The 470,734-nt window shown below is 38.5% G+C and overlaps 7 protein-coding genes and 3 long non-coding RNA genes across 22 annotated transcripts; 6 read left to right on the top strand and 4 right to left on the bottom strand.

The window, feature by feature from the left end:
• Nucleotides 1-61,282: 61,282 nt before the first annotated feature.
• Nucleotides 61,283-169,133, bottom strand: LOC106081148 (ubiquitin carboxyl-terminal hydrolase CYLD). Of its 4 annotated transcripts, XM_059364517.1 has the most exons (12): nucleotides 168,952-169,133; nucleotides 168,080-168,645; nucleotides 151,156-151,744; nucleotides 150,844-150,924; nucleotides 114,674-114,941; nucleotides 105,982-106,196; nucleotides 101,080-101,234; nucleotides 77,427-77,645; nucleotides 77,123-77,357; nucleotides 62,423-62,564; nucleotides 61,698-61,894; nucleotides 61,283-61,641 (listed from the first exon to the last, which is right to left on the bottom strand). In XM_059364517.1, the coding sequence occupies exons 2-12, from the start codon at nucleotides 168,593-168,595 to the stop codon at nucleotides 61,448-61,450; spliced, it is 2,811 nt and encodes a 936-aa protein (XP_059220500.1). In that variant the 5' UTR covers nucleotides 168,596-168,645; nucleotides 168,952-169,133; the 3' UTR covers nucleotides 61,283-61,447. The 4 variants fall into 4 exon arrangements, with proteins under 4 accessions (XP_059220500.1, XP_013098377.1, XP_013098378.1 ...); XM_013242923.2 differs by having other exon boundaries at nucleotides 150,844-151,744; XM_013242924.2 differs by having other exon boundaries at nucleotides 114,674-114,905; nucleotides 150,844-151,744.
• Nucleotides 169,134-173,763: 4,630 nt separating this feature from the next.
• Nucleotides 173,764-264,476, top strand: LOC106081155 (mitogen-activated protein kinase ERK-A). Its single transcript, XM_013242937.2, has 7 exons — nucleotides 173,764-175,164; nucleotides 189,394-189,520; nucleotides 195,884-195,994; nucleotides 215,112-215,246; nucleotides 215,311-215,595; nucleotides 231,811-231,999; nucleotides 262,374-264,476. The coding sequence occupies exons 1-7, from the start codon at nucleotides 174,965-174,967 to the stop codon at nucleotides 262,500-262,502; spliced, it is 1,176 nt and encodes a 391-aa protein (XP_013098391.2). The 5' UTR covers nucleotides 173,764-174,964; the 3' UTR covers nucleotides 262,503-264,476.
• Nucleotides 264,477-267,596: 3,120 nt separating this feature from the next.
• LOC131996426 (uncharacterized) lies at nucleotides 267,597-268,381 on the top strand. Its single transcript, XR_009397855.1, has 2 exons — nucleotides 267,597-267,744; nucleotides 267,985-268,381. It is a non-coding gene; the product is annotated as an uncharacterized LOC131996426 (long non-coding RNA).
• A 2,445-nt stretch (nucleotides 268,382-270,826) lies between these two features.
• On the top strand, nucleotides 270,827-272,561 carry LOC106081135 (uncharacterized). Its single transcript, XM_013242890.2, has 2 exons — nucleotides 270,827-270,920; nucleotides 270,977-272,561. The coding sequence occupies exon 2, from the start codon at nucleotides 271,186-271,188 to the stop codon at nucleotides 272,194-272,196; it is 1,011 nt and encodes a 336-aa protein (XP_013098344.2). The 5' UTR covers nucleotides 270,827-270,920; nucleotides 270,977-271,185; the 3' UTR covers nucleotides 272,197-272,561.
• Nucleotides 272,562-285,421: 12,860 nt separating this feature from the next.
• LOC106081143 (E3 ubiquitin-protein ligase Ufd4) lies at nucleotides 285,422-400,913 on the top strand. 6 transcript variants are annotated; one of them, XM_013242898.2, is made up of 11 exons: nucleotides 285,422-285,727; nucleotides 313,226-313,296; nucleotides 339,698-339,837; nucleotides 339,898-341,632; nucleotides 341,806-341,934; nucleotides 352,033-352,303; nucleotides 352,366-352,584; nucleotides 379,292-379,327; nucleotides 393,286-398,033; nucleotides 398,090-399,084; nucleotides 399,170-400,913. In XM_013242898.2, the coding sequence occupies exons 3-11, from the start codon at nucleotides 339,698-339,700 to the stop codon at nucleotides 399,450-399,452; spliced, it is 8,556 nt and encodes a 2,851-aa protein (XP_013098352.1). In that variant the 5' UTR covers nucleotides 285,422-285,727; nucleotides 313,226-313,296; the 3' UTR covers nucleotides 399,453-400,913. The 6 variants fall into 6 exon arrangements, with proteins under 6 accessions (XP_013098352.1, XP_013098355.1, XP_013098354.1 ...); XM_059365235.1 differs by lacking the exon at nucleotides 285,422-285,727 and adding an exon at nucleotides 286,965-286,983; XM_059365236.1 differs by lacking the exon at nucleotides 285,422-285,727 and adding an exon at nucleotides 313,088-313,106.
• A 6,034-nt stretch (nucleotides 400,914-406,947) lies between these two features.
• On the bottom strand, nucleotides 406,948-408,195 carry LOC106081142 (uncharacterized). 2 transcript variants are annotated; one of them, XR_001220320.2, is made up of 4 exons: nucleotides 408,068-408,195; nucleotides 407,889-407,960; nucleotides 407,120-407,221; nucleotides 406,948-407,057 (listed from the first exon to the last, which is right to left on the bottom strand). It is a non-coding gene; the product is annotated as an uncharacterized LOC106081142 (long non-coding RNA). The 2 variants fall into 2 exon arrangements; XR_001220319.2 differs by lacking the exon at nucleotides 408,068-408,195 and having other exon boundaries at nucleotides 407,889-407,976.
• A 4,190-nt stretch (nucleotides 408,196-412,385) lies between these two features.
• Nucleotides 412,386-428,776, bottom strand: LOC106081158 (malate dehydrogenase, cytoplasmic). Its single transcript, XM_013242939.2, has 2 exons — nucleotides 428,596-428,776; nucleotides 412,386-413,766 (listed from the first exon to the last, which is right to left on the bottom strand). The coding sequence occupies exons 1-2, from the start codon at nucleotides 428,596-428,598 to the stop codon at nucleotides 412,768-412,770; spliced, it is 1,002 nt and encodes a 333-aa protein (XP_013098393.1). The 5' UTR covers nucleotides 428,599-428,776; the 3' UTR covers nucleotides 412,386-412,767.
• Nucleotides 428,777-429,956: 1,180 nt separating this feature from the next.
• On the top strand, nucleotides 429,957-431,223 carry LOC106081138 (ubiquitin thioesterase otubain-like). The gene is made up of 3 exons (XM_013242894.2): nucleotides 429,957-430,138; nucleotides 430,431-430,730; nucleotides 430,789-431,223. The coding sequence occupies exons 1-3, from the start codon at nucleotides 430,064-430,066 to the stop codon at nucleotides 431,197-431,199; spliced, it is 786 nt and encodes a 261-aa protein (XP_013098348.1). The 5' UTR covers nucleotides 429,957-430,063; the 3' UTR covers nucleotides 431,200-431,223.
• A 16,250-nt stretch (nucleotides 431,224-447,473) lies between these two features.
• Nucleotides 447,474-449,218, top strand: LOC131995959 (uncharacterized). The gene is made up of 2 exons (XR_009397713.1): nucleotides 447,474-447,894; nucleotides 448,829-449,218. It is a non-coding gene; the product is annotated as an uncharacterized LOC131995959 (long non-coding RNA).
• A 3,564-nt stretch (nucleotides 449,219-452,782) lies between these two features.
• On the bottom strand, nucleotides 452,783-457,463 carry LOC131995807 (uncharacterized protein K02A2.6-like). Of its 4 annotated transcripts, none has more exons than XM_059364931.1 (3): nucleotides 455,281-457,463; nucleotides 455,065-455,211; nucleotides 452,783-453,213 (listed from the first exon to the last, which is right to left on the bottom strand). In XM_059364931.1, exons 1-3 carry the CDS (start codon nucleotides 456,905-456,907, stop codon nucleotides 453,014-453,016), a joined length of 1,974 nt encoding a protein of 657 aa, XP_059220914.1. In that variant the 5' UTR covers nucleotides 456,908-457,463; the 3' UTR covers nucleotides 452,783-453,013. The 4 variants fall into 4 exon arrangements, with proteins under 4 accessions (XP_059220914.1, XP_059220916.1, XP_059220913.1 ...); XM_059364933.1 differs by having other exon boundaries at nucleotides 455,065-455,644; nucleotides 455,765-457,463; XM_059364930.1 differs by having other exon boundaries at nucleotides 455,065-457,463.
• Nucleotides 457,464-470,734: the final 13,271 nt, after the last annotated feature.

Raw genomic sequence — 470,734 nt, 5'->3', positions numbered from 1 at the left:
CTATTTTGCTCATAGAACTTTGTACCACTTGTACAGAATGTGTTCGCATTATCTTCGGCACCATTTTTATACCCACCACTGAAGGATGGGGGTATATTCATTTTGTCATTCCGTTTGCAACACATCGAAATATCCATTTCCGACCCTATAAAGTATATATATTCTTGATCAGCGTAAAAATCTAAGACGATCTAGAAATGTCCGTCCGTCTGTCTGTTGAAATCACGCTACAGTCTTCAAAAATTGAGATATTGAGCTGAAACTGAACCATAAGCAGGTTAAGTTCGAAGATGGGCCAAATCGGACTATATCTAGATATAGCCCCCATATAGACCGATCCGCCGATTTAGGGTCTCAGACCCATAAAAGCCACATTTAATATCCGATTTTGCTGAAATTTGGGACAGTGAGTTGTCTTAGGCCTTCCAACAACCTTCGCCAATTTGGCCCAGATCGGTCCATTTTTGGATATAGCTGCAATATAGACCGATCCTCCGATTTAGGGTCTTAGACCCATAAAAGCCACATTTATTATCCGATTTGGCTAAAGTTTGGGACAGTGAGTTGTCTTAGGCCCCCCAACATCCTTCGCCAATTTGGCCCAGATCGGTCCAGTTTTGGATATAGCTGCCATATAGACCGATCCTCCGATTTAGGGTCTTAGACCCATAAAAGCCACATTTAATATCCGATTTTGCTGAAATTTGGGACAGTAAGTTGTCTTAGGCCTTCCAACAACCTTCGCCAATTTGGTCCAGATCGGTCCAGTTTTGGATATAGCTGCCATATAGACCGATCCTCCGATTTAGGGTCTTAGACCCATAAAAGCCACATTTAATATCCGATTTTGCTGAAATTTGGGACAGTGAGTTGTCTTAGGCCTTCCAACAACCTTCGTCAATTTGGCCCAGATCGGTCCAGTTTTGGATATACCTGCCATATAGACCGATCCTCCGATTTAGGGTCTTAGACCCATAAAAGCCACATTTATTATCTGATTTTGCTGAAATTTGGGACAGTGAGTTGTCTTAGGCCCTTCGACATCCTTCGCCAATTTAGCCCAGATCGGTCCAGTTTTGGATATAGCTGCCATATAGACCGATCCTCCATTAAAGCCACATTTATTATCCGATTTTGCTGAAATTTAGGACAGTGAGTTGTCTTAGGCCTTTGGACAACCTTTGTCTATTTGGCTCAGATCGGTTCAGATTTGGATATAGCTGCCATATAGACCGATCTCTCGATGTTTGGTTTTGAGTCCATAAAAGGCGCATTTATGGTCCGATGTCGCCGAAATTTGGGACAGTGAGTTGTGATAAAACTTTCGATATTATTTTTCAATTTGGCTCAGATCGGTCCAAATTTGGATATAGCTGGAATATAGACCGATCCCTTGATTTAAGGTTTTGGGGCCATAAAAGGCGCATTTCTTGTCCGATTTCGCCGAAATTTGGGACAGTGAGTTGTGTTAGGCTCTTCGACATGTATCTGCAACTTGGTCGAAATCGGTCCAGATTTGGATATAGCTGCCATAAAGACCGATATCTCGATGAAAAGCCTTGGCCCAATAAAAGGCGCTTTTATAATCCCATTTCACTGAAATTTGACACAGTGACTTATGTTAGGCTTTTCGACGTCCGTGTCGTTTATGGTTCAGAGCGGTCATTTTTAGACATAGCTACTTAAAACAGCAAAATTTTTTTTTTACACAGTTGAACAATGACTTGTACTTATTAGTATTTGGTCCAAATCGGAACATATTTCTATATAGCTGCTAGGGGTCATAAGGTATGCATTTTCCCCGGATTTGACGAAAGGTGGTTTATATATATACCCGAGGTGGTGGGTATCCAAAGTTCGGCCCGGCCGAACTTAAGGCCGTTTTACTTGTTTATAGTGCGTTTTGACAGTTGTTCGTGTGCAAAGTCGAAGTCAGTACTAGGCTTAATGGAATTGTCTCTAGATATAAGAGCTTATGTACAAATATTGTGTATGTTTAAGTGTTCCGTTACACGTCACATAGGGGGATAGAATCGAAAAAAAACTAGTAAAAAATAGTCATTTGAGAATGGTAGAGATATGGATTTTTTAATACAATCCGAAAAAAAAGGATTTTGAAAACCGGACCACAAATGAAAATTTGACGGCCCGAACAATTTTTCGAAATGCCGAGGTGACCAATTTTAGGTGCTTGCCAAAAGGCTCCCGGACCTTGAATTTTCGATTACACCTCAGCTCTAAGAACTTCAAAGACTTATGTTTATCCGCTTTCAAATGGCATATTTTTTATTAGTTTTTTTTCTCAATTACCCCATATTTTTTTCAAAATCGAAGAATTGCCAAATTCCTCTGTTAATGTGAAATTGGTAAAGATACCTCAAATTTTTCATTGAAAATTGTTTTCGCTACTGGGTGCAGGAACTGACTCGTTAGCGGTGCCATTTGCTCATAAAAACATACCTAAATTTTATACTGCTTGCCAACACACTATTAATAGTCCAATCCTTATCATTCAAATCCTTCAAAATGGTCTTATCGTTGGGAATATCATCTTGATTCTATAGTGATAGTTTCGGTTTTGGTTTTTCTCTCAAACTATTTTTTTGATGATTTCGACTGATTATGTCGGTTAATTTGTTTTAAACGACTTGTATTTTACGCAAAATATGTAAAAACATTAAACGAATATTTAAAAAAATCAAAAAAAAAACATTATTAAAATCGATCGAAAATCCATTTCTGATGGATAATCTGCATCATGCCTTTATAAGTCCTAAAGTTTTCCGAATTAATTGCAGATAAAATAAGAAAAGGTGGTAGAGATTTCAACGCTATTGCAGTAGTAAACTTTTTCTCTCTTTGACAATTCTATTTGATTTTTAACTAATAAATAGTTTATGTCCTGCTCAAAAATGAGAATTTTCAAAAAGAAAATTATTTCCAAACATCCTGAAAAAGTAAATTCTCTAGAAAGATGTTTCATTTTCTAGCCCAAGATGTCCGCTAATAAATGTTAAATGTCCTTGCGGCAAATGTAAATGTAAAATAAAACTTGCTCCTGTAGAAAAAATCTGCTGACTAATAGGATTTAACAAAAATCTTTCCTAATTTAACACATTTCATTACATAGGGTGTTTGGAACTTTATGTAAACATGGAATTTGACTCGTCAAATTTTATTAAATTTTTTTGTACCTAGCACTTAAGGATACCATTATTTCCAAAATCTTAAATCGAAAGATCGGTCTATATGGACTATATCAAGATGTAATCCATCTCCGAACTTAACCTATTTATGGAAAACAACAGAATCAGTGCAAAGTTTAGGCTCAATATCATAATTTTAAAAGACTGTAGCGTGATTTCAACAGACAGGCGGACGGACATAGCTAGCTTGTATGTGATCTTTACGACGCCTAAGAATATCTATACTTTTTAAGGGTCGTTAATGAATATATCGATCCATTGCAAACGGAATGCCAAAATGTATATTCCCCCACCCTCAGGTGGTGGGTATAAAAATTACATTTATGGCGATAGGCCTACTGCTTTGAACTATAGCTACAAATTTATATGAAGGCCATTAAAATGTACATTTCTGGGTCAAGTAGTAATAAGATCGGCCGGGCCGGATCTTATATACCCTTGATACGGGAACCGTATCAAGCTGTAGATCGATTCAGAAAATATTGGGCACGTATATTGAAGGTCATGGGAGAAGCCGCGGCACAAAATTTCTAAAAAGTCGGATGAGAATTGCGCCCTCTTGAGGCTGAAGAAGTCAAGATCCCAGACCGGTTTATATGGCAGCTACATCAAGTAATGTACCGATTTGAACCACACTTAGCACAGTTGTTGGAAGTGATACCAAAACATTACGCGCAAAATTTCAGTCGAATCGAACGATAATTGCGCCCTCTATAGGGTAAAGAAGTCAAGACCCAAGATCGGTTTATAGGGCAGCTATATCAAAACAAGGCTTGTTTTGGCCCATTTACAACCCCAACCGACCTACACTAATAAGACGTATTTGTGCCAAATTTCAAGCGGCTAACTTTACTCCTTCGAAAGTTAGTGTGCTTTCCACAGAAAGACAGACGGGCGGACATGGCTAGATCGACTTAAAATGACATGAATGTGAGGAATATATATACTTAATTATACAAACAGAATAACGAAATTAGTATACTCCCATCCAATGGTGGAGGGTATAAAAAGAAGTAAAAACAAGTAAAAGCGTGCCCTCTAGAGGCTTAAGAAATCAAGATCCCAGATTTGTTTATATGGCAGCTATATCAGGGTTTTAACCGTTTTTCGCCATACCTAGCACAGTTATTGGAAGTCATAACAAAATGCGAAATTTCAGCCAAATCGGATGAGAATTGCGCGCTCGATGCGCTCAAGAAGTCAAGATCCAAAATCGATTTGTATGACAGCTATACCAGATTATGAACCGATTTGAATCATACTTAGCACAGTTGTTGGAAGTGACACCAAAACACTTCGTGCGAAATTTCAGTCAAATCTGACGAGAATTGCGCCCTCTTGGGTCGTGACTACTTACTTAAGCTATTATAGCAGTACTTCTGCAATTTCAAAACAGCAGCCCAACTGCTGAAAAGTCTTTTTAGCAAAAAAAAAAAATACTGCTACTTAATTTATGATGCGTTTGTTAGAAGAATAAAATGAAAAAGATTTTTGGAAAGAAAATGAGAAAAAAAGGTTCCTATCACACACCCACACTGCATACACTGATGTAACCCTTTTGTTGTTTATAGCAGACGCTGCTTGTAAAAGAGTTCTGCGCACAGTCGCATGTGCGCTGCGTTTTATGACATACTTAAAAAGGTTCATCGTTAGTGTAAACAACCAAATTTGTTACTCTAAACAGCAAATAATTTTGCTAAAACAACAGTTTTTGTCTGCTGAAAATGGGAAAGCAGACATTACTGCTGTTTCACCAAACATATAGCTGCTGTATAAGCAAACATTTCGTTCAGCTTAATCAGCAAACAAAATTTGCTGATAAAAATACCAAAATCTGCTGAAAATCCTAACACGGCACGAGTTAGTCTGATCGGGAGATCGGTGGGAGCTATAACAGGTTCTTGACCGATTTCGACAGTACTTAGCAGAGTTGTTTGAAGTCATAACAGAACACTATGTGCAAAATTTTAGCCAAATCGGACAAAAATTGCGGCTTCCAGGGGCTCAAGAAGTCAAATCGGGAGATCGGTTTATATGGGAGCTATATTAAGTTCTTGACCGATTTCGACCGTACTTATCACAATTGTAAGAAGTTATCACAGAACACTATATGAAAAATTTAAGCCAACTCAGACAAAAACTGCGGCTTCCAGGAGCTCAAGAAGTCAAATCGCGAGATCGGTTTATATGGAAGCTATATCCAAATCTGAACCGATATAGCCCATTTGCAATCCCCAACGACCTACATCAATATAAGGCTTCTGTGCAAATTTTCAAGCGGCTAACTATTACGCGTTCGACCGCTATCGTGATTTCGACAAACGGACGGAGTTCGACTCAGAATGGTGAGGCGATCAAGAATATATATACTTTATGGGGTCCTAGATCAATATTTCGAGGTGTTACAAACGGATTGACTAGATAAGTATTCCCCAATCTTATGGTGGTGGGTATAAAAAGATTATGGAAAGTATCCATTCAGCGATGATTATAAACATCCACTGAGACACACATTTAAATTTGTATTTTATTTTTATACCCTCCACCATAGGATGAGGGTATACTAATTTCGTCATCCTGTTTGTAAAACCTCGAAACATGCGTCTGAGACCCCATAAAGTATATATATTCTTGATCGTCATGTCATTTTAAGTCGATTTAGCCATGTCCGTCCGTCTGTCTGTCGAAAGCACGCTAACTTTCAAAGCTAGGCGCTTGAAATTTTGCACAAATACTTTTTATTTATCGGTCCATGTTTTGATATAGCTGCCATATAAACCGATCTTGGATCTTGACGTTTTCAGCCTCTAGAGGGCGCAATTCTCGTCCGATTGGACTGAAATTTTGTACGTGGTGTTTTGGTATCATTTCCAACAACTGCGCTATGTATGGTTTAAATCGGTACATAACCTGATACCGCTGCCATATAAACCGATCTTGGGTCTTAATTTCTTTAGCCTCTAGATGGCGCAATTCTCGTCCGATTTGGTTAAATGGCTGCATGTGGTGTTTTGGTATCACTTCCAATAACTGTGTTAAGTATGATTCGAATCGGTTCATAATCTGATATAGCTGTCATACAAACCTATCTTGGATCTTGACTTCTTGAGCCAATAGAGCGCGCAATTCTCATCCGATTTGGCTGAAATTTTGCATGAGGTGTTTTATTATGATTTCCAATAACTGTGCTATGTACGGTTCAAATCGGTCCATGTTTTGATATAGCTGCCATATAAACCGATATGGGATCTTGACTTCTTGAGCCTCAAGACGGCGCAATTCTCATCTGCTTTGACAGAAATTATGTATTGTACAATGGCTTCTCTCATGACCTTTAACATACGTGTTCAATATGGTCTGAATCGATCAATAGCTTGATACTGCTCCCATATAAACCGATCTCCCGTTTTTGCTTCCTGAGCCACTACAAGGCGCAATTCTTATCCGCATGAACTGAAATATTACACAATGACTTCTCTAATGTTCAGCATTCATTTATGGTCCGAATCGGACTATAACTTGATATAACTCCAATAGCATACATTACAGTTCTTATTCAATATTCTTTGTTTGCCTAAAACGAGATACCGCGCATAGAACTTGGCGTCTGTCCGTCTGTTGAAATCAATTTTGGCGTAGATATGTGTTTTGATGCACGCTAGTTAAGTTCTTTATCGGACCAAAACGGACCTTATAGCTACTATACAGACCTATCTGACGATAGAGGGCCTAATGCTCCTAAATGCTTTATTTTTTATCCGATTTTGCTGAAATTTGAAACAGTGAGTAGTTTAAGGCTTCCCGACATCTGACCCAAATATGGTCTGAAGGCCATAAAAGCTTTATTTATAACCCGATTTCGCTGATATTTGAAAGAGTAAGTTATCTTAATCCTCCCGACACCTGACTTAAATATGGTTTAGATCAGACTATATTTCGATATAGCTGCCATATAGACCGATCTCCCGATAAAGGGTCTAAAGCCCATAAAAGCTTTATTTTTTAACCGATTTCGCTGAAACAACTAACATCGGACCCAAATATGGTTCAGATCGGGATATATTTAGATATAGATGTCTTAAAGACCGATCTGCTGATAAGGGGTCTGAAGTCTATATAAGCTTTATTTACTACCCGATTTCGCTCAAATTTTAAACAGTTAATTTTTTTAAGCCTTTCGACATCTCACCCAAATATGGTTTAGATCGAACTCTATATTGTAGCTGCCATATAGACAGATCTGCTGATATAGGGTCAGAAGCCCATAAAAGCTTTATTTATTACCCGATTTCGCTGAAATTTGAAACAGTGAATTGTTTTGAGCCTCCCGGTAGCCGATCTTAATATGGTTCAGATCGAACTATATCTAGATATAGCTGGCATATAGACCGATCTCCCGATAAAGCGTCTGAAGCCTATAAAAGTTTTATTTTTTATCCAATTTCGCTGAAATTTGAAATAGTGAGTTGTTTTAAGCCTCCCGACATCTGCCCCAAATATGGATCAGACTATATAGATACAGCTGCCATATAGACCGATCATCCATCTTAGGGTCTTAATCCCATAAAAAGCAAATTTTATTGTCTGAAAATGTTATTTGTATTTGAGTTCTCGGGACCTGAATAAAATATGATCGAGACCATTTTATTTAGTAGTGAAGTTATAATAGGATAGTATGATTATTATATCCTTGTTTAATTTGGTCCACATCGGTCCAGATTTGGTTAAGGGTGTTATATAGAAAGAACTCTCGATTTAAAGTTTTGGGCATTTATTATCCAATTTCGTTGAAATTTGACGCAGTGGCTTATGTTAGGCTTTTCGAAATCCGTGTCCTATATGGTTCAGATTGGTTTATATTTGGATATAGCTGCCAAAAGACCAATATTTTGTTATACAAAATTGAACAGTGATATATATTTATTAGCCCACCCAATGTGCGTGCCGAATTTGGGTGCATAATTTATCCAATATTCACCGGATTGTGACGAAATGGGGTTTACATACATACCCGAGGTGGTGGGTATCCAAAGTTCGGCCCAGCCGAACTTATTGCCTTTTTAGTCGTTTCTATATCTTTCAAGATATTGATTTCTTCCGCCGTAAAAAGGAGCGGTTCTTTGATAGCTGATAATAGAACGGTAACGATGGCATCATTTTTTTGCTAATATTCGCTGGATCATTAGGTAGAAACTGTTGTTGGCATTTCTTGTACTCGTAGCAATGTATTATAAGAGAAGTCTTCTTGAGCCATTTTAAATTTCTCGCCCGCTATGGTGCATTGCTTGAAAATCTTACTATGGTCTTACACTTTGTAATCAAAACTTTTACAAAATCGTCGTTGTCGAATTTTAAACCATCTTGAACCATCAGATTCAATGTGTGAGTAAAGCATGAAAGATTTCTAATAATGTGAGCAAAGCATGCAAGATTGCTACCCTCCACCATAGGATGGGGGTATACTAATTTCGTCATTCTGTTTGTAACTCCTCGAAATATTCGTGTAAGACCCCATAAAGTATATATGTTCTTGATCGTCATGACATTTTAAGTCGATCTAGCCATGTCCCTCCGTCCGCCGAATGCACGCAAACTTTCGTAAGAGTAAAGCTATCCGTTTGAAATTTTGCACAAATACTTGTATTTAGTATAGGCCGGTTGGGATTGTAAATGAGCCATATCGGTCCATGTTTTGATAAAGCTGCCATATAAACCGATCTTGGGTTGCCCCCCAGAGGCTCAAGAAGTCCTTGAGCCTCAAGGGGGCGCAATTCTCATCCGATTTGGTTAAAATTTTGCATGCGGTGTTTCGTTATGACGTCTAACAACTGTGCCAAGTACAATGTAAATCGGTTCATAACCAGATATAGCTGACATATAAACCGATCTTGGATCTTGAATTCTTGGCCCATTAGAGGGCGCAATTCCTATCCGATTTGGCTGAAATTTTGCATGAGGTGTTTTGTTATGACTTCTAACAACTGTGGCAAATATGGTTCAAATCGGTCGATAACCTGATATAGCTGCTATATAAACCGATTTGGGATCTTGGTTTATTGTGCCTCAAGAGAGCGTAATTATTATCCGATTTGGCTGAAATTTTGTACAACGACTTCTCCCATGACCTTCAATATACGTTTCAAATATGGTCTGAATCGGTCTTCAGCCTTAAAAAAGCTCCCCTATAAACCGATATCCCTATTTTACTTTTTGAGCCCCTAAAAGGCCCAATTCTTATTCGATTTCGCTGAAATTTTACACATAGACTTCTACTGTGGTCTCCAACACTCAATTCACTTAGCATAGCAATTTTTTTCTTTTATCCTTTGTTTGTCTAAAAAGATATGCCGGGAAAGAACTCGACAAATGCGATCAATGATGGAGGGTATATGAGATTCGGCCCGATCGAACTTAGCATGCTTTTACTTGTTAATATTGCGCACGCTTTCAGCATTGCGCAGGCATTAACCATAACAATACAAACTGTTTTGTTGAGCACATTCCAATGATTTAGAATATCTTTCTAAGCGTCTGCGAAATGTTGAGCTGAGTAGTCAGTTGTATTTCTTATAGCTTATGATAATGTTTTTAAATAAAAGTGTGATTTTTTAAGAGCTATAGCAAAGTTTTTCAAAAAACACATAGAATTCAGAAAATTGCATGAAATCTTTATTTGATTTGATAGTACGGTCCATATAATTTAATGTTTCAAGATTTTTTCATGCAAATGTTGACCGTGACTGCTCCTCAAATAGTCCATCCGCTTAGTCCAATTTTGGCGTACTCTTTCCAACCTATCGGCCGGTATCTCATAAATTAATGCTTCAATGATGTCTTCCAATGCGTCAATTGAAGCAGGCTTGTCTGTATAGACATGAGCTTTAACTTAGCCCCGCAAAAAATTATCTAAAGACGTTAAATAGCATCATCTAGGTGGCCAATTGGCAGATCCCGAATGTGAAATAAAATGTATTTCAATAACTTGCAAAAGTTGTTCGTTTGCAAGACGATTCATGGTTAAATTATAGACCAAACTGTGGATGTTTGACAGTGAAACAAAGCACGAAACGTGCGTAAGCTTTTTAAACCAGTGTTGCCAAAAAGCTAAAGTAGCTAAAAAATCATACTCGAAATGGCTCTCGATGGCCACAAATCACATGCGAAAGATATATCAGAAATACCTTCTAACATTGTTGTTAATTAAGCTGAAGTTTCCTTGAACATATTAAGAATCAGCACAACTCTTAAGTGTATTTTGCTGCAGAACTTATATCGGGGATCCAATACCTGTTCGCTTTCAGTTTGTATCATACAAAACGGCTCTTTTAGAGTAAGAAGCTACACGAAGCTACGACGATCTACAACTGCTGCTTTCGATGTTGTCAGTATCCGCCGAAATTCCTGGAGGACTGGAATTTGGGTCATGTATTTTCAAGCCAGAGTGGTATCTCCTCAGATGATCGTGCAAATTTGTTAATTTGTTTCCGCAGTTAATGCACTTTGCAAATTTTTTGTCTTCTGACCTTTTAAAGTATTTTCATACTTGTGAGATTTTACTTTTCTTTTTTTGTGTTCGACTCTCGGTCGCGAAATCTTTCTCCAAATCCGTGTTGCTGCAATCACATGCCTGCCTTTCTGCGCTCGATACACTGAGTGTGAGGGAGCTCTTACGTTTACCTTAAATTCAACACATAGTCAAAATACATCTATTTTGAAAGTACACATTGTGAGATGTGGATCGCCTTCTGCAATGAGGTACAGAAGGCGATCCACATCTCTTTTTTGTAATATCACTTTTTTAATAAATTTTTTCACAAATACTTTTTTAGCAAGAGCCACAAATTAACTCGCAAATTTATTGATGTGAAAACCAAACTATCGGCGATAGTATCGAATTTGTTGCAAACAAATTCACTAAGCAAGTTAAAATACCATGCATCATATTATCGGATTAGGGTACAAAAATAGCACACTGCAATGTGACTTGCAGTTAGTTCAGCGACTATTTACATAAATTTAAGTTTTTTGAGATAACTCAGTTTCTGAATGTTCCCTTATCAGGTAAATCGACCCACCTCATTACACATACACTGTCTATGCTGATTGATGATGCCTACCAAAAAGTGTAGTAAGTCAACCCTCAACCGACCTAATGTCGCATGCGATTGTTTGTTTATGGTATCTGCCAACTTACAGACAAAGAAGAACGCGCATTTACGTAAACGGATGGTAAAATAGCCGAAGAAGTTACACTCCGTCAGGCCAAAATGTTGCTATGCCCGAATTGCGGATGTTTGGCCTCATCCGTTTCGTCAGTGTTCTTTTGATTCCTTTTTGATTACATTGTTTCCAATGCATTAGCCACACCATTCAGCAAAACATCCGCACACCCACAGAGCAGGATGAGCATTTTATTTTAATAAACTCCGTCTGTCCGCCTGTGAAAAGCACGAGTGTGTATGTGTACTTGCCTGAGTTTGTGTCAATGTGACGTCGTCCTCTCCACCACTGTGTGGTAATCATGCATGTGTATTTGCCGTAGTTTCCTTTTTCTTATCCACAGCCGTTTTTAACTTATAGACTCCATGGCGCTACAATGTTTGGAATTTGGAACTTCTTCAAACCATTCATTCATTCGTTTTCTTTAGTCTGGTGGGTTGGCCAACCAACATTAGACGTTATGTCACTCTCACCGGTTCAACCGCACGCAACAAGGTCGAATGTGCACACAATCTAAAAACAGTTTACCGGCCCAATAGCCGAACGCAGCCTAGCCTGCTTGACCGTCCGTTAGTTTGTCATTCTCACTCACTATTCCCAAACATCTTCCTGTGATTTCATGACAAAAAAACGTGCATATTGTTTAGTTTGTTCCGGACAAAAGCACCGCCACTCACACTTGGCGAATATAATTTGACTTTCCTATGCAATTATGTATTACCATTTTAAGATGTGTGGCACATTTGCACGTGCTTTCAGAGCTCTACCCAGCACTATAGGCCCAACAACTAGATGTAACAAATACGAAGAATCGTATTAAGTTCGGCCGCACCGAATTTCGGGTAGCCACCACCATGGTTTCCGCTAAAAATTTGACTTTATTAACTCAAATCGGGAATTGGTTGCAGCTGCTTAAATCTTAAAACGATGATTTATTTAATCCGATATTCCACACATAAAACCCTGTTTACACTGCTCTTTAAATCCGGATTTAATGGCTCGATCATCTCTTTTCCCTTTACAAAATCAGCTGATGAGAGCCTTAAATCCGGATTTAACGAGCAGTGTAAACGGGGTTTAGCAGCAAAATAGTTTTATAATGAGGAAAATCTTATCTCTCCTTATATATAATTTTTTTAAACGTATTTTTTAACATATTTATTTGCAATCTATGTAATAAAGACAATAAGCAAATGTGATGAATTATTTTCTAAATAACAGTAACTATCCAGCTCCATTGAACTTCATAAATAGGCTGATATTAATATAATGTATAATGTTTGTTTGTTTGTATGTATGTTCCGTGAACCGTGGTGAAAATAGAATTGTAAATTTTTTGATATCCGAAGGGGAGGCGAACCCTCCCCCATACCCTTACTTTCAGATTTGCTAGATTTCGGAGATGGGTGGTGTGATTTTGTGTGTTCTCTTATAGTAACCTAAAAACAAAAATTTTATATCCAAATTTTGCATGGAGTACCTAGGTGGGCCCACCCCAAAAACCTACCAAATATATACATATATATATATATATATATATATATATATATATATATACCAATCACGACAATGTGGGACTCAAATAAAAGGTATTTATTTAATATAAGAAAACGTATCTGATATCCAATTGTCGGACCAAGTGTTTGGGGGACCACCCCAACCCCCAAAACCCCCTAAATCGGGCATATGAAATGAAAGGTATTTGCAAATAGAATACGAATCTGATATCCAAATGTAGGACCAAGTTTATAGGGGTCCATCCCTTCTCCAAAACACCCCCAAATAGGACTTATTTACTGACCCTGGCAACATGGGACTCTAATAAAAGGTACTTGAGAGAAGAATACAAATCTGATATCAAATGTGGGACCAAGTGTTTGTGGGGCCGCCCCTCCCCAAAAACACCCCCAAGAGGACAAATTTACGACCATAGCAATATGAGTCTCAAATGAAAGGTCTTTGGGAGTAAAGCACGAATCTGATATTCCACCCAAATAGGACGTATTTGCTGACCATCTCAATTTTTTATAGTATAACACGAATCTGAGATTTATTTTCAGGGTAAAGCCATTACATGTTTGCCAACTATGGAATATGGCGCTCAAATAAAAAGTACTTGGGAGTAGACCATGAATGTGATTTCAACATTCGGGACCAACTTTCTAAGAGACGTCCTATCCCCCTAACAACCCAAATAGTACGCATTTGCTCACCATGACAATTTGGATCTTAATGAGCGTGGAGCTTGATATTGATAGTTTTTTGGGCCCATACCCCAAACCGGACATATTTGCTGACTTTTGCAATAAGGGGTTTAAATTAAAGATATTTGAGATTAGAAAACGAATATTATATCCAGAGACGTAGCCCTGACTGATATTCTTCACGTGGTATTTTGGTATCACTTCCAACAACTTTGCTAAGCATGGCGTAAATCGGTACATAACCTGATATAGCTGTCATATAAACCGATCTGGAATCTTGACATTTTCAGGTTTTAGAGGGCGCAATTCTTATCCGATTTGGCTGTAATTTTGCACGTGGTGTTTTGATATCACATTAAATAACTGTGCTAAGTACGATTCAAATTGGTTCATGATCTGGTATAGCTGCCACATAAACCGATCTTGGATCTTGACTTTTTGAGCCGCTAGAGGGCGCAATTCTCATACGATTTGGCTGAAATTTTGCATGAGGTGTTTTGTTATGGCTTCTAATAACTGTGCTAAGTATGGCGCAAATCGGCACATAACCTGATATAGCTGCCTTATAAACCGATCTGGAATCTTGACATTTTCAGATTTTAGAGGGCGCAATTCTTATGGCAGTAATTTTGTACGTGGTGTTTTGGTATCACTAAGTACGATTCAAATCGGTTTATAATCTAGTTTAGTTGCCATATAAACCGATCTGGGATCATGACTTCTTGAGCTAATAGAGCGCGCAATTCTCATCCCATTTGGCAGAAATTTTGTACCTTCATTATTCGTGTCTAATATAGTCTGAATCGATCTATAGCTTGATATAGCTCCCATATAAACCGATCTCCCGATTTTGCTTTTTGAGTCCCTACAAGGCACAATTATTATCCAAATGGACTGAAATACACAAAACACAATGACTTCTACAATGTTCAGCATTCAATTTATTTATGGTCCCAATCGGACTATAACCTGATATAGCTCGAATACCATAACCGTTCATATTCAATACTCTTTGTTTGCCTAAAAAGAGATACCGCGCAAAGAACTCGACAAATGCGATCCATGGTGGAGGGTATATAAGATTCGGCCCGACCGACCTCATCACGCTCTTCCTTGTCCTTTCTAAAGACTATAAATGTTCTAAAGACGAACTTTTGCTCAATGCATTATGCGACATTATATTTTTAATTTTTTTTTTTTATTATGCTTTTCTGTCCCAAATAGAAACAACAAGTAAGAGCGTGCTAAGTTCGGCCGGGCCGAATCTTATATACCCTCCACCATGGATCGCATTTTTCGAGTTCTTTTCCCGGCATCTCTTCTTAGGCAAAAAAGGATATAAGAGAAGAGTTGCTCTGCTATTAAAACGATATCAAGATATGGTCCGGTTCGGACCACAATTAAATTATATGTTGGAGACATGTGTAAAATTTCAGCCAATTCGTATAAGAATTGCGCCCATTGGGGCTCACGAAGTAAAATAGAGAGAACGATTTATATGGGATCTGTATCGGGCTATAGACCGATTCAGAACATAATAAATACGTATGTTGATGGTCATGAGAGGATCCGTCGTACAAAATTTCAGGCATATCGGATAATAATTGCGACCTCTAGGGGTCAAGAAGTCAAGATCCCAGATCGTTTTATATGGCAGCTATATCAGGTTATGAATCGATTTGAACCTTATTTGACACAGTTGTTGAAAGTAAAAATAAAATACGTCATGCAAAATTTCAGCCAAATCGGATAGGAATTGCGCCCTCTAAAAGCTCAAGAAGTCAAATCCCCAGATCTGTTTATATGACAGCTATATCAGGTTATGAACCGATTTCAACCATACTTGGCACAGTTATTGGATATCATAACAAAATACTTCGTGCAAAAATTCATTCAAATCGGATAAGAATTGTGCCCTCTAGAGGCTCAAGAAGTCAAGACCCAAGATCGGTTTATATGGCAGCTATGTCAGGTTATGAATCGATTTGAACCTTATTTGACACAGTTGTTGAAAGTAAAAATAAAATACGTCATGCAAAATTTCAGCCAAATCGGATAGGAATTGCGCCCTCTAAAAGCTCAAGAAGTCAAATCCCCAGATCTGTTTATATGACAGCTATATCAGGTTATGAACCGATTTCAACCATACTTGGCACAGTTATTGGATATCATAACGAAATACTTCGTGCAAAAATTCATTCAAATCGGATAAGAATTGTGCCCTCTAGAGGCTCAAGAAGTCAAGACCCAAGATCGGTTTATATGGCAGCTATGTCAGGTTATGGACCGATTTAAACCATACTTGGCACAGTTGTTGGATATCATAACAAAACACGTCGTGCAAAATTTCATTCCAATTGGATAAGAATTGCGCACTCTAGAGGCTCAAGAAGTCAAGACACAAGATCGGTTTATATGGCAGCTATATCAAAACATGGACCGATATGGCCCATTTACAATACCAACCGATCTACACTAACAAGAAGTATTTGTGCAAAATTTCAAGCGGCTAGCTTTACTCCTTCGGAAGTTAGCGTGCTTTCGACAGACAGACGGACGGACATGGCTAGATCGACATAAAATGTCACGACGATCACGAATATATATACTTTATGGGGTCTCAGACGAATATTTCGAGTAGTTACAAACAGAATGATGAAATTAGTATACCCCCATCTTATGGTGGAGGGTATAAAAACAAAATGCAAAATCACAAAATATAATACAAAATGAAATATTTTCTATGCAAAGATAAAACTTGAAAGACATTTTTTTCTAAAGGCAAAATTTCAATGTAATATATCAAAAAGCAAAATGTTCCTCAGTTCCGGGCATATTCGAAACTATTTTTTCTAAAAGAAAGATTTGTTTAAATTTCAATAACATCTTTTCAAACATTTTCTCTAAATTTTTTCTAAAGACAATTTTTAATGAATATTTTTTAAAGACAAAATTTTAACCCATTACGCTTGACTCCCGATTCCCTTGTCCAATTTGGATGAAATTCCATATTATAAAGAAATTTTTTGAAAAAAATTCGTAGACAATTTCCTAACCAACAGTGCATTTACAACCGCAAAAATCATGCTTTTAATATTTCATAACCATTTAGCATTTAGCCAAAGAGCTTTCGCACTGCGGCACGCCGTTCGGACTCGGCTATATAGAAAGAAGGTCCCTTATCATTGAGCTTAAAACTTGAATCGGACTGCACTCATTGATATGTGAGAAGTTTGCCTCTGTTCCTTACTGCGCAAAATTGCAATTTTCATGGGCAAAATTTCAATTCGCAACCATTTAGCGAAGAAATGTGGATTTAATTACATTGAGATAAAATAGCACCTGCTGGCTTATAGCATAATTTTTTTTTTAATATAGAAATTTTATGGAATATTTTAGAATGTAAAAATTGCTGAAGTCAATTTTCCCCAAAACTTGACCTTATATCACGGAATAAATTGTTTTTAACTAGTTTTAGCCGTACATTTTACGTCACTTCACAAGTCATTAAGATAACTCTTTCCTTAAAGATCGTGTTACCCAGATTTACATAAAAAAAAAAAAAAAAACTTTCAAAGAAACCATTTCTTGTTTAAGGCAATTGATATGGAGTCAATAGCAAGCAGCATTGATTCTAGTAGAATTTTTTTAGTTCTGTAGGCTTTGACCGTAGAGTTGAACACAGTGAAATATTTTTTAAAAAATTTTAAAATTAACTTTTTGAATTATAAATTTCCTTCCAAAAAGATCTTTTTACAATGAAAGGAACTTGATATCCACCTTAAGTAAGGAAATGTGTTAAAATGATATTAGTCGGCAGTCTTTTATCAACAAGTTTTATATTACACTTACGGTTGTCGCTAGGTCATTTGACATCAATTGTTTATTTATTTCATCTACAGATTAAAAATTATTGGGTAAAGAAAGAAAAAAGTTCACAGCTGTAATAATGTCGAAAAGCCTTCGTATTTCTGATTTCCACCTAATTCCACCCCCCTTTCTTATTTTATCTCCAATAAATTAGGAAAACTTTAGGACCTATAAAGACACGATGCAAATTATAGCCATATACGGCAATAGTTATATGCAAATTTTACCGGACATCTTTTCCTTCAAAATCGGATTTTCGATCGATTTTAATAAAGTTCGAAGGAGAACATGGTGTGTTTATAAGGGTAGTCTCAGGCGAACAGCTAAAAACAGCCGACCAGTTTGACGGTATTAAAATGTCAGTTCTGTGTTTACATTCACAGCAAACTACCCAATTTTTCTGCATGTTCTCTTTGTTTGAGTTTCTCTTTCTCTCGTTTAACTGGCACACTTACGCAAACGAGGGCAAGTTTCTTGGGTTTTGTTGAAAACAATGCCAATTTTGAAATGACAACTTGATGACGAGATGGTGGATTGCACAATATGATTTGTGGTTGTTAAACGAATGAGACCACCTTTAATTGTTTCGCCATGGGAGGAGAAATAAGCGGCTTCATTTATATAGAGCGTAGATGGGTCGTCGTAAAATTTGGTAAAAATTAATTTTTTTGAAATATTTAACATATTTTCATTAATTTATTTGCGGAAAATTTTATACGAATAAAAGTCATTTAAAACCAATTGACCGACACAAACAATAAACTAGATTGAGATCAAATAAAAATGAGTGCAAAAGAAAAAAATTCATCAAAATACTGAAGCTGATTCGCCAAAACTATCACTATAAATCTAATATATTCGCTAAGACAAGCATATTTTTAATGCTTTGAAAGATCATGATCGACCTGATAATAGTGTGTTGGCAAGCCGTACAAAATTCAGCTCTGACTTTAACCACATGTACAAATTTTCCATTATATGGCATCTATATCAGGTTATGTACAAAACACCTCACGCAAAATTTAAAGCCAAATCGGATGAGAATTGCGCGCTCTATTGGCTCAAGAAGTCAACATCCGAGATCGGTTTATATGACAGCTATACCAGGTTATGAACTAATTTCTATCATACTTAACACAGTTGTTGGAAGTGATATCAATACACCACAAGCAAAATTTCTGTCAAATCGGACGAGAATTGCGCCTTCTAGAGGCTCAAGAAGTCTGGATCCCAGATCGGTTTATATGGCAGCAATATCAAAACAATGACCGATTTGGCACATTTATAATCCCAACCGATCTACACTAATAGCAAGTATTTGTGCAAAAATTGAAGCGTCTAGCTTTACTTCTTCAAAAGTTAGCGTTCTTTCGACAGACAGACGGACGGACGGACGGACATAGCTAGATCGACATCATGAGAATATCGGGCTCAAATAAAGCCTTTTAAGCATGGAGTACATCTAACATCCAAACTAAAACACTTCGAGCGAATTTACTTATTTCTTAAACCACTTTTACATTTGAAGTTATGGCATTGCCAATCTAGGTAATTTCGTTGGAGGTTTTTGTTGTTGTGCTAATGACGCTACCTTTTAATTATACCATGGCATGGACCCAGGAATTCATAGCAGAAGTCTTTGTGTTAAATTTCAGCCAGGTCGGATTAAAACTAAGGCTTTTAGGGCCTTAAGAAGTCAAATCCGGGGATCGCACTGTGGACGACCGATCTAGTAATTTTTTTCAAAGTTGTTTTAAACATACACTCATAGAAAAAAGTATCGTAGTTCATTTTACTGCAATTACAGCGGAAGTTCTGCTGTCATAGCTGAAAGTTTGCAATTTCAGAATAGCAGTATGACTGCTTAAAAGCTTGTTATTTGCGATCGGTAGTATCAGGCAAACATTAATAATAGCCCACCATTCCACAGAACACGAGTGGTCTGTAAAATAAAACAAAGGGTCTCAAACAACTTCACCCAACAATGAGAAAAACAATAAAAAAGGGGTTTAAAAAAACAAACAACAACATCCTACAGCAAGGGATAGAAAGCAAGGGACAAAATGTTGTTGTTGCATTGCACGCAAGTGCTGTATTTGTACTTGTTAGTAAGGGAGAGCAAGGAACAAATGATGTTTTGGTAGGTAACCCAAAAATGGAAAAAAACTTTGGCACATGGAGATTTAAATATAAGAAAGTTTTATGAATGAGCATAGTCCTATAAAACAATAAATATGGGAAAAGGGAAATTTAAGGAAGTTTCATGACTGCAAATGGGTTCATGAACATTCCATTAAGGAACAGGGGCAATTTACACAGAAACAATAACGCTTAGAAAAATCCAACTACCAAGTTCTAATGTGAAACTTTAATCTCAACGAATTTTAGCATTGAATCGAATACATTATTTGTTGAAGTACGTGAGTAAGTCTCTACAAACTTGCAAACCCAGGTTCGAGTCCCCCGGTCGGTCAAATAAAATTTTAATTACTTTTTTTATTATACTTATTTTGAAAAATTCGGGATAAAAAAATATAAATTTCGTATTCAGCAAAAAAATTTTAGGGTGATTTTTACCTTTTTTTAAATTTAAAAATTTTATTACTGTAGAGCAGTACTTATTGTGTTATTTCACCGAAGAGAAGATGATGTCAGTAGGCTAGAGGATGCGTGTATGAGATCATGAGCTCAGCCTCTGCGGCACCAAAATTATTAAATTTGTTTTTAAGTGTGATAGTAGAGCGAGTGACAGAGAAAAATCCGAGAGCAGGAGTGGAACAAGCAGCGCGATTCTATCAATGAAAATAAAAACACCACCACCCGAAGCAAAGCAAAGGTAGTTTTGTCTTGATTGTGGATATAGTGTTGTTTTTATATATTGCCTTGCAAGTAGTGCCTTTCAACAACAAATTTGTACTTTGAGTCGTTAAGATTCAAAATAAAGTGTTGCAGGAAAATTAACAACATTCGTAGTTGTTTTTCGACCAAAGTTGTTGTTTTTCAAAATTATTTTTAATCTGTGTACATTCCACAATTTTTTATCGTATGAAATAGCCATAAGTAGCATCGACAGTAATGAGTATATCAACAGAGCAATCAAATTGACGAGCAATGGATGCCACGTTATGTAAAAGGAATCTGTTGATGAGGTAATTCATTTTCAGTAATATTTCACAAAATAAAATCATTCCTTCCAACATAATTTCTCATGGACTACATTTGGAAAAATGCCCAAAGTAATCAAAACACGGCCCTCGACTATCGGGGATCTCTCAACGAGATAGCTGAACAGTTCAAAATTCACCTGTTCTGGGTGCCGGGTCACAGAGATATCTCAGGGAATTGTAAAGCGGACGAGCTTGCGAGACTAGGTACTACCCTACACATTCCAGGTAAACTGGAATCTGTGAGTATGCCTCTGGCGATATGTAAGCTATGTTTTCAGAACCAGACCCGAAGGACAACGAATGATAGATGGTCACAAAGAGGGGGCTGTGAGCATTCCAAAACTATGTGGTCTAATCTAAACTTGAAGAAGTCTACGGCTTTGCTGTCACTGGCTAAAACAGATGGCACAGTCATTGTATCCGTCCTGACAGTTCACTGACTAATCGAAAAATATGCTGCCAGACTGAAGGCTGTCAGTAACGATTTTTGCAGAAGCATTGAGGACATCGAAGAAGAAGAGACTATAGAACACTTTCTGTGGGTGTGTCCCGCACTAGCAGTTAGATGGAGTTCCACTTTAGGTTCTCATTTCTTTGAGAACCTTTCTGATTTAGCGGATGTGAACATTCGCAAGTTGTTGAGCTTTTCAAAGGGATCTGGATGGTTCAACGGAAGGAACTAGAAGGCATCTTCCTTCTCCTTTCCCTGTGGTATCACAATGGACGAAAACGCCTAAGTGAGTCTGATGACAGACTGCCACTGAAACCCACACTCAACCAAATTTGTTATTCAAAACAGCAAAAATGTTTGCTAAAACAGCAGTTTTTGTCTGCTGAAAATGAGAAAGCAGACCTTACTGCTGTTTCAGCAAACATAATGCTATTTCAATTAACAAAATATGCTGTTTTGAATACACAAGTCAGCTGAAAAAAAGTTTATGCTACTTCTTATGGGTTTCTGTTACTTGTTTTGATTATTTTACGCATTTTTAGAATTTTCTTAGAAATTTTGTTGCAAGAGATGATTTTAAAATTATTGCAAAGAAGCTACCTGATCCATCTATTGGTATACATTTCGAAACGTGGCTGAGTTAGCTCGCATTTTTGTTATTGCTCTGATAATGTTAACTTGACTGGCATGACCTTTTGCATCTAAATTTAAAGAAAAAAGATTATGGACAGTATACATTCAGTGGTGATTATAAACAACCACTGAGACACACATTTATATTTGTGTTTTATTTTTTTTTTATCTAACATCCCCTTTATAATTAAGCAGCAGTAATTTTCAGCAAACAACAGACTTTTCAGCAGTGTGCCTGCTGCTCTGAAATTGCAGTACTACTGCTGTAATCAAAACTACTGCTACAATAGCAGCATAAATAACTTATAATATTCAGCAGACAGTATTTGCTATTTTCAGCAAACTTTTATACTGAGTGCAATCTAACCTAACTTATCAAACAAAATAAAAAGCAATATTTTTTTTCAGCAAATATTTAAAAAATATTTGCTGAAACAGCATTAATATCTGCTTTCCCTTTTTCAGCAAACAAAAACTGTCGCTTAAGTAAAAATTTTTTCTGTTTTAAATTACAAATTTCGTTGAGTGTACCCTTAAATCCTTTTTATTTGATACACATATTGTCCCCAATCGATAAACATATCCGTTTGGGTGGATTTTTTGGTTTATGGTTTATTTGACCATAATGGGGCACACAAAATTTCGCTTAAATCGATGCAACTATCTCCAAGATTTGGCGTTCTTGAAATTGGGGCTAGGGGAGGGTCCATACCCTTTGCGGATATTTTAAAATAGGTTGCCCTATATTCATAGGGGGCCATCCTCTACCATCTGTGAAAATTTCATGAAAATCAATTCAACAAAAAAAATTCAGCCAATCGTTTAAGTGCGAATTGTGTTTAACAACCAAGAAAGGATTTCACTCTATTGTACGAAGATTTTTTGTTAACCTGTCACAAAAAAATAAAAACCCAAAATAAGCCTTGCGACATTGTCAGCAAACTCAAGTTGAAATTTTTCTGCGCAACAGACAACAACAAGCACAAAAAAGTAAGACCATTTTGTATGTGTCGATATGATTTACTGCCGTTCCACTAACTTTATTTTACTCAAGTGAGTCGAGTCAAGCACTCCAACATCTGTTTTCCTTTAAGAAATCAGCTGGTTTTGACACAAGGGCGAACGGTAGTCACTCATTTTCAGCGACAAAAATTAGTGAAACAAGCAGTTCTTGTTCTATGCTAAGCGTAAGAGAAGATATGGAATCCACCCAATTCAATCGACAATTTTAAACATTTGAACGAATCCAAAAAAAAAATTGAACTTCTAACCTATAACTGTTGCATTTGCTATATATTAATAAAAAAAAATGTCAATTTAAGATGTTTATTTTTTGTTTAACAGCATATATACAAGAATAGTAGTTATTTTGTATGCAGTTATTTAAATTCGTTAAAAATAACTAAATTGTAGAATGCTAGGTCAAGTTAAGATGAAAAGAGATTGCAAAGATTAATCCACCCCATGCCACTGTGGACCTAAGCCATTAATTGGCTTGTTGTGCGCTCTTAATAATAAAAAGTAACACCGAAAAAGAAAATCTAAGTCGGGAAGCCCGTGCCTACAAAATCCTTAATTGTTTTCCATAACACGCCTCTAAGTAGGTTCATGTCTGTTATTGTGTCTCCACCTAAGTGTCGATGTCTGTTAGCCGCGAAAGCCGGGCAATGATATGGGAAATGCCCGCGGGACAAGTGAGCTCGTAATCCTGTGTCCCGTTATGATACCGACAGCTGTACCTACCTTCTTCTTACTTCCTTTTCTGGTCTTTTCATCATATGGTCTTTTCATCATATGATTTTCCTCATATGATTTTCGTCGTCCTACCGACCTTTTCGCTATTCCACAGGGTTGAATGCCCGATCGTCGTCCATGCCTTTAACTCTGACTACTAACCAAGTTTATTGCCGGCAGTACTCCGGTCTTCGCAGCCAAATCGTCAGCACTTTCATTCCCCCTTACTCGGCTGTGGCCTGGCACCCCAACGATGCGGATCGTGCCATCCTCAGAGAAGGCATTAATCTCCTTCTTACATTCCAATACTGTTCGTGGCCTTACCGTCCTGGTTATTATTGCCCTGTTGGCCATTTTACTGTACGTAAAGATGGTCATACTCCACATCCTTGCGTTAACACATACCACCTCACGCATTCCGTGATCGGCCGGATCTCCGCCTGCAAAAGCGTTCTATGGAGAAGCAATCGAAAACATACCTCAGTCCCAGGGTTCTCATTGTAGACCCCCAGGCCCACTCTATCCTGTAGCTTTGATCCATCTGTGTAACATAATCCTCCAATTGCCATTACCAGAGTTCCGTCAATCCAGGATTGTGCCTCACACTTCTGTATGTCTATGGGTCGGATATCTAAAATAGTCTCCATGCCCTAGTGGGCGTGGTCCTCATAGCTCATAGCCTAGACAACACGTTCTCTGAAACTTTTCTCCATAGCAGTCCACCACACTACTAAGGTGTAAGTAAGTATTGGTCTAATCATGCTCCTGAAGAGCCAGTGAACTATCCTCAGTTTAGGACCGATGGTATGAGCTGCTCCAATTCTCAATCCATTCTCCCATCGACTTAAGTCTCATAGCCGCAGTGGCAGTGGCTTAATCTGTATGTCTATGGGTCGGATAGGTAGAATAGTCTCCAGTGCTCTAGTCTCCAGCGCTCTGTCCTCATCGCTCCGTCTATGCTAAGATAACATGTTCTCTGAACCTTATCCTTACGTTGCACTTTTTCTCTATCGCAGTCGAACAAATTAAAAAATCCAGTCGATGGGCCAGGGTGCAATATGAAGTTTTAAATACCATTAAAATGTGCAGATAAAACTGATGTCAATGTTATTACTCAGCCAAAAATCTCTTTAAAAGATGCCATAATAGTTGGTTCGACAACATGTTTTGGACTTCTTGGATAACCCTGGCTGCTCTGGCACTTCAGACCAAGACACATGTTATCAAAAAAATGTGTAAAAACTGTAAAAATATTTTAATCCATTATCCGGGAAAATTGATTATCCATAAAGCCTCCGGTCACGAGCATGCCGGTTAATCGAGGTCCGACTGTACCTTTACCTTTCATTATAATGCTTTATACCCTTGGTTTGACTACGGTGCCATTTAGCGACCTAATTATGAGTTAAGTACATATAACTTTGTTTTTGCTTTGACCCATTTTAGACCACTACTGGTTATAATACCCAGTACCACAGTATTGGTGTAGGATATTAAAAATCCATGCAGTTTTTGCTTGATCCTTTTTAGTTTCAGCCTATAAGGAGCAACCTTGCAACGAACTTGATAAATGCGACCTGACCGAACTTAACGCGTTTTTACTTGTTTTGGCTTAAAGACGAAACCTTTTATGATTGGTAGAAATCGGTTCTCTAATGTATTTTCGATAACTATTTAAAACCACGTTTACACTGCTCATTAAATCCCTATTTGAGGATCTCGTCAGCTGATTTTATAAAAGGAAAACGGATGATCGAGCCATTCAATGCGGATAAACTGAGCAATCCGTAGGATGTCCTATTCAAATGAACCAAATATTTTACATGAATTTATGGTTTTGTTTTGTTTTGGCCTTAATTATATAAAACGTAACAGATTTTAAATATTTTATTTTGAAATAAGACAATTTAAAGAAAAAACGATGTACTTTACTATCAATTTCTACTACAATTTTGATAAAATAATTAAGTATATATATTCTTAGTGTATTAATTAAGTATGCTATTCAAGTGGATTGCATACCTCATGTCTCATGGCAGTTATATCGAAATATTTTGCGATTTGGAGCAAATACTAATAAGTACAAGTGATTGTTCAACTGTGTATAACAAAATATTGGTCTTTTTAGTAGCTATATCTAAAAATAAACCGATCTGAACCATATGGAATATGGATGATGAAAAGCCTAACATAAGTCACTGTGTCAAATTTTAGTTAAATCGGATTATAAATGCGCCTTTTTTGGGGCCAAGACTTTAAATCGAGATATCGGTCTATATGACAGCAATATGTAAATCCTGATCGATCAAGACCAAATTGCAGAACTATGTGGAGGGGCTCAACTTAACTCTCTGTCTAAGGGATCTAAGGGTCTAAGACAACTCACTGTCCTAAATTTCAGCAAAATCGAATAATAAATGTGGCTTTTATGGGCCTAAGACCCTAAATCGGAGGATCGGTCTATATGGCAGCTATATCCAAATGTGGACCGATCTGTGCTAAATTAACGAATTATGTCGAAGGGCCTAATACAACTCACTGTCCCGAATTTCTGAAAAAATCGCATAATAAATGTGGCTTTTATGGGCCTAAGACCCTAAATCGGCGGATCGGTCTATATGGCAGCTATATCCAAATTTGGACCGATCTGGGCCAAATTGACGAAGGATGTCGAAGGGCCTAACACAACTCACTGTCCCAAATTTCAGCAAAATCGGATAATAAATTTGGCACTTATGGGCCTAAGACACTAAATCGGAGATCGGTCTATATCGCAGCTATATCCAAATCTGGGCCAAATTGCCGAAGGATGTCGAAGGGCCTAACACAACTCACTGTCCCAAATTTCAGCAAAATCAGATAATAAATGTGGCTTTTATGGGCGTTAGACCCTAAATCGGAGGATCGGTCTATATGACAGCTATAACCAAATGTGGACCGATCCGGGGCAAATTAACGAAGGATGTCGAAGTGCCAAAAACACAATTCACTATCCCAAATTTCAGCAAAATCGGATAATAAATTTGGCTCTTATGGCCCTAAGACACTAAATCGGAGGATCGGTCTATATGCCAGCCATATCCAAATCTAGACCGATCTGGACCAAATTTCCGAGAGATGGCTAAGGGCCTAACACTACCACTGTCCCGAATTTCAGCAAAATCGGATAATAAATGTGGCTTTTATGGGCCTAAGACCCTAAAACGGCGGATCAGTCTATATGGGGGCTATATGAAGATATAGGCCGATATAGCCCTTCTTCGAACTTAACCTGCTTATGGATAAAAAACGAATCTGGACAAAAAAAGAAACTACTAGATAGTCGTTATATTCATAGACGATATAGGCATGTCCGTCGGTCTATTTGTTGAAATCACTCTACACTCTTACCAATAGGAAATCTTGATTTCATAGTCGTATTTTTGCCCCGATTTCAATGAACAACCGTGCCGAGTTTGGTTACATTTTCGCCGTTACAGTGAGTTGCTTGGACCCCTCAACACCTAACTATGAACCAGATCTGACCATATTTGTATGCAGCTGCCACATGGCCCCGTTTTCCGATTGAATGCATTGGATTTACGAATGAATTTTCTTACCCAGAATTTACGAAATTTGGAAGCGAACCCTTAGCACTCGTACCAGTTATTGGGTTGCCCAAAAAGTAATTGCGGATTTTTCATAAAGTCGGCGTTGACAAATTTTTCCCAGCTTGTGACTCTGTAATTGCATTCTTTCTTCTGTCAGTTATCAGCTGTTACTTATAGCTTGCTTTAGAAAAAAAGTGTAAAAAAAGTATATTTGATTAAAGTTCATTCTAAGTATTATCACAAATGCATTTACTTTCTTTTAAAAAATCCGCAATTACTTTTTGGGCAACCCAATATAATCAATATCAGATCTTTTTCCTGAAATTTGAAGCAGTGAGACCCCTTGTAACAGTATATTGCCCGTCGACATCCATGGTTTTATTCTGCACTCTTAACGAATACACAGAAACGACAAGAAGTGAATAAATTTTGAGTTATCCCCGTCAATTTTTTCAGTAATAAACTTTATATTTATGTGTTGGAAAATAAAACCTGATTATAACCTAGTGCATTGGGTTGTAACACCCAGAAGGAAGGTATATAGATCCATTGATTAGTTATGTCCGTTTGTCTGGCTGTTTTTGTGTACAAAGTACAGCTCGCAATTTTCATCCGATCGTTTTAAAATTTCCGATTTGGGCTATTTTTGGAATAATGGGGTCATTTGCCAACCAATTCTCATGAAATTTGGCACGAATTCTCTCATGATTTTCGGCATTGCTGTTGAATATCCCAGAAATCGGTTCTGATGTAAATATAGCTCCCTTGTATATGTATCTCCCGATTATCACTTTGAGGGTCTTTGCAAGCTCATTTATCAACCGATCTTCCTCAAATGTTGCTCTAAGATTTCTTTTGCGACTCTCGAAATGCGTCTTTTTTGGTCGAAATGCGTCTTATCAAAATTAAGCAAATTTTAATTTTCACGACTTTGCCTGTATACTCACTGTGGTGTAGGGTATCAAAAGATCTGCCTTGTCCGACTAAGCCCATCCTTACTTGTTTCATAGTTTTATATTTGTTTGGTTATTTTTTATTTTCTTAATTTATTAAATACTTCTTTTAAATATTGGGGCCACCGTAGCTCAGAGATAAGCATGTCCGCCTTTGACGTTGAACGCCTGGGTTCAAATCCTGGCGAGAACATCAGAAAGAATTTTCAGCAGTGGTTATCCCCTCCTACTGCTGGTGGCACTTATGAAGCATTAACCTTATGTAATTAGCAGTGGCAACTTCTCTCTCGGTTTGCTGAAAGTAGTACGAACTCGGCAATGAAACCTTTTGAGCGAAATGAAAAAAAAATCCAAATGATGTGCACAAAACTGAACATAGTCAATGTTGAGGTGTTTTCCAATAAGAGTGCAAAATTAAGGGGCTCTAGTAGGTCTAGAGGCTGATACATAAGGCTTGAAGTTAGTCGCCCCGAGCATGTCAAATTTTTGATTTGCTTGCCCAACAGTCATTTATAAGCCGATTGGCTTGATTCTTTTTTGTAAAATATGGATCTCATAAAACCCTAGTAAAACTTTAACGGTTTATTAGTTATTGGACTTACAACAATTTGTATACCCTCCACCATAGGATGGTGGTATACTAATTTCCTCATTCTGTTTGTAACTCCTTGAAATATTTGTCTAAGACCCCATAAAGTATATATATTCTTGATCGTCATGATATTTTAAGTCGAACTATTTAGATATGTCCGTCCGTCCGTCTCTCCTTCTGTCTGTCGACCACACGCCAACTTTCGAAGGAGTAAAGCTAGTCGTTTGAAATTTTGCACAAATACGTCTTATTAGAGTAGGTTGGTTGGGATTGTAAATGGGCCACATCGGTCCATGTTTTGATATAGCTGCCACATAAACTGATCTCGGGTCTTGACTTCTTAAGCCACTAGAGGGCGCAATTCTTATCCGATTTGGCTGAAATTTTGCATGACGTGTTCAGTTACGACTTTTAACAACTGTGGCAAATATGGATCAAATCGGTCCATAACCTGATACAGGTGTCATTTAAACCGATCTGGGAACTGCTTCAGCCTCTGGAGGGCGCAATTATTTTCCGATTTGGCTGAAATTTCGTGCCAAATATGGTCTGAATCCGTTATAGCCTGCTACAGCCCTATAAACCGATCTCCCTATTTTACTTCTTGAGCCCCTAAAGGGCGCAAATTCCTATTCGATTTGGCTGAAATTGTACACAATGACTTCTTTTATGGTCTCTAAAATTCAATTCAATTATGGTCCGAATCGAACCATAACTTGATATAGCTCCAATAGCATAGCATTTCTTTTCTTTTATCCTTCGTTTGCCTAAAAAGAGATCGCGGGAAAAGAACTCGACAAATGCGATCCATGGTGGAGGGTGTATAAGATTCGGCCTGGCCCAATTTAGTACGCTTTTACTTGTTTTTTTTTTTTTTAATTTTAGTCAAGCTATCGTCGATATTTCTGAAATTGTGAGACTATTTGTGAACCGATTGAAATTTTTTTTGCATCGTTAGAAAGGTTGCAGAATTATACGAGTTATATTTGTGCCAATTGTATTGTACGTTCTAATTAAAAGTTATTCGCTTCAGAATCTAAAATTTCCGAAAAAAACAAAATCTTGCGTTTTTTTTTGGAAAAATGTAACATCATTATTTTGTTCATAACTTTTTGTTCTTCCAGTAGATGTTATATCCTTCTTTATATTTTAAAGAGGACTAAATGTAGATGCGAATAATGCTGAGAAAGTTCCAAGTTTTTTCCACAAGTTCCACAATTTTTAGACAAGAAAATTGTTTTCTGCTTAAATTTCTCAAATCGCAAATCACCTATACCCAAGTTCCTAATATTTTCAACTAGCCCCACACGTTTACTAACTGCAAAAGATTTCGACATTCTAGCCATAAACGTGTGAGAAACAGGTAGTTTTCTAAAAAGGCTCATTTAAGCGAGTTTTGTTCCTTATTTTGGCCATATTGGTACTTTTCATATTTTTATACCCACCACCGTAGGATTAGGATAGGGGGTATATTCATTTAGTTATTCCGTTTGCAACACATCGAAATATCACTTTCCGAACCTACAAAATATATATATTTCGGATCGTCGTAAAATTCTAAGACGATTTAACGATGTCCGTGTGTCTGTCCGTCCGTCTGTTGTAATCACTCTACAGTCTTCAAAAGTTGAGATATTAGCTGAAGTTTGGTGAGTTTTTTGATGCACGCTGAGCCAAATCGGACCATATTTGGATATAACTGCTATATAGACCGATCTGCCGGTAAAGGGTCAAATGCCCATAAATGCTTTATTTTTTATCCGATTTCGCTGAAATTGACCCAAATATGGTTCAGATCGGACTATATACATAGCTGTCATATATACCGATCTGCCTATAAAGGGTCTAAAGGCCATAAAAGCTTTATTTATAACCCAATTTCGCTGATATTTGAAACAGTAAGTTATCTTAAGCCTCCCCACACCTGACTTATATATGGTTTAGATCAGACTATATTTCGATATAGCTACCATATAGATCGATCTCCCGATAAAGGGTCTGAAGCCCATAAAATCTTTATTTTTTAACCGATTTCGCTGAAATTTGAAACAGTGAGTAGTTTTACGCTTCCGACACAAATATGGTTCAGATCGGACTGTATTTAGATATATCTGTCATATAGACCGAAATGCCGGTTAAGGGTCTCAAGCTCATAAAAGCCACATTTATTTTGTTGAAATTTGAAATACAAAATTCAACAGTGACTTATATTTATTAGACCACGGTCCGTGCCGAATTTAGGTACATACGTTATCCAATTTTCACCTGATTGTGACGAAAGGGGGTTTACATATATACCCGAGGTGGTGCCTTTTTACTTGTTATTATTTAAAGCACTATTTTATTTGTAAAGCTGAGTATGCACCTCTACCAAAAATTTCGGTTGCAGTCAAGACATTTAAGACATCGATTTGTAATTTTGGCCGAATTTTAATCATTTTTTGATTATAAAATACATATGTGTTGTAATTAATCATTTTTACTTGCAAATAACTTAATTTCATATAGCATCCCACCAAAAACTCTCATTAAAAAATAACCAGGAAGTAAGCTCGTTCAAAAACTAATAACTACTTATTTTTAGGCATCGTTTCTAATTAATTTTTCATGGCGATGTCCTAGGAGGAAAGTCCTTGCGCACAAGCATACGAATAGTACAAAAATAAGTACTTATGCCTAAGCATACAAGTTGTCAAAAAATAATGACATATTATCTTAGTTAAACGTTGCTAGAAAATAACTACTTAGACCCAAACATGTTCGCCCCTTTCCCCACCATCACGTTCTCAATGCTCACTTTCTTTGAAAAAAAAATTTATATGAATAATTCAAATTATAAATGAAATTAAAACGCTACCTTCATCGCAAACGGGAGTTGAACCAAGAAACTTCCGTTTTCAAGCAAACGCTCTACACTATCAACGCTCTAAGACCCTATTTTCTCCTTTCAAAATTGGCTAACAACACGAAAGCAAACTTTAATTCTATTTTGTCAAAGATAGCCAAGCTTGGGGGTTTATGTTTGACATATTCTACTTAAAGACACAATATTCTAACATATGGGAGTGATTGTACAGCATAAGATTTACAATACAAAGGACGCGAGTTCGACTCTGGGACCAGCAAAATGATTTCCCAATTTTTTATTTCTTTAAAAATCCGACCACAGCGAATTTGTGGGGAGGTAGAAAAAATTTTAAATATTTGTGTACCCACCACCATAGGATGGGGGTATAAAAATCTAGTCATTCCGTTTGTAACGCCTCGAAATATTGATCTAGGACCCATAAAGTATATATATTCGTGATCGTCTCGACATTCTGATTCGAACTAACCATGTCCGTCCGTCTGTCACGATAGATCACGATAGAAGTCGAACGCGTAAAGCAAGCTGCTTGACATTTTGCAAAGATACTTTATATTGATGTAGGACGTTGGGGATTGCTATATCCGCTCAAATTTGGATATAGCTCCCATATAAACCGATCTCCCGATTTTACTGCTTGAGTCCATGGAAACCACAATTTTTTCCCGATTTGGCTGAAATTTTGCACATAGTGTTCTGTTATGACTTACAAAAAATGTGCCAAATACGTTTTGGACTCTCAACAACTACGCCAAGTACGGTCCAATATGGTCTATAACTATATATAGCTCCCTTATTTTAGCAGAATCAATGGTGGTGGGTTCCCAAGATTCGACCCGGCCGAGCTTAGCACGCTTTTATTTGTTTATAATATTTCCCTCCTAGTGCTACTACGTAGTGTCGCTTTGCGGCAAGCCATTTGGACTCGCCAATAAAGTGGAGGTCCCATATTATTGAGCTTAATGTCATAGCGGACAGCACTCATTGGTATAAGATAAAATAAGTGATTATTCTTGAACTTCATCGAATGTTGTATGTAATGACATTTGTACTACCGGTAACACAGATGGTAATCCTGTTGATAATTCGTTATATTTTAGCTGCTAGTTAATCTAAGATAATGAGTTATCCATTATTTTACATACCAAAGATAATGACATGTACTTACCAAGTTTTTGCTGGGATGGAGCTATTAAAACATAATTTTTCATTTGTAGTTGCAAGAAAAAAATCACCAATGCCTATCATGTCACCCTGTTAGGCAAGAAATGAAATCATTTGAGCTGGCTACCTGCAAGCGAAATTTTCGAAAACGGTACTGGTAACGAAAATTTCGTTTAAGATATGTCAATGCAATTCTTATTGTATGGTTTAAAGTGTGAACAAATCATGATGATGATGATTTTACCCCAAATATATAATTCATGTCTTGAATTTTTCCGCGTACTTTTTATTGCCATATTCCTCGAAAATATTTACAATACATGTACAAAAAGTGTAACGTTCGTCCCTAATTTTATTTGCAAATTTCTAACCTCAGGTGAAAAATTTCTCCGGCGGTGTTTAAAACTCTTGTAGACTGACCTCGTATTTTTTTATTTGCGTAGGCATTTGTTGACAGATTCAGGTTACTTACACAATTTATACTAATTTTTCTTTATCACGTCTTGAACTCCGATTCTTCAGTCAAATGTTATGCGGATTAGAAATCAAAATTTTTTTCGTTTACGAGTTCCATCTTCAAAAAAAAGAATCAAGCCAATCGGCCCATAAATGACTGTTTGGCAAGTAAACCAAAATTTGACTTGCTCGAGGTGACCAATTTTCAAGCCACATGGATCAGCCTCTGGACATACAAGGATCCCCAAATTAAATACTTATTGGAAAACTCCTCAACATAGACTATGTTAAGTTTCGTGCCCCCATATCTCTATCCGTTGAAAAGTTCCGGAATTATTTCCAAGAATTTTTGGCAACACTGTGTGCCGGTGGAAGAACAGAACTCAAAAGGTACACCGACAGCAGCAGATCGTGAAGCATCTAAGGAGGAATCGTCCACACAACAAGTATCCAGTGTCCTGAGGGAGAGTGGTTCCACTGCTTTCTCAACTGCCCCTGCCCCTGGATGCGTAAGGAAACTCATCATGACAAGATCGAACGAATATTGAGAGGATGAACTCCTGGCGGACTCAGAAGACGAAGCCAACGCAACAGTGGTGGAAGTTCTGATTACAGGCCTGATAAGGTAGCTTCGGCGGCACTAAAAATCCTTCTGACGCACAGTGGAAGAAGTGGCAAATCTAGCTATAACTAAAAAACTAGTAGTGGTATATGGCTGAAATTTGGCGAGAATGTTTCGTGCTATGCCAGCTTTTTTGGAGGTAAAAATTGGCCAGGTCAGGCAGTTTGTTTTTATAAAGGCAGGCATTCAAACCATGTCTAAAATGTAACTGTTTTATATTGAAATGGATTAGGTTAGGTTTAAGTGGCAGTCTGCCATCAGACTCACTCAGACGTTTTCGTCCATTGTGAAACCACAGTAACAGAAGGAGGAAGATGCCTTCTAGTTCCTACTGTTGAACCATCCAGATCGCTTTAAAGAGCCCAACAACTTGCGAATGTTCACATCCGCTAAATCAGACAGGTTCGATGTCCTCACAGCTTCTGCAAAAGTCGTTGCTGGCAACCTTCAGTCTGTCAGCATGTCAGCATGTTTTCCGATCAGACAGTGAGCTGTCATGACGGACACAATGACTGAGATGTCTGTTCTAGCCAATGACAGCAAAGCGGTAGACCTCTTCAAGTCTAGATTAGGCCACATAGCTTTGTAATGCTCACAGCCCCCTCTTTCTGACCATCTATCACTCGTTGCTCTTCGGGCCTGGTCCTGAAAACTTAACTTACATATCGCTAGAGGCATACCCACAGAATCCAGTTTCCCTCGAATGAATAAGGTAGTTCCTAGTTTCGCAAGCTCGACCGCTTTACAAGTCCCTGGCCATCTTGTTGAGAGATCTGCGACAGTCGAGGGCGGTTTTTGTGTCTTCATTATCACCTTTCAAATCTTAATTGTTGTATTTTTGAATTAAAATGGTTTTTTGCAAGCATATTACGGCATTTCTCTGTAGTATTGAAATAAATAATTTGAATATTCTTCGTGATCACTGTAGTTTTGTCGATAGATGGGATCGCCACTATACCACCTCAACCTTATTTGTAGACTGTAACTTAAATGTCCCACATTCCGTGAGTTTTTATGTTTTTGAACAAATTTGGATTTACCATCCTTTGTATAACTACGTCGCCGTAGACATCTGTTACTAACACTCCGCTCGAATACAACTTTTTCTTATCAATCATCAATTTTCTTATCAAATATCAATTATCAAATGTCTGTTGCCATTAAATCTATGTCTTCTTTTAGTCAGTCTTTTTGTTAAACTTCGAAAATGTTTCAATCTCGAATTTAAGTTGAATTTTTCAATTTTTCTTCCAATTTTATTTTAAAAATTGATATTTTTACTTATTTCATAACGTTGATTATCACTTGATTTAGTTCCATCAGTTGTTTTTTTGAAAACATACGTCTGCATAGCGAAGTCTTCTTGGAAGACATATTTTCGAGACATTGTACCTAAAATTGCATGTAAATCTATCGACAGATTGCAAAAACTTGCAGCTGATTTTACCTTCAGCCTCCTAACTACGATCAACACAACCACTTAAATAAGATTTTAGGATAGACAATTATGGACTAAAACAGATCTTCTTCACTTAATGTCAAACTTTGATATCAGGATTTGACGTGGTTCTTATCCAGGAACCATGGGTGTATAGAGGAATGGTTCGTGGACTACGAATACCTGGATTTAAACGACTCAAGGGTTTGTAGAATGGGAGACACAGACCGTGTATTTTTACAAAGAGTAGTCTAAATGTTTTTCTTCTTCCGTCGCTAAGCACCGAAGATTCAATATTAGCCAGCTTTCTTACTTTCTTTACTGGCTGGCTTCCCTACATATGTCACTCGATTCGGAGATGCCGCCTCTTCTGCAGGGAAAAAAAGCCTCATTGTAGAAAGTGATGCTAATGCCCATCACCAGATATGGGGAAGTTTGGATATCAACGAAACGGGTGAGCTGCTTATCGAACATATTATAATTTGCGATCTGGCGATTTGTAATAAAGGGAATAAATCGACCTTTATTACAAGGAACAGGCAAGATGTTACCTTTGTAACGGAAGATACAAGCGGAAGGAGTTATGACTGCAGAATGTTGGATGACCACAGATTCTCTGATCATTGTTATATTAGTTTCAACTTTGGAGAAAATTCTCCAGAAGAGGTTTGTTTGTTTATTTGCTCAACACCAAGTACAACAAGATTGTATCATATATTTTAGGGGGCTGGTTCACCATTACGAAACATGAAGGCTCTAAATGACTCACTTGTGTCAGCTTGCCCTAGAGCCAAGCCAAGGGACAAACGGCGACCACCGTGGTGGACCCACGTAGTTTTTCATCTATTCCAACTCTTGTTAAAGACGATCAAACGTTCACTGCTCTGGTTGATAAGGCTAACCTGTTGGCTGACATATTTGCAGGGAACTCAATCAACCACTCCCCTCAATCGCAAATGTATCTGGAGTCATGCCCCCAACTCGTGAACTCGTGGAGTTAAAAGGGTTCTTGATAATCTAGACATAATTAAATCCCCGGGAACGGATGGCATATCAACACCTGTATTACGCAAGTGTTCTCCGATGCACGCTCGTCCATTACGCAACCTTTTCTACTGTGCGGGAGTGTTCCCGACGCGTTAGAAGGTTGCGAACGTTCAGCCAATACCCAAGAAGGGTGAGGCAAACAACCCTGAGAATTATCGGCCAATTGCGATATGCTCCGCTCTCTCCAAGATCATGGAGAGCATGGTTAATCACCATCTTGTGAGGTATTTAGAGTCTAATGGCCTTCTTAGCGACCAACAGTATGGGTTCCGCAGAAATCGCTCTACGGGCGACCTCATGGCACTTCTGTCGGAACGTAGGAGTCGCTTAATCCACCAGTTTGGTGAGAGTAAGGTTGTGGTTCTGGATAACTCTGGCACGGTACACTACTATCAAAGCTTGTCGCATTTGGTGTCGGTATTGGCTTCGCTCGATTTATTTCGAGCTTTCTCAGAGAGAAAGTCGTTATAGGTAGGTTCTCATCCAATGAGCACAAATTGACCGAAAGTGTACCTCAGGGCTCTGTTCTTTCTCCTTCTCTTTTCCATCAACGATCTGTTGAGTCATACATCGAATCCGATCTGCTCGTTTGCGGATGACAGTAATCTCTGCCATTCGTACTCATTCGACCATAGGCCGAGTCTTCGAGAGATTGAGGACAAGAGGCGGGTTATGGACGATACACTCTGCCAGGATTTGCTGGCCATTTCTGAGTGGGGTCGAATGAATCGAGTATATTTTAATGCACGGAAGACCCAGTGCTGCTTGTTGTCACACAAACGATTCGCTGACCCATTACGATCATCTTTGTCTATCAACGGTGTAGATGTTGAGCAATCAGAAGCTCTTGTTGTTCTGGGCATGAAAATACAAAGTGATGTCCTTTGGGCTAAACATGTATTTGAAGTGTCGCAAGAAGCATTTAAGTGTTTAGGCTTCCTTAAACGATGTAAGAATTACTTCACTCCGTCTAATCTTCTTTACATCTGCATCACTTTCATAAGGCCGAAAATGGAGTACAACTCACATGTATGAGCTGGAGCGTCAAAATCATTCCAGGAGCTACTAGACCGTGTACAGAGGAGAGCGATGGCGTTGATTGGGGACAGTGGGGTATCTAACTCTCTTGCCTCCCATCATCATCGTCGCAATGTGGGTTGTTTGGCGCTGTTCTATCGGTACTTTCATGGTGTGTGTTCGTCTGATATTCGTCTTCTTATTCCTGATGTAAGGATGTATGTCAGGGTCCTATTGCCCTATACACCCGCAAGAGAGCCATTGGCAAAAGTTGGGGGGTTTAAACCGCGTGTCATACACTGGGTATATACTGCAGTTGTCAGACCTATAATGCTATATGGGGTTGTAATCCGGGGGAAGGCACTCCAAAAATCCACCTACTGTTCAATGCTCAGCCGGATACAATGGATAACTTGTTTGTGTATCACAGGCGCACTGAGGACGACACCGTCTGAGGTACAGAATTTAATGCTACACCTAATGCCCCTGGACATTGTGGCGCGGCAAATTGCTGAGACCACTGCTGTAAGGCTAAGGTAGCTTTCTCTTTCGTCATGCTGCGGCTACGGACACTGTGTTATCCTTGATACAATGAAATTGCAGAATTACTGCTGTAATAACAGAACTACTGCTACAATAGCAGCAAAATTAACTACTAATATTCCGCAGACATTGTTTGCTATTTTCAGTAAACTTTTTACTATGAGAGTTGGCACTCAGTATTTAAGCAAGAGACGGTGCCGTCCTGCTTCTCAGGGAGACTATCCACTCCATACTGCTGATTGCCCGCGACTGCCGTTGACCTGTGGACGCGCCCAGAAGCTCCCAGCTAAGCTTCTCGCGATAACACAGACTGGTATTATTTTTGTACATTAATAATGCCTTATTGCATTGGAATATTTAATTATCCATACATAAATTAGGCATCTTTATATTGACCAAAATTTCTTAAAACATTTCTTCATGTCTATCAATACTTCGAGATTAGGTAAGGTTTAAGTAAAAGTCTGTCATTATCCATCCATGGTAATACCACAGAAAAATGCGAAGCAGATTTTTTTACATAAACCAGCAGATTTTTTTTGCTGATTTAGCTGACCGAAATGCTCTTTCAATAACACATTTGGTTGAGTGCACGCATGTTTTGGATTGTGCAAACATATCGGAAATGTTTTAACAAAAAACAAGAGAAAAATACTCTAAAGCCACTGTACATAATGATTTTTACTATTCGTCACTAAAGTAAACACCATTTAATTGTCCGTCGTTACGTTGACGTTTTTCTATTCGTTAGCAAAAACAGCTGATACCAAATACGTTAAATTTTCTGTTTCAGATCGCTTTAAAAATCCCAACAACTTGTGAATGTTCACATCCGCTAAATCAGACAAGTTTTCAAAGAAATGAGAAGCTTAAGTGGGTTTCCTTCTGACTGCCAGTGCGGAACACTCACAAACATCAGATGTTCAATAGTCTCTTCTTCCTCGACATCCTCACAGCTTCTGCAAAAGTCGTTGCTGGCAACCTTCAGTCTGTCAGCATGTCAGCATGTTTTCCGATCAAACAGTGATCTGTGATGACGGACACAATGACTGAGATGTCTGTTCTAGCCAATGACAGCAAAGCGGTAGACCTCTTCAAGTTTACATTAGGCCACATAGCTTTGGAATGCTCACAACCCCTCTTTGTAACCATCTATCATTCGTTGTTCTTTGGGCCTGGGCCTGAAAACTTAGCTTATATGTCGCTAGAGGCATACCCACAGATTCCAGTATCCCTGGAACGTCTAGGGTAGTTCCTAGTCTCGCAAGCTCGTCCGCTTTACAATTCCCTGGGATATCTCTGTGTCCCGGCACCCAGAATGAATGTGTCTTGTCTTGTCTGTCATCGTGGGTTTTTTATACCCTCCACCATAGGATATGGGCATATTTATTTCTTCAATATGTTTGTAACTACTCGAAATATTCGTCTGAGACCCCATAAAGTATATTTATTCTTGATCGTCGCGACATTTTATGTCGATCTAGCCATGTCCGTCCGTCCGTCTGTCTGTCGAAAGCACTCTAACTTCCGAAGGAGTAAAGCTAGCTGCTTGAAATTTTGCACAAATACTTCTTATTAGTGTAGGTCGGTGGTATTGTAAATGGGCCATATTGGTTCATGTTTTGATATAGCTGCCATATAAACCGATCTTGGGTCTTGAATTCTTGAGCCTCTAGAGGGCGCAATTCTTATCCGATTTGGCTGAAATTTTGCACATAGTGTTTTAGTATCACTTCTAACAACTGTGCTAAGTATGGTTCAAATCGGTCCATAACCCGGTATAGCTGTCATATAAACCGATCTTGGGTCTTGACTTCTTGAGCCTCTAGAGTGCGCAATTCTTATCCGATTAGAAAGAAATTTTGCACCACGTGTTTTGTTATGATATCCAACAACTGTGCCAAATATGGTTCAAATCGGTCCATAACCTGCCATATAAACCGATCTTGGGTCTAGACTTCTTGAGCCCCTAGAGAGGATATCATATATCCAATAACTGTGCCGAGTATGGTTTAATACGGTTCATAACCTGATATAGCTGTCATATAAACCGATCTTGGATCTTGACTTTTTGAGCCTCTAGAGGGCGCAATTCTCATTCGATTTGGCAGAAATGACCCATGACCTTCAACATACGTGTCTAATATGGTCTGAATCGATCAATAGCTTGATACAGCTCCATATAAACCTATCTCCCGACTTTGCTTCTTGAACCCCTACAAGGCGCAATTCTTATCCGAATGAACTGAAATATTACACAATGACCTCTACAATGTTCAGCATTCGTTAATGGTCCGAATCGGACTATAACTTAATATAGATCCAATAGTATAACAGTTCTTATTCAATATTCTTTGTTTGCCTAAAAAGAGATACCGCGCATAGAACTCAGCAAATGCGATCCATGGTGGAGGGTATATACGATTCGGCCCGGCCGCTCTTACTTGTTTCAGTCTGTATTTAAATTTCAAACGAAAGTGACATACAGAAGGTTAGTGAGCAAAAATTTGTTAAATATAAATAATTTGCTAAATGGAAATAATAAGCCCTAAATGATGCAAAATTTTAATTATTTTTTTTTCAGTTTTTTTTTTAGAAACAATTTCACTGTCGATAAATGATAGAAGAATAAGGCAACAGCTTAGAGAAGCGATATATTTATTGAAAGAACGATATTTAAAAATTAATAATTTCTCAATTTTTGTTTGTTTCTCTTTCGAGACGAGCTCAATGATCGGAGAGGCAAATGGAAAAGGAAAGCTAAAGATAGCAACACACACCAACCACTATGGGAAGCGTTTCGTCTTTGGTTAGAAGACTTTTCAACCATATTAGGTGTGATGGCTTCAATGGCCGTGTGTTGGTATGTTGTATTTGAATCGTATTAAATGCAATAACGCATCTATGATACAATTACCACATTAATCAAGCTCGACAACAATGCTTATTAGCTGTACTTTTCCCAATGCATGTATTTTTGTGTAATGAGAGACATTCTATCTGTGACAAATTACACTTATTCCGTACTAGACATGATTTTGTTCATCTGTTGCAAGTTGTATTGATGGCTTCGAACGCTAAGACAACGGCAATGGTTTACCTTACTTTTATTTTTATATATTTTTTTTTTTTTTAGAATGTAAAAATTTAATGAACAAAATAAGCAATTATTGATAAATTTTCCAAACTGGCGAAGTGATGTGTTTGTCTTCACGGGGGAAATTACTGTTTTTCTCAAACCGTTGAAATGGTAGGTTTTTCAAACCAGTAAAATTAGCGATTTTTCAAACCGGTGAAATGAACGGTTTTGTAGATCAGTGAAATGAGCAGTTTTTTAAGCCGATGAAATGACCGGTTCAAAATTATTGGTCCCTAGGTATGACATGCCCATATAAAAACCAGTCACTGATCACTGAAAACCGGTGAAATCACCAGTGTTGTGTTGCAAATGGAATGACTTGATTAGTATACCCCCATCCTTTGGTGATGGGTATAAGAAGAATAAATCGTTGTTGCAGTCTGATTTGATCTTTAAAGGTTATTTTAATTATTTTACTAACTAAACTATCATTTAATTTTCTCGTTACATTTACAGATTATCAGCCCAATTCTGAAAACTTCCTGGCAATAAACTCCCATGGAATAGATTTCTGCCTCGATGAAATCCTTCTATTCTGATTGAATGGGGAGAGGAAAAATATGGGAGACGGAATTCCGAATTTTCGAAAACAGCTGTTTTGCCTCAGCTGTTTTATTTTGGCTAAAAATTGCGAATTTATAAAGGTTGCTAAAGAAAGTTTACAAACATGTTTATTGTTGCTTTTGTAATGTATGTTTAAGTTTTTATACCCACCACCATAGGATGGAGGTATACTAATATAGTCATTCCGTTTGTAACACCTCGAAATATTGACCCAGTACCCCATAAACTATATATATTCTTGATCGTCTCAACATTCTGATTCGAACTAGCCATGTCCGTCTGTCGAACGCCTAGAGCAAGTGGCTTGAAAATTTGGACAGATACTTTATATTGATGTAGGTCGTTGGGGATTGCAGATGGGCCATATCGGTTCAGAATTGGATATAACTCCCATATAAACCGATCTTCCAATTTGATTCTTGAGCCCATTGAAGCAACAACAAATGGGCCATATCGGTTCAGGTTTGGATATAGCTCCCATACAAACGGATTTCTCGATTTTACTTCTTGAGCCCATGGAAGCCACAATTTTTGTCCGATTTGGCTGTAATTATGCACATAGTGTTCTGTTGTGACTTCCAACATCTGTGCCAAATACGAGATTGAGGTCTAGCTGGTTTAGCCGCCGTGTCAATCTGCTTCTAATGAGATATGCACAGTAGGCAGCGTGCAACAACATACTACCGGATGTTTAGGCATCGTTCAGAATTTTTTCTAAACTGTGGGAACAAAAATTCCTCAGAATGTCAAATAGAATTCGGAACGAACTTGGTAAGATATTTTCGAAAGACTTCAGGATTTGTTCAGATTTGTCCGACATCAGACTTTGGTTCGCTGGGAAGTGTTTCATCAAATATGTGCTCGTTGAATAACAATAATACCGTTTCCAAAGACATCGTACATAGGATGCGGCGCATACTCGTAATGTATTGAAGATTGTTCATATAAACGCACAAAGCCTGAAAATAAAATAGGCGAATTTCGCCACATATTTTTATACCCACCACCGTAGGATAGGGGGTATATTGATTTAGTTATTCCGTTTGCAACACATCGAAATATCACTTTCCGAACCTACAAAGTATTTATATTTCGGATCGTCAGAAAATTCTTAGACGATTTAATGATGTCCGTGTGTCTGTCCGTCCGTCTTCAAAAATTGAGATATTAAGCTGAAATTTGGCACAGACACGTCTTTTTGATGCACGCTAGTTAAGTTTTTGAACGGGCCAAATCGGACCATAATTGGAATTTCAGCTGCTATATAGACCGATTTTCCGATAAAGGTTCTAATGCCAATAAATGCTTTATCTATTATCCGATTTCACTGAAATTTTAAACAGTGAGTAGTTTTTGGCCTCCTGACATCTGACCCAAATATGGTCCATATCGAACTATATATATATATAGCTGTCATATATACCGATCTGCCGATAAAGGGTCTGAAGCCCATAAATGCTTTATTTATTACCCGATTTCGCTAAAATTTGAAACAGAGCGTATCTTAAGCCTTCTGATATCTGACCAAAGTATGGATCAAATCGAATTTTATTTAGGTATAGTTTCCATATAGACCGATCTCCAGATAAAGGGTCTAAAGCCCATAAAAGCTTTATTTTTTAACCGATTTCGCTGAAATTTGAGACATTGATTAGTTTTACGCCTCTTAACATAGGACCCAAATGTGGTTCAGAACGGACTTTATTTAGATATAGCTGCAATATAGAATAGAAGCTCTATTTATTACCCGATTTCGCTAAAATTAAAAAAAAAAAACAGTGGGTAGTCTTAGTTCTCCCGACATCCGTCCTAAATATGGTTCGGATCGGACTATATTTAGATATAGCTGCCGTACAGACCGATATCCCGATAAAGGGTCTGAAGCGCATAAAAGCTTTATTTTTTATCCGATTTCGTTGAAATTTGAAACAGTACGTATTTTTAGGCACCCTCTATCCGACCCAAATAGCTGTCATATAGACCGATGTGCCATTTAAGGGTCTGAAGCTCATAAAAGCTTTATTTATTACCCGATTTTGTTGATATTTGAAATACAAAATTCAACAGTGGCTTATATTTATTAGCCCTCTCAATATCCGTAACGAATTTGGGCGCATAAGTTATCCAATTTTCACCGCATTGTGCCGAAAGGGAGTTTTCATCTATACCCGAGGTGGTGGGTATCCAAAGTTCGGCCCGGCCGAACTTAATGCCTTTTTACTTGTTTATATCTCAAAAATTGACGTAATTTGCATATACCAAACCTAGTTTCTACCTGATTTTCCCAATTCATTATTCATATTAAATGGGTAAACGCTTTTTCGAGCCGATAGAGTTAATCATGCAGGAGGTGTTGCTATGTATGTAAGATTGGAAATATTTTGTAAGATTTTCCAGAAATCAGCTTTCCAGAATAAAGTGGAATTCTTGTTTATCGAGTTAGCAATGGTAACTAAATACTACTTGGAGTTGTTTATATACCGAACCGCAGAACCGACTACCAAATGTTTTTGGAGAAATTAGAGGACGATAAAGTTTGGGGTGATTTGAATCAGAATGTTTTTGAAGTGAGTGACTTACCTTGCGAACTACAATCACTAATTCTTACTCTAGTTAATAACACCACACCAACTGTTTGTTTTTTGTCAGTAAAGGCTGGTACTATTGTACGTTATTTTTTGTGGAAAATTTTCCGAGAATCGTTGTTTCGATGGTTTGACCAGGTAACCACAGTTGATATTTTTGCGTTTCTTTGGCCATAATGTTGCCATTTACATATAAAAATTAATATGGCATCAAACAATTTATCAGCTGCTTACGTGCATGTGTATGTATACAGAAATGTGAGCGTTTGGGTCGTATTAAAATTCATATATGTTGTTGTGATTTCAACCAAAACCCACTCCTTCGTAATTAATAAATAATGAAACACAAAACAATTTAAAAAGAGACATATGCAGCATTGATTTGTAAAAATAATTAGATTTTGTAGTATTTTCACTGTTGTCAGTTAAATAAGTGCAACTTTCCAAAAGCCTTTGTGAACATCTTCTACTTTTATCCAAATATAGTTGTTGTAATTGCGTCCAAAAAGCCCAACGCATTCTTTCACAAACCTTTTTATTTCGAACAGATTGATTGAATTGCTTATAGTGAAAGAAATATTTAATTTTCTTTTGAGTATATTTATTTATATTTAAAAACTAGCCGAATCGGGCCCGCTCCGCTGCGCCTTCTTTAACTCTCTAATATTTTTTTTAGAGTTGGGACACTTCGCCCTGAATGTGTATATTGAATTCGTGCCACTGTAGCCTATGTCCGCCTATAACGCTGAATCCTTGCGGCCAAATCCTGGCGTTAACATCAGACAAAATTTAAAGCTGTGGTGATCGCCTCTTAATGCTGGCGACATTTGCCATACATGGTCATGTAAAAAATTCTCCCCAAATAGGTGTCGCACTGCTGCACGCCATTCGGAAGGAGGCCCCTTATCATTGAGTTAAAACTTGAATCGGAAAGCTTTCATTGATGTGTGAGAAGTGTGCCCTTCTCGGTTCCTGTGCATTTTTGTTTCACTCCCAAATACCTTTCTTTTGAGTCCTGTATTATCGTATTGGTAATTATTTTCGGTTTAGAGAGACACTTGACGCTTAATGTAAATATGCGCTTCCTGCTCGCTCTACTTTCAAATAGAGCACACCCAAATCCATTTAATGTGAGCTCTATATTGGAATGGTCGGTAAACATGAACTATTTGGAGGGTGTTTTGGGGCTGGGGCGGCCACCGGCACTTTACCCTGAAAATAGATATCAAATTCGTTCTTTCCTCCCAGATACCATTGATTTGAGCTCCATATTGTCATAATCGGAAATGAAGTTCAGTTCAGGGGGGCCTTATGGCGTACCCCCAAACACTTGGCTCCAAAATTGGATATCAAATTAGTTTGTTAGTCATCCTATTTGTCTTATTTTTGGAAGCAAAAGCGTCACCTAGACTTGAACACAAATTTTAATGTCATATTCGTAATCTACTCCCAAATACCTTTCATTTGAGTCCCATATAGACATGGTCGGTTACTATGCCCATTTGGGGCGTAGTAACCGTACTTGTACTGGGGCGACCTCCCATTACTTGGACTTAATTTTGTATGCCATATTTGTAATCTACTGTCCAATACTTTTCATTTGAGGTCCATATTGACATGAACGTCGAATATATCTGTTTAAAGGGGTTTTTGGGTTGGGAATGCCCGCTGGGTACTTGGACCCAAATTTTAATACGATATTCGTTTTCTTGTCTCCAATACCTTTCATTTGAAACCCATATTGTGCCTGTCGGTCCACTTTTGGTTTTTGATGGCATTGTTGGGGTAAGGGGGAGGGACCGCCCCATCCGATATCCAAAAATTATAAAGCCTATGTTTCCTTTCAGACAAACATCCACAATCTGTGAAAATTTTAAGAAAATCGGTTTAGCCGTTTTTGATTCTACGGAACAAACAAAAAAAGCCGAGTCCCATATAGCCATGATAGGTCATATGCCCATTTAAGTCGTTTTTAGAGGGTAGGGTGACCCCCTACACTTCGACCTGATTTCGTATGCCAGATTCGTAATCCACTCCCGAAAACCTTGTATTTGAGGCGCATAATGACATGAACGTCCAATATGTCTGTCTAGGGGAATTTTGGGGTTGGGGCGGCCCGATGGGTACTTATACGTTTTCTACTCTCCAATACCTTTCATTTGATACCCATATTGTCCCTATCGGTCCGCTTTTGATTTTGGCTGGTGTTTTTGGGTAAAGGGGGAGGGTCCGCCCTCTTCCGAAAACATAAAATTATAAAGCCTATTTCTTCTTCCTGACCATTTTAAGGTAATCGGTTCAGCCGTTTTTGAATTTATACGCAACAAACAAACAAACCGACAAACAAACACAAATTCAATTTTGTATATAAGAGATTACTTTCTTATGCATCCACACGTTATTGTTTCCACCCAGAGTAAATACATGTTAGCAACATCACTAACACTAACAAACACTCAGTTACAATTAGAGGTTTGGCGATCGCGTTTATTTTGCGTAAGAAAATTACTTGTTGCAGAGCGACTGTGATTGTGCTCTCAATGCGCGTCCCGAAATGTAAATTTTCCCCAGATGAAAAAACAAGTTATGACGAAACGAACTCATTTCGGTAAATTGTTCCATTTGTTTTTATATGGAGTTCCAACGCGAAAACCGAATATAGTTCCAGCCTTAATAATGAAAACGTTTTGTTGTATGACCAGTTTTTAGCGCCGATATTTTCCAATCACGATCTAAGTTTTTTAACATGTGATTTTCAGACATTACCAACAAAGAAATCGTTTACCTATCGTGACTAAGAATATTGACTATTCATCACTGATACGTGAAGTTATGTCACTCCAATGGGAGAGCATTTTCTACATTTGGGATATTGATGGACAAATTCAATACTTATGGCTGGTACTATGTTTTTATTTAGGCGACATTTTTTGTGATTACTTTTTTTTTGGATAAAAGATTTTGAAGCAAAAAAATTTGCTAATTTCATTCAGTACGACATTCCCACATTAATTATGAACAATATGTAACCGTGAAAAATGTGTGTTTTCAACTGTGTAAAACGAATATAGTACCAGCCTTTAATGGGCAATATCAGCTATTTGTATGAGAAGTATGTACCATTGAAGACAAGACAGATACCCAGATATCAGTGTCCACTGTTTGATAGGAAATTGAAATTGTTGATGAAAAATAGGGACATGGCTGACAACCGCTGGAAGAGGACCAAAATTCCGTCACTGTATGATGAATACAAAAAAAATCGAAATGAGGTAAATTTTATGGAAAGGAATAAGTAGACTCCATATTTCAGTGAGAAATTCAATAAGACGTTGGGCAATAAGGATATGTGGAAGACCATTCGAGCTCACAGCTATCCCTGTTAGAGACTGTTACACCGGACAAGGAAAATTGCAACGTTTTCGAGAGTTATTGGGAAAGACCATTTTCGATTTCAAGTAAAGGGTGATTTTTTACCTATTATCTCTTTGGCAACACTGATTGCAACAGCTCACGCAATTTTCGTGTTTTGTTTCACTGTCAAACATCTTCAGTTTGGTTTATAATTTAACCATGAATCGTCTTACAAACGAACAATGCTTGCACATTATTGAATTTTATTATCAAAATGCGTGCTCTGTTAAGAAAGTTCATCGCGCTTTTCTTCCATTTTAACGACGAAGCTCATTTTTGGCTCACTGGGTACGTACCCAGTTGGCAGAATTGTAAATTTTGGAGGGACCATCAGCCAGAAGCATTGCATGAGCTATAAATGCATCCGGATAAAGTCACAGTTTGGTGCCGTTTATGGGCTGGTGGCATCATTGGACCGTATTGATTCAAAGATGATGCGAATAGTAACGTAACTGTGAACGGTGAGCGCTACCGTGGGATTATATCCAACTTTATTTTGCCCAAAATGCCAGAGCTTGACTTGCCTGACATGTGGTTTCAACAAGACGGTGCCACATGCCACACAGCACGCGCAACAATAAACTTATTGAGAGGCGAGTTCGGTGAACATTTTATTTCACGTTCGGGTCCAGTCAATTGGCCGCCTAGATCGTGCGATTTAAAGCCTTTGGACTATTTTTTGTGGGGCTATATAAGGGCTCATGCGCATACAGACAACACCGCTTCAATTGACGCATTGATAAACAACATTAAAGCATTTATATGTGAGATACCGGCCGAAATGATGGATAGAGTATGCCAAAATTGGACTGTCACGGTCAACATTTGCATGAAATAACCTTCAAACATTAAACTATATGGACCGTAATATCGATTTAAATTAAGATCTCATGAACTTTTATGAAATTTATGTGTGTGTGTGTTTTTTTTTTTTTGAAAAACTTTCCTATAGCTCTTAAAAAATCACCCTTTATATTCATTAGAGCGATATAGTGGATAGCCATTGCCGTAGCTAGGGGGTCCTGTCGGGGGACTTAGCCACACCCAGAGAATCTGTATCCCCCCAGTATTCTCGCCAATACATTTATTTATTTAATCAATATATACCTTACTTAAGTTTAGCTTATCTACACAATAAATAAGTTATATTCCATTGTGAAATTTTGATTTTAAAAGTGAACAGTAATGAAGTGAAAATTCCTAAGAATATGCGGCCGATATAAAACATTGCATTTTACTCACAAAGATTAAACAAAATTTCAAGACTTTGGCAATTGAGAAGCTGCAAAGTTTAAATTAGGGACATTTTACTAGAAAATTGGGACAAAATTTGTGACTTGTACTTGGCGATTTGATGTAGGCAATTTTTTGGAATAGAAGTTTGATCTCTGAGTTGTTGTATTTGCCTAAATAACAACACTTTTAAATGTTTTCTTAAACAATACGATTTTTACAGCTCCAGCTTGGGATGGTGTTACTCGATTTTCGGAATGAATTCTCGAGCGCCCTTATGAATTCCCGATTGTTGTTATTTAAGTAGATATAGTGCATATTTCATTTGTTTTCATCTTACTTCGTTGGCAACCCTGGCACAATCAATTTGTTATTCCCACACATCATACTTATATTGAGTAATTGAAACGAGGCTATTGCTCTCACTTCAAATCTCTACAAAGCATGGAGGAAACATCACCTACTTTTCGACTAGACAATAGCACTGGCTAAATTCCTTTTCCTCGTGGCACTCAACCAGTAAAGAAACCATCGAAAGTTAATAGTACGAGTGTTTTTTACGGTTATTTCCTTACCAAGTACAAATATCGTATTAAGATCTAAGATCAATTTAGTTTCAATTATTCCTACATAAAACACATTTGAAAATTAATTGAGGTAATAATAGAATCTTTTGTGTGGAGAAACCGATAGTGAGTGCCTACTTTGTGTTTTTAGGAAAAGTTAATACAAATTAATTACTCCATTTTACAAGTGGTTACGATAGTCCCAACCAATTTCTTATATATTCCTTACCCCGGTGTCCACGTGTATACAGCTTTCTCAGAAGCAACATTCTGTTGTCTTTCGCGACACCGGGGCAACAACAAATTGTCTCGAAGAGTGCGGCTCCATATACACCAGAAAGGCAGCACTGCACAATTTCATTGGAGGCTCTATTCCATGACATTTGTATACCCTCCACCATAGGATGGAGGTGTACTAATTTCGTCATTCTGTTTGTAACACCTCGAAATATGCGTCTGAGACCCCATAAAGTATATATATTCTTGATCGTCATATCATTTTAAATCGATCTAGCCATATCTGTCCGTCTGTCTGTCGAAAGCACTCTAACTTTCGAAGGAGTACAACTAGCCGCTTGAAATTTTTATTAGTGTAGGTCGGTTGGGATTGTAAATGGGCCAAATCGGTCCATGTTTTGATATAGCTGCCATATAAACCGATCTTGGGTCTTGACTTCTTGAGCCCCTAGAGGGCTAAATTCTCATCCGATTTCTATCTTCCAAATATGGTCTGAATCGATCAATAGCTTGGATCAGCTCCCATTTAAACCGATCTCCCAGTTTTGCTTCTTGAGCCCCTGCAAGGGGCAATTCTTATCCGAATGAACTGAAATATTACACAATGACTTCTACAATGTTCAGCATTCATTAATGGTCCGAAGCGGACTATAACTTGATATAAAGCGCATAGAACTCGACAAATGCGATCCATGGTGGAGGGTATATAAGATTCGGCCCGGCCGAACTTAGCACGCTCTTACTTGTTTATATTAAGAAATAGCCAAATCAGTGCAGCAATTGGATTGTTCCAGTTTCTTTTTTTTTTTTTTGAGACCCCTCATACGGCGCTTCCATTTGTTGACTTTATTGCTGCAAACCTACCATAGACTTTCATTATTCGGTATGGGTGACAAGACCACCGAGCAAAGAGGAAATTACCGATATAAAATTTAAGTACAATTTCAATTTGCTGCTCCTTTTAAAATTTCTTAAAAATTATGTAAAATTATCAACTATCTTTTCGTAATTTAAGGTTTTTTTTTTATAATTTGCAACAAATAATTTAAAGTTCCACCCTAATATGCATTTATCAGTGTTAAAATCGAACCATTACCGTTTGATAAGAAGCATGTGATCAGATAATTAAGTTTTAATTACATGTGGTCAGAAAAATCCACGTGAGCGTTCGATCAAACACAATTTACATGCGCATAGATCAGTGAGTTTGACTACCCACAACCATCGAACAAAAGTCATCATCATCAGCACTACGCAATTCATTGGAGGCCTTCAACGACTCTGCTGCTTCATGAGTACACATGATATGAATATCATTATTACAAAATGTGGGTGTTTGTGCATTACATTTTATTATTGTTGTACATTTTGTTTGATCTTATCATTTGCATCTCAGCTATATTTTTGATCGTTTGATAAAATCTTTCTGCTTAAGAATAAGGGTTACCATAAAACGGTAAATGTTTTTGTTGAAAATTTAAGAAAATATTTGTTACAATTTATGAAACTTAGAATTATAAAGAAATAAGCTTCTAGATACTATTCTTTTAGAATTCACAACGAACTAAAATATATAAAACAAAAAAAAGCAAAAAATATTTTTATATCAGATTGTTGCGTTTAAAAAAATTAAATGAGCCAGACTTAGTTAATTTTAAAGACTCTTAATTTGCATATGAGCCTTGTTAGATTAAGATAGCCATTTCTAAGAGTCTGAGCATGTATATTTTATCCCCCTTTTCCTACATTTTTACACCCTACACCACTACTGTGGTACAGCGCATTTATTGATCCATCTTGCCAAATTTTGCAAAACGCTTTCCTCGACGACTGCCACAGTATCTGAGGAGTTTTGGAAAAAAGTGATCATTTGTTATCCGATTCTGTCGGAATTTTGACTCTCAATATTACTGGTGAATTTCATAGAAATCGGCCCAGATTTAGATATAGCTGTCATATATGTATATCGCTCGATTTTCACTTTAAGAGCCACTGCAAGCGCATTCATTGACCAATCTTGCCAAAGATTTGCACAACGCTTTCCTCGACGACTACCACATTATCTGGGAAGTTTGCTCGGAATCGGTTCAGAATTAGATATAGCTCCCATATATACATTTGTCAGATTTTGGGTTATTTGTCATAATGTTGTCGTTTGTCGACCGTAGTTTTTACAGTTTGAACATATTTGCTCGCCGAAGTCCATCAAAATTGGTTCGGAATTGGATATAGGTCCCACATTGTACTTATAGGGTAGGCGTAGGATAGTATACAGTCGGCACCGCCCGACTTTTACCCTTCCTTACTGGTTATTATCTGCATAATGCATTGAATAAATTGTTTTCTAATATGAATTGGTAATTCGAGTCACCATTCACACGAATGGTGTGGTAGGAACAAACTGGAGTCCTATAATATGATTATCGGCGCTACTAGGACCAAGGTTAGGGCGGGTAAAGACGCGCAATCTCTCATAACATCAGAGAGATAGATCACTGTTTGAAGAGTTGGATATGTACAATTTTGTGGGGAATTTCATTATTAAGCAACATAGACCATTTGGTTTCGATTATTTTTTTCTAGTTTGTAGCTTCTCTACTAAAAAGGGAGTCTAGAATAATTTTCTTGTAATAATACTAGCTCTGCGGAGAAGGACGAGAATCCCCTCCCGACTGAAGTTAGCTATTTAATGGCTCCTGCAGTCCTTTTTCCGAAAGAACATCGATAGCAACATCTTACCAATAGCAATACTATTGTCTGTCCAGCAGTGGTACATTACACATGACATTGTTGAAATCACAAAAACTTTTTATGGAGTAAAGCTAGCAGCTTAAAATGTTTCTCAAATACTTCTTATCGAAGTGGATCAGTTGGAATTGCAAATAAGCCAAATCAGAACCGATTCTATCTTCAGCCCCTAGAAGGCGCATATCTCATCCCATTTAGCTAAACTTGTGGACATAGGCTTCTGTTATGACTTCCAATCCATAAAACCAGATGCCTAGATATGACTTGTTGAGGGCATTCAATGAGCTTGAATGAACTTTTATGTTGGCGTTTTCCCTTGCCAAAGGTGGCTGAATCGTAATACAGAGGTTTGCTGCTCCTTCGTCGTCATAAATGCTGTGGTGGTCTGCCTGATACGCCGTTTTATCTCAAGGCCAACTTTTATGGAACTAGAACTTGAAGATCTAATCGACATTTCTGGGCGGCGGCCAGAAATGTCCTTAATGGAATGTTGCCCACGAACATTCCATTAAGGAACAGGCAGAAGACTTCTTGCACATTATTGAGTGCTGCCCGATTTTTCTTTTAGCTCAATTATAAGGGACCTCCTTTAAGTATCCGACTCGGAGTGCCAATAAAATTGAAAAACTTAAGCAAATCTTCTATGGTAGATGCATGATATATTTAAAGCGAGAGAACCTAAAAAATGTTTACTTGATTTTGATGATTGTTCGTAAATAATAACAAGTGGTACCATTATAAAAACAATAAAATTCATAATTTTTTATCCTAACTCCATTTCATTTGTTTGGGGGAATTTTTCCCAAGTTTTGCCGTCTCATTCTTCCTTTTACATCGATTCAGAATAGCCACTCTATTTCCTGGGAGATATTTCCCTTTTTCGAAGTTTGTTTAGAATAAAGGAAAAGAATTGGGGGACAAACTCCCAGTAAATTGTTATTCAGAATAGGGCTGATAGTCCAATTTTACTTCAATAAAATGTTTGTTCTATTACAAAATGAGATTTTGGAATATTTGTTAAAATTAAAAACTATTTAGTTGCAAGGAAATGGGTTTAAATATGCCACCCATCCTAACGATCTGCAAATCTATCAACTACTTCTAATGCAAAGAAGTGTATGCCGAGTATACTAGATAACCTAGAAATCTGAATATGTATTCTGACACCAAATAGACGATCGTTTGGAACCGACTTACGCGACCGACTTTGGTGGTGAAGAAGTCATAAAGAATTTAAGTACGAGAGAAACGGGACCCGTTAGGTGATAATAACCGACCCCATTGATTTAGTTTTTAGGACGTAAGTTTACGAATTATTTAAATGGGTCGATTATGGATGAATTAATGGGTCGATTATAGATGGCAACTTTAGTTCAATAGCGTTGTTAGTTGACAAATTTGCATCACGAATGGCAACTTTGAACTGAAGTTACCAATGCCAGTTGCTAAAATGGGATTTTTCGGTAACCACTTTTTTGTAGAAGCTCTGATATTTTTATTAGTAAACTAGCTGACCCGGGCCCGCTCCGCTGCGCCTTCTTTTACTTTATATGGAACAAACGTTTCCTTCGAATATTTATTTTCAAAAATTAAAGAGCTTTTAGTGAAATACCATGCTACGAAAATAGTATATCGCTTGACTAACAGTTTAACAGTAAAAGTGTTTTTATCTGAATCCCATGTGGTCTTTATTGGTCTACGAATTTAAGTTTGGATGTAAGGTGTACTCCATTCTTAAAATACTTTATTTCAGCTCGCTACTCTCATGATATCTGATTTAGGGGTGGTCCCCCAAGCACTTTGCCCTGAAAAAAATCAGCATCGTGCTCTTCGTTCAAAAACCATTTATTTTAACCCCATATTGCCATTGGTTTAGGGGAGTTTACACGATGAGGCATCCCCCAAACACATGGCCCAAAATAGGTTATCAAATTCGTTTTCTAATCTTAAATACCATATATTGGCATGGTCGTATTCTACTCCCTATTATGCGATGGTCACTAAAAAATTGCTGCTTGTGGGGTATTTTGGGAAAGGGGTTGACCCTCCGAAAATTTGTCCCGAAAGTGGGTATCAATTCTTGCTCTACCACCCAATACCTTTCATTTAATCTCCAAATCGACATGGTCGGTAAATATCACCGATTTAGGGGTGTTTCGGGGATTGGTGTGGTCCTCCAAACACTAAGCCCGGAAAATATATCAGCAACGTGCTCTATTCTCATATATCTATATATCATTTATTTGAACCCCATATTTTGGGAAAGGGGTTGACCCCCAGAAAATTGGTCCCGAAAGTGGGTATCAATTCTTGCTCTACCCCCAATACCTTTCATTTAAGCTCCACATTGACATGGTCGATAAATATGGCCGATTTAGGGGTGTTTTGGGGGGTTGGGGTAGTCCCCCTAGCACTTGGTTCGACAATTAGATATCAGATACGTTTTCTTATCCTTAATACCTTTCATTTGAGTCCCATAATGTCGTGATTGTTCTAAATATATGTTTGGTAGGTTTTAGGGTGGGGCGGTCCCCCTAGGTACACCGACCAAAATTTGGATACCAAATTTTTATTTTTAGGGTACTATATGGGAACACACAAAATTTCGCTTAAATCGCACCACCCCTCTCTGAGATCTGGCGTATTTGAAAATTAGGGTAAGGGGGAGGATCCGCCCCCCCTTCAGATATCAAAAATTTAGTACCCTTTTTTACCACGGGATCATTATGGACAATTTCTGAGTCTATAAGGAGCACACAAACATACAAACAAACACAAATTGATGTTTATACCCTCCACCATAAGATGGGGGGTATACTAATTTCGTCATTCTGATTGTAACTACTCGAAATATTCGTCTGAGACCCCATAAAGTATATATATTCTTGATCGTCGTGAAATTTTATGCCGATCTAGCCATGTCCGTCCGTCCGTCTGTCTGTCGAAAGCACGCTAACTTCCGAAGGAATAAAGCTAGCCGCTTGAAATTTTGCACAAATATTTCTTATTAGTGTAGGTCGGTTGATATTGTAAATGGGCCATATCGGTCCATGTTTTGATATAGCTGCCATATAAACCGATCTTGGGTCTTGAATTCTTGAGCCTCTAGAGTGCGCAATTCTTATCCGATTGAGATGAAATTTTGCACGACGTGTTTTGTTATGATATCCAACAACTGTGCCAAGTATGGTTCAAATCGGTTTATAACCTAATATAGCTGCCATATAAACCGATCTTGGGTCTTGACTTCTTGTGCCTGTAGAGTGCGCAATTCTTATCCGATTGGAATGAAATTTTGCACGACGTATTTTGTTGTTATATCCAACAACTGTGCCAAGTATGGTTCACATCGGTCCATAACCTGATATAGCTGCCATATAAACCGATCTGGGGTCTTGACTTCTTGAGCCTCTAGAGGGCGCAATTCTTATCCGATTTGAATGAAATTTTGCACGACGTGTTTTGTTACGATATCCAACAACTGTGCCAAGTATGGTTCAAATCGGTCTATAACCTGATATAGCTGTCATATAAACCGATCTTGGGTCTTGACTTCTTGAGCCTCTAGAGGGCGCAATTCTTATCCAATTTGAATGAATTTTGGCACGTAGTATTTTGTTATGATATCCAACAACTGTGTCAAATATGGTTCAAATCGGTTTATAACCTGATATAGCTGTCATATAAACAGATCTGGGGACTTGACTTCTTGAGCTTCTAGAGGGCGCAATTTCTATCCGATTTGGCTGAAATTTCGCAAGACGTTTTTTATTGTTACTTTCAACAACTATGTCAAATAAAGTACAAGTCGGTTCATAACCTGATATAGCTGCCATATAAACCGTTCTGGGATCTTGACTTCTTGAGCCTCTAGAGGTCGCAATTATTATCCGATTTGCCTGAAATTTTGTACGACGGATTCTCTCATAACCATTAACATACGTGTTTTGAATCGGTCTATAGGCCGATACAGCTCCCATATAAATCGATCTTTCTATTTTACTTCTTGAGCCCACAAAGGGCGCAATTCTTATTCGAATTGGCTGACATTTTACACAGGTCTCCAACATATAATTTAATTGTGGTCCAAACCGGACCATATCTTGATATCGCTCTAATTGCAGAGCCAATCTTTTCTAATATCCTTTTTTTGCCTAAGAAGAGATGCCGGGAAAAGAACTCGACAAATGCGATCCATGGTGGAGGGTATATAAGATTCGGCCCGGCCGAACTTAGCACGATTTTACTTGTTATATATAAGATAAGCAGTTAAATTAGTCTGTAGGCTTCAGCGTGTTAAAAATCTACACAAATCAGTTATTTTTGATGTTAGAAAAAATTGAGGCAAATTCAAAAACAGCTGGGGTTGTGCGGGTGCCAAAAAAATCATCGCCGCGTACTTCCGGAGAATAGTTTATATTGTGAAAAGATTCTAAAGTAAAGAAACAATTTAATTGACGGGTAATAAAATAAGGAAAAAAGTAATCACAGACCGTCTGCAATCGCCAGGAGTGTCTATTTCTATTATACGGACGGCAGCAGATTTTTTGCAAATTAACTTGTATATAAATTCAGTGGGCGCGATCTTAAGTTTTGAAAAATATTGCGTTTGGAGCAGCTACAGAAAAGCATTAAAAGTAGCAAACGCCGACATAAAATGATCTTTCACAGGTTAACAAATTAAAAACAAAATGTTTCTTCATGGTATTTCACAACTTGTAGCATATTTTGTGGCGGTTTAATTATTTGTTTACACATTTTGGATTGCCAAAACACTATTACCGACATCAATTGACAAAAGTTGTCATACATAAAAAAAAAATTTTATTTTGGTTGCGTTGACGGACAACCACTCAACTGAACGTTGGTTGCTATCCATAATCGACCCATAAATCTTACATAGTTAACAATTCGCTTTTGACCAAATTCCAATCCGAGTTAAGACAAAATCAAAGTTTTGTAATGGCCTTACAAAAAGTAACTGAGGACCTACGACAAGATGTGGACGATAATTGCGTTTCAATTTTGAAACATTCAAAAGCCTTTGTCAAAAGGTAACTAAGGACTTGCGACAAGATATGGATGGTAATTGCGTTTCAATAGCTGTGTTCGGGAACTCAAAAATTTGTGAAAATTTGCACAAATTTTTACTGGAAGTCGTTCGCGTACTTTATTTGCCAGCAGAAGAGAGCGCGAGAGATACCAATTTTTGACTGTTGGAAAATAGAGAACATGCTTATTTCTACTGGGACTTTTTTGCCAGCAGAAATTTGCAACTTTTAACAGATGTTTTGTAAAGGTCAGCTGTTTTACGAAAAGCAGCCGTTACATGAAAATACGAAAGCTAACGGCAAAATGGATCAAAAAGGCAGAGGTAAGTAAAAATATAAATATTGTTTATTGGTAATTATTAAATTTGTTTCACTATTCTTTAGGTTAGGTTAGGTTGAAAAGAGGGTGCAGATATTAATCCGCTCCACGCCACATACATCTAAGCCAGTAATCGGCTTGTTATGCGCTCTAAAAACTATAAAGTAACCTCTAAAAAGAAAATTTTAATTTTTTTGTTCTCATTTTCATTTACTTTTAATGACAATTCGTGGCAGCAGCTAGTGTTCAGGTACAGAAAACTTGATAAATAAAGCTGTAATTTTACCACAAACGGTTGTTCTATATTGGAAGGTAAGTGCGAAATTTGCGAAATTATTTGGAAAATCTTGAAAAATTAAAACATTGTATACTTCCAGACACCAAGAAAAGAGCAGTTATCGGTTTTTTAAGTGATTTTGGAATCATCCTAATTGGAGAGCTATCTACCACCGTTCCTTTGAATTTGTTAAGGAAAGGAAATGCTTCCATGGGATTGAGCGGGTCTAGCTGGGCAGTTCGACAAGTGACGCATAGTGGGATTAGAAAAAATTAGTGCAAATTAGTCTGCCGGTTGCGAACTGATACAGATATCGTCAATGATAACAAAGTGTCCTTGGCCGCCACATAATCAAATAGAAAGCTGCCTTACCCTCACATCAGTGCTTGTAATAATTTATCTAGCCACAATTTTCAAAAGCATTAGATGGTTAGTCCAAGGTATCTTTGTCAGCACTACAAGTGTATTTTTGTATACGTGATGGCATGAAGAGCAGTTGTAGTCCTATGCAGCCTTCGAAATGCATGCTGATGCTTGGCGAATGGAAATTGTCCAGCGAGAGAAGCGGAAGGAGTTGTACCTCATGCGTCTTGACTACTGATGCGAAAAGGGAGATCGGTCTGTACGACTTCCCCTTTCTCGTATCCTTTTCAGGTTTCAGTAGCGAGATCAGACTGACTATCTTCCAAACATCGGGCACCATAATAGTGTTCAAATAGGCTAAGGACAGTTGTAAGGTAATCGACTCCAGGCAGATCCGATTCGTAGCTTCGTGCATGGCTGTTGTTCGTGTAGTAGCAGTGTGTTGAACATTGCAAGACTCCATCGGGCCATGCGATACATACCACTAGCGGCACGAAGATCATGGATATACAAATGACTCCCCTTCTAGCCTTTTCACTCTCGGGTCAATAAACTGACGTTTATCTAAGGAAAATACCTCAAAAGAATCGCCAGCATTTTTTATTAAAAAAAAAATCCATGAAAGCAAATAAACAAGTAATAAAAGCGTGCTAAGTTCGGCCGGGCCGAATCTTATATACCCTCCACCATGGGTCGCATTTGTCGAGTTCTTTTCCCGGCATCTCTTCTTAGGCAAAAAAAAAGGATATAAGAAAAGATTTGCTCTGCTATTAAAGCGGTATCAAGATATGGTCCGGTTTGGACCACAATTAAATTATATGTTGGAGACCTGTGTAAAATGTCAGCCAATTCGAATAAGAATTGCGCCCTTTGGGGGCTCAAGAAGTAAAATAGAGAGATCGATTTATATGGGAGCTATATCAGGCTATATCAGGTTATGAACCTATTTGAACCTTTTTTGACACAGTTGTTGAAAGTAAGATTAAAATACGGCATGCAAAATTTCAACCAAATCGGATAGGAATTGCGCCCTCTAGAAACTCAAGAATTCAAGACCCAAGATCGGTTTATATGACAGCTATATCAGGTTATGGACCGATTTGAACCATACTTGACACAGTTGTTGGATATCATAACAAAACACGTCGTGCAAAATTTCATTCCAATCGGAAAAGAATTGCGCCCTCTAGAGGCTCAAGAAGTCAAGACCCAAGATCGGTTTATATGGCAGCTATATCAAAACATGGACTGATATGGCCCATTTACAATACCAACCGACCTACACTAATAAGAAATATTTGTGCAAAATTTCAAGCGGCTAGCTTTATTCCTTCGGAAGTTAGCGTGCTTTCGACAGACAGACGGACGGACATGGCTAGATCGATATAAAATGTCGCGACGATCAAGAATATTTATACTTTATGGGATCTCAGACGAATATTTCGAGTAGTTACAAACAGAATGACGAAATTAGTATACCCCCCATCCTATGGTGGCGGGTATAAAAACCAACCAACACAAAAATCAGCTGTTTTTCTGCAAATTTTCACTGGAAGTCGTTCGCGTACTTTTGCTTGCAAATTTTTTAAAGAGGGTAAAATGGCTCTTACTCTCCTGCAAATTTTTACTGGAAAAGTAAGCGAACAGACCTAATTTCGGTGGAAGGATTTAGATGTGAAGCCTTCCAAAATACAGCTGAAGTCGAACGACCAACCGCAACGGAGAAATTTTGGTGAATGGGCTCTTGGAAGTTGGCCGAAGAATCACGTTTTTATCAAATTGTGTTCAGCGACAATGCTAATTTTTGGCTCAATGGCTCAATAAGCAGAGTTGTCAATTTTGGAGTGAAGGTCAGCCAGAAGCATTGCAAGAGCTACACCATTGCATACAGAAAAAGTCAGTTTGGTGCGGTTTATGGGTTAGTGACATCATTGGACCGTACTTCTTCAAAGATGGTGCGAATTGTAACGTAATTGTGAATGGTCAGCGCTTCCGTGAGATGATATCCAACTTTTTTTTCTGGCACAAAATGCAAGAGCTTGACCTGCATGACAGGTGGTTTGAACAAGACAGTGCTACATGCCACACAGCACGCGTAACAATGGACTTATTGACTTATGTTATTTCACGTTCGGGATCGCTCAATTGGCCCGTATGCCAAAATTGGAATAAGCGAATAGACTATTTGAGGCGCAGTCACGGTACGGTAATCTTCACGGTAATCTTCAAACATTAAATTATTGATCGTACTTTCGGTAAAAGAAAAGATTTCAAGCCTTTTTTGGAATTTTTGATTTTTTTTTTTTTTTTTGAAAACTTTCCCATAGCTCTTAAAAAATCACCCTTTATTGTTTTCTTTTTATATTCAATTCGACGGGCAATTCAGATCTTCAATTTTCAAGTATTTTGAATAACTTTTCATTTAATTTAATAACTTATGTTAACTGTCTAGATTATGTACGAAATTTGTGCGAACAAAATTATTGTAATAAATTGTAATTAATTTTTTTTTCTATTACTTAAAAAAATGTATTATTTAATTATTTTTGTTTTAAAAATTATGTGTATAAATAGCCACCGTAGCGCAGAGGTTAGCATGTCCGCCTATGACGCTGAACGCCTGGGTTTGAATCCTGGCGAGACAATCAGAAAAAATTTTCAGCGGTGTATAAAAAAGAGGCCCCTTATCATTGAGCTTAAACTTGAATCGGACTGCACTCATTGATATGTGAGAAGTTTGCCCCTGTTCCTTAGTGGAATGTTCATGGCCAAAATGTGCATTTGTGTATAAGCAGTAATGAAACACCTATGTCCCGAATAAGAATTTTTTCTTCTGCATAGGTCAAACCAAATAAACAAACTAAGAAACATACACTGTGGCGGCAGCCCTTGCCGTTGAAGGACTCCATCGGGTCAATCCGGTACTTACAACCGGCTGCCATGGGATGGACCCAATCGAAATTGCTAGTCGCGTGCCCTCCAACTTAACCATATTAATTAATTACAATTACAATTACAGACAGATAACGCCTTTATTGTAATTTGCATACATATGTGTAGAATTGAAAGAATAGCAACTATTCTGTTATGAAGATAACTCCAAGCATCCACAGGGAAAAATTGTCAAAATTTTCCCAAAAAAAAAAAAAAAAAAAAAACGTTGAAAACAAAAAAATAATTAACGATACATCATAACATCTGTACTCTGGTACATGCACATGTAGGCATCGCAAAATAGTCGCTTGGCATGTTCGGGAAGCATTTTATCATTCGCAGATGTCTCATTCACAATACGAGATCCTTCCTCCGAAAGCCACTGCGGTAGGTCGGGAACGGTGATCATTTCAGGAATATTATAGCCATTCTGTTCACCTGCAATTGAACTTTGAAGAAAAATATAGCCTAAGCAAATACATGATAATTGTTACCTTTTCTATCGGCCATGGAATCGAAAAAACACCAAGGGGCATCGGGTCCAGAACCAGCCTTTACGAATGTCACATAATGGGATGTTTCAATACAAACAACGGCAAAGAGTTCCATATAGAGACGTGGTACTGTCATATGATTTGCCATTACTCTAAAATCTTGAGGCACTGAAAGCTCTCGATACTTATGATTCGATCTGTAAAAACGTTCAAAATTATGTTTCGATACAAACAAACCGACACACAGCGGAATAGAAACGAAAAAAAAATTTTAAAAATTTGACGTGCGAGAACGGGAAGAGATATCTCTTTGAAACTTTAAATGGTTAGATCTGGGGTGTAAGTGAGATCATGTGCATAATTTCAAGGATGCCCGGGCGCCTCTTGGCAGGCCCCTTAAGTTGATCACCTCGGTATTTGGAAAATTTGTTGGGGCTGCCAAATCTTCAAAAGTCTGCTTGAGGTCTACAATATCTCTTCTTGTCTCAGGGATATTCGGCATTTAATTTTTTTCGTATACCTTTGGTAGGGGTTTTTGAACACTATTCACCAAAGAAAGAATTTTGAAAATCGGACCAGGCGCCCTGACCACCTTGGGCCTTAAAATTATGCACATGATCTCAAGAACACCTCAGCTATAACCATTATCTCTATTTTTTTCGATTCTATCGCGCTGTGCGACAGACTTTTAACTAATTAGCTAATGCAAAAATCAGATTCCTTACCTTTTAACATGCATATGCACAGTTTCGAGGCACTTTGGGCAGAAGGATGTAGATTCCAGACCAACTCCACTTTGCAAGACGCCAAAGCAATCACGACATTCAAACTCTGCCAATTTTCCGCAAACCGAACATTGGCGAGGAGCTGTAAGACAGGAAAAAAAAACAATGGAATTGTGATTATGAATATTTAATGGTTTATTACATATACATTTTATTGTCCAATGTAGGACAAACATTTTTTGCAGTAAAGCGCAATATGCACCCCTGGCAAAATTTTCGTTACCATAAAAAATGCATTGACATTTTCCAAACGAAATTTTCGTTACCGAAAATTTCGCTTGCAGGTACGCAGCTCAAACGAAATTTTTTTGCGTAACAGGGTGACATAATAGGCATTGGTGATTTTTTTCTTGAATTACACAGACAAAAATAATTTTGAAAAACAACAACTTTGGGCGAGAAAACAACTACAAAAGTTGTTAATTTTCCTGCAACAATTTATTTGGAATCGCAACGACCCAAAATACAAATTTATTGTTGAAAGGCACTCTTTGCAAGCCAACAATATATTGGGTTGCCCAAAAAGTAGTTGCGGATTTTTTAAAAGAAAGTAAATGCATTTTTAATAAAACTTAGAATGAACTTTAATCAAATATACTTTTTTACACTTTTTTTCTAAAGCAAGCTAAAAGTAACAACTGATAACTGACAGAAGAAAGAATGCAATTTCAGAGTCACAAGCTGTGAAAAAATTTGTCAACGCCGACTATATGAAAAATCCGCAATTACTTTTTGGGCAACCCAATATCTATAAACAAGGCAAAAAAACCATCTAAAGGCACATGTCACTTGTTGTACTCATATGTAATTGAAAATGTTGGTCAAAATTCTCAATTTATAAATTAAAAAAATATGTAAAATTTTTTTTTGTGAATACGAAATTCATATTTTTTTATGCCGAACTTTCTAAAATAAGTTTATTGAACAAAAACTCAATCCTCGGTTTGCAAGTCATGAATGGCATGGGAGTTTTGTGCTCTACATGGTAGTACGCCTATTTTTACAACTACCTCAACTAAAGAACTCGTTGAAAGTCAACAAAATTTCAATAATTTTGTCTGTCAATACTCTTGTAAAGACTTACTTACCTACTTCAACAAATAATGTCTTCGATCCAATGCCAAAATTCGTTGAGAATTTAAGGTTTGGTAGTTGGGTTTTTCTAAGGGATATTTTTTTCTGTGTACGAATGAAAATGTATGTTTTAGTAGCTAACCGAGGCGAAGATATGAAACCTGGAAGTAAGGTAAGAGGTTTCCGATCCGATACCTGAGATAAACCTTGAAGTCGAGTGCGAGGCACCGCTGCCATCGGCACAGTCTTAGATTGACGGAACCCTAGTATTGCCATCTGGAAGATCATGTTACACGGATGGATCAAAGCTAGAGGACAGACCTGGGGGTTTACATTGAGAACCCAGGGACTGAGATCTGTTTTGGACTGCCTGACCATAATACGGTCCTGCAGGCGGAGATCCGGGGGATCACGGAATGCGTGAAGTGGTGTGGTGCTAACGCGAGGACGTCGAGACTGAACATCTTTACTGACAGTAAAATTGCCATAAGGGCAATAACAACCGGAGGGTAAGGTCATGAACAGTCTTGCACTGTATGAAGAGATTAACGCCTTCTCTGAGGATGGCAGAATCCGCATCGTTTGGGTGCCGGGCCATAACGGAGTAAGGGGAAATGAAAAGGCAGACGATTTGGCGGTGAAGGCCAGAGGACTGCCGTCAATAAACTTGGTTAACCCGAAGCCTTTCGGGTCGGGTCGACGCAGTCCTAGTTAAGGGAGTGGGCGACAAATGCGCATGTAACATTGTGGAACAGCGAAACGTTCGGTAGGACGGCGAAAATCCTATGGGGGATCCAAATCGTGAGAGGCTATTACTGAAAGGAAGCAAGAAGGAGGACAGTATAGCTATTGCCCGGCTTTTGCGTCTATCAGATACCGGCACTTAGGTGGAGACACAATACCAGACATGAACCAACTTAGGGGAGTGGTATTGAAAACAATTAGGGATTTTGTAAGTAGCACGCTGTATCAGGCTACAGACTAGTGCTGGCAAAATATCGATGGTACTATCGATATTTAATTTTTTCGCTAAATATCGATTAATATTTTTTTTTTCTATCGAGATTTTGGCAAAGTTCCGCCATTTGCAAAATAAAAAAAAACTAGAGGCTCAAGAAGTCAAGATCCCAGCTCGGTTTATATGGCAGCTATATCAGGTTATGTACAGATTTGCGCCATACATAGCACAGTTATTGGAAGTTTTGGTATCACTTCCAACAATTGTGCTAAGTATGGTTCAAATCGGTTCATAACCTGATGTAGCTGCCATATAAACCGATCTCGGGTCTTGACTTCTTAAGTCTCTAGAGGGCGCAATTCTCATCCGATTTGACTGAAATTTTGCACGTAGTGTTTTGGTGTCATTCCATGGTTTAAATCAGTCCATAGCTGCCAAATAAACCGATCCGATTTGGCTGATTTCGCATAACGTGTTTTGTAATGACTTCTAATAACTGTGCCAAATATGGTTCACATCGATCCATAACCTGATATAGCTGCCATTTAAACCGATCTGGGATCTTGATTTCTTGAGCCTCCAGAGGGCTTAAATATTATCCCATATGAACCGATCTCTCTATTTTATTTGTTGAGCCCCCGAGGGCGCAATTCTTACTCAAATTGGCTGAAATTTTATACAACGGCTTCTATCCTGACAACAACATACATGTCAAATATGGTCTGAATCGGTGTAGTAAAGTTAATAAAAATACTAAAAAAAGGTAATAAAAACACAACCTCAATATAAATGCGACAAAATAATAAATATTTCATCCAAATCGAACAAGGGCATCGAGGGTCAGGCGTTAATGGGTTCATACCCTACATCGATAAATCGGTCAATATGGCAGCTACATGTAAATAGAGTCCGATGTGGACCAAATTCAGTTCTAAAAGTCGACTTTTTGCTAATCGAAAAGTCGACTTTTTTATAGTAAAAAAAGCCGACTTTTTGATAGTAAAAAAAATCGTTAAGGTGACTTTTTGACTATCAGAAAAAGTCGAAAAGTCGATTTTTTTAATTTTACTTTAGATCCCTAATTTCGACCAAATATATATTATGTAGTAACAATTTACCCAAAATTGGGAAACAAAGAAATTGCAATTAGTTCATATACTTAAAGTGGATATGGAAATTTCATAAAAAAAAATCTTTATGAACAGTTTAAAAAACTAAAATTCACGCTTAAAAATACTACCGAATGGGAAAATTAAATCCTAAATCGTAATTTGTGGTCATACCAATTTGTATGGGTAAAAAATTTGTTTACCATTATCATTAAATTATACCTCTAATCGAATTCCAACCAATGATTTCTCTGGGTGTACTCCTTTACAAAACTCTCAGCAGGTTTTGTTATGAGCTTTTTCATACATTTTCGTTAACGAAACTAATTCAGTTTTTTTGGGAATATCTTTCACACATTAAAAAACAACATCCAATTAATTGTTTATGAATAAATTCACACGTTTCATAAATGGTGGCAATGATGATCCCAATAATCCTAATTTAATATTTTCACAGGATTTCAGTAAACTAGATGACAGTTTTTTGCCAAAAAAAATGGCTGAAAAATGTGTGCTTCTATGAAGGGTTATGTGTGGATAAATTTTGTTCAGCATTGTACGAGTTCCTTAAAACCAAATTCCAGGCAAATGTCTGAGTGTGAGTCGCTTTTGTGTCCACACAATCAACGTAACGAAAAGGGTAGAATTTTTCTTTGTGTGTATTTTGTATAGCAGGACAAGCGTGCATGTATAGCAGCGCGTCGATCAGTGCCCGCTTGATTTGTAATTTGGCAGACAGTTTGCTTTAAGTTATAAAAGGAAATCGTTGTAGCAGTCTGCTTTCGTTTTTTAAGGGTGAATAATTCGAAAAGAATTTTAATAATTTTACTAACAAATAGCATTCAATTTTCACACAAACTTACAGGTTAAAGTGCACTCAGAAAAATGGGGCGCTTAAAAAAAAGTAAAAAACTTATTCCAAATAAGTTAGCAAATTTTTAATCTAATTTGGTTAAATTTTGATTACAACAAGGAAAAAGTGCACATCTGTAGTAAGTTTTACTCATCTGTAATTAGTGGCAAATAGTTCATTAACTTGGGTGTGGGAAGTCATTTTACTTAACAAAGTTTCTTCTCAACAACTTAAATAATCCTTTAGCAATCAACGTTTTTATTTACCCAATATAAACATGTTATTATGTTGTGTTCAACGCCTCCTATAAACCTATATTCCTCAATTTGAATAAATATTCGTTCAAAATACTTTACGAATTTCTCAAATTTGAGTATAAATTTAATTATTAATTAAGTTACAAGTTTTAACTTAAAATTTGTTTAAATAGATTTTGTAACAGAGATGATTAAATCAATTCTTCTCAGTAATACCAAACATAGCTTTAATGCAATATAATATAAAGGTGATTTTTAAACACGTTGTTTGTCAGTCATACAATAATCACATGATTAAAAACTTGGAATATCATAATACAAGAACATTTGATTGCCTTCACTTTGTGTATATGATAAATAAATATATCCATGTTAGAAACTCTAAACAAAATGCCCTTAGGAAACTTTAATTGTTTATTACGGACACAAATTCTTATTTAAAAGGCAAAATCCGCCTTTTACACTTTCCTCTATGCAGTTAAGCACTTAAGCAAAAAGGCGTCAGCAACACACACAGGTAACAGCTGCAAAACATGCCAACCATTCCCGTGACGCGCATGTGCCGCAGACAAAAAGGCGTCAGCAACACACACACACACAGGTAACAGTTGAAAAGCATGCCAACCATTCCCGTGACGCGCATGTGCCGCAGACAAAAAGGGGTCAGCGACACACCCAGGTAACAGCTGAAAGCCATACAAACCATTATCGTGACGTACAAAAGCGCAGTGTGATGTACGCATTTCCCAAGAAAGGACGGAAAGAAGGACGTGGACGGGAGCAAGAAAAAATAAACAAGTGCTAAGTTCGGCCGGGCCGAATCTTATATACCCTCCACCATTGGTTCGCATCTGTCGAGTTCTTTGCGCAGTATCTCTTTATAGACAAACAAAGAATAATTAATAAGGACGTTGGAGGAGGAGGAGCTATATCAAGTTATAGTCCGATTCGGGGCTCAAGAATCGGGCTTATATGGGAGCTACATCAAGCTATACATCGATTCAGACCATATTGCACACGTATGTTGAAGGCCATGGAAGAAACCGTTATACAAAATTTGTGCCAGAGAACATGAGACGTTGAAGCATTTCCTATGTCATTGCCAGACTTTCGCGGCCAACAGACACTGGTACTAAGGTGAGGACACATTACCAGACATGAACCAACGTAAGGGTGAGGCATGCCAATCCGATTACTGGCTTAGGTGTATGTCCACAGTGGCATGGGCGGATAGTATCCGCACGCCTAACCTATGTTCAATCCTCGTACAGTGCGCTGTCTTCTGCTCCATCGGACATCCAATTGCTTTTTTTTCTTTGTTAAAAATTTTTGAATTTCCCAGTGATTCTCTTTTGTAGCGCTGAACTTCACGCTCTAGATCTACCCTAAGGCTTCTGGGCGGTGAATAATATCTATCCACAAGACGATGATTTGGACGGTCTCTGCCATAACAGCTCAAATGGTATTGCATAGCCAGCATGTAGTTGTCTTCGCACTGGTAGGATCTTTGTCTCCTGATGGAGGTGGAAGATTTCTTGCAGCGAAATATAAGGCAAGGTCGTTGAGGTAGACGTTCAACCCACCGCAGATGTCAACAATGGTTCGGGGCCTTATGCCATGATCGTCCATCATCCGCATATGGTACGATCTCTATGCCGTCTGGAGAGGGTGGAATGGAGGTTAAACAATGCCGGAGATATCACACCGCCTTGGGGAACTCCCTAAACTCAACAAATGACTGGCGACCACACAGATAGTTCGCGACTCAGTGTTTCAGATCTGGCTGGAGGGACGTATTAGCGATGTCCTCAAAAAGATTGACATGGCTGAACGTGTCGAATGCCTTCGATAGGTCCACGAGGATGGTCCTATCACATGGCCTGGGCTGATTGAAGCCACGGCAAATATGTCCGGTGATGGTATGCAAAGCAGCTGTTGTGCTATGCTGTCTTCGAAATTTGTGTTGATGCTCGGCCAATGGAAATTCTCCTACAAGGCTCGGGAGGAGTAATGGCTCAAGCGTCTTTTCTACTGGTGAAGGAAGGGAGATCGGTCTGTACGACTCCTCTAAACTCGGGTCCTTTGCAGGCTTCAGTAGCGGGATCACTCTGCCCATTTTCCAGACATCGGAACCTATAAGAGTGTTCAAAGACAGGCTGAGGACAGTAGTAAGGTACTCAACTCCTGGTGAATCCAGATTATTCAACATCAGTGTAGAGACTCCATCGGGGCCCAACGCCTTGGACGATTTGGCGCCACGGAAGACATTCGTAACTACGGACATGGTAAATTGTGATGGCTATTCATCGACTCGGAGACCACGAATACTCCTCGGCAACTAGCACATGAGAGGGGGGTGGCATTTCACTGAAGCGGTGGTTGGTGTACTCTCTGAAGCCAGCCCAATCGACCTTCTTCTGATTGTTTAACGTCCGGCGCTCAGAGGTTATGAAGTCGGGTGGTCGGTCGATGGTGAGAATTATGGTGGGGGTGGTCTGACCCTAAAGAGATGACGGCTTGCCAGGATGCGACACTAAGGAGATGCAATGGAAATGTCTGGCGAGCTGCTGCACCTCCTAGTAATACTAGTGGGGTCATCCTTATTTACCGAGCAAAACGTGCAGCCTTCAATCTGCTCTGCCAAAGCCATGCCCCGCTGGTCGTTACCTAGGGGAAAATGTCATAAAATGTGATGCGCATTAAAGTCTCCTAGAACCAGGCGATTATGGCCAGATAGTAACCCACTTTTGTCGGGGTTGTAAGACTGGCCATTAATTGGGACACATCTACCAACCGGCGGTTTGTACACGTTGCACTCCATGTAGGAGTCCACTCACTAGCGCCAGGCGCAGGCGAGATGGGTCTATATTGCACGGAATGGTGTATCACGAAGGCCAATCGCCCACTTCCATTCCTTGAAGTAGTTTGTTGTCCACTTCTTGTTCCAGCGTGAATTGTAGCTGCCTGACAAATTTAATACGGTCAATGCATTTTCCACTTAGGTTCGTTTCAAAATACAAAACAAATCTTCCACGCACTTCGTCAGGAATTTCTGCTATTTTCTATTGTTTTGTATCACAGAATCCAGTAAAACCATCATAGCAATGTTTGCAATGGTCGGCGATGCCGGAGATCCCATGGGCGTTCCCTTGCGTTGTTCAAACACCTTGTCATTATACTTAAAATACCGTTAATCTTTTATGCAGAATGATAAAATTTGTATAAACATGTCTTAGAATTTCTGTGCATTTGTTAAATTGATACATTTTTTTTGTAAAGGGTGATTTTTAGCTATTGTCTTTTGGTTTAAACAGCTCACGCACCGAGTTTTGTTTTAATGTCAAACATCTTCTGTTTGGTCTATAATTTAACCATGAATCGCTTGCAAATTATTGATTTTTATTATCAAAATGTGTGCTCTGTTAGAAAGTTCATCGCGCGCTTTATCCATTTTAACGACGAAACTCATTTTTGTCTCAATGGGTACGTAAATAAGCAGTATTATCGTTTTTGGAGTGAAGATCAGCCAGAAGCATTTTAAGAGCTACCAATGCATCCAGAAAAAGTCACAGTTTGGTGCGGTTTATGGGCTGGTGGCATCATTGGGCCATAACTGGACGTAACTATGAATGGTGAGCGCTGCCGTGAAATTATATTCAACTTTGTTTTGCCCAAAATGTAAGAGTTTGGACTTGCATGACATGTGGTTTCAACAAGACGGTGCCACATGCCACATAGCACGCGTAACAATGGACTTATTGAGAGGCGAGTTCCGTGAATATTTTATTTCACGTTCGGGACCTGTCAATTGGACGCCTAAATGGTGCGCCTTTAGACATTTTTTGTGGGGCTATGTTAAAGCTCATGTCTATAAAGACAAGCCCGCTTCAATTGACACATTGGAAGACAAAATTGAAGCATTTATTCGCCAAAATCAGACTAGGCGGATGGACCATTTGAGGCGCAGTCACGTTCAACATTGGCATGAAATAATATTCAAACATTAAATCATATGGACCGTACTATCGATTCAAGTAAATATTTCATGCATTTTTCTGAATTTTATGTGTTCTTATTTTTTAAATCACTCTTTTTTATGATAATGGCCTTGTTAACTGGTATGATCGGGAATAAGGAAACTACGTCAAATGAAATAAATATCCCGTCGTCGGTAATCGGTTTATTATTAATAATATTTTTAAATTCTATTGCATCCTTCACATTATACTGTTATTCTCTGGTTCAATGCTTTAAAATATCGGGTCATATTTTTGTATAGCCTTTAAGGCGCTCTGGACCATTTTTACTCGATATCTGGATCGTAAATTGCCTTTCCGGGTTGTAGTTATTTTAACATAAATAGAGTTAAGTTTTTTCATTTCCCTTTTATCCATTTCTCTTTTGGACAATACCTACCATGGATGTTAGAAATCAAAATAATCCACTGTGTGCAAAATTGCAGCCAAATCGTATAACAATTACGGCTTCCAGGGGCTCAAGGTTTAGGTGGGAGCTATAACGTATTATGGACAGATTTGGACCGTACTAGGCTCGGTTGTTGAAAGTCATAATCAAACAGGCCGTGCAAAATTTCAGCAAAATCGGTTAAGAATTATCAAATCGGGAGATAGTTTTATATGGGAGCTATATCACATTTTAGACCGATATAGACTGTATTTGGCACGGTTGTTGGAAGTCATAACAAAACGCTCCGTTCAAAATTTCAGTCAATTGGCTCGAGAAGTCAAATCGAAGTACGAGGGTTGCCTTTTATATTTCGGGTTTGGACAACCCTTGTGTTGCAATCTGCCAACGGACAGCTCTATCGTAAAGCTTGACATTTTTGAGGTTATATGTACTCAGAACGTTTTGGCATACGAGCGCTATTTGTGTTGTTTATAGTAACCTAAAAGATAAATCTCACCAAAAAAACAAAAAGTCAAAATCACAGATAGGTTTATATGGCCGCTATGTCAGGATATGATCCGATTTGAACCTTATTTGACACAGTTGTTGAAAGTAAGAATAAAAAAAATATGTCGTGCAAAATTTCAGCCAAATCGGATAGGAATTGCGCCCTCTAGAAGCTCCAGAAGTCAAGTCCCCAGATCTGTTTTCATCACAGCTATATCAGGTTATGTACCGATTTGAACCATACTTGGCAGAGTTGTTGGATATCATAACAAAATACTTCGTGCAAAAATTCATTCAAATCGGATAAGAATCACGCCCTCTAGAAGTCAAGACCCGAAATCTGTTTATATGACAGTTATATCAGGTTATGAACCGATTTGATTTGGATTGGATTTCATTCCAATTGGATAAGAATTGCTCACTCTAGAGGCTCAAGAAGTCAAGACCCAATATCGGTTTATATGGCAGCTATATCAAAATATGGACCGATTTAAACCATTCATAGCGCAGTTGTTTTAAGTGATATCAAAACACCACGTGCAAAATTTCAGTCAAATCGGATAAGAATTGCGCCCTCTAGAGACTCAAGAAGTCAAGACCCAAGATCGATTTATATGGCAGCTGTATCAAAACATTAACCGATATGGCCCATTTACAATCCCAACCGACCTACACTAATAAAAAGTATTTGTGCAAAATTTGAAGCGGCTAGCTTTACTCCTTCGAAAGATAGCGTGCTTTCGACAAACAGACGGACGGACATGGCTAGATCGATTTAAAATGTCGCGAAGATCAAGAATATATATACTTTATGGGGTCTCAGACGAATATTTCCAGTAGTTACAAACATAATGACGAAATTAGGGGGGTATACTACGTTGGGGGTATCCTACGGTGGAGGGTATAAAAATAGAATTAAATCGTTAACATTTTCGTGCGATTATTTTTTACAACTTTCGACGTGGATTAACTCAACAACGGTGCATCGATGAACTTAATTCTATTTTTGGCGATGAAGCTCCATCAAGGACCAGTGTTTATCAACGGTATGGTGAATTCAACGGAGGTCATAGTTCACTCCAAGATGAATTTTGTGAAGGTCTTCCAAAATCTGTTGTTGTTCCAAAAATCATTGATGCTGTGCGCCAACTGATATTGCAAAATCGTCACGTGACCTATCGAGACAACCTTAGGCATTAGTGGGACCAGCATACATTCTATATTGCATGAACGTTTGACAGGCAACAAATTTTGTTCGCATTGGATCCCACACAATTTGTCAATCGCTCGATGGTCGAAAGAAATCCAATTTGAACGAAATGCTTCAAAAATACGAAACAACTGCATTTTTGAGCACTCAAAACATCGATTTGATGCGTCATCCGCCGTATAGTCCTGACTTGGCACCGAATGACTTCTTTTTATTCCCGTATGTAAAAAGTAAAATGAGAGGTCAACGTTTTTCGACACCTGAAGATGCGTTCAGAATGCAAGTTTTGAATATACCTCAATCAGAGTGGCAAAAGTACTTCGACAATTGGTTCAAACGCATGCAAAAGTGTATAGATCATAATGGGGAATATTCGATGATTAATATTTGTTTTTGTGTTCTCTAATCCGAAATAAGAAAGGCAACCCTCGTAACAAACTGCAAAAGATTTCTACATCCTATAGCAATAAACGTGCGAGAAACAGCTGGTTTACAGAAAAGGCTCATTTTAGTAATGTTTGTACATTTTTTTTTTTTTGGACAGTTGGAACGCTTTTTATACTTTTTTTGTTAAAGCACCATTCTATCTATAAACTGTGAAAATAATCAAAGCTTCACTTAATTTTTCAAAAAAAAAAAAATAATTATAATTTTTTTTTCGATTTTGCCCCAAATATATTTTTCATGTTCGGAATTTTTCCGCGCAATTTGTTTTTATTGTAATAGGCCTCGGAAATACCTTTCCAAAACTGTATAATATATGTATAAAAGATGTAAGGTAATGCATGTATAAAGTTTGTAAAGCAAATTGCTAACCTCTGGTGAAAAATTCCTCCGGAGGACTCAAATAATCTTGTAGGCTGACCTCGTATTTTTTTATTTGCGAAGACATTTATCAACCGATTTTTATCTTGTATACAGATTCAGATTGCTTACAAAATTTACAATAATCATGTTTTGAAATCCGATTCTCCAGTCAAAAGTTATGCCCCATACTTATTAGAAAACACCTCAACATTGACTATGTTAAGTACATATTTCTAACCGTTCAAAAGTTCCGGAATTATTTACAAGATTTTGAGATCTAGCAACACTGTGGGTCGTTTAATAATATATATAAGATAATGAATTTACTGATCGCTTTCAGTGTATTTTTGTAGTTTTATCCAGAAATTAATTTTCCAAAATTTTTTGTTTAGCTCTTTTTAAAGATATTTAAATAGCTATTATTTTAGAGGAGTCGTATGAATTATTGATATTTTCGTAACCAAGTCTTGTTTGGCTTAGTTATAGAACCAATAAATTGAAATTAAATGATAACGTTTGAAATGAGCTAGAGCTTTGAATTTTGGAACTTAGGTACACTATGGCAAACTGAATTGGGATGCCAAAGGAGTTTTTGGACATTAAGAAACAAAAAAGTACCAAAAATTGTACGAAATAGGTGAATTTTGCAGAGCTAGAACTTCTACATTTGACTTAAATAATTGTTGTTGCGAAATAAAGGGGGTAGATAGAAAAAAATACGAAAAATAGTAATGGAAACGGAAGAAACGTACGTTTAGTACCGTATTTGGTACCATTTCATACTTTTGTTACGGATTGAACTAGAGCTCGGAAAATTAACATGTAGATTCTATTAAGAAATATATGTTGGCTGACTAAGTAAGTTCTAACAAATCATACGTTTTGGTACCAAAAAGTACGAAATAGCTTATTTACTTTTACAGTGAACGGAGAAAGGTAAAATTAAAAAAATTGTTAAAAATGATCGATGTCTTGACAAATATACGATAAGTTGTACCAAATATAAAATGGTGAAATCGTACCAGGAGTGGAATAAAAAGTACTGAAGTGCTGTAATTGATACTATTTAGTACTTTATTTATAGAATGAGCTACAGATCTGAAATGTGAAATTCGCACATTTTGGTACCAAAACCTACGATATGGTAACTTCGATACGGATTGAGCTACAGCTCTGAAATTTGGAATACAGTTACATCCAGGATATATGTACTGAGCGATTAGAAGATTTTCTTGATATTCGTTCACTGTGATACTAAAACGTACAATGTGGTACTTTATTTACAGACTGAGATACATCTTACCTCGCTAGTAAAGGACTAAAAATGCCAGCAAGTGAAAGCACAATTTGGTCTCATACTAACGATATTAACAACGAACAAGAATCAAAATCGGTTTATATGGCAGCTATATCAGGTTATTTACCGATTTGAAACTAATTTAGCACAATTGTTGGAAGTCATAGCAAAACACGTCGTGCAAAATTTCATTCCAATTGCATTGCGCCCTCTAGAGGCTCAAGAAGTCAAGACCCAAGATCGATTTATAGGGCAGCTATATCAAAACATGGACCGATATGGCCCATTTACAATCCCAACCGACCTACACCAATAAGTATTTGTTCAAAATTTCAAGCGGCTAGCTTTACTCCTTCGAAAGTAAGCGTGCTTTCGAGAGACAGACGGACGGACATGGCTAGATCGAAATAAAATGTCACGACGATCAAGAATATATATACGAATATTTCGAGTAGTTACAAACAGAATGACTAAGTTAGTATACCCCCATCCTATGGTGGAGGGTATAAAAATAGGAAGAGTATATTGCATTGTTGCGATTCTCTACAACAGTTGATGAATGGACCGACATTTCGAACACTAAGTACGTCAATAGTTCAATAAGAGCTTATTATAATGGTGTTTTCGAAACATTTAACTTGGGTTTGAAGGAAGCAAAGAAAGCCGCTTCTGGGATAAATATAAAATGTATCGTAGAAAAAAAGTTGAAAGACTTTGGTCTAAATCTTGAAAATGATATTGTTGCGTATACACATGACGGTGCCTCCGTCATCAAAAAGTATGGGAGAAACATTACACCAATTTCGCAGCTATGTAATAATCACGCCATACATCTTAAGTGTCGCAGATGTAATGTATTAAAAAAAATGCTTAAGAGATTTCGAGAATGACGAAAGTTCCACCGACACTAGCGATGATGAAGGCACTTTGAATAATGGTTTGTTAGTGGATAGTTCTATGGATTTTATAAGCAATAAAGAAATGCACTTAGTGATGTGAAACATAGATGGAATTCTTTATCCATTATGATAGATAAATTTTTACTAATACATCAGTCGGTTAATCTCGCACTACTAGACCTGCCATTAAATCCATTTACTTCTGTTGAAATTGAATCTCTGAAAAGTTCAAATATAATACAATACATCCTCTAGTACTATCAATCAGTAATCTAAAAACTCCGCAACGCTTTTAGAATCTGAAGCTACGCATCAGTTTTTATATAAAAATTTAATCAAAATTGATAATTCAACTGCAAATAAATTGTGCCAAACCTAAATGGGTCGTCTAGAGAAGAGAAGAATAAATGTACTAAATTGTTTGATATTATACCTCAATTCTGGTCGGGAATCCCATACAACAAAATATGTTCACATATGCTAGTAAATCCGAAGTAAAAGAATTTGCAACTAATTTGTAGTCATGATGTAAATTTAGATCATTTTAGTCAAAGCGAAGAGTGTGATACTGAGTATAATGTAAGCGAATCTTTATTTGTAGACCTTTCAATTACAATAAAAACTTTTCAAAACCCAAAAAATAAAATCACTAACCGGCAAAACTCCTTATTAGACGATTTTTCACATATAAGACAAATGCCAGAAAATAACTGATAAGCTTGGAAAACTTTACAACGCTTTGCTAACTATTAGCCTGACGTCGATATAGTGAGATCGTGTTTCTTCAACCTCAAATTTCATAAGAACCAAGGAAAAAATAGAATCAATTGTCCCCCATAAATACGGGGCTTAATCGAAATTAAACAATATCCAAAACCCCTTTTATGTGCCTTACTAAAAGTATGAATTTTATCCTGATTTCAAATTGTTTTCTTATTATAGTACAAAAATGCTTACGAATTAGAATGATACTTAATTGAAGTACTCTTTTTGTTGTTTTCATTGCAATAAACTTTTTTCTAGCTAAATTTAGTCCCATATTTAATTTTAATAAAAAAACTGGTTCCATCGGTTTTAATGTTTTTTTTTTTTTTTTGTTGTTAAAATTTACCGACCACAGGTTTTTAAGAATCGGCGATTTTTTAAAACCAGTAAAAACCACTTTTTATAATTACCGGCTTTTCGATCACTCTATTTGTATCACACCTTTACTTAGCTTTAAATTATCTTTTACGTGTTCATTGAAGTCTGTAAATACTTACAATCTTCAATTATATCGGTGACATCCAGAACTTGCGATGGTAATATACGTGGATACATTTTGTAGTTTTTACCAAATCTGGGCATTTGTATAATAAGACACGAGGGAACTTCCTTCAGTTTGATGTCTGACGTATAGAAACTCTGTTCAAATAGTTGCTGCACACTAGGAAATGACAGGCGATCATCTTTCTCAACAAACAGCTGGTAGTAGTAAGCATCTTGGCCCGAATTTAACTAAAATGACAAAATTTCAAAAAGGCACTTAAAATAAAAATGCTATAAACATCCATGCAGTTTTAATACCTTCAAAAACGGCTCGGCTCTTAGTATTTGCGCTAGTATACAGTTTAAAAATTCCTCAGGATCTTTCTCTTCGCTGGTCAAACCACTGACGGAACTTAGCTTGTCCAGTAGCTGTCGCAATTTCATAACACGATCAGCCCTAACGAACATATTTTTACGCAATGGATTTACGATTTCCTCGCGCAAAACAGTTTGAACTTCGGCATAACTGCTGATGTCCTTAAATCAAAAAGAAGAAAATTTTAATTAAAAAATTAATATTCACCTATTGAAAATTCATTTTTGATTGAAAACAAATTTGATATTCACAATTAGTAAACGGATTCAATCAATTAATTTTTTATTGGAATCCATTTTTATTTCCAACTAAATTTTTAATTGAAAATTTTATGGTGATTTATGGTCTATTAATTTAGTCATTCCGTTTGCCACACATCAAAATATCCATTTCCGACACTACAAAGTATCAAGAATTTTAATCGTCGTAAAATTCCAAGACGATTTAACGATGTCCGTGTGTCTGTTGGTCTGTCCGTGCTGTTGTAATCAGGCAACGGCTCTCAAAAATTAAGATATAAAGCTGAAATTTGGCACAGATACGTATTTTTGCCACACGTAGGTTAAGTTTTAGGATTAGCGCAGAAGATCGAGGCGCTTGGAACGCTATTCTACGTTCGACTAATGGAACAAATGTTCTGTCATATCCAATTGAAGTAAAGTAAGGTTAAGTTCTTGAACGAGCCAAGTCGCACCAGATTTGGGTATACAGTGATAGAAAACACAATAGGGACATTAGTCACGAAGAGTAATATTCAACAATAAAATAAGAAAATAGGAATGCGTCAACGAATGGCTGAACCAGATTATTCGTAGAACTCTGATTTCAGAATGGTGAACAAAAATTCTATTCATTAAACTCACGTACGCTTGATATGGTGAAATCTCCGGTAAATTCACTTGGAAAAAATATCGGCGACAATTATCAAAATACCACGCCATTTTCAAGTGTAATTCAGAAAATACCAATTGAAATTTGGAAATTCCATTTGTTATTCAGAGATTCCATCTGCAATTCAGATATTTTATTTGCAATTCATAGTATATCAATTGAAATTCAGAACAAAGTAATAATTAAAAAACTATGAACTACACAATAATTAAGAAATATTTGGGTCATGTGATCTGCATATGTACCAGAGAATGACAAAGTGCCACAAATATATTTGGGCTCAATTTGTATTGTGCTAGCTCATACATATTCCAAATGCTTCACAATATTCTAATCAATGCAAATGCAAATTTTGCCCATGAACATTCCACTAAGGAGCAGGGCCAAACTTCTCACATATCAATGAGTGCATTCCGATTCAAGTTTAAGCTCAGTGATAAGGGGCCTCCTTTTTATAGCCGAGTCCGAACGGTGAGCCGCAGTGCGACACCTTTTTGGAGAGAAGTTTTACATGGCATAGTACCTCACAAATGTCGCCAGCATTAGGAGGGGAAAACCACCGGTGAAATTTTTTTTCTGATGGTCTCGCCAGGATTCGAACCCAGGCGTTCAGCGTCATAAGCGGACATGCTAACCTCTGCGCTACGGTGGCCTCTAATCACCCTTAATAAACATCGACGAATATACATTTACCACCGTTCGGCTGGGCACATGTAGATCAATAAATTTCTGAATTTAAAAATTTGAAAAAAAATACTTTAAAATAAAAAATTTATTTTCGGTTGTAAGTTATAAAATATTAGATTTGTTTAGTTCTGAAATGTTTTTCTTTTTTAATTAATTATAAGTTATTTCGTCTTTTTTTTGTTATGAATTACTTTCTTTTTTTGTTATGAATTAATTTCTAATTTAATTTGTTAAACAAATATCAAATATTTTAAATTTAGGCGTTTTTAACTTTTAATTAATATTTGATCAGGTGATATGATGTGTTCGCCAAAATGACGAAGAAATTGACAGGTTTTTTTAAACCGGCGAAATGACTGATTTTTGAAACCGGTGAAGTGGTTGGTTTTTTAGCGGGGAAAATAGCCATTGAATAACAGACTTTTCCAAACCGGTGAAGTGAACAATATTTCAAACCAGTCAAATGACCGATTTTTTTTTTAAACCGGTGAAATGACCAATATTTCAAACCGGGAAAGGGACCAGTTCAAAATTATTGACCACTTCCGGCGACATGTCCATGTTAAAATCGCCGGTCATATGGATGGTCCGGAAACCAGTCATTGGTCACAAAAAACCGGTAAATTCCTATTCCCTATGTCCTGCAGGGATGCTTGATACTCTCAACGCGTTGGATACTTACAGTATCCGTGTATATCTTTGTACAGCCGATTTGAGAGATATGAAAGTAAAAAAACAACACATTTAATTTTAATCAGCAAAACACGTGCGTGCGTTTAGTTGTAAAGCATTTTCCAGCGATTTACAAAAAAAAAAACAACTTCTTGTTCATACAAAAAATACATGGGTATATACATGTGTTGTATGACTCCGAAGCATGGGTACTTGTGAAAGCAGATGAGGCAGTGCTTGGAGTGTTTGAGAGAAAAATCCTTCGTAAAATATATGGACCAGTTTGCATTAATGGAGAATATAGGGGCGTATGAACTACGTTCATAGTTAAACGCATCAAAATACAATGGTTGTGTTGGCTAGGTCATGTTGCCAGAATGGATGAAAAAGCTCCAGCACTATTAAGAGCTCCATGGACAGATCAAGTGGTGGGATATACCTCGAAACTTGGTGTCAGAGATTTTAGTAGGAGCGCAGAAGATCAAGGCGCTTGGAACGCTATTCTAGGTTCAGTTAAAGGGACAAATATTCTGTCATAGCCATTTTAAGTGAGCAATATACATGTGTACACACTTACTCATTCCAACAAACCGAACAGCCACCAGTAACTGGAATATTTATCTAAGAGTATGGATCTAACCTTTCTCGAACGTATTTGAGTTGTTCATATATCCGACATATAAAAATGTATACAAAATCTATCCATGCCGTTCGAGCTGTGATAATGGTATAAATGTACCCATTTGGAATTCAGTAAGGGTATTTCACAAACACAAAATCTTTGTGAAATATCCACGTACACTTTTGGAATGAGTACACGTTGTCATTCCCTGATATGTACATTTATTTTCTAAGATTATAGAGATCATAACAAGTTATTCCATGAAACAGAAAAATGAGGATAAAAGAGAACAATTAAAATAAAGATACCAAAAATAATAGCAAAGATACCAAGAGTAAAGTTTACAATTAGAAATGGGAAAGAAGAAAATGGCTAACGTCCAACGTGTGTATCTTGCAGGGATAGGGCAGCTTCCTGGAATGATGAAGAACGTTGGATGGCGCGACTGCTATCGCCAAAGCTAATAGTTAATACACCCTCGTCTATGACAGATTCTAAATATTGCAGTCGCTGCTGTCTAATGTATGGAGATACCACGATTGGAGTATGCATATGACATTTGACATAGGTTTTGATTAGACTCCATATAATTACATTAGCGTTCATTAAAAAAAAAACCGACTGCGTCCACTCCTTTGTATCAGTTCAGTTCCTGTCACGCTGTCTATCCATTTTTATAACACAACCCTATTGCTCCAATAAGGTGGATATTTAGTCCTCCTGATGTTGGCACGATTAGCACTGCTGTAGTAATCATATGGGGCTACCTATAGTTTCCTCTACAGAACAGGGTGAAATTTGTTTCTCCATATATATCACTTGCTTCCCTTTATGAATAAAAATTTATCTAGTGGATGCTCTGATATTTGCATTATAGTCTGAATTTTAATTGAAATATTCTGAATTTCAAATGGAATTTCCGGATTTCATATGGTATACCTGAATATCAAATGGAATTTCTAAATTTCAAATGAATATCTGAATTACAAAGGAAATTTCTGAATTTCAATTGGTATTTTCTAATACACTTTAAAATTGTGAAGTTTACTGGAAACTCTAAATTTTAAAGGAGAGAAACACCAACGGGCAATAATGATTTAAATGTTTTTTTTTTTTTCAATATTCGTTCGTAATTAAAAACTATTTCTTAATGTTGAATTGCAGAGTCACACAACTGAAGACGGTAAAATAAGTGATGGAAAAATAAGAAATGCAAATATAATGACTTTTTGAAGAAACAAAGTTTTCTATGCAATTCTATCAATAATATCTGCGGAAAATACAGGAAGAAAGCGAAAGTATTCACATACAGCGGTCAAAAAAAGTATTCATCATTCAATGTTTTTTTTTTAATAAGTCTACAAAAGACAATTGGAATAAAAACATATTAAACTAATGATGCAGTAGTGCTTGTGTGATATATATGTACACAATTTCATTGTTTTTAAAGAAAAAAATAGTATTTATTGGAACAAAAAGGGCCATTTTACAGCTGAACACAAAAAATTAAACAAAAAAAGTATTCATCATTGCAAAAAAACCAAAAAATAAATAACATAATTTAAAAAAATTAATACTTTGTTATTCGACCACCGCGTCTTATAACTTCTTTTAAACTGTTTGACATCGATTGGACTAATTTAGCGGTTATATTTTGGTCTATATTAGTCCATTCCTCCATTATCACCTGTTGCATTTGACTCTTGCTCGAAAAATTGCGCGTTCTCAATTTGCGTTCGAGATGTTCCCAAAGATGTTCAATTGGGTTCAAGTCGGGACTTTGAGGAGGAGTTTTAATGACTTTGGGGCAGTTATACAGCATCCACATCTTGGTATTTAAAGCAGAATGTTTGGGGTCATTATCTTGATAATATTGAAAGTTATTACCAAGCCCAAGTTTTACAGCACTATCTTTTAAATTCCTCTTTAAAATGTCAATGTAATACTTATGATCCATTACTCCATTAATAATTTCAAGATTTCCCGCTCCTGAAGCCGCCATACACCCCCAAACCATTAAACCACCTCCACCATGTTTTACAGTAGCAACTGTGTTTCGTTCTTCAAGCTCTGTATTTGGTTTTCTATACACTATGACCTTTCCATCGCACCCAAAAAGATTAAACTTGCTCTCGTCTGCAAAAATGACTGTTTTCCAAAATGATTCGGGCTGTTTTACATACATTTTTGCGAAGTTTAGCCTTTTCACTCGGTTTATTTTATTTATAAAGGGCTTCTTACGTGCAGTTCTTCCTCTGTAACTATGCCTTTTGAGTGTATTTCGAATTGTTTGTGTAGTAACTTCCTTCCCTAAATATTCCATAGTGTTTTTACGAAGAATGGTCGCATTTGTCTTCGGAGTTTTCTGAACTTGCCGCACTAGCCAACGCACATCTCCAACTGAAAGTGCTTTTGGTCGACCAGATCTTGGTTTATTGTCAACAGTTTTCGTTTCTGTCCACTTTCTGATGATGGATTGTATAGTAGATCGTGGTCTATTTAATATTTCACTGATAGTTTTTTGAGTTAAACCATTCCTGTGGTGTTTTATTATCAAAACTTTTACCTCATCAGAAACCTCGTTTTGCTTACGACCCATTTTGACAAAAACTATATTTTCAATGAAATTAAATATTTGCTGTCAAGGGCAAAGCCTCCTTTACTAAATAAAACAGAAAAGGGGGATTCCCAAATAATATTTGAATTTGACTTTGATGATAGCACATCAATGATGAATACTTTTTTTGTTCTGTTTTTGGTGTTATTATATAAAATTGCATTTTTTGCGCTAATTAAATTTATTTTTTGAATTTATTTTAAAACATATTACGAAAAATAAACTATTGCATAAAACTGCATTATTTGTTTACTTTAAATTTTCTTCAATTACCCAAAATAAGTGAATTTATTATCAATTTTGCTAATGATGAATACTTTTTTTGACCGCTGTATTTTGATAAATATTTACTGAACCCATGTGGAACATTATCCATTTATAACATTTAAAGAACTACAAAAGTATTTGTATGCGCCAATTACAAGCCCAACAGTTTGAAATTGACGTGCATATGTCAGCCGCATTTATAGGTAAAAGTACAAAAAAGTATTGACAGAGCAAAAAAATAAAACATTTACCTTTTTTTGCCCATATAGGATTTTATCCATTTTGTTGTTGTTCAGTGAAGTACAAAAAGTATTGAAAAATAAATTGCATCGGTATTGGAATATTGAAGAAAAGAAAAAACAAACAAAATATAGGAAAAAAACGGTATGTCCCCATTATTTTTTCCACCACTGCAGCTGCCATATAGGCCGATCTGCCGATTTTGGGTCTTAAGCCCCTAAAAGTCGATTTAATCATCCGATTTTGCTAAAATTTAAAACACCTTTATCTAAATATGGTGCATATAGCTCGATCTGCCGACAGAGTATCGTCATCATTGCGAACAGAGTGCGCAATGATGACGAGGGGTACCGTGACGAGTTTATTGGTGAATATTTTCATGCGAGAAGAAAATTTGTGAACAACAGTGAATGCGAGAATCAGCGCTGCTTATTTCACGTGTTTTTCTTTTATGCATTTATTAATTTTTTTTTGTTTATTTGTGTTTATAAAATTGCAGCAATTGCACCCGGCAAGGAATTCAATTTGATAAAGACAATTTTGTTTCTTCTAGTGTGATTAATACTATTACTAACACCAAAGAAATTGGAAAAACCTCAAATACTAAAAAGAAGTGAATTTGGTAAATTTCATTATTTACATATACATATAATACCCGAAAAGAAAATTCACTTATCATTTGATCGGCATGCATTGTTTTTAATATTTTTAAAACATTAAAAAACACGACTGCATGCTATAAACTAAACATCAACAATGAAAACAAGCGCGAAAAACGCTTTTGAACTGTTTTCTTTCATTCAATCCGCTTTGCTCCCCGCTCTGCTCGGCATTCACTATGTTATGTACAAGCTTATTTGTATAAACTTGTATGTAACAAGGGGCCGAATTACCGCATACGTGAACGAGTAAAATTGTTCGAAAATTTTTGTTTTGGCATTTCCGCATTCGTTAACGAATAAGCACTTTCGACATTCGAGATTATGGCATTCGTTAGTGAGAGCATAATCGAGTATCAGATATTCGAAATCTACTCGTAAGCTCTGGATTGTTACTTGATATAAATAGTTAAAATAAAAGTACAAAATTAAGTTTTTGAATATTATTATAATATGAAATAAATAAATACCTAGCCACTGGCATGGGGCGTATTAATATACCTAGGTAAGGTTAGGTGGATTAGGTGTATTAATACACCTAATCCAGTAATCGGCTTGTTGTGCGCTCCAAAAACTATAAAGTAACCTCTAAAAAGAAAATTTTAAGTTAGGAATTCCGTCCTACCTACAAAATCCTTAATTGTTTTCAATACCACTCCCCTAAGATGGTTCATGTCTGGTATTGTGTCTCCACCTAAGTGCCGGTATCTGTTAGAGGCGAAAGCCGAGCAATGACAAAGGAAATGCTCCAACGTCTCATCATCTTCCCTACATGCCCTACACATGCTATCACTTGCCGCACCGATTTTACATACCTCCTTTTTGCTTCCTTTCAGTAATAGCCTTCTCATGATCTGGATCCCCCCATGGGAATTTCGCTGTAATACCGACCGTTTTGCTGTTCCACAATGTTGCATGCACATTCGTCGCCCACTCCCTTAACTCGCATTGCGTCGACCCGAAAGGCTTCGGGTTAACCAAGTTTATTGACGGCAGTCCTCTGGCCTTCACCGCCAAATCGTCTGCCCTTTCATTTCTCCTTAGTACGTTATGGCCCAGCATCCAAACGATGCGGATTTTGCCATCCTCAGAGAAGGCGTTAATCTCTTCTTACACTGCAAGACTGTTTGAGACCTTACCGTCCTGGTTGCTATTGCCCTTATGACAATTTTACTGTCGGTAAAGATTTTCATACTCGACGTCATTGCGTTAACACCACACAACTTCACGCATTCCGTGATCGCTCGTATCTCTGCCTGCAGGACCGTATTATGGTCAGGCAGTGTACAACAGATCTCAGTCCCTGGGTTCTCAATGTAACCCCCCAGGCCCACTCTGTCCTCTAGCTTTGATCCATTCGTGTAACATGATCTTCCAGATGGCAATAATAGGGTTCCGTCAATCCAAGACTGTGCCGATGGCAGCAGTGCCTCGCACTCGACTTCAAAGTTCATTTTAGGTATCCGATCGGAAACCTCTTCCCTTCCTTCCAGGTTTACTATCGTCGCCTCGATTATACCGCGATGGTATGAGCAGCTCCCATCCTCAATCCATTCTCCCATCGCCTTAATAAATATACAAACTTTTTCATATTTTGGAATAATCTATGCGAAATAAATGGACTACAAAAATTTGATATGACTCAATTCACGGCCATCCAAATTTTGCAATAAAAAAATCCAAATTGTAGCCAAGGGAAGGCAACATCTTAAAAACAAATAATGCCAAATCTTGGAGAAATGTTAGAAACGGCACCTTTGGTGCTGCCGTGGTGGACATGAGCCCTTTGAAGTTTAGCTCAAATCAATCAAAGTAAAAGCAATTTAACATTGTTGAAACATGTTGGTCGCTGTTTTGGAGCCGTGGGCAGGCAACTATTTCGGTCGCAGGCCATGGACGTACCAACAAGACTCGGCACCGTAAAAAAATACTCGGCACCGTGATTTAGTAAGTGTAAACCAAGAATGGATAAACCAAAATCATGTTCTGTACTTCATTTGGCCCACAGAGTGGCTGTCCAATTCGCCACATGCCACGATGGATTTTTTTATTGAGGCCACTTTTGCGAGCAAGGTAAGGACTACAAAATATGCCCGTATGGATTCGCTGAAGAAGTACATTGTACAGGAATGGGCCAACACACCGGCAGATTACATTCGTGCTGCTTGCAATTCGTTTCTTTAACGACTCAGAACAAATGATAATGAAAAATTTCGTCATATCGCGCAAAAGTGAATGGATTCAAAAATACTTTCACATATTTTCGTACTTTGAATCAGCTAACCGGTAAATCTAAATAACATGCATTTGTAATTAATAATATAAATGTTTTATTTAGATTATTTATGTACGCTTTATTCGGCAGTGACATTGGAACACTTTTATCTATCATTCCTCTGCGAATACGCACAAAGTTATTGTCCTCTTCAGAATCAGAGGACGACAGGCACAACAAAAGCAATGTAACCATGCCTTTTTATTTATTTATAAATTCATGTTTGTTTCCAAAAGTGGATTCTTATTTGTACCGTTGATTGGAGCGGACGTTTTGTTATTTCCTGTTACTCGTAATAGGTCATTATTTTTGGAAGGAAAATTTAAGTCACTCAAGGATAGCTGCAATAGAGGTATTCATTAGGCGGTTGATAATCTGAGTCTGTTTCCAGTAGAGCGGCAGATCTAGAGCCCGGGGGTAGGCTTAGAATGGACTCCAAAGACCCAACAGCTGCGGTGATGGTATCAAGCCGTAGCATGTTGTCTGCTACTGAAACCTCGACTGGTGGAGCGGCTGCTCCAGGCTCCACTAGCCGACAGACAACTGGTCAGCCTGGGCTTTTGACGAAGACACCTGGTTCGAGTCTTAAGGACAAGGCCGGATGCCTAAAATTTGCCAAGGCCATCGGCCTTCCCCGGCAAACCAACGCGCCCTTTAAGAGGTTGGAATAATAGAAGACGCATCGCACTCAGGTTTATTGAGAGGCTTGATGGGAATGATCCTAAGACTCTCACTAATAGGGAGACAGACTCCCTAAATTTGGCTCGGGAATTCGCTGCACAGGCTACCCCAAAGACTACACGTCTAGATTCGGAAACTGCACCGGTATCAGCCAAAAGGGTGCGGTCACCTGTAGGGCACCCCGTGCCTAAAGGACTAGGGCGAACAACAGCAAGATGGGTCCAAGCACCTTTGCTAATGTCACTAGGGGCAGTTTGGTGATGGCAGTTGTCGACAAGGGAGAATAACAGGGCTGCATATCTAGGAATAAATGGAGTGGAACAACCAATGGACTGTCATCAGTATAATCCGATGTCCTTGCGGAATTTGCGACGATGCATGCTGGTACCGAGGCCGATACAGACTAATTGCCTTTGGTGAGATCTGGCCAGTTGCAGCACTAAATTTAGTCAAGAAGGAAGATATTCCTTCTCGACCAATGGTGCATGCTTAGATACCAAGGATTCCCTCAGATCCTGAATCGATACTTGGAAGACTAAGGGAATTCAATCCCAATACTTCAACTACCGGCTGGAAGATTAGGCTGATGGTGACCGGAGATATGCACTATTCGTATTAAACTCCGGCTATCTTGCAGACCGCAACAAGTCTGAAGGGGTTGTACCCTGCGGATTCAACAAGATGAAACTGAAGGTCTATGGAAGCGGTGGGGTTGGGAAATCAAGAGACGACTCAGCATTTGTTGCTGAACACTTACCTAAGGAACTGTCTACCACATCGCTAAACTCTTGCGGATTGCAGGAGACGGAAAATCCCCTTGTCACAATCGAGACAGAGGATGATGGCATCGAAACGGGACCCGACAAGCCATGTGTGGGTGGGTCATCCGGTTGGACTGGGCTAAAGGTGTGCCCCAGCATGGAAGGACAGAACTCAAACGGTACTTCGACAGCAGCAGTTAGGAGAAATCGTCCACACCGCAAGTGTCCAGAGTGAAGAATGGTTCCACAGCTTTCTCACCTGCCTCCGGGTGCGTACAAAAGCTCATCATGACAAGTTCTAACTAATTTTGTGAGAATGAACTCCTTGTGGAATCAGAAGACGAGGCTAACACAACAGTGATGAAAATTCTGAATCCTGACGGTGGCACTAAATGTCCTCCTGATTGCAGGGGGATTTGACGTGGTTCTCATCCAGGAACCTTGGGTGTGTGGAGGAATGTGGTGCTAATGCACATCACCAGATATGGGGAAGTTTGGATTTCAACGAAAGGGGTGATCTGCTTATTGAATATATTATAAGTTACAATCTGGCGATTTCTAGCAAAGGGGATAAACCGACCTTTATTACCAGGAACAGGGAGAAGGTACTAGATATTACCTTTGTATCGGAAGATATAAGTTGAAGAATATGCGACTGGGAATTGTTGGATGACCACAACTTCTCTGGTCATCGTTATATTAGTTTCAGCCTTGGAGAAAATACTGCTGAAGTGGTCCCTTGGCTATACAGAAGAAAGGCGGATTGAGATAAATTCTGCACGTCTATCCCTTCTAGACCAGAAAAGAAAGTGGAAACTACGGAGAATATAGACATAATGGTCAAGCGGATCACGAAGGCGCTGAATGACTCGCTTGTGTCAGCATGCCCTAGTGCCAAGCCGGGCAAACAGCGATCGCCATAGTGGACCCCAGAGCTGGTTGTTCAAAGGAAGGACTGCAGAAAACTCTTCAACAGCGCAAAAGCCACAAGAGCACCACACGATTGAGACACCTATAAGGCTGAGCTAAGAAAATATAAAGGCTTAGAAAGGCTCAGAACAAATCGTGGGTAGGATTCTGCAGCTCCGTAGAGAATACATCTGAGGCCTCTAGGCTAAGGAAGATTCAGTCCCCGAGACCTATTACGGTGGGGTATATTCAGAAATCAGAGAATGTATGGACAAAAATTGAGGGTTTAGACCGCGTGTCATGTATTGGGTATATGATGCAGTTGTCAGACCTATAATGTTATATGGTGTTGTGGTCTGGCAAATTTAATGCCTTATGCCTCTGGGCATTGCGGCTACCCAAATTGCAGCGACCACTGCCGTAAGGTTGAGGGAGCTTTCTCATTGGTCATGTGGCGACTACGGACACTGTGTTATTCTTGATACAATATCCGATGATCCAGGCAATGTGGATTACATCCTACCTGAGCTGTTTTTGATAAAAATTACTGTACCACTATTTCTGATAGAACCGACTGGAACTACGATATCCCTGGTAACAGAAGTTACATAGAAGTCTACGTAACTTCTACGGATGGTTCCAAATTAAACGACCAGGTGGGTTTTGGGGTTTACTCTAAAGATCTAGAACCGGTCATATCGAAAAGGTTACCCAACCACTGTAGTGGGTATCAAGCGGAAATCCTTGCAATTATGGAAGTGGTGGAATGGCTAAGATATAATGTCATTACGACGATTGGCATAAATATCTTCTCAGATAGCCAGGCGGCCATTAATTCCCAGGAAAACGTATTTCTGAACACAAAAATCGCCCTCGACTGTCGCAGATCTCTTAACGAGATGGCTGAACAGTTCAAAATTCACCGGTTCTAGGTGCCGGGCCACAGAGATATCCCAGGGAATTGTAAAGCGGATGAGCTTGCGAGAATAGGAACTACCTTACACATTCCAGGGATACTGAAATCTGTGGGTATGCCTCTAGCGACATGTAAGCTAAGTTTTCAGGACCAGGCCCGAAGGACAGCGAATGATAGATGGTCACAAAGAGGGGGCTGTGAGCATTCCAAAACTATGTCAGTCATTATGTCCGTCATGACAGATCACTAAAAGGTAAACATGCTGACAGACTGAAGGATGCCAGCAACGACTTTTGCTGGAGCTGTGAGGATATCGAAGAAGAAGAGACTATATAACACCCTCTGTATGTATGTCCCGCACTAAATTTTACTTTAAAGAAATGAGAACCTGTCTTTTCAAAGCGATTTGAATGGTTCAACGGTAGGAAGTAGAAGGCATCTTCCTTCTTCTGTTCCTGTGGTATCACAATGGACGAAAACGTCTAAGCGAATCTGACAGCAGACTGCCACTTATACCTAACCTAGCTGAAACTGTAACTTGTTTAAGAGTTATCGGGCCCTGAATCAAATATGATCCAGACCAGCCCATATTTGGATATGACTGAGGATATGCTAGTGAAGTTATTCTAAACTAGGATGGATTAATATATTCATGGGGGAGGGTATCCAAAGTTTGGCATGGCCAAATTTATAACGCTGCAATGGAATCTCAATAAGATTTTAAGACCACAAAAAAGAAAGCGCAAACAGACAAACCAAACGAAAGGCACGTCGCATTAGGTGTAGCAGCACTGGCAGAATCAACCGTTGGGCATCGCCATGCAAAAAACAAAAGAGTTTTGCAAAAAATGTTTGTGTTTGTTGCTATTGGCATCGTTGTATAAGTTGGATTTGAGTAAGGAAAGTATGAATCAAGTTTGCTTTACAACTTACTCTAGTTGGAATGGTTGTAAAGCACCATGATCCATTTGATAGCTCCTGCTGATGATTTTTCTCCGTCAAAAACGCAATACGGGAAACCAGTCGACAGCTTCCAGCAACAACACACTCTTTGCTGACTTTTAAATGTTTTTTGCCATTCTATTCTTTGAATAGAAAGCATTAAACAATGGTCTAAAACCGGACAATATCCTGCATTGGAATCTGAACCGATCAGGGCCAAATCTGAACCGATCAGGGCCAAATAGAAGAAAGATGTCGAAGGGCCTAAGGCAAATGCCTTAGGCCCTTCCCAAATTTCAGCAAAATCGGATAATAAATGTGGCTTTTATGGGCCTAAGACCATAAATCGGAGGATCGGTCTATATGGCAGCTATATCCAAAATTGGACCGGTCTGGACCAAATTGACGAAGGATATCAAGGGCTCAACGCAACTCACTGTCCCAAATTTCAGCAAAATCGGATAATAAATGTGGCTTTTATGGGCCTAAGACTATAAATCGGAGGATCGGTCTATATGGCAGCTATATCCAAATTTGAACCGATCTAGACCAAATTGACGAAGGATGTCGAAGGGCTCAACGCAACTCACTGTCCCAAATTTCAGCAAAATCGGATAATTAATGTGGCTTTTATGGGCCTAAGACCATAAATCGGAGGATCGGTCTATATGGCAGCTATATCCAAATCTGGACCGATCTGGGCCAAATTGACGAAGAATGTTGAAGGGCCTCACACAACTCACTGTGCCAAATTTCATCCAAATCGGATATAAAATGTGGCTTTTATGGGCCTAAGACCCTAAATCTGAGGATCGGTCTATATGGCAGCTATATCCAAAATTGGACCGATCTGAGCCAAATTGACGAAGGATGTCGAAGGGCCCAACGCAACTCACTGTCCCAAATTTCAGCAAAATCGGATAATAAATGTGGCTTTTATGGGCCTAAGACCCTAAATCGGAGGATCGGTCTATATGGGGGCTATATCAAGATATAGTCCGATATAGCCCATCTTCGAACTTAACCTGCTTATGGACAAAAAAAGAATCTGTGCAAAATTTCAGCTCAATATCTCAATTTTTAAAGACTGTAGCGTGATTTCAACAGACAGACGGACAGACGGACGGACATGTCTAGATCGTCTTAGATTTTTACGCTGATCAAGAATATATATACTTTATAGGGTCGGAAATGGATATTTCGATGTGTTGCAAACGGAATGACAAAATGAATATACCCCCATCCTTCGGTGGTGGGTATAAAAAACTAGTTTTTAAAAAAAATTAGTAACATAGTCTAACGCACAATGATCTGTTCAAACACCAAGAAAAAGCAACAAATGTGAGATATCATCAGTGATGAAAACGAATTTAATTGTGTTGCCTATAAGAAATGTTGGATTAGCCCAGGCTTAAAAGTTTGTTGACATACTGAGATGTTTTTAAGACTAGTATGAAGATTATTCCATAGCCTTGACAAGCGTATTACAAATGATCTTTCAAATACAGCATGTTTGAAACTTTCAATACGTAGCTGTTTTTGATAAAAATTACTGTACCACTATTTCTGATAGAACCGACTGGAACTACGATATCCCTGGTGACAGAAGTTACATAGAAGTCTACGTAACTTCTACGGATGGTTCCAAATTAAACGACCAGGTGGGTTTTGGGGTTTACTCTAAAGATCTAGAACCGGTCATATCGAAAAGGTTACCCAACCACTGTAGTGGGTATCAAGCGGAAATCCTTGCAATTATGGAAGTGGTGGAATGGCTAAGATATAATGTCATTACGACGATTGGCATAAATATCTTCTCAGATAGCCAGGCGGCCATTAATTCCCAGGAAAACGTATTTCTGAACACAAAAATCGCCCTCGACTGTCGCAGATCTCTTAACGAGATGGCTGAACAGTTCAAAATTCACCGGTTCTAGGTGCCGGGCCACAGAGATATCCCAGGGAATTGTAAAGCGGATGAGCTTGCGAGAATAGGAACTACCTTACACATTCCAGGGATACTGAAATCTGTGGGTATGCCTCTAGCGACATGTAAGCTAAGTTTTCAGGACCAGGCCCGAAGGACAGCGAATGATAGATGGTCACAAAGAGGGGGCTGTGAGCATTCCAAAACTATGTCAGTCATTATGTCCGTCATGACAGATCACTAAAAGGTAAACATGCTGACAGACTGAAGGATGCCAGCAACGACTTTTGCTGGAGCTGTGAGGATATCGAAGAAGAAGAGACTATATAACACCCTCTGTATGTATGTCCCGCACTAAATTTTACTTTAAAGAAATGAGAACCTGTCTTTTCAAAGCGATTTGAATGGTTCAACGGTAGGAAGTAGAAGGCATCTTCCTTCTTCTGTTCCTGTGGTATCACAATGGACGAAAACGTCTAAGCGAATCTGACAGCAGACTGCCACTTATACCTAACCTAGCTGAAACTGTAACTTGTTTAAGAGTTATCGGGCCCTGAATCAAATATGATCCAGACCAGCCCATATTTGGATATGACTGAGGATATGCTAGTGAAGTTATTCTAAACTAGGATGGATTAATATATTCATGGGGGAGGGTATCCAAAGTTTGGCATGGCCAAATTTATAACGCTGCAATGGAATCTCAATAAGATTTTAAGACCACAAAAAAGAAAGCGCAAACAGACAAACCAAACGAAAGGCACGTCGCATTAGGTGTAGCAGCACTGGCAGAATCAACCGTTGGGCATCGCCATGCAAAAAACAAAAGAGTTTTGCAAAAAATGTTTGTGTTTGTTGCTATTGGCATCGTTGTATAAGTTGGATTTGAGTAAGGAAAGTATGAATCAAGTTTGCTTTACAACTTACTCTAGTTGGAATGGTTGTAAAGCACCATGATCCATTTGATAGCTCCTGCTGATGATTTTTCTCCGTCAAAAACGCAATACGGGAAACCAGTCGACAGCTTCCAGCAACAACACACTCTTTGCTGACTTTTAAATGTTTTTTGCCATTCTATTCTTTGAATAGAAAGCATTAAACAATGGTCTAAAACCGGACAATATCCTGCATTGGAATCTCGAGGAGACAGTTTTTATTGAATAACTTTTGATATATTTATGACTGGCCATTAAAATTTGGCAAAGAAGGTCTACTAAAGCGTTTTAACGAAAAAAAAAATATTTTTTAAATATTTGCTGTATCACGGAAGCTGGAAGCCTAGTTTTCAACTAAATGGCGATTACATTATCACTTAACATTTAATTACAGACCGCATTTTTGACCCAATTATCTGGAAATTTGGCACAGATGATTTTTGAGGCCTAGAGACAGAGTATACCCAAATAGGATGAAATCGGTTCAGATTTAGATATAGCCCCCATATATATGTTCGTCCGAAATTTTGCACTCTGCAAGCGCATTTATTAAAACACTTTCTACTATGTGTATGGTCAAAATCGGTTCAGATTTACGTATAGCTGCCATATATATGTTTCGACCGATTTCAACTAATATTGCCATAATGTTGTCTTTTGTTCACCGATCCTCACAAAATTTGGCTCGTAGGTTTCTTTTATGATACTTGAAACTTTCTACTGAATTTAACAGCACCCATGTACTGGGTTGCCCAAAAAGTAATTTTTCTTATAGTCGGCGTTGACAAATTTTTTCACAGCTTGTGACTCTGTAATTGCATTCTTTCTTCTGTCAGTTATCAGCTGTTACTTTTAGCTTGCTTTAGAAAAAGTGTAAAAAATGTATATTTGATTAAAGTTCATTCTAAGTCTTATTAAAAATGCATTTACTTTCTTTTAAAAAATCCGCAATTACTTTTTGGGCAACCCAATATATATGTATATCGCCCTATTTTCACTTCTAGAGCGGGTTTACAATCCCTTTTTCTACTACTGCCACATAACTATAACTCTATTGTCGCAAATTTATTTTTGATTATGTTACATATCTGCATATCTTTGACATATTTTTTCAAAATCGGCCCAGATTTTAATACTACTCCCATTACATATGCATTGCCGATTTTCCCTTATAATGCCATAATAACTGCAGCATCCTTCTGAACATCTCCGACAAAGTCCATCAAAATTGGCGCAGATTTCGATATATCCATCATATAATGACGGATGGCCTAATTTAAACTTATAGCTTAGGTGTAAGGTATTATTTCCCATACTATCCCATACTTTGCCTTGCTGTATATACACAAATATCAGCAGAAAAGTTACAAATTACGATGTTAGTAATAATTTGTTACAAAACTTCTTAAAAAAAAACCAATTTTTTTCAAAAATAATCGAATTATTTCATACTTCGTAAGTGTGTAATTTTGATGTAAGCAACATATCGCAGTCACGCAAAAATGTAAACAAGTCTTAAATGGCGCTTACACCAAAATCATATTCCTTCTCAAAAACCCATGTCCTTTATGCCAACCAAAACCTGCGTTAATGTTTCTGCACCAAGGTCTGGTACTCTGTTCATAATCGTTGTGAAAATGCTATCACAATGATCTATCATTTATTAATTTTTTATTAATCAAACATCGCCCACCCGGACTTTACAAAATTAAAAATTTTCAAGTTTTCATAATACAAAAATCAATATTGAAATCTAATATAATACTCATCACTAAAATAAATAACTAACAATTTCAATAAATGTAAAAACAAGTAAGAAGGCGTTAAGTTCGGCCGGGCCGAACTTTGGATACCCACCACCTCGGGTATATATGTGAACCACATTTCGTCAAAATCCAGTGAAAAATGCATACCTTATGCCCCATAGCAACTCTATAGATATCATCCGATTTAGACCAAATGCTTATAAGTACATGTCATTGTTCAACCGAGAGATCGGTCTAGGCAGCTATATCCAAATCTGGACCGATCTGAGCCAAATTGAAGACAAATATCGAAGGGCCCAACACAAGTCATTGTCCCAAATTTCGGCGACATCGGACAATAAATGCGCTTTTTATGGGCCCAAAACCTTAAATCGAGAGATCGGTCTATATGGCAGCTATATCCAAATCTGAACCGATCAGGGCCAAATAGAAGAAAGATGTCGAAGGGCCTAAGGCAAATGCCTTAGGCCCTTCCCAAATTTCAGCAAAATCGGATAATAAATGTGGCTTTTATGGGCCTAAGACCATAAATCGGAGGATCGGTCTATATGGCAGCTATATCCAAAATTGGACCGGTCTGGACCAAATTGACGAAGGATATCAAGGGCTCAACGCAACTCACTGTCCCAAATTTCAGCAAAATCGGATAATAAATGTGGCTTTTATGGGCCTAAGACTATAAATCGGAGGATCGGTCTATATGGCAGCTATATCCAAATTTGAACCGATCTAGACCAAATTGACGAAGGATGTCGAAGGGCTCAACGCAACTCACTGTCCCAAATTTCAGCAAAATCGGATAATTAATGTGGCTTTTATGGGCCTAAGACCATAAATCGGAGGATCGGTCTATATGGCAGCTATATCCAAATCTGGACCGATCTGGGCCAAATTGACGAAGAATGTTGAAGGGCCTCACACAACTCACTGTGCCAAATTTCATCCAAATCGGATATAAAATGTGGCTTTTATGGGCCTAAGACCCTAAATCTGAGGATCGGTCTATATGGCAGCTATATCCAAAATTGGACCGATCTGAGCCAAATTGACGAAGGATGTCGAAGGGTCCAACGCAACTCACTGTCCCAAATTTCAGCAAAATCGGATAATAAATGTGGCTTTTATGGGCCTAAGACCCTAAATCGGAGGATCGGTCTATATGGGGGCTATATCAAGATATAGTCCGATATAGCCCATCTTCGAACTTAACCTGCTTATGGACAAAAAAAGAATCTGTGCAAAATTTCAGCTCAATATCTCAATTTTTAAAGACTGTAGCGTGATTTCAACAGACAGACGGACAGACGGACGGACATGTCTAGATCGTCTTAGATTTTTACGCTGATCAAGAATATATATACTTTATAGGGTCGGAAATGGATATTTCGATGTGTTGCAAACGGAATGACAAAATGAATATACCCCCATCCTTCGGTGGTGGGTATAAAAAACTAGTTTTTAAAAAAAATTAGTAACATAGTCTAACGCACAATGATCTGTTCAAACACCAAGAAAAAGCAACAAATGTGAGATATCATCAGTGATGAAAACGAATTTAATTGTGTTGCCTATAAGAAATGTTGGATTAGCCCAGGCTTAAAAGTTTGTTGACATACTGAGATGTTTTTAAGACTAGTATGAAGATTATTCCATAGCCTTGACAAGCGTATTACAAATGATCTTTCAAATACAGCATGTTTGAAACTTTCAATACGTATTTGAGAATTCCGGGTTGAATGCAAGAATTGAAAGTAAGGAAGAAGGTAACTGGGTTCACGGTACTTAAGGATATTGAGGAAAAAGCAGAGGCATCTAATATTGAGAAAGTGATTGAAAAAACATCCAAGTAGTTGTTTCGCAAAGTATTCGTAGTCTCGTCTACAACGACGACCATAAACAAACCCTATGGAAACACTTTTGAAGCCTTACCAGATTAGACCTTTTGGATCCGGAATATACCTCAGCACTATACAATATATGAGGCATCAGCAACGAATGAGCCAGCATATATATTTTATTTGTGTGGGTAAAATAACATTCAAATTGTAGAGCTTTTTAAGTATAAAGTTTAGTTTGGAACAAATATGTGCCATGTGCAAGGAAAATAAATATCAGAATCAATTAAAAAACCCAAAGAGGTCATAGTCTCAGTCGATGTGACAACATTGTTTTGAACAATAATATTTTGAGGAGCGTATTAATGACGTGAACTATTGAATACCACGCATTTTGTTTTACCAATGTTAATTGTTAAGTTATTTGGACCGATAATATCTTCAACAAGGTTGGAGATGCCAGAGTCAGTTGAACTTAACAACTGAAAATCATCGGCAAATATTGCTAGGTCTACATGTTGTAGACGAGAACGAACGTCATTAACATAGAGCATAAACAAAACTGGTCCCAAGACAGAACCTTGGGGTACACCAGTAGAAATAGAACTAACATTAGAAACACGATCATGGCAGACTACATACTGCGAGCGATTTGACAAAAATGACATAAGAAGTCTACAAGAGGTATGTGACAAATTGAAATTGTTAAAGAGTTTTAAAGAAAGAATGCCATGGTCAACAGAATCGAAAGCTTTGCTAAGATCAAGTGCGGTAAGAATACAGGGATTGCCTTTATCAACAGCACGTCTGATCTCATCAGTAAGTTCGACCATAAGAGATGTGGTACTGTGGTGTTTTCTAAAACCCGATTGACAAGGGTCAATCAATGAAAAACGATTCAGATGATCCACAAATTGATCCCTTTTTATTATTTCAAATGCCTTCGATAACGCTGGAAGAATGGAGATTGGACGATAATCAGAACAACTTTTACCGGTAGTATCTTTTTCCGTAGAGGAGTAACTCTAGCTAATTTGCATGCAATAGCAAAGACATTTGTCATTAGGATAGTATTAAAAAAATGTAGTATATGCTGCTGAATATAAGGTAAGATTAACTTAATAAATCGAATGGGTTTACCAACGGTTCACAAGGCATTCGACTTTAAATATTGCACATTGTTGTTCGTCCGGATATATATTTCTAAAGTTATGGGTGTTGTTACGACTATCAGAGCAAGTACTATTTATTTGGCTAAAATCAGGTACGTAGTTAGAAGTAGAAGAAGTAAAATAATTATTCAACAAACTAGGACCTATATCACAGTTGCTATCACATATAACCGAATCAAGACTGCCGGTAGAGTATATTTTAGACCACAATTCTCTCGAATCTGTGGAACCAGCAAAAAAACGAGCGCCATATGAGCGTTCAAACCTTCTTTTAGTGCAACGAGTCATAGCCTTGTACCTCTTATACCGCAAATCATTACTGGCAGAGGGTTCTTCAATAGAAGCGCAATGTGCCAAATCTCTGTTAAGGTTAGCTAGACGCACCTCATTATTATTGTACCATTCTAATTATTTTCATTTTCTCAGGAACATGATTGTCAAACCAAAGATAGAGTTCATTAGTACAGTAAATTGACGAAGAGTCAGTAAGCAAATGTCATTTACGAAACTACCTATATTGACAGAGCCGTAATCATGAAAAGATTTGAAAAAAGTATTTCTGTTGGTTGGCAGCCGTTATTGCAAAAGCATGAATGCATGTTTAGAATTAAGTGCAGGAAAGTTGAAGTAGCTGCTCCGAATCACGGAGTCGGTGCAACTAGCAAGAGTGTAATCAATAAGAGATAGAGAGTCTTGAACTATGTCGTAGTGCATAGGAATGTTGTTGAGGAGGACGGCAAGATTGTAGCGAGTTAATGATCATTTAAGACGTAAATACTTCCTAGAATCTAAAATATCACAGTTAAAGTCTCCTAAAAGTATTGCATTAGAGTATCTAGCAATGATATCAGAAATCACATTTTCTAAACCATCTAAATCCCCATTCGCCAAATATACAGTGCACACAATTAATTCATCCTTTCCAGAATTGATTCTTAAAAACAAGACTTCACACTGCCTAGGCTCAGAAGATGACAAGATAACTTTAGCATTAAGATCTTTTGAAATATACATACCGACACCCCCGCGCGCACTCGACTCCGATCAGCTTAAAAAAAGCTTATATCCAGAAATGCTAACGCCTTAGTAGGTACATAAGGCTTCAGTCCTGTCCCAGCTACACCTATAATGCTAATATAACCACTGCTCAATAAATTATTTATCCCGTCAAAGTTTGAAGAGAAGAGCAACGGGAAGGTTTCAAAGATTGTGCATTGAAAAAACCGATGTTCAAGAGGTTCTGATTAGAGCAAAATTGTTTTAAAAATGGGTCATCACTGATAATCTCAATTAGCCGCCGTCATAGTGTCCGTCCAGAAAAGTGTGCGTAAGAACTAAAGTTAAAAAGATTACTAAAAACAGCAAAGAAAATGAGACTAAAATTACGTTTAACATATTAAAAAAGAATCATATCAAAGTAGATGACCAAAAATTAATTTCAGTAAATTAAGACCAAAATCTAGATAATATTTTCGACAACTTAGGGAGTGTACCTTTTCTGGATAATTTTATGAAAAGAGTTTTGTATCAATAACGCAACCAAATACCAGGTTAAAAGAGTTAACCTGGTATACTAACCCACCACCCAACCAAAACTTGAAAGTTCATTTATAATTTGTTTACATGACTGCATGAGGAGTGCCAAATGTCGGTGTAGAGGAAAAAGCAAGTTGGCGCATTGTTTCTCCGACCGATTTGCAGCCAGGATAGATGCAATTAGACGAAAGCTTTTTCTTTTTCCTTCTGTAGGTCCCGACAGAAATTTTTGGCTTTAATTGCAGCTGGGTGAGATTTTCATTCAGATGCACCCGGGACTCGATATCAGTTGGAAGTATTTGATTAAGCTTTAAGTCTTTTTTAGCAAAATATTTCTTCATCACTTCATCGCTTTTGATGACAGAACCGAATTTAACTACTCAAGTCTTCAACTCTCAGGTTGACGCCAACCGCTTTTGTGATGTTTTGAGCCATGGCGATTATTTCAACATTAGGAGGAAGACCATATACAAGTATATCATTACGGCACTGTGGATGTGTTATTTTATGGTTTTCCCGTTCAATGGCATCCAGACGAGCATTCACAGTTTTTGATGTTCCATGGTAAATGCTTTTTCCTTGTCAAGGAAATCTTTAATGAAGGCGAGACTAGCATCAATTTCGTTCTTAATTGATGTCGTGCTGGCATCGATTTGCACTTTGATGTTTGTAGGCAGCGTTTCGATCAATTTGTCTAATTTTTTAAGTTAACTTATCAAGAGCCTCTTCATCAGGAACGAAGCTGAAAGCGGTACAGTGCTGGCATCTTCATTTAATAGTTTTATTTTTGGCCCAAAAGATTAAAAACCGCTGTAGGTACCTGCGAACATTTATCTTTATGCAACCACTTGTTGCATATGTAACGTAAAACACCGCCGGTTGATTTTGTGACAGATACCAATTTGGTCCAAATCAATTATAATTGTGTTTAAGAAAACTTATAGTTATACTTAAATCTTAAGAGATAGTCAGCAGCAGGAAATGTATTACTCTTGCATGGCCAGGTTTGCCAAGAATTTTGTTTTCATAGCTATACCAACCTAATTGCTTCTAATTGTTCTTTTGGAGTACTTCGCATAAAAGAACTATTTATCTGTCCAAACCCATTAACAGTTTTTGTTTCTAAAATCAGATGATTTTGATGAATGGGCTAAGTGGTTAGTTTTTTTTTTTACAAATTTTTCATTTATAATTTTATTATATATGCATTTTGACAGTTGTTCACGTAAAAAGGGGAACAGAGTAACAGCCTCAAACAGCCATCGTAAACCATTTCTACTCTTACCTCTTTTTCGGGGGGTCTATAGAGAACAGCATCGAACACTGGTGTGAATGTGAACATGGAAAATAGTGTGACATCTAAATAACAGGAGTTGTGGTGTCCTTGAATTCCCTTGAATTTTCCGCATAATTCTTCCAAATCTTTTGAGCTGAAACATTCTAAAATATGCAAAAACATTGTCAGTACATTAGATTTTGACAGACATGCTTCTATTGTAGTTTTTATTTCTTAAATTTTTTCTGCCAGCACAGAAAAAATTCAAAACCAGGCTCAATTAAGAAATTTCTTTTATTGATTAGGTTAGGTTGAAAAGAGGGTGCAGATATTAATCCGCCACATGCCACTATGGACATGCAGCTAAGGCAGTAATCGGCTTGTTGTGCGCTCTAAAAACTATAAAGAAAACTCTAAAAACATAATTTTAAGTTAGGAATTCCGTGCTACTTACAAAATCCTTAATTGTTTTCAACACCACTCCCCTAAGTTGGTCCATGTCTAGTATTGTGTCTCCACCTAAGTGCCGGTATCTGTTAGACGCAAAAGCCGGGCAATGGCAAAAGCCACAACGTCTCATCATCTTTCCCGCATGCCCTACACATACTATCACTTGCCGCGCCGATTTTACATAAGTGAGCTCGTAGTCCTATGTGTCCCGTTATGATACCAATAACTATACTGACCTCCTTCTTGCTTCCTTTCAGTAATAGCCTCGTCTTCTCACGATCTGGATCCCCCCATAGGAATTTTGCCGTCCTACCGACCGTTTCGCTGTTCCACAATGTTGAATGCGCATTCGTTGCCCACTCCCTTAACTCGCACTGCGTCGACCCGAAAGGCTTCGGGTTAACCAAGTTTATTGACGGCAGTCCTCTGGCCTTCATCGCCAAATCGTCTGCCTTTTCATTTCCCCTTACTCCGTTATGGCCCGGCACGCAAACGATGCGGATTTTGCCATCCTCAGAGAAGGCGTTAATCTCCTTCTTACATTCCAACACTGTTCTTTATCTTAACGTCCTGTTTGTTATTGCCTTTATGGCCTGTTTACTGTCCGTAAAGATGTTCATACTCGACGTCATCGCGTTAACACCACATCACCTCACGCATTCCGTGATCGCCCGGATCTCCGCCTGCAGGACCGTATTATGGTCAGGCAGTCTAAAACAGATCTTAGTCCCTGGGTTCTCAATGTAAACCCCAGGCTCACTCTGTCCTCTAGCTTTGATCCATCCGTGTAACATGCCATCTGGAAGGCAATACTAGGATTCCGTCAATCCAAGACTGTGCCGATGGCAGCAGTGCCTCGCACTCGACTTCAAGGTCATCTCAGGTATCCGATCGGAAACCTCTCTCCTTCCTTGCAGGTTTCCTATCGTCGCCTCGATTATACCGCGATGGTATGACCTGCCCCCATCCTCAATCCATTCTCCCATCGCCTTTAGTCTCATAGCCGCAGTGGCTGAATTTAGAATAGTCTCAAGTGCCCTAATGGGCGTGGTCCTCATCGCTCTGCCTATGCCAAAACAACATGTTCTCTGAACCTGTTGTATGGTCCTTATGTTGCACTTTTTCTCCATAGCAGTCCACCAAACTACTGAGGCGTAAGTAAGTATTGGTCTAATAGCGCTCCTGTAGAGCCAGTGGACTATCCTCGGATTTAGGCCCCATTTCGAGTCTACGGCCCGTCTACATAGTGACACTTCCAATTCAGTTTCCTGTCCAAGATCACACCTAAGTATTTGACCTTGTCAGATATCGAAATCGTCTTATTGAGGAAACGTGGTGCGTTAAATTGGCCCACCTTCGTCTTCCTCGTGAACAGGCATATTTCAGTCTTCTATGGGCTAACATTGAGACCTCTGGCCCTAGCCCAATCATATGCAAGACCCTTTCGGCTTTTTTGCATAGCTCGTTCGGATCCTTACACCTTAGAAGTATTATAACATCTTCTGCGTCGCAGACGGGTTCACATCCCTTCTCAGTCAGCATCCGTAATAGGTCATTTACGGTGGTCACCCATAGGAGTGGCAATAAAATCACCCCCTGTGGCGTGTCCTGTGCCACTTTATCCCTTATATTTATGCCATGGGACACACTATTAAAGCAATTAACACCTTGTTTGAAATGTTTTTTTTATACGTCGATACCATATTTAATCGGTCATATTTAGGTATATATTTTTCCTGTATATATATTTCAGTACTATGTAGTGGAAATCACGATTTATCGGTTATAATTATATGTGCGCATTAGATAGGACTGACACTAACTAACACACTGCTTTTATAAAATTCTTTTAGGTAAGCAAAATAAAGTGATTATTTTATACGAAGAGCCTACCCTCGTTACTTATGATCCAAATTTATTTATTTAAATTATATTACAGAAAGAATATTTCTCTGTTCTCTATTTATACAAATGAGACGCGTGACTGACTAACGAACTACTGACTGATCATCGCCCAGCCCAAACGGCTAAAGGTAGAAAATTTGGAACAAATGATGGCCCTGGGTCGGTGAGGTATAACAGGTGCATGGAGTGGGTACATTTCCGATCTTGGTCTAGCCTAAAGTCACTAAGGGAGTGTAGTAAAACTAAAGGTGTGGCAAGGTGCTGAGCGAACATAGACAGCAGTGGGTCCCAAGCGTCGTCATCGTCGCCTTCTGCGTCCTCGTCGTCGGACTTTTATGGGCCCAAGATCTCAAATTGGGAGACCGGTCGATATGGCATCGTCTTTTATGGGCCTAAAACTTTTAATCGAGAGATTAGTCAATATGGCAGCTATATCCAAATCTGGACCGATCTGGGCCATCATCAAGAAGGGCATCGAGAGGCCTGATATAACTCACTGTCACTCAGCGAAATCGGACAAAAAATGCACCTTTTATGAGCCCAGGACCTTAAATTGAGAGATCGGATTATATGGCGCATATATTGAAATCTGAACCGATCTGAACCAAATTGAAAAAAGATGTCGAAAGGCCTAACACAACTCACTGTCCCAAATTTCAGCGAAATCTGACAATAAATGCGCCTTTTATGGGTCAAAGACTTTATATGGCAGCTATATCCAAATCTGGAAGTATTTGGGCTAAACTGAAGAAGGATGTCGAGAGGCCTAACACATCTCACTGTCCCAAATTTCATCAAAATCGGACAATAAACGTGGCTTTTTATGGGGCTAAGACGTAGCCCATCTTCGAACTTGACTTGTATATGGACAAAACAAAAAGAATTTGTGCAAAGTTTCAGCTTAACATCTCTATTTTTAAAGACTGTAGCGTGATTTCAACAGACGGACGGACATGGGTCGATCGGTTTAGATTTTTACGGCGATCAAGAATATATATACCTTTTAGAATCGGAAATGGATATTTCGATGTGTTCCCATCGGAAAGACAAAATGATTATACCCCCATCGTTCGGTGGTGGATATAACGGGATGAAAATTGCGCCTTGTACAGGCGCTATGTATCAATTTTGCAAATAATTGAACTTTGCCGCTAGTATTATATTGTGTATTGTTGACCTTTTTTGATTATATTTTCGTGGATAGTTCGGCTTGAAGTCCGTCTGTTGACCTCAAGCCGAACTATCCACGATAGTGTGGATAGGAAATATATTATTCGAAATGCAGACAAAAAGAAAAATATCGATAGTCCCATTGATATTTTGCCAACTTTACTGGCCAACTTCAAAACCTCTGAGCGCTGGACGATTGGGTCGGCTTATGAGAATACACCAATCGCCGCTTCAGTCACCCCCCCTCAAATGTGCTAGTTACCGAGAGAAAATTCCGTGAACATCATTACACAGCAGCCGCTCGCTTTATACCAACCGGTCGAATACCCCAAGTGTGGCCCAATTTTCCGGTGCAGACAGTGGTACTCGCAGATGAGCGTGATGGGATTTATTGCACGCACCCCACTAACCACAGAATCAGAGAGCTGTATGTGGAAATAAACTGTATAGTCAACGAACATAAACGGAATTTGTGGCTGGACCATTTGGACCAATGTAACTTAGGTACCGGTTTAGGCAAGCTGTGGTCTACTGTTAAGGCACTCTCATACACCGGTAGACGGGACAAAAGGACTTCATTGCCTTTTGGCGCCGTAACCGTGGCAGATCCGAAGAGGTGCGCCAGGTTGTTCAACTATCAATTTGTTGCGCATCCCGAGAGTGACAGGGCTAGAAAGACATCCATTCGTGTTATCCGTGGTCTCCGAGCCTATGCACAGCTATCTCAATTAACCTTGGACGAAGTTACGAATGTCATCCGTGGCGCCAAATCATCCACGGCGTTGGGCCCCCGACGGAATCTCTACACTGATGCTGAAGAATCTGAATCTACCTGGAGTCGAATACATAACACCTGTCCTCAAGCTGTCTTTGAGCACTTATACTGCCCCATGTCTGGAAGATGGGCAGAGTGATCCCGCTACTGAAAACTGGAAAGGACCCGAGCAAGGGGGAGCCGTACAGACCGATCTCCCTTCTCTCACCATTGGCCAAGATGCATGAGGGGCTGCTCCTCCCGAGCCTCGTTGGTGAATTTCCATTCGCCGAGCATCAGTATAGATACCGAAGACTGCATAGCACAACAACTGCTTTGCATCCCATCAACGCACACATTTGCGGTGATGGCATGCAAACACATTTGACAGCTCTTACATATTCTCCCCTCATGCCACAGCAATTTGACGCAGTTCCTACCCATGCGTATTATTATACGTTAACCATTAACATTTTGCACAAAACGTTGATCAGAAATCGCAGTTAACTTCACGGTTTAAATTCAGTGAAGTCTGATTTTGACATAAAAGAACGCTATTTTGCAAACAAACTCGTACATGCGCTTGGATGAATTTTAATAATACTAATGCTAAATTATAGGCGATGACATACTTATGGGTGCGATTGCTCCTGGTACAACTGGACAGTCCATATGACCGAATGTTTGCTGTTCATCCTGTGTTCCATTCATTTGCTTTGTTTTGTAATTGTTGTTGGCAACACTCACATCATTTCCAATGGCACCTTCTTCTGCCAGGAAGCGTCTATCACAAGAACACTGGTCGGGAGTAACAAATAATCCACGACCAACAGGACATTTGAAAAGACTAAAAAGGAAACATATATTAAAAAAATGTTAAACCGTTTATTTTAAATTATCAACCTTATATTGGTATATTTAATTTATTCAATTTGTGCGTGGACATAAAACCTCTTTTTATATATCACTCATGTGCTTGAAGGCTGACATAACCCAAGTCAATAAGTTTTTAAATTCCCTTCCTTCTTTACATTGTTTTAATAATTTCATATTGATATCTTGCAAACTGAATATATTTTAAATATTTGTTATATTTTTTTAACGTAAACGCCAATTGAAACCTTAAGAATGCGTTTTCTGCAAAATATTTTTTTTATTTTTTTTTTTTTGAGTTATGTCACTTTTCAAAAACAGGGCATAAATATTTGCAAAATGCAAGCAAATTCGCCCTGCACAATCGATTAAGGCAAACTTCTCACATATCAATGAGTGCTGCCCAATTCAAGTTTTAGCTCAATGATAAGGGGCCTCCTTTTTATAGCCGCGTCTGAACGGCGTGCCGCAGTGCGACACATATTTGTGGAGAAGGTTGTACATTAGGTTGGGGCGATTAGTATCGAAGAAAAAAAATCTTAATGGGCGCCTCGCAATTCTGATTATTGAGATTGTATTGGCCAAAAAAGTCTACTAGTCCTAGACAATACATCTATAGTGAAAATCGACCTTTCAGATTTTGACTTGCAGTTTTTTCTCAGACTTTTCTCAAGTTTTTTGGACATTTTGGCCTATAACAACCAAACCATTGAGATTTTCGCTCCAATACAAAGACAAAAATTGTAGGCTAGGCAATAGTTAAGAACTCTCTAGTTGTTGTTGTTGTAGCAGTGTGTTGTACACTGAGGCGGCAGCCCTTGCCGATGAAAGACTTCACCGGGTCAATCCGATACGTACAACCGGCTGTCTTGGGATTGAGAACTCTCTAGTACATCGCAAAAGCATTGGAACGCTCCTTCAGGCAGTTTTGGTCTTGTGAAAGTGCTAATTTTTCGTGAAAATATTGATAAATTACCATTTTCATTTGTTCATGGCCCAAAATCACAAAAATGTTCTATTTCTTATTTTTATTTTTTTATTTTATTCTATTTATTTTATTTCTTGTTTTATATTTTTCTATTGTTTTCAGTTTATTTGACGCATTTTTGTTTTTTTTTTATGCGTATCTATATTTCTAATTAAGATATAAAACAGTAAGGAAAAGCAAAAGTCGGGCGGTGCCGACTGTATAATACCCTATATCCACCCTATAAGTACAAAGTGGGAGCTATATCTAATTCTGAACCAATTTTGATGGACCTCGGAGGATGTTTTCAGATGGGTTATAAAACAATCCGTATCAAATTTCGAGCAAATATGTTCAAACTGCAATAACTACGGTCGACAAATGGCAACATTATTGCAAATTACCCAAAATCTGACGAACATATATGTGGGAGCTATATCTAAATCTGAACAGATTTCGACCAAACTTAGATATTGTGGTAGTTATCGAGGAAAGCATTGTGCAAAATTTTGGCAAGATTGGCCTATAAATGCGCTTGCAGTGGCTCTAGGTGTAAAAATCGTTCAATATACATATATGGCAGCTATATCTGATTTCTATGAAATTCACCAGTAATATTGAGAGTCATAAAAAAATCTTCCTGCCAAATTTCGAGAGAATTAGATAACAAATGAGCACTTCATTGCAATATTTCTCAAAATCGGACGAACATATATATGGGGGCTATATCCTAATATGAACCGATCTTTTTCAATTTCAATATACTTCGCCAATACGCCAACAAAATTTATGTGCCAAATTTCAAGACGATCGCATAAAAATTGCGACCTATAGTTTGTACACAAATTAGCAAGGACAGACAGACGGACATAGCTAAATCGAATCAGAAAGTGATTCTGATTCGATCGGTATGCTTAACAATGGGTCTATCTCTCTTCCTTCTAGGTGTTACAAACAATTTCATTAATTATAGTAACCTGTGCAACAGTGGTGATGTAGGGTATACAAATATGGATAAACCAGTGGATTCTGATAATACAGAGAATATGGAGATGATAGACGCAGCCAGAATCATCAAATCTAGAACATATGCCTTCGCAAAACGTATCGGCATTCGGTGAAAATCAAGACACGATATTATACGAGCAAATCACGATTGTGAAATCGTTGACAACATGAACTAGCAAACGCAGCCGTTGTATTTTGATACCTGTAACTATGCTATCATCGTCATACAGTTCATGGTTCATACGACGCCTTTCTGTTCTCCATTAACGCAAACTAGTTCATATATTTTGCGAAGAATATTTCTCTTAAACACTCCAAGCACTGCCTCGTTTGCTTTCACAAGTATCCATGCCTCAGAACCATCTAACAAAACGGGTAGTATCAGTGTCTTGTATAGTGTAATCTTCGTCTGTCGAGAGTACCATCTGTTTGCCAGTATTATTCTTCGCTTATCTCAAAACTGGTGTTATTCTTTTCCGTTACGGCGGTGCCGAGGTAGATAAAGTTGCCTACTATCTCAACATACTCCATTTTCTTTATCTGATCGGTTGTACAGGGCGTTTTGAGAGATTATAACATCCATTTCGTTTTATCTTCATTTACTGCCCGACCCATTTTCACAGATTCTCTTTCGATTCTTTCAAAGGTTGCAGTTACAACTTCCGGTGACCGGCTTATGATATCGATGTCGTCGGCATAGGCGGGTAGCATTTGTTGTCTTTCGAGTAGTATCCCATATCTATTCACGTCTGCATCTCTCGTATAATCTTCTCCAGCAGGATATTAAAAAGATCACACGATAGGCTGTTTCCTTGTATGAAACCTCGTTTGGTATTAAATGGTTCGGAGAGATTCTTTTCTATTCTTACTGAGAAATGTGTATCAGCAAGTGTTATCCTGCAGAGTCTTATTAATTTTGCAGTGATGCCAAACTCAGACATCGCTTGAATAGGGTACGATATTCTCATTGACTTTAGGTTCTAATCTTTCACACAATACGCGAGACAGTATCTTATATGCGATGGGGAGGAGACTTATTGCTCTGCAGTTGGCACATTCCGTCTTGCCTCCTTTCTCGTGTGCGGGACAGAGTATTCTGAGGTTACAATCATCGGGCATGCGTTCTTCTAGTCAGATTATGCAGACAAGCTGATGTATACGCCTTATCAGCGTGTCGCCTCAGGTCTTAAACAGTTCAGCGGCTAACCCGTCAGCTCCTGCTGCCTTGTTGTTCGTCAGTCGGGTCACTGCTACTTGGACCTCATTCTGACTAGGGGGTAAACATTCTATACCATCATCAGGGATTGGTTCTGCGTATCCTCTTCGCCTTCTCCTTCTTTGTCTCTGCAGGAGACCGTTTGGTGTTATTGTGACGCCATTCCCGGTCCATCGCACATCCTGTAAGGTGGTAATAACTGCCTTATACTTCTCCAATACATACGCCAATGCGTATACTGCACCTTCTGTATAGAGTGCGGACATTCCAGGTGCAGATCAATGCAATCATGGTCCTTTTTTTTGCGTAGATCGTCAACGGGAGTACGGTTTTACTCTTATTTTGTCCAATATCCGACGCCCGCCTCCTGCCGCCCCTAACCAGGGAATAGACGCTGATGTTGGCCATTGGTTATTTGAAGGCGCCAATAACCCGCCTTGTCATCTCGAGTATCATTGGCACTCAGTATTTATTTCAGAGCCAGTTCCACCTGATCTTTGACTAAGGCTCTCATAATTTTGAAAATAAATATAGAAGTCTACAAAAAAATATATTTTTGGATAAAAAAAGGAACAAAAATTAACAAAAAATTGTGAACTTTCTACTTTTTTGATCTAATGGTTAACGCTGTTTGATTTGTTGTTGGACAAACAAAATGTGTCAAATAAATGTTTCTTATGACAATAAAAAATCAAGAATGTAAGAATTTGACACATTTTAGGCAGACATTATAAAACAATTTGGGTCAAATATTTGACTAATCTGAACGTAGCTTGAGTAATATGTTCAGAGAAATTGTAGCTCGAGATAATATCTACAACTTAACTTATGAAAAAAAGTCAAAATTTCCAATAGTTTACGAAATATGAGACCAAGAAAATTTGCAAATTTTCCAAAAAAAAAGTCGGAGAGAACACTGCAATTCAAAAACTGAAGGCTCGATTTTCGTCGTAGACGTATGGTCTAGTAAACTGTTTTGCGCATGTCCGCCTATGATAAGAGTATCATTGAGCTTAAAATTGATTCGAATAGCACTCATTGATATGTGAGAAGTTTGCCCCTGTTCCTTAATGGAATGTGCAAGCAAATGTGTATTTTGTTGTTACAGCCGACCCGAAACTTTGATTTCAGCTGTGAAAGAAGCTATCAATGCTGACGACGTTGATTGGCCGTCGCTTTCACTCTACTGGCACGGATATCATTCAAGGCACGCTAAGAAAGCTATCTAGATGGACGAGAGCCAATGGGCTTGACATAAACCCCAGAACGACAGAGCTAGTGTTGTTTACAAGAAGGTTGTACGCACCGGATTGACCCGATGGAACCCTCATCGGGTTCACAAGCGTCGTCGTCGTTAGACTATGTGACCCTCCCGACCTCTCCTGTGCCGCAATATACGCAACGGCAGCATCCCAGCCCAAATATTGCCAGGCCAGTGCCGGGAAATGTATCGTTTTTGCAGCCAAACTGCATCGGACTCCGTGGCAAGATCGAGAGATATATTGGTCGCAGCGATTCAGGAGACAAAGCTGACCAACATCTGCAGCTTGCACAGTTGTCACGGATACAATGTGCTACGTAAGGATCGCTCAAGGAATGAAGGTGGGAGATTGGCCTTCGTGATACACCATTCCGTGCAATATAGACCCATCTCGCCAGCGCCTGGCGCTAGTGACCCCCACATGGAGTGCATGGGGATAGCGGCAGGTCCGGTACTGCCGAGATAGAGCTATACAACTATAGAGCTCCCCTAGGTAACGACCAGCGTGGCATAACTTTGGCAGAGCAGATTAAAAGGTCCACGTTTTGCACGGTGAATGAGGATGCCCCCACTAGGATTACGAGGAGGTGCAGCAGCTCGCCAGACATTTCCATTGCATACCCTGATCTCCTGAGTGACGTATCCTAGCAAACCGTCATCTCTTTGGGGTCAGACCACCTCCCTACAATTCTCACCATTGACCCGACCACCCAACTTTATAACCTCTGAGCGCCGGACGTTTATCAATCAGAAGAAGGCCGATTGGGCTGGCTTCAGTCGCCGCTTCAGTGACCTACCATACCCTTTCGGATGTGCTAGTGGCCGAAAGGAAATTCCGAGACATCATTAACGCAGCAGCCGCTCGCTTTATACCAGCCGGTCGACTACCCCAAGAACGGCCCAACTTCCCGGTGCAGGCAGTGGTACTCGCAGACGCGCTTGATTGGATTCTTGGTATGGACCCCACTAACCCCAGAATCAGCGAGCTGTGTTTGGAAATAAACAGGGTGGTCAACGAACATAAGCGGAATTTGTGGCTGGAATACTTGGAGCAATGTAACTTAGGCACCGGTGTAGGCAAGCTGTGGTCTACTGTTAAGTCACTCTCGAACCCCGGTAGACGGGATGACAGTCACTTTTGGCGAAATAACCGTGACTGATCCGAAGAGATGCGCCAGGTTGTTCAACCGTCAATTTATTGTGCATCCGGAGAGTGACAGGGCAAGAAGGAGAACCATTCGCCGTATTCGTGGCCTCCGAGTCGATGAACAGCCATCACAATTTACCGTGGCCGAAATTACGAATGTCATCCGTGGCGGCCAATCATCTAAGGCGTTGGGCCCCGACGGAATCCCTATATTGGTGTTGAAGAATTTGGATTCACCCGGAGTTCAGTACCTTACTACTGTCCTCAACCTGTCTTTGAACACTCTTATAGTTCCCGATGTCTGGAAAATGGGCAGAGTGAACCCGCTACTGAAGCCTGGAAAGGACCCGAGTTTAGAGGAGTCGTGCAGACCGATCTCCCTTCACTCACCAGTGGCAAAGACGCTTGAGGCATTACTCCTCCCGAGCCTCGTAGGAGAATTTCTATTCGCCGAGCATCAACATGGATTTCGAAGACTGCACAGCACAACAACAGCTTTGCATGCCATCACCGCACACATTTGCCGTGGCTTCAATCAGCCCAGGCCATGTGATAGGACGGTCCTCGTGGCACTGGACCTATCGAAGGCATTCGACACGGTCAGCCATGCCTAATTATTTGAGGACATCGTCAACACGTCCCTCCCGCCAGGCCTGAAATGCTGGGTCGCGAATTATCTGTGTGGTCGCCAGTCATTTGTGGATAAGAAGTCGAAGCACCGTAGAGTGAAACAGGGAGTTCCCAAAGGTGGGGTGATATCTCCGGCACTGTTTAACCTCTACCTATCCTCCATTCCACCCATCCAGACGGCATAAAAATCGTATCATATGCGGACGATTGTACAATCATAGCACAAGGCCCCCCACCCATTGTTGACATCTGCGATAGGTTGAACGTCTGCCTCAACGAACTGCCACCAAATCTTCAGCCACATTGAGCTGACTGTGATGGTCGATGGAGAAATGATTCTGACCATCAAGTGTCCCAAAATACTTAACGTCACATTTTACAGCTTTTACACATTCTCACCACATGCCACAGCAATTTGGGATAAAGTCAAAAGTAGAAACAAGGTCCTCAAGTCACTTGCTGGCAGCACTTAAGGTGCAGACAAAAAAATCTTGTTGACCACGTACAAAGCAATTGGCCGGTCTGCGGTAAGTTAAACAGCTCCAGTGTGGTCTCGTCAACTTTGTGAAACGCAGTGGAATAATATTCAGATCTGTCAGAATGCCGCTCTCCGAACTGCGACGCGCTGTCTCCTCAGTTTTCATGTGGACCACCTTCATCAGGAGACAAAGATCCTACCAGTGCGAAAACATAACTACATGCTGTCTAAGCAATACCTTTTGGGCTGTTATCGTAGAGACCATCTTGTGGATAGATATCCACCGCCCAGAAGCCTTAAGGTAGATTTACACGATCTAGAGCGTGAGGTTAAACGCTACAAGAGAGAACCTCTAGATCAAGCGGCATATCAAGCAGGTCTAGACAACATTCATGCAGACACGGTAGAAGATGCGGTAAATGGCTACCGAGAGAATGTAGTCCTTGGGGAACGACCGCCTCCTATTGCACCTGAAGAAATTGATCTCCCCCTGGCTCAATCACGTTCCGGAAGATGCAGCCGTTTCAACTCCTACATAGCAAGGATTGATGACGACGTGCAAGATGTATGTCCCGATTTTAACCAGGGACCGCACGATACACGTCACCTGTTTAACAGACCGCAGAGTTCCTGCGTCTTGACACTCAACAGAATCAAGCAGACGAAAGATAGAGCACAATAAGCTGCTTCAACAACAACAACAACAACAACAACAAGGAGGATATATGGTGAGTTCAGGACCTAAACACCCGGGCGTTATTCTTGACAAGAAATCGAATTGGAGAAGAAACGGGGACTGAATGCGTTGTACTCATGTCACACATCGATAGATATGAGTTGGGGACTTAATTCAAGTACGGTGTACTGGATGTTCCCTGCGTGGTTTGCCCGATCTTCACCTATGGGTTGCTGTGCTCTTGAGAAGTCTGCTCTCAGAATGAGGGAGTCTGGAACAGGCGCTCGTTAGATTTCGGGCATTCGTTTATTTTGCAAAAGACAACCGAGTCAAAAGCGGTGGCCCTCTCAGACTGTCACAATTTATGTGGACAGTCATGCGGCGCTGAAGGCGCTGTCTAGGACGAGATGGACGGACAATGGACTAGAGGTTAACCAGTGAAATAGTTGGCAACTGCGGTTGCCAGGTGGGTGTCCTTTAACCTAACGTAATTTTTTTTCTCTTTTGAGCAACATTTGAGTGTGCGTACAGAAAATGTTCTGCTGATAATAAATAACATCACTGCCTGTTGATTGTATTTTGCTGCTGCAGAAAATTTTGGTAAAAATATTTGCTTTTTCGAAAATTTTGATTTTGGTTGACAATGCTTATACTTTTCCACAAATAACAAATTTGCCCATGAATACTCCATTAAGGAAGAGTGACAAACTTCTCACATACTTATAAATGAGTGCTGTGCGATTCAAGTTTAAGCTCAACGATAAGCAGCCTGCTTGTTATACAGCGTGCCGCAATGCGACACCTCTTTTGGAGAAAAGTTTGTAAAGGGCAAAATATCTCACAAATGTCGCCAGCATTAGGTGGGGATAACCGCCGCTGAATTTTTTATGATGTTCTCGCCAGGCGTTCAGCGTCATTGGCGGACATGCTAACCTATTCGCTTCGTTGGCCTCCCTCTTATACTTCTTCGCGAAACCGAAACGGAAAATTCTAAATTCAAAGTTGTCGGACTTATTATTAACAATTATCAATTTTCTACAAAAGTTTCTTATAATCAGTGTAACTTACGAAATTCCATTGAAGCCGCCGTCCGTTGTTATAAGTTGCTTATTGATATAGTCTTCTTCTAACTCCACGCCAACCATAACTGGATGCGATCCAGGCGGTACACCAATCCAGCGTATGACACCATACAAATGACTATCGGATTCCGGATCATTCACTTCTACCATGGAACCAACGCCCAGACCAGTATCTTCGAGTTCCTGCATAGGCGATTCTGTAAAATCCGCATCCAACACTGCGGGCAATAGGGTATTAGTTGCATCGTAGGCATCTGTAGCAATCATATCATCACTTGGGGTATTAGCGTATAATGGTTGATTTTCGATATTATCATAGTTTTCATAAAAATTCTTGGAAGAACAACTACTGTCTCGAGCTGCCTTTTGGTGGGGCTCTAAAGAAGTTGAATGCATTGGACAACACAGAGGGAAAAACAATATAGATGAGTATGGGACTTATGTTTAGTGGTTTACAAAGCAAAAATGAAATTCTGCCACACATGTACGTATGTCGACATGCACATTTATGTGCCTGTGTGTATACGAGTATGTTTATGCGGGCAAATGACTATGATACTTAAATATGTGTGCATGAATAACCTGACATGTATGAACCATATTCAATGGGACTTCCGATCGGAGATATGGTGAAGAACTCTAAAACAGTCAATGGTATGTTGTGATACAATGATGCCTCACTGGGAGTAGCAGTCGATGTACGTCCTAATTCCATTGCTTCAACGCAGGCTATCTATTTCCTTAGGCCTGTTTACAAAAAAAATGTTTAATACACACATACATATATAACGATATGTATATGTATGTATAGTATGCGGTCAATTAGGGACAGGTTCAACAAAATCGAAAACACACAGAATAGATAATACGTCAAGACCGGTCAATTGTAGTCTAAACAAATAACTAAAATTCTAAATGTCATGTTAAAGGGAAAAGGTATATAAATAAACACTGTGGATGCGTAGATCTCACGAGAGAGTCGCATTGTTGATGAGAATGTTCTATCTGAATGAAAAATAATCGGTTCTGTTCGCATTGTGCTCTACTCTCTTCTCATATGAAGCAATTCCACGCGAAAGTTGCTAGAAAAAAGGTTTAAAAAAAAAGTTTTATTTCAAACAACATATCTTCGCACAGTGGTCTAGAATCGAAATTCATTAAACCAGACTGTAAACATTTTTTCTTTAGCTTTGTTTGATTGCAAATTTGAGCAGTAACGAAAGGCAAAAGTCGGGAGATTTCGAGAGATTCGGTTAACAACTGACCACTTTATTGCAATATTTCTCAAAATCGGACGAACATATATATGGCAGCTATATCTAAAGCGACATTTCAACAGATTTCATGCAAACTCCTCAGTTACTGTGGTAGCTATCGAGGAAAGCGTTGTACAACATTTTGGCAAGATTGGTCAATAAATGCGCTTGCTGGAAAATCGGGCGATATGTATATGAGAGCTATATCTATATCTGATCCGATTTCTATGAAATTCACAAGTAATGTCGAGAATCAAGACGACGCAAATCGGACGAACATACATATGGAAGCAATATCTAAATCTGAACCGATTACGACCAAACTTTATGGATATTGTCGAAGTCGTCGAGGAAAGCGTTGTACAGTGGCTCTAGAAGTTAAAATCGGGCGATATATATGTATAGGAGAGCTATATCTAAATTTGAACCGATTTTTATGAAATTCATCAGTAATGTCAAGAGAAAATCCTTTCTGCCATATTTCGCGAGAATCGGTTGACAAGTGACAATTTTATTGCATTATTACTGCAAATCGGACGAAGACATATGCAAATTGCCAATTTTTCCCATGAACATTCCACTAAGGAACAGGGGCAAACTTCTCACATATCAATGAGTGCAGTCCGAACGGCTTGGCGCGGTGCGACACCTCTTTGCAGCGAAGTTTTACATGGCATAGGGGAAAACCAAAGCAGAACATTTTTTTATGGTCTCGCTAGGTTTCGAACACAGGCGTTGACCGTCATAGGCGGACACGCTAACCTCTGCGCTAGGGTGGCCTCCAAAGATATATGTAAGCTATATCTAAATCTAAACCGATTTTTTTTCAATTTCAATAGGCTTCGTCTTTAGGCCCAAAAACATGCCTGTACCAAATTTGAAGACAATCGGATGAAAATTGCGACCTGTAGTTTGTACACAAATTAACATGGACAGACAGACGCACATAGCTAAATCGAATCAGAAAGTGATTCTGAGTCGATCGGTATACTTATCAATAGGCCCATCTCTCTTCTTTTTGGATGCTACAAACAAACTCACTAAGTTATAATGCTCTGTACCACAGACCGAATGAATTTTCAATTTCAGTTGCTAAAACTCGACATTTCTCAACAATCGTCTTCGTGAGGCAGCTCTGTCGTTTGCAAAAAAAAAAACGGTGACATATCAAGGAAATTATAAATTTTTCGTTTCTTGCTTTAAGCCTGCTGCTTACTCTAAAAGACTGACGGATTGACGGTGTTGCAATCTTCCAACTGATAGCTCTATCGTGCAGCTTGTCATTTTTGAGGTTATACGTACTCAAAAAGTTTTGACATATGAGCGCTATTTGTGTTGTTTACAGTAACTTAAAAGATTCATTTCGCCCAAAAATGGAATTAAATAGTGAACATTTTCGTGCGATTATTTGTTACAACTTTAATTCAATTTTTGACGATGAAGCTCCATCAAGGACCAGTGTTTATCGATGGTATGGTGAATTCAACCGAGGTCGTTGTTCACTTCAAGACGAATTTCGTAAAGGTCGTCCAAAATCAGTGGTTGTTCCAAAAACCATTGATGCTGTTCGTCAGCTGATATTGCAAGATCGGCACACACAGAGAAAATATATGGTTGCCGTAACCATATTTGGGCAGCAATAAATATATTGAAAGTATATTGTCACTTTTTATCATATAATATGAAATATTCTACAATAAATTTGGTCAATCTGCAGTGCTAATTAACAAAATAATATTGTCAAATTTACCCATAGCATTTTAATTTTTTTACAATGTGTTGTCAATTTTCGTTTGTTAAAATTTGATCACGTTACTGTTGAAATTATTGGAAATATTTTTTTTAATTTATCGGTGGTTGAGGAGATTTGAACTATTGACATCACTTTCTTAATGAGGAAATAACGCAATAAGCATTACTGCACACCAATAAGTTTGACGATTAAATTTAATTAAAAAAGTGAAGAAAACCCTTTTTAATTTTTTTTATAAGAAATACATATTTTTTTATGACGAAATTTCTAAAAATGAATTTCTAAAAAATTTAAAAATTGGCCGGCTGCGGAATTTGAACCTAGGTTTGCAAAAAAGTAAGTAAAACCGAGATTTTTAACCACAAAACTAAAAATAGTATTATCAATATTACAATAATAATAGTATAGCAATTTTTTCGTTAAAAATAATATTTAAAATCTTTACTACACTTTGAAACAAAAAAAAATTAAATGTGGCAAACGACAACTGTACCATCTTGTTAAATTTTTACCATATTCTGAAATTTCGTTGATTGTTGTTGTTTTATATGGTCAAAAATTGATTTCTACGATACAAATTGCAATACATATTACCATGAACATTTTGCGACAGCAATAATATGCTAAAAACTGACCGTATAAAATCATATCTTTTCTCCGCGTGCATGTGACCTATCGCGAGATTGACACAACCTTAGGAATTAGTGGGACCAGCATACATTCAATATTGCATGGACATTTGACCATCAAAAAAAAGGTTCGCGTTGAATGCCACACAATTTGTTAATCGCTCAAAAAAAGGCTCTTGTCGATTGGTCGAAAGAAACGCTCCAAAAATACAACCGCGGTGCTTCGAAACAGGTCTATGACATCGTGGCAGGTGATGAATAGTGGATTTACGTGTATGATCCCGAAAGTAAACAGCAGTCCACTGTATGAGTGTTTCAAGATGAGCCAGACCCAACAAGAGTTGCTTGCGCACGAAGCACTTCCAGGCAAATGATCGCCTGTTTTTTTTCGGAAAAACTGTACATGTCGCAATCGTACCATTAGAACAACGCCGAACAGTCAATTCTGAGTGGTAAGCAACCATTTATTTGCCAGTGGTAAACAACCATTTGTTGCCAGAGGTAAACAAACATTTGTTTCCTGTTGTCTTGGCATAGGCGGAGCGATGAGGTCCACGCCCACTAGGGTACTTGAGACTATCCGAGATATACATACAGATTAGGAGACTTAAGGAGATGAGAGAACCATTATGCCTAATTTCGGTCAAATCTAATAAAAATTGCGCCCTCTAGACACTTGGGAAGTAAAATCGGGAGTCCAGATTATACGGGAGTAGGTGTTAGGAGAAATTATGCAAAATTTCACCCAAATCGGATAAGAATTGTGCCCTCTAATGTCTCAAGAAGTACAATCGGGAGATCGGTTTATATAGGGGCTATAAACGGTTATGGACCGATTGAGACTATGCAAATTCAAATTTCCATTAGGGAACAGGGGCAAACATCTCACATATCAATGTGTGCAGTCCGATTTAAGTTTAAGGGCAATGATAAGGGACCTCCTTTTTGTAGCCAAGCCGGACGGCGTGTTGCAGTGCAGTTTGAGAAGTTTTTACATGGCATAATATCTCACAAATGTCGCCAGCATTAGGAGCATTGAGACTTTACTTTATAAAATGTCATAGAAGAAACTGGTGTGTAAAGGATGATTTTAAGCTTTTATCTATTTGGCAATCCTGATTTAAACAGCTCACGCAAGTTTCGTGTTTTATTTCACTGTCAAACATATTCAGTTTAATTATGAATCGTCTTACTAACGAACAACGCTTGCAAATTATAGATTTTTTATCTAAATGCGTGCTCTATTGAGAATGTTCATCGCGCGTTTCTTCCACTTTACGACGAAGCTCATTTTTGGCTCACTGGGAACATATATAAGCAGAATTGTTGATTTTGGAGGGAATCATTGCAAGAGCTAGCAATGCGTCCAGAAAAAGTCAAAGTTTGGTGCGGTTTATGGGCTGGTGGCATCATTGGACCGTACTTCTTCAAAGATGATGTGAATCGTAACGTAACTGTGAATGGTGAGCGCTCCCGTGAGATGATATCCAACTTTATTTTGCCTAAAATGCAAAAGCTGAACTTGCCTGGCATGTGGTTTCAAAAAGACGGTGCCACATGCCACACAGCACGCGTAACAATGGACTTATTGAGAGGCGAGTTCGGTGAACCTTTTATTGCACCTTCGGGACCGGTCAATTGGCGTCCTAGATCGTGCGATTTGACGCCTTTAGACTATTTTTTATCGGGCTATGTTAAAGCTCATGTCCATACAGACAAGCCCGCCTCAATTGACGCATTGGAAGACAACATTGAGGCATATATATGTGAGATACTGGCCGAAATGTTGGAAAGAGTATGCCAAATTTGGACTAAGCGGATGGATTCAAATAAATATTTCATGAATTTTTCTGAATTTTATGCGTTTTTCTTTGAAAAACTTTCCATAACTCTTAAAATATCACCCTTTTAAAATCAATTTGTTTTTATTTGTCGATTTGTTTTGTTTGTTTATGTGTTCCTTATAGACTCTATAGACTCAAAAACGGCTGAACCGATTTTCTTGAAATTTTCACAGATGATGCATAATGACCCCTGGGTGAAAATAGGGTACTAAATTTTTTTTATATCTGAAGGGGACTAACTCTCCCCCTTACCCTAATTTTCAGAAACGCCGGATCTCGGAGATGGGCGATGCTATTTAAGCGAAATTTTGTGTGCTCTCTTATAGTAACTTAACAACAAAAATTTGGTATCCAAATTTAGGATGGGGTACCAAGGGGGTCCGTCCGCCCACCCACAGAACCTACCAAATATATATATATATATATATATAGACCAATGGCGATAATATGGGACTCAAATGAAAGTATTTAAGATAAGAAAACGTATCTGATATCCAATTGTTGGACCAAGTGTTTGGGGTACCACCCCAACACCCAAAACACCCCTAAATCGGACATATTTACTGACCATAGCAATATGAGACTCAAATGAAAGATATTTGCGAGTAGAGCACGAAATTGATACCCACTTTCAGGACCAATTTTCTGGGGGTCTACCCCTTTCCTAAAATACCCCACAAACAGCATTTATTTACTGACCATCGCAATATGGGGCCCAAATAAACGTATTTGGGAGTAGAATACGAATCTGATATCCAAATGTGGGACCATGTATTTAGGTTACGGCCCTTTCCCCCAAAAACCTGGTTCAGCTAGTCTGTTATAAAATTTTATTGTCGACAAATTCACTAACCTTGTCCACAAAAAAAAGGTCAGCAAAGTTTTTTTTCATTCTCTCTTTCATAAAAAATTAAAACAATTTACCATGCCGCATAAACCGTCATCTGATAAAAAGCTCTATTTTGTACATTAATGAAAAATAAATCTAACTGTAACAGAATAATAAAACAAAAAACTTAAAAACGTATTGACATTAAATTGTTGGCAAGTAAATGTCTATATTTTTTTATTAGAAGCCGTAAAAGACATGGCGTTGGAGTAAGTGAAAAAGAAGAAATTTCACGGAAACATACACAATTTTAATAATAAATGAATTCGTCAATAACAATTTTGTGGAATAGAAATTTTTGAATATTGTCGTTAACGAATATGGGAGGGATTCTCTCATCTATGTATGTATTCATTGATGACATGTTCGTTCACAATGTCGCTTAAAATGTCATGCATCATTTTCGCGACAACTATTTGAAAATGTCATCAACGATTTGTATGGGATGTCGACTAAATGTATTCAACGAATTAAAAAGGTCATGTAACCTTCTTCTAAGAAGTCTTGACGACGCGGCCTGCTGGGAATGTTTCGCTGCACACTTCTATAGCGAAGATACTCCTACTCATATATCACAGATACTCATACTCCGACATCACAGATACGCTCAGATCACTCTTCGAGTGATCAACGCCACTTTAGTTGGTCCCAGACATTTGAATTACGCTAACTCATCCAAAATTTATCATCAAGAACACCATTCCTTTTTGGGAAGGAGGCATTCTGTTCTGGACCTCACATTAACTGGTTGATTCGCGGCTGCTGTGTTTTGTTCGAACTTTCTTGGTCTCTTAAAAAGATGTGCTAAATAATAAATAAATTTTAAGCCTGAATTCAATAAAATTGTTAAACACACCTAACTACTTTTGTCTTAAACCTTGGAACCATATCTTGGGAAATGTTATTATATAACTAAATTGTCCCCTTTAAAGTAATACTTACATCGTTCTTCCGTTCGTAGCTCATCGAAGAAATGATCTGAGACCAAACAAAGTACACGTATGAACCAATTGTCGAAGTACTTTTGCCGCTATGAATGAGGTATATCCAAAACATGCATTCTGAAAACATCAAACGCTTTTTCAGGTGTCGAAAAACGTTGACCTCTCATTTTACTTTTTTCGTACGGAAATAAAAAGAAGTCATTCGGTACCAAGTCAGGACTATACGGCGGATGACTCATCAAATCGATGTGTTGAGTGCTCAGAATGCAGTTGGTTCGTAGTTTTGAGCATTTCGTTCAAATTGGATTTCTTTCGACCAATGGACACAAGCCTTTTATTGAGCGATTGACAAATTGTGTGGGATCCAATGCGAACAAATTTTTTTGACGGTCAAACGTTCATGAAATGTTGAATGTATGCTGGCCCCACTAATGCCTAAGATTGCCTCAATAGGTCACGTGACGATCTTGCAATATCAGTTGGCGCACGGCATCAATGGTTTTTGGAACAACAACTGATTTTGGAAGACCTTCACGAAATTCGTCTTGGTGTGAACAACGACCTCGGTTGAATTCACCATACCATCAACCCTGGTCCTTGATGGACCTTCACCGCCAAAAATTTAATTAAGTTCATCGATGCACTGTTGTTGAGTTAATCCACGTCGAAAGTTGTAAAAAATAATCGCACGAAAATGTTAACGATTTAATTCAATTTTTTTGGGTGAGATTAATCTTTACTGTAAACAACAAAATAGCGCTCGTATATCAAAATGTTCTAAGTACGTATAACCTCAAAAATGTCAAGCTTTACGATAGAGATTACAACACAAGGGTTGTCCCATCCCGAAATATAAAAGGCAATCCTCGCAGTCCCCCTCAGATATTTTTTCAAATTTTTGCTGTTTTTTCCAATCCTCGAAACACATCTGAAACGCGCTTTTTAGTTACACAAAACAACAAAAATTTTCTACCAATTGTTCGTTTGGAATTCGTCCATTCTAATTATTTCTGTTTTTCACTATTTCAGCGTAACGTTTTTCACAATAATGTGAAAAATTTTGGTAGTTTCCTACCAAAATTGGTAGGTTTTATTCTCATGGTAGGTTGGTAGGCTGACCTAATTTTTTGGTAGGTTTTTCCAAGTTAATTACTAACAAAATCCTGGGGATGACGCAAAATTAGTTCACTTCTTGTCTCATTGCTTCGCTTTTCAGGAAAATAGGCCGAAGTTCTGATGTTGACCGTAACTGGTACGAGGGTTAAGGGACCTCTTCCAAACTAAATTCTGGAAAGGAAATACGGCTTTTTGCGTTCAATGCCTTCAATCGGAAAACAGGGCTGTGTGGCAACTGCATACAGATATGGTAAAATCTGGTCTATGCTCAAATGCAATTCACTATAACGAAAATGGGTAGTAAAAGCGCATGTTTGGTCTTAAAAACTTAAATCGGTAGCTCGCTTTGTCGAAACTCGGCGTGGTTATTCATTGAAATAGGGGCAAAAAGTAAGAGCGTGCTAAGTTCGGCCCGGCCGAATCTTATATACTCTCCACCATGGATTGCGTTTATCGATTTCTTTGCGCGGTATCTCTTTTTAGGCAAACAAAAAATAATGAATGAACTATTATGCTATTTGAGCTATATCAAATTATTGTCCGATTCGGACCATAAATGAATTCAATGCTGAACATTGTAGAAGTCATTGTGTAATATTTCGGTGGATTCGGATAAGAATTTCGCCTTGTAGGGGCTCAAGAAGCAAAAGCGGGAGATCGGTTTATATGGGAGCTGTATCAAGCTATAGATTGACTCGGACCATATTGAACACGCATGTTGAAAGTCATCGGAGAAACCATTGTACAAAATTTCTGCCAAATCGGATAGGAATTTCCCCCTCTTAAGGCTCAAGAAGTCAATATCACAAATCGGTTTATATGGTAGTTACATTAGGTTATGTACCGATTTACGCCAAACTTAACACAACAAGGAAGTCAACACCTCATGCAAAATTTCAGCCAAACAAGATGAGAACTGCGCCCTCTAGCGGCTCAAGAACTCAAGACCGAAGATCGGTTTATATGGAACATACAGTTGTTGGAAGTCATAACAAAACACCTTGTGCAAAATCTCAGCCAAATCGGATAAGAATTGCGCCTTCTAACAGGTGAAGAATTCAAGACCCTAGATCGGTTTATATGGCAGCTATATTAAGTTAAAAACCGATTTCAACCATACTTAGCACAGTTGTTTGAAGTCATACCAAAACACCACGTGCAAAATTTCAGTCAAATCGGATGAGAACTGCGCCCTCTAGAGGCTCAAGAAGTCAAGACCCAAGATCGGTTTATATGGCAGCTATATCAAAACCTGAACCGATTTAGCGCATTTACAATCCCAACCGACCTACACTAATAAAAAGTATATGTGCAAATTTCAAGCGGATCGCTTTATTCCGTACTTTCGACAGACAGACAGGCGGACGGACAGACATGGCTAGATCGACATAAAATGTCATGACGATCAAGAAATATATATACTTTATAGGGTCTTAGACGCCTATTTCGAGGTGTTACAAACAGAATGACGAAATTAGTATACCCCCATCCTATGGTGGAGAGTATAAAAAAGCGACACGATAAAGATGCAGAGTGATTTCAGCAAACCGACGGACGGAACGGACGGAAAACATGTACCCTATTTTTCGCATGTAATTCTCTTGAGTAGCAACACTGGATAGAAGCGAGGCATATTTTTGATTCATTCCCACTTCTTCTCGTAATTAATATGAGTGAAAGGGAACACAATATTATCTTGATTAATGCATAATTTAAAAATGTTGAACTTACGCCGTATTTACCAAACACTCCCCGGCCCGGGATAGCTGTGAGCACCACACAAGCTGGAACATTGAGGTTCGATCTGTGTGGTGCTCATTGCTGTCACGAGAAGCTTAGCTGTAAGCTACAGGGCGCGTCCACAGGTTACTTATGGTGGAATGCTCCAATCGGAGTGGCTGTAACTACAGTCGCGGAAAATCAGCGGTATCGAGTGGAGAGTTTCAGTGAGGGGTCAGGTGGCACCGGCTCTTGCACAAATACTGAGTGCTTACGATGCTCGATATGACAAGGCGAGTTATTGGCGCCTTTATATAACCAATGGCCACCCTGTTCCCGCGGCGATCGGTCCTTTAGACCGGCGACGAGGATCGCCAACTACACATGAAAATGTGGTTACAACAACAACAACAACCAATCACTAGCCGTGATACAAAAGAAAATCGAAGTTCTATGTCAAAAATTATTCAAGCAATTAACAACTTGTTTGAATCGTTTTTTACAAGTCAATACCATTTTTAATTGATCACCAATATAGGTCCTTTTTCTGTGTACGCTTATATTTAGTTGTCTTTGCTTAAATTACATCAAGAATGCACAAAAACAAAACAAATGATTGTGTGGGTAAGAAGCAAGAAATATATATTTGGCCCATTTGAACTTTTATTCGCATTAGATGTGTGTGAAAGAGAACACAATACCATCTTGCTTTTTGTAGAAACCGATACATACCTACGGTTTATGTTATTAAATAACAATTTTAGTTCATGCAATTAAAAATTTGTGAAATTCAATGTCAACAATTAGCAAAGCAGAAATTCCCTTGTTTAAAAATATTTTTCTTAATCAATACCATGTTTAATTGGCCAACTTTAAGTCAATATATTGTCTGTGTACAATTAAACAAAGAATGCAAGTCTTAATTAGCGGATGTGAACATTCGCAATTTATTGGGCTTTTCAAGCGATTTTGGCCGGTTTGACGATAGGGATTTGAGTTTAGACACATTGCGATAAAATTAAATCACTTCAATATTTTTAACAATCCATCGACCTTTAACACGCCGTTGGTGTGGCTTACATATGGAAAAATGAAAACGTTTCACAATTTGGTTAATGCTTTATCGAATGTCCCACAATGAATTGGTATGGTAACCGCCTAAATTGCCAACAACAAATGAATACTTCCGTGTTCTACAAAACATTTGTAATGATTCATGTATTTGAATAATTCCACATCACTATCTATCTCAGATACAGCGAGTTCTAAAAATAGCCATGTGTCTTCTCTTTCAGATGTGGCTACTTTTAGTCAATGAGATATCTAGCTGCTGCCCATTGGTACATGAACTGTGGGAAAACTGCGAGTACAGCCAGCCACCGCCAAACACTTCTCATCGTATTTGTACCCTACATCACCACTGTGGCGCAGGATGAAATACCGTAATGAATTTATTTGTAATACTCAAAACGGGAATAGATAAACCTATTATCAAGTATACGGATCGACTAGGAATCTGTTTTGTGTGTTGTATTTTTTATATATTTGGAAGATGTGGCTTTTGCCAAACCACAAAGTCGTTCCAAAAGACTTTGGAACGACTTTTGTACATAATCTGGTGAGGACCTAAGTTATAACCATTTGAAATTTCGTGTAGATATCTTTATCAGTGGATCGTCGTCGTCGAACCATAGGGCAAACAACGTCCTGGTGGTTGACAGAACTGGTTGGTCTAAGGAAGAGATGCCGAAGACTCTTCAATAAGGTGAAAGTGTCAATGCCACCATAGGAGGTAGACATCTATTAGGATGAGCTTGGCAAATTCAAGGGCAACCGGAAAAAGCTCAGTGCAAAACTTGGAAGGTACATTCGTGGCTATGGAAGATTCTTGCCTTCACACATATTGGGAAGGGTAAAAAATCATACAATGGCAATTAAGGAAACACTACAACTACTCTGGATACACATTTTCTGACAAACTCTCGAACGAACATCGTGATTGTGGCGCCGGAAGAGGTTTTGACTAATATGTGTTATGGAGTGTTTAGGAATTTGTATCTGTGTTAAGAATTCTGTTGACCCCTTAAAATCACCAAGACCTGATACTGTATATACAAATGCAAATTTGCCCATGCACATTCCATTAAGGAACAGGCGCAAACTTCTCACATATCAATGAGTGCTGTCCGATAGTCCGAAGTTGTTTATAGCCAAGTTCGAATGGCGTGCCGCACTGCGACATCTCTTTGTGGAGAAATTTTTACATGACTGTCATACCATACATGGTACAGTACCTTACAAATGTTGTCAGCATTAGGAGGGGAAAACCACCGCTCATCAGGAAACGAAGCCAGGCTTTCAGCGTCATAGGCGGACAAGCTAACCTCTACGCTACGGTGGCCTCCAATACTGTATGTATCATGTTTTAACCCATTAACGACGAATAGGTCGAAAAATACCCAAGAATAGAGCTGTCTTAGAAAAAAGTGCCAGTTCGAGTTATGAAAGAAGAATCCTAGTGAAATTTGGATTGGCGCAAAGGCTGGTACTACGTTCTTTTTTACGGAAAAATTTCCGAAAATCCTTCTTTCGGTGGTTTGACAAGTTGATTTTTTTTTTTGGTTTCTTTAGCCAAAATGTTGCCATTTAAATATAAAAAAATAATATGGCATCAAACAATTTATCAGCTGTACACACAAATGTGAGTGTATGGGTCGTACTGAAATTCGTGTATGTTTTTGTAATTTCAACCAAAACCCACTTCTTCGTAATTAATATATAATGAAACACAAAACAATTTAAAAAGAGACAAATTCAGCATTTATTTGTAAAAATAATAAGATTTTGTACTATTTTAACCGTTATAAGTTAAATAAGCACAACTTTTCAAAAGCCTTTTTCAGCATCTTCCACTTTTATCCAAATATTGTTGTTGTAATTGCAAGACCAAAAGCGCAACACATGATTGAGTTGCTTGTTGTGAAAGAAATATTTATTTTTCCTTCGAGTATATTCACTTATATTAAGAAAATACTTTTTTATTTATGCATCCACAAACACTTTATTTTTTTCCAACCAGAGTAAATACATGTGAGCAACATCACTAACATTAACAAACACCCAGTTACAATTGGAAGTTCGACGATCGCGTTTATTGTACGTAAGAAAATGACTTGTTCTACAGCGACTATGGTTGTGCTCTCAATGGGCGTCGCGAAATGTAAATTTTTCCCGAGATGAAAAAACTAGTTATGACGAAACGAACACATTTCGGCAAATCTTTGCGTTTATTTTTTAAATGGTGTTTCAACGCGAAAATCGAATATAGCAGGTACTATATTATACTATATTAAAGTGTACGAAATGAACCAGCTACACACATTTTTTCCCGTCATATAAGATCAGTTTTTGGGAGGAAAATGACTTGTTGCAAAACGGCAATTTTTTATAGCACAAAAAACCAACAAAAATGTTTTTAAAATTCTTAGAAGTAGGATTTCTGAAAACCGTTTTAGTGTCTTGTTGCATTTGATGGTCATAAAATGTTATGAACTTAATGTTTTGTTGTTGTAAAAACCAGATCTGCGGCGTCGGAGTCGAGCAATTTTGCCTGGAGTCGGAGTAGAAGTCGAAAAACTATTTCTACTCCGAGCTTGCTCACCTACAGGAGCTTGACGAGGATCGTCACCTCCACATCAAAATGTGGCTACAACAACAACAATAACTACGAGGCGCGTTTTGTCTCTGGTTAGTAGGCTTTTCAACCATATTAGGCTTGATGGCTTTAAGGGCCGTGCGTTGGTATGTTGTTTGAATCGTATTAATTGCGAAAACGCCTCTATGATGGATAGGTTAAGATTAAGTGCAGTCTGCCATCTGACTCACTTAGACGTTTTCGTCCATTGTGGTACCACAGTAACAGAAGGAGGAAGATGCCTTCTAGTTAATACTGTTGAACCATCCAGATCGCTTTAAAAGCCCAACAAATTGCGAATGTTCACATCCGCTAAATCAGACAAATTCTCAAAGAAATGAGAACTTAAAGTGGAACTCCTTCCGGCTGCTGGTGCGGGACACACACACAGCATTTGTTGTCCTTCGGGCTTGGTCCTGAAAACTTAGCTTACATGTCGCTAGAGCCATACCCACAGATTCCAGTATACCTGAAATGTGAAGGGTAGTTCCTAGTCTCGCAAGCTCATCCGCTTTAGAATTTCCTAGGATATATCTGCGGCCCGGCACCCAGAACAGGTGTATTTTGAACTGTTCACCTATCTCGTTGAGAGATATGCGGCAGTGGAGGGCGGTTTTTGCGTTCAGAAATACATTCTCCAGGGATTTAATGGCTGCCTGGCTATCTGAGAAGATATGTATGCCAATCGTCGTAATGATATTATATTTAAGCCTTTCCACCACTTCCTTAATTGTAAGGATCTCTGCTTGATACACACTGCAGTGGTCGGGTAACAATTTCGATATGACCAGTTCTAGATCTTTAAAGTACACCCCAAAGCCCACCTGGTCGTTTAGTTTGGAACCATCCGTTTAGAAGTCTATGCAACTTCTGTTGCCAGGGATATCGGTATAGTGGTATAGCACTTTTTATCAAAAAAACGGCTCACTGCCTGGATCATCGGACATTGTATCAAGGAAAACACAAAGTCCGTAGTCGCCACATGACCAATGAGAAAACACCCTTAGCCTCACGGCGGTGGTCGCTGCAATTTGTCTAGAGGCATTAGATATATCATTAAATTCAGCACATAAGAAGGTGTCGTCTTAGTGCGGCTGTGATGCAGGAGAAACAAGCCATCCTTTGCATCTGGATGAGTATTGAACAGACCACCAGACCAAAACACCACATAACTTTACAGGTCTGACAACTGCAGTATATACCCAATGCATGACACGCGGTCTAAATCCCCATCTTTTGCCAATGACTCTCTTGCAGGTGTATAGGGCAATAGTGGCCTTTCTTGCCCTTTCCAAAATGTTGGATTTGAAGTTCAATTTCCTGTCCAGCAAAACACCCAGGTATTTTGCGCTTTCTATAAATGGAACATTCTCTCCACCCAAGGAGACAGGTTCTATTGTAGGCAACTTGTATCTCCTGCTGAAAAGAACTACCTCGCTGTTGCACGTATAGCTTCCTGAAATATATCCCTTAGAGAGCTGGGAAACTTTCCCCTTACCGCAATTGCCACGTCATCAGCATACGCATCCAGAAACAATAATATATTGTTAATGACTCTATTCCAAAGTAGAGGAGACAGTACACCTCCTTGAGGTGTTCCTCTGCTGACTTATCTTTTAAGATCCCCAGCCTGCCGTAATGCATCTTTTAGTAAGTAAGTTATTAATAAACTTTCTTACGGTAGTGTTGATACCTTGAAACTCCAACTCCTCCATGATTAACGTCGGTTTTACATTATTGAAAGCACCTTTAATGTCAAGAAATGCCACCATCGCTGTTTCCTTGACAGCGAGAGAACCCTCTATGTAGCCGGTCGTGAAGGGCTGTTTCTGTGGATTTGTGTTATAGAGATTCCTCAGTAGACATTGTCCATACATTCTCTGAGTTCTGAATATACCCCACCGTAATAGGTCTCGAGGACAGAATCTTCCATAGCCTAGAGGCCTCAGATGTATCCTCCACGGAGCTGCAGAATTCTACCGAGAATTTGTTCTGAGCCTTTCTCAGCTCGCCCTTGTATTTTCTTAGCTCAGCCTTATAGATGTTCCAATCGTGTGGTGCTCTTGTGGCTTTCGCTCTGTTGAAGAGTTTTCTGCAGTCCTTCCTTAGACCAACCAGCTCTGTGGTTCACCATGGCAATCGCTGTTTGACCCTTGGCTTGGCATTAAGACATGCTGACACAAGTGAGTCATTCAGGGACTTTGTGATCCGCTTGACCATTATGTTTATATCCTCCGTAGTTGCCACTTCCTTTTCTGGTCTAGAAGGGATAGACGTGCAGAATTTGTGCCTAAATTTAGCCTAATCCGCCTTTCTTTCTTCTTCTTAATTTTAGTAATAACATGTGAAATATGTAACGTGAATTTTAGGAAAGAGTGCAAATCAAAACCGAGAAGTGAAGACGGATCCGTTGTATCGATAGTAGAAATTTGATTGTCAAGTTATATAAAGGAATATTGCAATCATTAGAAAATATCAAACATTCAGTTTTATTGATATTTATGAGGATTCTATTTAAAGTTGCCCACTCACAGACTCAAACAATGTCCTCATTTAATTAATTAAGGCATACCTCCATGGGTTCGGTGTTGCTAGATGCAAATAGCTGAATATCGTCAGCATATATATTAAGCATTGAGTACCGAATCCATTTGTGGATCTCATTAACGTATAACAACAAAAGAAGCGGACCTAAAATGGATCCCTGTGGAACACCGCTAAAAATATGGGAAAAGTAAGAGATTACACTATGAGATAACACGAATTGGGAACCATTATTTAAAAGCGAATATTTTTAACGTGTTTTTGAAAGAATAAACAGTTTTCCAATAAATTAGTTTATTGAGTTAATAACCGCTTTATTGAATTATCCAGCTTGTGCAAATTGTAAAATCGTTTATTAATAATACAAATTTGTTTATAGAGCCGATTTCAGCAAAATTGTTTATTGAATATACAAATTTCTCAATTAAATCAGAATTTTTATTTTTTCTATGTAGGCGGGTGGTGAGGATTGCAAAACAAGAAGGAAGAAGAAAGAGCAGGAACAATGTTCACATTTATTAATTTGAAAAGCTCCTTTCTAACCGAGCTCTGCAAGTTTTTTTCAAACATCCTAAAGAAACTGGTTATAAATTCTCAGTACAACATAAGGGATTCAGTGCAATATAGACATACGATGAACATCAGTGCAAGAAATGATGACGAGAAATTAATTTTTAATCAATCCCATGGCAAATTTTAATCAATCGAAGCACCGTAGAGTGGAACAAGGTGTGGTGATATCTCCGCGCTGATTAACCACATTGTTCGCTGTGGGAGATGAATATTGAGCTGAAAGTGATATTCGGTGGTGAATCGCTCTTTGCACATTCTCCCCACATGCCACAGCAATTTTCAATAGTCAAAAGTAGAAACAAGGTTCTCAAGTCACTAGCTGGCAGCACTTGGGTTGGAGACAAAGAAACCTTGTTGACCACGTACAAAGCAATTGGCCGGTCTGTGGTAAGTTATAATGCGCCAGTGTGGTCTCGACAGCTTTGTGACCCGCAGTGGAATAATATCCAGATCTGTTCGAACTGCGACGGGCTGTCTCCTCAATGCGAAGACATAACTACATGCTGTCTAAGCAATACTTGTTGGACTGTTATCACAGAGACCATCCAAATCGTCATCTTGAGGAAGTACCCACCGCTCAAAAGCCTTAAGTTAGATATACATGATCTAGAGCGTGAGGTTCTAGAGAGAACCTCATGATCAAACGGCATATCAAGCGGGTCTAGACAACATTCATGCAGACACGGTAGCAGATGCGGTAAATAGCTACCGGGTAAATGTAGTCGTTGTAGAACGACCGCCTCCTGTTGCACCTGAAGAAATTAACCTCCCCAGGCAAACCAGACTAGTTCTGGCTCAATTACGTTCCGGCAGATGCAGCCGCCTTAACTCCTACAGAGCAAACATTGATGCCGACGTGCAATGTGTATGTCCCGATTGTGACCAGGGACCACACGTCATCTGTTTAACTGCCCAGTCGGACCCATTCGACTCCGACCCAGATCCCTCTGAACGCACCCCATAAAAGAAAACGCAAAAGGAGAAAACCAAAACTCCGATGGAGTGAGCAAATGGAGAGCGACATATCGAGACTGTGTGTCAGAAATTGGAGAAGAAGTGTAGAAGATCGAGGCGCTTGGACATTTATTCTACGTTCGGCTAGAGGAATAAGTTTTCTGTAATGGCCAATTAATGTAAAGTAAAGCATATGGAAAGCATGCGCAGGGTCATCAACCATTCAAACAAAACTGTATATGCCCACCGACGAAAAGGCGTCGTTACATGTGCGTGCACTAATAAACACACAGGTAATAGCTAAAAACCACACAAATCAAACACGTGTTGAACAAACAGTCATTACAACGCTCAGTCTGATGTACGCATTCTCTGACACAAGTCTTGAACGCCAATAAGCAAAAAAGGGTAAATTTTGCGAGGGATGATATCCCTATCTTCTTTCTGTTCAAATTGTGTTTTTCCTTGTCTTCTCTGAATACAATTGCGGGATGAAATTTAATATGCCGCAACTACAGTGGTAAAGCAGAAATTAGTTGTCATTGCTACTGTTATTTTATTACACTACGGTCCAGATTTAGATATAGCCAAACAAGCTGGCAGACTGAACGTTGCAAGTAACGACTTTTGCCGAAGCTGTGAGGACGTCGAGGAAGAACAGACTATAGAACATCTGTTGTGTGTGTGTCCCGTACTGGCAGTCTGTCATTTCTTTGAGGCAGTGACTGGCAGTCAGTCATTTATTGTTATCATTTAAGTTATTGAACTTAAACTTTATCCCAAAAAAATGTCTACAATTTAAATGTCTTTTTACCCACACAAATTAAATATATGCTGGCTCACTTGTCGCCGATGCCTCATATATTATTTGGGACCGAGGTACATTGAATGCCATTAATGTTCCGTAAATACTATATGTATTATAAAGCAATGTATATGAACGCTCCCTGGGAGGGCGCAAAGCTCGACCTGGTGAGAAAGATGGACATCCCCCAGCTCACAAAGGCGAAGGTCTTCATCAGAAATGGGGCAGTAAATTTGCGACGAAACGCATGTTGGGATTCTTAGGGAAGCAAAACCAAGGTTTGGTCGCAGTGAGGGTCTTTCACAGGGAGGAAAAAGAGGAAGGAACTCTCCTTGTGGATGGCATTGATCAAGCCACCGTAAAAAGTTTGGCTTAGACTAAAGACATGGCGCACTACGGGAGCAAGGCTTTCTTTTCAAGATTGGGAAGGCAAGGATAGGTAAAAATCCTCATTTTGAGACATCAGGCCGCGCAGTGGCAGATGACTCAATACCGCCCAACAAACAGAGTGCGAACGACGAGACAATCAACGACTCTCTCAATATTGGGAAGACTAGGATACGCAAAGATCCTAATACTAAAACAACAGGCAATGCAGGGGCGAGAGACCCAACACAGCCTAACAAACAAGGACCCGACCCAGTGACAGGAGTTTCAATGCAGCCTAAAGAACGTTTTAAAGATTCGGAAGACTGGGATAGGCAAAGAACCTAATACGATAACATCAGGCAGTGCAGTGACAGGAAAGTCAATGCAGTTTAAAGAATAGGGAGCAAACGATGAGGGGGACCAATGATTGAGGTAATCCACTCGCTCCACCGGAGCGAGACTGCTACACACATTTCTGGACTTACCCGAATTATCCTATGCTAACACTGGTACTCGGCCGAGGACCTGCATTATTTGTCATAAAAATTTAAACTATGTATTTTCCGCAGTTCTGTCAACATCGGATGCAACAGTGGTAAGACAGGGGGACGGTGGAGCATACCTGATATGACTTTATCTGCCTTTCGACTCTCCGACACTACCACCCAAGTCGGAGCTGCAACGGCTGATAATGAAAGCAAAACAGACAGGAAACGAGATACGAATGGGGTTCGATGCGAACTCTCACCACATTTCGTGGGGTAGTACCCACACTAAAAGCGGCACCAAGACCCTGGCAGAGTTCTTAAATACCAACGACCTAATAACACTTAATATTGGTAACACCGCTAACTTTGTTAATAGGATTAGGGAGGAGGTATTAGATGAGACGAAATGTTCGGAAAATCTAATCGATGAAGTTCAGTATTGGAGGGTCTCCATGAAACACACTTTCTCTTACCATCGCTACATTGGGTTTAGAATAGCACGGCTAGTGCCGAATCCGATAAGCTTCCGAAATAAGTTGAAAACCAACTGGACAAAATTCGGAAGATTACTCAGAAGAATATTTGGGCAAGATAATTTAGATTGTCCAAGCATAGAAGACATAGACGAAAATGTCAATACGATTACGACTGCACTGGTGGGGTCTTTCGAAAATAGTTGTCCTCTTCGGGAAAGGAAATCAACCCAAGAAAACGCCTGGATGACCGGGGAGATTCGCAATATTGGGAAAGAGGTCTACAGACTTTTTAACAGAGCACAATAATATTACCAGAGCGGAAATACGTGCCTCCTGGAAGCTTTTCTGCGAACAGGTCGATAGCGTTAATAACGCTGCCAAGATGAAAAAGTTTCTCTCAAAAACCCATGTCCAAACTGAAACTTTACTGATGCCATGGGGGTGAGAGCAGAGACAACGGACATGTTAAGGCTTTTGATGAAAACCCATTTTCCGCAAGATACGACGGAATTCACAGAGACACCAGAATCTTGGAATAATGATATTGATCGAAGGTTTATCATTACAGAATTTATGGTAAAGGAATCCTTGAAGAGTTTTAAACCGTATTGAAACAATATTTTCACAGCGGGCCTGGGACTTGCATATACTCCAAAAGCCTGGCAAGGCAAGCTATGCGACACCAAAGGCCTACAGACCCAAAGCCTTAAACCACATGCTAAGGAACAGGTGGATAAATTGTGTGTTCCATGATATTAATATAGGGGAGAAAGTGGAGTAGAGGACAGAGTGGGCCTGAGGGTCTACATTGAGAACCGAGGAACTGAGATCTGTTTTAGGCTGCCTGACCATAATACGGAAGATTCAGATCGTGAGAAGACGAGGCTATTACTGAAAGGAAGTAAGAAGGAGGTCAGTATAGCTCTTGGTATCATTACGGGACACATAGGACTACAAACTCACTTATGTAAAAACGGTGTGGCAAGTGATAGCATGTGTAGGGCATGTGGGGAAGATGATGAGACATTGGAGCATTTCCTATGTCATTGACCGGCTTTTGCGTCTAGCAGATACCGGTACTTAGGTAAGGACATAATACCAGACATGAACCAACTTGGGGTGTGGCATGGAAAACAATTAAGGATTTTGTAAGTAGCACGGATTTCATAATTTTCTTTTTCGAGATTACTTTTTTAGTATTTAGCGGCACAACAAGCCGATTACTGGCTTAGGTGTATGTCCATAGTGACATGGGGTGGATTAATATCCGCACCCTCTTTTCAACCTAACCTAACCTATTATTTTCTATTCCCTTTTTTATCACTTCTTATAAAAGATTTGGCTTATTTTTATGCATTTTTGTAAGTATTCAAAGTCGGTTTTTTTATTTATTTAAGTATTCAAAGTCGGTTTTTTTTTATTTATTTAAGTATTCAAAGTCGGTTTTATTTTGTAGTATCACTTTTTGAGGAAACGTGTTTCTCACAAACTCGTCTATCCAAATAGTGGCATTTATTTTTTGTGGGATTCGTACCATGTAAAAAGGATGACATATCAATAACTTTGGGACAATTGGAAAACCATCTTTTTTTGGACAATGCGAGATTTAGGCTTGGTGCCATTGTCCTTACATATAAATTTAAAGGTGTATAAAATGTGTTTTTTTTTTATTTAATTTGATTACTGCTAAGGAACAGTTGGTGCCTTTTTATAACCAATGGCCACCCTGTTCTCGGGGCGATTGGCTGTTTGGACCGAAACGAGCTTGCTCTTCTACAGGAGAGTGACGCGGATCGCCACCTCTACACTAAAATGTGGCTACAACAACAGGTGGATAAATTGCGGGTCCCATGATATTAATAAAAGAGAGAAGGTGGCACAAGGCACGCCACAGGGGACCATTTTATCGCCTCTCCTAAGGGTGACCACCATAAATAACTTATTATGGATGCTGAGTGAGAATGGATTTGAACCCTCCTGCTACGCAGACGATGTTATACTACGTCTGGAGGTAAGGCTATGCAGAAGAGCCGAAAGGGTTTCATACGACTGAGCCAGAAGTAGAGGTCTCAATATTAACCCAGAGAAGACTGAAATTTGCCTGTTCACGAGGAAACGAAGGTGGGCCAAATTAACACACCCCGTTTCCTCAATAGGGCGATTTCGATATCTGAATAGGTCAAATACTTAGGTTAGGCTCACAGATCTTGACACTATGTAGACGGACCGTATTCTCAAAATGGGGCCTGAATCCGAGGATAGTCCACTGGCTCTACAGGAGCGTGATTAGACCAATACTTACTAACGCCTCCTGGGTGTCTACATTGAGAAGCCAGGGACTGAGATCTGTTTTCGATTGCCTGACTATGATGCGGTCCTGCAGGAGGAGATTCAAGCGATCACGGTATGCGTGAGGTGGAGTGGTGTTAACGCGAAGACGTCTAGTGTGAACATCTTTAAGGACAATAAACTGGCCATCAGGGCAATAACAACCAAGACGGTAAGGTCTCAAACAATCTTGGAGTGTAAAAAGGATATTTCGGTTCGACGCAGTCAAAGTTGAGTGGGTGGTCGGTAGGACGATGAAAATCCAATGGCTTTTAAAAGGAAGTAAGACGGTCAGTATAGGTTATGGTTCGGTTGGAGCATTTTCTGTGTCATTGCCCGACTTTCGCGGCTAACAGACACCGCTACTTAGTGGGAGTGGTACGGAAAACTATTAAGGATATTGTAAGTAGCACGGAATTCCTGACTTAGATTTTCTTTTTCATGTTACTTTTTAGTATTGAGAGCACACAACAACCAGATTACTGGCTTAGGTGCATATCCATAGTGGCATGGAGCGGATTAAATCCGCACCTTCTTTTCAACCATCGGCCAACATACCAATGATGCCGATGTGCACGTATGTTGTTGAAAAAATTTTGCATATTAAAATTCAGTTGGAAACGGTTTGATGAGTATAAAGTGACAGAACCAAAACACGAATGATAGACTAAGCACATGAAATGAATGCCGCTTGAAAGAAAGGAGAGATTAGATATTTGTCCACTCACTATGCACTTGTTTTTAATCAAAGGGGTCAGACATCAGGCATGACTTAAGACAGGGTTGTCTACCCAAGGCTCGGATTTCTGGCAAGTTAGTGGGTTCACTAGCTCATTTTATATACCGACGAGTAGATCGGATAACGCAATTTAATCTTAACACAAAAGATATATGACTGGGATTTAATCCATGAGCAGAGTTTCTAGAGGACATAATTTAAGTTCAGTTAATTTACAAATAATAAGTAAGAATATAGTGAGCCATTCTTGCTTTATTATGGTTGCCTATTATGGCTGGTCAATGAATTATATTTACCTTATTTCTCCCAAAGATGAGTGAATCGAGCAAATGACCATGAAAATGAAGATCACCAGAAAGTGAAGGATCTAATTGATTACTGAAAAGAAATTGCCAGACAACAGATGGATTTGATCACATATAACCATTATAGTATCTTAGGTGGCTCATTTGTTAATGAGCAGTGCAGCCATTAGAAAAAAATTTTGACCAAAATTTTTTGAAAAAAACCTATTAAATCTCCAACAGGCCGACCAAAATTAAAAAAAAAAAAAAAAAAAAAAAAAAAAAAAAACTCATAGCACTCAATATTCCTATTTAACACTAGAAGGACCGATTTCTGAAGTTCATTCGAAATTAAATTCGAAATGTATGTAGCATAATAGTATCACTGTTCGCCACATTTTGTGAATGTACTACTTAAACCTAATTAGAAGAGGAATATGGAAATCCTGTGATCCAATTGAAGCCCATTTTAAATACAGGTAACTGTATTTCTTCGGAAAAAACGCTGAACTTTTCCTGCTGAGCGCTCAGACGGTTAGATTTAAGTGGCAGTGATACCACAGGAACAGCAGAAAGAAGATGCCTTCTAGTTCCTACGGTTGAACCATCCAGATCGCTTTAAAAAGCTCAACGACTAGCGAATGTTCACATCCGCTAAATCAGACAGGTTCTCCAAAAAATGAGAACCTAAAGTGGAACTCTTTCTAGTGCGGGACTCACACACAGAAGTTGTTTTATGGTATCTTCTTCTTTGATGTCCCTACAGCTTCTGCAAAAGTCGTTGCTGGCAACCTTCAGTCTGGCAGCATTTTTTCCGATTAGACAGTGACCTGTCATGACGGACAAAATGACTGAGACGTCTGCTCTAGCCAATAACAGCAAAGCAGTAGACATCTTCTAGCCTAGATTAGGCCACATAGTTTTAGAATGCTCACAGCCCCCTCCTTGTGACCATCTATCATTCGTTGTCCTTCGGGCCTGGTCCTGAAAACTTAGCTTACATGTCGCTAGAGGCATACCCACAGATTCCGGTGCCACTGGAATGTGTAGGGTAGTTTCTAGTCTCGCAAGCTCATCCGCTTTAGAATTCCCTGGCCCGGCACCCAGAACAGGTGACTTTTTAACTGTTCACCCATCTCGTTTAGAGATCTGCGACAGTCGAGGGCGGTTTTTGCGCTCAGAAATACGTTTTCCAGGGATTTAATGGCTGCCTGGCTATCTGAGATGATATTTATGCCAATCGTCGTTATGGCATTATATCTTAGCCGTTCCACCACTTCCTTAATTGCAAGGATCTCTGCTTGATACACACTGAAGTGGTCGGGTAACCTTTTCGATATAACCAGTTCTAGATCTTTAAAGTACACCCCAAAGCCCACCTGGTCGTTTAGTTTTGAACTATTCGAATAGAAGTCTATGCAACTTCTGTTACCAGGGATATGGAAGTTCCAATCAGTTCTATCAGGAATAGTTGTACAGTAATTCTTATAAAAAAGCGGCTTTGGTAGGGTGTAATCCACACTGCCTCGAACATAGCATATTGCATCAAGGATAACACAGTGTCCGTAGCCGCCACATGACCAATGAGAAAGCTCCCTTAACCTCACTGCAGTGGTCGCTGCAATTTGGGTAGTCACAATGTCCAGAGGCATACGATGTAGCATTAAATTCAGTGCATCAGATGATGTCGTCTTCAGTGCGGCTGTGATGCACAAATAAGCCATCCTTTGGATACGGTTATATTGAGGAGTAGGTGGATTTTTGAAGCGCCGTTCACCAGACTACAACACCATATAGCATAATAGGTCTGACAGCTGCAGTATATACCCAATGCATGGCACGCGGTCTAAATCCCCAACTTTTGCCAATGGCTCTCTTGCTGGTGTATAGGGCAAGGGTGGTCTTTCTTGCCCTGTCCAAAATGTTTGACCCATGTATTTTGCGCTTTCCGTAAATGGAACATTCTCTCCTCCCAAGGAGACAGGTTCCACTGTAGGCTACTTGTATCTCCTGCTGAAAAGAACTACTTCTGTCTTGCACGGATTTATACCTAGACCTCTTTCTGTAACCCACTTTGCTGTTGCACGTAGAGCTTCCTGAAAAATATATCTCTTAGAGTGCTGGAAAATTTTCCCCTAACCGCAATTGCCACGTCATCAGCATACGCGACCACTTTTACGCCTTTTCCTTCCAGAGACAATAATATATTGTTATTGGCTATATTTCAAAGTAGAGGTGACAGTACACCTCCTTGAGGCGTTGCTCTGCTGACCCATCTTTTTAGATCCACAGATCCCAAGCCTGCCGTAATGCATCTTTTAGTAAGTAAGTTAATAATAAACTTTCTTACGGTAGAGTTGATACCTAGAAACTCCAACTCCTTCATGATTAACGTCGGTTTTACATTATTGAAAGCACCTTCAATGTCAAGAAATGCTACCATTGTATATTCCTTGACTGCGAGAGAACCTTCTATGTAGGCGACTGGTCGTGAAGGGCTGTTTCAGTGGATTTGCCTTCACTATATGCATGCTGCTGCCGCGACAGGCGATCTCCAGGGATCTTTGCCCTAAGATATTTTTTTATCAACCTCTCAAAAGTCTTCAGCATAAAGAATGACAGACTAATAGGTCGAAAATCTTTCGCCTTCGCGTGCGAAGGCAAATTCCATATGAGAATGTCATATATATCCACAGGTATATATAACTCCTTCAGACTTGTTGAGAGACAGCCGGAGTTCAGTAACGATTACTGCGTGTCTCCGGTCACCATCAGCCTCATCTAATCTACCAATCTTCCAGTCGGTGGTGGAAAGATTGGGATTACATTCCCTTAGTCTTGCAAGTATCGCTTCAGGATCTGAGAGAATGCTTGGTATCCAAGCATGCACCATTGGTTGAGAAGGAATATCTTCCTTCTTGACTAAATGTAGTGCTGCACCTGTCCAGATCTCACCAATCTTTTTCAGCGCACAACGATACATTTCAATTGAGCATTGATCGCCGTAGGCAATTGGTCTGTATCGGTCTCGATACCAGCCTGTGTCGTCACAAACTGGAGGAGAGACAGGAAATTCCGCAAGGACATCGGAGTATACTGATGACAGTCCATTGACTATCCCACTCCAATTATTCCTAGGTATGCAGCCCTGTTCTTCTCCCTTACTGTTGTTCGCCCTAGTTCATTGGGTCTTTGGAGTCCATTCTAAGCCACGCCTGAGCTCTAGATCTGCCGCTCCACTGGAAACAGACGCAGATCATCAACCGCCTAATGAATACCTCCATCGCAGCTATCCTTGAGTGACTTAAATTTTTCCACCAAAAATAATGATCTATTACGAGTTAGAGGAAAATTCTTGCGGAGTGAAATAACAATACATCCGCTCCACTCAACGGTTGTTAAAGATCGAGCCCTCAGATACTTGGACATAAATTTTGATATAATATTCGTAGTCCACTCCCAAATACCTGCCATTGGAATTCTTATATCCATGATCGGATCATATTCCCATTTGGGGGGTTTTTTAGGGATGGGAAGGCCGCCTATTATAAGGACGTAGTTTTTAATGTCATATTTGCAATCTACTCCCAAATACCTTTTATTTAAGTCCCACATTAACATGATCATTCATAATGCCTATTTGGGGAGTTTTGGGGTTGGGGTTTCCCCCTTTGATATCATCCGGATCCGATATGAACAAATTAAATAGCATAGTTCTCCTTCCAGACAATTTCTCCATCTACATAATTTGTGAAAATTTTAAGAAAATCTGTTTAGCCGTTTTTGAGTCGACACGGAAGAAACCAATGAACAAACCCACCAACACAAAATCATTTTATATATAAAACTATGTATCAGTGTACATAGACAGCTATATCTAAATCTGAGCCGATTTATTCTAATTTCGCGTCTAGGCCCCAAAGTCACATGTGCCAAATTCTTAAGATAATTTAGTCGAACATGCTATCAGTCCTTTTTATACAAAAGTACATTAGCGGACAGACGGACATAAATACCTAAAAAGGGGTATTTGTATATATCCTTCTACTGTATATGTATACCTCCTTATTTTCATTTAATTTCATTACCATTTAACCCATAAAAGTGAATGTTGATGCCTTTTACATAAATTCGAAGCTGAAGTCCAGAGTAGTGGGCCTATCGCCATAAATGTATGTTTTATACCCAACACTTAAGTGGAGGTTTGCTCATTTTGGCGTTCCGTTTGCAACATATCGAAATTTTCAATTCCGACCCTAAAAGAAGATATATTTTTGGGATTCGCAAAAATCGAAGACAATCATGTCCGTCCGTCAGTCTGTTGAAATTATGCTACATGCAGTCTTTTAAAGTGAAGATATTGGGCTGAAACATTGCTTAGATTCTGTTTTTGTCCATAGACAGGTTAAGTTTGAAGATGGACTATATCTTACAATAACGAGCAAGAAACGTGTTTATATTGACCCAGGAACTAAAATCGGGAGATCGGTACATATGGCAGCTACATCCAAATATAGCCCGCTCTTGACCATACTCGGTACGAATGTCGAAAGGCCTCGCATAACTCATTGTGATTAATACCAGCCCTTTTATGGGCCTTAAACCTTAAATCGGGAGATCGGTACATATGGCAGCTACATCCAAATCTGATCTAGGCCGTAGTGAACAGGAGCCTAACACAACTCGCTACAGCAAATTTCAGAGAAATCGGACAATAAATACAGCTGTTATGTGCCCAAGACCTTTAATTGGGAGATCGGTCTACATGGCAGTTATATCGAAAGATCCGTTTAGATCCGATAGACCGATCTTGACCATACTCGGTACGAATATCGAGGGACCTAACGGAACTCATTGGGCTTAATTCCAACAAAATCGGTTTATAATTCGCCTATTATTAACAAAAGCTGAACAAAATTTTAGTCAACTCGACAGAGAAGCCCTGCCAATCATTTTTCCTGTTGACAAACTATTTATGTATTTACATGGTAGGGAATTTACACTTGTGACTGATAAACGTCCACCATAGAGAAATTTTCACCAACATGATAAAATGCCAGCGATGACATCACAAAGATTATTGCGATATGCTTCTTTCCGACAAGGATTCAGTAACAAACTTGAGCATCGCAAAGCCGATCATATAGAACATGTAGATTGTTTATCAAGAGCCCCGTTATGGACGCCTTCAAGGTGATGCAATTTCTTGATAAGGAAACAAAAGATATCCAAGATCAAACTATAAACGAAATTTCATCAATTTCAGTAACAGCACATCGATTGCAAAAGAAACCCAGAACGACGTTGAATTCAAAAAATTAGAGGAATCGTTATTGAATAGCGAAAAACAGATCGAGAGTATTTAAGGGAAGTCGTGATTATTTTTTCGAACCTTTGAGTGGTCACTCAAGTCTAGAGCCCGGGAGTAGGCTTAGAATGGACTCCAAAGACCCGCAGCATGTTGTTTGCTACGTAGAAATCGATTGGTGGAGCGGTTGCGCCACTAGTTGCTTTCGTGGATCAACGCTCAATTGAAATGTATAGTTGCGCCCTAGAAAGATTGGCGGGATCTGACCAGGCGTTGCACTGGATTAAGTCAGAAAGGAAGAAATTCCTTCTCCACCAATGACATATGCTTGGATACCAAGGATTCCCTCCTGATCCTGAGCCCATACTTGGGAGACTAAGGGACTGTAATCCCAATCTTTCAACCACCGACTGGAAGATTGGTATATTGGATGAGGCTGATGGCGATGGGAGACATTAATCATTCGTACTAAACTCCGGCTGTCTCGCAGACCTCAACAAGTCTGAAGGAGTTGTATCCTACCGATTCAACAAGTTGAGACTGAAGGTCTATAGAAACGGTAGAGTTGGGGAATCAGAAGAAGACTCAGTAGTTGGTGCTGAACACTTGTCTGAAAAACTATTGATCACATCTCGTAAAGTCAGGCGGATTGCAGGAGACTGGAAATCCACCTGCCACGATCGAAAAAGAAGAGGAAGACATCGAGACAGAACCCGAGAAGCCCTGTGTGAGTGGGCCTTTCGGTGGGATTGAGCTCAAGGTGTGCGCCAGCGGGAAAGGACGGAAATCAAAAACGTACTTTGACCGCAGCAACTAGTGAAGCATATATGGAAGAATCGTCCACTCCGCAAGTGTCCAATCTCCTAAGGAAGAGTTTTCACAACGCTTTCTCAAATGCCCCTGGATGCAAAAGGAAACTCATCGTGACAAGATCAAACGAATCTTGTTTTACAGTCGCTGGCTACATCTCAGTCATTGTGTCCGTTATGACGTCGAAAAACATGCTTACAGACTGAATTATGCAAATAACGACTTTTGCAGAAGCTATGAGGATGTCGAGGAAAACGGAACTATAGAACATCTGCTGTGTGCGTGTCTGATGGCAGACTGCCACTTAAACCTAACCTAAGGGAAGTCATATTGTGAATCCTGCTACTTTGTTTTGTGTAAGGAGATTGACTCCGACAATATGACCACTAGTCAAATATTCAGTGTGAACATAGGGCATCAACAAGCTCTCTCCATCGAGCTTTATTGTTTTCGCGATATATGGGTTGATTCCAACTCTCTTTTCGTACAGTGGATCCATGTGTTTTTCGGGCGTCTCCTTCCTCGCTGTCCTTGCGGGTTCCAGTCTAGGACATTTCTCGCTATATCATCGCGCGGTCGCCGTAGGATATGAACCAACCAAGTCCATTTTCTCTTCCGGATTTCTACATCGACAGTGTTTGTTCTTATTTGTAATTCTTCATTTGAAATATGGTTTGGCCAGAAAAGTCATAGTATTTGTCGTAGGCAGCGATTTGTGAAAACTTGCTTGTGTCAAGCTCCAAGTTGTACAACCATATAATAAAATAGATTTCACACTACTGTTGAAGATCCTGACTTTTGTATTTTGTGAGATGTCACTGCATCTCCAAACTTTGTTGAGTGTAAGAAAGGCGCCTCTAGCCTTGTTGATACGTATGTGTATGTCTGCCTCTGATCCTCCGTTCTTTGTCATTTTGCTGCCAAGATAGGAGAAGCTGTCAACGTCTTCAATGATATGGTCGTTTATATTGAGCGATGTCAGATTTAATGTTCCTATCCTCATCAATTTGGTCTTTGCTATGTTTATCCTCAGGCCTACTTTGGTAGGATACCAAAGGTCAAAAGCACGCTCGAAGTCCATGAATGAAAGGTATAGGTGTTTATTAAGTTCTGCAGACTGTTCAATGATAATGCACAGGGAGTTAATGTGATCGGCACAAGAACGTCAAAGAACCAGACTATTTAAACTTTTTGCGAGAACAACGGTATTATCCAGAATTTTCGCCGGGGCATCCGGCTACTGATGGACTTGCGGAAAGACATATCTAAATAGTTTCAAGATATGGGGCAACTGCGCTTTCAAATGGCAAAAGTCCTACAAACTTAATTCACCCAGAAAAGTTGCAGAAATCTAAAGTGGCCAACCCAAAAATTTCAAAAATTAGGCGTAGGAGAGAGGGTCGAAGTTCGTGGGTATAACAACCTACTTTTGTTACAGGAGATCCATCACAGAAGGAACCTCAAATTGAAGAAGATTTTTTGGGATTTGTTTGCAGAGTTGCATTTTTTAATACAACGCTAATAATAAGCGATGCCATGTGTTTTCTATGTTATTAACATGGCTATTTTTTAAAAGCTTTTTATACCACCATGTTTATGAGATATACCATTAACGCTTAGCTATCCATTGTACAAGTCACTGTTCCTTTTACCTATCCCTTTTTTGTATTGATTATAAATATGATAAAAATAATATTATATATTACAAACTGGACCGGGCCCATTGCGCCTGCTTTTACTTTATATGGAATAAAATTTTCCTTGGAATAATTATTTTTGACAATCAAAGAGCTTTTAGGGAAATACCATACTACGAAAATAGCATATCGCTTGACAAACCGTTTAACAGTATAATTGCCTTTATCTAATCGTTTTCTAATCTCAAATACCTTTCATTTGAGACACATATTGGCATGGCAAAATGTTTACCCTTTGGAAGGTGTTTCGTATTCTACTCCCAAATACCTTTATTTGCGATGGTCAGTAAAAAATAGCTGTTTGTGGGGTATTTTGAGAAAGGGGTAACCCCCACAAATTGGTCCCGAAAGTGGGTATCAATTCTTGCCTCTCCCCCCCCCCCCCCCCATACCTTTCATTTAAGCCCCACATTGACATGGTCGGTAAATATGTCCGATTTAGGGGTGTTTTGGGGACTGGGGTGGTCCCCCAAACACTAAGCCCTGAAAATATACCAGCAACGTACTCTATTCTCATATATTTGAACCCCATATTGCCATTGGCCTCAAAACTGAATATAAAATTCGTTTTCTAATCTCAAATACCATTCACTTCAACCCCTTATTGAAAAAGCCAGCAAATATGTCCGGTTTGGGGTATGGACCCTAAAAACTATGAATATCGAGCTCCACAGTCTTGACCCAATATTGTCTTGGTGAGCAAATACGTCCTACTTGGGGGTTGTTATGATGGTGGGACGTACCCTTGACAGTTGGTCCCGAATGTTGAAATTGCATTCATAGTCTACTCCCAAATACCCTTCATTTGAGCTCCATTTTTCCATAGTCGGCAAACATGACCGGTTTGGGGGGTGTTTTGGGGGATGGGGCGGCCACTCAGTGAGTTGGCTTTGAAAATATATATCAGATTCGTGTTCTACTCTAAAATACCTCTTATTTGAGCCTCATATAACAATGGTCAGCAAATACTTCCTATTTGGGTGGTGTTAAGGGGGTGGGGTGGCCCCATAGACACTTTTCCCAAGTGTCTATGAGGACACGCTTGTCGGTAGGTCATTTGACATCAATTATTTAATTATTTCATCTACCGAGTAAAAATTAGTGAGCAAAGAAAGAAAAATTTTTACAACTGCAACAACGTGGAATTCTATTCATATTTCTGATTTCTAGATCTACCACCTTTTCTTATTTTATCTCCAATAATAATAACATGAGCAAATTATACCCATATACGGCAATAATTGGATGCAATTTTTTGCGGACATCTTTTCCTTTAAAATTGGATTTTCGATCGATTTTCATAAAGTTCGGGGGACAACAAGGTGAATTGGTGAAGATGGTCTCACGTGAACAGCTGAAAACAGCCGACCAGTTTGACGGTTTTAAAACGTCAGTTCTGTGTTTACATTCTCAGCAAACTACCCCATTTTTTTGCACCTTCCCTTTGTTTGAGTTTCTCTTTCTCTCATTTAACTGGCACACGTACGCAAACGAGGGCAAGTTTCTTTCGTTGTGCTGAGAACAATGCCAATTTTGAAATAACATCTTGATGGCGAGATGGCGGATTGCACTATATTTGCGTAAAATTTTAGAAAATAAAAGTCATTTAAAACCAATTGACCGACACAAACAATAACCCTTTGAAATCAGAAAACGAGTTGAAATTAAAATGAGCGCAAAAGAAAAAATGTCATCAAAATACTGAAGATGCTTCGCCAAAACTGTCACAATAAAACTAAGATATTCGCAAAGACAAGCACATTTTGAAGGTTTTGAAAGATTAGGATCGGCCTGAAAATAGTGTGTTGGCAAGCCGTACAAAATTCATCTCTATCTTTAACCACATGTCACCGCCGATGGGCCAATTCCTGCATATAGTAGCGACGACAAATTTCAAAAAAATACGTCAATCCAGATAACACGACTTCGGCATACGTTTCTAGTGGGGCTAATGCTGTCATCAGTTCCGTAGCGTTGATCTCAACCCTCCCGTCTGTCGGAGCAACAGTTCATAGCTTGATAATTTACAGCGTCAAACTTAAATCCAAATCAAAATAACATACAGCGGTCAAAAAAAGTATTCATCATTCAATGTTTTTTTTTTTAATAAGTCTACAAAAGACAATTGAAAAAAAAACATATTAAACTAATGATGCAGTAGTGCTTGTGTGATATATATATATGTGATATATGTTCGGCATACGTTTCTAGTGGGGCTAATGCTGTCATCAGTTCCGTAGCGTTGATCTCAACCCTCCCGTCTGTCGGAGCAACAGTTCATAGCTTGATAATTTACAGCGTCAAACTTAAATCCAAATCAAAATAACATACAGCGGTCAAAAAAAGTATTCATCATTCAATGTTTTTTTTTTTAATAAGTCTACAAAAGACAATTGGAAAAAAAACATATTAAACTAATGATGCAGTAGTGCTTGTGTGATATATATGTACACAATTTCATTGTTTTTAAAGAAAAAAATAGTATTTATTGGAACAAAAAGGGCCATTTTACAGCTGAACACAAAAAAATTAAACAAAAAAAGTATTCATCATTGCAAAAAACCAAAAAAATAAATAACATAATTTAAAAAAATTAATACTTTGTTATTCGACCACCGCGTCTTATAACTTCTTTTAAACGGTTTGACATCGATTGGACTAATTTAGCGGTTATATTTTGGTCTATATTAGTCCATTCCTCCATTATCACCTGTTGCATTTGACTCTTGCTCGAAAAATTGCGCGTTCTCAATTTGCGTTCGAGATGTTCCCAAAGATGTTCAATTGGGTTCAAGTTGGGACTTTGAGGAGGAGTTTTAATGACTTTGGGGCAGTTATACAGCATCCACATCTTGGTATTTAAAGCAGAATGTTTGGGGTCATTATCTTGATAATATTGAAAGTTATTACCAAGCCCAAGTTTTACAGCACTATCTTTTAAATTCCTCTTTAAAATGTCAATGTAATACTTATGATCCATTACTCCATTAATAATTTCAAGATTTCCCGCTCCTGAAGCCGCCATACACCCCCAAACCATTAAACCACCTCCACCATGTTTTACAGTAGCAACTGTGTTTCGTTCTTCAAGCTCTGTATTTGGTTTTCTGTACACTATGACCTTTCCATCGCACCCAAAAAGATTAAACTTGCTCTCGTCTGCAAAAATGACTGTTTTCCAAAATGATTCGGGCTGTTTTACATACATTTTTGCGAAGTTTAGCCTTTTCACTCGGTTTATTTTATTTATAAAGGGCTTCTTACGTGCAGTTCTTCCTCTGTAACTATGCCTTTTGAGTGTATTTCGAATTTTTTGTGTAGTAACTTCCTTCCCTAAATATTCCATAGTGTTTTTACGAAGAATGGTCGCATTTGTCTTCGGAGTTTTCTGAACTTGCCGCACTAGCCAACGCACATCTCCAACTGAAAGTGCTTTTGGTCGACCAGATCTTGGTTTATTGTCAACAGTTTTCGTTTCTGTCCACTTTCTGATGATGGATTGTATAGTAGATCGTGGTCTATTTAATATTTCACTGATAGTTTTTTGAGTTAAACCATTCCTGTGGTGTTTTATTATCAAAACTTTTACCTCATCAGAAACCTCGTTTTGCTTACGACCCATTTTGACAAAAACTATATTTTCAATGAAATTAAATATTTGCTGTCAAGGGCAAAGCCTCCTTTACTAAATAAAACAGAAAAGGGGGATTCCCAAATAATATTTGAATTTGACTTTGATGATAGCACATCAATGATGAATACTTTTTTTGTTCTGTTTTTGGTGTTATTATATAAAATTGCATTTTTTGCGCTAATTAATATTTTTTTTTTGAATTTATTTTAAAACATATTACGAAAAATAAACTATTGCATAAAACTGCATTATTTGTTTACTTTAAATTTTCTTCAAATACCCAAAATAAGTGAATTTATTATCAATTTTGCTAATGATGAATACTTTTTTTGACCGCTGTATTTGATTTTGAAGTTTTGCTACCACATTCTAATTCCTGCAGCCGTTGGATCAATATCTCTTGACGTGTCAAACCGCTTCTATTCTTCTTTGAGGGATTTCATTGTTGAAATGGCCTTTTTTTATTATTTGGTTCACAAACATCATCAATGTAATGCATTTCAGCCAGTTAGGTGTTTGTTCTCGTTTTTCTTTTTTGCAAGTGGATATGCACTAACAACTTTTTTTGTTGGTGGCTCCTACACATCGGGCTCTTGTGCTTCCTTTCTACAATATTTATTAAGGCCAAAACAGAATGAACGCACTGAGGAGCGTTGCGTTAAGAAATGCAACTGCAAAAGCATAACGCAAAAGTCAAACAGTTTAACGCCTAAGAGCACAGAATGACGCTCGATTTCGGTCGTCAACGTTAAAAGTTCTTCATCTTTAGTAGTATTTGTTTGCAGAGTTGCATTTTTCAATGCAACGCAACGCAAGGCGCTCATTCTGTTTTGGCCCTTATAGTTGCCTGTTTTAGCTGGTCAATAATAATATTTACGTTATTTCTCCCATGAGAGATATTGACCCAACGACTGCAGGAATTAGCTTGTGGTAGTCAAACTATAAAATACAATATTTCATTTCTATTTGGAATTGAGTTTGACGCTGCATGAACTTTAGGCCCGACAGACGGGGGGCTAGAGAGCAACACTACGCAACTGATGGTAGCATTAGCCACGCTAGAAACGTATGTCGAAGGCGTGTTGTCTGTGATCAAATGCATCTGTTGTCTGGCCATTTCTGGTGATATTCATTCGCATGGCCATGGTGAGCTCGACTCACTCACCTTTTGGGAGAAATAAGGTAAATATTCTTGTTTTATTTGGTATGCATTTTATCTTGCCGCATTTAAAATGGTTTCCTTAGCACCTTTGCTAGCTGCTACCCTAACTTGCCAAATTGAGTAAAAAAAAATAGTACTTACTCTGAATTTTCATATCACCACTTTTGTTTGGTCCACTCACATAGTCATTCATTTTCTTCGCATTACTGCTACTTGCAGCACCTATATGTGATAATGGATTTGATGATTTATTACGACTGCGTTTATATGTGCCGGTATTGCTACTGTCATTGCAACCACTACCTCCAGTTGACGATTGACGTGTTAGAGTAGAATTTTGATATTTTTGTTGATTTAGCATCGCAGCGGCATCGCCTGCCGTTTTTGGCCAATCACTACCTAACAACTCAACGAGATCAACATCTTGTGTTTTTTGCAATACTATTACTTCACCTTCGTTTCGCACGGACTCATCTATGTCTTTATTATCAATCACCACAATGTCGGGACCTCCGAACGCCAGCACATGCGATGGTTTAATTTGGTCCTTGCTGTTTTTATTTTTCAGTATGCCTGATTGAGGCTGTGTTTGTGTTTGAACAGTGTTTGTACTTTTCCGCTCTAAGCTTCTTTCATAATTTTCCACCTGTTTGCCATCTTCGCCACCAGCTGCCTGCGCCACAATTGACGATTCGCTTTTGGTATCCATTTCGTTTTTGCTTAAAAGTATGGCATCCCTTAAATTATCGTAGAACTGCGATGTCGATTCCTTTCCCTTTCCTTTTGTTGCTTTATTCCACTTTGGTGATGAGCTATTACTACCAATGCAGCCAGTCACACTGCTTGTTGGTCCAATCGCAGATTTTAATTTCTCAAATGTACCAGAAATAAATTCGCGCGCTGAGAATTTTTTCTGGACGTCCTTTGGAATGTTACAGATATAATTTGCTGTTGCAAAAATAGCCAGATGTGGTTCACATCCAATATATTCTTTAGAGAAGGGTATATTGTCAGCTTGTGGGGAGTTACCACTCTCAAGATGCTAAAATTAAACCAAATAGACCAAGATGTTAATCACAAACAAAAAAATCGCAATACTTTGCTAGAAGTATTCACAGTTCGGTAATAATTTCATGAATTAAACAATTTTCCAGTAAAAAATTATTTTGGCTTAAATAAAGCAAATAAATAAGTGCGGATGGGCCGAATCTTGGATTCCATGGACTCATATGTACGAGTACCCTCCAAACAGTTGGGGGTTAGTTTCCCACTCCCTCTCTGAATGTACACTTGTTAGGTGCTTTTTAAAGATAGTTTGCAGAGATTTCAGAGAGAGAGAGATTTAAAACAACAAATTACATTGTTCACTTAACCTTCTGTAGCACAGAGAGAGAGAGAGCATACGCCTCGCAATCGGGAGGTTGGCTGTTCAAAACCCAGTCGGTTTGAATCATTGCAGAAAAATCTTCGATCGACAAGAAAAGAGAAATAAATACAAACGATATTCGCATTAACAGCCGAAAAAACTTGATCGAATTTTAAACTTTTTGTAGTCCCTTTTTGGTCTATATATATATATATATATATATATCCCCAAGTGGCACGTTTTCTCCCGTGCCGAGAAACTAATAAGACTAAAAAATGATTTCGATGGTTTTCCACTTCCTTGAGTGCAGATTTAGTGACTCGTACGATAGAAAATGTTTGCAGGGTTCATATACCTTATCGACATTTGTTGAAATCAAATGAAAAAAATCGCAGCGGTGCATCGCAATTTGTGGTGTACCGTTAAATATTTGTTGTTGTTGTAGCAGTGTGTTATACACTGAGGCGGCAGCCCTTGCCGATAAAGAACTCCATCGGGTCAATCCCGTACGTACAACCGGCTACCATGGCATGTGAGGTGAGTCCATTACTTTTTATACCCTACACCACTACTGTGGTACAGGGTATTATAACTTAGTGAATTAGTTTGTAACACCCAAAAGGAAGAGAGATAGACCCATTGATAAGTATACCGATCGACTCAGAACCACTTTCTGATTCGATTTAGCTATGTCCATCTGTCTGTTTGTCTGTCCGTCTGTCCATATTAATTTGTGTACAAACTACAGGTCGCAATTTTCATTCGATCGTCTTCAAATTTGGTATGGGCATGTCTTTCAGCCTACAGACGAAGCCTATTAAAATTGGAAAAAAATCGGTTCAGATTTGGATATAGCTCCCATATATATGTTCGCCCGATTTGCGGTAATACTGCAATAAAATGGTCATTTATTAACCGATTTTCTCGATATTTGGTATAGGCGTGTTTTTCAGCCTAGAGACGAAGGCTATTGAAATTGGAAAAAATCGGTTCAGATTTGGATATTGCTGCGATATATATGTTCGTCCGATTTGCGGTAATACTGCAATAATATGGCCATTTGTAAACCGATTCTCTCGAAATTTTGCAGGAAGGCTTTTCTAATGACTCTCGACATTACTGGCCAATTTCATGGAAATCGTTTCAGTATTAGTTATAGCTCCCATATATATGTTCGTCAGATTTTGGGTAATTTGCAATAATGTTGTCATTTGTCAACCGTAGTTATTACAGTTTGAACATATTTTTGCTCGCCGAGGTCCATCAAAAATTGTTCAGAATTTGATATAGCTCCCACATTGTACTTATAGGGTAGCTGTAGGGTATTATACAGTCGGCACCGCCCGACTTTTACCCTTCCTTACTGGTTTTTTTTTATTGCGTTGGCATGTTTGTATCACTGAACCAGCAAAAATTGATAAATTGTGTAAACCAATTTAACTGTGGAACTAACCACATATACATTACGAATGTCGCGGCGCGGGATAGCTTTGAGAACCACACAGGCTGGAACATTGAAGTCCAATCTGTTTGTTGGTAGAATAATCTCCAGTGCATATCCGACTATTTGGAAAAGATCATAGATAATCCCAATCCCTAAATCGAATAGTGATTTTTGTCCGATTTCTATATTATGTTACCTCTTGAAAGTTTTCGAGAATATTTTGCATAAACAAATATCTCCATCATGTATCTTTGTTGCCCGATGGACAATCCGGATTTCGTGTCCATCATAGTTGCGCTAATGCATGAGTTAAAGTTTCGGTATCAATTTGAAGTGAAATTGATGATGGCAATGTTACTTTTCTCGTCCTACTAGTTCATTCAAAGGCTTTCGACTCTGTTGAGCATATCAAATTGGTTCATAGTAATCGTCAACAGTCAGTGTACGTAGGGGGTTCAATATGAAAGCCAATTTCAGTGCCCAAGGGAGTTCCACAAGGCTCAATAATTGGTGCGCTCTACGCAAACGATCTTCGTACCCACCTGGTCCACAGCCAAATCCTTATGTATGCTGATGACGTTTAGCTATTCCTTAGCGGCTCTGTTCATAATATTACCGAATGCGGTGAAAAACTCAACGAGGACCTGCCCTGTGTCTATGCGTGGGCTACATCAAATGGTTTATTTCTGAACTCCCACAAATCGAAAGTGATTGTTATTCACAAAAATAAAAGATTTAGATTGCGAGACCTGGATATCACTTTGAGACAACAGAAAATTGATATTGTGTCTAGTGCTTAGAACTTAGGTGTGGTTTTTAACAGTTCTTTAACTTGGCCAAATCATGTAAATGCTGTTGCCGGTCAGACATATGCAAATTCGAATTCTGTTAGCAAAGACATATCTAATTCCTGGTCTGATCTATGGGTGTGAACTTTTTCAAACTGCAATTCACTATGCCAACGAAAATCAACCTAGAACCAGAGCTCTACTATTCTTACATAAAATCATTTGGAAGCAAACACCAAAATACCTCTATGACAAATAAATATTTAAGGGGCGAGTTTCCTATCCCTTCTAGATCGGGATAGGAATCTTGCCCCTTTTAGAAGAAGGAGCTTAGTATCTGAATTGCAGTTTTATACGAGTACCATCGAGTACGTCTTTGGAATACTCTTCCGCACAATATCCAAAACATCAGCAATGCGTCAATTAAAACAAAAGTTCCATTTTTCTTCAAAATTAACTGCTTTCATTTTTCTTCTTTTAAACAATATTATCTTCTAACCTATTCTAAAGTTTATTTTAACTATTTCGCAAAATTCTAAAGTTTATTTTCTATAATGGTATTCGAAAATGTTTATTCCTTTAAAAATAGTTTTATTGGGTATCGGTAATATAGTAGTAATATAGTCGGCGTTGACAAATTTTTTCAACGGCTTGTGACTCTGTAATTGCATTCTTTCTTCTGTCAGTTATCAGCTGTTACTTTTAGCTTGCTTTCATAAAAAATGTGCGCGAAATTTTGTTTACATTTGTTTGTTTGGCGTCAATTTTAATATGGGTACCACATGTATTGAAAGAAATTCAACTAACAAACCGAATCAACGCTTGTAATATGCACCTTAAACGCAATGAATTCGATCCGTTTTTAAAACGAATCATAACTGGAGATGAAAAATGGATTGTTTACAACAACGTTAGTCGAAACCGATCATGGTCCAAGCATGGTGAACCAGCTCAAACCACTTCAAAGGCTGATATCCATTTTGAGCTGCTTCCAAGGAACCAAACGATTAATTCGGATGTTTACTGTCAGCAATTGGACAAATTGAATACAGCCATCAAGGAGAAGCGACCAGAATTGGTCAATCGTAAAGGTGTCATATTCCACCAGGACAACGCTAGACCGCACACATCTTTGGTCACTCGCCAAAAACTGAGTGAGCTTGGCTGGGAACTTTTGATGCATATAGCCCTGACCTTGCACCATCCATATAGCCCTGACCTTGCACCATCAGACTACCATTTATTTCGATCTTTGCAGAACTCCTTAAATGGTAAAACTTTCGGCAATGATGAGGCTATGAAATCGCACTTGGTTCAGTTTTTTGCAGATAAAGGCCAGAAGTTCTATGAGCGTGGAATACTAAATTTTCCAGGAAGATGGCAAAAGGTTATCGAACAAAATGGCAATTATATATATGATTAAAGTTCATTCTAAGTTTTATTAAAAATGCATTTACTTTCTTTTAAAAAAACCGCAATTACTTTTTAGGCAACCCAATATTGTTTCCTAAGAAGGATACATGACTGTTTGATAAACCTGCACTATTAAATAAAAAAAGTATGACAAGGCGAGTTATTGGCGCCTTTAAATAACCAATGGTCACCTTGTTCCCGCGGCGATTGGTCTTTTGGACCGGAACGACCACCATGTGGACCACCTCCACATGAAAATCTAGCTACGACAATAACAACGACAACAACGTGGGACTAAATATTTGTGTTTCGAATTGCCTCAATTAATTAACGCAAATCAACGCAACCGGTTGGTACAAAAACAAAAATGCTTTTACTTTCTATCGTGCAAGTCACTAAATCTGCACTCAAGGAAGTTGCAAACAATCCCTGGCGATATCATTATACCCTACACCACCACTGTGGTACAGGGTATTATCAATCCCATGGCAGCCGGTTGTACGTACCGGATTGACCCGATGAATTCCTTCATCGGCAAGGGCTGCCGCCTCAGTGTACCACACACTGCTACTACAACAACAACAACAGGGTATTATAGATTTGTGCATTTGTTTGCAACGCTAAGAAGGAGAAGAGCTAGGCCTATCGACAAGTATGCGGATCGGCTTAGAATCACTTCCTGATTCGATTTAGCTATGTCTGTCTGACCGCTTGTCTGTCTGTCTGTCCATGTTGTCCGATTTTCACAAAATTTTGCATAAGTCTCTTTTTGGTCCAAGGACGACCGCTATTGATTTTGAATTTGAATTGAAAATCAATCCAGGTTTAGATATAGCTCCCATATACAATATATCTTTCATCCGATGTGCCCTTTTAAAGCTGTAGGAGCCACAATTTTGGTCCGATCTTTACCAAATTTAGCATGACATGTTTCATGTGACGTCTAAATACGTGTTCATAATTTCATCAGAATCGGTTCAGATTTAGATATAGCTCCCATATATAACTTTCATCCGATTTGACCTATTAAGGCTGTAGAAGGCACAATTTTGGTCCGATCTTTTCCAAATTTGACACGAAGTGCTTTTTGTGACGTCCCATATGTGTGCAAAATTTCATCAGAATCGGTTCAGATTTAGATATAGCTCCCATATATAACATTCATCCGATTTGACCTATTAACGCTGTAGAAGGCACAATTTTGGTCCGATCTTTACCAAATTTGGCACGAAGTGCTTTTTTTGACGTCCTAGTATGTGTGCAAAAGTTCATCCCATATACAACTTTCATCCGATATGCCCTTTTAAGCTGTGATAGCCACAATTTTGGTCACATCCTTGCAACATTTTGCAAGAGGTGTTCTATTTGACGTCCCACTACATGCAAAAAATGTCATCCAAATCGAACCAGATTTAGGTTAAATTCCCATGTATATCTTTTAATCGTTTCGACTTTTAATAGTAGCTACAATTTTGGTCCGATCACCACAAAATTTTTCATGAGATGTTTTAATTGACATCCCAATACGTGTGCAAAATTGCATTGAAATCGAATCAGATTTAGATAAAATTCAAATATATATCATTTATGAGTTTCGACTTTTAAGGCTGTAGAAGCCACAATTTTCGTACCATCGTAAGAAAATCGTAGAAGATTCTATTCCATATGCAATATTAAAGTCTGACTAAATTTGGATATAAGTGCTATATATTAAAAGTTTTACGTATACTCGGCGGTGTAGGGTATTATATAATCGGCTCCGTCCGACTTTTGCCTTTTCTTATTGGTTTTTTACTCTAATTAGTGTCTCGGTACGGGAGAAAACGTGCCACTTGGCGATATATACCCATGAGCAACTAAATAGGGACTAAAACAAGTTTAAAATTCAATTATCAATTATCATTAATAAAAGTAAATATTTTTTTTCTCCCTAATGTTTTTTTTTTCATCTGTTAGAGTGTAGCTTATTTTTATTTCTCTTTCCAATTTATTTCTTTTTCAAATCGAGACTAATAGTCGAAGATTTTATTTACAATGATTCTCCCTGACTGGGATTTGAACAGCTAGCCTTACGATTGCGAGGCGTATGCTATCCTTCTGTGCTACACGCGTTTCTTCATTGCAGAAGGCAAAGTTAACATACATTCTCTTGTGTGGTGTTTTTTGAGTTAGCGCCCAAAACAACAACAAAAAATCTATTTTTAAATTAACAGGTGATTATGAGAAACTAATTAGCGAAACATGAATGATAGAAGTCCGATAGTAATGTATTTTGTTATTTAAAATCATGAAATCTCTACAAACTATCATACAGAAGGATCTAAAAAGTGACAATTCTGGGAGGGAGTGAGAAAGTCACTTCCAAATGTTTGGAGGGTTGGTTCGGACACTGATCCGTAGATGTCGCTTTCTAGCATACACCAATTCAAACTAACACCACAAACAGTTATGCTCATTTGTTTTCTTGTTTCGGCGTTTATTAAGTTTTTGAAGAAAACACTATAATTTTATTTTTAACACAAAAAAGTTTGAAAAATTAGTATTCAGAAAGAAAATCAAATATTAGAACAATCAAAAAGATGTTTGGGTAACTAAATGAGCGTTTAGATAGCAACACCGCAACATTATTCTCTTATTATTCTCCCCATACATTCGCATAGAGAAACCGACATGGACAGAACCGAAGTTAAAAGCGGTAGTACAAGAAGCATGAAAAATAAATTGTACGAATTCATGCGATCGCCATTCTTATCAAGGTGATGAGCATAACACCACATCAATTGCGGTATATCGCAAATGATGGACGGCACAGAATGGCTATGAACACCACAGGGGTTGAAACTGTGCCTATTCCGCATGCTTCTGGTCGGTGCCGCTATTGAAAAGAACCCGCGCCCTGGTTCTGTTCGGTTTGCCAGAACCGCCTCCATCATCGGTCGGTGTCGGAGAGGTGTAACCGGTGCATGGAGTGCGTGCATTTTCGATTATAGTCACACTGAATATGTTGCAAGGTGCTGTGCGAACATAGACAGCAGTGGGTCATCGCCTTCGGTGTCCTCGTCGTCTATGTGACCTTCCGACCTCTTCCGGGCGGTAATATGCTTAACAGCAGCATCCCAGCACGAATATTGCCAGAACTGTGCCGGGAAGTGTATCATCCTTGCAATTGTATTGCAATGGTCTGAGAGGCAAAATTGACGAGAAGAAGAACATGTTGGTTGCAACGATCCAGGAGACCGAGCTGGCCAACACCACAGTTATCACGGATACAATGTGCTACGTAAGGATCGCTTGAGGAATGGAGGTGAAGAATTAGCTTTCGTGATACACCATTCCGTGCAGTATAGACTAATTTTGCCTGCGCCTGGCGCTAGTGACACCTACATTAAATGTATAGGGATAGCAGTCAGGTCCGGTACTGCCGAGATAGAGCTATACAACGTGTATTGGTTGGTTATTGTGTCCCAATAAATGGCCAAGACCCGACATTAGTAGCCTGCTGTCCGGTCATAATTCTAGGAGACTTTTATGCGCATCACATTTCATGACATTTGAAACGAGCAGATTGAAGGCTCCACGTTATGCGCGGTAAATGAGAATGCCCCAACTAGGATACCGAGGAGGTGCAGTAGCTCGCCAAACATTTCCATTGTATCCTCTCCTGAGTGACGTATCCCGGCTAGCCTCATTTCTTTGGGATCAAACCACCTCCCCATAATACTCACCATAAACTGACCACCCAACTTCATAACCTCTGGGCGCCGGACGTTTATCAATCAGAAGAACGCCGGTTGGGTCAGCTTCAGAGAGGACACCAATCGCCGCTTCAATGAACTGACACCCACCTCAAATGAGCTAGTTGTCGAGAGGAAATTCCGAGACTTCACTAACGCAGCTGCCGCACCCGTCGCAGGCAGTGGTCCTCGCATACGAGCGTGATGGGATTCGTTGCATGAACCCCACTAACCCCAGAATCAGCGAACTGGATCCGAAAATAAACATAGTAGACAACGAGCATAAGCGGAATTTGTGGCTGAAACACTTGGAGCAATATAACTTAGATACCGGTGTAGGGAATCTATGGTCTGTTAAGTCACTCTCGAAGTACTGTTAAGTCACTCTCGAACCCCGGTAGAAAGGATGACAGGACCTCAGTCACTCTTGGTGACGTAACTGTGACTGATCCCAAGAGAAGTATCAGGTTGTTCCACCCTCAATTAATTGAGCATACCGAGAGTGACAGGACTAGAAGCAGAGCCATTCGTAGCAACCGTGGTCTTCGTGCCTTTGCACAGCCTTCACAATTAACCTTGGACGAAGTTACGAATGTCATCCATGACGCCCCGACGGAATTTCTACACTGATGCTGAAGTATCTGCATCTACCTGGAGCCGAGTACCTTACAACTGTCCTCAACTTGTTTTTGGCCATTCTTAGAGTACCCGATGTCTAGAAGATGGGCAGATTTATCTCGCTTCTGAAGCCTGGAAAGGACCCGAGCAAGGGGAGTCGTACAGACCGATCTCCCTTGTCCCACCAGAAGCCAAGACGCTTAAGCAAATACTAAGCATAAGCATGGGCTTCGAAGACTGCATAGCACAACAACTACTTTGCATATCATCACCGCACACACTGGCGTGGCTTCAAGCAGCCCAGCCATGTGATAGGACAGTCCTCGTGACACTGGACCTATCAAAAGCGTTCGACACGATCATTCATGCGAAACTATTTGATGACATCGCCAATACGTCTCTCCAGCCAGGTCTGAAACTCTAAGTCGCTTATAATCTGTGTGGTGACCAGCCTTTGTGGAATTTAGGGATAAGAAGTCGAAACACCTTAGGGTGAAACAGGCAGTGTTTAACCTCTACCTTACCTCCAGACAGCAGAAATCGTATCATATGCGGATGATTGTTCGATCACGGCATCAGGCCCCCACCCATTGACGACATCTGCGATGGGTTGAACGTCTACCTCAACGAACTCACTACAAATACGCGTGAGGTGAATAATGAGCTGAATGTGAAGGTTGATGGAAAAATGATTCCGACCATCAAGTGTCCCAAAATATTTGGCGTCACATTTGACAGCTCTTTTACATTCTCCCCACTTGCCACAGCAATTTGCAATAAAGTCATACTATTGAGGAAACGCCGTGCGTCAAATTGGCCCACATTCGTCTTCCTCGTGAACAGGCAGATTTCAGTCTTCTAAGAGTAAACATTTAGACCTTTAGGTTTAGCCCGTATCGTATGCCATCTGCAAGACACTTTCGGCCCTTCTGCATAGCTGGTTCGGATCCTTACCCCTTTGCAGTATTATAAATCCCTACTCAGTCAGCATTCGTAATAGTTTATTTATGGTGGTCACCCATAGGAGTGGCAAAAAATGTTTAATCTTGAAGTAATTACAAAATTCCCATGAAATCAATAACTTCTTTTCATTCTTTTTATGATTGTGGGATTTATTTTTGATTTTTTAGTTTATTATTAGTAACGCTGGGATGGGCAAAAATTGAAACTTCTAGGAGCCGTAGAAGACTAATCGGGATTTGGAAGCTAAATCAGCTTACAGACAGATTTAGAAAATACTTGTCATGGATGTTGGAAGCAGTGTTGCCACACAAGAAAATTATTGCCTACCAAAATTCAAGAAAAATCCAACCAAACTCAACCAAAACCAAATGTTCTATAAGCCAAAAATGCGGTATATGTTTTTATACCCGCCACCGGAGACAAGGCCATTTTACCATTCCATTTGAAACACATCAATTTATACATTTTCAACGTTAAAAATGATTTAATACTGTCGTTTCGTTCTAATTATGTCCGTCCTGCTGTTTGCTAAAATCACTCCATAGCCTTACGTTCAATGATGATATATCTTGATATAGCACCCCTCATACCCGACTTAAATGTTTGAGCGCAGAAATGCGCTTTGCTACCAAATTGCGCCGTCACAGTGAGTTGCATTCACCCCTCAGGCCTGGCCTTTTGTCCGATTAATTTACCGAATTTACGAAATTTTAAAGAGATCCCTTAACACCCGTACCAGTTACAGTCTATATTATATTTAACTTACCAACTTTTACCCAATGTTAAAGCAGTGAGACCACTTGTAACAGTATTTGGTCCCTCGACATCCATGGTTTTGTTCTGAACTCTTAACGAAAACGCCGAAGCGACAAGAAGTAAATTAATTTTGAGTAATCCCCTGCGATTTTTTCAGTAATTAACTTGGTATCAATATGTTGGAAAAACCCATCAAAAATTGAGGTCAGCTTACCAACCTACCAAGAGGATAAAAACCTGCCAATATTGGAAGGAAACTACCAAAAGCAGCAGCACTAGTTGGAAGTCATAACATCACATTCCGTGCAAACTTTCAGTCAATTCGGATTAGGGGTTAAGTTGCCAAATCGGGAGATCAGTTCATATGAGAGCTATATCAGGTTAATGACCGATTAAGCTCCCAATAACCGGCCTTTGGTACGGTTATTCGAAGTTCCCAAAGTAAAATTGCACAGAAACATGTGTATACCATGGGAGTAATGTAGTTGAGTAGAAATAAATGCTGCCATTACAACACACAAAAACACAGGCATTAAAAAAGAACTGCCAGCAGACAGGGTGTGGAGCTTGGTTGAATTCGACATAAGTACAACCAACCAACATTCGGTCTTCACGCCTTCCTTAACCAAGAGGACGAAACGCGTCACACTATGGTTAGTGTTGTTGTATCTTCTGGCTTTTCTTTTCCATTGAGCTCGTCTCGAAAGAGAAAAGAAAATTATCTTCGCCTTAACAGGCAGACAAACTTAAGAGAAAATTAGAAATGTGTCTTTTTATTATAAGCACTTGCTCTCTAAAATTATTTGTAAAAGAGAAACCTTGGAATATTGGAGGATGTTTAATTGGGATAAAAAAGGCCTTTGCAATCTTTGAGTGAAATACTCATACATCAAGATAAGACACATTAGCGTCATCACCCTCAATATACACAGAAATAATTTTAACCTCGCCCCGATACATACATATATGAGGAACGTGATTTAGCTAACCCTGTTATAACTGGCGACTTAAACATTAGAATTGGAACAATGCAGAATGAAATTGATGATATTTTTAAGTCCAACTTTTATGCTGGATAGAGGAAAGAAGACCAAAGGATATTGCAACAAATGCCACGAAAAGGAACTTCATAGACCTTTATTATGAGACGAACTAGGTGATTAAATACCTTCGTGAGTACAATCAGAACCTCCGTAAATGAGAAACAGCAAGAGCTGTTGCCATCATCAAGCGTACGAAGCCATTAACACAAATCCAAAAGATGTACAGATAACATGTGTACACCATGGAAGCAATTGTTGTTGTATCGATAAAAAAAAATCCATCACTACAACGAAAAACACATGCATTAAAAAAAAAGCATATGCAATATGAAATTTGGCGATTTTCTAGATATGAAAAATCTGTTACTATTGCATAAAATCATTTTGAAAAATGTGCAGAATACCTGTACCAAAAGCTGCAGTTTGGGAGAACAAACAGAAGGATACTATTGGTGATGGCTCGATATCGCCTTTTGATATCACAATGGCAATATCTAACAAATGCGATCCGCCTATGGAACTCACTACCCTTGTCAATACAATCTATTTGCAACGCAAATTCATTTAAAAAAGCTTTACAGAAAAATCTTTAAATAATCTTAATATTGATAATGTCTTAATTAAATAATGTTTATATTGTCAAAATTATTTGTTAATTAATTATATATTACAAATGTTACTTTATTAAGATCATTGTTATCTTGTTGTATGCGAAAACGAACAAATAAATCTAAATCTAAAAAAGAAAAGCTAGCGTGACAAAGTATAGAACTTGGTTAGTGTCGTACCCACATTGTTAATACATCGGGATTAAGCCTAGTATTGATTTCGACTTTTCGCCTGAACAACTCTCAAAACGCGCTATAAAAACCGGCGATGAAGATAATGCGAACACATTGGGTAGAAGCGGTACTGACTTCTATAGGCAAAATAGCAGGGACATATCGCTGCATCACTATAGATTTCACTAAAAATAATTATACATATACATATATTTGGACGGGCTGGGCACCAATCAACTTAGTTTAAAGGCTGTTGCCTTTGTTGTTTGACTGTTGTTTACACTGGTATTTAAATCCGAATTTAGTGGCTCGATCATCTGTTTTCCCTTTATGAAATCAGCTGACGAAAGCCTTACATCCGGATTTAATGAGCAGTGTAAACGGGGTTTAAGCCAAGAACTTTTGTCCCAAAAATACTCTTTCGACGTTGAAAACCAAACCTGATCTGGTCACATGCCTTTGACCTTATCAATGTTACACATGCTGAGGAAAATCTCTGATAAAATTAGTAAGCTGCTCCTAAATGTCTGATGTACAAAAACATAGGACATGTCCTTGTCAAAACTCGCAAACAATCCGTACCTTTTACCTTTACTGATATAGGAAATTCAATAACAAACGCCGATAAAGCTTGCTCAAAAGGCTTTTTCTCCATAACTTAGAGATGATGATCATGATGATTGTTACACAGCAAGACAATCATCATTTAAAAGTCTTAACCAATTCAAACGTGAAGGAACTATTGACAGCAAAAATCGATGTTTAGGGAGGAACCGACAGTACAAGGAAATATGAAGATCTTCAAAACATCAAAATCATATTCAACTAGAGGCAAAAATAGACAAGGAATACAATAAGATTACCAGAGTAGCAAAACGTGCCTACTGGAAGCTTTTCTGCGAACAGGTCGATAGCGTTAATGACGCCGCCAATATGAAAAAGTTTCTCTCAAAAACCCATGCCCAAACTGCAACTTTAGTAGACAACTTGGGAGTGAGAGCAGAGACAACGGAGGACATGTTGAGGCTTTTGATGAAAACCCATTTTCCGCAGGATACGAAGGCACTCACGGAGACACCGGAATCTCCTGGAATAATGACGTTGATCGAAAGTTTATAATAACGGAATTTATGGCGAAGAAATCCTTGAGGAGCTTCATACCGGCGTCACTGCAGAAAGAGGCAGACTATCTGGCGCCTCATTGGCCAACTTTTTTACAGCGTGCCTTGGACTTGCATTTACTCAGAAAGCCAGGCAAGTTATGCGACATCAAAGGCCTACAAAACAATAAGCCTTACGTCCTTTCTACTCAAAACCATGGAACGTATTGTGGACACCAAGATAAAGAGTATGACATCTAGCGAACTGCTCAAATACAAACAGCATGCCTATGTCAAGGGAAGGTCGGTGGAGACTACCCTGCACGAGGGACATTTTATCGCCACTCCTATGGGTGAACACCATAAATGACCTGTTACGGATGCTGACTGAGGAGGGATTTGAACCCGTCTGCTACACCGACGTAAGGGGTAAGGATCCGAACGAGCTACGCAGAAGGGCCGAAAGGGTCTTGCATATGGCATATGATTGGGCTAGACCCAGAGGTCTCAATGTGAACCGTGACTAAAATATGCCTGTTCACGAGGAAGACGAAGGTGGCCCAATTTAACGCACCACGTTTCCTTTAAATGACGATTTCGATATCTGACAAGGTCAAATACTTAGGTGTGATCTTGGTCAGGAAACTGAATTGGAAGTATCACATTCAGGAGTGTACTGAGAAGGCTCACAGATGTTAGGCACTATGTGGACGGGCCGTAGGCTCGAAATGGGATCTGATTAGACCAACACTTACTTACGCCTCAGTAGTTTGGTGAACTGATATGGAGAAAAAGTGCAACATAAGGACCATACAACAGGTTCAGAGAACATTTTGTCTTGGCATAGGCGGAGCGATGAGGACCACCCCCACTAGAGCACTGGAGACTATTCTAGATATCCGAACCATTGACATACAGATTAAGTGTGAGGCTGCCACTGCGGCTATGAGACTTAAGGCGATGGAAGAATGAATTGAGGATGGGAGCAGCTCATACCATCGCGGTATAATCGAGGCGACGATAGGAAACCTGGAAGGAAGGGAAGATGTTTCCGATCGGATACCTGAGACGACACTTAAGGTCGAGTGCGGGGCACAGCTGCCATCGGCACCGTCGTCGACTGACGGAATTCCAGTATTACCGTCTGGAAGATAATGTTACACGAATGGATCAAAACTAGGGGAAAGAGTGGGGCTGGGAGTCTACATTGAGAATCCAGGAACTGAGATCTGTTTTAGACTGCCTGACCATAATTCGGTCCTGCTGGCAGAAATCCGGGCGATCACGGACGGCGTGAGGTGGTGTGGCACTAACCCGAGGACGTCGAGTGTGAATAACTTTACGGACAGTAAAATGGCCATAAGAGCAATAACAACCAGGACGGTAAGATCACGAACAGTCTTGAAGTGTAAGGAGATTAACACCTTTTCTGATCCTGGGCCATAACGGAGTAAGGGGGAATGAAAAAGCAGAGATTTGGCAGAGAACTGTCAAAACGGGACACATAGAACTACGAGCTCACCTATGCAAAATCGGCGCGACAAGTGATGGCATGTGTAGGGCATGTGGGGGAGATGATGATAACCGAATTATTTAAAAATATATAACAGTTTATAAAAATTAAATTAAACCAGTAAGCAAAGGCAAATGTCGGGCAGAGCCGACTATTTAATACCCTACACCACCTAGTCTCCGTACTACTTTTAAACGAAGCAACTATGTTCAAATCTAGTCAGACTTTTATTTAGATTAGGTTATACAGACATACACATAAACCAGTAATCGGCTTGTTGTGCTCTCTAAAAACTAAAAAGAAACCACGAAAAAGAAAATTTTAAGTTAGGAATTCTGTGCTACCTACAAAATCCGTAATTGTTTTCCATATCACTCCTCTAAGTGTGGTACACTAAGGCGGCAGCCCTTGCCGATGAAGGAATTCATCGGGTCAATCCGGTACGTACAACCGGCTGCCATGGGATTGAATTGATTGGCCTGGTGCTATGATACGTACAATCGTCCGCATATGATACGATCTCTATGACTTCTGGAGGGTGTGGAATGAAGGATAGGTAGAGGTTAAACAGTGCCGGAGATATAACGCCTCCTTGGAAAACTGCCTGTTTCACTCTACGGTGCTTCCACTTCTTAATCCACAAATGACTGGCGACCACACAGATAATTCGCGACTCAGCTCTTCAGGCCTGGCGAGAGGGAGGTGTTGGCCATGTCCTCAAAAAGTTTGGCATGGCTGACCGGGTCGAATGCCTTCGATAGGTCCAATGCCACGAGGACCCTCCTGTCACATGGCCTGGGCTGATCGGAGCCGAAATACCGAGGTGACCAACTTTAGGGGCCTGTGATGCGCAGAAAGCCCGGGCATATACACACATATTTAAGTGAACAAACGCAAATTACTTGAAGCAATCCCATGGTAGCCGGTTGTTCGTACTGGATTGACCCGATGGATTCCTTCATCGGCAAGGGCTGCCGCCTCAGTGTACAACACTGCTACAACAACAACAACAACTTGAATTAAATATCTTTAGTGTTACACAAATAAATGTTATAACAACGAAAAAGCTATATCCAAATCTGAACAGATTTTTTTCTTGATTCAATAGGCTTCGTCTTTTGGCCAAAAATAATGAAAATTGCGACCTGTAAATTGTCTCAAATTAATATGAACAGGCGGACAATGCTAAGTGATTCGGAGTCGATCCATATACTTATCAATGGGTCTATCTCTCATCCTTCTGGGTGTTGGAAAGAAATTCACCTGGTAGTCTTTCAGTTTCAACACTTAACGCATTAACGCTGGTACTGTTCGCTTGTCGCGAAATTTTTTCGTGGTTACCTTTTTTAGACAATAGATTCCAAGCAAAAAAATAACTGATTCCATTCAGTAGGACATTCCCCCCATGATTTATGAAACACTTTTATTAAAGGTAATATGTTATTGAGATTTTTCTAGTGTTTTTAAAAAATTATCGCGAAGAAGATGCGTTTTCAACTGTGACGAACATAGTACCAGCTTCCTCGGAATTAAATTTTAAGCTATTGATTTTATGCAATTCAAAAACGTACAGTACGTATATGTAGTTCCAGCCAAAAGCCAACAGACTTTTAACAAAAGTCGTAGGTTTGACTAGATTTATTTTTTAGGTTTGTAAACTAGATAATGGCTTGCTCTACGTTCAAGGGTTGAATAATGGATACTTGTGAGCACGCAGAGTCAAAAGGCAGAGATAGTTATTTTTCAATGTGTTAAAGATTCGTAATTTGTTGATTTCTCAAATGCGGGCTTTTGATGAAGCAACTACAATATATAATCCTAACTAATAGACATAAAACACAACAATATATGGCCTACCAGCAATTCCAGTCCGAAGAAGTAGCCCACACTCTGCAATTCTTTCACTGGTCCAATGTAGCGCACTATACAATCGAATCGTAACCCCGGTTTCAAAAACATTTCACCGGGCACGCTCACTAAACTATTTTCTTTCAAATAAAGAAACCATTTGCAATGGTCGGTGTTAATTATCAAGCGCAATCGTTCGTCTGGATCCACAATGCCGATTACAAAGGGCCATAGATTTTCATCCACTTTTGTCAAATTACTTAGAGGACATTCATAAAGGTTTTCATAGATTGGGCGTGAATTAATGAAATCACGCACTTGCACTGTGCTCCAGACTTTGAACCCCGATTTAATTGGCCCATTTGTTTGAAAATATTTTATTAAAGTTCCAGCAGGAACTTCGAGTTCGTCACTGTTACTATCTCGGCATACACCCTTTTCGGGAGGTATCTCAGAACTATAGTGCATGCGTAGCTTAGTCTTTCGATTTACGATACCATATTTGGAAATTGTACAGCTATCCATGATCCACTCTCATATATACTTCTTTAGGGAGATTTGTAGCTTTCAAAAGACTAAAGGGAATAGAAAAAATAAAAAACCAAATAAAAAATATTTCAAAGACAACAAAAATTGTTGAAGGGCGTTTAGTGAATATGGTTTGCGATGGAACTTGGGCTTCGGTGACTATGCACACACGCGACGAATGACTGTAATGCTCTTTCAATGGACAAGAGCTGTTTAAGTACAAATGGGTTGCCAATAATGATTATGTGATGATAAAGTGCAACGTTACCGAGCAATTGTAAAAATTGATCTGATAATTGCTGTGTCAACTTTCTTTTCTACCCTTTTTGGACGAGAGTTTTATTAATACTTACACTCAGCACAATTTAATATTTTTATTACTTCAAGATATGCTATTTGTAAGTATGCGTGTTGCATTAGTCACTTGATATAAATTTTTTCCCCTTATCTGCAGCGAGCAGTTCCCGTTCGGTCTTTCCCCGATTTATTTTTCTAAAAATTATGGCGACCAGAGAAGTACTGTTTATGTTTATCTTCTTCTTCTTTATCGAGGCATGCTCCATAAATAGGGAGCAGGATATCGATTTTTTTTGGCAACGTCATGGTACAATTATGCGATTGTCGGTTGTCAATTGAGCAAGTGGTAGTGGGCATGACATAATTATAAGGTAATGTAGGGCTCTATTACACGGCATGTAGTTGTCTTAAGAAATATCAAATTTACCATATGTGGAGTTGTACATGTCGTGAGATACAAACGAAACTAACATATGCAAATCACTTTTCAAAATAGCACATGTAATATTTTTTTCGATAAAATTGTGCTCTATTCCTTCTAACAAAAGCATAAAGAAATTAGCTGTTTTTGTTTTTAGCCGAAGGAAAGCAAATCCAAATTAAATTGTTTTTACTAATTTATGGTTTAACAATTATTGCGCATATTAAAAAAAATTGTTTCGTAAAAGTAACCGTGAAAATTTTATGTTTTCAACTGTGAAAAACGAATGTAGTACCAGCCTTAATGCTTTGTACTTTAAACGATGGCAGCACGGACATATATCCAAAATAATCAAATATCAACAAACCCAACAAAATTATGCTTAAATTGTATGTCCCTCGGAGTTTATAAATGTGATTTTATTAAAATCCTACGCAATTTTTGCATTCCAGAACGTATAGTCATTGAATAAATATGGTACCTTGTACCTCTTTTAGTTTTGTCATTGCGATTGAATTATGAAACAATAGATTTTAATAAACGGAGATAAGATTAGCCGCTTAGCTAATCGGGGATAGCATATTTCTCCATACAAACTAAGCGAGAAAAATTCTTTTAAAAGTTGGTACTATATTCGCCTTTCGGGATATTTTTCGCGGATACTTTATTTAGATAATAGATTTTAAAACAAAGCAACTCGCTGATTTCATTCAATAGGACATTCCCTCATTACTTACAGTAAAATTTAAATAACATTTTTATTTTATCATTGCACTTTGTGTAGTGTTTAAAAAAAGTAATCGCAAAAAATTAGGTTTTCAACGGCGAAAAACGAATATAGTATCAGCATTAAGGGTGATACTTTGTTCGCTTTCAAGACGGTTTTAAAAAGGCGGTCTCACGCGAACAGCTTTTAACAGCCGGCCAGGTTTGACGGTATTAACGTAAGATTTTTGTTTGCATTCTATTTGTTGTTCTCTTCTTTCTCGCATATTCTCTGCTCCTGTACACTCGTATACGTACGTATACAACCACGCACACTAATTTCTTTTTGTGTTTTGGCAAAACGTCGATCAGCTTGAGTCGATCAGCCAATAGGACATTCCCTCATAACTTATTTTCACACAAAGAGACCGTACAAAAAAATGGGGCTGTTTGCTATGAATGTAAACACAAAATTGGCATCTTAATACCGTCGAGCTGGCCGGCTGTTTTCAGCTGTTCGTGTGAGACCACACTCATTAATCCACCTTGTCGGGGCGCTTGGAATGCTATTCTACGTTCGGCTAATGGGACATATGTTCTGTCATAGCCAATTAAAGTAAAGTTTACAGAATTCCACTACTGGATCAATGATCAGAATTTGTTGTTGTTTGCTCGAATATAAAACGAATAAAAGTTTTCAGTGCAAGTCTGCTTGTTAACTATGAGGAGGTAACGGTATTTGCCAACCTGACAATGCGAGGAAAAAAATTTAAATAATAAAATGAATTTAGATTACGCACGAAGTTTTATGAATAATTGGTTTTAATTTTATTTTGACATTCACAATAGAGGATTTCAGCGAGTGGCCAATGTTTTTCGCGATTACTTTTTGAAACCCTGGACAAATTACAGTGAACGAATAACAATTTTATTAAAATTTTACCGTAAGTAATAAGGGAATGTCTTGCTTAATGAAATAAGCAATCTTATATACCCTCCACCATTAATCGTATTTGTCGAGTTCTATGCGCAATATCTCTTTTTAGGCGAGCAAAGGATTTTGAATAAAAACTGTTATGCAATTGGCGCTATATCAAGTTATAGTCCGATTCGGACCACAAATGAATGGTGAACATTTAATTGTGTAATATTTCAGTTCATTCGGATAAAAATTACGCCTTGTAGGGGCTCAAGAAGCAAAATCGGGAGATCTGTTTATATGGGAGCTGTATCAAGCTATTGATCGATTCAAACCATAATAGACACGTATGTTGAAGGTCATGAGAGAAGCCGTTGTACAAAATTTCTTCAAAATCGGATGAGAATTGCGCCCTCTAGAGGCTCAAGAAGTCAAGATCCCAGATCGGCTTATATGGCAGCTATATTAGGTTATGTACCGATTTGCGCACAATTATTGGAAGTCATAACAAAACACCTCATGCGAAATTTCAGCCAAATCGGATGAGAATTGCGCGCTCTATTGGCTCAAGAAGTCAAGATCCATTATGAAACGATTTGAATCATACCAAACACAGTTGTTGCAAGTGATACCAAAAACACCACATGCAAAATTTCAGTAAAATCGGACGACTGGACTGATTTTACTTATAAAAAGTATTTGTGCAAAATTTTAAGCGGCTAGCTTTACTCCTTCGAAAGTTAGCGTGCTTTCGACAGACAGACGGACGGACGGATATGTCTAGATCGACTTAAAATGACATGACGATCAAGAATATATACTTTATGGGGTCTCAGACGCATATTTCGAAGTGTTACAAACAGAATGACGAAATTAGTATACCTCCCATCCTATGGTGGAGGGTACAATAAAGTAATTGGCGAAAAATATAGCGAAAAGCGAATATAGTACCGGCCTAAACATATCATGGCAATCCTGACGACAGATGTTCTTCATAATGGCAGGTACTATGTTTGTTTTTCATCGTCTTTTTCACGGTTACTTTTTTGAAAAACTAAAAAAATCTCAATACTAATATAATACTTTTGTGAAAACTTTTCCTAAGTAAAGGTAGGTACTATATTCGGTTTTCGCGGTAAAACTCCATATAAAGAAAATAAGAGGAAAATATTGATGCCAAGTGTTCGTTTCGATATAACTTGTTTTTTCATCTAGTGAAAATTTGCATTTCACGACGCAACAAGTAATTTACTTATGTTAACTAATCTCAATCGCCAAAATTCTAATTGTTATTAAGTTAATGTTTGTGTTGTTTCTTTCATAACAAACTATTGTGCGAAGTAATAACGATTGTGAGAGTGCTTTCGGTCTTGCTATTACAATTTTTTTTATGCAAGTGGAAGATGCTGGCAAAGGCTTTTGGAAAGTTTTGTTTATTTAACTTATACTAACAAAAATACTACAAATTCTAAGTATTTTTACAAATAAAAGCAGAATTTGTTTCTTTTTAAATGGCTTTGTTTTTCGATAATTATTAATTTCGAAGGGGTGGATTTTGGTTGAAATTGCAACAACATATATGAAATTGAGTGTGGTCCACACTCACATTTGTATGTAAACATGTACGTAATCAGCTGATAAATAGGATGATGCCATATGAATTTTTATACGTGAATGGCAACATTTTGGCCAAAGAAACCCAAAAAATCAAATGTGGTGACCATGTCAAACAACCGAAAGAACGATTTAGCCTTAATGAGGGAGTGTCCTATTGTATGAAATCAGCATGCCTCAAAATCTATTGTCTAAAAAAGTAATCATGAAAAAATTTGTTCGCGATGCATTTTTGTTCAATTTCTTTTAAATAAATATCAATTGTTAGCATATACAGTTCTTTCACTTTTATATTTCGTGATGATGGTGGTAAAACATATGATGATTGTGTTGCCTATATGTCTTTTTATTGAAAGGAAAGCTTTTTTGGGGATTTCTGGAATAAGGAAACAATGCTTCGTCAAAACTTTCCACAGTGAACGATCTTAATACCTATTTAAGACTGCATTGGTAATATATCCAAACTTCATTTCCCTGGAAAGAAATGAAGTTTGGATATACAACAGCTAAAACATAGCTGTTGTACACTGTGGCGATAGCTCTTGCCGATGAAGGATTCTATCAGGTCAATTTGTTATGTACAACTGGCTGCCACTAAAATATATTTTCTTTGTTCAACAACATATATATGATATGGCAGAAATACATCCACTGGGCGACGTCAAACAATTTGCACAAATTGTACTCTGCCGAACGCATGACACAATTACCAGGTAGAGTACCTTGAACAGCTGAGTACAATTTTTTCTCGCAAAGTACACTATCTTTCAACGAGTTTTGGTTGTTGTTGTTGTAGCAGTGTGTTAAACACTGAGGCGGCAGCCCTTGCCAATGAAGAAATCTATCGGGTGAATCCGGTACGTACAACCGGCTGCCATTGGATTGACGAGTTTTGGTTGTGTGTGTATTGTAGTTAAGTACCATAGCACACACAAACATCGAAAAATGGCTCGAATTAGTTACATACACAAAATCAGAGTTACACTAATCACTGATTTTGACAGATAATGCACACAATATTTTGTTGTTGGGCAACTGCTCCTACCTGTAAATGAATATATCTTGGCCGAACGCATGATTCTATCTTCTTTTGACGGACATTGTTTGTTGGGTAGCATTACGTATTCGAATTCTATCTTGTGTGAGTACCAACCATCACTTCCATCGAATATCGATTTGTTCTCATGTTAACGGTACCCGTACCAAATACATTTGTAGCAAACAGCAAACGACATCCGTTTGTCACTTAAGAAAAATATTTGCACAGTGACTCACTAAATATAAAGTAAAATAAATAAAATATATTTATTGCGATATGTATTAGAATGCACAGTCAGGCGTCAAAGAGTTAAAACGATATCAAAGTGTAGACAGTGTTTTGCTTGCTCTTCAATCTCCGGTGGCCTTCGTTGCTTTTCGGTTAATCGCATGTCAAATTATACGAGCAGACGCAGCAGGAATGTATCTAGTGACAACAGTGGAAAGTGCACAGAGGCTTCACAAAAATTTGCAAAACTGAAAAAAAGTTCTTTGAGATTGAAAAATCAAACGGTCGCCTTACTCAACAGTTACAAGTGAAGATAACGTGAAATAAAACGAGCTCAATCGACGCAGACCAATTTAAAAATTGCTGCACCTATAGCTTGCATTGGGTAATTGTGGGCCACAATCCATCCTATCTGGCGGTGAGAGTATTGTCGTCTTAATATTTATTCGGTCTGACGGAAGACCAGGTTTGCACACAACAGAGGAAATAATAAGTAAAGCAACACAATTACTATAAGCTTCAAAGTGGTCCAGGGTGTTGTCTCTTGCATTCAATTGGAAAAAAGATTCTTAATTTTGAGCACATCGCCGACGTCAACCGCTGTTGTCTTTGCAGCAGCAATAAAATCGGCAACGACGAAAGACATCCTTGGATTTTATAATTTTCACATTTATTTGCTGTGACCACCCCCACAACCTTGCCTTCGGTGGTGCGCTCTCTTCACATTGTCTACAAATTTCTGCTGTTCCAGTATCCCCAATACATCTCCTGTTAACTTACCACATTGAATACCGCACACAACATAACTCGCGACAACAGAAGCTCCGCTTAATATTCTTGTTGTGTTGTTGTTTCTCTGTGTTTGAGTTGTGTATGCGCCGTACTGTAATGGTATATATATCGGTGGCAGAGCAAGCATAACATAAGAAGAATAAGTGAAAATTGTTGAAAAGATACCTGTTGTTGGTGCGCTGATATAGGCGTTACCCACATTTTTGCAAACCCTTGAAGTTTTTCCGAAAGAAAGAAGGGCAGTCTTTTGATCTGCTAACGACAACACTCAATTCCTTACACTACAGGGCACAGTAAGCCACCAAACATTGCTTGAGGATACATTTCCCAAACGACAGCAGTATTCGCATAATGGCAGAGGCAGCCAGTGCACCCACTGCAGCAGGTGGTTCAAATCAGCAACAACCCAACAACAATAGCACTTCAACAACAGCGGCGGCAACGCACACAGATAATCCCAATGCAGAAGTTATTCGCGGACAGATCTTTGAAGTTGGTCCCCGTTATCGTAATTTAGCCTATATCGGTGAAGGTGCTTACGGCATGGTCGTGTAAGTATTCGCAATACTGTCTACATACATACGTATGTTATCAATAGTTGTGTATGTATTTCACACCCATTCTGATAAAAAGTATAGGAGTTTGTAAAAACGACAATGAATAATAGCACATATAATAAGAATGGTATGACTATGCAGCCAATGAGTATCGCGATTAGAAAATTGCTTTCTTTTGTCATTGCTGTCATCTTTGACCAATTCTAATTGCGTTCTTTGCATAAAGTACGGCTGGAGTAGTGTTTTGTAAAAAATACGACAAAGGTACATTCATCCTGTCTGTTTGTGATTCCCTTCCCCTGTAATATCATCAGTTTTTTTATCACTTCCCAACGATAGATTTTGTTTTTAATTTTTTTTTTTTAATAAATTGTACTTGAAAAGGAATGCCTTCATATATATGTATGTATATATGTTGTCGATCGTTAGCTTTAGAAGCTAGTCATATCACACCAAATAGAATGAGTCGAATGAAAGTTAGAAACACATTTTTGAAGAATAGGCTATCTTTCGCCATGCGGTTATTTTTGTCAAAATAAGCACTGGGGTTAGCCAAAATGCATTGAATTTATTTATTATTTATTATTATTATGCAAAAAAGTTATAATCAAGAAATTCCTAATGGACGTATATTGAATGCTTGCATTAGCTTTGTATTTTACGGGGTAGTTCGCAATAAATTTAGTTTTTTGCACACCCCCTAATTTGGCCCCATTCCGTTTTTGGGACTCGGACCTATGGACCCCCTAGGGGCCATTTGTATGAAAATTACAATCCAGCGCAACGAAGTTCTGGATAAATTACCAGTGCAGGCGAGGTAGGTTAAGAAGATAACGTCATGAGTCCAGCTGATAAAATTTTCCAATTTCAGAGTTGTATGTCAAACATCTTATGTCAAACATTTTGTTTATTTTTTCAAATTTTCAATGTTTAAATTTTTAATTTATATGTTTATAATCACAAATCTCTTAACTTTTTGGCTGGTGCGTGGCGTGGTAATGCAAATAAAAACTAAAATTACAACTTGGCAGTGTACATAAGTTTGACAGAAGAGTGCGAATTTCTACCCCCATTCCAACAAGTTTGGACCGGCGATTTCGTTGTTGTTGGCCTTTTGACTTTACCTTCTTAAATCTACCTAGAGTGTAGGCTTATGTCATGGTTGAATTAAGAAGGTTGACTCACATGCCCAGCTGATGGAATTGTCCAACTCGAGAGTTGTATCCAAATCGCACTAGAATGCCATATGCTTGGTTTAGACTTTTTATTTTGTTCCTTTTTCACATTTTAATTGTTTTAATTTACAATTTACACGTTTATAAACATAAATCTTTTGATCTTGAGACTGCTACAAATGATAATGCAAATAAAAACTTGAATGTCATTTAGGAAGTGTCCAAAAATCTGACAGCATTTCGTTTCATTTCGTTGTTGTTGGGCAAGTGAGTCAACCTTCTTAATTAAACCATGGATTAAGGCTGATACTATATTCGTCTTTCACAGGTGAAAATACGTGTTTTTCAAGGTTTGAAACATTTGAAAGTTTTTTCAAAAGTAATGAGGGAGTATCCTACTGAATGAAGTTAGTTAGTTTTTTTGCTTCAAAATGCATTACCTAAAAAAAAGTAATCATGAACAAATTTCGCTAAAAGCGAATCAGATTGCCACGATATGTTTTTTCATAAATAAATGTGGCCACTTGCAGAAATACCTCTATTGTGAATGGCAAACTAAAGTGAAAACCAATTATTTTACAATTGCATGCACAAATCGTAATAATTTTTTTTTGACTGCTATGCCCACATATGTTTTGCAAATTTCAGTTATAGATTTTTCAAATATTTTCACTTTTTTTCTCGTATTGTTTTGACAGGTTGGCAAATGGCGTTACCAATTCATGGCAATCTTCCTATTCTCAAATACCTTTCCCTTGAGTCCCATATGGTTCCAATCGGTCAGCTTTTCTTATTACTTTGGGGTCGTTTGTTGCGAAGGGCAGCCCTACTAAGACTTGGCGCAAAATTTGATATCTGGTAGGTCTGATAGGAACGTTAAAGAAAATTCTACTCAAAAGAAAGCTAGAATCTATTTGACCATGAATTAATTTAGTCAAAAACGTAATGTTTTGCATGGTTCTACGACTTTTTAATGTAGGAAGCTTTATAAGATTTAATCGGTACTCATACGAAGGTAATGAACTTCTGTCCCACCCATTTCGACAGAGACAAAATATCTGGTAGGTCTGATAGAAATTGTTTTCGAACCGATTCTATCAAATCAGAATGAACATTGTTGTACGGATCCCATACCACTGAACCGTACTCGAGATTACTTCTAACTAACGACGTATATAAGTTTTTCTTCACAGAGAAATCATTAAGTTCTTTACTCCAGCGTTTCATGAAGCCAAGAGCACTACGTGCTACGAGATGTGTTGACGGAAGTTTAAGCGTTGGTCTAGAAGAAATCCTAGGTCTTTAAAGCTATAGACTACTTCAAGTTGATTGGAACCCAAAAAGTAGCTAGTTTTAGGAGAGGTTATTCTTGAAAATGATATGTGTTTGCATTTGGAAATATTAAGTTCCATAAAGTTCTGGTTGCACCATTCGTAAAGAGTATCAAGGTCATACTGAAGATAACACTGTTCATCAGAGTCTCTCAGTGATCTGGAGATCATTATATCATCTGCATACAACAAAATATTCGAGTGCTTTAAAGTAAAAGGGAGATCGTTTATGAACAAACAAAACGGCACAGGGCCAAGGTGACTACCCTATGGAACACCTGAAGAGACAACAATTGATTTGGAAACTGCAGTACTAAATTTAACTCTTTGAGTACGTCCAGTCAGATATGATCTGATCCACTTTAGCAAAGATGGACTGAAACCAATAAGATCTATTTTTCTTAACAGAAGGTTGTGTTCGACTTCATCAAATGCTTTACTAAAATCGGTATATATAGTATCCGTTTGGTAGCTTTCCCTAAAGATATTGTTGACCAAACAAGTAAATTCTAAAATATTTGTTATCGTCGATTTCGATTTCCGGAACCATGTTGGTAGGAAGACTATATAGAAGAGACTTGATGTGAAATAGTGTCAGTCAGAATTTTCTCTAATAGCTTCGGAATAGCATTCAAAATTGAAATGCCCCTGTAATTAGAAACCTCTTTGCGATTTCCGGCTTTAAATAACGGCCTTATATAAGATTGCTTCCATAATTCCGACAGATATCCATGCTTTAATGAAATGTTGAAAAGTGTACAAAGGGGATACGAAAGTTCGAAAGCGCAATGCTTTAAAATGTTCGATGGAATACCATCTGGATCGGGATTAAAAGTTATCTTCAGTGACCTTAAATTTTCAAGTACTACGTTTTCGTCAATCCCAGACAAGTCTATAAAAGCTGAATTGTTGATTGTGTATGAATATGTTACACATAAATCATAATAATTATCTGAGTAAGTAGTGCTAAAAAAGTCTGCAAAGATTAGCTACTTTAGCTTTATATCTAAGAAAGTTCGGTAAACTATTACAACGGCGCTTTGAATTCACAAATTTGTAGAAGGATTTAGGATTTGATTTCAATTGATTTCAAATTTTGTTCAAATAACTACCATAGGCCAATTTGTTTTCTTTATTCTATTCGCATCTTGGTAATGAATACATCGAAAAGTCAGACGTTGACCCTGAGCGTTTAAACCTTTTATATAATTTATTCTTCTTGTTCTTCAGCCTAGAAAGATTGGTTGTATTCCATGGAGGACCAGTCATACCACGAACGTTTGTTCGAAGCTTTTGATGAACTTTATCTTGAAGAAGTTATATAATTTTTTTCATTTTCAATTTTTTTTTGTCAGTTAGGGCGAAGATCATTTAATTTTACAATTTTTGTTTGTTTTTCTTGCGAGACGAGCTCAATGAAAGGAGATTTTCTTTGCAAAAGGAAAGCCAGAGATAGCAACACACACCAACCACTATGGGACGTGTTTCGTCTTTGGTTAGAAGACTTTTCAAACATATTAGGTGCGATGGCTTCAAAGAAAAAAAAAGTTAATAATCTTAACGTCATCCTTCGAGTGCAGGGCAGATATGTGTTGGCACACGCGCTGCTTATGTCTCACAGGACTTATGGACTTGACGTACTCACAGGAACTGTCAAATCTATTTTTCGCAGGCTGGATGTTTGTTTTCAAGGAATTTTTAGATATGTTTATGGGAGACAATGAGAAAATGACTATGCCAGTTTTGAATATGTATATCTTGGGAGTAATTTATTGACATAATATGCTTGATGTTTTTCTTTCGTGTTCTTAAGTTTGGAGTCCCTTCTCATCTTAGTTCTAATTTTATTTTTCTATGTTCTAGTAGAAACTCTCAATGTTTGTTTCACTGTCAGTAACAAAGTTTTTTTTTAATATTTGTTACAACGAATTTATTAAAAATGCATTTGATAATGTTTACGCTGGTGCACCGCTCGAAATCCATTGATTTCATGCCTAGCACCAAATCAATGAATTAGAGTTTAATAATGTTGGACCAAATTCTCCGTACAAAACACCAGCCAGACAGTGTGTAGTTTCCACTTTAAAAAATTTCATCCACATTTTCAGAATTTTCATCCATTTTAAGCAAAGAAAATAGAAAAACTAAATGGTGTTTGGTGTTACTTTAAGTACACGTGTACCGAGCTAAATGAATGTGCGTTGAACAATCAATTGTTCCGAACAAACTCGAATGTAAGCAAAAAGCCAATTCAATCGAGATAGTTTGTTTGATCATCCCTTCTTTCTGAATAAAACGAGAGAGTTCGAACATACATGCTTGATTACCGATAAAGTGATTCGAGCTGAATGTTCGGGTCGAGCAAATACGCAAGCAATCACGTTTCGTTCACCAACCTAAACCAAAGCATCAATATAAATCCATCCCATGGCAGCCGGTTAGTCGTACCGGATAAACCCAATGGAGACCTTCATTGGCAAGGTCTGCCTCCGCAGTCCACAACACACTGCTACAACAGGAACAACATAAATCGAGTCACTGAACAAGTGAGGTTGAAAATTTTGCTACTCGTTGTAGCTCTCTGATCCAAGAACTTTCTCAATACGAAGGCTGCTCCTAGTATTGTTATCTTCTGAATTTTGTCAGGGCAAGTGAAGCATGGTATTTTGCCAGAATCTTCCATGCAGGTCGAATGGCAGTATATGGTGCTCAATATGAAAGCTCTAAGAGAATCTGATAACCAAATTTAGTACAAGTATCTAGGAGCCCTCTACCTAAACGACCATATATGCGACCGGGACAAATGATATGTCTTGGCATTTGGCAGAGGTGTACAATTTTTGTCCTCATAGGAAAGGATATGTTGGTTTTTGCAAATAAGGTATCCTGTAAAGTGGCATATTAGACGATTTTGGAAGTAGATAACAAGTATACTATGCAAATCAATTATTGAATGTCAATAGGTCTGATTTTTTTATCATCGGGCACAAGCTTCAAAATGTTTAAAAAATCATATATTTTCAAAAAGCTATTTTGGGGTGTAGCGAAGCGTTATTTCTGTTGACTTTTTGTTTGTTAAAATGTTTCGTATAGAAACAAACAACTGAACCGATTTTGTGTGGAATTTTCACAGATTATGTAGAATGGTCTCGTGGTTAAAATGGGGCAATCCGTTTTCCTATACCTTATACTTATCCTAAGTTTAAAAACTTCAGATTTCATAGATGTACTCCATTCTTTAAAAAATCCGGATTCTATTTTCGTTTATAAACAATCCATTCTATGGCAACGTAAACATCGAGCCCTATATAATTAGGTTGCCAACTGATAATCCTATTATTCCTATAGCTATAATATTGAGTCCCAATAATCTACCCGCTATCGACTGCTCCTACTACCAAATTTCCTATGAACATTCCATCAGGGAACTGGGGATACTTCTCGCATATCAAAGAGTGCATATCGGCTCAGAAACCGCATTTTTTATCCGATTTGACTGAAATTTCGCATGTAGTGTTCTGTTATGACTTTCAACAACTGTGTCAAGTACTGTCCAAATCGGTCGAGAAACAGATATAGCTCCCATATAAAACGATCTCCCGATTTGACTTCTTGATACTCTGGAAACTTCCATTTTCAACCGATTTGGCTGAAATTTTGTGCATAGTGTTCTGTTGTGACTTCTAACAACTGTGCGAAGTACGATTCACATTGTTCAAGAACATGATAATGCTCCCATATAAACCGATCTCCCGATCTGACTTCTTGAGCCCTTACAGACCACGATTTTTATTCGATTTGGCTGAAATTTTGCATATCTGTTATGACTCTCTACAACTGCGCCAAGTACGGTCCAATTCGGTCTATAACCAGATGGGCTCCCATATTTTAGCAGAATCCATGGTGGTGGGTTCCCAAGATTCGGCCCGACCGAACTTAGCACGCTTTTACTTGTTTTATTTTACACTTTAATTTTATTTTCACAATAAAACTTCCAACTTTCCTGCCCGAATGCTTCTAATCGACTAAAAAAGCAAACAAAGCCGGTAAACACAAAATTTGCCAAGCGCAAACCGTTGCAAAACAAAAACAAACAAAACCTGTATACAAACCAAAAATAAGCTAGTACGATAATGTGCAGAGATTCTGAAAAAACTCTCAGCTGATGCACGAAATACGAAAAATTACGAAACAACAAATCCTTTACGATTATGTGCAGAATTTCGGTACAAACGCAATCGGTATACAATAAATTGACCAAGTCCGAGAATGTGCAGAGATTCTGAAAAAACTCTAACCTAATGCTCGGAAATACGAAAAAATACGACGAGACAATAAATTCCCTTACGAGTATGTGCAGAATATTTGCAGATTTTCGGTCACAACCATAATAAATCGGATGCATTTCTAAGGGCAATTTTGAGAAATCGGCAAATTTTCATATATAAAATATCAGAAAACTTCGGAAAAACTCTGACTTCAGAGCGCTCGGCAAAAATTGCTCACTGGGCACGTGCATTTTGCGGGTAGACATCATTCTGTGGGTAGACATCAACACAAACATATTAATAAAAGCTATTTACCGCCCACCAAATTTGAGTATAAAACCCTTTTAAAAAGAGTTGGACGAATCCCTAAACAGTATAAACAAGAAGCATGTGTTAATTTTTACCGGATATACAAATATTGACATACAAAAGAGAAACTGCAACACAACCAAATATCTTAGAACACCCTCTTCGCGTGGGCTGCAATGTATGGTGGCTGAGGCAACAAGAGAAGGCACGAATACCAATAACAAAACGTCCATAGACCACTTGTTAATGAGGTGCAACAGGAAGAGAGAGAGAGAGAGAGAGAGCGCGTATGCAGCAATAAAAAACAGCCATAGCAGACAGCTAGGCAATATTTGGATGTATGGATCATAAAAGAGAAATAAACACCATAATCAATAAAAGTAAACATAGTGATGCTAAAGTAAACATCAATACATCGATAGTTAATCAATTGAAAAAATACACGAATTGGTCTTCACTACGAAATGAAGCAACAAATGCCAATGAAATGTTTGATAAAATCGATACTAATTTCGAAACAATATATGAAAGATCTAAACACACAGCAATTAAATGAGTTAATAAACGTAATCCACGCCGGTGGCTCAATGATGAAATAGTAAAATGTTGTGAGATCAGAGATAAACTACCCAAAAAAAAATAAAGTACGAGAAACTTGGTAAACAACTAACCGAATTACCTGCAAGAGAGTTGGTGAGTCCGCAATTATTGGCAAATTATTTTGCCCATTCTCTTGAAGGAAACATCTAAAGAATGTTGCATCCTTGGAACATCATAACCATGAAATAAATTTGCAAAATACAGTGTCTATAGGAGAAACTGGTGAAGGGGAAATATTGAATATTTGAAAATCTCTGTAGATGGAATCAGTGTTAAAGATTTAAAAACGTATGCTGTTAATCCTACGCAAACAATAACATCATTTATAAACATGAGTTTAAATGCAACCTTAATTCCATATCTTATAAAAACTGCTATCGTTAGGCCAATATTTAAAAATTGAAGTAGATCTGACTTTAATAACTATTGGCCAATATCAATCCTATTTGTGGTAGAAAAAGTCTTGGAGGAGATCGTGGTCAGAAGGCTCAACAGTTTCCTGACAAAATACCGCATAGTGAATAAACAGCAGTTCCGATTTCGGAAAGGGAAAATATTAACCAGCGCTACTTGGGCATTTTTGGAACCACATCAACAAGAGATGAAATGTGAACTATCACTGCTTAGCACTATTTATTGAGGCTTTCGTCACGTTATCGCATACACAATTTATTAATACACTTAAATAATGTGGTAACGGAGGAAATTGCCAAAAAACAGCACCGATTTTCCCTACGCTGATGACACAGCAGTTATTGTGGAAAACTAAAAACTTAAGGAAGCCGAATAATTTATGCAGAATGAGCTCATTATTCTCAGCAAGTGGTGTCACAATCACGGCCTTATAATTAGTTCCAACAAACCTAAAGTGATGCACATCAGACCTAGGCACAAAAATCCAATTTAAAAATTGTGATTTTCTTCATCGATCCTGTACATTCAAATATAATCAGACTCTAAATGACCAATGTGAAACAACCCTAGAGTTTGTTGAAAAATATAAATATCTAGGTGTACACTTAGATCAAAACTTTAAACGGAAAGCACATATTGAAGAGCTAACAAAAAAGCTCAGAAAATGTATGTTTGCACTGTACCACCTTATTAATTGCTCGTCGTACTTTGTTCTAAGGCAGGTATATTTCTCTTTGGAGGAATCTCAACTGAGACATGGCATTTCTATATGGGGAAAGTCTTAACATTGTAGAGTATTGTAGAAGAAAATGTGTCAAAATAAATTGGTAGAACTTTTAAATAGAAATAAAACGAACGAATGCCAACCAACCAACAAAATCGAAACAATAACATAGAACTCACACCATTTATAAGACCCTTTACCAGTCACAATAGGAACACAAGAAGCAAAAATACGAAGTTCCCAAATATCGCAACGATTATGGAAAATACTCTCTGGAAGTTACTCTACCAAATTTTTTTTTTAATTAAATCGACAATATATAGTAATAATAACAATAGCTTTAAAAGATGTAAAATGATAAAAGATTTCCATTGCATTTTCTTAATTGTTTTTTTTTCTTTTCTTGTTTTTTTGTGATTTTAAAAATTTTAAATTTATTTCATTTCTTTTTTTTTTTGTAATTTTTAACTTTAAACATATTTACTACACAATAAACATATTCTAAGAAAACTTTTCAATTCATAATCATGAAGAAAAAATAATAGTTAAAAAATAGAATTATTATACTACAGCTTGGCTGATATACATCCTACAGATAAACCGATATGTTTTCCTGGGATATTATATAACACAAATTGTAAGAAGATGAAACATTTTAATAAATGGTAATGGGCCCCCATTTTTATACTGAGTATCAACGGCGTGCTGCATAGCGACATCACTTGGTAGAGAAGTTTTAACATGGCAGAATATCTGACAAATGTAGCCAGCATTAGTAAGGGGATAACCACCGTTGATAAATTTTTCTTTTTTCTGATTTTAACGCCGGGATTTGAATCCAGGCGTTCGGGTTGATTGGCGGACATGCTAACCTCTGCGCCAGGATGGCCGCCTATCGACTGCTATTCATCTATATATCCGTTCGCTCTAGTGTCTTATTTGCTTTTGTATCCTACTTGCTGTAGCATCGGATGCGCTCCAGCATGCTGTGCCAGTCTCTTCTTTATTCTGTTTTGCTCCTATATCCTGCTTGTTCTAATACCCTGCTTTAATGTTGTTGTTGTAACATTGTTTTGTGCTTTTAGGCGGCCGCCCTAGCAGATTAATAGGGTCAATCCGGTATCTCAACATCTTGTTTGCTCTAGTACCCTGTATTAAGATCAGGGGCCTAATTCTCGTATACGCAATTGACTTCTTACAATCGATATTTGGATTATGGCATCCGTTATTGATGTATTCTATTCGCAACTTCGATAGAAATGTCCGAGTTTTTGCCCGCAGCAATTTACTTATCATATATAGCCAATTTTTGATTTTGTTCTATTTTCGAGAAATTAGGCAAAAAAGTATTCATTTTATAAAATTAAACAGTAATTATAATCACCCTTAATCCCGTTGTCGAAGACGAAGATCGACTGCAATCGTAGACGAAGGCGAATTTCACACTTTTTGGTATTTTGTAACTTACTCGCCTTCGACAGTTTGATAATAGAAAAATATTGTGGTACATAGAAGTAATTATATAAAAGTGGGTTCCATACTCTTTCGACAAATAGGTGCGATGTAGTTTAGAATTCAATTAAATTATATATGGATCGTTTTCGACAAATTTGACATTCGAATCGACTTATGTGATACCAAAAATGTAAACGAATTTTCGTCTTCGACAACGATAATACCATTTTCTAGAATTTTGGACATTCGACTACGCCATCTTCAACCGGAATAACGGGGAATACATTCACATTGTTAATCCCCTAAGTTGGACAAAAAATAACTTTGTGTTTAATCTAAATTTGGCAACGCAAATTATCGAATTATCTACAAACATGACCAAACAAAAAATTTTGTCATTTAACCACTAAATTTGATGCAGCAGTTTATTTCTTCAAGGAAAAGCTTCTAACTGTATCAATTGAAAGAAGGTGCAGATATTAATCCGCCCCATGCCACAATGGACATACATCTAACACGTAACATGGACGTAGTGCCCAACATCTGTGAGTCAGTACGCTCCTGAATGTGACACTTCCAATTCAATTTTCTGCCCAATACCACATCTAAGTATTTGACCTTGTCAAATATTTAAGGGAACGTGGTGCCCACCTTCGTCTTCCACCTGAACAGGCATATTTCAGTCTTCTCTGGGTTAACATTGAGACCTCTGGGTCTGGCCCAGTCATATGCAATATGCAAGATCCTTTCGGCCCTTCTGCATAGCTCGTTCGGCTCCTTACCCCTTATAATTAATATTACATCATCTGCGTAGCAGACGGGTTCAAATCTCTCCTCAGTAAGCATACGTAATAGTTCATTTATGTTGGTCACTCATAGGAGTGGCTATAAAATGCCCCCTATGGCGTACCGTGTGTTTATTTTTCCCTTATATTTATGTCATGGGAAACACAATTAATCTACCTGTTCCTTAGCATATGGTTTATCCAGTCTTTAAAGACCCGGTCCAACCGTTACTGGTCTAAGGATTGTATCAATGTATCGGTCCGCACATTGTTTAACGCCCCTTGATGTCAATGCATACCGCCAATGTGTACCTCTTGGCATCGAAGGATTCTTCTATTTTATGCACAACCTCGTGCAGGGCAGTCTCCACCGACCTTCCCTTGACATAGGCATGCTGTATGTATTTGAGCAGTTTGCTGGATGTCCTACTCTTTATCATGGTGTTTATCACGTTTCCGTAATTATAAACCTTCGATGAGTCCCGTCGTATCCTGTGGAAAAAAGGTTTTCATCAAAAGCCTCCTCTGTTGTCAATGCTCTCACTTCTATGTCGTCTACTAAAGTTTCAGTTTGGACATGGGTTTTTGGGAGAAACTTTTTTATCTTGGCGGCGTCATTAACGCTATCGACAAGTTCGTAGAAAAGCTTCCAGGAGGCACGTTTTGCCGCTTTGGTATTTTTATTGTATTCCTTGAGCCGTGTGTAATACCCATCCCAATATACTTCTGCTTGTTTAGGACGTGCTCTGTTAAAAATCTGCAGACCTCTTTCCCAATATTGCAAATCTCCCCGGTCATCCAGGGGTTTTCTAGGGCTGATTTCCTTTCCCGAAGAGGACAACTATCTTCGGAAGACCCCACCAGTGCAGTCGTAATCCTGTTGACATTTTCATGATTGTCTTCTATGCTTGGACAATCTAAATTTTCTTGCCCAAGTTTTCTTCTAAGTAGTCTTCCGAATTTTGTCCATTTGGTTTTCAACTTATTACGGAAGCTTATCGGATTCGGCGCTGGCCGTGCTATTCTAAACCTAATGTAGCGATGTTCAGATAAAGGGTGTTCCATGAAGACCCTCCATTCCTGAACCTCATCGATTAGATTTTCCGAACATATCGTCACATCTAATACCTTCTCCCTAATCCTGGAAGTCGGTGATGGGTCCGTCGTCGTGTCCCTGTTTGTTAGGCTGTATTGGGTCTCTCGCCGCCTTCTCCTCCCTGTGGAAGATCTCACACTTCTCTGCGATCAAACCTTGATTTTGCTCGTTCATGAATCCCAACATGCGTTCCGTCGCAAATTTACTGTCCCATTCCTTCATGAAGACCGTCGCCTTTGTCTACCTCCGCAGGACACTGTCTGGAGTCTCCATTGCGGGATGGCTGGCTTGGTTTTCCCAGAGTACTTGAAAGCGGGAAGCTCTTTTTCTTCTTCAGCATTTTTGTTGAGTCACCTGCCACTGCACAGCCTGATGTCTCAAAATGAGAATTTTCGCCTATCCTAGTCTTCTCAATCTTGAAAACGACAGCTTTTGCTCCGGTATTGCGCCATGCCGTAGTCTTAGCTAATCTCGTCACGTAGACTTCATCAATGCCAACCACAGGGACAGTTCCTTCCGCCTTCTCCTCCCTGTGGAAGATCTCCCACTTCTCTGCGATCAAACCTTGGTTTTGCTCGTTCATGAATCCCAACATGCGTTCCGTCGCAAATTTACTGCCCCATCCCTTGATGAAGACCGTCGCCTTTGTCTACCTCCGCAGGACACTGTCTGGAGTCTCCATTGCGGGATGGCTGGCTTGGTTTTCCCAGAGTACTTGAAAGTGGGAAGCTCTTTTTCTTCTTCAGCATTTTAGCAATTTTATGCTCTTCAGGAGATCTGATTCTTTTTCCAGCTTCCGAGATACGGATATATATTTGTTTTCTTTGAGGAGCGAAATAAAAGCACGTCCGCTCCACTCAATGGCTACAATAATAATTTTTTACTTACGGAACGGAATTAATCTTCGAAAAAAAACTCGCTCCATAACGGATGCGTTTAATTAGGCCCCCGTATACTGTATGCTCCAGTGTCCTACTACAGTATCTTCCTGCCCAGATTGTTTTTGTGGTGTTTCGATTGCAACAGTTTTTTCTCGTTTATCAGGATTTTTTCTGTAAAGTGCCTATATTGCTCCTGTTCCTGCTCTATATTAGGTTAGGTAAGGTTGAAAAGAGGGTACAGATATTAATCCGCCCCATGCCAATATGGACATACACCTAAGCCAGTAATCGGCTTATTGTGCACTCTAAAAACTAAAATGTTAACTCCAAAAAGAAAATTTTAAGTTAGGAATTCCGTGATACTTTCAATATCCTTAATTGTGTTCCATACCATTCCCCTAAATTGCTTCATGTCTGGTATTGTGTCCCTACCTTAGTACCGTTGTCTTTAATCCGCGAAAGCCGGGCAATGACATAGGAAATGCACCATCGTTCCATCATCTTCCCCACATGCCCTACACATGCTATCATTTGCCGCACCGATTTTACATAAGTGAGCTCGATGTCCGGAGGTCAGTATAGCTCTTGGTATCATAGCGGGTACCAAGAGCTATACTGACCTCCTTCTTGCCTCATCCTCTCACGATCCGTATCACCTCATAGGATTTTCGCCGTCCTACCTACTGTTTCGCTGTTTCACAGTGTTACATGCGCGTTCGTCGCCCATGCCCTTAACTCAGACTGCGTCGACACGAAAGGAATCGGGTTAACCTACTATATTAATAATGCTCCTTCCTCCTGTCGCATTTTAAAGCAATATTCTAATCTTGTCTTGTCTACAAATTGTCTAAGTGAGTCTGAAAGAGACATACACTATTTGGTAGTCTTATTTCGGCGTGATGTGTGGTTCATTTGGTGTCGCCAACTTGATGGCAATTTAGGTGTTTATATTTATTTTGTCTGCTTCATATGTACACACCATTTTCGCGATCCCCATTATATGCATGAACAAGAAAAAAGTTAGCTTATCTCACACATACAAGTGGTGACAAAAGCGAAGATGTGCACTTTTGCCACCACTTATCTAAGCACTAAACCTAGATCAGGACTTGAATGCACTCATATTTCGAGTGCGGCCTTTAATCAATTTCAATATCACATTAATTTTGTTCTTGTTTCTTACAGATCTGCTTACGACACGCATACAAATACAAAAGTGGCAATTAAAAAAATATCACCGTTCGAGCATCAAACATATTGCCAGCGTACTCTGCGCGAAATCAAAATTCTAACACGTTTCAAGCACGAAAATGTAAGTCTGTCAAACTTATGTATTATATATGTATATAACTGTATAAATATCCTTTATTTACAATTGGAGTATATAGAATATATAACAATAAAATATGACCAATGGTTAACTGTTCAGTGTGAACATAGGGCATCAACAAGCTTTCTCCAGCAGCTCTATCGTAGGCCACATCCTTAGCCTGAGTCCACGATATATGGGTTGATTCCAACTCTGTTTTCGTGCAGCGGATCCATGTGTTTTTCGGCCGCCCCTTCCTTCATTGTGGGTTGCAGTCTAGGAGATTTTAAGCTATATCATCGCGCGGTCGGATTTCTACATCGACAGGGGAACTGTTTGTTCTTATTAGCAATTTCTCATTTGAAATACGATTTGGCCAGAACATACGAGGAAGAAGATATAAAAACTTGGATTTTGCGGGTAGTCGCTGTGTCAAGTTCCAAGTTGTACAGCCATATAGTAAAATAGATTTCACACTACTGTTGAAGATTCTGACTTTTGTATAATGTGAGATGTCACTGCATCTCCAGACTTTGTTGAGTTAAAGAAAGGCGCTTCTAGACTTGTTAATACGTACGCGTATTTCTGCTTCCGATCCTCCGTCCTTTGTTATTTTACTGCGGATTTGTCAACGTCTTCAATGGCATGGTCGTTCATAGTGAGCGGTGTCAGATTTTATGTTCCTATCCTCATCAATTTGGTCTTTGCTATGTTTATCCTCAGGCCTACTTTGGCACCATTTTCATTCAGTCGTTTCGCCTTCATGTGTAGTCGATGTCTCCGCGGAAGTAGTTCATAACCCAGCGTTTGCCATAGGTTGCCTCAGCTTTAGTTGCTTCTAATACGGAGTCTAATTAAATGAAAATAGCGTCGGTGACAGGATGCAACCCTGCTTCACTCCTTTGTCGATCCCGAAAGGACGGGTCTCTTTTTCATTGAAACGGAATGAAACTTCAGCTTTCTTATACAGCTCCCTAATTAGTGTCATGATCTTTTCCGGGATGCCCTTATTCAACAGCGTGCTCCACATTTAAGTTCTCGAACCTGTGTCAAACGCACGCTCGTAGTCGAGCACGATGAATGAGTATGCCCCCACTAGGATTACGAGGAGGTGCAGTAGCTAGCCATTTCCATTGCATCCCCTGAGTGACGTATACTGGCAAGCCGTCATCTCTTTAGGGTCAGACCACCAACCCGTAATTCTCACCATCGACCGACCACCCGAGTTCATAACCTCTGAGCGCCGGATGTTTATCAATCAGAAGAAGGCCCATTGGGCTGGCTTCAGAGAGTACATTGGGCGCTTCAGTGAACCGCCACCTCCCTCGGATGTATTAGTTGCCGAGCGGAAATTCCGAGACATCATTAACACAGCAGCTGCTCGCTTTATACCAGCCGGTCGAATACCTGAAATGGGGCCCAATTTCCCGGCGCAGGCAGTGGCACTCTCAGACGAGCGTGATGGGATTCGTTGTACGGACCCCACTAACCTCAGAATCAGCGAGCTAAATCTGGAAATAAACAGGCTAGTCAACGAACATAAGCGGAATTTGTGGCTGGAACACTTGGAGCAATGTAACTTAGGCACCGGCTTAGGCAAGCTGTGGTCTACTGTTAAGTCACTCTCGAACCTCGATAGACGGGATGACAGGAACTCGGCCACTTTTGGCGACGTAACCGTGACTAATCCGAAGAGATGCGCCAGGTTGTTCAACACTCAATTTATTGTGCATCTCGAGAGTGAGAGGGCAAGGAGGAGAGCCATTCGCCGCATCCGTAGTCTCCGCGTCGATGGACAGTCATTACAATTTACCGTGGGCGAAGTTACGAATGTCATCCGTGGCGCCAAATCACCCAAGGCGTTAGGCCCCGACGGAATCTCTACATTGATGTTGAAGAATCTGTATTTACCTAGAGTTGAGTATCTTCTAATGTCCTCAACCTGTAATTGAACACTCTTATAGCTCCCGATGTCTGGAAAATGGCCAGAGTGATCCCGCTACTGAAGCCTGGAAAGGACCCGAGTTTGGGGGAGTACAGACCGATCTCCCTTCTCTCACCAGTAGCAAAGACGCTTGAGGCATTACTCCTCCCGAGCCTCGTAGAAGAATTCCCATTCGCCGAACATCAACGTGGATTTCGGAGACTGCATAGCACAACAACTGCTTTGCCATCACCGCACACATTTGCCGTGGCTTCAATCAGCCCAGGCCATGTGATAGGACGGTCCTCGTGGCACTGGGCCTATCGAAGGCATTTGACACGGTTAGCCATGCCAAACTATATGAGAACATTTCCAACACGTCCCTCCCGCCAGGCCTGAAACGCTGGGTCGCGAATTATCTGTATGGACGCCAGTCATTTGCGGAATTTAGGGATAAGAAGTTGATGCATCGTATACTGATGGTTGATGGAGAAATGATTGCGACCATCAATTGTCCCAAAATACGTGGTGTCACATTTAACAGCTCTTACAAATTTTCCCCACATGCCACAGCAAATTGTGATAAGGTCAAAAGAAACCTTGTTGACCACGTACAAAGCAATTGACCGGTCTGTGGTAAGTTATGCAGCGCCAGTGTGGTCTCGTCAGCTCTGTGACACGTAGTGCCGCCATCCGAACTGCGACGGGCCAACAGCGTTTGTATCCCAGGCCTCTCTGATTATTGGGGCGATCGCTTGAGCTATGGGATGTACCCCACACCGCAACAGTTCAGCAGGTATACTGTCAGGGCCGGCTGATTTACCGTTTTTGAGTGAGACCAAAACGGCTTTAATTGCTTCGCAGATGGGTGGGGCTGTAGATATATCCCTGCGTAGGTTTCGGCGCACAGGGGGATGAGGAGGGTCGGAGCTTGCATCCTCTTTTGCTGGTCCTTTGGAGTTGAAGAAACCGCCCCATCGCTCCAATTGCTGTTCGGGTGTTGTAAATTCCGATCCGTCCTAATCTTTTATTATCGCCATTGGCCTTATATTGTTGCCGCTTATTTGTTTTATTACCTCGTAAACATCACACATATTTTCAATATTAGCGGCATTTTCGCCTACTCTGCCAGCATATTAAAATATATTCGCTTATCTCTGCGAACTAGGCGTTTGACCAGTAAGACGGAGGTGCGATATTCGGTCCTGGCTGCTGTTTTTGTTCCACTTGATTTTGCCCGTAGCAGAGCGTATGCTGAAAACTATAACAATGCAGGTCACAATAAAAACGCTGTCAAAAGATCCCTGTTGACAAATGCGAATCACTTCAATCGTAGTGTATACGGGTTTTGGAGATTATCCGAAATCAATTGGATTTGGGCTGTAGTGCAAACGTGATTTTATTCACAAAAATAGGTCTAATTGACAGTTCTATAAAGGAAATCTGTCAAATAAACCTATTTTAAATCTACATTACACTATGTTCAGACCAAAGCCCATTCATTGGTAACAATTTTTGCTGAACTCGTGAACACTGAACCCATTGAAGTTAGAGTAAAACGAATAAGTTGCTGTTGAGTAGATACTCTTGAAAAACAACAACCATTCAGACCTTGGGAGTATTTTTATCGCGAATTCATAGCTGCTACAGTGAGTTATGAAAAATTACTCGCTGTATATGAAGCGTCTCGATGTCATTTTCACGTTGCCTTGGTACGAATTTCCTACTACGAAAGCAGACAAGAACAAGTAAAAGCGTGCCAAGTTCGGCCGGGCCGAATCTTATATAACCTCCACTATGGATCGCATTTGTCGAGTTATTTTCCCGGTATCTCTTTTTAGGCAAACATATGATAAAAGGAAAGAATTGCTCTGACATTGAGTGATAATATCAAGTTATCGTCCGATTCGGACCGTAATTGAACTGAATGTTGCAGACCGTAGTAGAAGTTTTTGTGTAAAATTCAGCCAATTTGAACAAAAATTGCTCCTCTTAGGGGCTCAAGAAGGGAAATAGGGATAGGATCGTTTTATATGGGAGCTGTATCAGGCTATAGACCGATTCATGAGAGAAGACGTTGTACTAAATTTCAGTCAAATCGGACAATAATTGCGACCTCTAGAGGCTCAAGAAGTCAAGATCCCAGATCGGTTTGTACGGCTGCTATATCAAGTTATGGATCAATTAAATCATATTTGGCACGGTTGTTAGAAGTCATAACAAAACACTTCTTGCAAAATTTCAGCCAAATCGAATAAGATTGCTCTCTCTTGAGGTTCAGAAGTCAAGATTTAAGATTGGTTTATATGGCAGCTATGTCAGGTTATGGACCGATTTGAACCATACTTAAAATAGTTGTTGGAAGTCATTACAAAACACCTCATGCCCTTATCATTTTACCCAAATCGGGTAAAAATTGCGCCTTCTAGAGATGAAGAAATCAAGACCCCAGATCGGTTTCTATGACACACTTAAAACAGTTATTGGAAGTCATAAAGAAAAAATTCAAGCAAAATTTCAGCCAAACCGGATAAGAATTGCGCCCTCTAGTAACTCAAGAAGTTAAGATCCATGATCGGTTTATATGACAGCTATATCAAAACATGGACCGATATGGCCCATTTACAATCTCAACCGACCTACACTAATAAAAAGTTAGAGTGCTTTCGACAGGCAGAGGGACGGACATGGCTAGATCGACTCAGACTCAGACATGACGATCAAGAATATATATACTTTATGGGGTCTCAGAGCAATATTTCGAGGAGTTAGAATGAGAATGACGAAATTTACCCCCATCCTATGGTGGAGAGTATAAAAATATTAGGTTGCCCAAAAAGTAATTGCGGATTTTTCATATAGTCGGCGTTGACAAATTTGTTCACAGCTTGTGACTCTGTAATTGCATTCTTTCTTCTGTCAGTTATCAGCTGTTACTTTTAGCTTGCTTTAGAAAAAAGTGTAAAAAAAGTATATTTGATTAAAGTTCATTCTAAGTTTTATTAAAAATACATTTACTTTCTTTTAAAAAATCCGCAATTACTTTTTGGGCAACCCAATAGTATTTTATCTGAAGCAAAATGTACCCGAATACATGTATTGTACAACGTGCACTCACTGAAATCCGAATCAATATTTCTTTTTGCTGAAGGGCTCATTTTAAGCATTCACTTATCTCCTAACTTGGTGTCTTGTTTATCAGTTTCACTCAGTCCTCAATTGTCTCATAAAATGTTGTATTTTTAAACGAAGAGTACAGTTCTTGAAATATTGTATGATTGTTAGTGTTTCTCGAAAGCAGAAATGAATGGTCTTTCGCAGGCCTTTGGTTCAGACCAAAGCTGTTTTCAGTTTATAATGCTCTGAAAACGACTCGTTTTTCCCTTACAATTTATAAGGGCAAAACAACTTGTTTGCCACAACAACGAGTCATTCAAAGCATGTGAGTCAAAATAATTGCCTAAATTATTATAAATTGCTAAATTAATTATAAATTGCTAAATTAACACAGCTCTGAATAACCTCAAAAATAAAAATCGATTTTTTTTTTCAAAAAAAAAAAAAAAATATGAAATCAACAAAATTTTACAGATAAAGCAAGAAAAAATAAATCCTAGCAATAGTGCATCATAACATTTATGTTGGAGGGTGATAAAGTGCAATTTCCAAAACATCTCAACTAGCAAAACGAGTAAATGTAGACATAGCATTAAGTTTTGTGAATGCAGGTGTATAAATCAAATTTATTAGACTATATTTTACAAATAAATTCATAAAATATAAAAAATAAAAATCGCAGGGTTTCTAGACCATATTGCGATTATTACTATTAATAATTAAATCTGATTTGGTAGAATGTTGTGTTTGCGAAGGCATCCTACGATTTGTGGCAGACTGTTTGGATTAGAGGGGTCCATGAGAGTTGACATCGGCTCGTTGTGTATGGAGGAATGACTTTCTACAAGGATGTGAGAAATACTCAGCTCCCATCTAACATTCAAACTTAAATGACCCTAAACTCTACGAGCGAATTCAACCCTAAACCCTCCGAGCGAAAAGATCATATGGGATTCAGATAAAGACATATTTTATTATTCTGTGTACCATGCTTTCGTAGCAGGTATTTCACTTAAAGCTATTTAATTGTCGAAAATAAATATTCAAAGGATATTTTTGTTCCATATATTGTTAAAAAGGCGCAGCGGAGCGGGCCCGGTTCAGCTCGTTACCTATATAGATTAAAATTGTTTATAACTAATAAGATGTTTAATATGGATTAAAATTTCTAAACAAGATACACAAAATTAATATTCATAAAACCACATTTTATTTCGAGAGAATCGTATGTATATGTCAAAAGTGATCAAAGCAAATAATTATCACCTTGTAAAATTATTTTTTTTATGTATGTATGTTGATATTATATTTTTTGTGTATTTCAGATTATCGACATACGCGATATCTTGAGGGTGGACAGCATAGAACAAATGCGTGATGTATATATTGTACAGTGTTTAATGGAGACTGATCTATACAAATTACTTAAAACTCAGGTGAGTCGATTCCTTTTTTTTTATTGTGTTGGCATGTTTGTTTCACTGAACCACCAAAAATTGATAAATTGTGTAAACCAATTGAACTGTGGAACTAACCACATGTACACATTGATGGAACATTGATGTCTGATCTGTGTGGTGTTCATTGGTGTCACGGGCGGCACCGGCTCTTGCACAAATACTGAGTACCTATGATGTTCGATATGACAAGGCCGGTTATTGGCGCCTTTAAATAACCAATGGCCAACCTGTTGCCGCAGCGATCGGTCCTTTGGACAGGAACGAGTTTGCTCACCTACTGGAGCTTGATGAGGATCGCCACCTCCACATGAAAGTGTGACTAGAACAAAATCTATGGATGAATAAGCCAATAGTCGAAAGCGAATTTAATTTTTCCTGGTATTCTGTAAAGTTTTTGCCTTCGACTCTTTTAGTAGTGGAACCACAATAACACAAAATGTAAAAGAATGTGCATCCATCAAAATAAAAATACATGTTTGTAAATGGGCAGATGTTGTGTTACCGTTGTTTTCAGTAACAATTTGATTATTTATATTGTTTAAACAAAAAAAAAACTGTCTTGCTCATAAAAATATGTTGGAGAGTGTCAATTTTGTTATGCTTGTTATGCGCTCTAAACACTAAAAAGTAACCTCGAAAAAGAAAAGTTAAGTCAGGAATTCCGTGCTGCTTACAAAATACCTAATTGTTTTCCATACTACGCCTCTTAGTTGGTTAATATCTGGTATTGTGTCCCCACCTAAGTGCCGGTATCTGTTAGACACACATGCTATCACTAGCCACACCGATTTTGCACAAGAGAGCATTTTGATTGCAACAATCTACAGTACAATCTTCGTAAAGTGCAGTAAATGTTAGAATGAGTGGAATTAATGTGAGGCCTGAAACTTAGAGTTCTATCGAAAAGAACACCTAAACACGTATGCTGCTCTACAAATTGCACATTCGTCTAACCCAAACCTATATTAAAAACAGGTTCATAAAAACCAAAAGAAATAGTCTTAGATGGATTAACAAAAAGGGATTTGCGAGATGACCACAATAAAGTCTGATCCAATATCAAATTATTTCTATCCTCTAATTCACGGCAGTTATCCCGATCAACACTGAAAAGAAAAAAAATACATCATCGGCAAATAATGAAAAACATTGCATAAGCTAGAATCAAGAAAGTCAGCAATGTCATTAATATACAAAATAAAAAGAAGGGGTTCCAGGACCGATTTTTTTCAGTTCATTTCAACAGACTGCAATCTATTAGTCATAAATGAAAAAAAAACCGAAAACGAAAAATTAGTACTGTGACATATAGAATTAAATGCCTTGGATAAATCCAGTGAAACAAGCACACAAGACTTCATTCAATTCAGGTTACCTCTAAGATGCACGAGGTGTTACAAACGGAATGACGAAATTAGTATACCTCCATCCTATGGCGGAGGGTAAAATAAATACCAATCAATAATGGCAACAAGTGCAAATAGCCAATAAGAGGAGAGACAAGCATAAGATGCAGTGGCATGTGTAAAAGTGTTTCACTGCGAAAGTAAGTGCTGAAGCATAAGGCTGGTACTAGGTAAATTTTTGTGGAAAAATTTCAGAATCGTTCTTTCGGTGGTTAGACAAGGTTAGCACATTTGTTTTTCTTTGGGTTTTTTTGACCAAAATGTTGCCATTTACATACAATAATTAATATGGCATCAAACAATTTATCAGATGCTTACGTGCATCTGTACATACAAATGTGAATGTTTGGGTCGTACTGAAATTCATGTATGTTGTTGTAATTTTAATCAAAATCCACAATTTAAAAAGAGACAAATTCAGCATTTGTTTATAACAATAATAAGATTTTGTAGTATTTTCACTGTTATAAGTTAAATAAGCGCAAAAGCCTTTGTCAGCATCTTTCACTTTTATTCTAATATTATTGTTGCTGTAATTGCAGACCAAAAGTACAAAACATTCTTTCACAAACCTTTTTAATTCGTACAGATTATTTCAGTTGCTTGTTGTGAAAGAAATATTTATTTTTCTTTCGAGTATATTTATTTATTTCTTGACCTTTGGAATTTTATAACTTTGTCTTCTTGGTTTGGCTCGAGGTCATCGAACAATTTACAAAAACAGTTGTTGGTGTTTTATATAATTGTTTTATTTGTAATTTTTACCAACATTTCGACTACCGCAACTATTAACTATTGAAACTATTGCCGGCTTCTTTTATTGGTTTCAATTTGGTTGGTTCGTTTTTCTTTATTTATTTGAGAAAATATATATAAAATAGTGAAAACAATAAGTGCAGACAAAGAAACGTGTTTTGGTATGGAAATAACAACATTTGCTTGCTGTCAAATTCCGCTCGCGGAACAATTAACAATTTCAGCAGATATTCCGAAAGCAGAAAAGAATAATAACCCTAACGCGGCAAATTATCTGGGAGCCAATAGAAATGTCCACTATGTGTGTTATGATGGTTTACAATACATCCACAACATTGATTTTGCAATGAGACAAATCCATGAAGAAGTGCCTAAAAACAAGCACCATATAATAGAGTACAAAAATTAATTCGAATTATCTTTAAAACAAAATGAGAATGAAATCAAAAATCCATGTTCAAAATCTGTGCGAGAAAAATGTTCAGAAAATAACAAGTCTTTTGGAAATGTAGAAGAAGTTGAAAACAAAAAAAAAACGTATAGTTCGACTGAGGAGAATAATACGAAAATGTGTAATGAAATTAAGAAAGCTCTGAGAGAATATGACATATGCTCAATCTGCAAAGGTGTAAATTTGGAGTTGCCAGATGTACCAAAACCAATTGTGGCGAAACCGAAAAAAAAATAGAAACCAAAAATGATCTCAATTTAAAGCTTGATCCAATAAAAATGAATAATATAATTCAATTAAAACAATTGTATATTAAATTAAAAAATTCGCTGATATCGGACCGATAAACGAATTTGTATTATTGATAAACGATTTTGTTATTGGACAAGTTCAAAAATCCAGCTAAAGCGTTTATTAACTCAATAAACCAATTTATTTTAATGTTGTCCCTTCAAATAACATTTTTATCAACCTTAAAAACAAAACATAATTGATATTTTTTGCGTTAATAAAAAACTTTTTACTTCATTGGAGTAAATTGCAGATACAACGTAATATATTGCTTTAAAATATTTATTTTTTTTTTTAAGAAAGAAGAAAAAATTGCATTTCTTTTATAATCCTCTGTTTACTTTCGTGAATACGGTAATTAAAGTGAATCGTAATAAATACAAATCTCAGCATTTTGCGCACAATACTACGAAATCTAGATCCATATGAAGGAATACTGCTTTTGTTATTTTCCGTCACCAACTTCGTTTTCCAGGCCAATATAGTCTCCATAGGGATAATAACACATTAAAAATAAAATAATAGTTTTAAACACCGCGTCTACATTATTCCATGTCCTAAAATTCGTTTGGAATCTATTTCATTTGTTCACATCCTAATTCTTTCTGCTGTACACTAATTTCGCATAGCATTTTTAAAATGTATTGCTTTTACTTAACAACTATCATCCCGGTGGTCCGTTTCGCTACCCCCTTTTTAGTGTTGAACTTCCAAAATAGGTAGTCGCTCAGTTTATATGATTGTCAAGTTTTTGTAATAATTGCCTATAAAATTTCAGAAATCTGTCCCCTTCTGTAAAGAAATATACGAATTAAAACAAAATTTTCTAACCGCCCAATATTTACTGTCCAGGTGTAACCATATCCTAATTTTGAGTGCTTTAGCTCAATTCGCTAAATGTACGATATTAAATAACATTCTGGTCACTCAAAATTTATAGTAAAGATGTACTTGTATCCCAATTTTGAGAGCTTAACTCACTACGTTAAGAAAGTACCATTATGTACGTTTGAGTACCTAAATATACGAATAAAATATATCTTGCAGTTGCCCCATGGTCACGGTACCAATAGCACTGCAATTAGTATGTTTTGTTCCACTTGTATTTTTTTCAAGACTGCAATAATGTTTGTCAAATTGCTTGATTTTAGCAGTCCCCGTTCGCTGTAGGGGAAGGTAAGTTATTATGCACTTTTTGGTACCAAATTGAATGGATAATATAGTCACCCATTATATATTTCCTTCTTGTACCTACATGCCAAATTTCCGAACTCTAACTCCATCTGCACAGAAAGAACCAAATGGTATCAAAATGAACGAATTGTAAATAGATCATAGTAACCCATCATATTTATCCCAGTTGAACCTGCATGCCAAATTACAGACCTCTAGCTCAATCTATAAAGAAAGTACCAAATTGTACTAATTGCTGTACTAAATGTACGTTTTCTCCCGTTACCAGTACTATTTTTCTCATCCAGTTGTCCTTTAAGTAAAATTCCAAAACTCTGGCTCTATCCATCCGCCATGTTCAAAAGTTCACCCATTTCGTACCTTTTTGGTACTTGTTTTAGTACCTAAATGTACAAATTTTCAAAAACTGTCATAGTTACCCCATTAGGGTTGCCACAGTGTACCTAAGTTCCAAAATTCAGAGCTTTAGTTCAATTTACAAATAATAAATACCAGAAGTGAGAAAAGTAGTACGCTCTCACTTCCGGTATTTGAGGATTTTCCAATTTTTTTTTAATATGAGCCCAAGAACAAAATTTTAGCCCTTCCGGTCGGGCTGGGCAAATATAAACCATTTCGTAATTTTCGGTATTTTTTAGTACCAATACGTAAGAATATCACCAAATCCAGGCTTATCCCGTGCCTATGACCCAAGACCAACATTCGTGCGAAATTTCATGAATCTACAGTTGCGGTAAAAATAAAAGCAGCGCAGCAAAATATAAACACTCATTTATTTTATCTCATAACGCGGACTTTCTTGCAATCCGACTGCCTGCAAGTTTGTTGTACGTCAGTGTGAGTACAACACTAAATAAGCTATAATATTGGTACATTTGCTGAACGTGTTGAAGTTATTATGACTATTTTAAAAACATCGCCATATAATAGCAGTGAATAATAAAGTAAGGAAAACATCGTTAAAATTTCAACATTTTCAATCTGAATTGAATTAAAACATTTAGAGAGTAACTCGTATATTATTTTTGGTTAATATTATTCCTATAATTTTTACAAATGTGGGCTGTGGAAAACTTTGTAATGGGGATAAAAAGTTGATATCTAAAGAATAAATTTATAGAAAAAATTCAAATTTTACTGAATATTTCTACAATAATGAAAAGAAACACATTATTATACTAAACCAATGTTAATGTTAACCATACAACTAAGCAGTCGAAGAAAAATATAAATGGAAATGTAAGCACCCGTAATCCCTAACGGACTATGACTGTAATTACAGATAGTGTTTGTCCATCCATATGCGTGGAAATAGTTCGCAAATAAACACTTTTGAGAAAAATACATATCACAGAGACATCAAAGTTTGTAAAATCTCACAATAGTAGGCCATTTGAAAAATAAAGAAACATTCTTCCATTGAATGAATCAAAAATGGTGTATAACTCCTAACAATTTATTTTGTCCTGACAATATGTGAGACGTTCGTAGAAATTGATAATGTAGTCCTCGATATACAACTCAAAAGGAAAAACAAGGTGGATTAAATGTAATGATTTGGAGATGTCTCTCTTACAAAGGTATTGGTGCTATATCTTGATTTCAAAACATCATGGCACATTAGTACTTTTTTGAGAATAAGTAAAACTTTTTACTTTTAATAAATAATAATAAATAAAATTTTAATGCATCTATTAAAAAAAATATTATATGCCTCCAAAAAAAGTATAATTTTGTATATGTAAAAGATTTTACTTTTTTTTGACCGCAGCTTTAGCCGTTTGGGCTGGGTAATGATCAGTCAGTCAGTCACGCAACTCTCTTATATATATAGATTATTATTTTATAAATTACTAACCGATCCGGGCCCGCTCCGCTGCGCCTTCTTTAACTCTCTAATATCTTTTTTTTTTGGGTTGGAACACTTCTTCTGTAGCCTATGTCCGCCAAATCCTGGCGATAACATCGGATAAAATTTAAAGCGGTGGTGATCCCCTCTTAATGCTGGCGACATTTGTCATGCATGGTCATGCAAGAAATTCGCCCCAAAAAGGTGTCGCTCTGTGGCACGCCATTCAGACTCGGCTATAAAAAAAGTCTCTTATCATTAAGTTTAAACTTGAATCGGAAAGCTTTTATTGATGTGTGAGAAGTGTGCCCTTCTCGGTTCCTGGGTAGATTTTTACTCCATTCCCAAATACCTTTCTTTTGAGTCCCATATTATCGTATTGATAAATATTTGTGGTTTAAAGAGACACTTGCCCCTTAATGTAAATATACGATTCGTGCTCTACGTACCCAATAATGGCATGATCGGTAAATAAATTCTGTTTGAGGGTGGGGTGGACCTCAGTGACTTTGTCTTTGAGGTGTTTTCGGGTGAGGCAGTTCCCCAAACACATGGCTCTTCAAATGGGTATCAAATTCGTTTTTCCTCTGAAGTACCTTTCTTTTTTAGCTCTATTTTGTCGTGATTGGTCTATATACCCATTTGAGGGGTTTTGGACGGCCCCCGAGGCTTCCGACTCCGACCCCAACAATAGAAACAATGTTTTGTTTTGACTGTGAGAGTACAAAAAGATCGCATTACTAATCTCCGAGATCTGTTTTTTTGAAAATTAGGGTAATGAGAAGTGCCTTTTAGGGGAGGGATGGCACTCAGACATTTCGACTGAAATATGGATTAAATTCGTGCTGCACTCCCAAATCCATTTAATGTGATCCCCATATTGCCATGGTCGGTAAATATAAACTGTTTGGAGGGTGTTTTGGGGAGTGGGGTGGTCCCCCAAATTCTTAGCCCTGAAAATATATCAGCAACGTGCTCTATTCTCAAATATCTATATATCATTTATTTAAACCCAATATTGCCCTCAAAATTGGATATCAAATTAGTTTTCTAATCTCATTTAAACTCCTTATTGCAACGGTCAGCAAATATGTCCGGTTTGGGTCTTTAAGACCCAAATTGTCTTGGGAGCAAATACGTCCAATGGGGGGTTGTTATGGTGGTAGGACGTCCCCTAGACAGTTGGTCCCTAATGTTGATATCAGATACGTGGTCTACTCCCAAATACCTTTAATTTGAGCCCCATATTTCCATAGTCGGCAAACATGACCGGCTTGGTGGGTGTTTTGGGGGATGGTCGGCCACTCAGTGAGTTGGACTTGAAAGTATATATCGGATTCTACTCTAAAAACCCTCTTATTTGAGCCTCATATTGCAATAGTCTGCAAATACTTCCAATTTCGGTGGTGTTGTGGGGGTGGGGTGGCCCCATAGACACTTTTCCCGAATATTGATATCAGATTCGTGCTTTTCTCCTAAAGACCATTCATTTGAGCCCCATATTGCTATGGTCGTAAATTTGTCCCCTTGGGGGGATGTTTTTGGGGAGAGGCGGCCCCCCAAACACTTGGTTCCGTGTTTAGATATCAGATTCGAATTCTACACTTAAATACCTTTCAGTTAAGCCCCACATTCCCATTGTCAGTAAATAAGTCCTGTTTCGGGGGTGTTTTAAGGAAGGGGTGAACTCCAGAAACTTTGTACCAAATTTAGATATTAGATTCGTATTCTACTCCCAAATACCTTTCATTTGAGTCCCATATTGCCATGGTCGGTAAATATGTTCGATTTAAGGGTGTTTTGGGTCCGACAATTGGATCTCAGAAACGTTTTCTTATCCCAAATACCTTTCCTTTGAGTCCCATATTGTCGTGATTGGTCTAAATATATGTTTGGTAGGTTTTAGGGTGCGGCGGCCCCCCTAGGTACCCCATCCGAAATTTGTATACGAAATTTTTATGTTTAGAGTACTATATGAGAGCACACAAAATTTCGCTTGAAACACATTACCCATCTCCGAGATCTGGCGTTTATGAAAATTGGGCTGAGGGGGAGGGTCCAAATTATGGTGTTCCGCAGGGATCTTTTTTAACGCCACATTTGTATAACATTTTTATGTGTGATTTCCTCCACAACTCGGAACATTCAACGGATGTTTTGTACGCGGATGATTCTCTATTATGCTGTCACAACGAGTCGCCAGCATGTGCTTTGATACAAATCTCGCAATACCTCCGTGAAGTTAAACTATTTTATGATAAATGGGGTATGAGAATAAAACTTCAAAATGCGAAGCCATTTGCATAAAAAATGCATCGGGAAAATGCAAGCACTTTGTTGTACCCGAGAATAAATCCTTGAAGCTAGTTTTAAATGGCATTGAAATTCCATTTAAAGATTAAGTTAAATATTTGGGTGTAGAGTTTAAAAAACTTTTTAAATTCAATGTACACGCAAGAAAGCTCCGAAATAAGGCCGAGGGAATTCTCGCATCGTTTCAAAAAATTCTTTGTAACAAATCTTTGTCAGTATATGCAAATGCAAATGCCGAGTCCGAACGGCTTGCCGCAGTGCGACACCTCTTTGGAAAGAAGTTTTACATGGCAAAGTACCTCACAAATGTTGCCAGCATTAGGAGGGGAAAACCACCGCTGAAAATTTTTTCTGATGGTCTCGCCAGGATTCGAACCCAGGCGTTCGGCGTCATAGGCGGACATGCTAACCTCTGCGCTACAAAATTATTATTATACAAGACATGTATTAGACCTGCTATCTTATATGGTTTTCCAGTTTGGTTAGTATATCCCCCACTGTCATAAAGAAGCTTGAAATTTTTGAGCGAAAAATTTTTAGAATTTGCATAAGGAAGAATTTTAAACGCATAAACAGAAGATATTCAAATTATTTTATTTATTTGAATTCCATGTTGAAGCGGCATTCTTCCTATGTCTGTGATATTTTGGAAAAGTTCAATTTGAGATTAAGGCTTCATGGAATTGTCATATGATTGAAGCTGTGAACAGTCAGGCGAACATTGGCTGGCCTAATATTCAGTATTTATCTCCCTTGGGATATATAAACGAGCCTGAGTCCAAAAGGCACAAGCCGGCACCCACCTTGGGTAGCTACATCTTAACCTACTTTTTTCGTTTTTTTATTAGCTATTTATTTTATTTCTTTAGCTTTATGTTCGGCCCCTAGATTAAGATTTTTCTATTAAATGTAATAGTCTCGGGAGCGAGGACGTAGATTATACAAATGGCATGTATCCATATACATTCAACCATTTATGCTAAAGCAAGGTGCAGAATTAACTTTCTATGTTATTACGATAATACATTATAATCATAGGTTTTCTTTATTGAGTTTCCAATTTTCTTTCATTGCTATAAAAAGTCTCAATAAATATAAACTTAAACTTAATAAAATTGGAAATAGATTTATACTTTTTTTTACTTTTGGCGAAAAATGTTTCGTGGAGACAAATGTTCGGGCAAAGGGGCGCGGAATGACTATTTAAATAAGGTTGATTACTAAAGAATAGTGGAAATTACAACTGCAGTCAATCCACACCGCAATATATTAGCTTTTTGTTAATACTCAGCCTTCTCTAGCAACGTTGAGCGGAGTGGACATACGCAAACCATACACAAAAGTGCTTTTCCGACAACTAGCAGCTAATAAAAACATTAGTTGAAACAAATATAATACGAATTGGATCTATCTGTTTCCAGAAAAAATATCAAACAAATGCGAGAGCAATGTGTTGGCCTTTTATAGTAATGTAAGACACGAATTTTGCTTGCTGAAAAATACAAATGTTGGGGGAAAGATTTCGTTATAAAAAATTTGCTTTGTTCCAACTAAAACGAATGCAGAATTATATAGAGACCTCCTAAACAAAAACATAATTGAATTTGTGGACTTATTTTGTGGACTTAGCCATAAAACAATGATGCCTCCATGCTGAATGGTTGAAAAAGTCATATTTTAGATCAACAACCTTGTTTTTGAGCAGCTCCAACTTTTCCGCAAGTCAAAGGCGATAGAAAAAATCTCGCAAACGGTTTGGATCCGTGCACCATATATATATTCAATGACGAAGAAGCAGCAATTTCACAATAATTTAATTCAATTATTCACAAAATGAATTAGAAAACCATTGGAAATACTCCATCACAACTAACATTACAATAAACATTCAACAAATATCAGCTGTGCTTTTTTCTCAAACCTGCTGTTCGAATATTGAAACCACAGACCTATGTAATTTCCATTATTAAAAACACTATAAACTCCAACCTTGATGAAAAACTAAAAAATCTTCCAACAAAGGATCGAAGAGATTAGGAAAGAGATTAATTCGGTTAGTACACAGATAAATTCACGAAAAATGAAAACATCGAGCTTAAACAAAAGCTAAATGAAGTAACTAGAGAAAATAATGAAAATAAAAGACAAATAAATTGATTGAAATCTCAAATCAAATGTTCTAAATTATTTATAAGGGATCTTCCCACAAATAAATCAGTTTATAAAGCAGAACAAAATTTAATACTAAATGACATGGGGATCAAGCTTAAAAAAGTAAATGTGAGAAAGATCTATGAAAGGTTTAATATGATGTCTGCTTTAGTCGAATTAGAAAATCATATGGTAAACAAATTAAGGAATTATCAATTCATCTCAGCGGGAATCAAATGGAATCAAAAACTAAAAACAAAAAATTCATTATCAATAAATAACAAAAAATATCAAATTACTACTCATATATCTATTGTTTCAAATAACGTAAATGAATTGGAAAATAAAACTCATCTAACTGAAGAGAACGAGTCAGCAATAAAATATTTTCAAGCAATTATTGGGTTGCTCAAAAAGTAATTGCGGATTTTTCATATAGTCGGCGTTGACAAATTTTTTCAGTTTTCTGTCAGTTATCAGCTGTTACTTTTAGATTGGTTTAGAAAAAAGTGCGCGAAATTTTGTTTACATTTGTTTGTTTGGCGTCAATTTTAATATGGAGCCCACAAAGGAGCATTTTCGTCATATTTTACTTTATTATTTCCGTAAAAGAAAAAACGCAAAGCTGGTTGCTAAAAAGTTACGAGATGTGTATGGTGATAAAGCCTTAAAAGGAAGACAGTGTCAAAATTGGTTTCGCAAATTCCGTTCTGGAGATTTTTCACTTAAAGATGAGCCATGTTCAGGTCGGCCAAATGAAGTTGATGATGACCAAATCAAAGCATTAATCGAATTGGATCGTCATGTACCTGAGCGTGAGATAGGAGAGAAGTTAAATATACCAAAATCAACCGTTCATTATCACATAAAAAGTCTTGGACTGGTGAAAAAGCTTGATATTTGGGTACCACATGTATTGAAAGAAATTCATTTAACAAAACGAATCAACGCTTGTGATATGCACCTTAAACGCAATGAATTCGATCCGTTTTTAAAACGAATCATAACTGGAGATGAAAAATGGATTGTTTACAACAACGTTAGTCGAAAACGATCATGGTCCAAGCATGGTGAACCAGCTCAAACCACTTCAAAGGCTGATATCCACCAAAAGAAGGTTATGCTGTCTGTTTGGTGGGATTGGAAGGGTGTGGTATATTTTGAGCTGCTTCCAAGGATCCAAACGATTAATTCGTATGTTTACTGTCAACAATTGGACAAATTGAATACAGCCATTAAGGAGAAGCGACCAGAATTGGTCAATCGTAAAGGTGTCATATTCCAGCAGGACAACGCTAGACCGCACACATCTTTGGTCACTCGCCAAAAACTGAGTGAGCTTGGCTGGCAACTTTTGATGCATCCACCATATAGTCCTGACCTTGCACCACCAGACTAACATTTATTTCGATCTTTGCAGAACTCCTTAAATGGTAAAACTTTCGGCAATGATGAGGCTATAAAATCGCACTTGGTTCAGTTTTTTGCAGATAAAGGCCAGAAGTCCTATGAGCGTGGAATACTAAATTTTCCAGGAAGATGGCAAAAGGTTATCGAACAAAATGGCAATTATATATTTGATTAAAGTTTTAGCAGATATGGAAGAACAACAGGTCTTATACTAGGAGTAAGCACCCAAATGAAGTGCATGGGAATATCTTCATATATATATATTTATTAGGATAGAATAAGCAAACCTGCTTAAAATTGCAACTAGTGAGGTTTGTTTTACATTGGTACCGACCTATTTCAGACCTGCGTGTTGGGACATGAAGTTAGAGAGTATCTCAAACCTGTTCTTAAATAATGATGTTGTAAACCCAATTGTAATGGAGAATTGGAGAGTTTAAACAGGAGATCGATTATCCATTTATTTTAACCTTTCAATCGGATCTAGAAAGTAGAAATTCAGCAGACAATATAATCAACCGCCAAGGAAGGCAAGTAATAGAATTCGTGACTGATAATAACATGTTAATTCTAAACGTAAGAACTAACGCGGATGAATCTGCAAATTTTACTTTTATAAGTAAAATTGGAGAGTCGGTCATAGATATATGTGGAGTATGTCATGAACTTTTAATTAATGTGGAACTTTTTAACCTTGATAACAAGGCTTGATCGGATTATATGCCCATTTTAATAAATCTAAAATTCAAAGGGGTTACTTCCAAAATAAAAACCATGAATCTTTTACCGAAAATTCGATGGATGGATAACCGGAAAAGGGTTTAACATAATCAATTGTCGATTGAGACAAATAAAATTAAAAACATGGAAAGTTTCAAATTAAGCGATCTTACGGAAATGATAAAGTCGTCAGTAAGAAAGTAATGTTCCTATGAAGAAGTTTGTCTCGAAAAAACATTGGTATGATTCAAAATGCAACAAAGCACGAGAAAACAAATATTTAGAGGGTCAAAAATATAAGATTATTTGTAAAAATAGCCAACAAAACAATCTTCATAATATGATCGAAAAGATTCACACTATAAACAATTCTAAAGAAGTGGCGTTGTATAAAGGAAGTCAGAAATCAAAAATTTCAAATTGGCAGTAACGTAACGGCAGATGAATTTAAAGACTACTTTATGCACCTATTGAATCCCATACAAGTTGTTAAGCCTATTCAATATGGAAGATTTAACCAATAATTTGATGAACCAATATCAATAGTTGAGTTGAGAGCAACACTCCCTAAGATAAAAGCCAACAAAGCTCCGAGCGAGGACAGAGTGCCATATGAGTTCTTTGTTAATGCAGCGGAAGATTTTCACAACATATTGTTAAGAACGTATAATAAGGTACTGGAAGGTGAAAACGTAGACGAATCATTTATTAAAACTCTTTTATACCCATTACATAAAAAGGCGATTGTGATCAACCCAATAATTACAGAGGAATTGCTTTCTCAAACTGTATTGCAAAGATAATGATGGGATTTCTTAACGGGTAGGAAGTGGGTAGAATCTGAGAATGTTTTGAATGAATTCCAAACAGGATTTAGACGAGGCTATTCCACATACGATAATATATACAACTTGTCTGCAATAGTAAGTCTTAAACTAGACGAGAAGAAGAAAGTCGATGCATATTTTGTGGACTTTTCAGCTGTTTTTGACAATGTGTCCAGACAAGCCTTAATTTATAAATTAATTGAACTTGGAGTCTCCAATAAATTTGATAAGCTTGTTGAGAACATATACGCTGCTAATACACAAGAGGAAATGTCCGGATATTTTCAAACTAAGGCTGGCGTAAAACACTACTGTTATATACATCACTGTTTATACATCAACGATTCGCATGATAACCTGAAGGCAGGACTGCAGTGCAATGGTATCAATCTGAGAATTTAACTATACGCATATATGATGGAACTTTTCAGTCAATATGTCAAAATCTCAGATGTTAATATTTAGAAGAGGTGGAAGATTAAGCTTACTAGCAAATTGGTATTATAAAGGGGAAGAAATCAAAATTACCTCTGAATTTAATTATTTGGGAGTTATTTTTATTCCAAAGCTGAGTTTTCAAAAGCATGCAGAAAAGAGAAACTTGCAGACTAAGAATGTTCTTAATACGACTTGGAACCACATGAAGGAGAACCGCATCAGTCTACGTATGAAATGGAAGGTGTAGTTAGCAGTTTGTGGAGCAATACAGAGCTACGCATGTCAAATATGGGGTTTCAGACACTTTTATGAAATAGACAAACTTCAACGCTTCTTTATGAAACAAATATTACGGTTACCGAAAAATGATGAATTGATGTTGGAAACTAATGTTGAAGAAAGTCATATGTATACTACATTTGAAATATATTAAACATGTTTTGCTACATTGTCATGATAATCGGTTGCCAAAGAAGCTAACGAGAGCCCCTATTGAAAGGAATTCGTTTTTGGTGAGAGATTTGAGAAATAAAGCAAGAGATCTCAACATTAATTGGCCGGAATTTCCGAATATTTTCAGCATTGACCTGCTAATGGCTTTAAAATTGAAAAACATCCATGGTAATATCCGAAATAAAAACAGAGTTTTAAACAAATCTTGACTATAATAAAAAGTATTCATATATAACAGATGAGAATACTTTAGATAACATCACATGAATTCTAAAGGCACGAGGCGGAATGCTTCACCTAAAGGACAATTTATACGGAGTAGAAGATAACCATAAGTTATGTAACCTCTGCAACATACAGGCTATCGAAAATATCCAACATTTTGTAGGAGTTTCGATTACTGTACTTTGGGAAAATAATACTAGATGAACATGAAATTATCAATATATTGAACGGCCAACGAGAGGATGATTGAAGAAATTTGATTAAATATTAAAAATGTGCTTTAAATTACAGGCATTATTAGACACGAGAATTAAAGTATACATAAATGAGACAGATGTTTGGTACAAAAACATTGTCTAAATTAAACTGTCTTCATTAAATTAAATATAAAAAAAGCCAAGAATATTATAGTATTTGAAACAGGCGAAAGTGTCAAAATTGATATGGCAATCCTGAAAGTGGAAAAGAGATTCCCCAAAATCTCTTTATACACAAGGACGAGACAGTGTCGTAATATATATCTAACTAGCCAAGCCGCTCCGCTGCGCTTTCTTTAACTCTCTAATATCTTTTTAGGGTAGAGACAAATCGTCCTGAATGCGGATATCGAATTCGTGCCGTTGTAGCTTATGACGTTGAACGCGTTCGAATCCTGGCGAGAACAGCGGACAAAGCGGTGTTTATTCCCTCTTAATGTTTGCGACATTTGCGAGGTACAATGCCATGCATAGTCATTTAAAAAAAAGTTCCCCAAAAAGGTGTCGCACTGCGGGATGCCGTTCGGACTCGGCTCCCTTATCATTAAGTTTAAACTTGAATCGGAAAACTCTCATTGAGAGAATTTGCCCCTTCTCGGTTCATGGTTCTTTCTTAGGGTAATGTTCTCATTAGGGGAGGCACCTCATGGCACCTCAGACATTTCGGCTCAAATATGGATATCAAATTCGTGCTGCACTTCCAAATCCCTTTGAGCCCCATATTGCCATGGCCGGTAAATATGACCCGTTTGGGGCATTTGGGGGTTTTATGCCATATTTGTAATCTACTGTCTAATACTTTTCATTTGAGTTTCATATTGACATGAACTTCGAATATATCTGTTTAGAGGAGTTTTCGGGTTGGGGGGAGGGGGCCCACTGAGTACTTGCACTCAAATTTTAATACCATATTCGTTTTCTAGTCTCCAATACCTTTGATTTGATACCTATATTGTCTCGACCGGTCCACTTATACATAGGGGGGAGGGGGAGGGTACGTCCCCCTTCCGATACCGAAAAATTATTTAGCCTATTCTTCCTTCCAGACCAACTTACACAATATGAGAAAATTTCGAGAAAATCGGTTCTGCCGTTTTCAGCCTATACGAAACAAACAAACCGAGTCCCATATATCCACTTTTGATTTTGGGTGGTGTTTTTGGGTTAACGGTGGAGGGTCCGCCCCCTTTCGTTATCAATAAATTATAAAGCCTATTCCTACTACCTGACCATATTCGTAATCTACTCCCGAATACCTTTCATTTGAGTCCCATATTGTCATGATCGTCAAATAAACCTATTTTAAGGGGTTTTGGGGCTGGGGCGACCCCCCAGGTACTTGGACCCAACTTTTATTATGAAATTCGTACTCTACTCTTGAATACCTTGAATTTGAATTCCATATTGCCCCGATCGGTCTACTTTTATTTTTGGGTAGTACTTTTAGGGTAAGGGGGAGGGTCCGCCTCCTCCCGATATCAAAAAATTATATAGCCTATGTTTCCTTCCAGACCAACCTACACAATCTGTGAAAATTTCAAGGCAATCGGTTCAGCCGTTTTTGAGTCTATACAGAACAAACAAACAAACAAACTTGCAAACAAACACAAATTGAATTTTATATACTACTAGCTGACCCGGGTCCGCTCCGCTGCGCCTTCTTTTTCTTTATATGGAACAAAAGTTTCCTTGGAATATTTATTTTCGACAATTAAAGAGTTTTTAGTGAAATACCATGCTACGTATATAGTATATCGCTTGACTAATTGTTTAACAATATAAGTACCTTTGTCCGAATCCCATATGATCTTTATTGGTCTATGTATTTTAGTTTGGATGTAAGGTGTACTGCATTCTTAAAATACTTTATTTCAGCCCGCTACTCTCATGATATCTTATTTAGGGGTGTTTTCGGGGGTGAGGTGGTCCCCTAGGCATTTGGGCCTGAAAAAATATTAGCATTATGCTCTTCTTTCCAAAACCATTTATTTAAACCCCATATTGCCATTGGTTTAGGGGACTTTACACGATGAGGCGTCCTCCAAACACATGGCCCAAAATAGGTTAACAAATTCGTTTTCTAATCTAAATACCACATATTGGCATGGTCGAAAAATTTTTATCCTTTGCGGGGTGTTTTTTGGGGAACGAGTGATGCCCTAAATTTGGATATCAAATTCGTATTCTATTTCCAAATACCTTTCTTTGAGCCCCATTTTGCGATGGTCACTAAAAAATTGCTGCTTGTGGGGTATTTTGGGAAAGTGATTGACCCCCAGAAAATTGGTCGCGAAAGTGGGTATGAAATCTTGCTATACCCCCAAAAACCTTTAATTTAAGCTCCACATTGACATGGTCGGTAAATATGCCCGATTTAGGGGTGTTTTGGGGATTGGGGTGGTCGCCCAAACACTAAGCCCGGAAAATATATCAGCAACGTGCTCTATTCTCATATATCTATATATCATTTATTTGAACCCCATATTGCCATTGGCCTCAAATATCAAATTCGTTTTCAAATCTCAATTAACCTCCTTATTGCAAAAGTCAGCAAATATGTCCGGTTTGGGGTATTAGCTCTAAAAACTATAAATATTTAGTTCCACTCTCTTTACGACCCAAATTGCCTTGGTGAGCAAATACTGCCTATTTGGGGGTTGTTATGGTGGTGGGACGTCCCCTAGACAGTTGGTCCCCAATGTTGATATCAGATACGTGGTCTACTCCCAAATACCTTTTATTTGAGCCCCATATTTCCATAGTCGGCAAACATGACCGGCTTGGGGGGTGGGCGGCCACTCAGTGAGTTGACCTTGAAAATATATATCGGACTCGTGTTCCACTCTAAAAACCCTCTTATTTGAGCTTCATATTGCAATAGTCAGCAAATACTTACTATATGGGTGGTGTTTTGGGGGTGTGGTGGCTCCATAGACACTTTCCGCAAATATTGATATCAGATTCGTGCTTTACTTCCAAAGACCTTTCATTTGTCTTTGTCCCCTTTGGGGGATGTTTTTGGGGAGAGGCGGTCCCATATTTGGATATCAGATTCTAATTCTACACTCAAATACCTTTTATTTAAACCCCATATTCCCATGGTCAGTAACTAAGTCCTGTTTGGGGGGTGTTTTGGGGAAATGGTGGACTCCAGAAACGTGGTCCCACATTTGGATATCAGATTCGTATTCTACTTGCAAATACCTTTCATTTGAGTCCCATATTGCCATGGTCGGCAAATATGTCCGATTTAGGGGTGTTTTGGGGTTGGGATGGTCCCCCCTAACACTTAGTTCGACAATTGGGTATCAGATACGTTTTCTTATCCTAAATTCCTTTCATTTGAGTCCCATATTGTCGTAATTGGTCTAAATATATGTTTGGTAGGTTTTAGAGCGGGGCGTTCCCCCTATGTACCCCATCCGAATTTTGGATACCAACATTTTGTTTTTAGGGTACTATATGAGAGCAAACAAAATTTCGCTTAAATCGCACCACCCATCTTCGAGATCTGGCGTTTCTGAAAATTAGGGTAAGGGGGAGGGTCCGCCCCCTCTTCAGATATCAAAAAATGTAGTACCCTATTTTCACCACGGAATCATTATGCACCATCTGTGAAAATTTCAAGAAAATCGGTTCAGCCGTTTCTGAGTCTATAAGGAACACACAAACATACAAACAAACCTACAAACACAAATTGATTTTTATATATAACATAAGATTTAAATCAAATATCTATAACAATATATTATGAAAAAATAAAAAAAATTGTTATGCGCATATAAAGATTTTCTTTGAAACTAATTTTAAAATAATTTTCCAAACGCTTTGAAATTTGTTCATAATAACACTTATTAATAAGTAAAGAAACAAAATCAGAAAAGAAAAAAATTAAACGAAAATAATGTTAATATTGTATAGATGTTCTACACAATGCACATATAATTATTTGTCGGGGGTACTTGTGCGTTTCGTAAAACCTATAAAATCGTCTCTGGCGAGATGTTAAAAGGATCAACTAAAACGCTGCTTCCTTACTAACACATAACCTAGTTTTTTGTGAAATCATTCGGAGGTGATTCTCTCGATTTAAACCGATTGTTGAGTGTTAGTCAAGGTCATCCAGCAAAGTCAGTTTTGCGGAAAATAAACCGGCTTAAGGACCAATGCACTTGTCTTGAAACTGGATGGCTTGGCTTCCAATATAATTATATATGTACAATTGATAATATCTATTAATATTAACCAAATGTAAATTTGGCAAATATTCGTTTGTCCATTTAATAACCAAATAGTTTTTTTAAAGCTTTCCTACTTTTTATTTACTTTTACATTCTTTTTTTTCACTACAGAGGCTAAGCAACGATCACATATGCTACTTTTTGTATCAAATATTGCGTGGTTTAAAGTACATACACTCAGCTAATGTATTACATAGGGATTTGAAACCAAGCAATCTACTCTTGAATACAACTTGCGACCTGAAGGTAAATAAATATGTTCTAAATAGTATCGAATCGAACGATCTCATTACATTGTTTCCTATTGCAGATTTGCGACTTTGGATTGGCTCGTGTAGCTGACCCGGAGCATGATCATACCGGGTTTCTAACAGAGTATGTCGCTACGCGTTGGTACCGTGCACCCGAAATCATGCTCAACTCTAAGGGATATACCAAGTCAATAGATATTTGGTCGGTAGGATGTATTTTAGCTGAAATGCTTAGCAACCGACCTATTTTTCCAGGCAAGCATTATCTAGATCAATTGAATCATATATTAGGCGTTTTGGGTTCACCCTCCAAAGAGGACCTCGAATGTATTATAAACGAAAAGGTGAGTAACGTATTTCGCCCCAATGACAATGGACGTACATATATAGATTTTTACAGAATATAAAAAATGTTTCCTTTAAGCCTAGAAGTGAGTTCGACTTATCGCCCGAATGCGTTATGACGCATTAAAAAAAAGGTGACGAAAAAAACACGAACACATTCCGTTATGTGGTACAGAGTTCTATGAGCAAAATACATGCAACATGCAATTGAGAGCTCACGAACAATTCTGGTGCAATGTACAATAGTTTTGTTTGTGTTACCTCGTCCAATAGAATGCGGTATATTTTGCCATCAATTAGCAGACAATTTTCGTGGAAATGAACTTAGTTAATTCAATTACAAAATTTTTTTATTTAATTAAAAAATCATTGACATTAAATTTTCAATTAATATTTTAATTAATCCAATTAACATAAACCCCCATCGGAGCGCGACAGCTACACACGTTCTGATGGGGAAAATCGGCAAGGGCAAAATTCATATTGCCTTAATTCAGGAGCCATGGATGTCCCGAAACAAAGTTTCTGGACTGAACCATATCAACTGTCAATTATTCTTTGCTAACACTGGTACTCGGCCGAGGACCTGCGTTATTTGTCATAAAAATTTAAATTACAGTCGGACCTCGATTATTCCTGTTGCTCGGGACCAGAGACATTGCGGATAACCGATTTCCCGGATAAGGGAGTCATCATTTGGTCTAAAATGCCAGGGCAGCCAGGACTCTCCAAAATTTTTGTGGAATCATATATTGCTTGTTTAAAGATATTTAAATTTCCTCATCCTCTGGCTGAGGAGGGATTTGAACCCGTGTAGCAACACAGACGATGTTATAATACCTCTAAAAGGTAAGGATCAGCTATGCAGAAGGGCCGAAGGGGTCTTGCAGATGGCATTCGACTGGGCTTGACCCAGGGGTCTCAATGTTACCCAGAGAAGACTGAAATCTGCCTGCTCATGAGAAAGACGAAGGTGTGCCAATTTGAAGCACCACGTTTCCTCAATAGAACGATTTCGATATCTGATAGATATTTCGAGAATGGATAGAGGATAGGAGCAAGTCATGCCATCGCGGTATAATGAAGGATGTTAGGAAACTCGGATGGCTATATCAGGATCAGGACATATTGCGAATAATTCGCCGCTAACGGATTTGCAATCTGGTTTCCGGCCAAAGCACTGTTGCACTACTGCACTTTTGGAAGTAGTCGAAGATTTAAGGAGTGATATTGACAGCGATAAAGTTACCTTTCTTGTTCTTTTAGATCATTCGAAGGCATTTGATTCCGTGATCCCAATATACTTTGCCTTAAACTGAAACATTTATTTAAATTTTCTGAAAGAACAACGGATCTTACATTTTCGTATCCTTCGAATAGAAGCCAATCGGTATGTGTTGATAGCCGGTGTTCTAGTCTGTTACCTTCTAGTCTCAAGAGGTGTTCCACAGGGATCTGTATTGGGACAATTGCGGAATCATTTAACTCGTTTGTTAAGATACGCTCGTTGCAAATGATCCACAAGATTATTTATATTAATGAACCGTCATATCTGGCTTCTGTATTGCGTTTTGCCAACTCTACAAGAGGTAAACAAATAATACAATTGCGTCATAAATACCGTGTATCTGAACAACAGTTCTATGTTAATGCAATACGTCTCTGGAATAATCTTCCCAATTGTATTCAAATTATAAGTAATGAACGACAGTTTAAATCTTCGATTTACAATCATTTTAATTAATTATTGGGTTTGTCTTTTTAAAAAATTTTTATTTATTTATTTTATCAATAACCTTGATTAAATTGGTAAATTTTGTTTTTAGTTTATTTTTCTGTTTTTTTTTAATTTTATTAACCTTTTTTATATACATATTGTATCAGTAACTTTGCTTAAATTGTTAAATATTTTTTACCAATTATTGTTCTATTTAAACGAAAACTTATTGAACTCATTGTATTTATCAATTTACCAACCCATACTTTATATAAGACATTGTCTTTTGTATAGGTTTTATCATAACAAAATACAAAAAATACAATTAGAAGAGGTTTCCCATCAGATACCTGAGATGATACTTGGTCGTGTGCGAGTCACTGCTGCCAGAGGCACGGCCTTGGATTGTCGGAACTCTGGTATTGCCATCTGGGAGAACATGCAAAGAGAAGACGATGTGGCCGTTAAGGCCAGTGGACTGCCGTCAATAAACTTAGTTAACCCCAAGCCTTTTGTGTCGAAGCATTCCGAGTTAAGGTATATAATACCGTGGGCAGCGAAACGTTTGGCACGATGGCGAAAATCTTATTAGGATATATAGATCGTGAGAAGACGAGGCTATTACTGAAAAAAAGTTAGAAGGAGGTCAGTATAGCTTTCGGTATTATAACAGGACACATATGACTACGAGCTCACTTATGCAATATAGGTGTGGCAAGTGATACCATATGAAGAGCATGTGGGGAAGATGATGTTGTTGTTGTAACCACATTTTCATGTGAAGGGTGGCGATCCTCGTCAAGCTCCTGTAGGTGAGCAAGCTCGATCCGGTTCAAAGGACCGATCGCCGCGGGAACCAAGTGGCCATTGGTTATTGGAAAACGCCAATAACCCACCTTGTCACATCGAGCATCATACGCACCACACAGTGTGGTGCTCACAGACACCAATCTATGTGGTCCTCACAGCTATCCCGTGCAGGGAAGATGATGAAACGTTGGAGCATTTCCTATGCCAATGCCCGGTTTTCGCGACTAACACAAAACTAGACATGAACCATCTTAGGGGCGTGGTATGGAAAACAATTAAGGATTTTGTAAGTAGCACGGAATTTCTAACTTAGATCTTCTTCTTTTAGTATTTAGAGCGCAAAACATATATCCGCACCCTCTTTTAAACCTAACCAATTTTTCCGTTCTCGAGATTTATTATTCGATATCCATAAGAATTTTCATCGCAACCCATCGGTCAAGACTACCGACTTGTTATCCAATTTTCGCTGTTTCCCATATGGTGTATAAACGTGAAAATCTTCAAATTACTAACATCGGGCATCTTATCTTCCCATAGTTGGTACGGAGTTAAATTTGTTGATTTAGAATATATGTACGTTTTTGTAGATAATTCGATGTCATGATAGCTTCGCCCCAAAACAGATTTGGAAGCTTGGCCTTTGTCAACAAAGATCTCGCCATTTCCACCAGACATCGATACTTTCGTTTCGTTCAGCGACCCCGTTTCGCTGCGGGCAATATGGATCAGTATAATGATATTAAATTCTTTTTTTTCCAAAAATGTCTTAACATTGTTTCCAGAATATTCCCCTCCATTATTAGATCTAATTATCGAAGGGTATCGCGAAAAATGACTGTACTTTGTTTCCACATAACATTTAATATTTTCAGCAATGTCATTTTAATTTCTTAACAAGTACACGCAAGTGAATATGCAAAAACCATCAATAAATGTTAAGAAATACTTTTTCACGCCAGGAGTCGTTGTCTGCATTAAATTAAATCCAAAACTCAACGTGAGTTTTTCTCAGATTTCTTATTACAGCGGTCAAAAAAAGTATTCATCATTAGCAAAATTGATAATAAATTCACTTATTTTGGGTAATTGAAGAAAATTTAAAGTAAACAAATAATGCAGTTTTATGCAATAGTTTATTTTTCGTAATATGTTTTAAAATAAATTCAAAAAATAAATTTAATTAGCGCAAAAAATGCAATTTTATATAATAACACCAAAAACAGAACAAAAAAAGTATTCATCATTGATGTGCTATCATCAAAGTCAAATTCAAATATTATTTGGGAATCCCCCTTTTCTGTTTTATTTAGTAAAGGAGGCTTTGCCCTTGACAGCAAATATTTAATTTCATTGAAAATATACAGCGGTCAAAAAAAGTATTCATCATTCAATGTTTTTTTTTAATAAGTCTACAAAAGACAATTGGAATAAAAACATATTAAACTAATGATGCAGTAGTGCTTGTGTGATATATATGTACACAATTTCATTGTTTTTAAAGAAAAAAATAGTATTTATTGGAACAAAAAGGGCCATTTTACAGCTGAACACAAAAAATTAAACAAAAAAAGTATTCATCATTGCAAAAAAACAAAAAAATAAATAACATAATTTAAAAAAATTAATACTTTGTTATTCGACCACCGCGTCTTATAACTTCTTTTAAACGGTTTGACATCGATTGGACTAATTTAGCGGTTATATTTTGGTCTATATTAGTCCATTCCTCCATTATCACCTGTTGCATTTGACTCTTGCTCGAAAAATTGCGCGTTCTCAATTTGCGTTCGAGATGTTCCCAAAGATGTTCAATTGGGTTCAAGTCGGGACTTTGAGGAGGAGTTTTAATGACTTTGGGGCAGTTATACAGCATCCACATCTTGGTATTTAAAGCAGAATGTTTGGGGTCATTATCTTGATAATATTGAAAGTTATTACCAAGCCCAAGTTTTACAGCACTATCTTTTAAATTCCTCTTTAAAATGTCAATGTAATACTTATGATCCATTACTCCATTAATAATTTCAAGATTTCCCGCTGCTGAAGCCGCCATACACCCCCAAACCATTAAACCACCTCCACCATGTTTTACAGTAGCAACTGTGTTTCGTTCTTCAAGCTCTGTATTTGGTTTTCTGTACACTATGACCTTTTCATCGCACCCAAAAAGATTAAACTTGCTCTCGTCTGCAAAAATGACTGTTTTCCAAAATGATTCGGGCTGTTTTACATACATTTTTGCGAAGTTTAGCCTTTTCACTCGGTTTATTTTATTTATAAAGGGCTTCCTACGTGCAGTTCTTCCTCTGTAACTATGCCTTTTGAGTGTATTTCGAATTGTTTGTGTAGTAACTTCCTTCCCTAAATATTCCATAGTGTTTTTACGAAGAATGGTCGCATTTGTCTTCGGAGTTTTCTGAACTTGCCGCACTAGCCAACGCACATCTCCAACTGAAAGTGCTTTTGGTCGACCAGATCTTGGTTTATTGTCAACAGTTTTCGTTTCTGTCCACTTTCTGATGATGGATTGTATAGTAGATCGTGGTCTATTTAATATTTCACTGATAGTTTTTTGAGTTAAACCATTTTCCTGTGGTGTTTTATTATCAAAACTTTTACCTCATCAGAAACCTCGTTTTGCTTACGACCCATTTTGACAAAAACTATATTTTCAATGAAATTAAATATTTGCTGTCAAGGGCAAAGCCTCCTTTACTAAATAAAACAGAAAAGGGGGATTCCCAAATAATATTTGAATTTGACTTTGATGATAGCACATCAATGATGAATACTTTTTTTGTTCTGTTTTTGGTGTTATTATATAAAATTGCATTTTTTGCGCTAATTAAATTTATTTTTTGAATTTTTTTTAAAACATATTACGAAAAATAAACTATTGCATAAAACTGCATTATTTGTTTACTTTAAATTTTCTTCAATTACCCAAAATAAGTGAATTTATTATCAATTTTGCTAATGATGAATACTTTTTTTGACCGCTGTAGTTTTTGTCAAAATGGGTCGTAAGCAAAACGAGGTTTCTGATGAGGTAAAAGTTTTGATAATAAAACACCACAGGAATGGTTTAACTCAAAAAACTATCAGTGAAATATTAAATAGACCACGATCTACTATACAATCCATCATCAGAAAGTGGACAGAAACGAAAACTGTTGACAATAAACCAAGATCTGTCGACCAAAAGCACTTTCAGTTGGAGATGTGCGTTGGCTAGTGCGGCAAGTTCAGAAAACTCCGAAGACAAATGCGACCATTCTTCGTAAAAACACTATGGAATATTTAGGGAAGGAAGTTACTACACAAACAATTCGAAATACACTCAAAAGGCATAGTTACAGAGGAAGAACTGCACGTAAGAAGCCCTTTATAAATAAAATAAACCGAGTGAAAAGGCTAAACTTCGCAAAAATGTATGTAAAACAGCCCGAATCATTTTGGAAAACAGTCATTTTTGCAGACGAGAGCAAGTTTAATCTTTTTGGGTGCGATGGAAAGGTCATAGTGTACAGAAAACCAAATACAGAGCTTGAAGAACGAAACACAGTTGCTACTGTAAAACATGGTGGAGGTGGTTTAATGGTTTGGGGGTGTATGGCGGCTTCAGGAGCGGGAAATCTTGAAATTATTAATGGAGTAATGGATCATAAGTATTACATTGACATTTTAAAGAGGAATTTAAAAGATAGTGCTGTAAAACATGGGCTTGGTAATAACTTTCAATATTATCAAGATAATGACCCCAAACATTCTGCTTTAAATACCAAGATGTGGATGCTGTATAACTGCCCCAAAGTCATTAAAACTCCTCCTCAAAGTCCCGACTTGAACCCAATTGAACATCTTTGGGAACATCTCGAACGCAAATTGAGAACGCGCAATTTTTCGAGCAAGAATCAAATGCAACAGGTGATAACGGAGGAATGGACTAATATAGACCAAAATATAACCGCTAAATTAGTCCAATCGATGTCAAACCGTTTAAAAGAAGTTATAAGACGCGGTGGTCGAATAACAAAGTATTAATTTTTTTAAATTATGTTATTTATTTTTTTGTTTTTTTGCAATGATGAATACTTTTTTTGTTTAATTTTTTGTGTTCAGCTGTAAAATGGCCCTTTTTGTTCCAATAAATACTATTTTTTTCTTTAAAAACAATGAAATTGTGTACATATATATCACACAAGCACTACTGCATCATTAGTTTAATATGTTTTTATTCCAATTGTCTTTTGTAGACTTATTAAAAAAAAAAACATTGAATGATGAATACTTTTTTTGACCGCTGTAAGTGGCTTCTTGGACATTTTACATGCGACACAGATATTTCAGAGTTTGCTTATGCCACAATCTCTTATTTTCAAACCACTCAATACGCCCCATGCCACTATGGAAATACCACTAAGCCAGTAATCGGATTGTTGTGCGTTCTAAATATTATAAAGTAACCTCGAAAAAGAAAATCTAAGTTAGGAATGCCGTGGTACTTACAAAATCCTTAATAGTTTTCCATGCCACGTATTATAAATTGTTTCATGCCTGGTATTGTGTCCCCACCTAAGTGCCGGTATCTGTTAGCCGCGAAAGCCGGGCAATGGCATAAGAAATGCTCCAACGTCTCATCATCTTCCCCGCATGCCCTACGCATGATATCACTTGCCGCCCCGATTTTACATAAGTGAGCTCGTAGTCCTATGTCTACCGTTATGATACCGAAAGTTATACTGACCTTTTTCTTACTTTCTTTTAGTAATAGCCTCGTCTTCTCACGATCTGGATCTGTCCATAGGATTTTCGCCGTCCTACCCACCGTTCGGTGTTCCACGTGGTTACAAGCGCATTCGTCGCCCACGCTCTTAACTCGGACTGCGTCGACTCGAAAGGCTTCGGGTTAACCAAGTTTATTGACGGCAGTTCTCTGGCCTTCACTGCCATATCGCCTGCCTTTTCATTCCCAGTTACTCCGCTATGGCCCGGCACCCAAACGATGCGGATTGTACCATCGTCAGAGAAGGCGTTTATCTCCTTCTAACATTCCCAGGCTGTTCGTGATCTTACCGTCCTGGCTATTATTGCCCTTATGGCCTGTTTACTGTCCGTAATGATGTTCATACTCGACGTCCGCCTCACGCATTCCCTGATGGCCCGGATCTCCGCCTGCAGGACCGTATTATAGTCAGGCAATCTAAACATATCTCAGTCTCTGGGTTCTCAATGCAGACTGCCAGGCCCACTCTGTCCTTTAGCTTTGATCCATCCGTATAACATGATCTTCCAGATGGCAGTACTAGGGTTCCGTCAATTCAAGAATGTGCCGCTGGCAGCAGTGCCTCCCACTCGATCTCAAGTGTTGCAACTGAACTGCAACGGTCTCCATGGCAAGATCGACGACATTGTGGATTTTATGAGTCGGAAGGGCATATTGATTGCAGCGATCCGGGACTTTGTCATACTGGATCGCTGCAGTATAGACCCATCTCGCCTACGCCTGGCTCTAGTGACGCCTACATGGAGAATTGCAGTCAGGTCCGGTACATACCAGCGGTTGGTAGCGGTATCCCAACGGCCAGGCTTACAAGCCCGACATAAGTGGGCTACTATCTGGTCATAATCGTCTTGTTCTAGGAGACTTTAATGTGCATCACGTTTCATGGCATTCTCCTCCAGGTAACGATCAGCGGGACAGAGCTTTGGCAGAGAAGATTGAAGGCCCCACGTTTTACATGGTGAATGAGGATGCTCCCACTAGAATTACGAGGAGGTGTAGTAGCTCGCCAGACATTTTCATTGCATCCCCTGATCTCCTGAGCGACGTATCCTGGCAAGCCGTCATTAGTTTGGGATCAGTCCACCTTCCCATAATTCTCACCAGCGACCGACCATCCGACTTTATAACCTCTGATCGCCGGACATTTATCAATCGAAAGAAGGCCGATTGGGTCGGCTTCAGAGAATACACCAATCGCCGCTTCAGAAAACTGACTCCCCCTCCCGAGAGGAAACTCCGAGACATCATTAACGCTGCAGCCGCTCGTTTTATACCAGCCTGTCGAATTTCCCTGCGCAGGAAATGGTACTCGCAGACGAGCGTTATGGGATTCGTTGCACGGACCTCACTAATCCCAGAATCAGCGAGCTGAATCCGGAAATTAACAGGGTAGTCAACAGGAAATAAACAGAGCTAAGACAAATTATGGTCTACTGTTAAGTCACTCTAGCATTCCGTTAGACGGGACGACAGGACTTCAGTCACTTTTGGCGACATAACCGTGACTGATCCCAAGAGATGCGCCAGGTTGTTCAACCGTCAATTTATTGTGCATCCCGGGAGTGACAGGGCAAGCAAGAGAGCCATTCGCCGTATCCGTGGTCTCCGAGCATATGGACAGCCATCACAATATACCGTGGACGAAGTTACGAATGTCATTTGTGGAACTTACGAATGTCATTAAAGGCGTTGGGCCCCGACGGAATCTATACAGTGATGCTGAAGAATGAATCTGGATTTACCTGGATTTGAGTACCTTACTACTGTACTCTACCTGTCTTTGAACACTCTTATAGTTCACGATGTCTGGAAAATGGGCAGAGTGATCCCGCTACTAAGGCCTGGAAATGACCCGAGTTTGGGGGACTCGTACAAACCGATCTCCCATCTCTCACCAGTAGCAAAGACGCCTGAGGCATTACTCCTCCCTAGCCTCGTAGGAGAATTTCCATTTGCCGAGCATCAACATGGATTCCGAAGACTGCATAGCACAACATCTGCTTTGCATGCCATCACCGTCATTTGCCGTGGCTTTAATCAGCCCAGGCCATGTGATAGGACGATCCTCGTAGCTCTGGACCTATCGGCCAGCCATGCCAAACTATTTGAGGATATCGCCAACACGTCCCTCCAGCCAGGCCTTAAACGCTGGGTCTTGTGGATAGGTATTCACCGGCTAGAAGCCTTAAGGTAGATCTACATGATCTATAGCGTGAGGTGAGAGGGAGCCTCTAGATCAAGCGGGCCTAGACAACATTCATGCAGACACAGTAGCATATGCGGTGAATTGCTATCGGGTGAATGTGGTCCTTGGAGAACAGCCGCCTCTCATTGCACCTGAAGAAATTGACCACCCCCGGCAAACCAGAGTCCCGAATCCCTCTTCAATTAGCATCCGTAATAGGTCATTTATAGTGGTCACCGATAGAAGTGACAATAAAATGTCCCCTGTGGCGGGCCTTGTGCCACTTTCTCCCTTATATTTATGTCATGGGACCATCAATTTATCCACACTTAGCATATGGTTTATCCAGTCTCTAAGGACCCGGTCCACCCGGTACTGGTCTAAGGATTGGATCAATGTATCGGTCCGCACATTGTTTAACGCCCTTTGATGTCAATGCATACCGCCAATGTGTACCTCTTGGCATCGAAGGATTCTTCTATTTTATGCCTCGTGCAGGGCAGTCTCCCCCGACCTTCCCTTGGCATAGGCATGCTGTTTGTATTTGAGCAGTTCGGTGGATGTCCTACACTTTATCATGGTAACCACAATACGTCTCATGGTTTTGAGTAGAAAGGACGTAAGGCTTATAAGGATAAACCTCAACTTCATTATTTCAAGATTCCGGTGTCTCCTTGAGTCCCGTCGTATCCTGTGGAAAATGGGTTTTCATCAAAAGCCTCAAGATACCCTCTGTTGTCTCTGCTCTCACTCCCATGTTGTCGACTAAAGTTTCATTTTGGACATGGGTTTTTGGGAGAAACTTTGGAGTCATTAACGCTATCGACCTGTTCGCAGAAAAGCTTCCAGGTGGCACGTTTTGTCGCTCCGGTAATTTTATTGTATTCCTTGAGCTGTGCGTAATACACATCCCAATATACTTCCGTTTTTTTACGACGTGCTCTGTTGTAAAGTCTGCTTTGCCAATGTTGCGAACCTTCTGCGTCATCCAGGGTTTTTCTTGGGCTGATTTCCTTTCCCGAAGAGGAAGATCCCACCAGTGCAGTTGTAATCCTTTTGATATTGTCGTCAATGTCTTCTATGATTTGACAATCTAAATTAACTTGCTGAAGTCTTATTCTGAGTAGTCTTCCGAATTTTGTCCAGTTGGTCTTCAACTTATTATAGAAGCTTATCGGGTTCTGCGTTGGCCGTGCGATTCTAAACCTAATGTAGCGATGGTCAGAGAATGAGTGTTCTATGGAGACCCTTCAATGCTGAACCTCATCGATTAGATTTTCCGAACATATCGTCACATCTAAAACCTCCTCCCCAATTCTATTAACAAAGATAGCGGTGTTCCCAATATTAAGTATTATTAGGTCTTAGTTAGTATTCAAGAACTCTGACAGGGCTTGGCCCCGCTTATTAATGTTGGTACTACCCCACGAAATGTGAGAAATTTATTACACAGAAAAAATATCACGAAAACTTTTTTATTTTAAAATGTAATTGAAAATATAATCATTTTCAATTAAGAAATTAATTGACTCGATCATTTTTTTAATTGAATCTTTTGCAGTTAAACAATTAGTTCTTTCAATCATTTTTTTATTGAATCAGATTTTTTTGGACCCAATAGCACTGTTATGACTGCATATACGTATTAATGGCACAACGGCTTCTTCAGCATCCATCTATTTTTAAAATTGTAATCAGTGATGACGTTTTTGGGAGGTTCCTACCAAAATTGATAGGTTAACCCCAATTTTTGGTATGTTTTTCTAAAATATAAATACCAAATGATTTAGTGAAAAGTCAATGGGGATTACTCAAAACTCGTTCACTTCTTGTTGTTTCTGTGTTTTCGTTCGTAGTGCAGGGTTACAAGGGATCTTCAAATTTCTGAAAAAGAGTGCCTAAGTTCTGATATTGACTGTAACTGGTTCGAGTGTCAAGAAATCTCTTCGAAATTTCGTAAATTTTGGGAAATAAGTGCGGTTCTTGTGCGTTCAATCAGAAAATAGGACTATACTCGTATGATCGGATCTGGTTCATGCAACCTACAGTTACGGGGTAAATGGGTAGTAAATGTGCATTTACGGGCTCAAGACCTTAAACCGAGAGATCGCTCCAATTTCGTCACAGTTGTTCATTGAAATCGGGGCAAAAAACGAGTTTAATAAACTCGGGAAATTATATCGGGAGATCGGTAATATATCAAGATTTAGGCCTTCTATGAACTATGCGTATTATTTTTATAGGCTGTAGAGTGATTTCAACAGAGCGACGGACGGAAATGGATGGATGGTTTCTGGATTTTTGTTCTGTTTTTGCGCTACTTTATTTTGGTTGTTTCATTATGTTCTTGGGTTTATTTGTCCAGCAGAAATCAATATAGGGTTTGTTTTTATTTCTATTTAGAATGTGGTTGCGATTAATGCATTGGGCAAGATACAGAGATCGCGATTTCGAAGCTAACCAAGCTCCAACATCAGTCTGCTTCCACGACTCACTAATTAGTGAGCTTTGCAATGGTAGAAGCATGCCTTTTTGGGACGAACATTGGATCATATTAGGGCACTTTCTTCGAGCGCAGTAAGAAAGGTAAACCACCAATCGCCAATATCTCCACCACAAAAATAACATCTAGCATCAACAACACACGCAATGCCAAAAAAAAAAACCTTTTACATAGTAATCTTTGTTTGCCAAAGAGTAACTTTTTAATGTGTGCATACAGATTTATCGGCGTGCTTCCCGTCCCAGTACTGCCTCATCTGCTTTCGCAAGTATCAATGCTTCGGAGCCATAAATCAGCACGGGTAGTATCAGTGTCTTGTATAGTGTAATCTTCATTTGTCGAGAAGTGGCTTTGCTCCTCAGCTGCTTGTCTATCCAAAGTAGCATACGTTAACCAATATTATCCTTAGTTTTATTTAAAAACGGGTGCCATTTGTTTCGGTTACGGCGGCGACGAGGTAGGTAAAATTGATGACTACCTCAAACTTGTAGTTCCCAACTTTCTCCATTTTCTTTATCTGCTCAAGTTTACAGGGCTTTGTTGGAGTTGATATTTGAGATGTGCACGTGAGCCATGAGTTGTCATGTCACGCGTGAATTACGCGCGGGTCACGTGATTAGTGAATAAGATCCAAATCCAATCACGTGGGCGTGCTTAACCGTGATTGAATTGAAATTCTTCGTGCGTGAACGTGAGTGAAATCATGTTCACGACACTAATCACGACTGACGAGACACTCACCACTCACGAAAAAATCACGACTAAAGTTAAAAAAAATAACTAAAAACAAACTTTTTCCATGCTATCAAATCATACGGTATTTTAACGTACGAATCTGTTTACAGATGCATAACAATTAAAAGATCAAATAACCGGTTATGCAGTGCTGATACATTTTATGTATTAATTTTAGTAAGTTCAAATGCTGTACGATATGACACGCATGAAAAAAATTATTCGCTTCATGGAAAAATATTTGTTTAACTATGACTCGTGATTTTCTCGTGAGTCGGGCGTGAGTAAATTTTTCGTCTCATGAGCGTGCGTGAAAGTAAGTCGACATAAAAATGTCGTACGTGGGTGGAAAATATTTCACGCGCACTTCTCTAGTTGATATCATCTACTTTGTCTTATCTCCATTTATTGCCAAACCCATTTTCGTTGTTTCTCTTTCGATACATATTCTAGATAAATGTTTTCTTTTTGGGGTTACTTCCCCAATACGCATAATTCATAAATATACTCAAATATATTAATTACTGTTAGTCGATGTGGGCAGCTAGAACTAAACCCACCTGTTACTCTTTCTTTTATAATTTGGGAAACAATATTTTCCGTTGAAGCATATTTTAAGGACCCATCCGACATCCGCAATATTTTGGAAAACCCCGCAGGGGTGTTTCTTGCCTAAGGAGTGATCATGGACCCAAACATAAACCTCAAAATCCTTTTCCAGGAGCTTAGCAGAATGTACCAAGTTGCATCGAAATCGAGGGTGCTCGCCCTATACAGTTAGTTTTGGATATAACGTTTACATATTTCAATCAATTAAAAATTAATTAGAAATTTAAAATTTTTTTTATTGGGTCAATCATAAAATGTACTGGAATTTTCAAAATTTTACAATAAATGTTTTTAACTGAATATGCAATTTTTTCAATTGATAGTTTTTTCAATCACCTTTTTCAAATTAATTGATTGGATCAATTAATTTCGTGATTGGAGCCCATTTTTTTAAGTATAGAATATTAGTATATTATTTCTTTAATATAGCACTGTTATGACCTCCGTTTTTCGAAAAAATACAGCCGCTCGAAATTTTGTTAAATACAATACTTTCTTCATATAAGATAAAACTCCCATAAAGCAGTCTTTCGATTAGAATATTAATTCTCTAGACGCATTTCTAATCATATTTATGATAAAAAATATGCATATTTATGCCATAACGGCTTGTTCAGAATCAATCTAATAATAACATATTCTTGATAAATGTTTTTCTAATGGGGTTAGTATATAAGAATAGCTAGATCCACCCCGCCTCCCTACCGTTTCTTTTATAATTCGAGAAAACACATTTTCCGGTACATTTCTGCAGTGCAGCCTTTGTTTTTATTTTTGCATCACATAACATAAGAAGGGTATTTTAAATGCTATGTCTACATTCACTCGTTTTGCTTGTATCGTTTTGAAAAAAAAAAATCTCAATCGTTCACACTACACAGAAAAAAAAATCCCAAATAGATTTTGATTGATCCAATTAAAAAATTCATTGAATTTTTAATTGATACAATTAAAAAATGATTGAAATTTCCAAAATATCCAATTAATTTTTTAATTGGACCAATAAAAAATGTAATATGTAAATGTTATTTTAAACTGTTTGTGAAAAACGCGCTGTATAGGGCGCACCCTCGATTTCAATGCAACACGGTTCACATATGTAAAACTCCTCGAACTCGAATTTGAGGTTTATGTTTGGGTCCATGATCACTCCTTAGAAACAAAACTCCTCCGGGGATTTTCCCAAAAATGCAATAGAAAATATTCTGGGGCTGGTTTATGCCTAGCTACTCACATAGACTATTTTATAAATTACATGTTTTGAGCAAAAACTCGACTGAAAAACATCAGAATAAGTTATTATAAGATCGATATTAAAGAAGCCGTTATGAAATACATTTTTCGATAACAGTACCTTTTCCATTGCATTTATTTTTGTGTAATGGCAGACATTCTGTCTGTGGTAAATTACAAAAATGAAAATTTTCAAATAAAATTAAATAAACCAAATTTAAAAACTTTCTCCCCAAAAGTCTTAATTTTTTTTCCAAAATCCATATTGAATCCCAAGTTCTCAAGTCACAAATTTAGTCCCCATTTTCAATAAAAAAAAACTCAATTTGGGCAGAAATACTGGCAACACTGTCCCACCGACACCGCCCAATGATGGAAGTGGTTCCCGTAAACTGAACAGAACCAGGGTCCGGGGTTCTCTTAAATCCCGCCACGAAACAGAAGTGTGTGGAAAAGGCACTTCGGGATGTGCCTCTTCCATAACGAGAAACGACGAACACGTACACTGAGGCGGCGCATGGAACTTTTCGAACGTGTAGGTGCATGAGGGCTCACAAATTCACAACTTTAAGCTGGTTATATGTTTGCTTTTCGTGACATTTTGATAACTGTATAATAAAGAATTGAAGCAAAAAAAAATTGCAGATTTCATTCAGTAGGGCATTCAATCATTACATTACCATTGAGATTTGTGTAGTGTTTCAAAAAAGTAACCGCGAAAAACATGTGTTTTCAAATGTGAAAAACGAATATAGAGCCAGCCTTTTCGAGTATATCACGACTCACGAAAAACTTTTCCTTAAACCAAAAAACAAAAATTGCTTGGCATGCGTCTCAAATCGTACGGCGCTCTGAAGTTGGACCAAAAATGCGCCTTTTCCTATACTATACTACTATACAGGACAGAATAAAGCGATCACCACTGCATATTTTCCCTAAAAACACATTGACGAACACTCAATCGTGGCATGCCCTGAACGATCTTAGAAATATCGGTAACGGCCACGACAGTTAGAATAGTTGGAAGACATCAGGTCTTATGCATTGAGTGAGCCCATCAAGGGAACTTGAATGAAAATATAAATATACTACATTTAAAGGAACTTTCCCAAGTTAAATGTTTAATGTAACAAATTAAAACAGCGTAGTTTTAAAAAAATATGTTAAAAGATTACATTCAAATTTGTTAAGCAAAAGGAAACTAAAGAAAGGATTTTGGAGTTTCTACGATGCATTTGCACGTTTTTAAACGTTGATTTGAAGCTTTTAATAAGCAGGTAAATTAAAACATTTTTGATTTTCCTTGTTATTACATTCGAATGTGTCGATGTGAAAACTTTTAGCACGTGAATGGAACAGGTTTTTTGATGTACAACATCAAATCTTCACTTTTAAGTTAGTACTATACAGGAGAAAACACGATAAATGGGTTTAGAATATTATCTGTAATCGCATGATATCGAAAACTATCCAAGACAACTTTGCACAGCAATTCTCTCCAGAACTTCAAACTTGCTCTGATGTTATGGATTCGGACAAACTCATTTTCCCACAAAAAAAGTTATTAAACATAAAGTCTTACTCATTCGTTCTACAGTTGTTTTCAACTTAAATTGACACTTTTTACTTATAGGCACGAAATTACTTGGAGTCATTACCATTTAAACCGAAAGTGCCATGGCCACGACTTTTCCCTAATGCTGATGATTTGGCTTTGGACTTGTTGGGTAAAATGTTAACATTCAATCCACATAATCGAATACCAGTGGAAGAGGCATTAGCGCATCCTTATCTAGAACAGTATTACGATCCTGGAGATGAGGTAAGTTTATTTTTTTTTTCAAATATACCTACTTTTTTATAACAACGATTTCAAAAGTTTTGTGCAGTACAATATAATACAATTATCTGCACAGCAGATAGTCCCATGCTAAAAAAGTTTTTAACTTAAATTTTGCTTAAAAAAAGTTTTCAATTCAAAAATTAGTCGATTAAATTTTTTCTTTTTAAATTGAATCTTAACTTTTTTCAGATTTACTATAATAACATTATATTAATTACTGTTATTATACATCACCAGCTTTACCTAACCCACCCCGCTAATTTTCTTTTATATTGCGGGAATCAAAATTTTCCGTTACATTTCTGCAATTTAGCCTTTGTTTTTATTAGAGCTTAAGTGTAAGGATCTACACAGTAAAAATATCACGAACATTTTTTCAATTAAAAAATTAATTGAATCACTCATTTTTTAATTGAATCCGGTTTTTTTTTCAAACGATGGTGACTGAAATTTAGGAAATTTTCAATTAAAAAATTAATTGATTCAATTATTTTTCTTAATTGAAGCTGAATTTTTTTCATTTGAGATCGCGATTGAAATTTTTGTCATTTTCAACTAAAAAATTATTTGATTCAATCATTTTTGTAATTGAATCTGAACTTTTTTTAATTGCGATTGTGATTGAAAAATATTTGCATTTCTTGTGATGATGATTCCCTTTGTCAAATTAGCTCGACTCTTTCTTTGGGGAGAAATTTTTGTCATTTTCAATTAACCCTCCGACGGTTGAGTCTTCCGTTGCCGTTGCCCAGGTACAAGTTCGGTCCAAAGGGACCTTATATTTTTTTGTTTGGAATTTTATATGAAAACGCATTTTTTTTTTAAATTTTGAGACATCAATTGAAAAAGCACCTAAAGGACCATATAACCCCCCGGAGGGTAAAAAAATCATTTTTTAATTGAATCTAAAAATTTTTTTATATATAAATATTATTGAAAATTTTATCTTTTTCAATTAAACAACATCGGCCATTTTTTAATTGAATCTTAAAAAATTTATCTATAAATATGATTGGATACTGTATGTTATTCAATTAAACAATAACGGCCTAAACCACTAGCCTTTTTTCGTTTTGTTACCAGATTCGTTCGCCAATCGTTCCATAGATTTGGCAAACGAGTCGAACTAGTACCTCTGCTAATTCCAAAAAATTTGATAGGTTATTGATTTCTTTGGACATTTGTTAATGGCTGAAAAATATTTTTTTATTTTTCTGCTTGCTCTCAGTTTTTTCTTAGTCACTCTCTCTACTTAAACAATTTTGTGAGTTTTGTCAGTGGTTTACGAGGAGATTTGGGTCTTTTTCTGTATTTGGCCCGTATTCCACTTTCTGGTTTGGGAACAAAATGACAAAAAAATGGTTTTAAGTGATAGTTCATGTAAGTCAAGGACTCAAAACACTCGTCCCGACTAGCGGAGTTCTAGTTTCAATAGCTTTCTATGCCGAGTTTAGAACGCCTATCACTATCATGGGACATAGACCCTTAATAAAAACCTTTGCGTCACAAAAAAACAATGATTTTAAAAACTTTTTTATGGTTTTTATGTATTTTTTTTTTTAATTTTTTAGTCACTTTTCCGCGACAAGTCCGCGAACTATTTTGAAGTGCTAGTGCTTTAATTTATGAAATGGATATTGCAATGAAGCACGGGTATGAATGGTAACCATTTGTTTTTCTCTCCTTTTAGATTTTAAGTTATAAAAAGAAGACAATTCGTAAGTAATTACAACATTTTGATAGTGTCTCTATTAGTAATTTTATTCCATTGCGTGGCTGCTTTGAGGTATTTTTCTTTTCGCAGAATAAACCGGTGAAAACACCGGTATAAATGTCTCTATGTTGGGGACAGTTTGTTTTTCTCATAAATACGCATTCGTAGTTTTTGGTGCTTTTCTTGTTGTACACGCATCGTATTATGAAAAACCCACGACACACAGTGGGAGAAAATCGAAAAAAACTACTAATAAAAAAATATGCTATGTGAGAAGAGAGTAGAGATATCTCTTTGAAATTTGGAACATTTAGAGCTGAGGTGTTAGCGAGTTCGTGTGCAGGCCCCTAAAGTTGGTCACCTCAGTACTCCGAAATCTTCATTTATGGTCCGATTTTCAAAATTCTTTTTTTGCTCAAAAATCCCTCCGCTTGAGGTATACAATGTCTCCACTGGTTTTGAAGATATTTAACTCTTTTTGTTTTTTTTTCGAAATTTTGACAGAGATCTGCTTTGTATTTTGCAATTTACGAAAGCATTTGTGGTTCGATTTTAATTTTTATTCATGATTTGGATTCGTATTTTTTGCATTTTTTGGTAAAAAAAAGTACTTTCCATGATTAGTCTTTATTGAAAAAACTTGCTTAAATACCTTCATTTTTTTCTTTTTTTGTTTGTGAAGAGGATATATAGTAGATGCTTTTTAAGACAAATTATGTCAAGATATGTCAACTTAAACCGCTATATGTACTCCAAAATACGCAATTTTTTATTAAAAAAAAAATTGGAAAAACCCCTCGCGTACAAAGTTTCCAAAGCCCAGATCCAAAAATTGGACACATGTTTTTTTTTACTCCATATGTCCTCTAAACCCACGCAAAAAAATATTTTGCACATTCCAATAAATTTCCACAGCAAATTTACTAAAAAATGCCGATTTTGAAACCATCTTTGCCCGAAAGGGGCATTTTGGGGATTATTGCAAAAAAAAATCGGCCAGAATTTATTTTTAGTTTTTTAAGTACAATTTTTCCTGCAAAATTCAAAAAGAATTGCTAAGATATCTTTATTCGTGTTTTTTTACAATTGTTTAATTTTTACCATATTTTTGCTTTTACAAAAAGTTCTCATCAAAAATCTTAATTTTTGTGTTATCATACTTTTTTTGGTCTTCTACAAGTCTAGACCTTTTCAACGATGTATAATTTGTATATAAAATATTTTATACCCAGCTTCAAAATCGCTACCTAATGTGCACATCTCACCTATCCGATAGAGTGTAATTGAATATTCAGATAAAAGTTTTACAGTTTGGAAGTCAAAAAAATTTAAAAACTTGTATTTTTGTATTTTTGGTCAAAAAAGTTTTTTATTGGAAAAAAACTTGCTTAAATACATTAATTTTTTTTTTTTTTTTTTGTAAAGACCACATATTGTAGATACGTTGTAAGTGAAATTTGAACAAGATATGTGAACATAAACGGGTGCTTTATGTACTTCAAAAAAGGCAATTTTTTATTAAAAATTGGGGAAAGAAACCCCTCGAGTTTTCAAATTCCAATCTGTATAACGTCTAACCCATGGATGTGTGAACTTTTTTTTCTACGTTGTTGAGCGGATGTGGTCTGGCGAGACCACAACTTTAAAAGAGCTATAAAATAAATAAATGTTTTGAAATTTTATTTTTAGTTTAAAAAATGTTTTAATATTAACTAATTTTGTAATTTTATTTGTTTAAAAAAAAATAAGGTGGAGATATAGTTAAGAAAACAACAGAACCCTGCTAAATGAGGCAAAAATTGAAGCTTCTATGTGCCGTAGAAGACTAATTGAAATATGGAATCGATATTAGCTTAAAGACCGATTTAGAAACTACTTACCATGAATGTTAGAAGTCAAAACAATACACTCTGTGCAAAATTTCACTTAATCGAGTAACAATTGCGGCTTAAGATGCCAAATCGGGAGATCAGTTTATATGGGAGTTATATTCGGTCAATGTCCTATTTGGACCGCACGGTTGGTACGGTTATTAGAATGCTCAAGAAGTGAAATTGGGAGATCAGTATATATGGGTCTATATCCAAATATGAAACGATAGGGTCCAAATCTGATCCAATAAGATAATTCCCAACGACCTATATCAACAAGAAGTCCCTGTGCAACATTTCAAGCGGATATCCTTATTCGTTCGACCGTTGTCGTGATTTCCTCCATTCTATGTTGGTGGGTATAATAAAAGCATAAATATATAAAAATAAAATATTTCCTTCAACGAAAAAATTTTAAAATTTCAAACTGAGTCAACTTTGTTTCCAGCTAAAAAAATAAATTAATTGTTTTAAATCTGTTGACAGTACCAGAATTTGGGAAATGTATGTTGTGGTCCAGCCAGACCATGTCCGCTCAAATCCGTAGGTATTAATTTCATTTGCATATTTTTCTTTTTTAATTTACTTAATTTAACTTTTATATTAAGTTCCCTTTTCATAAAAATGCTTAATGGATTGTACTTACTTTACTTTAATTGGCTATGACAGAATATTTGTTCCACTAGCCGAACGTAGAATAGCGTTCCAAGCGCCTCGATCTTCTGCGCTCATTCTCAAATCTCTGACACCAAGTTTCGAGGTGTCTCCCACCACTTGATCTTTCCAGCGGGCTTTTGGTCTTCCCGGTTTGCGTGTACCAAAAGACTTCTTTGCTGGAGCTTCTTCATCCATTCTGACACCATGACCTAGCCAACGCAGCCGTTGTATTTTGATGCGTGTAACTATGCTATCGTCGCTCATACAGCTCGTGGTTCATACGTTGCCTATATTCTCCGTTAACGCAAACTGGTCCATATATTTTACGAAGAATCTTTCTCTCAAATACTCCAAGCACTGCCTCATCTGCTTCCACAAGTAACCATGCTTCAGAACCATATAACAGCACGGGTAGTATCAGTGTCTTGTAAAGTGTAGTCTTCGTCTGTCGAGAGGGGGCTTTGTTTCTAAACTGCTTACTTAGTCCAAAGTAGCATCTGTTTGCCAGTATTATTCTTCACTTTCGGTTACGGCGGTGCCGAGGCAAATAAAGTTACTGACTGTCTCAAAGTTGTGGTTCCCAGCTTTCTCCATTTTCTTTATCTGTTCGGTTGTGCAAGGCTTTTTGGGAGTTGAAACAGTAACCCGTCGGCTCCTGTTATCTTGTTGTTCTTTAGTCGGGTCACTGCTACCTGGACCTCATATTGACTAGGAGGTAAACATTCTATACCATCATCATTGATTGGTTTTGCGGTATCCTCTTCGCCGCCAACGTCGGACACTAGCAGTTGGGTAAAATGTTCTTTCCATATCCTCAGCATGTTATCTGTGTCAGTTACCAGATTTCCTTCTTTGTCTGAGCAGGAGGATGTGCCTGTACCAAAGCCATCGGTTTGATGTTTAATTCTTTGGTAGAATTCCGGACTTCATTCCGACTCCTGTACATATCAATTCGCTCACACTCACGTCTTTCCATTTCCTTTTTCTTTCTGCGGAATAGACGTTTCTCCGCTCTCCTTTTCTCCCGATACCTCTCCTTCATCGTTGCTACTGATTGCAGGGTTGCTCCATATGTCGCATTCTTGACTTCAGTAGCATTTCGACACTCTTGGTCGTACCATGAGTTTCTTGGAGGAGGCTTCCTGTACCCAAGTACAGATTTCGCGGCATTTTCCATGGAGTGGGCAATAGTTTGCCACTGCGCCATTATATCATCGGAACAAGGAGTGTTCCGATGATATAACAATATAACAAACATAACAAATGCCGCTGCCATTTGTTATGTTTGTAGCTTTTCAATGTCCAGCTTCCGTGCAGTGTCAGATCGTACTTTCCTCGCCATGTTCAAACGGGTGCGAACCTTTGCTGCAACGAGGTAATGATCCGTATCTATATTCGCTCCACGGCTCGATCGTACATCTAACACGCTGGATGAATGCCTTCCATCTATCACAACGTGATCAATTTGGTTTCTCGTGTTTTGATCGGATGAGAGCCATGTGGCTTTGTGAATATTTTTATGTTGAAATCTGGTGCTACTAACTACCATGTTTTTTGCCGCGGCGAAATCTATCAGCCTCAACCCATTACTGGACGTTATCTCGTGGAGGCTAAACTTTCCGACTGTTGGACCAAAGAAGTCTTCCTTCCCTATTTTCGCATTAAAATCTCCCAGAACGATTTTAATATCATGGGCGGGGCAGCGGTCATATTCTCTCTCTAGGCGTTCGTAGAAAATATCCTTGGTCTGCTCGTCTTTGTCTTCCGTCGGGGCATGGGCACAAATAAGGCTGATATTGAAGACCTTGGCTTTTATGCGAATTTTGGCTAGCCTCTCATCCACCGGAGTAAAGCTGGAGACAAGGTGTTTCAGTCTCCGACTAACCACAAATCCACAGCCAAATGCATGCCTCGTATTATGGCAGCTATAGTATAGTTCGTCACCGTTTGGTGTTATAGTGACGCCATTCCCAGTCCATCGCACTTCCTGTAAGGCGGTAATATCTGCCTTGTACTTCTCTAATACATCCGCCAGCGCGTATACTGCACCTTCTCTATAAAGAGTGCGGAAATTCCAGGTGCAGATCCGCAAATCATGGTCCTTTTTTCAACGTTGGGGGGTCCGTTTTTACTATTCCTTTGTTTCCCATAGTAGTTCTCAGTTTTCCGGGATTGCACACGTATCCCTCGTTGTGGCGAGCCGCTTGCTCCAAGATCCGACATTCGCCGCCAGCCGCCTCTAACCTGGGAACAGACGCTGATGTTGGCCATTGGTTATTTGAAGGCGCCAATAACTCGCCTTGTCATCTCGTGTATCATTGACACTCAGTATTTAATTAAGAGCCAGTGCCACCTGACTCCTCACTGAGACTCTTCTCTCGAAAATCGCAGACTGCCCGCGGCCGTATTTGCAGCTACTCCGCATAAAAACGGAGCTTTCCATCATCCGCAACCTGTGGATTGCTTTCAGCTAAGCTTCCCGTGATAACGATGGGCACCACACAAGTCGGAGCTCAAAGTTCCAGCCTGTGTGGTGCTCATAGTCATCCCGTATCGGCCGGGGCTTAATGGATTGTAGGGATGCTATAAAAGTCGAAATTAGTCTGGTCAGACCAATCTGCGCTTCCTAGGGTTAACTGAATAATCAGTTGTGGATACATTTTGCGCCAAAGTCGTTGTAATGTTGTCACGAATCCAAACCAAAATTGAACCATAAATGCCTTTGCAAATTGCAATATACGAAGCAGGTCTCAGTCAAAATGGCAAAAAAAAACCAAAATTTGAATCTCCCCGAAACAAAACAAGATATTGTACTTAAACGGACTTTTTTCTAGGGATTTTTGAGCACCATCCAGAAAAAAAATTTTGGAAATCGGACCACAAACGAGGATTTTGAAACAAATTTTCGAAATGCCAAGGTGACCAAATTTAGGGGCCTGCCGTTCGGACAACCTATGTCCTTGAAATATTGCACATGATCTCGGCTCTAACTACTACAAAAATTTCCCATGAACATTCCACTAAGGAGCTCAATGATAAGAGGCCTTCTTTTTTATGTCGAGTCCGAACGGCAAGCCGCATAGCGATACCACTTGGTAGAGAAGTTTGAACATGGCAGGATATCACACAGGAGGATATCCCGTTCTCACACTGCATATGTTTTACTAGTTTTTTTCGATTTCCTCCCACTGTGCATCGTTACATTCAAATGCTGGTTACGCAACATTCGAATTCTTATCGTGATATTCCTATTGGAATGTATCCCCAACAATGTTTCGATACAAACAATGAAAAAGACAGTTTCCATACTGCTGTCATTTGACCTCGGGGACAAACCCGTGAGTTCAACGAAATTAATACAAAGGACCGAACAACTCAGACAATCATATGGCTGGGATGATAGAATGTTATTGTTTGCTGTTCGAACAAACCTCCAAGGTATGGCGAAATTTTCTATCGATTCTGGTAATGGGATTTTTACGGTGTGGCCCCAGTTCGTAGATGCATTAATACGAGAATTTCCGTTGACGGTGAATATGGCAGAAATTCACATGCAATTGATGGTCATGCACAGAGACTTTAATGAATAAATTATTACAAGGTGTTAGCGATTTCACGCAACGGCAACCTATGGGTCGTTTTATTTACCATTCCAGGGATTCGTTAGCTTATGAATAAATAAAACGCTCCTCTCGCTAAATGCTTTGTACTTTAAACGTTGGCAGCACCGGCTCACATCCAAGGCAATCAAATATCAACAAAACAAACAAAATAAGTCATTTTAATTTTAGATGAATGTTTCTCGAAGTTCTGTGATGTGATTTAATTAAAATCCCAAGCAATTTTTGCATTCCAGAACGTTTAATCATTGAATAAATATGTTACGTTCTGCCACTTTTATATTTGTCATCTTTTAATGAACGGCGATACTAAGCGGCGATAAGATTAGCCGCTTAGCTGATCGGGGATAACAATTTTCACCATACAAGCTAAGTAAGAAAATCCGTTTAATGGGTAAATAAAACACAACTTTAGATGATCAATAGATAATAAAATACGTAATAAATGGTATAAATGACAATGATCTAAAACGTTAATTACAATAGAACGAACTGCTACGTGCGATTGTGAATTATTCGAGTCACAATAAAAGTTATAAACCGAGATCGGAACAAAACACTCGAAAACAAAACGTTGTGGCGAAAGAAATTTATGAAAAGCCCATCAAGAAACCGAAGGAGATTACATGCTACAATTGTCGGAAAGTCGGCCCTGTCTCCCGCGATTGTCCAGAACCACAGGAACAAATGCGGTGTGCGATATACATGGAAACTCTTCGAATGACTGTAGAAAGAAAGTGAAATTCCGAATTGTTATCAGATTAATTTCCAGTCAGACGAATTGATAGTGAAAACCGTGATCATTGAGGACGAAAACGTGAATGCACTTATACGGTGTCAAAAAAAATTTTACTACCTTCATTTAACCGGAATCGAGGTGGTGGCCCGTACGAGTGTTTTGGGAAAGTAAGACTTAAATTGAAAATTGACCAAATATCGGACAAAAAACGATATATTGATAAACTGGCCAGACGATGGCACATGAAATGATTATTGGCAGAGCCCTTCTGTGTTCGGAGATTGCGAAATTCCTAATAGACGGTGATTATTGATATGTCCAATTGAAAATGGTGCATAATGTCAACGAATCGTTACAGCCTGAAATAATTAAAAATCTAAGTTGTGTGCTCGAGAAATATAATGGTCGATTGTCCATTGCTACTGTCAAAATCGATAAGTGCAATATGGTTAAGCTACATATTAAATTTTCGACTGTTACGCTTATATATATGAAACCGTATCGACTTCCAACGATGGCCGGTAGTGTGCGATTAATTAACGATAAGTTAGTGGCAGATATAATACGTCCATCTTTATCGCTCTACGCATTACCTATCGTGCTAAGAGAGAAGAACAGCAGAGATTTAAGAATGTGTGTCGACTACAGACTACTAAATGGGATAACAGCTCGTCAAACATTTCCGATGCCTATTATCGAGGACCTACTAGCGCAATTATACGGACAGACGTAACTTCACCATATAAGATTTCCAAACCATGCACCGCGTTCATTATTTATTGTTCGTCTATAAATATAATAATCGTTCAAAGTAGACTATATACAACATATACAAGTACACTTAATACAATAGCTAGGACTTTATTATTGATGTTTATAAGTTTCTCGTAACGATTGGATCCACAAACTCTTTGCTCCAACGCTAAACGAATCCTAAAGAACTATAGGCTTTATTGACCGTCAAAGATACATGTGATCTGTAGTTTTGACTTTGATGTAACAAGAAGCCAAGATCAATGACTGATTCCACAGTATCTAGGAGCGAAGCATTTATAGAGTAATTTGTGGTTAGATTAATCTGTAAAACTGTCTGTATGTTTACATTTTACAAATATAAATTTTACAAATTAAAGGATAATATGTAGTCGGGCCTCAATAAGTATGTATCGCTCTTGTATGGCTGGGTTTGCAGGGTAGAATTCGCGTCCAATTGGAAACTTTCCCATAAGTGAACGAATATCTTAAGAGATGATGTCTGGTTCAACCTCAGGGTCGAAAAATTCAACACTTTCGGTAGTTGTGATCTCTGATTTAATTTTTCCTTTGCTAGCTAATCTTGGTTTGGAATCTCTTCCTGTGATTCTTTGTTGGTTTCCTCTACAATATCCATAATAATAATAATTTTCAATGCTTTTGAGTAACAAAATAAGTGGTACAGATGAATGCGGCTCCCATTAGGCAAACATAAAAAAACAAAGGTGCTATTCTCTTTCTTACACTTTAAGACTGTTCGTGACCTTACTGTCTTGGTTGTCATGGCCCTGTTGGCCAGTTTAATGTCCGTAAAGTTGTTCACACTCGACGTTCTCGCGTTAATACCACACCTGCAGGACCGCATTATGATCAGACAGTCTAAAAGAGATTTCAGTCCCTGGGTTCTCAATGTAGACTCCCAGGCCCACTCTGTCCTCAAGCATGATCCACCTGTGTTGCATGGATCCTCTAACCATTCTCCCATAGTCTTATGTCTCATAACCGCAGTGGCTGCATCACACTTAATCTGTATGTATGTCTATGGGTCAGATATTTAGAAAAGTGTTCAACGCCCTAGTGGGCGTGGTACTCAAAGTTTAACCTATGCCAAAAGAACGTGTTCTCTGAACCTGTTGTATTATCCTTAGTTTGCACTTTTTCTCCATAGCAGTCCAAAAAACTACTGAGGCGTAAGTAAGTATTGGTCTAAACACGCTCCTGTGAAGCCATTGGACTATTCTCGAATTCTGGCCTCATTTTGAGCCTGCGGTCCGTCTACATAGTGCTCAAGATCTGTGACCCTACTCAGTACGATCCTAAATGTGACTGCTCCAACTCAGTTCCCTGTCCTGATAACTCCTAGGTGTTTTTTTGGCCTTGTCAGATATCGAAATCGTTCTATTGAATTGTCCTAACTTCGTCTTTCTCGTGGGTAGGCAGATTTTAGTCTTCTCTGGATAATATTCTGATCCCTAGATCCAGCCCAGTCGTGTGCAATCTGCAAGACTCTCTCGGCCCTTCTGCATAGCTGGTTCGGATCCTAACCCCTTAGAAGTATTGTAACATCGTCTGCGTAGCAGCCCGGTTCAAATTCCTCCTCGGTCAGCATCCGTAATAGGTTATTGGTGGTGGTTGTTGTTGTTGTTGACGATCGTCGTCATATGTGAGCAAGCTCATTCCGGTCCATCAGACCGATCGCCGCGGAAACGTTAGGCCATTGGTTATTTGAAGGCGCCAATAACTCGCCTTCTCATATCAAGTATCATAGGCACTCAGTATTTAAGTAAGAGCCGGAGCCAGCCGGGCTCTCACTGAAACTCTCCACTCGATACCGCAGATTATCCGCGACTACAGTTGCAGCTTATTGAGTTCAAAGGTATTTTATTGACTGAAAAAAGTGTTTTTCATATACGAGTACACATAACAACACAACATAACAACGTAGTAAAGTAGATTTCAGGCTACTTATAAAACAACTTCAACACTTCCCCTTGTTTTATAAGTTAAAATAAATTAATTTTGGTACATAAGGCTTCCAAACGTGTCTTGGACAGTGGTTTTGTCATCATATCAGCTAATTGATTTTCTGTCGAAATTTTCGCAACTTCTATTTTGCCTTCAGAAACTTTTTCCCTGATAAAAAAGTGTTTGAAAGAAATGTGTTTGGTTCTTCGGTCAAATTCCGGATTTTGTGTCAATCGTAATGCCGCATTATTATCTACATAGGTGTAGAAACTGCTTTGCATTCGGAGAAGTTATATTTTTGTAATATGCGCTTTGCATATGCCGGTTAATTTATTTTGATACAATCTTGGGTTCTTTGAATTTCCAAGCCAAGGAAATAACTAGTTTCCTTTGCTGTTATCTTAAATTCTTTCTTCAAATTATCCATAAATTCTCGTAGTTGTTCCCTGTCTGTTGCTGCGACCAAGCCATCATCAACATACAGTGCAAGTATTAACTTATTTCCATTTTGCTCTCTTTTATATAAACAAGGATCAGCTGAACTTGCTTTCATTTTAACTTCATTTTCTAAGTATTTTCCCATTCTTCTGTTCCAACATCTAGGTGCTTGTTTCAGTCCATACAGGCTTCTATTTAGCTTACAAACACGTCCACTACCATCATTAAAGCCCTCAGGTTGATCCATGTAAATAACTTCATCCAGTTCACCATACAAAAATGCTGTTGATACATCGAACTGCATCATGCAGAGATTTTCGATTGCAACGATATTTAACAGTGATCTTATTGTATTCATTTTTGCTACTGGACTGAAGGTCTGATTATAATCAACGCCTTTTTCTTGTTTAAACCCTCTGATAACTAGGTTTGCTTTGAATTTATCTATACTACCATCAGCATTTAATTTTAGTCGATAAACCCATTTACCTGGCAAAGCTTTTCCACCTGGAGGCAACTCTATCAAATTCCATGTATGGGTTTCCTGTAGTGATTCAATTTCGGATTCCATTGCTTTGATCCATTCATTTTTTTCATGACAATTCAAAGCTTGTTTATAAGTTTCTGGTATTTCAATGCTGCTTTCTACTTCCTGTACCATCATAACAAAATCCTTATACTTTTGATTTTGAATAAGAGACCTTTCTCGCAATCTTTTGTATATCGGCTCTTCATCTTCGGAATCAGTTTCTCTAAAACGTTTCGTCGATACAGTGTTCTCAGGAACCCTTTCGAATTCTTCTGAAGATGATTGATCTTCTTCAGATAATGCTGGTACAACAGGATTATTACTTTCAGCTTGATTCCTTTCTATTTGAAGTATGTCTGAACTATTTTCATTTTCTTCATTTATATCCTCGTCATATTCTGAACCTGGTTCTTTTGTAGGAGGCGCTGGAAGGCTTAATTCATTTGATGAACTGTAATTGAAATCCTTTGACATATCCTTTAAGTTCATATCCTTCTTCTCTATTGATACATCCTTCGATTCGTTTTTGTCGTCTATGAAATTTTTCTGACAATTTTGAATTTTTTCATCAAATTTTATGTCTCTTGAAACTTCTACACTTCTCTTTTCTGGTATATAAACCCTGTACCTCTCATCACCGTCGTAACCGACTAGGTACCCTTTCATGGCTTTCTTGTCCATCTTTGATCTTTTTTCTTTTGGAATATGCATATAGCATTTCGAACCAATTATGCGCAAATGGTTTATTCTGGGTTTCTTTTCAAACCAAACTTCATGAGGACTCATGCTGGATATGGAAGATTTCGATGTCCTATTCAAAACGTATATTGCAGTTTTTATTAGTTCTGCCCACATCGATTATGGGAAATTTGCTTCTGAGTTTGCATATTTGAACGTTCTTGCCATTTCAACTATTGTTCTGTTGTCACGTTCGCATCGACCATTTTGCTCCGGGGTATAGGGTGCAGTTAATTTGTGAGTTATACCAAAACTTTTTAAAATTCCGTTTACGTATTTATTGTTGAATTCCTTCCCATTGTCGCTAAGAAAAGTTTTCACTGAATGACCTTGTGCTTTAGCGTGGGCTAGCATTTCCTTGAGTGTAATAGCCACGTCGGATTTTTCTTTAGCTATGTATCCATACCTGTATTTTGAAAAATCATCTTTATATAATATGAGATACTTGTACCCTTGAAAAGATTTTTGGAAGGGACCGCAAATATCGGCTGAAATAAGTTCTCCACACGATGTTGCTGTTTCTCTATTTCCAAACGGTATTCTTGTAGATTTTCCATAAGCACATGGCTCACAAATTTCTCGTTTCATCTTAACTTGTATGCCAAATTCATGTTCCAACTTTTCTTTTATATGACGTATATCTTGATGTCCCCATCTTTCATGATAAAGTTGAAGCATAGAATTATCTGAAACTGCCATGCATATATTTTGTTTAACTTTTGGAATTATTGGTCGTATTGATGCTTTATAAAGGCTTCCATTCCTTGAACAACTTCCATGCAGTACCACTTGGTTATTTACTGACAACCAACACTCCTTCACTGTTGAATTAAAACTGCTTTTTGGATTTCTATCTTGTGCTGCAAGTACCGAAAACAAATTTCTTGAAATATCTGGTACATACCAAACATCCTCGAGTTTCATTTTTAATTTCATGCCTTTGACAAATGAAATTATTTCGATAGTTCCTTTACCATAAGCCTTTATTGATTCCTTTCCAGCTGCTTTTATAATTTGGGGCTCATTGAAATTGTTGAAGTCTGAAAACATCTCATATGAATTTGTTACGTGTTTCGTAGCTCCATTGTCAATCCACCAAATTTCACTGGAATTAAATGTGCAATCTGTATCACTTTCAATATTTAATGCAACATTAATATTTGTAGACGGCGACGACGCTAACGACTTCTTTGATGGTTTACCATCTTCAATCCATTTTCTGCATTCTTTTAGCCAATGCCCCTTCTTTTTGCAGTAATGACAAACGTCTTCCTTCTTTGAGGAATGTTTAACATTTTTTTGCTTTAAATTTTTCTTTGCTTTTACCATTAAAGCTTCTTGATTGTTACCTGAATCTTCGAAATCTTTCCTAAAATTTCTTTCATAGAGACAAATTTGTAAAATTAGCTCATCTATGGATTTGTCTATATCTCTTGTCATCATCATCCAGCTAGAGCGGAACATTTCATAAGACGGTGGAAGAATATGAAGGATTTTGCATACCAAGAGCATATCTGGCAATATATTTTCTCCTTTAGATCTCAATCCAGCATTTAATTCATCCCATAAACCTCTTAGTTTCGCAATATGTGTCGAAGCATCTTGATTATCTTGCCATCCAAAAGAAAACATGTCTGAACATATTTTAAACAATTGGTCTTTTGATGTAGCTTTATAAATGTTCTTTAACGCATTCCATGCTTCGTAGGCATTCTCTTTATCCATAATCTTCTGATATACTTCATCCGTGACCGTGTTGGTAATTATGCTCTTCGCATAACAATTTGCTTTACGGACAAATTGCTCTATTTTCTTGTGTTCTTTAATTTGAGACTCGGTAGCTCCATCTTGCAAAGGAAGTGGTGCTTCAACTTTCTTGTCTATAACATCTAAAGCGCCTTCATAGAAGTCTAGAATATCCCTTACTTTCCTGTTCCATATAGGCCAATCCGCAGGACCTGATAGCGGCTTCAAATTCTTGGTGAATTCCATATCTTTCTTTCTTGAAAAAAAAAAATCCAGAATTTTTCTTTTCTTGTGAAAAATATTTTTTTTTTTACGAGACTGGGCCCATAACCTATTGAGTTCAAAGGTATTTTATTGACTGAAAAAAGTGTTTTTCATATACGAGTACACATAACAACACAACATAACAACGTACATAACAACACAACATAACAACGTAGTAAAGTAGATTTCAGGCTACTTATAAAACAACTTCAACACAGCTACTCCGTATATGAAGCATCCCACTACCCGCAACTTGTGGGCGCACCCGGTAACTATCAGCTGAGCTTTTCGTAATGGCGTAATGGTGTTCATACACCACACAAACCGGAACACCAAACCAAGCTGTATGGTGCTCATAGTCACTCCGTACAGGGATTTGTGGTGCTCACCCATAGGAGTACACAACCTAGTGCAGGGCAGTTTCCGCAGTTTGCATTTGAGCAGTTCGCTGAATGTCTTACTCTTTATCATGGTATCCACAATACGTACCATGGTTTTGAGGACGAAAGGCTTTTAGGTCTGTAGGCCTTTGGTGTCGCATAACTTGCCTTGTCGGGCTTGAGTATAAATACCAGCCTTGCCCCCTACCAGGCATTCGGAGTATATGCAAGTCCCAAGAACGCTATGAAAATATTGGCCAGATGGGGCACCAGATAGTTTTCCCACATCTGTAGTAACGCCGAAAATATTCCATAAGGTCCGGATGACTTAAATGGTCTCAAGCTTCGCAAGGCTTCCTATACCATAAATTCTGTAATAAGCTTTCGGATTCTGTAGAAAATGTATTTTCATCATGTCCTCCGTTGTCTCTGCTCTCGCTCCCATGTCGTCTACTAACGTTTCAGTTTTTGGAGATGCTTTTTCATCTTTTTTTCGACCTGTTCTCAGAAAAGCTTCTAGGATTCACGTTTTGCCGCTTTGATAAACTTATTGTATGCCTTGAACCGTTTGTGATACACATTCCAAAAAAACTTCCGCTTAATTTTAAATCGAATAATTTTTTTTATAAAACACATGTTGAGGAGGAGTGATGAAAATATGGCAACTCTTTATCTGCAACACGAATGTCTTTTTCTTTTCTATCTGTATTGCTTAGCATACTTTTAATACTATAAATAAAAAATTTCGTAAACTAATAAACAAAACCAATAAGTTTTATCAGTGTTGCCCACCCACTATGACATTCAGAAATTTAATTCAATTTTTAATTGGATCCATTAAAAAATTAATTGGAAAGTTAAAAAAGTTCAATCATTTTTATAATTGAATATGCAATTTATTTATTTGAAATGAGATTTTTCATGATTGTAGCAATTTCATTTAAAAACAATTTTAATTTTTTTTTTGTGATATGAATGTCAATGCACCCGTGTTTCCTACGCTGATCAGTCTGCACCTTCTCAATCCACCTGGTACGTCAGTAATTGGAACAGTAAATTTCGCAATTGAACCCGATTTTTATTTTTTGGTATGATATGGATCTCAACGCTCCCGTGATTCCGACACAGTCTAGTTTTTGCACCTTTTCGAACAACCGGAACAAATCTAGAAAGCGCACGTTGTCTTCCAGCTTCTTTCATCATCAGGACATTCGAATCGATGATTTTGACTAGGTATTTCTCCCCCTTCAAAGGCAGCTGGATGTATCCTAGTAAATGAAACCAGCTCCAACCACTGGGTGTTTCTGGGTTAGAAGTCAACCTATTTTTTTTAGCCCATCTAGACAGACTGCTCAGCGAACTTTCTTTGATCTCGCTGATCAGAAACTTGCCTCGGATCAATTGTAAGACGTCTGCATATGTGATTAATTTCGCCCAAATCTGCATAAATAATCTGGGCTTATAGTATTACTCTTACATCGCGATATATATTGCGTACGGTCCGGGGCTGCGACTATCGATCCTTCCTATCACCAGATTGTTAGTTTAGATGTAGAGAGACACAGCGTGGAGGGCTCCCTCCACCGATCTATCCTGATCTATCAATCAATCAGATCTATCAGTCTGTCCAATACAATCTCAGACAAATTGGCTGAGACAGATTTTCCGCGCAAACCTGGCTTGGACCTACATACCGAGGGCATGGGGATGGGTCAGAATGGCTTTGCTCCCAAGGCGGGAAATTAAACCAGCAAAGGGAAGGTCGCATTGCCTATCAATTCGTCGTGACATTTTTTACATTCCTTGCCGAACATTGCATCAGATTTAGATATAGCTCCCATACGCCAATTCATGTTGAAATTTGGTAGTACTGTACAGTCATATATTTATGTGTATGTACATATATGTCTAACTAATGGCTGGTTTTATGAAGAGCAATTAGGGGAACCTAATAAGAGAGCCGTTGGCAAAAGTTGGGGTTTAGACCGCGCGTCATGCATTTGTCAGACCTATAATGCTATATGGTGTTGTGGCCTTGTGGACGGCGCAAATTACTGCGACCACTGCCATGAGGCTAAGGAAGCCTTCTCTTTGGTCATGTGGCGGCTACGGACACTGTGTTATCCTCGACACAATATTCGCTGTGCCATGCAGTGTGGATTACATCCTACCTCAGCCACTTTTTGATAAAAAAAGTACTGTTCCACTATTCCTGATAGAACCGATTGGAACTTCCTTACGGATGGTTCCAAACTAGAAGACCAGGTGGGCTTTGAGGTGTACTCTAAAGATCTAGAACAGGTTATATCGAGAAGGTTATCCGACCACTGCAATGTGTATCAAGCGGAGATCCTTGCAATTAAGGAAGTGGTGGAATGGCTAAGATATACAGCCCTATTCTGAATAACAATTCCCTGGGATTTTATTCCCTACCCCCTTTCCCCTACGCTGAATAACAATTTACTGGGAGATTGTTCCCTTCTCCCATTTCCCTTATTCCAAACAAAGTTCGAAAAAGGAAAATATCTCCCAGGGAAAAAAGTAGCTATTCTGAATCCAAATAAAAGGGAGAATGAAACGATAAAACTTGGGAAAATTCCCGCCAAACAAATAAAAGGGAGCTAGGATAAAAAATTATGAATTTAATTGTTTCATAAAAAAAGGTAACAGTTCTTACTATTTACGAACAATTTAAAATGTACGGAAATTATTTTTCACTTTACAAAAGTTTTTCGGTTTTATTGACAAAATACGAGCTTTCTAGGATTGGTATATGAATATACATAGGTTTCAAAATATGTGGTTCATATTTTAATATACTTAGACCCATATGTATAAAGAGCTGTCGCTAAGTGGCACTCCGTTCGGAGACGGATATTTAGCTTCAAGTAGAATCGGGCGGCACTCAATGATATGGAAGTAGTCTTTTGGTAAGAGAAAACGCAAACATGCAGGACGTGTGTCCAATTCCCGGCACGTGATAGATGTGAGCACCATACAGGCCGTAACATTGAGCTCCGATCATTGCTCTCGTGAGAATCTTAGCTGCGAGCGACCGGGTGCGTTCACAGGTTGCGGATAGTGGAATGCTCCATACGGAGTAGCTGCAACGGCAGTCGCGGACAATCACCAGCTCTTACACAAATACTGAGTGCCTATGACAAGGCGAGTTAATGGCGCCTTTTAATAACCAATGGTCAACCTGTTCCCGCGGCGATCGGTCCTTTGGACTGGAAGGAGCTTGGCGTGGATCGCCAACAACAACACGACACAATGAATCTATTTATCTATCCACCAGATCACTCTGGAAGCATCTAATTGTTGGATGAAGACGGAAAGTTGTTATCTCTCAGAAATATGTTGACAAGCTGTAGGCCATAATTGTGTACTATTAACAACAAAAATTAAAGTAAACATTACATTTTTTAGCAACCTTCATAAATTCGTTTTGTTCATTTTTCCACTTTATGTTAATTTTTCCAAAAAAATAATAGTCAAAAACGAAATCCGCTCTCTCATATTTTCCTCCCCATTTCCTCTCCCCATTCAATCAGAATAGGAGGATTTTATTCGAGGGAGAAATTTATTCCCTGTGAGTTTATTCCCAGGGAGTTTTCAGAATTGGGGTGATAATGTCATAACGACGGTTGGCATTAATATCTCCTCAGTCAGCCAGGCAGCCATTAATCCCTGGAGAACGTATTTCTGAACACAAGATCCGCCTTAGACTATCGCAGATCTCTCAACGAGAGATCACCTGTTCTGGGTGCCGGGCCACAGATATCCCAGGGAATTGCAATCGGACGAGCTTGCAAGACTAGGAACTACGCTACACATTCCAGCGATACTGGAATCTGTAGGTATGCCTCTAGCGGCATGTAAGCAAAGTTTTCAGGACCAGGACCGAAGGACCAAGAAAGCTAGATGGTCACAAGGAGGGGCTGTGAGCATTCCAAAACTATGTGGCCTAATCTAGATTCGAAGAGGTCTGCCACTTTGCTGTCATTGGCTAGAACATATGTCCCAGTCAATGTGTCCGTCATGACAGGTCACTGTCTAATCGGAAATCATGCTGACAGACTGAAGGTTGCCAGCAACGACTTTTGCAGAAGCTGTGAGGACATCGAAAATGAAGAGATTATAGAACACCTTCTGTGTATGTGTCCCGCACTAGCAGTCAGAAGGAGTTCAACTTTAAGTTCTCATTTCTTTGGGAACCTGTCTGATTTAGCTGATGTGAACATTCACCAGTTGTTTGGGGTTTTTAAAGCGATCTGGATGGTTCAACGGTAGGAACTAGACGGCATCTTCCTTCTTCTGTTCCTGTGGTATCACAGTGTACGAAAACGTCTAGTGAGTGTGATGGCAGACTGCCACTTTAACCTAACCTAACCTACACAGAAAGAAAAATGTTCATGCTATTAATGATTTTGTCATAAAATTTATGAAAAAAATGTTTAAATACGTCCCAATGAAACTTTTCATAACATTTATGAAACACGTTTCATAAATCTCAATTCAATGAAACACATCATTATATTTATGAAAAATTGTCATAACATTAATGTAAAACTTTCATAACATTTAAGAAAAAATGTCATAAAATTTATAATAATGTTTATCGTATGCATAGAAACCTGTTCTACTGTTTATGAAATGTTTTCATTACATTTATAAAATAAAATAAATGAGTTTCATTACATTTATAAAATAAAATTTTAATAAATGAGACAATTTCATTGTATACCTACGTGGACATATTTCAATAACATAATTTTGTATATTTATGATAAAAATTGTAAATATTATGAAAATTTTCTTGACATGTACGAAACAAAGTTTCATAAATATAAAATTTTTTCATAAACGATCATATTGATACATTTTATTTCATTAAGAATTTGCATAATATTTATGATTTTTTCATTAATATAATAAAACTTTTCATAATATTTATGAACAAAGGGTTATGAAACCCGATCATTACATTTATGAAGGAAAATTCTCTCTGTGTAGGGGCACTTAGGTACACGTTTTGTCATAAACATTTATACATACATAATTTTGCATAAACATTTTATACATTAATATACAGCTGTGTTCAAAATAATAGAAGTGCTTCCACCTCATATTTTCACAAGACGAATTTGGTGGTGTATCAAGATCCAAATTAAGTGATATCCTAAAGGCCTAAACAGAATGAGCGCGTTAAGGAGCGTGGCGTTGGGAAATGCTGTTTTGGACTTAAGGGTATTCAAAAGGGCATGTAAGAAATAAAATTGCTAATATAATCCCCCTTATTCCGGACGATGGCGTAGTCGAATGTCGAAATTTTTATAAAATGGTATTATGGTTGTCGAAGACGAATACTCGTTTACGTTTTTTGTATCACATAAGTCGAATTCGACTGTCAAATTTGACGAAAACGATCGATATGTAAGTTACTTGCATTCTTAACTACATCGCGCCTGTTTGTCTTCAAGGTTTTGGAACCTACTTTTATATTATTTTCTTTTTATTTACCACAATTGTTTTCTATTATTAAAAAGTCGGAGGCGAATAAGTTGCAGAATAGGTTAGGTTAGGTTGAAAAGAAGGTGCGAATATTAATCCGCCCCATGCCCCTATGTACATACACCTAAAGGCGCTATTGCATAGCACGTAGATGTCTTATGACATGTCACTTTTTGTATTCATATGTAATTGAAAATGTTTGGCAAAATTGTTAATTTATACTACGATACACCATTTTTGCTATCACACCTGTATGTTATTTTCGCATGACAAAACCTAAAGTTTGAGCGAAAACGCTCAAACAACAACACAATTCGTAATAATTGTGTTGTTGTTGTAATAATTGTGTTAAAGTTATGAGAAAGCTGGTTAAATCATATATTTGTAAAAAAAAATAAATTTGGGGTTGTTTTCATTCGACTGACAACAAAACCGCTGAACTCAGCGTTATGTTTTTGTCAGAAGGAATAGAGCACGAAAATTTAATTTCATATGTTGGTTTCGATTGCATCACACGGCATGTACAACTCAACATGTGCTAAATTTGACTTGACCAGACAACAACCTGCATAAAGCCCGTAATCGGCTCGTTGTGTGCTCTAAAAACTAAAAAAGAAAGAAAATTTTAAGTTAGGAATTCCGTGCTATTTTCAAAATCCGATATTGTTTTCCATACCACACCCCTAAGTTGGTTCATGTCTGGTATTGTGTCCCCACCTAAGTAACGGTGTCTTTAGCCGTCTCTTTCCCCCATGCTATCACTTGCCCCACCGATTTTACATAAGTGAGCTCGTAGTCCTATGTGTCCCATTATGATGCCAAGAGCTATACTGACCTCCTTCTTACTCCCTTTCAGTAATAGCCTCATCTTCTCAGGATCTGGATCCCCGCATAGGATTGTCGCCGTCCTACCGACCGTTTTGCTGTTCCACAATGTTGCATGCGCATTCGTCGCTCACTTCCTTAACTCGGACTGCGTCGTCCCGAAAGGCTTCAGGTTAACCGAGTTTATGGACGACAGTCGGCACCCAACGATGTGTCATCCTCAGAGAAGGCGTTAATCTCCTTCTTACACTGCAAGACAGTTCGTGGTTTTTATTGCCCTTATCGCCATTTTACTGTCCGTAAAGATGTTTACACTCGACATTCTCGCATTAACACCACACTACCTCACGTATTCCGTGATCGCCCGGATCTCCGCCTGCAGAACTTTATTGTGGTCAGGAGTCTAAAACAGATCTCAGTCCCTGGGTTCTCAATATAGACCCACTCTGTGCTATAGCTTTGATCCATCCGTGTAACATAATCTTCCAGATCATGCGAGGGACTGCTGCCAGCGGCACATGAACTCAAGTGTCGCCTCAGGTATCCGATCGGAAGCCTCCTTCCGCCTTCCAGGTTTCCTATCGTCGCCTCGATTATACCGCGATGGTATGACCAGCTCCCATCCTCAATCCATTCTCCCATCGACTTAAGTCGATCATCAATGGCACGGATATCTAGAATAGTCTCAAGATGCCGAATAGAATATGCCAGAACAAAATGTTCTCTGAACCTGTTGTATTATCTTTACGTTGCACTTTTTCTCCATAGCAGTCCATCAAACTACTGAGGCGTAAGTAAGTATTGGTCTTATCATGCTCCTGTAGAACCAATGGACTATCCTCGGATTCAGGCCCTATTTCGGCTACATGGTGCCCAACATTTGTGAGCCTTCTCAGTAAGCTCCCTTTCGGCCCTTCTGCATAGCTGGTTCGGATCCTTACTCCCAAGAAGTATTATAACATCGTCTGCAGACAGGTTCAAATCACTCTTCAGTCAGCATCCGTAATAGGCTATTTATGGTGTACACCCAAAGGAGTGGCGATAAAATACCCTCTGTACCACTTTCTCCGTTATATTTATTTAATGAGACCCACAATTTATCCACCTGTTCCTTAGCATATGGTTCATCCAGTCCCTAAGGACCCGGTCCACCTGGTACTGGTCTAAGGATTGGATCAATGTGTCGGTCCGCACATTGTTAAATGCCCCCTCGAAACGCCTTGACATCGAAGGATAAGCTTTCTATCAACCTCATTATTCCAAGATTCCCGTGTCTCCGTGAGTCCCGTCGTATCCTGTGGAAAATGGGTTGTCATCAAAAGTCTCAACATGTCCTCCATTGTCTCTGCTCTCACTCCCATGTCGTCTACTAACGTTTCAGTTTGGACATGGGTTTTTGAGAGAAACTTTTTCATCTTAGCTATGGAACTTTTCACAGAAAAGCTTCCAGGAAGCACGTTTTACCGCTTTGGTAATTTTATTGTATTCCTTGATCCGTGTGTAGTACCCATCCCAGTGAACTTCCGCTTTTTTAATATGTGCTCTGTTGTAATGTCTGCGGACCTCTTTATCAATGTTACGAATCTCCCCGGTCCTCCAGGGTTTTTCTTGAAGTAATTTCCCTCCTCGAAGAGGACATCTATCTTCAAAAGACTCCACTAGTGCTGTCGTTATCTTGTTGATGTTGTTGTCAATGTCTTCTATTCTTGGACAATCTAAATTATCTTGCCAAAGTCTTTTTTTGAGTATTCTTCTGAACTTTGGCAAGTTGATTTTCAAATTATTACGGAAGCTTATCGGATTCGGCGCTAGTCGTGCTATTCTAAACCTAATGTAGCGATGGTCTGGGAAGGAGTGCTCCATGGAGACCCTCCAATCCTGAACCTTATCGATTAGATTTTTAGAACATATTGTCACATCTTAAATCTCCTCCCTAATCCTATTAACAAAGATAGCGATGTTACCAATATTAAGTGTTATTAGGAATTTAGTATTCAAGAATTCTGACAGGGCTTGGCCCCGCTTATTAAAATTGTTACTACCCCATGAAATGTGGTGAGAGTTCGCATCGTACCCTATTAGTACCTCATTTCCTGTCTGTTTTGCTTTCCTCACCAACCGTTGCAGCTACGACGTATGTGGCGGTGACGGAGAGTCGAAAGGCAGATAAAGTGATGCCATATGCTCTACCGACTTCCTGTCTCATCACTGTTGCATCCTACGTTGACAATTCTGGGGAAAATGTATAATTTAAATGTTTGTGACAAATAACACAGGTCCTCGGCAGAGTACCAGTGTTAGCATAGAATAATTGGTAGTTGATATGGTTCAGTCCAGAAATATTGTTCCGGGGTCATCCATGGCTGCTGAAATAAGGCAATACGAATCTTGCCCTTGCCGATTTTCCCCATCAGAGTGTGTGTAACTGTCGCGCCAGTAAATGGAAATCTTGGGAGTGGATGATGATCTCATCGTCTGCTCCCTGCATTGACTTTCCTGTCGCTGCACTGCCTGATGTCATCGTATTAGTTTCTTTGCCTATCCTAGTATTCCGACTTTTTATAAAGTCGGTAATGGTTCCATCGTCGGGTCCCTATTCGTTAGGCTGTATTGAATTTTCATTCCCTGTACTGCCTGATGTTCCAATAATAGGATCTTTGCCTATCTTAGTCTTCCAAATCTTAAGTAAATGGGCTTCTTGGGAGTAGGTGATCGGCTCCCTGTTAGTTAGGCTACATTGAGACTCCTGTCGCTGCACTGCCTAATGTTTCAATATTAGGATCTTTACGTATCTCAGTATTTCGAATCTTGAAGTCTGTGATGGGTCCGTCGTCGGTCCCTGTTTGTAAGGCTGTGTTGGGTCTCTCGTCACTGCACTGCCTGATATTTTGTCTCGTTGTCAGCCCCCTGTTCGTTGGGCGGTGTTGACAGACAGCTTTGCTCCCGTAGTGCGCCATGCTTTTAGTCTTAGCCAAACTCGTCACGGAGACTTGATCAATACCAACGGTATCAATACATTCCGCCGACGCAAAACGCAGCGTAAAGATCTCCCCTCTATACTCGCAGCTCATCATTTGTATGGGTGGACCCTCTACAGAGTTTCACACATGTTCGAAAATCCGATCGTTAACCAGATCTTCCACCTGGGACCGATGATCTGGTGGAATCCTACCGGATGTACTGCCAATATTGATGACTATATAAGTCAGCTCATATCTGTTGTGCTTCCATGCCACACTGGCGTAAGAGGGCGACTCCTTACCGTTATCAGCGAGCATCTTCCCATTCCGCGATGGCTGTGGCCTCCTTTTGGAAGTAACAGTCCTCCATGAAGACTCAAGGGCCGTGCGCACTTCCTTCATTCCTGTTCCGACTTTGTCTCCCTGCGCAGGACACTGTCTATTGTGGGGAGCCGGCTTGGTCTTCCCAGAGTACTTGAAATCGGGAAGCTCTTGGTAGTCTGACGACTGGTTGTGCGCTTGAAGCATTACTCTCGACTACGGGTGCAAAGACACCCACACCTATAGGAGGGGAGGACAACATGCTACGGTCTGATGCCACCACAACAGCTGTTGGGTCTTTGGAGTCCTTCTGAGCCTACTCCTGAAAGGCTTTAAAATTTTTCGTAATCCGAGATACGTTTTTTTTTTCTTTGAGGAGCGAAATGAAAAGACGTCCGTTGGAAAAAGACTGACATAAAAATTTTAAAATAATTTTTCACTTTGCATTTAGAATTCGTCTGAAGTGGACGCTTCGGGATTCGGTGCTTAGTCATCGTTATACTCAGTACAGTTATAACTGTAATTTTTTTTTCTTTTTTTTTTAATTCCGTAATTTTATTACACGTGTTTTAATTTACAGTTGGTGGGGACACCAACTTCGGAAGTACAACCTGGCATATAGAGTCGTACTCCGCCATTTCAATTAAAGTCAAAAAAAAATAATAATTTTTCCTCAACATCAATATTATAGATCAAAGTGTTTATAAACAAGTATTTAATTGTGTATTTTAACACCCCTGCCCAAATAATAATTGTAATCTTCGTTTGTCGAGAGGTGGTCTTGTGTCTAAACTGCTTACTTAATCCAAAGTGGCATCTGTTTGCCAGTAGTATTTTTCGCTTAATCTCAAAACTGGTGTCATTCGTTGCGATTGCGGCGGTGTCGAGGTAGATAAAGTTGGTAACTATCTCATAGGTGTGGTTCCCAACTTTCTACATTTTCTTTATCTGCTCGGTTGTACAAGGGGTTTTGGGCGTTGAAACCATCCATTTCGTCTTATATCCATTTACTTCCAGACCCATTTTCACAATTTCTATTTCCATTCTTTCAAAGGCTGCAGTTACTACTTCCGGTGACCGACCTATGATGTCGATGTCGTCGGCATAGGCGAGTAGCTTGTGTTCTCTTGTGATTAGTGTGCATTTGAAGGTAAAGGGATTTGAATATCTGGTATAGGGGGGATTTACCAGGTCTAGGTTCGCATTGATAGGGCCCAATTATCTCATTGACTTTAGGGTTTAATATTTGACACAGTACGCCCGAAATACTCTCGATGTACTCGATGTATGTAATGTGTAATGTGCCAACATTCTGTCTTGTCTCCTATCTTGTATACGGGACATAGTATCATCGGTTATGCGTTCTTCAATTCAGATTGCGCAGACAAGCTGATGCATTCGCCTTATCAGCGTGTCGCCTCCGGCCTTAAATAGTTCAGTCCCTAACCCGTCGGCTTCTGCTACCTTTTTGTTCCTCAGTCGGATCGCTGCTACGATCGTTCACAATCGCTAATTCAGACAGGTTCTCAAATAAATGATAACCTAAAATTGAACTCCTTCTGACTTCCAATGCGGGAATTACATACAGAAGGTGTACTCTTTTTCTTCGATGTCCTCACAGCTTCTGCAAAAGTCGTTACTGGCAAACTTCAGTCTGTCAGCATTTTTTTCGATCAGATAGTGACCCGTCATGACGGACACAATGACTGAGACGTCTGTTTTAGCCAGCGACAGCAAAAGGGAAGACCTCTTCAAATCTAGATTAAGCCATATTGTTTTGGAATGCTCACAGCCACCTCTTTGCGACCATCTATCATTCGTTGCCCTTCGGGCCTGATCTTGAATACTAAGCTTACATGTCGCTAAAGGCATTCTTATTCTTAGTCCACGAACCATTCCACCACACACCCATGTTTCCTGGGTAAGAACTACGTCATATCCACGTTTCGGGGCATTCCCCTCATTTTTCGATCGTGGCAGCCGGATTTTCAGTCCCCTGCAATCCGCCAGACTTTAGCGATGTGGTCGATAGTTCCTCGGGCAAGTGTTCAGCAACAACTACTGAGTCGTCTCCTAATTCCCCATTCCCACCGCTTCTATATACGTTCAGTTCCAACTTGTTCTCCTTCAGACTTGTTGAGGTCTGCGAGACAGCCGGAGATTAGTACGAATACTGCATGTATCCGGTCGCCATCAGCCTTATCCAATGTTCCAGTTAGTGTTTGAAAGATTGGTATTACATTCCTTAAGTCTCCTAAGTATGGACTCAAGATCTGAGGTATTCAAGCGTGTGTCATTGGTCGAGAAGGAATATCTTCTTCCCTGGCTAAATCCAGTGCTGCGTCTTGCCAGATCTTGCAAATCTTTCTTAGGGCGCAACGATACATTTCAATTGAGCGTTGATCCTCGAAAGCAATTAGTTTGTATCGGCCCTGATACCAGTCTGCATCGTTACAAACTGGGCAATTTCGCAAGGACATCAGAGTATAAAGATGACAGTCCATTGAATATCCCACCACAATTGTTCTTACGTGTGCAGCTCTGTTCTTCTCCCTTGTCGACAACTGCCATCACGAAACTGTCCCTAGCGATATTAGCAAAGTTTCTTCGACCCATCTTACTATTGTTCGCCCTAGTTCTTTTAGGCATGGGATGCCCTCCAGATGACCGCAGCCCAATTAAGGGAGTCTCTCTTCCTAACGGTGAGAGTCTTGGGATCATTCGCACCAAGCCTCTCAATAAACCTGAGAGCGATGCGCCTTCTTTTATTCCAACCTCTTAAAGACATTAGACTATGCAGATGACAGCCCATTGACTATCCTACTCCAACTATTCCTTGGTATGCAACCCCGTTCTTCTCCCTTGTCGACAACTACCATCACCAAACTGTCCCTAGCGACATTAGCAAAGGTTCTTGGATCCATCTAACTACTGTTCGCCCTAGTTATTTTAGGCATGGGTCGTAGCATTAGTCACCCATCATATATTTCTTATTTGTACCTACATACCAAATTTTGGACCTCTAGCTCCATCTATAAAGAGAGTACCAAATAGTACCAATTTTGGTACCAAAATGTTCGAATTTGATAAAACCATTTAGTCGCCCATCATGTATTACTACATGCCACATTTCAGACCTCTAGTTCCATCTGTAAAGAAAGTATTAAATGGTTCGAATTATGGTACCAAAGTGTACGAATTTTGAATAGATCATTGAGTCACCCATTATATATTCCCTTGATATATTTACATGCCAAATTTCAGAGCTCTATAATGAAAGTACTAAATGGTACCAATTGCTGTACTAAATTTACGTTTCCTCCCGTTACCAGTACTATTTTTCCATTTTTTTTTTATTTTACCCTCACACTTTTACACCAGATGTCTTTGAGGTCAAAATCCTACATTTATCCATCCGCCCTGTACAAAGTTCACCCATTTCGTACCTTTTTGGCACTTTTTGTAGTACCTAAATGTACGAATTTCTGCAAACTCTAATAGTCTGTTTGTCCATCTCGAAATGAATTTTTTGCGTCACTCAAGAGTTGTTTAAACTATAATTCGACCAAAAGGGAAGAATTTCGATGTATTAACAGATTCGTCAAAGTCAAAAGAGCTAATAACTCATCCTGAATACTTACTTTACTTTAATTGACTATGACAGAATATTTCTTCCACTAGTCGAACGTAGAATAGCGTTCCAAGCGCCTCGATCTTCTGCGCTCATTCTAAAATCTCTGACACCAAGTTTCGAGGTGTCTCCCACAACTTGATCTTTCCATCGGACTTTTGGTCTTCCCTGTTTGCGTGTACCACCGTGTTTGCCTTCAAAAGTCTTCTTTGCTGCAGCTTCTTCATCCATTCTGACAACATGACCTAGCCAACGCAGCCATTGTATTTTGATGCGTGTAACTATGCTATCGTCGTCATACAGCTCATACAGCTCGTGCTTCATACGTCGCCAATATTCTCCGTTAACGCAAACTGGTCCATATATTTTACGAAGAATCTTTCTCTCAAATACTCCAAGCACTGCCTCATCTGCTTTCACAAGTACCCATGCTTCAGAACCGTATAACAGCACGGGTAGTATCAGTGTCTTGTAAAGTGTAGTCTTCGTCTGTCGAGGGGTGGCCTTGTTTCTAAACTGCTTACTTAGTCCAAAATAGCATCTGTTTGCCAGTATTATTCTTCGCTTTATCTCAAAACTGGTGTCATCATCCTGAATAAATACTTAAAAACGTCTATGTCGACGAATATAGATCGGAAAGGAAGCCCAGACGAATGAAAAGCAACCGTTCGACATGGACAAACAGTCAATTAATAAAGAAAGTACCAAATAGTACCAATGGCGGTACCCGGCACGGGATAGCTGTGCGCACCACACAGGCTGGAACATTGAGGTCCGATATGTGAGGTGTTCATGGCTATTACGAGAAGCTTAGCTGCGAGCTACCGGTCACGTCCACTGGTTGCGGATAGTGGAATGCTCCATACGGAGTTGCTGCAACTACAGTCGCGGACACTCAGCGGTATCGAGCGGAGAGTCTCAGTGAGAGGCCAGGCGGCACCGGCTCTTGCACAAATACTGAGTGCCTATGATGCTCGATATGACAAGGCGAGTTATTGGTGCCATTAAATATCCAATGGCCACCCTGTTCCCACGCCTACCGGAACGAGCTTGCTCATGTACAGGAGCATGACGAGGATCTCCACCTCCACATGCAAATGTGGTTACAACAACAACAAACGTAGTATTTCTCCCACTTCCGGTACGATTTTCCAATGAATTTTTTTACCATGCCTTATTTTTTTTTTCGAGACGCTCTTTAATTTAAGCCCCCCCAGAACATAATTCTAGCCCTTTCCGTTTGCGCTGGGCAAATGTGTACTATTTCGTACTTTCGTATATCACCAAAGCCATCCTTATCCCGTGCCTATAACCCAAGGCCAACATGCGTGCAAAATTTCATGATTCTAGCTTTAGCCCTTTGGACTGGGCGATGATCAGTCAGTCAGTCAACCAACTCTTTTATAGATAAATTATTATTGGTAATATTAGTGAAATGTATGAGATTAACTTTTTTCGATTTATTTTTGAGAAAACTTTTTTATGCATTGTTAATTGACTAATGAATGGGCAAATAAAAATTATAAAATTAAATTAAATAATTTTGTGTAAATTATTATCAGAATTTATGGTGGAGGGTTGCCAAGATTCGGCCGAATTAAAAACGTTTTATCTGTGTTGTTATGGAAATAACGTAAAACAACAGATATGTTATTGTCTGGAATTTAATTGACATCTTTTTATTTCAGCCCGTTGCAGAGGTGCCATTCCGTATTGGCATGGAACTGGACGATCTTCCAAGGGAAACACTAAAAACTCTTATTTTTGAGGAAACTCTCAAGTTCACAGAACGACAACCAGATAATCAGGCCGTGTAAAGATGACGACATTGGGAACTGAGTTGTGGCTTGCTGTAAAATTATACGATAATAGATATTCAGGGGATAGGATGAAAGAGGACATATGTTAGAGATGGAAAAGGTCAAACAGCAACAAAATAACAACGTAACCTGCATTTTATTTTTTTTTTAGTTTATATTTGAGTGATTATATTTGATGAGACATAATCACACCTGAACGAGATCAACTGGTCGTTACTATTTGATTCTACATTTGATTCCCTCACTCTTTGAAAAATCCCCAAGAAAAATCATTGAAAATAATTTAAATGCAAATGGAGAAGATTCCGCAAAGTTGATGCCAATTGGTGCATGCGCCTATTATCTTTAAGTGCATGCTCCAATTATTTTTATGATGTTTCAACTGAAAGTGCTTCACCATCATTGTGATCTTAAACATACATACATATTTAAAATATTAAAAAAAGAACGTACATACAAACAAGCATATATAGATATACATATATTAATTGTTCTTCATTTCCATCGTATTCAACACCTTCGTATTTCTCAAAGTTACTTTTAATTTTTACGATTATTGTACTGCATCTTATTATTATTATTGTCATTATGATTATTGCTATTATTTTTATTCAACACTTTTTAACTAACAGTAAGATACAACAAAGTATTTAGTATTTCTTCCTCTTATTTTATCTCGGGTTAATAAAATGTTCAATAATTCTGTGAGTGTAGTTAAATTAAATATGAAAATAAAAAAAAAAACTTAATATTATCGTCTTCATAAACAAACAGAAAAAACACAACAAAAGAACCTTTACGAAAAACACAAATACAAAAACAAAATAAACAAAAAAACAAAGCGGATAAATTGCACAAAATTTGTATATTTAGCATTTTAACTATTGAAACAAAATATAATTAAAAAATACTAAAATACTTTTTTTTTGTCTGTTACTACACGTTAAGTTCAATTTTTATGTGCTTCATTCATTTTGGATCCTTATTTCAATGGATACACCATTGTATCTTACAACTGCCCCCATGTAGGTATTTTGGAACTATAATTAGCACCGCCACCATGTTGGGCACTGGAATATTGGAGTTTTAGCAAATCAAGGGTCGACACAAACAATTTTTTTTTTAATTTCATTCATATTTCACCAAAACCCTAAATTATAAAAAAAAACAAGAAACTATTTTGTTCATGCACCTGGGGAGAAAAGAAAAAGGAGATCCAATCTGGAGAAGATCATGTCATAAAGGGGCACAGACAAAACCTGTTTAGTTTTTATAGGTTATCCATTAGAACACATACACACGCATATACACAAAGTAAGAAAAACAAACAATTTCTTCAAACTAAAATAAGTCAACGTAAAAACTGATCATGAACATTTCAAATATCTTACAAATGTTTTATGTCGTCTATGTATTTACACATGTATGTCTCTGTTTTTAAGAGACCACGAGTAGTAGTTGTTAATCTTATTTATCAATGGAATCGTTCGTTCATGTGATTTTAATATTTTAGAAATCTAATAAAGCTGATGTTCATTGAAATTCAATTCAATTTAAGAATGGCGAGGGCGGGCGGACGCGTTCGAGTTGTGAACACTCGATTGACAGATGGATGTGCTCCTCGTTTTAAGAGTACGAATAAAACTTGATCATTGTATTTAATTCAAATAAGATAATATTTTTAACACATTTAATGAATAAATAAGAAAAAATTAGATTATCCATTAACTGCTTTAACTTCCACTATGTGTTTTCTGTACCATACCAACCTCTTCAACACTTTTTTTGTTTGTTTGTTTTTAATATAACTATGTCTGTCTTTATGGAATTTGTTTAAAATATATGGAAACGGATATGTCAAATTACCATCACATGCATGTTGAACTGATAATTACAATATGGATTTCGTTTGAATAAGACTTTAGTTTGGTTAACAAATCATTACAGATTAATAAATCGATCTCAAACTAATTGTGTGTGCGTACTTTGTTTCAAATACAAAATGGTAAAGCGACAAAAATTAGTGTTTTACTTGGCTGGCTGGTTGTCTTCGTAGTATTCGCATAGGGATGGAAATGAAACGCCTTAATTGGGTAAGTCGTCGTAGTCCAATCCGCGAATGTTCGACTACTATTTAAGAATATAAACCATGACATATAGTCATACTGGATATGTCGCAAGGTGCTGTGCGAACATAGCCAACAGTGGGTCACAAGCGTCGTCGTCCACGGACTACGTGACCCCCCGACACCTCACCTGTACGGCAATATACGCAACGGAAGCATCCCAGCCCAAATATTGCCTGGCCAGTGCCGGGCAATATTTTAATAGAGCAGATTGGAAGCTCCACGTTTTGATGCCCCCACTAGGATTACGAGGAGGTGCAGCAGCTCGCCAGACATTTCCATTGCATCCCCTGATCTCCTGAGTGACGTATCCTGGCAAGCCGTCATCTCTTTGAGGTCACACCACCTCCTCATAATACTTCATAGCCTCTGTGCGCCGGACGTTTATTAATCAGAACAAGGCCGATTGGGCAGGTCTTCGGAGAGTATACCAATCGCCGCTTCCAGACATTATTAACGCAGCATCCGCTCGCTTTATGCCAGCCGGTCGAATACCCCTGCGGCCCAACTTTCCGGAGCAGGCAGTGGTACTCGCATACGAGCGTGATGGGATTCGTGGTATGGACCCCACTAACCCTAGAATCAGCGAGCTGAATCTGGAAATAAACAGGGTAGTCAACGAACATAAACGGAATTTGTGGCTGGAACGCTTGGAGCAATGTAACTTAGGCACCGGTGTAGGCAAGCTGTGGTCTTCTGTTAAGTCACTCCCGAAACCGCTAGACAGGAGGACAGGACCTCAGTCACTTTTGGCGACATAACCGTGACTGATCCGAAGAGATGCGATGTTATTCAACCGCCAATTTATTGTGCATCCCGCGAGTGACAGGTAAAGGAGAGCCATTCGCCGTATTCGTGGTCTCCGTGCCGATTGACAGCCATCACAATTTAACGTGGGCGAAGTTACAAATGTCATCCGTGACGCCAAATCGTCCAAGGCGTTGGGCCTCGACGGAATCTCTACACTGATGCTAAAGAATCTGGATTTACCTGGAGTTGAGTACCTTACTACTGTACCCAACCTGCCTTGGAACACTCTTTTAGTTCCCGATGTCTGGAAAATGGACAGAGAGATCCCGCTACTGAAGCCTGGAAAGGACCCGAGCTAAGGGGAGTCGTACAGACCGATCTCCCTTCTCTCACCAGTGGCGAAGACGCTTGAGGCATTACTCCTCCCGAGCCTCGTAGGAGAATTTCCATTCGGCGAGCATCAACATGGATTCCGCACACATTTGCCGTAGCTTCAATTAGCCCAGGCCATGTGATAGGACGGTCCTCGTGGCACTGGACCTATCGAAGGCATCCGACACGGTCAGCCATGCTACCTATCCTCCATTCCATCCCCTCCAGACGGCATAGAGATCGCATCATATGCGGACGATTGTACGATCATGGCCCATTGTTGACATCTGCTATAGGTAGAACGTCTACCTCAACGAACTTGCCTTATATTTCGCTGCAAAAAATGTGAAGACACAAATCTTCAGCCACATTGTTCACTACAAATACGCGTGAGGTGAATACTGAGCTGACTGTGATGGTCGATGGAGAAATGATTCCGACCATCAAGCGTCCTAAAATGCTTGGCGTCACATTTGGCAGCTCTTACACATTCTCCCCAAATGCCACAGCAATCTGCGATAAAGTCAAAAGTAGAAACAAGGTCCTCAAGTCACTTGCTGGCAGCACTTGGGGTGCAGACAAAGAAACTTTGTTGACCACGTACAAAGCAGTTGGCCGGTCTGTGGATCTCGTCGACTTTGTGACACGCAGTGGAATAACTGCAACGGGCGGTCTCCTCAGTTCTCATGTAGACCACCTCCATCAGGAGACAAAGATCCTACCAGTGCGGAGACATAACTGCATGATGTCTAAGCAATACCTTTATGACTGTTATCGCAGAGACCATCCAAATCATCATCTTGTGGATAAATATCCATACGCCCAGAAGCCTTAAGGTAGATCTACATGATCTAGGGCGTGATGTTCAGCGCTACAAGAGAGAATCTCTAGATCAAGCGGCATATGAAGCAGGTCTTGACAACATTCATGCAGATGCGGTAAATGGCTCCTGGGTGAATGTAGTCCTTGGAGAACGACCGCCTCCCATTGCACCTGAAGAAATTGACTTCCACGGGAAAACAAGATTAGTTCTGGCTCAATTACGTTCCGACAGATACAGCCGCCTCAACTTCTACAGAGCAAGGATTGGTACCGACGTGCAAGATGTATGTCTCGATTGTAACCAGGGACCGGGGTTTAACTGCCCGGCCAGAGTTCTTGGGTCTTGACACTCAACAGAATCTAGCAGACGAAAGACAGAACACAATAAACTGCTACAACAACAACCAGGTAGTGTACCGTTAACAGCTGAGTACAATTTTTTTCTCGAAGTGGGTTGCGTGTTTATTAAAGTTAGGAACCAGGACACACCCAAACAACTGAAAATGGCACGAACTAGTAAGATACACAAAACAGAGTTGTATTAATCACTGATTTTGACAGATAGTGCACTTAATATTTTGTTGTTGAATATACATATCTTGATACAAACCATGACATAATTACCAGGTAGTGTACCTCAAAACGCTGAGTAAAAGTTTTTCTAGCGAAGTGCACACATCTTGATACAAACTTACTATTGGGTTGTCCAAAAAGTAATTGCGGATTTTTCATATAGTCGGCGTTGACAAATTTTTTCACAGCTTGTGACTCTGTAATTGCATTCTTTCTTCTGCCAGTTATTAGCTGTTACTCTTAGCTTGCTTTAGAAAAAAAGTGTAAAAAAGTATATTTGATTAAATTTTTATTAAAAATGCATTTACTTTCTTTTAAAAAATCCGCAATTACTTTTTGGGCAACCCAATAATTTTTTTCACTTTGTGTCCCCCTGTGAAGTTAGAAATTTTTTTGTGATCGAAAGTTAACGACGTAATTAACTTCAGGCAGTTAATTAGACAAAGCATTTGACTCACTTCTGCTATAGCTGAATAGATAAATTTATATAGATAAAAAATTTAAACTTCTCATAAGGACTGTTTGGTGGCGCTTGTGTATATAGATAAATGAGAATTATTTTAGAAGATACTACGAGGAGAATTTTGCTCTAAATGGTATGTATTGTAGTTTGCATTTTCTAAATTTGCATTATTTCCTTTCCCGTGATGGAAACTTTGGCATAATGCACGTTAATAGGGTTTCGCCAGTTGGAGCTTCCAATATGTGTATCTTTCTTGCTTTAATTTATTTTCTTTTTGCTGCAAATTTAATTTGTTCGGAAAAGCTGCTTGCTTTGAAGAAAAATAAAATAATTACCAACACCTATTAACTTGAAATTTTCTGTCAAATTTTAGAGCACAACTATTTCTCTGTTATTTCAATCCTCTTTGCACTTGCGTTAGTGTTGCCAACGAAGTGTAATATTAATTAAATGCAAATCACACGAAAACCGAAGAATCGGTCTATGCATCGCGCGAATTTGATAATATTTGTATTCGCAAACCTCCGTGAAAATCGGAACAGGTCTGAATATATTTTTCTGTGCAATCTAAAAGCTGGTGCTTCCACAATTGAAAACACACATATTTCTCGGTTACTTCTTCGAAACACTACGAAAATCCCAATGAAAACATAATACTTTTATGAAGATTTTCTCATAAGTAATGAGAGAATGTCCTACTGAATGAAATCAGCAAGTTTTTTTCCTTCAAATTTAATTTTATATTTTGAATAATAAAATGAAAACACAAATATTTAATGTTTTTTCTTTTATTTCATTTCAATATTTCGGTAGACTCCGTCTATCATTTTCAAGGCTAGATGGATTTAAACAAAAAATAAAAAACAGAAACACAATAAGAATCTTTAATTTACTATTACATTTATTGAGTTGTTTCACTAACAATTGTCTGTTGGCAACTGAATGTTCTCTTCTGCTGTGCTTGTTGACTGTGTGGCATATACCTTGGCGCAGCTTTCTATGTCTTTTTTGAAATTCATTCCCTCGTCAGGTGGTAAGTCTATGATATGCAACAACTCGAGAGTGAATCTTCGTCTGTAGTTGTTCTCTTGAGCTAAGATGTCCTCGTCGATGAAGTTTGGCTCATGACCCGTCAATGCACAGTGCTGCTGGAGCAGTTTTTTGCTGGATTGGTTTATCATTGGCTTTTTGGTCAGATTTATGTGCTGATAACCTAGTTTTTAGTTTCTTCATGGTAGTGCCAATATATGCCATTGACCATATATTGGACTTGTCGCCATTGTATTTAATTTTACATACCACGTTGGATTTTACCTCATTTTTAATTTTACTTTTTGTTTTGCTGAAAAATACATTCACAGTTCTGCTTGTTCTTAACGCGAGTTGGTATTTGTCCTTGTCGTATAGATTTGAAATGCCAAATCTTTCGGAGAATCCTTGTATGTATATCAGTGGTTTGTAAATTGTTCCTTCGGTATTCTGCTTTCCGTCAATGATTTTCCCAAGACCTTGCATAGCTTTGCTTAATAGTGTTTTAATTGTCCAAATGGGAAAGTCGTTAGATCTAAGAATTTCCTTTATTTTCCTCTCAATAAAAGTCTGGATAACGTATATTAAATAATCTTCTAATAAAATTCGTGGCCGTGTTTGTTATTCTTTTGTGGTGTTTGGAGTAAAAATTGATCAATTTTCCAGAGGCCGTCGATTTTTATACCAATCTATTAGGTTGCCCAAAAAGTAATTGCGGATTTTTTAAAAGAAAGTAAATGCATTTTTAATAAAACTTAGAATGAACTTTAATCAAATATACTTTTTTTACACTTTTTTTCTAAAGCAAGCTAAAAGTAACAGCTGATAACTGACAGAAGAAAGAATGCAATTACAGAGTCACAAGCTGTGAAAAAATTTGTTAACGCCGACTATATGAAAAATCCGCAATTACTTTTTGGGCAACCCAATACTTTCAGCTGGTTGCCATGTCTACAAACTACCGAATCCAAATAAGGTAGTTTGCCATCATATTCCCCTTTCTTCTTAAATTGGATGAATTTGTTGAAGGAGTTCAGAGTCTTCAGTGTATCTGCCACGTATGATTTTTTTTGCAATCGCGAAAATGTCGTCTACATGTGCCATTCAGAAGTTCCTCCATTACGATGTCAGCAATAATGGAAAAATATTGATTAAAAGTGTTTATTTCCCTATAACTTGTTTTTTCATCTAGAAGAAATTTACATTTCACGACGCCCAAAAAGAGCACAAACAATTTCGCTGCGCAACTAGGCCTTTTTTTACGTAAAATAAACGCGTGTTCGTGATCTTGCTCACATGTTTATTCGGGGTGAAAAAAAAATATTATTTGTGGATGCATAAATAACACATTTGTATAAAAATAAATTTACTTCTAAAATAAATAAAAAATAAAGTTTCTTTCATTACAAGCTATTGCAATAAATCTGTACGAAGTAATAACGATTGTGAATGAAAGTGTTGCTTTTACAACAACATTATACAAGTGGAAGATGCTGGCAAAGGGTTTTGGAAAGTTGTGCTTATTTAACTAATACCAACGATAATACTACAAAATCTAATTATTTTTACAAATAAAAGCTGAATTTGTTTCTTTTTAAATAGTTTTGTTTTTAATTATTTATTAATTTCGAAGGGATAGGTTTTGGTTGAAAATGCAACAACTTATATGAAGTTCAGTTTGGTCCACACACTCACATTTGCATGTAAGGGCTGGTACCAAGATATATTCATTTGGTGTTGGGCAACTGCCACTTCCTGTAAATGAATTATCTGGCATGTACGTAAGCAGCTGATAAATTGGTTGGTGTCATATTAATTTTTATATGTAAATTGCGACATTTTGGCCAACGAACCCCAAATCAAATGTGGATACCTTGTCAAACTACCGAAAGAATGATTTTGGGAAATTTTTCCCAAAAAAAAAAACTTAGTACCAGCGTTAATGCAGAATGTAAGTAAAAAAATGTAAAAAATCTATTATCTAAAAAAAAGTAATATCGAAGAAATTTCGCGAAGACGAATCTATACTTGCCATTAGATGACAAAATAATCATAAAACACTTTTAAGGGGTCAGTGTAAACTTAGCTTTGAATTGGTCGGCAAGTCAAACGAATTGTACTCAGCTGGCTGCTTGCCATTACCGTATATTTATTTACTTTGAACTTTTTTCCACCACCACCAGAATACAACGCTGTAAATGTTATCGAAAAGATGAGAACGCATAAACAATAGAAATAAATATTATTGAAAATAAAGGCAATGAAAAGAAATAATCATTGGTAAAAGAATTAAAAAATTGCTTGAAAATTGGAATTAATCGTTGTCTTATTAATAGTTTTTTGTTGGAGCGTGCGAGCTAAACTATATAAAACTTCCGCATTGTTCGATTTAAGAAACAATTCCTGCATACAAATTCAAGGACGACAAGTGGCTGCCACCAAAATCAAGAGTAATCGATAAAATTCCAAGTTCTATGTAATAAGGAATTGGCTATTGTACACAATTAAATTCTAAAGTGCAATTAGAATATAATACCAGTTAATTATGGCAACCGATGAGGAATTGCCCGACAAATTGAACAAACTTCAAATTGCTCCAGTTCTGCCACAGGCCAAACTAACAGCAAACAACACTCCCTTAGCCCTCAATCCATTCTTCGGTGTAAGTGGTGATTTTGCAAAGTCGACCAAAGCAACAAATGAAAACGACGACGAAGGCAAGCATCGCAAATCGCTGTGGATGCCATCAAGAAGTGTAAGTTGTCATAGATGTCGGTTTAGGCGTGCCTCAGAAAGTAGTGTCCTAGATGAACTGAAACATATACCATCTTCTAATACTAACTTGATGGGATGTCCTCGTCTATCACTTCTGAATAGTGGGGTGTTGAAGCAATCACTTAAGAAAGGCGTAGCATCAGCAGCTAGTTCGGGCAGTCGCAAAATACTACTGAGAGAACCGGTTCTAAAGGCGTTATCTTTTTGTTTGCATCCCCAAAGCAGTGCAAGGAGAAAACTTACGTCTTCTAAAAATGGAGAAGATGGATTTGAATTATGCAACCCAAACAATGAAAGGCTCCCTTTAACCACGAAGGGTATGAGCGATTTCCGTGATTTAATTGATGAATGCCACAATCTCTTGAAAGAAGATGTTCAATTTAGCAGTCGCCCGGACCTTATTAGTATGCCCAACAGGAACTCAAAGACTTTCACCAAAATGCAATCACAAACCTGCAGTAGTAAACAGCGCCACCGAACCAATTCGAAACCAAAGGCACTGGATAGTTCTGTAACGGAAGACCGTATTGGGGGCTGTGTCAGTGACTCAGTTACAGACAATAGTCATAATTTTAATGCGTTGGCACAGCCTCCTCTAAATGTGCAACGCAGCGGTTACGCTGAACAACGATGTAGCACAACTTGTTCACAGCAGGCTGCTGGAAACAGTGCAGTAGCGCCCTCTGACGATATCACTATTACTGAGTTGGCCAGTTATTTTGATACATTTGTTCACATCCCAAAAAAGATGTCGTCGATGGCCGAAATGATGTACATATAGGAAGAAGGAAACTTTTTTAAACCATTCATATTAGTAGTTTTATGCAAGTTCCCAAATGAGCAGAACAAAGAAAATGATCGATTCTTCATTTGTTTCCACCATGGAAAATAAACAAATAAATTGTAGGTTCAATATGTGTGTACCTAACGCCAATATCCTTATTTCGTATGCATATACATATAATTTTAATCTTTTTTTTTATAATGAATAATAATTTCAATATAGCTACAATCATATACACTCGTACCATCTTGAACAAAAAGTGGATAATGGATTACAAATTTACATTTCAAATGCTGTGTATGTTTTTAACTTTTTAGAATGGATGGATTTATTCTCTAATAAATGTACTCGTAAAACACTAAGTTTTTCTCTAGTTTTATTCCTTGTGGTAGGTTGAGAATGGACTCCAAAGACCCGACAGCTGCTATGGTTGTTGTTGTTGTTGTAGCAGTTTGTTGTGTTCTATCTTTCGTCTGCTTGATTCTGTTGAGTGTTTAGACCCAGAAACTCTGCGACTAAGATGGGGTGTGTCCACAGGGATTTGGGTCTGAGTCGAGTGGGTCTGGCCGGGCAGTTTAACAGGTGACATGTATCGTGTGGTTCCTGGTTACAATCGGAATATACGTCTTGCACGTCGGAATAAATCCTTGCTCTGTAGGAATTGAGGCTTTTGCCTCTGCTGGAACGTAATTGAGCCAGATCTACTCTGGTTTGCCGGAGGAGGTCAATTTCTTCAGGTACAATGGGAGGCGGTCTCCAAGGACTACATTCACCCGGTAGCTATTTAACGCATATGCTACCGTGTCTGCATGAATGTTGTCTAGACCTGCTTGATGTGCCGCTTAATCTAGAGGTTCTCTCTTGTAGCGCTGAAACTCACAGCGTGTAGTTATGTCTTCGCACTGGTAGGATCTTTGTCTTCTGATTGAGGTGGTCCACATAAGAACTGAGGAAACAACCCGTCTCAGTTCGGAGGGCGGCATTCTGACAGATCTGAATATTATTCCACTGCGTGTCACAAAGCTGATGACACCACACTGGCGCTACATAACTTACCACAGACCGGCCAATTGCTTTGTACGTGGTCAACAAGGTTTCTTTGTCTGCACCCCAAGTGCTGCCAGCAAGTGACTTGAGGACCTTGTTTCTTCTTTTGACTTTATCGCAGATTGCTGTGGCATGGGGGGGAGAATGTGTAAGAGCTGGCAAATGTGACGCCAAGTATTTTGGGACACTTGAAGGTCAGAACCATTTCTCCATCGATCGTCACAGTCACCTCGGTTTTCACCTCACGCGTATTTGTAGTGAATAATGTGGCTGAAGATTTGGTGGCAGATATCTTCAGGAGTAAGGTACTCAATTCCAGGTAAATTCAGATACTTCAGCACTCCTCCTTGCCCTATCACTCTCGGTATGCACAATAAATTGACGGTTGAACAACCTGGCGCATCTCTTCGGATCAGTCACGGTTACGTCACCAAAAGTGAGGTCCTGTCATCCCGTCTACCGGGGTTCGAGAGTGACTCAACAGTAGATCACAGCTTGCCTAAACCGGTGCCTAAGTTACATTGCTCAAAGTGTTCCCGCCACAAATTCCGCCTATGTTCGTTGACTACCCTCTTTATATCCAGATTCAGCTCTCTGAGGAGGACGCAGCAGGCAACGATGACGACGCTTGTACCCACTGCTGGCTATGTTCGCACAGTACCTTGCAACATATTCAGTATGACTATACTCCCGTAGTGATGTGAGGCCAGAGAAAGACCGGAAATGTACCCACACCATGCACCGATTACACCTCACCGACACCGACCGATGATGGAGGCGGTTCTGGCAAACCGAACAGAACCAGGGTCCGGGTTTCTTTTTAATTCCGGCATGGGTCAGAATCGTGCGGAGAAGGCACTCCGGGATGTACCTCTCCCATGACGAAAAAAGACTAACACGTACATTGAGGCGGCAGCCCTTGCCGATGAAGGATTCCATCGGGTCAATTCGGTGCGTACAACCGGCTCCCATGGGATCGTGAAATGGTGGTTGTTGTTGTTGTGACCACGTTTACATGTGGAGGTGGCGATCCTCGTCATGCTCCTGTAGATGAGCAAGCTCGTTCCGGTCCAAAAAACCGATAGGCGTGGGAACAGGGTGGCCATTGGATATTTAAAGGCACCAATAACTCGCCTTGTCATATCGAGCATCATAGGCACTTAGTATTTGTGCAAGAGTCGGTGCCGCCTGGCCTCTCACTGAGACTTTCCACTCGATACCGCTGAGTGTCCGCGACTGCAGTTGCAGCAACTACGTATGGAGCATTCCACTATCCACAACCTGTGAACGCTCGCAGCTAAGCTTCTCGTAACAGCAAGGAACACCACACAGATCGGACCTCAATGTTCCAGCCTGTGTGGTGCCCACAGCTATCCTGTGTCGGGAATGGTGGTATCAGGCCGTAGCATGTTGTCTGCTACTGAAACCTCGACTGGCGGAGCGGCTGCTCCAGGCTCCCACAGCCGACAAACGACTGGTCAGCGGGGGCTTTTGACGAAGACACTTGGTTTGTGTCTTAAGGACAAGGCCGAACATAATCTTTCTTCGCATGCCTATAATTTGCCTAAGCCATCGGCCTTGCCCGGCAAACCAACACGCACTTTAAGAGGTTGGAATAATAGAAGACTTTTCGCTCTCAGGTTTATTGAGAGGCTTGGTGCGAATGATCCTAAGACCCTCCCTAATAGGAAGAGGGACTCCCTAAAATGGGCTAGGGAATTTGCTGCACGTCTAAATTCGGAAACATCCCGTACATAAAAGAACAAGGACGCACAATAGTAAGATGGGTCCAAGAACCTTTGCCAATGTCGCTAGGGACAGTTTAGTGATGGCAGTTGTCGACAAGGGAGAGGAACAGTGTTGCATACCTAGGAATAATTGGAGTGGGATAGTCAATGGACTGTCATTAGTATACTCTGATGTCCTTGCGGAATTTACTGCGTCCCCTCCAATTTGTGATGATCCAGGCTGGTATTGGGGCCGATACAGACTAATTGCCTTCGGCGATCAACGCTCAATTTAAATGTATCGTTATGCGCTAAAGAGAGTGAGATCTGGGCAGGTGCAGCACTAGATTTAGTCAAGAAGGAAGATATTCATTCTCAACCAATGACGCATGCTTGGACGCCAAGCATTCCCTCAAATCCTGAATCGATGCTTGGAAAACTAAGGGAATGAAAACCCAATTTTTCAAGTTTGGATGAGGCTGATGGTGACCGGAGACATGCAGTATTCATATTAAACTTCGGCTGTCTCACAGACCTCAACAAGCCTGAAGGATTTGCATCCTACGGATTCAACAAGTTGAAACTGAAGGTCTATACAAGCGGTGGGGTTGGGGAATCAGAAGACGACTCAGCTGTTGTTGCTGAACACATGCTTAAGGAACTATCGACCACATCGTTAAAGTCTAGCGGATTGCAGGATACTGAAAATCCCCCTGCAGGAGAGACAGGAAGGAAAGGCATCGAAACAGACCCCCAACACCTATGTGAGTGGATCATCCGGTTGGACTGGGCTCAAGGTACGCTCCAGCGGGGAAGGATAGAACTCAAAAACTACTTCGACAGCAGCAGTTGGTGAAGCATGTAAGGAGAAATCGTCCACACCGCAAGTGTTCAGGGTGCTGAGGAAGAGTGGTACCACTGCTTTCTCCCCTGCCCCAAAATGCGTATGGGAGCTTGCATGACAAGATATTACCAGGAACAGGCAAGAGGTACTACATATATCCATTGTATCGGAAGATAAAAGCGCAAGAATATGCGACAGGGAATTGATGGATGACCACAGCTTCTCAGATCATCGTTATATTACTTTCAGCCTTAGAAAAATACTGCAGAAGTTGTGACTGATAAATTTTAACAATTTGGATGAGGAAATTTATACTGCATGAAAAGTTTTTTTGGTTAGACTCACAGAGGCTTTGGAATGTAAACTAGAGATTTCTAAATTCTTTTATACTCAAACAACTAATTTTCGATTCAATTTTATTTGAAACTTTGAACTGTCAAGACGTTGTTCGGAAAGGACAGAAAATAATTAATTTTTGTTTAAAATTTTATTTGAATTTTTCATTTAAAACGGAGAAAATTATAAGATTTTTTTACAATTTTGTCAAATAGCGCGTTAGAAAAGAAGTTTTGGCTTTCAGTTTTTGTAGAAAATCGCCGTGTTCCACATCGTTCAAGAAGATTCTAAAGGATTTTTGTGAGGCAATATTTTACCTACCACTGAAAATTTTAAAAGGAAATCTAGAAGAATTTCTATGAAACTACACAAGGATTTGACGATATAATTTTAACTGGACTTTGGAAAATTTGTATAAACGGATGCAACAAAAATAGTAAATCTGATTAGTAAATCTATTTGGAATTGCCGCTAAAGCGGGAATTCCCCATCAAATGGCAACTATTTAAGAAGGGCATTCATTGAAGCCAATATCACATAAGGATGTTCTCCATCAATTTAACAATATTTTGCAACCAAATGCTGTCTTTTAAATGGAAGAAACCCTAATTTAAAAATTCTACTTAGTGAATTAGCTATCGAAATAATTTAACAACATTTTAAACAAACCGTGAGCTCAGCAAACTAAATTTTTAAAAAAAAAGAAAGAATTTCAGCTGTCATAACAATGAATAACTCCCAGTCAACAGGCCTGATGACAACGTTGAATTAACGGGTGAGTCCTTATTTTATTTTTTACATTCGCGATTTAGTTTGCATATGCTCAAATACCTACAACTAGTACACTTTAAAAAATCATAGAAATCAAAAAGATTTCTTCTGCTTATTTATTAATTGTTTTAATTTTTTTTTTGTTTAACATTTAAAATAATTATTACTAGTTTTTTTTTATTATCAAATTTGCAATTAATATTTCCTCTTATCTTAATATGATTTATAGCATCACTTTTTACTATTGTTTTGATTAATTTTAAATATATATTGTAATGAATTTCTAAGCATTATCCGTTCATTTGTGAAAGGTGATGGTCTTTAAGTAGAGGAGGTTATTTAAGGGCTGAAAGAACTTGGAATTCAGCATGGTAGGGTGGGAAGCTGATCAGTTACGAGATCAATAACTGCATCCTGTAGTAATAATATCATCTTCCTATTTCTCCCTTTTCTATTTCCTTACTTCATTTTCTACCTCTATCTTTTCCTTTTCAAGAGCTACCTTATTTTACTTTTATGTTTGCAAAACCGAGTCTACTTCTGAAGGGAAAGAACTGCCCCAAGACTGAGCGCGGCCGGGGCAAGGAGGTAGCCACTCCAGAGGAAGTAGAGCCCGTGTGGTGGTTCGTTACAAAGTGCTCCCGCGCCTAACAGAAGAAAAGCGGATTGGGATAAATTTCGGCACAAATTCTGCACGTCTATCCCTTTTAGACCAGAAAAGGAAGTGGAAATTCTGGAGGACATAGACATAATTGTCAAGCGGATCACGAAGGCCCTGGATGACTTGCAACAGGGCGAAAGCCACAAGAGCGATTGGGAAATCTATAAGGCTGAGCTAAGAAAATATAAGGGCAAGCATTCGTCGGAGGTTGTTAGGGAAGTTGTGTCTGGGCCGAAAATCTTATGGGCGGTAAGAAGTTTCGACTCCTTTAAGTTCCTGATGATGTATCACCCGTTGAATTACAAGCTGTGTCCGATAGACTGGTTCCCTGGCTTGTGGAGATATGTTCTGCTTGTATCAGAATGTCATATATACCTGTGGCATGGAGGGACACGAAGGTAATTTTCATTCCGAAAGCAGGAAAACTTTACCACACGAAGGCGAAACATTTTTGTCCTATTAGTCTGTCATCCTTTATGCTGACAACTTTTGAGAGGTTGACAGAAACATATCTTAGGGCAAAGATCCCTGGAGATCGCCTATCTCGGCATCATCATGCATATAGTAAAGACAAATCTACTGAAACAGCCCTTCACGACCAAGTGGGCTGCATATAGGGTCCTCTCACTGTCAAGGAATATACAATGTTAAAATTTCTTGACATTGAGGGAACTTTCAATAAAGTAAAAACGACGTCAATCATGAAGGAATTGGAGTTACTAGGCATCAACTCTACCGTAAGAAAGTTTATTAATAACTTTCATACTAAAAGATGCTTGCGGCAGGCTTGGGGTCTGTGGATCTTAAAAGATGGGTCAGCAGAGGAACACCTCAAGGAGGTTTACTGTCTCCTCTACTTTGGAATATAGTCTTTAACAATATATTATTGTCTCTGGAAGAAAAAGGTTTAAAAGTTGTCGCGTATGCTGATGACGTGGCTTTTACGGTTAGGGGAAGTTTTTCAGCACTCTAAGAAATATAACCCATGAAGCTCCACGTGCACCAGCGAAGTGGGCTACCGAAAATGGTCTAGGTGTAAATCCGTGTCCCGTGTCTCCCGCACTGGCAGTCATATGGAGTTCCACTTTAGGTTTTCATTTCTTTGAGAAGCTGTCTAAGGTTCGAAACGAAACGTCTTTCAAGGGGTAAAAGGGAAAGTGAATCCCAGAACGCACTAAATAAATTTTCGTATTTATAACCGAAAAATGTTGAAATATGAGATAGAAAAACAAATTGGGCCACTATCTTGAAATCCAAAGAATGTATTTTGAATGAAATATTGATTGCTGATGGCCTATTATTTTAATGTGGTAATAATCATATCATATCCGATCCGAAACGTTTGCCTTTCCTTCTAGGTTTCCTATCGTCGCTTTGATTATACCTCAATGGTATGGATAGGATAGGAGCATGTATCCTCTACCCATTGTTCCGTCGTCTAAAGTCTTATAACCGCAGTGGCTGTCTTATTTGTGTATGGGCCTTATATCTGAAATAGTCTCCAGTGCACTCAAAGGCGTAGTCTTTATAGTTCAGCCTTAGCTAAGACAACATGTTCTGTGAACCTGTTATATTGTCCTTATTTTACACTTTTCCTCCATAAGCAGTCCTGTAGAGTCCGTGGACTATTCTCGAATTCAGGCTACATTTCGAGGCCAACATCTCTGAGCCTTCTATGTGCACTCCTTGATTTGGCATTTTGTTGTAACCACATACTAATGTGGGAGGCCGCCGCAGCGCAGGGGTTATCATGTCCGCATAAGACGCTTAACGTCTGGTTTCGAATCCTAGCGAGAATATCAGAAATAAAATGTCAGTGGTGGTTATCTCCTCCTAATGCTGGCGACATTTGTGAGATACTTTGCCATATTAAAACTACTCCCCAAAGAAGTGTTACACTGCGGCACGCCGTTCGGACTCGGCTATTAAAAGGAGACCACTTATCATAGAGCTTGAACTTGAATCGGAAAAAACTCTTTGATATGTCCCCGTTCCTTAATGGAATGTTTATGGGCAAATTTGCGTTTCCATATTTAAGCTGAGCAAGCTTGCTGCGGTCCCGAGGACCTATCGCCGCGGGACAATATGGCTATTGGTTATTTACTTGACACGGGATATCTGTGAGAACCGCACAGGCTGGAACATTGAGAGCCGATCTGTGTCGTGCTCATTGCTGTCACGAGAAGCTTAGCTGAGAGCTACCGGGCGCGTCCCAGGCTGTCATTGTGGAGTGCTACGGAGTAGCTGCAAACGGCAGTCGCGGACAATCAGCGGTATCGAGCGGAGAGTCTTAGTAAGAGGCTTGGCGGCACCGGCTCTTCCACAAATACTGAGTGTTTATGATGTTCGATATGAAAAGGAGAGTTATTGGCGCTTTTAAATAACAAACGAACACACTGGTCCCAATAACCCAACTAATCATATTGAGCATCACAGACGCTCAATATTTACGCGCTCGTTATGACGATGAGCACCACACAAATGAAAGTCAGAGTTCCAACCTGTGTGGTGCTCGTAGTCATCCCATGCTGGAATCAAAATCGTTCTGTTTAGGAAACGTGGCTCATTTAATTGGCTCACCATCGTCTATCTCGTGAACGGGCAAATTTTAGCCTTCACTGAGCTTATATCAGATAATGACAAAGTGTACTTATTCCCGTGTGACCTTGGTTTCGCCAAAAATAGTTTTCCCCTTTCCCATTCGTTTTGCCAAATAAATATTAAGGTGGCCGCCAATTCGCACGAAATAATTATTTCGAAGTCACAGTTCGAAAATTAAAACATGTTTTGTCTGCAAGGGAAATCTGTGATTAGTACAACTCTGATTTTGAGTATGTTACTAGTTCGCGCCATTTTTCGTTGTTTGTGTTATAATTCTTAACTATAATACACACACACAACTACAACTCGTTGACAGATAGTGCACTTCGCGACAAAAAATTGTAAATTTCAAAATTTCGCTAGAGGTGCATATTCAACTTAAAGGTTGGTACTATATTCGGATTTCGCGGTGAAACTCCATAAAAAAATAAGCGGAAAATATTGATGAAAAGTGTTCGTTTCGCTATAACTTGTTTTTTCATCTAGTGAAACATTTACATTTCACGACACCCAAGGAGAGCACATTTACAGTTGCTGCGCAACAAATCGTTTCCTTGTGTTTCCGCGAAATTTAGTTAATTTTTTCTTACATTTAATCCATAACGAGATAATTAAAGGTGTTCTCATTTGTATAACAATCACAAATCATATGGTGCAATCCATCATCAAGCTGATCGACGACGATACACACAAATAAATTTGTGTGCGTTTGTGTATACGTGTGCGTACATGAGCAGAGAATATGCGAGAAAGAAGATAACAATAAAGAGAATGTAAACGAAAATCTGACATCTTTTACTGTCAATCCTGACCGGCTGTTAACAGCTCTTTGCGTGAGACCACCTTTGCATTTAATCGAAAGAGGCGCTTCGGTATCTAACATTGGCTCTGATAATGTCCAAACTGACCTGCGTGGAGTTAGCGACGTCGCTAACTTTTATAAATCACAGGGTGACACAAACTAATAAAAAATTAAAAAGTACCGAAATAATCAACTGTTTTTAGCTCCGGTCGATAGAAAATTAAGTTTTCTATCGACCGAAACTGGAGGACAGGACACAAAATTCAGTCTGTAGGACATAATCAGTGCCTATGATGCCACCCAATAGTCGGATGTTCCCACGATAGGCAGCGGAGGTGGAGAAGCTTATATTTTTGCGTTTGGGTTTTTGTTATTTTTGTTTTCGGTGGTCTTCATTGGTTTAATTTCATTCAGTAGTCTTTGGCTTCAATTCTATTTGCTTAACATTTCAGAATTATTTATTTTTAGTTCTTTTGTTTCTTTTCAGGTTTTTAACACTTTTTTGGTTTCTAGCAATTCTTCTTCTCTTTTAGGTTTTAATAATTTTCAGTTCTTTTTATTTTTTTAGGTTTTTGCTTGTATAACTTCTCTTCCATTTCAGATTGTAATAATTTTTTTTCAGTTTTTCAATTTGTTTATTTCTTTTGTTCTCAGACTTTTCAAATCGTTAAAATTTTTATTTTCAGACCTTTGACTTTCAATCACTTAACTTTTCAAGCTTTATTTATATTCCTTTAACTTTTAAAGCTTTCAAATTTTTTCTAAAAGTTGGTACTATATTCGGGTTTCGCGGTGAAACTCCATATAAAAAATAAGCTGAAAATATTAATGAGAAGTGTTCGTTTCGTTATCAATGTTGGTACTACTTTTTTTTTGGGGTGGAAAATTTCCCTAAATCGTTCTTTCGGTGGTTTGGCAAGGTTACCACATTTAATTTTTTTTGGATTCTTTGGTCAAAATGTTGCCATTTACACATACAAATTCATATGTCACCAATCCATTTATCAGCTGTTTACGTACATGTTTACACACAAATGTGAGTGTGTGGACCGTACTCAAATTTATATATGTTGTTGCAATTTCAACCAAACATGCATATTAATTTTTATATGTAAATGGCAACATTTTGGCCAAAGAAAAACAAAAAATCAACTGTGGTAATCTTGTCAAACCACTGAAAGAACGATTTTGGCAAATTTTTCCCAACAGAGAAAAATGCCAGCTTGCTTTAAGAAGCCTCAACACACTAAACAATATATTCAGCAGGACTAAATCAAGGATGAAAAAGGAGGACAAATTAAATGTAGTTTATAAGATTAAATGTAATGGGGATGAAACTAATTAATGTAAAATGATATATGTAGAAACAACCAAAACTAAATTAAAAACAAGATTATCATCTCACAAATATGACCAGAAAATGAAAAACAAACCTTTAGAACAAAAAATTGCACTTGCAGCACATTGCACTTTAACAGGCCATACACCAAATTTTAAAGACGTAGACATACACATCAGGATTCACTGAATAAGGTTAAGCCAAGCGATCAGCCGATATACTTTTTTTTTAATATTTGGCAGTACTTGGCATTGAGGATGTCAACTTGTTCTCTTTTTACATTCATTCTTTGTTTACGTTTTCTCCTATATAATGACATTTTCAATCGTCAGATTTGACATCCTTAATGATGTTTATGGGGCCTATCCACTTTGTGTTTTGCATGTGACCTAACCTTCTATTAGTGAATCCTGCATACACATGAATCCAATCAAAAAAGACGATTTACATTAGAAATGTTACATATTATTGACACCCCTACAAACAAACGTATGAACTTTAAGAAAAACACAGACAATTGTGCTCAAATTTACAGGAATTTGGTACAAAAATACAGATAAAAATGAGAGAGCTTTAGTCGAACTTGTGCGCTATAAAGAAAAAATCGATTGTTTTGTTTCAGAATGTAATAAATTTCAAATGTATAAATGTTTTTAATTTTTTGTAAAATTACTTGTTTGTTAAATTTATAGTTAAAACCCTGATGAAGATCACCGGCGGTGGTCGAAATATTGGTAAAAATTACAAATAAAACACCAACACCTGTTTTTGTAAATTGTTCGATGACCTCGATCCAAACCAAGAAGACAAAAATATAAAATTCCAAAGGTCAACAATAAAATCACCGAGTTACTTTTTTTACATAATAGATTTTGAAGCAAAAAAAAATTTCGGTTGCAGCCAAGATATTTATGTCGCCACTTAAAAATAGTTGTGTAGAATACAAGGCGACAAACATCGACTTGTAATTTTGGCCGAATTTTAAACATTTTTGGCTAATAAAGAACATAGGTGCTGTAATTAATCTTTTTTTGCAAATAACTTTATTTCATATAGCATGAAGCGTTCAAAACCTTCATAAAAGTATTATGGTTTCAATGAGATTTTTGTCGTTTTTCAAAAAAGTAACCCTGAAAAATTTGTATTTCCAACTGTGAAAAACGAATATAGACCAATTTGAGCCCCGTACCTGCAAACGAATTTTTCGGTAACGGTTCGCCAGAGGTGGATACTGCCCTTATCAAGGCGGATTTTAAAAGGTCTCACGCGAACAGCTGTTAAGAGTCAAGCGGGTTTGACGTTATTAAGATGTTAGATTTTTGTCTGCCTTCTCTTTGTTGTCATCTTCTTTCTTGCATATTATCTGCTCATGTACCCATACGTATACACACACGCACACAAATTTCTTTGTCGATCGTCGATCAGTTTGATGACAAGATGGCGGATTGCACCATATGATTTGTGGTTGTTGTACAATTGAGACCACCTTTAATTGTTTCGCCATGGCCCTTTATCTAAAAACAAGTTAATTTGGGTATGCACCTCTAGGGAAATTTTCTATTGCAGCCATGACATAATTACCAGGTACCGTAAACAGCTGAGTACATTTTTTTCTCGCGAAGTGCACTATCTGTCAACTAGTTGTGGTTGTGTGTTTCTATTATAGTTAAGAACCAAAACACACAAACAAGGAAAAATGGCGCGATCTAGTAACATACACAAAATCAGAGTTGCACTAATCACAAATTTTGGCAGATGTGCACTCAATATTTTGTTGTTGGGCAACTGCCACTACCTGTAAATGAATATATCTCGGTTGCAGTCCAGACATTTATGTCGCTCGAAGAAATATTTGTGTGGAATACAAGATGAAGACATATAATATTGACCGAATTTTAATAATTTTTGGTTATAAAGTACATATTTGCTGTAATAAATCGTTTTTATTTGCAAATTACTTTATTTCGTGTTTCATGGAGCTATAAAAAATACATTTTCATTTGTACAACAAACACAAATCATATCGTGAAATCCGCCGTCTTGTCACCAAGCTGATTGTAGCTTTGCCAACACAAACAACGATATTTGTGGGTGTGTGTATACGTGTGCGTACATGAGCAGCGAATATGCGAGAAAGAAGATAACAACAAAGAGAATGCAAATAAAAATCTGTCATCTTAATACCGTCAATCCTGGCCGGCTATTAAGCTGTTCGCGTTAGACCACCTTTTTCAAATCCGCCTTGTCGTAGCTGCAAGAAAAAATTTACCAATGCCTATTATGTAACCCTGTAACGCAAAGAAATTTTCTTTTGAGCTGCGTACCTGTAAGCGAAATTTTCGGTAATGAAAATTTTGTTTAAGGTGCATGTAGATGTCTTATGACATGTCAATTTTTGTATGCACATATAATTTAAAACATTTGTCAAAATTGTCGATTTACATACGATTCCTAATATTTGCTATCACATCTGCATGTTATTTTCGTATGACTTAACCAAAACATTTGAGCAAAAGCTATTTTTTTATGCGTAAACATTGCTAAAGTTGTGAGAAAACTGGTTAAATCATAAATTTGTGAAAACAATTTAATTTGGGGTTACTTTCATTCGACTGACAACAAAAACAGCAGATTTCCTAACGTTTTTGTTTTTGAAAAGTGATTCTCATATGTTAGTTTAGTTTGTATCACACGACATGTACAACTCAACATGTGCTAAATGTGACTTGCCATAAGACAACTACATGCCGTGTATATGTATGGTAAAGAAAACTCCGCCAGAGGTGCATATTGCAACAATTATAAAATAACATTTTTATTAAAATTGTACCATATGTATTGAGGGAATGTCCTACTGAATGAAATCAGCAGGTTTGTTTGCGCGAGTTGCGATATCGCGAGAGGAAATATAGTACCGGCATATATCTCGAAATAATTCGCCAAAAAGGAAGATAGTACCAACCGTAACGTTACAAAACGCCGAACGCGGTGTGTCTGTTTTGCCCGTTACGCCGGTGATATTGCTGACGTAGACGTTAGAGAACATGCGCACGGCGGCTTTACGGCGTTATCATATTAAACACGAGCCATGTTGTCTGTCGTGCTCTTATTTTCCAATTCGAAAATAAATTAATTCTCGATTGTACTGAAAGTATTGTGAAAAACGTGTCTAATATACCTATTCTAAGGCTATAAAATTAAAAAAAAATTTAAACTAAAACGCTGACGCATTTTATGACGAAATTTATCTTATTTTCTGCCTTGGAGGAGCTGCAGAGTTGTAGTAATCTATCCACATAGGGAAAAAATTACCTTAAGACATTTTTTCTTGCGTTATCGCTGTAAAAGCAACGTTAAGAAATAATTAACAAAGAAAATGTTACAGATACAAAAAAACTAGGTAAGTAACGATGTCACGGCAGCAGTAATGCAAAGTTTCCTGCAATAAACTCAAATGCAAATATCTATCTATATGGTGAAAATTTTTTTGCTTCGTGCTTTTGTGAAATCGTATATGTATGTAATTTCTCATTGAAGGGAATTCGGTATTCTCAATGTTGAAAATCACCTCAATTACACAACATAATATGCATTTGCAGGTCGCAAGTAGTGTGTTCTGCAAATTCTGTCCGATAAATAATTGCGAATATGAAAATTGATTACAAATCATATACAATAATAGTGTGTGAACGAACTGTAACACTCCCCCTCTAACCCCATGTGTTTGCCGATAGTTTCCCGTTGTACAATGGAACACATCAACGACCATTTGCATTTTGTACACTTATGTGATTTGCATTCGTCGTGCTATCCCCTCACTGCTCTGTTTATGAGTTGTTAGGTAGCGCCGTCTTGTTTATACAAATTTTTCTCTTTTTTAATTTATTTTGTAAAAATGTAAAAATGTGTTGTTTGAAGCAAGAAATGCATTTCTCCAAAGTATTTTTTTTAAAGCCAGACCTTTCAATAGATGCATGGTAAAGCATGCCCCTATGTGGAAAGTTCATTTGTCAATAGGATGTCATAGTCGAGTCCTAAATATTAACAAACAAGAAAAATGTTTAATTAAAATAAACATTTTTATAATATTTAAGCGCATCACAACTACAAAAATTACTCATAACTTCAAATGGGAATCTCCATTCGCTCTGTAGGTATGTAAGAAGTGTACATGGTATGTCGTGCATACATCAACAACTTGTCACTACTACAGCGTTGTTATTTTTCCTACAGAGTTCGCATGATGATTTTTGTTAATTACTGCGTACACGTCAACGTTGTATTTATTTATTGTCATTGTTTTCGCTTTTTGTATTGTACCATTCAGTAATCATATTAAATACTCGGTAGAAAAGTAAGGCGACGTAGTAGGGTATGTTAGAACCAGGTTACGTAGTGAGTGGCTTTCATTTGTCCAAGTCCAGGACAATCTAGATCCCTCCTTCAAGTCAACCGAGGAGTAACTGCCTTGATATTGCGACATCCATGTTTACACACTTGTGTTCGTACAATTAGGCCACTTGATAGAGACATCGCACATCAATCCCATGGTAGCCGGGTGTACTTTCCCGATTTGCACGATGGAGTCCTTCATCGGCAAGGGCTGCCGCCTCAGTGTACAACACACTGCTACAACAACTAAAACATCGTAGTGTCGTAAGTTCAATGTAAAGTTGGTCAAAAAAGAGGTGGATAAAACTTATTCACGGATATTTTTATACCCTCCACCATAGGATGGGGGTTTACTTATTTCGTCATTCTGTTTGTAACTACTCGAAATATTCGTCTGAGACCCCATAAAGTGTATATATTTTTGATCGTCGTGACACTTTATGTCGATCTAGCCATGTCCGTCCGTCTGTCTGTCTGTCGAAAGCACTTTCGAAGAAGTAAAGCTAGCCGCTGAAATTTTGCACAAATACTTTTTTTTTTGGGTAGGTCGGGCCATAGCGGCCCATGTTTTGATATAGCTGCCTTATAAACAGATCTTGGGTCTTGATTCCTTGAGCCTCAAGAGGGCGCAATTATTATCCGATTGGAAAGAAATGCACGACGTGCTTCGCTATGACTTCCAACAACTGTGCTAAGTTAGGTTCAAATCGGTCAATAGCCTGATATAGCTGCCATATAAACCGATCTTGAATCTTGACTTCTTGAGCCACTAGACGGCGCAATTCTTTCCCGATTTGAATGAAATTTTGCACGAAGTAATTTATTATAACATTCAACAACTGTGCCAAATAAAGTTAAAATCGGTTCATAACCTGTTATAGCTGCCATATGAATCGTTCTGGGATCTTGACTTTTTGAGCCTCTAGATTTGCCTGAAATTTTGTACGACGGATCCTCTGACCATCAACATACGTGTTTATTATGGCCTGAATCCGTCTATAGCCTGATACAGCTCCCATGTAAATCGATCTCTCTATTTTACTTCTTGCGCCCCCAAAGGGCTGACATTTTACACAGGTCTCCAACAAATATTTTAGTAGTGGTCCGAACCGGACCATATCTTGATATCGCTCTTATAGCAGAGCAAATCTTTTCTTTTATCCTTTTTTTTGCCTAAGAAAAGATGCCGGGAAAAGAACTCGACAAATGCGATCCATGGTGGAGTGTATATAAGATTCGGCCCGTCCGAACTTAGCACGCTTTTACTTCTTTTTATTATTATAAGTTCAAAAAAACTGCGCCCAACTAAAAAACAAATATTGATTTTTGTATAAAAATATTTTTTTTTTTCATATATTTGTCGTTGAAATTAATTATTAATCAATTCCCTAAATTTTATAGCAATAAATTATGTAATTAAAGCTATAGTAATTTGAAAAATCTCGTAATTTGAAAAATCTCTAAAAATCGTATATCTTGCTTCGTAAAACGTTTTCTTAATTGCTCATTTAAAAGGTTTGTTGAGTGTAGGAATTTACTACTTTTTCATAACGCTTTTGCTAATATTAGACCTGTTCCTCTAAGGAGGATTTTTGTATTCTCTCGGTCTACTACAAACCCGCAATTATTTATTCCTAGAATTAGAAGAAACATATATGCGAGATCATATGCTGTTAGAGTAGCAAGATGCTGGAACCGACTGCCTCATTAATTACGCATCTTTTCCCATTCCAACAACGTTTTCCGTTTAAAACTTCTTGATTTTTATAACTCTTTTGCTGATGGTTAATTTTTTTCTCCTTGTTCTATTCTTACTTCGGATTTTCAAAGCTGCACTATTTTTAATTCTTGTGCACTTTGTTGGACCACTTTCTATTTATCGCTCTCTTCCATTTGGATTTCTTTTATATTCTTTATTTTTAATGGCTGGGGAGCCAAATATTAGGTAAATATAATAAAGTACCTCATATTGTTAAGAAATTAATTTAATTATCTGTTATACTCAGGTTACTGAAATGTTTGTATGTAATTATTTTATGGGCCTTATTGGCTTTATATTACATATTTGGTTAATAAATGAAATGAAATGAACATTTAAACTTTCATAAATAAAGGCTTAAAATAGGTTTATTTGGCAGTTCTATAAAGGAAATAAATAAACCTATTTCAAACCTACATTAGTTTTAAAGCAAATGGCACAAAAATTGAAAATTAATTAATAAAAACTTCAATTAGAGTACTAATCTATTTTTTATGACTTCTGCACATTCACGATGCGTGGAGTTGAGACTCTGGCATACCTTTATGGCCAGAGTTTTTGGTATCTCTTCAAACAGATTTTGTTTCAGTTGTTGTAGTCACATTTTCATGTGGAGGTGGCGTTCCTTGTCAAGCTCCTGTAGGTGAGCAAGCTTGTTCCGGTCCAAGGGACCGATCGTCGCGGGAACAAGGTGGCCACTGGTTATTTAAAGGCGCCAAGCACGTCGAGCATCATAGGTACTCAGTATGTGTGCAAGAGCCGGTGGCGCCCGGACTCTCACTCGATACCGCTGATTGTCTGCGCGACTGCCGTTCCAGCTACTCTGTGAAGAGCGTTCCACTATCCGCAAGCCCGGTAACTCGCAGCTAAGCTTCTCGTGGCACCATTAAACACTACACAGATCCGACCTCAGTGTTCCGGCCTGTGTGGTGCTCATAGCTATACCGTACCGGGAGATTTTGTTTCAGGCATTAAAGTAGCGGTCCATAGATATTCCTCATTCGACATTCGGTCGCTGTAAAAAATTCTCAGTATCTCCCCATATATGTTCTACGGGTTTCAAGTCTTTCCTTTGCCAATTTACTAGTGTTTCCGGTGTTGGAATACCAATATCATAAACATATCCCATTTTGCATAAGTTAACATTATATGTTCCAAAATTCCAACAAAGACAGAAGTATTTATGACCTACATCATTGTACAAAGGCTCCAATGTGTCAATACTTTTTCCCCCATCATGTTAGACTATATATTTTGTATAATGTGATATATATTATGTGTTGAGAAGACATCCGACGTACTGTCTTTTTTTGTCTTGCTTGCTAATACAAAAGCCTCACGGCCAAGATACTATATTGTTTTGTAATAATAGTTTTCTTATATATAAATATTAATTTTTGTTTGTTTGTTTGTTCCGTATAGACTTAAAAACGGCAGAACCGATTACCTTGAAATTTTCACAGATTGGTGTAGGTTGGTCTAGGCTATATAATTTTTTGATATTGGAAGTGGGACGGACCCTCCTCCTTATCTCAAAAACACCACCCAAAATCAAAAGTGGACCGATCGGGACAATATGGTATTGAAGAATACCATATTATCCCGAAATAGAATATTCGTATTTTTCAATACCAAATCCAAGGTATTGAAGAATACGAATATGATATCAAAAATTGGGTCCAAGTACCCAGGAAGTCGCCCTAACCCCAAAAGTTCTCCAAGCAGACAAATTGAACGTTCACATCTATATGGGGCTTAAATGAAAGGTATTTTGGAGTAAATTACGCATCTGTCATACAAAATCAGGTCGAAGTATAGGGAGTCATCCCACCCTCCAAAAAGTCCCAAATGGGGATATCAGCCAATCATGACTATAAGGGACTTGCTTTGAATCGATTTTCTCGAAATTTTCACAGATTGTGTAGGTTTTCTGGAAGGAAACATAGGCTATATAATTTTCCAAAAACACCACCCAAAATCAAAAGTGGACCGATCGGAGAGTGGAGTGTAGAGTAGAATACGAATATGCAATTGACATAAAAGTCTAAGTACTCAGCGGGCGGGTATTATGAAGTAGATTACGAATATGGCAAAAAAATAAGTCCATGTAATGAGATGTGTCCCCACCCTCAAAATACCCCTAAATGGGCATATTAACCGTCACGGTGGGACTCAAATGAAAGCAATTTGGGAGTAGATTAGGAAAATGACATTAAAATTAATGTTTAAGTACTAGGTGGCGCCCAACCTCCTTAAAAGACTTCAAATAGGTTTGACCCATCATGACAATATGGGATTCATATGAAAGGTATTTGAGAATAGAAAAGGAATCTAGTTTTGCGGTCAAGTGTTTGTGGGGTTACCCAAAGCACCCCCTAAACTGAACTTATTTCCCAAACATATCAACAACAAGCTCAAATGAAAGGTTATTGGGAATAAAAAACGAATTTGATACCTATTTTTAGGGCAAAGTTGCCGAGTGCCATCCCCAGCCCTAGCACTAAAACTGTCTCCAAACTATACATATTTAAGGGCCATGGGAATTTTAAGCTTAAATGAAATTTATTTGGGAGTAGGGCTCAAATATCAATGAATGCTTCTCACATATCAATGAATGCTGCCCGATTCAAGTTTAAGCTCAATGATAAAGGAAATAATTTTTATAGCCAAGTCCCGACGGGATCATGCAGTGCGACAACTCTATTGGGAAAAGTTTTTACATGACTTCTATACATGGTACAGTACCTCCCAAATGTCGCCAACAATAGGAGGGGATAACCACCACTTAAAATTTTGTTTTTGCCAGGATTTGAACCCACGCGTTTTGCATCATTGGCGGACTTGCTTACCTCTGCGGTTCAATGGCACGAATTTGGTACTAACATTCGGGGGAAGGTTAAAGAAGGCGTTGCAGAGCGGGCCCTGTTCGTTTAGTAATTATATATAATTGGATATGGCAGATCTATATGGATCTAATTAGATCTAACTATATCTTATACGAGATATATTTGGCATTGACAATTTGATGATGCGGCCGAACTTGCAGGTGTTGAATATATAAAAGCACTTAGTCTATAAAAAAGCGAGAGTTCGTTTTTATGGCATATCCACCCGTCCCGAAAATTGAAATTTTTATAATATAACACTGTTTGGGCCACGTATCTCTTTATTTCGTTCATTATTTCATCTCTTTGTCTTGACAATGAAGGACTTTGAACGAAAGCACTTAAGGCATCTTCTTCCCCAATACTTGATCCTTCTAGATTGGTTGAACATAAATTTGGGTGCAATATGTTTTTGTAGTAGTTTACCATTTATTTACACTTTTCTTGAACTTATTGCACTTCAGTTTGTTCGAAGTTTTGAAGCTTATTTGCTGGAGGAAACAAGAAAGTGCAACTTTGTGTACATCAAAAATATTCGGGTCAACTACACCGTCAATATGATGTAGCAACTTTCTCTAGTTTGCCTGCACATCAATAACCTTTATTATTCTTCAAAGGGTTTTAATACTTCTATGATGTCGTTAATAGTGCACAAGTTCAAACGGGATATTCTTCTGGATTCACCCTTATCCCCAAGTATCCGCGTTATATCGGCAAAATTTGTTTAATTTAATTCGATAGAAAATAAATGGTCTTCCACCATTTTGGTGTGTAACTCTTAAGGGTTGTACTAAGGCTGCTGTTTATACACGTCTTTTTAAAATACTTGACAATCTTCGCACAAGCATTTGCAATGGAGTTGACCTCCTCAACATCACAATTGCTTTTTCAAGGACATTATTTATGTAAAAAACGTGCACCCGAGTAAAAAAATTGATATGGTCGGATCCAAAGATATAGTTGGATCTAGTTAAATCCAAATGGATCTGCCATATCCAATGATATATTGGGTTGCCCAAAAAGTAATTGCGGATTTTTTAAAAGAAAGTAAATGCTTTTTTAATAAAACTTAGAATGAACTTTAATCAAATATACTTTTTTACACTTTTTTTCTAAAGCAAACTAAAAGTAACAGCTGATAACTGACAGAAGAAAGAATGCAATTACAGAGTCACAAGCTGTGAAAAAATTTGTCAACTCCGACAATATGAAAAATCCGCAATTACTTTTTGGGCAACCCAATATAATTATATCGGAATGCTATATATAACTTTAAATGATAGTAGATATAATTGAATATGGGACAAGATATAAATATATCTGCTATAAATAATTATATCCAAATAGATATGCTATTTAAAATTATATTTGGCCTAAGATACAATTTTATCATGGGCTATATATAGGGTGATTTTTTTGAGGTTAGGATTTTCATGCATTAGTATTTGACAGATCACGTGGGATTTCAGACATGGTGTCAAAGAGAAAGATGCTCAGTATGCTTTGACATTTCATCATGAATAGACTTACTAACGAGCAACGCTTGCAAATCATTGAATTTTATTACCAAAATCAGTGTTCGGTTCGAAATTTTGACAAATTTTGTTCAGCGATGAGGCTCATTTCTGGTTGAATGGCTACGTAAATAAGCAAAATTGCCGCATTTGGAGTGAAGAGCAACCAGAAGCCGTTCAAGAACTGCCCATGCATACCGAAAAATGCACTGTTTGGTGTGGTTTGTACGCTGGTGGAATCATTGGACCGTATTTTTTCAAAGATGCTGTTGGACGCAACGTTACGGTGAATGAACACATTTCGAACCGAACACTGATTTTGGTAATAAAGATCAATGATTTGCAAGCGTTGCTCGTTAGTAAGTCTATTCATGATGAAATGTCAAAGCATACTGAGCATCTTTCTCTTTGACACCATGTCTGAAATCCCACGTGATCTGTCAAATACTAATGCATGAAAATCCTAACCTCAAAAAAATCACCCTTTATATGTATATCTTGCGCTAAAAATAACTGAATTTTGTTCTTTCAGTGTTTTAAAGTAGTAAAGCTTATATTTTATTTTGAATTATATATCAAATAATATATTCACGTTAGCAATCCAAAAGTTACTAACAAAGTTTCCAATTCTAAAAACGTGAGATATTTAGTCATTTTTTTTTTTAAATTTGGTCAGTATGTGATCTAAACGTCAAATGGTTACAGGACGCTTTATGCTAAATATTCATTATGAGATCCAAAAGGAAGAGCAGATGTTGCCAAAAAGGCAACATCAAATCAATTCACTAAATTTAATAACAATAGGTCAGGTTAGATTGAAAAGAGGGTGCATATATTAATCTGCCCCATGCCACTAAAGACATACACCTAAGCCTGTAGTCGGCTTGTTGTGAGCTCTACAAACTAAAAAGAAACCTCGAACCATTGGGTGGAGCGGACGTTTTGTTATTTTACTTCGTAAGAATTTTCCTGTAATTGGTAATAGGTCATTATTTTTGGAAGAAAAATGTAAGTCACTCAAGGATAGCTGCGATAGAGGTATCCATTAGGCGGTTGATGATCTGCGTCTGTTTGTAGTGGAGCGGTAGATATAGAGCCCGTGTGTAGGCTTAGAATGGACTCCAAAGACCCAACAGCTGCGGTGGTGGTATCAGGCCGTAGCAGGTTGTCTGCTACTGAAACCTCGACTGGTGGAGCGGATGCTCCAGGCTCCACTAGCCGACAGACGACTGGTCTGCTTTTGACGAAGACACCTGGTTCGAGTCTTAAGGACAAGGCCGAACTTATTCTTTCTTCGCATGCCTATAATTTGCCTAGGCCATCCAACACGCTCTTTAAGAGGTTGGAATAAGACGCATCGCTCTCAGGTTTATTGAGAGGCTTGGTGCGAATGATCCTAAGACTCTCACTAATAGGGAGAGAGACTCCCTAAATTGGGCAAGTGAATTTGCTGCACAGGCTACAAGTCTAGATTCGGAAACTGCACCGCAGTCAGCCAAAACGCTGCGGTCACCTGGAGGGCATCCCATACCTAAAAGAACTAGGGCGAACAATAGTAAGATGGGTCCAAGATCCTTTGCTAATGTCCCTAGGGACAGTTTGGTGATGGCAGCGATTTAGCGATGTAGTCGTTAAAGTCTGGCGGATTGCAGGAGGCAGAAAATCCTCCTGCCACAATCCAGACAGGAGAGGATGGCATCGAAACGGGACCCAAAAAGCCCTGAGTGGGTGGGTCATACGGTTGGACTGGGCTCAAGGTGTGCGCCAGCGGGGAACCACGGAACTCAAAAAGTACTTCGACAGCAGCAGCTAGTGAAGCACCTAAGGAGGAATCGTCCACATCGCAAGTAGCCAGTGTTCTGAGGAAGAGTGATTCCACAGCTTTCTCACCTGCCCCTGGATGCGTACAGATTTTCATCATGACAAGTTCTAACGAATCTTATGAGGATGAACTCCTGGTGAAATCAGAAGACGAGGCTTACATAACAGTAGTGGAAGGTCTGAATCCTGACTATGGTCCGGTATCTACAGATAAATCTCCACCATTGTAAGTAAGGCCGCTTCGGCGGCACTGAATGTCCTCCCAATGGCAGGGGGATTTGACGTGGTTTTTATACAGGAACCATGGGTGTGTGGAGGAATGGTTCGTGGCCTAAGAATTCTGGGATGTAAACTTCTCAAGGGTACGGGGAATGGGAGACACAGAGGTTGTATTCTTGCAAAGGGTAGTCTAAATATTTTTCTTCCGTCCCTAAGCATTGAAGATTTAGTAGTAGCCAGCCTTGAAATAAACAAGTCTCATTACTGGCTGGCTTCCCTATATATGACACGATTCAGAGATGCCGCCTTCAAACCATAAGTCGCTGGTTGAAGCTGTTTCTGTAGGGAAGTAAGGCTAATTCACATAACCAGATATTTCTCAAAATTCTTACGAGTGAGATTTCTGGAATCCTTTTTAATGAATTCTTGCATTTAATAATTTCTAAATTAAAAAAATAATTTAAAATTCAAAATATTTAAAAAAATGTCTACGTCAATATAACTTCCCTAAATTATGAATATATACAATTTCATCAAAATCGGACAACGGAATTGAGGGTCAGGCGTAATGGGTTAAAATACAAAATTTTAAATTTTGTATTTTAAAAATTTAAATTAAATTTTTAAAATTTAAAATACATGAAAAATACTTGTTGAAATAGAAAACATTTTACGAAAATTTTGTTTGGGAGCGATAAGCATAATAAAAAGACTAAGAATGTTCAATCCCATGGCAGCCGGTTGTACGCACCGTATTAACCCGATGGAACCCTCATCAGCAAGGGCTGCCACCTCAGTGTACGTGTTCGTCTTTTTTCATCATGGGAGAGGCACATTCCGGAGTGCCCTCTCCTAGTGACCTCTACATGGAGTGTATGGGGACAGCAGTCAGGTCCGATACTGCCGAGATAGAGTTATACAACGTGTACATACCGCCGGTTGGTTGCTGTGTTCCGATTATTTATTTATTTATTTCATTTCATGCAATGCGAAGCCATCAGGCCTATAAATAATCACACTATGCATAAGACGTACTTTTTCTAACATAAGTTAAAAAACTACTCAATTAAAAATAAAAAACTCAAAAACTTAGAAAATGGAAAAAAATTTTAACCTATTTAACACTTTCTGAATCTAGATAAAAATAAATAACAAATAAAAAACAAATTAATAAAAATTATAAGCAGTAACTGATTTACAAAAAAAAACCTACTCAAAAAAGATCAACGTAATAAATTAAAAAAATGATTAAAGCATAATAAAAAAAGTAATACTTAAACCAAAATATACAAAAAAAAAAAAATCACAATAATACTTTTGGCTTTGAAAACAAATTATCAAGAATTATAAACAAAAGAGCTTGAAAAAAAAATAATTAAAAAAGATCACTTAACAAAAAAAAAAAAAAAGAATTAAACAAAATGAAAAAAAATAAGTAATACTAAAATAAATAAATTACCAATAATACGCACGATAAAAACATTCCGTTAAAGTTGTTGACAATTTGACACAAAAATTAAAAGCGCTGAAAGTGTAGACGAAGACGATTTGATAAAGATCTTGTTGAAAAACTGAAATTCTTTAAATCCGTAGGCAAGGAGTTGTACAAACGTGCAACCCTTACAAAAAAAATTCTACTCAAAAAGTTATCTACCCTCGGATGAACCAACTGATTAGTTCTGGTAGAATGACAAAAATTAAATTCATTAACAAGAAAAATTGGAGACCGACATTTCAATAACTTAAAAAGAAACAAAAGCAAACGATAATTAATATACGACGGGAAATCACAACCGAGAAAACGACACACATAGGGAGTTATATGAACACGACGACCTACACCGTAAACAAAACGAATCATATTGTTAAAAGCGACCTGAATACGATGCATGCTCCCTTGCGACGTACTGGAGTACACCTCCAGACAATATAAAATGGCCGGCAAAACTAATGCATGCGCCAAACGCTCCCTCACAAAGAGCGGTAAATATAAACTCGTGGTATACAGGCTTCTTAAAGAAAAGTTAACCTTAGACACCACGGAACTAACGTGCCGATCAAACCGAAGCCTGTCATCCAGCTGAACACCAAGACAATCAATGCTTTGCACAAATTCAATATCTACATTATTATATCTAACACTAACATGATTGTGACAGCCCGAAGATAAAAAAGGGCTTTAGTTTTAGAAGCGTTAACACTGAACCTATTCTCCGCCATCCACTCACGTAACGACTCCATCGCAAAATTAATTTTCGTCTGAAAAACATTCAAAAATCTGTTATCACCCTTAAAAAGCAATTGGATGTCATCAGCATATGCAAATGGAGTGCGCCAACAATCCAGACGAGAAAAAACATCATTGACAAATAACACAAAAAGAAGTGGACCTAATACTGAACCCTGAGGAACACCGCTTCTTACAGAAAGAACACTACTACATTTACCATCAACACAAGCAAACTGGCTCCTACCTGTAAGATACGAGCATAACAATGTACATGCACTGGTCGAAAACTTATAAACGGACTTTAATTTACTAAGAAGAAGGCCATAATCCACTCTGTCAAATGCCTTTTCCAAATCTAAAGACAATAGCACGCAAAATCGTGATCCACCCATGTTTGACCGGATAGAATCTGTCAAACCCAATAACAATGAGGCTGTACTTCTACCTCGCCTAAATCCACACTGGGCATCACAAATAAAACGATTTCTTTCCAAATAGCCAGACATTTGACATTTAATAACATGCTCGACAATCTTAGAAAAAATAGGTAAAATAGAAATCGGACGGAACTCCTTCAGAGTGTGATAAGACTGTTTTTTTCCCAATGGGCACTATTTTGGCTAATTTCCAATCAGACGGAAAAGAAGAAGTTAACAAAATAGAATTTACAAGATGTAACAGATGACAAGACACAAGAGGATAGACTTTCTTAAGAAATTTTAATGAGAAACCATCTACACCTGCTGCATTGGACTTAATGGCAGAAAAAGCCTTATCCAACTCCCACAACTCCACCCGTTGAAAAGCAAAACCACTATAGTCATACTCCCCGAGAGAACTACTTTGGGAGTCCAATTGGTTTTTATTAAAGGTCGTATTCAAATCCTCCACATTCAAATCACAATCATACGACTTGCAACTGCCAAGTCCATTGGATTTTAACAACGACCATAACTGCTTTGTGCTTTTATTGCCCTCAAACTGCAGTACATTCGCTTCCCTTCTAACTTTTCTTATAACAGATTTGGCTTTATTCTTGGCTCTACAATAAATTCGCCACTTAACATTGGATCTATTCCAAGAAAGATTTAAAAGCCAAATCTCGAAGCGATAGATGATATGAAATGAGGGGATTGCTAAACCAATCCTCACTCCTTGCCCTTATCACCCTTTTTTATAGGAAACGCATTATGGATAGACCCAAGACAGCTACTAAAACTACTACATTGAAAATTAACGTCACTAGTGGAATACAAAGCGGAAAAATCAGTAGACGAAACAATTTCCTGCAAATCATCACAACTCAAAGCATTATAATCAACGTATTCAAAGAACTGCAAAACATTAAGGACTGAAACGTTAAGGGACACGAAAATAAACGCATGATCCGATATACTGGGACAAACAACCTGGTTAGAAACACAGACACAACTACGATCACTTACAAGAACAAAGTCGAGTAAAGAAGTAGAATTATGTACAGCACTAAAATGAGTAGGTATAGAGTTGTGGACAATTGAAACATTAAGCCGCCTATAACTTTCCCCGCGAAAGATATACAACACCAACAAGAACATTTCTAGAACCAAGTAAAAGTTCTACAAACAAACATTCAACAATCCCATATTGACTACCACTATAAACAACTTTGTACTTAATAGACTTAGAGACAAACAAAGCAACACCCCCACCTCTCACACATGGACGATCATTTCTGCAACAAGAATATCCCGAAATTTCAAATCGGCTCGACGGTATACTTGGTTTTAGCCAAGTTTCGGAAACACCTACTACACTTAACAAACTGTCAACAACAACATTTCTTATTTCGTTAATTTTAGATGACCTCTCAGAGATGTTAAAACTGCGGCAATTAAAATGCCCTACACTTAAATTATCACTATAAGCACACAATGAGGAGCGAAAAAACGAATTATCGCACGTAATATTACCTAAGTTGCAAGTATTCATAACTAATGACGCTATAAGGGCTCAATGAAAAATTAATTGCTAATACAAAAAAAAAAAAAAATACAAAATAATAAAAATAAAAGGCTAGTACGCACGGGATCCATTGGTAACGGTGCTAGCCACATTTCCATTAGCGTTGCTTGACTCAGCACTTCCAAATAATTGATCACATTCAGTCGCACTCACTGTTTTAACGTCACCATTTAGAAACGTAAGGCACACCTTGGGAATATCTCCATTTATTAAGACGTATCTCAATATTCGCTTTTGTGACCGCAGCTTACGGCATTTAAAAACAGGGTTAGAGGCAGGTGCGGTAAGATGATCATTTAAATACACACTGGAATCAACCTCGCCACCAATTACATCGTTTAGTCTGATCGAGTTAAGCCTAGAATAGTTCGCCAAAATCAAATCCCTGGTATGAACGGAATTGAACTTGACCAGCACCATCCTACCACCGGAAATATAACAGCAATGATTAATATCACTGGGGGCAACCTGCACTCCGCACAAGCGGGCAATCTGTATCACTGGCTCACGCAGATTTGTAATTGATGTCGGCATGCCACTTATAAGAATATCCGCGCGATTGAGACGTCTTTGCTGAACCAAATTAAACTGCTCCAATTGCCGTATCCTCTCACACAGCCTAGCATCAACATTGGCAATATTTTGCTGACAAACAAGAACATCCGATTTGACTTTCTGAATTGAAGCAATAAACTCACTTCGAAAGGAAGCAACAACACCATCCACCATTGTTTGAAAATCCTGCAAACATTTCTGCATCTGCTCATCAAATTTTTGTTTCATGGACTCAACAAAGTCATCAAAAAGCCCACGAATACAACTAAGACGATCATGTGCTGCTTGCTCAGATGGGTCAACACGTATACTCTGCAAACCAGTAAGGAGACCAAGCGTACCACTCTGAGAATGCGCGGCGTCAACAGAATTAGATTGACTGCTATTGAATGATGTTGTCCCCAAAACGCTGGAATTACCGACACCACTGGAACGCGCATCACCGGCACTATCTTTAGCAAATTGACTGCTATTGGGTAATGCACCCCTCAAAACGGTGGAGTTAGCAACACAACTGGAACGCGCAGAATTGACTTTATCACCAATGCAATTCTTACAGGTGAACTGCAACGACTTGTTTGTTTTTATTTCATTACTAGAAATATTGACGCACTTATGGAAATAATTGGGGCAGCCAGAACACCCAATACTGTAAACACCACGAGTGATGATTTTACCACAAACAGGACACTTCCAGCTTTTAGGAATAGCATGTTTAACAGGTGCAGGAACCATGATTCAAAGGAGAACAATGGCAAAACAAATCAAATGAAATGCCGGGAAAACTAGGCAACACACAGCAACAACAACAAGAGCGCAGAGCGACGGGAACAAAAAACCACGAAATAAATGTGGTATCCAAGTACGAGATGCAATTAGCTTATTAGGCAGATGACAGCAGCGCAAAAATTTCGTAGATCGGACTACTATACACTACTTTATTTTAATATTTAATTAATTTTTCACGGAGCTCAATAAAAACACTTAGCTTCTCATGATTATCGATTATCGATACATTCAGGATTAATGACCAGGATTAATGGCCAGGCTTACAACCCCGACGTAAGTGGGTTACTATTTGGCCATAATCGTCTGGTTCTAGGGGACTTTAATGCGCATCACACATCATGGCATTCTCCCATAGGTAACGACCAGCGTGGCATAGCATTGGCAGAGCTGATTGAAAGTTCCACGTTTTGCACGGTGAATGAGGATGCCCCCACTAGGATTACGAGGAGGTGCAGCAGCTCGCCATACAACTCCATTGCATCCCCTGATCTCCTGGGTGACCTATCCTGGCAAGCCGTCATCTCTTTGGGGTCAGACCACCTCCCCATAATTCTCACCATCGACCGACCTCCCGACTTCATAACCTCTGAGCGCCGGACGTTTATCAATCATGAGAAGGCCGATTGACTGGCTTCTTAGAGTATACCAATCGCCGCTTCAGTGAACTGCCACCCCCCTCGGATGTGCTAGTGGTCGAGAGGAAATTCCGAGACATCATAAACGCAACAGCCGCTCGCTTTATACCAGCCGATCAAATAACCCAACTGTGGCCCAATTTTCCGGCGCAGGCAGTCGTTATCGCAGACGAGCGTGATGGGATTCGTTGTACGGACCCCATTAACCCCAGGATCAGCGGGCTGAATCTGGAAATTAACAGGGTAGTCAACGAAGATAAGCGGAATTTGTGGCTGGAACACTTGGAGCATTGTAACTTAGGCACCGGTGTAGGCAAGCTGTGGTCTACTGTTAAGTCACTCTTGTACCTCAGTAGACGGGATGACAGGACCTCAGTCACTTTTGGCGAAATAACCGTGACTGATCCGAAGAGATGCGCTAGGTTGTTCAACCGTCAATTTATTGTGCATCCCGAGAGTGACAGGGCAAGGAGTATAGCCATTTATTGTATTCGTGGTCTCCGAGCCGATGAACAGCCATCACAATTTACCGTGGGCGAAGTTACGAATGTTCGAAGTTCGACATGGTCAGCCATTCCAAATTATTCGAGGACATCGCCAACACGTCCCTCCAGCTAGGCTTGAAACGCTGGGTCGCGAATTATCTGTGTGGTCGCCAGTCATTTGTGGAATTTAGGGATACGAAGACGAAGCACCGTAGAGTGAAACAGGGAGTTCCCCAAGATGGTGTTATATCTCCGGCACTGTTTAACCTCTACCTTTCCTCCATTCCACCCACTCCAGACGGGTGGAATGCCGCCCTCTGAACTACGGCGGGCTAACTCCTCAGTTCTCATGTGGACCGCCTCCAACAGGAGACGAAGATCCTACTAGTGCGAAGACATAACTACATGCTATCTAAGCAATACCTTTTTGTCTGTTATCGCAGAGACCATTCAAATCATCATCTTGTGGATAGATAACCATCGCCCAGAAGCATTAAGGTAGATCTACACAATCTATAGCGTGAGATTCAGCGCTACAAGACAGAACCTCTAGATCAAGCCGCATATGAAGCAGGTCTAGACAACATTCATGCAGACACGGTAGAAGATGCGGTAAATGGCTACCGGATGAATGTGTCTTTGGAGAACGACCGCCTCCATTGCACCTGAAGAAATTGACCTCCCCCGGCAAACCAGAGTAGTTCTGGGTCAATTACGTTCCGGCAGATGCAGCCGCCTCAACTCCTACACAGCAAGGATTGATGCCGACGTGCAAGATGTATGTCCCGATTGTACCGCACGTGCGTCCCTGTGGACGCACCCCATCTTAGTCGCAGAGTTCCTGGGTCTTGACACTCAACAGAATCAAGCAACGAAAGATAGAACACAATAAACTGCTACAACAACAACCCAAAGAAGTGGCGATAAAATGCCCCCTGTGCCACTTTCTCCTTATATTTATGGTATGGGACTCGAAATTTATCCAGCTGTTCCTTAGCATATGGTTTATCCAGACTCTAAGGACGCGGTCCACCCGGTACTGGTCTAAGAATAAGATCAATGTGTCGGTCCGCACATTATTAAATGCACCCTCGATGTCAATGCAAACCGCCAATGTGTACGTCTTGGCATCGAAGGATTCTTCTATTTTATGCACAATTTCGTGCGGGGCAGTCTCCACCGACCTTCCCTTGACATAGGCATGCTGTTTGTATTTAAGCAGTTCGCTGGTATTCACAATACGTTCCATGATTTTGTGTGGAAAGGGCGTAAGGTTTATAGGTCTGTAGGCCTTTGGTGTCGCATAATTTGTCTTGGCGGGCTTGGGTATAAATACCACCCTCGCCTCCTGCCAGGCTTTCGGAGTATATGCAAGTCCTAGGCACGCTATGAAAATATTGGCCAGGTAGGGCGCCAAATAGTCTGCCTCCTTATGTAGTAACGCCGAAAAATCCCATCGGGTTCTGTTAGAAATCAACTTTACTACTTTAGTTTATAAACGATAATTTTTAACAATTGTTCTTTGAATTCATAATTTGTCAATTTGTATAAAATATTTTTTCATTCTCTATTAATAAATCGTTGAAGATAGTCTTCTAAATATTCCTTTGTAAGCGTACTCTAATAGGTTATGGGCCATTATGGATTTAGTTAAGACGTCGTTCACGAAGCTCAACGCTGATAATTACCATCTTTGGAAATTTAAGATGGAGTTAATTTTACGGAGAGAAGGCGTTTGGAAATGTATTATCGAATCTGTTCCAGAGGTAGCAAATAATGAATGGGAGAAAAATGACGAAAATGCCAGAATATTAATCGGATTATCTGTGGAGGACAACCAACTTTTGCTCATCAGAAAGGCTACTACGGCGAAGGAATCATGGAATATTTTAAAATCGCATCATGAGAAGGACAATCTTGGCAGTAGCGTAAGAATTATGAGGAAAATTTGTAGTATGAAATTCAATATGGAGAATACCATGGCTGACCATATATCTGAAATGAAAATTTTATTCGAGAAACTAGAAGCAATTGGAGAAACATTCTCGGAACGTTGGGTCGTTGCGATGTTGCTCAGTAGTCTACCATCTTCTTTTGATACATTAGTCACAGCATTAGAGGCACGAAAACTGGAAGAATTGACTGTAAATGTGGTAGAAAACAGTTTGCTTGAGGAATATCAACGCCAAGCAAAGGATGCAATTCCGAACACAGTTTTAAAAACTTCAAAGATTTTTCAAAATAAGCAAGATGATAACATTGGAAAACGTTGCCATTACTGCAAGTTAAAGGGTCATCTAAAGAAAAATTGCTGGAAGCTAAAGAAGGACAGAAACAACAATGAAACCAAGCAGCATGCAAACAGTGTTGAAATTGAAAGACATCATATTTTCTCAACAGCACCACGTTTTCAAACATCAGGATGGATAATTGATTCAGGGGCAACCTGTCACATTAGTACAAGACGTAATGATTTTATCAAATTTGATAATACAAGCCGTGAAACAGTTTCGGTAGCAAATGGTCAAACTGTTACATCAAGTGGTAAAGGAAGCTGTCAACTGGTAATGTATAATTCAAATGGTGAAAAGACAAAAGTGACGGTGGAAGACGTTTTGTATATACCATCGTTTCATGGAAATTTGATTTCAGTCTCAAAAGTACTGAAGAAAGGTTATAAAATTGATTTTCAAGACGCAGAGTGCAAGATACGAACTAACATCGGTGAAGAAATTGGGGTAGGAGATATAAGTAACGGATTGGTTCTACTTAGGCAACAACCGAATCATCAAGCGATGGTTGTTAAATGCAATTCTCAAACCTGTCAACATTATTGGCATAAAATTTTCGGACACTGGGATGTTGATGCAGTCAAGACGATGCAGAAAAATAAAACAGCTAGTGAGTTTAAAATTGTTGATTGTGGAGTGAGACAAGCTTGTGATGTGTGCGTAAGCTGCAAAATGACAAGAGCTCCATTTAGCAAATCATCTGATTCAAAATCTGAAGCAGTAATGGATTTAGTGCACTCAGATGTTTGCGGTCCCATGCAAACGGAAACTCCTGGAAGAAAGAAGTATTTTCTTACATTTATCGATGACTACAGCCGTTACACCAAGTTGTATTTGCTCAATAATAAGGCTGAAGTGTTCGAGAAGATAAAAGCTTATATGGAAATGGTCAAAAACAAGTTCGGTAAATATCCTAATGTACTTAGATCTGATAATGGAGGGGAGTACACAGCGAAACGTGTTCAAAACTATCTTGAAAGTATAGGAGTTCAATGTCAGTACACAGTTCCCTACTCACCTCAACAAAATGGAGTAGCGGAGAGGAAAAACCGAAGCTTAGCTGAGATGGCGAGATGTCTATTGGCAGAATCAGGATTACCAAATATGTATTGGGGTGAAGCTGTCATGACTGCCAATTATTTACAAAATCGTTTGGTAAGCAAAACCATCAGTTCTACACCATTTGAGTTGTGGGAAAACAAAAAGCCAAACATAAATCATCTTCGTATTTTCGGGTCAAAGGCATATGTTTTGTCACCAGATGTTAAAAGGCGAAAGCTGGATACAAAAGCTCAGATACTAACATTTATGGGTTATGATGAACACTCGAAGGGATATAGACTCGCAGATCTCAGAACAAAGAAAATTACTATAAGCAGAGATGTAAAGTTTATTGACACCGCTATAAATAACCAAAATGTGCAATTCCAGAATAACCAAAAGGAAGAGGTTTTTGTTGAAGGTGAATTCAAACCAACCATGTCAAATTTTATAAATCGTTCTTTCGAAGAACAATCTTGTGATGGTGATTCATTTTGCAGTATAGATCAAGAAAATATTGATGACTTAGAGATTAATGCTCATGAAGCCGAGAACGCTAATGAAGAAGTTATTTCGTCAAAAGAATTGGTACAAAAAGATATTAGTCAGAACGATATATCTAATATTCGCACAGATTCTGGAGTTCGTATATCAAATAGGTCGACAAAGGGCAAGCCTCCAGAAAAGTTAACACTAATGAGTTCTGCGGTTTCTGACATTGTTGAACCAAAAACATACACGGATGCAGTAAATTCGAAGCAGCGCGACAAATGGATGGAAGCAATGACCGACGAAATGTCGTCTCTGAAAGACAATCATACATGGGAGATTGTTCCGAAACCTAACAACAAGAATGTTATAGGCTGTAAATGGACATTCAAACTAAAGCGCGACGCAAACGGCATAGTTCAGCGTTATAAAGCAAGGTTAGTTGCACGTGGGTTTAGTCAAAAGTTCGGACAAGACTACGACGAAGTTTTCGCACCCGTGGTTAGACAGTCTACTTTGCGTACTTTGTTGTCTGTTGCTGGTGTTAAGAAAATGACAGCAGTTCATATGGATGTGAAATCTGCTTTCCTCAATGGTGAAATTGAAGAGGAAATCTATATGAAGCAACCGCCAGGATTTGAGAAAAATGGTGAAACATTTGTTTGCAAGCTACGAAAAAGCTAGTACGGTTTAAAACAGGCAGCAAATGTATGGAATAGAACTCTACATAAAGTTTTAGTTGCAGGAGGTTTTAAACAAAGCACGGCAGATCAATGCTTATATACAAAACACATCAACGAAGAAGGATGTGTGTACATCTTAGTTTACGTTGATGATATTTTGGTAGTAAGCGATACAACTGAATGCATAAATCAAGTAGAATGTTTAATGAAATTAAATTTCGACATCACTAATCTTGGAAACGTTTGTCACTACCTTGGTTTAGAGGTTATAAAAGACAATGAATTTAATTATTGCATTCGCCAGAAAACATTTATTGAGAATTTACTTACAAAATTTGAAATGCAGGATTGCAAAAGTTCGAAGTACCCACTTGATCCTGGTTACGGCAAGACGGAATCTAAACTCTTACCAGAAAATACAAGGTACCGGGAACTTATTGGATCTCTCCTGTACATAAGCGTGAATTCTAGGCCAGACATTGCGGCAAGTGTATCTATACCAGAAAAGAATACACTCATGGGCTATGCTGATGCGAATTGGGCGGAAAACAGAATCGACAGAAAATCAAATTCTGGATTCATTTTTCAAATGAATGGAGGTTCAGTAAACTGGTCCTGCAAGAAACAAACATGTGTATCTCTTTCTTCGACAGAAGCAGAGTTCATAGCTTTGTCAGAGGCATGCAAGGAGGCATTGTGGTTACGAGAATTATTAAATGATATGATGCTAAAGCAAAGTAAACCAACCATCATCTACGAAGATAACCAAAGCTGTTTACGGATGATAAAGAACGAGAAACTTAGCAATAGAACAAAACACATCGACACTAAAATATACTTTGTCAAAGATCATATAAAATCAAATCATATTCAATGTATATACTGCCCCACGGAGGATATGTTAGCTGACATGTTGACCAAGCCTCTGACAGCAATCAAAATAACAAAATTCAGAGAGCAATCTGGAATACAAATTGAGGAAGGGTGTTAGAAATCAACTTTACTACTTTAGTTTATAAACGATAATTTTTAACAATTGTTCTTTGAATTCATAATTTGTCAATTTGTATAAAATATTTTTTCATTCTCTATTAATAAATCGTTGAAGATAGTCTTCTAAATATTCCTTTGTAAGCGTACTCTAATAGGTTCGGATGTCATAAATGGTTTGAAGCTCCTCAAGGGTTCCTTCACCATAAATTCTGTAATGATAAGCCTTCGATCAACATCATTATTCCAAGATTCGAGTGTGTCCGTGAGTCCCGTCGTATCCTGTGGAAAATGGGGTTTCATCAAAAGCCTCAACATGTCATCCGTTGTCTCTGCTCTCATTCCCATATCATCTACTAATGTTTCAGTTTCGACATGGGTTTTTGAGGGAAACTTTTTCATCTTGGCGGCATCATCAACGCTATCGACCTGATCGCAAAAAAGCTTTCAGGTAGCACGTTTTGCCGCTCTGATAGTCTTATTTTATTCCTTGAGCTGTGTAATATACCTCACAATAAACTTCCGCTTTTTACGACGTGCTCTCTTATAAAGTCTGTAGACCTCTCCGGCTTTTCTTGGGCTGATTTCCTTTCTCCAAGAGGACATCTATCTTCGAAAGACCCCAACAGTGCAGTCGTAATCCTGTTGACATTTTCGTCAATGTCTTCTATGCTTGGAAAATCTAAATTATCTTGCCCAACCTAATGTAGCGTTGATCAGAGAAAGATTGTTCCATGGAGACTCTCCAAACCTGAACCTCATCGATTAGATTTTCCGAGCCTGTCGTCACATCCTAAACCTCCTCCCTAATCCTATTAACAAAGGTAGCGGTGTTACCAATATTAAGTGTCGTAGTATTCAAGAACTCGGCCAGGGCTTGGCCACGCTTATAAGTGTCGGTACTAGCTCCGACGTGGGAGGTACTCTGGGGAAAATATATAATTCAAATTTGTATTACACATAACGCTAATCCTCGGCTGAGTACTAGTGTTAGCATAGAATAATTGATAGATGATATGGTTCAGTCCAAAAAATTGTTCCGGGTCGTCCATGGCTTCTGAATTAAGTCAATATAAATCTTGCCCATGCTGATTTTCTCCATCTCACCGTGAGTAGCTGCCTCGCTTCGGTGGAGGTTTATCTGGATAAACTCAATCATTGGTACTCCAGTAAATGGGCTTATTAAGCTGCACTGCAACCATTAAGCTGCACTGACTTTTTGTCGCTGCACTGTTTGATGTTTTCGTATTAGTTTCTTTGCCTATCTTAGTTTTCCGAATCTTCATAAGTCGGTAATGGTCCCATCGTCGGGTCCCTGTTCGTTAGGCTGTATTGAGTTTCCAGTCCCAGTACTGGCTGACGTTTCAATACTAGGATCTTTCTTATCTTAGTCTTCCAAATCTTAAGGAAATTGGCTTATTGGGAGTAGTTGACGGTACCATTGTCGGCTCCCTGTTCGTTATGCTGCATTGAGACAGACTCCTGTCCCTGATGTTTCAATATTAGGATCTTTACCTATCTTAGTCCTCCCAATCTTAAAAAGTCAGCCTTGCTCCCATAGTGCGCCATGCCTTTAGTCTTAGCTAAACTTTTTTTTTTTATTTAAGTCTATAGATAATAAATACGCTTACAGACTAATAACAATATATTTGCGAATGTAATAACATAAGAATTTAAAAATAATTATATTTTCCTTTTTAAATTTTCTTGATTCTCAGATAGATCTATAAAATCCTTCACTTGATTAAATTGATAACATAGGTGCCGAAAAGGATCATTATTGTCGTAGTTGGTTTTATAATAAGAAATTTTCAAATGATCAAAATATCTGGTAAGTCTGATAGGAACGTTAAAGAAAATTCGACTCAAAAGGAAGCAGGAATCTATTTGACCATGAATTAATTTAGTCAAAAACGTAATGTTTAGCATAGTTCTGCGACTTTTTAATGTAGGAAGCTTTATAAGATGTAATCGGTTCTCATACGAAGGCAATGAACTTCTGTCCCACCCATTTCGACGGAGACAAAATAGTAGAAATTGTTTTCGAACCGATTCTAACAATTCAGAATTAATATTGTAGTACGGATCCCATACCAATGAACCGTACTCGAGATTACTTCTAACTAGCGACGTATATAAGTTTTTCGTCACAGATAAATCATTAAGTTCTTTACTCTAGCGTTTCATAAAGCTAAGAGCACTACGTGCTTTGTTTACAACCATTGAGATGTGTTGACGGAAGTTGGAGCGTTGATCTAGAAGAAATCCAAGGTCTTTAAAGCTATAGACTACCTCAAATTGATTGGAAACCAAAAAGGAGCTAGTTTTAAGACAGGTTATTCTTGAAAATGATATGTGTTTGCATTTGGAAATATTAAGTTCCATAAATTTCTGGTTGCACTATTCGTAAAGAGTATCAAGGTCATACCGAAGATAACACTGTTCATCAGAGTCTCTCAGTTATCTGAAGATCTTAACATCATCTGCATACAACAAAATATTCGAGTGCTTTAAAGTAAAAGGGAGATCGTTTATGAACAAACCAAACAGCACAGGGCCAAGGTGACTACCCTGTGGAACACCTGGAGAGACAACAATTGATTTGGAAATTGCAGTACCAAATTTAACTCTTTGAGTACGTCCAGTCAAATATGATCTGATCCACTTTAGTAAAGATGGACTGAAACCAATAAGATATATTTTTCTTAACAGAAGGTTGTGGTTGACTTTATCAAATGCTTAACTAAAATCGGTATATATATTTAGTATCCGTTTGGTAGCGTTCCCTAAAGCCATCGTTGACCAAACAAGTAAATTCTAAAATATTTGTTATCGTCGATTTCGATTTCCGGAACCCATGTTGGTAGGGAGATAATATAGAAGAGTGTGTGTGAAATAGTGCCAGTTAGAATTTTCTCTAATAGCTGCGGAATAGCATTCAAAATTGAAATGCCCCTGTAATTAGAAACCTTATTGCGATTTCCGGCTTTAAATAACGGTCTTATATAAGATTGCCTCCACAATTCCGGCAGATATCCATGCTTTAATGAACTGTTGAAAAGTGTACAAAAGGAATACGAAAGTTCGAGAGCGCAATTCGCCAATCCCAGACACGTCTATAAAAGCTGAGTTGTTGATTGTGTATGGATATGTTACACATAAATCATCCCGATGCCCTCATCTCTCGATTCGGCTGCGATGACTGTTTCATTGACACCCTCGCTGTCTGAATACGAGTCAGAAACACCACCTTTTCTTAAAGGCTGGGGACGAACTGTGCATTCCTCTGGTTTATTCGTCTCTTCCTCATTAATTAGTCGGACGACTAGTTGTGCGCTTAAAGCATAACTCTCGACTACAGGTGCCAAGGCACCCACACCTTTAGGAGGGGAGGACAATATGCTACGGTCTGACTCCACCACCGTAGCTGTTGGGTCTTTGGTGTCCATTTCTAGCCTTCAAAAAGGCATTAAATTTTTCGTAACAGGTAGTACCTATTCCAAAATACGGATATTTTTCTTTAAGGATCGAAATGAAAACACAACAGCTACTTTAAAAATTATTATTTACATTCAGCAAATATTTGCGCATTTACCTGTTGTATGCCACTTTCGTTTAAAATTAGAATATAGACTCAAATAGAGTTCTCAAACTGCAGTCGAAGCAAAAGAACATCAACTTCTCTGCGCACAAGAAACGGTTTAAGTTGTTGTTTTATTTTCGTATGTTTTGTTTGAAGCAGAATATAATTATCTGAGTAAGTAGTGCTAAAAAAGTCAGCAAAGATGTCGGCAATGCCTGAATCGTTCTCAGCTACTATAGCTTTATATCTAAGAAAGTTCGGTAAACTATTACAACGGCGCTTTGAATTCACAAATTTGTAGAAGGATTTAGGATTTGATTTCAATTGATTTCTAATTTTATTCAAATAACTACCATAGGCCAATTTGTTTTCTTTATTATATTCGCATCTTGTTAATGAATACATCGAAAAGTCAGACGTTGACCCTGAGCGTTTAAACCTTTTATATAATTTATTCTTCTTGTTCTTCAGCCTAGAAAGATTGGTTGTATTCCATGGAGGACCAGATGCGTTGCAAAAAGTAGTTTTAGGGACAGATTGAGAAATAAAGTCAAGTAGCACAATATAAAAAGTTGAAATCATTTCATTGATATCTTTAGTTTTGAAAATTTCATTCCAATGAACAGATGAGAGTCACGGAGACTCGGTCAATGCAAGCTACAGGGAGAGTACCTTCCTCCTCCTCCTCCTCCTCCCTGTGGAAGTCCTCCCACTTTTCTGCGATCTAGCCTTGGTTTTGTTTGCCCAACATGCGTTTCGTAGCAAATTTACTGCACGATCCCTTGATGAAGACTGTCGCCTTTGTAACTGGTGGTTCCCTCTATACTCGCAGCTCGTTTTCCGAGAGTACATGAAAGCGGGGAGCTCTTTTTCTTTCTCATTATTTTAGCAGCGTTATACTCTTCGGGCGATCTGATTCTCTTTTCACCTTCCGTAGAAATGCTTGGAATGCCAGTTCTATCCCTTCCAGCATCCTGCACTTTCGCCCGATTGCGCTTTTTTTGAGTTTTGAGTTTTATTTCCACTTCCCCAATTCTCTCACTATTGCCGCTATTACGTGGCATGTAGTTGTCTTATGACATGCCACTTTTTGTATTCACATGTAATTTAAAATGTTTGTCAGAATTATCAATTTACATAGGATTCATCACTTTTGCTATCACACCCGCATGTTATTCTCGTATGACATAACCTAATAATGTGAGCAAATCTGATCTGATAACCTAATGTTGTGAGAAAGGTGGTTAAATCATAAATTTGTGAAAACATTTTAGGGCCTGTTTAAGTTTAGAGCCTTCGCTATTCCTTCCGACAAAAACATAAAGAAATCAGCTGTTTTACATGTGCTATGTCACACGACATGTTCAACTCTACATGTGCTAAATTTGACACATTATAAGACGCATATACATCGTGTAAAAGAGCCCTAATACATCAATACATTTAGTTGCTTTTCTGCGCTTTCGAGAGCGTCTTTAATTAACATTCACTGCCTCTCAAAGCGTATCTCGAGTTCGTGTAAGAGAGTTGTTTGTGAACCACATCGAGCCAGTCTTCTTGTTTTTGACATTCTTGGGCGTTGATCGATCGTCTCTTTCTCGCTTGGATGAAGATGAAGTTTATCCATCAGCTCATCGTGGAGCTAACTATTTGCATTGGTGATGTCAGCCAAAAGCTTTTGTTGAAATGCTTTCTCATTTATTTTTGACATTTTGTTATAGTTTTTATACACAGCAGCAATATATTTTCTTTGTTATGTTTGTATACACTGAAGTGATTTTCTTCTGTTTTGTTCAAATGATTGTTCTTGTGTGAAAGAAACGACAGAAAAATAAACAAATGTGCTGCAGTTACAATTTCGAAAAAAAAGAACAAAAAATTTTAATTTTTTGAAACTGTTTGACAGCAAAAATTCAAAAATATCCAGATCAAAATTCAAACTTAACTGTCTCTCACGAGAGTATTGTTTGACAGACTCTGCACCTTATCTATAGAGAGTACGGACATTCCAGGCACATATACGGAGATCATGGTCCATATTTCCCATTGCGCGGGTCGTCAACGTTAGGAGAAGTCGGTTTTTACTATTTCTTTTGTTTCTCAGAGTAATCGTTATAGTTTTTCGGGTGCGGATTACCGGCCCAGCGCTCCAACCGCATGGATTATGTGGAATCGCATAGCCGCCCCTAACCTGGGAAATGACGCTGTCGATTACAGTTGCTGCTACTCCGTATGGAGCATTCATCTATCCGCAACCTGTGGACGCAGATCGGAGCTCAAAGTTCCAGCCTGTGTGGTGCTCATAGTTATGCTGTGCCGAGATAAGCTACAAAGTGAATTATAAAAACACATGCAATTCAAAACGGAAATGGAAATTTCTATAAAAAAAATTGACTGATGGCAACTCAACTGATGTAAATATAAATAAAAAACTTTCTTTATAGCGTTATTGCACTTAGATATAATACAAAACATACTTATTTACCAACTGCTAACACAAAAATTTTTAAACGACTTTATTTTTTTTTTGCAGACTTAAACTACAAAAGGGAAAGGTCTTGACAACTAGATTTTGGCAAAACCGACTTAAAACACTTTCCAGAGGTGAGTCAACCTGTAGTAATATAAATGTGTTATTTTGTGTTTGTTAATGTATATATTTATACATATATAAAGCTGTATATATCAAAAAAAATTCTGTGTTCACAAATGTTGACGAAATTTTGATATGTTTGTATATCTATGGCGGCGTGTATTCAAAGATCCGCAGTTAGTTAAGCTGCGTATAAAATGTCAAAGCTGCATTTCAATTCGTAAAGAAAGTGTCAATTGCACTTTCCATTGAATTTCTCGGATGCTACACTTTCAACTTTTTAAATAGAGGCAAAAACTCCCAGATACTAAGTGAACGTTACAACAAAACTATTCTTAAAAGATCGCACCATAACCGGGTTTCGTGTTTTTGGAATTCCTTACCACAATCTTGAAAACATTTTTGCTGTAACACCTTCAGCATTGAAAAGAAATTTAATTCTATATTTCCGGTCTTTTAGCAGTTAGAGGCCTCCGTAGTGAAGAGAATAGTTAGATTAGGTTTAAGTGGCAGTCTGCCATCAGACTCACTTAGACGTTTTCGTCCATAGTGATACCACAGGAACAGTAGAAGATGCCTTCTAGTTCCTACCATTAAACCATCCAGATCGCATTAAAAAGCATAACGACTTGCGAATGTTCTCATCTGCTAAATCAGCCAAGTTCTCAAAGAAATGAGAACCTATAGTGGAACTCCTTCTGACTACCAGTGCGGGACGCACACACACACACACAGTAGATATTCTATAGTCTAATCTTCCTCGATATCCTCACAGATTCGACAAAAGTCGTTACTTGCAACTATCAATGTCAGCTTGTTTTCCGATCAGACATTGACCTGCCATGACGGCACAATGACTGAGACGTCTGTTCTAGCCAGCGACAGCAAAGCGATAGACCTCTTCAAGTCTAGATTAGGAAGTTTTGAATTGAACTACTTAATTGACTTGCTTGTTGCTAACGAAAAATGCTAATGTTATATGCAAAGCAAAAAATGCAACTGCTTTCGTTTATAAAAAAGGCTTTATGTATAGAAAAGGTTGCATAAAAGTGCATCCCCAATATATTAGAACGGACAGCGATCAGCGATTAGCGCAGGCGCATGTCAGAATGTGCTTGCGTACTTAGATAAGGAGGCAGGTAGAAGATTTGAGATGATGCATAAAAAACAACAATAATTTGCAGATAATTTTTGGGCAACAGCGGCAGCCAAACTAAACAGGGCCGGACTTGCAGTTAACATTCTCCCCCAGTTGAAGGTCTTGGGGCTTCTACCAATTCATTTCTTGGAGGTACGGCTAGTTTTTTACGGCTCGCTTAAAGATGCCGCTGCTTGTTCGAACATTTGCAATTAGAGCTACTCAGTCTTCACCCTTTATACATTCCACCACATTTCCCATTTGCCATTTGAATGGGGGAAATGTTCACCTTTTATTAACACCATGGCTCCAGCGGAAATGTTGTCACTTTGAGCTTGTCATTTTTATCGCTCTTGTATTTAGAAGCGTTAGATAGGACGTGCTCCACTTTCTCGAAAGAATCCTTTTCAATTCTAACACTTTTCGTCAACTGTTGAGACGACCGAAATATATCCATGACATATTCGGCTCGAGTATTGAGATAAGTGGAACACCCACTAAAAAGTGGCCAGGTGTTAATACATCTAGGCCTTCAAGGTCCTCGGAGAGTGGGCACAATGAACGAGAGTTTAAAATTGCATAAATTTGGCGCAATTCGTCAAATGCTAGTGTTTTAAGGCCAACTGATTGGTGAAAATGGAATTTTGCAGACTTGACTACTGCTTACCAGCGCCCACCAAACTGTGGCGACCTGGGAGGAATGAATTTCCTGTCGATGCCATCATCAAGACACTCATCATGAACGGCATATGGATGTGATTGTCTTGAAAACATCTGCTTTAATTCATCCAACTCATTTTTTGCGCCCGCAAAATTTGTCGCATTGTCGGACCAAATCGTTTTTGGCTTGCCTTTAGTAGCAACGAAGCGTCACAGCGAGCACCAAAATGAGGGTGTTGATAAATCCTCGAGATGTGTTGCCTTTGTTGAAAAACAAATGAATAAGCAAATATATCATTTCACGTGGGGGCGGCTCTTGACCTCAGATTTGTAGAAAAATAGCCCACAAAAATTGATACCAATTGTGTGAAATGCTCTATTTGGGCTTACTCGACCTAAGGACAAATTCCCCATAACGTGCAGCAGCAATTTCGGCTTCATGCTAAAACATCGGACGCACTTCGTAATAATGGAGGCTATCAGCTTTCTCCCTCCAATTGGCCAAAATGACTGTCGAATTTCAGCCAGCATACATACTTGAGCATGGGTGAAAATGCATCACCAGATACCAGTTCCGCCGGAATGTGTAAGGTAGTTCCTACTCTCGCAAGCTCACCCGCTCTACGTAACCCTGGGATATCTCTGTGGACCAGCACCCATCGAGATCGGCGACAGTCGCGGGCGGTGTTTCAATTCAGATATAGGTTATCCATGGATTTTATGGCTGCTTGGCTATCTGAGATGATATTTATGCCAATCGTCGTTAGCCATTCCACCGCTTCCTCAATTCCAAGGATCTCAGTTTGATGTACACAGTAGTAGTGGAGTAACCTTGTCGATAAGACAAGTCCAAGCTCTTTAGAGTACACCGTAAGGCCCACCTGGTCGTATAGTTTGTAACCATCGGTATAAAAGTCTATGAAACTTCTTTTACCAGTATATGGAACATTCTCTCCTCCTTAGGAGACAGGTGCCACTGTAGGCAACTTACACGGATTTACATCTACACTGTTTTCGGTAGGCCACTACCCTGTCGCACGTAGAGCTTCCTGGAGTATATCCCTAAGAGTGCAGGGAAACTTTTCTCTAACCGCAATAGCCACGTCAATAGCATATGCGACCACTTTTACACCTTTTTCTTCGAGGGAATAATTGCTAATGACTTTATTCCAAAGTTAAGGAGACAGTACGACTCCATGAGGTGTTTCTCTGCTTCTTTTTAGATCTACAAATCCCAAGCCTTTTGGTAAGTAAGTTTTTAAAAAACTTTTTTACGGTTTTGTTGATGCCTAGAAACTCCAACTCCCTTATGATTGACGTCGGATTTATTAGATTGAAAAGTTTTATTGAAGTGAAGTTTGAAAAAATAATTTCTCGAACATACAAATACATAAAATCATTGCCTAGTAACATAATAACAAAGAACGATACAAGTAGATATTAATTTGTTAAACATATACTTCAACACTTTCCCTTGTTTAATTAAATTATATTTAAACGAGTACACAAGTACTGTAAACGTGACTTTGGTAAAGGCTTGGTCATCATATCTGCGAGTTGATTTTCAGTTGAAACTTGAGTCGTTGACAATAAACCTTCTGTTACCTTTTCACGTACGAAGAAGTGTTTTAGATCAATGTGCTTTGTTCGTTTATGAAATTCTGGATTCTTTGATAGACGAATCGCAGCTGTATTGTCTATATTTATAATTGGAATGTCCTTATAATTTATTATGTCCTTGAAAAGTCGTGTAAGCCATATTACTTCTTTTGCGGCTTCACTTGCAGCTATAATGTCTGCTTCAGTTGTTGAAGTTGACACTGTTGGTTGTCGTTGACTCATCCAAGATAAAGCTCCACCTGCATAAGTTGCAACAACACCTGTTGTAGAACGTCCTGTAGTGACACATCCACCATAGTCAGCATCGCTGTAACATTCTAATAGCTTGGGTCCTTCTTTATTATAAGCTATTCCAACATCTATGGAACCAGCTATATATCTGAATACTCGCTTGAGCTTTTGAATATCTTCACAAGTGTAGTTGTCAAGGTGTCTTGATAGATAACCGACACTATATGCCAAATCTGGTCTTGTTCCTAGCATCAAATACATCAGAGCACCTACAGCTTGTCTATAAGGAAACTCGATTCGTGCTTTCCCTGGTTTTGAAATGCATTTGACTGTATTTTCCATTGGTGTTGAAACTGGACGACACTCTGAGAAATTAAATCTTTCCAAAATTTTCTTGGCATAAGACTTTTGAGAGATTCTAATTTGATCATTGCTGTTTTCAATTTTTATACCAAGAAAGTATGAAGCTTCATTAGAAACGATCTTGAACTCTGATTTTAAACTGTTGAGAAAATGCTCAAGTTCTTCTTTGTCTGATGCAGCTACTAAACCATCATCGACATAGAGAGCAAGGATTAACTTTTTACCATCTTTCTCTCTTATAAACAAACAGCTATCTGCAGAGTTGGCCTTAAATCCATGTTTCTTTAAGAAATCTCCCATTCTTTTGTTCCAACATCTGGGTGCTTGCTTCAAACCATAGAGACTTCGTTTTAACAGACAAACTCTATTTGATCCATCGTTAAAACCTTCTGGCTGTTCCATGTACACGGTCTCGTTCAATTCACCGTATAAAAAGGCTGTAGACACATCAAATTGTGACAAATGTAGTCTTTCAGTTGCAGCAATACTTAGGACAGAGCGTATACTAGACATTCTTGCTACTGGACTGAAAGTTTCATCATAATCTTCACCTTCCTTTTGTTTAAATCCTTTTACAACCAGTCTTGCCTTGTACTTTTCAATGGTGCCATCTGATTTTGTCTTCACACGATATACCCATTTCGAGGGAAGTGCCTTTGCTCCATTAGGAAGATTCGTGAGTACCCAAGTTTTGTTCTCAATCAATGAATTCATCTCTGATTTCATGGCTTGTATCCAATTGATTCTCTCTTCACTTTCAACAGCTTCTAAATATCTTGATGGAGGTTCGGTTTGACAAACAAAATCATGTGCCATCATCACCATCTCATCGCTGACACAATTTGATATAATTACAGTACGATTTCTTAAGCGTTTCACAATAGTATTATCGCACGTATCATCTAATTCATCTCTTCGACGCTTTTTACGTTGGATTTCTTCAAAACCTTCAAAGTCTTCTAAATCACTTGTCAAATCTTGATTTTCGTTGTCGCCATCTTGGAGTTCGGCATCTTGCTCTTCGAAATCCTCTATATCATTTGTGGAATCTTGATTTTCGTTGTGGCTTTCTAGCGGTTCGGCATCTTGGACCGCTTTCTTTTTAACTAATTCTTGTTGGTATTCATCTTGTTCTTCACCTTCGTGATTATATGGACCAATGCGTATTGATATTTCTTTCCCATTTTTTTCTTGGATATTATTGGAATTCTTGTTGTTTTGCTCTTCCACAACTTCATCTTCTTTAACTTCTTCATTAGCACAACCATTTATTTCTTCGGAAAATATCACATCTCTTGATATTTCTACTATATTTTGTTCTTTAATATAGACACGATATCTCTCATCGCCGTCATAACCAACAAGATAACCTACTGTTGCCTTCTTGTCCATTTTCTTCCTACGCTGACTGGGAACATGAACATAGCATTTTGATCCAATAATTCTTAGGTGTTTAATTCTAGGTTTCTTGTCGCACCATAGCTCAAATGGACTTTTATCCTTTTCTGACGATTTTCCCGTTCGATTTAAAATATATATGGCTGATTCCACAAATTCGGCCCATAACGACAAAGGAAATTCAACATTCTTGTTTGAGTTCATGAATGTTCTTGCCATCTCTACAATGGTTCTATTTTCTCTCTCAGCACCACCGTTCTGTTGAGGTGTATATGGAGCGGTAAACCGTTGACTTACTCCATGTTTTGCCAGAATTTTCTTCACTTCTGCATTGTTGAATTCACCACCATTATCACTAAGCAATGTTTTAACTGTGTGTCCTTGAGATCTGGCATGTGCAAGCATTTTTATTAATGTATCCTTCACATCTGATTTGTTCTTCACAACATATCCATAACGAAATTTTGTGTAATCATCCTTATAAACGACAAGATATTTATATTCTCTAAATGAAGAGGGAAATGGTCCGCAAACATCTGTCGATATTAATTCTCCTGGAGCTTTTGCAGTCTCACGTCTTCCAAATGGTAATCTTGACAACTTACCAAAAACGCAAGGCTCACAGATTTCACTGTTGTTCTTTACTCGAATTCCCATCTCCTTTTCTAATTTCTCCTTTACATGCCGTTTATCTTGATGTCCCCATCTTTCATGGTATAATTGCAGTTTTGAATTTTCTACAGAGAATGAAACACACTGATTTGCAGACACGGGTCGAAAATCTATTCTGTATAAAGTTCCATTTGGCTCACGGTGTCCACATAAAATTGTTTCTCCATTGAGATCTAGCTTGCACTTTTTTATTGTCGAATAAAACTTACTTGAGGGGTTTCTGTCATGTGAAGCCAATACAGAAAAAAGGTTTCTTGATATACCAGGAACATACCAAACATCATACAACTCCACTGTCTTCTCAGCATTGTTTACTTTTGATAAAACTTGAATTGTTCCTTTTCCCATTGCACTTAAAGTCTCTTTACCAGCAGCTTGTATTGAATGTGGTTCTTTGAATGCTTCGTAGTCAATAAAAAATTCCTTCGCATTTGTTACGTGCCTTGTTGCACCATTATCAACCCACCAATCGCTGACAGATGTGCTCAAATTAACTTCATTTGACACCGAATGAAGAGCAACATTGGAGTGCGATGTATCCAATTGTTTTGACTTACTTGGCTTTCCATCAGCTATCCACTTTCTGCAGTCTTTAATCCAATGTCCCTTTTTCTTGCAATAGTGACAAATGTCATCTTTCTTGCCATTTGCAAAATTCTTATTTTTCCGCTTCTCATTTAGAACCAATGCTTCTTGTTTCTCCGAAATCGTGTCTTCAGATTTCTTAGAATTTCTTTCAAATAAACAAAGTTGCATAAGAAGTTCATCTAACGACTTATCTTCATCTCGTGTGAGCATCATCCAACTGGATTTAAACATTTCAAATGATTTTGGCAATATGTGTAAAATCTTGCATATCAGGAGCAATTCTGGTAATTTTTTTCTCCTTTTATTACCAAACCAGCTTTGATTTCGTTCCATAAGCTCTTGAGCTTGGATATATGTGTAGAAACATCGCTTTCTGCCATCCATTCGAAAGAAAATAGCTCCGTGCACATCTTGAATAATTGATCTTTAGATGTCGCTTCAAATTGCTGATGCAGCGCTTGCCAGACATCACATGCAGACTCTTTATCCATTACCTTCATGAAAATGTCATCCGAAATTGTGTTTGTGATCAGACTCTTGGCATAGCTGTTAGCTTTTCTGTAAAAATCACAACGTTTTTTGTGTTCTTTTTCTTGAGCTTCTGTTACTCCTTCTTCCAAGGGTTCCGGCTTTGTAATTCTATGCTCAACCACATCCAGAGCTCCCTCGTAGAAATCTAGAAGATCCTTCACCTTCCGCTTCCAAATTGGCCAGTCCGACTCGACACATAACGGCTTTATGTTTTCGCAAAATTCCATTGTAATTTTCTTTTCTTGATACCTCTTTTTCACAAAATTAATTTCTCCAATATTCTTTTTTTTTTTTTTTTTTTTTTTCACAGACTTCAAAAATTTTCACAATAATTATTTTATTTTCTTCGAGCTTGCTGGGCTCATAACCTATTAGATTGAAAAGTTTTATTGAAGTGAAGTTTGAAAAAATAATTTCTCGAACATACAAATACATAAAATCATTGCCTAGTAACATAATAACAAAGAACGATACAAGTAGATATTAATTTGTTAAACATATACTTCAACAGGATTTACATTATTGGAAGTACCGCCCATGTCAAGAAATACTTCCATTGTATATTCCTTGAAGGCGAGAGAGCCTTCAATGTAGTCAATTAGGCCGTGAAGGGCTGTTTTAGTGGACTTGCGATAACTCCATGCATGCTGTTGCCGAGACAGGGGATCTCTTGGAATTTTTTGGAAGGTTGTCCTCCTTGATAACAACAAAATTATCTTCCTTTAAGTTTTGCTGCGCAGATTTCCATTTATATCTACGCTGCAATGATTCATCAACGACAGGTTATCGGAACACTTTACGGAAATTACCATTAAAGAGGTTCCTCTCAAGAAATGGCCAGAGGTCAGCGGAATTAGGTCAGTCGTGTATTCGCTCATAGGAGATAGGGGACTTGAATTAAGTACAGTTTCGATATGAACAATAACAGTGGAGAACTCCTCAAAAGTCAATTTAGAATGTGAAGTCACTTATCGCAAATGACCCTTCATGCTTTTTGCAATTTCGAATGCAGTGTCGTATGACACTTTTTAATCGTATAACATTTTTTTTTTTTTTTTTTTTAATTCATTTTTATTAATGCTTTCTATCTTAGTATAGATATTTACATTATTATCGACATTATTTTGTATATTATAATTACTAATGGTGCCAACCCAGTGGTTGGCCCACGTATAAAATTTATTTATGCATCATTAAAGTGGAGTTAAAAATTTACAGTAGGTCTTGCGGTGCTTTTCTTTTGAGCCGCTTAAATGTTTCAGTGTTCCTCATCAGGTTTGTTGCTAGTGGGTTTGGATGTTGTTGAATTCTCAATTTATAATTTTGGAGTTGTGACAATATTTCTTCCTGGACAGTTTTTATATTTAATTCCTCGTGTAGTCGCTTATTAGTTATGTAGTATGGTGCACCTGCAATTTTGCGTAATGTTTTTGATTGTAGTTGCTGTAGTAGTTTGATTGTTGTATGTGAAGCGGTTCCCCATAGCTGGATACCGTATGTCCAGATTGGTTTTATAATGCATTTGTATATAAGTATCTTATTTTCTAAGGATAACTTGGAATTTGGTCCAATCAGAAAATTCATTTTTTGTAGTTGTATATCACAAGCTTTTCTTTTTATTTTTATGTGCGTTTTCCAAGTTAGTTTCTTGTCCAAGTATAGTCCCAGATATTTCGCCTCATTCGCCTGCGGGAGTTGGACTTCATTCATTTGAACTGGAGGGCAGTTTCCGTGGTTAAGTGTGAATGTTACGTGTATAGACTTAATTTCATTTGGTTTTATACGCCAGTGTTTCAGCCACTCGCACAAAGTATTTAGGTAGGTTTGAAGCATATTGCTTGCTATTTGTGGATTTTTATTAACAGCTAGCACAGCGGTGTCATCAGCGAATGTACCCACCACTGCGTTCTCTGTCTGTGGTAGATCAGATGTGAACAAGATATATAAGATTGGGCCCATCACACTCCCCTGTGGTACCCCAGCTCTGACAGATTTTAAATCACTCATTTCATCGGCCTCTTGGACGAAGAACATTCTTTTTTGAATATATGATTTAATTAATAGATAGTAATTTATTGGAAGAAGTTTCCTTGCCTTGTAGAGAAGACCCTCATGCCATACCTTGTCAAAGGCTTGCGAGATGTCTAAAAATGCGGAAGTACAGTACTGCTTTGATTCAAATGCAGAATTTATGGTTTCCACTAATCTGTGGATTTGTTCAGTAGTCCCGTGATTCTTTCTAAATCCGAATTGATGATTTGGTATCAAGTTATTTTCCTCAATTATTGGCATTAATCTCTTAAGAAATAGAGATTCGAATACCTTTGAAATTATTGGCAGTAGGCTTATTGGTCGATATGATTTGACTTGATCGGATGGTTTTCCAGGTTTCTGGATCATTGTGACTTGGGCAACTTTCCATTGGGGCGGAATGAAGCAGCGCTTTAAACAGGCATTGAATATGAACGTAATGAAGTCAGTACCTTCTTTAGGGAGTTCTTTGAGTATTTTAGGGGTTATTAAGTCATAGCCAGGAGCCTTACCAGGTTTTAGAATCTTTATTGCATGTGAGACTTCGGCTTTTGAAATTTTCTTTATTGGCAGGTCAAGCTGATGAGGTTCATTTAAGAAAGTTTCCAAGCATTTGGGCGGTTCTTCCGAGCTATTTGGGGTGAAAACATCGTATAAATGATTGGCAAATGTGTAGGCTTTTTCTAAGTTGCTTTTTGTCCACGAGTTACCAGACTTTCGAATTGGGTAATTGATTTTTGGCTCATTTTTGAGTTTTTTCGTGATTTTCCATAGAGAATAGTCTGTTGACTTTGTTGGCCCAAGATTTTGGATTTCTTGTTCAATATGGTTATTATCTACGCATTTTAATAACTTTTGCAAATCTGCAGTTGCTTTATTAAGTTTTCGTTTGTTCTCTGGTGATTTTGTTTTTTGCCAACGTTTTTTCGCCTTGCGCTTTTCTTTAACTTTTCTCTGTATAAAGGCAGGGTATTTGTATGATTCTATGAGACTTTTCTTGGGTGTAGAGTTCCATGAAGCGCTCTGTATAGTTTGCACTAGGTGGTCTACGGCGTAAGAAATGTCTTGATCTGATTTTAAAGGTAAATTTTGATGTAATGTTTTGCTGACTAGGTAACGAAAATAATGCCAGTTAGTCTTATTATTGTGAAGTTTACATTTTTGATCTTGGGGTATATGCTGTGCGTGCAATGATAGAAAGACTGGTGTGTGATCAGAAGACAGATCGTGGCTTGAAAAACATTTTTCGGAGCCAGCCGAAATCCCTTTGGAAACGCAGAAATCTATAAGATCTGGGGTTTTATTCAGATCTGACGGCCAATATGTTGGAGAATATGGTGAAATAACCCGAAGATTAAGTTCTTTTATAGCCCAGTATAACTGTCGGCCTTTCGGCGTATTAAGACGTGATCCCCATATTGTGTGCTTGGCATTGTAGTCTCCACAAGCTATGAATTTGCTTCCTAATGTCTTAAAGAAATTAATATAATTTTCTTTTTTGATGGTATGTTTTGGTGGACTATAGATTGATGACACTGTTAAAGGTCCTTGCATGCTTTCTACTATGATGTTTGTTGCCTGAATTATATCGGAGCTGTAGTGGGTTCCTTGGTGATGCTTAATGGATTGCTTTATCAAGATTCCTGAACCACCACGTGCCATTCCAGATGGGTGCATAACGTGGTAAAAATCGTATTGGGGGATACAAAAGTGATGCTTGCTGGTAAAATGTGTCTCTGACACAAGAAGTATGTCTATTTGATTAGAAGACAAAAAGTTTTTCACTTCTAAGGTATGTTGTGCCAGACCGTTGGCATTCCAGAACACTATATTAAGAAAGTTCATTATTAGATTTGTGTTAATTTTGAAGTTAGACTCATAAGAAGGCTTGTCATCTGCTGCATAAGTGTTCCTAAATTGCTTAACATTTCATGTATTTCGGATACTTGCGGACTTCGATCCGTTTGAAGATTTTGTGGCTGAATTTGGGTGTTTTGTTGTGAGGTTTGCGGAAAATCTGTTCTTCTAGCAGCGCTTGAATATGTGGGGTTCGTCGTCAAAGTTCGGGTTTCAGGCTGTTGACTCTCTCTCGTGTTTCTAAGAGAGGGGTAATGTTGGGAGTAAATTTGCTTATAAATTGAACATCCTTTATAATTTGCTGGGTGATTACCATTACATAAGGCGCACTTTACCTCGTCTGCCCAGTTTTTGCGTTCGCATGATTTTGATTCATGGTGTCCAGCACACTTAATGCAGACTGATTTTTTCTTGCAATATGACTTTGTATGGCCGTATTGTTGACAGTTTGAGCATTGAGGGACTATTTTCTTAGGACGCGGAGGCTCAAATCTAATAACGCATGACATAAGTTTTGTTACGGAATATATATCTTTATTGTTGGGCTTGGTGCTCAATTCGACCTCAAACAGAGGAAGCGGAACCTTTGTATAACGACTTCTTATATTCCATATATTTTTGACTTCATGTCCAAGTTGGGAGAGCTCGTTTTTCAAGTCGTCTATATTTGCTGTTGAGTGCATATTTCGCAAGATTACTTTAAATCCCCTTTCAGATTTTGGTTTGTAAGTAAAGAACTCAGTGTTTTTCTTTTCTAGTTCACCAATAATTTTTTTATAAGTTTCGTGGTCTTTTGGCATTATCTTGACCTGTTCATTTCGCAGGGTTTTTATTTCAAATTGGTTTGGAACAGTTTGTTTTAGCATGGATATTAAAGGTTGTATGTTAGCAACCTTCTCAACAAATATAGGCGGAGGTTTGTAAAGAATTTGAGGCGGATTAGAGTTGGGTTGAGACCCGTCGTCATTATCCAGATCCGCATATTGGTTGGCAGTTTGAGGAGTCTTACTCAACCAATATTTTTGGGTAGTGGCTTGTTTTTTGGTGTTATTATTAATAACATGCTCTGGGCTTTCGTTTGCTCGCTTGTTTCGTCTGACTGTTTGCCATTCGCAGGGCGATGCTACTGCACTGTTGCAGTTTTCGGAAGAATTTGGAGGTTGAGAATCAAAACGACCTATTTCTTGTTGGAGCTCTTCTTCATCTGTCTCAAATGATTCAGTTTGCTTGTTGAGTTTGAACTTTAAAGATTCAACATCTCTTTGGAGTTGACCACAAAGCCTTTCATATCTTTCATTCCTTTCAGACAGTTCGGCGTTTATCTTTTCTAGTTCTTGTAATTTGTTCAAGCGGAAAGAGCCAATGCTGTTGCGGGGGGTTAATGACCCTGTATTCATAGTGTATTTGATCTAACACCGGGTGACTCACGTCGATAATTCAGTACTAGTGTATAGCAAGGACACACACCATTTATACTACATTATCCAACCGATATAGATCTCGACAACTACTTTCAGATGCAACCCTGTTAAATAAGGTGTTGGGTAAATGCAACTCGTAGCCAGTATTTGGGTAGAAGAGAACAGCTGATACCGTCAAATTTATTGACAAAGTATACTGCTGACAGACCGTGATATTTGTCTCTGTTGTTCCTTCCAGTGGATTTTATATTAATTTATTGCCTTTGGGCTTAATTTAAAACGAAGTTAATTTGTAAATTGCGTGTCACTCACCGCCGTTTACGTCTATAATTGAGTGAAGGGGTGTTCCTGAGGAATCCAGCTCCAATACAACAACCATCCACTTACAACAAAACGCCTCCAACAGTGATGTATGTTTGTTTTTGTCGCAGCAACCAGAAACACGTCCGTCCGGTAAGAAAGGATAAATATTGTGAATGACGAAAACAATTGACGAATTGCACGTAACATAACTTGGTGCTCAGAATGCAGCAGTATATTATGTGTGATTTCGATAATGAGTTTGCAGTATCGTGATGTCTCCGTCAATGTAATCGGATGTCCGTCATTGTTTCTTAAGTCAGAATCTAATTAGTTGCAACTGTACAGCGTTCATCTCCTGAGAAGTGGGGTGTTCGTTTTGCATCTCAGGACTAGCTTGTTTTCGACATTTCCTGGCAAACCTAAATATCCAACAAATAACTCTCGAAAGCCCGACTGAATGATGAGAACCGTTCCAGGATCTCCTCATTTTATGTCGTCAATCTGTGACTCCAATTCAGCTGGCCTAGCTCCACGTGTGCCAATGTCTGCTGGGTTTTTATTCGTAGGAACATGTCTCCAAGTTGCATTGCCAACGTTATCCAATATTTCCGATGTTTTGTTTGCCGCAAACGTCTTCCAGTGATATGGAGGCTAACATGGTTGTAGTGAAATGCATGTTTCTACCAACGTATTTGAGCAATTTCGGCAATAGCGCTGCTCCGCTATTGTCAGTGAATGTGGCTTTACTTCTTCATCCCTATTAATTTCATCCATTCATAATAGTTGCAAAAGAATTTTGGCTACCACTATCATTAGTGCCAACCAGCAGGGTCGAACTGTTTGGCCACAATCGTTGGAATTTTACGTTTAGTAGATGGAGCCGAATGAACACTGATAGTGGCAACTTTCAGTCAAAGGATTCCATCGAAAGCCTAAAGTGTTCGTTTCGCTGCAATCTTCCAGTTTCAAAAAATCTTCGATCTTCCGGTTGCAAATTTCGTAGAATTTGTGGATGATTTGCCGTTAGCGTCTTTGACATGATTCATGTTCGAAATCACTACAGCGGTTAGATTCGGTTAAAATTCGGATTTAAGAGATTTCAGAACAATATGACAAAGTCGCGAAAAGATTGACGTGAACGATTTCTTCGTCGGTATAGAAAAACTGTTGACAATGCGATTCGAAATAAAAGTCTTGTGAACCTTGATCAATAAACACTCTCTTGAGCCTGTGACTTCTGTTGAGAGCTATTGCGATCCCTGGCATGATTAGAATCAGGATGTAACAGCGTTTGATGCTGTTTCTGGCACTTCAGACAGAGTTTGGCACTTTGGCAAGTCTGTGCACCATGTCCGTAGGACAAGCACTTTTTAACAGACTTTGTAGCGGCCAGGACTTAAATTTCGCACAAGAAAGGAGAGCATGTTTCTGCTTGCAACTACATTTTATTTATTAAATAAATAAATAAAAATACCTTTGGGTCACTCCATCATCCCGCAGGACCAAGCCTATCGGGTCCAGCTTGTAATTCAACCGTTGATACATCATCAGGACCTGGCGATTTAAAGGAGTTAAAACTTTGTATCTCCCAAAGGGTTTTCGACTCATACACAATTTCCCCTCTGACGAATGTTTGTGAGTGACAATCTCTTCTGGTGCCACGTTGTCCGTTGTAGAGTTTCCCGGGAAATATCTATCAACGAGTATTTTTATTTGTTTGTTTATTTGTTTTAGCTACACACAACATGATTTCATCTTATAATTATATTATATGTACTCTACTTATATTTATAAAAAAAAAAGTAAAAATATAGATCAATGAAAACAAAAAAAAAAAAGAATAAGTAAATCAAACAACTAAATTTCCCATGAACATTCCATTAAATAACAGGGTTCTCTCATATCAATGAGTGCAGTCCGATTAAAGTTGGCGTATGGGTACAACTACGAGTCTTCGGCTAGATCTACCAATTGTTAGTTTGTTGTGGAGATTTCCAGGAGCTCTCTGTTGTACACTGTTTTATGCATCATTAAAATCATTAGAAGTGTTTTAATATTGAGTAGATCTCCAAAAGCTATACCATGCAAATTTTTGTAAATGAAGAAACACAGTCATATCTTTGTAGTCCGTATACGTTTCTTATTATAACGTTGTGTGCTATTTCTAGATGAGTTTTGCTCTTCGAGTCGCATTTACTCAACAACTCACAGCTACTAGATACGATTTCGCTAGAAGTGATCTGATAATCTGTGGTGTGTATAATTGCGTTTCGTACAGTACACTTAGCATTCCAAAAATGTTATCAGTTAACGATATGATATGGTCCTTCCACGTTTAGTTTTGATTAATACAATAGTTATTTCAAGATTTTTTGCTTTGCATATCTGTTTGATGTTATTATTGACAATTTGTACGGGGTATTCGCAAATTGCTTCCTGGCACCGGTTTGTAAAGAGAATAAAGTTCGATTTGTTCGTATTTATATGCAGCCTGTTTTCAACAGCCCATTCGCTAATGTTGGATAAGTCGGTATTTAGCTTCTCAATTCCAAGGCATAATTCAATTTTTAAGACAACTCTAAGAGATTTGTATATCATCTGCATGAATGTCGATCCTCGTCAAGCTCCTGTAGGTGAGCAAGCTCGTTTCGGCCCAAAGGACCTATTGGCGCGGGAACAGTGCGACACCTCTTTGGGGAGAATTTTTAACATGGCAAATGTCGCCAGCATTCGAACCAAGGCTTTCAGCGTCATAGACGCATATTGTGTGAACTTATATATTGGGTTGCCCAAAAAGTAATTTCTGATTTTTTAAAAGAAAGTAAATACATATGTAATAAAACTTAGAATGAACTTTAATCAAATATACTTTTTTTACATTTTTTCTAAAGCAAGCTAAAAGTAACAGCTGATAACTGACAGAAGAAAGAATGCAATTACAGAGTCACAAGCTGTGAAAAAATTTGTCAACGCCGACTATATGAAAAATCCGCAATTACTTTTTGGGGAACCCAATATATTCATATATTTGCTGATGGACTATTCTTTCAAAGGCCTTAGGTAGGAAAGGAAGGTAGGATTGAGATTGGTCGATATTCGTTTCGGTGTATGGTATCTAGTTCCACTGCATCCGAATTTACAGACACGCAACACTTTCCTACATCACTTAGTTGGACACATGAAAATTCGAATGAGGAGAAATGTATTAGATATGGAGGTCGCTGGATTTTCTATGTTAGTGATTATCAATGACGAAATTTGCGTATTTAAATTAGATGACAGTCTTATAAAGGCTGTATTAATTTTGTCGGGACTATCAATTATTATTGATGGAATTTTGTCGCCGATTCCTATTTCCCGAATAGTTTTCCATTTCTTTTTCGAATTGGTAGCATCCCGAACGTATTGGCGTACTAGATTCCCACTCCTCTGTGTCGCTCTGTTGACCTAAGATCTTAGCGAAATTCTTCGTGCAAGTGAGACATTTTAACAATTTTCTATCTTTTAAAGGCAATATCTCTTTTACTTATCAATTCGTGTATTGCAGGGTTAAACCAAGACTTATTTCGTCTATTTCTCGCACGGCCCGTTTGCTGGCAACCGACACAGTTTTGAAGATATCATATTTTATCGTTTAGGAATTCAAGTTGGTCATCATCTGGCACCATGACGACAATTTGCTTCTTACTTATTTCGTTAAACTCTCTTGAAAAGCTTTCGTAATATATATTTTTAAAATTATAATATTTTGTTGGTTCTTCTTCTTGTTGTGTTTAAGCATCATATGTTAAGAAAATTCGATAATTTTTAGATAAACATGGTGCGTCGAGCTTATGGTAAAGAAAAGCTTTTCCAGTATTGCCGGCAAGGAAAATTGCAAGGAGACTGGGTAGGGGTGCTTGTTTTGACTGATTGCAGTCCCATTGCATTAAATGAGTCCATGAGAGCAGTTTCTCAGAGAATGTTCGAACTCAGATCATCGCCAAGTACAATACCATCATATTCCAATGAAATATTTAGCAACATATTTATTATTGAATTGTAGGGTATGGATTTGTTTGGTCTATAAATGCATCCGAGAAGCAACTTATATGTGTTTACTATCGCTTCCACAAATATCGACTCAACATTATCATCTTTTTCGGAAATGTTCTGAAATTTTGCAGGAAATGTTCTTTTGGCACTTCCAATAAACGTGCCAAGTGCGGTCCAAATCGGTCATCAACCTGATATAGCTTCCACGTAAACTGATTTTTTTTGATTTGGCTTCCCGATTTGGATCCAATTTTGCACGGAGGGTATAATTATGATTTATAAACGGTCTATAAGCTGATATAAATGTCATATCCCTGGTCTGAAAATAGAGATTCCGTTGCAGGATATTGTCCGGCTGTAGACCATTGTTTTATGATTTCTATTCAAAGAATAGTATAGCAGAAAACATTTAAAAATATGCAAAAGCCTGTTGTTGCTAGAAATATGATTAGCGGTCGATGATATCATGGTCAAATGGATCATGGTGCGGACTTTAAAATGTTTTTTGCTGTACTATTCTTTGAATAGAAAGCATTAAAGAATGGTCTAAAGCCGGACAATATCCTGCAATAGAATCTCAATAAGATTTTAAGACCAAAAAAAAAGCGCAAACAGACAAACCGAACGAAAGACACGTCGCATGATGTAATGCTAGGCTTAATAGAGAAAAATATGACATTTGTTGGCCTTTATTATGTACTAGCTGACCCGGGCCCGCCCCGCTGCGCCTTCTTTTACTTTATATGAGACAAAAGTTTCATTGGAATATTTATTTTCGACAATTATAGATCTTTTAGTGAAATACCATGCAAACTTGACTAACAGTTTAACAATATAAGTGCCTTTATCTGAATCCCACATGATCTTTATTGGTCTACGAATTTAAGTTTGAATGTAAGGTGTACTCTATTCTTAAAATACTTCATTTGAGCCCGATATTCTCATGATGTCTGATTTAGTGGTGTTTTCGGGGGAGAGGTGGTCCCCCAGAAACTTGGCCCTCAAAATACATCAGCATTGTGCTCTTCTCCCAAATACCATTTATTTAAACCCCATATTGTAATTGGCTTAAGAGGAGTTTACAGGATGAGACGTCCCCCAAACACAAGGCCCCAAAATAGGTTATCAAATTCGTTTTCTAATCTCAAATACCTTTCATTTGAGCCACATATTGGCATGGTCGAAAAAATTTTGCCCCTAAATACATGGTCTTACATTTGGATATCAAATTCGTATTCTACTCCCAAATACCTTTATTTGAGCCCCACATTGCGATGGTCACTAAAAAATTGCTTTTTATGAGGTATTTTGGGAATTGCGTAGACCCCCAGAAAATTGGTCCCGAAAATGGGTATCAATTCTTGCTCTACCCCCAATACCTTTCATTTAAGCTCCACATTGACATGGTCGGTTGATATGCCCGACTTAGGGGTGTTTTAGGGATTGGGGTGGTCCCCCAAACACTAAGCCCGGAAAATATATCAGCAACGTGCTCTATTCTCATATATCTGTATATCATTTATTTGAACCCCATATTGCCATTGCCCTCAAAATTGGATATCAAATTCGTTTTCTAATATTATTTAAACTCATTATTGCAAATGTTAGCAAATATGTCCGGTTTGAGGTATTGGCCCTAAAAACTATGAATATTTAATTCCACCCTTTAAGACCCAAATTGTCTTTGTGAGCAAATACGTCCTATTTGGGGGTTGTTATGGTGGTGGGACGTCCGCTAGACAGTTGGTTCCTAATGTTGATATCAGATACGTGGTCTACTCCCAAATACCTTTAATTTGAGCCCCATATTTCCATAGCCGGCAATCATAACCGGTTAGGGGGGTGTTTTTGGGGGATGGGCGACCACTTAATGAGTTGGCCTTGAAAATATATATCGGATTCGTGTTCTACTCTAAAAACCCTCTTATTTGAGCCTAATATTGCAATAGTTAGCAAAAACTTCCTATTTGGGTGGTGTTGTGGGGGTGAGGTGGCCCCATAGACACTTTTCCGGAAATATTGATATCTTTAGATCTTTGATACCTTTAGAATTAGAAACTTCGAATCTACTTCCTGATTTAAACAAGGGAATAATGTAGAATTGATTCCCTAGTTCAGGAACTCGGCCTAACCTTGGGGTCTTTCAAAAATTTCAGTTAGTGGAAATTTAAGAAAACCCCATCAGCAGGCATTCTTATCAAAGAGAATTGGGAAATTTCAATTACAATTACAATTCAATTACAATTATCCGGAGTTCATAGCATACATTTTATCACAATAAGTGGAAGCAAAAAAAAACTGCAAACATATTACATATTTCGTTCTCTACTTCAGCTGAAATAAAACATTGTCTGAGGGAGTAAGGCAAGGTGTAACCTCTACATTTTGAATTTGCAAACTTATTAATAACTACGGTACGCAATATTGTGTTCAATATTATATTCCGATCTAGAAATTGTATACAAGGAAAAATCAAGAGAGGAACCAGACTGCTTAAAAAATATATTCTTCTTATTCTTAAGTTTGGCAGGCCTGGATGTATTCCAAGTAGGTCCAGTTGAGTTCAGGTTTGAAATTTTGGGAACAGATTTAGAAAAACAGGTAAATAATATGTCATTAAACTTTCGAAGAAAATCATGTAGACTACTTTGGACTAACACATTCTCCATGGCGACATTACATAAGAGATTATTCGATATCACGTAATTTGTTTTAGGAAAAAATAAACTATCGGTATTCACATCTGTTTTTTAGTTCTTTGATGAGACAGAATAAAAACTTTCGCGTAAATAATAGGGTGAATCGTGTCCTCAGGTAACACCAAAGTATTACAAGAGTCAACGCACACATTACAAGACTGATTAACAAAAAACAAGATGCAAAAGTTTGTTATGACTTTTGAACACACGTTTCGCTTGAAACATACCATAATTAAGCAAGGGTTTAATTTTATCATTAACATTTTCAAAAACTGGTAAGAGTACATTACTGTCATCAGGTTGATTCCATGAAATTGATGGTAAATGAAAGTCGCCAAATGCAAACAGACAATCCGAGGATTTAGGTAAACTAAAAACAGATAGCATAGCTGCTAGAAATTCAATATTATGAACGTTATAAGGAAACTGCGATTAAAACGCCTACTCCAGTCTTCTTTGGTATATTACCATGATCAATTCGGAAAAAGTTATTTATATTAGATTTTGAAATTTTCAAAAAACTGTTGATTCTCATAATAAGTGTAAACATTTTAAAAATAAAAAGTGCAACTTTATTTCATTTTTATTTTTTTTTTAATTAAACTATTGGGTTGCCCAAAAAGTAATTGCGGATTTTTTAAAAGAAAGTAAATGCATTTTTAATAAAACTTAGAATGAATTTTAATCAAATATACTTTTTTACACTTTTTTTCTGAAGCAAGCTAAAAGTAACAGCTGATAACTGAAAGAAGAAAGAATGCAATTACAGAGTCACAAGCTGTGAAAAATTTTGTCAACGCCGACTATATGAAAAATCCGCAATTACTTTTTTGGCAACCCAATAAAATGATAAGGAATTTAAACATAGAGATCAATTCGTGGGTTATATCGTTTAAAATCGATTTATTTCTACATTTTTATTTTCCCGTACACTTAAAAAAAAAAACTAAATACAGAAAATTGCCCTTCGCCTATTGTACTTTTTCGGCAAACAATTAACAAAGCATTTAATAAATTTTCGAGCTGTTCTGTTTTCTTGTGACGCTTATCAAATAGTGATTTCGATTTTGGGAAAAGTGTAGCATTTTTTCTACATGCCGCACTGAAATCGAAGTTTTGTGATGGGTATGGATTTCGTTTTTAATGGTGTTGCCTACAGAGAGTAGGAAAAAGTTGAATTTCCTACACCGTGCCAAGTCTTCGGTGTAGAATGTCGCACTTTAAATCATTTGCTATCATTTCATAGAAACCTACACCACAATAAAGACGTTCACTGAATGTTTAGGATACTCGAAAACGCCAATATTTAGGTTACCTGTGCATTGCCACCATTCAAGCAAATATTGTTTAAACAGAAGAAAAAGAAGACAACATTTTTCGAGTATTTGCAAAAAAAAGCGCCAAAATAAATTCATTTGCTGGTAAAGCAGTTGACCAACAACAAAAAACCGAGGACATTATCTGTCAAAGTCAGTGTTTGGTGCAACTCTGATTTTGAGTATGTTACTAGTTTGCGCCTTTTTTCGTTGTTTGTGCGTTGAATTAAGAAGGTTGACTCACTTGCACAATAACAACGAAATCAACTATACAACCCTGTGGCGATGGTGGCGCAAATTCCTTCTAGGCTCTCATATTTCTGGACACTTCCCAATTGACATTGTAGTTTTTATTTGCATTATCATGTGTAGCAGCCACAAGATCAAATGATTTTTGATTAGAAACTTGTAAATTATAATTTAAAACAATTAAAATGTGGAAAAAGGATAGAAATGTAAAAAAAAAAATAAAATTAAAATCCAAACCAAGCATTTGACGTTTCAGTGAGATTAGGATACAACTCTGGAGTTGGACAATTCCATCAGCTGGGCAAGTGAGCCAACCTTCTCAATTCAACCATGGCTCTTAATTATAAGGCATACATACATACACACATCCGAACGTTATGAAAAGCTGTTGACAGATGGTGCACTCCACGAGAAAAAATTTTACTCAGCTGTAAATGAATTTATCTTGGGCATACCCTAATCAAATAATTATATGTGCATTGTGTTAAACTGCGTTAAAAATTGCAAATTATTTTTTTAAGATTTTTCTTTTTTGATTTTGTCTCTTTACTTATTTGATATTATTGCATAAAACTTCAAAGTATTTGGATTTTTTTAAAGAAAAAATTAATTTAAAAATTTGTTTATGCGGGAGTTTTTTCCCTATTGCCGCTTCCCTTAATCCAAGCAAACTTCGAAAAAGGAAAATATCTCCCAGGGGAAAAAGTAGGTATTCTGAATCGAAATTAAAGGAAGAATGAGACGATAAAATTTGGCGAAACTTCTCCAAACTAACGAAAGGAAGTTTGGATAAAAAATTATGAATTTAATTGTTTTTATAAAAAAATTCTTATTATTTATTTAATTATTTCATCAAAAACAAATACAAATTTTGTTAGATTCTTCCCGTTTAAATTTATCATGTACCCACCATAGAAGGTTTCCATTAGTTTTTCTGTTTTAATGGAAATTAAATACGGGAATTCTAGAATTCCCAAATTTGTGGTTCTTATTTTAATATTCTTAGACCCATATGTATAAAGAGATGTCGCTAAGTGGCACGCCGTTCGGAGTCGGATACTAAAAGGAGGTTCCTTTTATTATAGAGCTTAAAGTGAAATCGGCAGCACTCATTGATATGCAAGAAGTCTTCTGCCTGTTTTTATAAAATGTTCGTGGACAAATTTGCAACATTGCACGTCAATTATTCCAAAATACACATTTAGCAGCATTTACTCCACAGAAGTAGGCAGCATTATGTCCAGCAGCCGTCCCAACTACCAAGAAAAGTGGTCAGCCAGCGGTCGCTGGCTAGAACAGACGTCTCAGTCATTGTGTCCGTCTTGGCAGGTCAACGACTTTTGCAGAAGCTGTGAGGACATCGAAGAAGAATAGACTATAGAACACCTTCTGTGTGTGTGTCCCGCACTAGCAGTCAGAAAAAGTTCCACTTTAGGTTCTCATTTCTTTGAGAACCTGTCTGATTTAGCGGATGTGAACATTCGCAAATTATTGGGCATTTTAAAGCAATCTGGATGGTTCAAAGGTAGGAACTAGAAGGCATCTTCCTCCTTCTGTTCCTGTGGTATCACTATGGACGAAAACGTCTAAGTGAGTCTGATGGCAGACTGCCACTTAAACTTAACCTAACCCAACCCCACTCAATCAGAGTGGAGGATTTTATTCAAGAAATCAATTCTCTGGGAGTTTTCAGAATTGGGCTGATGAGAAAATACATATACAGTTGAACCTCGATTATCCGGGCCTCTGTTAACCAGTTACTTCTGTTAACCGGCATGCTGTGCTTTTGGTTTTGTATCTATTTTAAACGAGGTTTACCTCTATTATCCGTGTTTCAAAAATGCTACCTCCATTAACCGTGCTTCCTCTATTATCCGTGCACCACTCGAATTTTTGATGTAAATTCTGGGGTTCTCCTTTTTATTTTTTTGGCGTTTGTTCGAAAAAGGCTCCGACAACCAAAGGAAAAGAACGTAATGTTCTTTCAATGATTACTGGCTTAGGTGTATATCTATAGTGGCGTGGGGCGGATAATAATCCAATTTTGTTAATAAGTAAATTGATTTTCACTAATTGCTATATATTTCGCAACAATAATCGAACAAATAGAAGCAATCCCATGGCATCCGGTTATGCGTCCGGATTGATCCGATGGAATTCTTCATCGGCAAGGGCTGCCATCCCAGTTGTTGTTGATGTAGCAGTGGATTATACTCTAAGGCGGCAGCCCTTGCCGGTGAAGAACTCCATTGGGTCATCCAGTACGTACTTTAATTTTTATTAAACGCACAACCAGTCGTCAGACTAATAAATGAGGAAGAGGCGGGATGCACAGTTCCCGAAGTTCCCAGCCTTTAAATAAAGGTGGTGTTTCCGATTCAGATTCAGACAGCGGCAGTGTGAATGAAACCGTCATCCAGAGATGAGGACATCGGGATGATGGCAGAAGTGAGCGAGGCTTTGCTAAGCTCACAAGAAGACCGAGAAAGCACGACGAAGGGGACAGAGCAGTATGCACCAGTAGCGCAATCGGGCGAAAGTGCAGGATGCTGGAAGGAATAGAACTGACATTCCAGGCACTTCTACGGGATATGGGAAGAGAATCAGATCTTCCGAAGAGCATGATACTGCTAAGATGCTGAAGAAGAAAAAGAGCTCCCCGCCGTCAAGTACTCCGGGAAGTGTCAGTGTTCTGCAGAGGGAGATAAAGTTGTAACAGAAATAGGAATGAAGAAAGCGCGCACGTCCCCTGAGTCTTCATGGAGGACTGTGACTTGCAAAAGGATTCCCCAGCAATAACGCAAGGGGTCGCTAAAAATGTAAGGAGTCGCCCTTTTGCGCCAAAGTGGCAAGAAAGCACAACAGATATAAGATATCAGCAGGAAGCACAACAGAGATAAGATATCAGCAGGAAGCACAACAGAGATAAGATATCAGCAGTGCATTCGGTAGGATTCCACAAGATCATCGGTCCCAAGTGAAGCTTCCGGTAAATGAACGGGTTTTCGATCTTAAGTTGAACTCTGAAGGGGGTCCACCCATAGGGATTATGGGATGCGAGTATAGAGGGAACATTTAACGATGCACTTTGCTTCAACGGAATCTATTCATACCGTCGAAAAGCTCGTTCGATGTATCTACACTGCCTGGACATCACCCGCGACGGAACGCATAATGGTCTTTGTGAACAAGCAAAACCAAAATTTGGTCGTGGAGAAATGGGAGTTCTTCCACAGGGAGGATAAGGAGAAAAGAACTCTCCTTGTTCTTGTTGTAGTCACATTTTCATGTGGAGGTGGCGATCTTCGTCAAGCTTCTGTTGGTGAGCAAGCTCGTTCCGTTCCAAAGCACCCATCGCCTCGGGAACAAGACGGCCATTGCTTATATAAAGGCCAATACCTCGCCTTGTCATATCGAGCATCATAGGCACTTAGTATTTGTGCAAGAGCCTGGGCCGCCCGGACTCTAACTGCGACTCTTCGCTCGATACCGCTAATTGTCCGCAACTGCTATTGCAGCTACCCCGTATAAAGCATTCCACTATCCGCAACCTGTGGACGCGCCCGGTAGCTCGCAGCTAAGCTTCTTGTGACAGCAATGAACACCACATAGATTGGACCTCAATGTTCTAGCCTGTGAGGTGCTCACAACTATCGCGTGCCGGTGGGCGTTGTGGGAATCAAGATTGGGATGACTAGGATAGGCAAATATCCTCATACTGAGCCATCAGGCAGTCTTAAAGACATTTCAGTGTCTCAAAGAACATCAAAAACAAATCTTGTGCAACATTTAAATTTTATATCAATTCAATGTTTTCCATCAACGGTGATATCTAGGATTTGAACGGGAATAATTTACATTGTTACCATTTATTAAATTATTTTCTATTCATTATTATACCCACCACCGAAGGATGGGGATATATTTATTTTGTCATTCCGTTTGCAACACATCGAAATATCCATTTCCGACCCTATAAAGTATATATATTCTTGATCAGCGTAAAAATCTTAGACGATCTAGCCGTGTCCGTCCGTCTGTCTGTTGAAATCACGCTACAGTCTTTAAAAATAGAGATATTGAGCTGAAATTTTGCACAAATTCTTTTTTTGTCTATAAGCTGGTTAAGTTCGAAGATGGGTTATATCGGACTATATCTTGATATAGCTCCCATATAGACCGATCCGCCGATTTAGGGTCTTAGGCCCATAAAAGCCACATTTATTATTCGATTTGGCTGAAATTTGGGACAGTGAGTTTTGTTAAGCCACCCGACATCCTTCTTCAATTTGGCCCAGATCGGTCCAGATTTGGATATACCTGCCATATAGACCGATCTCTCGATTTAAGCTTTTGGGCCCATAAAAGGCACATTTATTGTCCGATGTCACCGAAATTTGGGACAGTGAGTTAACTTAAGCCCCTCGACATATTTCTGCAATATGGCCTAGATCGATCAAGATTTGCTTATAGCTGCCATATAGACCGATCTCTCGATTTAAGATTTTGGGCCCATAAAAGGCGCATTTATTGTCCGATGTCGCCGAAATTTGGGACAGTGAGTTGCGTTAGGCTCTTTGAAATTTTTCTGCAACTTGACCCAAATCGGTCCAGTTATGGATATAGCTGCCATATGGACCGATATCTTGATTTAAAGTCTTGGACCCATAAAAGGCGCATTTGTAATCCGATTTCACTGAAATTTGACACAGTGACTTATGTTAGTCTTTTCGACATCCGTGTCGTATATGATTCAGAACGGTTTATTTTTAGATAAAGCTACTAAAATGACCAATATTTTGTTATACACAATTGAACAATGACTTGTACTATTAGTATTTGGTCCTAATCGGAACATATTTCGATATAGCTGTTATGGGGCATTATGTATTCATTTTTCACCAGATTTTGACGAAAGGTGGCTTACATATATACCCGAGGTGGTGGGTATCCAAAGTTCGGCCCGGCCGAACTTAACGCCTTTTTACTTGTTTTATTTTAATTTCTATTTAATCAAATAAAATGTAAGGAAGTGTTAGTTTCAGATTAGTTTTAGAAGAATGTATTAACATTGATTAGAATTATATTTTTGGTTCTTGTTGTTGTTGTTATTGTTGTTGTAGCAGTGTGTTGTACACTGAGGCGGCAGCCCTTGCCGATAAAGGACTGACTCCATCGGGTCAATCCGGTACGTACAACCGGCTGCCATGGGATTGCATATATTTTTGGTTGAACCCCAAAGACATTCAAACTCTTTGCCAAATAGTTAACATCATTTTGTATTCTTCTTTTAATTATAGATGGGTGACGTCGATCCAGAGACCCTTTTGGAATGGCTTTCTATGGGACAGGGTGATGAGCGCGATATGCAACTCATCGCTTTGGAGCAGCTGTGCATGCTATTGTTAATGTCTGATAATGTGGATAGATGTTTTGAGAGGTATGCCTAAATTTGACGCCAATAACTCGTTCATTTTTAATATCATGACTTAATTTTTAGTTGTCCACCAAGAACATTTCTCCCGGCACTTTGTAAAATATTTCTTGATGAATTGGCTCCAGAAAATGTCCTTGAAGTTACTGCACGAGCAATTACATACTATTTGGATGTTTCTGCTGAATGTACTCGACGTATAGTTGCTATTGATGGTGCTATTAAAGCTATATGTAATCGTCTTGTTGTTGCCGACTTGTCGTCTCGCACATCACGCGATTTAGCTGAGCAATGCATAAAAGTTTTGGAGTTGATTTGCACAAGGGAAGCGGGCGCAGTCTTTGAGGGAGGCGGTCTAAATTGTGTATTAACCTTCATTAGAGACAGTGGATCGCAAGTTCACAAAGACACACTGCACTCATCAATGGCTGTCGTTTCGCGTTTGTGTACCAAAGTTGAGCCAAATACACCTTGTATTCAAAATTGTGTCGAAAGTCTAAGTACATTGCTGCAACATGAAGATCCAATGGTTTCGGATGGCGCTTTAAAGTGTTTTGCTTCTGTGGCCGATCGTTTCACACGGAAATGGGTAGATCCCGCACCCTTAGCTGAATATGGTTTAGTGAACGAATTACTTAAACGTTTGAGTAATGCAGCAGGGCCAGTTGGCAATGCAAGCTTGGGGGTACCAAATGCTACAACTCCAACTACTACTGGATCATCAATTACGAGTAATCCTGTCGATGCGCTGGCAGCACCTGTAGCAGCTCCTATTCAAAAATCTCAAACAGCAGATACCAGTCGTTCTTCACAGTCGATATCCACAACTATTTCTTTGCTTTCGACATTGTGTCGGGGTTCATCCTCCATAACTCACGAATTGCTACGTTCTCAGTTACCAGACGCGATTGAGCGTGCGCTTAAAGGGGATGAAAGATGTATTTTGGATTGCATGAGGTTGGCTGATCTATTACTATTATTACTTTTTGAGGGTCGACAAGCTTTGAACCGAGTGGGTGCCGCTGGTGGACAAGGAGGCCAATTGTCATCTCGTGCTCGTCGCAATGATTCTACAGTGGAACGAACCCATCGTCAGCTGATTGATTGTATACGCTCTAAAGACACCGAAGCTTTGCAAGAAGCCATTGAGTCAGGAGGAATAGATGTAAATTGCATGGACGATGTAGGACAAACTCTATTGAATTGGGCCTCTGCCTTTGGCACTTTGGAAATGGTTGAATATTTATGCGAGAAAGGTGCTGATGTAAACAAAGGCCAACGTAGCTCTTCTCTGCATTATGCTGCCTGTTTTGGACGACCTGGAATTGCAAAAGTGTTGCTTAAATATGGTGCTTATCCTGATTTGCGTGACGAAGACGGAAAAACGCCTCTGGACAAAGCCAGGGAACGCAATGACGATGGCCATCGTGAAGTAGCTGCTATTCTACAATCGCCTGGCGAATGGATGGCAGCAGGGCATAGCCTTGTCAATAAGGATGGATCCGACGATAACTGCACTATTGAACCACGTGGGGACCCCGAAATGGCTCCAGTTTATTTAAAATTGTTTTTGCCCATGTTCTGCCGAACATTTCAAGGAACTATGTTAAGTAGTGTAAGACGCGCCAGTTTGGGCTTGATAAAAAAAATGGTTCAATACGCAAATCCCCAAGTTCTAAAAGGACTTTGCAATACCAACTCTGAGGCAACATCGAGCGACAAATCACTAATTGCCATTAACACTTGTTGTAACCTAGGAACCCTATTGATTGAAGTTGTTGCTAGTGTTCTAGACAACGAGGTGAGTAAAATATTGTAATCTATGTTTACCATCTGGGTGTACGCTTCATTTCGTATATACATTAAAAATTTCATAAAAGGAAAATCAAAAATCGAACATTGTTCCATATTCTTTTTAAGACGCTTTTTTGCAAATTGAAATTTATTTTGAAAATTATTTAAACATATATTTAGATAAGCTACAGTTGGCCAAGGCTATGGTATTCCACATACAATGGCATATTAACACCTGTTCGGCATGCTAAGGCACAAGCAACGGATCCTCGTTATATTATGTCGTTGGAAAAAAATACCGACAATAGGGTAATATATGTGCGCAGGGTTTCATATATGTTAGTGAATTGTAAGCGTTTATTGTACACCATCTGTAACACGACGTAGAGATGTTTTGTTATGTACTTACAAATAATAAGGTAATGCTATTAAAATCGTTCATTGTACATATCTAATACATGCATTGGACTGCATGCTATTTTCATTTTCAAATATGCGTAATAGGAATACATAATTACCATTTATTTCTCTAATTTTACTTATGGTATTCAACGCAGATTAGACAACCTGTAGGCGAGATCAACGTATCACAATTATTTGTTTTAAACACTGTGAGTGTTTGCGAATGCTGGATGTGAGACTGAAACAATGAAAGCATTGTCGTTGACCAAACCATGCAAATAAATAACAGGTTTATCTTTAACAGTCTGCAGTCATAATGAAATGTTTTTCACACCATTTGGCAAAGGATCTCTCAAGTACAGTTTGATGAAAGCTCTCAGTGAGAATTTGTGTGTTTCGATTTAAACTTAAAAATGACAATTGGGGACGAAGATAAATCTCCATTCTCCATGCTTCAAGGCATTAGAAGAAATGTTCGAAGGAGCACCCAAGAAACTGATCAGTAAAGTATTCATAGTCCCGCCCACATCGATGACCGTAGATAAATCACAGTATACCTTGGAAGCACTTTTGCAATTTGTGAAGATCAGTTCTGTTCGACCCAATCATTAAGATTTGAGATGCATATATCCCCGTTACTAGAGTTGAATGTACTTAGTTACTGATCATCAGCATAAATTGAAAAGTCAGCATGTTGCACACAACGACTAACGTCAATATATATAAAACACAAACAAAATAGGACCGCAAACAGAACCTTGTACGCCGTTAGAAATAGCATTAACAGTCGAAGTCCGATCATGACAGACTACATACTGAGAACGATTGTATAAAAACTACATGCAGGACGCACACAAAAGATTGTAATTGTGATACAATTTAGAAAAAAGAATATTATGCAAATGCAAATTTTGCCCATGAACATTGCACTAAGGAACAGGGGCAAACTTCTCACATAACAATGAGTGCAGTCCGATTCAAGTTTAAGCTCAATGATAAGGGGCCTCCTTTTTATAGCCGAGTCCGAACGACGTGCCGCAGTGCGACACCTCTTTGGAGAGAAGTTTTACATGGCATAGTATCTCACAAATGTTGCCAGCATTAGGAGGGGAAAACCACCGCTGAAATTTTTTTTTGTTTTTTCTGATGGTCTCGCCAGGATTCGAACCCAGGCGTTCAGCGTCATAGGCGGACATGCTAACCTCTGCGCTACGGTGGCCTCCAAAAAGAATATTATGGTCACTCGAATCGAAAGTTTTGCTTAGGGGTGTAGAGCAGAGCAGAACTGCATGAGACCAAAAATTTGCCAAAGCAAGCAGAAGAATGTGACATCAAGTGTTGTTGAGTGGCATATATAAATTCTGTTGTTTATTTACACTTGCTTTTTTAATTTTGGATGAGAATTGCTTTTATCAGGGACGCTATCCCCAGGCGGGGATAGCTGTGAGAACCACACTGGCTGGATCTTTGAGGTCCGATCTGTGTGGTGTTCATTGCCGTCACGAGAAGCTTAGCTGCGAGCTACCGGGCGCGTCCATAGGTTGTGGATAGTGGAAGGCAGTCGTGGACAATCAGTCGTATCGAGCTGAGAATCTTAGTGAGAGGCCGGGCGGCACAGGCTCTGGCACAAATACTGAGTGCCTATGATGCTCGATATGACAAGGCGTGTTATTGGTGCCTTAAATAATCAATGACCACCTTGTTCCTGCGGCGATCGATCCTTTGGACCGGAATGAGCTTGCTCACCAACAGGAGCTTGACGAGGATCGCCACCTCCACGTGAAAATGTGGCTACAAACAAAGGAGTATTTTATGTTTTGGTCGTTGAGAGTTGGAAGCGTCAACAACGATTGCTGGTATAAGGTGTGAACTTGCCATTCGGAGGCCACCTAGCGCAGAGGTTACATATCCACCTATGACTCTAACGCCTGGGTTCGAATCCTGGCGAGAATATCAGAAACAAAATTCAGCGGTGGTTATCCCCTCCTTATGCTGGCGACATTTGTGAGGTACTATGCCATGTAAAAACTTCTCCTTAAAAGTGGAGAAGTTTTTACATGGACTTGGCCATAAAAAGGAGACCCCTTATCATTGAGCTTAAACTTGAAGCGGACTGCACTCATTGATATGTGAGAAGTTTGCCCCTGTTCTTTAATGGAATGGTCATGGGCATAATTTGCAAATTTGCTTACCATTCGCTGCATGTCTACCACTTGTACACTTATTTTAAGGTGGCTTGCTGCTATTCTCTGGTGTGGAGCTGCATACAGGGAACTTTACCGACAGCACGTCTTAGGTTAGGTTAGGTTGAAAAAGGGTGCAGATATTAATTCGCCCCATGCCACTATGAATAGACACCCAAGCCAGTAATCGGCTTTTTGTGTGCTCTAAAAACTAAAAAGTAACCTCGAAAAAGAAAATTTTATGTTAGGAAATCCTTGCTACTTACAAAATTCAAAATTCATTGCTTTCCATACCAAAGTTGGTTCATGTTTGGTATCGTGTCACAACCTAAGTACCGGTGTCTGTTAGCCGCGAAAGCCGGGCAATGACATAGGAAATGCTCCACATCTCATTCTCTTCCCCACATGCCCTACACTTGATATCATTTGCCGCACCGATTTTACATAAGTGAGCTCGTGATCCTATGTGTTCCATTATGACACCAAAGGCCATACTGACCCCCCTCTTACCTCCTTTCAGTAATAGCCTTGTCCTCTCACGATCCGAACTGTTTCGTTGTTCCACAGTGTTACATGAGCTGTCTTATACAGCACCATAAGTTTTATCATGAGAGATGTGGTACTGTGATCTGTTTTCTAAAGCCAGATTGGCAAGGATCTATTAGTGAAAAATGATGATCCACAAGTTGGTCCCTTATTATCACTTCAAAAGCCTTGGATTATGCCGATAATATTAGATTATCCATCACGAGGGTGTTGTAATCTACGAATGACTTGTAAAGAATATTTCTGTTATTCAATAATTGATATGAAGAAGCATAAATAAATGTTTAGAGTTACGGGCTGGAAAATTGAACTGACCGCTTCGAATAATAATATGAACTTCGAACTAAGTCATGGAGTACAGAATGATTGCAGCGGGTAAATAATAATTTAAGATGGGAATATTTTTTTTTTTGAGACTTTAATTGGCTTTGACAGAACATTTGTCCCATTAGCTCCAAGCTCACCATCGCGATTGCCTTCAAAAGGCTTCTTCGCTGACGTTTTTTCATTCATTCTGACAACATGACCTAGCTAACGCAACTGTTGTATTATGATACGTTTAACTATGTTAACTTCACCATGCAGCTCATACAGTTCGTGGTTCATACGACGTTGATACTCTCCATCAATGCAAAGTGGTCCATAAATTGTACGAAGAAAGTTTCTCTCAAACACTCTAAGCACAGAAACATAAAACAACACGGGTAGTATGAGTGTCTTGTATAGTGTGATCATCGTCTGTCTAGATCTGGCCTTGTTTCAAACTGCTTACTCAATCCAAAATAGCGTCTGTTTCGCTTTATATCAAAACTGGTGTCATACTGCCTAAAATCTAAAATATCACAGCTAAAATCACCAAAAATTATCACAATCGTGTGATAGTGTCAGAAACAGAGATTCGGAGCGGAGCGGAGTCTAGGACATTTTTCGCTATATCGGTGTAGGATATGGCCCAACCAAGTTCATTTTCTCTTCCGCATGTGTTCTTATTTGCAATTCTCCATTTAAAATACAGTTTGGCCAGAAAATTCGAAGTATTTGTCGTAGGCAGCAATTTATAAAAACTTGGTATTAAGCTCCAAGTTGTAAACCATATAATAAAATAGATTTCATGTTGTGGTGTTGGAGATGTTGAAGCTCCTGACTTTTGTATTATGTGAGATGTTATTGCATCTCTAGCCTTGTTGTTACGTACGCGTATGTCTGCCTCCGATCCGGAGTAGAGCGTGGAGGGGAGCAGGCCTATTTTTGCCGGAGCAGGAGTGGAGCGAAATTTTTTGAACCCGGACCGGAGCGGTTTCTAATTTCAAAATCCACTCCGCTCTCACTTGGTTTACGAACTTGTTATTTTGGTAAATTCAAACAAACATCTAAAATTATTAAATTAAATTAAATTATTAAATTAAATGGGATAACTTAAGAGTTAACTTTCGTTAAATTGTTATCGAAAACAGACTCGGATCAGATGTGTACCAATTTGAAATAGTTTCGTCTTAAAGTCAAAACAAGTAAGAACGAGCTGAGTGCAGTAGGGCCGAATATTGTAAACCATCCACCATTGATGGCATTTGTCATGTTCTTTTTATAGGCAGAAACTAAAAAGGATCAAGCAACAAACTCCATGGATTTTTACTACCCACCACCATGGGAAGGGAGGTATATTAATTTAATAATTCCGTTTGCAAATAGTTTGAAATACATATATTCTACATCATTGCTAAATTCTAAGATTATTTAAAGATGTCTGTGTATCTGTCCGTCTGTTGTAATCACGCTACAGCTTTCAAAATTGAGATATTGAGCTAAAGTTTGGCACAGATTCGTATTTTGTCTCTACGCAGATTAAGTTGAACGTACAAAATTGGATTATATTTAGATATCGCATTTATTATCCGATTTCGTTGAAATTTTAGACCGATAGTTATACTAAGACCCCGAACCAAACCGAAACCGAAATGGTTCATATAGGGCTATGTTGTTGTTGTTGTAGCCACAATTGTATGTGGAGGGGGCGATCCTCGTCAAGCTCCTTAAGATTTTCCCTCAACAGTTTTACGATGTCTATAAACTATTGCTCTCCTATCATCTAATAATCTCAGTTGTTGTTGTTGTTGTTGTAGCAGTGTGTTGTACACTGAGGCGGCAGCCCTTGCCGATGAAGGACTTTATCGGGTCAATCCGGTACGTACAACCGGCTGCCACGGGATTGAATCTTAGTCTAGTGTCTTTGCTTATAACATCTTGAAGAGTTTCTTCTTCTGAAATATGGGTTCTTACATGACCATCTTTTTTCTCAGAAGCAAGTCCACCAAATCCCTGTCAACGTTGGCAGACTCATAAATCCTAGGCTTCCTTACGTCTACTTGATATAATTCATTCACTTCATACTTAGGATCTAAAAAGTGTTTAAAATTGATTTGATCCCTTTACGCTTCTTTGTCTAATTCTCTGGAACAACGCCCTATTTCCCCTTGAATTTTCTCATTTTGGACTATATCCAGTCAGTATTCCAGTAGGTTGTTGTTGTTGCCATCACATAATAACAGCGTCGATTCTACTGCTACTGAAGGACCTTGGATTATGATTTTTGTCCAAGGGCTTTAACCCCAGAACTGCTCCAATATATCTTTAGGCTTTAAATTAAGTTAATATTGTAGAAACTGTTGTTGCTGTTGTGTTTGTAATTGTTCATGTTGCTGCTGTTAAAATTTTTGTTGCAGAATATTTTATATATATCTAGAGGGCGCAATTCTTATTCGAATTGGCTGACATTTTACACAGGTCTCCAACATATAATTGAATTGTGGTCCGTACCGGACCATATCTTGATATCGCTCTAATAGCAGAGCAAATTTTTTTCTTTTATCCTTTTTTTCTTAGGCAAAAAGATATGCCGGGAAAAGAACTCGACAAATGCGATCCATGGCTCGGCCGAACTTAGCACGCTTTTACTTTTTTTGTTTCTGTTATTTTTGTTGTTTTAATGCATAATTGTATTAAATTTGCTTTGACTTGCTTGATCAAAAAAACTTGGCCTAAAAATTGACGTTTATATTTTTCTACAATGACGAACTATACTATAGCTGCCATAACAAGAGGCATGAATTTGGATGTGGATTTGTGGTTCTAGCCACAATCCGCATAAAGGTCAAGTTCTTCAACATCAGCCTTATATGCATGCCCCGACGGAAGACAAAGACGAGCAGACCAGGATATTTTCTACGAGCGCCTAAAGAGAGAATATGACCGCTGCCTCGCCCATGATATTAAAATCGGATATTTTAATGCGAAGACAGGGAAGGAAGACATTTTTGGTCCAACAGTCGAAAGGTTTAGGCTTATAGATTTCGCCGCGGCAAAATACGTGATAGTTAGTAGCACCAGATTTCAACATAAAAATATTCACAAAGCACCATGGCTGTCACCCGATCAAAACACGAGAAACCAAATTGATCACGTTGTGATATATGGAAGGCATTCATCCAGCGTGTTAGATGTACGATCGATCCGTGGAGCGAATAAAGATTCGGATCATTACCTCGTTGCAGCAAAGGTTCGCACCCGTTTGAACATGGCGAGGAAAGTACGATCTGACACTGCACAGAAGCTGGACATTGAATACTCCACTCGACTGACCCAACTGCTTGATAAAAGCAATCCTTGTTCCGATGATATAATGGCGCAGTGGCAAACTATTGCCCACTCCATGGAAAATGCTGCGAAATCCGTACTTGGGTACCGGAAGCCTCCTCCAAGAAACCCATGGTACGACCAAGAGTGTCGAGATGCTACTGAAGCCAAGAATGCGGCATATAGAGCAACCCTGCAATCAGTAGCAACGCGCCAGATGAAGGAGAGATATCGGGAGAAAAGGAGAGAGGAGAAACGTCTATTTAGGAGAAAGAAAAAGGAAACGGAAAGACGTGAGTGTGAGCAAATTTAGATGTACAGGAGTCAGAATGAAGTTCCGAAATTCTACCAAAGAATTAAACATCAAACCGATGGCCTTAGTACAGGCACATTCTCCTGCAGAGACAAAGAAGGAAATCTGGTGACTGACACAGATAACATGCTGAGGATATGGAAAGAACATTTTACCCAACTGCTAGTGTCCGACGTTGGCGGCGAAGAGGATACCGCAGAACCAATCAATGGTGATGGTATAGAATGTTTACATCCCAGTCAATATGAGGTCCAGGTAGCAGTGACCCGACTAAAGAACAACAAGGCAGCAGGAGCGGACGGGTTACCCGCTGAACCATTTAAGACCGGAGGCGACACGCTGATAAGGCGTATGCATTAACTTATCTGCGCAATCTAGCTAGAAGAACGCATTCCCGATGATTGGAACCTCAGCATACTATGTCCCGTACACAAGAAAGGAGACAAGACGGAATGTGCCAACTACAGAATAAGTCTCCTCCCCATCCCATAGAAGATACTCTCGAGCGTACTGTGTGAAAGATTAAAACCTAAAGTCAATGAGATAATTGGGCCCTATCAATGCGGCTATAGACCTGGTAAATCCACCCTGGACCAGATATTCACACTGCGCCAAATCCTGGAAAAGAGCCGAGAAGGACAAATTAACACCTACCATCTCTTTGTTGCCTACAAAGCTGCTTTCGATACTCCTTAACGTTCAAAGGTATTTCAAGCCATGTCTGAGTTTGATATCCCTGCAAAATTAATAAGACTCTGCAGGATTACACTTGCTGACACGAGTTCCTCAGTAAGAATAGGAGAGAATCTCTACGAACCATTTAATACCAAACGAGGTTTCAGACAAGGAGATAGTCAGTAACTTACCTACCTCGGCGCCGCCGTAACAGAAACGAATGACACCAGTTTTGAGATAAAGCGAAGAATAATACTGGCAAACAGATGCTACTTTGGACTAAGTAAGCAGTTTAGAAACATGGCCACCTCTCGACAGACGAAGACTACCCTTTACAAGACACTGATACTACCCGTGCTGTTATATGGTTCTGAAGCATGGGTACTTGTGAAAGCAGATGAGGCAGTGCTTGGAGTATTTAAGAGAAAGATTCTTCGTAAAATATATGGACCAGTTTGCGTTAATGAAGAATATAGGCGACGTATGAACCACAAGCTGTATGACGACGATAGCATAGTTACACGCATGAGAATACAACGGCTGCGTTGGCTAGGTCATGTTGTCAGAATGGATGAAGAAGCTCCAGCAAAGAAGTCTTTTGAAGACAAACACGGTGGTACACGCAAACCGGGAAGACCAAAAGCCCGATGCAAAGATCAAGTTGTGGGAGACACCTCGAAACTTGGTGTCAGAGATTTAAGAATGAGCGCAGAAGATCGAGGCCCTTGGAACGCTATTCTACGTTCGGCTAGTGGAACAAATGTTCTGTCATAGCCAATTAAAGTCCTTAGAGACTGGCCTGTTCCTTACCATATGGTTTATATGCTAAGGGATATCTGGGGATAGCAAAATCCGCATCGTTTGGGTGCCGGGCCATAACGGAGTAATGGGAAATGAAAGAGCAGACGATTTGGCGGTGTAGGCCAGAGGACTGCCGTCAATAAACTTGGTTAACCCGAAGCATTTTGGGTCGACGCAGTCCGAGTTTAGGGAGTGGGCGACGAATGCGCATGCATGAATTGGCTACAAAAAAAGTTAGTGGTCTTAGCCGTTATTGTTTAATTGAAAACGATGAAATAATCAATCATATTTTATATTTACCAATTACTAAATCAACTAAATGGCACAAATTTCAATCACTTTATAAATGATTGAATCAATTAATTTCTTTAATTGAAAATAGGAAATTTTTCAATCACGATCGTAATTGGAAAAAGTTCAGATTCAATTTAAAAACAATTGAAGCAATTAATTTTTTAATGGTAGCAGCAGCAGCTTACAGGCAATATAAATGAGATTGTGAGCTCCATGAGTTGAAGAGATTTACAGCCGCTGCGATCCAGAAAACGTAGCTGTATTGGCCACATATTCACTTGTGTGAATGTAGCGATTCTCGTCAAGCTCCTATAGATAAGCAAGTTCGTCTCGGTCCATAAGACCGATCGCCACGGTAACGTTATGGCAGTATTTATGCAAGAGCCGATACCACTTGGCCTCTCTGAAAATCTCCGCTCGATACAGATGAATGCATGCAACCTTTCGGAAGTGCCCTGTATCTATTAGCTGAGCTTCTAATGGTAACGTTGAACACGACAGTCCCGTGCCGGGACTTGAAGAGGTCTACCGCTTTGCTGTCACTACAGTATCGACGACGATGTTACGCATTTCTGCAGAATATTTAAGAGTGTCAGAAAGAAGAAACTACTAAAATATCTCCTTAGTGCTGTTTCGCACTGGCGAATTTCACTATAGGTTTCCATTTCTTCAATATTTGTAAGTGATAAAGTATTTAAAAGTATTTTTCTGGTTGAACATTAAGAATTAGATAGCATCTTCCTTCTCTGTTCCTCCAGCATAACAATGTGACAAAAGTCAAATTTTCCTGTTTCTTCGATAAATTGAGTATTCGTAAGTTATAAGATTTTTTACAACGATTTTTCTGGCTGAACATTAGGAACTATTGGGTTGCCCAAAAAGTAATTGCGGATTTTTTAAAAGAAAGTAAATGCATTTTTAATAAAACTTAGAATGAACTTTAATCAAATATACTTTTTTTACACTTTTTTTCTAAAGCAAGCTAAAAGTAACAGCTGATAACTGACAGAAGAAAGAATGCAATAACAGAGTCACAAGCTGTGAAAAAAATTTGTCAACGCCGACTATATGAAAAATCCGCAATTACTTTTTGGGCAACCCAATAGGAAGCATCTTCCTTCTCCTGTTCCTCCGGTATAACAATGTGCCAAAAATCCATTGCTACCCAAATGTGAAATTATATTCAAATCACGTTTCATCTCCGGCATTGCATTGTTTGAATAGTTTGCATAATTTGATCGCGGTGTTGCGACAGTGTAACAACCCATATTGGTTACGTTTCTACATTTTTTAACAATCTTTCAAATGTTACTAAGTATGCTTAAGTTTTTGCCATATAAGTCGACATCGTGTTAAATGCATGAGCGAGGTGGAAATGTTATGTTGTATTGCATTGTTAATTGAAAATTGAAGATTAACTGTACTTAATATGTATTTCTTATGCTCATAATGTTATTTATATGTTTTTTGATTTTCCTTAAAATGTATTGCATATAATTAAGTATAAGCACATATATATGCGCATAATGTAATAATGCTTTCCTGGGAAAATCTTACTTTCAGGACGATGACGATGGCCATCTTGTTGTACTTACAATAATAGAGGAGCTTATGAGTAAAACTCAAGATGAATTTTTGGATCACTTTGCTCGTTTGGGGGTCTTTTCAAAGGTGCAGTCTCTGGTGGACGCAGAAAATGAGAACGACACAATTAAGCACGTCAATCCTACAATAAGTTCAACATCAGCAACAACAACTGATGAACGTCAACATACTGCCACATCTCTGGTTGTATCAGGCAGTGTGGCCACATCTACCCAACAACAGCAAACAGGTACGTTACTTTCTTTATTCCAATAGTTTGCGTAGCTTGTGTATGGTTAATTTCTCTTCTAGAAGATACAATGGAAGATGCTAAAGAAATCTTGCAAGGCAAAGCTTATCACTGGCACGAGTGGAGTATTTGTCGTGGTCGAGATTGTTTGTACGTTTGGTCCGATTCAGCCGCTCTAGAGCTTTCAAATGGTTCTAATGGTTGGTTTCGTTTCATTCTGGATGGGAAATTAGCAACTATGTATTCCAGTGGCAGTCCCGAAAATGGCAACGATAGTTCAGGTATGTAATTTGGAAATTCGCATAGGGTATAAATGTATGTACTAGATATGGAAAATAGTGTACAAAAAAAGGCACTACATTTGTGATTGTCTACGTTTCCAATAGAATGCGTAATGGTTTTTTTCATTTCTATGCCCTTCTTTTGTTTTATACATGTAAGAGTTTAATAGATCGACATTGTTTGGATTGACATTTGTCAATAGAAAATGATAAAACCCGTAGGAATTCAACAAATAGTTTATAATTAAAAAAACAACCCACTTTTTACTTTGCCAATATGGTTGTCACAAGGCTTACAGATTTCCGACAATTTTACTGCATATTATTATCACATTTAATAGACACTAAGAAAGCATCACACAATGGTCCAAAAGACAAACGAGTAGAAATTAGTGTACAAAGGAGGACATAGGGAGGCTTTCAGTTACAAATTGTGGTTGCTCGCATCAGGTTGTTATAGAATTTCAAAATTCAGCACATTTAATCTCCCTAAGTTTCTTGATTAACATGAACCGAACATGATTTTTTACGGAACAAAGTAATGCTCTGACTTTCACTTTTCCATTGCATTAAAATGTTCGATCATTAAGCTCATTTTGAAAGAGAAGTTAACACATATTTAAATCGTCGTTTAGCTTTTGTATCGTTCTTCAAAAAAGCAAAAAAAAATCAATAAACTCACAACTAGTATGCCAGAATACGCACAGTATACGAGAAGGGATAAAGTGTAATGTTTTTGTTTCGATCGCCAAACTGTCAATATGTTCCACTTTTGAACTTTCATGGCCAATGCCATCACAGCCGGTTGTACGTACCAGATTGGCCCGATGGAGTCTTTCATCGGCAAGGGCAGCCGCCACAGTGTACAACACACTGCTACAACAACAACAACAACAACAATATTAGGTAGATAAAAATAAGGGAGTAACCCGTTAGGTGCAAAACCTAAACCTAACCTAAACTACTGTGGAAACCCCCGCAAATAATGTGGCTTAATATGAGAGCAATAGATGAGAGTGAGAGAGATCACTGTTACGGTGGGCTGGGGTGTTGTTGTGGTGGGTGCAAAATATGCAAAAGTCGAGGTCAGACTTTTGCATATTATTCTTCTTTAGACTATGCATTTTTTATTTATCCTGTAATTTTTGGGTATGCAGACTGTAGTGGGCATTATTTCAATTTAAATTGTGAACAACTATGGCAGCGCAATTATTGTGTGTAAAAAATGGAGTGGAAATTAAAAAAAGAGCGTTGTTATTATTGGTTATTCAGTGCAGTATTTATGTTTATTTTAAGGGGTGTAGGACAGGTCTATTTTTTTTTTGTAAAAAACCTGTTTGTTTTTATAGATTCAAAAACTTTACATCTTCTTCTTTCATTTCATTGTGTTAAAGATTTATTTTGTTTTATAGTTTGTGTGTTGGTATGTTACATAAAAACTCAAAAACGGCTGAATCGATTTTTATGAAATTGTCACAGTCAATTATTGTCAATTGTCACAATGCAGGCCAAACCCCAAAGTGTAAATAGTGTACTTAATTTTTCGATGTCCGAAGTGGGCGGACCCTCCCCTTTATCCTAATTTTCAAAAACTCTTTATTTCGGAAATGTGTGCTCAGATTTAAGCGATAATCGATAAAGTAGTGTATCGTAGTCCGATCTACGAAATTTTTGCGCTGCTGTCATCTGCCTAATAAGCTAATTGCATCTCGTACTTGGATACCACATTAATTTCGTGGTTTTTTGTTCCCGTCGCTCTGCGCTCTTGTTGTTGCTGCTGTGTGTTGCCTAGTTTTCCCGGCATTTCATTTGATTTGTTTTGCCATTGTTCGCCTTTGAATCATGGTTCCTGCACCTGTTAAACATGCTATTCCTAAAATCTGGAAGTGTCCTGTTTGTGGTAAAATCATCACTCGTGGTGTTTACAGTATTGGGTGTTCTGGCTGCCCCAATTATTTCCACACTAAGTGCGTCAATATTTCTAGTAATGAAATAAAAACAAACAAGTCGTTGCAGTTCACCTGTAAGAATTGCATTGGTGATAAAGTCAATTCTGCGCGTTCCAGATGTGTTGCTAACTCCACCGTTTTGAGGGGTGCATTACCCAATAGCAGTCAATTTGCTAAAGATAGTGCCGGTGATGCGCGTTCCAGTGGTGTCGGTAATTCCAGCGTTTTGGGGACAACATCATTCAATAGCAGTCAATCTAATTCTGTTGACGCCGTGCATTCTCAGAGTGGTACGCTTGGTCTCCTTACTGGTTTGCAGAGTATACGTGTTGACCCATCTGAGCAAGCAGCAGATGATCGTCTTAGTTGTATTCGTGGGCTTTTTGATGACTTTGTTGAGTCCATGAAACAAAAATTTGATGAGCAGATGCAGAAATGTTTGCAGGATTTTCAAACAATGGTGGATGGTGTTGTTGCTTCCTTTCGAAGTGAGTTTATTGCTTCAATTCAGAAAGTCAAATCGGATGTTCTTGTTTGTCAGCAAAATATTGCCAATGTTGATGCTAGGCTGTGTGAGAGGATACGGCAATTGGAGCAGTTTAATTTGGTTCAGCAAAGACGTGTCAATCGCGCGGATATTCTTATAAGTGGCATGTCGACATCAATTACAAATCTGCGTGAGCCAGTGATACAGATTGCCCGCTTGTGCGGAGTGCAGGTTGCCCTCAGTGATATTAATCATTGCTGTTATATTTCCGGTGGTAGGATGGTGCTGGTCAAGTTCAATTCCGTTCATACCAGGGATTTGATTATGGCGAACTATTCTAGGCTTAACTCGTTCAGACTAAACGATGTAATTGGTGGCGAGGTTGATTCCCGTGTGTATTTAAATGATCATCTTACCGCACCTGCCTCTAACCCTGTTTTTAAATGCCGTAAGCTGCGGTCACAAAAGCGAATATTGAGATACGTCTTAATAAATGGAGATATTCCCAAGGTGTGCCTTACGTTTCTAAATGGTGACGTTAAAACAGTGAGTGCGACTGAATGTGATCAATTATTTGGAAGTGCTGAGTCAAGCAACGCTAATGGAAATGTGGCTAGCACCGTTACCAATGGATCCCGTGCGTACTAGCCTTTTATTTTTATTATTTTGTATTTTTTTTTTTTGTATTAGCAATTAATTTTTCATTGAGCCCTTATAGCGTCATTAGTTATGAATACTTGCAACTTAGGTAATATTACGTGCGATAATTCGTTTTTTCGCTCCTCATTGTGTGCTTATAGTGATAATTTAAGTGTAGGGCATTTTAATTGCCGCAGTTTTAACCTCTCTGAGAGGTCATCTAAAATTAACGAAATAAGAAATGTTGTTGTTGACATTTTGTTAAGTGTAGTAGGTGTTTCCGAAACTTGGCTAAAACCAAGTATACCGTCGAGCCGATTTGAAATTTCGGGATATTCTTGTTGCAGAAATGATCGTCCATGTGTGAGAGGTGGGGGTGTTGCTTTGTTTGTCTCTAAGTCTATTAAGTACAAAGTTGTTTATAGTGGTAGTCAATATGGGATTGTTGAATGTTTGTTTGTAGAACTTTTACTTGGTTCTAGAAATGTTCTTGTTGGTGTTGTATATCTTTCGCGGGGAAATTTTCGGGCATTTGAAAGTGAAGTTGCTGATGTTTTGGTGAGATACTCTGACGTCATAATTTTGGGAGATTTCAATAATAATCTTTTTGATCTGTCGTCTTCTTATAGTGTGCGCGAAAGTTGTAGGCGGCTTAATGTTTCAATTGTCCACAACCCTATACCTACTCATTTTAGTGCTGTACATAATTCTACTTCTTTACTCGACTTTGTTCTTGTAAGTGATCGTAGTTGTGTCTGTGTTTCTAACCAGGTTGTTTGTCCCAGTATATCGGATCATGCGTTTATTTTCGTGTCCCTTAACGTTTCAGTCCTTAATGTTTTGCAGTTCTTTGAATACGTTGATTATAATGCTTTGAGTTGTGATGATTTGCAGGAAATTGTTTCGTCTACTGATTTTTCCGCTTTGTATTCCACTAGTGACGTTAATTTTCAATGTAGTAGTTTTAGTAGCTGTCTTGGGTCTATCCATAATGCGTTTCCTATAAAAAAGGGTGATAAGGGCTAGGAGTGAGGATTGGTTTAGCAATCCCCTCATTTCATATCATCTATCGCTTCGAGATTTGGCTTTTAAATCTTTCTTGGAGAATAGATCCAATGTTAAGTGGCGAATTTATTGTAGAGCCAAGAATAAAGCCAAATCTGTTATAAGAAAGGTTAGAAGGGAAGCGAATGTACTGCAGTTTGAGGGCAATAAAAGCACAAAGCAGTTATGGTCGTTGTTAAAATCCAATGGACTTGGCAGTTGCAAGTCGTATGATTGTGATTTGAATGTGGAGGATTTGAATACGACCTTTAATAAAAACCAATTGGACTCCCAAAGTAGTTCTCTCGGGGAGTATGACTATAGTGGTTTTGCTTTTCAACGGGTGGAGTTGTGGGAGTTGGATAAGGCTTTTTCTGCCATTAAGTCCAATGCAGCAGGTGTAGATGGTTTCTCATTAAAATTTCTTAAGAAAGTCTATCCTCTTGTGTCTTGTCATCTGTTACATCTTGTAAATTCTATTTTGTTAACTTCTTTTCCGTCCGATTGGAAATTAGCCAAAATAGTGTCCATTGGGAAAAAAACAGTCTTATCACGCTCTGAAGGAGTTCCGTCCGATTTCTATTTTACCTATTTGTTTGTCGAGCATGTTATTAAATGTCAAAAGTCTGGCTATTTGGAAAGAAATCGTTTTATTTGTGATGCCCAGTGTGGATTTAGGCGAGGTAGAAGTACAGCCTCATTGTTATTGGGTTTGACAGATTCTATCCGGTCAAACATGGGTGGATCTCGATTTTGCGTGCTATTGTCTTTAGATTTGGAAAAGGCATTTGACAGAGTGGATTATGGCCTTCTTCTTAGTAAATTAAAGTCCGTTTATAAGTTTTCGACCAGTGCATGTACATTGTTATGCTCGTATCTTACAGGTAGGAGCCAGTTTGCTTGTGTTGATGGTAAATGTAGTAGTGTTCTTTCTGTAAGAAGCGGTGTTCCTCAGGGTTCAGTATTAGGTCCACTTCTTTTTGTGTTATTTGTCAATGATGTTTTTTCTCGTCTGGATTGTTGGTGCACTCCATTTGCATATGCTGATGACATCCAATTGCTTTTTAAGTGTGATAACCGATTTTCAGACGAAAATTAATTTTGCGATGGAGTCGTTACGTGAGTGGATGGCGGAGAATAGGTTCAGTGTTAACGCTTCTAAAACTAAAGCCCTTTTTTATCTTCGGGCTCTCACAATCATGTTAGTGTTAGATATAATAATGTAGATATTGAATTTGTGCAAAGCATTGATTGTCTTGGTGTTCAGCTGGATGACAGGCTTCGGTTTGATCGGCACGTTAGTTCCGTGGTGTCTAAGGTTAACTTTTCTTTAAGAAGCCTGTATACCACGAGTTTATATTTACCGCTCTTTGTGAGGGAGCGTTTGGCGCATGCATTAGTTTTGCCGGCCATTTTATATTGTCTGGAGGTGTACTCCAGTGCGTCGCAAGGGAGCATGCATCGTATTCAGGTCGCTTTTAACAATATGATTTGTTTTGTTTACGGTGTAGGTCGTCGTGTTCATATAACTCCCTATGTGTGTCGTTTTCTCGGTTGTGATTTCCCGTCGTATGTTAATTATCGTTTGCTTTTGTTTCTTTTTAAGTTATTGAAATGTCGGTCTCCATTTTTTCTTGTTAATGAATTTAATTTTTGTCATTCTACCAGAACTAATCAGTTGGTTCTTCCGAGGGTAGATAACTTTTTGAGTAGTACTTTTTTTGTAAGGGTTGCACGTTTGTACAACTCCTTGCCTACGGATTTAAAGAATTTCAATTTTTCAACAAGATCTTTATCAAATCGTCTTCGTCTACACTTTCAGCGCTTTTAATTTTTTTTTCAAATTGTCAACAACTTTAACGGAATGTTTTTATCGTGCGTATTATTGGTAATTTATTTATTTTAGTATTACTTATTTTTTTCCATTTTGTTTAATTCTTTTTTTTGTTAAGTGATCTTTTTTAATTATTTTTTTTCAAGCTCTTTTGTTTATAATTCTTGATAATTTGTTTTCAAAGCCAAAAGTATTATTGTGATTTTTTTTTTGTATATTTTGGTTTAAGTATTACTTTTTTTTATTATGCTTTAATCATTTTTTTTAATTTATTACGTTGATCTTTTTTGAGTAGGATTTTTTTTAATCAGTTACTGCTTTTAATTTTTAGTAATTTGTTTTTTATTTGTTATTTAGTTTTATCTAGATTCAGAAAGTGTTAAATAGGTTAAAATTTTTTTACATTTTCTAAGTTTTTGAGTTTTTTATTTTTAATTGAGTAGTTTTTTAACTTATGTTAGAAAAAGTACGTCTTATGCATAGTGTGATTATTTATAGGCCTAATGGCTTCGCATTGCATGAAATGAAATGAATAAATAAAAAAAAAAAAATAAAAGATATTTTGTTTGTCCCCTTATGATAACCAAAACACGAACCTGGTATAATTTCCTGCATCATGCCAAGTCTACGGCGAAGAGTGCAGCAATTTAAAGCACCTGTAATCATTTCATAAATACCTACACCAAAATAGCGCCGTACACTGAATACTAGGCATATTCGTGAACACCAATATTTGGGCAAACTGTGCGTAACTTCAATCATTAAACAGCTGATTGCCGTCAGAAGCACAACGTCATCTATTCTAAAGGGTGATTTTTTTGAGGTTAGGATTTTCATGCATTAGTATTTGACAGATCACGTGGGATTTCAGACATGGTGTCAAAGAGAAAGATGCTCAGTATGCTTTGACATTTCATCATGAATAGACTTACTAACGAGCAACGCTTGCAAATCATTGAATTTTATTACCAAAATCAGTGTTCGGTTCGAAATGTGTTCATTCACCGTAACGTTGCGTCCAACAGCATCTTTGAAAAAATACGGTCCAATGATTCCACCAGCGTACAAACCACACCAAACAGTGCATTTTTCGGGATGCATGGGCAGTTCTTGAACGGCTTCTGGTTGCTCTTCACTCCAAATGCGGCAATTTTGCTTATTTACGTAGCCATTCAACCAGAAATGAGCCTCATCGCTGAACAAAATTTGTCGATAAAAAAGCGGATTTTCTGCCAACTTTTCTAGGGCCCATTCACTGAAAATGATTTGCAAGCGTTGCTCGTTAGTAAGTCTATTCATGATGAAATGTCAAAGCATACTGAGCATCTTTCTATTTGACACCATGTCTGAAATCCCACGTGATCTGTCAAATACTAATGCATGAAAATCCTAACCTCAAAAAAATCACCCTTTATATGCAAGAAAATTAACAACGGTATTCGCAAAACCGTTTGCATTGGCAAAAAGCAGATTTCAAGAAGGTTTATTTGACAAAACAAAAAAGTTTTTGGAGTTTTAAAAAATATTGTTGTTGTTGTAGCCACATTGGTATGTGAAGGTGGCGATCCTCGTCAAGCACCTATAAGAGCGCAAGCTCGCTTCGGTTCAAAGTACCGATCACCACGGGAACATGTTGGCCACTGGTTATTTAAAGACGCCAATAGCTCACCTTGTTGTATCGATCATCATAGGCATCCAGAATTTATGCAAGAACCGGTGCCGCACGGCCTCTCACTGAGACTCTTCACTCGATACCGCTTATTGTCCGCGATTGCAGTATGGAGCATTCCACTATCCGCAACCTGTGGACGCGCCCGGCCGCTCGCAGCTAAGCTTCTCGTGACAGCTATGGGCACCACACAGCTTGAAGCTCAAAGTTACAGTCTGTGTGGTGCTCATAGCTATCCCGTGAAAAAAAAATTTCCATTGAAAATTTATCACTTTGAAATGATTGGGTCGATATTTGCAAAATGTTTTTCCGTATAGGTGTAACATTTTTTTCTTAATCACCATAAGGGACTTTGATAGAGTGTACTCCCAAATTTAGAATAACGTTGATCCAGCAAGGTCCTGTTGGATCTAAAAACGTTTGGAGTCGGATAAAGTATGTATTTGAAAAACACATACGATAAAAAAGTACAGTAATGTAGATCCGAGAAAAACCCATGGCTCTAGGCACCAGCATCATAACATTTACAGAAACATTAAATTTTAAAAAGTCACTTTAGGGTGTAGCGAAGTACACCGGGTCAGCTATTATAGATTAAATTGATGGAATCGGTGTTAAAAGAAGAAAACGTAATTTTTTATAGAATTGGATCGGAAGTTATGCATTAGGATCACTTTTTATGCATGAATTAGGATCACCTTTTCACATGGTGTTGCATAACAAAAGCCAGCTATTTAGTTGACCAAAAAATGGTTATGGCTGATATATAATTAAACACAACGAAATTTACACTTTTCAAGAAAAATCACCCTATGCACTTTACCCGGCAGGAGATAACAATGATCTGTGTGGTGTTCATTGCTATCAGGAGTAGCTTAGCTTAGGAGCTACCAGGCGCGTCCCGGAACTCCATACACAGTTACTGTATCTGTAGTCGCGGATAATTAGCAGTATCGAGTGGAGAGTCTCACTGAGAGACCGGGCGGCACCGGCTCTTGCTTTAATACTGAGTGCCTATAATGCTGGATATGACAGTGCGTATTATAAGTGCCTTAAAATAACTAATGGTCATCACGTTCCCGCGACGAACACGTAGCTTCAACCTCTACCTATCCTCCATCCCACCTCCTCCAGACGGCATAGAAATCGTATTATATGCGGACGATTGTACGATCATGGCATCAGGCCCCCCACCCATTGATGACATCTGCGATAGGTTGAACGTCTACCTCAACGAGCTTGCCTCATATTTCGCTGCAAGAAATCTGAAGATATCCGCCACCAAATCTTCAGCCACACTGTTCACTACAAATACGCGTGAGGTGAATTCTGAGCTGACTGTGATGGTCGATGGAGAAATGATTCCGACCATCAAGTGTCCCAAAATACTTGGCGTCACATTTGACAGCTCCTACACTTTCTCCCCACATGCCACAGCAATCTGCAATAAAGTCAAAAGTAGAAACAAGGTCCTCAAGTCACTCGCTGGCAGCACTTGGGGTGCAGACAAAGAAACCTTGTTGACCACGTACAAAGCAATTGGCCGGTCTGTGGTAAGTTATGCAGCGCCAGTGTGGTCACGTCAACTTTGTGACACGCAGTGGAATAATATTCAGATCTGTCAGAATGCCGCCCTCCGAACTGCGACGGGCTGTCTCCTTAGTTCTCATGTGGACCACCTCCATCAGGAGACAAAGATCCTACCAGTGCGAAGACATAACTACATGCTGTCTAAGCAATACCTTTTGGGCTGTTATCGCAGAAATCATCCAAATCATCATCTTGTGGATAGATACCCACCGCCCAGAAGCCTTAAGGTAGATCTACACGATCTAGAGCGTGAGGTCCAGCGCTACAAGAGAGAACCTCTAGATCAAGCGGCATATCAAGCGGGTCTGAACAACATTCATGCAGACACGGTAGCAGACGCGTTAATTGGCTACCGGGTGAATGTAGTCCTTGGAGAACGACCGCCACCCATTGCACCCGAAGAAATCGACCTCCCCCGGCAAACCAGAGTGGTTCTGGCTCAATTACGTTCCGGCAGATGCAGCCGTCTCAATTCCCACAGAGCTAGGATTGATGCCGACGTGCAAGATGTATGTCCCGATTGTGACCAGGGACCGCACGATACACGTCACCTGTTTAACTGCCCGGCCAGACCCACTCGACTCAGACCCAGATCCCTGTGGACGCACCCCATCTTAGTCGCGGAGTTCCTGGGTCTTGACACTCAACAGAATCAAGCAAACGAAAGATAGTACACAATAAACTGCTACAACAACAACAACGTTCCCGCGACCATCCGACCAAGTGTCCCAAAATACTTGGCGTCACATATGACAGCTCTTACACATTCTCCCCACATGCCACAGCAATTTGCGATAAAGTCAAAAGTAGAAACAAGCTCCTCAAGTGACTTCCCGGCAGCACTTGTGGTGCTGACAAAGAAACCTTGTTGACCACGTACAAAGCAATTCGCCGGTCTGTTGTACGTTATGCAGAGCCAGTGTTAACTCGGCAGCTCTGTGACACGCAGTGGAATTATATTCAGATCTGTCAGAATGCCGCCCTTCGAACTGCGACGGGCTGTCTCCTAAGTTCTCATGTGGACCACCTCCATCAGGAGACAAAGATTCTACTAGTGCGAACACATAACTACATGCAGTCTAAGCAATACCTTTTGGGCTGTTATCGCAGAGACAATCCAATCCATCATCTTGTGGATATATATCCCACGCCCAGAAGCCTTAAGGTAGATCTACATGATCTAGAGCGTGAGGTTCAGCGCTACAAGAGAGAACCTCTAGATCAAGAGACGCACTCTTCTTTGTAGAGAAATTTTTACATGGCTTCTATGTATGGCATAGTATCTCACAAATGGCTCCATCATTAAATTGTTGGCTAAATTTGTTGGTAAAAACAGCAAAATAGTTTGCTGTAAGAGCAGGAGGTTAGGTCAGGCTCACTCAGACACTCAGATGCCTTTTAGTTCCTTCCATCCAGATCGCTTTAAAAAGCCCAATAATTTGCGAATGTTCACAACCGCTAAGTCAGACAGGTTCTCAAAGAACAGCAGAAAGTCTGCTGAAAATGGGACAGCAGTAATTTGTTGCTGAAACAGAGAACGTTTTCTGCTTTTGTTAAATTTTAAAAAATCATAAATCATTAAATAAAAAAGTATATATTCCATCTTCCCTTTCAGTTTTACAAGCATATAATGCAACATTTTTTCCGAATTTAAACAACAAAAAATCAAATAATTACCACTAACGCCCTAAATTGGCAATTTTTTTGTTACATATAGCAAATGTCTTACTGCTGTTTAGAATTGAAAGCATTTTGTATGGATTCATTCGAAACTTTTAGTTTAATGGATTCATTCAAAACTTTTAATTCTATAGAGCACGCGTGGCCTGAAAAATGGAGCAACATACAAGGAAGTGATGCTGCTGTTTTGTGTATCCACCTCAGCAGTGGATAAGAAACCGCAGCTTGCATTTGCACACATGGAATAATGTTGTAAGAGGAGATAACAAGAAGTTTCAAGTTTCAGTAGGAAAAATGTGATGTGTTGTTGTTTCTTTGGCCCTTTTAATTGTTCTATAGTTTGGTTAAGTTGTTACGCTTTGTTGTTTTGCAAATAAAAGAAAGTTTTCTTATTGCATTTTTCCCAACGTTTCGTCAATTCTTTTTGTCTTCTTCAGGGTATTTATATTTCATCCATTTAAATAAAATTGCGCAGTCATAAAATTATGCACATAGCAAGAACTATTTCATAACTTACATTATTAATGTTAACCATTACACTGATTTTTTGCTAACATTGTTGAACATAAAAACTAAAACACGACTTAAACTAATGTCACAGATTATAACATGACAACACTGTAGCTAACGCTTATGTTGTCCTTATCTTCCTTTAGATTCGTCGTTTTGTTTATGTTTTGTTGTATTCGTCGGCTCTCTATTGTGAATCGTTTTCTATCTTACGTTTCATTGTCCAATATTCGTATGTTTTTAAAGTCAGCAGAGTGGCATGTGGATATTATGTGTTGTTATAAAGCTGTTTTTTCGTTTTGTATTGTATTGTATTGATCTATGACAGCAGAATATGCAACCAAATATTTGGCATGCCAATGGGTAATCCACTTTCATAGACAATTGCCGATATTGTTCTAGATGACTTACTTGACGAAACTTTAACGGAACTGAAAAAATTCAATATATACATTAGATACATAACTAAATATGTAGACCATATATTTGCAATTATAAATAAGGACGACGCGGAAAAAATTCTTAACACATTTAATAAGTACCACAACAAAATCGAATGCACCATAGCAATAAGTGACGTTTCCATGTACAGAATGTATCAAAAGTAACCACTATTTTGAAAAACAATTGCATTCCAAACGCATTAATATCAAAACTAATTGAAGAAACGAAGAAAAAGTTAAGGGATGAAGAAAACATAACTTTGGAAAAAAGCATTGATATAAATTAAATAGAATCAATACAAAAGTATTTTTACAGTGTACCGTACATAACCCACTAAATGGACAACAAGTTACTAAGATCAACAATAACACAAGAGAACATATGCTTCGCCTACAAACCAAACCAGACGATGAATAAAATATTTACAAAAACAAAAACACCAGTAGAGAAAGAACAACAAAGCGACGTAGTATACCAAAGTAGTATCCATCGGGCTTTTGGTCTTCCCGGTTTGCGTGTATCACCGTGTTTGCCTTCAAAAGACTTCTCTGCTGGAGCTTCTTCATCCATTCTGACAACATGACCTAGCCAACGCAGCCGTTGTATTTTGATGCGTGTAACTATGCTATCGTCGTCATAAAGCTCATACAGTTCGTGGTTCATTCGTCGCCTATATTCTCCCTTAACGCAAACTGGTCCATATATTTTACGAAGAATCTTTCTCTCAAATACTCCAAGCACTGCCTCATCTGCTTTCACAAGCACCGATGCTTCAGAACCATATAACAGCACGGGTAGTATCAGTGTCTTGTAAAGTGTAGACTTCGTCTGTCGAGAGGTGGCCTTGTTTCTAAACAGCTTACTTAGTCCAAAGTAGCATCTGTTTGCCAGTATTATTCTTCGCTTAATCTCAAAACTGGTGTCATTCGTTTCGGTTACGGCGGTGCCGAGGTAGGTAAAGTTACTGACTATCTCAAAGTTGTGGTTCCCAACTTTCTCCCTTTTCTTTATCTGCTTGGTTGTGCAAGGCTTTTTGGGAGTTGAAACCATCCATTTCGTCTTATCTCCATTTACTGCCTGATTCCCTTCCCATTTTCTCTGATTCCCTTTCGATTCTTTCAAAGGCTGCAGTTACTACTTTCGGTGACCGACTCATGATATCGATGTCGTTGGCATAGGCGAGTAGCATGTGTTATCTTGTGATTAGTGTGCCATATCTATTCACATCTGCATCTCGTATAATCTTCTCCAGCAGGATGTTAAAGAGATCACACGATAGGCTGTCTCCTTGTCTGAAACCTCGTTTGGTATTAAATGGTTCGGAGAGATTCTTTCCTATTCTTACTGAGGAACGCATATCAGCAAGCGTCATCCTGCAGAGTCTTATTAATTTTGCAGGGATACCAAACTCAGACATGGCATGAAATAGTCAACGAAGAGATGGTAGGTGTTGATTTGTCCTTCTCGGGTCTTTTCCAGGATTTGGCGCAGTGTGAATATCGGGTCTAGGGTGGATTTACCAGGTCTATAGCCGCATTGATAGGGCCCAATTATCTCACTGACTTTAGGTTTCAATCTTTCACACAGTACGCTCGAGAGTATCTTGTATGCGATGGGGAGGAGACTTATTCCTCTGTAGTTGGCACATTCCTTCTTGTCTCCTTCCTTGTGTACGGGACATAGTATGCTGATGTTCCAATAATCGGGAATGCGTTCTTCTAGCCAGATTGCGCAGATAAGCTGATGCATACGCCTTATTATCGTGTCGCCTCCGGTCTTAAATAGTTCAGCGGGTAACCCGTCCGCTCCTAGGAGGTAAACAATCTATACCATCATCAGGGATTGGTTCTGCGGGTAAAATGTTCTTTCCATATCCTCAGCATGTTATCTGTGTCAGTTACCAGATTTCCTTCTTTGTCTCTGCAGGAGGATGTGCCTGCACCAAAGCCATCGGTTTGATGTTTAATTCTTTGGTAGAATTTCCGGACTTCATTCTGACTCCTGTACATCTCAATTCGGTCACACTCACGTCTTTCCATTTCCTTCTTCTTTCTCCTAAATAGACGTTTCTCCTCTCTCCTTTTCTCCCGATATCTCTCCTTCATCTGGCGCGTTGCTATTGATTGCAGGGTTGCTCTATATGCCGCATTCTTGGCTTCAGTAGCATCTCGACACTCTTGGTCGTACCATGAGTTTCTTGGAGGAGGCTTCCGGTACCCAAGTACGGATTTCGCGGCATTTTCCATGGAGTGGGCAACAATTTGCCACTGCGCCATTATATCATCGGAACAAGGAGTGCTTTCATCAAGCAGTTGGGTCAGTCGAGTGGAGTATGCCGCTGCCATTTGTTGTGTTTGCAGCTTTTCAATGTCCAGCTTCTGTGCAGTGTCAGATCGTAATTTCCTCGCCATGTTCAAACGGGTGCGAACCTTTGCTGTAACGAGGTAATGATCCGAATCTATATTCGCTCCACGGCTCGATCGTACATCTAACACGCTGGATGAATGCCTTCCATCTATCACAACGTGATCAATTTGGTTTCTCGTGTTTTGATCGGGTGACAGCCATGTGGCTTTGTGAATATTTTTATGTTGAAATCTGGTGCTACTAACTGCCATGTTTTTTTGCCGCGGCGAAATCTATCAGCCTCAACCCATTACTGGACGTTATCTCGTGGAGGCTAAACTTTCCGACTGTTGGACCAAAGAAGTCTTCCTTCCCTATTTTCGCATTAAAATCTCCCAGAACGATTTTAATATCATGGGCGGGGCAGCGGTCATATTCTCTCTCTAGGCGCTCGTAGAAAATATCCTTGGTCTGCTCGTCTTTTTCTTCCGTCGGGGCATGCGCTCAAATAAGGTTGATGTTGAAGAATTTGGCTTTTATGCGGATTGTGGCTAGCCTCTCATCCACCGGAGTAAAGCTGGAGACAAGGTGTTTCAGTCTCCGACTAACCACAAATCCACAACCAAATTCATGCCTCGTGATATGGCAGCAGTAGTATAGTTCGTCACCGTTTGGTGTTGTAGTGACGCCATTCCCAGTCCATCGCACTTCCTGTAAGGCGGTAATATCTGCCTTGTACTTCTCTAATACATCCGCCAGCGCGTATACTTCACCTTCTCTATAAAGAGTGCAGACATTCCAGGTGCAGATCCGCAAATCATGGTCCTTTTTTCGTTTGCGTGGGTCGTCAACGTTGGGGGGTCCGTTTTTACTATTCCTTTGTTTCTCATGGTAGTTCTCAGTTTTCCGGGGGCGGGTTACTGGCCCAGCGCCCCAACCGCATGGGTTTTCTGGGATTGCACACGTATCGCTCGTTGTGGCGAGCCGCTTGCTCCAAGATCCGACGCTCGCCACCAGCCGCCCTTAACCTGGGAACAGACGCTGATGTTGGCCATTGGTTATTTGAAGGCGTATCATTGGCACTCAGTATTTAATTAAGAGCCATTGCCACCGGACTCCTCACTGAGACTCTCCTCTCGAAAATCGCTGACTGCCAGCGGCCGCATTTCAGCTACTTTGCATAAAAACGGAGCTTTCCACCATCCGCAACCTGTGGACGCGCCCGTTAGCTTTCAGCTAAGCTTCCCGTGATAACGATGGGCACCACACAAGTCGGAGCTCAAAGTTCCAGCCTGTGTGGTGCTCATAGTCATCCCGTATCGGCCGGGAATATATGCCATATTCGGCAACATCCCAACTTTTATTCTTGGCTCCATAACAGGCGGAGTCAATTTGCATCAGTGTTTTTTATTAGATCCCACGATAGCCGTGCCAAATATGGTCCAGATTAGACCATATTTGGATATTGCTGCCATATAGACCCGTCTACCGATTAAAGATTCTTCGCCCATTTAAGGCTAATATGTTACCCGATTTGGCCTAGCTATATAGACATATCTCCCGATCTAATGTCTTGGGTTTAGACATACATATATCTGAGTATTTGAAGTTCAGCCTAACCGAATTTAATTAGTTGTTTCTTGTTGCATTTTGTTTTTTAAGAAAAATCCAATATTTTCCATAATAAAACTTCATAAATGATAATATTAAATTTTTTTAATTTTATAACAATATTCTACAATGGTTCCACCTCCATCTTCAATCACGTAATACAAATTGCAAAAATGGAAATGGAACAAAACAGTAATTAACTATTTTTGGAAAATGGGCTATAAAGGTGGGTAGTAACGTAAAAAAACAACCATCCTTTTCGGCCCTGTTTGGTGGTGGTTTGTTTTATTTTCTTTGTTCGATTCGGGCTTGTTTGTTATCGTTCGTTTACTGTCTGCTCTCGGGGTTTTCTTCGTCACTCTCTCTATTATTACTCCATGACCTCCATGTTTGGTTGTCTTGCGCGCACCCTCAAGCCTACCGACATCACTTTGTTAATAATTCAATAAGCATTACTACCCAATGATAAAAATTTAAAAAATTTTTTGATTTTAAAAAAAATTTTAAAAACCTCTTTAATTTTTTTAACGAACTTAATATTTTTATAATAAGTTTAAAGTTTTGAATGGCATGGGAGTCTGGTGTGCTACATGGTACTACACGTATTTTAAAAACTAACTCAACAAAAGGATTTGTTGAAAATCCACACTGAACTACTGTATCATTTATTTGATCTTTTGAAGTGCTTAAATACTAAAACTCTGCAACTGTTTGGGAAGGCCATTACTATATAAAGAAAAAAAGTAAAGCGCCCAATATTGAACCTTGTGAGATGATGCGTGAAACTGGAAGAAGAATTTTGGGGTCGCCAGAAACAAACGCCTTAAAGTGATCTAAAAGAACCAGACAAGTGATTTTGTTGCTTATAAAACAAGATTATTGGGACGCACTTGCAAACCTAAGCCACAGGTAAGTGCGGATGGGTTGACTAGAAGGGACAACAGTGCCAGAGCAAAAATTTAATTTTCCGTTGAAGATGACTTTTTGCACCTTATTCGCCGGTGCCTAACAGCGAGATGTGGGCAAACCTCCAGAACTACCACGAAAGAAAATCACTGAGTAATAAAGTTAGCGTTCGCGTAAAAATGGGAGGTCTTCCACCGGGAGGAGAAGGAGGAAGGAACTCTCCTTGTGGTGCACATTCTTCAAGTCTCTGTGAAAAGTTTGGCTAAGACTAAAGGCATTGCGTACTTCGAGGGCAAGACTGTTCCTTTTCAAGATTGGGAAGACAAGGATAGGTAAGGATCGTCATATTGAGACATCAGGCCGTGCAATGGCAGGCTTCTCAATACCACCTTACGGAAAGGGGGCCACCGACATGACCATCACCGACTCTCTCAATATTGGGAAAACTAGATTAAGCAATAATCCTAACAACATACAGTGCAGGGGCGAGAGACTGGAAACTCAATGCAGCAATGCAATGCTAAAGAACAAGGAGCCGACGATGATACCATCACCAACTCTGAAGAAGCCCATTTACAGGAGGACCAATGATAGAGGTCATCCAGGTAAACCTCCACTGCAGCGAGACCGCTACACGCGCTCTGATGGAGAAATTTTAGCAGAGCAAAAATAAAATACAGCGGTCAAAAAAAGTATTCATCATTCAATGTTTTTTTTTTTAATAAGTACAAAAGACAATTGGAATAAAAACATATTAAACTAATGATGCAGTAGTGCTTGTGTGATATATATGTACACAATTTCATTGTTTTTAAAGAAAAAAATAGTATTTATTGGAACAAAAAGGGCCATTTTACAGCTGAACACAAAAAATTAAACAAAAAAAGTATTCATCATTGCAAAAAAACAAAAAAATAAATAACATAATTTAAAAAAATTAATACTTTGTTATTCGACCACCGCGTCTTATAACTTCTTTTAAACGGTTTGACATTGATTGGACTAATTTAGCGGTTATATTTTGGTCTATATTAGTCCATTCCTCCATTATCACCTGTTGCATTTGACTCTTGCTCGAAAAATTGCGCGTTCTCAATTTGCGTTCGATATGTTCCCAAAGATGTTCAATTGGGTTCAAGTCGGGACTTTGAGGAGGAGTTTTAATGACTTTGGGGCAGTTATACAGCATCCACATCTTGGTATTTAAAGCAGAATGTTTGGGGTCATTATCTTGATAATATTGAAACTTATTACCAAGCCCAAGTTTTACAGCACTATCTTTTAAATTCCTCTTTAAAATGTCAATGTAATACTTATGATCCATTACTCCATTAATAATTTCAAGATTTCCCGCTCCTGAAGCCGCCATACACCCCCAAACCATTAAACCACCTCCACCATGTTTTACAGTAGCAACTGTGTTTCGTTCTTCAAGCTCTGTGTTTGGTTTTCTGTACACTATGGCCTTTCCATCGCACCCAAAAAGATTAAACTTGCTCTCGTCTGCAAAAATGACTGTTTTCCAAAATGATTCGGGCTGTTTTACATACATTTTTGCGAAGTTTAGCCTTTTCACTCGGTTTATTTTATTTATAAAGGGCTTCTTACGTGCAGTTCTTCCTCTGTAACTATGCCTTTTGAGTGTATTTCGAATTGTTTGTGTAGTAACTTCCTTCCCTAAATATTCCATAGTGTTTTTACGAAGAATGGTCGCATTTGTCTTCGGAGTTTTCTGAACTTGCCGCACTAGCCAACGCACATCTCCAACTGAAAGTGCTTTTGGTCGACCAGATCTTGGTTTATTGTCAACAGTTTTCGTTTCTGTCCACTTTCTGATGATGGATTGTATAGTAGATCGTGGTCTATTTAATATTTCACTGATAGTTTTTTGAGTTAAACCATTCCTGTGGTGTTTTATTATCAAAACTTTTACCTCATCAGAAACCTCGTTTTGCTTACGACCCATTTTGACAAAAACTATATTTTCAATGAAATTAAATAATTGCTGTCAAGGGCAAAGCCTCCTTTACTAAATAAAACAGAAAAGGGGGATTCCCAAATAATATTTGAATTTGACTTTGATGATAGCACATCAATGATGAATACTTTTTTTGTTCTGTTTTTGGTGTTATTATATAAAATTGCATTTTTTGCGCTAATTAAATTTATTTTTTGAATTTATTTTAAAACATATTACGAAAAATAAACTATTGCATAAAACTGCATTATTTGTTTACTTTAAATTTTCTTCAATTACCCAAAATAAGTGAATTTATTATCAATTTTGCTAATGATGAATACTTTTTTTGACCGCTGTACGTCTTTTCAGTTGAACGATTTGATATAACAATGATGAAAATATTTTATTAACATAAGTTTTAAAGACAAGAACAAAAAAAAAAAAAAAAATTTACAAAATCAAAGCCTACTTGTTTTGTTCGCACAAGTACATTTTCAAATGAGTACTTTTCTAACACCCCCACTCGAACAAAATTTATTATACTTGCAAGCCCATTCGTTTTGAGCAAAATTTGTGCTTGTCAGTTGGTACTGGCTTTGTTAAATTATCTGCAACCATGACTTGAGTTTGGATTCCAACGAAGTAAACCATATTTTGATCTTTTTTCTCGCGTACAAAATGATGCCGAACGTCGATATGTTTTGATCTCGCCAAATACTTATTAGTTGATGCAAAATTTATAGCACTTTGATTATCGCAATATATCTCCGTCGGTTCATCTTGAGATTGTGGGTTGAGTTCTGCATTTAAATTTCTGAGCCATATAACTTCCTGTACCGTAGCAGAAAGCGCCATATATTCAGCTTCCGTTGTAGAAAGAGCAATAGTTGGTTGATGATTTGAAACCCAGGATACCGGTCCACCTTGTAATATACAAATGTATCCAGTCACTGATCTTCTTTCATCAATATCATTTGCCCAGTCTGAATATTTTTTCCTTTAGAAAATTTGATTTTTGCGCCTTTCGTCCCTTTTAAATATCGGAATATTCGTTTGACTGCTGACCAATGTTCTTTTCCGGGGCACTTGTTGAATTTGCTAAGCTTGTTGACTGGCAAGCATATATCCGGTCTTGTGCATTGCGAAGCAAACAGCAAACAACCAATCGCTTACTTGTATGGTATTTCCGACATTTCCTTGACTTCAGCAAATGTTTCCGGAAACATTTCCTTGGAAAGTTTAACGTTGACATCCATCGGGGTCGATACGGGATTGCAATTTTCCATGTTAAACTTTATGAACATTTTGTCGATATACTCTTCTTGGTCCAAATAAATGTCCCCGTCTTTGTTTTCTATACGTAGACCAAGGCATTGCTTTGCCTTTCCAAAAAACTTAATTTTGAACTGGGACATTAATTCCGATATAAGTTTCTCACGAAATGAATTTTCATTACTAAAGAGCAAAACGTCATAGATTTTTTTCTATGTATATAAATACACGGATCCACTTTTGAGCGTATAAGTCCAGATTTCTTTAAAGTTTCATCCAGTTTGTTATTCCAAACCAAATTTGATTGTTTTAGTCCATATATAGCTTTGTTGAGCTTCAAATACTGTCCCTGTTCCCCAATAGAAACTCCATCTGGCTTTTCGATATATATATATTCTTTTAACTCACCTTGCAAGAATGCTGTTACTGCGTCCATCTGATAAATTTCCAGACCCTATTTCACTGTCATGGCTATTAAAAATAGAACTGATGTATATCGAACTACCGGGGAATACGTTTCTTCGTAGTCGATCCCTTGTACTTGGGTGAATCCCTTGGCCACCAATCTTGCTTTGTACTTGATATTGTTATCAGGTTCCCGTTTCTTCTTAAATATCCATTTTGTTTTACCAACATTTGCTCCAGGTGGTTTTTCGACACATGTCCAGGTGTTATTCTCTCTAAGTGACCCTAGCTCACTCTCAATCGCCTCAATCCACCTTTCTTTTTCACTGCCTTGGGTAGCCTCAGCAAAACTTACGGGTTCTTCTGTGCTATCAAAATTTCTTGTTGCCAATGCTTTCTTTTTTCCAGCTAGACGTTCGTTTCTACGAGGAATATCAACATTATAACCTTGAGTATTGACACTATTACCTTGAAGCTCTACAATTTCATTATTCTGGTCACAAGGTAATTCAAAGCTCTCCTCTAAGCTATCCCCCACTTCAGGTTCATTTTGTGGTGGAGACGATGAACATGACTCAAAATCGCTCTGGTTGCCCGGTTACATCATCTGCCCCCACTTCAACCGCATACACAGGAACATCTTTCTTGTCTTCGTCAATGATACCAGAATAATAAAAAGAGCTTTCATGGAAAATTACATCTCGACATACAAATACTTCTCTCCGCTTTAAGCTATAAACTCGATATACTTTCGAAGTTGTACTGTATCCAACAACAACGCACTTTTCGGACTTGGCATCCAACTTTTTACGTTTTTGCTTTGGGATATGTGTCATAGCTATGCAACCAAAAGTTTTTAAATAACTTACATTTGGGGTATGGTCGGTCCACATTTCTTCTGGAGTTTTTGGCAGGTTTTTTTTGAGGTGATCTATTTATTATGTAGCTTGCACAATTAACAGCTTCGGCCCAAAAAAAACTTCGGCATATTAGCATCACACATCATTGCCCGTCCTTTTGCTATCAAGTTGCAATTCATTCTCTCCGCGAGTCCATTTTGCTCCGGAGTATATGGAACTGTAGTTTGATATATTATACCACATTTCTTCAACTCGACGGCCATTTCTTTATTGATATACTCCGTTCCATTGTCTGCACGTAGTATTTTAATGGCAGCTTCCATCTGGTTTTCAACCTCAGCTTTATACTCACGGAAACAGTTTATGACTTCATTTTTACTTTTGATAAAATAGACCTTTACTCTGAGAGTGAAGTCATCAATGAACGTCACGAAGTAAAGACTGCCTCTGATGGATTTGACTTCCATTGGCCCACAAACGTGTGAGTGTATGACTTCTAAAACTTTAGATGCCCTTGACCCTTCTGTCGGAAAACTGCTGCGATGCTGCTTTCCTTCTGCACACGACGTACATGACGCCAAAGAACTTTCTGGAAACTGAACACCTTTTACCAAGCCTTTTGAAAGCAGTTTCAATTTTCGATGCCATAAATCAATGGAATCTTCTTTTGCAATGAAGACAGCATTCTGGGAAGGTGTATCGAGTTTATACAAACCATTCGTTTCACTTCCAGTTGCAATGATTTCCTTCGACGAATTCAAAATACGACAACCCTTTTTATCGAAAATTACGCTGTTGTTGTGGGCGACTATATTCTTAATTGACAATAAATTCATCTCCAACGATGGAACATGAAGAACTTCGTGCAAGGTAACGATTTCGTTACCTCTTGGAGTCGAAACAGTCATGGATATATTACCCTTTCCAACAGCTTTCATAGTTGCATTATTTGCAGTTTTTATCTCTCCAGAGAGATCACCAATCGTCTCGAAGCATTCCCGACGTGAAGTCATGTGGTTTGTAGCACCGCTAACTATGTACCACTCGCTGTCTGAGGACTTGTGCCTAACGCAGCGAGCATAGAACCGCCTTTCTTGGGAGTTTTATCTTTTGTTTTTGATGGGCATTCTGATGCGTAATGGCCTATACCATTACAATTAAAACATCGCGACGTACCCTTCTTATCTTGCTTGGAGAACTTTTTCTGACATTTTCCGTTCTTTCCATCGATGTTTCTGGTTTTCTTGGAGATCAAAGCACTATTTGAAGTTGATGGCTCAAATTTGACATCTTGCAGAAGTTTCATTTTGACCCCATCGGATTTCATTACATCTTGGAGTCGAAACAGTCATGGATATATTACCCTTTCCAACAGCTTTCCTGGTTGCATTATTTGCAGTTTTTATCTCTCCGGAGAGATCACCAATCGTCTCGAAGCATTCCCGACGTGAAGTCATGTGGTTTGTAGCACCGCTATCTATGTACCACTCGTTGTCTGAGGACTTTGTGCCAAACGCAGCGAGCATAGAACCGCCTTTCTTGGGAGTTTTATCTTTGGATTTTGATGGGCATTCTGATGCGTAATGGCCTATACCATCACAATTAAAACATCGCGACTTACCCTTCTTATCTTACTTGGAGAACTTTTTCTGACAGATAGAATTTGGATCCGAAAAATAGTTATATATAATTGGATCTAATTGTATCAAACTAGATCTAATTGGATACAATCTGATACAAATTGATACAAGTAGATAAAATTGTAACTCCAACCAATTATATCTAGTAATATCTAATTGGATCAGATTGTATATAACTTCTTATATAATTGGATCTTAAATTTAAAAAAAGATTGTTTTAGTTTTTTGTTTGTTTGTTTATTTTACATTTAAATATCTTTGTTTTTTATTAAACTTTTATTTTTTTACCATTTTTCAATATTAGACTTTTTGCCGCCAGTGGGGTTTGAACATAGGTCCTCTCGTTTGCTAGTCAGTTGCGCTACCAACTCAGCCAACCACTTGCTTAAAATGTGCGCGGCTAAAGGTAAACAAATACAATTGTCTTAGAACAAACAGCGCCAAACAGTGGGACATTACTGCTGTTTCAGCAAACATAAGGGTGCTGTTTTAGTAAACATTTCAGTCAGCTAAATTAGCAAACAAGATCTGCTGTTTTAAGTATAAAAATCTTAAAAAAAAATTTTTGTATTTGAAATTTTGTTGGAAAAGATGATTTTAACTTACGGAATATTGCAGTAAAGCTAACTGATCCATCCATTGGTATTTATTTCGAAATGTGGCTGAGCTCTCTCAAACTTTTTGTTAGTGGTAATGTGTACATGACTGGCATGGCCTTGTGTTTCTAAATTTAAAGAAAAAAGATTATGCAAAAGTACACATTCAGTGGTGATTATAAACATCCACTCAGACACACATTTACGTTTGTGTTTTATTTTTTCTTCTTACTTCATAACTAAGCAGCAGTCATTTTCAGCAAACAATAGACTTTTGGAGTCAGCCTGCTGCTGTGAAATTGCAGCACTACTGCTGTTATGAAAGAACTCCTGCGATAATAGCAGCAAACTTAACTACTAATATTCAGCAGACAGTGTTTGCTATTTTAAGCAAAATTTTTTCTATGAGTGAACTTTTAATTGGCGGAATGTGCAAAAATAATTAAAAACATTTTTAATCTATTACATTCTGTAACCATATTACATTTAGAAAATAAAACTCCCATATATCACATATTACCAACTGTTAACACCAACAATCACATATTGATCACGTTTTGAGAATTGGAAACTTGCCTAATTGAAAAATGCCTAATAATTTAGGATTACTAGTGTAAATATATTATTTGTTATATAATGTAAAATAAAATATTAGCATTTCCTCTATATATCAGTGGCTCGCGACATCAAAGGTTACATGGGTTATCTGACAAAACTCATGCGGTTGGGACGCTGGGCCAGAAACATGCCCTCGCAAAATTATAAGGAATACTGTGGGAAACAAAAAAAAGCAAAAACGGAATCCCCTAACTTTGTCGACCCACGCAAACGAAAAAATAACCATGATCTGCGGATCTGCACCTGGAATGTCCGCACTCTTTGCAGAAGGTGCAGTATACGCGTTGGCGGATGTATTGGATATGTATAAGGCAGTTATTATTACCGCCTTACAGGATGTGCGATGGACCGGGAATGACGTCACAATAACACCAAACGGTGACGAACTATACTATAGCTGGCATGACACTAGGCATGAATTTGGCTGTTGATTTGTGATTAGTCGGAGACTGAAACACCTTCCGCAATCCGCCAAATTTTTCAACATCAGCCTTATTTATGCCCCGACGGAAGACCAGGACGATTAGACCAAGGATATTTTCTGCGAGCGACTAGAGATAGAGTACGACCGCTGTCCCGCCCATCATATTAAAATCGTTCTGGGAGACTAATGCGAAGATAGGAAATGAAAATATCTCTGATGTAATAGTCAAAAAATGTAGCCTCCACGAGATAATGTCCGATAATGGGTTGAGATCAAAAAACTTAGGTAGTTAGCAGCACCAGATTGCAACGGAAACAAAAATCACAAAGCCATACCGTTGTCCCCAGATCAAGAAGTAAGGAACAAAATTGATGAAGGCATTCATCCAGCGTTATAGTTGTACGAATGATCCGTGGAGCGAATATAGATTAGAATCATTACCTTGTTTTAGCAAAGTTTCGCACCCAATTGAGTATATCGAAAAAAGTGCGATCTGACACTTCACGAAAGTTGAACATTGAAAAGCTGCAAACACAGCAGATGGCAACGGCACGCTCCAATCCGATGATATAACGTCGCAGTGGCAATCCATTGCCCACTTCATGGCAAATGCCGCACTTGAGCACCGTGCTTCTGTCGCGTATATTGCTGCACGGGAGAGGTCGGAGAGGACGAGGACGCCGGAGGCGACGACGACGCTTGTGACCCACTCCTGTCTATGTTCGAACAGCAACTTGCAACATACTCACCGCGACTATACATCCGTAGTGACGTAAGGCCAGAGCAAGATTGGGAATGCACCGACTCCATGCACCGGTTACACCTCACCGAAAGCGACCGTTGATGGAGGCGGTTCAGACAAACCGAACAGAACCAGGGTCTTTTCAATCCCGGCACGGACCGGAAGCGTGCGGAGAAATCACTTCGGAATGTACCCCTTCCATGACGAATAAAGGATGAACACGTACACTGAGGCAGCAGCCCTTGCCGATGAACAGACGGAACGATATGGCTAGATCGACCTAGAATATCAAGACTATCAAGAATATATACACTTTATAGGGTCGAAGATCAATATTTCGACATGGCTGGATCGACATAGAATATTAAGACAATCAAGAATATATGCTCTTTATTGGGTGGAAGATTAATATTTCGTTGCAAACACAATGACTAGATTTAAAATATGAAGCATTTTTGCAACTTTTACAAAAAACCAAAAAATCCATTAAAAAGTTTTTTGTTTTCGGTTCTATTGTAGCCTAATCTACTCTCAACCAAAAAAAAAATTATTACCAAAACAAAAAAATATATAAAGGGTGATTTTTTTGAGGTTAGGATTTTCATACATTAGTATTTGACAGATCACGTGGGATTTCAGACATGGTGTCAAAGAGAAAGATGCTCAGTATGCTTTGACATTTCATCATGAATAGACTTACTAACGAGCAACGCTTGCAAATCATTGAATTTTATTACCAAAATCAGTGTTCGGTTCGAAATATGTTCATTCACCGTAACGTTGCGTCCAACAGCATCTTTGAAAAAATACGGTCCAATGATTCCACCAGCGTACAAACCACACCAAACAGTGCATTTTTCGGGATGCATGGGCAGTTCTTGAACGGCTTCTGGTTGCTCTTCACTCCAAATGCGGCAATTTTGCTTATTTACGTAGCCATTCAACCAGAAATGAGCCTCATCGCTGAACGGTGAATGAACACATTTCGAACCGAACACTGATTTTGGTAATAAAATTCAATGATTTGCAAGCGTTGCTCGTTAGTAAGTCTATTCATGATGAAATGTCAAAGCATACTGAGCATCTTTCTCTTTGACACCATGTCTGAAATCCCACGTGATCTGTCAAATACTAATGCATGAAAATCCTAACCTCAAAAAAATCACCCTTTATTACCCTAAGAGCCAACAGTTTAGAGACTCTAAATCAACATTTTCTTCCACAGCCATCGGTTTGATTTGCATATTGTGCCTATATATATATATGGCAATCTTTCGAAGAAGATCTGGCTTTGGTGTGTTGACTTCTTATAGACCTCATTATAAATAATAAAAACATCGGTCCAGCCGAACTTCACGCATTTTACATATTACTTTTATTTTTATGAAATAATTATTTTTATGTTACTATTATTTTTACAATTATGTATACGTAATTTAAATTGAGGAATGTAATACCTACCCATCTTTATACAACCGTAGGACGGGACCGCGGCGTGGATTCTTCGAATAGTGAAGGTGAGAATTTCTTTTATTGTATTTGGTTTATTATTTGTTTACTTAATGTTAATTTTTGGTCTCTAATTGTTTGTTTTTTTTTTTTTTTTTTTTGCTTTTTAACAATGTCAAAATGCTGCTTTAGACGTAGACTCGAAGAAATTCAAATGGGAAGAAGTTTACTCATGCATAACACGCAAAATTTTAGAGTGACCTTCACGATTAAATTGTTAATCCTCTTGCAACATATAACATGTGTTGAAGTCGGTTCGGATTTAGAAATAGTTGTCGTTTGTGGGCAATTCTATTGTGACTGACTTTGCGTTATTGTTAAAATGTGCATATATCCTCGGAAAAAATATCTAAAAGGCTCATTTAATATAATATTTAGGCAATTACGAGTATATTGCTTCACAGCTTACAATCTTCATCTTGACAACCTATCAAATATCAATGCATTATTGTAAAGGGTGTTTCACTGCAAAATATAATGTATGTTATTTTGTATCTTTATCCTTGGATCACAAAGGACATTATTTTCGATGAAAGTAATGTCTAGGATTTCTAACTGCAATGTCAATGTAAACAATAATGTGGAACAGAAATGGAATTAAAGGCAGGTTTTAATTGTCAGTGTAACAATGTGGATTTTTTGTGATAAGCAGCAGCTTACCAGGATGGATGTTACGCCACAAATGAAGTTAGAATATAAATAAAAAATCAACATCAACGTCAGAAGTTGTGAAGTTTAGTAAATACGACAATTTAGTTCAATTCAATTCAGCAATCAAATGGACAAATATGTTTAAAATTGAGTGAAAGCTTCCCTATGTGACGTAGAAAGGTGTTAAGGTGGCCGCTTTCTAAAACTAATTGTATCGGTTAATTCTTATGAGAAAATATTCAATTAATTCAAAACTTCTTATAATCAAAACGCCCTGTTAGGGCAAAGATAATTAAATTTCACAATTTTTTGTTTGTTTCTCTTTCGAGACGAACTCAACGATCGAAGATTTTATTTGTAAATGGAAATGGAAAAGGAAAGCCAAAGATGGCAACACACTATGGGGCTCTTTTCATCTTTCGTTAGAAGATTTTTCAACCCTATCAGGTGTGATGGCTTAAAGGGCCGTGCGTTGGTATGTTGTATTTGAATCGTATATATTGCGAAAACGCCTCTATGATGCAATTACCACATTAACCACGCTCGACAACCCTGTCTACAAGCTGTACTTTTTTCCAATGCATATGTTTTTTTCATATGACAGATTTTTTTCCTGTGACAATTTAGTAAATACGACAATTTAGTTTAATTAAATACAGCAATGAAATGGACAAATATGTTTAAAATTGAATGAAAGCTTCCCTATGTGACGGAGAGGCATTAAGGTGGCCGCAGTTAATCCATATGAGAAAATATTCAATGAATTCAAAACTTACTTACAATTCTTTTTCAAGTTTTTTGCCTGTTAGGGCGAAGATTATTAATTTTTTGTTTGTTTTTTTTTTGTCTTTCGAGACAAGCTTAATGATCAGAGATTTTCTTTGCAAATAGAAAGGGAAAGCCAGAGATTGCAAAACTATGGGATGCGTTTCATCTTTCATTAGAAGATTTTTCAACCATATTAGGTGTGATGGCTTCAAGGGCCGTGCGTTGATATGTTGTATTTGAATCGTATTTATTGCGAAAACGCCTCTATGATACAATTACCACAACCCTCGACAAACCTGTCTATTAGCTGTACTTTTTCCCACTGCATGTGTTTTCGTGTAATTATAGACTTGACAGACAATGGAAGTAGAGTAATTGTCGCAAAAAAAAGGCGTGTCATATCACGAAAACACATGAATCCCATAAAGTATATACATTCTTGATCGTTTCGACATTCTGAGTCGATCTAGCCATGTCGGTCTGTCGAAATCACTATAACGGTCGAACGCGTAAACCTATCCGCTTAGCCATATCGGTTCAGATTTGGATATAGCCCCTGCAAGCCACAATTTTTGTACGATTTGGCTGAAATTTTGCACATAGTGTTCTGTTGTGACTTCAAACAACTGTGCCAAGTACGACCCAAATCGGTCAAGAACCTGATATAGCTCCCATATACCGACTTCCCGATTTGACTTCTTGAGCCCACGGAACCTGCTATTTTCATCCGATTTGGCTGAAACATAGTGTTCTGTTATGACTTACAACAAATGTGCCAAGTACGATCCAAACCGGTCTATAACCCGATGTAGCTGTACCATATAAACCGATCTCCCGTTTTGAATTCTTGAGTCCCTGGAAGCCGCAATTTTTTGTCCAATTTGGCTAAAATTTTACACAAAGTGTTCTATTATGACTCTCAACAATTGTGTCAAGTACGGTTCCAGTCGGTCAAGAACATGGTATAGCTCACATATAAACTGATCTCCCGATTTTAGTTCTTGAGCTCTTACAAGCCGCGATTTTTATCCGATTTGGATGACATTTTGCATGTAGTGTTCTGTTACGACTTTCAACAACTGTGCCAAGTACGGTCCAAATCGGTCTATAACCAGATATAGCAGCTTGAGCTATAACCAGATATAGCATCTGAGATTTGGCTCAAATTTTGCGCATAGTGTTCTGTTATGTTAAATTAAACCAAAATAACGAATACTATTCAAAACACCATAAAAAATATATACATATAACTTATAAAAATAGTAGGATGATTTGATCAAATGATTGTAATCGCCTCACCATGTAAAAAAATTTCCGAAACACTCGGAGTCAAAAGTAAAACAACCAATATTGATTACCGTCTATTTTGTGATATAGCAAAGGAAACCCAACTGAGTCTTCAAAGAGACTTAATCTGACTGTAATGGGTTCCACTTTTTTCAAACAATTGTTAGAAAATTTCTGATCAAGAGAAGTATACAGTTGCACGCTATAAATTCGTGCATACTGTATACAATCAAATGACGATTGAAACATGGAGAACCATGCTGTGGACCGACGTATGTAAAATTAATGTATTATTTGTTGGAACATATACATACATAATATAAATCACAATTTACAAAATAAAGAAGGTTAAAAATGGTGGGGCAAAAGTATTGATACATTGAAACTTTTTATACCACGGTATAGGTTCAAAAATGAAGTAATAGGTATCATGTATATGCTACAACTTTGGAGCAAGTAATGATGGATTAAGCAGATTTGAATATGCTTCTGAAATTGGTATTCTAACAAGAAAATGATCGGAAACATTGTAGTAAATTGGCAAGGGGGGGTTAACAGTAAATAGGGTTCGGGGTAAGCCGCGACCTGCTCAGTCTCCTCAATACCATGGACCATTTATGGGGAAACATTGAAATTATGTTACACATAGCCGACTGCCAAATACGAAAGAGCTATGGAACGCAGTTCGTAATGCCTGTTAAGAGATCCCAGGATCTTATTGAGACTCCATCCCTCTTAGATGTGCCGAAGTCATCAAAAAATAGGTTATTATTCTAGGAACAGAAACAATTATGGCAAGAACCTCCTTCTCTATTTGAGGCTTTTTCGGCTTTTGCTACTTAAATATATTTTCGAAATCTAGCCTAGAAGCCAAAAGTGTTTTCTTCCCTTACGAATACCAAGATGTGTTCATCTAAATTCTCTGTTGGGCTTTGTCACTTGTGGCGTTTGTGAGTCTCTACCAACGATTTACCAAAAACATAGGAGCTTCAGTAAATTCGGATTTAAAAGAGCTAAAATGGGATAACTTACTAGGAAATGTCCTGGCGTTAGAGCGGCATAGTCGGAAGGACTTTGGGACATTGGCGACAATGGATAGAAATTGAGGCAATATTCTATTTTGGACAAAAGCATTTGGAATTTTTCAAAAGTGTATTTTACGTTTCCAGCGACATTCTGAAAGTGAAGTTTAAAACGTTTTACTCCAGCTCACCAGAGGCCTCCCATACATGGGGCCCCTGGTGGAATGAAATGCCAGGATATATTATGGTGAGCATAGGTCGATGGAGTTACATCGGATAAATTCCTTCGCCAAGGTTCTCGAAGCGCCAACAAACGTTGTGCCATTATCAAAATGAATATGTTAGGGACATCCCCGACGAGCAATGAAACGACTAGTGCTTTGACCATCGAATTGGAGTAAATCGTCCCATAACAGATCTTCGTAAGGAATATCTGAAATAATATCCTTTGAATTAGAGGTCCATTTCCTCATCTAAAAATTCGCTAATTTCAAAGCCTTGACTAGCCGGAGTCGTGCGCCAACAACGTCTGAAACCGTGTGTGCTCCTACCAAATCGTCCACGTACATGGAATAACGAAATACGTCACTTGCGAGAAGATAAATAGATTGACCGTCTTCCACTAATTGCATAAGCATTCGGATTGCCAAATAAGGGGCACAGTTTACTCCGAATGTTACTGTCCTGCATTGGCAGATCTGGACTTTTCCGGAAAAGATTTTGAAATGAAGCGTGCGATGGATACATAAGAATCTGGTGATATATCTTCGAGATGTCGTCATTGAATACAAGTAAAAAAACAGGTGATTTGTATCGTATGGTCACTGGTCATAATCTGGACATACATCCTGCACGTTGGCATCAATCCTTGCTCTGTCGGAATTGAGGCGGCTGCATCTGCCGGATCGTAATTGAGCCAGAACTACTCTGGTTTGCCTGGTAAGGTCAATTTCTTCAGGTGCAATGGGAGGCGGCCGTTCTCCACGAACCGCATTCACCCGGTAGCTATTCACCACATCTGCTACCGTGTCTGCATGGATGTTGTCTAGACCCGCTTGATATGCCGCTCTAGATCATGCAGATCTACTTTAAGGCTTCTGCACGGTGGTAGGTATAGGTATAGCAGTGCCGGAGATATCATCCAGCCTTGAGGAATTCCCTGTTTCACACTACGGTGTTTCGATTTCTTATCCCTAAATTCCACAAATGACTGGCGACCACACAGATAATTCGCGACACAGCGTTTCAGGTCTGGCTGGACGGACGTATCGGCGATGTCCTCAAATAATTTGACATGGCTGACCATGTCGAATGCCTTCGATAGGTCCAGTGCCACGAGGACCATCCTATCACATGGCCTGGGCTGAGCGAACAGAAATTCTCCAACGAGGCTCGGGAGGAGTAGTCCCTCAAGTGTCTTGGCTACTGGAGAGAGAAGGGAGATCGGTCTGCACGACTTCCCGTTTCTGGGGTGCTTTCCAGGCTTCAGATGCGGGATTACTCTGCCTATCTTCCATACATCGGGTACTATCAGAGTGTTCAAAGGCTGGTTGAGGACAGTTGTAAGGTACTCGGCTCCAGGTAGATCCAGATTCTTCAACATCAGTGTAGAAATTCCGTCGGGACCCAACGCCTTGGATGACTTGGCGCCACGGCGTACCGGGTCAATCCGGTACTTACAAACGGCTGCCGGCTGGCATTGCACTAGTGTATTTGTGTTGCACTTCCATCAATTCCAAAATGTCCGTCTTACCCCCATCTCGGAACAATTCCACCCCATCTTCCTGTTCCTCACTAGCTATACCAGACGGGCATTGCTCATACGAGAACTTGAGCCTCTCCCATATTGAAGTCAATTCTTCCTTGTGAATTTCGAGGGAATGCACAAATGTCATAGTGAAGTCCTTGCCATTCAAGATTGCCTCGAAAACGACAAGGTTGTCGACTAACTGGATAAACTTCTCTAAGGACATATTGAAAGCGAACTGCGTATTCAAATTCGGAAATCGGAATCATCGAAACATTCGACAGAATCTGTTATGGAAAATTTACCCTCATACGATTTTTGTCACAAGGCAATAAATTTCGAGAATTCTTCGTTGTCGTGCCAATGTTAGGAACACTGAGAACATTAAGTAATTTAACAACAAAAGAAGCATGCCACAAACAAAAATTTGATTTTAGACTAGATAAAAATTTAATGAACATTAGGATTAGGAGAGGTTTAAGTGACAGTCTGCCATCAAACTTAAGTGGAACTCCTTCTGACTGACAGTGCGGGATACACACAAAGAAGGTGGTACTATAGTCTCTTCTTCTTCGATGTCCTCACAGCTTCTGCAAATGTCGTTTCTGGCAACCTTCAGTCTGCCAGCATGTTTTTCGATAAGACAGTGACCTGTCATGACGGACACAATGACTAAGACGTCTGTTCTAGTCAGTGACAGCAAAGCAGTAGACCTATTATTCAGGCCACATAATTTTGAAATGCCCACAGCCCCCTCTTTGTGACCATATATCATTCATTGTCCTTCGCGCCTGGTCCCTAGCTTACATGTCGCTAGAGGCATATCCAAAGATTCCAGTTTCCCTGGAATGTGTAAGGTAGTTCCTTGTCTCGCAAGCTCGCCCACTTAACAATTCCCTGGGATATCTCTGAGTTCCGGCACCCAGAACAGGGGAATTTTTAACTATTCAGCCATCTCGTTTAGAGATCTGCGACAGTCGAGGGCGGTTTTTGTGTTCAGAAATACGTTGCCTGGCTGTCTGCCTGCACTCATTGATATGAGAGAAGTATCCCCTGTTCCTTAATGGAATGTTCATGGGAAATATAATAGTAATTTAGTATGTGTCCTTACGAAACAAATATATAATGCATCACATGAGACATTCCTTAATACAGCACTGTGGAACAAAATTGAACATTTTCCAAAATATTGGGTAGCCTAAAAAGTAATTGCGGATTTTTTAAAAGAAAGTAAATGCATTTTTAATAAAACTTAGAATGAACTTTAATCAAATATACTTTTTTTACACTTTTTTCTAAAGCAAGCTAAAAGTAACAGCTGATAACTGACAGAAGAAAGAATGCAATTACAGTGTCACAAGCCGTTGAAAAAATTTGTCAACGCCTACTATATGAAAAAACCGCAATTACTTTTTGGGCAACCCAATAAGTTATTATACCATGTACTACAGTAGTGCTGTAGTGTATAAATAGGGTAATATATCTATATATTTTTTGATGTTCTTGGCAATTCTACGCGATTATCAAATAATGATCAGCAAGTCAGCCATAAAAGAATGGATACTTTGTATCTTTCTTCGATCGGGGCAGTAGTGAACTTTTTCTTTCTCTGTCAATCTTATTTGCGTTTTAAATTTCATTTGATAGATTTTCGTCATCTAATAAATAATGTAAGTCCGCTTTCGTATCGAATGAAATTTCATCTTATATTTAATGGGTGTTATACCACTTGTATATACATCTTTATGTCCGAGTTTTTATAAACACTGCTCAATTTAAACATTAGCGTTCTTAAATTTTAAAAATTCCCGTTCAATAAAGAGATACATAATTCGCTATAGAGAGACTTCGAACGAATTTCGGCCCCTGATTTTTTCAATTACAATTGTGAATGAAATTTTTTGTAATTTTCAATTAAAAAATTAATTGATTCAATCATTTTTATAGTTAAATCGTGGTTGAAAATTTTGATTCACTCGCTTTATCCACCAATTCATTGAAAACAGATGATTTTATAAAGGGGGAATATAACATTTGCATATTTTCAACTAAACTTTGGATTGATCTTAGTAAATAATTAATTTGATATTTCGGCTATTTCAATTATGGGTCTAATGGGATCAGTTAAAAATTTGTATTATTTTTTAATTGGTGCAATTAAAAAATTATTAAAAATGGGAAATTTCAAAAAGTTTCAATAATATTTTTAATTGAATGTGTAATTATTTTAATTGAAATTTTTTTTCAATCACCTTTTTCAAAAATTGTGATTGACGAAAATGACAACAGGATTACGACTGCAATGGTGGGATCTTTCGAAGATAGTTGTCCTCTTCGGGAAAGGAAATCAGCACAAGAAAAATCCTGGATGACCAGGGAGATTCGCAATATTGGGAAAGAGGTTCGCAGACTTTTTAACAGAGCACGTCGTAAAAAATCGGAAGTTGATTGGGATGTGTATTACATACGGCTCAAGGAATACAATTATATTACCAGAGCGGCAAAACGTGCCTCCTGGAACCTTTTCTGCGGACAGGTCGATGGCGTTAATGACGCCGCCAGTATCAAAACCCATGTCCAAACTGAAACTTTAGTAGACGACATGGAAGTGAAAGCAGAGACAACGGAGGACATATTAAGGCTTTTGATGAAAACCCATTTTCCACAGGATACGAAGGGACTCACGGAGACACCGGAATCTTGGAATAATGACGTTGATCGAAGGTTTATAATAACGAAATTTATGGTGAAGGAATCCTTGAGGAGCTTAAACCATTTAAGTCACCCGGACCTGATGGAATATTTCCGGCGTTACTACAGAAAAAAGCAGACTATCTGGCGCCTAGTCTGGCCAAAATTTTCACAGCGTGCCTAGGACTTGCATATACTCCGAAAGCCTGGCAGGAGGCAAGGGTGGTGTTTATACCTAAACCTGGCAAGGCAAGTTATGCGACACCAAAAGCCTACAGACATAAGACATAAGCCTTGCGTCCTTTCTACTCAAAACGTATTGTGGACACCATGATAAAGAGTAAGACATTTAGCGAACTGTTCAAATACAAACAGCATGCCTATGTCAAGGGAAGGCCGATAGAGACTGCCCTGCACGAGGTTGTGCATAAAATAGAAGAATCGTCCGATGCCAAAACATACACACTGGCGGTATGCATTGACATCGAGGCGGCTTTTAACAATGTGCGGACCGACACACTGATCCAATCCTTAAACCAGTACCGGGTGGATCCGGTCCTTAGAGACTGGATAAACCATATTCTAAGGAACAGGTGGATAAATAGTGTGTCCCATGGCATAAATATAAGGGAGAAAGTGGCACAGGGCACGCCACAGGGGGCATTTTATCGCCACTCCTATGGCTGACTACCATAAATGACCTGTTACGGATGTTGACTGAAGAGGGATTTGAACCCGTCTGCTACGCAGACGATGTTATAATACTTCTAAGGGGTAAGGATCCGAACGAGCTATGCAGAAGGGCCGAACCCTTCCCTTAAGACCCAGAGGTCTTAATGTTAACCCAGAGAATACTGAAATATGTCTGTTCACGAGGAAGACGAAGGTGGGCCAATTTAACGCACCACGTTTCCTCAATAAGACGATTTCAATATCTGACAAGGTCAAATACTTAGGTGTGATCTTGGAGAGGAAACTGAATTGGAAGTGTCACATTCAGGAGCGTACTGAGAAAGCTCACAGATGTTGGGCACTATGTAGACAGGCCGTAGGCTCGAAATAGGGCCTGAATCCTAAGACAGTCCACTGGCTCTACTGGAGCGTGATTAGATCAATACTTACTTACGACTCAGTAGGTTGGTGGACTGCTATGGGGAAAAAGTAGAACATAAGGACCATACAACAGGTTCAGAGAACATTTTGTCTTGGCATAGGCGGAGCGATGAGGACCACGCTCTCTAGGGCACTGGAGATTATTCTAGATATCCGACCCATTGACATACAGATTAAGTGTGAAGCAGCCTCTGCGGCTTTGAGACTTAAGGCGATGGGAGAATAGATTGAGGATGGGAGCAGCTCATACCATGTCAGTATAATCAAGGCGAAGATCATTTTATACGGATGGATCAAAGCTAGAGGACAGAGTGGGCCTGGGGGTATACATTGAGGACCCAGGGACTGAGATCTGTTTTGGACTGCCTGACCATAATACGGTCCTGCAGGCGGAGATCCGAGCGATCACGGAATGCGTGAAATCCGGGCGATCACGGAATGGTGTGGTGCTAACGCGAGTGTGAACATCTTTACCGACAGTAAAATTGCCATAAGGGCAATAACAATCAGGACGGTAAGGTCACAAACAAGTCTTGCAGTGTAAGAAGGAGATTAACGCCTTCTCTGGGAATAGCAAAATCCGCATCGTTTGAGTGCCAGGCCATAACGGAGTAATGGGAAATGAAAGGGCAGACGATTTGGCGGTGAAGGCCAGAGGACTGCCGTCAATAAACTTGGTTAATCCCAAGCCTTTCGGGACGACGCAGTCCGAGTTTAGGGAGTGGGCGACGAATGCGCATGCAACATTGTGAAACAGCGAAACGGTCGGTAAGACGGCTAAAATCCTATGGGGGGATCCAGATCGTGAGAAGACGAGACTATTACTGAAAGGAAGCAAGAAGGAGTTCAGTATAGTTATTGGTATCATAACGGGACACATAGGACTACAAGCTCACTTATGTAAAATCGGAGCGGCAAGTGATAGCATGTGTAGGGCATGCGGAGAAGATGATGAGACGTTGGAGCATTTCCTTTGTCATTGCCCGGCTTTCGCGTCCAACAGATACCGTTACTGAGTTTAGAGCGCTCAAGAAGCCGATTACTGGCTTAGGTGTATGTCCATAGTGTCATGGGGCGGATTTATATCTGCACCCTCTTTTCAACCTAACCTAACATAACCTACGTCTAGTGCTCCGGTAGACAAGTTGATAGCGTGCTCGGATTGCCAGAGCGGGGGTCATGGGTTCGATTCCCACCAGAGACCTTGGTCTGTCGCTACTGTGCTATCAGAATAGACTTATTGTGTAAGTGAGTCTTTAAGGGTCTGCCACTCTTACCTAACCTAACCCTGCCAATATTGCCCCAATCGGTAAACATGTCATGTTTGGTCGGTTTTTGGGGTGGGGTGGGGTGGGCACCCGACACTTTTGGTCGAACTGTTATACCAAGTTCGTACTCCACTCTTAAATACCAATAATTTGATAACCATATTGTCCCAATCGGTAGACATGTCCGTTTGGGTAGTTTTTCGGGTAGGGCGTCCCCCATGGGGCGACATCGATGCACCAATCTGCAAGGCGTTTTTTAAAATTGGGATTAAGGAAGGGTCCATCCCCCTTGCGGGTACCACAAAATGAAATACCCTACTACACCGAAGGGCCAATCTTTGAAAATTGGATGAAATTCGATTAAGCCGTTTATGAGTCTACTCGGAACAATATACAAACAAAGCGCAACACTTCATTTTTATACACGGAAAAAATTAAAATCGGTTTCAACCACAAAATTAATTGACTCAATTAATTTTTTAATTGAAACTACTTCAATCACCAAACTAATATCAATCATTGAAACTAATATCAATCACCGTTTTGGAAAAGAAATTGGAAAAATGTCAATTAAAACCATTGCAAATTCAATTAAAAAATTATTGAAATATTTGATATTTACAATTCAATTTTTAATTGGATGAATTAAAACAAAAATTATTGAAATTTTCATTGATTTTTTTAATTGATCCAATTAAAAAAATGATTGAAATTTGTTTGAAAATTCCAATTAATTTTTATATTTGATACACAGCTGTGTATCTGAAACATGAACTTGAGGTGCGTCCGTGGCCACATGTATAAAAAAATTCCCCGCGGGGGTTCTTAAAAAAAATTTCGTATGCCCAATAGTCTTAGTCAATGAAGGGTTCTATCGGGTTTATCCGGCACGTAGAATATTCTGCCCTTTATGTCATAGGAGACAAAATAGCCTTTAAATGAATGAACTTAGCACCACACTTGAAAGTTTTTTAATATTTGATTAAAAAAAATTATTAAATAAATTAATTTTTTATGTGAAAATTAAAAAATTTGTTATTGAAAAAAATTTCAGATTCAGTTAAAAAATTAATTGAATCAAAATTTCAATCACGACTGCAATTGAGCAAAAAGTTTATACTAAATTAAAAAATGATTGAATCAATCAATTTTAATAGAAGATTTTGTTGCGATTTTTTGTGTATAATAGATATTGTTCTATGGAATTCTTATAATTTTAGGAACCACTTTTAAGTCTTACCGCATATATTTACGTTTCAGTTATACATATGACATTCATATACATAGGTATCTACGATTATACACAGAGAAAAAAAAACACATGCGTTGGGAAAAGTTCAGTTAATAGACAGGGTTGTCGAGCGTGGTTAATGTAGTATTTGTATCATAAATTAGGTGCAAGTACAACATACCAACGTACGGCCCTTGAAGCCTTCACACCTAATATGGCTGATGAGTAATTGTAGTTAAATTATTGGTTTGCCCAAAAAGTAATTGCGGATTTTTTTAAAAGAAAGTAAATGCATTTCTAATAAAACTTCGAATGAACTTTAATCAAATATACTTTTTTTACACTTTTTTTTCTAAAGCAAGCTAAAAGTCACAGCTGATAACTGACAGAAGAAAGAGTGCAATTACAGAGTCACAAGCTGTGAAAAAATTTGTCAACGCCAACTATATGAAAAATCCGCAATTACTTTTTGGGCAACCCAATACAAAACGCGGCCCATAGTGGTTGGTGTGTGTTGCGATATCTGGCTTTTCTTTTCCACTTGCAAAGGAAATATCCGATCATTGAACTCGTCTCGAAAGAGAAACAAAAAAAAATAGTTAGATTTTATGATTTTCGGCCTAAACGGCAAAAAACTTGATAATGAAAAACGATTTCAATCACTAAATTAATTGGTCCAATTAATTTTTTAAATGATCCAATTAATTTTTAATTGATCCAATTAATCCAATTGATCCAATTAATTTTTTAATTGATCCAATAATTTATTTGATTGATCCAATTATTTAATTGAAACGGCTTCAATCATGAAAATGATAACATCAATCACAGTTTTTTAAAAAAGTGATGGAAAGAATTGAAAGAAGCCCCTATTCATTAATAGAATGTTCATGGGAAATTAAGTATTAGTAAATTGAAAAAATTTTCGATAAAAAAAATTACTGAAATTTTTAAAAATTACATTTTAGTTTTTAATTGATTGGCGATGGCGCTTAAGTAAAATTAATTAAAGGATACTATGCATATATTATAAAAGGAAGGGTATAGGGTCTAAGACCAATTATGACCAGATTCCATTAAATATTTATTGAATCAGAAATTTGTATACCCTCCACCATAAGATGTGGGTATAGTAATTTCGTCATTTTGTTTGTAGCTACTCGAAATATTCGTCTAAAACCCCACAAAGTATATATATTCTTGATCGTCGCGAAAGCACGCTAATTATCAAAGGAGTAAAGCTAGCCGTTTAAAATTTTGCACAAATACTTCTTATTAATGAAGGTCGGGATTGTAAATGGGCCATATCGGTCTATGTTTTGACATAACTGCCATATTAACCGATCTTGGGTATTGACTTCTTAAGCCTCTAGGTGGCGCAATTTTATCCGATTGGAATATACATACACGTCGTGTTTTGTTATGATATCCAACAACTGTGCTAAGTATGGTTGAAATCGGTTCATAACCTGTTATAGCTGTCATATAAACCGATCTGAGCTTCTAGAGGGCGCAATTCCTATCCGATTTGGCTGAAACTTTGCATGACTTATTTTATTAAAACTTTCAACAACTGTGTCAAATAAGGTTCAAATCGGTTCACAACATGATATAGCAGCCATATAAACCAATCTGGTGTCTTGACTTCTTGAGCCTCTAGAGGTTGCAATTATTATCCGATTTGCCTGAAATTTTATACGACGGATCCTGTCATGACCAACAACATACGTCTGAATCGGTCTATAACCTGATACAGCTCCTTTATAAATCGATCGCTCTATTTTACTTCTTGAGCCCACAAAGGGCGCAATTCTTATTCCAATTGGCTAACATTTTACACATGTCTCCAACATACGATTTAATTGTGGTCCGAACCGGGCCATATCTTGATATCGCTTTAATAGCAGAGCAAATTTTTTCTTTTATCCTTTTTTTGCCTAAGGAGAGATGCCGGGAAAAGAACTCGACAAATGCGATCCATGGTGGAGGGTATATAAGAATCGGCACGGCCGAATTTAGCACGCTTTTACTTGTTTAATTGAAAATTGTATAAAATTTAAAAAATGATAGAATCAATTAATTGAAAACAATTTTTTTTCATTTAAATTTTTAATTGAAAAATTTTTAGCGATGATTTTTTCTGTGTATGTATGTAAATGTAATGTGTTTTTTTTCTAATTTCCTATAGAAAATCGTGGAGAATTTTTGGAAAAGCTTTTACGGGCACGTTCTGCCGTGCGACCAGGAACGCCTTCTCAGCCTATTTTGCCTACAGTTAGCGTTCTCCGTCTAGTGGTTGGCAATTGGGTGTTACAGTCACAGAAACCGAATCAGTTGCAAGTACACAATACAGAAGGACATCAGGTTACCATTTTGCAAGATGATCTTCCAGGCTTTATATTCGAAAGCAATCGAGGTACGAAGCATACCTTTACAGCGGAAACTACTTTAGGCCCGGACTTTGCAACCGGTTGGTCTACTAATAAAAAGAAGAAAGTTAAGTCTAAAACTGAAATGCAAAAAACTCAAGTAAGGAATATGGCTTGTGACATTTACAACAAATACTTCAAGGCTGCACAAGCTGTACCTAGAGGAGCTGTTGCCAAATTGACCAGCATTGTGAAAAGAATTGAAGTTGCTCTAGAGGAGCAACGACTTCCAGGCCAATCGAATTGGCATGATAAGTTACGTGATGCTCTCAATGAGTTGTCCCAACTTCTGCAAGAAGATGGTGTTGTAAGTGCTTATGAAATGCATTCATCCGGTCTCGTACAGGCGCTGGTGGCAGTACTTTCCACAAACTATTGGGACAATGGTTTATCTCGAAGCAAAATGAATAAAATGCAGAAACAACGAGTTAATATTTTTAAACAATGCATTCTTAACAGCAATACGAAAGGCAACAACGCAGCATCGGTTCTTGTTCAAAAATTAGTAGCAGTTTTGGAGAGTACTGAAAAATTGCCAATATATTTGTATGATGCCCCCGGTCCAGGGTATGGCTTGCAGATATTGACGAAACGTTTGCGTTTCCGTTTGGAGCGTGCTGCCTGTGAGACAACGCTTTTTGATCGGACCGGGCGAACTTTAAAAATGGAACCTTTAGCCACAGTGGGTCAACTTTCAAAATACTTATTAAAAATGGTTGCGAAACAGTGGTACGATATGGAACGTAGTACTTTTCTATATTTAAAAAAACTTAGAGAGCATAAGCAAGGCATGGTGTTCAAGCATCATTATGACTTTGATGAAGATGGGCTCATTTATTACATTGGCTCGAATGGAAAAACATGCGAATGGGTCAACCCAGCACAATATAATCTAGTGCAAGTTAGCAGTTCGGAAGGCAAAACTTTGCCGTACGGAAAACTAGAAGATATCCTCTCCCGAGACAGTATATCGGTAAACTGCCATACTAAGGATAACAAAAAGGCGTGGTTTGCCATTGATTTGGGTGTTTATTTAATTCCAAATGCTTATACTCTGCGTCACGCACGGGGATATGGGCGTTCGGCTTTGCGCAACTGGATGCTACAGGCGTCAAAAGATGGTGTTAACTGGACAACTCTTGTAACGCATAACGATGATAAGAGCTTGGTGGATCCTGGAAGTACGGCAACGTGGCCAATAGTATGTTCCCCTGATGAAAATCAAGGCTTTCGTCATATACGCATACAGCAAAATGGGCGCAATGCATCCGGTCAAACACACTATCTCAGCTTAAGCGGTTTTGAAATATATGGACGTGTTGTCAGTGTGTGTGATGATATTGGCAAGGGCTCCAAAGAGGCCGAAGCTAAGATACGCCGTGAACGTAGACAAATTCGCGCCCAACTTAAGCACATTACTACTGGCGCACGGGTAGTTCGCGGTGTCGACTGGCGATGGGATGAGCAAGATGGTAGCTGTGAAGGAACAGTGACCGGTGAAATTCACAATGGTTGGATCGATGTTAAATGGGACCATGGCATAAGGAATTCATACCGAATGGGAGCAGAAGGAAAGTATGATTTGAAACTCGCTAACAGCGAGAATGTTTCAATGTTTGATGGAGGGTCTAATATAGTGCCAAGTACTATTGGCAACAGCTCGAAGAAAGGGATTTCTCTAACGTCAAGAAAGTCGAGTTCCACACCATCTCTGCCAGAAGCAACAGAAATCAATCGTAACTCTGAAGGACCTCCCGATCAAGCTGCATCCGCTGACAATTTGGCCTGGAAACAAACTGTGGAAGCTATCACCGAAGATGTTTTCTCATCGGTTAAGTCTCAAATGCTGGCGGGGGGATCTGGATCGGCCATTGCCCCCGACGAAACGCAGGGAATTCAACACAAAAATACATCAACAATGGTTGGAGGAGGAGGAGGAGTTTCATCGGCGACGTCATCAACACTACTCAGAGATCGCGACAACATAACCGATTTGTCTGCTATAAATAATTCAATGCAAGCTATTAATGCCAATGTGGCTTCTGATTTAGCAACCATAACAGAGAATTTAGCTTTAAGCGATAATCACCCAGCTATAGGTTTTACCTCAATCACTACAAATTCATCCGCCGGATACGGCGCATCAAGTGCAAGCAGTAAAAATGCGCTAGCAGCAATATTCGGAAGCAATTTTGGAACAGCTGCTGTCGCCGGTGGAGTTGGTGGAGCATCATCTTCTTGCGAGGCTAATAATAAAATGAACGCAAACAACTCGGCAACGGGTAGTAGCAGTGGCATAAGTAAAGGACTGTTAGTGAATTTGCGATCCGGCTCGTCCGCCAGCCAAAGAGTATCCCAATTTTCATCCGAGGCACTAGAGATGATTGACAAAATGCGCGACGGCGTTGATATGTTGCGCAATAACACCAACAATATTCTCACGTCGGATATTTTATCTCTTCCCAGTTCAAATCTTTTAGCAGCCGCCTGCGTAAATAAATCCTCTGGCGGAAGAGCCGATAATGGAGACAACATAAGTAATATCAGTGTTGAATGTCCTACGACAACCAATATACCGATGGCAACCGATGCTTCTGCTGTTGATAAAAATTGCACTAGTGCACCGCAAGTAGAGAGCGGTGTGTTTGCTGAGCAACTAAATGTGGAAAGCAATGCAATCAATGCAGTAGATGTCCAGGTTCCTGTAGATAGTGGAGGAAATAATGAAAATGTAGTTTCAGTATCAGTTTCGAACCAAATGAGTGTTAGCGTGCCGAATCTAACAACAACTTCGGCTTCAGAAACACAGTCCCAGTCAGACACATCTACCCACACCGGTTTTCTAGAAACATTTGCAGCTATGGCTCGCCGCCGCACCTCTCAGGGTACCAATTTGCAAAATAATCAAATGATGAACACATCGAATAGCAATTCTAACGAACGTAATAATCAAAGTACCGGCAGTGGTTCGAATTCGTTTTTTCCACGTGGTCCCAATTCGGTCACAAGCCTAGTGAAACTAGCACTTTCTTCAAATTTCCACTCAGGTCTTCTCAGCACTGCTCAGAGCTATCCCAGTTTGTCATCGAATAATGCAGCTAATACAGCTGGGTCCAATGTGAGTTCGGGTACAGGTAATGCTGCTTCTGGACAACAAGGCCAAGCCTCAATTAATCCTGCATTGACTATGAGCCTTACCTCTACGTCCAGCGACAGTGAACAAGTCTCATTAGAAGATTTTCTAGAAAGTTGCAGAGCTCCGGCACTATTAGGTGACATGGACGACGACGATGACATGGATGAGGACAATGATGATGAAGAGAATGAGGATGAGTATGAAGAAGTGGGAAATACCCTATTACAAGTCATGGTATCCCGTAACTTGCTGACATTCATGGATGATGAAACTTTGGAGAACCGTTTAGCAGGTGTTACCAAACGTAAATCATGGGATGATGAATTCGTTCTAAAACGTCAATTCTCGGCACTTATACCCGCATTTGATCCAAGGCCGGGTCGCACCAATGTCAACCAGACATCAGAATTAGATATACCAACACCTGGTACAAGTACCGATTCTATGCGAACGAATGATCAAGAGCCTCTTCAGCAGCCGGTTTTGGCATTATCCTTGCGAGGACCCAGTATAGGAGGAATTCCAGATGTAGAAATTGAACTGGATAATCACGACTGGACCATTTTCCGAGCTGTACAAGAACTTCTACAAGCTTCACAAATGAACAAGTCCGATAAATTTCGTAAAGCTTGGGAACCCACCTACACAATTGTCTATAGAGAGGTGCAACAGTCTGTTCAATTGGAGGAAGCCATTGATGCAGATGAAGGACCCAACACTCCAGTAGTTTCATCGAAGAGCGGTGCTTCGACCTTGTCACCCAACTCGCCTGTAAGAAGTGAATTCATAACATCTGAAAACGTCAATTGCACAGTAGAAGATGTTCTGCAATTACTAAGTCAGTTAAATACACTTAATCAATCCACAAATGAAACTGTTAACGACTCAATCGACGCTAGTTTCCACACAAACCCCCATTTGCCGAATGAGATTTTCATGAGCAAAAAAATCACAAATAAACTACAGCAGCAAATTCAAGATCCATTGGTGTTGTCTAGCAGCTCATTGCCAATATGGTGTGAGGACTTGAATCAATCGTGTCCATTTCTGTTTCCATTCGAAACTCGGCAATTGTACTTTAACTGCACAGCATTTGGCGCTTCAAGAAGCATTGTTTGCTTGCAGTCTCAAAGAGATGCCACTCTGGAACGGCAGCGTATGCCAGGATTAAGTCCCAGGCGCGATGATCAACATGAATTCCGTGTGGGACGGCTTAAGCATGAGCGAGTTAAAGTACCGCGGGATGAAAATTTATTGGAATGGGCTATGCAAGTAATGAAAGTTCATTGTAACCGTAAATCCGTATTGGAAGTGGGCTTTTTAGGCGAAGAGGGAACTGGCTTAGGACCTACTTTGGAGTTCTTTGCTTTGGTAAGTACAATCACGCGACTTTGAGCCAACTCTTTCATCAAAAATTTTACTTATAGGTTGCTTCAGAGTTGCAACGATCCGACTTATGTATGTGGTTGTGCGATGACGAACATATTAATGCTGAAGAAATCAAAGAGTCGGCTGGCGAAAAGATTCTGGACCCATCCACCAGAGATGGTTTTAAACCAATCGGCTACTACGTCAACAGGCGTGAAAGCGGCCTCTTTCCGGCCCCATTACCTCAAGACTCGGAAGTTTGTGAAAAAGCCTGCAAATATTTTTGGTTTTTAGGGGTATTCATTGCTAAAGTTTTACAAGATATGCGTTTGGTTGATCTCCCACTTTCGAATTCTTTTCTGCAATTACTATGTCACAATAAAATGCCATCGAGTTCGAATGCACATGTAAGGCCAGTTACTGCTGCCGATGACGCAATGGTGTCTTCGGTAATTTCGGAGGAATCTGAATTGGCAGATACATGTTCCAAATTACTTGGAACTACTTATCGTTCAGAGCCTAGATGGTACGATGGCATTTTATCCTATGAAAATCTTGCCGAAATCGACCCCATTCGTTATGAATTTATAAAAGAAATTCAAGATTTTTTGGCACGCAAACAGGCTATTGAATCGGACCTAAGTATACCATCGGAACAACGGCAGCATGCCATTGCAGAGCTCAAGCTACAAACAAGAAATGGAATGGATGTTAAACTGGAAGATCTCGCATTGACGTTCACCTATTTACCCAGCTCTTCCGTCTATGGATATGAATATGTAGAACTTGTACCAAATGGCGCAGAGACTGACGTGAACATTTCTAATTTGGAGGAGTATTGTGATCTTTTAATAAACTTCTGTTTGCAAGATGGAATCGCAAAGCAACTAGATGCTTTCCACAATGGATTCTGTGAAGTTTTTCACTTGAAGAAACTGGCCGCATTTAGTCCATCTGAGGCGCGCATGATGATATGCGGCGAACAACACCCAGAGTGGACGCGTGAGGACCTCATTAATTACACTGAGCCGAAATTGGGATATTCTAAGGATAGGTGAGTGGTATTTCACCTGTCTCCTTTATATTCAATATACAAGAGATACTGATTGTTCTTTTCTTCCCTGTGTGATTTCCTTTAGCCCCGGATTTTTACGTTTCGTTAATGTGTTAATGAGTATGACAGGGCCAGAACGAAAGGCATTTCTTCAGTTTACAACCGGTTGCAGCAGCTTGCCACCTGGGGGGTTGGCCAATTTACATCCCCGGCTGACGGTCGTTCGAAAAGTAGATGCCGGTGAAGGCAGCTATCCCTCGGTTAACACATGTGTCCACTATTTGAAATTGCCTGATTACCAGACAGAGGAGATTATGAAGGAACGTTTGCTGACTGCAACTAGGGAGAAGGGATTCCATTTGAATTAAATTTTTGTTTTCTCTTATTACTGTTGATTGCATAGGATTTTGTTTTGTGTTGTTTGTGTTCGTTATCGGATTTTCAGCTTTATCATTACTAACCCTATCTATATATATATAACGCTTTAATATAATTCATCTCCAATTCGATGGCTCGAACATTGTTATGCAATTTTTGGTCATATATCAAAATTCAAGTTCCATATCTATTCAATTTCTGCTTATGAAAAATTCCTCATTATTTTTTTATTAAAACGAAACACTTCTCGGTCTATAACATCATCATTATCGTTTGTGTTCTCGCCTGTCTATTGTCTATGAACGTTTCCGAGGTTTCCGATTTGTTCGGGCTGCTTTTTTAAAAGTACGTGCTTTGCGCCAAACATGTGGTTGAAATTTTCGAATTGGTTTGACTTGTTTTCCCGTTGGCTCTAGCTCTTCTTTGTGTTTCATTTTTAGGGTACATACAATGTTTCTCATCTTAAGTTCTTTAATAGGTGTAACAATTCAAACCAAATTACCGTTAACTACTAAACCTTTTATTACTATCATTAAATACCACCATTAGTAGTAAATAAATATACAACATACATATACATATTAAAAAAAAATATATATATATATACAAAACAAATATATGCTGAGGTGAATATTAAGTGTTTCTTATAATGATTACAAACAAATACTAATTAATGTAAATAATATTAAAAATTTAATTTATTACTATATACATATAGCAAGCTTATATTAAATAATGAAATTTAATGAAAATTACATACATACATTATACACACACCTTTTTAAATAAAATCAATCAATCAAACAAAACAAGCTATCAAAAGAAGACGGCAATAGCTATACAAACCTGCACATGGCATGGAGCTATTACCATACAAGCACCTATGGGTTACTGCAGTGTATCGGAATGAGTGAAAAGAACGGCTAGAATTGCGGCCATTCAGGTAAATGATGATTTTGTATTTCTATAATTTTTATTAATATTTGTCGCAGTCAACCTGCACCCACTCCTCCTAAGCGAAGGTATTGTTATTTCACCAACAAACCTGAAGAGTATACTAAACAAATGTTTCGTAGATGATCCAATTCAATTTAAGTTTTCAACATTAAAAAAAAGCAAAAAGTTCTAAACACAATTTTATCAAATTATCTTCATCATTATCGAACGTAAGAGCAAGCCCCATTTGATATAATTTCAAAAGGCTTCAGGTTCAAAGATTGGCATATGTATGTATGTGTGTACACCTTAGATATGTTTTCACATTGGATTATATTAAATTTAAAAAAATAAACAAAAAAACCGCTTAACTTTAATTAAAAATGCTATAGCTTTGCTTATTTTTGTCCTGAATATCATTATCACCATGTTATCCTATTTAATTACCTTAGTTTGTAAGATTATCTCCTAAGAGTTACATGAACACACTTCGTAATAAATCTTATTAAAATGAAGTTATAATGTTTTTAATTTTGTCATTTTATTACCGCATTAAGGTTTGCAGAATTCGTCTACCATCACATTTTCTTCAACGACTTCTTAAAAACAGACTATACTTTAATTGGCTATGACAGGACATTTGTCCCATTAGAATAGCGTTCCAAGCGCCTTGATATTCTGCGCTTCTTCTAAAATCTCTGACACCAAGTTTCGCCAAGTTGATGTTTTTCACCACAGTTGGTCGTCCCGGTTGCGAGCACCACCGTGATCGCCTTCAAAAGACTTTCGATGGAGCTTCTTCATTCATTCATTCTGACGGTTCGTGGTTCATACAACGCCGATACTCTCCATCAATGCAAACTGGTCCATAAATTTTACAAAGAATCTTTCTCGCAAACACTCCAAGCACTGCCTCGTCGGCTTTCACAATTACCCATGCCTCGGAACCATGTAACAACACGCGCAGTATCAGTGTCTTGTATAGTGTTATCTAAGGGTCTTTTTTTTTGGGAGATATAGGAAAGTTTTTCAAAAACAAAACTTCAACATTTCGGCCGGTATCTAAAGAATAATTGCTTCAATGTTGTGTTCCAATGCGACAATTGAAGCGGGCTTGTCTGTATGCAAATTTGTCCATGAACATTCCATTAAGGAACTGGGGCAGCTTCTCACAAATCAATGAGTGCTGTCCGATTCAATTTTAAGCTCAATGATAAGGGACCTCCTTTTTATAGCCGTCTTTGGAGAGAAGTTTTTACATGGCAAAATTCCTCATAAATGTTGCCAGCATTAAGAGGGGATAACCACCGATGAAAAATTTTTTGATGTTCCTGCCAGGATTCGAACCCAGCGTCAAAGGCGGACATGCTCTGCGCTGCGGTGGCTTAAGAGCTTTAACATAGCCCCACAAAAAATAGTCTAAAGACGTTAAATCGCACGATCTAGGCGGCCAATTGACCGGTTCCGGAAGTGAAGTAAAGTGTTCACCGAACTCGCCTTTCAATAAGTTCATTGTGTGGCCTATGGCACCGTCATGTTGAAACCACTTGTCATGCAAGTCAAGCTCTTGCATTTTGGGCAAAAAAGTTGGATATCATCTCATGGTAGCGTTCACTATTCACAATTACGTTACGATTCCCATCATCTTTGAAGAAGTATTGTTCAATGATGCCACCAGGCTATAAACCGCTCCAAACTGTGACTTTTTCTGGATGCATATGTAGCTCTTGCAATGCTTCTGGATGATCTTCACTCCAAACCAACCATAAAATGGAAGAGGCGCACGATGAACTTTCTGAACAGAAAACGCATTTTGATAATAATATTCAATAATTTGCAAGCGTTGTTCGCTTGTAAGACGATTCATGGTTAAATTATAGACCAAACTGAAGGTGTTTGGCAGTGAAACAAAACACAAAACATGCGTGAGCTGTTTAATCCAGTGTTATAGGTATAGATTGGGAAAAATTGAAAAGCCTTTTAGAAGTAGGCTCAAAATGGATTCTTAAGACCCATCCGCTATCAGACCGTATCATGTTGTCCGCCCTCCAATAGGTGTGGATGACTTGGCACCTGTAGTCGAGACGAGGGAATGCACAGTCCGTCCCCTGCCTTTAACTAAAGGTGGTGTTTCCGCCTCAAATTCAGACAGCGACAGTGTCAATGAAACAATCATCGCAGCCGAATCGAGAGATGAGTGAGCGAGCGCCTACAAGAAGACCGATAAGGCAATCCGGGTCACGACGAAGGAGACAGACTGGACGAAAGTCCAGGATGCTGGAAGGGATGGAATTGATGTTTCAGGCACTTCTACGGAAGCTTTCAAGTACTCTGGTAAGACCAAGCCAATGGAGACTCCAGACAGTGCCCTGCAGAGAAAGACAGCCGCGACAGGAATGAAGGAAGCGCACACGGTCCCTGAGTCTTCATGGTGGATTATGACTTCCAACAGGAAGCTACAGTAGAATAGGCGATGGGCAAATATCCAAAAGGTATTTACTCGGTAAATTGGGTATATACTCGGGTATTTATCCATATATACCCAAATGCTGAGTATTTATAATTTTGCTGATTTCTTGGTTATAAAAACATTTTCCACATAATTGTTGATGATTTCGTATTCTTTGTATATAAACCTGACCTTCTGATCCCATAAAATCGGAATTTTGTTATATATAGCCGCTATATAGACCGATATCCAGACTTACAGTCTTAAAGCAATAAATTGGCCATTTTTCATCCGATTTCTATGAAATTTGGCACAGTTGGTTCTGGTAGGCTCCTACCTATTTCTGTGAAGTGTGGTTCAAATCGAAACATTTTTGGGTATAACTGCCCTATAGACCGGCCGCCCGATTTCCCGATATAGGGTATTAAGGCCATAAAAGATTCATTTATTACCCAATTTCGATGAAAATTGGCATTTTGGTATATTCTAGTTGAATGTGGTCCAAATCGAATCATATTTGAATAAAGACGATATTAAAAAAAAGTGTACTCTATTTTAAATTTCATCGATATCCTATGAAAAATTCTCCTTTTATAGGCTCAATACCCTATATCGGTAGATCGATCTATCTGGCAGCCATATCCAAATATCCGAGATCCGAGTCGCACCACATTTAACAAGAATGGGTAGGGGTCTACCAGAACTCAATGTGCCACATTTCGTCGAAATCTGATGAGAAATGCTCCTTTAATAGGTTAATTTCATTACATCGTGAGATCGGTCTATATGGCAGCTATATCCAAATATGGTCCGATATATGTTTAGGGGACTACTAAAACTCTTTGTGCCAATTTTCATCGAAATCGGGTAACAAATATTTTATGGCCTTAATACCCTATATCGGGAGATCAGGCGGTCGGTCTATATGGCAGCTATATCCAAATATGGTCCGATCTGGACCACACTTTACAGAAATGGGTGCCAAATTTGATCGAAATCGGATGAAAAATGATCAATTTATTGCCTCCAGACTTTAAATCTGGAGATCCGTCTATATATCGGCTATTTATAACTAAGTTCAGATTTTATAAGATCGGAAGGTCAGGTTTATTTATATACAGAGAATACGAAATCATCAAAAATTTTTTGGAAAATGATTTCATTACCATAATACTCAAAAAGTATTTGTTGGGTATTTACCTAATAAATACCGAAGCATTGGGTATTTACCCAGTAGAAACCCATCTCTACGCTACAGCCATCTGGAAAGGTCGCTGAAAAAGGTAAGGATCCGCCCTTTTACGCCAGAGTGGCAAGGAAGCACAACAGAGTTGAGCTGACTTCTGCAGACATTAATATTGGCATTGCATCCGGTAGGATTCCACCAGATCATCGGTCCCAAGTGAAGGACCTGGTTAACGAGCGGATTTTCGAACTTGTGTGAAACTCTGAATAGGGTCCACCATATGAACATTGGTCAAGTCTCCGTGGTAAGTTTGGCTAAGCGCACTACGGGATCAAGGCTGTCTTTTTCAAGATACGGATATCTAGGATAGGCAAAGATCCTCATATTGAGACATCAGGCCGTGCAGTGGAATGTGACTCAATATCGCTTAAGAAACAGGGGCCTGACGACGAGACCATCCATAGGCAAAGATCCTAATATTGAAACATCAGACAGTGCATTAACAGGAGTCAGTGCAGTAATCAGAGATGACCTGTCGTAAACTCCAAAGTATATATAATACATACGTCAAAAACGCCATAAACCTAGCAAAAAAAAAAATTAGTTTTTGACAGAATTGAAAAATAATTAGGAAATCGTACAATTATTTTCAACTTTTGTGAATTTATGAATATGGCAACACTGGTGCATAGGTTAGAACGTGCTTCTATAACTGAAACCGCATAAATTCCCATCCTGGCGCGAACATCAACAACATTTTTAACTATTAATCCTCCCCACTAATACATACTGGCCGAATTTGTGAATATCTAAACGTGGTCAAACCGATCCGATAGGCGTAGCGCTGACTATAAATAAATTTAGAATAAAAACTTTTTATTTATCACATTTACACATTTTTTGAAAACTTTATGTAGGCGCTAAACAACAGCAACAACAAATTTAAAACAATGATCCTGACACGGGATAACCAGGCGCGATAACTTTGAGCTTCGATCTGTGCGGTGTTCATTGTTATCACGTCCACAACTTGCGGATAGTGGAATGCTTCACGAGGCAGAGCGGTAACTGCTATAGCACAAATACCTATTGGTGCCTTTAAATAACCAATGGCCATAATGTTACCGCGGCGATCGGTCCATTGAACCGGAACGAGCTTGCTCACCTATAGTAGCTAGACGTCAACACAACGCAACAACGACATAAAACAACGATATGAAGTCTAAACTAAACAAGTAGCGGAGCATACTTGAGGTTTATGAAGTTTACTACTTTTTATACGATTTATACAAGTATATGACGTTTTCGACTTTTACAATATTTTGACAGTCGAAAACCTAAAAAACAGAACCATCAGACCATCAAATACAGACCATCTCCAATCCCAATGCAGCCTAACGAACAGGGAGCCGACGATGGAAACATAACCTACTCCCAAGAAGCCCATTTACTTAAGATTTGGAAGACTAAGGTAGGCAAAGATCCTACATTAAAAAAAAGTTAACCCGTAGTTGAGTTAAAATAAACTACTTTCGAGAAAAGTTGAACTTCATACAGCGCCAAAGACATTTTTATTGGTTTTTAGTTAATGTATATCTAAAAAATACCCCCCATAGGATGGGGGGTATACTAATTTTGTCATTCTGTTTGTAACTACTCGAAATATTCGTCTGAGACCCCATAAAGTATATATATTCTTGATCGTCGTGACATTTTATGCCGATCTAGCCATGTCCGTCCGTCCGTCTGTCTGTCGAAAGCACGCTAACTTCCGAAGGAGTAAAGCTAGCCGCTTGAAATTTTGCACAAATACTTCTTATTAGTGTAGGTCGGTTGGTATTGTAAATGGGCCATATCGGTCCATGTTTTGATATAGCTGCCATATAAACCGATCTTGGGTCTTGACTTCTTGAGTCTCTAGAGTGCGCAATTCTTATCCGATTGGAATTAAATTTTGCACGACGTGTTTTGTTATGATTTCCAATAACTGTGCTAAGTATGGTTTAAATCGGTCCATAACCTGATATAGCTGCCATATAAACCGGTCTAGGGTCTTGACCTCTTGAGCCTCTAGAGTGCGCAGTTCTTCTCCGATTGGAATGAAATTTTGAACGATGTGTTTTGTTATGATATCCAATAACTGTGCCAAGTATGGTTCAAATCGGTCCATAACCTGATATAGCTGCCAAATAAACCGATCTTGGGTCTTGACTTCTTGATCCTCTAGAGTGTGCAATTCTTATCCGATTGGAATGAATTTTGGCACGACGTGTTTTGTTATTATATCCAACAACTGTGCCAAGTATGGTTCAAATCGGTTCATAACCTGATATAGCTGTCATATAAACCGATCTTTGATCTTGACTTCTTGAGCCTGTAAAGGTCGCAATTGTTATCCGATTTGCCTGAAATTTTGTACGGCGGATTCTCTCATGACCATCAACATACGTATTTATTATGGTCTGAATCGGTCTATAGCCCGATACAGATCCCATATAAATCGTTCTCTCTATTTTACTTCGTGAGCCCCAATGGGCGCAATTCTTATACGAATTGGCTGACATTTTACACAGGTCTCCAACATATAATTTAATTGTGGTCCAAACCAGACCATATCTTGATATCGTTCTAATAGCAGAGCAAATCTTTTGTTATATCCTGTTTTGCCGTAGTAGAGATCCCGGGAAAACAACTCGACAAATGCGATCCATGGTGGAGGGTATATAAGATTCGGCCCGGCCGAACTTAGCACGCTTTTACTTGTTTCATTTAGTTATTTTCATTTATTTATTTATTTAACACTTGTCTTGTTTTTAGTATATTAATATTTTTCATTTATACGCTTTGCGAATATATATTTCATATATATTAACAATTCAAATAAAAATATTCACACTTTAAGTTCTCAGTGACTTTGAAGATATTCCCAATTGTATAAAATCAGCAAAGAGGAAAGCGCCATATTAATTTTTATAGAAGTGCCGTTATGCTATATACACAATGTTTAAGTGATTCAGAGAAAAACTGTTGAAAATAAATTTAAGTGTTTAGTATAGATGCATGGTTTTATGTAGTCTAATACTTACCAAAAAAGGTGTGCGTCAGGCTGTAGATATTAATGAAAACAACTCCGTTAATATATTCCATAGCTGCACAAAATGTAGTTTGCATTTCAATTTAAAAAGTTCCTGCAACAAAATTAAACAAAAAAGAAAACAAGTAAAAAGGCGTTAAGTTCGGCTGGGCCAGGCAAAAATGCATAATTTATGCCCCCATAGCAGCTATATCGAAAAATGGTCCGATTTGGACCAAATTCGGCACGGACATTGAGTGGTTTAATAAGTACAAGTCAACTTGCAACTTTATCCAAATATAGACGGATCTGAATCGTATAGGACACGGATGTCTGAGCCATATTGCTCAAGGATGACGAAGGGCCTAACACAACTCACTGTCACAAACTTCAGCAAAATCGGATAATAAATGCGGATTTTATGAGCCTAAGATCTTAAAGTAGCGGAACGTTCTATATGGGGGCTATATCAATATATACTCCGATTTAGTCCAACTTTGAACTTAACCTGCCTATGGACAAAAAAGAATCTATTCAAATTTTAAGGTCAATATCTCCAAGTCCGTAGCGAGGTTTCAATAGACAGACGGACGCACATGACTAGATCGTCTTAGATTTTTGCGAAGATCAAGAATATATATTCTTTTTAGGGTCGGAAATGGATATTTCAATGTGTTGCAAACGGAATGACAAAATGAATATACCCCCATCCACCGGTGGTGGGTATAAAAAGACCAGCAAATTAACAGAATAAATGTTTGTTTTTTTTTTTTTATGCTTACCAAAATGTCAGGACGAGTCGAGCTTTAATGGCTTCTTAGCAATAGTGATGATAACCAATTTCTGCAAAATCGCTGCAATTGAAGTATATTAAATTTCTTCCTATAATTTTATTTAGAGTAGAAAAAGAAAAACATATTCACAGAAACAAGAGATAGAACTAATTTCTCACCAAATTTACCTTGTATAAAAAATTTTCAAAAGGCATCTTTGTCTGCTCGAGCAATATCATTTTTCATTTCCGGGCATGCATTTGCACTAACAAAAAGGTGATTATTTCATAATTTTTATACATTTTTTATACCATGGTATAAACTCATTTTTTTTATTAAATATCAATTATTAGTTTCATATCAAATGTTTTCACTTTTTCGTTTTTACTTTGTTTGCTGAATACGTACATCACACTGAGCGTAGCTTGTGTGCGACACGGTATTCGGGATGTTGTTTTCGTATTTATCAGCTGTTGTTAGTGTATTAGTGCATATTAGATGGATGATTGTCCCATAGACAGAAAAAAATTTTAAAAGCTGATTTGTAGCAGTCATAAAACTTTAAGGTTTCTAATATAATTTTATTTTGGGTTTCTAACATGGATCTATTATTCTATGCAAAGTGAAGCCACAAACTTGCTTGTATTACGATATTCTAATTTTTTAATCGAGTGATGACTGCACGACTGACACAGAACTATTGTAGTTTAAAACGCACCTTTATAATTGCATTAAGGCTAGGCTTGTATTAGTGAGAATTTAATGGATTTAATCTTCTCTGTTAAAAAACCTGTCAACCTAAGTTTAAAACATATATTTAAATTAAATTTAAACAATACTACTCAAATTTATTAACTCAAACTCTAATACTACTCAAATTTATTAACTATTAACTCAAAATAACATGTTTATATTGGGTAGGTTAGGTTAACTTAGGTTGAAAACAGGGTGCAGATATTAATACGCCCCATGCCACTATACACATACACTTAGGCCAGTAATCGGCTTGTTGTGCACTCTAAAAACTATAAAGTAACCTCTAAAAAGAAAATTTTAAGTTAAGACTCCGTGCTCACTTGCAAAATCTTTAATTGTTTTCAATACCACTCCCCTAAGTTGGTTCATGTCTAGTATTGTGTCTCCGCCTAAGTGCCGGTATCTGTTGGACGCGAAAGCCGGGCAATGACATAGGAAATGCTCCAATGTCTCATCACCTTCCCCGCATGCCCTACACATGATATCATTTGCCGCACCGATTTTACATAAGTGAGCTTGTAGTCCTATGTGTCCCGTTATGATACCAATAGCTATACTGATCTCCTTCTTGCTTCCTTTCCGTAATAGCTCGTCTTCTCACGATCTGGATCCCCCCATAGGATTTTCGCCGTCCCACCGACCATTTTCGTCCACTCCCTTAACTAGGACTACGTCGTAGCGAAAAGCTTCGGATTAACCAAGTTTATTGACGGCAGTCCTCTGGCCTTCACCGCCAAATCGTTTGCCTTTTCAGTTTCCCTTACTCCGCTATGCTCGGCACCCAAATGATGCGGGTGCCATCCTCAGAGAAGGTGTTAATCTCCTTCTTACACTGCAAGACTGTTCGTGACCTTGCCGTCCTGGTTGTTATTGCCCTTATGGCAATTTTACTGTCGGTAAAGATGTTCACACTCGCGTTAGCACCACAGCCCCTCACGCATTCCGTGATTCCCCGGATCTCCGCCTGCAGGACCGTATTATGGTCAGGCAGTCTTAAACCGATCTCAGTCCCTGGTTTCCCAATGTATACGCCCAGGCCCACCCTGTCCTCTAGCTTTGATCCAATCGTATAACATGATCTTCCAGATAGCAATACGCCTTAAGTCTTATAGCCGCAGTGGCTGCTCCACACTTAATCTTTTGTCAATGGGTCGGATATCTAGAATAGTCTCCAGTGCACTAGTGGCCGTGGTCCTCATGACTCAACCTATGCCAAGACAACATGTTCTCTGAACCAGTTGTATGGTCCTTATGTTCCACTTTTTCTCCATAGCAGTCCACCAAACTACTGAGTCGTAAGTAAGTATTGGTCTAATCACGCTCCTGTAGAGCCAGTGGACTATCCTAGGATTCAGCCCCATTTCGAGCCTACGGCCTGTCTACATAGTGCCCAACAGCTGTGAGCCTTCTCAGTACGCTCCGGAATGTGACACTTCCAATTCAGTTTCCTGTCCAAGATCACACCTAAGTATTTAACCTTGTCAGATATTGAAATCGTCTTATTGAGGAAACGTGGTGCGTTAAATTGGCCCACCTTCGTCTTCCTCGTGAACAGACATATTTCAGTATTCTCTGGGTTAACATTAAGACCTCTGGGTCTAGCCCAGTCATATGCCATATGCAAGACCCTTTCGACCCTTCTGCATAGCTCGATCGGATCCTTCCCCTTATAAGTATAATAACATCGTCTGCGTAGCATACGGGTTCAAATCCCTCCTCAGTCAGCATCCGTAATAGGTCATTTATGGTGGTCACCCATAGGTGTGGCGATAAAATGTCCCCCTGTGCCCTGTGCACTTTCTCCCTTATATTTATGCCATTGGACACACAATTTATCCACCTGTTCCTTAGCATATGGTTTATCCAGTCTCTAAGAACCGGGTCCACCCGGTACTGGTGTAAGGATTGGATCAGTGTGTCGGTCCGCACATTGTTAAAAGCCACCTCGATGTCAATGCATACCGCCAGTGTGTACGTTTTGGCATCGAAGGATTCTTCTATTTTATGCACAACCTCGTGCAGGGCAGTCTCCACCGACCTTCCCTTGACATAGGCATGCTGTTTGTATATGAGCAGTTCGCTGGATGTCTTACTCATTATCATGGTGTCCACAATACGTTCCATGGTTTTAAGTAGAAAGGACGTAAGACTTATGGGTCTGTAGGCCTTTGGTGTCGCATAACTTGCCTTGCAGGGCTTTGGTATATACACCACCCTTGCCTCCTGCTAGGCTTTCGGAGTATATGCAAGTCCTAGGCACGCTGTGAAAATTTTGAACAGACGAGGCGCCGTATAGTCTGCCTCTTTCTGTAGTAACGCCGGAAATATTCCATCAGGTCTGGGTGACTTAAATGGTTTGAAGCTCCTCAATAATTCCTTCACCATAAATTCCGTTATTATGAACCTTCGATCAACGTCATTCCTGTGGGAAAATGGGTTTTCATCAAAAGCCTCAACATGCCCTCCGTTGTCTCTGCTCTCACTCCCATGTCGTCTACTAAAGTTTCAGTTTGGACATGGGTTTTAGAGAGAAACTTTTTTTTATCTTGGCGGCGTCATTAACGCTATCGACCTGTTCGCAGAAAAGATTCCAGGGGGCACGTTTTGCCGCTCTGGTAATATTATTGTATACCTTGAGTCGTGTGTAATACACATACTAATAAACTTCCGCTTTTTTGTGACGTGCTCTGTTAAAAAGTCTGCGGACCTCTTTCCCAATATTGCGAATCTCCTCGAACATCCAGGGTTTTTCTTGGGCTGATTTCCTTTCTCCAAGAAGAATATTTTCATGCATATTTTGAGAAGTTGTGACGGATGGTGGATTGACTGCTGAAATAGGTATACTTTTATGCCTGCATATTGGGAGCGACATGTGATTCCACCAATGGGTAATTAAATGTTTATTGGTGTTTAGATGTATTTTTAATCGCAAATTAAAGCAATTTGGTTGTATTCTGCACCCAAATATGCATGAAAAATGTTTACATTTTCAGGGGAGAAAAGGGCCACGGAACAACTCAAAGTGAAAAGTATTCGTTTCACTAGCTAAAGTGAGTTTCTGAACACACCCGATTATTTATTATTATATACTTATTTGTTATTGTTGTTGTTGTAGCCACATGTCCTATAGGCGCCAATAACTTGCCTTGTACTTATTTGAAAAAACTCCCGAACTGGGATGGGGTCGAGAGGGGATGCACCTTGGAGGGGAAAATTCCCAAGCTTGCTTCTCTCTTCAGTCAATTGCCATTATGCGCTGGTCTAGGGAGCAGCGGACCTTCGCCGTCGAGATCTTCTTTTCAAGCGGTAGCTCACTTGTTGCTTTTATGGGGTTATTGGACGCCCCTGGTTAATTGTAGATCGACCAGGAACCATAGCACACCTCAGGAACAACATTCGAGATGTCATTGCCAACATATCGATTGATATGCGGCAAAGAGTGGACACGAAATTTAAAAATCAACTTAATCAATGTGTGCGCCGTGGGAGTCGTCATTTACCCGTTTTCAGTCATTTTCAAGAATGCATGAAAATTGAAGTATTGTATTTTCAAATAAAAAAGAATTAAAATAATAACTGAAGTACTTTTGTTCTTATTGACCTTCCAAATAAGTACATTTCTCTGGCGCACTCTGTATAATGAAAATATTCCCGGGTACGCCGAGGATTTTTCGTTTCCGAATGAAAAAAAAAAAACGACAGAAAATATAATCCCCTATCCCATGGAGAAAAAGAAAACACATTCAAGAGTTCTGTTAAAGACTTCCACATGGACACAAATTTTATTTGTGATGTAAAAACAATCAACAAAACATTGAAATTACAAGCTGGGATTGAATTTCTTATTTAATGTACATTTTCCAAAAGAAGTTACACTAAGTTTAACTATAGAACTTTTCGAAAAGAAACCGTTCTGCACGAACGACCACCTATGATATATACGATGATGCATTTAAATATAACAAATATCTATTACTAAAGGGGAAAAGAAAAAATCCAATAACAGTAGTTGCGATGGTCGAATATGGGTTTTACACGGTTCTACCTCTAAAATTGTCGTGTAATAGTGATGACAGTAAAGCCTAAAGACTTAACTGATCTCTTACAATTTTGAGTCCGCTGGTCCGGATAGTCAATCTGCATTGCAAACGGCCATAGCTTCATTTTTTTCCTCCATCAATTCCTTGCCTGTTATGGCCATTTTTGATTTGGCAAAATCATCGATAGACAATCCCTGCACTATTTTCCATTGTTTATTTTTGATTTCAACTGGAAACGAATAGATAACGTCCTTTGGTGCATCATAGCTTCCGTCGGAAATAACACCCATGGAAACAAATTGACCCGGGGCAGTACCGTTCCACCAATCATGCATATGATCGCAAGCGGCCTTAGCGGCAGACATAGCTGAAGACATTTTTCTTGCCGCAATTACAGCAGCTCCTCTCTTCTGAACAGTTTCAACAAACGAACCCTTCAAAAATTCTCCATCTCCAATGGCATCTGCAGCTGATTTTTGTGCATTACCAACTATAACGACAGCATGACTGGCATCCGGAAATTGGGTAGATGAGTGATTTCCCCAGATTACGACATTTCTCACGTTGCTAACGGGAACTTTTGCTTTAGCAGCTACTTGAGCACTTGCGCGATTTTGGTCCAAACGAGTCATAGCGCTAAAGTTTTCGCGAGGAATCGATGGAGCATAGAAGGAACAAACAACGGCATTAGTATTTGCTGGATTACCAACAACCAATACCTTAACATCTTTGCATGCATATTGATCTAAAGCCTGGCCTTGTGCCTTAAAAATTTTAACATTTGCAGACAATAAATCTTTACGTTCCATTCCTTCTTTACGAGGCATGGCACCAACAAGGAAGGCAGCTGACACGTTCTTAAAGGCCACAGCAGGATCGGTGGTGGGTACGACTTCACGAAGTAAAGGAAGGGCGCAATCGGCAAGTTCCATGACCACGCCTTCTAAAACACCCACCATAGGAGGGATGTCTAATAAGTGCAAAATCAAAGGCTGATCCTTGCCAAAAACTTCACCTCGAGCGATCATATATAACAGCGAATAAGCAATTTGGCCAGCGGCACCAGTGACAACAACACGAATAGGTTCAGCCTGAAAAATAATTAGAATAATTATATTATGAAAGTGAAATGCGGTCAAGAAGTTAAGTTGTTAGTTTTATAATTCCTATTTTCCAAAGCGTTTGTTTTTCCTCCTAAGAGCTGTTTTTCCCATATCTAGCGACAATTTCGCCGCCATAAGAAGTGCAGTGGCTTCGGTTTCAGTGTGACATTGTAAGCATTGGAAAATTTTGGCCAGGGTTTATTGTTTACTAATAATTTGATAATTTTTTGTACAACGCAATAGAATTGTTGATACATTTAAAAGGTTAATTTTTCATAAATCCGTTATCAGCGCAATGGTGCGACAGATGGGCCAAATGAATTTATCGTTGTTTGTCGCCATGCGTTTGCCGGTACGCAGACCGGCATTAAGAGAAAATAAAAGATTTACTGGCTGCGGTTGCAAACAATATTCGGATGTTTTCAGTTAACCAGAGTTGCAAATTTGCCGCTGCCGCTGTTTGAGCTGTCACTTTCTGTATTTATAAGAAATCGGCATATATTCTCATATGTATTGTACTTTTTTTTTTGATATGTATCTACATGTATGTTCTATGAAATACAATAGAAGCTCGATTTAATCGAAAAAGTCGCATATTTGTTCGAAAATCCATTTTTCTTATTAAATTTTTCGTACGCTTTACAAGTTGTATAAAACTTTCAGAGTCCCTGTCTTATCGTCTAATGGCAGCTCGAGTTGAGAAGTTTATCCGGCTGATTGCCTGAGGTAATTACCTCAGCACTTGCTAAGATGGCCCTGTTAACCAGAGTTGATATCATTGAAATGGGACTTTGGGAGATAATACATAAAAATTTGTTGTTGTTGTAGCAGTTTGTTGTGTTCTATCTTTCGTCTGGTTGCCTCTGTTGAGTGTCAAGACCCAGGAACTCTGCGACTAAGACGGGGTGTGTACACACCATCTGGGTCTGAGACGAGTGGGTATGGCTGGGCAGTTAAACAGGTGACGTATATCGTGTGGTACCTGGTTACAATCGGGACATACATCTTGCACGTCGTCTTTAATCCTTGCTCTGTAGGAGTGTAGGCTGCATCTGCCGAAACCTAATTGAGCCAGAACTACTCTGCATGAATGTTGTCTAGACCTGCTTGATATGCCGCTTGATCTAGAGGTTCTCTCTTGTAGCGCTGAATCTCATGACCTAGAACACCGCTTCTGGGCGGTGGATATCTATCCACAATATGATGATTTGGATGGTCACTGCGATAACAGCCCAAAAAATATTGCTTAGACAGCATGTAGTTATGTCTTCGCACTGGTAGGATCTTTGTCTCCTGATGGAGGTGGTCCACATGAAAACTGAGGAGACAGCCCGTCGCAGTTCGGAGGGCGGCATTCTGACAGATATAAATATTATTCCACTGCGTGTCACAAAGTTGACGAGACCACACTGGCGCTGCATAACTTACCACAGACTGACCAATTGCTTTGTACGTGGTCAACAAGGTTTCTTTGTCTGCACCCCAAGTGCTGCCGACAAGTGACTTGGGGACCTTTTTTCTACTTTTGACTTTATCGCAAATTGCTGTGGCATGTGGGGAGAATGTGTAAAAGCTGCCAAATTTGACGCCAAGTATTTTGGGATACTTAATGGTCGGAATCATTTCTCCATCGACCATCACAGTCAGCGCAGTATTCACCTCACGCGTATTTGTAGTGAACAATGTGGCTGAAGATTTGATGGCAGATATCTTCAAATTTCTTGCAGCGAAATATGAGTCAAGTTAGTTGAGGTAGACGTCCAACCTATCGCAAATGTCAACAATGATCCGCATATGATACGATCTCTATGCCGTCTGGAGGGGGTGGAATGGAGGGTAGGAAGAGGTTAAACAGTGCCTGAAATATCACCCCACCTTGAGGAACTCCCAGTTTCACTCTACGATGCTTCGACTTCTTATCCCTAAATTTCAAAATGACTGGCGACCACACAGATAATTCGCGACCCATCGTTTCAGGCCCGGCTGGAGGGACGTGTTAGCGATGTCCTCGAATTATTTGGCATGAATGTCGAATGCCTTCGATAGGTCCAGCACCACGAGGACCGTCCTATCACATGGCCTGGGCTGATTGAAACCAGGGAAATTGTGTGCGGTGATGTCATGCAAAGTTGTTGTTGTGCTATCCAGTCTTCGAAACCCATGTTGATGCTCGTCGAATGGAAATTCTCCCTTGAGGCTCGGGAGGAGTAATGCCTCAAGCGTCTTTGCTACTGGTGAGAGAAGGGAGATCGGTCGGTACGAATCCCCCAAACTCTGGTCCTTTTCTGGCTTCAGTAGCGGGATCACTCTGCCCATTTTCCAGACATCGGAAACTATAAGAGTGTTCAAAGACACGTTGAGGACAGTGGTAAGGTACTCAACCCCAGGTGAATCCAGATTCTTCAACATCAATGTAGAGATTCCGTCGGGGCCCAACGCCTTAGATGATTTGGCGCCACGGATGACATTCGTAACTTCGCCCACGGTAAATTGTGATGGCTGTTCATCGGCTCGGAGACCACGAATACAGCAAATGGCTATCCTCCTTGCCCTGTCACTCTCGGGATGCTCAATAAATTGACGGTTGAACAACCTGGCGCATCTCTTCGCATCAGTCACGGTTATTTCGCCAAAAGTGACTGAGGTCCTGTCATCCCGTCTAGTGGGGTACAAGAGTGACTTAACAGTATACCACAGCTTGCCTACACCGGTGCCTAAGTTACAATGCTCCAAGTGTTCCAGCCATAAATTCCGCTTATGTTCGTTGACTATGCTTATTATGTCCAGATTCAGCACGCTGATTCTGGGGTTAGGGGGTCCTTACAACGAATCCCATCACGCTCGTCTGCGAGTACCACTCCCTGCGCCAGGAAATTGGGCCGCACTTGGGGTATTCGATCATTCACCGTGCAAAACGTGGAGCTTTCAATCTTCTCTGCCAAAGCTATGCCACGCTGGTCGATACCTAGGGGAGAATGTCATGAAGTGTGGTGCGCATTAAAGTCCCCTAGAACCAGACGAATGTGGCCAGATAGTAACCCATTTATGTCGGGGTTGTAAGCTTGGCCATTGTATTCGTGACAACTGTGCAAGCTACAGGTGTTGGTCAGCTTTGTCTCCTGGATCGCTGCCACCAAGCGAAAACGCATCTATGATACAATTACCACATAAACCAAGCTCGACAGCCCTGCTTATTAGCTGTACTTTTCCCAATGCATGAAATTTTGTGTAATGACCGACATTCTGTCTGTGGCAAATTACACTTCTTCCGTACTACACATGATTTTGTGCATCTGTTGGAAGTTGTATTGATGGCTTCGAACACTAAGACAACGGCAATGGCTCTCGCTATTGTTCCGTGTGCCCAGGTTCGAATCCTGGCCGGGCTCTGCCGAATTTTTCATTTTTCAAGTTTTTTGCCTGTTAGGGCGAAGATCATTAAATTTTACAACCTTTGTTTGTTTTTTTTTTTCTTTATTAAGAAATTTCTTAAAATGACTAATGCATGAATGAAAACATGTATGGTAAAAAGTGTACATTTTTTGAACACCCACCAATAACAGATATGCTTTGGCCTAAAAAATCGAACTAACCCATTAATGACGATTGTACCTGTTTCAGTACAGTAAATGGAATGGTTCAAAAAAGTGTTTCATACAGTAAAAAACAGGATGATCCTTAAAAAAAATGACACAATTTTGTATGACTTGGGTATTTTATGGGTCAAATAGGTAATTGTTAATGGGTTAAATATGTAGAGGCTACAAAAGTACCAATCATTCAGTGTAAAAGAACAGTATTTAAGCCTTTTACCTGTTTTTTTGTAATGATATAAGGATCAATGAAGTCAAACATTTTTCATTTTTTATGGCCTTGACTGTTATGGGTTAAACTGGTAAATATTAATGGGTTAAATAGATAAAAGTATAAACCGGAACCAATATTGTAGTTGCGAAACTGGTACATTATAATTTTTGTAAGTGACCAATAAACATTGGAGTGAATTTGGTGCAGAAAGAGAAGTAATAGAATGTCTTATTATTAAAATTTACCAAAGATTGAAAATATTTGCTGTATATGTGGATTTTAAATTAGATTAGTCGTTAAAGAAGCATATTATTTCTCTTTATGAATAATATATTTTAATCGTCCCTTCGTATATGGAAAATGGTATATACCATCGGCTTGCTATTCGCCTTGTCATTCAACGCTAAGATCCCGGAAAAAATGTTCACGTTGTTCTTTTGAATTGTCGTTTCTTGAACCGATTGGTTGGTTTCCACTACGTGTACATAGAAAACATAATTGCTATTTTTGTTTAACTGAAACAAGAGGATATCATTTCAAAATAAGGAAACATATTTAATAATGCAAATGTTGATAGTGTAATAAAGACTGTATCGCGTAACAGAGTATCACCAGATTTAACTGACTTTGAACCATCTCCAAGTAGTGTTATAATCGCCGAATCAGAATATGTCCCTTCTGAAGTAGAATTTATAAAAGAACATTTTATATCCCTAGGGAAATTTCATGATCTCGTTCGGGATTTAGAATTGTCGAAAAGACAAACCGAACTTCTCAGTTCTAGACTTAGGCAATGGAACTATTTGCAAGTAAATGTAAACAGTACATTTCACTGGACCGAGGATCACTTATCAACGAAAATATTGGGTTGCCAAAAAAGTAATTGCGGATTTTTTAAAAGAAAGTAAATGCATTTTTAATAAAGCTTAGAATGAACTTTAATCAAATATATAATTGACATTTTGTTCGATAACCTTTTGCCATCTTCCTGGCAAATTTAGTATTCCACGCTCATAGAACTTCTGGCCTTTATCTGCAAAAAAACTGAACCAAGTGCGATTTTATAGCCTAATCATTGCCGAAAGTTTTACCATTTAAGGAGTTCTGCAAAGATCGAAATAAATGGTAGTCTGATGGTGCAAGGTCAGGACTATATGGTGGATGCATCAAAAGTTCCCAGCCAAGCTCACTCAGTTTTTGGCGAGTGACCAAAGATGTGTGCGGTCTAGCGTTGTCCTGGTGGAATATGACACCTTTACGATTGACCAATTCTGGTCGCTTCTCCTTGATGGCTGTATTCAATTTGTCTAATTGTTGACAGTAAACATACGAATTAATCGTTTGGTTCCTTGGAAGCAGCTCAAAATATACCACACCCTTCCAATCCCACCAAACAGACAGCATAACCTTCTTTTGGTGGATATCAGCCTTTGAAGTGGTTTGAGCTGGTTCACCATGCTTGGACCATGATCGTTTTCGACTAACGTTGTTGTAAACAATCCATTTTTCATTTCCAGTTATGATTCGTTTTAAAAACGGATCGAATTCATTACGTTTAAGGTGAATATCAAAAGCGTTGATTCGGTTTGTTAAATGAATTTCTTTCAATACATGTGGTACCCATATTAAAATTGACGCCAAACAAACAAATGTAAACAAAATTTCGCGCACTTTTTTTCTAAAGCAAGCTAAAAGTAACAGCTGATAACTGACAGAAGAAAGAATGCAATTACAGAGTCACAAGCCGTTGAAAAAATTTGTCAACGTCGACTATATTACTACTATATTACCGACAATTACTTTTTGGGCAACCCAATACGACATGCTCTGTTAAAAAGTCTGCGGACCTCTTTCCCAATGTTGCGAATCTCCCCGGTCATCCAGGGCTATTCTTGGGCTGATTTCTTTTCTCGAAGAGGACAACTATCTTCATAAGACTCCTCTCGTAATCGTAATCCTGTTGACATTGTCGTCAATGTCTTCTATTCTTGGACAATCTAAATTATCTTACCCAAGTCTTCTTCTGAGTAGTCTTCCACATTTTGGCCAGTTGGTTTTCAACTTATTCCGGAAGCTTTTCGGTTTCGGTGCTGGCCGTGCTATTTTAAACCTAATGTGGCGATGGTCTGAGAAGGAATGCTCCAATTCTGAACCTCATCGATTAGATTTTCCGAACATATTGACACATCTAAAATCTCCTCCCTAATCCTATTAACAAAGGTTATTAGTGTTATTACGTCGTTAGTATTCAAGAATTCTGCCAGGGCTTGGCCCCGCTTATTAATGTTGGTACTACCCCACGAAATATGGTCAGAGTTCGCATCGCACTCTAAAAGTACCTCATTTCCTGCCCGTTTTGCCGTTGCAGCTCTGACGTTGGTGGCGGTGTCGGAGATTCGAAAGGCAGATAAAGTGATGCCAGGTATGCTCCACCGTCTGCCTGTCTCATCACTGTTGCTAGCGACGTTGACAACTCTTTGGGAAAATACATAATTTAAATCTGTATGACAAGTAACGAAGGTCCTCGGCCGAGTGTCAGTGTTAGCATAGAATAATTGGAAGTTGATATGGTTCAGTCCAGAAACTTTGTTCCGGGACGCCCATGGCTCCTGAATTAAGGCATTATGAATCTTTCCCTTGCTGATTTCTCCATCAGAGCGTGAGTAGCTGTCTCGCTCCGGTGGAGGTTTATCTGAATGACCTCAGTCATTGGTCCTCCATTAGATGAGCTTCTTGGGAGTGGGTGATGATCTCATCGTCTGCTCCCTGTTCCTTGGACTTCATTGAGTTTTCCCTCATCGGGTCCCTCTTCGTTAGGCTGTATAGACTCTACTGTCCCTGCAATGCCCGATGTTCCAATATTAGGATCTTTGCCTATACTAGTCAAACATTTGTTAGCCAAGTCTCTTTTTTCAACCATCGCTTTTATTGCTTATTTTGATCAAACCATTCTTTATGGTCGACGAAAAATTTGTTGAGATACAGAAAAGTTCTATAGATAAGGTATCTTTTCATTTAAAAATGCGAGTTACTCGTCCACTTTAAGAAACTCGAATATTTGATTCCAATTTTCATTGAGATATTCGGAATAAACCAGTTTTTTTAATTGTAAAAGTAGCTGGGCTCTGTTGGTGGCGGGGTTGGAATATCATACTTTAAGAAAATTAGGTCTTGTTAAGAGAAGCAGGGACAAGAATCATATACCAAAACTTTCTCCATGTTACTGACGATAAAAAGTATTATTACTTAATGTATAGTGGGTACTGTTTACATTGTATAAGCCAATAGAACTAAGTGAATCCACTAAGGTGGCTTCCTCAATAACATTAGAGTAAAAGTCACCTCCAAATTATCCAGCATCATGCTGTGTGGCAACATCAAGCAGCCCATTTATCAGATCATCAAACTGAATATGACGGTTTGGTCTATACTCAACTATGGCTGCGTTGCCAGAAGATACTATTATAAAAAGATACTATATTAAAAAATTATGCAATTCAAAACAGAAATGGAAATTTCTATAACAAATTTGCCCGTTGGCAATGCAATTGAAGTTGGGTTGCAATCCATAGCCGACCCATAAATTTAGTTATTTTCAGTAGTTGCTGACTGAAAAAACTGGTTTAGTTCAGCAATGCTTTCTACTAAGATGGACTCAGAATTTGCTTCTTGCTTGATGTAGACGAAAACCACGATAAAAATAGGCAGTTGCAATTGATTTACGCCTTTTCACATCTAAGGTGGTTTGCAGTATTTTAAAATTTGTATATGTCAGCTTCTCAGTTACATATATTGGTGCATCAAAATCGAATCCAACATTATGAATTAGTTGCTGAGTTTTACATAGGCATTTTCCTGTAATCTGAGACCATTTTTAAAATATTTTTCTTTATAAACGGTGTAGAAAGTAGCACAATTATAGTACTATCATGGACTATCTGTGGCTGCGTAGAAATGTTTATAGCAATGCATATACCATCAAAAATCGTATTCAAGTTTTCATTTCTGTCGTAAGGGATGCCATTGATGCGAAGGCCACAAAGTTATTAACTCTCTTATGAAGTTCATTCGCTGCTTTTTCTAATTTATGCTTCTTAGACCTAAGTGTATTTAAGAGGTTAACCTCAAAATCTTCATAAATTTTATTAATGTGTAAAAGTAGCCTCTCTTCGCTTGCTTTTAAGAAATGAGATTGCTCCTCAAAACGTTTCTCAAGATTTTCCATGATGTGCTCAAGAGAAATTGGCCTTGCCAGATGCCTTCGCAGATGCCGTTAGTTTTGCTTTGCTTAGTGCGGCAAACATTCTTTTTGATTAGTTTCAAATAAAATTTTGTATTAAAGCCAATAATAAGTCACCCTCCAACAAGGCAAAACATATGTTACATATAAAAACCGTGGTAACAGTTTAAGACGGCAACTATAATCAAACTAATACTTTAGACTGGTACAAAGATTAAATTAAACTGAGCAAATAAAAAACTCGTCCTCTCTTCACAAATGGTTTACTTTAGTCCTCGAAATTCACTATCTCTTAAAGATTATACTCTCGTCACTGACGCTGCGGCTCAGAGCAGTCAATTCAACTTTCCAGCCCTCAATTCCAAACATGCGTTCATACTTGTACAATAATGATTGTCAAACAAAGTGATACCTTTTATACATCCTTTCGTGATCACGGTTCTATCAATATGGATGTCAATATGATGTACTGATTTTTTAACATTTTATTCTACCTATGAAACGGACTCGCAGCTGTCTATCCTGAAAAAAAGTTTTATTTTCTGTTTAACAATTATGTTCCTGTCCGGCATGGGACAGCTGTAAGCACCACACAGGCTGGAACATTGAGGTCCGACCTGTGTGGTGCTCATTGCTGCCACGGCAAGCTTAGCTGCGAGCTACCGGGCGTATCCACAGGTTGCGGATAGTGGTATGCTTCATACGGAGTAGCTGCAATTGCAGTCGCGGACAATTAGCGGAATCGAGCGAAGAGTCTCAATGAGAATCCGGACGGCACCGGCTCTTGCACAAATACTGAGTGCCTCTGATGCTCAATATGACAAGTCGAGTTATTGGCGCCTTTAAATAACCAATGGCCGCCCTGTTTCCGCAGCGATCGGTTCATTGGATCGGAACGAGCTTGCTCACCTACAGGGGGCTTGACGATGATCGCCACGTCCACATAAAAATGTGGCTTCAACAACAACATTAGATATGGCATTATATTATATTACCTCATCTACTACACAGAAAAAAATATCACGAACATTTTTTCAATTAAAAATTTGATTGAAAATAAAAATGTTTTTAATTAAAAAAATGATTGAATGCATATTTTTTAAGTTTTTTGCCTGTTAGGGCGAAGATCATTAAATTTACACTTTTGTTTGTTTCTTTTTCGAGACGACCTCAATGATCTTATATTCTCTTTGGAAATGGAAAACCAGAGATTTGAACGCACACCAACCACTAATTTTTTTAATTGAATCCCGATTTTTTTCAATTACGAACGTGAATGATATTATGACAATTTTCAATTAAAATATAAATTTATTCAACTATTTTTTAATTGAATCTGAACTTTTTTCAATTACGATCGTAATTAAAATTTTTGTCATTTTCATTTAAAAACTTTATTGGTTCAATCATTTTCTAAAATTTAATTTGAAAATTGTAACGCATTCAATCAAAAAATAACGGTCTGGACAATAATTGGACCGAGTGATAAAAAAAAATCAAGTTGTCTGGGCAGTTTTTGAAAAAGTCTAGCCGCTAGAAATTTCTAAAAATATTTTCTATATATAGAAAAAAAACTCCCCTAAAAACAGTTTTTCGACAACCTTTTTAAATTTCTAGACGCAGTCCTAATCTTATTTATGATCAAAAGATGCTAGACCTAAACCCGCCTTGTTACGCTTTCTTTTATAATTCGTTAAACAATATTTTCCGTTCCATTTTTGGAGAAAACCCCGGAGGTGTTTATTTCTAAGGAGTGTTCCAGAAGTTCTACATAGTATGTGAAGCAGAATGCATCGAAATCGAGGGTACGCCTTTTGAAGCGCGCAAAAAGTTTTACAAAACATTTGCATATTTTCATTTAAAATTTTAATCGATTAAAAAATAAATTCAATATTTCGGAAATTTCAATCATTTTTTTAATTGAATCAATTAAAAAATTAATTGAAAATTTCAGTAATCTTTTTTATTGGATAAACTGAAAAGTCAATTGGAAGTTTTAAAAATAATGTGTAAAAAAATTATTGATTGAAACCGACTTTTATTTTTCTCTGCGTGCTAACCACGTGTCCGATTAAAATCAATTTACTCACTCTAATAACCGTAATAACAGCCTATACTTTAGAAATATATATCCTGACCAATTACTCAGTGCAATATTAGGATTAAGTCAAATACTTTGGGAACCGAAGGTATACCTATCCGATTTATCAAGCCAATCTTACCGTATATTAAACAGCATAATCCACATTTTCTTAATACTATTTTGATGATGAACCATTTTCCGATTGCTTGGAAATTGACAAGAGTTACCCCCTTAAGCCTAGTATTGACTTCGACTTTTCGCTCGATCAACTGTCAAAAGGCATTATAAAGAACATGGTGACAAAGAAAATGCGAACACATTCCGAAGAGGAAGATATGTCGCTGAACCAAAACAAATTTCACTTCAATGCTCAAGAAATGGGCACCAATCAACTCTGTTTCAATGATGTTGTCTTTGTTGTGTATTGTTGTTTGACTTTTGTTTGCGTTCTGGCATGATTGAATTAAGAAGGTTAAAGGCCCAAACAGAATGAGCGTTGAGCAGCGTCGTGTTGAAAATGCAACTCTGTAAACAAATGTTAAAAAAAGCAAATCGCCAATGTTAAACATTTTCAACTTTGACGATCACAAACACTACTTCAAGTGTGCCACACTTCGTCCGTCCGTCCGTCTGTCGAAATTTCGCACAGATACTTAATATTGATGTAGGTCATTGGGAATTGAAATAGGCCATATCGGCTCAGATTTAGATACAGCTCCCACATAAACGGACCTCCCAATTGCATTTCTTGAGCCCCTGGAAGCCGCAATTTTTGTCGTATTTGGTTGACATTTTACACGTGGTGTTCTGTTATGACTTCCAAGAACTGTGCGGTTCGAATCGATCTATAACCTGTCATAGCTTCTTGAGCCCCTGGAAGCCACAATTTTTGTGCGGTTTGACTGAATTTTTGCACATATTGCTCTCTTATGACTTCCAACTTTGCCAAGTACTGTCCGAACCGATCTATAACCTGATATATCTCCCATATAAACCGATCCCCCGATAGTTTCTTTAGCCCTTAAATGCCCCATTTCTTTCGATTTGGCTGAAATTATGCATGCGGGAAACTGCTATCACTTCCAATAACTGTGTGGTCCAAATCGGTCTATAACCTGATATAGCTCCGATATAAGCCGAAGCCTTAATTTTTGCTGGTTTGACAGAAGTTTGGTATGTAGAACAAAATTATGCCCTTCAACTTAATTTAATTAAAATAAATTTGTAGCGGAATGGTGATGGGTTCCCAAAATTCAGCCCGGCAGAACTTAGCACGCTTTTACTTGTTTTAACTTTTCCGCGTTGCTTTTGTGGAATTTGTGCGCATAGTTGCATTTTTGCAAAGCGATGCTCAAAACCAAAGCTCAACGTGTAAATTACAAATTAAAACAATTAAAATGAGAAAAAAATAGAAAACGTAGACAAATTAGAATCCAAACGAAGCAATTGTCCTTTTAGTTGGATATTGATACAACTTTGGAAGTGGAAAATTCCATCAGCTGGGCAAGTGACCTAACCTTCTTTAGTGAACTCTGTGTTCTGCCAAATAATAGAGTCCCTCGGATTTCGTAATTATTTTAATAGGCATTTTCGCTGCGAATGAAGTCAGTACTAGGCTTTACAGAGAAAAGTTACTAGTGACCATAGTTGTTGGGATTTTCGTCCAATCTCCATTTTACTCGCTTTGCCAAAGGCGTTTGAGATAATAAAAATGGATCAACTTTTATACCATTTAAATCGTTACACGATGATCGACCCTTGCCAATCGGGCTTTAGAAAACAACACAGTACCACATTTCTTATGATCCCGGTACGGGATAACTATGACAACCACGCGGACAGAAACCAAAAGCTTCCATCTGTGTGGCGTTCGTCATTACGATAAACTTCGCTCCGAACTACAGGACGCACCCACAGGTACGGATAGTGTAATGCTCCATACAGAGTAGCTGAACCTGCAGTCGCGGACAATCAGCGATATCGAGTGGAGAGTCTATGATGCTCGATATGACAAGGCGAGTTTTTGACGCCTTTAAATAACCAATAGCCATGATATTCCCCGGGCGATAGGCCCTATGAGCTTGACGAGGATCGCTATCTTCACATGAAAATATGGCTACAACAACATCACTTATGATCAAGCTTACTGATGGTACTCGACGTGCTGTTGATAAAAGCAATCCCTGCAAACTTGCGGAACTTGACCTCAGCAAAGCTTTTGATAATATTGACCAGGACATACTTTAAAACTCTATAATAATTTCAACTTGTCGTTTGCCGCTTGTATACTTCTTGTACCTTTTTTGTCAAATCACTCGCAGTATTTTCTAATGTTAATTCTATTTCCAATGGTGTACCCGAAAGTTCTGTCTTGGGACCAATTTTGTTCATTCTAATGTTAATGACGTTTGCCTTTCTACATCGGATTCTGGTACATTAGAAAATTGCATATCGAATCTTGATAAAGATATTGGACAAGTTTGTCATAGGCTCGTACCAATAACATAACAAGTAACATTAGTAAAACTAAATGTGTTGCATTCAATAATTCGCGCCGTCATTGCTCTCCTCAGAATAGTACTGTTCAAAACAATATTGTGTATTCGATTTGCACCTAGCGCATATCTGCTCCAAATTAAATTTTATCCATGGCAGCCGGTTGAACGTACCGGTATTCCTCCATCGGCAAGGGCTGCCGCCTCAACGTACTGCTACAACAAATATGTGCTAGCTCACCCGTTGCTTATTCCTCATATATTATATAGTGCCGAAGTATATACTGGACCCATAGGACTTATCTGCATAAGCTTCAAAGGTGTTTCCATGGTATACTACGGTTTGTCTACGGTCGTCGTTGTAGACGAAACTACGAAACATTTTCTGAACATTTACTTGGGTGCTCTTTTCTTTAATACCCTAAAGCGTAGATAACCCAGTTCCTTCTTCCTCATTTCCAATTTTTGAACTCATCCCGGAATTTGCAAAGCCTTATTGAAAGTTTCAATCATATTGTGTTGTATTTGAAAGATCCTATTATAAAGGATCTCTTCGCTTATCAAGACTATGGAATATTTTACCAAGTAGTCTTACAAATTTCTCAGTATGTCAACACATCTTTAAATCTAGACATTTCTTCGGGCAACTCAATTAAATTTGTTTTTAATCACTGGTGGTATCTCACTGAATATGCGACTTTTGTAGTGTTTCTAGCGGATGCGTGTGCGTTAGACTAATGTAGTAATTTTTAAAATAATTATATTTAACCCTACACAGGGTATTACAATTTAGTGCATTTGTTTGTAACACTCAGAAGGAGGAGTGATAGACCCATTGATAAGTATACCGATCGACTCAGAATCACTTTCTTCCTTAATGGTTTTACAATAATTGAATTGTCAATTATTTATTTTTAGTGGTAGTATTATCGACATATTTTAATGTCCATAATGTTATTTTTATATCTTAAATATTTGTTGTTGTTGTAGTCACATTTTCATATGGAGATGGTGATCCTCGTCCAGCTCCGGTAGGCGAGCAAGCTCGTTCCGGTCTATACGACCGATCGCCGCGGGAACATGGTGGCCATTGGTTACTTAAATGCGCCAATAACTCGGCTTGTTATATCCATCATCATAGGCACTCAGTATTTGTGCAAGAGCCGGTGCCGATCGGCCTTTCACTGAGACTCTCCGCTCGATACAGTTGATTGTCCGCGCTGTCGTTGCAGCTACTCCGTATAAAGCATTTCACTATCCGCAACCTGTGGACGCGCCCGGTTGCAAAAATATCAAGGGTATTCATTAAATAGCTACCGATATTGTCCTGCTTATTAAAATATATCTTTAAAATTAACGTTTTTTTTTGCATTTGTTTCGAGTCCATTTGAACAAAAACCGCCCACAACCTCATTAGCACAAAAGATTGTATGTGAGTGGCCGGTCTTGGAGACATACAAATCTATTTTATCTATCTACATCAATTTTCATCTTAACATTTGTTAATTAGTATTGACATAGTTTTCTTTGCATTTGTTTGGAAAATACGTATTGCGGTTTAGAAATCATTTACAGCACTTTACAAAAACATAAAAAGAAGCCATTTGAGTGAGCAGAATTCGATAAGACTTTATCAATATGAAACTTTGGACTTTTTTTATTTTACTGGCCATCACAGTCCAAATACCAATAAAAATGTCTTGTATTGCTTTGTTTTGGCCGCATGTATATTTTCGAAGAGAACGCCGGGAAGTAGCTGGCTAGCACTTAGTGGAATTGAACTAAACTGTCATTTCATATATATATATATATATATATATATATATATATATATATATATATATATATATATATATATATACATATTCATATGTATGTTTATATTTTCAACTAGTATAGGTAAACAACAAATACAAATTCGAAATCCATATTTTATTAAGTTTCCCAGCATACCACCACTTTACTCCACATCTATATAATTTAATTCGACATTCTCCGATAACTAAGCACCCATAAATCATGAGCGGAAAGTTGAATTTCCACATAAATACAAATATACCACTGTTAAAACCAATCTTTTGGCAAGAAAGGTCAAATGAAAGTTAATTGTCCAGTCCCGTTCTCCAGGTTTTCAGTTTTTAGGCGAGGGCCATTAAAAACAATGAAATGCTTTTGCTTTTTATTTGACTCACCATCTTATGGGTTTTTTCAAATTCTGCGGAGCTTGGAAGGGAAATGCAATATGAATACTTTCGTAAACTGAATGAACTGCAAAGGCTGATGACCGTTTATATCCACACTTTCTGGAATGCAGAAAATAAAATTATTAACAAATTGGAGCCGGACAGTGCTATAAAAGTATCTGGTGCAAGTAGTTGCTAATACGACTGTCAGTCACGACGCAGTGTAGACTTAAAAGGTAATATGCGAATAAGGGTTGGTATTCTGTTCAGCTTTCGGAATAGTCGCAGAAATCTTTAATTGTACCGAGGGAGGAATTTGACAGATGCATAACTGTTTTTATTTTCTTTATTTTTCATTTTATTTTATTTTTCAAATCAAAAGTCATTTTTTTATCTGCACTTATGGTTTTATTATTTTTTTGCAAATAAATAAAATAAAAAAAGAATAAAACCAATACAACAAAAATGATGTCAAGCGTTGCCACTAAAATTTCTTTTTGCCATTTTCCTCACTATAAACAGAGTACTACTTGTTCACCTATTTTCTTTCAGCGTTTCGCCGACGTTTTTTTATATGGAGTTTGACAGCATTCCGCCTGAAAAAGCTAAACAGAATACTCAGCTTAAGGCGGTAAAAGCAAGATATATTCATTTACAGGTAGTGGCAGTTGCCCAACAACAAAATATTGAGTGCACTATCTGTCAAATTCTGTGATTAGCACTACTCTGATTCTCAGCTCATGCACGCACACGTATACATACACGCACACAAATTTCTTTGCGTGTGTTGGTAAAAGTACCATCAGCTTGATGACAAGATGGCAGATTGCACCATATGATTTGCGGTTGTTGCACAAATGAGACCAACTTTAATTGTTTAGCAAAAAAGGTTTTCTTGGTTCCCCAACCATAATGCACTTAACTTTTTAATATATGTAGAGATATATTTATTTTAATTACGACTTTTATCCTCAAGCCGGAATTGAATTATTGTGTATTTACATATCGTACAGGATGCACTTATAAGGAGAGGTCATGCGAACAGCTGAGTATAATTTGCACAACCATAAATCATATGGTGCAATCCGCCATCTTGCCATCAAGCTGTTCGACGTTTGCCAACATACACAAAGAAATTTGTGTGCGTGTGTGTATATGTATGCGTACATGAGCAAAGAATATGCTAGAAAGAAGATAACAGCAAAAGAATGCAAACAAATATCTGTCAGCTTAATACCACCAAAGCTGGCCGGCTGTTAACAGATGTCCGCGTGAGACCACCTTTTTAAATCCGCCTTGATTGTATTCTAGGTGTTTGGAACAATTCTTTCATTTAGTGCTGGCAGTTCCTCAAGTGTACAGTTTTATACAACTATGGGGATATTATAGTGGCAAATGTTGCATCGCTGTACAGCTCTGGGAAGAAAGCATTGGCCAATTCAATTTGCAAACATCAATATCTAGCAAGACCGAAAAAATGGAAAAGCAACACAATGATAATATTAATAGAGACGAGTTGATCTTGCAGCAACAAAGGGACATTGAGCGAGAGGTATCTTCCCTTATCATCATTTTACCAAATTCATCGATATACATACATTTGTACCGATAGATGTTATTGTACTTCTTTGGATTCATACATCCTAATATATGGTTTTATACATTCTTGGATAATATTGGAGGATAAATATTTTTTGGACTATATAGAACCGAGCAGCTGCTTGATTTTAAATTGGAAGGCCTTCATTTAGTTTCTCACGATTTAAAATATTTTTGTGTTCCGTGCAATAATAGTCCTAATGGAAAGCTAATCAAAATGTTGTTCTTTCTTTATTTTTCCTTAGATAAGTGATTCCATACCACTAGTCAGTGAAAAGCTACCCGTAGACTGCTTAAACGCTGAGTATGTTGGTGATGCAATATTCACATCCAAAATAGAAGACTTGTCTGTTAAATACGCTTACATGAGGCGCACTCGGCCTGATGGTAACTGTTTTTTCAGGGCATTTGCATACGCATACCTCGAGCACTTGATCTCAAACAAAGAAGACTATGAACAGTTTCGCCAATTAGGGGAAACTTCTAAAGACAAATTGGTACAATTAGGATTTCCCAGTTTCACTTTAGAGGACTTTCATGAAACTGTAAGATATGACTGATGTTTTGTGGATACCGATTTCAATGTACACTATTATTTTACAGTTCATGGAGGTTGTTAAACGCGTCGATCCTTCATCATCCACCCCCGAAGCTTTGAGTGAGCAACTACATACAGTATTTAATGATCAAGGATATTCAGATTATGTTGTTGTTTATTTGAGACTACTTACATCAGGGAAACTTCAGGAAGAAGCAGACTTTTATCAAAACTTTATAGAAGGCAACTTTACTATAGAAGAATTCCGCCATCAAGAAGTAGAACCGATGTACAAGGAATCAGATCATATTCATATAATTGCACTGTGCTCAGCGATAGGAGTTGGAGTTCGTGTTGAATACATGGATAGAGGAGAAGGAGGGACTGTAAAAGCTCATGATTTTCCCGAGGGTCAAACTCCTAAAGTATTTCTAATCTATCGGCCTGGTCACTATGACATATTATATCCTAAATAAAACACATTTTTTCATTATCATTAATACAGGCATGTAGATATTTTGAAATTTTTTAAATATTATCCAATAGTTGTATTATATATTGATCGGATGAAGACAAAGGATTACTTTAAATAGTGTGTTATCAAAAACAAATTGTATATCACGAGGAAAATCGCAAAATCTAGTAAATCTAAAAAGAACTCCAGGTATATGAAGTTCTTCTTTGATCTCGGCCTGACTGATCAGGGGCCTAATTTCTGCATACGTAAACGAATGACATTTTATACGAAAATAAGTTACGAATCGTGCATACTATTTAGTTGAATGAAGGCTACAACAGCAATTAGTCAAAAAAGTGACTAATTTTTGGAAAAAGAAAATCGAGTAGCCAAGCATGGTTTAGCATTTCGAATATAAACAAAGTAATTTGTGGTTGACTGAAAAGTAATTACTTAAAATAGAAGATATACAAATAAGTTTTAAACAATTTGTCCATGTTCTTTAACAATATGTTGGCTTTTTTAAAATACAAATTATTATCTCCTCGTAGGAGAATTTCCGTTCGACGAGCATCAACATGGATTTCGAAGACTGCATAGCACAACAACAGCTTCGCATGCCATCACCGCACACATTTGCCGTGGCTTCAATCAGCCCAGGCCATTTGATAGGATGGTCCTCGTGGCACTGGCCCTATCGAAGGCATTCGACACGGTCAGCCATGCCAAATTATTTGAGGACATCGCTAACACGTTCCTCCAGTCAGGCCTGAAACGCTGGGCCGCGAATTATCTGTGTGGTCACAGTCATTTGTGGAATTTAGGGATAAGAAGTCGAAGCACCGTAGAGTGAAACAGGGAGTTCCCCAAGGTGGGGTGACATCTCCGGCACTGTGTAACCTCTACCTATCCTCCAGACGGCATAGAAATCGTATCATATGCGGACGATTGTACGATCATGGCATCAGGCCCCCCACTCATTGATGACATCTGCGATAGGTTGAACGTCTACCTCTACGAACTTGCCCCATATTTTGCTGCAAGAAATCTGAAGATATCTGACACCAAATTTTCAGCCACATTGTTTACTACAAATACGCGTGAGGTCAATACTGATTCCGACCATCAAGTGTCCCAAAATACTTGGCGTCACATTTGACAGCTCTTACACATTCTCCTCACATGCCAAGTCAAAAGTAGAAACAAGGTCCTAAAGTCACTTGCTGGCAACATTTGGGGTGCAGACAAAGAAACCTTGTTGACTTCGTATAAAGCAATTGGCCGGTCTGCGGTAAGTTATGCAGAGCCAGTGTGGTCTCGTCAACTTTGTGACACGCAGTGGAATAATATTCAGATCTATCAGAATGCCGCCCTCCGAATTGCGAGGAGCTGTCTCCTCTCCAACAACAGCAACAAATTATTAATACTAAATTAAACGTACCGGATTGACCCGATAGATTGCTTTGTCGGCAAGGGCTGTCGCCTCAGTGTTCAATACGCTGCTACAACAACAACAAATTATTTTAAGAGGAAGAGGACAAGAAAAATTGTGAAACTTGCATCGCCCTTATCACAGCAAAAAAAAAACAATATTGACATCCATAAAATCGGCGCCATTTAACAGAATTTAAAATAATGTGATTACGTCGCTCAGAGTGTGAATTACTTTTGATTTTAATATGTTTTTTGACTAGCTTTCATTTTTGTAGCCATATTTTTATGCCTTGTCATATCGAGAATAACAGGCACTTAGTATTTAAGCAAGAGCCCATGCCGCTTGGTATCTCACTAAGGCTCTCCAGTCGATACATCAGATTTTCCGCAACTGCAATTGCAGCTACTCTTTCGAAATATTTCAATATCCGCAACCTGTGGACAGGTAGCTCCCAGCTAAGCTTTCCATAGTTATCCCGTGCCGGGGACTAGTGAACATATTCACCCTTATTCCCGTTGTCGAAAACGAAAATCGACAGCAGTCGTAGTAGAAGGCAAATTTGACATTTCATGATATTCCGCAACTTATTCGCCTTCGACAGTTTGATAATACAAAAATATTGCGGTAAATACAAAAAAATAACATGATAGAAGTTTTCATATTTATTTGACAAACTGGTGCGATGTAGTTTAGAACGCAATTCACTTATTTATCGAACGTTTTCGTCAACGTAAACATTTGACTATTATTTTTTAGAAAAAGAACATAAAATGGAAAAATAGGCAAAAAGAAGATATAAAGGTTGCTTAAAAAAAGTTTACAAACATGTCTGCTGTTGCTTTTGTAATGCTTGGTTTAATTTTTGTATTCCAATAGTGCACATTTATGGCCTACAGCTTGTCACCACATTTCTGTGTTGTGCTAACAACTTTCCGTCTTCTTCCAACAATCGTTGGCTATATTAGATGCTTCCAGAGTGTTCTGGTAGACAGATTAATTGTGTCATATTGTCCCTGGTTGTATGCGGGCACACATCCTGCATGTTAGCGTTTTCTCTTGCCAAAAAGAGTTACGGTGGCTTAATCGTAATATAGAGGTTTGCTTTTCCTTCGTCGTCATAAATGCTATGGTGGTCTCGCTGATACGCCGTTTTATCTAAAGGCCTACTTTTATGGAGCTAGAACTTGAAGATTTAATCGACATTTTCGGGGGGCGGCCGCTTTTCTTGTTGATTAGAAGGGCTGCTGGACATAGTGCTGCCGAAGAGCGACTTATGGATTTATTCTTACTCCTGTGGAGTAAATGCTACTAAATGTGGCGTCAAGTACCTTTCAATAATTGCCCACGAACATTCCATTAAGGAACAGGCAGAAGACTTTTGCACATCATTGAGTGCCGCCCAATTCTACTTTAAGTATCCGACTCGGAACGGAGTGCCAATAAAATTGAAAAACTTAAGCAAATCTTCTATGGTGGGTAAAAGACATTTAAACCGGGAGAACCTAACAAATTTGTACTTGATTTTGATGAAAGAGTAGAAAATTATTTCCGTACATTTTAAATTGTTCTTAAATGGTAAGAACTGATACCACTTTTTTATAAAACAATTAAATTCATAATTTTTTATCCTACAAATGAAAGGGAGCATTTGTTTGGGGGAATTTTTCCCAAGTTTTATCGTCTCCTTCTCCCTTTTATTTCGATTCAGAATAGATACTTTTTTTCCCTGGGAGATATTTCCCTTTTTCGAAGTTTGTTTAGAATAATATTTTTCTTTATTACTAACACAGTACAATTATTCGAATTAATAAACATTTTGAATTTAAACCTTTATCCCACTCGCCCATCCTTTGACAATTGCTATTTTCAATTTAAAAGAAATTATTGGTTGTATGAAAATCATACATATTGAACAAATCCATTCTAAATTTGATTGCGTTGCTTAAAAATTGTATTGGGTAAAGAGTTCCATAGACGGGACGACACACGTCACCTGTTTATTTCCACAGCCAAACCAACTCGACTCAATCCCATGGGAGCTGGTTGTACGTACCTGATTGACCCGAAGAAGTCCTTCATGGACAAGGGCTGCCGCCTCAGTGTACAACACACTGCTACAACAATGGCAACAAAAGCAACCAACTCGACTCAGACCCACACCCTTGTTTGTTTGTTTCTATGTTCAACACCAAGCACAACAAGATTGCATCTTATATTTTACCGTGCTGGTTCACATTAGTGTATATCTTTACAGTTTTTGGAATATCTTATAGCACTTGTTCGATTATAAAAATAATTCTAGATATAATACATATAATGTTTACTTAAAATAATCGAAAAGCCCATGTTCGAATTTAATAGGATCGCTTATGACTTGAATATTTGACGGAAGTGTATTCCAGATACGTGTACTGTATACAATTAACTGTCTCTCAGATATTTTACTGTTAAATCTTGGCTGAATCAGTTTGAGTTCTCGGTTTGATCTGGCATTGGTGTAGACAATCTTATGCTGTATTTGCAAGTATTTAACATTCAACAGATTTTCAAATGTAAGATTATATATCTGATATGAAGAATGTGATACTCGGCCATTCCGCCTCTTGTTGAATGCATATATTGCAATGTCATTGTAGACAACTTTTGAGTTTTCTACTGTCATCAGCATCACAATTTGCAAATAACTCACAACTATATAATAGTGTAGGTATTAAGAATGATTTACCAAGGAGCATTCTAATTTCAAAAGGTATATCTCTGTTATAAATCATGATTTAAATTAAATTAATAATTGGGCTGTCAATAACGCATTAAGTTTTAATCCTATACAAGTTTTTTAATCCGCATTAAGTTTTAATCGTCTTTCCTAATGTTGCGAATCTCTCCGGTCATCCAGGCCTTTTCTTGGGCAGATTTCCTTTCTCGAAGAGGACAACTATCTTCGAAAGTCTCCTCTAGTGCAGTCGTAATCCTGTTGACATTGTCTTCTTGCTTGGACAATGCTTTTCTATTGGGTTGCCCAAAAAGTAATTGCGGATTTTTTAAAAGAAAGTAAATGCATTTTTAATAAAACTTAGAATGAATTTTAATCAAATATACTTTTTTTACACTTTTTTTGTGAAGCAAGCAAAAAGTAAAAGCTGATAACTGACAGAAGAAAGAATGCAATTACAGAGTCACAAGCCGTTGAAAAAATTTGCCAACGCCGACTATATGAAAAATCCGCAATTACTTTGTGGGCAACGCAATAAATCTAATGTGCAGGTGGTATGAGAAGGAATGCTCCATAGAGACCCTCCAATTCTGAACCTCATCGATTAGATTTTCCGAACATATTGTCAGATCTAAAACCTCCTCCCTCCTCCACCCTCATTGGGTCGTTAGTATTCAAGAATTCTGCCAGGGCTTGGCCCCGCTTATTAATGTTGGTACTACCCCACTAAATATGGTGAGAGTTCGCATCGCATCGCCCATTTTGCTTTCCTCACCAACCGTTGCAGCTCTGGCGTGGGTGGTGGTGTCGGAGAGTCATAAGGCAGATAAAGTGATGCCATGTATGCTCCACCGTCTTCCTGTCTCATCACTGTTGCATCCGACCTTGACAACTCTGGGGAAAAAACGTAATTTAATTTTTAATGACAAATAACGCAGGTCCTCGGCCCAGTACCAGTGTGAGCATAGATGTCAGCAAAGAATAATTGGTAGTCGGTATGGTTCAGTCCAGAAACTTTGTTCCGAGTCGTCCATGGCTCCTGAATGAAGACAATATGAATCTTGCCCTTGCTGATTTTCTCCATCAGAGGGCGAGTAGCTGTCTCGCTCCAGTGGAGGTTTATCTGGATGACCTGTTCGTTAGGCTGTATTGAGTTCCTGCCCTGCCTAATGTTCCAATATTAGCATCTTGGCCTATACAAGTCTTCCAAATCTTGAGTAAATGGACTTCTTGGAAGTTGATCATGGTCTCATCGTCGGCTTTCTCTGTGTTAGGCGGCATTGAGTTCTCTGTCACTGCACTGCCTGATTTTTCAGCACTAGGATCTTTACCCATTCTAGTCTTCCTAATCTCGAGAAAGTCGATAATGTTTCCGTAGTCGGGTCCTTGTACGTTATTATGTTTTGGGTCTCTCGCCCTGCACTGCCTGATGTTTTAGTATTAGGATCTTTGCTTATCCTAGTCTTCCCAATATTGAGGGAGTCGGTGATAGTCTCGTTGTCGGTCCCCTGTCCGTTAGGCGGCATTGAGTGTCCCGCCATTGCACCGCCTGATTGGTCAATATGTGAATATTTGCCTATCCTTGCCTTCCCAATCATGAAAAAGACGTCCATGGCCCCGTAGTACGCCATGCCTTTAGTTCTAGCCAAACTTGTCTATCACGGAGACTTGGTCAACGCCCACCACAGATAAAGTTCTTTCTCCTCCCTGTGGAAAACCTCCCATAACAAGCTCATAGTACGGTCGGGGCCAACGGGCCAAATCGGACCATATTTATATATAGCTGCCATATATACCGATCTGCCGATAAGGGGTCTGAAGCCCATAAAAGCTTTATTTATTACCCGATTTCGCTGAAATTTGAAACAGAGGGTTATCTTGAACCTCCTGATATCTGAACTAAATATGGATCAAATCGGACAATATTTTTAGGTATAGCTGCCATATAGACCGATCTCCAGATGAAGGGTCTAAAGGCCATAAAAGCTTTATTTTTTAACCGATTTCGCTGATATTTGATACAGTAAGTAATTATACGCCTTCTAACATAGGCACCATATATATGCTTCAGATCGGACTATATTTTGATATAGCTGTCATATATACCGATAATGGATCTGAAGCCCATAAAAGCTCTTTGAATTACCCGATTTCGCTGAAATTTTAAACAGTGGGTAGTCTTAGCTCTTTCGACATCCGTCCTAAATATCGTTCGGATCGGACTATATTTAGATATCGCTGCCATACAGACCAATATCCCGATAAAGGGTCTGATGCGAATAAAAGCTTTATTTTTTTATCCAATTTCGCTGAAATTTGAAACAGTAAGTAGTTTTAGGCTACCCGCCATCCGACCCAAATATGGTCAAGATCGGACTGTATTTAGATATAGCTGTCATAAAGACCGATGTGCCGATTAAGGGTCTGAAGCTCATAAAAGCTTTATTTATTAGCCAATTTTGTTGAAATACAAAATTCAACAGTGACTTATATTTATTAGGCCACTCAATATCCGTGTCGAATTTGGGTGCATAAGTTATCCAATTTTCACCGGATTGTGACGAAAGGGAATTTTCATATATACTGTCACGAACCCTTTTTTAATCGAGGACGGAATGGCACGGTGTTCTCTGCTGCGGCTTAGCTCGCCGGATGGGGGAATTCTTTGTCCTCTGTGGGTTGACACTTTAAATTTATATGATGTGCCATATGATTACAACGGCCAAAAATAAGACTGAAATCAAAACAAAACGGAAACGGATATACAACGACATTGCCTTTGATCTTGGTCCAAATAGGTTCGAATCCTAAGGAACATGGTGTTGTTGTTCCTCACGGCTACCCACCCCGTATGACTTCTTAGTCATCCATGGTATTTTCTTAGCCGGTTACTTCACGAAAATACCCCTGAATTGTTTAAACCGCCATTTCAAATTTTACGACCGTTACATTTCCAGCCTGATATCAATAACTAACACATTTTGTTTTTCTTATTTAGCTACATAATAGGCAATAGATTTATTATAAACAAAAGGTAATTAGTTATAAATTTACATTTGTTTTAATTAATTAAATATTTTAATTAGGCTTAAGGAAATAGTTTACAAGTTATGTTTATTATAATATATATAAATTTATATAATTTTGGCTCTGGTAGATCTAGCAGTATGTTTATAAGTAGGTTTTTCTTTCTTTTTTTTTAATATATGCATATATTGATTGTTGTTTCTATTTATATTTTTTATGTGTATATTTACATAGTTATAATAGCATATTTAATTAATTAATTATAACCAAAAAAAAAAAATAGTAATTATGATCTTTTTAATTTTTTTTTTCTTTTTCTTTCTCTCCAACTTGCAACGAATTTTCAAATTTAAATATTAAATCAAATTTAATTACATTTCTTTCCTTTTCTACTATTCTATATTTCTATTTTTTTTTTATTTATATATATTAATATGCGCATATATTTATGAATATATATATGTATAATGTACATATATATAGTGCACACACAAACATACATACACACATACAAATATATAATAAATTATGTTTTTTTATTTATTTTTCTGTGCGTTAATTAATATATTTAGTCTTCTTCTAATTACTCTTTTTTTTTAAATACTACAAGTTCAGTTTTTTTGTATATATATATATATATATTTTTATATTTGTAAATTAATTCCGGAGCCAAATTTGGTAAAGAAATGGTATTAGTGTTGAATACCACTCCTGAAGCAAATTTGGTTTGAGTTCTATTTACTTTACTTATGTTTTCTCTTTTCCTTTCTTGGACTTTATTCCTTCAACTTTTTAAACTTAGTCTATTTAACTACAATCAATGTCTTGTACGAATTTTCTTCACATAGTTAGTTAAGTTATTTAGGACAACACACAGGGATAAGCGATATTAGCACATTCATATAAGGAGATATACGTATACTTTTCTTTCTTACTGTTTCAGCTAGATTTCGTTTACAAAATACAACCTCCAGCTCTGGACTCAATGAATGCGACCTACAATAGCAGCTGGTCGCACTAGCTATGTAGCAACTTGGTGTCACTGGCTGACCGGGTCGTACTGTACCGACCAGAGAAAAACACGTGCGTCGGCCAAAATGGAGAGGGCGCACCTAAGTTATCCCTGTGCCAATTGAAAAACATAGATATAAAAAAAAACTACAAATCCTTAAAGGCTGGTACAAATTCTAATGACCATGGTCATGGTGTCTCAAAAAAAAAAGATACCATGCCTTACTCCGCGTTACACGTGAACAGTCATTTACATTGAAATGAAGTTGGAATATTCATATTGCTACTTTATTGTAAAAATATATTACACAATTTAATGAACGTTATTTTTCGTGTAGATAACGACATAAATAATAATATTTTTCTTTTTTTTTTTTTTTTTTGCTTATAACTAGCAATTATTTAAACATTCTTATAAAATTTACAACAATTTGTTTTTGCACATGGCCATTTGAATTGTAATCCTTAAATTAGACACGATAACTAGCACGGTGAACTTTCTTACCTTTCTAAGCTCCAAATACCAAGACAAATTATCTCCAAAATTAGTTAATATAAAAAAAATTATTAACTTTTTTAGCACACTTAGCTAATTCAATATTTTCCTTCTAACTTCTTGTTTAAACACTCCAATGTCGGTGGAGCTAAATGGTGTGAGTTGTGTCAGAGTCCAAAAGAAAAAGAAAATGGGCACGCTTACGTTCCCTCAAAGAAGTCACCTATCAGTAAAAAAAAGGGCAGAAAACATTTCTCTCTCGAAAAATCCCAAATTCTGACTCTCTCATGGCAACCCCTCTCTTGAAAGTGATAGTTTGCCAGACCCTGGCCGTTCACAAACAACCCTGTTCTACCTTTCTGATATGGCATCCCTACATCAACTGTTACAAAACAAGAAGCGGCACTGGTATTTTCATAAATAGAAATGAAAATATCAAGATAAAAAAATTAAAAATAAAAGCAAATCAAATTGCCAAACAAAAAAAAAACTGCCATTACAAAGCCAGCAAATTTGACGTAGCCTGTGGAGTACAAAATTGTTGGGCAAAGGAAAATATACTGATATACTGGCCTGCATTTCTTGTGTGTACCTATGTCCGTGCCATTGGCAAAAAAAGAAAACATTCACAAGCGTAAGTAAACAAAACAATGTCTCAGGCAATACATTCAATAATGGTCTTCTTTTTCCACCGTTCATCCTGCGTCCACGTCCAAAATAATAATGTCAATGAATCGCCAACGACTTGGTGTAAAACCGCACCTTTTCCTGCACTGATGTCCTGGATAAAAAAATGTTGTGGGACAAATGCTCTTAGTGGACAACAAATACTTGGTAATAACACCAATGGCCAAACAAAAATAGTCATTGTTTCAGCACATATGTCTGGCTGTGTGCAATGTATATTGATTGCAATTCCTATTGGATGCCGCTGTTGGCCATTTATTGCCTGCCAAATGCAAAAAAAATGGATAGCATATTTTGTATACGAATATATCTCAAACGAAAACGGACAGACATTGCAAAAAAAAACAGGTAGGTTGTGAAATATAATTACCATCCTATTTCCTTAAATAAGTAGCATTCTATTCGTTTCTCCGGTAGATTCCATAAAAATCAAGATATGAGCCAATCCCTTGCGTGTGTGCGAACAGAAGTGGCATGCAACATTCACAAAAAAAAATATTCCTGGCCATGTACCTATGCGTGATGTGGGTTCTTGTGTGCCATAAAAGTGTGGCTGGACGTATGTGTGTCATTTGGGTATTCCTGCTGACTGTGATAATTGTTCGTGATGATGCCAACAGAGCACAACGCACAAGATAAGTTCGCATTTGGAATTTTCAGTCTCGAACAAACTACTAACAATTTTTCTCTCTCCCCATAGGTATTTTATTTTCTTTTTTCTAAAGTTCTTATTGTTTATTTTTCAGGTACTACTGGAATTTATAAGGTCCTTTTATTTGATGTCGACTGCAGCAATAATTGTGTGGGCTTTAAGGGTTTTATGGTGAGAATTTATATGTAAGTTTAGTTTTATGACAATAGAGTGTCACTGTTTTAGGTGTTGTGCGTGAATAACTCCAATTAGATTTCCTTTAAGATTTTCCACCTCATATTGGCTGTTTCCTATTGCTTTTCTTATCCGACATTTTAACCAGGGTTTGCATAATTTGGCATTTATGCCTTTAGCGAAATTGCTTTGAGTAAAATTCTTTCGATAAACTTCCTGTCCGGGTTTGAATAAGACAATTCGGCTTCGCTTATTGTACGACTTAGCATTTCTTAAATAGGCTTCATGCATTTTGTCACTTATTTGTTTGTGCAATAATTGCATTTGTGGTGCTTTAGATAATATATTTGTTTCACCGTCTTCCAACGCTCCAAGCTTTTTAAGAATTTTATATTCATCGGCATGAGTTATCATGTTGTATCCTATTAAAGCAAAATAGGGCGTTGTTCCAGTTGAAGAGTGAATTGTTGACCTCAGTGAGCATTCGATCTTTGAAAGATTTTCATCCCATCTAGATTGGTCTGTCTTTATGAAACTTCTTATGGCACAAAGAATTGACTGGTTCACTCGTTCGCTTGCATTTGCCTGTGGCGAGTGAATGGCGGTCTTGATGTGTCGAATCCCAAATATTTTAAGCATGTTTTCAAATGCCTCAGAGGTAAATTGTTTTCCGTTGTCTGAGTGCAACACCTCTGGCACTCCAAATTTATGGAATATTTCTTCTACCAAGAATTTGTTGACAAGTTTTGTTGTTGCTTTATGCATAGCCTTGAGAAGGACAAATTTGGTCTTATGGTCTAGTACAATAAATACAAATGTCTTGCCAGACTTGGTGCGAGGGTATGGCCCTAAAAAATCTACGTAAATTTTTTGAAATGGCCTGTTCGTTATGACCTCATGTCCCATTGGTGGCCTAAGTGTCTGTTTTGGGTGTTTGGTTTCTTTGCAGGTAGTGCAATTTTTAACAAAATCTTTTATTTGTGTGGCCATTGATGGCCAATAAAAATATTCTCTAATGTTGTATAGGGTTTTCGCCACACCACCGTGTAGTGTGTTACACTCATGCGATTTTTTTATTACCTCATTCGTCAAACCATCAGGTAGCCAAATTCTCCAACAAGCTGCTTCACTATCAACATCCTCACGATTGAATTTTACCCTTCGATACACAATGCCGTCACATATTTTCAAATCTGGTAGTATATTTTTGTTTTGTTGTATGGTATCGATTAAATCCATATACTTTTGTGCTTTAAATTCCTCAGAGTTAAAATTCAAGATACCTGTGTTGTCAATAGATATTTCTTCCATGTCCAATCTGGACAACATGTCCGGTACTACGTTTTTAGACCCTTTTCGATGTTCGATTTTGAATGTGTATCCTTGTAACTTTAAACTCCATCTTGCGAGACGTCCATTCAGGTCGTTTTGCCTCATTAACCATTGAAGGCTAGAGTGATCGGTTATCACTGTAAAATCCATTAATTCGATGTATTGTCGAAATCTTTCTATGGCAAGGATTACAGCTAAGCACTCTTTTTCTGTTGTCGAATAATTTCGCTGGGCTGAATTTAGTTTTTTAGAAAAATATTCGATGGGGTGCTCTTCATCATTACTATCTTTTTGAAAAAGCACAGCACCAACTCCGACATTTGAAGCATCGCATTGAACGAAGAAAGGTTTCGAAAAGTCCGGGCTAATGAGCACTGGGCTTGAGACTAGACGATGTTTCAGTGTTTCAAACGCTTCTATTGCTGCTGGGGGCATAAAAAATTTGGTAGATTTTTTTAGAGTATCAGTTAGTGGAGCTGTTAGTGTGGAAAATTCATGGATAAAACGTCGGTACCATCCTACGGTACCTAGGAATTTTCTCACATCTTTCGCACATTTGGGTGGTTTAATATTCAAAATCGCCTCTATCTTAGCCGTGTCAGGCATTAATTTTCCACCGCCGACAATATAACCAAGGTATTTTAGTTCGGTGTAGCAAAATTTTGATTTCTCTATATTGATGGTCAATCCTGCACCAGTTAATCTCTGTCCAACGGTTTTAAGTAGATCCATATGAACGTCGAATGTCGATGACACCACAAGTAGATCATCCAGATACACGAAGACTCGCTCCTTCAACTCTGGAGGAATCACTTTGTCCATCAAGCGGCACATACGTTGAGCAGCATTGCACAGTCCAAAGGGCATTACCTTAAATTGGTAATGTGGCCTTCCTTGGACTGTGAATGCTGTCAATGGCCTGCTTGACTCCTCCAGAGGAATCTGCCAGAATGCGTCTTTCAGATCTATTGCGGAGATAAAGTGGGTATCGCCTAATCGAGCCAATAAACCATCGATGTTCGGGAGAGGGTAGGCGTCTTTCCTTGTAACCTTATTTAATTCCCTCGCATCCAAACATAATCGGTTTTTATTGGGCTTTATAACCAAGGTAACTCGATTATTCCACTCGGCATTTGAAGCTATCTCTATAACATCTAGTCCGAGCATTCTGTCCAGTTCTGCGTACATTAGATTTTGTACAGCTGGGCTTACGGGATAATATCGCATTTTCTTCGGTGTTGCATTTCCCACATCAATGACGTGTTTTTCCAAATTTGTCTTACCCAAACCAAATTTTGTATAGCAATGGAAGGATTGTTTTACCTGCTCCAAAATGTCTCTTTGTTTTGGCGATAAAACATGTTGCTTTGGGTCTATCGTTTCAATCTCTTCTATACCGTTAGTCATACAAATTTGAATACCTAGTTTCGGCCAGCAATCATATCCAAGGATCAGATTCTGTTTTAGGTTTGGAACCAGGTAAAATGTAACATTTTTTACATTTGAACCGCATTTGACATCTAATTTTACCTTACCTACAATTGAATGCATTTTGCCGTCGGCTGTATTGATGGCTGATTTAAAACTCATCACATGGGCATTCATTTTAGAAACGTTTTCAAGGCAGTCTTTTCCCAGGCAACTTATGGATGCACCACTGTCCAACAAACCTTTAAATTGCATACCATTCAAGGTGACATTCATGTATGGTCTCATATCGTTGTCTGCCTGTAGGAATGCTGAAGCGATTTCATTTCGTTCGTTTTTTCGACGAATATAACTCTTTCTAGCCTTCAGGACTTTCTTGCTAAAGCCAGGTAAAATTTCTTTAAAAATTTCCTCCCTTTTTCTCTCATATTCCTTGAGTCTTTGCTCATATGGGATTATTTCTTTCAGAAATGTTTGCTTGGTTGGTTTTGAGTTAGACTTAAAAATTTGAGTGGGGTTTTCCTTTTTGTATACATTTTTCATTATCTGATAGGATTTTTCTTTCATATGGTCATTTCTGGGTATTTGTGAATAAATAGTAGTCTGCTCGTTTTTGGTGTCAGAATTATTCTGGTTCAATTCATTCTTGCCGTATCCGTTTTTTTCATTGTTGTGGCTAGGAAAATTATCGGTCTTGTCTTTTAGGTTTGAATTTGGCGTTTCTACTGGGCTGTCTCTATTTGTGAACATGTTGGCCCAGGTTTCACCATGTTCCTTGTAGGGTTTCCCAAACATTTCGGACATTGCGGAGACGTAACTCCATCGAACCCACACCTAAAGCAAAAAATGTTCCTTTGCTCAAGTGGGCAGTCCATGAAAGTATGTCCTGTCTTCTTACAGTTCCAACAGACAACTGGTCTGTTTGGAAACTGATTATATTTTAGCTCCTCGACCTCAATGTTGCCTTCATTGACCTCTGGGTCATTGTATTCCAATTCATTTACCCTTCTATAGTTCTGAAGTTGTTGTTGCTGGCGATGTGAACTTCTTTTGGCAATATTTCGTTCAGCTCTTCTACACTCTTCCAATAAGACGTCTATAGTCTCAATCTCTTTTGGGTAGACTAGCTGAACTAAACCATCTTTTAAATTATCTTTGATCATTCTTACTATCTCATGTTCAGGGATTTGAATGCGCATTTGATTCTTTAGCTTTACAATATCTGAAATATACGAGTCAGCCGATTCCGATTGCAATTGACGTCTTTCCATAATTCGTCTTTGTATCTCGAAATCGCTTTCGAAGCTGCGGAATTTCTTTTTAAAATGATATTTTAAATGATCCCACTGGCAGTAGGGATTTTGCTGACGAAATTCCCAAATCCAATCGTAGGCTCTACCTGTGAGAAGGTGGTGAAATCCTTTCACAAACACATCCCAAGGGCAGTTGTAGTCAAGTCTTAGGGATTCCGCTCGAAATACAAATTCTTCTACACTTACTGACTTAGATGACCCATCATATTTCAAACCCCATTTTTGTAGTTGAAGTGGTGTGATGGGTTTATATCCCAATGCCAGATTCTGGTTTACATACTGTGTCTGTGGACCATGATAAAAATCAGAGTGGTATTGTTGCGGTGGTTGCTGGTAATGAGGCTCAAATCGTCTATTTCGAGACGATTGTTGGTTTGTGTGGGCTTGTTGTCCTTGTTGTTGTGTATGGTTCGTATGGACTTGTGGATTTGTGTCATTTTGGCCTGTTCTCATATGACCACTTTGATGACTATGTTCAAACGAGCTTTGTCTTTGGGAGTCAATCGAATTTCTTATTGCTTCTGGAATCATGACAGCCAAGTCTTCTTGTAGGCTTCGCATGATGCTTACCTGTACAGCACCTACAGAAGCATCAATATAATTACGTATATGCTCTCTTTCTTCATTCGGATTGAATTGATTCATTGTGTCGTAGTTTTCAGGCAAAGTAGGCAATCTTGGATTCTGTCTTGACATTCTAGAAAATTCTCTGTGAATCTCACGTGCTGTCAAACTACTATACTCAGGAGTAGTTATTGAATTGTTTGTTTCGGGTGACGAAGTTGTCTGTGGCCCTAAATCTCGAGATAAATTCAAAGACATTAACGGCCTTATACCGCTGTTAGAAATCACAGTTTGATTTGCAGTGGACGTGGCAGAAGTATTCGATGCTGTTGTGGCGTTATGTACCTCACTTTCGTTTCTACCTGTATTGGTCGTGTGTGTGTCAAAGTTCAAAGTTGGTGGACAAGAATTGCTATTCTTAGCCGCTATTCGTTTCGACGATCTAGTTGGAAGTGATCTATGAGGCATTTCGAATAGAAAAATTTCCCAAATATTCCTATTTCATCCTATTCTACCTAGATGCCTAACCTTAAATCGTTCCCTCCAAAAATTCAAAAATAAGTCCAACGAAAATTTCGCCCTAATGCCCTTTAGAATATAGGTTAAACGATATGGTTTAATGTATATGTGTAGGTAACAAATACAAATTGGTTCAATAGAAAATAACACAAAAAATATAATCTCCAATCAGATGTAAATGCCCTGATTCAAAATGTATTAATTTCGTATTTTAATTAATTTTTTTGTCAATTAACTATTGTCTTTCCTTTTCTTTTTAGTATTGTAATTCAAATGTATGGGGGTTAAATATAAAACATGCAAGTTAGTACATAAATTAATAATATATAATTTCTCTATCTTTTCAGATTTCAAAATTCAAACTAAATTCGGCTGTTTTTTTGTAACGGACTAAATCGAAATGGCTTTATGTGGACTCGAAATGAAATTCTAAATAGAAAGCTTCTTTATAATTAAGAATTATTTTTAATGTGTATTAAAAAAAAAATTAATTATATTGAATTAGAACTCATAATATTCTTCAATCAGATTTTAGTAATAAAATTTTTTTGAAAATCAGTTGGACGAAAGTCGTGTTCTTATTTCCAAAGGCAATCTCAATGTTTTGACTCTAAGAATCGCAAATTGGTTATGTCTAAAACTTTCTAACACATACTTTCTGTGAATTTTAAACAAAAACTAATGATTTTCTAGCTCTATAGCCTAATGTATCATGATTTCTGGTAAAATTACAAATTGTATAAAAATAAAGTTTGTCTGGTTGACCTTAAATCTCGATAATACATCCTACATCGTTGCTACACTGGCATGACATTCTTCTGCCTTCCGGGACACCGTGTAAGCGATAATCTTGAATTAAGTCATGGGCTATTTATACTAAATTTCAAATTGCTCGAACGTTGGGCGCCAAACATGTCACGAACCCTTTTTTAATCGAGGACGGAATGGCACGGTGTTCTCTGCTGCGGCTTAGCTCGCCGGATGGGGGAATTCTTTGTCCTCTGTGGGTTGACACTTTAAATTTATATGATGTGCCATATGATTACAACGGCCAAAAATAAGACTGAAATCAAAACAAAACGGAAACGGATATACAACGACATTGCCTTTGATCTTGGTCCAAATAGGTTCGAATCCTAAGGAACATGGTGTTGTTGTTCCTCACGGCTACCCACCCCGTATGACTTCTTAGTCATCCATGGTATTTTCTTAGCCGGTTACTTCACGAAAATACCCCTGAATTGTTTAAACCGCCATTTCAAATTTTACGACCGTTACATTTCCAGCCTGATATCAATAACTAACACATTTTGTTTTTCTTATTTAGCTACATAATAGGCAATAGATTTATTATAAACAAAAGGTAATTAGTTATAAATTTACATTTGTTTTAATTAATTAAATATTTTAATTAGGCTTAAGGAAATAGTTTACAAGTTATGTTTATTATAATATATATAAATTTATATAATTTTGGCTCTGGTAGATCTAGCAGTATGTTTATAAGTAGGTTTTTCTTTCTTTTTTTTTAATATATGCATATATTGATTGTTGTTTCTATTTATATTTTTTATGTGTATATTTACATAGTTATAATAGCATATTTAATTAATTAATTATAACCAAAAAAAAAAAATAGTAATTATGATCTTTTTAATTTTTTTTTCTTTTTCTTTCTCTCCAACTTGCAACGAATTTTCAAATTTAAATATTAAATCAAATTTAATTACATTTCTTTCCTTTTCTACTATTCTATATTTCTATTTTTTTTTTTATTTATATATATTAATATGCGCATATATTTATGAATATATATATGTATAATGTACATATATATAGTGCACACACAAACATACATACACACATACAAATATATAATAAATTATGTTTTTTTATTTATTTTTCTGTGCGTTAATTAATATATTTAGTCTTCTTCTAATTACTCTTTTTTTTTAAATACTACAAGTTCAGTTTTTTTGTATATATATATATATATTTTTATATTTGTAAATTAATTCCGGAGCCAAATTTGGTAAAGAAATGGTATTAGTGTTGAATACCACTCCTGAAGCAAATTTGGTTTGAGTTCTATTTACTTTACTTATGTTTTCTCTTTTCCTTTCTTGGACTTTATTCCTTCAACTTTTTAAACTTAGTCTATTTAACTACAATCAATGTCTTGTACGAATTTTCTTCACATAGTTAGTTAAGTTATTTAGGACAACACACAGGGATAAGCGATATTAGCACATTCATATAAGGAGATATACGTATACTTTTCTTTCTTACTGTTTCAGCTAGATTTCGTTTACAAAATACAACCTCCAGCTCTGGACTCAATGAATGCGACCTACAATAGCAGCTGGTCGCACTAGCTATGTAGCAACTTGGTGTCACTGGCTGACCGGGTCGTACTGTACCGACCAGAGAAAAACACGTGCGTCGGCCAAAATGGAGAGGGCGCACCTAAGTTATCCCTGTGCCAATTGAAAAACATAGATATAAAAAAAAACTACAAATCCTTAAAGGCTGGTACAAATTCTAATGACCATGGTCATGGTGTCTCAAAAAAAAAAGATACCATGCCTTACTCCGCGTTACACGTGAACAGTCATTTACATTGAAATGAAGTTGGAATATTCATATTGCTACTTTATTGTAAAAATATATTACACAATTTAATGAACGTTATTTTTCGTGTAGATAACGACATAAATAATAATATTTTTCTTTTTTTTTTTTTTTTTTGCTTATAACTAGCAATTATTTAAACATTCTTATAAAATTTACAACAATTTGTTTTTGCACATGGCCATTTGAATTGTAATCCTTAAATTAGACACGATAACTAGCACGGTGAACTTTCTTACCTTTCTAAGCTCCAAATACCAAGACAAATTATCTCCAAAATTAGTTAATATAAAAAAAATTATTAACTTTTTTAGCACACTTAGCTAATTCAATATTTTCCTTCTAACTTCTTGTTTAAACACTCCAATGTCGGTGGAGCTAAATGGTGTGAGTTGTGTCAGAGTCCAAAAGAAAAAGAAAATGGGCACGCTTACGTTCCCTCAAAGAAGTCACCTATCAGTAAAAAAAAGGGCAGAAAACATTTCTCTCTCGAAAAATCCCAAATTCTGACTCTCTCATGGCAACCCCTCTCTTGAAAGTGATAGTTTGCCAGACCCTGGCCGTTCACAAACAACCCTGTTCTACCTTTCTGATATGGCATCCCTACATCAACTGTTACAAAACAAGAAGCGGCACTGGTATTTTCATAAATAGAAATGAAAATATCAAGATAAAAAAATTAAAAATAAAAGCAAATCAAATTGCCAAACAAAAAAAAAACTGCCATTACAATACCCGAGGTGGTGGGTATCCAAACTTTGGCCCGGCCGAACTTAATGCCTTTTTACTTGTTATGTTATAAATTTGAGCTCACCAGGAATAGGGAAACTTATTCATATAGAGATTTTGCCAGTCTCGACCATGATTTTTTGCTTTCGAGCGATGTGCTTATCGACTAGGATCTGATATTTCGTATGGAAACTATCGATGAACAAACTGACTTTCTACAGAGGAATATCCGTGACCTACAGAAACTTACGGTTCCCCTCAAGACTAGAGAAGTGTCCTCCAGAACGAAACCGTGGTTTTCCCGGGATATTCGTTCGGCTATTCACGGGAGGATAATGTTGCATCGCAGGTGGAGACGTTTCAGGACGCCTGATTTATAGGATGCCTTTCGCTCAGCAAGAGACTACGTCAATAAGTTGATTAGGATAGCCAAGAAAGATTATTATTACAGACGCTTTACTTCTGCAATAGGCTCCAAGAGAACTTGGAATGTTATTCGAGACATAGGAATTGGGAAAGATACTAATAGATGTTCAACAATCTTGGACATGAACGGGCTTAATGATGTCATTGTTAATGTCCCACAGATCCTTGTTGATCCCAGTTTCTATGGCTCCAATATCTCCCCCCTCTCTCGATGACGACTATGGTTTTGGCTTCAGCTGTATTGGTCCCACCGATGTCCTTGAGTGTGTCGCGACTGTCAAGTCTAACGCTGTCGGATCTGTCGGTATTGATCCTAGATTTGTTAGACTCTTGCTCCCCCTTATTATTCCTCATGTAACCTATGTTTTCAATAGGATTTTGAGTACGAGTTATTTTCCATTAGCGTGGAAGCATGCCAAGGTCATCCCACTGACTAAGAATTCCAAGGAATATAGACCAATTGCGATTCTTTGTTAAGGCTGGTACTACGTTCTTTTTTGTGGAAAAATTTCCGAAAATCGTTCTTTCGGTGGTTTTATTTTTTGGTTTCTTTGGCCACTATGGTGGCATTTACATATAAAAGTTAAAATGGCATCAAACAATTTATCAGCTGCTTACGTGTATGAGTGCTTAGGTCGTACTGAAATGCATGTATGTTGTTATAATTTCGACCAATTCGTATTAATAAATAATGGAACACAAAACAAATTTTCAGTATTTTCACTGTTATAAGTTAAATGAGCCCAACTTTCCAAACGTCTTTGTCAGCATCTTCCAATTTTATCCAAATATTTTTGTTGTAATTGAAAACCCAAAAGCACAACACATTCTTTCACAAACCTCATTATTAAGTTGCTTGTTGTGAAAGGGGTATTTTTTGAATATAAATGAATATATTTATATTTAAAAAATAATTTCTTATTTATGCATCATCAATTGTGCTCCCGAAATGTAAATTTTCCCTAGAAGAAAAAACAAGTTTTGACGAAACGAACACATTTCGGAAAATTTTTCCGTTAGTTTATTTTATATGTATGGAGTTTCAACGCGAAAACCGAATATATTGGGTTGCCCAAAAAGTAATTGCGGATTTTTTAAAAGAAAGTAAATGCATTTTTAATAAAACTTAGAAGGAACATCTAAAGCAAGCTGATAACTGACAGAAGAAAGAATGCAATTACAGAGTCACAAGCTGCGAAAAAAAATTGTCAACGCCGACTATATGAAAAATCCGCAATTACTTTTTGGGCAACCCAATAGTTTGTTTTTTATATGGAGTTTCAACGCGAAAACCGAATATAGTACCGGATTTTACTTGTCACTCTTTGTTATATGTAAGACAGTCGGAGTTTCGTTTTCCTAGTTTTGTCGTACCTGTCACACCGCACTCAGTCCGTCAGTTATAAGTCTTTTGTATCGCCGACTCTCTTGTTTTAAAAGGCGTTCCTCAGGGATCAGTTCTGGGTCCTCTGCCCTTTTCATTGTACAGTAACGACTTGGCGAGTCAATTGTCCTATTGTAAGGCACATATGTACGCTGACGATGCACAGATATATATCGGCAGTCCGGGGAGATTGCTGAAAACATACGTCTGCTTAATCATGATCTGTCAAGAGTCAGCACGTGGGCGAAAGCCAATGGCCTGTGTCTCAACCCTGTAAAGTCCAAGTGTGTTGTTATCAGAAAGAGGCTGTCTCGTTTTTCATGTGATGTCGGTATATTTATTAACGACGCTAGATCGTTCCTCATGCAAAGAACTTGGGTGTGATTATTAATAGCACTCTGATTTGGAGTAATCATATCGACTCTGTCGTTGGTCAGGGATATTCAAAATTGCGTGCTCTCTGGGCCACTCAGTCGGCCTTCTCCACGGCTATGTGGTGTTTGCTAATTGCAATTCGGTAAGTAGACATAAGCTTAAAACCTTTTTTAATAGCGTTACTCGTTATGTGTTTGGCTTGAGACGGCGCGACTCACCATCCACACGCAGGCACCACAATATTTGCAGGGATTCATTGATTTCGCCAGATCTATTAGAGGTAAAAAAAATCATACCCAAAATTCATCGGAGGCTTGTTTCTGAATGGCATATGTTCATATTCGCTGTACGTCCCTGGAACTCACTTCCTAACGATCTGCAATTACTCAGTAACTCGGCAACATTTAAAGCCAGACTTTGGAAACATTTTACTACATTAAGTTGATGAATGTTAAGGCTCATTTATTTATTTTATTCTTATATACATACCTTAATTTCTTTTTTTGGATCAACCTATAAATTCATCTTTAATTAAAAAATTAATTTTTGTATTTTCTTTTAAATTCAAGTCTACAAAGCCACAAATGTTAGTTTTTTCCGTTTTTAATTCCTCATATGTATATGTGCATGTATGTATATGTATATATATACATGTGTGTATATATGCGTATGTGCATGTGTTATGTTCGAAGAATTGATACACGCATTTAAACATTATAAAATTACATTTATTATCAATATAAAAAAGGAATAAGTAAAAAAGAAACAGTGACTTGTGCAATGTATTGTTAAGCGCTGATTGGATATATCATAAAAAAATGGTGGTATATAAAGCTTTTTAAAAAATAGCCATGTTAATAACATAGAAAACATAGAAACATATCTTCGTTAAAACTTAGAACCAGTGTTGTCAATAGAGACATAACAATCTCCCACACTAATAGGGAACGTGGTCTTGGAAACGTGCTGGAAGTCTCCTTACTCTGTTCGATCGCCTAATACTTAGTGGTGTCTCTGGCAGCTGTGGCTCGGCGGAGGCTGGAGGCTGCGATTCGCTGGGAGCTTGAGGTTGTGTCTGATTCCGCTGGATTATGACTTCTTCAATTTGAGGTTCCTTCTGTGGTGGATTTCCTGTAACTAAAGTGGGTTGATTTTGATCATAAACCATGGACTTATACAATTGATTAATATGTCTTTTAAGAATATAATTATTGTCAAGTTTAATGCTGTAGTGAATATTCCCAAGTTTTTGCAGAACGGTACCGAACTTCCAAGTCGGGACTCCTTTGCTAAACCAACGAACTTGGACCCTCTCTCCAACGCCTAATTTTCGAACTTTTGGGTTGACCACTTCAGATTTCTTCAATTTTGTTGGGCGAATTGAGTCTAATTTTATACGTAAGTCACGTCCTAGATATAAGTTTGCAGGGCTTTTGCCATTTGAAAGCGGAGTTGCTCTATATCTGGTAACTATTTCCTGCACTTTGAGGCGTAATGGTAACTTTTCGTTTTGCATCGCTTTTAGCTTCCTTTTCAAGGTTTGAATATGTCTTTCCGCAAGTCCATTAGTAGCTGGATGCCCCGGTGCAATAAATTTCTGGATAATACCGTTGTTCTCGCAAAAAGTTCTAAATACGGCACTTTGAAAAATTGTAGCGTTGTCAGATACCATAATTTGGGGAAGACCATGTGTTGAAAATATGCTTTGTAATAATGATATCGTGATATCCGAAGTTGGAGCTTGTTTTATTACCTTTATTTCAGGCCATTTCGATTTTGCGTCAACTAACACAAGAAAATAATGATTTTGGAAAGGACCTGCGTAGTCAATATGCACTCTTTGAAAATTTTCGATTGGGTCCTCCCATTTGTGTGTTTCCACCTTTGGGGGGCATCTTCGTATCATAGCACAATCAGGGCACGATTTTACCAATGTTTCAATGTCAGAGTCGATCTCCTTCCAAAAACAATACTTTCTGGCTAGCTGCTTCATTCTTACAACGCCAATATGTGTGTGGTGTAATTCACGTAGCACTGCATCGCGTAATGTAGCAGGAATCATAACACGAGTTCCCTTAAATAAAACGCCATCTTGTATAGAATACTCAGGATCTGTATTTCCGCCATTCAATAGCGATTCCTTTAATTTTTTGAATTCATCGTCGTTCTGGGTTTCTTTTGCAACCGATGTTGCCGTTATTGAAATTGATGAAATTTCATTTATAGTTTGATCTTGGATATCTTTTGTTTCTTTATCAAGAAAATGTAAAAACTTTGAAGACGCTGATAAAGGGGCTCTTGATAAACAATCTACATGTGCTATTTGATCGGCTTTGCGATGCTCAAGTTTGTAATTGAATCCTTGTAGAAAAGAAGCATATTGCAATAATCTTTGTGAGGTCATCGCTGGCGTTTTAGCATGCTGGTGAAAAATTCTCGAAAGTGGACGGTTATCAGTCACAAGTGTAAATTCTCGACCATGTAAATACATAAATAATTTGTCAACAGCAAAAATGATTGCCAGAGCTTCTCTGTCGAGTTGACTATAATTTTGTTCAGCTTTTGTTAAAGCTCTGGAAATAAACGCAACTGGTCTTTCACAACCATCTACTATGTGTGACAGTACTGCTGCAACTCCTGTGGGACTTGCATCACATATAAGGATCAATGGCAGTGACTGGTCGTATGGTACTAAAACTCGCTCATGCAAAATTTCTTGCTTCAGCTTAATAAAAGCTTCTTCACTTTGCTTTGACCATACAAATTTGTTTCCTTTTTCCAGTAGACTTCTAAGTGGATGTGTAATGGTAGCCATATTCGGAATAAATCGCGAATAATACGTAACCATTCCCAAAAATCTTCTCACCTCGTCTACATTTTTGGGACGTGGAAGTTTTGCCATGGCTTCTGTTTTTGATGGGCATTTAGATATTGAATTCTGGCTTATTACATATCCTAAGTATTGTATTTGTTCTTTAAAGTACTCACATTTGTCCTTGTTAACGTGTAGATTATATGTCTGCAGGCGTTCCAAACATTCAATAAGTCGCTGCTCACACAGGGATTTGGTTGGACCGTGCACAATTATGTCATCAAAATAAGATGTGGTACCTTCAAGGCCTCGTAGAATTTGGTCTATTATACGATTAAATTCGCTAGGAGCGGTCTTTATACCAAATGACAAGCGATTCATTCGATACGTACCTCTGTGTGTAGAAATTGTTTGAATTATTTTGCTTTCATCATCCACTGCTACATGTAAATACGCTTTATATAGATCCAGCTTACAAAAATATTTGGAATTTTTCAATGTGTTGAATATTTCATCTATTCGCTTTATTGGATAGTGAGCAGGCTCCAATTGGGGATTGACGCAGAGCTTGTAGTCAACACATAACCGCACATTCCCATCAGGTTTTGGTATGACAACCAGTGGCGAACCCCAATTACTGGTGTTAACTTTTGAAATTATACCCTCGTTTTCTAATGTGTCGAGTTCTTGCTCTACTTTTTCACGAAGAGCGAATGGAACTTGCCTTTCCTTTAAAAAAGCTGGCTTTGCCCCTTCCTGCAATTTTAATGAACATATTAAATTGGGAATACACCCCACTTTCTGCTGGAAAACTTTTGAGAACTTTTGCGTTATTTCACTTATTGAGTTTATACATACGTTGTTGTCTGTATTTACCTTCAAACAGTCTTGGTCTACTTCTCTAAGATCAATTTTAAGATGCCTTATCCATACACGGCCAAGCAACGCAGAGTGTCTAGCGTCCACAACAAACATTTTCTCTCTGGACTTCCTGTTTTTATATTGGACATTAACATCCACTACACCCAGAGGTATAAACACATCCCCCGTATAAGCGCGAAATGCTATCTTGGTTTTTTGAAGCTTTAAATTTAATTTGAGTTTTTCAAAATCGTTCTTTGGTATGAGAGTGTAGCCGGCACCAGAGTCTACTTCGAAAACTTGCTTCCTCCCGTCGATTGAAACCGTTGCGAAAAATTTTTGCAATTCTGGTGGTGGAATTTCTGATTTGTTGTAAATATCGACTATTTGATGGATACCAAAATTATCATCATCCTCACAGTAGTCGTCATCAGATGAACACGATTGTATTGCATTATATGATGAATTTTGTTTAAATTTCGATTTTATGCATACTTGTCTCACATGACCTGTTTTGTTACAAAAAGAACATTTTAGATTGTTTTTGTTTATTTTACATTCATTTGATCGATGATTGTTTCGCCCACATCGTAAGCACATCCCTTCAAGACCTAGTTGTCGATAATTAACTGTTGATGACGATGATGCGTATCGATTACTTTTTTGGTATCGGGTACTTGTTGCGGATTGTTTTTGTTTTATTTTATTTACCTCGCTTGTTGAAGAACTCTGCATAATTTCATTATTATTTATTTTCGCTGCCTCCAACGCCTTCGCCTTTTCACAAATTTGCACAAATGTGTCTTCGGGTTTTTGCAGCAATTTTTCACGAATGCTATTATCTCGGATTCCTCTTATAAACTGCGCTCGACAAAATATATCCGAAACTGATTTGTTACAACTACACACAAAATGACACATCGCCGCCTTTTCCTGTAAAACAGCAATAAAATCAGAAATACTCTGATCTTCATTTTGTATTTCATTTAAAAACTTGTGTTGTTGCACAAGAATATTTTTTTTAGGACAGAAATGTTGTTTCAAATGGAATATAATATTGTCGTAGGATAGTTGGTTGATCGGTGTTGGAGCGACTAATGTTGCTAGTGTTGAATAATTTGATGCACCCACATACTGCAGCAATAATTTTGCACACATCTCTTTGTTTCCGAAAACCCCTTTCAATTGCAGATAATTTTCCAATCGTTCTTTATAAACATCGAATGATTCTGTTTTAGGGTCGAATTGATCAAAATTTGAAATGACATTGACGCTGGTTATGTTCGATTGTTGAAGCTGTTGTTGTTGCTATTGTTGTTCCTGCAGAGCATTGGTCATGCTGGTAATTGCTTGCAAAAGTTTATCCATATCAGCAGACATTTTACTGTTTTTATGATTGTTGACTTGATGCTTTTCTTTTGATGGTTCTGAATGTTGATTAATCTTTTTTTTATCCTCGTCGCCAATTTGTTATGTTCGAAGAATTGATACACGCATTTAAACATTATAAAATTACATTTATTATCAATATAAAAAAGGAATAAGTAAAAAAGAAACAGTGACTTGTGCAATGTATTGTTAAGCGCTGATTGGATATATCATAAAAAAATGGTGGTATATAAAGCTTTTTAAAAAATAGCCATGTTAATAACATAGAAAACATAGAAACATATCTTCGTTAAAACTTAGAACCAGTGTTGTCAATAGAGACATAACAGCATGTATGTGTATATATGCGTATGTGCATGTATGTATATATATGCATATGTGTGTGTTTCTTTATGTATGTATATGTGTATGCATGCATATACACACATATATTTATGTATATATTTATATATGTGTGTATGTGTATACATATATATATGTAATAGTATTTTTAATAAATCTACCAATTTGTATCAACATCTGTGATGAATTGTATAGCTATAGATTCTTAGTTTTAAGTCTTTACTATGTACAATTGTTGGAGAAATGACCCGTACTTTAATTATAAGAATTTATATTCTTGTTGTGCGGATATAAATAAACAAATTACAAATTGCAAATTAAATATACATTTATATCATTTGGTACCTTTTAAGCAGAATGGATACTGAGAAAATGATATTTTGTGTTTTTAGTACTTTTTTTTCATATTTCAGCCACTGTAACATGGCGATTTGTTGGCCGATTTAAAAGAAATATACCTTATTTGAAAGGTATTGTTGTGAGTCCTCTACGAAAATCCACGAAAACGCGTCTTTCTCTACATTTAGCGTAATAACATCACTTAACGAAGTGACCCAGAAAAATTTGACGTATTTTCGTTTTCCATGGACTTTAAAATAATATGAAGTGGTACATTAGAACCGCTGAATATTTTTGGTGTAGCTCAGTGTTATTTTTGACATAGAAATTCGATGTTTTACGTATCACGGTAAGTGATTGGTAAATAAGGCTTGCGTTGAACATATGTTTAATTGTACGAATTAAAATGTTATTTTCGGTTAAGAACGGTTGAGTAAAATTAACAATCATCTTAATTCATGTTTGTTCTAAGTAGAAAAGACCCCAATTCGAGACAGCTATCGGGATCTGTATATCATTAGGTAATGGGCTGGTTCAAAATTGCATTACTGTTAATGGCTGGACCAAAATATTCAATGTGAAAAAGTTGAATACGTCACTCAATAACTGTTTTCGATTCTGATTGAATCTTTGTGGCATGAATGTGGTCGAGACCAATTTGCATGACCGTTCTGTTAGCCTTGCAGCCCGGAACTGCGCAGACTCAAGTGAATGCCTGCAAGAATTATTTTGGCAAACATTTTGATCTATATGAGAAACCTTCGTGTGCTGACAATGCTATGAATATAATCGACATCGATAAGAGCTGGCGGTCTATGATAAATCGAACATTAGTGTTGACTTCCTTAAGCGACTAGTTGTCGAGAGATTTGCCACTGACTCTCCCGACCTAATTCTCTTCACTGACGGATCTTTCCAAAACGAAGTGAGATGCTTTGCCGTAATTCAACAACATTCGCACTACCACCACATGATTCTTAAACAGGGTTTGCTACCTTTTCTGGAATATTTGCCGCAGAATTTGCAGCTGTCGATTGGGCAATAAAATATGTTGGAAAATTAAATGCAAAATCCATTATTTGTAGTAAAAACGGTGTTTATAATGTTAATTTAAAATGTCAATCTTCTGTCGCTCTCTTTTGGGTACTATTCGACATTGGCATTGAAGGGAAATTGCTGTGCCATGTGGGGAGATTGTGTAAGAGCTGTCAAATGTGACGCCAAGTATTTTGAGACACTTGATGGTCGGAATTGTAACTCCGTCGACCATCACTTTCTGTTTCCTACGCACCTCATGCTTGTATGTAGTGGACAATGTGGCTGAAGATTTGGTGGCAGATATCTTCAGATTTCTTGCAGCGATATAAGAGGCAAGTTCGTTGAGGCAGATGTTTAACATATAGCAGATGTCATCAATGAGTTGGGGGCCTGAAGCCATGATTGTACAATCGTCCGCATATGATACGATCTCTATGCCGTTTGGTGGGGGTGAGGTTTAACAGTGCCGGAGATATCACCCCGCCTGTTTCTCTCTACGGTGTAACGAATTCTTGTCCCTAAATACAAATGACTGGCGACAACACAGCGTTTCAGGCCTGGCTGGAGGGACGTGTTGGTGATGTCCTCAAATAGTTTGGCATGGCTGACCGTGTCGAATGCCTTCGATAGGTCTAGTGCCACGAGGACCGTCCTATCACATGGCCTAAGCTGATTGAAGCCACTGAAAATGTGTGCGGTGGTGGCATGCAAAGCAGTAGTTGTGCTATGCAGTCTTCAAAATCCATGCTGATGCTCGGTGGATGGAAATTCTCCAACGAGGCTCGGGAGGTTTAGTCCCACAAGCGTCTTTGCTACTGGTGAGAGTAGAGAGATCGGTGTCTGTACGACTTCTCCTTACTCGGATTCTTTCCAGGCTTCAGTAGCGAGATCACTCTATACATCTACCAGCTATCGGTTACCAAAATAGTGTTCAATGGCAGGTTAAGGACAGTCGTAAGGTACTCGACTCCAGCTTTATTCAGATTCTTCAGCATCAGTGTAGAGATTCCATCGGGGCCCAACGTCTTGGATTACATTCGTAACTTCGTTCACCGTAAATTGTGATGGCTGTTCTTCGGCTCGGAGACCACGGATACGACAAATAGCTCTCCTCCTAGCCCTGTCACTCTTGGGATGCACAATAAATTGACGGTTGAACAACCTGGCGCACCTCTTCGGATTAGTCATGGTTAAGTCGCCAAAAGTGACTGAGTTCCTGTCGTCCCGTGTACCGGGGTTCGAGAGAGACTTAACAGCAGACCACAACTTGCCTAAACCGGTACCTAAGTTACATTGCTCAAGTGTTCCAACCACAAATTGCGTTGTTCGTTGACTACCATGTTTATTTCCAGATTTAGCTCGCTGATTCTGGGGTTAGTGGGGTCCGAGTGACGAACCAAAATTGCGTTGTTCGTTGACTACCATGTTTATTTCCAGATTTAGCTCGCTGATTCTGGGGTTAGTGGGGTCCGTGTGACGAATCCCATCACGCACTGCCTGCGACGGGAAATTGGGCCGCACTTGGGTTATTCGACCGACTGGAATGAAGCGAGCTCTCGGAATTTCCTCTCCGCAACTAGCACAATCGAGGGGGGTGTCAGTTCACTTAGGCTGCAATTCGAGTACTCTCTGAAGCCGACCCAATCGGTCCGACGACAAGGACGCAGAAGGCGATAACGACGACGTTTGTGACCCACTGCCACACACATTTTTTCTGATGTTCTTGTCAGGATTCGAACCCAGGCGTACAGCGTCATAGGAGGACACGCGAACCTCTGCGCTACGGTGGCCTTCATTGACATTGCACTAAAATTTAGTACTTAAGAGGACTTCACATAATCGTTTTGCAATGATCTTAACTACATAAAAACAAACAGTGTGATGAGAACGGTAGGCCGGTCAGATGGGCGGATATGATCCACGATGATGTTAAAAATGATTAACTAACCAATAATCAAAACGCGTCCACCAGTGGTTTGGTAAAGCCTAAGGGAGATTTATCTCACCATACTTGTTAAAAGACGCGATTTATATTCAAAAAGAACCAAACGAATATAATTTGAATTTGGTCTTACTTTAACTTTTGACTTTAACTGGCTATAACAGAATATTTGTTCCACTAGCCGAACGTTGTTGTTGTTGTTGTTGTAGCAGTTTATTGTGTACTATCTTTCGTCTGCTTGATTCTGTTGAGTGTCAAGACCCAGGAACTCCGCGACTAAGATGGGGTGCGTCCACAGGGATCTGGGTCTGAGTCGAGTGGGTCTGGCCGGGCAGTTAAACAGGTGACGTGTATCGTGCGGTCCCTGGTTACAGTCGGGACATACATCTTGCACGTCGGCATCAATCCTAGCTCTGTGGGAATTGAGGCGGCTGCATCTGCCGGAACGTAATTGAGCCAGAATCACTCTGGTTTGCCGGGGGAGGTCGATTTCTTCGGGTGCAATGGGTGGCGGTCGTTCTCCAAGGACTACATTCACCCGGTAGCCAGTTAACGCGTCTGCTACCGTGTCTGCATGAATGTTGTTCAGATCCGCTTGATATGCCGCTTGATCTAGAGGTTCTCTCTTGTAGCGCTGGACCTCACGCTCTAGATCATGTAGATCTACCTTAAGGCTTCTGGGCGGTAGGTATCTATCCACAAGATGATGATTTGGATGATTTCTGCGATAACAGCCCAAAAGGTATTGCTTAGACAGCATGTAGTTATGTCTTCGCACTGGTAGGATCTTTGTCTCCTGGTGGAGGTGGTCCACATGAGAACTAAGGAGGCAGCCCGTCGCAGTTCGGAGGGCTGCATTCTGACAGATCTGAATATTATTCCACTGCGTGTCACAAAGCTGACGTGACCACACTGGCGCTGCATAACTTACCACAGACCGGCCAATTGCTTTGTACGTGGTCAACAAGGTTTCTTTGTCTGCACCCCAAGTGCTGCCAGCGAGTGACTTGAGGACCTTGTTTCTACTTTTGACTTTATTGCAGATTGCTGTGGCATGTGGGGAGAAAGTGTAGGAGCTGTCAAATGTGACGCCAAGTATTTTGGGACACTTGATGGTCGGAATCAATTCTCCATCGACCATCACAGTCAGCTCAGAATTCACCTCACGCGTATTTGTAGTGAACAGTGTGGCTGAAGATTTGGTGGCGGATATCTTCAGATTTCTTGCAGCGAAATATGAGGCAAGCTCGTTGAGGTAGACGTTCAACCTATCGCAGATGTCATCAATGGGTGGGGGGCCTGATGCCAAGATCGTACAGTCGTCCGCATATGATACGATCTCTATGCCGTCTGGAGGAGGTGGGATGGAGGATAGGTAGAGGTTAAACAGAGCCGGAGATATCACCCCGCCTTGGGGAACTCCCTGTTTCACTCTACGGTGTTTTGACTTCTTATCCCTAAATTCCACAAATGACTGGCGGCCACACAGATAATTCGCGACCCAACGTTTAAGGCCTGGCTGGAGGGACGTGTTGGCGATGTCCTCAAATAATTTGGCATGGCTGACCGTGTCGAATGCCTTCGATAGGTCCAATGCCACGAGGACCGTCCTATCACATGGCCTGGGTTGATTGAAGCCACGGCAAATGTGTGTGGTGATGGCATGCAAAGCTGTTGTTGTGCTGTGCAGTCTCCGAAATCCGTGTTGATGCTCGGCGAATGGAAATTCTCCTACGAGGCTCGGGAGGAGTAATGCCTCAAGCGTCTTAGCCACTGGTGAGAGAAGGGAGATCGGTCTGTACGACTCCCCCAAACTCGGGTCTTTACCAGGCTTCAGTAGCGGGATCACTCTGCCCATTTTCCAGACATCGGGAACTATAAGAGTGTTCAATGACAGGTTAAGGACAGTGGTAAGGTACTCAACTCCAGGTAAATCCAGATTCTTCAGCATCAATGTAGAGATTCCGTCGGGGCCCAACGCCTTGGAAGATTTGGCGCCACGGATGACATTCGTAACTTCGCCCACGGTAAATTGTGATGGCTGTTCATCGGCTCGGAGACCACGAATACGGCGAATGGCTCTCCTCCTTGCCCTGTCTCTCTCGGGATGCACGATAAATTGACGGTTGAACAACCTGGCGCATCTCTTCGGATCAGTCACGGTTAACTCGCCAAAAGTGACTGAGGTCCTGTCGTCCCGTCTACCGGGGTTCGAGAGAGACTTAACAGTGGCCCACAATTTGCCTGCACCGGTGCCTAACTTACATTGCTCCAAGTGTTCCAGCCACAAATTCCGCTTATGTTCGTTGACTACCCTGTTTATTTCCAGATTCAGCTCGCTGATTCTGGGGTTAGCGGGGTCCATAGCACGAATCCCATCACCCTCGTCTGCGAGTACCACTGCTTGCGCCGGGAAATTGGGTCGCACTTGCGGTATTCGACCGGCTGGTATAAAGCGAGCGGCTGCTGCGTTGATGATGTCTCGGAATTTCCTCTCGGCCACAAGCACATCAGAGGGGGGTGGCAGTTCATTGAAGCGGCGATTGGTATACTCTCTGAAGCCAGTCCAATTGGCCTTCTTGTAGTTGATGAACGTTCGGCGCTCAGAGGTTATGAAGTCGGGTGGTCGGTCGATGGTGAGGATTATGGGGAGGTGGTCTGACCCCAAAGAGATGACGGCTTGCCAGGATACGTCACTCAGGAGATCAGGGGATGCGATTGAGATGTCTGGCGAGCTGCTGCACCTCCTCGTAATCCTAGTGGGGGCATCCTCATTCACCGTGCAAAACGTGGAGCTATCTATCTGCTCTGCCAAAGCTATGCCACGCTGGTCGTTGCCTAGGGGAGAATGCCATGACGAGTGATGTGCATTGAAATCCCCCAGAACCAGACGACTATGGCCAGATAGCAACCCACTTATGTCGGGGCTGTAGGCCTGGCCATTAATCGGGACACAGCTGCCAACCGGCGGTATATACACGTTGTATATCTCTATCTCGGCAGTACCAGACTTGACTGCTACCCCCATACATTCCATGTATGGGTCACTAGCGTCAAGCGCAGGCGAGATAGGTCTATACTGCACGGAATGGTGTATAACGAAGGCAAATCCCCCACCTCCATTCCTTGAGCGATCCTTACGTAGCACATTGTAGCCGTGACAACTGTGCAAGCTGCAGGAGTTAGTCAGCTTTGTCTCCTGGATCGCTGCGACCGATATGCTCTTCCGACTCATAAAATCCACAATCTCATCAATCTTGCCTCGCAGTCCATTGCAGTTTAACTGCAGGAACGATACATTTCCCGACACTGGCCTGGCAATAGTAGGGCTAGGGTGCTGTCTTTGCATAAATTGCCGTACGGGAGAGGTCGGGGGGGTCACATAGTCCGACGACGAGGACGCCGAAGGCGACGACGGCGACGCTTGTGACCCACTGCTGGCTGTGTTCGCACAGCACCTAGCGACATAGCCAGTATGACTATACTCCCGTAGCGAAGTTAGGCCAGAGCGAGAACGGAAATGTACCCACTCCAAGCACCTGTTACACCTCACCGACACTGACCGATGATGAAGGCGGTTCTGGCAAACGGAACAGAACCAGGGTCCGGGGTTCTTTTCAATCCCGGCACGGACCAAAAGCATACGGAGAAGGCACTCCGGGATGTGCCTCTCCCATGACGAAAAAAGACGAACACGTACACTGAGGCGGCAGCCCTTGCCGATGAAGATTCCATCGGGTCAATCCGGTACGTACAACCGGCTGCCATGGGATTGCGTAGAATAGCGTTCCAAGCGCCTCGATCTTCTGCGCTCATTCTTAAATCTCTGACACCAAGTTTCGAGGTGTCTCCCACCACTTGATCTTTGCATCGGGCTTTTGGTCTTCCCGGTTTGCGTGTACCACCGTGTTTGTCTTCAAAAGACTTCTTTGCTGGAGCTTCTTCATCCATTCTGACAACATGACCTAGCCAACGAAGCTGTTGTATTTTCATGCGTGTAACTATGCTATCGTCGTCATACAGCTCGTGGTTAACGCAAACTGGTCCATATATTTTTCGAAGAATCTTTCTCCCAAATACTCCAATCACTGTCTCATCTGCTTTCACAAGTACCCATGCTTCAGAACCATATAACAGCACGGGTAGTATCAGTGTCTTGTATAGTGTAATCTTCGTCTGTCGAGAGGTGGCCTTGTTTCTAAACTGCTTACCTAGTCCAAAGTAGCATCTGTTTGCCAGTATTATTCTTCGCTTAATCTCAAAACTGGTGTCATTCGTTTCGGTTACGGCGGTGCCGAGGTAGATAAAGTTGCTGACTGTCTCAAAGATGTGGTTCCCAACTTTCTCCATTTTCTTTATCTGCTCGGTTGTGCAAGGGGTTTTGGGAGTTGAAACCATCCATTTCGTCTTATTTATATTACTGCCAGACCCATTTTCACTTAATTGGTCTTCTTCAAGTAATTCTCTAACGAAGTAGTGAGAAAATTCGATGTGCTTTGAGTGAGCATGATATGTATTATTATGTGATAAACAAATAGCACTCTTATTATGGCTTTTGATTTCAAGGGAGTGGATTGCAAGGATTTAAGCCACATAACTTATTGTGCTGAAGTTGATAGTGCCACATATTCAGATTCGGTGGTAGAAAGTGCTGTAGTTTGTTGCTTCTCCGCTTCCAAGATATTGGCCCACTTTGAAATTTAAAAAGGTAACCAGTAGTTGACTTTCTGTCGTCCATATCACCAGCCCAATCAGCATCAGTTAAAATATCCATTTGACTAGATCCATCTTTACTGAATTGCATTGCATAATGCTCGTTCCCTTAAGGTAGCGGAAAATTTTCGTTACAGCTTGCCAATGTGCTTTGCCATAATTTTTATTAAATCGTGCATATGCAATATCTGGCCTTGGCACCTGCGCTGCATGCATTATGCTTCAGACTGCTTCTTGATACCGTATGGTTTTCATTTCGTTTATTTCATCTTCTGTGGTAGGACACATATTCTTGGTAATTGTCTGGTTAATGTCAATTGGAGCCAAAATTGGGTTGCATTGAATCATGCAATATATGATTTGTGATTCAACCATAGCTTTCCATTCTCCCCATCTCGTGTTAACTTCATTCTAAAAATAAGGTGGGCTGGACCTAGGTCCTTCATCTTAAAACATTTTGAGAGTCTTTCTTTTATATACTCTTTACTCCTTTGGTTATTTGAAAATATCAAAATGTCATCGACGTAAATTGCCACGTATGTCTTCTCTCCGTTTTGGGTTTTGAAATATATGCAAGGCGCTGTTTTGGATTGTGTGAGACCAATTTTCTTCAGAGTTTTATCTTTCTATTCCAAACTTTACTCGCCTAGTTTAAACCATATATGGATTTCTTTAAGCTATATACCTTACGCGTATCTGCTTTGCAGCCTTCTGGGATTTTCACGTACATTTCTTCTTCTAGTTCGCTCTGAAGAAACGCTGTCACAATATCCATTTGATCTATGTCCAGGACATGACAAAAGACCAAGCTGAGAAGAAGTCGAATGGATGAATTTCTCACTACTGGTGAAAAAGTTTCGCTATAATCAATTTCATGCTTTTGTGAATATTTTTTCCCACAAGTCTGGTTTTGTAACGCTCGATTTTACCGTTAGAATTTCGTTTTATTTTGAATGTCCACTTCCTGCCAATTGCATTCTTTCATGGTGGTAAATCCACCATTTCCGAAATTCCATTTTCAACAAGTGCATTTAGTTCGTCTGATATACCTTTTTTCCAATGTTCTCTATCAACACATTTTAAAACTTCTTTCATATTTGTGGGTTCCTCAGAGCATTCAATGTGACTTACTTGCGCATACTTTGGATTAGGCTTCATAATTCTTGATTATCTTCTTAATTTCGGAGATGCGGTTCCACAGTCATCAGGTGAACGGTTATACACACATTCCTCAAACTCTTCTTCAGAAAACTTCTCCATTCTCTTAACCATCCACTTCTTGAATGATAGGATCTTCTTCCCCCACTGAATCGCATCCGAAATCAATTTTGTAAAATGCAACATCACTTTCCCTGTTTAGATCATCTAAGAATACGGATTCTCGAAATTGTGCTTCCCTGCTCAATGAAACATTTCCAGCTTAAGGATCAAACAATCTATACGAATTCTGATGTTGTAATTAGCCAATGATAATCACTTCTTTGCCTTTGGATCCAACTTCTCATGTATCTACTTTGGGATATGAACAACGGCCTTACATACAAACACTTTCAAATTCTTCAAATTTGGTTTTCTCCCATACCATATTTCATAAGGACTAGGGAGATTTTGACGCATACATGGAGTTCAGCTTATGAAATAAACTGCAGTATTTACAGCCTCAGACCAGAGAGTTTTTGGTAGTTTCGATTCAATAAGAAGGCATCTGGTGGAACGATTCATTCTCCCTTACTTACCATTTTGTTGCGGTGTGTACACCATCGTGGTCTGATGTTGAATCCCATTTTGCACCATGATGCTCTTCATTTTGGCATTGCAGAACTCGGATCCATTGTCCATTCTAAATGCTTTGATTCTTTTACCGGTCTCATTGTCAACCTGTTAAAAGACGTGTTTTATACTCAAAAACAACCAAAAGCGCATACTGAAAGGAAGTATGGCCAGTATAGCTTTCGGTATCCTAACAATGCACATTAACATCCGCACCCTCTTTTCAATCTAACCTTACCTAAACAAATTTCTCTGAGTTTTGCTGCTGATTCCGAGTAATCCATTATTTTGTATTTCTGCTGCTTTTGATATATATTTGATAGTATTGCACCTTCTGCCAATAAAGTTCCTGATTTTAGCCGTTTGCAACTGCAGCCTTTGAATGAATCTAAAGAGAGTCAGTGAAAATGGGTCTGGCAGTAATATAAATAAGACGAAATGGATGGTTTCAACTCCCAAAACCCCTTGCACAACCGAACAGATCAAGAAAATGGGAAAGTTGAGAACCACAACTTGGAGATAGTCAGCAATTTTATCTACCTCGGCACCGCCGTAACCGAAACGAATGACACCAGTTTTGAGATTAAGCGAAGAATAATACTGGCAAACAGATGCTACTTTGGACTAAGTAAGCAGTTTAGAAACAAGGCCACCTCTCGACAGACGAAGATTACACTATACAAGGCACTGATACTACCCGAGTTGTTATATGGTTCTGAAGCATGGGTACTTGTGAAAGCAGATGAGACAGTGCTTGGAGTATTTGAGAGAAAAATTCTTCGTAAAATATATGGCCAAGTTTGCGTTAACAGAGAATAAAGGCGTCGTATGAACCATGAGCTATATGAGCTGTACGACGACGATAGCATAGTTACACGTATCAAAATACAACGGCTGCGTTGGCTAAAGTCATATTGTCAGAATGGATGAAGAAGCTCCAGCAAAGAAGTCTTTTGAAGGCAAACAGGGTGGAACATGCAAACCGGGACGGCCAAAAGCCCAATGGAAAGATTAAGTGATGGGAGAATGAGCGCAGAAGATCGAGGCGCTTGGAATGCTATTCTACGTTTAATTTCAATTAAAGTAAGCATGTAAGTATACTGCTCTTTCTCAGCTTTATATTCTGCTTCTATCGGGTCCTGTTCTATGTGTTCCATCTGTTCTATTCTATTCTGCTTTTCAATGTTCCAGCATGTTTTTGGTGAGAATTATTATTCTCGTTATATTTGAGAAATATTGATACCCTATAAAATATATATACTCTTAAACATTGCAATTAAAGCCATGATAACTATTTGGAACGAACAAAGACATTCACACGAAGTTTTGCACATGTACTTCTTAGAACTGAGGAGACAGCCCGTCGCAGTTCGGAGGGCAACATTCTGATAGATCTGAATATTATTCCACTACGTGTCACAAAGCTGACGAGACCACACCGGCGCTGCATAACTTACCACAGACCGGCCAATTGCTTTGTACGTGGTCAACAAGGTTTCTTGTCTGCACCCCAAGTACTGCCAGCAAGTGACTTGAAAACCTTGTTTTTACTTTTGACTTTATCGCAAATTGCTGTGGCATGTGGGGAGAATGTGTAAGAGGTGTCAAATGTGACGCAAAGTATTTTGGGACACTTGGTGGTCGGAATCATTTCTCCATCGACCAACACAGTTAGCTCAGTAATCACCTCACTCGTATTTGTAGTGAACAATGTGGCCGCAGATTTGTTGGCGGATATCTTCAGATTTTTTGCAACATTGTATCCGTGACAACTGCGCAAGCTGCAGGTGTTGGTCAGCTTTGTCTTCTGGATCGCTGCGACCAACACGTTCTTCCGGCACGGAGACGGTTGCAGTTTAGTTGCAAAAGTAATACACTTCTCGGCACTGACCTGGCAATATTTGATTTGGTATGCTGACGTTGCGTATATTGGAGTAAGGGAGAAGTCGGGGGGTCACATAGTCCGACGACGAGGACGATTGTGACCCACTGCTGGCTATATTCGCACAGCAACTTGCAACATATCCAGTATGAATTACCACCGTAGTGAAGTGAGGCCACACCATGCACTGGATACACCTCACCGACACTGATGATGGAGGCGGTTCTGGCAAACCGAACAGAACCAGGGCCCGGTGTTCCTTTCAATCCCGGCACAGACCAGAAGCGTGCGGAGAAGGCACTCTGGGATGTGCCTCTCCCATGACAAAAAAGACGAACACGTACACTGCGGCGGCAGCCCTTGCCGATAAATGACTACATCGTGTTTTAATGGACATACAACCGATACAATACTACTAAATTGCGGTAAAAAAGCTAAAAAATGTCGAAAAAATTTTAAATAACAGTAAACAAAAAATTAACGCCTAAATCTGTATTTTTTTATTAAAATACAGCAAATGCCTCAATTGTTGTTTAGAAATTCAAAGGTGCTGTATGTAATATCAGCAGACATTGTTTGCTGATATTAGCAGACTAATTTCTTTGGGTGTTTGACGTCCAAAAAAAAAAATTTTTAGAAAATATTGTAGCTCGAAAATATTTTTGTCTGCGGCACTTTTTGACACATGCTAAAAGAAATCAGACGTCCCAAAACAATTCTCGTTTTAATTATTTTCGTCCGCGGCGATTTTTTTTCTGAATATACTCTTGGGCGCTTTTGCCACAATAAAAAAATTGAAAACTATTTTTCGTCTTCGTCTTCCACGCTTTAACAAACTTGAAGGCAAGTTTTGGCTGCTGTGCTTTTTGTCATTAAAAATAGATTGGTTTGAATGTCCACTATTAAAAAAAGTAATTTGCCTTCTCCTACTATTTCTTTTCAAAATTTATTTTACTTTAAACTTCGATAAATCATCTATCAAATCATACCCCAAATTGTTTTATGCGTTAACACTCGAATGTACACTGTACATTTGACTCATGGCCGAGAAAACTATGAGCTCAACAAGGGCTGGATCTTTGAGCACCGATATGTGTGGTGTTCTTCGCTATCATGAGAAACTTAGCTGGGAGCTACCGGGCTCGTCAACAGGTTGTGGATAGTGGAATGCTCCATACTGAGTAACAGTAATTGCTGTCGCGGACAATCAGCGGTATCAAGTGGAGAGTCTTAGTGAGGCCGGGCATCAACTGCTCTTGCTTAAATACTGAGTGTCTATGATACTCGAAATGACAAGGCGTTTTTAAATAAGCAATGGCCATCATGTTCCCGCGGCGATCGGTCGTATGGACCGGAACGAGCTTGCTCATCTATAACAGCCTGAAACGGGTCGCCACTCCACGCGCAACTGTGGCTACCGCAACAATATAGTCGATATAAGAGTATCTAAACAAAGTCAAAGAAAAACAACACATGCAAAGTTTCAGCCAAATAGGACAAGAATTGAGCATTCTAAAGTCTCAAGAAGTCATGATCTGAGATCGTTTTATATGACGGCTATATAGAAACC

This window comes from Stomoxys calcitrans, chromosome 3 (genome assembly GCF_963082655.1).
Source record: "Stomoxys calcitrans chromosome 3, idStoCalc2.1, whole genome shotgun sequence".
Classification (NCBI taxonomy): domain Eukaryota; kingdom Metazoa; phylum Arthropoda; class Insecta; order Diptera; family Muscidae; genus Stomoxys; species Stomoxys calcitrans.
The sequence above is the reverse complement of the archived record's forward strand: the minus strand, read 5'-3'. Positions and strand labels throughout refer to the sequence as shown.

What these genes read in the sequence shown, in the direction of transcription:
- LOC131995807 (XM_059364930.1), bottom strand. Translation starts at nt 456,907, where the DNA reads ATGTGTGCAAAATTATTGCTGCAGTATGTGGGTGCATCAAATTATTCA. An exon ending in ACACGTTAACAAGGACAAAT is followed by an intron (nt 453,214 to 455,064) that starts GTGAGTACTTTA and finishes AACCCACTTTAG; the next exon opens with TTACAGGAAATCCACCACAG.
- LOC106081148 (XM_013242923.2), bottom strand. Translation starts at nt 168,595, where the DNA reads ATGGATAGCTGTACAATTTCCAAATATGGTATCGTAAATCGAAAGACT. An exon ending in GGCGGCTTCAATGGAATTTC is followed by an intron (nt 106,197 to 114,673) that starts GTAAGTTACACT and finishes TTTCCTTTTTAG; the next exon opens with TCTTTTCAAATGTCCTGTTG. An exon ending in ATAGACCCCCCGAAAAAGAG is followed by an intron (nt 77,646 to 101,079) that starts GTAAGAGTAGAA and finishes TTTTGATTTAAG; the next exon opens with GACATCAGCAGTTATGCCGA.
- LOC106081135 (XM_013242890.2), top strand. Translation starts at nt 271,186, where the DNA reads ATGGCAACCGATGAGGAATTGCCCGACAAATTGAACAAACTTCAAATT.
- LOC106081155 (XM_013242937.2), top strand. Translation starts at nt 174,965, where the DNA reads ATGGCAGAGGCAGCCAGTGCACCCACTGCAGCAGGTGGTTCAAATCAG. An exon ending in CACGTTTCAAGCACGAAAAT is followed by an intron (nt 189,521 to 195,883) that starts GTAAGTCTGTCA and finishes TGTGTATTTCAG; the next exon opens with ATTATCGACATACGCGATAT. An exon ending in ATTACGATCCTGGAGATGAG is followed by an intron (nt 232,000 to 262,373) that starts GTAAGTTTATTT and finishes TTTTTATTTCAG; the next exon opens with CCCGTTGCAGAGGTGCCATT.
- LOC106081138 (XM_013242894.2), top strand. Translation starts at nt 430,064, where the DNA reads ATGGAAAAGCAACACAATGATAATATTAATAGAGACGAGTTGATCTTG. An exon ending in AAAGGGACATTGAGCGAGAG is followed by an intron (nt 430,139 to 430,430) that starts GTATCTTCCCTT and finishes ATTTTTCCTTAG; the next exon opens with ATAAGTGATTCCATACCACT. An exon ending in TAGAGGACTTTCATGAAACT is followed by an intron (nt 430,731 to 430,788) that starts GTAAGATATGAC and finishes ATTATTTTACAG; the next exon opens with TTCATGGAGGTTGTTAAACG.
- LOC106081143 (XM_013242898.2), top strand. Translation starts at nt 339,698, where the DNA reads ATGGGTGACGTCGATCCAGAGACCCTTTTGGAATGGCTTTCTATGGGA. An exon ending in AAATGGCAACGATAGTTCAG is followed by an intron (nt 352,585 to 379,291) that starts GTATGTAATTTG and finishes ATACAACCGTAG; the next exon opens with GACGGGACCGCGGCGTGGAT. An exon ending in GGATTCTTCGAATAGTGAAG is followed by an intron (nt 379,328 to 393,285) that starts GTGAGAATTTCT and finishes AATTTCCTATAG; the next exon opens with AAAATCGTGGAGAATTTTTG.